The sequence below is a fragment of the Python bivittatus genome, unplaced genomic scaffold (assembly GCF_059951505.1).
Source record: "Python bivittatus isolate LINGU-HERP-01145 unplaced genomic scaffold, Pbiv_v1 ctg000980_np1212, whole genome shotgun sequence".
Taxonomy (NCBI): Eukaryota; Metazoa; Chordata; class Lepidosauria; order Squamata; family Pythonidae; genus Python; species Python bivittatus.
Genome location: NW_028277125.1, coordinates 49,235,817 through 49,812,532, shown reverse-complemented (window position 1 = coordinate 49,812,532; position 576,716 = coordinate 49,235,817). Strand labels below are relative to the sequence as shown.

At 37.1% G+C, this 576,716-nt stretch overlaps 1 protein-coding gene and 1 pseudogene across 3 annotated transcripts; both read left to right on the top strand.

Annotated features, from left to right (window-relative positions):
- Positions 1 to 139,857: 139,857 nt before the first annotated feature.
- LOC103048882 (VPS10 domain-containing receptor SorCS1) lies at positions 139,858 to 566,569 on the top strand. Of its 3 annotated transcripts, none has more exons than XM_088131614.1 (27): positions 139,858 to 141,010; positions 279,911 to 279,978; positions 332,302 to 332,401; positions 405,575 to 405,733; positions 422,494 to 422,567; positions 454,740 to 454,804; positions 460,872 to 460,990; positions 465,210 to 465,299; positions 473,350 to 473,529; positions 481,269 to 481,415; positions 486,637 to 486,739; positions 487,370 to 487,446; positions 500,940 to 501,031; positions 502,795 to 502,902; positions 503,537 to 503,654; positions 505,043 to 505,173; positions 515,514 to 515,627; positions 516,294 to 516,465; positions 523,905 to 524,091; positions 541,046 to 541,179; positions 543,951 to 544,074; positions 546,760 to 546,872; positions 549,454 to 549,585; positions 561,332 to 561,431; positions 563,060 to 563,165; positions 563,276 to 563,431; positions 566,452 to 566,521. In XM_088131614.1, the coding sequence occupies exons 1-27, from the start codon at positions 140,252 to 140,254 to the stop codon at positions 566,519 to 566,521; spliced, it is 3,798 nt and encodes a 1,265-aa protein (XP_087987740.1). In that variant the 5' UTR covers positions 139,858 to 140,251. The 3 variants fall into 3 exon arrangements, with proteins under 3 accessions (XP_087987740.1, XP_087987739.1, XP_087987738.1); XM_088131613.1 differs by having other exon boundaries at positions 139,860 to 141,010; positions 563,276 to 563,435; positions 566,457 to 566,569; XM_088131612.1 differs by lacking the exon at positions 566,452 to 566,521 and adding an exon at positions 564,992 to 565,124 and having other exon boundaries at positions 139,860 to 141,010; positions 563,276 to 563,435.
- On the top strand, positions 424,565 to 430,681 carry LOC148213584 (uncharacterized; annotated as a pseudogene).
- Positions 566,570 to 576,716: the final 10,147 nt, after the last annotated feature.

Sequence of the window (576,716 nt, the reverse complement as noted above, 5' to 3'; positions counted from 1 at the left end):
GCTTCTGATATCGCCCTTAGATTTACTTTATGAATTCTTATTAGCTGTTAGGCACAAGCCTACCAATTGTACTGATAGATTCTTAGACCAATATTTCAATAATTTATTCGATCCTAGGCTGTTTAAATGGCATCCTTACATTTGGAATCAACCATCTCTCACCACAATAAATTTGCCCATTTGAAATGTTCTATTCTTGGCAGCTGAGACTACTTTACCAGATTGCTTAGGTTGCTGCACTCTTCACCTGGAGTCTCAGAAACTCACTCTTTCACAATAATAATAATTTAAAAAATAGAAACAAAAATATATTGTATAAATATGCTAATAAAGCAAAACGTAAAACTATTGTTGCTCTGTATTTATTATTACTAAAACAAAGAAAAGCTAATCAAAACTAATAATGACTTCCAAAGTAACTGCAACTAAATGAAATCACTCTTGAAACTGTTCTATAAAAATAACATGTGTTCTAGGTATCATAGTACTACATTGATTGACTGATTAGGTGCCATCAATTCAGTGTCATCTCTTAGCAAACACATAGATTTTCTCCATGTTGATCTGTCCCTAATCTGGCCCTTGAGGTGCTCCAATGGTATGCCATCAGCACTGTATCTGAATCCATGCACCTTGCTGGTGGTTGTCCTCTTGTTCTCTTCCATTCTACCTTTTCCAGTATCAGAACCTTCTCTAGAGAGCTAGGTCTTCACATAATGCGTCCAAAGTATGATAATTTGAGCCTGGTCATGTGTGCCTCGAGTGGAAACTAGTACTACATTACAACAGAGTTATGTGAGAAGAGTAATTTCATAACAATTGCCCAAAAGTAAATGTATTCAGAAAGCAGCAAGGCAAGTTCTTCTTAATGTTATTGTAGCTGATCATTTTTTAATGTTCCAATAAGTTCTAACAAATTCTGTATGCCTCCATGGTCAAATGGAGCTACTACAAACATATGATACATTTCATGGTTTAAATTGATTATTTTAATTATGAGGAACTCATATGTGTTATCTTCACATTTCAAACACAGAATATCTAACACTGTCTACTATCTCTGTAATTTATTAACTATCTTTCATAAACGTAAGTTGTAAGCCACATAGTGCATAATTAACCTGTGGAATTAATTTCCATAAGATGAGGTGGTAGCACGAATTTGAATAGCTCTAAACGGGAATTTGCTGAATTAACAGATGACAGGTCTATTTAGAGATGGTAGGCTCAAGACTCAATATTACCTTTGGGTTGGTGTCAGTATGCCTCCAAATACCACTTGCAAGAAAATAACAGCAGGAGAAGTTATATCTCTATCTCCTATTTGCAAGCATTTCAGAGCTATCAGGTTGGCCTGCAAGAAACAATACATTGGACTAAGCTAGACCTTAGTTTAGCTTAGGGCCTCATTTTGACAGAGCTATTCTTATGCTTGTATGTTTTATTTCTGCAATGTTGCATATCATAGTTCATTAAAGAGAGAGAGAGAGAGAGAGACATGATTATGTAAACTTTGATTTTGACTATAACTCCTCAAAGCCAGACATTCAGGTCTATTTAAAGCCATATTTGCTTCAAGCCAAGCAGTCAAATCCAGGCTAGCTCAGTTCAAATTCCATTTCATTCAGATTCTGAGAGATTCTGTTTTCCAGTAAAACTAGCTTCATTCAAGCTTCATTCAGTCCAGGCTTTAATAGGTCCCGTTGTTGTCCCATATTTCTTGTGCACAGCATCAAAAAGTGAGCAGACTAACATATATAAACTTTATTATTGGAACACAAAATTCAAAAGTATGTATAACTCAGATTCATATTTGTACAGACCATCTAAAAGATTTTTAATATATTTTTATTTTCTAAGAATGTTCTAGGATATATGCAAGGCTCAAAAGCCTTCTTTGAAATAAGATTATGCTCGAAGCTTTCCTTTTGCTCTGCATATATTTTTAATTAAAATAATAAAATAAAATATAACCAAGTGGGCACACTAGCATCCATGGGAGGTACATTGGAGATGCAGGGATTTAACATTCATATTTTATAATGCCTAGCCAAATGCTGTCAGTGCTGACTAGGTGCTCTTCGCAAGGTTTCAGGTTAGAATTTTCCCAAGCCTCCTTAGAGATGTAAGCCCTTCTACTGTGCTACTGAGCCACAGTCATAAATTTTAAGCATGCTTTGTCTGCAATCACTGAATTATCTAGGCATATTTTATTTCTAAGTCTCCTTTAAAATGACTGCTTTGGCAAATCATGGCATTTCAAGGTAATCTAAACTGTGATAGGTTTCTTTTATTTTCCTAATGCTATATTAGTATTATATTATGCACCTTCTCTTGCAATAGGATCTATCTAGGCTATTATTATTATGGTTGGTCACACAGTCAGCCAGATATTATTACTTAAATTTATATGTCGCACAACTCACAGTGACTCTGGGTGAACAACGAATGATTTACAACATGAAAAACAAGACAAGAAAAAAACAAGAAACAAAAGAAGGGTAGAGATGGCAGAACAACAAACCAGGTGGATACAAAAGAAAGCAGTCTACCTTAAAAGGAGGCTTTAGTTATCCTCATCAAAGGCCTGGGTGAAACACTAGCAGGTTGGGGGCATTCAGATCTTAAGGGGAACCTCATTTAAAGGACAGGTGCTGCAACAGAGAAGATCCCAATATTTGGCATTGCTTAATTGAAGGAACCCGGAGCTTGCAATCCTACCAGATTGAATCAGCCAGGCAGATACTATGGGAGTTCAGCAGTCCCTCAAATAATTTGACCCTATGCCACGTAGGGCTTTATAGGTAACAACCAGCACCTTGAATTGCATCCAGAAGCAAACTGGCAACCAGTACAGCTTGCCAAGCAGAGGTGTTACATGAGCATACTGAGGCATGCCCATCACTGCTCACACTGCTGCATTCTGGACCAGTTGAAGCTTCTGGGTGGTCTTCAAGGGCAACCCCATGTAGAATACATTGCAGTAGTCAAGCCATAAGGTGCCAAAGTCATGAGTGACTGTCTGAAGGATCCCCTGATCTAGGAAAGGGTCAACTGGTACACTAGAGGAAGCTGGGCAAAGGCCTTCCTGGCCACAGCTGCCACGTGCTCATTAAGCAGAAGCTGTGAGTCCAGGAAGACCCCCATGTTTTGCACCACCAGTGGGGAAGTGCTGCCCATCCAATGTCAGAGATGAAATATCCCAAGATTGAGGAGGCCCAAACACCCACAGCCACTCAGTCTTGGTAGAATTGAGTCAGAGATGGTTTCTCCCCATCCAAACCCTCATAGTCTCCAGGCACAGGGATAGAACCCCAACAGCCTCCCTTGGCTGGCCTGGAGTAAAAAAGATATAATTGGGTATCATCATTGTACTGATGATACCGACCTCAAACTGGCCATTATTTGGCTATAAATTTGCAAACAGAAGATCTAGAAACAAGGATGTAAGGGATTCTTGGAGAGTTTAGTAACTCTGTTTAGTCAAAATTTTCAGATTTGTGCAGTCTCTGTTGACCTAGAACTGAAACTAACAGCTTTATTTCCTGAGTAACCCCTGTTTTGGGCCCCTAGGAACTGATGGATTCTAAAGTTGCAATTTGAATTCCCAAGTGAAAACTGACTCACGTTGTATTATAGTTACTTAAAGGTAGGTGTAAATATTCGTTGGGCACAGATCCTACGATGCTCAAAAGCGCTTATGAAAAAGCTAACACTTACCCACCCACCTCTGCATCAATGTGATATAGATCTACAACTATATTATTGTACCTATGCATTCTATACAATGCTAATATTTATTTGAAGATCTATCTTGGGCCCTACAATTATGAAGGCACCCAGGATTAGAAGACAATGAAAAAATAGCTTATATTGGAAAATATTAATGGAAAACTCTTAACTGGTAGCTTGAAGTCATAGGTATAGATGTGAATCATGTACATATGAAGCATCCGTGGAAGAAATTATGGAATTAAACATAATGACTAAGTCTTAAAATAAGTGGGAATAATTTTCAACATTCAATTCTGTGTTATACAGCTTCACAATGCTAAGCATGCTTTGATAGCTATAAATACATTGTTGGCTTATATTTTTGTCAGATTCACAGACAGAAAGCACTGGAACCACATCTGACAATTAGATCAGGCCCATCTGTTTGTGTTTGGATTCAGCCATGTATGTCTATTCTAAGAATGAGAGCAATAAGCAAGTTTAAAAAGTCCTCAGTAATTTTAACTTTTTCTCCTTTAGGGGGAAAAAAAATCACATCTAAGCTGACTTAAATGAAATTGTAGTTTTTTGTGGAATTTTATTTTTATTTATTTATTTTTTTACAAACCAATAATTGGCCAGCTGGTGAATTTCCCTAGAGCTATTCTAAAATACAAAATCCTTATCATAACTAAATGCTGCTTGTCCTATTATCTATTAAAAGAGTAGGATCATAACTTAAAGACCCAAAGTTGCCTGATAGAAACCTTATAAAACATACCCTGGAGCTCAAAAATCTTGTGTATATTGGAGCTGGCGTCGCGGCGGTACGGTGTGCGATCTGGAGCTCCCAAGATCGCAGCTGATATCTCCGATGCTGGACGGTCCCGAAGGACCTAAGCCGTCCCGTAGAGACGGCGACTAGATAGGGCACGTCCTGTTGATCCCAGGGATATCGCAAAATCTCTGGTTGATCCGGGAGAAGCCCTGAAACCAGCGACGGAGTGGCAGCCATTGAGACTGCAAAAGCCGGGACAGCTCCAAATGGAAGAAGAAAGTGTGCCAACCGGGTGAGATGGACCTTTGTTATTCAATTTTGCTTAGAGAACACCCTAAGTAATCCAAAGTGAATTTTTAAAAGTGAAGAAAAGTGGGACTAAGCGGCGAGATTAAGCCTTTGGGAAAATTCTTTTTAGTTATTTAACTTTCCCTTTTTATGGACTTGAATCTGGCACAGTGTGGTTTATTCCATTTTTAAACTCAACTGGACTGGCTTTTCTGTTTGATACTCAATAATTTCTGATTTCAAGCATTAGGACTAAGATTTTTTTTTAGTGTTTTAAGAAGCATATTTCTTTTTCTCTTCTTTTCCCTTTTTTTTTTCCTCTCCTTTCTCTCTGGCTGGGAAAGAGGAAAAGCGAAGTGAAAGCTAATGAAAGAAAGTAGCACTGCCACCTAGAGGCTTGGATATATATATATATATTGTTTTTTCTACTGTGACTTGTTTTACTCATACTCAAGGACTCTTAAAAAGATAGCGAAGTGCATCATAAACTGTTTATATAGGTGCCACCTGAATATTTATAAACAAGATAGCGGAGAGTGGATTCTGAAAATGTTTAAGGTGGAAAGCCTGATTTAGTCACAAGAGCCTTGGACATTTAGTGGCAGTAGCGTACTTCTTGTTAGAGCCTTGGTTTTTTTTTTTTTATTTTTATTTTTTTTTTTATTTTTAAAGGAAAAGAAATTTAGCTTTCTTTTCCCCTTCCTTTAATTTTTTTTAATTGTATACTATTGGATTAAGGCGGACAAGTGCCTGAAGGTTTTTCCTTTTCCATTCCCTTTTATTTCCAGGTTTATTTTTATCTCCTTTTTATTGTTTTTCATTTCCACTTTGTGGAATAGTATCTGTGGTTCTTGCCTTGTTCTCTCCCTTTTTTCTTTTTTCTGCAGCTTTAAGCATCAAGATGAGCAAGAAAATAACAGCCCCAATCCCATCAACGTCAGTAGCTTCCTCTTCACCTCCTGGGAGACAACGTTCAATTCAGACAATGATACAATATGAAAAAGAGAAGGAAGTGACATTACAGGCAATTATGCAAGAAATTCAGAAGATTGGAAAGAGGACGGAGAATATTGAGCATAGAATTGAAAAGACAGATGAAAGTATACAACAGATGATGACAAAATATGAGGAGAGATTTAAGAAAATTGAAGATGAAGACACACAAAGAGATAAGAAAATTGGAGATATTGATACTCGACTGAGTGAAGTCGAAAAAGCCAGGAGTGACTTGCTAGGATGGGAAATTGATAAATCAGAATACTATTTGAGATTTCAAAACATAGAGGAAGGAAAAGGTGAAAACCTTGCGGAAATAATGACAGAAATACTGGCAGAAGCATTGGAGATAACCACAGAGAAGATGTCGGATGGGATGGATGAAATCTTTCGTGTATATACGAGATATGCAATGAGAAATAAACTACCAAGAGAAGTACACATAAGATTTACTAAAAAAACTATTAAGGCACAGATACTCCAGGTGGCAAGAGAGAAAACACTAAAGTACAAAGATAAAGAAATTGTAGTCCTGAAGCAGGTGCCAAGAAAAGTAAGAGATATAAGAAGGCAATACTCATTCCTGACTAAAGAGCTACTTAGAAGAGGAGTAAACTACAGATGGCTGATTCCAGAAGGTCTTCAGTTCACTTGGCAGGAGCAAAGACAAAGAGTTGATACAGTCCAAAAAGCAGAGCTATTCTATTCAGAATTTTTAAAGGAAAAGAAGAAGACACACAAAGGAAGAGTCGTTAATTGAGTTTCAAGAAGAAGGTGCAGCAGCAACTGGAAAAGAAAAAGAAGAAAGTGGGGGAGATGGTGCTCCTAGAGAACAACGAGAAGTAAGATCTACTAGAGCAATTAAACCCTCGTATAAAGCCTAACATGGAGGAAAGAAAATTGATTACGATCAATATAAATGGACTTAATTTGGCTATTAAAAGAAGGAAAGTATTTCATAAATTAGAGAAGTTAAAGTTTGATATAATTTGTCTGCAAGAAGTACATATCAAAAAACAACACGAATATTTGTTGCAGCAAAAAAACTGGGTAAATTATTCACTTCCTTGCCACAATGTAAAAAGAGGTGTGGTCCTATATATTAGAGATACAATGCCAGCAGAACAAATCTATGCGGATGATGATGGAAGGATTTTGATGGTTGAAATAATAGATAATAATGTTAAAACTCTTTTAATTGCAATTTATGCGCCTAATGACAATCAAGAAAAATTTTATAGGAAATTACATATGAAAATAGCTGAATTGGATTATGTTAATATTTGTATGATGGGAGATTTTAATGGAATAATGAATGATCAATTAGACTATAAAACACAGAAATTGACAAAGAGAACTAGGAAGACATTGCCAAAATCCTTCCTTCGAATGACAGAAGAAATAGACTTGAAAGATGCTTGGAGAGAAAGAAACCCAGCAAACAAACAATATACTTTTTATTCAGACAGACATGCATCTTGGTCTAGAATTGACATGATATGGATGTCAGCGGATTTATTTGCTAACATTCGTGAAATTGAAATACAAACAAGTATTTGGGCCGACCACAATCCAATGGTAGTTATCTGGAAAGGACAACGGAAGAGATCTAGATGGACTTTAAATAACAGGATACTAAAAGAAAAAGATTTCAAACAAAAAATAGAGAAAGAACTTACCTTCTTTTTTTAATGTAAATAAAAAAGAGGATACATCATTACAGAATCTTTGGGATACAATGAAGGCTTATACAAGAGGTTTAATAATAGATTATACAAGGAAAAGAAACATAACGCAGAAAAAGACTTTTAAACTATTGGAGGATGACCATAAAAAATTGGAAGAAGAGTTACAGAAATCCCCGCAAAAAAAAGATATTAAAGCTAAAATGGATTTAATTAAACATAAAATGGGATTAATGGAAAAGGAGGAGCTGGCACAAAAAATTAGAAGTGCTAAACAGAATTATTTTGAAGATGCAAATAAACCAGGTAGATGGTTAGCTTATAAACTGAGAAAAGAGAGAGAATCAAAAGGATTAATCAATTGATAAATGAAGAAGGACAGATCTGCTTTGGTAATGAGGACAAGAAAAAATTATACAAGATTACTATGGAAAATTGTACTATCAAGAGAATGTACAAGAAGAAGAAGTAAGACAACATTTACAGAAAGCGAAATTACCTCAGATACCTAAAGACATTGAAATAATGTTAGAGGGGAATATAACTATGATGGAACTAACAGAAGCTCTAAAAAGCAGAATGTCGGGAAAGCCTCGGGTCCAGATGGGCTGCCAGTGGAATTTTACAAAACCTTCCAGGACATATTGAGCCTTCAACTATTGGAAGTTATGAATGAAGTTATGACAAAGAAGAGGATACCCCAAACATGGACTGAAGCATATATTACACTTATACCAAAGGAGGACACTGACCCACAACAGGTTAAAAATTATAGACCTATATCTCTACTAAATTCAGATTATAAAATTTTTGCTTCAATATTGGCAGAAAGACTAAAAGATACTTAAATAATTTTATCCATGCCGACCAAAACGGATTTTTGCCAAAGAGACAAATTAAAGACAACATGAGAGTAATTCTGGACACACTGGAATACTATGAGGCACACCCTGAAAAGCAAATGGCCCTGATATTTTTAGACGCACAAAAAGCCTTTGACAACGTGAATTGGCGATTTATGCTACTGCAACTGGAACAAATGGGCTTTGGTAGAAAATTTACCCAAGCCATTGAAACAATATATCATAAACAGACTGCAAAAATCATGATAAATGGAGATTTAACAGAACAGATAGACATAACAAAAGGGACGAGACAAGGTTGTCCACTATCGCCCTTGTTGTTTGTCTTAACACTAGAAGTGTTGAACAGGAATATAAGAGAAGAGAAAGAAATAAAAGGAATGAAGATTAAAAAGGAAGAGTACAAATTGCAAGCTTTTGCAGATGACCTAGTATTTATACTAGAGGACCCACTGGAAACAGCACCTAAATTAGTTGAAAAGATAGAAGAATATGGAAAAGTAGCAGGACTAAAAATAAATAAAGATAAAACAAAGATATTAACAAAGAATATGCTAGCAAGGCAAAAGAAAGAATTGGAAGAAGTCTTGGAAATACAGGTTACAAACAGGGTTAAATACCTAGGGATATACATTACACCAAGATGTAGTACATTGAAGGAGGATAATTATCTTAAACTTAAACGACAGATTGTAATAGATCTGACAAAATGGGAGAATTTACAATTATCAATGACTGGGAGAATATCCACTATTAAGATGAATATATTGCCTAGGATATTATATTTATTCCAGACAATTCCAATTCGTTTAGGGAAAGAGTTTTTTGATGATTTAAATAAAATTGTATTGAAATATATCTGGCAGGGCAAAAAAGCAAGAATAAAGCTTAAATTACTACAAGATGCAAGAGTAAGAGGTGGGTTTGCCTTGCCTAACTGGGAATTATACTATCAGGCGACAAATCTGATGTGGGTAAAGGACTGGATAACTTTAAGAAATAATAGACTATTGACTTTAGAGGGACATGACCTGTTGTTGGGCTGGCATGCTTTCTTATGGTATAAGGGAACGAAAACACAGGGCTACTTTAGAAGGCACTATATTCGAGAGGCATTGTTTTTAAACTGGGAGAAGATAAGAAGACAATATTATTTAAAAGTTCCACGATGGATATCCACTATTGAAGCTTTTTCTTATCCAATAACATATAAAAAGGAACAAACAGTTAGATATACTGAGATATTGAATGAAAAGGGTGAACTTAAAACTATGCAAGCGTTAGAAGAACAAGGTATAAAAATGAACTGGTTTTCATATTTGCAAATACAATCTAGATTTGATAAAGATTTTAAAACAGAAGGTATCTATGATGAGCTGACTGTTTTAGATAAAATTTTGATGGGCACTGATGAAAAGGTGATTAAAAAACTTTATGGACATTTACTAGAATTTAAGATGGAGGAAGAACAGGTTAAAGATACAATGATTGCATGGGGGAAAAATTTTGGATATGGAATTGATTTAGAGAAGTGGCAAAAACTATGGTCTCAAAACTATAAAATGACAATGTCAACTGCATATAAAGAAAACTTGTATAAGATGTTTTATAGGTGGCATTTACCTCCAGCAAGGATTGCGAGAATGTATAAGAACAAGTCTGATAAATGTTGGAAGTGTCATCAGAAGCCCGGTACATATTACCATATGTGGTGGACATGTCCAGAAGCTAAAAGATATTGGATTAAAATCCACACATGGTTGGAAAAATGACAAAACAACATATAGACTTTAACCCAGAGACATTTCTATTAGGAATTATACCTGAAACATATAGTAAAGAACTGAAATATTTGATTGTAAATGTTTTGACAGCGGCTAGAATTGTATTTGCTAAAAACTGGAAAAATGAAAAAGTACCTATGCAGGAGGAAGTTATTAAGAAAATTATGGAATGTGCAGAGATGAGTAAATTAACATTTGAAATTAGAGAGCAAGAAGATAAACAATTCTATATGATATGGGATCTGTTTTATCAATGGTTGGATGAAAAGATATAGTAATGTAATAGATCAGCAAATTATATAATAGAAACTTGACAAACTGATATAAATTACTATATATATATATATATATAATCAATGGATAAAAATGATATAAATCTTATTATGAAAGCTGATGTTATAGACTAGTAACAAATGAATAATAATTGATAATTGATAAATATATAAATATATGTTAGATAGATGACATGAGATTTTATATAAATGATGAGTGAAGACTATGAAAGGATGGCACAAATGATTGGTAACTGGCTGACACACGGTTTAAAATGGAAGATGGTTTTTTTTAATGTTTTTTATGTTATTGTTTGTATGTGTTTGTTGTAAAAAATAAAAAATATATATATAAAAAAAAAATCTTGTGTATATTTACGTGTCTGTACATAACAACTTAATTTTGCATCTTTGTAATTACTACTAGACCCCTATAAATATCTAGAGATGTTTGAATTTTGTCTGATAAACCTGATACTGTTATATTTCTGTTATTTGTTCTACCCAGAGAGACAAAGTATAGAATTACTGAAAGATTGTAACTATTCTACCTAACAGAATTGTGCTTGCTAGCAACAATTCCCAAGAACTCACCATTTCCTTATAATTTCCTTTCTGCTTTTCTGAAAAATCTCAACATTTTTTTTAATGGTTGGAAGATGAAAAACATTGTGATCTGCTAAAAGAGGATTGGAAGAAAACACTGATATTCACAATCCTGAATATCAGTGTTTGTGAAGCATAATCAGTGATCTCCACCTAACAAAGCCTTCAGATCTGAAGGATCTACTGAAGTCTAGTGAAGGCAACAAGCTGCAGTTACAGCTGTTCATCAGGTTTTGCTTTGCTCAACAGTGGCAAAATACTGCAGGGCAGCATGTTGGCTGGGGAATTCTGGGAGTTGAAGTCCACACATCTTAAAGTTACCAAGACTGAGAAATACTGCTGTAGGGCATTGCGATGCTATAATGTAGAGACTGTCCTTTGAAGTATCAAGTCAATCTTTGTATAAAGGGGGGAAAAAAGGACAATTAGAAGCATGCACAAATAACGCATAGTAAAAGTGTTTCCCAAGCAAGCCTTCTTTCTAGTATAGCACAATTTCCCAGTCATACTACTGGTAGTAAATAGGTTGTATGCTATCTCTTGATTATATTGAATCAATAGCTCTCTGGAAACTATAGCTCATGGACAGATGACCTATCACTTTGGAAAGCATATATGGAATTATAGTGGAGTGAGGATTCCACAAGTTTTAATCCCTCAAGAGACTAGTCTATCAACAGAAGGGCCAGCCACAAAACACTCATCTACCAAAAGCCAAAGCAGTGAAGTGACTCCACCTAGCATCTTGGACCTTTCTTCTATGAAACATAGTATAGTTCTAAACAACACACAGAACTATAGCTGCCCGCTTTTATTTTCTAAGAATACCTTTGTGGGACTCAGAGGCACTGTTGTAAATGAGGCCAGCACTTCACTTTGCAATTTGCTAGATTCCCATCTAATCTTTTTTAATTAAAAGAAAGTCAGGGAACTATTGGTGGATGTATTGGTTCTGTTGCTTATCTTTCTTATAACTAAATAAAGATGTGACCTCATTTATCAAACTTGGGTATTCTTTCCTATTCTTCTCTGCCCTCACCTTGCTCCATCCCAGCTACACAGACCTCACCCAAAAATAAAACAAATAATAATTTACATAGTTGCTTCATAAGTAAAGTGACCATATTTTCTTGGAAAAAATAAAGGACAAACTGAAAAAGGGGAAATCTGGAAGAGGTTTATAAGAATAAAAAAAAGTGTTTATGCTTATAACTTTGCTTTATGAAGGAAAATTCAAGAGCAAAACCAAGAAATTAAATTAAATTAAATTAAATTAAATTAAATTAAATTAAATTAAATTAAATTAAATTAAATTAATCTAAGGGACAGCTTTCTGAAATAAAGGACTGTCCTGTATGGTCATTGCATGCCTACGTTAAAAAAAGATTCCCTATAATTTTAGATTTATACTAATTATGTCATTATGGAAAGAGCATTACATCAGAGGTATGGCAAGAGTTGGAAAAATAATGTTTATAAGTTCTTTGCCTTTAACCATTTATGAACTTTAAAAATAAATATCTGGCTTTAATGTAAAAAGAAACAGTATTCAGTTCTCATCAATATGCTTTATTGTTTATATATAGTATTCTAGTACCCAGTCATTATGTATCCTCTATTTGGGCAAATTAATTTAAAAGAGAAACCCAGAATCCTTTATTGTGATATGACAGAAGTGAAACAAGCTAATGGCATTGAAGAAGACCGAGAAGTAGCACCTTAACCCCAGCTGGGATCTTGAGGACTAGCTAATACTTGATCCCCTTATTTGTGTAAGCCTGGCTCTTGACTGCATTTTGAGGTTTCTGACCTCCATGAAGATTTCAACAGGACTAAAAAGATAGACCTCCCAATTCAAACCTTTTCCACCCCTGCCATAAAGAAACCTGTGAGTCCCTCTATGTGTATTAGTGTTGGGTGACCATGAGTAAAAATGTCAACATATTAAATTCTCATTCTTGTTTTTTTTTTTAGAAACTGTTCTTTGAAAACATCCTTCTGAGCACTTTAAAACATACAGAGATCTGTTGCATACTTGTTCCTTTAATTTATTCATCACTGACACATGGACTGCCTCACAAGCTGTCTTTGATTTACCCTACTTTTACTAAGAAAGCATGAGAAGTTTAATCTCAGGAATTTAATTGATTTGTGCTTTCAGGCATACTTTGTCATATGGTAAGTGTGATGCCTAAAAGCAGGCAAAGCATGTGACTTTTTCCATGTCTCTGTTGAAAACTTTTTGAATATTCCCTACATTTTGATTCAGATCCATACATAAGTAAAAACCTGATTTAAAATTCAGCAGTTAGTGCTGGCTGACAAATGTATTCCCATCTTTAGCATCATTGAACTCTTACTGATACCACATGTTCATCTCAGGATCTATACTTCCAAGCATGTTCTATCATCTCACAAGAGTATATATTATCCGCTACTCTTTTGCAGGAGATTAAAAATTGCCAACCAGTTGTTTCTGAGACATGTACAAATAAATTATTTTTACAAATGTGCTCTTTTTTTTCCAGGGGTAGATTAAATGTCACCATCAAAGAGAGCAAAAACAAAAAGCATTTAAAATGTTATTCAGATACTAAAACCCAGAAAGAACAACTTGCTAGTGCTTTAGAAACGAGGATTAAAGAAATTTAAATAATTAGGAATGGATGACTTTTTACTGATGTTCACTAACTTAGTCACAAAGACTAACAAAGACTCTTTATTGATGTTCACTAACTTAGTCACAGTTATTGAACTCCAGAAAACTTCAAGTTGAGTTTCTATATCTATCCCAACCCACATACAAGGTGGGGGAGGGGGAGACTGAGTTCAAGACAAAGAGCACTGGGGTAGGAATCCAACAAAGACCACCATTATTGTTGGAGTTTATTGTGTGAGGTTTGGATAATCCTTTGTGTACTATGCCACCTATGTCTGATGAGCATCTGGTCTTAGTTCTCAAGTTCTCATTAAAAACAGCAGTATTTTTTCCCCATGTGCTGGACAGGTTAACTCTATTGAATTGTTTTCTGTAATAGCACCTTCCACACAATAATTAAAGATAAAATAAATCTTTTTAGCCTGATGAATGGTCCTTGAAACTGAAACCCAGTGATCTAGACAGCTCTGTGAAAATAGAATTGTGTATTTTCTGACAGCTTAATTATTATGTTCTGTCACATTACTACAGTTTTCTCATAAGAATCATTTAATAGTACTGCACAGATATTACTTTTGTCACTGAATATCACTTCTGGGAGAAAAGTTAATAATTTAGAACTTTTATATTAAAAACTGGCTAATTTAAATAGCAGTTATGATGTCATCACTAGATACATTTTTTGTTATGGGTGGCACTGAAAATTCTATCTAAACCTCACAGCGGATATCTTGTTTATAGTGAAGTCTTCCAGTGTTCTGTCAGAACCTTAGCATTTAAATGTGAAGGCTCAGACTGTTCATAAAGTCAAGACTCTGAAAAGTAGCATGCCCATATTATGCTTTCAAAAAGTCCATTTTTTTCCTCATGGGTAGTAGAAATGGGAAAGGACTGGTTTAAAGCTGGCTTGAACTTTAGGAAATAAATTTAAACTTTTCTTCCTAGTTTTTCACAAATGCAAAGTGCAATGTCTATTTTGATGGAAGCAGAATAATTGTTCTGTATCGTTCTGTGACTCATCTAGCATTGGACAGTATGGCCACAAGAAAAAAGAAAAGGCAAGAAACAACTGAAGTATAGAGAACCAACAAGCAGAGTTCTTCCATCACATTTCACACCAGGACTTGGCAGTGAAACACAGATCTCCAGACACTTAATACTTCATTCAACTGTTTGTTAGACTTGGCGGATGACTTGTGGGCAAGACTCATCTAGATTAGAATTGTTATTGCAGACAAGAATGAAGCCTTTAACGCATGAGTTGACTGTCCATTGCAGGGAAAAGAAATTAGAGATTTTATATATGTATGCTCCAGAAGTTCAGCTCTAGTCTTCTTACCCTTCCAAATTAATGAGTCATTGGTTGGTTACTTGATGGCCTTTGGAGATGACTGCTTAGACACAATATAATGGTTCCCACTAGCCTAGGAATCAATGGTTCCCACCTCACCAGTCCCAGCCTTTACATCCCTACTCTTTCATTTAAATGATCCTAATTGCTTCAAAGCCACAGCTGTCCAGATTTACATTAAAACATTTGCATTTGAAGGAATGTCTAATAATGGTATTCATTAAAAAAAAAAATCTATATGTCAGGCTGCTCAGTCAAAAGCAGGTTTAAAATAGAAGGACCATAACAGGGGAAAATATATCCTTTATGCTACTCATCAGTAATTAGCACCTGGATGCAGAATAATCAGGTATATATCTCCCTTATCACAATTTTTCCCACTAAAATAATGCATTTTATTTTATATTTGAATTATTGTACTAGTTACATTATATTACTTCCAAATATATACCTATGCTTGCTATATATACATATTTTATGCAGATTTATAACATTTTGGGTTTCTTTTCTGGTGATGCATTTTCATTTTTGCTGGTAAGTGGGTGACCAAACCTTAGTAGGCTGGTTTTATTTGGCATATATTACAGGTTCTGTTTACACTACAAGATATTTCTGAACCTAAAGACTAAGTCCAAAATGCAATAACTGAGAGTTAGGTCCTGTTGCATTTTTTACTTACAACAAATTTTGGGTAGCATAGGATTCACTTGTACTTTTTAAAATTCTCTTAACAGCTTTCCACTCTGTAATATGTTCCTTATGTATCTAGCCATGCATTTTTAAAGGTTGTGACTGATGTGCTATAGCATGAAAGAAAGCTTAGAATGTTTATTTTTAAACATTACTTTTGGGAGAAATTCAAATTAAAAACATCTTATAAATCTAAAGAAATGCAGTTCTTGAAGTGGAATTTAAATGTTGTCTTCTTTTCTGAAATAGAGGTTTTGTTTTAAAGAGAGAAGAGCTTGTTCTCAAGTAGTGTCTCTTTTAGCCATTTCTTGGATGGAGAACTGATATATTTGCTTTGATTAAAAAAAAAATCTTGAAGGTTGCAGAACTGAAAATACATTTGGCTATTTCAAGACCTTTGTTTGCCTTTTTTTTTTAACTAACTGGGGCAAACGGTTATTCCTACTAGGATTTCAATGTTCAGCAGCAATATTGTCTCATAATTCCTCCACCAAAATCCTATTTCAGAGAAATCAGTTCAAAATTAGGAAAGAAATAATGTTGCTTCTGTGAGTTATCAGATTGCTTCCTTATGAGAAATGGGGAAGCCCTTGGTAGACAGCAGGATGTCTTGGCAAATCACTGTATTTCAAGTCCCAAGTGTTTCCCTAGTTCTTTGAAAACTAAAGCAGTCATTTGACCCTCATTAATCTCCAGAAAAAGAGTTCAAGCCAAATGTACCACATTAAGAGTGGTATGCTGCATCTCTTTGAAACCTTTAACAAGTAAACACCCATCCATCTGGTTTTCTCCACTGAAGAATGGATGATAGATGTACCCAATAATACAAGGGATAAGAGAAAATAGGAATGAAACTCAGATCTGAAAGAGACTAATAGCTGGAGGAATAGCTGTGTCTATATGAAGACTTTTTTTGGTTGTTGGCTGCATTTGACAATTTCATTTTTCTCTCTATATATTTTTTCTTCACGCCAAGTTTGTGCAAAGAAATAACTGGATAACTAGTCACCTATAATGTAAAAAAAAAAAACAAACCCCTCCCAAACCCTAATTGTTTCTAATGCTGACCCAATTGCTGGAATGTAGAAAGCAGAATAGTAGGCCAGATTGGTTTCTTTATAGTTGGGTGAGCACCATAATTAGAAGTCATGAGAGTCAAGTTCATTTGGTACTTTCTATTTGGAATAAAAGTACAAGGGGAAAAAAAACACAAAGAAGTACCTAGTGTGGCTGAATTTCTCCTTTACTACTTCTTAGAGTACTGATTCTCAACCTTCCTAAGTCCCACCAATCACTCTGCCAAAATGTTTTTTTAAAAGAATTACTTACTGTGTTCCTTAATTTTTATGAAACAAAATCATGCATCAGTGTTAAAATGCTATTATTTTATACCCCTTTATACTTGATTTGAGTTTCATGAAGTCATCTGAGAGCTTTTTACACAATGCATAATTCCACTTAGAATTTGCTACATGAGATGTAGTCCTGGTTACAAGCTTGTCTGGCTTCAAAAAGGTGTTGGAAGTCATAGGGTTCAGTGGCTATCAGCCTTGATGGCAGGGTGACTGCCTCTGAGGGCTGTCTGCTGGAAGACTAGTGGACTTTCTTGTGCAGCTGGTTGGCCACTGTGAGAACAGACTGCTGGACTAGATGGGCCAGGGCTCTGATCCAGCAGGGCACCGCTTATGTTCTCATGTTCTTTCCTTTTTTTTTCCTCACAAGAAGTGTATTTAAAGGAACTGTTCACTATAAGTTAGAAAGGCATCTGAACTTAAAAATGACTGTTCCTAATTAATTTATGTTTCTGATGCCAAACATTCATAGGTACTTGAATCTGACAAATATCAATATTTTTGTTATTCATAAGACTCTACATTAATTTTTGCCTGAAGAGATGGACATCACAGAAAAGTTTAGGTACAGCTCATAGTAAGCTAGTCTAAATATCAGCTTTTCAGCATAGACGCTTCTTTCCATTATTATGAGGCCATATAGGATGATGGCAGCAGTTAACATGATCTTCCATTTTAAAGCCTTGAGTGTATTTTTATTGAGAGCATTAGGAGTCATCTGTCCAGAAGTAATCCTCTACACCTATTTACTTCATTAAGAGACATTACAGTATTGCACAACCCAGTGATGGTGGTTCAGTACACATTTACCTGGCTTAAATATACAAAATATGTTGGAATACAATCTAAACACAGGATTTAACTACTTAATGGATCTGACTGCTGTGATATGCAAGAAAATACAATACATTCTTTTATAGCAGGTGAGTCAGCAGGTTAATCTAATTGAGTATTATTGTCTCTATGTCAGAAAAGCTTTCTAAAAGCTTCAAAGAATGGTCTTTCATCTCTTATACTGACTGAACTTTTTTCATGGCAATGTCGTGGATTTAACCTGGATCCATGTGCTCTCCCAGAGAGCTATATTTTCCAGTACACAATCACAGAGTCCAGTGTTTGCTATTTCAGTTGGTATGGACTTAGTGGACTTCCCTGAGCAGAAATAAGCTGGCAAGTGAGCAGTCAAAAAGAAATGCCCCATATATTTACACTGGGGTACACCCTCAATGCTACATTAACTAGTTTTGTCTGTCAGCAATTAATGGGTTGTTTGACCAGCATGTTCCTTCTCATCTGGGCTGGAACCAGGTTGGACATCTTGCTACTTATTCTTAGTGACTTTATCACTAAGCCATATTATTTTGCTTAAATAACAAATAAGTTATCATGATAATTCAGCCCAGCACCCATGATTTAGCTCTTTATTTTGAGTAGGATAATAATGAAATTCCAAGACAAAGGGAGAAGAAGAGAGTAGTTGGAAAGCATTTGGCACACATACTGTATATTTCCTTATTAAGATTTTTTCTCTTATTTTGAATATGAAAAATGTATTCCAGGAAAGATTTAAGATAGTATTATTTGAATTTAATAATAATCCTTCTTTCAAAGCAGATAAAAAGAGTTTTTGGTTTTGCAATGAGGTCTTGAAACAAAGTCCAACTGCTTTTCACTCATGATCTAGAATTATTTATCTCAATTCCATGGAGTTACAGGAAGCAACTGAATGCTAATATAAAAGAGTTAAGTTGGGATCTCAGAGAAAAATGCTGCCGTTTTTTTTATATTTGTGTAGGCAAAATAATCTCTCACAGGGGGACATGACTACACAGATTACAGATCTGGTGAGTTAAATACCTAGTTAACAACTACTTTCTCTATCTATACTATCAAATTACTGTTTGGATATATTCACATATAGGAGAAAAACCCACAGAGCCTCAATTGTTCCTTTTCTCTGCTTTTTCAGGCATAGATATAATCTGGAATAGAAAGGAATAAAAATAGTAAACTAAAGTGGGGTGGGCTGTAGTCTGAACATGGCTTACTCAGCACCATATTTGCAGCCCCATATCACACCTATACTGCTGATTTTCAGAAGCTAAATGAACAAATGTCACCTGCCTTATCACTGTTGTTTCTTCAGAATTAAGGGTCAGTTTTCTATTTCCCAGTCTTACCTTAATTCTCCTAATTCTCAAAAAGGCCTCAAGTCTCAAACTGTAATTTTGGTGGTGGTGGGTGATTTGTGTATATTGTTGGCCTTTGGGATGCATTAAGCATGGAAATGAGAGTAGTAGGTCTCTGAAAAAGAAATAACTCCTACATCCACCTTTAAACAGCCCTCAGACCTTAAAATATGGCTGAATATTAGCTGACATTTGGCAGCTTGAAGCCAGAAGGGGATTGGAGGGTTTAATGGTGGGAATAAGAGAAGTTTGCCTCCAACAGGCCTCCAATTCTCACCCTTAAACCTCAGCAACATGTCTGCCCAGCTCCCCTTCTCAAACGTAAGACTAGTTCTTATAGTGATTTCATCATATTATTGTGAGAGCTTCCTGTGGCCCTCCAGAAGGCCAAGTGTCTGAATTCAGCCCCAACCTTTCAAACATTGCTTATCTCTAATCTAAAGGTTGGATACTTCTATTACAGATAATTCCATTTAGCAGAAAACATTTAGGTTTCCTTTTAATAGGTTCCTAGCAATTGAAGACTACCTTTCATTGCACCAGTGTTGCCAGCAATGGCAAGAACATACAGCAAGACAAATCCATGATGATAGCCCCTATCACAAGATTTGTAGTATTCCTTTTTGTCAGGCATGAATACATTTCAGATTCATATTTCTTATCATAGGAAATGTTTGGTTTTTATGTACATCTAGATCATTCTTTTCTTTTCTGCATTAATTTCCCATTCCTTTTTGAAAGCTTCTGAGGCAATCTAGTTGGCTATTTTTGTATGATTTATGATATTCATCTTCTGTGCATCCAAAAATGTGTAGCTCATTGCATTTGTCAGTACTTGGACAACATGAGAAATAATTTTGAGTCAGCACTTCTTATCCTTATGAAAAAGCCAATGGCAACATGACCTTAGAGATATGAAAAAGTTCTTCGACGCTCAGTTTGCTTATCTACACAAAATCTTCAGTGTCCTTGGAATTCTAGGGTGGCAGTACCATGTGCATAAATTGAGAGTCATGTCATCCTTGTTAATAAAGTAATGAATCAGGCCTTCAATTCCTATTCTACCATGTGTGGGCATGCCATTGTGATGTATACCCATGTCAGTAATAAGCTATTAAATGTTGAATAAGACAAGGTAAAAATTCTGGAGGAAACAACTGAAGTAGGCATCTAAGAAAGTGATTCTAAATGTAGGACTGTTATCTTGGAGCCATAAGGGTAATAGGATGTCATTCAGTGAATCACCATTTCTGATGCAGTTATTACATTGACTTACTTTTAGAAAATATTACTGAGTAGCAGAACTCACTGTTTGTGATATATGATGAAACATCTCTATACAAGTTACTGGAAAACATGAGTGAGAAGACACTATTGCACACATAATGATAATGGCCTCACTGGGAACAAAAATATTGATTTGATCTAGCTGGGACTTCTTTTGAGCCTTTTTATTTTTATTTAATTTTGCAATTCTTGCATATTCATTATTAAAATTCCTCAATTTGCCAATTAGTTATTCTTTCAAAATGAATAATAGAACTTAAGCCCTTGGTGACTAACCTTTTCCAAAGAACTGAAGGGAAGTGTGCCTGATCAATAAAGGAGCTGTTTTACTGTTATACCAGAAGGATAAGGTACTGCTATGATTCTTCAAAGAATTTCCTAGCTAAGTTTTTTTCATTTATTTAATTATTTAGAAATTTTATATATAGCCACCCATCTTAAATACATAACCCTGGGCAACTCACAAGAAACCAAAAGAAATACATCTTAAAAAAAACAAACAAACAGAAAACACAACCATAAGCCATTGACTGAGGGGTCATAATAAAATGTCAACACAAATAAATCTATATAAAAATGTAGAGAAAAGAAGAAGAAAAAGAAAAAGAAAAAGAAAAAGAAAAAGAAAAAGAAAAAGAAAAAGAAAAAGAAAAAGAAAAAGAAAAAGAAATATATAAAGAAGTGACTTCCAAACCTCATCACAAATATAAACAATTTTAGTAACTTTTCACTTCCTCTTAATTTACAACCATGGGATAATCTCTTCATCCCATGTCCCATCTCTTATCTATAAACAAATCCATAGAGCATTGCTATTTCTGTTCTGGTGTCAGCAAAAGGACATTAAGGGTTCCCAGAAATAACAACATATCTATTTTAGCCTTGGTCAGATAAACCAACTTCATATTCCTTCCTTTCACATCTAACAATCTTAATCTTTTAATCCATTCATGTAATGTTGTAGAACTTGATTTCATTTCTTCTTTGTCCCTTCTCACAAGATTCATCCAAACTTTAACAAGCCTCTTTTGTAAATCCAATAGAAAAGAATTATCCAGGTCACTCTCTTGGTTTATTATTTTTAATTCCCTTTTGATTTTTAAAGCATCAACCAATTTCTTTTGCATGTCCAATGAAGCATATTTTCCCATGTTGTTCTTGTAGCCTGTCATTTGTATATCCACTTTCAGTGTCAACTCTGTCTCTGTCTTGTCAAATAAAACTTGTTCCTCTTCTGCCATTTCTTCCAAAACATCTTTTGGACACAGTCTATCCATGGAAGCAAACATCGCTATTGACATTGTTGATATTAACTTCTGATTCCATTTTTCAAAGTATCCTTCAGTATTTCCAATGTTATAATATTTTGCATCATTCTGTAGCTGTTAATCAGGTTTATGTATTTTTTTCCTTTAATTAAAATCTTTAGTTCCCTCTAGTGTGCAATTTTAAAAATTGTTTATCTCTTTTATGTCTTAGAAAAAAATCAAAACAAGTTGATTTTCCCACAAGAAGGATTCTTTATAATTAAGTCCAAAATCTTATTTCAAATTTATCTGGATCCTTAATTCATTTATAACTTCTAAAATCAAAGAGTTAACTTTTTGGTGTTTATTTCAATTTTTGAAGTTCTTAAGCTTGTAGGTTTTTTCTTCTTTCATTAAGGATTAATGGCAGACTCACCCAGTGTTTTCAGACTTGTCAATCCAAAGGTTTCTAATAGCTGAAAAGTAGTTAATAAGCATTTTCTGAATGTGATTAGAAAAGGAGGTCTGAGAACTTCATGTCCTTGTAAAGGTGCTGAGTATGGTTTGAGCAAAATGGCTATTCCCTCATCTCCCAGCAGTCAAAACCCACTGGAGACCACTTTTTGCACTCTCCTCAGAAGGACCAACTGTCTGGAGCACTTGTGAGCAATCTCCCATCCTCTCTTTATCTGGAGAGGTTCAAAGAGCCGTCAACTCAATTGTTTGTTTATAGTATTGCAGCGGATCTGATTTAAAACTGGTTATGATCAACATGCAGTTCTATGAAATCTTCTACTAGAGATTTATATTTTTTCTAATATTTGATCAATCTGCAGTTCATATCCTTTTCAGGGTTATATGTCTCTTTCATGTGTTATATTGTATAAAGAAGATATATTTATAAGTAGCAAGATCTAAGGGGAAGCATCGTGTTTATTTTCTCAAACTAATTCTAGTTTTTCAAAATACATTTATTGGCCCTGAGCTCCTTTGTTATGACTTAGCCTCAAGTTCTTCTTCTTCTTCTTCTTCTCCTTCTTCTTCTTCTTCTTCTTCTTCTTCTTCTTCTTCTTCTTCTTCTTCTTCTTCTTCTTCTTCTTCTTCTTCTTCTTCTTCTTCTTCTTTCGCTGCAGGAACCTGGAACCATGATAATATTGAAAGTGTAATCTGATTGACTCTTTCTGAAGAATACAGTACTCACTATATCTAAGTAGCTTGGGGCAATCATGTTATTTTAAATCATAAACTAAAGCTGAAAGGCCGGAATACAATTGATTTCTTCAGTGGGTTTCTTCGTAAGCATAGAGGTCCAACCAGAAAATGAGGTGATTATTCCCCTTATTTTGAAATGAAGCTATTATACCAATTTTAATATCATTTCCATTTCCCCTCTCTTTATTTCTGAGTCTATCATTTCTGTCCACTACCTATGACTTCACCAGCATACAACCTGTTCCCAAGTCCTGCTGTGACCCCTGTTTCATATTCATTATTTGCCAAATATGAACTTACATGCTTCCATCATTCTGTCTCTTAGGACTTATTGGAAGTACAATTCAAATGCTAGAGGGCTGGTTAGCATTTTTCTCTGCTGAAAGATATTTGTTAAAGTTTTAATTGTAAGCCACCTTGAGTCTCTCCAAATTGGTGGCCTTTAAATCATCATCATCTGTGCGCGTGCCACACTGCTTTCTTAATTTCTACATTTGTATATGTACATATGGATGACCATGCACGGCAATGGCACCTATTGCTCTTGAGACAAATGTTGACTAGAGTGGCAAGTCAGTGATAAATGACTAGTGTATATTTGTCACATTTGCATAACAAAACCATTAGATGGTGCTTTGTCAAAATCTAGAAAAGAAGTAGAAAGGAAGCTGTGTAAATCTAAGACTTGCACCTTGAAGGGTATTTTGATCTCTTTTCTTACTGACAATCAGGATGTCTTTATTAGCAACCATCCCTATTATTTTCTCAGTGGCATCCTGTTCCCTAGTATGTGAACTGTGACTTTAGGGTTTACCCTAAGGTAGAAAGAGAAATCTGTTTAAATGGGAAGAGGATTTTGAACAACTATCTTTTGGGACTTTGAATAGGAAATTGATCACATCTGAACAATGAATCATTCTTTCATGATGGGTTTCTTTTTTGCTTTTCTTTTTTTGGGGGGGGGGGGAAGGTAGATCTATTTTCTGCTTCAATTGCTACAGATATTTTTGTCATATCTTCTTATTTATTTATAAAAAGAAAGAACATAGTATAAATTTTATGGAAGTGGAAACCACTTGATTACTGTTTAATGATAGTGACAGCTTATTAATTGTTTCTGTCCTATTGGATGAGTTTGTTCTGTGTTGCTGCAATTTATTAAATGCTGCAAACGAAGATAAATACTGCACCACAGACTACCCAGCACTGAAAAGAATGAATAGTAAGGTTGAACTATGGTTTCATTTTGGCTCAGACCACTCTTTTGATGCTTCTATGCCTTAGTACATAACATTCACATCACATCTGATCAAAAATACTATATATTCGTTCATCATATGTAATATTGATATTACACATACAATAAATTATGAAAGTAACTCTGCACAGAAAAAGGATTGTTAGGCATGATTGTGTGGACATGTAATATACAGTTTTATATACATAATAACAGTTTCTATTTTCAGCAATCTGTAATTAAAATCTACACAAATATAATTTCATTCTGAATCAGTATTCATTTCTACTGGCCTAACCTTGACAGTTGGTATGATAGAAAAGATTCCAGGCTGTTATTTCTAAAGCAAGGGTGGGCAACTTAAAGCTCAAGCTTCAGATCTGGTCTGCACCCTAACTGCATGGGGTCCTCAACCTGATTTCAGATGTCCTTGTATGCAATCAATTTTGTCAAGAGTGTTTGCCTCTTCTCCAGTAACTTACTGTATGATATGTCAGCAAGAGACAAAAAAGTAGGTCCAGAAAATAGAAAAGAACATGTGTCAAAAAACAGATTAGATAATCTGTCCATTATTTTTGCTCTAACCAATGCAGCAGTGTCTTTGGTGAAATCAAACTGGTCCATCTGACAAAAGCAGTGTTGTGCCATTATGATGCAAACCCCATCTGTTTTACATGTGGGTTGTGATGTCACTGCTCATCCAAAAGGGGCAAAGTTTGCAGTGTGATGACACAACAGTGCTTTTGTCATTTTGAAGCTGCAGATGCCCACTGCCTATTTTATCACTGTATAGTAGCTGTACCTGGAGAGATGTCTAGATCATGGACTGGTCATGTTTGGGGTATCACCTTCAGTTTCTGGGACCTGAGAATGTAAACATGACACAGCTTTTTGGTCTACTATGTGTAGACTTGATCCTTGTTTATCTTAGAACTAGCAAAGAGAAATTGATAGAGTGACCCTAGTTGTAAATATCTCATTATATTAAGAAGTGATTCCTCAACTGGAAATAGTAAGTAGTGCAACCCATCCTAAAGAAGATATGCCTGGTTGTGGCAACACTTGGGAATCATTATAATAGCTCTTTCTTGGACAATGTACCTGAGAGTTTGGTGGCTAATCTTCCTCATACATTCTTAGATAATACAGATTATTTGGATTCACTCCCATTATATTTTAGAGCTGATTTTAGTATCAGAACTGCTTTGGTTACCCAAACAGATAACCTGCTCTGGAGGAAAGATATGGAAGTGCAACTCTGTTAATCCATCTGGATCCCTTCGTGACATTTGATAGCACTGACTATACCTACCTATGGGATTGTCTTTAGGGAATTTCTGCTTGGCCTCTGGGGTGCTGTGTTGTTTAACATTATTTAATGTCATCATTGTTGGTTAACATCCATTGGGTGACTTAAGACATTGGGTGAGATCATTAATGAATTTGAGTATCATGAGATATATTTCTTTCTGTTGTGAAAATCATGTGAAAAGTTAACAGACATTGAATCAGTTTCTGGATGCTGTAATAGGCTGAATAAGGGCCAATAAATTGAATCCTAACAAAATGGAGGCATTATGGATTGGTGGATCATAGGTCTAGAACTGGATAGGTCTCTGGATATGGTTACATTCCTCTTGAAGAAATGGTGCACCTTTATGTACTCTGGATTTATCTCTGTTGCTTAAAGGAAGCATTCAGGCAGTAATGCCTGATCTGAGGACTACAATATTTCCTGGATAGGAATGGCCTGGCTACAGTAGCTCATGATTTATGCAAAGGGCTCCATATGGATTTGCCCTTGAACATGAAATTCCAGCTAGTGCAGAATGGGGCAATGAGGATGTCATCAGGAACAGCCTTCAGAGACCACATAACACCATCTTGAAAAAAATTGCATTAGTTGCCTATATCTTATCCATTGGACTTCAATGTTTAAGTACTGATGTTTAAGGCTTTTAGAACCCTGATACTTGATGACCTTCTGGAATGTACCTGCCTGAACTTTATGATATCCCATATGGGACTGGGGGATCTTCAACATCCTATAATTGGGAGAAGAGTATTAGGAACAAAGAAGAGAGCATTCTCTGTTGCGATACCTCAGTTTTTGAATATCATTACTTTAGAGGCCAGGTGGGTAGTAACCTTATCTGCCTTTTGGTTCCAGATGAAAACTTACCTTCTTATTCTCATATTCAGAAATTTGGTGTAAGGAATGTAGCTGATGAGGCAAGGATCTGCATTTTCCAGATGAGACAGAACCATTATGTAAACACTATGCAAGTGTCTCCTGATTACAAAGCCAGGAAGCAACTGGCTAAAATTCAGTTAATTCAAAGTTGCAGGAGTAAAGGTCTAGAATTTAAACTTTAGAACAGAGAAATCTATAGCTTTTGATTTCTATTTACCACAGAAAGTAGAATCTATATGTGTATCACATTTCTTTTCTACTACAAAGCACAGCTGTGTCATGTCTATGAGTATATGAAGATTTGAGATTTATTGTTGGGTTTGGTAAGAAGTCTGACTTTTCGTCTTTGGTCCCTTATCTTCTTTTTTGACACTGTTGCTTGTCTATTGATGTATATTTTAAATCAATTTATTATTTATTTTAATTTTGTGTGTGTGTGGATTGTGGATTGCCAGTGGATCCTTTAGATACTGGGCAAGCTAGAAATATGTTAAATAAATAAAGATCAATCATGCAATTTACCCTCACTAACAGGGGTGTCTGCAGGGGCAACAAAATGTCCAGATGACGGATATGACCATGTGATTGAAACTCTACTGTATTTTTATGTGCATTGCACACACTGCATACATCTCAAAAAGGGATATGGCTTTGACTGAATGGTTATATCCACCACCTTGACTTTTTTTTTTATCCCTTTTCCAGATGCCTGTATCCACCAGATTATTCCTCAGTGAACACTTCCTTTGATTGAAAAAATGTTATTCATTAGCTGAATCCCTTTTTCATGCTTTGAATATTGTCAGGCCTAGCCCAAGTAACTCCAAGAGACCGTACAAATTCAGTCCAGCTATGTTTATTAGCTACAACCTCTAGCAAGAATCTTCCCAGACTAAAACCCCAGTTCCCAAAGTCCTCCAGCCACAACAGTGTGAATTCCTCAGGGAGGTGCCAGTCTCATCCTTTTGTTCCTCCCACGCGGTTCCGGTGAGCTAAGAAAATGCTTATCTCCCTGAGCTTGGCCTTCATAATTCCATTCCATCACAAATATTATACCATGCTGTCAAAACTCAGCTTCAGATTTCCAAAAAATGGATCGCAGTTCCCCACTGAAGGTGTGTGTATGTGTGTGATTTGAACAACAATGTACGGTAGCCATATGATAGGCTTAGCCCACCTAAATACAGCCAACCAACCATCCAACCAACCAAACCACTAATCCTCCAATGCCCTAATTCCACCCACTTGAAAGATGTTACTACATCACTGACTTGTTATGGCCCTCAGCTGCCCATGTCATTTCTATGTTCAGCCCACTTTTAGAAATTTATGTTATAAGTGTTGCAATATATTAATGTGTCCTTTTATATATATGGCTATGGCCTTGTATTTGATTGTTTCTTAGGATCACTTCTTTCATGCTTATCTCAGTACTGGGAAAGAACCTGCATTTTTCAAAAAGATTGGGGATAGAACAGCTGATATATGTAGCAGCTTCCAAGCAATGAACCTGCAGCAAAACATACTGCCCTTTATAAATTAGAAATTATGCCCAGAGATGAATTTCTTTGATGCAAAAAAGGAATATAGGGGAACTCACAATGGGATTGTCACAATGTGCTAAGCATTTACTCTAAATCAGCTGCTCAGTGATTATATAGGCATATATTAACTCCACCAAACTATCACCATGGCTCTCTAGATGTCTAATATGTATTTAACTCAGCAGAGATATTATTCCTGCCATTGAACACGGTGACTCGGTTTAATGATGATGGACAATATTCAGACCAAGAAGCTTGCAAATATGTGGAGTCATATGCTCTTAAAGAGAGAGAGAGAGAGAGAGAGAGAGAGAGAGAGAGAGAAAGCTGGCAAGAGCCATTTTGCCATCAATCTGACAAAGTACTTGAGTTAGGAAAAATGTGTCTAAATATTAAAAAGTACCACATTATTCACTCTTCTTGCAACAAAACAATGAACTGATTTTAAAGACTGTAAATGGATTATGCAGTGTTCCTAGGAAGTGACTGAGAACAAGGAGGACTTTAACTGACAGAATGATAACCAGAAATCTGAGTAGGTAGTAATGGCAAAACACTATTCAGGAACTAATCTAAAATTTTCTACATTTTCAGGAAATGCAGAAATGCCCTCTGATAACCTTATCAGATTTATTTGGAAATGATGCAAATTCTTGACTTTTTTTTCTGAGTTAGTACACATGCCTCAACAACCCCTTGAAGCCTCCTTCCATAATCCCTCTTCACTTTCATTACTTTATAATCAGAAATAGCAGAAAGAGACATTGGGAGAAAAGAAGAAGGCTTACACTTGGGTAGCAGTATATACTGTAAGAAGAGTTCTGCTGGATCAGGCAATGGTCCATCTACTCCAGAATTCTTTTGATTCTGGAAGTAGCAAATAGCCCAATCCTTTATGAATTAGTCCAGTCCTGTATTAAAACCTTTATAACTGATGGCCATCTGTACATCTGACTGCAATACTTTCCACAGTTTATTTGCTATGTAAAGAAGTATTTCCCTTTATAAGTTCTGAATGTCTCTTTATTTAGTTTTAACAAAAGACTGACTTTTAACATTCCTAGAGATGGAGGGAAACTTATCTCTATCCACATTTTCCATGTTGTGCATGATTATATATACTTCCATCATATCTCCCTTTATTTTTTCTCTGAGCATCGAATCATTCTGGTTGCACTTTTTTCTACTTTCTCCAGCTCAATAGTATTCTTTTTCAGGTGAACTCAACTACATATAGTTTTCCAAGTCCAAGTACTGGTGTCAACTCATTAGTGAATAAGGTTTCTGGCAGTGAGATAGATGAAAGAAAGACAGGATTTTAAGAGGGAGTCATGAATCAGCCATACATTTGGGCAATGATACATTTTGCATATATTTTGTTTTAATTAATTGTCTAAAGTCTTTTAGTACTTCTATCCAAAAATAGCTTTGTCATGGTAATCCATGCCCTGGTAATTTCTCATTTAGATTACTGCAATGTATTATACAGGAGGTTTCTCTTGAAGATGGTTTGTAAATTTCATTTACTACAAAATAAATTGCAAGAGTACTGTCTGGAACTGACCGATATAAACATATTTATAAGAATTATATTTATAAATTATATACATAATTATATACTTAATATATACTTAAAGATCTTCATGGCTCCCTATATTTTCCAGGTCCAATTCCAGTGCGGTATTAAAATCCTTCATGGGACCACATCATCTGAAGAAATGCTTCATCCCATATGATTCTACGTACCCAGAGGTTATCTGCTCTGGATGGCCTCCCGTGCTGACGTGCAGTGAGTATCTACCCTAGCAAGGTATACCTGGTGTCATTTAATTGTCTTTCTTGTAAAAAAAAAAAAAATCTTTTTGACATTTTTGTAAAATATGTTTTTATTCTCTTAGGCCGTTTAATAATACTTTAATGCTTCTGTTATGTTTTAAACTTTTTTATGACTGCTGAATTCTGTGTTATTGTTCTATAGTTTATTTTATTGCTTATTTTATTTTGTACTTTTCACACAGTATATAATATATGCTCTTAATTGTTCTAACAGAATCGTTAGAATTTTACTGTAAGCTACCTTGCAATTTTGTGTACAAATGTTGAAAGAAAAAGAAAGAAAGAAAGAAAGAAAGAAAGAAAGAAAGAAAGAAAGAAAGAAAGAAAGAAAGAGGGAGGGAGGGAGGGAGGGAGGAAGGAAGGAAGGAAGGAAGGAAGGAAGGAAGGAAGGAAGGAAGGAAGGAAGGAAGGAAGGAAGGAAGGAAGGAAGGAAGGAAAAGCAAAGCAAAGCAAAGCAAAGCAAAGCAAGCAAAGCAAAGCATAGTCTCACCATAGATTTATATAAGAGCTTTACTATAGCGGCTCTTTAATTTTCATTTTCCCTTCCTAAAGATCCCAAGGACAGAATTTGCCTTTTCATGGCAGTAGGTTGGCATTGTTTTTTTTCCCCCAGTAAAGCTCATTTTCCTATATAGTTGATTATTTTCTATTTAATAATACTTTGTGGTGTTTTGTCAGAACAGATGTTAAGGCGAGTGGCATATCATTTCTTTTAACTTCTCTTGATCCCATTTTGAAATTATATTCAGTTTGGCTGTCTTCCAGTTTTCAGGAACAGATGCCAACCTTAAAAAGAAATTGCATAGTTCTATCAGAAGAGTAGCAATTTCACATTTTAGTTGTTTAAGAATCCTTGGTTGCATACCATCTGGATCCAGGGATTTATTTTTTTTAATTTGTCAATTAAGCTTATAACTTCATCTCTTGTTACCTTTATTTGTCTCAGTTTGTCATTCCCTTCCTGAAAAAGACAGCTTAGTCACAGAATTCAGTCCTAGGCAGAAGTGGGGAAAATAATAATAATAAAAAAACATCCAATTAACCCTATTGTCATCCAACAGCTAAATAGCCTCCTGGCTCAGTTTTCTGTTTCAAACATATTTAAAGGGTTTTGTTGTGTTAATGTTAAGTATGCTCCTCAGAGATTTTTTTAAAAAACATCTTTTATCAATTTCTTACATTTCTTTCACCAATGTTATATATTTGTTCTTGTTGGGAAAGATTTAACATTTTTCTGAAGGACGCAGTAGCTGCTGTGATGTCTTCTTGGACTTTGACAACCTTTCCTGGACTGAAATGTACATTCTAGCTGAGCAGTAGCTTTGCAGTTTTTGTGTTTTTAAATTATCTCCAAGCATGTCTTTCTTGATTCTTCTTTTTGACATTTTTATCAATGCTGTTATCTGGGGATGGGTAGAGGGATGGGAAATATTTTTAAGTCAAATTGAGTTGGTGCTATCCACTTATACCCAGTGACATGTAACAAAGCTTGGACAGAACCATAGGAAGTAATATTACTTAATAAAATGTGTGTCCTGTCATTAGAATGCTACTTTAAATATTCCCATAGTACCCAAAAGCTTCGCATCCAGTGCATCAATGGAGCAAAGAAACAGAGAAAGGAACAAAAGATCTTCTACATTTCTTTTTCCACTGTTACTGCTTCCACAGTTCTTTCACTTGGCAGGAAAGGGGAAAATTGCATTTTGTGGAGAAATAGTACTGGTTGGTAACAATAGACAGGGGAAAATTGGGAATCTAGGGTTTGAGCTGAACTAGAGAAAAACTTAAAGGTCTTAATAGCTTGACTTTCATATTACAAACTCCTGAATTTCACACTGAAAGCAGTATATCTAATCTTTAGGAGAGATTTTCCAGTATCATTATGATTCAGAGAGATCATGTTTATACACATTAGGTATGGTACAGTTCAATATCTTGGGAAAATTGTTTGACTGGATTGATTTTACAGGCTCAGCAAGACAGTTTTTATTCTTTCCCACCAAACAGTGTTGGAAAGAAAATATGTAAATGGGCTCAGGACTCCAACATGCCTGTACATATATCTGTCTATCAGCAGGATAACTTTGAAAGCTGAATAGAACAGGACTAAATTTGGTGTGATAGGAGAGGTTGGAAAAATAAATACTAAGTTTGAAAATAGGCCAAATCTGCAGAGTAAAATTTCAGAAAAAAAAATATCCTCCTATCCCATGGGAAAGGCAGCTCAGGAGTTAATTTAGAATGCTGCATTTTAACATTTTTATTTTTATTTTGAATAGACAAGTACAAACAAGTATAGCCTTAATAGAAAAAAATAGATGGTGATTATACAGAGAAAAAAAAAAGCCTAGATATATTATGGGGATGGATGTATGGATGTATGGATGTATGGATGTATGGATGTATGGATGTATGGATGTATGGATGTATGGATGTATGGAAGGAAGGAAGGAAGGAAGGAAGGAAGGAAGGAAGGAAGGAAGGACTAATTAAGAGGAAAAGGGGAGGGGGAGATCCATATAACAACAGTTGATAGTGATATAAAATTAATTCAATCCTTAAGCTTATCGTTGGACAGGAAGGCCTGGCGCAATATGGTTCATGGGGTCACGAAGAGTTGGACACGACTTAACGACTAAACAACAACAAATAAGCTTATCGTTAAATGTAGACTATATAGAAACATCTTCTCATTAATAGAACACAGAGACTTTTCAAAGATAGATAACAAATATATCCTGGATCCATTCATTAAAATCAGGAGGGTAATTTTCTTTCATTTATATAAACCAATCCTCTTTGCTGTGCCCCAGGCTCTGTAGAGCCAAAGCTGTTCATAAAATGACAAATTCCATATGCTAGTAATATAGCTCAACATCACATTAAGGTGTAGTGATGTATTTAATGACTTAAAACCAAAACAAAGGTAAAACTGGACCGAACCAGATCATACTGTTTGCATTAAAGAATCTTCACATTTCTTGCAACACCAATACACATGAGACAAATCCAATGTCCTTCTGTTGTAAAACATTCTTTGGGGGAGAGGTGTTTCATTAATTATTTATCACTATTATCAAGCACATAATAGTGATTGACACTGGAATCCCTCTTAAAATATACAATAATCTTGAAGGAATATTCATTTCGGTAACATTAATCTAGCCCCAAAACTTAATGGAAATTTTAACCATTGAGTTAGTTATTTATATGTTTATATATATTTCCAATTCAATATTTTTCAGGAAACTGTTATTTAGTTCCTAGGAAATGAATATATACCATATTTTTCCGACTATAAGACGATACTTTTTTCTAAAATCCTTACGCTAAAAATGGAAGGGCGTCTTATTCAAGGAAGTCAGCCAAGGAGAGAACCGCACGGTTGCAAAACTGCCCATACTTTGTCTCTGCAAAGAGGCTTCCTCCTATTGCTAGCCTCCAATCATGAGTGAAATAGCTTGAGTCTGCAAACAGACTTCCTCCAATCATGAGCCTGATATAACTGACGTCAGCTGATGCTGAACAAACCAATTGGAGGAAGTCTGTTTGCAGAGACAAGCTATCAGCAGTTTTACTTGTGATTGAATGTAATCAGTTATGCAAAACAGCATGGAAATAATGCTGCAGAGAGATGGTTTGGACCTCCTCCCACCGAGTGTATCAGGTAAATGTTAACCAATTACTAAATAAAAATGTGTTCTGCACTATCTTTAAAATATTGATTTCTTAATTTTGGGTTGGAAAAGTGGGGGTCATCTTGTACATAGGGGCCTCTTATTGACGGAAGAATATGGTACATGAAATTAAAAGTCAGTCTATAATTGGTCTGAATTCCAAATATAAAGTTTCATTGTTTTTGTTCTTTCAAATGATAACCCAATAACTTTCCAGCTTTCTCTCTTGATTCTTAATATTTCTGATAGATACATTTCAAACAGTATTCAAATAGTTCTGAATGTGATGGCCCCAGTGTAAACATTGTTGCAATAAATACTTAATAGGATTTGTCTGTGAGGTTCCTGTAAAAACGTAAATTTTTAACCATATTTTCCGTAAGATTAGAATCTCTGAGTATCTCTTTTGCTGAGATGGAAGAGATAAACCTGGATGATGTCTTCAGCCCCATTTTGGATGTTTAAAATGCCAAATACACACACACACACACACACACACACGCATACACACTTGTAAAAGTACTTTCCAATTTTAAGAAAAAGTTAAAGGATTACTTAAGTGCTTCTATCTAACTAAGGGTCTTGAATTAAGCTGAAATCTCCAGCACAAGTTATATATTGATGACTTGCAGAATATAATTTAGAGAAACAATTATGAAATAGTTCAAAAGTTATCTTAATAGGGCCATAAAAGTTAATCAGAGCAATGGCGACACTACCTATCTTTACTATTAACAAATAAATAAATAAATACAAATAAACACATAAATAAATAAATAAAGTGTCCTTCACTCTCACAGTGTTTGTATTCCACATCAATTTTAAGGCTGCTATTAAACATACTAGCTCCCCCACATGCTTTATTTGAGTATCCACTAATAATTCATATTATAATATACAGTCTAATCCACATCTTGGAATTCAAAAATAGGTGTTCATTAGATAATGTGTTTCTCTCAACCTAATGATATCTAGCTGTAATTTTTCTAGCTTGTTGCAAATTTGTCCTTTTAAAAAGACAAAATGTAATAAAACGAAATGTCTGCTTACGTTCCAACAGACTACCTGAAGTATAATTGTAGACAAAAGATATTTCAATATCAGTTTCCCAGCTTTAGAGTAATGGTACACTGTATTAAGCATACTAAATAGCAAATACATAAAGATTAAAGATTTAAATGGTAAATATGGTTCTAAGTTGAAAGAACTTAAACATAATTCAAAAACAATAGCAACAAACCGTAAAAGAAAGCATTCACCTCAATGGTGCTAATGTTTAAAAATAAAGAAAGAACAAATATTAAATTTTCAGTTTGGCTTAGGTTACACACCCCTCCACCCACCCCTCCCTGATCCTGGGAATAGAGACATAGGCAAGTAGCATCCAAATTCATATAATTGCAAGAAAGAGAGAAAAGGAGAGAGGATGAAAGAGATGCAAAACTTTTCCCCTCAGATAAGCACAGAACCTAAAAAATTTCCACAGCAACATTTTTTGTGAGTGTGCGCTCCAGATCAAAACCTTTCCTTAAAAGAAGCTCATATAAAGGAAGATAAGGATAAATCATATTTTTATGTCCATTCTATTTCAATTCAGTAGCTTCTCTCGAAATTTGTAAAAGGTGATCTCCAGTACTAGATTTTTTAAAAAAGTAATATTTATAAGGGCAGAACTTTATAAGGGATTATCTCTTGCTCTTAATCTGTAAATGCCAATTATCTCAAGTTTAAAGTCAGCTAGCAATGAGATGTTTTTCTGAATGCTTTCTTCCATGTAAATGCTTCCAAAGGAAGGTTACTTATTTTTTTAATTATTTCTGCTGAGCTGCCCATGTATTTAAAGTGGGTCAGATTAAGTTGTAGATTTATATGAGAATAATAAAATTAATCCTTTTCTTAATTCTTAAATCTTATTCATGGTTTCATGAGGAATTATCTTCAATGGCTCCAAAACTTTGTCAGATGTAAAGGTTTGAGCTTTCAAGATTTTAAGATCTCCATAGATCCCAGAAATGCCAGTTTTCAAACTTGTGAATTTACTATCTGTTTTAGAAATGGACTAGAGCTTTATGCTTAATTCAGAACTTGTCATTTGTTCTTGCTGGGATAGCAATGCATCAAGAGTTAATCTAGCTCTGTCTAATCCATCAGAGTTTGGGGAGACAACCATCACCCTTTTCTCTCTGTCTGAGATTTCTGTAAAGTGTATAAGCTCATTCTGCTTTTCTCCTTCTTTGTTATCTGATGTTAAGCTCCTGGCTTGAGATGACTGAAGAGAAGCCATTTTCTCTATTTATGAGGCATATAATTAAAATAATATTATATCCAAATTATTTAAGGCAAGCTGAATGAGTTTGGGCATACATCACTCACTATTCAGCTATTTTTATGAGAGATTCTATCCACAGAGTCAGAGTGGGGTCGACAAAGGCTACCACTATGAAAACTGGAAGTCAGCTAAGAATACAGTTGGCTGCTCCACTGTAAGTCCCTCTTCTTTTTCCTCCCTAGTAATTTGATTCAGAGTGAAGCATTACTCACAAAGGTGCATAGATACCATATAAAGTGGAAACAGAAACACACAGACAGACACAACGCATTGCATGAGTACACAGACTATAAAATGCAAATGCCTTCTATGGTCACTGCTGGAAAAGGAGTTGGAAAGCATTTTAGAAACCATGGTGTACACCCTTTCCCTTCATTTTTTAACCTCAGTTTATGCTCTTTAGAATGCCTACTTTTCTTTTTCTTCTTGATAATATCAAAACTTACTCAGGAGAAGATCAACATCCCAAATTGTCCTATATATAGGAGACTTCTGGAAAATGACTACTGGTTGCATTGTTTTGTAGACATTTTTTTTATTCAGGTATTTCGAAGAATTCCCATAATTCACCATTTTCAATCTTGTGCCCTTTTTATGTGATGGATTTCAGCTTGCATAATTGTTAAGGGAATAGTATATGAATTGTCTTGAATTAAAGGCACATTTATTTTCAAAGCTAGATGTTGATATTTATTTATTACAGATAAATAACCTGATATCCTCCATCGTTTTTGGATAATAATTCTCAGAATCCCCATTCTATTTTCACTGAGTCACTGGCTATGATTGTTGGAGCAGATGGAGGATGAAGTTCAAAACAACTACAAAGCACCACTTTATTTGCCCAGTTTATTCATTCTTGTCTTCCCACTTCCAACACACACACACACACACACATGTATGAGGCTCACAGAATGCTTTGTTATACCACATTGCTTATTATTGATTAACATTATTGTTCCAAAAAATGATCAAAATTATAAAGTTAACAAGAAAAGTCATCATTATATTCAGCAATAGTAATAATAGTAATTATAACAAAGCAGTAGTAATAGCAACAGCGGTAAAAAAAGAGAGAAAATCCTATAAAAAAACAGCAATTGTTCCTTTTAATATCCACTATAGCATTCCTGTTGTGCATCATCGCTACTAAGACATTATCCAATGGGATTTATATTTTAGAGCATCATGATACTTTCTAAAGAAAAGATCCTCTCTGCTCACATTACCTGGAGTATCACCAAGGCAACTCAACATGTTAGATCATTATTTAAATTTGTCCCCTCTGCATTTTCTTGCCCCAGAGCACCAACCCTTGCTGAGCTATATTAGATACACTCCTGTTCAGCAAAACTGAAAGGCTGATAAAATTCCTGAGGTAATAATTCTTCTATCCTGGTTATTTTCCAGATCATGTTGTTTGCAGCCTGACTTTCTATTCAATTTACTGTTTCTTGCTATGGCAAGGGATAACATGTGTCTATCACAATAGCCTTCTGCATTACTGATATTTGATTAATAAACTCTTTGGGTCTTGCTACATCCTGACATTTTTAATATCCTGTACATTGTACCAAAACATAATAGCTCCATTGGTTAACAACATCTCCATTGAAATGCTCAATGCTTCAGCAAATGGTTCAATTATCTCTTTCCTTGTGTAATGTATTAAAACTTAAGGGTGTACTTCTCATTTCAAGGAGTGAGAAGAAAGCACAGGCAATCCATTTCCAGATTTCTGCCAAAAGACTACATGGACATGTTCTTCTAATCACCAGGACCTGAGCTTAACATTTATACTAAAATAGCTATCACTTCTAACTCTATGATAATTTAGTTTTAAAATATTTTAATCTGTGTATAATGGGACATACAGTATATTTGTGTAATATCATATATGCGATTAGACATTTGTATTCCATATCAAAATGGTAAGTGCATTTGACACAGGGACAATTCAGCATTGCTTCATTTAAGCCAAATGGAAAGTACTCTGTGTTTTTTAAAATGCAGCAACAGTACGAAACCTTTAAATATTTTTTCTCGTTACATTCACTGTACAGTCTCTCTGAATACACTCCTGCTTAACATGAGACAATAGACCAAAGGCACATAGTTGCATTTTGTTTAGTTTTTGTCTTTCTCGTATTCAGGGAGCTCATATTGAAGTAATTGTTGGGCAGCAATATTGAAGGTCTGAGAGATTTACAAGTTACCTGGTTCTTAACCGGACTTGATATTTTGTGGTTATAGGTAAGGTAAGCACTTCACAGAATGGAGCATATGATCTCGGATGCCACTAATTCAACAGCTGAGGATGAACAATGTGCTTTCTAAATTGTTTCCCTAGGAATTGGATTCACAGTCTTTTCTCTTTTCAAACTGTGGATGAGATGTACCATTGCTTTTTCCCATAGAAGTAAAAATGTAATCAATTTCTTGTTTACTCTGTTTTGATTAAAATTAGGTAAGGGCAACTGGTTTGGATCAAGTTAGATCATTTCTTCATTGGATCATTTGTTCCATTTAGACAACTTTTTACATCAATTAAAAGAGAATAAAAGAAAATCTGGATATTAAATTTGGATACACCAAGAAGAAGATATGGAAGCATGTTGGAAATGCTTTGGAGTATATTAGTCTGTTAAAGGCATGTTTAGGCAAACAGTTTCACAGAGTTTACAAGAGTAAGACTGATTTATCCCTTTTTTCCTTGAAAGGGATACACATAGTATTGAGCTTTTGAATGTCTATTAAATTGCTGGATGTCTATTAAAAATTACTGGAAGAGAGATGTATGATATGGAAGTGAACTTCCCCAAACACTGTTGGACTTAGGGCAAATATAGGTATATTTTGTAAATGTATTATACTTGCAGTAGCAGAGAAAAAGGAGATGAAGCCTCATAATGTTCAAAGAATTTTTTTCCATTTTAAAAAATAACATCTCATGTTAGAAGCTCACTTAGATCATGTATCAAATTATCATATTGCTGTCATAGAAACAAAGGAAAAGGCTAGTTTCACTATCAGGTCCAATTCCCAGCTCAGTCCAGGAATCCAGATTAAAGCAACCATGCAGAAGGCTGTGTCGACTCCATACGAACACATTCAATGAAGCAAAGCTCATCCCCTGTCTGGGTAATTGGTCCCATTGTCATTGCCTCTGTTAAGAACTTTTTCCTAACTTAAATTGGACTCTGCCGTCCTGTAACATACAGTAAATCCATTATTTATATTCTGCACTCTGAGCCAATAGAATACAGGACCCAGGTCTCTGTTAAGTGTTTGAAGGCACCCTTTCAGGCATCTGAAGAGTACTAGCATATCTCTCCTCCGGATTATTTTGTCAACTGGGTAAGCATTCCCAGTTCCTTCCACTTCTCTTCGTAAGATTTAGTTTGGGATCTGCTGATCATCTCTGTCCCCCTTCTCTGAATCTGCATCTAGACCTGGTGATGCTGAGCCTCTCATATGTTGTTATAGGCATCTAGAGTTAATGTTCTGTAACATTTCTGCAGTGAGTAAAAAGGTACTACAGAAAAAGAAATTTTCATTTATAATAATTAAATTAGTATCCATTTTTATCATACTTATTAAATTACTTGGTGCTTATGAAGAATCAGAAACCTCACCGAAAAAACTGTAAACTAATTTAAACATCTGCTTAAAAACTGTGACCATGTATGAATATAATAAATATGAATGTAATTGATTTATAAAGATATAACACTGCTTTATTCATCCCTAAAAGTAATACATAATAGCTTCATCCAGTGGCCATCTTAAAAAGGTCAACTATGAATAGTAGCAATAATAGTGGTGGTAACAACAACAACAACAACAACAATAATAATAATGAAAAATGAAAAACATTAAGGCAGTAGACAATGCTATAAGCATTGAGAGATGAACAGGAGCTCTGAGGGATTATGGGAAATGATAGTTAACAGGGGCTTCCTTTTCAAAGCATGGAGGTGAGATGGGCAGGGACACTCCAGTCCTACCTTTTTCATCTTCATATTGAGGAAGAGGTTTGGATGTAAAAGGCAGCTGAGCACAGTTGCACTAATCCATCCAATGGGGACCTCTGTGCAGTTATGTGAATATTAGTCACACTGTCATCTCCAAGCTTTCTGTTCCACACAGTGTGTGTCCATGTCAGTAGTAGGAGGACAGAGAAGAGATGCAGCCCTGTCTCATTTGCCTGCTTTGAAAATAACCCAAGGAGGTTTAGACTTATCTTTATGCTTGTGAGTGGACCAATTGTTGTTCTCTGGCCTTTGTCCTGGAAGGTATTGTTTTAATTTGATGCATGAAAAGTGGGAAACAAACCATGACAATTTTCCTTGATTTCTTTAGTTAATGTTTCACCTCTTCTTTGTTGAACAGTAATCCCTTGCCAGCCTGAAATTGTTTTAAGGAGAACAAATGTGGTTCAAGTGAAGCTGGGAAAAGATTTTGCTTCAGGTTGCATTTGTAAACAGACAAATCTTAGCATCTCAGGATGGCATATGTCCCCCTTGAGAAATGACTCAATAACAATAATAAAGGTGCGGAGGGGGGATGGGGGGAGAAAGATTGTCAAGCAAGAAGAAAGGTTTTAATGCTTTGAAGTATCTATTCCATAGTCTACTTAATCTGTCACTCTTTCTAGCCTACCACTCTTGATTCTTCTAGTAACACTAAAAACTCAATCACACTATTTTTAAAAAGTAATGACAATCCTTCATCTCATTTCTATTACCTCCCAGGAAAAAAGAGTCAGTGAGAAGTATAAAAATAACAAGAAAACACTGTTAGAAATGAGATTCAAATTAAAGAGTGCTTTTTCTCCACTTCAAAGACTACCACTTGTGCTAAAAAATTATGACTTGACTTTTACTTTTCTATCACCAGAATTAGCGGTAATATCACAAGAAGGGCCTGTATAACACAAGGGTATCTAACATATTAATCTGTTTGGGAAAAAAAATCTTGACTTTGATCCAGGTGATTTCTGGCTAAAAGCCTATGATTAGCAGCATTCAACCTTTGTATTTCAATATTTCATCAAGAGGATATGTTCTAAGCCACTTTAAGATCAATACAGTTTGGACACCCTACATTTAGCATTTCAGTGTGAAGGGCATTCTAGAATGGTTGGATTCATTATTTCTTATAGATAGCTAATCCTGAAACAAAGTCATTAGCTTCAATGAGCATATTTATTTGATTCAAGCACTCATAATCTCACTTCCCACTGAAAAGACTCCCAGAGCACTTTATAAATAAGACTAATTTAAAAATAATTTTGTATATGCTCAACAATCTAAACTACACAATGCAAAAAACATAAGGAATGGGGAAAGGAAAGGGAAACCAAAACATTCAGCAGTCAGTTCTTAATCTTACAAAGTGTTTCAAATGACCACTTAGATGCCTATCCTATCCTATCCTATCCTATCCTTCTGCTGCTGCAAGTACAATGGACATATTTCCATTTTCTTGTTCTGCTCACATTTCACATTTTTCAAAACAAGATTTGATTCCATTTTGATGAAGCACTTTTTTTATAAGCTGTCTATGTACTGATTGTTTGATTGAATAGTGACATCAAGCAACTGTTGATTCTTAACAACCACATGGGTAGGTTCTGTCCAGAATTATTTGTCTTCACATTGGTGTTCAGGGATTCATCCAATGCTATTTTAATCTAATCCATCCACCTTGCTGCTCACTGTCCTCTTCCTCTTCTTCTTCAAGTTTTCCATTGTGGATTTCTCAAGTGAACTGAATCTCCACATAATGTTTCCAAGATTTGATAGCCAGAGCCTAGTCATTAATGTTTTGAGTGAGATTTCTGGCTATGATCCATGTGTTTATTTTTCTGGCCATCTCCATATTTACATTTGTTAAATGCAGGTAAGTTAGCATTGTTGCATGATGTTCAATATTAATATGAACCTGTTATTATCACTAACCATTTTTTTGTCTGTGGCAATGTGATGACTATTATTCACTTAAGGATTGCTTCTTGAAGAAGCATGAGATCCTTCCCTGAAATTCCCCGTTCTATATTTTATATATCTATATCTATATCTATAGATATAGATATATCTATATCTATAGATATATCTGCAGGATAGCATAGTGGTTAGAGTGCTATATTTGACACAGGAGACTGGGGTTCAAATCCCAACTGGTACCTATCTTACCAGTAGGGTTCCTTGGGCAAAGACCCCCTAACCTCACCTGCTTATACAAAAGAAAAAGAAAAAAAAAAGAATCATGCTGGCTCGGACGTTGCCCAGATTAACAAGGTCTATGCCAGATGCTGGGGAACCAGGACAATCTGATGATAAGTGTGCTACTGGAGCAAACCATATATGTATGAGACTGGAATTGATGGAATGCTTCTACAATAGTAGATTTAATCAGAGGGGATATATGAAATGTATGAGGGAACTATAAATGGACAGAAGACCTATATCACATTAACTGAGAAACAGCTAGTTATCCAATGCTTCAACATAGTGAAGAGGAAGCTGCTCAAGCAACGTTAAGTAGACCAACTACACATTACATCCTGGGCTCAAGAAGATCCAGAAGAACAACTGGATGTGTAGCCAACACCTGAAGCTGGAACGTCCCTGCCCCCCCCGCCCCCATTACAGAGCACAGCAGCTGATATGAGGCATAAGATCATGGATAAACTAGCTACAGTCTTCTTTCAAGATCAAGGAAACTCGGAGAGAAGTTAGTTAGCTGGTGGTACTACAGAAGGGTGTAGAGATTAAGGATAAGACTTGGCTACTGAAAAAATACAAGGGTCTGATTCCATCTGAAGTCCTAGAGACTGCTAAACAAAGGCTCATAGTGCTGGCTGCTAGAGTAAGGAGATACACTAGAGAAGCAGAGGCCAAGAAGATAAATGCCCTGTTCTCCAAAGAACCATCCAAGGTGTACTCCCAACTGCAGTGCAACAACACTGTAACAGCAGAACCACAAACAGCAGAAACAAACTGAACAGTACTGGAAGGACATATGGAAGAAAGAGAAGACACATAACACCAGTGCAAAGTGGCTGCAGGACCTGAGAGCTGACCACAGCAATCTCCCAGAACAGGAAGTAGTCACAATCACAGTAGCAAACATCCAACAGCAGGTCAAGAACATGAATTGCTGGACAGCTCCTGGCCCAGACATGATCCACACCTACTGGCTAAAGAAACTAACAGCACTGCATGAACACCTAACAGCAGAGATGAACCAGCTGCTAGCAGCAGATTCCCATCCAGATTGGCTAACACAAGGAAGGACAGTGCTGATCATGAAACACCCCACAAGGGAACAGCACTGTCCAACTAATGGCCAATAACCTGCTTCCCTGCAATATGGAAAGTCCTATCAGGCATCACAGCCACCAAGCTACAGGCCACTACATGAGCACAGCTCAGAAGGAAATTGGGAATAACACCAGAAGCTCAAAACACCAGTTGCTCATAGACAGAGTAATCACCTGAGACTCAAGGTCTAGACAGATAATGAGCACAGCCTGGATTGACTATAGGAAAGCTTATGACTCATTGTCACACACATGGATCTGTGAATGGCTGGTGCTATACAAAGTCAACAGGACACTAAGGACCTTCCTCAAGAACTCAGTGGGACTGTGGAAGACAACACTGGAAGTCAACTCAAGACAGCTCACACAAGTGGCCATCAAGTGCAGCATATACCAAGGTGATGCTCTATCTCCACTGTTGTTTTGCATAGGCTTGAACCCCTCAGCCAGATAATTATAAGGACTGGATACTGATACAAGTTCAAGAGTGAAACTACCATCGGCCATCTCCTCTACATGGATGACATCAAGCTGTATGCTAAGAGTGAAGGAAACATTGACTTGCCGATCCACCTGACATGGATCTACAGTGAGGTCACTGGGATGTCATTCGGACTGGAGAAGTGTGGCCAGATGGTAGTAAAGACAGGAAAGGTAGTTAAGACTGATGGAGTGGAACTACCAGTGAGCCACATAGCAGACATACAGACTAGCTACAGGTATCTTGGTATCCCACAGTCACATGGGAACCATGATGAGGAAGCAAAGAAGACAGCAACATCCAAGTACCACCAAAGGATAAGACAGGTCCTGAAGAGGCAGCTCAATGGGAAGATCCATGCCATCAACACGTATACCCTGCCAGTCATCAGATACCCCGCCAGTATAGTGAGCTGGCCAAAGTAGGACATGGAGGCTGCCAAAGTGAAGACCCAGAAGCTCCTCGCAATGTATGGAGGTTTCCACCCCAAGTCCAACACCCAGAGACTGTACCCCAGCTGGAAAAAGGGCAGGCAGGGTCTGGTGAGTGTCAAGGCCACTGCCCTGGGCAAAACCTGGAGTGTCCAGGAGTACATCAGTAAGATGGCACCCAGAGATGAGCTACTGAGAGAATGCCTGAGGCAGCAGCAGACATGGGAGGAAGTTCAAGCAGAGGAAGTGCCATGGCAAGATAAGACCTTGCATGGGATGTACCATCTACAGATAGCTGAGGTGGCTGACATTGGGAAATCCTACTGTGCCTGGAAAGGACTGGACTAAAAGACAGCATTGAGGCACTAATCATAACAGCACAAGAAGAGGCTCTAAGAACTGGATCCATAGAAGCAGGGGTCTACCACACTAGACAGGACCAAGGTGCAGACTGTGCAGAGAGGCCTCAGAGACAGTCCAACTCATAGTGGCAGGATATAAGATGCAGGCAGGAACAGCATACACTGAACAGCACAACCAAGTAGCTAGCGCTGTGTACAGGAACATCTGTAGACCCTGCCAAATCCAGATGTGAGATTCCACAGAAAGTCATGGAGAATAACAGGGCTAAGATCCTGTGGGACTTCCAGATCCAGATGGACAGGCAGGTACTGGTGAACCAACCAGACACTGTGGTGGTAGACAAGGACCAACAGCAATGATAGATGTGGTGGTGCCGACTGACAGCAACATCAGGAAGAAGGAGTATGAGAAGCTGGAGAAGTACCAGGGCCTGAAGGAGGAACTAGAGAGGAAGTGGAAAGTAAAGGCCAAAGTGGTCCCAGTGGTGGTGGAAGCACTCAGGGCTGTGACTCCTAAGCTGGGAAAGTGGCTCTAACAGATCCCAGGAACATCAGAGCTCTGTGTCCAGAAGAGTGCAGTGCTAGGAACAGCTAAGTTACTGCACAGAACCCTCAAACTCCCAGGCCTCTGGTAGAGGACCCAAGATTGAAGAAGACACATATCACCCTTAGGGGTAAGAAGAGACTATATAAATAAATACATAATATGGGAATCTAAAAAAGAAAAGATTGCTTCCTCCATGGCCAGATTGTTTGGGTCCACAGAAAGGGAACATCATTTGACTGCAAATTATAAGAGAACTGCAACATAGTATTTAAAGTTGCATATAAGCTTTTTGGGATAAGACAGTTTTCTATTACTCACTGTGTATAGTACATATTCTTAATGTTTGTAAATAATTTCATTTTGTAAACATTCTTCAAGGGTGTCTAGCAGCAGACAGCATGCAACTAAAAGATAGCAGCTGAGGAACAGAAAAAGCCAAATTGAGCTTGTCTGACAGCAGAATCGATGCAGTGGAGTCTCTCCCTCCAAGAAGAGTGTCCAAGAGAAGAATGTTCCTTCTCTGCATTAGTTGTGAATTTGTCTATAGTACCATCAGTATTAGAAAAAATAGTGACCCAGGAAATATCTTGCTCATACTGATTATGAAATGTGAAAGCCATGCTATACAATAAGTTGGTTGCAGAAAGCATAGTGTTCAATCAGACACATCACTAGTAGAAAGAGAACTTGCATGTTCAAGCATATTTAAATGCCAGTCTGACTGCCTAGGCATATTTAATAGAGCAGAATGGGAAGGGATGTTGCCTTATTTGGATCAACTAAAATTTTAGATAGTTCAAGTTCATTTCTTATTATGTTCAGATGTCAAAACAAACTGGGTTTTTTTAAGGAAAATGTTTAATCATGAACATGCATGCCAATTCATACTGTTTTACTGCTTCTGCTAGATGTTCATGTCAACAGGGATGTCTGTGGATGCAGTTAACTGGCATGAATCAGTTAAGAAGCCAGACTCAGAAGCCATCACAGTTTTGGTCTAAAAATATTGAAGTAGCAATGCTATGGACTTTTTCCTAGAATGAAATTCTCCTGAGCTCAGTGCAGCTTTTCTCTGATAGACGTGCATAATATGGCATTAGTACATAATGTTTGAAAGCTCTGACTGAGTGGAAGTGAGCAGGATACCTTCCAAATTCTATCTACCACAAAATCTACTAGTGCAAAGCTTGGATGGGCATAAGCAGTGAATGGCACTAATCTTGGTAGGAAAAAAAACAACAGATGGAGAATTATCTAGCAAGCCATCTATTAGGCTTGCACTGGAGTGTTGTCCTTGTTGTTTTGTTAGCACAGACTGCTGTTCCAGTTCACTGCCTTCCTCCAGTACAAAATTGCTGAGAACCTCTTTCCCTAAGGAATAGATTAGCAGCAACTTTTAATAAAGCCTTTGTATCAGTAATCCCTGCAAAAAGCTGAGTGTTAAAACATAGGCAGTCTAAATGAAGCTTCCCTACATTATGGGAGTTCTGAATCTTCATGTCCACCCATGGTTTTCTCTTTGCTATACCCAGCCACAAGTGAGCAAAGGCCTGGAAATCTTTCTCATCAAATGAGTTTCCCAATACAGCAGATTTGTATCCAAGGCTAGCCACAATGGTCTTTAATAGTTAGACAGATTATAGTGCATCCCCATATCAACAGCTTGAAGCTAGAGAAGATTTAAGTATTTATGTATATGTATATGTGTGTGTGTATCTTCATAACTCTTGCTGCCATCACACTTAGTCTGTTTTTACTGTCAAAATGGACAAAATCAGAGGGCTTGTCAACCACTCAGCTGATACAATACATGCTTCAAGAGTAATGTTTCCAACCTAAACATTACTCAGACAAAGTCATCAGTTGTATGTGTATCTGCTGTTATACCTATTTATTCAGAAATAGTTCTCTGTGCCTTGCACAGATCTTAAAATTGGAAATAAAACTTTCCATTATTTAGCATGAAATAGAATGGTTTATCTTGGAAAGAAAGACAATCCCCAGGGAGGGCCCTCTTCAGTGCTCATAGCCAGGAGAAGTACATTATGCAGGGCCATAGGAGTCACCCATTGGGGGGAGATGGGTGGCATACAAATTTAATAATAAATAATAAAATAAAATAAATAAGAGAGGGCTTTCTGTGTTGCAGAACTCCATCTTTGGATTGCCCAACCCAAGAAGAGTTTTATATCATATTATTGTTTATTTTATATGTTTTCTGGATTGTAACCCATCCCAAGAGTTTTAAGCTGGTGTTTGTAACTCAGTGATTAAGTATACTTTAGAACATAGAAGGTTCCAGATTTAGTCATAGCATTTACAGGTTGAAGACCAGCCTGAAACTTATAGATCAACTGCACACTGGGTAATGAATAAGCCAGACAGACCAATTTTCCATTTCATGGTGTGGCAGCTTCATATATTCGGTTGGGATCTCTGAGAAGTATTAGAAACTTCCTCATTTTCTTTTGGCTCCTAGCCCAGAATAGATGCTTGTGATGAAAGACAAAAAGATCTGCGAGTTCCTACAATTCTCTGAATTGGTTGTACTTACAATGCATTAATGTCTACCTCTCTCTTTCTCTCTCTCTCATAGGGTGCTTATGAATGCAGCGTTTCCCACATTTCGTTACATCTGAAATCCTGTTCATATGTATTAAGCTGAGTAAGCTATGGCCTTTGGCTGAGTATACTGCTGTGTTCTTCCCAGGCCTCTTCTTCAATTGTTGCTGAAAATTGGCAACCATATGGTGTACCATCAAATTTCAGTAGCAAATTTCTTAGAAATAGCTCTTCATATATCTCAGATTTTATATGCCCGCACCCACTTTTAAATCTGAGCATGCCACACAAAACCAAATCTATCCCCAGGACTACAACATATCAGGATATAGACCTGGGTCAAGAAAGGTTAGTCAATCCTGATAGATAACTTAAGTCTATGACATAGTAATGCCAAATCATTTTTATAAACGTCAGCTCAGTATACTTCATTTTAGTCTTACCAAGATGCCTTAGGAACTTAAATGTAGCCGAGAAAACTTCAAATTGCTATATGTGGTGTCATCTTTTCTAGAAGAACTCCTTGGTAACTTGGATACAGCTTTAAAAATTATTGTTTTGAGTTCTTTTTTTTCTGTGAAGAAGTAGAATTCTATAGTTTAATGAAGTGCTTCAAAACATTTTCCTCATACTTTAAAATATTTTAAGAGCATGTAAGAGTCGGACACGACTTAACGACTGAACAACAAATAGCACACTAGAAAGATCAAGACCTCCATTGGGATAGTAGCAGCACCTATGAAGAATTGTTGGAATCCACTTATGCCATGAGATAAATTCTCCAAGCAACAATTTGCCTGCTGTACAAAGGTACATTTGAAAGGCAAGTGCCATAAGATACTTGTACACACACACACACACACACTTAGGCTTTGCACCTAAGCTAGTTTTAGAGACTTACTTCAAATGAAAGCTTTTATGCCATCTGAAATGCATTGTGATATCCAGCAGGTAGAACTCATTGAGGAAAATTGCTTCCTGAATTGATATATGATTCATTCACTCACATCTCTGAGCTACTTAAGGGAAATTATCCATGGCATTGTATCATTAGTTTAAAAGCTGCTACAATTTTTTTTTTCCTCCAGTCAGGATAATCTTGAACCATACAAGCGTATTCGCTGGAAAAACATTGGAAAAAGTTTTTGCTTATCCTTAACGGTAGGACTGTTATTTCAAATAACATTTTCCTCTTCATTAGAATCTAGTTCCATGGCTGTGGCTGAGAGCAAGATGGAAAGAGAAATCATCAAAGTTATCATCAAAGGGTTCACTATCCAACTATCTTACATGAGGCTACTATTGCAATATTGAATTTCTTCTATTTAGAATGAGAAAATCAAAAACATACATACAGCTGTAGCTAATACTCCCATTCCCTGATAATTCAAATCAGTTAACAACAAAAAATTGTCTTGTAAATATTAAATAAAATATTATCTTGGTTTTCTTACACTTAACAATCTGAACCTTTCACTTTTCTTTTCTTTTTTTCCCTTTCATAATGAGCTTTTCTGAGTCTTTTTTACTTTTGGCTAAGAAAATGCTATCATCTGCATATCTCAAATTATTATATTCCAAACTCCAGTTTTAATTCCATCTGTCATCTCTTCCCACTCTCCCATGCATATGATATATTCACTGCATAGGCTAAACAGATAATGAAATATACACACTTCTCACTCCCTTCCCCATTCTGACCCACTCTGTTTCCCAAAATTCAGTTTTTATGGTAGCTTCTTGTTCATTGTAAAGATCAGTCAAAAGAATATTTAACTGTTCTTGTGCACCGATCAGCTTTAATATGCCCCACATACTAACATCAACTATGGCAGTGTTGTCCAAACTTGGCCCCTTTAAGATGAGTGGACTTCAACTCCCAGAATTCCCCAGCCAGCCATGCTGGCTGGGGAATTCTGGGAGTTGAAGTCCACTCATCTTAAAGGGGCCAAGTTTGGAAAACACTGATCTATGGAATCAAAGACTTTGCTTTAACCAATGGAGCAATCAAACATTTGTCACTCATTCTCTCTGTTTTTTGTGTCCTGGCTTCAACAAAGGGGGTAATTGTCCATGGAACTACAGTGAAGAGGGCAGCACAATGCAGGCACTTTGAGGTGAGGCTTTCAGAGGTGCTGGGAGGAGAACACCTACTGTGGAAGGGGCTTGGTAAAAAATGCATGAGGAGGCATGAGAAGAGTGCTGATATGGGTGATTGGAGTGGTGCATTGGCAGTGAGGCTTGCAAGGCATCATGAAAACCTGGCTGGAGAAATGGCAGCAGACAGGCAGGAAACATGACCGAAGTGACACTGGGAAGCAGAAGAAACAGACACAACAGCTTACTGGAGGCTGAGAGGAAGACATAACCCGAGTCAATCAGTCTGTACTCAGAAAACACATAATGTCTTGAAAAGTGTCAAGGGAAGGGTCAGAAATTTGGCCAGGAACATGCCAAGGTCAAACATAGCAGGATCAGGAGCAATAATATGTGAAGTACAAAGCCAGATGCAATGGAAGGCAGTTTCTCCATGGTTTAAATCCTCTCCCCACTGAGCATGAACCTGGGATAAAACTATATATTGATGGCATCTCACCAAGGGTGTCCTCTACCAGCACTTTCATGTAGATGTTAAAAACAATGAGAAAGAGGACCTAGCCTCATGGTAACTCATACATCAGCAGCCAGGGACTCAAATGCTCATCCCCCGTTACTACCAATTGGAAGTGTCTGCTCAGGTAGGTCTACAGCCACTATAAACATGTGCCCCACACCAGCCCTTACAGGTGGTCCAAAAGTATACCATGATCAGTGATATAAATCCCACTGAGAGAACATATCACAAATGCCCTCTAGCAACATCTTTTTTCTGCCACATGTTATTGCCTTTATCTCAACTTCAGCCCATGAATGAAACAGGCTTAAGTCATCCTTAGACATATCTAAGTAGTATTTCCCCTTTATTATGACATCATCTATGGGCTTGAGCTTGCCACCTTAATAGGAAATCAGATAACAGCAGTTACTTGAAACAGAGGCAATAGAGGCAGAATAAGATAAATAATGACAGCAGATTTCATGCCAATATAGTTTTCTACTGATTCAAGAATGGATGGATAGCTCTCAGTTCAGTAATGAGGAATGGCCACTAGTCTGTTCTCTTCTCTTTTACATGTAAACCAAAAAAGCTTTTAAATACCCATATCCAGAACAAGTTGCAGGTGTAATTTTCAATTCCAGAATGAAACCCTAAAGAAGGCAATGGAAGATCACTTCTGTATTGTTACTAACAAAATTATATGGATGTAGCTATAACATTATGGGCATATCCACACTTATCACTTAAGCTGCTCCTGTCTTGGCCTTGTGCCAACTTGACCGCAAGGTGCTTTAAAAAATGTCTGCACTGAGCCATTTTGGCAACAGCTTGCCATTTATTTAGTCTGTACTGCAGCTATCATATCCTCCCATTGGACAATTTCTCTGCTGTTGCGCCCTCTGACCTTTCTATACTGGGAAAACAATGACTAATTTAAGTTTTTTCCTACCCTTTTCTTTTCTGCCTTAAGTTCCTTCCCCAGTGGTACAATGAACACCTTCTCTCACCCACATCATCAACTACACTTAGTTCTCCTCTTCCCCCTTTTAATTTTACTGGCAAGAATGAACCTACCTACCAGCATTGCTGTCAGGGCCATTGGAGCTACTGAGCCCTTCTACAACATCAAGAACATTATCTTATAGGAAAGGCAACAAACTGAGAAGCTTTCAAATTTGGGTATTAATTTACCTTTGTTGCAGAGCAAACTAGGTATGCAGCTTGTACTTGGGACAATCCAGCACAAGTAAGAGTTTGATTCACTTAGCAGGAAAAATAGATTCTCTCCCTCCTGCATTTGTTATAAATGCAAGGCAAAGTTTTCCTTCATTACACATTGGACACATTTTATCAGAGAGTAGATAATACTGCATAGCTACAAGAAATCAGCAAACTTAAAAATAAGCTTTTTGTCCTGAAAGGATCATTAATACGTTCAGACTGGAAGACAGAAACAGGTAGTCCCCGGGTTAAGAATGCCGAGTTTACGGATGACCAAAGTTAAGAACGGTGCTATTGTAGCAAAACGTGAGTTAAATACACAATGATTTGAGTTAAATACACAATGATTTGAGTTATTTACACATTACTACTTATACAGTATTATACAATACTGCGAATACTACAAATTTGCATACAAATTCGATTTTAGGACAGACCTTGGGAACGGAACTCCTTCTTAAACTGGTGACTACCTGCATCTAAAGGATGAGCAAATACAGATAAAAGGCGCTTTTTATTTTTATTTTACTCATACACAATGGCATAGAACATACTCTATTAGGGGAGAGGGAAAAAAAGCAGAAATGTCTCTGCACATAATGAAAAGGCACATGCAAGAATATCTCTAACAGGTGGATTATAATTGATTATTACAGATAGATAGATAGATAGATAGATAGATAGATAGATAGATAGATAGATAGATAGATAGATAGAGATATCAAAGAAAAATCATGTCTACATTAAATCAAAATGTCTAACTATATGCAATGTATTTTCTTCCTCACCAGTCAGTTGAACAGCCAAACTGCTTGAGTAATTTCCTTTACATATTTTGTACCAATTTACAGGTATCACATGCTTGTTTTAATTCCTTCTTTAAATAATGCCAATTCCAATCTAAGTAAGTAAGTAACTCACAGGCTTATAACTTGAAAATGGCAGGCTCATTTGCCTCTTCTGTGTAGCACTGCTGGTCTATTTTCAGAATATTTTCCTTGTGAAACTGATTCTATTTTGGAATGAACAGGAATGTTTTATTTATTTGTTTTATGGCTAGTTTTAGACTCTACTTTCCTCCAGGTGTTCAAAGTGGCTGACATAGCATTTCTTCTTCCATTTTTTGGTCACCACAATAGCAACCACCACCACATGAGATAGTTTTATCTGAGAGATAGTGGCTTGCTGAGTATCCTTTCATGATCGGTGATGGTATTGATCAAGTATTTGCTGCTTTGTATGAAGTATATCATTTAATTTTGCAGCACCCTATTGCATTTCTGTTCTTCTTTCCCCATGTCTTTTAGCATTTTGTGTTGTATATAACATCACACAAATATCTTAAATTGCACAGCTATACATGTAGAACAAAATGACCTACCCCCTTCTTATGCCAATCCACAGATCAGTCATATATATCAGAACCATATTGGTTATAGAGTTAGACTTAGCTATATGGCCCACTCAGAATCCACATGCATGAGGTCTCAGGTCCAAATGTTAAGACACCTGCTGGAATTATGCAGAATGCTGGCCTGGAATTGGAACCACTCTTGAGAATATCTGAAATAATGAATATTCCATGTTATAATGGCCACCAACTGGTACATCTGGAACAAAAGATTGCTGCTCACATTCTGCAGATTAAATACATTTTGGAATGATTGTATACATATCAAAACCAGTTACTTTTACCTATAGTAAAAAAGACGTAAAGTCTGTGTTATTTTCTCTTCTGATGTGAGTTCCAGGCTCCATGTATTAATTTAGTTCCAGACATAAACTGGGCTTGGCTGAAATAACCTGGGCCTTTGAAGAAATGTGATATGATAGAAAAATCCTGCAAATAAATTCCCTGAGGTGCATAGCATAAGTTCACCTTTTGGAAAAACTGTGTTTGAAAAGCAACTACATAACTTGAAATAAAAAATGTCTGATGTTGGTACTAAAAAATGTTATCAAAAGAAAATCAATTCATATATCTGCTTTTTCTGTCATGCTTCTAGAGACTTTGTCGAAGTATGCTCACAATTCAGAGAAGCTAACATGGGTCCTTATAAAATCAAGGAGAACTGTAGATATATACAGTAGATATACATATCGAATAGGTCTTTGCTGAAGATTGGATTTTCCAAGGAAATTACCTGCAGATGTGTTGAAAAACAGACCATTGAGGGGCATGATTGATGAAGAATTAATTCCCTAAAATTGCAGTAGATAATTTCCACATAAAATATGTGAGGAAATCTTCATGGTGGAACAGCTTTGTGCAGAACAGAAATAGTTGAATTAATTATATTCATAGCTGTAAATACAATTTGAACATGTACAATAGCTAACAATAAAATTTGAAAAGATGTATCCAAAGGATTTTTTAAAATCATGTGTACCTTCTTATCATTTACAGGTATTCCTCAACTTATGACCACAACTGGGACCAGAATTTCCACTGCTAAGCAATGTGATCATTAAGTGAGTCATGCCCGATTTTCCCACATTTTTTTATGCAGTCATTAAGCAAATCACCATGATCGTTAAGCGAATCACATGGTTGTTAAGCAAATCCAGCTTCTCCCACTGACTGCTTGTTGGAAGTCCCCTGGCAAGGTCACAAATGGCAATCATATAATCCCAGGATGCTGCAATTATCATAAATACTTCTCAGTTGCCAAGCACCCAAATTCTTGATCACATGACTGTAGGGACACTGCAAGAATTGTAAGTGTGATGACTGGTCATAAGTCGGTTTTTTCAGTTCCATGGTAATGTTAAATGGTTGTTAAATGAATGGTCATAAATCAAGGACTACCTGCATTGCACTCCAGTAGATATATAGACAGGGATGACTCCAAAGAGTAAACAAATTAAATGCTTGGGTTAAGAAAGAAAGTCATCAAAAGCTCTCCGTTATGATTTATCTTAAACAAAGTTTTTGATTTGTTTGATTCTCAGTTAAACACAAAATGACATATATATATATATATATATATATATATATATATATATATATATACACACACACACACACATTTAATGCTCCTGTTTGGCAGCCACTGAAAATGAAAGGCTTGAATTCTGTGACAATGATGCATTAGAGCGATAGATACTTAGATCCTTCATTAAGATGAAGAGAGAGAGAGAGAGAGAGAAAGGGAGAGAGAGAGATGCCTGTTTAGAATGTTGGATATTAATCATGAAAATGCACATACCCATAAAACATTGTTTCTAATAAACTCAAATTTCCATGCTGCCCCTTCTTATTTGCTTGGTGGGAGAAATAATATCTTGTTGGTATGTGTTGGTTAAAATAGGAATTAAGTAGTTCTGCTCTGGATTTTTTTCCCCGCCTATTCAGCATACTGTTTCTTAGCTGATTTTCTCTTCCTATTGTTTTGAACATATCTAAAGAAAACCTTTGTGGTTTTTTTAGCATATTTGCCAATCTCAGCTTATTCTGAGCTTTTGCTTTTCTAACACCTTCTTAATATTACTGTTGTCTCTATTTTTTTCCTTATTGGAATTGTTTGCAATTGTGTTTTTAGTAACGTCCTTTTCTAGGAACTGCCACCACTCTTGAGCTCTTTTTCTCATTAGTTTTTCATGCAAGAAATCTACTAATCATTACTGAGCTTCTTAAAATCTGGGGTGTTTTTTTTTTTAATTTCAATTACATCCAGCTTTAGTTTTTTCCTTAAAAGCAGGAATCTCAGCATAGTATATTTGCTTTCCTCCAAAGCCCCTATTTTAAATTCCTTAACTAAATCTTTTCTGTTGATTGATATGAAGTCAAGGATAGCTGACCTTTTCCTGCCTTCCTCTGCCCTGCAAAGGAACAAGTTACTAGCAAGAATTTCTTGGCAGGACCATGCTTTGCAGAACATGGTTCCCAACAGGTGTTAGATAAAGACCCATATCCCTATTAATTCATGACTCTTTGAAACATCTGCAGGTTGCCTTGGAAGAGCATCATCCACGTCTGTTTACATATCATAATAGACAGCAAAATATTGATTTATTAGTTATTCTACTTAATTTAATCCAGATGCTCTTTAAAGTATTGCCAAATTCATTTGTTTGGATTTCTGAGCATACAGTGCAAGTCTTCCTCTCTTTCTATTGCTTCTGTTCCTTTTGCACAAATTCAGTTGCTACATTTCAGTCATCAGAATAATTAACCAGATCTGCCTTACTGTACTAAGAGTTCAAACTGAACTAATTTATTTATCATACTCTGTGCTGTTGTGCATAGGAAACAAAGGCCATAAACTCTGTGAACCAATGTTATTTCTGATTTTTCACTGAGTGGCTTAACAAGCCCCATTACAGCAATATCTTTATTTCCTTTTACAGTGCACAACTCTTTCTCTGAGGCCTTTCCTTCAGGATTTTTATCACCAATCTCCATAGGATTCAAGCAAAAATATTAGTACAATACTTATGAGAAGGAACCCATCCTGTGCCAGAAGTCTATTATTAATATAAGACCATTATCCTAGAAGCCAGCTCTCTTCTGTTAACATCATTTGCATAGTCAATAATTGACTTGCATCCCATCCAGATAGTTCTGTCTTTTGTTGTAAAGTGTCACCCCCCCCCGCTTAATTAACATTCAGAACCCGTTCCATCCACAAGGCCCATTACTGTGTTCCAGCAGTACAGAACATCTCCTGTGCTTATTGCTTCTGGTTGGCATTCTTGCTTTCTCCTTTGTTTGAGTGTCTTCCTTATGGGAAATTGCTTCCTTGGTCATTTCCTGTGTCCTTTGTTTGATCTAATAAAACATCACTGTTTTTCACCAGAGGAAGTATGACTAGTTATTGCCAGAATCCTTTCACTTTTTCTTCTAGGCCTTAACAAGCTTGAATTTGCTGTAAATCTATATTGGGTTGCTTTCAGGCAGAAAGATGCTTGAATATGGATGTTTGAATATACATTCAAATCTTGGCTCAGGATTGCAGTTGGCCACTAGATAGGTGCAAGGACTAGTTTTCTCTATCCTTTTATTAGCATGTAGCAGTATCTAGAATTTTGCAGCCCAGATCTGATCACCCTAAATATGCCACAACTATGCAAGTCACAACTGCAAAGGTCTGCCTCTATATCTTCATTTTTATTTCTTATGGGACCACCAACAGAAGATGTCTGTTTCTTCTTGTTCCCTTCTCAGGCTGGTATAAACTCTGGACTTAAAGACAAAATTGTTATATATTTCTTTAAATTCACCTGCCAAATTGCACTTTGAAATTCCATGAGTTATCCCTGTTTGCTGTCTCATAGTGATGCCATTCATTAACTGATCTTAATTCCTTATAATGAGCTTTTAGGAGATGTTTGTTTGGACAAGATGTAAGATAACAAAGTTACCAAATGTATAGCTTTTATCTTAAGAATAATTCAAAGAAAGAAAGAAAGCTACAATAAGAGTAAGTTATACCTGAGATTTAATGTGAACACCTTTAAAAAGGTGGTCTTTTGAATGCTATATATATTTTAAAATTCCTGCTATCATACAAGGGAACAGAAAATGTTCACATAAAAAGAAGACAGTGATGTTTGAGCTAAAGAAAAGGAAGCTTCAGATAAAATTGGATTTTGGTACATTGGCACTGAAAACTTTGCAAAAGTGAGTGTTCCAATAAATTAAGGCAAGGAAGTGTCATCATGAAAGATGCTGGTACCCTTGACCCTTATGAAGCATGTTGACACTAAGACAGGAAAATGAGCATGACTTTTTGGCAGTATCTGCTTACAAGCCTTTACTGTTAAACTGCTATTTTAAAAGGGGAAAGTTTTCTTATGAACTAGTTATGCCATAATAGTGGGCAATAAGTACACTCTTGTAAATAGCACATACATGCAAACTGTACCTGTTAACTTTGTAATATATGAACTAACCCTGAGAAAGATGAAACAGCCTGTCCCAAAGTCTTGTGGAGCTCCAGCATTTCAAATTGCAAAATAGAATAAATAAAATAATAAAATATCTGCTCAGTTGCCCAAGGATGGCAACATCAAGGGAATGGAATGTTGCAGCATTAGTACCTGTAATTACATTCAAGCACCCTAGAATCATCTCAAACTATATCCTCTCAAATCCCATTTCCCCCATGTAATACCTATGAGTGGCACTGAATCTTAAAACACTAAAAGGGTGGTTGAATAACATGTGTTAGCATCCTTCTGAACTACAAGGAAATGGATTGTTTCAACTTCAGTGAAAACTTGTTCCATAACCTAGACCTTGCTGAGGAAGAATCCGAATTAACCATTGAAATGTAATATATTCATAGAGGGACCATAACCATTCTTATCAATGTCCTAAGGGTGCAGACAGACTGGGGGAATAGGTGGTCTTCCAAATAATTGAGTACTCACTCAGCTGCTCTGCATTGTTCCCTGTGTGTAGAAGATGATCCCCTATAGCGCAGAGCTTCCAGATAGAGGCTTTTTACGTAATTGAAGTTTCAATTGCCAGATTACCTGAATCCCTGGATAGTGGTATTGTTATTACTGAGAAGGCATCATTCCCAGAGAATAGTGCAGCATCAACACAAGTTAAAGTGGCTGGTTAATAACTCATGTGGTTATTTTGAAGTGAAAATGTACAGATTCTGGAACTCCCTCTGGAAATCTCTCTTACAAATGCATCTGAATTTAGACACATTGATTGCCTTTTTAATATTATATTCCATGACCATATTATTTTGTGAGAACCTCATCAACACCACAGGAAGAAAAAATATATTCTTATCAGGCAAACAACCTGCAACTGGGCAGCCTGCAGCATTATTCTATGAACACAACAGAATCATCATGATAAATATTCTTATTTGACTCCTCCATGTACCCCAGGCTTTTTGCAGATCCAGAGAATATAAACAAATCTAACAGCAATTTTCTACCAAGAAAGCAAGACAGCAAGAAAGCAAGAAAGCAATGCTGATGACATTGATAGGAGCCTTGGCTCATCTCCATTTCCATTTGTTCCTTGTTGTAGAATGTAGACGGGAACAAGAAGGTGGGACTGTAGAGGAATGTGGATAAAAAAAATCTGAATGCTGCAGAAACTTAGTTTTTAACTGTCAAGCTGTTGAGAGATCTAAGGTTGTGACAACTCCAGTAAGCAAATCTGGAGAAAAATGTCAAAAATCAATATTGGTCAGATGCTAATAATATTTTGTTATCCAGGGCTATACATTTGTTGTTGTTGTTGTTAGTGTTTTGTCACTGGCAGGCAAAGGCTGTACAGGATGTGGTGACATATGTGAAAGGGGCTGAGTTGAGCTTTTTGAGCCGTTTTCTTTTGAGGCAGATTTGGGTTTTTCTTTCTTTTGGTGGGAATGGCTTGGTTTTTTTTTTTAGCGTTTTGAAAGTGAGGGAAACAACCCTTTTCCTTGTCCATAAATGGTCAGTGAAAGCTTAGAAAGATGTCATTTAGCATTAAAAAATGAATTCTGCCTAGAATCTCCATCCTGAACTATATATCTCAAGCGGTTTAATTTTTGAACGTTCTTCCTTCTTTCTATTCCTTGGTTTTTTTCTCAGCAAAGGATTCTCATTTGTACCATTTTGTTTGATCCTAACAAACATAGTATCCAACTATGAAATTTGGACTCCCTCCTGCCCCCATGTGTACACCTGAGGCTATTCCATAAACCCATAAAACCTATACCACCCAGCAAAAATCAGTAATACATTGCACCATAATTGTTCTGCATGTTGCCACTGAATGCTATAGGCAATCTTTGAGAGCTCTGGGATCCATATAAAAGTGGTTCATTGGCTATGGGCTACTAAGTCCTGACCTAGATGGACTAACTGTTTTATTCAGAATGTTTTCTGCATCTGTTGGCACACATGAAAGTGCTGCCTGGACCCAAAACTCAAACTTGTTAAAGCTAAACACAGCCTTGGTGCCTAGGTGTTCAGTCCTAATATACTTGGGGCAGAATGCCTCTGGAAGGTCACAGTTTTACTTTTAAGCAAATATGTATCTCTGAAGCTTGCATCATTACAGATTTATGGGAGTTCAGATCCTCAAGCTCTGCTCCTGTGCAAGTCTTATTGGTTCTTTTAAAATTAAACATGCATCAGAACATCACTTTGTGGACTTTTACCATGCCCTGCATTATCATAAATCATGGCGATTAGGGGAGAATGTATCAATAAATGAATCTCAAGGACAATTCATATTATCATAGTCACTGACCTTTGCTGCATATTAGCACATCTTTAACAGTGTAAGACTTGGCTTGCATTTTCCTATCTCTCCCTCTTTAATAATGAAATAGCACACAGATGAAGATAGCCAGTTACGTATTCTTGGTTCAGATAGGCTGCTCACATTGGAGAAGTTCTAGTAAATTTCATTTCCATGCTAAGTATTCTGTAATTAATGATAAACTGCTCTGAATGTTCCTGAAAAATGAGTCCTTGCAGCCTATTGTTACATTGTTGCTACAGCAATTCCACTGTAATTAAAGATACTGAGATATGTAAAAATACAAAAAGGAATATGAACGATGAGGCTATTTTTTTTTTAATTGCAGAGCATTGGCACTTCAATTTATTTATCCTAAAGGCCAACATTTGTGTTAATAAAATGTTGCTTAGAGGTGGATTACTTTATCAAATAAAATCACTGAACATCATCAATCTTTGTTTTAACTGAGGAGTTCCTAATTTTACACTGGATATGATGTTCTGTGAGCTTAAACATTAAAAATAAAAGTTGGCATAGATCAGACTAACTTTTCTTCTGGTTTTTTTGGGGGGGGGACGGGGTGCTCTGGTGCATAGCAGTGATGAGATGATATCAGAGGAGAGCAGAGGGCTAGAATGATCAGCTAATTTGTTTCTCACTCTAAGGAGTTGGAGATGAGTCTTTAACATAATTAGTGCATTAAACATATTGAAAGCTTAACACACCTGTATTACAACTTCTTCTTGGAAATTGGTGGCAAGTCATACTGCTATTAGCTGGTGCTTTGCTGCTAAATTTTGGTAGCAGGATCTTGGGAATCTGCAAAAAAGAAGAGTCTTCTAAGCCATATGTGGTCTGTGAGTTGGTCATCACTGATCTCAGGTCACTCCCTGCAGACTTAAGAAAACAGATGTATTGGCACAGAAGAATCCAAGAAATTTGATAAGTATATTTATTGTAGAAAAACTAATCAGCCATCATGAAAGAATTCCAGCAACTCTTATGTATTAAATGTGGTTCTTATTTATAGAGATAACTTTTTGCAACTTTTTCCCAATGGAGCTATACAGTGGGGTAGACTGCTCTTTCTTTTGGGGGAGGAGGCCTGGTTTTCATTTAATGAACAGATCTAATATAAGATTGTTTTTCTCTGACTTAACTATCACAGCTGATATGGATAATCTGGAGGAAGACCAAGTAAAGAAAGCAAATGAATAAAAAAGTCTGCAGGGTCAAGATTGTTTGGCAACATGCTTAATTCATTTGTTTAAAAAAATCAGCAGAATCCTAAAATGATCAAAAAGATATTCCTGGGAGAACAAAATTTATTTATTTGCAATTTGTTTAAAAGTTGTTTATGCTGCACTTTATTTATACATTTATTATATTATTATATGAAGAAAAAAGGAAAAGGAATAATGCAGATACAAATCCAGATTTTAAAGGATATAGTAAAAAAGACAGAAACAAGGGGAAAATATAATAAAACACAGAAGGATAACTAATGTGTGGAATAATCAGCAGATCTAAAGTATCCTATGGCTAATGTAGTCTAATACACCTTTAATGACTTAGAATGTTATAGACATTTTCATGCCCAGTTTCTGGTCAAGACATGTCTATATTAAGATGAAGAAATATTTAATTAGTGCAATTTAAATCAATAAGAGGACAAGAAAAAGCTATAATACTATAAACAAAACTTTGATAAAATACTGTAAATATAATCTAATTATATGTCAGATTAAAATATGAATTCTGGAACTTAAATTTGAGATATGACACAATTCCATGTATAAAATTGTAGTCCAGAAATTATTTCCAACTAAGACTGAATTATACATCAGATTCATTTTTAGATGTAAAGTTATTTTAGACATCAAAACATATTCCCAGAGTTTATTTAACCATTTTTCCAGAAAGGGGATCAGAGATCTTTTCCAATAAATAATATATAAAATCCTTACAGCTGTTACATAATGCCAGTTCAGTATATTTTGAAGAAATTGGTTTAGTGAAGTTCGATTACAATATTTCAGTTTTAATTGGGATTATCACTTTCAAAATTCGTTTCATTCTACAATGAATTAACTTCCATTACTGTTGAGTTTTGCAACATTGCCACCACATGTAGAAGAAGGATCTGATTTGTTCATTGCATTTCTAGCATTTGGAAGAAAAAAGGTTTTAACAATCATGACTGGAGTAATGCGCCAGCAATCTTATACCAGTTCTCTGTAAGAATAATGTTTGAGGTAAACTTAATCATCTTTGCTTATGTTGCACTTTAGTGAGAAATATGTAGGCATTAATTCAACCTGACCAATCAATTACTTAGGTGACCAAATCAGGTGTCTTCCATGTGGTCCTTACTATATCTGTTTTTAATTAAGCCAAGTCATGGCAAAAACAGTCTGGAATATAGATTCAGTTGGGTTTTGATCTGGGCATGTCTGAATATGACCTTTCTGTAAAATGGTCTACCAAGTAAGAAGGGGAATCTGAATATATAATATATATGTTAAAATTTTCCTATGCAATTTATTACATGCATGTTATTTTCTTTTACCATTTTCTCTCTTTCTCTTTTTCTTTTAAAGAAATTTTCAGTGTTTTAACCAATTTTGTAATCCTCCAATTATTGGGCAGATTAGAATATATTTATGTCTATCTAGAATTCTTCAATTTTCAAAGTCCTACTTCTCATGGATTGGGAAAACTCATTCAAACCACTGTGGTATAATATGGGTTTGGCAAGGGGCTATCCTTCATTTAAACCAACTTCTATAGCAGTGTTGTCCAAACTTGGCCACTTTAAGATGAGTGGACTTCAATTCACCCATGCTGGCTGGGGAATTCTGGGAGTTGAAGTCCACTCATCTTAAAGTGGCCAAGTTTGGACAACACTATTCTATAGCATTTGGTGCTCTGACCAACAACAGTACACATAAGCAGGCTAATGGAGAACAGTAGTAGGGTTGGGTTTTTTTTTTCTTTTTTCCTTTTTCTTGCACCTATATTTTGGTTTCAAATACCCAGACTTTCCAAATTTCTAACTACTGTTAGATAGCTCTTTGCTGGTTGCTTAGAACTTGGATTTCCAACTATTTTATTTTATGTTATAGTTTTCTTGGGCCTCTATGCCTTCAATGCACATCTGAGTCTCAGACAGATGTTCAGAGGTGATGCTTTTTCTATCACTGCACCTGTAGCCAGAGGGTGGAGGGTGGGTACTGGGGAGGGGGAACCTGTGGATTTCTTCCTCTCTTCAACGAAATAAAAGTGAGGGGAGTCCACACACTAATTCAGAACACTTTGTAGAAGAGAGAAGAACTTTTCTGCAGGTACTTGGCCTACATTCTTGTTTCTTGAATGATATTCCACTTTTGCAGCTGTAACTTCTCCTTTCTGTCATCTGTACAAAAGGGCAGACCCATATTTCTTAGGGTGTCTGGCAATACTATTAGTGTCCATAAAATGACCAAGAAGTTGATCTACTATTTAAGAGTTTCTCAATAAATCAATGGTCATTGGAGTGGCATTGCCATATTTATTGAGGAAGTGTCTATTTTCTGAGAAACATTGTGTTAGGTATTAAATGAATCTTTGAAGTTCCTCCTCAATTCACCTTGAAACAAAGGGACTAGTAAATATAAGTGAACATCTGAATATCTTTCCAAAGTTGCTGCAAAAATATGGCCAATAGGAGACACTAGTTTATTTTTCAGACCTCTGGAAATAATTATCTGTTATAAATTATTAGCTGATAGAATTCTGGGAGTTCCACTCCACTCCAACTAAAGGGGAGTAGTTTGAGGAAAACAAATGTAGCCTTATTATTGTCCCATTCTGTTTTAGGAATGACACCAGGCAGATTGTGCAGCTGTGTCATTGTTTAAAACTATGGCAAAATGTTGTTTTGGATTAAAAAAGAAAAAGAAAGAAAGAAAAGTTCCATGCTTATTTCCTAAAAGTAACCAATCTGGAAAATTCAGAGAATTCCCTTTCCTCCTTGAATATCTCTCCTCTGTTGTGGGGAATGAAAAGCCTCATGAAAAGAGAGGACTTGAGGATTTTAGTTCTATTCACCAAAGCTGATTAATCTCATGGTTGGTGCAGAAGAAGAAATATTGTACACCCACATTGGATAAGCAACAATACAAAACAATGTGCACTGTACAGAGTCACAAATCACCCTGTTCCAGGACCTGTCAAAAAAGCTAGGTTTTCAAATATATTTTCTGAAGGATAACAAGGTCCAGGCCATGCAGACTTCAGGAGAGATGTCATTCCACAGGTGGGAATGACCACAGAGAAGGCATGTCTCCAATGTCTTACAAGATGACAGAGTTTTGCTCATGGGACCTGGAGCATGTTGGCTCTTCCAGATCTTACTGGATGGGTAGAAACAATTGGAGAAAGGCACTCCAATAAAATCTTATCCTTAACATATGACCTTTCTTTATTCAGGATGAATAGAGCTCCCACTCAAGAGATTATATCTAAACTTATGTATAAACATGCATTTTTTTTCATTTTAACTCTCTTGTTAGGAATAAATACAACAGATGTTGTATTTATATATTTATATATTTTAAATTAAAATTAAAAATTAAATATATTTATGTATTTATATATATATATGTTGTAGGGGCCTGCAAGTGCATTCATTTTGCTCTCAGATTAATGAATGTAGGCAATAAGAGAAAGAGCCACTTTGAACTGGTGGTTAAGGCACCAGGCTAGAAGCCAGGAGACTGTGAGTTCTAGTTCCATCTTATGTATGAAAGCCAGCTGGGTGATTTTGGGCCAATCACTCTTTCTCATCCCAGACTCATCTCACAGGGTTGTTGTTGTGGGGGAAATAGGAAGAGGAAGAAGTAACAGGTAGGTTTGGCACCTTGAGTTATTTATAAAAATAAAGGCGGGATATAAACAAGCAAGCCACCTTGTGAGGGATTCAGCTGATAATGGAAACCCAGCATCATTCTGTAACCATCACTGCAAATAAGTATTTATGCTTTTTATTTTTAAATTGATTTAAGTATATAAAAAGATATCATTGTCAAGTAGTATGCTTGGTTCATCAAAAATCTATAAGATGATGTATGCAAACTTTTGCATAATTTAAATAGAAATGACAGGGAACAAGAAACATACACATATGGCAGAAGATGAATGAAATGAATGCTTTTACATTGATTTTTGAATTATTTTCTTTAAAAATTCAGTTGGAGTTTTTGGCAGTCTCAAGGAGTATAGTTGGTAGCACATCTTAAATGTATTCACATGCATTTAGTTTGTGCAGCATTGTATTTAGATTTGGTATATTCTGCCTACATTCTGGTTTTTTTTTTTTTTTAATGAAATAAAATAGTCTTCGGTGTCACCTTATCACCCGTAAGAAATGTATTGACAGAACAAGATCAGAAGCACAGACCCTTTTCCTGAGCAACACTTCTTTTAAGTGGTAGAGTTAGAAACTGTAGATTTCTTTTTATCCATTGAACAAGTGTGAGATCCCCTCCACTATTCAGGGAATGTTATACATGTCATTTGTTCACCCTACATTTTTGTTTGACTTCCAAAGCTTAGTTATGCTAGGACTGGTGTTTCAGTTTTTCTGACCCATCCAAAATTATGTCTGTTATTATGTTTCTTGTTAACAGATGTTTTTCTGCTCTTGTACATGTGCCTGGGGTGTGTCTGTGTGCTTGTAAAGGATGCATTATCAATGACATGAAAAATAAATAACAGAAAGCATCTTGAAAAGTGCATCTGCAGCCTCAGTGCAAAAGTGATACTGGACTAAATAAAAGCTGGCATAGGTTCTTTGGAGATTTCTAGACATTCCATCTTGAGGATTATAGCACAGAAGAAATCATCCTTCTTCCAAAAGAACAGATGTTAAGTGCCTTAGAGAAAATGTTTGCTGTTTCCTCTTGGTGAGTTTTACTTTTATTTTCACTACTTTAATAGCTGTATGGACAGAAATGAAAAGACAAACAGTGCTGCAAGGGCTGGTAGATAGTAGATATGGTGGACCTACAGTAAATTGCTTGTTCTCTGGCTTTGAAGAGATTATATCAATTTCTGCACTAAAATAAGTTAGATTTTCCAAGAATTCCTTCCAAATCTTGTAAAAATCTGATTATTAAAAAACTTTATTTGCTTGTTTGTTTGTCTATAAAACTACCCATTCCCAAAATATATGGGTAGTGTACACAATCATATTAAAAACAACACATCCCAGAATAAAACCCAAATAGTACTTAATATTTAAGGTATCACAAATCATTTTAACAAAATATGCAACTAGACGTTAGAGGCAAAACCCTGATTTTTTAAAAAGACTCCATTCAGAAGCAAATTCCACGTGAGCATTCCCACCATGGAGAAAGACCAGCCCTAGAGATCAGCCTGAAGGCAGCCTGAGTCTTGCAGGCAGTACCTTCCTTGAGGCATCTTGGGCCCAAACCATTCATAGCCTTAGAAATAACAAGGAACCCCTCAGATAATGGAACTTGCAGAGTTGGCTAAATTAACTTCTTTGGTTAGAGAAAAAACAATATCTACATTTATGACTGACTGGAAACCCCTTATAGACTTTTTGCATGAAATGGAAGACAATGCACTTATGATTTGTGGCTTTGATAATTAGAAAAAAGCTGGGCGATAGAAAAAAGTGAGCTTTGTTTGTAATCACAGAGTAAGAGTTCAGGTTGTAATTGTACTTCTATTTACTGCAAGAGAAATCGGAAGCTTCTTTTTTTTCCTTTTGTTCTTTCTTTCTGCACTTTTTCTTTCTTATTTCTTCTCTTTTTCTTTCTTTGCTCTTTTTACTCTTTATCAGTTGGTGTTAGTTTTTATGTTCTTTGTAAAAAATTTAATAAAGTTTATAAAAAGAAATAATAAGTAATGCCTTTTATTTTACTTGGAAATGAATTGGCAGCCTGTGTAGATATTTCAGCATTAGTGCAACATGCTACAGTATGTATGGGATACATCTTAGCCTAACCCACCTGCAGCAGTTTGTATCACCTGAAGCTTTTGAGTCACACAAAGGAATGCACCCTATACAGAGTGCATTACAAAAATCAAACTTGGAAATTATCAGTAGATGTATTACTATATTTAGGCAATTATTATACAGGAATGGGCACAGCTGTTATACCCATTGAAGATGATAAAATATACTTTTGGCCATGGATTCCATCTGAGAAATCAGGCTGCATACCCCCAGGCTGCATACTTGCTCTGTCTTTTTAGCACAGAGAAATTGATTTGAGCATCATCAGCATATTGATAATACTTTGGTCTAAATTTCCTGATGTCTCCCAGTGGTGATAGATAGATAGATAGATAGATAGATAGATAGATAGATAGATAGATAGATAGATAGATAGATAGATAGATAGATAGATAGATAGGCAGGCAGGCAGGCAGGCAGGCAGGCAGGCAGGCAGGCAGGCAGGCAGACACAGACACAGACACAGACACAGACACAGACACAGACACAGACACAGACACAGACACAGACACGCACATAAGCATTGGGGACAAAATGGAGCTTTTAGGGATTTTACATACTAGCACCCCAAGTGATGCCATCTGGAACCATCTTGACTGCAAATAGTGTCCCTAATTCCAACTCCATCAGGTAGTCCAAAGAATACAAGAGTCAATGGTCTCAAAAGACAATGCAGTTTCTATGACAATCAAGAATCACACTACCTCTCTCTTTCTCCAAATGGAGAGCATTCATCAGTCTACCAAGGCAATCTCTTCCCATAATCTGCCCTAAAACAGTTTGAAGTTAATTAGTTAACAATTTTTTTTCTTTAGTTGAGAGGCCAACCCTTTTACATTTATCTTCCCCAGCCATGAAAAATTAGAAATAGGCCTGTAACTATCCTAATTTGAGGTATCTGAAGAATGTTTCTTAAGCAATGGTCATATAAGTGGCTCTTATAAACAAGGAGGCAAACTACTCTTCTTCAGAGAAGCATTATTAAAATTTACCAGGCTAACATCAAGAACCTTCCACAAATGTTATAAGCCATGTTGGACTAGGGACAAGAAGATAAATAGTAGATCTCAGTACCCTGGGCCAGCTATCCACATTGCCAGCAGTCATCAGTTGACTAATTCAGTTTAACCATGTAAGAGGAAGACCTGGATACTCTATCCCTGACTTTAGCTTGAAGTTACTGTAGTTTGAAATGGAAAACTTCATTTCCTGTGCTGTGATGCCTTCAGCGAAAAGCTCCTGAAGGCATCACAGTGAGCTAAAGAAAATTCTAATTATGAATTCAGAAGTCAAGGAAGAAATGCTAATTTTCCTGAAAGTCTGAACAGCTCCCCAGGATGAGAATCTGCTGATGACATGTGCATGAAAGAGTACTATATCTTTTCTGTACACACATCTTCAGCATAAGCTCTGAGATGAACTCTGTATTATACCTGATCAAAACTGAGGTCAGTCTTGCATTCTATATATCTTCTTTGCCATTTTACTCCATGAAGTGGAGGTTAGCTTTGATGTGGCTCAGAAATCACACTTGGGGGCAATTACATCTACTATCTTGAAAGTTCCCTATTCCAGAATTCAACTAAAATATCAAGAGAACTGCCAGTAGAATGAACAGTAAAACTTTCTAAGGTTTCAGGGAAACTCACTGATTCCAGAAACTTCTTTAAACAGGCTAACTTGATCTTATTCCCTTAATAATGACTTAACTCCATCCATGACAATAAAATCACCACAAGGTATCTCACATATGGAGTTATATCACATATTCCAATTTAAGAAAAAGGGCTACTCAAGAGTATTACCAGCAACATGTGTTGACTATGTGAGTTCAACTGAGATAGACTCATGGCCACCATAAACTCCTGAGCTGCAATAGGCAGGACCAAAGTAGCTGGTGAAATCACTTAGTATCTATACTTTAGAGAACTCTACCACCATTCCAAGACCAGCTCAGCCAGGAACTCTGTAGGACAGTGAGGTGGTTGATACAGAAGCAAAATCCTTAATCTATCTTTAATTCCCAGTCCAAGTAATATGCACTTGATATAGGTCAGGTCTCTGACTGGAATTCTGGCAAAGGTGATGTCATTCCAATAGAACACAGCTGCACAATGCCCCTAATGGCAGCTGTAGGCAGGAGTTTTCCTGTCCTGCTCTGCTTGACAGAGATATCCAAACTCCATTGCCAAGGCAACACAGGGTAAATCATATTTTAAGTCCACAATAGCCAAATAACATTCTAATTCACTGAACTATAAGTAGGAGGAAGTACATTATAATTAGACTTGCAAGATTGATGCCAGCCCCATTACACAGACCAGATCAAGAAATCAACTCCACAGAAAGGCTAAAAATATTTTTATTGAGACTGGCTATAGTAAGAGAATCCTGCAAGTCTGATTATGTTGTACCTCCTCCTTCTACTTATAATTCAGGGAATCAGGAAGATGTTGGTTTGAAATGCTTATGAATGTTATCTGGATGTTCTGGATTTTAAAAAATGCTTTAGCCCCTTTTGCCTAGGCAACAGCACCTGCAAATGTATTGGCATTGTTGGGAAGAATTTCTGTGATTAAGGTGAATGTCTTACCTAGAATGTTATTTCTGTTTCTATCAATACCTGTTTTGTCAACTGACATACCCTTTAAACAGTGGCAAAAGGATATATCTAAATTTGTTTGACAAGGGAAAAAACTACAAGTTAAATGTGAAGTACTATAAGATGTGAAGGAAAGAGGAGGATTGTGATATACTTTGCTGCCTGCTGTTTAGTTTGGATGTAAGAGTGGGTGTTGTTAAGAAATAGGTTATTAGACTTAGAAGGGCATGATCTGAGATTTGAATGGCATGGATATCTGTGGTATGACAAAGGTAAGATGAATATAGATTTTAAAAATCATTATGTCATGTGGGCTATTCTTAGAGTATGGAATAAATATAAATTTAGGTTTTGCCCAAAAACACCTTTGTGGCTTTCAGCACAAGAAGCATTTTATAGACAAGAAATAATAAGTAAGTATAAATGGTTAACTTACTGTGATATACTAGAATTTTCTCAAGGGGATTGTAAAATAAAAATCTAGAGTAGATTTAACAATAGAAGGATATCCTTGCAAATGGTTTTCTTATGTACAATTGTTAGAAAGATTTAAAGTGGATAAAAGATTGTATGGTTTTGAACAATGTAAGACTGAATCTGAAACAGAATTACATACTAATGATGGACATGTTATTGCTAAAATGTATAAACCTTTACTGACATATGAGACAAAAAAAGTGAAAGAATCTATGACAAAATGGGCTAAAAACTTTGGTTATAATATACAAATGGAATAATGGGAAATATGTGGCTAAAAAGATTGAAATTTACATTATGTTTTAACTTAAAGAGGACTTTTATAAAAGGAAGTATTGTTGGAATTTGTCACCAGAGAAATTGTCTAGAATGTGTAAAGGTACTTCAATTCTTTGCTGGAAATGTGAACAACATGTTTGGTGGACTTGTAAAAAAGCACCCCCCCCAATGTACATAAATACATATATTAATTCAAAATATTTTAAAGACATATTGAGCTATCAGTGCCTATGTGTATTAGCCATCCAGAGCCTTTGGAAATGGGCATTAATAATAATAATAATAATAATAATAATAATAATAATAAACTCCATTGCAATATTTTGGCTGTATATTTGGACAGTGTTAAGCAGCGATTCCATTTCAGATAGTGTTTTTCCATACAGCTTTAGATCATCATGTAAAGGAGGTGGGATAACCTGGCAGATGTTTCTGATGTTTGATAGCCATGGCCTGACTTGTTCATTATTATTATTATTATTACTACTACTACTACTACTACTACTAGTTCTTTCATTTCAGCTTCTTTTTTATTCTTGTCTACCTCCTTTATCCAAGCTGCATTCTTGTTGTATTTCTTTGGGTTGTCCCATAGCTGCATCCAGAAATGCACTGTTTCTTTTTCGTCAGGTGTTGATTGGTTCATTGCAGTCTCTCCATTGATGGATTGGTAGAAACATTTCTGATTCGACTGAAATTGGAGATTCTGCCTGTAGGGTGCAATTCAACCTTCGTCTTCTTTTTTTAAACTGGTGTGGTAGCTGATGCAGTCAAACAGCATCTAGTTGAAAAGCTCTTTCCATCTGATCAGAAAGGAAACCGCCCAAACTGCAGATGGACAAAAGATCAGCTCTTAATTGACAAGATGATTTTGGAAAACTGTAAGAGAAGGAAGACCACCTTGAATGTAGCTTGGATTGATTACAAGAAGGCATTTGACTCCCTGCCACATGACTGGATAATCAAGTGCCTAGAAATAACAAGAGTCAGTAGAAACATCAGAAGCTTTGTGCAAAGATCAATCGCACAATGGAAGACACAGTTGCTGGTCAATGGTGATAGACTGGGAGAGGTTAACATCAACAGAGGAATCTTTCAAGGAGACTCACTATCACCACTGCTGTTGGTCATTGCACTGATTCCTCTGTCAACAATACTGAATAAATCAGGCCATGGCTATCAAACATCAAAAACATCTGCCAGGTTATCCCACCTCCTTTACATGATGATCTGAAGCTGTATGGAAAAACACTATCTGAAATGGAATCGCTGCTTAACACTCTCCAAATATACAGCCAAAATATTGCAATGGAGTTTGGACTGGACAAATATGTCACCCTGACCATCAACAAGGGAAAAATAGTGAAAACCGAAGGAATCAAGATGCCCTATGGAAATAACATCAAGAGTCTGGATGAAGAAGATCACTACAAATACCTGGGCATCCTTCAGGCTGACAACATTGTGCACGTTGAAGTCAAGAAGAAGGTTAGTAGAAAATACATCAGAAGAGTGAAGAAGATCTTAAAGTCCCAATTCAGTAGCGGAAATAAAATCAAGTCAATTAACACCTGGACAATTCCAGTCATTAGATGTACAGCTGGAATAGTGGACTAGACTCAAGTTGAAATAAAAGCCCTGGATAGGAAGACCAGAAAAATAATGAAAATAAATCATGCCCTTCATCCACACAGTGACGTTGACAGACTCTACTTACCAAGGAGCATAGGTGGGCATGGAATGTTATAAGTGCACCAGACAGGTGAGGAAGAAAAAAAGGGCATTGGGAAGAATATCTGAAGGACAGGGAAGAAGATGGACTGAAGCTAGTACACCATGAAGGCTTACTGAATACCAAAGAAATTAAACTGGCCTATAAGAAAGACCAAATCAAGAATAGAAAAGAGGCATGGCAAGGCAAAGTATTACGTGGCCAGTACACAAAACAACAAGCAGGCAAAGCAGATAACAACAACACCTGGCAATGTCTAAGAGCAAGAAAGCTGAAGAAAGAGACAGGACTAATTCTGGCCACACAAGACCAAGCCTTAAGAACAAATGCATATCAAGCCAGAATTGAGAAGACAGCAACAGACAGCAAATGCCGCCTCTGCAAAGAAGCTGAAGAAACAGTGGACCAACTATTTAGCTGCTCCAAGAAGATCGCACAGACTGACTACAAACAATAGCATGATAAAGTAGCAACAATGGTACATTGGAATATCTGCAAGAAATACCATTTGCCTGCAAGCAAGAACTGGCAGGACCACAAGACAGACAAAGTAATAGAAAATGAAGAAGCTAAAGTGCTCCGAGACTTTAGAATTCAAACAGACAAGCACCTGCCACACAACACCTCAGACTTAACAACTGTTGATAAGAAAGACAAAAAAGTCTGGATAGTGGATATTGCAATACCTGGAGACAGCAGAATAGAAGAGAAAAAAACTGGAGAAAATCACAAAATTTAAAGACCTGCAAATAGAAGTAGAACAACTATGGCAAAAGAAAGCAAAAGTAGTACCAATAGTTATAGGTGCCAATCCCAAAAATCTGGAGCACCACTTGAACACCATCGGCATTGACAAAATCACCATCAGTCAATTGCAAAAGGCAGCTTTACTTGGAACAGCTTATATCCTGCGATGATACCTTTAACGCCATCAAACACCAACACCTGCCTATCCCAGGTCCTTGGGAAGGACTTGATAGGTGAATAAAAATGCCAAATCCAGTCTAAACATTTGGCTGACTGTGTGACCAACCACCACCACCACCATCATCATCATCATCATCATCATCATCATCATCATCATCATCATCAAAATATATATATATCCTCCTTTTTCCTACCTCCAGTAGAATGGATGCCCCATCAACATTTCCCCCACTTTTTTTTACATATACTGTATATAAAATAAAACTTCATATATTCTATTTTTTTTTTCAAAATTTGAACCCCATCATTTTAAAAACAAAATAAGATTAGAACTATGGTAAAGTAAAGCCAAAAGTAATTAGCAAAAAAGTAAGGATACAGAAAGGGTCTGAAAGGCCGTACAGAGGAAAGGAATGGGTGACACAATCATTATGACATTTCTGGTTTGGAAATTTAATATTAGTTTTTATGGCACTGGCTTCACCACCTCTTGCTATAATAGATGAAAGATGTCAGCTACAAAGTTCTAGGACATTGCTTGGTTTTAGATAATGGTGTCAATTTTTAGTTATTAAAACAGGGAATATTTGAGACAATAATAATCCACTTTGCAGACAGTGATACCTACCTGTGTTAATATCATTCAGATGTTGCTTGGGACATGACCATACAGTAAGACTGTATAATATATCATTTTAGAAGAATATGAAAAAATAAAAGCAAAAATATGCCTTTATTGATAGTTCATAATTAGAAATTCCTACTCCTTTTCCCTGATCCTGAATTGGGCATGGAGAATTATCAGCCAGTATTGCATGCAGTGGAGGTGATATACTGCATATCACATGAAAATAAATGTGCAAATGTACATTGCAACCATATGCAAGATAGTCTGGTTATAGAACTAAAAACCTATGAACGTTCTTTGGGAACCCCTTTGCTTTAGCCTAAGCACTCAACTATTCACCCTTAAAGTTTACAAGGTTGAATCTTTTCTTCAGTACTTATGTATAGCATCACAGATTGTCTTGGTAACCTCAATTTTACCCTCCATCCACGTGATGCCAGCATGATCTTTGTTTCACCTCAGGTTGTGGTTGGCATGAATTTATGCTACCATTTTCCAAACTGCAAATACCAGCCAACCAAAAAATCACACAGGATGGTAAAGAAAATGAGGACATTTCCATTTTTCTTTTGCCAGAGTGAAGACTAAATCATGCTAAGGTTTGCTGCTATGGAAAGGCTCTAGTGGTATGCGATTCATTGCTTTTGGGCTGAGTAGGATTTTTTTCTCCTGTGGACAAAAGGGAGTTCACCTTCCTCCCTTCTCCCCCCCCCCCACTTCTTATTGTACAATTCTACATTATGGTATGGTGTTGCCAAGCAGTTAAATAAATTTGACAATAGTAAGAAATATGGAAAGGTACATTAAAACACATCCATGTTTAATTAATGTTTATTTATTATGAATGCTTCTATGCTGCTTCAATCATGCATCTTTAAGTAACTTACAACAAAACAAACAATATATTACAATTATACAAAAAATATATAAATGATCAAATCATCATTATCATCATCATCAAGTACTATCGATATAACTTCATTATAATATTGTCAGAAAAACTGTAACATCTTTAAATACCAAAACAATCAGATTGATCCCAACTCAGGGACATCTCCCATTTTTTTAGACACCTGTATAGTGAAAAGAGTTCTGCTTGACTTGATCATCAAGGCCCTGAAGACAAAAGGATGGGGAACGAATTTCTTTGGGTAACTGGATGGATTGTAGCACTGGAGAAGGATTCCCAGGGTTTTCTCTCTCAACACTAAAAAGGTGTGGAAAATTAGGATGGAAAGCAACTTGTACATTGCTTCTAGGTCAGGACTGGATGATGTTCAGTTCACATTAGGGAGGCTAGAAAAGTTACACAGTAGCACTTACCTCAGCTAGGTCCTATTCAATAGTTGACAATATTAATTACAGATTCTGCTGTATAATAACAATACATTTATTATCCTAGTTAACTCAATAAAAGTGTCCTGTCCTGTTCTTTATTCTTGTGCAACTATATCTAAGGCTGCATTTAGAACTATAGTTCTGTAGCTAACTGAAGAATGAATTGTATTTTTGCAGCCATAATATATTGCAGTTTGAGAACTCCATACAAAAGCAGTATCACCAAAGGAGAGATAAATATATTTTCCATAATAGAAAGTCACTATGTTAAAGACTAAATTAAAAAAGCAAACAGATTGCTTTTCATCCACCTGGTATTATTTTGTCAAAATGCCCACTATGCTGAGCATGTTCTGTGTGCAGTGGAAACAATTATATATTTATATTGGTTGATATAAATTCCCCATTGAATTTATGTAAATGTGTATTGTATAATGTAAGAGACTGTAGGCTTAAATCTATTGTACAGTTTGGAAAAGCAGTATATAGTTCCACAACTCTCAGAGAAAAAAATAGAGTATAGCCTTGATCTTGAGTAAGTGATACACATCTGTTGCTTGCCACTGCTTCTCATGAATCCATCAGTACTGAAAAAGAGAAGCCTAGCTCAAGCCACAATCACAGCCATTTGCGGTGGTGGGCATGGTGGTGGGGGGAATGTTATGATGAGAAAACTGCAACTTATGTACTTGTGTCATATGTTAAATGCAAGAATATAAATGATGAGATTTGCATCATGATGTCACAGTGCATGTGTCATCATTTTGACATAGTCTCCAGTTTCCTTTTTGCCTATCCCTTACCCACCTAAGCTCTTTCAACTATGGTCCTAGACTGTTATCTTGTCATACAGTGACATGAGATGCACACTTAAATGCCTGATAATTCTCCCCTTTTCAGTAAACATATTGCTTTTTCCATGCAACAGCCGTATGTGCAAAAGCTTGTTTATACTGATTCTGAATTGAAGGACAAAATGACATAAGCATTCAACAGATATTTGATTAGGTAGGTATTCAAGAAGGTAGGCAGAACCTTCTTGATGATAAGATTGAGGGACTGATTGTATTATTTGCTTTGCTTTATGTGATTAATGAAGAAATTCTTCTTCCAGTTAGTTTTTGAAATATAATCCATCTGCCTGATTTTTAAAATGACACTATTGTTTTCTACTGATTTGAGTAAATGTGAGTGTTCTGTAATGTTTCTGTACATTTTATCTTTGTTTGCTATACTTTGATACATTTTGGATTTTTTTCAACTGAAAGCTGTTTTGATTGACCATCTCAGTAGAGGAGCACCACATAAATAAGTAAGGTAAAGTGCAATTTGAAACCACAATTTTCTTTCATCACATAAATCTCAAAACTCAAAAGACAACAGAAATACAACAGAAATACAACTATATTTTAAGATCCATTTCTAGTCATGTTACACTTACAACAGCAATGTTAATACAAATAAGGCAAGCAAAAGAATAAAGGAAGGGGAATGGATAAATGTTACATTGCCAGTTATAACACATTGATTAGTAATTGTATTCAGTCAATTAAAAAAAGGTGCAATCAGAATGGCTGGAAACTACATTGCTGTTGTAAGTGTAACATGACTAGAAATGGATCTTAAAATATAGTTAAATATCAGTTTAAAGCTACTAAATTCAAAACTGTCCAAATCCGTAGAGATTACTGAAACTAACATCAAAAGATACACTTTGGGAAGTAATGGAATTAAGAGGGGGATATACTATTGATTATGCCTGTGGTGGCATAAAATCCATTACTGCACACATTCTGAGTGGTTCTTATTTCTCTTCTTTTGTATATAAGATGACAGTGTTTCTCTCTTCCCTCTGTTCTTGTCTCTCTTTCTCTCTCTCTCCAAATCTTTTTGACACCTTGTGTGAAACTTGCTACTTAGCCAAGAGATATTCAACTGAAAGCATGATGTGGAAATACAACTGTTTATTACCCCCTAACTCTTAATTCTGGCAAGACACTGCTTTAAACCAAGATAGAGATAAGAGTTAATACTATTTTTCTATTCTGATTTCTTAACACAGCACACAATTTTTGCAATGAATTTTGTTGGCTGTGTTCACTAAATGATATAGACTGTCTGCCTTCCTATACTCAAAAATATGGAATACAGAAGAATGAACTTTTCCTTGACTATTATCTCATACATGTTTGGCTTAGGTCTATTTATTGTAAGATGTAAATGGTAATCATTTCAAGATGGCAACTGTATTTTTAACTGTGTAATAATTGCATGTTGGTTTTAAATACTATTAGAATAGGATTTTAATAGTATTAAAATGGCTAAATTTTAAAATCAGAAAATTAACATTAAAAAAATGTGGAGGACTGATGAAACTTAGCATCCTACAGATTTTCAGTCTTTCCTTGAATATTCCCAATCTAAATGAATGAATAGTCTTTATTGTGGTCACTGACCCATAAAATGTACAGTTTTAGAACTAAAATTATAAATCCAAATAAATTTACAGAAAGAGTTTTTATAAACTAACGGTAAAAAAGCTATACGTTAATAATAAGGCAATAAGAAGATATTTATGTGGTGTTAAGATCTCAAAAAGCTGGTTGTCTAATTTGATATGTATTATACCTATAAAATCTCTTTATTAATGTAATACTTAAGGACTGCAATACTAGTTTAATATACTACTATTTTAATATACTATTTCAATTTAAAATTTGAAACATTAATATTTAGGGTTAAAACCTGTTGACTGATAGGGTACTTCATCATTTTTTAAAATTAAGATTGCAAGTTAGTGCCACTATGAGCTTCCATGAGTTTAGTAATAAAATATTGTAAAATATTTGTCTAACTAAATGCGATGCTCTTAAAAGTATCTCTGCATTTTGCATGCTATTAAACAGAATTTTGCTACTTGCCAGGTAATGTTTGGATCTTTATTTTACCTAAATACAATCTGAACATTTAGAATGTTTTGAATCAAAGGGTCTAGCAAAGTTCTGCAAATATTTGTGTAAAGATAACAGTGCAGAAGAACAAGGACAAGGGTTTCTAATGCCTCATTCCTACATGGAACTTTCCTTATGTGGGGTCCTTTTATAATTGTCCTCAAGGTTTGATGATGCAATAATATTAAAGCAATCAAGAGAGAAAACTCTGTGAAACTTTGGGAAAGTGAGTATTTCAGCGTACTCTGAAGCCTGCTTGTTCTGGAACAAGAATATTTTCTGTCTCCATCCAATCTGTGAATTTCCATATAAATGTTCCACATATACTTTGCTTACAACACATAACAAAATAATTAGGTGAAAATGTTCAGGGAGATCTCTCCTTTCTTAAAAATTGGTAGTATTATAGCAAGCCCAGTCTTTGGGAACTCTGGTCATTTGGTCTATATAGGTAAATAGTGAAAGCAGGATTGCCACCCACCATTCCCCTTTTTTTTTTGATAAATTTAGGAGGAATCAAATTTGCTCTCTTATAAGGCTTATCTTCTGGTTCTATTCTCTTTATATTCCTCTTGGGGCTTCCAAGCTCTCGTTGTTCCTACTCCAGTGGATTGTCAAGCCACATTACCCAAAAGATTTTTCCCAGAAGGTCTTCTATCACAGTGTTTTTCAACCTCAGCAACTTAAAGATGTGTGAACTTCAACTCCCAGAATTCCCCATCCACCATGCTTAAGATTCAGGACTTAACCAAAGTCCCAAAGAAAATATGGAGTGTGAATTTTATAGGATCATGGAGTTGGAAAAGAGCTTTGAGGTCATCTAGTCCAACGTCAGCTCAGTGCAGGTTCCACCAGAACATCTATGAGCTGAGCTTGAGCATCCAACCTCTGTTTGAAGACCTCTGGCGAAGGAGAATTCACCACTTTGTGTTGCAGCCTGTTCCATTGGGTGATGACTTGAATAGTCAAGAAGTTCTTCCTTATGTCTAGCCTGATTCTCCTACCTTGTACTTTTAATCCACTGGTGCTGGTCCTGCCCCTGGGGCTATAGAGAACAACTCCCTCTTCTGTGTGACATCCTTCAGATATTCCAGGATTGCTATCCCATCTTTCCTCAGTCATCTAAACATATGCTGGATTCTTTAACCATTCTTCATAGGGGGCTTGGTTTCAAGTTCTTTTACCACCTGAATGTGCTCCAATTTGTTACTGCCCTTTTTGAATAGAGGTGCCTACAAGTGGATCCAGTACTCCAACAGGAGTCTGACTAGACAGGAACAATTGTAGATTTTATGCTCCTTCTAATGTACCCCAAGATAGCATTTAACATTTTAGCAACTGTATGACATTGCTGGCTCATGTAAAACTTGTGGTGGATAATATTCAAGTAAGAAGTCTTGACATTCACTCACCTGTTAGCACAAGAATGCTGCTGAATGTTTGGGTGGAGAAACTGGCAGTTCAAAAGATAAGTGTAGAAGTGTCCTTCTTACAAGGTAATTTTTCCAAGGAACTGAACAATATTTTTTTAAAAAATAGTAGTAGTTTTTCCTTATCGTATTTGCAGTATCTTGTTGGTGTGGCTGTTATTATTGTAACAACTATATACAACTTTTATTGTAAACCACCCAGAGTCACTTCCTTGTGAGGTAGGTGGTGTCTAAATTCAAAATATAAATAAATAAATAAATAAATAAATAAATAAATAAATAAAACAAACTACACAAGCGGTTAAAATTCACCAACATTTGAGAATAAGAAAAAATTTGGTGGGTTCTCATACATTTGTTTAACAACAGAAGCTGTGGCAGTAAAAGTTGCCCGTCATAATCATCATATGAAGATGCATAATCAACATGAAAGGATTGCAGAAATATCTAAGCTCATTCACAGGACTGAAACTTATTTAAAGCTTGAACTGGGATATTCATATAACAAAATTGCATGGCTCTGTTTGAAAATGTTTAAACTAACAGAAGGCTACAAAATTAAAGTTTCTTTAATACCTTCACTGAATGCTCTCCAGTGAAATTACGCCCATTAGAAACACTTCCAATATTTTATTAGCTATCTAGCTATTTCTGTTTTTGTATCTTTGGTTGGAGCCTAGAAATCCTTTCAGAATGCAGTGGAAGCCAAATAAAATCTGAAGTGTGTTTGTAGAATCCCTCAAGATTTTCACTGTATAAACTGCGATTACTTTCCATATGGTGAATTTGAGTTTTCACCCTGTTGGCATTATTATTGTTGTTCACATCGTCAGCCAGATGTTTAGACTGCATTTGGCATTTTTACCCACCTATTGAGTCCTTCCCAAGGACCTGGGATAGGCAGATGTTGTTTGATGGTGTTAAAGGCATCAGTGCTGGATGTAAGCTGTTCAATGTAAAGCTGCCGTTTGGAGTTGACTGACGGTGATTTTGTCAATGCCGATAGTCTTCAGGAGGTACTCCAGATGTTTTGGGATTGCACCCAAGGCGCCTATTACTATTGGTACTATCATTGCTTTCTTTTGCCATAGTCGTTCTATTTCTATTTGCAGGTCTTTGTATTTTGTGATTTTTTTTCCAGTTCTTTCTCTTCTATTCTGCTGTCTCCAGGTATTGCAATATCCACTATCCAGACTTTTTTGTCTTTCTTATCAACAGTTGTTAAGACTGGGGTGTTGTGTGGCAGGTGCTTCTCTGTTTGAATTCTAAAGTCCCAGAGCACTTTAGCTTCTTCATTTTCTATTACTTTGTTGGTGGTCCACTGTCTCTGGATGATGATGATGATGATGATGATGATGATGATGATGATGATGATGATGATGATGATTTCCTACCTTCTTCATTTTTTATAACTTGGGGGTATACAAAATGTTCCCTTCTCCTATTTTTCCACAACAGTAACCCTGTGAGGTGGGGTGGGCTGAGAGTGACAAGCCACTAGACTTTTACTTTAGCTTCAGTTACTGATTGGATAAAGAATTTGAAAATTATAATTTGGGATCAACTTGAAAGACATTCTGTGACACTGATCAATGCTGATTTTCCTGTTTCTTTGAGAATTACTTCATTATACTGGATCCATTTAGTTTATTCACCTTAACCATCTGTTGCTTTTTGATCCTGATGCCATTGTTGACTCTGAAGTGAGAGTAGGACAGTTTTAATGATTAATGGGAATTAGGGAATCTTCTTTAATTAGGAAATGTGTTAGATAGTAGTACTTGGGGTAAGTGGTAAAGGGCAATGAACAATAAGAAAGAAGGGACTGGAATGAAGGAGATGGATTGAAGATGAACTGACCTGGCAAGTGGTGGAATTGTACAGAACATGTGTTTGCTGGAGAGGCAATGAGCAAAATCTTCAGAATTCTGACTCATTAGGAGGCCAAAACAGCAATAGGGCAAAAGTGAAGATCCTTTTTGTGAAACTGCTGCAGTTGAAGCTTCTAAACTGAATAGCTTGTAAATAGTGAGTCTGTGGACAGTGTTTCCTGGACTCTAGGTGCCATTTGGAGGATTGATAACATGACTGGAAGAGGAGTGGAGACCATGACATGTCATCAGAACTCAGTTTGTTGCCCACTAACAAGGAGGTTGAATGAAGATCTGGAATTGGCTTGATGCAATTATGAGAGTTGAAGTGCAACACATGTGGGAGTTACCAAGTTAGGGAAAACTGATCTAGGGAGCAAATCTAAATAAATTAATGAAATTTTCTCTACAAAGTGTAGGCATGAGGAAAAAATTGGTTTAATTCATGTTCCAATAAGAATCCACAAGTCTGAAATTTACAGATCAGTGTACAAACCAGGAAACAATTATTGTTTGGTGTTTGTGTGTTGTGATGCAATTCTCTTATTAAAAATTCAGTATATACTAGGGGAAAATATATTATACAAACTTCCACATAAAAATGTATTTTTATGTTAGGAAAGTACATTTGACAATTAATACAGGCTTTATATTTTTAAAAAGAAATTACAAAGTGATACCAAAATCTTATGGAACAAATTTCACATGAGAAAAATGGAAAGTGGAGAGAAATTGGCTGAGTTGTCCATTTTTAATGGTGCATCACCCCTATTTGCATATGCATACTGCAGAGGTGAAAAAGGTCAAAGAGGAATCTGCAATGTAATGGGACTTCTTCATCCCACTGCCTGAAGGAATCCTGAATAGGAGATGAACGTTTTTATTAGAGATATTCTTGTCAACCCCAAGGGATGCCTCCTTAAAAGATTCAGCAAAACCTGTGATTATGACCTGGATGCAAGCAATCCCTGAGATGATCTCTTTGCTAGAATTGCTGCTGCTGTAGTTTTTTTTTTTCTTCTCCTCTTTCTCTCTCTTTCAGGAGGGAAATAGATAACTTCCAAGTTAATAGTGTGTATTGTGTGTGTGTGTATGTGTGTAGGTTGTCATGTCAAAGGGACATTAACAAATACTACATTCAAGGAAGAACTCTTCTATGCTCATTGTTTTATTTTTCCTTATAAAGACAGTTATGAATTTTAGAGAGTAACTATAAATATAACCCAGAGAAAGTTAAAAGAACAACCGCAGTGACAAATAGAAAAGATGAGCAGTTGTAGCAATGCATATTCCAGAATGTTGAAGGAAGTTGCCTGTACAGCAATTAAATCTCAGTCTTATGATGAAGGCAGGACTGGAGACAGTGATTACTTTTTATTATCTCCTTGCCTATAGAATTAATTATCAAAATATAAAATCAGTATAAATAATTAGAAGCAAATATTGTTTCTAAACTATCTTGTAATTTAAATAAGCATGGCTTATGGAGTGCCTATACTGCTGGAGTATTGATGATGGAGACAACAACTTTATTCTAGAAATGAGCATCTCTGCTAATGTTTTCAATGAATAGAATGCCTACCATACAAAAATGTATCAAATGAACAGTTGAAACTCTCTTGGACTGAATCAAGAATTTGTCCACTAAATTCAGTTTTGTCTAATCTAATAATATATTATGAGTACAAGGGCTTCTCAGCTGTTATGTTTCAACTGACTTTTGGCAAGAGCTATTAGCAGCTGAATCAGATACCATATGCATTACCAATCTACATGATTGCTTACTAATACAAAATATGACTGAGACACAGGGAAATGTCCATCCCTCTGTATTTTTGTTTAAAGAACAATTGCCTACCCATGGCAGGCAGCCACATTAGAATGTCCATAAAAGGGGAGGGGAAAGAAGATAAGTTGGTTTAGAACTAAAGATAAGGCAACCTTACCTGTTCAAATTCATTTAATTTTTGTAAAAAAAGAGAAAATATACAGAATAAAGAACATCATGAACATACAAGGGTGGGACAATATTCAACCTAGCTTTAGAATGTTTATATCTTGTCTGTATTATTAATATTTTATTTAAGCTATTGCTGCTGCGATGCATTTAAATAAATTGTACTAGGTTCATGGAGTTTTCATAGCTTTTTTTTTTTTGTTTCCTTCAAGTCACCATTGACTCCTGACAACTGCCTGGACAGGTCCCTACAGTTTTCTTGGCAACATTTTTGGAAGTGTTTTGCCACTGCCTAGGCTGAGAGAGAGAGTGGTTGGCTTCATGCCTAAGGCAGGACTAGAACTCATGGTCTCACGGTTTCTATCCTAGTGCCTTCACCGCTATACCAAACTGGCTCTCTTTAAAATCTGTTAGTATTATCTAAAGTAATATAAATAGTCCGGCTGGGTGAAGTGTTTTAAGAAGCACTTTATCTACATCCACTATGCAACTCTGGAAATGGAATAAAATATTAAACATATGTTCTTATAAGAATTTACTTAACAAGGAAGGGAAAGAAGCAAAAATGTAAATGGGTGTGTTATTATTATACTCGGCAGGGTGAAGGCCTCTTCATTGCTGGACTATGGTAGGATAGATGTTTTTGGGGGAAAAAACAATTTAATTAAAAAAATAATAAGCTCTTGCTTTACTAGCACACCAGGCTTGTCATGACATTGAAAAACGCCCACTGATTTGCCGTTTGTGAGGTGGTATCGCTTTGCTGCCTCCGATTATTGGGTTTTATGCGATACTATGAGGATTGTCACAGTGGTTGACAGGATAGGATCTTCTGTGAAGAGCCTCATTGTTGGTTTCAGTGAAAGGTAAGCCAATGATATTAGCAAAGCTAGCCTTCTGAGCAGGACTTGGTTGTGTCAAAGTTGTGGCTTGCTTGCAGTACTCTATGTTTGTTGGCAGTTGCAACAGAAGCAGGCTGGAACAGTGGATGTAATGGTGAAGAGAAAGACATCTCACAGAAAAAGATCCTGATTAAACTGGTATTCCTAGTTTTGCCATCTCTTATTTTTAAAAGCAGTAAATGTTTGACCTGGACCCTAAGTATCAGCCTGCTCTAGTATTCATATTGCTGAGAGGGTTAACCATACTCCAATAATGCACAATTTAAAAGTAAGATTTGGCATAAAAGAGGCATACTGGACCAGTTAGCCTTCAGCTGATACTTAGAATGTCAAGAGTTGAGCTGAACTCTCAGCTGTGAGGGCAAGGCCAGCACAGAAGTCTGTTGTACCATTAGCAGAAGAAAGAACATCATCAAGGCATTTGGCTGTCCATGTTAAAGAATTTGAGAACAGAAATGAAGCTGTGAGCGAAGCCAACATAATATTAGCTCAGCCACTTCAAAACAGCTCTAATAGGCATAACATTTAATGAGGTGATAAAACTCGTTGGCCATTGCTCACGTCAATGTTAGAAAGCCCATCACACCATTCTACCCCCTCAGCTTTTTCCATATATAGAAATGAAGTTGCAACATTCTACATTATCTACAATATAACCACCCAGATGCAGCAGAAAATCCATTGAATCTGTGAATTGCTTCAAAAGGCTACAAAGTACTTTGAAGCCACCTGCTTTGATTTGCTACATCAAAGTGGGTCCAGGCTTTGATTTGTAAATCTGTTGATTTAATTGAAACTTCACCAGATCGAAGTGCCCTTTCCAAACTTGGTAGAGCTCTATTACATCTTATTGCTGGGGGTTTATGAGAAGGAGGGTACTATTGCCTTTATCTTCCACTTGTAAATGTTGTATAAGCTTTTCCATGTCTGGAAAAAACACAAAGACTTTTTTTAGGAGGGTATAATACACGTTCTTATGATGATCCATATTTTATTTATCTTCTAACCAAATCTGAAGTCCTGGAGAAAACCTATTTATCTATGTGGCTGCTAACAGTCAGCAATGACTTGATGGTACATAATCAATCAATAAAAAACTAGATCTGAAAAATCAAGACAGAAAAAGTAAATTGTGATTATTAAGAAAACTGTACCATGAAAAAGGTCTGCAGAATTGGAAAATGATGAACTTGCTTTTTGTTTGTATTCAGCATTCCTCCCCCTTATAAACTGATTTCAAAACTACTAATGTTATCCAAATACCACAACTAGAATTAAGTGTAGTTGAATAAACTCTTTCTTCTTATCTCCTTATTTCAAGGCTGCCATGAAATTGAGTCTCTGTGGCAACTTGTAGGCTCCAGACAGACTTAATACAGTAGTTGGGCGCTTCATAACTGGACAAAAACTTGTTAATGAAGGATACATAAACATGCTTCCTACAGCCTAACATTTCTTTAGGACTGATTATTTTTTTCCAAAGTTACGAAATCTCAAAATTTCTTTTAGCTTATATAATGGGTAGGGTGGGGTGGGAGGAATTGATAGAGGAACTTCTCATTCAGGTTGCTCAATGCCAGAAACAGATGGAGCTTCCAACTTTTATATAGGAATTCAGTTAAGCCAAACAGCAAATGATTGATTTCTGGGGATACTGAGCTCCTGGTCCAAGCCAAGATAGAGTTGCATACACAAATCTTTCCAGATCCAAAGAAATGGACAGATAGGCACCATTATTAGAACCTAGCTAAGGCTTATAGCAGTAGCATGTATCACGAGGCCCTACCTTTCATTTCCCATTGTCTGCAAAAGGAAAAACATGAAAGGCAAAACCCCATTTCCCTCTCCTGCACTGAAGGCTTCTATTTAGGTCCAGAGCTGACCCAAAATGTAATGGATCTCAGCCTCCTCTTAAAATGCGTACATCTCCTCCACTGTGGATAAAAATCTGACAACAGTTACTACTGCCAAGCTTTTGCTAATTTTTTTTAGCACCCTCCCATGCCTATTACAACCATATTTTCTCAAAGACAATCAGATTCCAACATTTGGGGATATAATTAAGTAACACATTTCCATCTTTAACATTTAGGGATTTTCCCATAAACCTATTTATATACATTGATATACTATTCCAACAGTTTACATTTTTTTTACATCTCCAATTATAAAGAAAATCAGATGTCTATCATTTCCAATAAATTCTTTGGGGAGTCTAGTAGACTTAAAATACAATTTTTTGATTAATCATTTTTAGTTTCAAATCCATCAGTCTCACTTTCACATTTTTAAGGACTTGTAAGCATTGATGTATCATTATCAGAGATTTCAATTCTTTAGTTCATGATTGATAAATCCCATTAGTATCCACTTTATTATTCTTTAACTTTTGGTAAGATATGTTATGGGTTTAACTTCCCTCACAGATTACATTAGATGAGAAATCACCTCAGCAAGACTGTTATTTGCTCAAAAGTGGAAAGGTTCAACGCTACCCACAATGGAGGAATGGCTGGTGACGATGATGGAACTTGCCGAGATGGCTAAATTAACTTCCTTGATTAGAAAAAAAAAAAGTATCTACATTTATGGCTGACCTTTATGTACTTTTTGCATGAAACAGGAAAAAATGCACTTATGATTTGTGGCTTTGATGATTAGAAAAAAATTGGATAATAGAAAAAAGTCAGCTTTTTATTTTGTAATCATAAAGTAAGCATTAATTTTGTAATTATACTTGTATTTGCTGCAAAAGAAATTGAAAGATTCTTTCTTTTCCTTTTTTATTCTCTCCTTTTACACTTTTTTTTAGTTCTTTTATTTCTTTGCTCTTTTTACTCTTTATTAGTTTGTGTTAGTTTTGTGTTCTTTGTAAAAACTTTATAAAATTTATTATATATAAAAAAGGATGAGAAACCACCTTGGGTACCTTTGAAGTGGCCAAGGTATCTGACCCATATTGGGCCATCAAAGCATGCTTAAGTTGAAAATACTGCCACTGTTATGAACTCAGAGACCACATTCAGTTTGAAACCAAGGTAAATCCTTAAAGTAATCATTACATAATCATTGATTTAAAATCACTATCTCAGCTTCTGTCCATACTTTCCAATAAAACACTTTGCCACCTAATTTTAACATAGAATCCTTCCAAAGAGTTAAATATTCATGAGTTTCAATATCAAAACCCAGTCTACTCCCCAATAAAGCCCAAATATTTCTCATAGCATGCACTCTGGAAATAAAACACCTGTTCTACTGCATGTTGATCCAAGAACTTGCCATGACCCATAATGGAATAAATAATAACTCTCCACCATGATCCATAGAGGATGATTTAGAATTTTCATTCTAAATACTTGTAGCTTCTAAAATATAAACCTAATAATATTTTTGCAAGTACAGTAAATTAAAACCACCACCATCAATTTTGCTAATGAAATCCTTTGTGGTCTATTTTCCCAAACAAATTTCCTAAACAATTTATTGAGCTGAAAAATGTATTTATTTGGAATTAACATTGGGATACCTGTCAAGACATAAATCAAATTAGAAAAACATATTATTTTCATATTTTAATGGAATTTTAATCTATCTATTAACTTCCAAATCAATCTTTCCTGAAAGTTTCAGCATATTTATTTCCAGATATTTAGAAATATTTTTAGGAATATAAAGTCCCAAATATTTAATATAATCAGTACAAATCATAAAACTCAACTGTTTACATACTTGTGTTGAATATCTACCTGACTCAAAAATTGATCAGTGTCATACTGATCTCCCTTATTATCCAATCTATGTAATGATGTTTATATAAAATAAAAACCTGATTATGAATAGCTTCTGAATCTAATAAGGTCTGCCCATTATCAGTAACTTGATTCTGTTGCTTCACACAATGTGCCAAAAACTTACTATCTTTTTCACTTGACTCCCAATACTTTAACTTGAGTCTATTCAATGAGAATTCAACCTTATGAACATAAAAATCACCCAACTGTAACTTAGCTAAAATAATTGCTTTATAAGCTTGTTCCATAGGATTTTTGCATAATTCAACAAGCACTCTTTAACTAAATTTTCCAACTGTTGATATATTATTATTTTCTTGCTTCTTCCTGGGGGTGTAGGCAATAACATAACATCTCATACATGCCTTATAAGTATCCCGTATAGTCTGTAAAGTGGATGACTCATGAATAACTTCAAAAATTGTAAAAATAATTATATAATACTACTTAAAAAGCCACCACAGAGAAGTATTAAAATCCCACCTATCATAGGATAGCTTGACACTTTTGAATTGAAGAGTTAATGTAACTGGAGCATAACTGGATATGACAACAGGATGAATGGAAGAATCTAAAACTTATTTCAGTTGAGAAGGAAATATAAATAAATAGTCTAATGTGAATCCCATTTTATGAGCATAAGAAGTGCATGTATACTTCCTAGCGTGTGGATTAAGTTTACACCAAACATCAATCAAATTAAACTCTTGTAAATAAGCCTGTAACATTTTCCAATTCTGATTATAAATGTACTTTATGGGGAAGAATATTCTGATCAAAATCAAAATGCATCACTTTGTTCATATCGACCCCACGTCTAAGTGATCAAATTGGATACTTTGAAGTCTTGCAAGGCATCTATAAAATAAATCAGGATATTTTTTTATGGGCCCATAAAAATTAACGAAGATCAAATGAACATCAAATATTCTCAGATTTATAATAATGAAATACCCACAGAAATCAATATATTCTTGTGTCACTATCTTATTAACATCTTTACTAAGATCATAACTCCAACAGCCTTAGTGCTATTGTCATGGATATATGAAACACCTGAACAACCAATTTCTGACCATTCTGTCATATGTAATTGAGATTCTTGTGGAAATAAAACTTCAGGTTTATATGTATCTATGTATAAAGATATCTATAGATCTTAACACGTTCAATATCTTTTACACTTTAGAGTACTTTGCATATCTTTCACATTCCAGCTCAATATCCTTAACCTCAACATGTAAAGAATTTAAAATTAAAATAAATGTACAGATTAACCATAGATAATAAGCTAGCTTCAGAGGGAATAAATGCTACCATTATAAATATAAATATACAGGTATCTAATATATGAGTATAACTCAATATTAAATAGGTAATCAAACCATTGACTAAAAAAGATAAGCCTAAAATTAAGAATGTAAAACAGCAGAGCATAAACTCTGGAAAACTAAGTTAAGCAGCCCTCAGCCTGGGTTCATGGGATCAAGCAATTAGTGTTTTTGCCTTCTCCACTCTTCTTGAAATTTTCTGAGTTTTGCCTGCATTGTTTTCATATCATTCCACAATAATTTCATGTTGCAATCCAAAGTGGTAATATTCTTGTCCAATGTACCAATATCTCAATGAATATTATTTATCTCAGGGCATCATTTCCCATGGTTGGTCTCCATAAGATTATTTATTTTATTTATTTATTATTTATTATTAAATTTATATGCTGCCCATCTCCTCCAGAGGGTGACTCTGGGTGGCTTACAATTAAAATCCAAGACAATAAAAACAATAAAAATATAAATATCCCCAATTAAAATCACAAGTAACAATTCTATATAAAAAGCCAGTATACAATTCAAGATGATTGGGGGAGCAGTATCAATCATCCCACTAGCCAGTTCCAGCAATGCGAGCCTTCATCAGGCCCCCAGGCCATCTGGCATAGCAATGTTTTGACATCTTTGTGGAAGGCCAGGAGACTGAGGGCAGCCCACACATCAGGTGGCAAGCTTTCCACAGGGTGGGGGCCGCAGCAGAAAAGGCCCTCTTCCTAGACCCTGCCAGCTGGAATTCCTTGACTGCTGGGGTCCACAACATGCTCCTTCTGCTGGACTGAGTGGGGTGGATATAATGGGGTGAGAGAGCTCCTCAGATAATTCAGATACTGTAACTATACACTGATTGCAATTTTTCCATCAACAGGAAAATAAGTTCTTCCTTAAAAAGAGCCCCAGCCCTGATTAAATTGTATCAGAAGGTGCAGAAAGCTTTTCAGGCTGAATAGCAATAATCTCAACCGTAGAAATAGTTTTATCTTGAATTTTACTGTCAAGACTAATTCTTCTAGAGATGGGGAACTGGGAACATCTTCCTCAACTGGAGAAAAAGAAACTTTTTTAGACTTCATTTTATGAGGTATAATTAAATGTACATTTCTTCTCTAAGGATTACAAAGTGCACTTTAAAAATGTAAAAAAAGTAGAAAGTGGCTTGTTAAAATATCGATCTAATTGAAGTAATTGGTAAAGAGAGGAGAGGAAGCAAACAGACAGCTACTTGAGCTTGTATGCCACTGGAAGTCCTATCAGCAAATAAAGTATATATTATAATAAAAAGTACCTCTTCTATACATACCCAAATCTTAACCTGTGTAAAGAGGTTACAGACATGAATCTTTATAAAGTCATTGCACATTTTAAAAAAAAATGTTGTAAAATGTGTCCTCTGTGATTATATTGGTACATTATATAATATGTTAAACTGGGACAGTGAATGCAGAGTGTATTGAATCACTGCTGTATGGAAGCCATGGTTTATCTATTTAATCTTGAAGAGCAATATTTGGAATTCATGAAGGAAATAATTCAGAAATATATTTACATCCCTGATATATACTGAAGTTTCCAATCCCTGTTTAATAACGACTAAATTTTGACCTAGAAAGATCTTTCAACTGAACAGCTCCACATGAGATATGTAATCTTGATTTCTTATTGCATACAGTTCAGGGATAAAGATGATATTATGAAACTATTGTGGCTTCCAGTAATTCCGGGACATTAATATCTGATTAATTAGACATGTTGATTAGGACACTGGTGGGCAGAAGGCAGGAGAAAATCTACTGAGAGATCTCTTTATGAGTTGCAGCAGGATAAGGATTTTTATTCGCAATTGTTTAAAAATAACAGTAGCAAACAGATTGTTTCCTGTTCCTCAATTATGTGATAAACATGAAGAAAACTTGAAGCTGGGTGGGAGTGAATAGAAAGGCAACCCAGAGTTTATTTTTTGTGCAAAGTCAATTTTATTAATTCTAAGTGTATATTTCAAAAAATAAATCTGTACTTGGAAGTCTCAGGATTCTAGCAACACAAAATAAGCCATATAAGAGCAGTGAAGTCTTCTCCTGCCTGTTGGTGCTGCTTGAAACTGCCCTCCTACAAGGGTGGTGCTGAGCTGAACATGGACCAACTGACTTCAGTTGGTCAGTAAATTTCTGTTGCAACTAATAGATCAACAGCCATATACAATGGTGAACAATGCTAGGGCATCCCCCAGAGGTAACATGGGCCGGCCTTACCTGACCACCACGACAAGTGAGCAAAGGCTACTGGTTCAAGGGCGGAACTGGCTATAGAAATAGCCAAACATCATGATTATATATTGCCACACTGAACATCAGCACCTTGACTGGACACAGCCAGGAACTTGCAGAAGTGTTAAAGTGATGCAAGGTGGATATCGCATGAATACAAGAGACACACTGGAAAGGCCAAAAGTCTTGTGACATTGGTGAAGGATATAAACTAATCTACCATGGTATGTCCAACAACAAAGGCATGGCTATCCTAGTAAGTGCTGACCTGTGCAGCCATGTTGCTGAGGTCCATCGACACCCTGACCACCTCATGTTAATTGTCATCAATGCTGCTGATTGATGCATATCTGATTACGCATTTTCTTGGCCTATGCCCCACAAAGTGGATGTGATGAAGAAGAGATTTTCATCATGGATACCATCACGTAAGACCTGCATCACAGTGCTCAGGGGCCTTGCTCTACGCCAACAATGTCCTGCTCGCAGCTACCACTAAGGAAGAATTGAAGTGCTGTGTTCAGACATGGAATGACTGTCTTAGCCAATTCAGTTTGTGCCTCAATATCAAGAAGACTGAGTTTCTAGAAACTAGCCCAAGCACCTCCATCATCCAGGTCAGTGGCAAAAATCTAGTGAAGACAAACTCCTTCCGTTATTTAGGATCCCATCTGCAAAGTGTCAGCGACATTAATGAGGAAGTGCACGCAATGGTGAATGAAACATGGCTGTGGTGAAAAGAGATCACTGAAGTGCTCTGCAATAGGCATATGCCAATTCACCTAAAATCAAAAGTGTATAGAATGATGGTTCACTGGACAACAACCAAAAGTGCTGAGCACCTTTACATGACATGGAGATGCACCTGCTCTGTTGGTCATTAGGTGTTTCCCTTCTTGACCACATCAGCATTGATTCAGTCCAGCAGCAGATGGGCATTACACCAATAACTGAGAAAATGTGGGAACTATGCCTACAATGACCACATTCAATGAGCAGCACCCCCACTGTCGCCTGCACCACTTATCATTTTAATACTGATGGCAAACACCATGCAGAAGACTAAAGCAAAGGTGGCAGGACACAATTAACACAGACATGAAAATCATCCAGTTGGACCTGGTTGCTGTGTTGATCTGAAAAATGAGAAAGGATGATGACCTGTGGGAAAATGCCAGGATGATGATGAAGAGAAAGTAAGCCATATAAGCCATATAAACCTAAAGTCTGGCTTGATCTTCTAGCATAGTTAAAGTTTTCTGTATAATAAACAGACAGTGCTCAGACTTGCATAAATTCTTATTATGGGATACCAGCAAGCTGGTACCATAGAAAACAGGAGTCTTACACTTACATTGTCATGAGGGATGCATCGGTTCATTAGTGCAAGGACTGAAGTTTCTTCATATATTGACACAAAAGTCTCTAGTGAGTCAAAAGTGAAGAAAATGGAAAGCATCACAGTACACTATTAAATGTAATATATAAAAGGGAAAAAAAAGAGCCTTCACAGCAAAACAGAGCTACTTGCAAAATAAAGCTGTAATATAGAGCCATTTCATTCAGGGCACTTAGTTGGCAGCATTTTTTGTTCACCAGAACAACAACACTTGGTTGTATTATGGAGCTGATATGTAATATTTTTTAAGAAGAAATAGGGTGAACTTAGAATAATATGGGATGATAAAATCTAGAAATCCCATCCCATTATTGAAATCCTGACCTCCTTTTTCTTTCCTCTCTTTCTGGCCTGACAGGGAGACTTTCATAGCAGGGTGACCAGACCCTGATCTTCTCCTCAGCTGCTTCCTCTTTCCCTCCCTTGGGCAACCCAGCCTCCCTGCCCATCTTTCCTGGCCAAGTCTCACCTTCACACTGCCCTTGCCTGGAGGGCCCAATGCTGCCTCAGAAGCAGTTCCCTGTATGAAGCACAACAGCAGCCAGGAACTTGTAGAGAGCAGGGCTGCTTGGCACAGGAAGCTTCTGGGCACCAACTGCAAGGCCTGACCAGCCATACACCATTATTGCTGGAAGACTCACCTGGATGGGCTGAGGTAAATCATGAGGCTGCTACTGACAGGTTGCTCATCTTTCTGTAGCATTTCTTATGGCCTAGACCAGCAGTTCTCAAAGTGTGGTTTGGGGAACCCTGGGGGTCCCCAATACCCTTTCAGGGGCTCCACAAAGTCAAATAAATATTTAAATAATCCTCAGTTTGAATTTCTAATACAGTACATATTGATAGATATAACCCACATAAACCAAAGCTCTTTGGGGTCCTCAATTATTTTTAAGAATGTAAAGGGGTCCTGAGACCAAAATATTTGAGAACTGCTGCCCTTGATTATGTGTCTGTGTGGTGCTCAGCACCTTGCCTTACTGAACAGCACCTTCAGTGCCACAAAATATAGTTGCAGATGCAGAAAATGATTTGGAGGGTCATATGCAGCCATGATTTTGAGATTCCTGATATAGAGGATAAAGAGGATGCTACAAGGACTGTAAAAGTAGTCCCTTGAAGAATGAACTGGAACTCTGACTCCAGAGGTAGTTACATAAAACAACATCAAGCATCTGACCTGGATATTAGATCTTTCGTTACTTCTCAAAACTTTTCATACAGTGATAAAAGTAAGCATGCATCTATTTAGGACAATAATATTCAAATATTCTATAAAATTACTCATGAGAATAATCAAGAAATGCCAAGTCAGATGTGCTTCAAAGATGAGAGAAATTCAAGTCCAGACTTTGAAAGATTCTAATTCAATATCTGTTATGTTTAATTCCTTTTTATTGTTCCTTGTCAGCACTATGCAGTGGCTGTACAGAGCTATGGAATCACACTTCATTGCCCTGTTTTGCTTCTTGCCTTTCTTGAGGAGAAATATACAGCACAACTGTGGATGCTTAATTGGATCATATGAAATCTTTGTACCATGGCTTTCCAAACAAGTCAAAAACAATTTATAAACATGCAAGATACCATGGATTGGGTTAGTGCAAATTAATTCATAAATAACCATACTTTTAAAATCTGTGGCAATTAGTACAGAAGGATGCCTTTGCTGACTCCCAAACCACAATTTTATGCCTTTCCTGAGCATTATAAATTTCAGCAGAGCTTCTTGACATATCTCATTCCACTACCAAGCAAATCCCAAGATCATTTGTCTCTTGACTATGCAAGAGGAAAAAGATTACATAAATAGGCTTCTTACATTCATTGCAAACAGCTTGCCTCAGGCAAAAGGTTTAAATCAAGTGTGTCTCTAGGTATGCTTGCAAGAAACATTTAGCCATATTGTGGTTTGGTTTCATTCAAATCTAGACCAGCATAATATTTTTGACTCATTTGTTTAACTGAGTGCTCTTAATCTAGTTTTAAGGCTCATGTGGAGAACAGATCATGGTTTAGGTCATATTTATGCAGAAATATTGAAAATTCAAAAGTGTTCACAAACGTTTAAGCATCACTGTACATAAGAGACACCACAGATTTCCTAGGAAAATTGAACTCTATAGGTAGCCTCCCTAACAATACCATTTTAGCCACCATGGATGTTGAGACATTGTACACTAACATTCCCCACAGACAGTGACTTCAAGCCATCAAGAACATCATCACTGATGTCAAAACAGCGTGCCTTGCCATCAGATTGTGTGACTTTGTATTCATTCTAACTACTTCACTTTTAGCAATAACATGTCATGGGCATCTTCCTGGCTCCTCAATATTCATTCATTCATTCATTCATTCATTCATTCATTCATTCATTCATTCATTCATTCAATTTATATAGCTGCCCATCTCAGACCAGTGACTCTGGGTGGCTAACACCAATAATATATGCCAACATCTTCATGGCTGGCCTAGGACAATGCTTTCTTAACACTTTCCCCTGACACCCTTCTTTTACCTGAGGTTCATTGATGACATTTTCATGATCTGGACCCATGGAACTGCATCTCTTATCAAATTTCATCAAGACTTCAACAACTTCCACCCCATCGTCAACCTCAGCCAAGACGTATCTCTAGAGAAGTCAATATCCTTGATGACACTGTAAAACTACACAGTGGATGAAGAAACACCACATTACACATGAAACCTAGAGATTGCCAGGCATAGGCACATGCTTTCAGCTTCCACCCAGAACACACCACCAAATTTACTATTCATAGCCAGGCTTTACAACCACATTTGTTCTGACCTACTTGACAGAGATGCTCAACTGATGGAATTAAACCAGACACCAACAAGATTAATAGATAAATCAATAGAACCAAATAAATTCCCAGGGATGACCTATTAAAAGACAGACCACAAAAGTAGAACAGAATATCACCAGTTACCCTACTAGGCTCAGGTTTTTCCCATCCTGTACCATGTAGTTCTGATCCAGATGGAACCACTATGTGCTTTTTGGTTTTGTTTTGTTAAAAAATACCCAGGAAGGGCAGCCATGCCAAGATGACTAGAGTGTTGGAGGAAAAGGAAGCATAATTGCACATAATGGTGTTCCTAACTTATGGGATTACTTGACATGACAGCAAACGTTTCTGCCTTGTATATGCCTAAATATAACACACATATTTCTGGATGGTCCTTTTCTAATATTAGAGGTGGCCTCTAAGGATTAGCCAATCCAACATGCTATGACTCTGTATTCACAGAGACAAGCAGATGTGTTTTGTCTTACCTTCATTATTTGTCATCCTGGCAGAAGTTACTAGGAGCTGTACTTCAGCTATATGTGAAAGCACCCAAGCTTCCTGTCACTGATGTAGGCAGTTACTAGGTAGCCTGAAACACTATAAAAGAATAATGGGTTTAAAATTAGTGGTGTCATTCACCCCTACTGTGTCATCTGTATCCTAACAATACTGCCCAATAAACAACAGAGAAAGACAGCAGTGCTATCAGAATGGACCTGCTTCCAGCACTGCCTTATTCCCATCCAAGCTGCTAGGAACATATCTGGCTTTATATAATTATTCCCAGGAAAGCAGGCAAGTGTCTGCTGATTTTAATGCTTTCCCGGAGAAGTTGTTTTCAGGCTGGCTAGTTGCTGAAGATTCCATTATGTGGAAAGGCCCATGCATTCTCTTCAAAGAAAACACATTAGGGTTGAAATTTTCAGCATACAATCAATTTATACCACTTCTGTAGTTCACTATGGACTGGATCATTTTGAAAAGTGCCTGCCAATATCTAGGGTTTATCTGAAACTATCCCATATGCTCAGAGAAAAACTATAAGACAAATCCTATATAGTCTTATCCCAAAATTTTGGAATTCAGTCAAATTCTTAATGGCAATCGTTCAAGTTCCTAATTGTATCTCCAACATCATTTTGCAAACTGAGGCTGTATAAGAGGTAAGGCTCTAGAACACAGTTTTAAACTATTGATTAAAATTAAAGTTAGCCTTTGGGTTTGATCCCCATTGTGTTGACAGACCCTTAGCAATCCCCTTGGAATCATCTTCTGTATACTAGGCTTCAGTTGTATTACTTTCTGCAGGGACATTCCTTACATTAGGTTTAGACAGTGCCAGAGCTACTATTAAACAAAGAATAAGGGATGTGGAACACCAGTTGGATTTGTCTGTAGTTCCAAATTATTTAATATGTACAAAATTACATATGTACCTCTCTTGACCCATTGAGCCTGATGCTCCCCATGGTTTATGGAGGAGTTGAGGATTCTGAAAAGGATTAAGAGACATCTAGAGTGCCACTGGAGGAAAACAAGGACCGAATCCGACTGAACAGACTAGAGCTGCTATTAAGGCCTACCTTGTGGTGGTAAGAGTGGCGAAACATCAACATTTCTCTGCTCTTATTGCATCCACAGAATGCTGCCCAGCAGCCCTGTTTAAGATCACTTGATCTCTTTTGGGAAAGGTAGGCCCAGTGATCCACCTACAGGGCCACACAGAGGAGTTTTCTGGGCAGCTAATGGATAAAATTGCTCGGATACGTTCCCAGTTGATGCCAAACGTGTGGCATGGCCTGTGGAAATGCCTCGGGTACGTACTTACTCTGTTATCTGGGAAGAGTTTGATCCTGTTGGACCTGAGGAAGTGGACAGAGTCCTCCAGGCTGCAAATGCCACCACCTGTCAATTAGATCCATGCCCCTCCTGGCTGGTTAAGGCAGCTCAGGAGGTGACATGTGGGTGGGTCCAGGAGATGGTGAATTCATCCTTGAGAGAAGGAGTGTTTCCAGCAGCCTTTAAAGAGGCACTGGTACACCCCCTCATCAAGAAACCATCACTGGATCCTACCGTACTGGACAATTTTTGTCCAGTCTCCCGGTTGGGAAGGTAGTGGCGTTGCAGCTTCAGAGGATCCTAGATGAAACCGATTATCTGGTCCCTTTCCAGTTGGGTTTCAGTCCTGGATTTGAGACTGAAACAGCATTGGTCGTACTCTTGGATGATCTCTGGCAGGAGCGGGATGGGGGTAGTGCATCCATCCTTGCTCTTCTTGACATGTCAGTGGCTTTCGATACCATTGACCATGGTATCCTTTTGGGTCGGCTTGGGGAGTTGGGGGTGGGTGGCACAGTTTTGTGCTGGTTTACCTCCTTCCTCCAAGGCCGGTCCCAATTGGTGGTGATAGGGAGCGAGAGGTCCAGCTCATGATCCCCCTTTGTGGGGTGCCACAGGGTTCGGTACTTTTCCCACTCCTTTTTAACATCTACATGAAACCACTGGGCGAGATCATCTACCACCATGGGATGAGGTATTATCAATATGCAGATGATACTGTTATACATCTTCATCCCAGGTGATTTGAATGATGCTGTGGCTACCCTTTTGTGGTGCCTGGAGGCTGTGGGGGTCTGGATGGGGAACAACAGGCTTCAACTGAACCCTGGTGAGACGGAGTGGCTGTGGGTTTGGGGCTCCTCTGTATCCGGAAGTTTACCATCTTTGGTTCTGGATGGGGTCGCGCTACCCCAGACAAACCCAGTGTGTAACCTGGGGGTCCTCCTGGACTCACGACTCCTGCTCAAAGAGCAGGTGGCAGTCGTGGCCAGGAGGGCCTTTGCTCAACTATGTGTTGCATACCAGTTACGCCCTTTTCTGGATTGGGAGTCCCTCCAGTCAGTCACTCATGCCCTAGTCATCTCCCGTACAGACTATTGCAATGCTCTCTACATGAGGCTACCCTTGAAAAGTATCCGGAAGCTTCAGCTGGTTTAAAACGCAGCTGTACAGGCAATTTTAGGTGCCCCCAAAATGGCACATTACACCTTTGCTGCGTGAGCCGCATTGGGTCCCATTTTGCTTCTGGTTCCAATTCAAGGTGTTGGTTATTACCTTTAAAGCCCTACATGGCATGGGACCAGGTTACCTGCGGGACCGTCTCACCGCCATTATATCCACCTGTCCCACCTGGTCAGGCAGGGAGGGTATGCTGCAGACTCCGTAGATGAAAGAATGTAGATTGGTGGGGTCCAGAAAGAGAGCCTTCTCTGCCATGGCCCCCACCCTATGGAATACTATGGGAGAGCCCCAGATGTGAGGCAGGCCCCAACTCTCTTATCCTTCCAGAAAGTAGTCAAGACCTGGCTCTGCCAACTGGTATGGGGTGAAAAAAGGGGCAACCAACCTTGGGGATGGCTAGCACCTTGAAGATGCTCCCATGTGTTAACATCTTACTGATCATCAACATCTTGGGAGATATTATTTGTGTATGTGTTTGGTTTTTATTCTGTTTTTATTGTATTTTATATTGTTTTTGTTGTATTTTAATTAATATTTATTCCTGTTTTATTGTGAACCACCCAGAGTCACTTTTTTGTGAGATGGGTGGTATATAAATTTGAAATAAAAATATTAATTAATTAATTAACCCCTGAATACAGCTGATTATTTTTCCAATATAACAACTTCCAATTACTGAAGAATCTTAACATTGGCAAGATGTAATATAATCTTTACTTTTCTTCTATATATTCTCTTCTATTGGAATTTTTAGTTATTGAAGTACTGTTTGGAAAATATAGGAAAATTCTGTGTTGTAAGAGATTGCCCCTTGCAGCCCTGGGGAGGTTGAATCACCAGAATTGGCTGGCTGGGGAATTCTGGGAGTTGAAGTCCACTCATCTTAAAGTGGCCAAGTTTGGACAACACTGTCTTAACTAAAAACAAAATCCAAAAGCCTCGTCATTCATACTTTATCAGCAAAAGTCCAGTAAGGGAAACCAAGTATACTCAATTTTCTATTTTAACTTTAATCAAATAAGCTAACCCTGTATTCCTTTCCTGAATTTTTAACAATCTTAATTTTTAACCCTTTCAAAAATAGTCCCAGAATGTGTTTTCTGTTTATCTTCTCTTTAACCCAAAAATCTTTCAAAACTTTAACAGACCTCTTTTGTACATCCAGTAAGTAAAATTTGTCCTTTTTTAAAACCACTTCTCATAAAATCCTTCAAGACTTTAACAGACCTCTTTTGTAAATCCAGTAAGAAAAAGTTACCCAAATTGCTTTTCTGGTTTAGTAATTGAACGTCTCCTTTACACAGCGAAACATCCATCGATTTCATTTGAATATCCAGTGCATCTTTCTCCATATCCTTCTCACTGCTTGGAACAATTAAATCCATGTTCAGATTGATTTTAAACTCATCCATTGTAGCTTGTACTTCTTCTGTGACTTCATTAACACATGATCTGTCTATCATATCAAGTAATTTTAAAGTCCAATATTTAAAAATGCCCATTAAAGTTGTTTGCACCATTCTTTTCTTTGTTAACAAAATTAATTTATTATCCTCTAGCTCCCACTAGTGTCAAACCTTCAAGGTCCCATTATCATATTTCCTCTTAAAGAACCCAAACAATCTCCATGTCCCATGGGAAGAATTCTAATTAATTCAAAACTGTAATTCCAAGTTCATTTGGACCCTTAATCCATTGTTAACTTTCCAAAATCCATTCTAAGCATCCTTTTTCTATTTAAACCAAAAAATAGTATTTTTCCAAAACTTTTAAAATCACATTTAAAATATCTTTCTCCAAGGAGAAGGCAATTCACCTGAGGTATGCAGTAAAGCCATGCCAATCTGAAGGCTCTTAATATTTCCAGTACAATAAAACTAAAACATCCACACAGTGATTAAGAAATGAGGCTCAGTCAAGCTTTATGTCTTTAAAAGGTTGAATAACAAGTATGAGCTTGATGGTACCTCAACTTCCAGCCACTCAACTCATAAGTGGATCGCAAAACAACAGTTCCTGTGGTCTACTTATGAGGAGCAGCTGTTTGGAGTCATGTGGAGTATCTTCTTCTTCCCCAGAGAGATTTCATCAGTCTGGATCCAACATCCAGCTGTGATTTTCCTCATACAGGTGGTCCCACTGCCAGCAGGACATCAGCTCACCATGGCACTCACCAGAATTCTCAGGGGCCCAGTATTTTTGAGTCTTTTGGCACAGTTTGAATAACCATATTATCTGGGAAGTATGAGATTTGCTTCACAACAAATGGAGAGGGCAAGTTTAGAAAGGCTATCATTGGTCTAATGGAAAGGTCACTTTCCACACTAAATTCCACAACTTTCTATCAAATTTTAAAAAGCTGGAGAGCAAATCTGAAATACTGATACTATATTTACCTGATAGGAAGAAGAGGCTTCTCCCCACTCAAATATTAACTGACCACAGTGAAAATGATGAACGGTCATGGAGTACAAATGCTTGTATGTGTTCTTGTTGCAAAGCATACCTTTGAGGATCAGCTCCTGCTTTCAGAGGGGATGTTTGGTGACAACTTCTTGTGACACTTCTTTTTCCTTCCCAGTTTTTTAACACTTTCCTTAGCCTCATAATTATTTATTTACTAATTAAGTAATAAATCTCCATCTGGTCTCCGCTCCCACTGCTTTCTCTTAATTTCTCTTCCAGGTGCAGCCACCCACACCCTTTTCCCCATCTCCATTTTTCTCTTAACTTTTTTTTGCTGCTTCTGCTGGAAGTGGAGTTGGGAATGAGAGCATTCTTGTGTATTTCAGGTATAGAGTGATTTGTGGGTGAAAGAGAGAATCATGGAAATCTGCAGGGGGACAAGAAGGTAAACGACATCATTCATGTCATGATGTCACCCCACAAATGAGTCAAATTATGTAATTCATGTCATTTGCACAATGACATCATGACATGCATTGTATTATCATGGCTTCTACCAGGCACCTATAGAGAGAATGGTTGGTATATTCAGATAGGGAACAAATTAATTTTGTAGCTGGACTAGCTTGTTTTATAGGCAATTAAATTTAATTAGCAGTTATTAATCCAGCTAATATAATTTCTTTTATTATCCTGGCCATGCCCTTTTTTCTGAAGTGAGGCTTCAGGAAGATATATATATGTGCTGTGTAGGGCAAATCTTCAGGATTCATTTCAGTGGAACTGGCAGCTCTACATTAACAAGATGAAGAAACTGGGCATTATACAAGATGTGTGTGTGTGTGTATGTATTCTATCTACTCTACATATATTCCATCTACTCTTCCTTTTGGAAATTGTCTTAATATGTGGTTACCTTCCTTTGGGGTACATGTGATAGTAACTGGTTAGTTTAAATTATTTTAATAATTGTGTCTAACATATTTTATGCAATTACAGATTGATAATTAATGTACTGTTCTTTAACTTTGATAGGAAATGTCCTGCTACCAGAAGGGCTAAAATGATTCAAGCCTATAACTAACAACCATACCAAATATATATTTTAGTGGTCTATTTTAGTGATTCTGCTATAATTTTCTTGAGATTTTTTTATCCCTATGTTACTTTCTCTCTTTAAAAATGAAATACCTTGATGGCTTAGCTTTTTAATTAATGGAACAGTAGGCAGGGAAGTCTTCTGCAACAGTAGTGTATATTATCCCATACCTTATATACTCAATGCCAGCAATTCCATCAAATGATACTGCTAAAAATTAGAACATGAACATTCACTTGGATTCAATCCTCTAAAACCTTATAGTGAAAACATCTATTCAAATAATGACAACTGAGATGTCAATATCTCAATATGCGATGGACACATATGGAATCTAGATGGCCATGGAAGCATATAGGTAATTCAATTGGTAAAGTCAGAATTGCCTATATTTGTGAAATAAAGCATTTGGCCATGCTTATTAAAGAAATGAACCCACTCTACATAACTGACACATAATCCTGAACAATCCTTCCTTCCAAAAATCTTATTCTCAGCAAATTCTTCCTTTCACATTTTAGGATGATTGCAGGAGAACCTTGAAAAGTGAAGTGACCACACAATAATAGCGCTTGGAATAGTTTTCTCATTGATGCAAATTCAAATTACTTTCATACTTTCATTATTTTTATCCATGTTTTATATAATATGGGTCAAGCAGGACAGACACTTACCTATTTATTTCACTCTACTTTATAGTAGAAAATGTTCCAAAAACTGTTGCCATAAATTCATGTGCTCCTGCATTGATGTCAAAGGGGAACTAGCTGTACAGTCATTGTTCCCTCAAGAGCAACTACAGGCTAAAAAACTATGAAGCAGGACTATTATCGATCATGTTTTCAAGTGGAAGTGAACTATCAAACACTTTTAAACTCAAAGCAGAAGGGCTGGTTGCAAGACAGGGCTACTATGACTTAATAGAGTTCTTTGATGGAGAAAGAAATGACAGATCAGTCCATCAACTTCTTGATCTAAGAAGACTTTAGCCACATATTTTGTTCCTCATCAGCATACAGTATTTAACTTTCACATACAGTAGCTAATGTATTCTTTCTTGCCTTTGGCCTGAATACTGAAGAGGCAGTACTCAAAAGCCAGTACAAAGGCCTTCATGGCTGCTCTGCCAAGTGCTAGTCTGCGGTGTACTTCTTGACTGCTTGTTCCTTTACTGTTGATGGTTGATCCTAAAAGGCAGAAGCCATCCACCGCTTTGGTATCTTCATTGCCAATTCTAAGGCTGGTTGTTCTACCCGTTGTCATTAGTTTGGTCTAATTTAATTTCAGTCCCATTTTTTTTTTCACTGTGCTCTTTGACTTTTAGTACTACCACTTGGAGATCCTTTGCATTTTCGAAAGCTGCTGAACTGACTCTTTTAAATAACTTATTCTGTTTAATAAACCACTGTCCTGATTTAACAATAATAAGGGTTTTATTAATATAATAGCATTCTACTAATTTTCTCCTTAAAGCATTATATCTCACATCTATTTCTTTATAAAATATGGTAAGAATATACTAAGCAAATATACAATAAAAATATAAAATAAAATAAAAATATAAAAAAATATAAATATAAAAAAATATAAAATAAAATAAAAATATAAAAATGTATCTTACGTCTTTGTATATTTGCTTAGTATATTCGAAATCGATAAAAGATATAATGCTTTATATATAAATATGATGAATAAATAAATAGATATCTTTGTTGTTATTGGGTACAGTTCAACAGAAATAGATGGAAGGCTATATTCATTTATATTTTTTACCTTTTAATAAGAATCAGCTACCATATTTATACGTATTATAGATAACAGTCCAACTAACAGCTCCATCCCACATACGTTTCCTTGGATGTAATGGAGCTTAGTCACTGCTCATTGATTAACACTGCAGCCAAGTTCTGAAATGTATTAAGTTCAAAATTCTGTTTCTTTCTCACTGGTGTCAGAGGACAAGGAAGGTAACTGTAAATCTTTATAATTTTTAAGTGTAGCTGGAAATGATTATCAATACCTTCTCAAATCTTTTCTGCCCCATTTCATCAATTTTCCCTATAGGAATCCCTTTCTCAGTCTTTGATTATTCCATTCAGAACTATCTTCATTTTGCTTGCATTTTTTCTTTCTCTCCCTAAATCTAAACAGGTGTACCATTCTCCAGATGCTGGCCAACCAACGCCAACTGGAGTGGAACTATTACATCTCATCTCAGTGAATCAATATGCAGCATAAGAAATGAGTACATCAATCTTAGAAATATGTGTTGAGCTGGCACTGGAAACCTATCCATTCATCATAGTAAACTAGATCCTGAAGCAATTCTTGCTGATCTCATTAAGGGAAGATTCCATGTTTCTCAGCAGCTTTTTTTTCAGGCAACGGGTTCACTTATGCAAGAAGAACAATAGACAAAGAAGCAATTTTTTTTTCATACATTATACTGTATTGTGTGAACAGAATAATGGCTCATTATATTGGAAAATGAACTCAAAGCAATAGCAGCTCAACCAAAAAGCTCACTGGAACCTCTTTCCTGTGTGAGATTGTACTTGCTGCTTGACAAGCATTTGCAGTGAATACAATGTAATACTTATGTATTATAGCAAGGACAGAGTGGGGATGGGGGAGGGGTGGAGGTAGCACCGGCACTGTTTAGTGACACATGGAGATACTCAAAGGGAATTGAATGAGTTCTGGGAATACCACTGGTATGTCATATGCTCCTTTGGGCTATCTAACCTAGCAGTGATTGAGACCAGGCATTCCTTCTCTCAACTTTCACAAAGATTAAAAATGGAAAACCCAGTAAATGATTTAATTTTGCCAGGAGATTGGTGGATATGCTGAACTGTAATAGGTAATCCATATTAAATTTGTTTTGTATTACTGATATTTTTTCAAATGTGTAATGTGACAAAGATTTTTTTTAAATACTACAGTACTAAGAATCCTATAAAAATAAGTCATTGATCTAATCTAGCACTCCTTATATTCATAGTTTAAGATTGTAAAAATAATACCTCCCATAGCCAAGTAATCTGGATAATTTAAATGATTTGTAATATTTCTGAAAGTCTCTGACAAACATTTCAGATTCTTCACTTAAAAGCAGAAGCTTCTAGTTATGATATCCATCAATAGTATGTACATTCCATGATCTATTTTTGCATTTAATTTTAATGTTACTCCTTACTCATGCTCATGATCTTTTGCAGACAATTTTCTTTATGGTCAGACCTTGTTTCTACAAGTATAATTCATTAATCTTGGTGGCCTTATTCAAACTGATAATTAATTTCTTACAAGGTCATGCTCTGACTATTTAATAGAACTTTACACACGGATGCAGTAACATCCGTTTATTTGCTTTTCAAAAGGTTATAAAGATGAGAAGCTATAGTTTAATTGATATTCCAGATTAGAATATACCATTCAGATTTTGCATTTTTATAAATTGTTGTAAATCACATTGAGTGTTTACCCAAACAGAAAGGCAGGATATGCATTTAATAATAATATTAAACAAAAATAGTGAATGGTGTAGCCTGCACAAAAACCTTTGTGGGGCTTTAACTTGCTTTTGTAAGTGAGGCTGAATTTAAAATAAGGGTACACTTTATTATTCAAAAGAGAGAGTATATACATTTGATTTTCTTCAATTATTAAGCTATAGATGCACAAAATGGTTATTTGGACTCAATTGTTTTGCAGTGTGTATGTGTGTTTGAAAATAGCTGGATTTTTTCACACTTTGGGCAATAATATAATATCACAACTTCTGCCTGCTTCTCCCTCTTGTGCCTTCAGTTCAATTCAGCAAAGTTTGCAAAACTGCCAGCAAAACCTGAAAAACAAACAAGTTAAAAAACACTTTAAAATACTGCTATTCACCAGCAGCCAAGCAGAACGCTGAAATGCAATAGCTTTTACTATTTTGTCAGATTTAAGATCTATTACCAAGGGTAAAAGAGACACAAACTAACTGGGATAATATATTTTTAAATACACGTTTCTTCAATTGTGCTTGCGTCAGTTTTCTAGCCTGCTAAGCTGAGGGCAAAGTGATAAATTTGGAGAGAGAGAATGGCTGAACTGATACAAAAGGCTTTTGGGAGAATCAGATCCAGTAGATAGATCAAGTGTTTGTTTTTTCCTCCTATAAATGATAAGATGTAAGCATAGGTGTTGATTTTTAGCACTAGTTACCTTTGGACAAATGGGTCAGATTGCCAATTAAGAACACAATGTATACTAATTTAGCAGGTGGAAGGTAGCAAAGTATTATGTAGTGAGTACTGAAGATTCCTGCTTCAGTACTGCAGTAGTTCATTCTTCTATATATTCCTTTCCTTGGGGAAAACCTGAGACTGTGCTTCTCTTTTATAGTGCACAGGTTAGAAAGGAAGGAAATAGAATTAAAGCCTTTTTCCACCATCACATTAATTTCCCTCAATTTGCATGAAATATAGCAACAGTGATGGCATGGATAGAAAACTATGTGGGCGTAGTCTGCATATGTGTAGAGATGACTTGGAGAAGGTATGTGGAGACTGTTAGAAAAATATGAGCTCAGTTTGGGAAAATTTAGTGGTTAAAGTGCTGGCCTAGAAACCAGGAGACCGTGAGTTCTAGTCCCACCTTAGGCATGAAAGCCACTAGGTGAGTCTGAGCCAGTCACTCTCTCAGCCCAGCCCACCTCACAGGGTTATTGTTGTGGGAAAATAGAAGGTGGGTGCATTATGTAAGTACACTGCCTTGCGTTATATATAAAAAGGCAGGACGTTGCCCCGCTTTGACATCCTTTGCTGTAAGAGAGTGGGAAAGGGAAAAACTGTCAGACATTCAAGAATGATGTCAATCCTTCAAGGTAGGCCAGGGCAGGAAATCTCTTGAGAAATACAAAATCTTTACTTATTGACATAAGCTATAATAAGAGAATTGTGAAAGCCTGACAGCATTTCCCCTTCCATCTCTCAATCTTACACCAAAGTGAGTCACCTTTAAATTTCTTCCTTAAGCTTTCTTGTTCCCCTGGACTGTACTTGTGTTTTGCTGATGGTCTCCACATATCTTCACCAAAGTCATTGTTATGTTCCTCACAATATGCATAGTGTCTCTTCATACATGATCGTGAATGCATGTTAATTTGAGAAGAGGCATTGTGGTGCCGTTTGCTTTCTGAGTACACATACGTTGAAGTGCCATCCCTTATTCTGAAAGAGAGAAATGCTTTGCCTCTCCAACTGTCCAATCAGTTGAGTTTTTCACAGTGTTTCATTCCTTGCTGCTTGGTTAGTGTGTGTATGATAATTTTATGTGTGTTTATACCTTTTCAAGGTTACACTTAAATTGCATTATTGCAGAGAGGGCCAAGTACAGTCCTGGGACCCTAAAGGGGAAAACAATTTATAGATACCTCTTCACTGGAGGGGAATACAGGAAAGGGGGTCACCTTGCAGCTACCTTGAAAAGGAAGTGGCACAGAATCAATGTGCACAGATGTATATAGTGTCTTGATAGCAAAGCTGGACATAGGACTTGGCCAGACTATTTACCTCAATGTCCCCTGTCCCCTGACCACATCAGGTTTCAGTAGGTCCTACACCTGAAGAGGCTGGGCTTCAGGAATATACCTTTAAGTTTTAAATATATGAGAAAAGGACAGAAGCAACCCTCTGGTTGTCTACAGACATAGAGCCAGCCCAGGCTCATCCTTTTTAGTTACATTTAATAAGAGCCACAACACACCGCTGTATCATTTTTATATGACAATATCTAGAGCAATGCAAAACCTTTTAAAAAGGTGTTCTGGAAATGCTATGGTGCAAACAAAACACCTCTCTTTGAAGTATTATATCAGCCACCTATTTTGCAAGACCTTCACAAGCTGCTCCTGGTTGTCTCCACATGTGTGTGCATACACGGCCTTTGATTTCTCTGCGATCTGTCAAAAGGAAAGGTGCCAGATTGTTGCATTTGTCATTATTCTAGGTGACAGCATAACAATACAGCTAGTCTTCTTTAATTTCTATTTGCAAAGAGAACTAATGCCAGAGAAGCATTATACTCAGCAATGTTCCCTGTTCAGGGGAATGAGGAGAGTGTATCAATATATGTCTGCTAGATGATCACCAGTTTTTAATGATGATCAGTTGACAAATAAAACTTTAAAAAACATTACTGACAATTTTCCCCTCAGTATCCAGTTTATGTGCAGGATGCTTGAATCTGGAGACACAAAGAAAAAGATAGGGGAAGTTATGCATGGATGTGTGTGTGTATGTGTGTATGTGTGTATGTATGTGTGTGTGTGTGTGTGTATGTATGTATGTATGTGTATATATATATATATATATATATATATATATATATATATATATATACCCCATCCTATATAGACAGGATGTATATGTATATATATGCATGCATGCATGATTAAAATTAGAGTTAGTAGGGTTCCCATTGCTGATTTTGGAAATTCATAAGCAGTTGTGATAAAATATCATTTTTACAGTGCTCAGCATATATATTTTACATAAAGAAATGTTGCAAAGACACCCTTTGGTCTCATTACTGCCTCATCTTCATCACTGTTGTTTTATATTCAGTGTCATGCTTGGCACTTTTTAATTTTGTGGAACAAAAATACAGGTTTGCTATAGTATGGAAACAAGAGCCAGTTTGGTGTAGTGGTTAAGGCACTGGCCTAGAAATGTGGCGAGGATCAGTTCCAGTCCCATCTTAGGCACAAACAAACTGGGTGACCTTGGGCCAGTCGCTCTCTCTGAGCCCCAGGAAGGAGGCAATGGCAAACCACTTCTGAAATCTTGCCAAGAAAACTGCAGGGACTTGTCCAGGCAGTCGCCAGACATCAACAATGACTTGAAGGCACACGCACATGCACACACACACACACACACACAAATTTTAAAAAAACAGTGTGGAAATGCTGATGCCCTTACTGCAACAATTCTCAAACTTCAAGTTTCATTTCTGTAGCCCTGCTGTAGTTACAACACAATGGATGAAGGATTGCTCAAGAATGCCTTCTTCCCATCCTTTCCAAGCAGGCTTACCAGTCTGATGCCAAATGCAAAGTAACACAATGAAGTCTAAGTGTTCTTTTTGGTTTTAAATACCCCTCCTTTGCTTTTCAAAAGAGAACTGTTTAGAGGGGTTGAGGTTTCTGTGCAAGGCTCTGACCATCTGTCCTGATTCTTACTTAGTAAATGAAATTATGACAGACAGGAACTGAGAAGGGGCAAGCATCAATTACAGACATCTACAGCAAGCCACAATGAAGGAAAAACTGATATCACAATGCAAACCTAACCCATATGAATCTGTGCCTTACTGTCTGATGCAAGTACCTAAATCACTTTTTTTTTTTGCATGATGATAAATGCAAGTTTTGTGACTTATTCTTCTTATCCACCCACCCCCACCAGCAGGGATACGTAGGACAATGATTATCATTTTGATACAGCTGTGCTGGGAGAGAACACGCTTTAAACAACTTAGCACCTACCAGTGTTTTGCGAACTATAGCATTTTTGGAGCAGTTCAAGAAAAGCTGATTGAAAACAAGGAAACAGCCTTTTATTTTCCCCTCCCTTCAAAGGAGTTTGGTGTATGAGAGCGGTTGTCATCAAAATGAAAACCAGATTTCATGAATTATGCAAAAGTAAGCAAATTCATCCTTCCTCCATAGCTGATTTTTTGTGTGCTTACTTCCAATGAAATCATTTATTTTATATAAGCTATATGGTTCTATCACTGTTTTATTTGATGCAGAGATTAAAATTTAATTATTAAAAGTGTAAAATTAATTTCTTTCTTGCCCAACTCTAATGGAATTACTGGGTTTCTTTGTGAAGGTGGTGACACAAATTAATGTTATCATTTTAGAAGATCACAGTTACAGTGTCTTTCACTTTCACTTCCACTTTCTTAGAAACTTCATTGGTTAAAGTTGTATTCCAGATTTGATATATAATGTGGAAGATACATTGCTAAGAGGCCTCTCTATCATGTCCTAGGAAGTTAGATATGTGCAATACAATACATTTACATCATATTTCTGAACTGTCATTGGATTGCTAACTGATTGCTGTTGTTATGATTCTCTTTGTTTGCATTTCTTATACAAGCACATGAGGAAGTTCGTTACAAGTAGTTCCTGGATTAAGAACGCCCAGTTTACAGACAACCCATAGTTAAGAATGGAGCCTATTGTAGCAAAATTCAAGTCAAATACACAATGATTCAAGTTAAATATACAATGGTTTGAATTAATTGCACAACACTAGTTATACAATATTATACAATAATATTGTTCTGGCTTACATACACATTTGACTTGAGGACAGACCTTGGGAACAGAACTTTTTCTTAAACTGGGCACTACCTGTTTTTAAAGCACACAGGTTAATGAGTTCGATAACATCATATGTAAGATAAATCTTCTATGAAATTCTGAGTATGGGTTTTTTAAATGGTCATTAACCCATCCACATAGGCATTCTGATAGATGAGTAATCTATGAGAATATTTTAGGTAGTAATACTCTTTGTGTCATTCCATGATGGTGGAAATATTGTTTTCCTTTATTTTTGGCATGCTAATGGTAATCAATTGGATACAACGTAAGATACATTTAAGAATTCAGTTGGTGACATTTAAGTTTCATTTCTGTCACCCTCTGAACATTCAAGAATATATGAAGAGCTCTTGTTTTCATGATTTAAATATGATAAAGAAGCTAAAACGTGATTTCCACCTTCAAAAAACAAATTGCTGAAATATTTTTTATCCACTCCTCTGCCACTTTTATTTGCCATAGTCAATATTCAAAGGTGCAGCAGTTGGTATGATGTTAGGTTGTGAGAAAAATATTGCTTGTATGAATTTTATGAAGTTGATATCAATCTTTCATTTCATAAACTTTGGCTCTGGTATTGTCCTAAAAGTGAGCTCTGAATCATTTAATGTGACATAGTCAAGAATACAAATAAGATAAAGAAGGAAAGAGGACTCAAATGCCAAACTCTGAATAACACTTTTACTGTATCCACTGGCACTAAGGGGAGTATAAGCATTCAGTTACATAAGATTAGAGTGGCTTGAGAAATCCAGGGTGAATTATTAACAGAAAATATTACATTAGCTGTTATTGCCAAATATGCAACATGAACTAATACTCCTGGACATATTGGCAGTAGAATCTACCGTGTAAAAAAATAGAGACAGACTTTCCTCTTGTTATTTTATGGAGTGGTCTCCAGTTAGTGTCCACTTTACTGATGGAAGGTATCTGACAGTAAATGAGGAGAGGAGAGTTTTGGATAATTCATCCTACCTTTGCAGTTTTCCATCTCCCACCCATTCTACATTTTTTATTAGGCTGTCTACCTACTTTTTAAAAGAAAATCTCCTAAGAGCCAAGTCTCAGAATGGCAAGCATGGATTCTTCAAAAATTGGTGAAGCCTGCTTACCTCCAAAGTGGAAACAACCTTCAGAGTATAGTTTAGGAAGGAAGGAAGGAAGGAAGGAAGGAAGGAAGGAAGGAAGGAAGGAAGGAAGGAAGGAAGGAAGGAAGGAAGGAAGGAAGGGAGCCAAAACGTTTCTATCCTATTAAATCAAAAGATACTGCGCAGTAGTCCTGCCTATGCTTCAAAAATGATATGAAAATATTTTGTGTGAATCTGTGCATAGCACCCTTCTGCTATCTATTTAATGTGTGGGGCCTTTTTGTATTATTATCTGCATCTGAAAAAAATATAGAAAGTGCATTTATTAAATTTAAGATCTCTCTTAAAGCAGTTCTTCGAACTGTTTTCTAAGACCACACAGCTCTCCTGGGCAGTTTCCTTCTTTCTTTCATAGAAATGGATTTTATATGATTTTTTTTTTTTTTTTTTTTAGTGGAACAAATGTTGGGAAAACACCAGGAGGTTATTCCATCAGTCCTCTCCCTCATAACTTGCTTTTTGTGAGTAAGGCTGGACAATTACACAGTGAAAGCTTTATGCACACACAGTAACAATAAAACTCAACTTTGGTGGCAGAATAAAAGGTAAAATAAGATTATCGTTTAGTGCTGTAGATTTTTTTGGTAGTATTTTTAGTATTTACACTCCAATCCTGGCTCACTTATCTTAATTTCTGGGTAACTTTTTCCCCTTTTTCTCTTTGTATCATGTATTTTTTATTATCTATGTATAATATTCTGGTCAGTGACTGTAATAAACAATAATGTTCATATTTGGTTCCATGTAACAATCATTGGGGCTTTCTGGAATTTTGAAAATCAATGCAGAATATGGTGCTTGCATATAGAATAACTATGTCTTAGGGATGTGAACAATTTGTATATGATTTGGAAGAAGTGTTTCATGTCTGATGTCATCCCAGCAGCCTGAAAAAGTAAGCTGCTTTTAAAATGCATTAATTAAAGTTATGGCAGCCTTTTTTAAAGGCCAAAGACTGAGAGAAGCCAAGGCACTTGATGAATAGGTGAATAGGTGAGATGTGCTAGGCTTGCTCTCTTGCCAGTCTAAGCTCTTCTTCCAAATAATTTGCAAGTATGGCTGTCAAAATGGAAGGGGAGAAATGAAAAGAGACAAGATTTTAAATATAGCCATAATATTCTTTCTGTCTGAAAAACCTTTTTGGAGCAGCCTTCTCCAAGCTCATGTCCTCCAGATATATTAGTGCGTAATGCCCAAAATTCCTAGGCAGTATTACCTAGTCCAGCTTCAATCTCTGATCTCTTCAAACTTATCTTCGTATGGATCAAAACATGACAATTATAATAAAAAATCACCATCCCTATCCCCCACTAGCTCTATTCAAATGGAGATGATGGTATTTTAAATTCAAGGAAACATTGTCACCAAATGAAATTGATTGAGGAAAGTCTAGAAGGAATGTAATTACCCAAGTTGGAATTTGCTCAGGGCAAGAGGGCAACTCTCCCTCCCACCCTTTACTTGAGCTGAATATCTCATTTGGAAAGGTGGCACCTGCATAAGTGGTTGCTTGATGAAGTAATCAAAGTGCTGAGGAGTTAATTGGACAATCTGCCAGCAAAGTCTGTGCATGCTAACTTTTAATAGGATCCACTGTGAAAGGGGTGATGTACTGAAATCAGGCAAATGGCAGCAAAGTAGTTAAAGAGGTGTTAAATCCTGGAACAGTTTTCACTGCATTTTTTTTTTTTTAACAGAATTGAACTGCATATACAAAGAGAATATTTTGGTCAATAAGAATTAGCTATCCCACCCTTTAGTTAATGACATCTTTCAGCAGGGCCTGGCCAAATAGTCGATCAGATTTGGGGTGGAGATTCAGAAGAAAAATCTTCTGGCTATGAATAATTTTTCCCTAGTTGACATTTATATCCTTAAGGACCTAACTGGAGTTTATATAATCCACCAGTTTCAGCCTGACCTGCTGAAAATGCCTATAGCACTATAAGTGTGCGTCTATCCATGTGTACATATCTATGTATCTACATAGGTGCATATACAGGTGGAGAGAGGGGCAGAGAGAGATTTGTAGACCATTTTGGGCAAAGAATAGTTTCATTCTGGAGAACTATAGAGCAAATGAATGCAGGCATGGTAATTAATTACACATATTTCCTGTCATCTCCAAGAAGCAAAGGGAAAGACATTTCTTATAGAAAACTTACCAACTTATATGAGTTTCTTCTCCTGCCCACCAATTTGTCCCCACAGTAGAATCTGGTTGCAGTGGATTGACATATGAAAATCTATAGCCCCAACACTGAGTTTATCCTTTCAGTACTTCAGACATGTAATAGAGCCAAAGGACATAGACACTTGCTGCCCCCCGACATTAAAAAAAGGTTGACAAAACATATATACCCTGGAGATACTGTTGACAGAAACTCCTGGATGCATTCATTACAGTAAAACAACAATATAAGCAACGACACCCCCACCCCACACGCCCCCATATGAATCATTCCTTCTAATTTTCCAACTCTGGTTGTGTTTCTTTAGCATTATGAAATTAAGGATGAAAGCAAGCTGAAAACCGATGCACTGTAATAGCAGGATTCACTGCACCTAATTCATATCTGACAGGCATATGTGTATGTATCCAAGGCAACAATGAAGCACACACATTTTATTACACGTACAGAAGCAAGAAAAACAATAACAAAGCCAGGAACGGGAGGATAGAATTAAAAGCAACCACTGGAAGGAAATTCCAGGAGACTTATAGACATCATTCTGGGTTTAAAATGTTTTAAGGTCTCGGAAACTTCCTAATTAATGAAGTCTTCATGGCATGAAGAATTGCTTTGGAGCAGCAGTTTTAGGCTTCTCCAAAGCTACTGAACAGCCCTTAATTTTAACCACAAGTATTTCCAGAGGTATTAGGGGAAAATGTCTGTCGAAGATGAGCAGGAGGATTCATACTGGAACATACTTGTCTTTTCTGAAAATATTCTACACTTGCTTCAGGTTACTTCTCCCTTCCCCTCCTGATTGCCCAACTGCTGTTACAAGCAGTCTTGGCTGCTACAAAACCTGAACTTCTTTTATGCACATTCAGCCCATTATTTCATGCCTTGCTCTACAGAATGTGATAAACAGCTGTCCCTGGGAGAAGAAAGCAGAATCTGAGTTATTGGTATAAGGCTCTGGCAGACAAACATCTGAAGTATACAGACAAATATTTAGAGCCACAGGTAAGCCCCAAAGTTAAGCACTTGCGATTTGCATTGTTTTCATCTGAAGCTGAGCCTTCTGTTAGGACAATTTTCCTTGCAGGAATAGAAGCTGCCTCAGTTCCTGGAGTGATTATGGTGGATGCAATCTGCTGCGGTCAATATGGGTCAATGTATATGAAGAAGATTGCAGAGAAATGGAAAAGGGCAGAGAAAAAAGCAAAAATGGCCAGCAAGAAATTACCTTGTAAAATAGCTGAAGAAATGACAACCTAAAAGAAATGAATTACTGTTACAAGAGAGAGAAATATACAGTCAGAAGAATGGATACATTTTTCTTTATTACCACTGATAGATTCAAGTTAAATGGAAGTAGTGAAAAAGGTAGGCATTGTATCCGCTTGCTTAGAGAAGATGCAGTGCTCCTTGCATATAAGATGTTTGAGATGCAAAATCAATATCAGTAAGATACCCAAGGCAATGCTGGGCTGGATCCTGCTCATCTTCTTCCAACAATGATAATTATTGGCTTCTGTGGTTCCACTGTATCCATCATTTTTTATAATTTTTCTATTCAAGAAAAGTGTGCTGAAGGAAAGGTGGGGGAGGTGTCATTCTATTAGAATCCAAGAGGTGGCTCTCACCAAACCCATTTTTGAAGAAAACATCTGGAAGCTAGAAATAAAGATTTAAAAAAGACTATTTAAAACTTTTTTTTCCCTGAGCACCAAGACACATAGCTAAGAGTGAATCATTTTAAAAGTAATGAAATATTTACTGTGTTGAGCCTTCAGCAGCACAACACCACAGTAAGTTTATTCTGGAGCTCAGAAAATTATAGACAGATGAGGAGTCAAATAAATGCTTTCAGCACATCATGATAATCCAAACAAGCTTTATTTGTGCTTTTTTATCTAGAAAAATGTTTTTCTTCTCATATTCATAATTATAAAAGCAACTATATAACATCATAAATAAATCAACACCCTCACCCCCCCACCCCAATTGTTTCTACTGAGTCAAATACGTTCTTATAAATGTAGGCACTGTAATATCTCAGCATGATTCAGTATTTTCTCTCATAATCCTCAGGCTCTTGATAGCCCTTGAAAGAAAATTTGTGGTTAATAGCTGTATAAATATTTACTATGAATGTACGTATTGAAATAAATGCAAAGCTTATAATTGAAATATCTAATAGTTTGGGGTATTTCTCTAGAAATATTCTTGATATCATAATTTGTATAAAGGCTATTAAGTTACTATTATCAGTTTACATGTCCCATTATTTTACCTAATCTCCAAATATGAATGCAAATTAGTTTATTAATTTAAAGATGGATTATTAACAAGAAAAGAGGAGAGAAAACAGAATGTTCTGTAAGAAGAGATTATGGAATAAAGACCGAGAAAAATAGCTGTGTGCAAGAAAATAATTTTCAATATTTAATATGAAGAAATAGTTATAAATTGTATGGATTAAGGAAGTTAGCTGAGATATTGTTGAAAATGTAGCCCTAATAGCCATTGGTTGAACCATTTATGTAACAAATACATATTCACAGAAAAAGAGAGTGAGATAACAGAGAGAAAACGTTAGTAGACAAAACTGGAAACCAGATCAGGTTTTAGGTTTTGTCTGGAATATTGCTTTGTGATTCCAATATATCCTCCTGAAATATACTTCAGATGTTTTGACTGCAGCAGTTAGATTTCCATTATGTGTGATAAATGTTACATTTAATATTCAAAAAATAATTGGGGAATACACCTTAGCCTGGCCATTTCATCCTGGCATTTGCTAATTTAGTTAATTCCATAAATTCTATCATTTAGGTATGAGATTTGCCGTTTCATAATATAAATAACTGTTGTTAATTAGTAAGAGGTGATTAGATTCTCACTAAGTCATGAATAAAATTGGATTCAACCAAAAAATATTCGATTCATATGCTATTCTATAATTGTCCCTATGTGTGCTTTGCATATAATGCAGTAATATGAGATACACATATCTATCTCTACCTCTATCTCTATCTCTATCTCTACCATCTATAACTATTGTGTATTTGCATCTTCTTCCACTTGTTTTGTGTGCTTTATATTATTTTAGTAGGGACTGGTTTAAATATCTCTTTGATCTGTGGTGCTGAGATCCTTAATTCTTTCTTGATATCCCACTATGTTTGCTTCTGAAAGTTTCATACCTTGGGATCTTCTGAGTTCAGAAAGCACCAGCTGCAGAGGCTGGCAGAGGAGTAGGCAAAGATAGATTCCATCATCCCTAGCTAAAGGCCGGTCTTTCACCATGGAAGAATAGCTAAATAATCCTACGTCCCCTGAGACAGTATATGAAGAGTCACTGGATTGCAACCTACAGGACAATAAAAATGCAAAACTGATCGACCAACTTAAAGTGGCCAGGAAATTTTTTTTACACCACTGGTTATACAAAGTGTAAGTGCCATTAACTCATGAGATCTGGATTAGAAATATAGACTGAAGGACATACAAATAAGTTATGAAGAACTTCTTTGTTCATGCACTTGTTTTAAAGTTTAACAGCTAAAATTCAGAACAAATATTTCTCCTTTTTTTTGTGTGTGTGCTTCTTATTCATCTGAACATGATTGACTTAGTACATTTTTCAAGATTGTTATATATTACGTTGTGCCCCAAAGTCCTTTTTTCACTCCAGCAAATGGAAGTTAGACAGGCTGTCCTTGAATATATTTAACCAAGATCTAAACAAATGATATGATTCAGCCCTAAGTCAAGTACACTGATTCCAACTAGAGAGTTAAACATGTGCTGACTCAGTTATAGAGTTAAACATCTTCCTCATGAGGAGTGTTTAACTGGTTGTCCCATCCTTAAGCTTGCTAAATATTCAGAAATAGCAGTGTAAAACAGTTCTGGGATATCAGCCCTAAGAAATTCATAAACAAAAAATATCCCTCATTTTGAAACAGCAGTACATGAATTTATGAGAAGTTTTTGAATGTTTTGATTCAGAAAGTATTTCCTTCCTCTGGTATTGCAAATGAAATTGATTGAAATATCAGGAACAAGATTTGTGCTAAAGAGCTATACATAAAGCCAGTATAATACAAATGCTAGTGAGACTTGCTGGTGATAATCTATTATGGGGCTAATCTTCTTCAGAAGGATATTTTTCTGAGGATAAAATGAGGACAACACATGCTGCTTTGAGTTTTCATAGGAAATGAAGTATATCAAATCACCATAATCTTTGCTGCCATCTATTAGTCATCCAGATACCTGCAGCCTAAATCTATACTCTCATATTGTAATTGTTTTCAGCTGCCAAGGATGTTCCTGAGCATAAGAAACCAGTGGAATTATATCTGATGGGGCATGTGCATTATGCAAATTGGAAATAGGTATTTGGGACATGCCATTACAGGAACTGACTTGCATGCAGCCCTGATAGTTCAAAGCCATGGCTTCAGTGTAATAAGAAAATAAAAACATAGCCAGGTGCCCAAGGTAGTTGGACTGCATTTAAATATATTAAAAATTGCCTCTTCCTGAAAAAACAAGAAGACTTTGCTCTATAATCCATATTTGATTCTAAGTGATAAATTTTAAAAACCTACAACTTTTAAACTTGGCTTCCTCAGTAGTGATTTCATCATTGGCCCATTCAAAACAGCAAGAGTTATACCATTTTTTAAGATAGATAGATAGATAGATAGATAGATAGATAGATAGATAGATAGATAGATAGATAGATGATAGATAGATATGTATATGCTACTTATATATATGCTACTTATATGCTTATATGCTTATACTTATATGCTACTTACTTATTTCTGTAAATGTGTACTGTTATAAATTTTAATTGTATATCTATTTATTGTTTTAATATGTTGTGAGCCGCCCAGAGTCCCCCATTGGGGGGAGATGGGCAGGGACAAGTTTAATAAACAAACAAACAAACAAACATCTACCATGCTTTTAAAAGTATATATCCCTACATTACCAAACTCTAATGTCCATAATGTAAACCTAATCTTGACAGATTATCTCAGCCTTGAAGAACAGAACCTGTACTTATATACATCTATACATTTACACATATTGATACACTTAAACTGTTCAAGTAATTGCACAAATGTAAAAAGTATATGTTGGCTGAGTCAGGTTAGTAAATACTGCCTGAAATGCAGTTGTGCAGCTAGCTAACTTCCTTGAAAAACTAAGACCTGGTTGGCGCATGCAGCAGAATGGAAGTGAAAGAGTATTGAAGATGGTTAAATGGTCTATAGGTAACATGAGGGTTGTGCTCTATTTATTTTACTTCTGACAGAGGTCACTTTCTATCAGAGTGATCAGTGCCATGTCCCAGGCCATGGATCTGCGGCAGTGAGAAAAGATAAAGTGATTCAATTATTGGTGTGGCAAACAAGCATGAAGAACATGAAGTGCATGAGGTTTAGACCAGAGTTTACCAAACTTACTGGTCAATGGACACAATCATATGATACATGATATCACACAATGTATAAGGTGCCAAAATATAAGATTTTTTTAAAAAAATATATTTTTAATTATAAGTAGTCAAATTCTTACATGAAAGGCTTTTTTTTCTTTTCATTTTTTAAAATTTGATTTTGCAGAGTGATGGATACTATATAGTGAGGCCATACATATTATGGTAGCTGCAAAGCTGTGCTGCTGATCCCGGCTTTACAGAGTGGCTTCAGTAATTACATAGCAGAAAACACCCTGACTTGACCCCTGAAGAAACCCTGTCATGCTGGGTAGACAAGGTCAGATTAGATGCTAATAGTTGGAGCATCATCATATGACATCATGACACAACTAGCAGTATGTGTCACATAGCAAAAAAGTAGATTTGATCATATTTTTATGCAAAAAATTAGACTATATTTATTTGCATACTCCCTACCACCCAGACTCTAGGTGGTTTACAATTGATATCAAATCAACAAATCAAAACCCTAAGCCCAACAGAAACATCTAACAAAAACATAAAAATAGCAACAATAAGTTATCAGCACAAACTAATTTTGAAGTAATGAGTAACTGAATCCCATCAGAAAAAAATGGCAGGAATCCAATATTTGATATCTGGATTACAAAAAGATACTGATGTGTATTTCCGACTTAGAATACATATGAATTAGCAATGTCTAAATATGTTTATATATAAATGAGAAATATTGAAAAAAAATGACAATTGGTTATGAACTCATGCAGAATATATATGGTATATGATTATGTGGACACAGAATGGACAATTTTTTGATGGAGGGCAACATGAGGGCAATGGCCATTGGCTATTAGCCCCTGATAGTGACTTTCATTAGATGTTGCTTTTAATTAAAATTCAGCCTGTTAAAGAAAAACACTTAACAGTAGTTTCTAACTGTAAATATATAAATAACAAGTTTGAAACATACCACAGAGTTGTATTTTTTTCCATAAAAGCAACTAAAATAGTTTAAAGTGTAAAAATCTGAAACTGTCAAAACTCAGGAAACAAGCTTTTAAGAAATACATTCACTTCAAAGCATACGTTTTGAATATAAATGGGAACAATGCTCACATTTAAATAGCTCAGCTAAATTTGGCCTTCATAGTTACTTAGCCTTAATAGAGGTGCCCATTGCAAGTTCTTTCCCATATCTTAGAAGACAGAAATGGAGGCACTTCAGAGGCTGTTAGACAGCAAATTCTATTAGCTGTCAATAGTCATGGAGTTGACACACTAGTTCTGCTAGTAATTTAGCTAATTAAAACAGAGAAAAATGAGGTATAACTTATTTTTGGACCCCAGTTTTGAAGGCATTACAGAATCTGAAGCAAAACTGAGTTAATAACCAGTACGTATAGTTTCCAGGGCTTTTAATTTGCAAGTGAAGCAATACACTATGGAAATATTTTTTTAAAAAATTGTTTTTAAAGGACTAGGTGCTGTGAGTAGGAAGAAATCTGTTTTCATTGGGCCAGTGTTTCCACTAATAATTAGGACAGTGAATTTGTCTGGTTTTTAGTGATATAATCACACTGAATCATTATCTCCATTAACATAAGTTTGAGCTTGACATTTTGACATATGTTCAAAATCTAAGTATTAGAGATTGCCCTTTTCCTGGAACATGTTTCAGTAGTAGAAGGCATGGTTTATATGCAAAAGGTCCCAGATTTATTCCTGGCATCACCAGGTAGGCTGGTGTGATGGAATGGTTTGATGAAGGCTGCACTCGGGGAGATAAGCATTCCCTTAGCCCCCAGCAGGAGTGTGGGAAGGTTAAGAAGATGAGACTGGCACCACCCTAAGGAATTCATGGTGTTTTGGCTCGCTGGCTTGGGAAGTTTAGATTCGGTCTGGAGAGATTCTGTCTTGGAGGTGGAAGCTAATAAATGCAACAGAATTGTATCTGTACTGTCTCATGGAGTTCTTTGGGCTGAACCTGACAGCTGGAAGAAGTCTGTCCCAAAGCCATGGAGAACCAGCGCCAGCCAAAGCAACAATGTGGAACTAGATGAAGCAACAGGCAGAGAGCTTCCTATACTTCCATGCTTGTAATTATCTGCCATTTTTGTGTAGATATATCAATAACCAGAAAGTTGTTGAAATAAGTAATACATTGTTTGGAGAGGTTCCAAATTAGATACAAAATGTATGAATAAAGGAAAGAGATATTGAAAATGTTGACCTGACTGGTTAATGTCTTGTCATTTAGGTAACACAGCAACAGAAATCTCAGTTACCCACTGACAGAAAATTCCCTGCCTGGTACAGTTTATCCTTACTCAGGCAATTTCTCTCTTTCTTTCTCTTTCACATGCATACACAAACACAAACACACACACACACAGAGAGAGAGAGAGAGAGAGAGAGAGAGAGAGAGGAAGAGAGAATTTTCCCCATTTTATAACAAATCGACATCTGATGTTACTCACAGAGTACCATTTTTTTGGAAGAATAGCAAATCATGTTTTTTAAAAAACTGTCAAAAGTGCAGGCTGCTTAGCTGTTTCTTTTCTTTAGATTGCTCTCTAATGCTGAACGTTATTTGCAAAATAACAGAATTTCAGACATTTTTAAAAAAATCAATAAGCATTTTCCTACCCCTCCCTTGAACTACCCATTTTTTCCCCCTTCTTCTGGCCTCTTATGGTAGAATTCGTTAGCAAGATATTTTGAATTTGTGGAGTTCGACAGCACTTCCTTTTTAAAAATAAACAATACAAGCAAGTAAGCTTTACCTGAAATTGTTGCCTTTTCTTTTCTTTTATGCTGGGTCTAGCAACAACAAGAGCATCTAAAGACATTGCCCTCTAGAGCATTAAGATAAATAACATATATTTCTGCTGGTGCAGAAATGTGGAACGAGATTCACATGGGATGACCTAGGCATGTTTTCCCAGATATATCAATGCAACATTTGCCACATTGCTTCTATGAACAGATGTCACTGCAGATTGAGATCCAATGAACACAAATAAAAGAGAAGAGGTAGAAAGGTAAAACTTAGGATGTTAGGAACAGAAAGAAATTATATTTTATCAAGGACTAACATAAAAACAAATTCCATCAGCACTACCTTAGGCAATCCCTGCTTCTAAGTAAATCTTAATTCACCATTACCAACCAATCAAGGTAATTATTCTATTTATTCCACCCTAGTCTTCCTCCTGTAAAGAGGGAAGCATATACTAATATTTTTAGAAATATTATTTCTACCATAAGTAGGGGAAAAAATGCTAACGATGCTTACTGTGTGTGCTTTGAGGGTGGGTGTATGTCATGCACTGTTTCTTTCTGGAATCTGGTGAGAAACAAATTAGATAAGAACCCATGATGGTTTATTAGCTGAAAGCGTTGTGTGCACAGATGTTAGGGGAAAGTAGAGAATCCCTTATGTATTAAGGATTCTGCAGAGTAATAGTGTGGGTTTGAACTTCTGCTAAGGGGATTATACAGAGTTTTACAGAACATTTGAATGAGCTAACTGGCAGATCTGAATATGAAGCACAACTCTCACAGTGATGAAAAGAGTTACATGTGAGATATAACCTACTATACATTTTGGTAACCATCAAAAACAGTATCTGAGAAGGAGTGTGCCATCTAGAAACTAATGCTTCCTACTTCTATCATTACAATAGGAAGTAAGCAGAGAATTTACATGTTGTTCACAATATTTATAGGCTATCCAGGAAATAGAAAAGTTGTTATGGTGCCACGATAGAACCTCTGAAGAATTTGTTAAAATTAGATGACCTACCAGGGAGAGTATTATTTGCTACCTTTTGTACCGTCATAACATGTATCGTTATCGTTGCATTCTGATTCAAGTCAGTAGCCCTTGAGGGCTCCATGGACTATCCTTCTTCTTTTCCACTACTTACTTCTTGGGGGCAGGATTACCTTTTTTTTGTAAACCCAAGCAAAGATCTAGCCTTAGAACTTACATATACAGCCCTGAATATATTAATACTGGAGCTCATTCCTAGAGTGCCAGAAACAGTAGTAGTCAGCATTTATAACATTTTGAATAGTAATATTTGGGAAGCATGAGGATTGTACATGAGTCTGTCCATGAAGATTATTTAAACGTACACAATAGTGCATAATGTGGGTGCTAGAATTTTAATTGGTATCTTCATATAGGAACATATTTCACTATTTTCCCTAGCAATTCTTTTGGTAGGGAAATGTTTGAGATAACCCTGACTGGAATCCTCCAGTTCATTCATTGGGGGCCATATTTAACAGTATATGCATATATGAAAAGAAACAAGCCCATTAAGAATATCTACAAACAAATGCAAATCCAAAAACCAAGCAACGCTTAGAAAGTAAGTTACATGTTACAGTAGAAAGTATCTACCTCTGAGATTTTTGCCCTCATGATGCGATGAAAGAGAGAAGAAGGAAACATTCTATTCTTCCTGGAGAATGGAGGCCGAAGGGGAAAGCCCGACTGCTCTTATCCACTCCCACAGTGATGTACTGAAGACATAAAGAAAGTGGAAAATGGCTGCCTCCACAGCAGTTCTTCTACCATGCCTAACAAATGATGGTATCAAAGCAGGAATAGGAGCCTGCTTCTTCCTCCACTCCAAGGTTCAGATCCCTTGTGGCCTCCCACAAGATGATCTGGGTCTAACCTCTGTGCTTTCTGGAGAGCCCTTATGACAGCAGCAGTTGTTGGTGTTCCTACCACAGCTAAGAAAGGAGAAGACTTTAGCTGCTGGGTAAATGTCTTCAGCTTCATGTCCTTCTGGCTCCTCCTCTCTGGGACACAGAAGAAACCTTGTTTCATTTTCCAGTAAAAACACCACTTTCCTCTTGGATCATTGTCATCTTTCCCTTAGTGAACCTTTTTATCACAGCAAATCTCACAGGCTAAATCTCTATTCCTAATGCTCCTACCAGGTAATAGAGTAAAAGATGCAAAGAGCTGGTGTTTCTGTAGCTACATCTCCAAGAAACTCAATGTCCTAGCGCTTACTTTTAATATAAGAAACACCTTGGAAACATGTCTTCCTTCACCATCTTGCCCTTTTTTCTTCCCTAAAATGTTACCATGTAAGAACTAGCTAAAACATCTCTTTTACAATGGGAACCCATCTCTGGAATGTTTTTCCCCACTAAAGGTTGCTTGGTACCAGTGTTGCTATTAGTACAGATTAAAATTTATTTGTTTGCTCAGGCTCCTTGTTTTATGCTTTTGATTTCTTTTCATTCTAGTTCTATAAGTTTATTGCATTAGATTGTGATACATTTCATAATTAAGCTTCTTACATGTTGTTTTGATATTTTAGGATGATGGTGCATTAAAAATATGGGTAGTTTAAATAAATAATAAAGAGAAATTAATGAAGAATTGATGACTTTGAACTGTGGTGCTGGAGAAGACTTTTAAGAGTCCCTTGGACTGCTAGGAGGTCAAACCAGTCAATCTTAAAGGAAATAAACCCTGACTGCTCATTGTAAAGATTGATAATGAAGCTCAAGGTCAGATACTTTGGTCACCTAATGCGAAGAGAGGACTCTTTGGAAAAGACCCTGATGGCGGGAAAGTCTGAAGGCAAAAGGAGAAGGGGACGGCAGAGTATGAGATGGTTAGATAGCATCACTGAACCAATGAGCATGAAACTGAGCAAACATAGAGAGGCAGTGAAGGACAGGAAGGCCTGGTGCGATATGGTTCATGGGGTCACGAAGAGTCGGACATGACTTAACCACTGAACAACCACAACAAAATGAGACCCCTGGTCTGACTGTGTAGTTTTTTCCTGGGATTAGGGCTCTGCAACAATGAGAATACAAACTATCTCTTGAGCAGTAACTACTGGCAATATTATTCTGAAGTTTTCTCTATAGATAAAGGGAAATTCAAAAGAAGCCAAAAGAGTGTCAGTAATTCTAGGCATAAAGGTTCCTTATGTAGCTAAAATGATGTTCCTCATCCATGAAATAAGTGTTGTCTGAATAATCCCTTAAAGTGTGAAAGGGAAATGAAGGAGAATAAACTTGGCTTCAAAATGCAGAAGAGTTTTTAAATCCTCAGCTGAATTACCCTGGGATAAATTGATACAGAAAGGAGCACATGAAAGAATACTAAGTGACTGCATCTTGCCAAAATTTGTTGACTTAACAACAGTGTATCTTTTGGTTGGGGGAGGGACCAATTTGTGTGAATTTCAGTTGTCTACAAAAACAAAAAGAAAGTGAATGGGAAATGGGAGGAATTTTGAAATAATTTTCCATTTCTAGGTGGGACGCATTACATGTTGCTGGTATAAATTTGTTTCTTTATTAGCATATTTATTTGTTTATTTTGGGAATTTTTTTGTTTTAATGCTATGAACTGCTTGGGGTAGAAAGATAAAATGAGGTCTGAAAAATCCTAGAAACTGAACTGAGTTTGTATATGACTAAAACATGTTAGATTGTGGCTGAGTATGTTGTGTGTATCCAATCTCTTATAAACGCATGCCTCAGGCCAATAAATAAATAGAATCATCTGTCACAATGTTACCCTGAACGATTACATTTTACCTTAGTATATTGAGTGAACTTAGGTCATATGGTGCAGAAACCCCTATATTCTATATTCTTCTGGCTTCTGCTGGGTGCTTTTGTGATCTATCCTTTGAGTCTGAGGTAAGTGAAATAAAATACATTTGGCTTCTCCATTCTGTGAACAGAATGATTCCTTTTTTTGCTCAGTTATTAGAGATCCAATGGTAGAGAAGCAGTGGCAGACCTGCTTCAAAAAAATGGTGTAAGTGCAGCTTTTCTCCACTTGCGAGACTTGTGCCATTAGTGAAAAAGAACATCATCAAATTCTGTGTGCTCCAAGCACTCTCTCAAGGGCACAAGACTGCATCCCATCCCATCCCATCCCATCCCATCCCATCCCATCCCATCCCATCCCATCCCATCCCATCCCATCCCAACCTAACCTAAACTTCAAAAACATGTTGCATTTCAGGCTTATCACAAACAGGATAAGAGAATTTTAGTTATAGATTGTACTACTTCAGACTATACTAATAACTTACATGACCTGAAGCTTTTATAAATGTTGCCCAGGTTCATCTGGTGTCCCAATTGCAGCTCAAGCTGGGAGCAGAAGTTTCGGTGATGATAACTCATGCCTTTATCACCACAGGTCTAGCCTACTCCAGTGGAGGATAGCAGGACTACCTTTGATATTACACTGAGTTACAAATTAGGATATACAAAGTCATGTTTGCACTCTTAACTACAACCAAACAAACAACATTATCTTAATTTTAATTTGCATATTTTAGACTGCTTGCATAACTGCAGTCTTTCTTGGGGGAATGTCTTTCAGAAAAGTTCAGGACAACTCATCCCCATTTTTAGAAGTAGTAGGAAAAACTTACCTTTTAGAAACATTTCAATTATCTAGATTAACAGTACAGGAAGCATTTGCATGTTTTTAAATATTTAGATGTTGGGAGTACTGTAATATTATATCACTGAATGTTTTATATTACTGTACTTTGCATCTTTAATTTTCATTATTCTCTCAGCAACTAGCGCACACCGTTCTGAGATGGCTTAAATTTGGGGAATAGTATACTAATTGATTAAATAAAATAATTGACAGTATGGGTTATCTCTGTTCTGTACTGACATTGACATTTCAATATTGTTACCTTTACATTTTTTTTTTAGTATTGCATTCACTTATTACAAGAGAAAATGGCAACAAAATGCTTTAGTGTAGATAACTTCTGTTCAGAGTGCCAGCAATCTCTGCCCACTTTCAGAACACTCCCTTCCATTACTTCCACCTTCCTTTCCTTTCCTTTCCTTTCCTTTCCTTTCCTTTCCTTTCCTTTCCTTTCCTTTCCTTTCCTTTCCTTTCCTTTCCTTTCCTTTCCTTTCCTAAAATAAAATAAAATAAAATAAAATAAAATAAAATAAAATAAAATAGTAGTTAGCATGTCTTGGCCATTAGGTTTGTTCAATCTTTTAGAAATATTTTTGTACATGTCTGGTTTTATCCAAGCTTTTTTGGCTATGGATAGTGCCATTTAGCTAAATATGGAGTTATACTTAGAAAACAGGTCTGCTTTTATTATACAGGCCATTTTACTGAATAAGAGCGGTTTACTTCTTGAGATGAAAACAGGATGGTGGTAAAACATAAGAAATGCATAAATAGACAAAAGCATATATCTTTTTATACATACACAACTTCAATAATTGTGAGAAACTGAAGCCAGTATTTGCAGACTATTATGTCGTTACTCCTTTCCTTTTCATCATTATCTGATTGCCTCCATTAAATTCTTCTGAAGTCAAGTGAAGTGCTAAAGGTGACAGTGATAGACAAGAATTTTTATTGTCTTGTCAATACAAATAAACCCAGAGCTGATAAAATGTCAGGCTACTCCTTCAGCAATGGCTGAATTTCAGTGATCTCTGAAAGAGAAGGTGGGGGAAAGAGACAGAGAGGGTTGTCTCTTGGGATTGGCTGAAGATTTATGCTGTCCTAGTTGTCTGTCACCAAAAGGGGTTTGCCTAAATGGTTTTTATAGCCTGTCAGCATCTGAATTGCAGAGCAGCTTTGTGGAATAGTATCGGTACAAACAAGAAAAGGCAGCCCTGTTTTAATACAGCGACAGATACAGAAAGTTGTTGCTCCAAAAAAGTGGAAATAATGAAAATACACTTTAAAATAGCCTCATTGGAAAACCACAGCAACTGACAAAAATATATGGGACTTCTTAGGAGAATATTAGGTGAGCAGTATTGTTCAGAGTCAGCACAAGAGGTTGGAAAATTATGGCACTTGATGTACTGCTGCACATCTAACTTTGAATTTTGCGTATCAGAATAGATTTCTCCTGCCAGTCCATCCAGCTGATGCATGAACCACGATGGCCACTATAGCTCAATGTATAGAATTAAACTGGGGCTTTGCAAAACACAACAATAAATTCCATTTCAGTTCCTGGTTCCAGGAACTGGAAAGGAGTTCCAAAACACCTTCCTTTGTATCATTACAGCAGCCACTTCTTTCTCCCAGCTCATGCAGTTGCTCCGTAAACTGCTCATAGCCATCTCTGCATGCCAGTCAAGAAACATGGCTGTGCACACACACATGAAGTGCAAGCCTGGAAAGAGATGAGAAGAGGCATCTTATACCCATCCAACTTACTTGCAAATTCCTTTTTTCAAGAAATTCAACAGTTTTAACCACTTAGAAACTGGTTGGTTTCATACTTTGCCTGTGTATCATTTAATATAATTTGCACTAACAAATATTATACCTAGCAACTTCCACTGTTCTGGTACCAAGCCCCTGCAGGGAGGTGTTCCTGGTTCCAGTTTACTTTTAGCTCTGGAGGAAATTGATTATTTGGACTCATTTCTGCCAGGTTTCACGCCAGGGTTCAGCATGGAGATGGCATTGGTCATTGTTACTAATAATCTCTAATGGAATTGGGATACGATAGTACAATGCTTGATCTTTCTGCAGCTCTCAATACTATAGATCATGGTATATTTCTTTGTGTGTCCCTTTAATCCAAGGCTACCATCTTCAGAGGGCACGAACCATGCCTCCTCAGTTGCTGCCACCTTCCTATGGAATAACCTTTCTTCCTGGCCTTCAGGAAATTAATGAAAACCTGGCTTTTCCATCAAGCCATGGACTCCAGTTCACTATTACTATCAATCCTGAGAGGAACTGGTTGTATTCTGAGTATGTCTACCAACTTTATTATCATAAAACTGGGTGACACACTGTACATGTGCAATTTGTTTTTAAATTTGATTCATATTGCTTTTAACTCCAGCTACATACTGGGGAGTTGCATGCCACTCAGATTTGGCTGATTGGAATGGCCTATAGAAGGAAGAGACTTGAAGACATTCAGATCTGGACTGGCATCTTATCATCTGTACTCTATATTTTAGTGACTCTATAGTCACTAAAGTGTTTATAGTGCAAACTTGTAACTTTCTATTCTGGAGTAAACCCTCTGAGGTGAAAAGGCTTACTTCTACGTAAGTGTATAAAATTTCAGGCCTATACTCTTTATGCATACAGGAACTGCCCTGTTTTGGCATTTGTGCCATTATGTGCTCCCAGAATACTGTGTAGCTTACATAGATCCCCACAAGCTGAGCTAAGTAACTTTCTAAAGAAAATATGCTGGACCAGATCCCAGAAGGCCCCAGTCCATTAAGCCAAACTCTTCTTGGAATCACTGAAAGGCCACTGAAAGGAGGCAATGATGGCAAGGGAAAAATGCTTCTCTTCCGTCACTATCACAGTATAGGCTCAGTAATGAGCTATTTCTAATGTTCAAGATAAGCTTTCCTCCAAGATTCAAGGTAAGTGTTCTTCCACCTGTTCTGATTATGCTGATTGTCCTCAGCTGGTGCATATACAAAGGAACTGCGCAAGCTCTGTGAAGTGGGAGAGGATGCTCAGGAGTGATTGTATGACAGCCTGAGACTTCAGCAGGACCACCTGCCATACTAGCTGGGAAGTCTTCCCAGAGTCCATTGGAATTTACTAACCTCTGGAGCGTGAGCCATTCTAAGGAGTCTCCTGAAGAATAGAGTAATTGCTGCAAGTGTAAAGATCAGTAGGAAACAGCCTGATTATTGCAAAAGAATAAATGTACAATTTTTCAGCTTCACCTGAACTAATGCCCTCCTGCTGTGTAGGAAAAAAACCAAACAATGCCCCACAAATGCAGGTGAGAAAAAGGGTAATGGCAGAGCACTGGTTGGGTCCTGCTTTTCACAGCCACCACTGACCTGGTTAGCTGAGATGGTAGGATGGAGCTCAGCAAAGGCAGCTTTAGTGAAAACAGACTTGGAACAGCATGAAAATATTGCAGAGGCTATGCCTATGTCAAAACAGCTGCATTCATATTGCAGTACTCAGCTGCTATTCATTATTACCATTCGTTCAATCATTCCATAACAAGCTAACAAAATCACTTTAAATTACTTCATAATAAACTAACTGCAGAGGCTATATAGCTGAGTTCATACATTGTACAAAGCCAAAAATCTGGTTTATTTGTTTTCAGCTACATGTGTTGAGGGAATTGAGCCTGCAGATAAGTATGGTTTCTGGGTTAGGACAGCGTGACATCCAGCCTCAGTCAGCTGATAGTGCTGCTGAAAAAAGGTGAATGTATCTCCATCATCTACATTTCTGAAATGCTACAAACACTGAACAGTAAAGAATCACCATGACTGAATGTTTAAAAAAGGATGGGGTTTTGGGGGGGTCCCCTTGTCCTTGAAATGAATTTTGTTTTCTTGTGTATCCAAGATATTAACTCTTTCCAAAACAAACCTAGGCAAATATGTTTATTTTATTTGTGTAGGGAAATGACTCACACATTTTGATTTATAGGAACTGAATTTAATGGATTTCAGTATTCATTCCTGAGGATGTTTGATGTATAGTATCAATGATTACTCAGAACATTTCCTCTAATAGCTGTTTAAAATTTCAGAAAATTAGGCAAACTGGCAGAGTAACTTTATAATGAAATAAGTTCTAAAATTTGAAAAACCAAGGCTAAGCATTATGAAATATACACTGTCCATATTTCCACAGAAATCAACAAATAAAAACACAATTTCATTAGGGTGTTTAATTATTTTCTTTCAAGCATTCCTATATATGATTATTATTATGAAGCAATCACCTGACATTTATTGTTGTATATTCTACTACCCTCTTAGCATTTTTTGCTCTAGTAGTTGAAATGTCAAAAGCTGTTTTAAAAAGGGATTTTATTCCTGGGATCAAGATGGCAACACCATCAATATGGACTAAATGAAGCAAAAAACTGATGACAATGAGATTTAAAAACTTACACAATTTGTCCTGCACACCTAAAGAAACTTTGATTTTTATAATGGTAGCTATGCAGTATTTTAGTACTTTTGAAAGCTGTATGTTATATGAACTGGAAAATTTCCCTGAATTTAATAAAATATATGAAGATTCCCTTTTCCACATCTAATTCGTCTTTGTCCCTTAGATAGACCTTTTGATCCTGGCCTAAAAATGACTACAAGAGACTAAAATATTACAGCCAAAATATGTTAATTTTCCTAAAAGTAAACCCCACCGTATATTGTGGCTGGGTTGATACACTGCGCCATGACATGATTTGCTTAAGTATGATTTACTCAATAAATCACAATTAGCATGGTTTACACATTAAACCAAGTGGTAAGCCATAGTTTAAAATGAGAACGACTAGTTTCATATTAGGCCAAAATTAAATGAATTGTATCATGACATGTGTGAACGTGTGTAAGATTTACTTTTGAGTAAACATGCATAGAATTATGTTGTAAGTGTTCTTATCACAAGTATGACTGCTCAGTCTCCAAAATGGGAAACTGATTCCATCTGTCTGGCTCTTACAATCTTGGAAACAAATGGGATTTTTCACATGACAAAACAGCATAAGGATATGGACAGATTTTATGTTGCTTATTCATGGAGAATTTGATTATATTGACCAACGCTTTATGCCGTGTAAAATAATAATAATAAAAGTAATTTATTAAATTTGTATGCTACCCGACTCTCAATGACTCTGGGCAACTTACAACGAAGTTATTATAATAAAATCAATAAAAGATATAGACAAAAGATGCCAAGCACAGTGAAGTGAACGGTCTCACTCTCTGTCATCAAAGGCCTGAGTGAAAAGCCAGGTCTATAGCTTTTCTGAACAACAGCAGAGTGGGGGCCACCTACATCTCGGGAAAAATCTTGTTCCAGAGAGCAGGCACTGCTATAGAGAAGGCATACTTCTGGGGTCCCAATAGATGACAATGTTTAACTGAAGGAACCCAGGGTGCACCAAGCCTGCAGGATTGAATCAGCCAGGCAGATGTTATGGGAGACAGGCAGTCCCTCAAGTAACCAGGCCCTTTTCCTTTTAAAGCAGGAGCTGCAAGTCCAGGAAGATCCCCCAGACTGCATACCAACCTTGAAGGGAGTACTTCCCCATCCAAGGTCAAAGATGGAATATCATAGACTTGGGTGGCCTAAAAACGCACAGCCATTCGGTCTTGGTAGGATCGAGTCAGAGATGATTCCTCCCCATCCAAGCTATCAATGACTTGGGACAGGTCTATGGTTGCCATGGAACCCATGGACTTCTGCACTGCCTAGATTCAATAGCATATGTATGTGTGACATTGTCTGTTTTTAAGAATATCCTGGTCAGGTCAAGATGTGGAGGGATTCAGAATGGAAACACTGGAGATTACCTCTATTTGGGGACTGCCTCATTTTATATGTGTGTGTGTGTGTGTGTGTACAGTATGTATGTATGTATGCATGTATGTTTGTCAAATTTATATGGCCACCCATCTCACACAAAGTGACTCTGGGCAGTGTACAATAAAACCTACTATCAAGACAAAAACAATTAAAAACAATCAAATCAGTAAACACAGATAAAAACAAAACCACAAGCAGGAGAGTATCACATATAATATAGCCACTAATGAGAAACTTGTAGCTGGGAGAAACCTTCACTGAACTCAGTAGATGCTTATGGTTACTTTGCAAGGCTGTGATTCTATAAACAGAAAAAAAAGTGTAATCAAATTCCACAGGGTTTATTTGTGAGTAGTAAGTAGGACTGAGTGGATGCTCTGCCTTTGGACATGAAGAATCTATAGGAAGAGCCCACAGAGAATAGTTTTTGTTGTTTTTTTTTTAGATTTGAGATCTATTGGGCAATGAAAGAGTCAGAGAATTGACTTGAGAAAAAACTTTCTCCAACCTAGAATGATGAAAGAGCTTTCCAATGGGAATATTGAGCTCATGGAAGACTTTTTCTTCTACGGGGTCAGTATTCCCATGAATAAAGCAAAAAAGAAAAAAAAGTGGGGGGAGGAGAAATAACTGCACTGTTAAGGTGTCCAGTTTCTCTGACAGCCAGAGCAAAACTAGCTTTGCAGGGGCAGAATCCTCCAGCCAGGTGGGAAGACGTGGTCCTGCAGCAGTTGAATTGCAGTTTCATGAGAAACTTAATGAGACTGCTCCTCCATGCACAGTAGAATATTAGTTTAGGAGGACTGTCAGCTCTTCAAGGTAGTCAAAACCACAAGTACTAACAGTACCTTTATTGTAAGGTTACAGTAACAGAATCTTGCAAGTCTGAAAGTACATCTCTCCCCCCTCACCTTTACGGTCCAAGAAAATAGGGAGGGTCCCTTCTGAGACCTTTGCCACATGCCCATTGCTTCTATGGCCTAAGCTGCCTCTTATATGACCGTTGCCTAGTCTGCAGTTCCTCTTCCTCTGTCTCTCAAGGACATTCTGACAGACTATTACAAGCGCTTTCCTAAGAAAAACACTACTTTGAAGCCAGAATACATTGGAATGGTTTCAGTCTGCTTCAGCAGCACAATGGTCTTGACTGTGAAGCTGTATCGCCAGTGAATAGTATGGGGAATGGGGGGAGTCTCCAAGCCAGGGCAAGGAGGCCAGGACATATGGCAACATATCCCGCAGCCCACATGGCTTTTTAAGCTTAGTCTGAGGCTTATCCAAGACTATTGTGTCATCCAATTACAATCTGGCTATTTCCAGAATTTGAAAGGCTGGTTTATTTATTGTACTAAGCCACAATGTAGGTTACATGTTTGTGGCTTATTGTGTTCTATGAAGCCAGCCATTGCTGTTTGAAAACCATTGTTTAGAGTTTAGTTAGTGTGAACTTAGCCAGCTGAGGCTTATTCAAGAAATTATAATTTATCTTGGTGTGTGACTCAGATTTGTATCCACAGACTGCTTGTCATGTGAGCATAATTAAAATGTCACAAATTTGCTGGGAAACTGTTAAAAGCAAGACAGAAAAACCAAAAGTTTTTCAAATGGAACCAGAAGAGATGTGGAACTTTATGAAGGTTTTGATATTATTGATATGATTCACAAAATGAAAAGATCCTGTCTTGGTGTTCTACAAAGTCTATAAATTGGCCTTTCCCTGTATAACTATGATGGAGGAATAAAAATTAGCATACTGGGAAACAGGACTTTAGGCAAGAATCTTTTCGCTTTACTGTTACCTCTGCTGAGCTATTTCAGCTAACCAGAGTTACATGGTGCACATTTCCCAGTTAACCACTCAAGTAGGACAAAAATTCACAGGATACCTGTAGTTACATTTGAAGACTACCTGTGACATTTGTATTTTATTGTGTGTGGTGGGTGTACATGTAGACACTCCTAGATCAACAACTGTATTTATTTCTCCTCTGCCATGATGTTGCTTTTTGAGTATAGAAAATAGGGGTGGTTAGAACAGAGGTAATTTGGCTGCATGAAAAGTCAAGACGGACATAGCAGTCTCAATCAGTCAATCTACCCTGCCTTTAGTAGTTTGCTCGAGTTGCTGTTGCCAAGTGACCAGGGTTCCATTTGCCTTGGAGAGGTGTTTGCTCTAATTGCCATCAAAACAAAGCGTCTCTTGAAGATCTCTGCACAGCCCTATTTTAAAAACACAAAAAGACATCCATCAGGCGTGACAATGATGCATACATCTATTTTGCTGAATATACGTATATCAAGAAAATTTAGCCACTTGAGATGGACCTTCAGACAACCATTATTTTGATTTCTGTGATTGCTAACAGACATGCAAAGAAGTATCACTTCAACTATGCAAAAAAAATGGTTTTGAATTGTGACTTATCTTTTCCCTTTTTATTTTGCAGCAGAAATTTACTGCATATAAAACAAACCAATAATTAATATGTTATATGTTACAAGGAAACACATTTTTCTGTTCCTTCCATTTCATCCACATTAAAACACAATGCATTTTCTGTCTTTTAATTTTTGTCTCTGGAATACCAAACTTGCTAGAAATACATTTTCTAACACTTCACCCATATAGAATTTAATATTGAAATATGAAAGATAATGATTGGATTTGTTACTGCTGAAACTGTTACAATGCTCCCCACAACTCCATTTTGCTCAGTATTGTTTCAATAAAATTTTAATTATGATTTTATACTTTGCATTATGCTTTTAGAACCCTAGATTGCAGGATGTTCAATTTAGTGAACAAAAACATTATTCTGTGTAGAATAGACATGATATCATTAGATAGCTGGCTAGAGTAAAATGCCTTCCATATAGACCACCTTCACAGTAATAGGAGAAAAATTCACAGCTTCCTGCAAGTTGGTATCCAGAACTTGGTGTTTTATCTCTGAAATAAGTTTCATTCCTTCTGGAAATAGAAATCATATACACTGATTTAATTATGGGGTGTAGGGGCTAACAAAATTGACTGCAAAATTCAAACTCTGAATTCCAAGTGTTTCAAATGGAATTCCAAACAGGAACAAACTTTCTGGGGTAGAAGAGATGCCTGTACAATTGATTATATGCTAGTGTCCCCAACTCCTATTAAACAAAATTGAATTTAAAATTTATTTTTAGTCTGATTGTGACAATTTTTCCATTTTAGCAAAATTCACTGATAATGCCTGGATCTACTGGCTTGAAAATAATTGCCCAGATGAAACTATTTTGGACAGGAATGCACAGATAAGAGGTCTAAGGAGATTCAGAGAGACTTTGCTCATTTTTTAGCCTTCTTATTGCCCCTCAGTTTAGATAATCTATTTGAGATGCAAGACACATGGGGGAAGTACCTTCTAACAACTGGTCAATACTATCTAGGATTTAATCCTGCATTACTGGCTAACTTTTTATATCAAAGTTTAAACCTATGACATTGTTTGATTATGACTGTGTCAAAGCTAAAACTGAAGCTAACAGGATCTTTAAAAATAATGATGGGAGGGTACTGTATTTACTTGGAGGGAATACAGTATTAAGTCCATGTTGAAAAAGAAAAAATAAGGCACAAAATGGCTAAGTGGAAAAAGCTAGCATAAGGTGTCTTGTGACCTATCTTCCCCTGAGACTGCACATGCATATATAGTAGCCAAGGAGGCTAATCTTGTCCGATATATAGACAGAGCATTTTCAGGCTCTATTTACTGAGCATTTCTTTCAACTGAACGTATTTGTCTTAGCTATTGATTGTTTCCTAAGTCTACCTCTAATATATTCAAACTCATAGCATAGTTGAAGAACAGCCAAGCTACATGGGAGATTTGATCCCTGCAGAACTAGTAAAAGTCTGATTGGTGGGCTTCTGTATGGCCTACTTTATTTATCTATAATGATCCCTCTCTCCAAATATCAAAGAACTGCTGTAGATCAATAACTATTCCAAAATTTCAGAAAGGAGATAAGACTGATCTAGGCAATTTCAGGCCAATTAACCTTCTGAGCATTATTAGTATGCTATACACAAGGCATCTTTATGGAAAATTTCTTGACTGGTTGACCAAGAAAGCTTTTGGAAGCAGAACCACCAGTTTCAGAAATGAACACTCAACGTGCAGTCAGCACCAGAAATAATTCATCATTTCCCCCAAGAACTATAGATCTTTGAGGAAGACTTGGAGGTCTTTTAAAGAATTTTCAGGTGCAGTTCTTAAGATTCTTGAAGAAATAACATGGTAACTAAGTTAGTATAAACAAAATTAGTATCAATATATAATCATTTCTTACAAAAACCAACATAATGTTTTAAAGATTTTATTGTTGTTTTATCATAGGATCATCAGTTTTTAGGCAAAGCTGCTACACTCTCATAGAATACAACAGTTGAAGCTTTCCCCAAGCTGGAGGAAAAAAAAGGAAGAAAGAGAGGAAAAAAAGAAAGAATGAAAGGGAAAAAAAAGAAAGGAAAAAAAAAGAAAGAAAAAAAAGAAAGAAAAAAAAGAAAAAATCCATGCATTTCTGTCAGTTAAAGCACAACTGAACCAATAAAAAAGGCTAATAATACTTCTTATTTGATTGGTATCAAGTACAATAACTACATGTACTCTCCAGAATGTAAAGTTCATACTTACAATGGATTTTTTATTTTCTATATTGTGTTAATAACATTCATTCATGGAAGAAACAACTTGAAAGAAAATGTTACAAATTAGCATTTATATTGTGGACTAAGAGAGTATACACATATCTGAACCAGGTTTATCTAGCATCATCAAGTTCAGATAGTGTTTTCTAAGCTGATGTCCCAGGTTGGGAATTCTTAGAATCCTTCTAAATCCTCTGGAGGGCAATAGAATGAGAAAAACATTCTACCCAAGACCCAAGTGGAAGAACCTGACTTTGAAGAGTCTAAACACTTTAGATTAGAAATGCTTAAGGAATAAATATACTAGAAACAGAAAATTAACAATTCTGGGACAAAAGCTCTGCCCTTTCAGGGTATCATGTCATGCAATTATTAGCATAGGGAAGCATTCATAACTGGAGTCTCCCCCAGCCTAAACAGATGTAACTCATTCTTTCATTTTTCTATGCTGTCATTTCTTCTTTGCTTGTGCAAAGAGTCCTTCAAGTCTAGCTTGGCTCCTGACCAAATATGACTTTGTTGTTTTCTTGGCATCAATAAGGATGTGATTTGCTATTGCTTTCTTTTGGATAGTTTTTGAACTTACTAAACTAGCCGACACTTCTGGATTTCCTGATGGCCTCTGATTCAAGAGCTAAGCTGGCCCAGTCCTGCTTAGCTTTTCTTGAGATCAACCAAGGTTGGCTCTATGCTGCCACCTGCTAGGAAACAATGCATAGATGCTGCTAAATAGGTGCAGGCAGCTGCTTATGTACATGAGCCAGCAATGTACATAATGTTTTTACTGTGTGCTGCTTTGAGAGTGTTTGCTATACAGCAACTGAAATCCTTTAGAAATAAACCATCTAAAGCAACTCTACATCCATGTGAAAACAACAAGAATTTATAAAGCTCTCAATAATTCGTGCACAGCTAAGATTTCTGTGTAAGCATTATCTTGCATTTTGCATTCCTAAATCTGAATATAGGTGGAAAGGAAGCCAACCCCCCCCCCCCCGCACTGCCAAGGCTTTTAAATGCTCAATACACTGTAGAATCTTTGACAAGTAGGAATGGAAAAGCAAAGGAGAAAATTATAAAGTGGTCAAGGAGGAGGCAACCCCTTACTCCTCACTATAAATAATTGGCCATTCAAAGCTAGAGGGCATACACCTTAGAAAATAGGAATTTCTTTGAATTCTTTTCACTGCCTTTATATTCTCAAAACCGTATTTCCATTCTTGACAGTTTTATCCAAGCAGATCTTGGCAATGTTTGAGTGATTTATTTATCTCAATTCCTGGTGACAGCCACCACTTAAGTCCAAGAGTAATGCAGCAGGCAGTAGCAATTGCTTCCCAAGTATAAATGGACAAAGGTGCTTTTTGAAGGCCATGCCTCTCATTTGGCAGTCACTTCTCTTAGTGAACAAGAGAAGGCAGTCTACAGCTGAGAGGAAGACATAGAGCTGGACTGCAGTCTTGTCCACTTTGGTTACACAACTATGCTTATTCAAATATACATAATTTTATGGGGCACCCTTGCTACAGTGCTCCATATATATGCCTACAGTGCAACTATGCAACCTGATCCCTTACTCTGATCCAAATCCTCTGAAATTTTTAGATCCTCTCCAAGTATGCATTTTCAACAGCCATGTTTTACACTATGCTTTGTGTTTACTGTACTACCATGATTAACACACTGCCATGGCTAACACATTGCATTCTCCTATTTTGATTTATTCACTTATTTTCATGGGCCTTAAAAAATGAACTGGTGGTTTTTATTTTCCTCTTTAAAAAAGTTTAAACTATGACACATTACCTAACGTGGTGGAAGCCATGTTATGTTGCCAACTCCAGCAATCTTTTGTGGCTCAAAGCTTCTTTCTGCCTAATTCTGTATCCATGTTGTTGGACTGCTACATTCACCTTTCATCCTGAATTAACTGCAAATAACAATTATGCATGATACATAAGTAGGGGTAACTCTCAATTATGTTATTTTCTGGGGCATCACTGGACAACTTAACATAGAAATGGTATGCACAGATTTTCAGTTGAATGCTTTTGCAAACTTATACTCAGTGCAAACAATATCATATATGAATAGGAATCACCCCCTGAAGTAAGGTAAGGTCAGATTCAGCCACATGCTTTCTAGCAACATACACTTTAATCACTGACTGACCAGTACATAATGCAAGAATGCTGGTCCCAGTAGCAGTGGAAAGAAAAATGAAACAAATACAATGATTGAGAAGCAGATGTTGCTACATTTCCGGATATTCGATTCCAAATTCTGAGTTCCAGTGATTGAGAACCAATCCAGTGTTGAATTAAAAACGAATTTCTATTAAGAAGCAAGCAGGGGAGTGCAAACAGCAGACAAAAGGAAGAGCTAAATTGATTTTTGTACATTCCAGCTGTAGTCTGCTTGGTTTTTAAAGCGGGAGAGAGGGGGCGCGCACAAACACACGCACGCGCGCACACACACTCTCCCACGTTGCTTACTTGTTCTTTTTAATTCTAAATTGACCTGGGCTAAGTGGACATATAATTGAGAAAGACGGCGAAGTACAGAAGAGTTATCAAGCGTTTTAATTTCACCCCTGTGTCCCCAGTACTTAGCTCCGGAAAAGTGAACGGGGCCATCCGCGTCCTAACTATACCGACGAGAAAATCCCAGGGAGTGGAAGCGATTGGAGAGAGGGCGCCGGGAAGGAAAGGCGGGGGAACCAGCGGATAGGCGATTTTGCGACTGCTACCCAAGCAAGCACGAGCATTCACCAGCCAGGGTGCGCTGGCGCGAGGCGCGCCCTCTCCCTTCCTCGTTCTCTTTAATTCAGCTCCTCCCCCCGTGGTTGTGGCTTTCCCTTCCATCAAAAGCCCGATCAGCAACGCCAGTCTTTTGGTGGGGGGCGGGAATCCGAAAGAGAAAGAAAGAAAGAAAGAAAGAAAGAAAGAAAGAAAGAAAGAAAGAAAGAAAGAAAGAAAGAAAGAAAGAAAGAAAGAAAGAAAGAAAATAACGCCGCTTTTCCCTTTTTTCTCTGCTTCAAATACGGCAGTGTCGGAAACTTCTGTGGAGTTATTGGCATCTTCCTCTAGATTAAAAAATAATAAAAATTAAAATTAAAAAAAAAGCAGCTGCAGCCATCCCTTTCCAACTTGCGTCCTATTTTGTTCATTTCCCCTTTCCTCATTCGCACGCAAACCAGGGTTGTTTGTTTTGCTTTCCCCAACCGTATCCTGGGCAATGGGAAAAGTTACTGGCTGGTACCAAGGGTGGCATTTCGCTTTGCTCGCCGCCCGGACCTGGCTTTTGATCCTTACTTTTGGCTTTATCGGAGCAGACATCACTTGCCGATCGTGCCGCTGGCAGGTGCAACTCCAGCCGCAGCAACCAGCGCAAGGATTATCAATGAACTTCAGGACGGCACGAGGAAGCGATGAGGCCGGAGAGGTACCTGTGGATAAAAGAGGTGAGAAGCCCGCGGACCGCGGGCAGGAGGCGGCGGCTGCCGGGGGTCCAGTCTTGGCTGCTCCTGCTGGGGAGAAACGTGTCGGGATGGGATCAAAGGGTAGGATGGGACCGAGCAAAGTGACCGGCGAGCTCCCAGAATTTTCCCCGATCCGCCCCAGACTATCTCCTCCGGATGTTAACAGGCCCGCTCGCAAAAAGTTAGCCTCGGTTCCCGCTCGCTTTCCGGCGGGGAGCGGAGGGCGCCGGGGGGCCAACTCGGAGGCCGGCCGTGTGGCCAGATCGGCGCTCCTGGGCCGGCGGAGAAATAACCAGAACGATCGGAGGAGGCGGCCGAGTCGGAAGCCCAGAGGAGCTCCGGCTGAGAGAGACGCGCAGCTGGAGAGCAGGGCACGGGCAGCGCCAGAGCAGCTGCTGGCAAAAGCCACGCGCTTCCGACAGGAAGAACTCAAATTGACGAGCACGACCTTTGCTCTCACTGGAGATTCGGCGCATAACCAAGCCATGGTGCACTGGTCGGGCCACAACAGCAGTGTGAGTAGCCATAACAATCAAGCAACAGACCACAGTGCACAGGGCAGGGAGATGGCGCTCTCCCAGGAAGCATCAGATCCTTCCCTGCCATTTGCTTTCCAGCAAGATGTAACTAGATTTCCCTTCCCTCTGTGCTGAAATGATGATGATGATGATGATGAATGCAACTATTAGTCCTAGTAGCAGTAGTAGTATTTGTCTCCCTTTGGCAGAGTTTCTTTTTCTTCCTTTTTTACAATCTTGCATTTGTTGCATCTGAAGTGGTTCCCCGAGGCTTCCTTTTCGAAGCAGAAAGTTTCCTGCTTGGTACTGCCTTGAATTGCATTTACCAACAGATACCAATTTAAAAAGAAAACTTGATCTTTGTGTAGTAGGCTAAGGCTTTCTGAGATTACTAAGATAAAAATATGGGTGATCTTGTGTGGGATAAGCAAACAGAAGTAAAAGCATCTCATATTTCAGTCGGGAGATATTTTCTTGGCATTACAGGGGAACAAATGTCAACATTTAAGGATGAGTAATGGAAATGTAATAAAGAATCCTGTTAGAAATTGAAGCTCTCTGTCAGCTGAGTGATCTGTACTGATTGCTAGCTACTCTTCTGTTATATTCTGACTATCCATTCCTGTTCAGAAGAATTTTATCTTTTATTTCTGTCCATGAATAGGCCAATCTTTTCTTTTCCTCTTACACTTTCAAAGTTCAGGATATTCACTGCTTTTAGAAAATGTATACAACTGTCTTCCTTGTGCTGGGACGCTAGATCAGAAAGTATTTGTTATCTGTATGCTGTCACCAGTTCATTATTTCCCTAGCTTTAATTTAATAGAGGATGTCACCAACAATCAAGGATCAGTGTTGATCAGAGGCATACAGCTGTTATAATCTCCTTCAAGACTGCCCCTAATTCCTTTCCCATTCCCTCCTTAAAAGAGCACAGGTTTGCAACTCAAGGCTCAGTCAGCACGTATCTTTAGCTGTCTCTATTCATTTGGGTAGAAAACCAGAGTTTCAGGATGAAGATTTTGGTCTCACCTGTTGTTCTTGGGTTTATCCCTGTAGTTCAGATGAGATGTTTTCTCTCCTCTGTATATCTGGTAATCCAACTCTTACACTGTAAGTATCTTTACAAAAAGTAATTCTAGCTTTCCAAGATGTCTTGTGCTGCTGCAATGAAGACTAATCCAAACAAATAGAGCTACTTGTTTTACAATAGTGTTTTGCAAATTGAATCTTTTTTGGGAGACTTAGGATAATGCAGGCTGGGGCTCTCTCTATAATAGAGCTTCCTGGGAGTTAACCTTCTAAGAGAAATTAAAGGGAGTCAAAGAAATAGAAAAGACAGCAAACCAAAAATGAGATAAAGTTGACTCTTATTTATGGGATAAATTATTTATTCACAGCCTTCTCTGTTCCTGTCATCTCTATTATTGTCAGCTTTTGCTTATTTTTTTAAAAATAGAGATGTTAGATATCTGGCCATTATAAAATCCTTTTTGTATGTATGAATATTAATTTTACGTAACCATTTAGTATTCATGTGGATGTCCCCATGACTTCTAGATGAGTTAGACTTCATCGACTAAACTGTAATCTCATAAGCTTTTCAAGAACTTTTTAATCAAACCATACAAGCAAAAATCCTGCTTCCCTTGTAGGTTTATAGGACCTTTCCCCTTTCTCCTCATTTTGGCTGTCAAATGTCTGATACAAATCCATTAAAATCAATCCACCTTGAACTGCAGACTTCTAAAGCTGATAGAACAAGTTTGTCATTGCTTAAACAAGAAATGTCCTCATGCCTTCAACTTAAAAGTAGGACTAAAAACTTGAAGAACAGATTATATATATACTTTACATTAAAACAATGTATAATTCTGATTATTACTATAGTTATAATTTGTTAAATTTCTTATTTCCCTTCATTGCTCATTTCCAAGTGAGTGGGGGGGGGAGTTCTTCAGTTAATTGGCTATGTCCTTTAATATTTGTAGGTATTTCTATATAGATGATATCAATCTTTCCTTTCTAACTGTGTCCTGTATTTGTTCACCAGATATTCAGCACACTGCAATGTGTGGACAGTGTAGAATTGAGAGCATCAACTATCCATTTAATGGTTTCTCAGTGAATAAAATGAAAGTGGTGCTGACTCATTCTGTTTGGCTGAAGCAAAGCCTTTTATATCTACTATGATTTTTAATGACTTTGTCTCTAAAATGAAAGTTAGTGAGATGTCGCCCCAAGTTTCTTATGTTAAGATTTTAAAATAAAATTCATTGTTGGCTACTTTTATCTAGACAATTAGGACAATGTGAAAGGATTAATTTATACATCAAAACCAAAGCTGAGCTTTGTACCAGTTGTTGAACCATAAATTGTAGAAACAAAAGAAATGTAGAGAGCCAGTTTGGTCTAGTGGTTAAGGCACCAGGCTAGAAACCAGAAGACTGTGAGTCCTAGTTCTGCCTTAGGCATGAAAGTCGACTAGGTGACTTTGGAGTGATCATTCTCTCTCAGCCCAATCCACCTCACAGGGTTGTTATGGGGAAAATAGGAGAAGGAAGGAGTATTAGATATGTTCACCGCCTTGAGTTATTTATAAAAATAATAAAGATGGATAAAAAAAAATCTAAAAAAAAATGCTTGGTTTGATGAGCATCAGAAGTCACAGCAGAAGCGATGCAGTCTGGAATTTGCTTCCCTTCTTAGCATGTGCTTTTTCTTTATATCTCACCAGGTCAGTCCACATTCAGATCCCATTTACTAGTTGTCCATCCTGACAATAGCTGTTGCTTACTTCAACATTTATCCTTTTGTTAATGCAAATGAAATGCAATTATTTGTATTCTCATTATCCAGACATTTTAGGGTATTTTTGATGCATTTGAATAAAGTGTACATAGAAGATATTTTATTATCTTAAAACTAGGGTTTGGTTTTGAGATGTGATTTGTAAACCATCCATATGAAGAACCAGGCTGGATTGGATTAAATTTCTATCTTGCCCAGTATTGGGTTCCCATAGTGGCCAACCAGTGCTTATGAGAAATCAACAAGTAAGACCTGAATACAGTGGCTCATGTTTCCCACTAATTGATATTCAGAGGAATAGTGCTTCTATTACAGGACATTATATAGCTATCATGACTAGTAACCATTGATTGTTTTGTCCATCATGAATTTTTCTAAGATATTCAGTTACAGTATATGGACATCACTCTATCTTTTGGTGGTGCAGTTGAGAGGCTAATGGTGTACTTTAATGTATTTTTATTATCACCGATTAAACATAGCTATCTATAAGACACATTGGATTAAAGAGGATATATTCTAATGAAATAATGAGACTCCCGAACAGTTAGCTTTGGAAATTTTCCCTGGAGAGAGAAACATAAGGATTTGGATTTGCTGCTTCCCAAATAGTAGAACTGACTCTAAGGTTTACATAACTATTTGACTGACCAAAAGGGACCCAGAGGAAGTAGAGCATTTAAGAAACCAAGTGTAACTTTCAAAGTTGGTGGATCAAATCTAACTAATCTGTATTTTTTGGGGGGAGGGGGAGTGACGTTAGGGAAACCTAATGAATGTGTTTATGTGTAAGTTCAGGAAGGATTGTAAAAGCTTCTGTGATAATGTCTATGAAGGGTTCTTTTTTGGCAACTCTGAAGAATGTTGCATAAATGGTAAATATTATTAACAGGCACTAGCTACTGCTACTGTCCCCAGAAAGTCTGCATTTGGAGAAACCTGTATTTAAATCCTATTTCAGCTATGAGGCTTTGAAAATATCATATCTCTCAATGTAGCCAAGCTCACATGGAGGAAAGTGTGTGTGTGAAATCCTTGGAAGAAAAGTGAAACCACAAGTGTAACAAAGCTGTATTGATCAGGTCTTAGATTAAAATGTTTAAAACAAGGACCTGAGCTTTTAACTGCTATATAATAGTTTAGAATAAAAATCAAAGATATGCAAGACTAGATCTTCAATTTCTACCTGCCATGTAGCCATTAAAGACTCAAAACTGTCAGAAAAGATGGCAGTAATTACTGAAAGTTACTAGGAAGAATATGTGCATTGTGGTTGACTTTGCTTTTGTACTGGATATTTCTTTGCAATTAAATGTCAACACCCAATAGAACATTAATTTATGCATGCCTTCTTTGAGGGGATAGTGGCTCATAACTATTTAAGAGTCTAAAAAAAAGATAGTAGCTACTGTTCAGTTTTTTTTTCATCAGTAGAAGAGCTATACTTTTGAAACTGTTTCTTTATACTTTTCAGATTCAAGCTTGGTTTTCAAGCTTGTCTGGAATTTCATGTGTCTGACATTTATAATTAAGTTGTCCAAATCACTTTGATTAACAAACAAAAGTAGAATGAGACAGTTGTGTATCATCATGAGGCCCAAACAATATATTCCAAAAATGATTAAGGTATTTCTGTAGGCCTGACCAGACTTCCATATGTCCTCCTTAGAAGAATAGCACAATCAACACATTCATTGGCTCCCTTGCCACTTCTTCATTTCTGTTGTCCGGTTCTGTTGACAACCATGCATTTCAAGAGAAGTCTCCGGTCCTTTCTCTCAATGTAAAGAAAGTCTTTAGCTACAAAGACTTTCAAGTTGATGCCAGCATTTTGAGATAGACCAGGTTAGGAAATACAGTGCTTATATTCCCTCCCCCTTCCTCAGGAGAAACATGGGTGAAATTTTCATGGGTAGGATGCTGGCTTCTGGCACTTACTTTAGTTACGGAGTGGTCAAAAGGTTTGAGTAAATATTCTGTTTTTCATTTTGCAATAATCTCTCCAACAGTTATGCAGACTTCCCATGTTTCGATTAAATCCCAGGAGAAGATGTCATGATAGAAATCCTGCCTGGATGCTTTTTCGATTTGGGAGGCCTGGGTGATCAGGGAAGCTGCACAGTGATGGAGGGATGTGTTAACATCAACATCCTTCTCTACCCTTCCGTAATAATATGAACTCAAAAAGCCAGCCAAAGGAAATTCTAAAAATATTCTAAAGTATCCTGAGAATAAGCAATTAAAACAGAAACCTGTTTTGCAAAAGAGCATTTGGAACAGCCTTTCTCAACCTTTTGATCCTGGAGGAACCCTTGAAATATTTTTCAGGCCTCAGGGAACCCCTGCACATTCAGGCTCAAATATAGGCCAGAAGTTACAAAATTACTATACTTGTTTCATGTGTAGGCCTGTATATATGCATTAACAGTGTTCTTCAACTAAAAATAAAGAATGAAACTTACCTCTTTAATGTGAAACCTGTACTTATTTTTTGCTGCACAAATACTCAATTCTGGGCCAAACTTGAGTTTTGGCGATCAGTTGTAGGACATTTGTGGCCTTTGTGGTTGCATTTTTTGGGGGCTATTTTGGGCTACATTTAAGGGTGTGTACAGTTTTTGAGTGATATAGCAAACTGTCATGAATGATAACTGCAAAATGCATCACAGAGACGCAGATGATGCTGGCACGCTGAGTTGGGTCAGCCAGCCTCTTCCTCTCTCCCTGCACCACCAGCACTTTGTTCTCAAATCCAGCTTCTCCTTCTTGCCCCTCCCCCTTTCCACCTCCTCTCCCAAGGACCCCTTTGCAAAACTAGAGGGGGGTTGATTCTTTGCAACCTCCAACATCCCTCCCCTTAATATTTAGATTCCTCAACCTCTCCTGAAATCTTGGCACTCTGATGCCACAGCCTTCACCACCACTACCACCACCACCACTTTTTCCTTTCCCCCCCCTCCTCCCCCCCCTACATGTATGGGTGGCTGTTCCTGCCTCTGGTGCCTGGACCAGCCCAACCCTGGATCTGCAGAAAGGCAGGTGCTTGCCAGTAATGAGAGCCCCAGCACAGAGGCTCCAGCAGTCTCAGTCTCTCTCTCTCTCTCTTCCTCTCACACACACCACTTGTTGTTTCTCCCATCTCTCCCCAGCTCATTCCTCACTCACTCCTCAGCTTGGCTCACTCCTTGGCTTGTACACATATGTGTGGAATCCCTGCCCCTGCCTGGGAGCCACGTGTGCTCTGGTGGACCAACCCAGTATTGGAGGTTGGAGGGTTTTTCTTTGGTCTCTGCTTTTTTTAAATAAATCACAATTTCCCAGGAAACCCCTAGGGGTCTCTCATGGAACCCTAGGGTTCCATGGAACCCCGGTTGAGAAACCCTGATTTGGAAACTGGACAATGAAATTTTAGCACTGTATTTCTCTTCTGCAATGGATGATAAGAACATCAAAGGTACACTTTTCTTCATTTCAGCTTGACTCCTGATGACTATATGGACCATGCAAATCATTCCATGGGAGGATATGACATGACCAGATAACCTTTTGAAAACTTTGAAGCAGGTGCACTGAACCTGTGAGCAATTACTCTGCAACTTTGAGGTGTGGGACATTTGTGTGCCAGCAAAACACCTCACTGAACAATTTGTACAGGCCAGACGAAGAGTACAATAAAATGATGGAAGGTACCTTGAATCTTAGGGATAATTCTCTGGTTCCCCCTAACTGTGGCATGAACATGTCCCACTAGTCATTTTTTATGACATGCCCTCATGATGTACATTCATCTCATCCCCTGCTCACAGTTGCCTTTAGTAGTTCCAGTTTAAAAGTTCTGTTTTCTAGCTTTCCCTGACACAAATTTTGTTGTAGATACATGTTCTACCAAAGATAGAGCAATGTGATTGCTGACACAATCAGGGATGGGATCTGGGATAGCTACTTTATGTCACTGTGAATTCCTTTTGTTCCATGGGACTTGCCCTTCAATTTAGCTTGGGCTTCAAGAGAGACTGGGCACCTGGTTTCCTAGAGGCATCTGCCTACACAGTGCCTGATACTTTCTGAAGTACATGGCAGGTCTTATGTAGACTTCTTATAAACTTCTTATAAACAGAGCTGGATTCTTCTGGCTGTGTGAGGTGGTTCTGTCACCATCAGATATGTTACAGGTTTTCAGTGCTACAAGATAGGGTTTCTCATGACCATAATTTTACTGTTTTATTATTCTGGTGGGAAGGGATGATACAATTTTGCCTGTTCTTCTGCAGCTTCATAGCCATCCATAGGCTACTTCCAGGTCCTGTTAGTCACAGGGATAGAACAGGACTCCCTGCTAGCGGTGCCATTACCTTGCAGCATTAATTGAAGATGGAACATATCTGTTACCAATCCTTCTCTCCCACTTTACCATACAACCCTCCTTTGTGCCTGCAACCAGTCAATGGGTGTAGAACTCCTTCAGAAGATAACCAACTGACAAACCACAGGCACTAAACACCTCCATGCTTGTAACCTGTGTTTCTTCCCCTCAAGAAGGTCCATCATATTTAAAAGCCAAATACAATACCCAAAAAATATATAGAACATTTGCAATTTGACACGTGACTAAATTTAATGTTCCAGTCACCTGCCTATACTCACCTAACCTCTTTCTACCTGATTTCGAGAGTGATTGATGGTGGTTCTCCTGCTGATAGGTGACACTTCATGGGAAGAAACAAAGCCAGGGAAAGCCACCAATCACTTTCCTTAACTTGTTGCACCTTAAAACCGTAAGGACAGCATCAATCACCTGTCTTGTTAGTGTAGCAACATAGGGCTGAGCAATCATGACAGCAGTTTTATGCCACTTTGCTTTTTTGCCAGCCCTAGGACTAGCCATCTGGCTTGTCCTTAGCACATGATAAACCATGATCAAAGTATAGAATGTTAAACTATTGGACAGTAAGAGTTCTGTTGTCCCTTCACCCACGTCAGTACAGACAGTCAGACAGTTGTAATTGACATGGTTTTATGGGAACTCTCCAAATTCTGGTTCACTTCATTGTAGATAAAACTGGCAACTTTTTCTGGGTTTGAATTTCAAGGGCCAAGGAATACTCAAGCTCCTTTCTTTTTGTGATGGTTTTTCAGTTTCTATTTTTAAGACATCTGTGTGGGGCATGATTTGGCAATAATTAGGATGAATAAAGGTTAACTGTCAATTTCAGTATCACTGGGCTCTTTTTTATATACTTCATGTATTGTGTTTATTATTGGAATTCATCAGGTAGAACCTGAAAATAGAAAGGAAGGGGAAGATGGAGCATTGCTCCATCCCATAATTATAAATTTCAAATCTAATCCCATAATTAAATTTTATTATTTGTTAATTAAATTTACATTGATTGCTGCAGTGTGTTTGAGAGTGGTTTTTTAAAAAGTGAGAAGCTATAATCATGTTCCAGAACTTACATGTTGTGTAATTATCATTGTTTATAGAACAGTATAAATTTGATTATGTGTGGAGTTACTTGTCAGGCTCAAAACTAGCATGATATTAATTTTTTTAAACCAGAATTTTTCCCCTCCTACTAAGAATAGAATTACTTGAGAAAGAAGGAGATATTATATTACATGCTTGAGATAAAGCATTATTATTAAAATTAAGCTTGTGTTTTTAAGGCTGTAAGAACAGATTACTCAGCTGCTCAGCTAAACAAATAGTGTCTCAGAATAGTTGCTGAACACTGCAGTGATAAAGTGAAAGGCAGGTCTTCATACATAGCAATAGAAGAAGTCAGTAACAACTATGTTACTGGACCCATAGCAACCACAGAATTGGACAATTTCAGCCATGGGCATTCCTCGGCAAACAGCCTCAAATATCATTCCCTGCCCACAGCCTGTGTAACTTTCTAAAAGGAACCAGCTTATTGAACATAAATTAGTGAAAACATATGTGTTTTTTCCCCTCAAGAAGGTCCATCATATTTAAATGCTGAATACAATATCAAAAATATATATAGAACGTTTGCTAATATGACTTTGTGACATAAATCAAGACACTCTCCAGAAAAAAGTTATAACTCTAGAGAAACCTATAGTTAAATCTCGAGCTAACCATGCAAAGAAATCAGTTTCAGGAGAGAAACTTTTATTGTACGTTAGCTTCCTAGAAAGAAGTGTGATGACATTCCATGCTGTTGTTATTGTAAAGTGGTTGCTAAAAAAGTCACAAGGATAATGCAACTTTATTCCTTGCTTTAAATATAGCGTTTGTAGAATTGGTATGTTTTGTTACCTTGCAATATATGCTTACAAACCTGTAACATTTTAAAGTACATAGAGTAGAAATAGTAGTTTAGTGTAAGATGTCTATCAGGATGGTTCTCAGAATCTGAATTTTCCCATATTTGTTGTTTTAACCTGTAATAATCATGAGAGGCAATTCTAGTTTGGAGTAGATTCTACTTTATACTGTGGTAACAGTGGTAGTTGAAGCCAACAAACTTTAAACTGACTACATTGAAAAAAAAATCTTGTATTTGAGGTGGAAAGACATGAGATGAGAGGAGAAGCAGTAGCCTAATGTAAAGAGGCATGGATTTCGCTAGTTCACTGTTGTTTTAAAATATATATATATTTGGGTGTGTGTGTGTGTGTACACAACATTCTAAAATATAAACATTTAAAAATGTATGATAAGCATGTTAAGTAAAAAGAGCACCACTGGGCCCAGGATAATGCCCTCCAAAGTCCCACTTGCCCCTTTTTTAGATAGGAGGCATTGTGCTTGTCTGTTCTGTATGCTTTACAAATTGCTCATATATCCTGCTGATAGGAAGCCAAACCTTATAGTGAGAAATCTTTCAGTAGAGATAAACCAACACAAATTGCAACTAGCCCTTGAAATAGAAAATTGTTTTCCTGACAGAGAAGCTTTTCATGTTTCAGAACTAAATCAAATGGCAGCTATAATTCTTTTGTCTTTGTCATAATCCATCTCCAGATATATCTCCATTATTCTATCCAACTTCTAAACATGTAATTTTCTTTACTTACATGCCCTGAGAATATATGCCCTCCCCAAGAATAAGTCTGTAGTGATGAAAAGCAATTAAGGAAAGATGATGGATAAACTTTGAGAGAATTGGCTTGAGGTGGTATTGGATGAATAAATTGAATATATGACTCCTTCTATAAATGGGGGGCTATTTAGCAAAAGAACTTAGCTGAGAACTCAACATCAATTGAGATGGTACCAAATATGAAATTATGTAATATTCATATTAGTCATGTTAATATTATATCATCATCATCATCATCATCATCATCATCATCATCATCATCATATTAATCAGCTTCAACGAATATCCTTGCCATTCTGTTATGGGCCAAGAGAAATTATGGAAAATGTTTAAAGGCAGCCTCATATAAAATTTATTGCAGTAAACCCAAAAGGAGGGTTTCAGAATGTAGATAATTGTTACAAGGTTGTATCACAGGTGACATATCAGCCTACTGTTTGTTCTGCTTCCAGTGACAGTGCCTGATCTAGAAGCATGCCCAGATTGCAAACCTGATTATTTATGGGCAATATAGCCTCATCCAAAAAAGGTTAAACTTCATTCAGATGGGCAGATGAACTTGCTGAGATTGCATGGAAATAAATATGTAATCTTTCCATTTGAAATTAGTGACATAGATTGGAGTTAAAGGAGCCGAACTTTGTGTTTATTCATTGCTTGTAAAACAAGAGCTTAGATCAGCCTCCTGAATTTGGTGTTCTCAAAATGTGTTACAGTCCAACTGTAACTGAGGAAAGGTAGATTATAACTGTTTAAACTGTGTTCAGTGCTCAGAAGCATGAGGCTTCTGAATACAAGATACATGGAACAAACAAAAGAAGAAGCTGTTAAATTTCATGCCTTGTGTGTCATCTTCCTGTGATATTTGGGAGTGATATTACAAACAGATTTGTGATACCAAATGGCTCTTGATCTTTTGACACCAGGTAAACTTTAAATTATTCAGTTCATCCTTACCCTTTAAATCAGATGTAACTTTTGCAGGAAGATGTATTTCCATTCAGGTCCAGAATGAAGTAATGTTTTTAATTTTAATTTGTAATGCAACAAAAGTCCTATCCACTTCTTCCTGTTTACATTTTTCCTGTCACATGATGATAGTGAGCAGAGATATGGGTGTTAAGTATTACATTCTCATGTGCTTAGCCCTGTGTGTAGCAGGATGCCTATTATACAAATCAGCCTACAAGAATGGGAATTCAAGAGAATTGGCAGAGCCACTGAAGAACAAGTAAAAAGGATTTTCTACCCAATTATACAATGGGTTTAGGACTAAAGCTCAATGGTAGTTTTCAGCTCTTAAACAAAAAATGATTTACTGTTTTCTCAGCTGCTATTTCTGTATTGTATTTGCCACAAAGAGGAAACACACTGCTCCAAAATAGAATGAAATTGGATGTCTGTGTAACAAGAATTGCCAGTCCTAATGTGTATGCATAGACATACTTTTAGAAATAAAGGCTAGACCAGGTAACCTGTATCAGTCTGCTGCCTAGGTACTCAGTGATGAATGTTCACCTTCAAAGTCCCTATTTATAATCTTAATATTGAAACCTGACTTGAACTGGACAGCCCATTAAATAAAAGATTGTCCTCTGGAAAGTAAGACAAACAGCTACTGCCCCTGAGCCTGCAAAACTGTTGATAGGTTCCCTAAAGTCTTCATTAGGTAAGTATTTATATCAACTTTAGATGCCTCAAATATCCTGATGATCTGGTGAAACAATGTTAAGAGTTAAGCTGCATAGTGTACCTAGTATCACTTGCACTTGCTATGAAACTCAACATTAATTTAACATTTTTTAAAAGCTTCAAAATTGTGTACATAAATGCAAATAATTTCTAAAATAACCAGGGAATAAAAATGGTTACCTGTTCAAGTTCTTAAACAGGATTGGGCTGTACTTTGCAGAAGAGGCTCAGAGTGCCTTTCTGCACTAGCATCTAACCATAGCACAAATATGCCCTGGCCACATCTTTTTTTGATCATGTTCCCATGACATTACCTTCATTTCATCTCCATCCCATTAATGAAGCAGCCTTAAGTAATCTTTATTTGTACCAGTGTTATTTTTTTCTCTTATTCCAGCACTATCAGGACAGCCTCAAGATGTGTAAAACCTGTTAGGCTTTGTTATCCATTACCTTGGAGGAATGGATGATTCAGTGACTGGTAACAGTGGCAGTAGAGGCAAGACAAGGATTGGGAATGAGGACAGCAAATATCCTGCTAACATAAAGTTCTGCTGGCTGAAGGATGGGTAGCACTTCAAATTAGCAGCGGGGAAAGGCTCAAGGTCTGTGAGCTTATTTCAGGATTGAGAAACCTTATAGAATGCAAGAAGGAGATTCAGCTAGTAGATTTGGGTTCTGAGTACCTGTCTAGAAATTTGGACAATATATATGGAGGTTGGGGAAATGGCATAGTATATAAAAACATAATGCTTTGCCATCATGGTCTATAACATCATCACAGCAAAAAGACATACTAATATGTTGGTTGGCATGACTTCAATTCTGGGTATGATTGTAATGCACATGGAACTTTTTGGTGTTTGAAGAATAGTTTCCCTAACTATTCATTACAAAGATTTTGCTAACTGCTACAAGAATTATGTACGCAAATGCCTAGCAGCCAGCATATGTCAGATTGCTTTTTAATATCCCTTAGAACTTGAATCTTGTATAGTTAGTTTCATAAATACAAATTCCTGCTAAAACACAGGTGAAGAGCAAGAAAAAGAAGTGATTGGTTTTCTTTGTTTGTTTTAAAGTACACTTTATTTTCAGTGTATTGTAAACATGCAGGAAATACATTTGGACTTCATTCATTGGAAGCCATGTCTGACAAACAAAGTCTTAGAAGTGAAGTCATTAGTGTAGAAATTGTAAGTGTGGCCCTTTTTTTTAATATAGCCCTTCCAAAAAACAGCAGTATAACCATATACACCATCTTTGGCCCTTATGGCCACATCTATCATTTTCATTTTGTGTTTGGTCACACTGACCCTAATTGCCATGAGTAATGTGATAGAAGGCATGAGCGAGGAGGATCCTGGAATGGAGCTTCAAGGTTACAGGGAGAGGGAGAGACATTCCAAGCATCTCCTTAGCCCCCAGCCACAGAGCATGTGAAAGTGAAGAGAAGGAGACTGGCCCCTCCCTAAAGGATTCAGGGTTATAGTTGCTGTCATTGGGGGTTAGAGGTTGTCTGACGAGATTCGGTCTAATAGGTATAAGCTAATAAAGTAACTGAGCTGTTCCTGGATTGTCTCGCTATGGTCCTTGGGCTGAACCTGACAAGGGCTTTGACACTAGCAGTATCAGTCACATCATGCTGTCAAGATTCTAAGTGTGCCCAAAATTGGGGATCAGTGCTATAGATTTGTCTGTAGATTTTATTTATATGAGAATTTCTCATGGCAAAATGAACACCATGTTAAATATTGCTAGCAGACAGAAAATTCTAACAGGTATTTCAATTTTCATTTGCTTAACATAACAAGTCTCCTCTCAGTGAAACCCAGATTTGCAGTCATGAAAGGCCTGTAGGAGATTGGCGTAAGAATAGTTGAACTTCTTGTAGATTGAATGCATTCACATGCCAAGATGTAATTATTAAACATGTTCTTGAGTCTACCAGAATGAATGAATACAAACTCCAGTTCTTATTATATGTTGGTAGTTGAAATGATGGGAGGAAAGGGTTTTTTTAGTCCCTGCTAAATTCTTGAGTTTGCTTCTATTGGGGCAGCAGAAATGATTGGATTTTGTTTTCTGCCTCAGTACATAGTTAGCAATAAACTAATATTTAATAGAAGCACTTAAATCAAATGAATCAACTTAAATAGAAAAAAGTAAAAAATAGAAACACTTAAATCAAAATGAATATATGAGTGCTAATAAGCTTTTTATTAGCTTTATCAGTGAGATTGACTTGCTTGAGTTTTAATTAATCATGTTATAGAAAATTGAAAAGGGAATTTTCAAAAAGCTTCACTGTTGGAATTTGACTGAAAAACTGATTCTCTCTCTCTCTCTCTCTCTCTCTCTGTGTGTGTGTGTGTGTGTGTAATAAATGTCCCTTACCTGTTTCCATAACACTTGCTTCCCAAACCACTTATTTCAATTTAACCTATTCTCTTCTCACAGAAACTTCTCTAAATTTTCATCATGACTTAGATTCTCTTGACACATTCTATAAATTATCAACAGAAATGAATGATTTGGAAAGTACCGAATATTACTGCATATAATTCAGGAGTACCTGTAAATTCTCAGTAAAGCACGTAATAGAGAGGTGTGTGGAGAATAGTGAAATGGGTAATATTTTACTGAATCATGATTTTACTGATGCCTCACCAAAAGAAAAAAAAAAGGGTTTAGAGACTTTAGCCTTCACTGTGGGATCCCACACATGGGGAAAATATGAAATAGATGCTGTGGAATATTATTGAATCCTTATGACAATCTCTTGAATTATAATTTCAGTTCCTGAATTCCAATCCTGATATATATTTTCTGAGTAGGTTATATATATATTTATATTGTATACATAGTAGGGAAATCACTTGTGTGAAAATGATAATTTACAACAATCATGCTATTGTTGCAGAGGGTTTGACCTCAGGAGTTTGCCTTTAGTGGAGATTTATCTTGGGCTTGCAAAAGCAAAAAAAGATTTATACATATCATTGTAAAAAAGTATTCAAAATAGCCTGGCTTTTTATTTCCAAACTGAAGATGTCCATTCTGATGATATGGAAATTAATAAATGTTTTAAAAAAATCTTTTTTGTTTTACTAAAAGTATAACAATATATGCTTTCAGATTTCCTCTATAGAATTGCTTCCATTTTATATGGTCTTTTTAGTGTTAATTATGCTTTATCTTATTTTGATTGTAGTTGTTTCCTTTATATTTCTTTAAAGTCCTTTTCTTGTATAGTGTGCCATCAGCAACAAGTTCTGAAATTAATAAATTGGAGGGGGTGTTCCTATAAATAAATTGGTGGGGTGGCTATAATAAATCAAATCAATTAATCTGTCAGTCAGTCAATCAATCAGTCAATAAATAGTGCACCATTTCTTCACAGCCCAATTTTTAATCAGCACCGTGGCTAGGTTCTGAAGAAATCACACAAATGCATGTCTTTGTGTAAATGGAAAACTGGATTTAACTTCTTTTTTGGGGAAAAAATGAGTAGAAGAAACAATTTGCTCTCTTTGAAAAGGTTCTAGTACTATACTTTGATAAACTTAATTAGAAAAAAGGCTAGATTGTAGAGGAGAGAGAAGTCATACCAGCTGGTAGACAGCATGAAATGTGTTTCTTCATGTTTATCCATGATTTATTTAGTTAGAATAAGCAGTTTTATGCTTTTAATCATATTCCCAGGGCAGTTTATAAAATAATAATAGAACAATTACAGCATAAAGAGGCTAAAAACAAGTGATTTTGCTACCTGAAGTGAAAGAAAGCACCCGATCTGCCACTAAACAGGCAGAGGCTGACAATACTAACAGTTGAGTATTATACTAACCTCTGTGATTTAATGGACTAATGGGCAAGAAGAAGTGATTGTTAAATTAGAATGTCTGTTAAATTTGAATATGATTTTATGCATATTTTACATATGTTATGGATGTATAAAATTATGAACAGAAATTTGCATATGCACAGAAGCATACATGCGTCAGATGTAGGGATAAATTCTGAAATCTATTAGCAAGATCTATTAATCTAGAGTTTACTGTATTTTGTTACTACAGAAGACAGAGAATCTTCATCACATCTGAGGGACTCAGGACAGTTTAGAGTTGCAGTGCAAGGCATTCATAGATAGATCAGGAGATTGCTGTTGTTCCCCATAGCATCTGTCATCAGAGATAGTTGCCTTATCCATCCAGATATTACATCCCTAAACATAAATACAAAAGCAAAAATAATATAGGAGCTGCATAAAACAGCAAAACTGAAACTAAATCTATAATGTTTGGAAAAATAGAAAGCCTTTTAGTGCCCTCAGATGAATAAATAACTGCCAGGCAAGCCTGCGAGTGGGATGGCATTATGGACCTGAGACACCACCTTTGAGAAGATTCCTACTTTGTTGTTCTTAATCTTTCTTATCTGAGATGGGAGGGTTCCTACTGAAGTCTTTCTGTTGAAGATATACACGTGGAGCACAAACATATGGAGTAGGGTTACCACATGTCCTCCTTTTTGTCCTCATGTCTTCTGTCTGGCAGGCATAGCCTTAAAATTAAATACAGGTAGTCCCCAGTTTAAGAATGAGTTCCATTCCCAAGGTCTGTCCTTAAGTCAAATTTGTATGTAAGCTGGAACAGTATTATTGTGTAATAGTGTATAAGTAGTATTGTGTCATAAACTCAAACCATTGGGTATTTAACTCGAATCATTGCGTATTTAACTTGAATTTTGCTACAATAGGCACCCTTCTTAACTATGGGTTATCTGTAAACCAGGCAGTCTTAACCTGGGGAGGACCTGTATTGTCTGGCATTTTGAGCATCTAACAAGCTTCCTGAGCAGCTTTTCTCCATTGTGCAGTGCTTCTCTAATAAGTGCTAACTGCAAGTTAATATGCTCTGTTCTGTGACCTTAATTAGTTGAGTAGTACCGTCCCACCAGCTTGTGCTGCTGCCTGAAATTGATAAGATTAATGTGTCCCCTTCCCCCCCCCCCAAGCTTTTCCCTCCTTTCCAATTGTCCATGTCTTCCTTTGCTTGTTCAGATATCTGGTAACCCTAATATGGACAAAAGTGAAAGGAACCTGAAAGGCTGCTTAAGCCAGGCTGAGGGAATTTATAGATAACATGTGGCCCCAAGGCACTTCCTGACCATCTTCCTGAGATACAGTACTGCTTTTTTTTTTTTTGGTCCTTTTAAGGTTTAAAATATACCTGTTAAGATTTATTGCCTAAATTTAACTTTAAATTCCCCCACAGCCCCAGAATTTAAAAAAATTGGTTGAGAAGTTTTAACCCCATGCTCTGTTGACATCACTGTGCATAAGATATACTCCTTTTACCCTTCAAGGCTAAAAAGTAAAAAAAAAAAAAAAAAGTCTCTGTTCCCTGACTTAAGACACTGATTTTAGACATCCAAAAGAGTACTTTGAATTGGACAACTGCTGGAAGTAAAATTGATATTTGGAAATGAAGATACATATTTTGCAAAATAGCTTCTCCAGCTAGTAGCAGGGAAAAGATCAAATAGGAATTGCTGCTGATATTTTAGGGTAATTCTATCCTTTTGATTTTAACCTGCTTATAGTCTCAGACAAGCGAAGTATGATTGTGGCTACACTTCTGCTGGTGCAGAAAGGTAAATATTACTTAAGCTAGGACGTTTCAGTGACTACTTAGTGACACAGTGTTAGCTTGTGGTTTCCATAAAGAGCACAGCTGAAATAGTCATGCTAGTCTTGACCCAGTGGAAAGAATAGCTACTATTACTTGCCATATTTCAAGTTACTTATCTGGTGAATTTAGGCATACTTTCTCTAGGAAAAGTAAATTTGCAACTTAAGATAACCCATGTGAATATGCTTGTCTCATGGTTGGCAAATCAGAAGATCAGAACAACATGATCTTGCCTGTTTTCAGAGAAAATACAGGTAGTCCTCACTAAGTAATCACAATAGGGACTGGAAAATTGGTTGTTAAGTGGGGTGGTTGTTAAGTGAGACACCACATGACCGAACCTGCTTTTGTGGCCATTTTTATGATGTTCATTAAGTGAATCACATAGTAGTTAAGCAAATCACATGGTCGTTAAGCAAATCACATGATTGTTAAGTGAATCCAGCTTCCCCAATGGATGTTTTCTGCCTGAATTTGGTTAATGACCATGTGATTCACTTAATGACTGTGATGATTCACTTAATGACCATTGTCAATAAGGTCGCAAATCCTGATCACCTGACCGCAGGGTGTGGTGCTATAGTTTGTCACAGTCATAGGTGGAGTACAGGTTGTAAAGCACTTTTTCCAAGGCTATACTAACTTCAAACCATCATTAAATGAATGGTTGCTAAGTGATGACTACCTGTAAAGGAAAGCTGTATGTATTTTACTGTTGGAATTTGGATGCTGGACACTCCTATCCTAAATACATGGAACCAAAACCCATTTTACAGACTCTTTTTAAAAAAAAAATATGCAAACTACTAGTCACTTTGTAATTGTTTTCTGAAATAAATTAGCAAAATAGTGTGTCATATTATGTAAATACATAAAATAACTTGCATATACATAAAAAGATGCATATATACTACCAAGATAAAAGTACATTCTTTAATTCTTTATTATTTAATTATTAACTATTTATTGGAACGAAAATAATTGCATTTATAAGAAATTCCACAGGCATGCTACTACCAACAGAAATAATTTCCGAGTAGGAATAAAATAATATAGTATATATAAAATTAAATTAAAGACCCCTTTTGGAACAAAGAAAAAAAATCCCATTTACTTAGGGATATTTTCCGTGATGGTATGGTGCTAGAGAAAAGTCTATTCTATATTTGTATCAATTTTGTCTATTTTATTGGAGGTTAAGGTCAGGATGGACTGTACGGCAGGGCCACCAAGCAGATCTTAACTTAATGGCAAAGTGATGTAATCTGATCAAGTAAATCTGCCAGACAGCAATCTATGTTGTATTGGCTGCACTTTCTGAAGAAGGCAGACTATATAGATAGTATACTATTTTTTCTTTACCTTTTCTTATACTATTTGTGATACTTAGAATGTGAATATACTTACCTCCTGATCTATGGTTATTGTATTTAATGGTCAAACTAAAACAAACATACACTTTTACAAAATATTTGTGCTACTGTAGCCAGTAAAAATCTTAGCCTTCAAAGGATTTGTTATACTGCTATGTAAATTAGTATCATAATATACAATTTTCATATTAAAATGTTTTTGGTTTATCTTGTTCCAGTTTATCTGTGGCAATAATGAAAATTCCTCTATTATTTTCTTCACAGCCAAGACTGCAATTTCTTCCATAAATTTGGCAGTTCAGGCCAGCTTGTTTCCCCAGTGGAATATTATTTGATCCTTTTCTTGCCCCTTTTCTTGTAAAATATAACTTTTCTGTTTGTTGTCTTTTCCCCTTCTCTTTTAGTGCAGACCACTGCCAAGGAATGTTGACATAGTTGTTGGAATGCCACTTTGTGATGGACATGTTGCAACAGAAACAATGATTTAAGCAACTTGAATTGCCTTAGGAAAGCTAAGATCATTACTATAACCTGTCAGGCAGCAACAGCTTGAGATAACATGATGTGCTCTTAGTTGCTTGAGTCACAAAAGGGGGAAAAAGTTATAAATCAGATAAATGACGGTGAAAAACTTTGTTTTAAAATATCCCAATGGATGTGGAAAATACCTTTTCTGATTTTTAGATGGCAGCTTTAGACGACTGGTAATCATTTCAGGCAAACAGACCCGACCAAGCTCATATTTATACTAGCTGCTTCTCTGGTTCTACAGATTTTACAGGTTCTACAGGTGGCAAGAAGGAGAGGAAATAAGGGTGGTCTTAATCCCTCTTGAACATTAGGTGGGATAGTGTGGTTCTATGGATAATTTTCAATGGGGATAGAGGAGACTGATCACATGTATGAATTCTTAGGATGAAGAAAGTGGCAAAGGTGAGGTGATTGAAAAGCCAGCTGTGATGGATCCAATAATAAAAAGACAGTGAGCTAAGACTGTTGAGGAAAGAGGGATAGAGGAAACTCTGAAAAAGCAATGTGATGTTGAAACATTCACAGTGAAAAATGGAACTGTGATTTTAGATTGCCTGCCCTCTGAATTAAATTTCCAGTTTCCAGGCTGTTTGAATGCAAAAATATTACACTTGGTAGTCCTGAGCATTCAGAATCTACATACTATTTCCCCCTACCTGTCAGACCCAGCCCATGAACAATGGTGAAAAGTCCAGTTGAGTCAAGTTCCTTTATTAGCTTATACCATATAGACAGAATCTTGCCAGACTCAATCTATACTACTGCAACTAGTGGATGTACCCTGTGAGATTCTAGGGAGTGGCTATCCTGAACCTCTTATGCTTCCCACTCTCCCCCTGTGGACTGTGTTGTCTTTTGTCTCTTTCCCTTCCTGGAATGCACCCCCTCCTTCTTGATAGCCTTGCTCTCTGTTGCTATCCATCACATCACCCTCCTCTGCATAGATAAATTCCATCACATCACCACTCTGTATCTTACTGACTTTGTTGAACGTACCAATTCCTGAACATCAAGAATCCAGAGAATTCAAGAAGACCAACAAAGTTGGCAAGACTTGGTGTGGTAAAGGAAGTAGGAAGATAATGGGTTGATAATATGTAATGGAAAACCAGGAAGATAAGTTCTGCCATGAATTCCAGCTATTATGGTGACCAGTTGTGGCTTTGTGTTTCTGATTTACTGGAATATAGTTGGAATATTCGTTCTACCAAATTACCGTATAAATATTATAATATAGATATAGTCTATAGTGAAAGTTGGTAATGTGGTTCCTGCAGTTGTCAGTGAGCATTTAAGATCTCAAATACTTTATATACTGTACATCTCATGATATAACTAAAACTTTTTAAAAAGTTTCTGTTCTCATGTTATTTTATAAAAAATGTTTTTAATTTTAATTTCTACTTTGATCATCCACAAGAAATTGCAAAAATCTATGCAATGGTAACTGCCACCTGAAAAAGATTGTTGAACCCTAGCCTAGAGCTATTGTGTATTCAGTGGTTCCTGCACATGTGCATGGGAACTACTTAAGTCTGTGCAGCATCTACAGACTATATATATCCTTGCACATGGCAAATCTGACTATATTAAAACATCTGCAGTAGTTTTAGGCTAATGTGCTACTAGATTGAAGGCTATGAAAAAGTGTTGCTCTTTTTCTTAATCAGTTTTTTGGAGCAATAAACAATATGTTTATAAATAAAAGCTGATATGGTCTGAGCTTTCACATATCAGTAAAAGGCAGTGAATGACTAGAGCAACATATTTGAAAAATACAGCAGCCCCCAATTCTTAACTGTTTTTTGTAGGAGTCCCACCTCATCTTTTTTTCCAGGTAGACTTCCAGAAGCATTTGCTTTTTTATAAAGTCTTGCATGGACACCTCCTTGCTAACTGTAGAACATGTTACATTAGTAAGTTGTAGAAATGGTTTCAGTTGTATTCATATAAAAATAAAGGTTGCATTTCTTCTAAAATGGGGGGAAAAAAATTGTCAGCCAGTATGATGTAGTGGTTAAGTTTTTAAATTAGAAGCAGGGAGGTGAAAATTCTACTCCACTGTCAGTCAAACTAATAATTGAACTACATACTGACATTACACCAAAGTAACTATGGGCCCACAAGGGTCCTTGTTAGACCCTATTTTAATGGAGAGAGGAGTCAAACAGGACTGTTTACTTGCTCCTTTCTTATTTAGCTTCTATATTAATGATATAGAAATCACAAAGTTTTTTCTCCCTTCACTTAATGTATGGAGAATGTCAGTGTTAATATATGCCGATGACATGGCTCTTTTTTTTGGTGCTAAGATTGGCCTTAGAAGATTATTGGCCAGACTAGCTGATTATTGTAAAAGGGAAAGACTGAAGATAAATTATAATAAAACAAAGGTAGTGGTCTTTGGCAGAAGTAATACTAAACACAGATGGACAATTAATACTCAACAAATAGAGCTATGACTCTCTTTCAAATACTAGGCATCACATTTCATAAGTCGCTTACATGGAAAACACATTTAACTACTACTCTCTTAGCAACTGCCCAATGTACAGGGGAACGTGATACCCCATATGCTGTATGGGGCTGAGATCTGAGGGTGGAATGAGAAGGTCATTGCCCAATTGGAAGTAGTCCAAAACAACTTCATAAGAAAGATCTTGAGCCTCCTTGCTTATTTAAGGATGGAGGTAGGGCTACCTTCTATCATAGTTAGAATACATATTGTATTGTTGGAGTAATATAAGAACCTAGAAAGCCTTCAAGAATCCCACCTTGTCAAGCTCTTGTTTCCTCTATTACACAGTTGGGAATCAACGGACCAACTATTGTTGCCCATCCTACAACGTATTCACTACCACCTTTGAGAGAACTTAGCTCTTGGAACAGAGAAAATATCAGAGATTGGCTCTTTGAAAGGGTTACCAATAAAGATGCCACCATAGTACAATCATCCAAATATTCATCTTGGTACCATCTCTATAAAAAGTTTCTCTCAGTACCTGGTTAATATTACCAGTGCCTCACTGAGAAGGGATTTGACATCCCTTCACCTGCAGACCATGCCCTCCGCATATCTCAAAGAGAGATTTTGTAAGTTCCCTGTCAAGGAACATCTCTGTTTTTGTGGTGTTGGTCAAGTGGAGGGCATTATTCATTATGCCCTTCATCGCCCCATTTACAATGAGATTAGGGCCAAATTATTCATGGTAGGTGAACTCAATGGCTTAGGTCTTGAACAACTGAATTATCTTCTTGCACATGTGTTTCCAACTGTTAGCAACCAGGTTACTACTTTTGCTCTGCTGTCCTTTAAATTTAGAAAGAAATACTTTGTAGTTTTTTTTTTTTTTAATCTGCGCTCAGTCATTACTGACTCTGCAGTGACTGCTTGGACAAGTCCTTGCAGTTTTCAAGGCAAGTGTTTCGGAAGTGGTTTGCCAGAGCCTCCTTCCTAGAGCAGAGCCCAGCTGGCGCACGCAGGAGGTGGGGTTTCCGTTGCTTCGCGCCCTTTCTGGGCGAGCGCAGTTTCGCGTTTTACCCGCAACTGCTCCCGACTCCTTTTTTCCAAGGCGCCGCCAGCATTTTTCCTCCCACCAGAGTGAGAGTACCCATTTATCTACACACGTGAGTTTTCGACCTGTTGGGTTGACAGGAACTGGGGAGGAAACAGGAGCTCACCCTGTTTAACGCGAAGGCTGGACTCGAACCGCTGAAGCGTCAGCCATTTCTGGCCGGCAACTTTCAGCGTCATTAAGCCGCTGCGCCACCGCGTCCCCCATGTAGTTGTAGCTCTGGCTTTATCTTGTTTTAACTTTCTTACATCTAATACTCCTTTTATTATTTCATTTTACAATCATCAATCTAATACTCTTTTTATTATTTCATTTTATTTTGTTATTTTATTGTATTGTATAGTACATTATATGTTATGACCTGTAGTTACAACAATAAACTTTCTTACTCCACCCTCAGTCACAGAAGCTCACTAGGTGACTCTCTTTGAGTTAAGACCTAGGGGTTTTGTTGTGGGAAAAATAGGAGGAGGAGTACTGTGTTCTGTCTTGAGCTTCTGTATGAAAAGTAGGGTATAAGTCTAATAAATAAATTTCACAGAGAGAAGCCACAATTCTCTCATTATGTTCTAATTGATACTAGACAAGCCTAACTTCTCAGCAGATTTTCAGTTATGTGCCAAGTCATTGTTATGTTAGCTAGGCATTCTGGGAAAGCAAATCCTAAAATTATAGGAAGATTAGACTGGCTGAACCAAGATGTGAAAATGGACACACGGGGCATCTCCTTTTCTTCTTTTTAAAAATTAATAATGGATTAACATTATTTTGTAGCAGAATACTGAGGCTATGAAGCGTTTCATATGGATTGTTATTTGTCACAAATAGGAACTGGCTGCATGAAATGTTTACTCTAGTACTTCCCCCATCACAAAATGGATTCAAGTCCCTGCTATGTCACGGTACTCAAGATGTCATTCAATATTAGCAAAAATAGGCAGACAGCATATGGGGAAAAAAATAAATGCCTATTTAGCTGAAAACAGCACAAAAAGTGTGAGGACCCATATCTATCTTAAAATATATACGAGGTCACTGCAAAATCTAAGTATTCAGTATTTCAGCTGGAGCAAGTACAGTAAATGATGCAAATGATAATTACTTTCTTTTTTATTGCATAGTAAATAGCTGCGTACAGTTCCCCTTAAATAGCTGGAGTGCTGCTCTGGAGCACATAAATCTTAATAAACATTTCTTTGGCCCAAATAATTCTTGTATCATGCAGGACAGGCATCTTTCTGTAGCTGTTATTTGCCCTCCTGCACATTGGGGTTAGCTGCCAGAGACTAAAGAAAACCAGCATGCAGAAAATTAAGAGCTACCAATTGGCGCCTCTAAATTCTTCTGTGAAAACTTTGGTTCTCCTAATTGTTTTGTTTCATGCTCATCTGGGTGGAGAGGACATTGTGCTAAGTGCATTTCAGTGGGTAGCCATCATCACAGAGTCAGTCTCTGTGTCATATGTCCATTTGTTTCTTTTTCCTAGTATAGACTATTGGAATTACCGTATTTTTCCGACTATAAGATGATACTTTTTTCTAAAATCCTTACACTAAAAATTGAAGGGCGTCTTATTCAAGGAAGTCAGCTGAGGAGAGAACTGCGCGGTTGCAAAACTGCCCATACTTTGTCTCTGCAGACAGGCTTCCTCCTATTGCTAGCCTCCAATCATGAGTGAAATAGCTTGTCTCCCAAACGGACTTCCTCCAATCACAAGCCTTATATAACTGATGTCAGCTGATGCTGAACAAACCAATTAGAGAAAGTCTGTTTGCAGAGACAAGCTATTAGCAGTTTCACTCGTGACTGAATGTAATCAGTTATGCAAAAGAGCCTGGAAATAGAGCTGCAGAGACGGTTTGGACCTCCTCCCACAGAGTGTATCAGGTAAATGTTAACTAATTACTAAATAAAAATGTGTTCTGCACTATCTTTAAAATATTGATTTCTTAATTTTGGGTTGGAAAAGTGGGGGTCATCTTGTACATGGGGGAGTCTTATTGATGGAAAAATACGGTAAGCCTTAACATTCCATGTAGTTAAGCTATATTATATGAGTAACTCTTTCATACTAAGCTAGCCACCAATCACAGAATTTGTCATTCAGTGTAGTCCGTCCATTGGTTGTCCCTCTGTTGGTTGCAGGGTAACTGACATCTGTAATTGAAGCATCCCATAGCCCTCATTGATCATGATTATCTCTTTGGAATCTTAAAACATATTGCACTGCGATATAGGATACAAACAGAATAAAATCAACCCCAGTGTTTCTAACTGTAGTAAGCCAGAACATGAGTATGAAGAAAAGGAATATCTTCATACAAACATTAGTTGCATTAAACCGGGTATGCAATGATGGTTGATGGGAACTTCTATATTTGAGTAACTGTCCCAATATTCTTGTCAAATTTATTCTCCTCAGGCCCTCACATAATAAACTCAAATCTTACTGAAATTTCCAACTGTAGTTATGGATTGAAATATTCAGGAAAATCTTAAACACCCGAAAGGGTTATGAAAAACCTGACTATATTGCCAGAGCTTAGAAGGAAACAGTTATAAAAACATTATAAAATTCCTTGAATGTTCCATTGTTTTAATTATTGTGTTTTCATGTTTATATGGCTTTACTGTACGTATCTGTAATGACTTTTATCAAACAGGCAATGTAAAAACACTAGCAATAAATAACATAATTGAAGCGGACCAGTTTTTAGCTTTTTGTGAAATGTGTCAAATTGCTTCAATTATGTGTATTATTAATAATGTTTTTAAAAAGAGAAAAATGTGACAAATCTTATTTTTCTGTAAGCAGCAACTAGTATTAAGCAGTAAGCAGTAAACAGGTATTATTGAAACTGGAAAAAAAGGTCAAATTAAAAAAAATGAGGAAAACTGTTTTCTTTCGTTCATATAGAAACAACTTACACAATAATTAATTTTAAAAAGTAGTAATTTTTATTCTGGTATGTACACAATAGTTAGAGGAAGATGAGTAATGAAACAATCACTGATTACTGATTGATTATGTCCATCAAGTCAATATTGACCCCTAGTGACTATATAGATAGATTTTCTCCAGGAAGATATGTCCTCAGCTTGGTTCTTCAGGTTCTTCCAATGGTGCACCCATCACTATTACAGTTGAGTCCATCCACCTTGCTGCTGGTCATCCTCTTCTTTTTCCTTCCTTCTTTCCCAACAGTATAGACTTCTCAGGAGAGCTACATAGGCCAACGTGTCCAAAGTATGATAATTTGAGTTTAGTCATTTGTGCCTTGACTCTGGTTGTCTTTTTCAATGATCCATTTGTTTGTTTTCTTGGCAGTCCATGGTATTCTCAGGAGTTTTCTCCAATACCAACATTCAAAAGTGTTAATACTCTTTCTATCCTGCTTCTTCTTCACTTCCATGGAGTGTCACAGGGAAAACCATTGCCTGCACGATTATGATCACTTTATCTGAGTATTGTTTCCAAGACCTTCATGGCTGCTCTACCAAGTGCTAGTCTGCAACATAATTCTTGACTGCTGGCTCCTTTACTGTTGATCCTAAAAGGCAAAAGCTACCCACCACTTCAATATCTTCACTGTCAAATCTAAAATGAAACAATAATATACATTCATTATGCCAAAGTAAGGGCAAAATATGAAGCTTCCTTATACTGCAGAATGGTTGCCATATGGTATAAACTATTGATTATCAATGAAGCATAAAATGCTGGTTATGACCTTTATAATCCTAAATGTTTTGGGATGAAAGAATCTAAAAGGCTACCTGCTCTTATATAAATCCACCAATTTGGAAGGATGGCCAGAGAGATTTCTTTCCTAGTTTCCTCCTCCTCTCTGCAAAATCTGTTTGCTATCCTCATGGATGGGAGTCTTTTTCATAACTGTTTCCATTTTGTGGAAAGTTTTACTCACCAAGTTTTATCAAGTACTTGCTCCTTTAATTTTCAGGTATAAACTCAAGGTTTCTAGTTTTATTTTTAAAAATTGATTCTAATCAATTTAACTGATGATTTATGTATTAATATCTTTTATCTTTTAATCTAGGTTTTAAATGGGTCTTTCCATTTCCATTCCAATACTTTAATCATTTCACACCTGTTTTCCCAAAATAACACAGTTTAGTAATACTGGAGCAAAATATGCATAACTGAAATTTTGCCATTCATCTTTCCCCTCCTTTGGTACTGTCTTTTGAAAGTTTGACCTTTAAATACAAGTATAATTTATTTATTACAAAAATTTAAAATTGAGACTCAGATAGACTTCTTAGCATCTCATGATGTTAGCAGATATGTATTTACAATCAGCCCATTATTGTCAAATGTCAAATATATTCCAATAATAACAATAATATAATTATATGCTACCAATCTAATATTTTTGCTTCTTAATTTCATGTCCCCTTTGAAAGCTGTTCACTGCTACATGCTATTAAATGTCAGCTATAAAATATAAACAACATATCAAATATTGAAAATAAAATATTGATGCAAGATAAAAGATTGAAATCAGATAAAATGGCATTGGATATCAACTATCCTCCATTGGCAGAAAGCTCTTTGACCCATGGCTGCTTCTTTCCATCAAATGAATGAAAGGCAAAATTTTCCCTTCATACTTGTATTTTGCCTGAAGTTCTAACAGCACAAGGCAGAGACTACATAAGTAGCTAGTTTGCCCATAATTTGGGCCTAGAGTAAATATAAAGCAACCAGTACTAGTGCAGTTGTTATAACTTGAGAATGGTATGACACTTCCTCAAAATGTCACTTACAAAGCATGATTTCCATTAGTACCATTATTCACCAAGAAAGGGCTGAAAAAGAGAATGGATAGTTTCTAGGATAGATTTCTAGGATAGGCACCAGCACTTCCGAAGAGAAACTGAACTTGCATTCAGCAGCCATCCATTATCTTAAATGGTATCCTGAATGCAAGATTGTCACTGTTTTTTTCCTTGTGTTTGAAGAACTTGTGATGCTAGGCAGCCAATACAGAGCTCAGATCTGTCAAAGGTTTAGGCCAGCAGGATCAAGGAATGGATGAGCCCTTTTGAATCCTGGAACCAATGTCAGTTATCCAGTCATACTGTCACCTGATACTTACTCTGCTTGTGTGAAATCCTCTGCAAACAAGCAGACAGAGCCTGAAGGCTCCTGAAACGATATAGAAAAATATAGGAAAATGACACTGATATTTGGACTGAAAGCAGGAATCAGATCACTAGAAGTGGTCTTACCATAATATATTACCATTCATTTGTCATTATTTCTAAACATCAAGCTACTGTAGAGCACCTCCAGGCATCTTTTATGTTGGTCTAGTAGATAAGGCAAGAGCAAAGAAATAGACAGGTTTTTTTGCAACAACCCTGTGAAAGTAACATCTGATTCTCAAGTCTTGCCTCTAGGCTATAGATTAAGTCCTTAATGGGTATTTTAAGCAAAAGGAATTGTTATCTGCCACAAAATGTTGAATGTCTGAATGTTGTTTAGAGCCATAGTATACTATATAGACTCAGAATTTTATAATTGATTGCTGACAGACGAAACTAAACGGCACTTTAAATAGCTTTTCAAGCTTCATTTTTAGCAAGAAGGACTATGCTTCTGAATGTCTGTTTAAAGAATAGCTGGTGACTAAAAGCCTTCAATTTTGATTGTTCTAAACAAAAAATGGTTGAATATGTAGCTTCATTATTACATTATTTCTCACATGCCAAACATGGATTTGGTCCCCATGACAACAGTTGCGTGACACAATGAAAAAAGTGTCAAAATTTGCTACTAATGTCTCTAACATAAAAAGGTGAGGTGGTGACACACACTTCTGATTATATACCATGTGGGTGGATAAGGTAACAAATGTAACAGGCCATAAAGGGAGCCATGGCTGTAGATTAGCTCCTCATATTACAGTCTATTTGCTGCTTCACTGGCTTAGTCATGAAATTAAAAGGCAGCCCCACTTATCTCTCTGGTAAAAGTGGAAGTACTAAATGTACTAGCCAATATGCATTTTTGAACCATCTGTATTAATTGTAGTTCCAGCTTTAGATTTGTGGCTTTAATCTGTAAACAAGGACATCATAAGGGATACAGGTAATTACACCTATACACATTAGCTTGGAGAAGCCTTGCCAAAAGAGATGGATTTTGTTTATCCTCTTGAATTTAGCAGGGACTAGCTTTTTGCTGAAGAGCCACTGGAGAGCTATTGTCTGGGACTGGAGAAGATAAGTGAGAGTTTTTGGGGGGGTTTTCCCCCCCCCTTCAGATAAGAGTGCAACAACAGAATATAGCAGCCACAGGAAATTGCAAATATGAAAATACCTGTCCTCAGATGAAAGGAGATTGAAAAAATGTTGAATTAATTCTTTTATTTTGGGAGACCAAATAGGAAGCCTTTGGAAAAGCAGTCCCAATTGTTCTCACCTGATTTGTGCTCATAAGTGATTTAATGCTCAAATGGTACAACAGCATTTTTGTAAAACAGTAAGAAAGTCAGCCTAAGCAGGTTTACTTTAATCCTGTCAATTTTTTTAATGTTTATTACTAGGTAATTGTACATAAAATAGCATACTTAAGATGCAAATCTGAACATACTTCCTAGGAAATAAGCCCCTTGAGCATAGTATGAGTTTTATCTGAATAAACATGCATAAAATTCCACTATTTATTTGTTTAAAATTCAAAAGCCAGATATTACAAAACCAGCTCAGATAGCTGATTGTTAAGCAAGGAGCTTTTGTAGTTGGAGTAAAGGCTGAGCATCTGAGGGAGGTGGGAGTAAATGAATAGAGAATATGTGTTATACCTAATGACTTTTTGGTGAAAGGTTACATAATTCTGTGTTCTACATCTCCTTTTACAATTACCCCACTCCCCCCACCCCCAAGTAGGACTACACTTCCTGCATTTGATGAAGTGGTTTGTGATCCACAAAAGCCCATGTGATTATAAATGAGTAGCTATTAAGGACCCTTCTTATTTTTATTTCAAGAGACACAACAGTTATCTCCTGGAAAATGTTACTACAGGTGCATTTCCAGATTCACAAAAACCACCCAAATAACTCTGTTCAGTAGAGCAAATAGTTTATGTGAGCTAATTGCCTGATATCTAATGGGCTCTTCATTTCAGTATTTGCTTCAGAGAACATTGTTGTTTTAAAACATACACAAACACACACATGAAGCCTGTTTCTATAGTGGCACACAGATTGCTCTTATATGAAAATTCCTGATACACCCCTTTTTAAAAATATTTTTCTTCTCCTTCCACTCTGAAAAAAAGCTGTCATTTGCATCATTTCTCTCTGCTTAGTTCAGTTTAGGGCTTTCACTAATAGATTTTAAGGCCCAAAGGGGACCATTACAGACTTCTCTTCTGACCTTTATTGTGTATATTACATAAAGAAATGCTGATGCTTAGTGGACCATCCCTTTTAGTAGTGTTTCATGCATGAGGGATAGATTTAGCAAATTATGCTTATTAGTTTAATCAGGACCTTCTCTCTGAAAAGAAGGCATGGGAGGAGAAATGACATCTCCATTTCTGTAGGAAGGATGACAGCATCATGCACACAGAGAAAATACACATATTTTTCTGTCATATTTACCAGCAGAATGGAAGAAAACTACTCTGATGTGGAATAGAGCTCTAAGCAAGGAGGAAGACTCCATTAGCTTAGAATTGTAGACAGCTCTTGATATGGAATAGATTGAACAATAGAGGCTGAAATACAGAGTTCTCTTGCTGCTACTGGCCATTTTAGGAGAGTGGGAAGCAGCAGAGAGAACTTTGTAGGAAAGTTCACCCAGACCAGGCTTTATATTATTATGGGTATAAATTATAGCTAAAAGTAGTTATGAGTACATGCAAGAAAACCATTCCCTGTTATACTGCTGAAATTAACCATCAGGCAACTAAGATGCAATGTAAAATGCTCCCAGCCTCCAAACACAGTCTAAATGATGAATTTTGCATTTTTAGTGCTCCGATGGAACCAAAACATGGATATAGACTCTCCTTGACCTTAAGAGAATCACAGTCCAACTCCTGGATCAGCTACATGGGTTTCTTTGAAAGTCTTCAGCTTATTTCCTCTGTTACTATTTTCTGTGAGGAAAAGCAAGGGAGCCTTTCCTGATAAAAGTAGTGCCTGGTAATAATGTAGGAAGGCCATGTGCTCTTGCTAATCAGGCGGGAAATATTGTTGAAGATGGAAAGAACTGGTCTTGTCATGTCTCTTGCCCCCCTCCTCCCCCCCCCCCCCAATTTTACAGCTCAGGTAAGATGTATTGCTCTGAAACCTAAAAAGGAGAAGCATATCCCCTTTTTTTGAATACAGAAGAAGGATGATCTGAAGGCTTTCTGACAGAAAATAAAATATTTTCTGTCTAAGATAAGCACAGCAAAGGCTATCAATGGTTAGTAGTCATGCTGGATATATATTACTTCCAGAAGACAAGCTTTTAATATCACTTGCTGTGGGAAGATAGAATTATATTTATATCCTACTTATGGACTTTCTATAGGCAAATATTTGGCTACTGCTGGATTGCATTTGAACTGATGTAATATTGCTCTTTCTATTTTCAGGATTCTTCTAAATGCTTCTGAGACTGTGAAACTATGTTATATTTTATACATTTAAAAATCTGAAATAACTTGTAGGTTTCCAGTTGGAGGTCTTCTATCATAACCAGTAGAGAAGAGTTTTGAGTAGAAGTTTTTTTTTTTAAATTGGGCTCCTCCCAAAATTCCAAAAATAAGGTAGGGAAATTGCCCAATCAAATCATCATTGATTTCCAAAATTGGTATTTCTTGTTGAAGGGAAAATTAAATAACACAGAGTAATTCACTGGAACTGTAGGATCCCATGATTAGTCTTGAAAAACAGTATCCTATTATTGCACCATGATGGACAAAGAATCTTACAAAGAATGATATGGCTTTCAAAATTTCTGTAACAGTATCTTCTACAACAATTAAATTGGATGGACTGTTAAACTCTCCCAAGACTAACCCATATATAGCACAATACCGTATAGGGTAAATTCTCCAGTTACATTTGTTTTGGGAATGAGGTCTTGACTACCTACCTCCCACAGCAGATAGAAACCATTGCCTACTTGACTGAATCACTGAATAATGGAGTCGATTGACTGTGCATCTTCTTTTGTTACATTCTTGTCTGGAACATTTTCTGTCTCTCCTCTCCAATTATTTTTTCTCAGGCAAAACACTGAGTTTTGAAGAATGAACCATTCTAAGCCTTAAGCCTTAAGGTCTGTCTGAGGCTACCATCCTTACTTCACCATTGCTATTTTGAATTTCATGTAGGAATCACAACAGCAGCTTAAAAGCTGTGCAATAGTTATATATGAGGCAACTCTGTTGTTCCTTTGAAAAGCATATTTGTTCAGATAGTGTTTCCAATGTGTCTGGAATGGCTGCATGCTCCTTTATTATCTAGAAACAAAACTGAAGCAAATGGCAGAGGGGATTAAAGTAGTCTCCTGGGAATGGATGATTGGACATTTGATTGTACAGTCACTGGATGGCAACTTGAATTAGGACTAGAAGGCAATTGGCTGTGTTAATGCAAATAAGCATATGAGTCCTAAAGTGCTAAAAATTAATTGGGTACTTTTAGGATAAGAAGCAGATTCCCCTGCAGCGAGGCAGTTTATTAGCAACAGGAATATGTGGGTGAATGTCCACATTTAATACCGTTTGATTTGTCTGCACCTACTAGCTACTAGCAAACATTACACCTCCTTTCACTTTGGCAGTGAAATCAAACCAGGTCATTTTTACTTTTTTAATAGTTTCCTTTGTTGTTGCTTTTTTAAAAGTAGATCCCTAAAGCCTATGAAATCCATCCCACAGCTGTCATATGATAATATTGCAGCAGACCAAGTCATAGTCCAGATATTTGCTCTTTGTGCAGTTTCAGTTATACTCGAATACTTGTTACATAGACATCTAGACATCAAACAGACATCTAGATGTCAAACTACAGTGTCGCTCTTGAGTGAGATGGGTGCTGATTAAATTTGAAATATAAATATCAATCAATCAATAACATATAAATAGGCTTATAGCTATCTTTGCATACACAGCTGCAAGTCCATTTTACATCAAATATGCTACATAATGCATTTTTAATTCTCTCTGTGTTGCCTTAAGTCCTCCAAATAAGCACCTTATAAATTGAATTAATTGATTATTACTATCATATTAATTTTTGTTTTCTCTTTCTCTTTTTTCTTTCCTATTGATCTATTGGTTTCTTTATGTGCTTCACAAACTAAGTTGCATTGGTCCTTTTATTAGGAGACTTGTGACAAATCATTCTTGACAGAAATTGCTATTCTGTTAACCATTTCAAATGTAATTCTGCAAACATAGCATTTAACCTCTCTCTGTCTCTCTCTCTCCAGGCCAGATGTACTGTAGATCACTGAAGGAACGTGTTAAAAATGCTGTCATCATTCATTCATTCATTCATTCATTCATTCATTCATTCATTCATTCATTCATTCAGTTTGGATGCTGCCTGACTCCAACTGACTGTGGGCAGCTCAACAACAGTAAAATAAACATAACAAAATACAAAAAATTAACCAACACAAATACAAAGATAACTACAAATATAGTCACAAAATGGTAATCCAACAACAAAACAAACATAAAACATTACAAGCAGGGGAGTTCCATCCACCCCACTCCAAGCACTGGGTAAATAGCCAGGTCTTTAAGGCATTTCAGAACATCATCAGGGTGGGAATTGTATACATCTCCATTCCAAGATTCCAAGTGGTTTTCAAGGGCAGCCCCATGCAGACCATGCTGCAATAATCAAGCAGCAATATATACAGTCAAGAGCAACTTAAATGCCAAATAACCATTGCCAATCTTCAAGTAGTGTAATAATGCCCTGCAGTAACTTAACAATTTTCTCTCCAGGGAACACTTGCAGAGAACCACAGAGGTGAGCTTAGAGAAAGAACACAACAGTTACTGTCATGTTCCTTCTCCAAGTTCATTTCCATGGGCCCCTACAATAATCCAGGTGTCCCATAAATAAAATGAGTGGTGTCCAAGCTCACACAGAAAAAAATTACAGATTCTAAGAACCAAAAAAGGATCACTTCATTAATTAAGTTGCATCTATGCAACATTTTTTGATTCTTAATATAGGACCGAATGGCAGCTTGTCAAAACTGTCTTCTAATCATGGCTTCATGCGACATGTTGATTATGAGTTATGATAGGTCAGCTATATAGCTATTACATAAGAAACAGAGCACAACTCTGAGAGAATTGTTCAGGGTGACTTGAGCAGGTTTTTCATTTGTATGAAAAAATAGCTGCTTTTGTACTTCATGCAATTGTCCTACCACAGAACTTTACTGAAGCAAGTCAGGCTGATCTTATGACAGGTAGAAAAAGAAAATTGAAGGCCGTTCAAGGCTGGTGGAGATAAATTTCACTATGCACAAAAGTATAATAAACATAATTTCTAATTAAACAGTGCCTACACAGATTCTATTTTAAACATGCCATTGGTTGTTTATTTTCGAAAATACATATTTTGAAAAGCTCCCATTTAACAATAGAGATTAATTAAATTTGGTGGGGATTAATCAAGCAGATAAAGCAGAAGAAAATTGCTGTCAATGAAAAGATGGAGAGATTAAATAGCCATTCAATTTGAAATGTATATGTCAGATTTCTGGGAAGAGCCATAGGAATGATGGGTGACCTCTGTTTCAGGCCATTAATTCCATCCCATCTGCACACTTCCCTCAACTTTCTGGTCAGGAAGAAATTATATTTGGCTCTTTCTCATTCCTCAGTTACAGTGGCAGTGGGTGCACTTTTGGAAGACCTAAAGGCCAGGATGAGGACAGATAATCTTGGAGAAGATTTATTTGTGGTTGCTAAGAGTAAACACTGATTTGATTTCACAAAATCAATCAATCAATTGTTCTCATTCATTTTTCAAATAATTTACAGAAAAAATTAACAAATTATGTTAAAGGAAGAATAGTTAAGTGCATATATGAGGGAAGAATTGCTGAATGGATGAAAAAATCAGAAACACCTAATTAAAAAAATAAAGAGCACAATACATAAACCTACAAACAATAAGGAAACAATGAAACCATCCATGAGAGGTGGCTGTCTACCTTTTTTTAAAAATCTCCAGAGTTGGAGAACCCACAACCTGCATAGGTAGACTTTTCTACTGCTATACCGATATTACCATAAAGAGGTTTTTCTTTATATTTAAACAAAATCTAGGTAGCTGCAACTTATACCTGTTATTTCTGGGTCTAGTTTTGTGGCTATGAAAAATAGTTCTTGACCATCTTCCTTGTATCTTATGTACCTGAACATGGCTATCATGTCTTTCCTAAGTGTTATTTTCTTCAGTCAGATCAGTCAAAATAAATCAAAGGCCATTGTTTAAATCCTCCTTATAAAACAAATGAAGATAGATTGCATGAGAATAATACATACTGATGTATTATTTTTACCTGTGATATAAAACATATGGGTTTCCCAACCTGAGTTAGGGTGCCTTTCTATTGACTTAAGATTGGTCTGAGACCTACAGTATTCTAGTTACCCTGAAGAGGTTACAGCCATCTCAAAGGTGGAAAAAAGATGTTATCTCCTTAGAAGGAAACTAGTTGGATATAGAAACTTCAAAGGCCCCTTTCTTTGAAGCTGGCAATTTTGTAGGAAGTATGTGGGCCCAACTAGTTCACTACTGGCATGAAGGATGAAGATCCTACCAGCATTATAAATCTTTGGCATGTCTGCTTGTATGGATATGTGCATGTACATAGAAGAGAATATTGTTGGGTGAAAATGTATATGGGAGAAGTCATCTGGAGTTTTGCCGTTATCAATATGCTGATGACACCCAGCTCTATTGCGCTTTGCTATTTATTTATTTATTTAGATTTAAAAAGCCATCCAACTTCAGAATGACTCTGGATGGCTTACATAGTTAAAAAAGAAGAAAATAATTAAAAATAAAAGACTCAAGGAAGCTGTTGATTCCCTGATCAGTATCGAAATTTGGCAATGGTGTGCCAGGTGAAATGAAATTCAGAAAAGAAAGAGTTGTTGTAAGTCTATAGGGAATTGACCTCTGATACTTAACATCAGCTTCTTTTGGACTGGGCTTCACTGGAGACTTTCAACTGAGATATTCACATTGCAGTGGTAAGGAGTGTGCTTGCCCAATTGTAACGTGCTAGTTGTGACCTTTTCTAAGCAAATTAGCATTATTTTAGTTAAATCCTTACTTCTTTTGTGCTCTGTGGCTAACCTGGTAGACTGCATAGAACCTTCAGTTAGTGCAAGTGTGGCAAGCATTCTGCTAATCAGTGCATGATACTTGGACATATTATTCCCATATTTGAAATTCTGTACTGGTAGCCAGTTGTTTTGTTGGCACAATTAGTTAAATAGTTATTTTTTATTTATTTTAAAATCTTAAGTGCTTTATGTCCTGATTGCCTGCCTCGATATGAACAACAAAGCCCTAAGATGAGCTTTTAACCTAGGCGAATATACTGTGAACAACATAATAAAAAATGCTAATGAAATTCATAGTGCTGTGATGTATTCTACCTCTCTGTCTGCCATTGTAACCATGTGTATTGTAAATCTGGCTATAGAAAAGATGAAGAAAATGCTTTGACTGTATGTAGAACGTGAGACAAGGAAGAAAACATGTTTGAGTAATGTAGTATTTAAGAATAAGGCTATAAAATTTTATGAACAGATTCATCAATGCATTTGGGTTACAAAATTTAACACCATCTCCCCACCCATTTTTTTTTTCCTCCTGGTTCAGGGTCTTGCTTGATGTGAAAATGCTTTATGTGAGGTTTTTGGGGGATGTAATTCTAGCATAAAGCAAAGGAAGACTGTACTCAGGAACACTCTCTTTAGCTATGACTTTTCTCTTTGATGTGGATAATACTGTTTTTTAAAATTATTTTATTAGTCTTTAATTGTTTATGTTTTATTTTTTATAGTTGGTTGTCTTGAATGTCCTCTGGGCAGAAAGGCAGGGTATAAGGAATCATAATAATGTGTTGTATGATTGAACTGTTGGTTGAGGACTTAACTGCTGACATCTGTCTGCAAATGACTTGACAGGATTCCGGAGAAACCATACAACTACCCTAATTGTTCCACGGGCTCGTCAGTCAAATGCATATAATAATATCAAACTGTCTTACGTTGAGATTTAATTGAGAAATGATTGTTCTCGGTTGGTCTTATAAAAGTCCTCTCATAAAAGGCCTTCCTTCAGCATTTTCCTGTTAGCCTCCAAGCAACATATATAAACAAAATTGCGGTGTGGCTTTTTTCATTAATAATGAAGAAAATCAATGCAGCAGTTTTCCCCTGTAGGTAAAAGGTAAATAGGAAGCAGAAAGAAAGAAAGAAAAAATACCCATCTCTCTTTTGCTGGAACAGCATCCTTTCCCACAGCACATTATTTTTCCCAGTGAGTATATTGAAGCAACTGCACATAAGCTGTAGTTCTTGAGCCGTAGGCAGAACATGGTATTTAAAAGCAAATGGATCAGACTCTGTAGTTTAGGATACAAAGCTGACTTTTTCCCTACTCCTATTGCCTCTAAAACTGTGGAACAACACATTCAGGCTGCCCCCTCTCCAACACGCATTTGGTATTTATGAAATTACTTCCAAGTGATTTTTATTATTTTTTTCTCCTAATCATGCTATATTATTCTGTGCCATGGCCCCAGTTGCTCAATTGTGTCAAATGGTTATGATTAAAAATGAAGAACCACCTTTGATCACCCTCTTCTTAGCAAGCTTGAGGTTGAAATAAAACCTAGAGAGACAAGGCAGGAAAGAGTTTCGTGAGAAGAGAATTCATTTGGTGAAGTTTCTTGCAGCATTTCTTTGTTTCCTCAAAGCAAGAAGATTGATAATATACATGAGTACAGCTAAACTGCAGCTATTTGTGTATTTCCTCATGTCAACATGTTTACCATTATAAAGACATCAGAGGTTACCTTACTGTTTGATGCATCAAATTGATGCCTGTGTGTGTGTGTGTGTTTGAAAAAAAACTTGTTTCTTGGACCCAGATTCTTTTAAAGGGAAATCCTAGATGACTCTATGGTTCTTTTCAGGACTCCTGGTCAGTTATTTCTAGCAAGGGTATGCCTTTCCAGTGCCTGTTATTGTGGCTGCTCAAGCACACCGTGAAATGTTTGTGAAATGACCTATGTTAGTGAAATGACCTCTTAGTGGTCATACTCTGTAAAACACAAAAGAACTTTCACCATTTTCAGGTCAATTGCTTTTATAAGTAGGTATCTGTAGGCATAAGTGTGTAGCTAAATATTACTGTGTGGAAGAGCTAAAAGTGTATACACTGCTGTTTTCTGGGTTAGAAGCAGGAGTGATGGGCAAAAATTGAAACAATGATTGAATCATTTATTGAAGAAAAAGAAGTAGAAAGCATGCTTTCTATAAGTTATTTTTACAGGTTTATTCATTCATTTTGTTACTGCCAAATTCTTAGACCAATCCCTGACAGGCTAGATGCAGTGTTACACTGCAGAGATTTCTCAAGATATACTGTCTCCTTCCTATTTCCTAAATGTCACTTCCATTGAACCCATAGGGCAGCTTTAGTTGCTTGTCAGAGAGTTTACACTGAAATGTTAAAATGTTTTTATCTTAATTTTTGTTAAATCTCTTGATCTTCTTCTCAGTCTCCTTGCCTAAAATATGTTTTTGCAAATTAGTCCAATAGCAAGACTTAGATGTGTTATCTAGGTAAAAAGCACTTTCTTTCTGATGCCTTCAGGAACACCAGTTTTGTTGAGCTGTGTAGATATCTCCATTATAGTCAGTGATGTCACTTGCTACAACTTGATTCCCAGTAATAGTAATTCTGGGCAGCTAACAGCATTTAAAATCAATATGTAAACAATATCAATACATGTAATAGCAACCAAGGTAAAACTAGTTTATCACAAGTCAACAACTAACAATGTGAACCCTTCTGCCCAGCAACTTATGTGGGTCTTCAAGTCTTTGGGAAAAGCTGACAGGGTTGGGATCACTCTAACCTTGGGGGGAATGGTGCTCCAAAGGGCAGGTGTTGCAACAGAAAAGGCATGCTTTCTGGGTCTGGAAAGATCCCACTCCTTAACCAACAGCACTCTCAGCATATATCTCCAGCCAGGCCAAATGGGATGGGTAGAGACAATCACGGAGAGACTGCAGACACCATGCTTCAAACCCCACCTCCCTCCAGCTAGCTTGACCTATTTTTGAACTCAATATATTTTTTCCCCCAGCTTTTCTCACCACAGCAAATCTGAGTCATGTTCTGTTCAGTTTTCAGAGAGTTATTCTAGTGATGGACAGACAAATGGACAGTGTCTTGAGCACCTTTACATAATTTCTTTATAATGTTCTGTTGGATTGGAAAGAGTGATTCATCTCCAAGTTACTTTTGATGCTATGATAAACAAGTATTATCTTCACAGTATTCTTGCTTAAACCTTCTGTTCCATCTTGACTGTTTCTCTCATTTTCTGGGATCCTTTTGTATAATCATGTCATGAACAATTGTTGTTTTTGTTGCTTTTCATCAGAATGGAATGAAAGATACAGACAAGCTAGTCCTCCCTTTATGTGGGGGAAGAAGTGTGCTGGATTTTACAGAAATCAGTGAAAGTCTTTTCACTGTAGTAACTGCTTTCTAAGACCGTTTCTATAATATTTTCAGAGTACCCAGTAATTCTCTGCCACTTGGAAGTCTGCCACTTCCTGATATATAAACGCAAATCATGACTGTCAGTAGGGCCAAAATGGGATAGGAGAATAATACTTACCACCCCAGCCCCCCCCCCAAAAGGAAGACAAACATAGACACTTATATTGTATATCATCCTACATGTAAAAAAGAGTTAATTAATGAATGATGTGTGAAGAGATAATTTAGTGAGGGAGGAAGACTTTAAACAAAATAACATTTTGAAATATAATATTGTATATTGTAAACTGATGGAAAAATTGAAAAGTTGGGCAAACAAGTTTAACAAAAAGAGGGTAAAAACTAAATTATTCATGTAACTGCTGAAAAAGAGAATTGGTAGTACAGTGAGATGTAACTGCAGCAGTTGTTAAGAAATATCTATTTTTTCCTTCTTCCACTCCCAGTCTTGCCATCCATCCAAAAATATGTGACTGGAACAACTGATTGCAAGAGCTATTCTGATTATAGGATGAACCTGTTAATTTGTGAATCCAATACTTTGCCTTCCCTCCCAAACATTACGTGAGTAAGTGTTACAAGTATTATTAAAAAACAATAATTGTTTTTGGCTCACGGTGTTGCTCTTTCCAACACATTGCACTCCTGATTTACAGAGCTCTGTGGATCATTTCGAATCGGAAACAATGCAGGTAACAGACACTTGTTGTAGCCTGAATCATTTAAAAAGCACTCTGAATTGTCCCATTCCACTCTGGGTTCAGGCTTCATGCTGTCAGACCATAGCCCTAAGATAAGTTCAGCATGGCATATTGATTATGGGGTACAAATCTGTCTAATGTATGGTTCCAGAATTCACATAGCACTATATTTTTGTAGATTGCCCTCCTAATATACCAGTTTCTTGATGCAGTTGTGACTGGCATCAGTCTTATCATGATTAACTAAAAGATAATTATATATATATATATATATATATATATATATATATATATATAATCTGAATGAGTCTTCAAACGGGTATAGTGACCACACACACACACACACACACACACACACACACATTTGTTATGGCCACCCACTCCAGCAGACTCTGGGTGGCTTACAAAATCTAACAAAACAGTAAAACAGTAAAAAACATAAAACAACACAGCCTGGATTAAAATTGCCATAACCTCAACAATAAACCATGATAGCGGTCCACCAACACATTAACCCCAGGCCTAGGACCATAGCCATGTTTTAAGGGCTTTCTGGAACCCAAGAAGAACAGAGACCACCCATATCTTGGAGGGGGGGGGATGCTCTTCCAGAGGTCAGGGCCATGAGAGAGAAGGCACACTCCTTGGTCCCACAAAATGACAATGTTTAATAAAGGAGAGACCAGGCAGGCCAAAACAATCGGGCAGAGGTGATCCCTCAGATAAGCAGGCCCTATGCCATGAAGACATCTAAGAACATCAATGTGTGCTTTGTTTAATTGTTAGGTATTAGCATTCAAACCAAAGTGGATAATTCTATCATTGAATGCATTGTCTAATGTCTGTAATACTGAGATTTATACTAAATATGTTTGCATTTTATTTTAGTAATTGCTAATTTGCAGTTAGTGTAAGGCTCATATATATTGTAGCTTTTGCTGAAACCAATATATTTCTAAGTTGAAAGTTGGCAAGTGAGGTCTTATTGTTTGATTCAGTGTCACAGTGTGATGGGGCTCTTCTTGATCTGTAGTATTTCACTCAGGTTTATTTTACTCAGCAATGGTGACAATTGACATAGAAAAAATGGCAGTGGAGACTTTTATACTTTTTTTTACTATTTTTAATGAAGCTATTTACAACAAGTATGTATAACAAAGTTCTGGTGTTTACTTGGTGTCAGGTTTCCAAATAAGTTTCCCTCCCAGAGACTATATCTCCCTCTGACTCTCCTGCTAGTTGCTTTGTTTTCCTTCCCCTTTCACTCCAACTCCCTCTCCAGTTTCTGGGCTTAACAAGAGAGAGAGTGAAAAGAAATGAATGGGCTGGAATTTTACTGTAGTAGGCTCAACATGGCTTGACCTTCTCCTTGATCTGCTCAGCCGAACACCTACTGCTGCTCTGTTGGTGGAAAAACCTCTCTCAGGGCCTTCTGCCCAGTCCTTCCCCAGAGACCAGGGCTTTGCTACCAACAGCCAATCCCCTCTTTCCCCTCCTGGGTCTTGGGTGAAGCCACAGCCTGAAGCCAGCTAGGTCCCTCCTTTCCATCTTGAGTCTTGAGTGGAGCTCTTGTCCCTCTAGATCTTCACTTCCTTTTCTTCCAGGGAAGCCAACCCTGGACCTTTCTTGTCCAGGAATTGCTCCACACACTTAACTTTTCTCTCCAACTTTTCTCTCCAGCCACTCAGTTCACTCTGTTCTATACAGACCTTTTCCTCTTTTCCTTCTGTCTCCAATTTTTAGTCACATCGGCAGCATGTCCCTCCACAACTAAGGAGATGGGTGTCCCCCCAGGGCTACAGTGCCCAACAGCTATTTTCAGGCTGCATTAATGGGACTGCTGTCTTGACATCTCCTCACACCAGCCCTGGCTAGCAGCCAGGTCAGCTCATCAGGCCTCATGACAACACAGCTGTCCTTCAAGACCAGAATTGAGCTTCTTCTCCCCTTTTCTCACTCCATTTGCTGACTCAGGCCAGCAGAACAGCAGCCATGCCAGGCCACTAAAACCCCATGTGCCACATCCAGTATGCATGAAACAGTATACTTAAATATATGAAAAGAGTTTAATTAATGCTTTCACCTCATGCTCTTTAAAAGGGCTATGCAACATTTTTGTTTCAATCTCCAAAAAGTTTTTAGAGTGCATAGGAATGTTGCACCTGTCTGTGGCAACCTGAAGCAGCTGTATATTTTCCTTGGATTGCAGCTCTGAAGCAGCTGCAAATCTCGGAAAACTGCACAGAGACTTTGAGGTATTGTAGGCAGGTGCTTGTTTGCACTTAGTGTGCTCTGAACCGTCTTCTGAAGGTCAAATCCAAAGTGGTCGTGCCCCTACTCCTTAAATATGCAATCTGATCACAGTTTAGCAGATTCCTGATTCCTGATTCTGTGGAAGAGGGCAACAAGGGTTCCTAAGCAAATATCTCATTTGCAGGAAAGAATGGGGACAAGAGGAAGGGAATCCAAACTTCTATTTTCAACAGCTGATACATGGGATTGAAGTTTTTCTAAAACAGTGTCTTAGTTGCTCTACTGCAGTGTTGTCCAAACTTGGCCACTTTAAGATGAGTGGATTTCAACTCCCAGAATTCCCCAGCCAGCATGGCTGGCTGGGGAATTCTGGGAGTTGAAGTCCACTCATCTTAAAGTGGCCAAGTTTGGACAACACTGCTCTACTGGATAAGAAATGCTTATAATTCAGGTATGAATCAAACTTTTATTCAGCTAAGGATACAGCTGTGGAATCTTACCTCTGAACATGCAGCACTACTATCTGTAGCAATGAACACTATGTTTTAAAGAAGTACCAAAAAACAGTGTAAAATCAGAAGAAAAGCATGCCCTTGAGACCAAGGTTGCTAGTGACTAATAAGCTCCCTACCTTTATTTTTTTTTTCCCAAGGATTATTTTAATTAAAACTACTTAAATGGGAGGATGGAGTGCAGTAAAGCAAAGTCTTAGCCTATAGTACCATTTTCTTTTCAAGGCCATCTCCAAATCTCACATAATCTCCATAGAAATTCTTGGAAAATTAAATGAAATTTAATTTTATGAAGGGTAAGTGCCAACTAGTGCTTTGTTTGGAAATGTTCCTACTACCCAGAAAAAAGAAGGTAACGTTATCTTGAATCCTGCCCTCTGCATTTGTAAAATGTTTTACTATTTGCACAAAGCAAAACAAGCAAAAGAAAACAAAAGAAAAAAATTAATTGTTCTCAGGGTAAGTTTGTTATACACAGGCGTATCCAAGAGGGATGGTCTAGCTATCTCTTTAAAAACTTTATTTTACTGAAGAAATATTTGGCAAGCACTCTGCTCTTTCCAATAACTGCACTTCTAGTTCTCAGAGAAATCCTTGTACAGTGGTCAGCATGTGTGCTGGACATTTTTTTTTAATAAAACAAAAATAGGAGTGAGTGTGAAAGAAAGAAAGAGAGCAACATTGTGGGATTTAAGAAGCAAAATTAAAAAAAAAATCTGTTCTGCCCCACTTAAGATTTTATTAAAAATATCAAAATTTCCTTTTCCACAGCAATTTTCGACCTTCCCTATTTCTTTTCATCTCCTTTTTAATTTCATATGGTCAAAGCATTCAAAGGTTTGGTCTGGTTGGAACATAGCTAAGTTTAAAATGTTTCCAATTTTATGAAATCCTTATTATGAAAATCAAACAAACTTTCAAACTAGATCATAATTAAAGAGGACTGAAGAGTCTGGCAAAGCACTAAAGAAAAAACGGAGTTTTTGAGAGCAGTTGGGAGAGCTAGTAGGAGGATTAGGGAGCACCCTTTCCAAGTCCTGTGACAACTATCATGGCAGCCATTTTGTGAGAGAACCTTCAAATGTGTTCATCAGCCCCAAAAGGTTGCCTGTTTTATTTTGTACAAGAGGACACTAAATTCAGTACATTTAAACTCCTCTAAGTGTCAGTGCAGCATGATAATGGTGTACTTTTTAATAAAATAATGGTATGCGTATGAGTTAAACTCATGAAGATGCTTCCCAATACATGGAATTGCAGGAAAATAGCATAGAATTTAGGGTTGGAAGGGACATTGGAGGTCTTTTCCTCCAACCCCTGCCTGGTGTAGGAATCTTCATACAAGCTTTGTTTGAAATCTTCCAGTGATGGAACAAAACAGGGTGGTAGCTATCCAGATCTCATGGGATCCCAGGGGGGACTTCATTCCAGAGGACATTATTTCTTCTTTTTTATTGTGAGCCGCCCAGAGTCACCCGTGGGGGAGATGGGCGGCATACAAGCCGAATAAACAAACAAATAAATAAATAAATTATTGGAGGACTGCTATCTTGTTTTCGCTTAGCCTTTTCTTCTTTAGGCTAAACATACCCAGTTCTTTAACCGCTTTTCATAGGATTTAGCCTCCAAGCCCCTCACCATTTTTATTCTTCTTCTCTGTATTCTTTTTAGTTACTTGGCATCATTTTTATAATTTGGTGGCCGCAACCGGATACATGATTCCAAGGGTGGCCTGACTTGTGTAGCATAGAACAGAATGATTACTTCCCATGTTCTCAACATTATATCTCTGTTGATGCAGCCCAAGATTGCACTGGCTCTTTTGGTAGCTGCACACTGTGGCTCAAGCATAATCTGTCATCCACCAGGATACTCAGATTCTTCTCATAAGTACTATTGTTGGGCCAGGTACTGCCTACCTTATACTTATGCCTATGTGTAAAACCTTACATTTCTCATCAGTGAGCAGCATTTTTTTTTGGTAGAACCTAATGTTCAAGTCTGTCAAGGTTGTTTTGAACCATGAGCCTGTCTTCAGAGGCATAAGCAAGTTGTATCATCTGTGTATTTTTATTCTCTTGTCCAAGTCATTTATACAAATATTGAAGTGCATTGGGTCTAGGACAGAATCCTGAGGTACTATAACATACCTTTCTCGAAGTAGGCATAGATGCATTGAAGACTTCACATTCAGTTGTTCTACCAACTGCAAATCAGTCTGGTAGTGGGATCACCCATCCCGCATTATTCCATTTTATTATAAAGGAGGCTATGGTCAACTTTATTAAATGTGTTACTGAAGTCTAGGTACACTATGCCATCATTTTCTTGATCTACTAATCTAATCACTTTGTCAAAAACAGCAATAAAATTAGCATGGCATGACTAATTTTAACAAACCCACACTGGCTTCTAGTAATCATCTTGTTCCTTTCTAAGTGCTTGCAGACCGATTGCTTGATGATCTTTTCTAGGATTTTCCCATGTTGATGTCAAGATGATTGGTCTGGAGTTTCTTGGGGCTACTTACACACACACACACACACACACACACACACACCCCTACCTCTTTAAAGAATGGAATGATGTTAGCTCTTCTGCAATCTTCTAGCACTTCTCCTGTACTCCAGCAGTTCTCAAAGATTACAGTCAATGCCTCTGATATCACACCTGCCAGTTAGATGGTTATTAACGTTTCATATACAGTGGTACCTCGGGATACGAACGCCACTACTAACGAACTTTTCGGGTTACGACCAACTCCGGCCACAAAAATTTACCTTGATGTGCGAACTCCGCCTCGGGGTACGGCCCTTTTTCCGCCCTGACACGTGGTCCGCGGCCATTTTCCCGCCGTGCCGCGCAGCGCCCCGATGTTTTCCCGCCGCGCTGCGCCCGGCCGTTTTCCCACTGCGCCATGCTGTGCCACGCCCAGTCGTTTTCCTGCTGCACCATGCCATGCCACGCCCGGTCGTTTTCCTGCTGCGCCATGCCGCACCCAGCCGTTTTCCCGCCGCGCTGCGCCCGGGCGTTTTCCCGCTGCGCCGCGCTGTGCCGCGTCTGGCCGTTTTCCCACTGCGCCATGCTGCACCGCGCCCGGCTGTTTTCCCTCCGTGCTGTGCCGCGCCCAGCCGTTTTTTCGCTGCGCCGCACCCGGCCGTTTTCCCGCTGCGCCACGCCCAGCCGTTTTCCCACTGAGCCGTGCTGCGCCGCGCCCAGCCATTTTCCCGCCGTGCCATGCTGCGCCTGGCCATTTTCCCGCCGCGCCTGGTCGTTTTCCCGCTGCGCTGTGCTGCACCGCGCCCGGTTGTTTTCCTGCTGCGCCTTGCCACACCTGGGCGTTTTCCCGCCCCTGACGCATGGTCCGCGGACGCCAGAATGGATTAACGGTAATTACATTGAACCTTATGGGAAAATTTGCTTCGGGATGCGACCAAATTCGGAGGGCAGAACGGATTAACTGGATTTACATTGAACCCTATGGGGAAATTTGCATCGGGTTACGACCAACTCGGGATACACCCAGAGTCACGGAATGGATCAAGTTCGTATCCCGAGGTACCACTGTATATCTATAGCATTAGCATTATAAAGAATCTGGAACTTAGTAATTTCCATATTGTATTTCCTCTTATCATTACTACTGTATATTTATTGTAGCAACTGTGTGTTACCATAAATCTATTATATGTAATTAAAAATTTCTTTCTTTTGCACCTGTGAAATGAGGGTAGAATGAATGAATGAATGAATGAATGAATGAATGAATGAATGAATGAATGATAAACTCAGTGGTTTCCTTGCAGAAGTTTTGTGTGGCATTTAAAAATCTAAAACATATATTTTAAGCAGAATTCTTAACTTAATCACTTAATATGTTGTCTAATAGAATCATAACAAATGTATCACAACAGTTCACTGATTTTTTTTTAAAGTGAACCAATTTTATTTGAAGACATTTGTATGTGCAATGTGTAGATTCAGCAGTTAGTCTTTTGCAAAAGGGTTCTTATAAGCTATTTCAGTATATCTGTAGAAATTTAACTGGTTCTATTTGTAGATCAGATTAGATAGAAAATACAGATGTTAAATTATGAAATGTAGACCAATAGGAACTTCTGCAGTGTGTTAAATTTTGGTATCTCAGAACTGAAGCGATATAATGTGATTCTTCTCTCTATGAGAAATTTCTTTTGTACTCAGTTTTCCACAAGAAGATGAAACATGCTCAAATATTCCTTAAAATGTCAAGGAATATAGTTGAAAGTTATAGATGAAAGGGCAACAGGGGTGGGGGTCCTAACCTGTACCATCAACCAAATAAACAAATGACACACTTACACTAGAATTAACTAGGACCACATATCTATTTCATTTTTAACAAAACAGTCGTGAACACTGTATCTAGATACTATCATAATACAAATTTTACTTTGTTACCCCAGGCATCTCCAGCAAAACATCCTTATGGAAGAATGACAAGAGCACAGTGACATCACAAGACAAATTAAACCCTTATGTTCTTATGTCTTGTTATTAGACACAAGTATGTAGATCACAGATTTTGTGTCATGATATCATGATGCATGTTTGGTCCTTTCTGCTTCTCCCCATGGATGCTTTATGCCTATATCTACCCTTTCCTTAAGTTAGAGAAAGACTTATATTGTTGGATGCAGTACATTTTCCAATCTGGACACATCTCAAGGTGTTATGAAAGGCTACTCCAAGCCACTGCCCTCATGAGTCTTATAATTATAAGGCCAACACAGACTGACCTGAAGGGCTTGTTTCCTTGTTCCCTTTAGTTATCAAGTGGTAACCTAGGAATTCATTATTTTCTAATGGTGCTTCCTCATAAGTATTCTTCAAGGCTGTTACAGGTAATCCTGACTTAATTACGGTAATTGGGACCAGAATTTCCGTCACTAAGCAATGTGATCATAAAGTGCGATGTCAAGTGACTGCGCCATTTAGTGACAGAAATTTCCACACTTCAAGTTGCCATCATTAAGCAAATCACTATGGGTCATTATGCAAGGATGTCACATGGTCACCAATTGTTACCTCCTGCTGGCTTCCCCACTGACATTGTTTTTCGGAAGCCGGCGAAGAAAGTCACAAATGGCAATCACGCGGCCGTGGGATGCTGTGACCAATGTAAGTATGAGGACCAGTCATAACTACCACTCATTCAGCACCATCGTAGGTTTGAACAGTTGCTGAACAAGTGGTTGTTAAATGAGGACCACCTGTATTTACATTTATTGTACTTTTTCAGAACCAATTTGATACTATTGTGACCTGCTTACCCCACAGTGCAAAAAGTCTGCCTATGGGTTTAGATAACTATTAATTGTTCTGTTCCTGCTATCATCTTGACATAGTGTAGCTTAGAGGATGTTGCTTCTCCATCAGTGATCCAATGTCACTATTGCTTCTACTTGAACTCAGAACACTTCAAGTGGTAGAAATTAGATTGTGAAGATACTAAGAAGGGTTGAAAGAGGCAAGATGATTTCACTTACATGTTTTGCTGCTCCTAAAATGTTCTGAAGTCAAACCATTTGAACTAGTAACTGCTGTTTAATCTCTTCCTTCAAACACTGGATTTACTTTACAAATTGATTGCATTGGTTAAGTGCTAAAGAAGGCAAAATGGTTTCTTTAGCTTTAATCAAATTAGAATAATTAGTTTGTGGTGTGCAATTGCACTTTAGAAACATTAGGGCTTTGTTGCAATGTCCATTCAAAACTTCATTTGTTTGTTTGTTTAGTGTAATTATTTTAGTTTTAAAGGAAATAAAAGATGTACAAGAGATTTGATGGTAGAGATTTGGTAGATGTTTGATTGCAAGGCCAGTTACTGGTGCTCCTTCCAAAGAACATTAGAAGAGAGGCCTCATAGAACAACCATGTTTAATTCTGAGTATTTTATTCTTTTACAATAACATTAAAAATAACCTTAGAAATTATAAGCCAGAAAAAAATATGCAAACTGCCAGCTATATTTAAGCTTCAACTGAGATAACTATTTCTGTTCTCCAAAGAATAATTATTTCCTCTAATTGGCTTCCTATTGTACAGGAATCCTCCTGTAGGTTTGGTAATATCAACAGATATTCATTAAGTAAGGCTGAATCCCTCAACTTCAGGCAGTACAGGGTAATGTTGAATAGATGTTCGTTTATTTATACTATGGCAGTTGGTTCTGAACCTGCTTATGACCTGATTTTGGACTTCCATGAAGCTCTTGACTTGAACTGTTTTGCCAGAGCTCTGGCAAGCTGCAGAAGGTGGTGCTGCAGAGCCATGCCAGAACTCTTCAGAAGGAATACAGACATCTCTCTTTGTGTTTGTAGTTGCCCGCCTTGTTGGTCCTCAGGCCAGGAGGTGCTAATTGAGATTGGCTCTTTCATTCTGTTAAGGGGTTATTTTCAGCTTTAGGATTTATTGAAAGTACTGAAATAAATCTCTCTGTTGAAGAAAGAGCCATAGGAAGGGCTTTCCTCTTAACAGATTCTAAACCAACTGATTTTTCAGCTGGTAAGAAGGGAGTTGTATCCCCCTTTTTTTGTAATAGTTTTGGAAAAGACCCTGATGCTGGGAAAGATTGAAGGCAAAAGGAGAAGAGGATGGCAGAGGATGAGATGGTTAGATAGCATCACTGAAGCAATGAGCATGAAACTGAGCAAACTCAGGGAGGCAGTGAAGGACAGGAAGCCTGGCGCGATATGGTTCATGGGGTCACGAAGAGTCGGACACGACTTAATGACTGAACAACAACAACATCAACTTTGATTTGGCTCAAAGTATTATATTTTAGCAAGCCAGACTGGACACTTAAACTGTTCTGATTTTACATTTGCATGACAAATAAAAACAAAACAAAACAGAAATATGTTGGTATAATATAGCTTTCTGTTACTATTTTCTTACTGATGTACCGCAACATAATTGCTATTGTTAGTGTAGTACTACCCATATGCTGGCATTTTATATTGTATAAGAAGCCCAAGTTGTGGAATGTTCATAATCCAGGTTTAATAATCCACAAAAGGAACTAGCATTGAAAAAAGAATTCTGAAGTTGTTCAGTAGAACAAAGACTATTTGCTATATGCCATGTTCACACAAAGCATAGAACTATTTTGATCACCACAAGGCAGTATGTGACTGGTTTCATCTTTACTGGAAATCATCACACTTCGATAGCCAGATCTTATTCTATGGGGATCAAACCCTCTGCTGGGAATTGAACTCATGAACCTTTGCACTTTAGGTACTATATGTATGGTAGGTTAGCCCTAGGAACTATCCAGGTGCTGATGGTCAGGGGCATTGCAGGAAGGATATATAGAATCTATCAGGGTGGTATATAGAATCCACCTTCCCTTAAACATACACACATACACATACACATACATATACACAGTTATACAGATATATAGATATACAGATATTGAATTGCCATGCCCCCTTGTACAAGGTTTTTCATTACTTCCATCCCCCTTTTTCATTTCCTTCTTCATCAAAATGAAAGGGAATTGTCAACAGTGTAGAGGAAAAATATTTATGCAAATAATGTTCAAAATGGTATCTATGCTCTGCTGTTGCTCTGTACAGGGAAATTATCTCTCTGTACAATATATGTCAAGTGTGAAACAGAGATCAGAGACTATTTAAAGAAACAATATTATTCATAGCTAAGGTTTATAATTTTAGCTGCTTCTGCATAAAATATCTTCATGTAGATTAGGTTTGCCTTCTCTTGTCATCATATACCTTATATTTCAAATAGCTGGAAATTGATGCTCCAAAAAGTAGCAAAAAATTAGAAACTGAGGTAGTTAATTTTATGGTGTATTCTAAGCCAGCATTTTCACTTATATAGTTCACGTATTGGACTAGGACCAGACAGACCTGGGTTCAAATTTACTCTCAGCCATGGAAAGTCATAGGTTAACTTTGGCCCAGTTACTATCTTGCGGCTGAACCCAAATCACCAAGCAGTTTTGGGGATAAAATGAAGGAAAATGCTCCTGTAAACCACCTTGAGCTCCAGGGGAAAAGTATAACAGAGGGGAGAACAGTTATGTTCCATGTCTGCTCTTAAAAAGAAATGTTCAAGTTTAGTTTTAAATAGAGATCAGTTTACATGGATATCATTCAAATCTGAATAGAATAATGGCTTCCTTAGATAATGGATCTGGGAAAGTTGAAAGGTGACGAAGTTCAGTACGAGTGCAATTCTGGACCCCTTTAAATTATCTTTTTCAGTTAGTAGCCAGACTTGGAAACTGGATTCACACACAGCAGTAAGCGAACCCAATGACTTTACACAAGCCAGTAAGATCAAAGTTATTTCTTCATAAGGGAAGTAAGGGTTAAGGAAGTGTGACTCTTTATCATGAATATAAATATAGAAATGTAGGCTAGTCAGGTATTTTAGTTTCCTAATAACTAGAAAAATTATGCTTTTGGCAGACCATTTTTCAGTACACTACTGCAAGATGATCCAAGAAATAACAACAACAACAACAACAACAACAACACTGGCATTGACAAAATCACCATCAGTCAACTGCAAAAGGCAGCTTTACTTGGAACAGCTTACATCCTGCAATGATACCTTTAACACCATCAAACAACAACATCTGCCTATTCCAGGTCCCTGGGAAGGACTCAATAGGTGGCTAAAAATGCCAAATCCAGTCTAAACGTCTGGCTGACTGTGCGACCAACCCTAGTCTCTAGAATATGAAAATTTATCATTATTTTGATTATATCAGCTATAAAACAATACAAAGTCAACATTTATGTCATGTTTAACTATAATAAATGTTCTGCTACATAATGAAATTTGATCATAATGCATGTAAGTTATTGGTATCCAAAAAGAAGAAACTAGCAATTTTAGTTTCTCATGTTCATCTTAATTTAAAAAAACAAATAATGCATTCCCAAGCAAAGTATGGAGAATGGCTTGATAATGCTGAGTGATAGAACAATTTTTAACTGAAGCCTTGTTTGAAATTTTTTTCAGCTTTTGTGGAGGGTCTTCCCTGAGACTTCATTCCTTAGCTCCAGAATTGTATTTCAGAATGGTTAGTAATATCTGTCAAAGATTTAGTGTTACTTAATTCCAAAATCATTATCACCCCAGGAAAAAAAAGGTGAATTTTCTTTGTTTAGTATAAATGTACTGGCAAATATTTAGGCAAGATAAAAATAAAACATAAAAGAGTAAATTTAACTTCCTATATGTTAGCTGGACCAGTTCCAAGTTCTATTACAACTTCACCTGTAATTATGTTAAATATTTGGTTTTCAGATACAGCGGTACCTCTAGTTACGAACACCCCTACTTACGAATTTTTCGAGATACGACCAGCTCCGGCCCCAAAAATTTACCTCGACTTGCGAACCGGATCCGTGGCCATTTTCCGCCCGTTCCACGTGGTCCGTGGCCATTTTTTATGCCCGTGCCACGTGGTCCGCAGCCATTTTCTGCCCGTTCCACGTGGTCCGCGGCCATTTTTCCGCCCTGCCGCATGGTCCGCGGCCATTTTCCACCCCTGACAAGTGGTCTGCGGCCATTTTTCTGCCCTGCCACGTGGTCTGCGGCTGTTTTTCCGCCCCTGACGCGTGGTCTGCGGCTGTTTTTCCACCCCTGACGCGTGGTCCGCGGACGCCAAAACGGATTAACGGTAATTACATTGAACTTTATGGGAAAATTTGCCTTGTGTTGCGACCAATTCGAGTTGCAACCAGAGTCACGGAACGGATTAAATTCGTAACTCAAGGTTCCACTGTACTGTATATTAAGTATTGAATTACTATTCAATATCTTGCAGTCGTTAGAATGTCCAATTAGTTTTTAATATAGGACAATTTTGAAAATGTTGGAGAGGCAATTTATTTAACCTTTACCAAAATCCAGCCCCTTTAGGCCCTCTTCCTTCTTACCGTATTGTGTTTTCTCTCTTTTTCCTCAAAAGTTACATTAAACCCCACTTTAGATTTTTCATTCCCCTTTCGTTGTACTAAACAGGCATCTTCTTGTTTATAATTCAATTTGTATTAGTTACTCTTTCTATTTATTTATTTATTTATACAAAAATAGTGTATACTGCCCAGTCTATTGACTCTATTTAAAATAAAGATTGTCCTCATCTAATGTCAATTTGTTCAGAGACTATTCAAAGTTATGACAGCAATAAATGAGGGGTACTTACAGCCAATCCTCATAGTTGCAGCTGTTGCAGTGTCCCCATAGTCATGTGATTGTGATTTGGATGCTTGTCAGCTGACTTGCAATTACAAAGTCACAGTGTCCTGTGGTCATTTGATTGCCATTTGCAACCTTCACTGCTGGTTTCCAACAAGCAATGTCAGTGGGGAACCTGGCAGGTGGTCGCAAATGGTGATCATGTGATTGCAAAGCATTGCAACTGTGTGGGATTTGCCTAATGACAGCAACTGCTGGAACTGCCATCATAGTTGGCATAGTCACATGACGTTGCATCTTACGACTGCATCGCTTAGTGACATAGTTCCCAGTCCCAATTACCATCGGTAAGCAAGGACTACCTGTACCAACAACATAAATAAAAACACACAGACAACAATAAAACACACAAAGAGAGACACTAAAAAGGACAATTATCTATAACTTTGCAGAAATAATTTGGCTGCACATATCTACCATCAGACCAAATGCTTGGTGAAAAAATACAGACTTAAGAGCCTTGTGAAAGCTAACAGGGGGCAGGTTGCTCCATAATGTGGAGGTGACCACCAAGAAGGAGCACCCCCAAGTATCCCTTCTTCACATCTCACAGGGCAAGGATTGTCAGCATCCCATCTTGGAATGAACACTCAGAATAGACAAACTGGATGAGAGAGAAAGGCCAACACCTGGCACACCGCACCAGCTAGGCAAAGGACCTGCTGGTCATGTCCTCCATTTTTTGCTTAAGCAGAAGTTATGAGTTCAAGAGAACCCCCAAGTCATGGACTTGCTTCTTTGGGGGAATGTAATCCCATTCAGAACTAACCTCACAGACAGAATCAGGCCAGATCATAATCTAAGAACGTAATCTCCACCTTCTTGGGATTACTTAAGCTTGTTCTGCCCCATCTATCCCTTCATAACCCCTAGATAAGCACCTCCTCAGGGCTACTGCCCAGCCAACTGAGCATCACTGGCATATTGATGATACATCACTTCAGACTCCAAGCATATGAATTTCCTGTAGATGTTGAATATGGGAGAGAGAACTGAGTCCTAAGGTATCCCTTATTGAAGCAACTATATTTTTTCCCTGTGGAACTGCATCCACAAGAAGGATGGAGCTAATGTAATTTGGTGCCTCCAACTCTCAGTCTTCTCAAGTAGTCCACAAGGATACTATTGATGATGGTATTACATTTTACTGAGAGATCCAATAAGACCAGGACAGGCACACTCCAACCAGGTGCTGATATAGGCCATCTACCAGAGTGAGTAATGCTGTCACTGTCTCAAGCTCAGGCCTAAATCTTGAGTGGAAATGGTTCAAATAATCTGCTTCCTGTAGGATCCTCTGTAGCTGAAGCTGTACCACTTTCTCCAAAATCTTCCTGCAAAGACACCTGGTTATGTAAGCAACATCAGTAAAATGTGCTCAGTTGTATTGCAATAAGAGGAAAACACTGCTTTGAAATCAGAATAGTTCAGGATGACTTACGGGTGATTCAGGTATAGGACAGAAACCAGATGAAAGCAATGTCATGAAGACATGGCATAACAGAGGCTGGGGAGACATGTTTCTGCCATGGTTAGGTGAGGAAAGGCTCTTAGTCATAGAGGTAAACAAAAGGGTAAATAGGCCTCTTTCTCAAGGTTGATTATTTTCTTAAATTTTTGGTAGGTGGATATAGCTGCAGTAGCATGGAAGTTTTTTATGAAGAGAAGAGGAAATTGCCTTTTCTGTGCAAGATAATAGAAGAAAGCATAATAATCTTTGAAGTATTGATGATGGAATTCCTGATAAATGAATACACCAGATACTTAGTACAAATGAATGCTGCATATGAAAACGATGGAAATGTGCATGCTAATTGGAAGACATAAGATGTAAAGTCCCACTAAGATAGTTGTAGAAGTCATAAGGCATTTTTCCCAGGAAGCGTTGCTAATTCCAATTCTATTAAATACATTCTGATTTGCAAATTTTATAGAAAGATTTGCAGTTGTCGGAATCCTCCTCTGTTGGGAGTAGGACTCCTCATCCAACTCACAGTTTGATTCCACTTCCAGTACTGATTGTTATTAAATCCACATTCTGTTATGTGATATTAACAAATCAGATACATACTGCAGATAAACACTCTATTTTATAGCATGAGATTTTTGTTGATAAATGGAAGGCCTGATGCCATTGACAAATAGGCAGGGGTCTTATCTAGCTAGTTCTGTCCTGTTTGCAGGAACTGTTGGTTACATTGACAACCTGATGTGAGGCCAGGTGTCCCCTAAAGAGAAAAGGGCCCCTACAACACATGGAATGAACACTGGCACCAGGTTATCTCAGGTGGCTGCCATGCTGAATACTTCAAGTCCCCTACCAGCGGCCTCCATGGAATGGACTGGCTCCAGAGCCAGTGGGAAAGAATTCCAGTGTTGATATGGGATACAACTTCACCAGCTACTGCTAAGAGCATTTACAGCCCAAAGCAGCAAAAGGGCTCACAGAAGCCTCACCTAGCAGTTGAGTGCACTGAACTGGCACTGTATCAGGCCCCATCCTGGGAGTTCAGGCGGCCAGTTAGCTCTCCCATGCCTCCTTCCCAGTTGTGCATTATCATGGAACTGGTTGTTGGCTAATTTAGGTAAACGCCCAGGGAGCAACAGATTCTGGGTCCTATTTAGCCTCTTTGTAATTGGTAAAACTTTTATTGTCATTTTGAATGGAGCAGCTTCCTCCTTTGCTACAAAGTTATGGCCACTTCAATGTATATCTTGAAAATTAAGGTGATGAAGAGTTTATTGAAAGGGAGCCTTTATGTGAAATAAGCCAGCCCTCTAGATAGTCTTTCTTCTTTGACAAAGACCACATCTTCCCCATTCACCTCAATTGCCTTCATTTTTTTCTAGTCTGAGATGGAGATTCATGGGCTCCTGTTGAGGTTATGGTTAGGGGTGAGATTGTCTGCCCTTTGTCATTTCTTCTGCTATTTTCCTCCCTTTTGTTACCATCAAATATTCTGTCTTCCTGGACAGATTTCACCCATGAAAGATCAGACAGTTGAACCCTATAGCCATCTTATGACTACAATAACAGCAAAAACCTTGCAACTCTACCCACAATAATTTAACTATTTTTTTCCTCTCCTTTGAAAGAGATTTAAAGAAATATTTTTCATCAAATTAAATGGGAATGGTTGAAATAATACAGGAAAAATTAGCTCAGGCTCAGTATTTTTTTAAAAAAAATCTTTTATATCTGTGTAAATTCCCTTTTTGTTCACTATTTGATATCTCTTTTTTGCATAGAAAACGGCACCCAGATATTTTAAATATTTTAAATAAGCAAATAAAACCAAACAAAAACAACATTTTTCTTATTACCCTGTAAATGTGATACAGGTAAACCTATACCAACAGAGGAATTATTATGGCAGCCTTTGATGCATGAATCTATTAAACACAGAATAATAGATCTAGGTGTATGATTAGCCACAATATGTGTAACGATTAGTCACTTACCACTAGACTGCTAAGATTCCAGTCATTCCAGATATACAGTAAGTAGTATCCATATTGACATTTTAAGGAAAACTCATAATTCAAACATGCCAACAGAAGACGAACAGAGTGTAGGACACAGAATGGTAGTCTTAAACTGAGAGAAGGCAGAGTCTGACTTAATGCTAAGGGGAAAAAGTTTAAAATTAATTGCAGTACAAGTTGAACTAATTAGAAAGGGAGGCAATAGGGACCCCTCTGTGTTGTGTTCAAGCTGATCCTGGCTAGTCATCTGGGGGATCTTTGATTTGGCATGTTGCATTGAGCAGAAGGGTTGAAGTTGAAGACTCAAGAGCCCATTTCCAATTCTGTTAATATGGAAGGAAGAACAGTGATTCTAGGTTTATGACATATAAGCATTCAGTATTCACGGAAATGCTGAATAAACTTAATTCTACTTGTAGGAAGGACAGCTGGAAAAGAAGAAAATGCTCGTTGGTTTCAATAATGCCTATTTGTCTTTTTCCAATGTAATATGGCAAAATGAATAACATTTTAATTTCTTGTCTTTGTTGTTCTCCCAGCAACGAAAAAAGTACTGCTACTTCATTTTCATCAGGGAGAGGCAATGCTAAGTGTTGGATTTCATTATTGAAATTATAAATCTTACTGACAGAATGAGGGGAGAAACAGTGCTTTAAAATGGAAGGTCCATTTTCAAATTTGGGGAGTGGACTAATTAAAAAGCAAGCCAGTAACTTAGATTAAAAAAAAATGAAAAACATGTTGATCACTTATTGAAACATTAATAATAAAGAGGAACTTCAAATCTTTATTAGGTTATGGTTTAAACCAGAGGTCAGTTTCCTGCATCATTTACTTTCTGGGGGCTAGGTTTGTAGATACACAAACAGTTTAAAGTTGTGACACTGGTGTATGCTTGTGAAAATATATGTTATGTACCTGGGTATGATCTGGGTAAAGTTAAAAAAAAAAAAAAAAGGCAGCTGTCTTTCATTTTGGGAAGCAATCAAATCACTCCTTTGGCCCCAGTTTTGAAGTACTGAGTTGCTACATCCCCTTGAAGGCTCAGCATGGATGCTTCTAGAATCTTTCTATGTCTTCTTAAAATGCATGTGGGTGTACAGAGGACACTTCTGCTGGGGCTGTTGTCAAACAGTTCACCCAGCCCTATTGGTCAACTCATTTGTTCAGCCTCCTCCATGCTGCTGGCCACAGTTCTCAGCAAAGGTCTTTTCAATTTCTTACTCCCCAAATCTGTTCTGAAGCAGGAATTACAGAGATTGGATGTACTCTACTCAAGGGTGAAGATTTTGTTCAGTTTATTATTTAAATAAGAACATAACCAACATTTGCAAATTACTTCAAAAGCAGGATAGAAAGAACTTAAGAGTTTCTTCTTTTTAAAAAATGAAATGGGGGGGGGGGAGGGAGATACCATTATTCCAGCAGGTGGCTTTAAATGCTTTACTCCTCAGTGACTGGGTTTTAATTCCTGTTTGTTCCACTAGGTATGTTGTGCTAAATAGGCTCCTCCGTTTTTAAGTTACATAGCAAGCAGGATCAATATGGCCCTTTTTGTTTGCTTGCTTATTAAAATCTAGAAAAAGTCAGATTTGTCTATTGTGTCATACACACATCACTGAGCAAATATAGCACTCTCTCCCGATACAAATTCCAAGTCCAGAAAGAGGAATTGTCCTCAGAAATGTAATAGAGAGAAATATACCTAAGGGAAGGACACAGGGCCCATTATAATATAGCAATGCTGTCTAGATCACCAAAGGAAATAATTAGATTAATTTAGGGACAGTGGCTATGGCAAGTGATTAATCTTTTAAGGGTTCATTTCTAACTAAAAACATTTGATTTGAAACAGTGGTCTTTACAGAACAAGTTTCAAGTGTGGTATTCAGTCAAGGTGACTAGAAACATACACTCCACCTGGCTGACTTTGTCTGGGTTTCGAAACTAAGCAAGGCTGGGCTTGGTTAGTACAGATAGTCCTCATTTAGCAACTGCCTTGTTTAACGGCTATTTGGAGTTACAATGGAGGTGAAAAAGTAAGTGTACAACCAATCATCGTACTTTGCAGGTTTGTAAAGCAAAGGAAAGCTGAAGCAAGTTTGTAAGCACAGTTGTGGTTTCACTTAGTGGTGGCTTCACTTAATGACTGAGTTGCCTGTCCCAATTGTGGTCACTAAACGAGGACTACCTATACTTGGATGGAAGTCAGCCAGGGAATGCCAGGGCTATAAGATTAAATTGGGAAGTAGATAATGACAAACCAATTCCATGATGTTGCCAAGAAAGCCAAGTCACAAGAGTCTAGCTCAAGTCACTTTATATTTTACAAATGGACTAGACTTGAGTTTCCAAGTATCATGTCTATGTATTGTTCTTATTGCCCAAAAATCATATGGATTTTTAACTCAAATAGCCACTATTGCTCAGGATGCACTGAGTCAGATTCTTGATTGCAAAGGAGAGGTCATGGGAACAAATATGACTTAAGCAGTAAGCTCATGAGCCATTTGAGACTTGGCCAAATGGGTATCAATGTCCACAGTAAGAACTGTTAATTCATATGCCCTCTCACATTGCTTTATTTTAAAATCCTGTATGTCAAATGCAAAGAGATATTTATTGTGACATCTGATTTGATCTCTCACAATTGCAGTTGCACACACCAACACCCCGCAATAAAATTGTACCATATAAAAAGCTTACAAAACCATGGCTTATAGTGTTAAATCTAGTAGAGTTATATGTTTTAATCTCCAGATGGGTTCCAGAGAGGTTACACAAATTTGATCATAAGACAGGAGGAACAAAGTTAATGGGAAATCTGTACTCTCTGATGTTGGAAATAAGGTGTCCCTGATGTATAATTCAGTAAAGCAAAACAATTTATACTCTAGTATATATATCAGCAGACTATAGCTGGCAGAGACAAAGGATAGCTAGTATACATACACAGTGTTTTTTTAGGTCAGCAAAAGTGACGAATGTGCAGGCTCGGCATTCAAAACAACTTTTATTTCCCTCTAGCAAGTGTGACCTACTGCATAAAACATTATTGAACAAAAAGGATACACTGGAAATTAGGCTTTGTAATCCCCTAATGTTGCTTGCAATTGTCCTTGCAAAGGTTTGAACCTGAGCTTCTTAAGATAAGAATGTCCTGGAACTACTGCTGTGAAGAAAAGTCTTCCTGCATTTTGTGAACCAATTCTCCTTGTTTCCATTCAATTTTAGTAAAATTTGCATGGATGGAATGTAGCCTTCTTGCCTTTATTTAGTTCCATGGCGGCCAAGAAATCTATATGAATGTCCTGTCTTGTACAGTCATCTGTTTTGTGATCTCCCTGGCTTTCCATGCTTCAATTAAATCCTGGGGGAACTCTGAACATTTTTTCCTCCCAGGAAGATGTAAGCAGCCTGTAAGACTTCAGAATAATAATAATAAAAAAATACAGTAGAAATAACATTAGCTTTAGCATCGTTGCTGTCAAGTAAGCTAAAAAATGCTACCAAGAGAAATGTGAAAGAAATGCTCAAACATCTTGGAAATCAGGTTAAAAAAAAGTAGAAGCCTTTCTTCCCTAGAGAGAGAAAACTTTTGAGAAACCAAAGAGCAAATTTCAATACAGCAGGACTCAGAATTGAATGAAGCAGTTTATGAGGGGTGGTAAGTGGTACAGCATGATTTGAATGGTTCCCTAGCATCAGTTTCTCAATGCGCGCAGAGCACACTGGCTACGCTTAAGTCAGAGACTTGGTTCACATTTTGCACTAAGCAGTAACTTTCTACCTGAGTATGGTTAAGAATGTATGAACATTGCCATAAAATATCATGATTAGAGTTTTTGTAAAAATCTAGCCAGTTATGGCTTATCAAACAAACCATAGTTAAGCAAACTGTAACTCAGTATTATGTATGAAATACTCATCAAGTCCATTATAGAGTAAACATTTTTTTTCTGCAGATGGGAGAATCTCTTGATGGAGACTTCCCTGAAGCATAAAGGTAATTGTACGTGTTACCAATGGCACTATATAACTTTCTCCTGAGATGTGTTTGCATTTGTGTGCGCCTGCTGCTTTTTCTTTGGGGAAGGAAAAGATATAAGACCAGTATCTTTGTCCTGTGGAGGGAAAAACAATTAGGTGGGACCATTTTGAAAGCGAGGCTTAAGTTCACATTTCCTAACCCAAGAACACTTTGTTCTTGCAGCCTTTTCCAAGTCTTTTCAGAGAAAAAAACCCAAAAAAACATAGAAATAAGGAATATTATTGTTTTTAGACTTATCTATCCAATACTCCTTCAGGCCCAGAAACAGATTTAGGAAAGAGTGCTGGTGTGAGCTGTCTTTTAGAAACAATGAGTTTAAACTCTAAAATTTGGTGATAACACTAGCCCTGTCTGGGGACTTGCTTAACCAAGTCAAGAACTCCAGCTGGGCAGAGTACAAGGCTGTGTGTGCAGCTCTTTCCCCACCTTTAACCAACTCCTTTGTTGGAAGAAGGAAAGGAGGGAAGTAATAGCTAAGGATCAAGATGTTTGGAGGAGTGAAAAATTCACACAAGAAGCTCCTCCGAACATCTTGATCCTTAGCTATCTATATCTGAGCAATGAGCCACACAACACAAAAAGAAAAGGGATGGATCTCTTCCCTCTTTTCCTTCTTCCTGATAACTCAGGTGCAATGCAGTAGCAGCAGATAGAGCACAAGATCCTGAGGCCATGGGAGATGTAGTTTTTCTAAGGGATTCTGCAGTATAAACTCTCTCTCTCTCTCTTCATTCACTAACTTTGTCAGTTCTTTTATTATCATTTTTCAGAGAATGGAAGAGAGGGCATTTTAGAAAGCTGCCTTTTTTTCTTTTTTTTTTTGAGGGCATGCAGGGCATGGGAGAACTGGGGATTCTTTGATGGCTTCAAGTTTGAGCTGCAGTTGAAGGAATTTGCAGTTTGTGAAATGGATTTTTTATGGGGAAAGGTGAAATATCAGTGTAACAAATAAATAAATATTGTGCTTACTAGAATCAAAGATTCAATGTTTTCCTTTTCAGTGTTTAAAATGGAAAGGCAGTCTTAGTTTTACTGGGAAAGGAGGTAAACCAGGAGGGGTGGTGATAGGTTTTTTGTTTTGTTTTTTTGGTGGGGGGAGGTTCTAATATGCCTTGAGGAAGAAGAATAGTCTGAAGTTCAGGGTTATCTTTCTTTCAGGGAGTATGAGTGATATATTTTTGAGTGACAAGAATATCTGTCTAAATCAAGGTTTAGATAAGTACAACTAATATTTATGGCACAGATGCAGAGATTAGAGTAGGCGTGCCAACATTTGAACGAGGCATATTTGATCTACAGGAAGTAGAAACTTTTGGAATTTATGCAGTCCTGACTAGGAGAGAAGAAAATAATAAGCCCAAATAAATACTTAGAAAAAACACAGTGGTATACAACCTGCAAGTAGAGCTAGCCATGCAATTGTAATAAAAACTATCCCATATTTATACTCAAATGAAACAGCTGAAAAAGGAAATAAGAGTTCCACAAGCAGGGCTGTGAACTCACATTTTGCATTACTCACTCGAATTATCCAACCATCTTTTTGCTTAGTATGTAGGATGAATTCAGTTTAGGGTGTTAGTTTCTAGTTCAGTGTGTGTGCATATTTAGAACATTGTAAATAGTAGTTAAGTTAACCATGAGTGAGTATATCATGTGAATGCACTCCAAGGTTAAATGGTCATGCTGTCATATAGCCATAGGAATCACAGAAGTAAGTGTTGCATGACTCTAAGCTTGGTGTTCTGAAATGACCTCAATTTAAATGGCAACACTGTCAAATTCTCTTTCTTTATTCATGAGGTTTATATACCACCTTTCCTGCAGGAGCTCAAGGCTGTGCACACTGCGCTCCTCCCTCCATTTTTCCCCCCATAGTAACCACCCTTTGGGCTAGGTCAGGCTGAGAGAGAAGGAGCTTCCATGGCTGAAAGTAGGCTAGAACTTGAGTCTCCCCAGTCCTAGTTCAACACTACATCATACTGGTTCTCTTCTTGGTAAGAACTGAACAGCACCTCCTCCCACCCCCGCCCCCGTGTCTCAGTTCAGGGCTGAATACTGAAATGATGAACACTTACTGAAGATTATCAAGGTGACAGCCTACCTTGAAAAAAGTGTATCCGTACATGGGTATTATGTATTTTCTAACAGTCAACCTCACAAGGTATGAACATGCTGAATAGAAAATTCATGTAAAAGTTTATATTAAGCTCTGTCGATAGGGAGGGAAAATGTAGTATAGTTATTTTGGGAGATGATGGGAATGTCTTAATCACAGGGGAAGATTCAGCAGGTCCCTGCAAAATAAAAAAGGAGTTACAAAACTTCTTTCCTCCACTCATTTTTCTGTGTCAGATCAACTATTTCACATTATAGTGGTCTCTAGGAATTTGGGGTAAGAATTAAGGCCCTGTTCTGCAGTACACTGACTGTGTTCACACATTGTACTAAGGTATTTTTAGCCATGATTTACTGAATAAATTGCAATTTACTAGTTCTATACAAGCTAAAAACAAGCAAACCATAAACTGGATTTGAATTATCATGTGTGAGTCCAACCATGGTGTTTCATTCAGTGAACCATGGCTAAAGAAGCAATGGCTTAGTGCAGCCTTCTCTTGTATGACAGGCACATCATGGGAAACAGCCTTCACTCTAAGGAATTAGAAAACTGTACACTTTGAATGATGGGAATGGGGACAAAGGCACACTAGGAGGTGAAAGGATTTCTCGGTATATGACCTAGCGGGCCACAAGGAAAGCAAAAAGCAGTACATGAATATTCTGGATTCCATTTAAGCACTCCAGCTTTGCAGTTACCAAGTTAGTATGTTGCAGGAGCCCAGCTGTCTTTTTCTTCTTCATTTGTTCTGCAAAGAATAATTAACAAAGCTTGTTTAAAAGGGAGAAAAATAATGTACAAACTAGCTTCACTCTTGGTGTTTAGTCATTTGCTATCTGTGGTTAAAGAGCCTTTCTTTACCCCTGTCAGGAAAGCCAATAATGCAACAATGGGCAGAGGAAACAATCACACTAACTCACATCAATGAAAAGAAAAGCATTGTGATTGAACAGAACCCTGGAATTGAGAAGAAAGGCACCCAGCAATGAGCGAGTCCAGACAATGTATCACATGCTGCATGTGGCAAGTTTCATAATGTTCCCTCAGAAGTCTATTGCCATTTGTTTGTGTTGTTCTGATATTGCTATTGCCAGCTGCATGTCACAGAGGAGCGAACCAGGTGAAGCTTTTGCATGATATAAAGATCAGTCATTGGCCATAATATACTTGCTTTTAGAATGTTGTATTCTGGATCCTTAATGTAAATGGAGCATAGTAGGACTGGAGGATAAACACAGAAAAATTATTTGTGAAGTAAGCTACAGCTACCAGATCTGGACAACCACTGGATGGAAGCAAAGAGATCCAGAAAAGTGGCCTGGCTGTCATCTTGTCATCATCTGGATTTTGGCAGATCCCTGGATATCTTTTCATGAAGATTTAAACCTCTGGGGGTCAGTAGCCTAGATCCGTATAACATTCCTGTAGTGAAATAACATGCAAATCATGGTTTGCTTCACTGTAATTTAATGGACACATCAAATAGCAAACATTATCATAAATCAGACAGACCACATTATGGATTAAATGTTGTGTGAATTCAGCTAATGTGGTTTAGGTTATGTGTGAAGCCAATTAGTATCACTTTCTTTCTTACTTAGAAATAGCTGCATCAGACCATCTTAACTAATATTGCATTAGCAATTAAGGTTTTCTACTTCACAGCAGGCCAGAAACATATGCTAGAAAATCACCCTTTATTATTTATTCGTGACAGTTCAAATAATGACCAGTAGAGATAGCAGCTTAATGCACTGATGGATTGCCTACCACTGAATATAATTTGACTGAGTTCACACCTTGCATTACACCAGAAAGGATTTCATTTATTTTTGGCTTAGTATATTATATGAACTCATCCATTGTGCTTTGGCAACTTTGGATTTATGGTCAGCACATGTGTGAACTTAGTCAATTGTGGCTGATTCAGCAAACCATAGCTGAATACTAGTTGTGAAATCAGCCTTGGTGTTGCAACAGAAGTTATAAAATATTCCTGCTTTTCCTTTCACTTTCTGCTTTGCAGTAGGATGGAATGTCTACTTCTAGGTGGTGGTCCATGAACCTCCATCATTCCTCCCCAAACCATTAGAGATGTGGCCTACAACTGAACTCACTTCAGCCATAGCAAGGATGACTACAGCCAGTCTCTGCTCACTCCAGTCAACCAAACGGCTTCTATCTAGCCAAAAATGAGCAGAAATTTACTTCTATCCAACAATTTCCCTATCCTTGTCTCACTAAGCAGTATTAGTGGTGGTAAGGACAAGACAAAACAAAACAAAAAAATTGTAAAAAAAAAAAAAACACAGAACAAAGGAAAATCCCAGAGCTTGAAGCAAGGGTTGTATGCTACACATAAGCACAGCCTCTAAAGGGAGGAGGGAGAACCAGGCATTAGGCATTGACAAAAGGTCCTGCTAATGGGAAAGTTGCCCATCCCCAGAGAGATCGATTAAACTAAAGAGCAAAATGGAAGGTTTTGAATTTGTAATGTTGAGGAGTCAAACTAGAAGAAATTGGCTTGGTTGCTTATGAAAAAATAAAACTCTGATCAATCATGCAGAAATTGGAAGGTTTCCCTCTCTCAGATAAGTTTAAAAAGAGAAAAGGAAATAAAAGAAAGTAACAATTGACATCTGCATGAGCTGCATCAATCATGGTGGGTAAGGTGGAATGAATAATAGATGGGAAAACTGCTTTTTCTCAACATTCAGAAAGTGTGTATAGGGTTTTGTCCTCTGAAATTGGACTTCTTTCTCCTAGCATATAATCTGTTTATGAGACTCAGTGCCACAAGAAGCTCTAGGGCAATTAACCAGTTACTAACCAAACCTGGCACACATATTCCTATTGCCCATATTTATTACTAAGGGCTTGATTTTATATTTATGACTGATACAGAAGGGGGTAGGATATTCAGCTGCTTTCAAAAGTTTTAATTCAGCTGCAGAGAAGATTTTTCATAGTTTAGAATTCTCAGTTTTACAGTGGCTGTACATATTCAGCAGCATGAAGTAATTTTCTGGATTGGGAGGTAAACCTGTTATTTTCTTCAGAGCAATTGTAAGTGGGACAGTTACAGCCCTGTTACAATAGTTACATGAAAATTAGCATCTTTAGGTAATTGGTTCCACAGAGCATGCTACGGAATAGTTTGCTTAACCATGGTTTATTGAATAAGCCATAGCTGGCTGAAATAGCATATTAAAGTAAGCATAGCTCCTGATTTACAAACTGCAATAGCTGGATTTATTCAGCACACTAAGCTAAATCAAGCAAAGCACAATGTGTAAACCAGCTGATTCATCAGCAGAACGTGTGTGGCATGAACTAGCATTGATGATGTTACCTAGCTGGTAATGAAACATCTGCAAGCAAACAACCAAGCTCAGAGAGCACCAGGGACTTCACATGAACTATGATCTTACAACTCCAAAGAGGACATTCTCCCTTGATCATTCTTTGTTTGCATGTGTGCAGTATGGGCTGTCTTGATTGCCTCACATTTAAAAGAGTTCAACAGTGTTAGCTGTAAGTTTTTCTGACACTATGAATACACTAACTGCTATTCATGATAAAACTTTGGAGACAGTTCCTATAATAGTATATTATCCAAGGTCATATTTAATGCGCTACTGTCAGGCCCCCTTTCCCATATCTTTTCATTGGCGAGTGAATAGTTCTGTTTAGTTGTGAGGTCTCAATTAGCTTTAATTGCAATATACTTTAATTAAATATAGGAGAAAGGCAGAAAAATACTTTAAATGTTCAGTATCTTTCATGAGAAGCAGCCACAGCAGATTGGGGTTGATATGCAGCAAGACTGATGGTGCAAAGAAAATAAATTCATCTTGTCATTAATATTTGAACACTGTCATTTTCCTGTCCCCACTGCCATTATATTTATAGCATTTCTTAAACTACTGGAGAATGACTCAATCTAATGGGATCTGTGGGGAGGACAGAGAAACAAACCTGACTACAACAGCTTTTTGATTCATCTTTATTGATAATTATGACAACCAAGGCATCATTAATGTTTCACAGACACCTGAGTTTCCAGTAATGCACATTCATCTTATATCTCAAACCAAGAAATGGTTGAGCTATTGCTGCAAATGCTTGAAGTGAGGGCTTATATATATTGAGTATCTGCTGCCACTTTGCCATTCTCTAGCCCTAAATATGAAGAATTTACCTTCAGGTCTGGGAAGAGGAAATGAGATGCAACAGAGGCACTTTGTGAACCTCAGTGATGTGCCTCTTCCTGCTAATGATGACATCAAAACAACCATACCAAAACCCACTTTCCTGACTACCAGCCATTCATTTCCCATCTCTTCATAAAGCATGTCTCAATACTGTTCAGAGTTGTCTCTTTTTTTTAGTTCTGTGGTGATCATGAACTCATGAACTCATATAATCATGAAATAGCTATAATTCTGTGAATGTAGAACATATGGAAGATGTCAATCAATTAGGGCTCACTTGGTTGCCTCCATGCTGGCTAATAACTGGGTATCGATCCCCCACATTTTCATAGATTTCATAATTCATAATTCATAGAATTAACAAAAAAGTTCATTCCATTTCCACAGAAATAAAATAAAAATATCTTGCAACATATACACACCTATGTTTATAACTACATGGTATAAGGAGTGGCAAGAGCCTTATAGTATAGATAGATACAAAATATGACTGATACAAAATATGAACAGCAAACTTGCATTTTAAAAGCTTCTACAGCCCAAGTTGTGTGGTCAGCATGGTGACAAGCCATTCTGAAAGCCTTGCTGTTTTGAGTGGCAAGTGAAGGGAAATGAGCTGTAAATAAGGTGTATATAAACATCAGGGTATAGGAAATGAATGGCAATAACTCTGTTATTCCTGGAAATGAACTGGTGAAGCAGAACATAGAAAGTATGGTGGGATTTCTCTCTAAAGGAAGACAGTCTACACCACTGGAATTTCTCCATGTGTTAAACAAAGCAGTACAGTGTATATTCTAATTAAGAAAAAAAAAATGACTGGAGAGGTAGGAATGTACACCATATTAATGATGGGATGGCTTTTGCATGACAGTTGATAGGTGCTATGCCCATGGTCTAGCAAGGATGTATAAAAAAACCACTAGTTTCTGAAAAAGATTTGTAGCATCAAGCAAGAAAATCCAACTGGCCCTGGTCTGTAGTTGGGAAGCAAAGAGCATTGCATCTACCCCAAACTAATGTAATGGCATCCCTCAAGTATAGTCTGGCTGCTTCCTTTTTGTTCTCCAAGCACCTGATTTTATTGTAATTTTTTTCCTGGAGTAACGTATCTTAACCATAAGCTTCAGCATCTGCAGGTTCAGAATGACAAAAGCAGCAACATGTGATTGTGCTGCAAAATCTCACCCTTTTAGATGTGTGTGTGACATTGCAATCCAGGAGGGAAAGGGGTGGGCCTCATTTCATGATACTGCTTGCATCACTCAGCCACCCCTTCCCCCTGCAGGCTCTGCTGGCCATAAGCACCAGGTCATCCCAAACTCCAAATCATCCCAAATTTCTGATTATTATGAAATAAGTAGAGGCTCAGCCCACAATGTGTTGCTTTCATTCAGCTGATTTATATGCTTGAACTCAATAAGTTGCAATAGGAATGTTACTTTCACAGAGAACTATCTGCTTTCCCAGCACTTCATTCAGTGGCTTTATGAATTTTTCATGTCTTGGTACTGACATTTCAGTAACTCACATTAGTTATTAAGAATTTAGTTATAATATCATTCAGGTTCTTAATTGGTTTTTGTCCTTTCCTCTCCCATTTTCTAGTCTGTTCAGAGCCATTTTTAAGAACGTAACCTTGGACATGTCACTGAGAGGCTAACAGCAGACTTTGATACCAAAAGGTTGTCCAGCCATGCCTAAAGAGAAGAATCACAGTGCAAATTGGCTGTAGTGTTGGTGGATGTGCTGACCCTGTTCATCTTCAGTGTAACGAAGAATACCATATACTTTCTGTGTGGTCATGAATAAAAGCAGGCTGTAAATATGCATACACTTCATTGCAAATAAAAAAAAGGTCAAATTGAATCCATGTAATTTTCATTGATGGTTAGATGGTGGCAGAGGTCCTGAGCTGAACTTAAATTTCAGAATTCTGCTTTCAGATGGCTTGGTTTTCAAGCCTATATTTTATTTAAAGCTTAATTTAGTTTTTTTCCCCCCTGTATGAGCTTTTGGGAGAAATAAGTTCATATGCACCATAGCCTGTTTTAATTATTCAAACTTTGTATTTTGTATTTTCATACTTTCTATCTCATACTCATTCTGTTGTTTTCTTTTAAAGTCTGTTCTGATCAGCTATGGCAGTGTTCAAAGACATGATTTCCCTCCCTACAGAGCCATGATGATAAATCTTCTTGGCATCTATGTAACAATTTCATCTTCAAAGTGTTGCATGCTGTAAATAATTCATTCCCTTGTTACCATGTATGAGGCAGGTAGGAAGCAATGTTATCTCCATTTCATGGCTACAGAAGAAACTGGTAAATGACAGGGGTGCTAGAGATTTTCAGATAAAGTGAGTTCCATTTATGTTTCTTTAGGCCTCAATAAAATCAATCTAACACAGTTCCTTATTATTTCTAGCGATAGAACTGGTAACGCTTTCTGATTTGGGGAAACTGTATTTGGATGTTTAAATAAGAATCATATATAAGCATTTATCTAAGTGGTAGCCATCAGCTAACATAACTCATCACTTACATGCAGCTGTGCATACTTCATCTCTATGACATCATTCCATTCATACCTAGGCAGAGATAAATCCAAATGGGTTCAGTGGGTCTTATTTATAGGATATAGAATGGCAGACTAAGGCCACCAACAAACTCCAAATCTTAACCCATCAATATGAATCAGCATTCAAATGCCAGTTGTGTGAGATAGATTGTTTGAATTTCACTATACTTAGGACATTTCACTTTAGCCCATTTAACATATCTCTCTATCAAAATTAATTTGTGAGTTGCAGGGTGGGTTGCAGGTTTTGGTTGTGCCAAAACCAGGTGGGTATAAACACCATATACTGGGAAACCTTTGACTCTCTCTTCACTGTTGTTTACCGAAAAGGAATACAGGAAGCAAACTATGCAAAGCTTCTAAGGGTCCTTTGCTTTGCTGAAGGAAATATTTGCTGAAGATCCATATACCCTTGCTTCTAAAAGTATAGCAAAATAACTGCAGCCAGTGGTTCAGGTTGAAGGGCTTGTGAGGTACTGAAAGTGTTGATTGAGACTGCTAGGTGATGTAAAGCACCTGATTGAGGCAGAACCCATCATCTCAATGACACAAATCACTTCCACTTCACAATGAGACAAATTGCAGCACTTCTGCATCTTGCTGGGTGAATTGTGGCTGTTTCGCACATTCCTGCTAGAAGCAATTTTGTATCCGGTCAATTAATTAGCCATCTAGTATAGTTTTGTCCACTGTGATTAGCCACGGCTGTGCAGGATCACAGGCAAAGATATTTTCTCTCATTTTGTTACCTAATATTTTTAAGTGGGCACGGTTAGAAATGAGCACTGGACATTTGATACACAAATAAGGATGTGCAGATCGGAGGAAATCCAATTTATGTCAGTACCTTACTACATTCATTCACATATTGTTCCCCTAGGTCTAATTTCTCTGTCTGTCTGTCTGTCTGCCTGCCTGCCTGCCTGCCTGCCTGCCTGCCTGCCTGCCTGCCTGCCTGCCTGCCTGCCTACCTACCTACCTACCTACCTACCTACCTACCTACCTACCTACCTACCTACCTATCTATCTATCTATCTATCTATCTATCTATCTATCTATCTATCTATCTATCTATCTATCTTCCCAGTTGCTATCATTTGAATTTAGTTTTCTACATATTTTCTTTATGCAACTACTTCTAATATATGGCCTTTTTCTATGCACTTTTCCTATAAACCACTTAAAAATGCTTAATCCAATCAAACTTTTTATGCACTTCCCTGAGTATATGCAGGTTTTTCAATAAATTCACTCACTTCCTCTCAGCCCAACCCACCTCATAGGGTTGTTGCTGTGGGGAAAAGAGGAGGAAGGAGTATGATAGAGTATATGCTTACCACCTTGTTATTTTTAAAAAATAATAAAAGCGGGGTAAAATACAAATCAATAAATAATAAAATAAATAACTATATTTTTTTCCAAACATATACAGATTTTTAGATAACTTTTATGACTTTCTAACCCACAATGACAATTGACAGCTGACTTCATTCATTTCTGCTATCTTTTTGGAGGGACATTTCCACAGGCATCTATGTGCATCAGATATGAATTTGGGTGAATTTATGGTGGTGGGTTGAAAAACAGCATCACACTAAAATCTGTCTTTTTTTTTTTTTTTTAACAGGCAAGAATGTAACTTTTGTGTTAAATAGCTGCTTTAGAAGTATGGTTTATACTAACTGTCCAATGGTGGTGGAAATATGCACAATTTGATGTCCTTCATTAAAAGCCTTTAAAATATTTATGCTATATGCAATCATTTTATTTTATTTTATTTTAGCTAATGGATTAGAAACTGTACTTTTAAGTCTGAAAGTTCTAGATCTTATCTGCATTTCTACGTGGACTAGATACAACAAAACTTCCTAATTTTCAACTAGTTTCTGAAAAGCTTCGGACTCTCATTTGAAAATAAAAGCCAAATTTGGTGTCTGGGCAGATACAATATCATTAAACAAGAGACAAAAGGCCACAAATAGCTGTCATTAATATAGGATTATCATAGAAGCCTGAGAACTATTGTGGAGAAAATGAAGCATTGTGTTGGAAAATTGTAACTATCTTTTCCCATGTCATCACTAAAAAAAGAAAGCCCAGATTTGTTGCTCATCACAGCTTCATAATTTGCAAATGGATTTGTTTCTATAAAGTCACTGTTTGAATCCCTCCTTGGGAACTCAAGTTTCACTGCTATAACAAAGAATGGCTAGACAGAAAGGAAATATAAATTCTGCTCCATCATGTGGAAGATAACTCTGATTATCATGCAAAAAGTATGTAATGAAAACAAAATTTGAACAAGTGACAATGAGGAGTGCACAAATCTAGAGACACGTGGCAATATATTACATTGGAAGAATAAAGGCTAATTCTTTTTGTACTGGGAAAAGAATTTATGTGCTGCTAAATTCATTGTGTTTATGAGTTAGACAGATGTTGCTCTTTACTGTCTCACTCAAAAGCTGTGTACAGTCTATTTTTCCAGCAGCCCAAATTCCTGCAAAAACCATACAATCTATTTCACTGCTATTTCCTCACTGGCCATTTGTTGATCCAGAGGTAGATCCTTTTGACTGTTTTAAATTTAATTTACAGCTTTTAAACCCACCTAAATAAAAAGACTCTGGATGGGTTGCACCACATTAACAATTTTAGAAACAACAATAAATCAATCCCTCCCCCCCCCCAAAAAAGGATGCCAACAGCATTTAGCTAGGGTTGAAGACTTGGTGACTTTCTTCAATTATGTTATAAATGCCATGAGGGAGGAGACTTTATGAACCTCTTAGGGTAGGGAATTAGACAGGACAAATCAGAGATGTCCATCCCTGCCTTGAAAGAATTTTTAAAAATCCTAAATCGCCCCATTCTACGTTAGATTCAGGGTTCATGCTGAGTTGGGGCAACTTGATCAATCTAGCTCAAAGTTCTTATTCAAAGGATGATCAAATTAGTAGAGGATTTGGGTCATGCATATAGATCTATGCCTATTCCATCATCAGCTTTAGTCAGCTATTTTTGTAAAGGGAGTTGTGCATTAGTCTATAGAACTGGCAAATCTTTTAGAAATAGTTGGAACTGTATTAATTCATGCTCAAAATGTGCATTAAAAAGGGTCAGCAATGCAGGATACCATGTCAGTTAGATTCAGTTAAGTAATTTCCTATAGCTTCTAATAAAATTACTCAGAAACTTTCATCATCATCTTATTTCTGAACAGTTCAGTCCTGAAAGCTTTGAGGAAATCAAAATGACTTTCTACCATAAAGTTAATATTTTCCTTATAGTTACTTTTGAGTGTTTCCAAATGTTATCACACAGTGGGATTTTTTTGGGGGGGGAGGGGGGGAGAGTCCGGTTAATGACCTCTTCCACCTGAAACATTTTGCATTGTCCCATAATTACTTCTGACTTTAATATTCTCAGAACAAAGTTCATTCAAAACAAAATACCTTCTATTTGTAAAACACTCTTTATAGCCATGGTTGGAGTGGTCCCATTGGCAATTTTTGGATGACAAAGTTAAGAAATCATGTTTGCTCCATATTTCCATGTAGTGCAATTTTTCAGACCTGTTCATATTGTGGAGGATGCTGAGAAGGAAAATCCATGTAAGATTATCTTTACAGAATTTGTAAAGCTCTATTTTAAGTTACTATTCTGGAAGAAATACTGAATGGGAAAAACATATTTAATTAAAAATGTTGATAATATTATCCAAATTGGCATTTGTAGGAGCACTTCTAGAGAGGAGGTATAAAATTAAACACAAGTAACATGCAATAGACTGGAGAATGCTGTCACTAAATTCATGAGGTCATGTTCTTTGGTGAAACAGTAGAAAATGTTTAGCAAGTTAAAACAGAAATAAACCATATTTATCTTCCATAAAGTTATACAGTGAAATATTAATGTCACTGTGACTTTTATTTCTAAATATATATTTTAATTAATTATGTTGCCATTTTTTTCTTTTAATCATTTATTATGTAGTGTAAAAGGTTGAGACCCATTTAATTCAGGTATTCTTTCTGAGAAAATATATATGGGATTGAAAGGAATAGATGAAACACTTGTTTGATCTTTTCTAATAATAATTTTATTGAGCATTACAATTAAAAAGATAAGAATACAAACTAAAAAAACTAAAAAAGTAGAAAGTGCTTAAAAAAGAAAAATAGAAAAGAAAAAAAATAAGACTATAGTAAAGAAAAAGAAAAGAAATATATAAAGAAATGACTTGTCCCTTCATAACAACAAGTATAAACAATTTTAGTAACTTATCACCTTTTCTTAAAATACAACAATTCCCATATCTCCCCTCTTATCTATAAACAAATATTTAAGGCCTTGTCATTCAGTCCTGGTCCGCAAAAGTCCATTAAGGGTTACCAGACATAACAACATACCTTTTTTTTAAAAAAAAATTATCAAATAAACCAACTTTATATTCCATCCTTTTACAGTGGTACCTCGGGATACGAACTTAATCCATTTCGTGACTCTGGGCGTATCCCAAGTTGGTCGTAACCCGAAGGAAATTTCCCCATAGGGTTCAATGTAATCCGGTTAATCCGTTCTGCCCTCTGAATCTGGTCGCACCCCGAAGCAAATTTTCCCATAAGGTTCAATGTAATAACCATTAATCCATTCTGGCGTCCGCGGACCACGCGTCAGGGGTGCGAAAACAGCCGGGCGTGCCATGGCGTGGCGCGAAAACAGCCGGGCGCAGCACGGCGCAGCACGAAAACGGCCGGGCGCAACGCGAAAACGGCCAGGCGTGGTGCGGTGCAGTGCGGTGCGAAAACAGCTGGGTGCGGCGCGGCGCGGTGCGAAAACGGCCGGGCGCGGTGTGGCGCGGCGGAAAAATGGCCGCGAACCACGTGTCAGGGGCGGAAAAATGGCCGCGGACCACATGTCAGGGTGGAAAAATGACCGTACCCCGAGGCGGAGTTCGCACATCGAGATAATTTTTTGCGGCCGGAGCTGGTCGTAACCCGAAAAGTTCGTTAGTAGAGGCGTTCGTATCCCGAGGTACCACTGTACTTTTAACTATCTTGATCTTTAATTCCTTCACATATTGTCCTAGAATTTGATTTCTTGTCATTTTTTCTTTGTCTCTTCTCACAAAATCTTTCACAGCTTTAACAAGACTCTTTTGTAAATGCAATATAGGAAGATTATCCAGGTCATATAAGGTTCAATCCTTATATTAATTTGTCCAACTAATATCTCTTAAATATATATTATGGAGCTAGAATTAACCTGTCTGCTGAAATCTTGCCTTTTGAAATTCTAGCGGTATTTATAAAAGTACATACACATTTTAAAAATTGTAGTTTAGATAAATATAGTTAAAATATATTTTGCTTGCAAAAGTAAGCATGCTGGGAAAAGTTGAAGGGGGATAGAGAAATGTGCACAATAAAAGGTAGTTTGTATATATGTGTGTGCGTGCACCAAATGTGGATTCTGAAGAAAATGAAGAACCAAGCTGAACTGAAATGGAGTGATTTGCCTTTCCCTTGGATCAGGCTGCACATTTCTTTTCAGACATTTTTGTCCCCCTTTTCTCCACATTTACAAAATATAGATTTTTAAATCAGTTAAGACAGGAAGAGGAAAGATCTAGTGTCAGTGCTTGGTTTTCAAATGAGATGGGAGGTAGGATAATTAAAGCCCAAAGAGAGGTTGCTGCGGGAGTCCTTCACATAAGGGCAAAAGAGTAAATGACAAAATGAGGAATGTTTGATAAGCCCTCTTCTGGATGACACTTTTGGCAGCTGGAACTGCTTTTCAGCTTAGCAAGGTTTCTCAATCAATATTTCTACACTCCATTGATCTAGTGGAATGTACTATAAAACGGCAGCAAGATTACATCCAAGCCTCAATTTTCTCTGCCTTTAACTCATGGGACTGCTGATGAGTTGAATGTGAGCTTGCACCATTAAAATCAACACCACAAAATGCAGCTTTAACATTTCAAAACCAGAAAGTAGATAACTGGGTAGGGGAAGAGGTTGTTAAAGAGCATATGTTTAATTCTATTCATATCTCTGTGGGATAAGACACAAGTGTAAAAGCTCTAAGCAGAATATTTCTTCTGTACTCTTAGGCTGGGTTGATAGATAAGATTAGAGCTATAAAATAATATACCCTCTGTAGGAGGGAACTACAATGGGGCAAAAAAGTATTTAGTCAGCCACCAATTGTGCAAGTTCTCCCACTTAAAAAGATGAGAGAGGCCTGTAATTTTCATCATAGGTGAACTATGAGAAACAAAATGGGGAAAAAAAATCCAGAAAATCACATTGTCTGATTTTTAAAGAATTTATTTGCAAATCATGGTGGAAAATAAGTATTTGGTCACCTACAAACAAGCAAGATGTCTGGCTCTCACAGACCTGTAACTACTTCTTTAAGAGGCTCCTCTGTCCTCCACTCGTTACCTGTAGTAATGGCACCTGTTTGACCTTGTTATCAGTATAAAAGACACCTGTCCACAACCTCAAACAGTCACACTCCAAACTCCACTATGGCCAAGACCAAAGAGCTGTTGAAGGACACCAGAAACAAAATTGTAGACCTGCACCAGGCTGGGAAGACTGAATCTGCAATAGGCAAGCCAGCTTGGTGTGAAGAAATCAACTGTGGGAGCAATAATTAGAAAATGGAAGACATATAAGACCACTGATAATCTCCCTTGATCTGGGGCTCCATGCAAGATCTCACCCTGTGGGGTCAAAATGATCACAAGAACGGTGAGCAAAAATCCCAGAACCACATGGGGGGACCTAGTGAATGACCTGCAGAGAGCTGGGACCAAAGTAACAAAGGCTACCATCAGTAACACACTATGCTGCCAGGGACTCAAATCCTGCAGTGCCAGATGTGTCCCCCTGCTTAAGCCAGTACATGTCTGGGCCCGTCTGAAGTTTGCTAGAGAGCATTTGGATGATCCAGCAGAGGATTGGGAGAATGTCATATGGTCAGATGAAACCAAAGTAGAACGTTTTGGTCTAAACTCAACTTGTCGTGTTTGGAGGAGAGAGAATGCTGAGTTGCATCCAAAGAACACCATACCTACTGTGAAGCATGGGGGTGGAAACATCATGCTTTGGGGGTGTTTTTCTGCAAAGGGACCAGGACTGATCCGTGTAAAGGAAAAAATGAATGGGGCCATGTATCGTGAGATTTTGAGTGAACACCTCCTTCCATCAGCAAGGGCATTGAAGATGAAACGTGGCTGGGTCTTTCAGCATGACAATGATCCCAAACACACTGCCCGGGCAACGAAAGAGTGGCTTCGTAAGAAGCATTTCAAGGTCCTGGAGTGGCCTAGCCAGTCTCCAGATCTCAACCCCATGGAAAACCTTTGGAGGGAGTTGAAAGTCCGTGTTGCCCAGCGACAGCCCCAAAACATCACTGCTCTAGAGGAGATCTGCACGGAGGAATGGGCCAAAATACCAGCAACAGTGTGTGAAAACCTTGTGAAGACTTACAGAAAACGTTTGACCTCTGTCATTGCCAACAAAGGATATATAACAAAGTATTGAGATGAACTTTTGATATTGACCAAATACTTATTTTCCACCATGATTTGCAAATAAATTCTTTAAAAATCAGACAATGTGATTTTCTGGATTTTTTTCCCCATTTTGTCTCTCATAGTTGAGGTATACCTATGATGAAAATTACAGGCCTCTCTCGTCTTTTTAAGGGGGAGAACTTGCACAATTGGTGGCTGACTAAATACTTTTTTGCCCCACTGTATATTAATATCATTTTCAGTAGCATTGGTTTACGCTGGGTGAGCTTCGGTCGTAATAACTTTATGACAGGTGCAGTACTTCAATACTTTATTTTTTCTTTCACCGGGCAGTTGAATGATAAAAAGTGATACCTAAAGATTCCTTCATATTTGAGTTCTTTTTTTTTTTTAATCTTCCTGGCAATCAGACAGAAAAGGTGCCAAAAGATAAACATCTTAAGTTAAAAAAGGAGGTTAAGAGTCTAAGAAGCATATTCTTTAAAAAAAAAAATAGCCAGTTTGTATGAAGATTCAGTGGCCAACTTCAGATTTAAATCAACAAACTAGAATCTGGAAACCTAAGATACCCATCAAAGCAAGACTATTGAAGAACAGTCTTGAAAGTAGAAAGATTATATGATCTTTTCTTTGGTTGGAAATAGAATTTACATAGTTTAATGCACAATTATGAAATAGAACTTTGGAACCAAAATCAATGTGGCTATAACTTTTGAACATACTATTCATTGATTTTTTTTTTTTTTTTGGTTAGAAGAGAATTTGTGGCCATTTCATTTGATACTAAATGAATATTCTCCAACTTGTTATCTTGTCATTTCACTGTATAAGATGTAATTAATGTTAATAATGTTCACTGATTATTAGATGAGTGATTTTATGAGTGCTGAGTTATTTTCACTGATCAGTGAGGGTAGTAATCTTATTTCTTGAGTCATGCTCTCTCCAAATGAAGGAGATGGACCATAGTAATAGTAACAGCTATTTTTAAAAAAATGCTTCTAGCTACGTAGCTCATGTTAATTATGGGCTATGTGAAGAGGTACTTTATTTTATCTACATACTACTAAAACTCTTGTGTCTGTAACCTTCAGCTGGCTGAAATGGTGTGTCATAGGGCAACAATTTTTGAACCGAGGTACCTCAGATGGGCTAACTTGCAGAATGCATCCAAAATCCAGGACTCATTACTCCCATGGGATTGAAATTTGGGGAATTTGTGGCTGCTTCAGCATTGCTGTGCTGCTGCACCACTGTGGTCAGCCCAGATCATCATAGGCATATCCCCAACCTCTTTCCTGCCTCCCTATGTCCCCTGCACCCAATTGGCTGGCAGCAAGGCCTGACCAGTCAGTGGCAATTGGCTACTTTGGAAATGAGACAGAAATTTGAAATCTCTTAATGGCAGTGGGCATTGAAGGAAGGATGAAGGAGCAACTTGAATGCCTGCTGGTGAGGCAGGGCTGGCTGGGGGTCACCGGTGTTCCACAGGTGAGCTCTCTTCCTTCCTCGAGGGAGGAGGCCCTTGGGGGCAAGCCAGAATGCAGATGGGGGTGCAGTTTTCCTGATGGTCCACAGCTCTCTTTGTTCCATCTCCCTCCAGCAAAGTGGCAGGGAGTTCCACTGGTGAGTTGAGGAGGAGGCTTCATTGGGGCTCTCCTGAGGGTCGTGAGGGGAGGGCAAATGGTACAAGCCTATATTATATGTGGAAATGAAGGAGGGAAGGGAAGGGAAGGGAAGGGATCGGATCCCCGACCTCTTTCCCACCTCCCTTTGGCCCCTGTGCTCAATCAGCTGGCAGCAAGGCCAAATGGGTGATTGGCGATTGGCTGTTTTGGAATTGAGGCTGAAATTTGAAATCTCAACACCTGTGGGAATTGAGAGAAGGATGAGGAACAACTTGGATGCCTGCTGGTGAGGTAGGGCTGGCTGGGGTGGGTGCCAGTGGTCATATGGTAAGCTCCTTTCCTCTCTCAAGGAAGGAAACCCTTGGGGACATGCCAGAATGGGGAGTGGGGGTGCAGTATTCCTTACAGTCCATGGCACTCTTTGTTCCACCTCCCCCCAGCAAAGTGGCAGGCAGTTCCATGGATTAGTCAAGGAGGAGGAGGAGTAGGCTTCATGGGAGCTCTCCTGAGGCTTGTGAGGGGAGGGCAAATGATGCAAGCCTATATTATATGTGGGGAGGGAGGGAGGGAGATTTATGATGTTCCCTGCCAGCTTAGCACAAGCAAAGTCAATGGGGAAGCCGGCAGCAAGTCGCAAGTTGCAAGTCACTCCCACTCCCACTGCTTTTTTGCCCTTGATCATTCTGTTTCTTTGTTTAGGTAAGGAAATATCTCTGAAACAAGGATCCAATGGGTCACAGGTTGTCTAGTTAATTCTAAGTGTCCTTTGGAACAATGGTGAACAGGATTTGATCTTTTATTTGATATCCTTTCATATACTGTTAAATAGAAAATGGGCTAAAACCCTTCTCCTTGAGATGAAAATGACAGTATTAGTAATTCAAATATCTAGATATGAATTTTGGAATGATGATATCAAATAAAGGGACAACAGCTCCAGATTTTGTCTTGTTGCTTTGATTTACAGCCAAGTAGTTCTGCACTTTGGCAACTAATTTAAATGTTTACTAAGATTAAAAGTGTGTATTCTGAATCAGATATTTATCAAATCCATTCTGCCTTCCTTCATAGTGACCTTTTTCCTCCAGTTATTATAAGCAGTATACACATTAACTGGTATTTTTTAAAACATGTATTTCAAAATGCTCAATAAATTTGCCTTTTATTTTGCAAACTGTTATCGTCATAAAATAGCAATGGTGAAGGATTCACTGCTATTTATATAAGCCTGTTAATGAATAATTTAACAGGCTGCAATAAATGAGTTAAATGCGAATGAGCGTTGCCAATCTATTGAACAAATGCAGGTTTTTATGCAGGGAGCTGTCGTAAAGTACTCTTGTGCCTTTTTCTCTAAACCCTTGAACTGTTACCTATGAATCCTCAACAGGGAAGGCAAGAAGAGGGAAAGCTGGCTAAAAATCAACAGTTGCCTTTTACAACAGACAGTGCTAAAAAGAAAGGAAGGTGATCATCTCTGGAACTTTCTCTTCAGTTTTCAGTAGATTCAAAGGCAACTAAGGGTTGGGTCAGTGGTCCACAACTGGAGATCCATTTAATAGTGCTTAGGTATGGCATGACCTACCATGGTGCTATTCCATACACTGCTGTTAGTCTGAGCATCTATGTTCTCACCATCTGCTGAGTTCAATTTGAAGTATGGGTATTAATCCATATGGATTGTTGCTCTGGCTTAGAAGTCTGAAGAACAAATAACCAACCATCTGCTACTTTCCACACAAATTTTTTTTGGGTGGGGGGGGAAGCGTTCAGTAAAATTAGCACATGAAATTTTTTGCCTATTAAATGTTCTGTACTGACTAGAGAACAATGTTTCAATAGAACATTAGCTGAGCTGTACTTCACTGATCGGTAGTCCCCAGCTTAATCAGGAGTTAGCTAGTATTTATGAGGGTTTTTTTTTTAGCAAGGATTGGGGGAGTGAACTCTGCATTCATAACACATAGTGTACAGTTCTGTGTACAAGCATATACTTAACATATTACCCCTGAGAACTGTAATTTAGTTTAATAGTGATTTGGTTATGCAGTGTTTTACTAATATGGACGCAGGAATCTCCACTGAGAAATGGAGAGGTGGCTGAACTGTGTCATTGACTAGAGTTTTGGGCTACATAACCCCTAGCTTAATTAGATATAGCAGGGCTGCAAATCTCGAAATAAGATAGCATGGCCATTGACTTCAGCCATGTAGCTCCCACCCTGATCCAGTTTGTTGTACCCAACTATAATGATAGCAGCAGCAATATCAGCAGTGATGCTAATAATGCTGACAAATTGTGTGGCGAAGAGCAGTTTACCTTCCTTGAACACTGTGCATGGACAGCATGTTGTATGTTGCTTCTGGGCCTGAGGATAATGCATAGTTAACATCAGAGAATTCCAAATCTAAAAGAAAATCAGGTAATAAGAATTTTGAGAATCCCTCTGTTTATTAACTGCAATTAGCACTTTCTTAAATAAGAATTATATTTTCAGGCAGGCACTCCATGTACAGGAATCAGAGTGGCTGGAATATCTTGTTCATTTGGGTTGGCAGGTTGCTGGATACTAATGACATTCAGGAACAATTTATGTGGATTTAATAACATTTCAATGTGTTATAGATTAGAAATTGCCAGAGGTCATCTGCCTTTCAGTATGGCATGAACTGAGTGTAATAGGCTGAAAAATAGAAATATACACAGAGAATAAGATATAAGAATTTTATATTGTTCTAGAATAAAGGAATTGATTGAAAGTTTGGAAACCTAAAAGCATTCCTTTTGCTATAGAAAAATCCTTGATCTGATTGAAAGGAAATTGTTGGAGACCATTAACATTTTACTTTGTGTTTAAATAATAGAAGACTTGTCAGTTTACAGCACAAAACAGGCACCCAGCCAGGAAGAAACATATGTTCAGTGTGAGAAGAAAATCTGAGAAAAATGAGGAAGTAAAAGAAAGTATGATTAAAGAAAATGAAGACAGAGACTGCCATGATCAAAGATGCTTGGTAAAGTTTAAACTACTAGAGGTGTCAATTTTTATTTTCTTTCTATAGGGAACAAATGGGCAAATCTTCTTTCATTCATCCATGTCCATTAAAGTGTTTTAAAAGGTTGCAAATCTATTCAGGGGTATGTTTTAGGCATGTCATTTCTCTCTGGGTGTACACAAGTGTTTGCTTTCTCTGTATCACCCCATCTTCCCACCATTCTTTGTTCAAACCTGGGTACTGTTCTTGGCTAATAGAACACTCTCCATAATGCATGACCTGAGTAGTATACTCAGTGTTTGCCTAAGTATCTGATGCAGTTAAAAAGTTAAGCAGAAGAAGGAAATTTACCCCTTTTTTCCTCATCAAAGAAACTAATTCCTGTAGTGTGGAATAAGCGACAGATAGAGTGCAGAATGCATGATACTGGCTCATTTGCAGTGTTTTATGAAAATAAATCAGGGATAAGAGAAAGGGGGGGGGGGACCTAAGTGGTACTTCAAAACTGTACATTGCTGTTTTAGTCCTATTGAAGATTATTAAATCAGAGTCTAAAATTACTTTTCAGCTCCATGGCTGAGATTATACTTGGACCTTGCAAAAGCTCATACAATCTGCACTTTATAACTAGTTTAAAACTCTTTAATCTGGAAGAGATTTAGGAACACTGAGCCAATAACCTGTGCTGAGAAAAAAAGAATAACATAATCCAAATGGATAAGAAAGTAGTGGGCTGGAAAAGAGCAGGTAGCAGAATTGAAATGTTAGTGGTAGAAATGGGTTTGGAGTCTTTGGCTGTGATTATGGGTCCTTGGTTCCATTCCACAGTACATGCCAACATGTGGCTACACAACCTTTCAGTGGAATTAATTCTCTGGCCAGCATTGAGCAAAATTTATGACAGTCCTTTCTAAACCAATTTGAATGATTTTGGAGAATATCGCAGCTTCCATATCTCGAAGTAACTTGACAAAGAAGATGAAAAGAAAGATATTCAATTTATATATGCCATGGGAAGGAAGGAAGGAAGGAAGGAAGGAAGGAAGGAAGGAAGGAAGAAAGGAAGGAAGGAAGGAAGGAAGGAAGGGAGAGAGAGAGAGAGAGAGAGAGAGAGAAAGAGAGAAAGAGAGAGAAAGAGAGAGAGAGAGAGAGAGAGAGAGAGAGAAAGAAAGAAAGAAAGAAAGAAAGAAAGAAAGAAAGAAAGAAGAAAATGATTGCCATAAAAATATGAAGACTGTCTCTGAAATCCTGTATTATCTTACTGCATAGTTAACAACACTTACTGACATGCTCTCCCTCCTGACTCCTTTTCACTTGGAGCATCTGGAAGGGATAATACACAGAGCTCAGTTCCATTCTCCCCAACCAGCAGCATTCTGATTAATTAATCATTCAAGGCATCTGAATAATACATTAAAGATATATTTCAATACTTGGTGAAAAAGGAGGAAAGGAAAGAAAAAAAAGTTCTCATAACAGAAAAGATGTAAGCTGTAAATAGCCAATGAGATGTAAAGATGAAGAAAATCTCTGCCCTTTGTTTGCATGGGAATAAGAAGCTCTTTTCAGCTCATGATCAAAGCCAACTGTTAAGTACTTAAGGGTATGATTTTGAGGTGAAGTGAAAAGGGAACAGTACAAGATATATATGAATTCTTAAGTTAATGAACAATATTACATAAAGAAAAATGAATAGGCATATAAGAAACACAGAAAAGAGGCTAGAGTTGTCAAACAGGGTTAAGAAGTATGCTCAAAACTCCAATTTACATATCTGCTCAGGCAAATACAAAATGTACATTTTAAAAACTTTCCAATCTGTATTTATTAGCATTATCTGAATTATTTCTCCTCTCAGTATAAGAAACATCTATAGCTGTGGTATGGTGGTAAACCTCTGAGAGATATTTCATGGTTCCTATATTTAAAAAAGAAAGCCAGTAGAAGGTTTTCATTCTGAATGTTTAGGTCCAGAAGCCAGTGATGGTTGCTTTGTTCCGAAAATGAAAAATGATCAAGATTTGCAATGTATCCATTAATCAGGTTTCTAAAAATAGTAGTCATGTTCAAACCAAGCTTGACTCCTGGTGACTACATATCCATATAGCTTTCTTGGTAATTTTATGAAAGTGGTTGGCCATCACTTTCTTTGGATTTTTTTTTTTTTTACTTTCCAATCTAGACTATAGCCGAGATAATACTTGGAAGTCTCCCACCCAAGTACTAACCAAATCCAATCTTATTTAGCTTTTGAGTTCAGAGAGATGCTGCCATCTGCTAAGAGCTGACTTTTAAACTCAGTGAGAAGTATCACTAACTGAATGGACTAATTAATCTGAGATACATGTTATGATATACAAGAAAACATATATTCATGTTAGAGAAGTGCTATGGATTTGAATGTTTACCCAAAATTAGTAACTATTTTCACTATTCAAATGATGGCATTGGGAAGTGCTGAGTGACTATCACATATTACCTAATATAAACTCTTGCCTGCTAGCCTCTATAGCAGGTCACCAAAAGTCTCCTATCATTTTCAGAATTATGTCAATCAATAAGGACAACAATAATGAGAAAAAGTGAAAAATACGAAAGGAAAATTATAAATACATTTGGGTATAAGTTTCTAATCTTGTTGGATACTACATTGGATGTTGGATGTATGAATAATTGGGTGTGTTAATGCACAAATAATTTTGTTTGTGCTGTGGGTAGAACTGTTTCCCCATTCACTAGTATGTATTCACTAATTATATTCACTAATAATGAATATAATTGTACCTCAGTGCTTGGTAAAACCTTCTCTGTCCCCTGGGTCTGGTGTGCCTTATGACTCTATTACATTAAGAACCTGTCAAAAGTTAGGTGTCCACATATTTTGAAAGTCATGTACATTGTGCATAAGGAAGACATACGAGAATTGAAGAACTTTGGGCATGTACAAAGAAGACATTAATCATAATCTCTGCTTGGATTTCTTTTTTCCATTTATTTAGTGTGAGCCCACTGAACTAAACAGATCAGCTAAGAGTTTGGGAGAACACTGAGTGTTAGTGAGGCTGTGTCTCTTGATAACACAATCCCCAATGCACTGCATGGTACATATTGCTGACATTATGTTTGCTGAATAATAAAGAGGCTTTAGATTTGGAAACTAATCAGCTAGTACATAGGCATATGGAGCTGGTATCTCACCATCTCTCAATCTAGTGGTAGAAATCAAGAAGTGGGTTTTTCTGGGTTGCCCAAAAATGAAAAGGCAATATTAAAATATAAATGATCAAACTTGTTAATTAACTTAGATCTCAAATATATTTGAGTATTAAATAAAGTTTTGAATTTTCTTCAAGATACCAAAATACAACTTGCATATATTTTTACCAAAATAAGCATGCATGATTTTGACTTTTTCCTGATTCTCACAGAACTGTATTCTTTTAATCAGGTTAACATCTGGCTCTCTTCTTACTTTGGAAGTCATTTATTTATTGGCCTGCAAGGTCTCAACTTATGCTCATTCCACCCTGCTGCCAGGTTCATCTCTCTTTCTAGATACTGCTGATGATATTATCAGCTTCCAATACACATGTCTTGCAATACCTCATGTTTACACAGTAGGCCAGTGAGAAAAGGTCAGGCTTATTTCTCTGACCTTTTACAGTTTTGTAAACATTGGCAGCTGGAGATCTATGCTACCCACATGTCAGTTACCATGAAAGGTTGTTTCAGACATGCAAGGAAGGTGGCTGAGCAGATACCTGATGCTCTTCACAGGGTAACATAGAAATCTGTTTTCTTTCCTATTAAGAGAGTAGTTGCTTATTATCCTTCTCCATCGTTTTCAAAAGTTGAAACTCTCTTCACTTACCATTTTATCTTTAAATTTGACAAATATGGATTATGAAGTACTGTCTGGGTGGTTTGTTTGCTTGGCAACCCAATATCATATGGCTAGATTATAGAAAGTAGAATTATAAGTGGACAAGGTGAGAAACACTGGGAGTGTGCAGAAGAAGGGGTGGATGAGTTTAGCCACAGGTTTGATTTTTAGGGGTGTTAAAGGTGGCGGGTGGTGGTGGAATCTGATGCTGAGGTGGGTGCTTGTATCTTGTTCAGGAAGAAGAGGTGATTCTAGGATCTATGTTTTTCTGGAAGAAATTGGAAGCAGAATTTAGGGTGCATGCATATGTGCAAGTTTCAAGCTTCAAGAATTGGATATTTTAACTCTTACCTGTAGAATGATGAGGTGGCATTCTTTGCTTGTTACAACCATAGTCAGACAGGGGATGAGATAGAACACACCAGTTTCACTCCCATTATCTCTGTTGCATGGGAGGTCTGATGGAAACTTCTATTTATATGCAACTGAATATGAGTAGATGCCTCCAACCAGTCATCTCCCCCCCCCCCCATAATTTATCAGGTCTCCTAACTGTACAAATGGTCACTGTTGACATATAGGTGAATACAAAAAGAAGCTCTCTGAAACTCTTTTTCTACCTGAGATGTTGAGGACTTAGAAAGCAATGTAGTACATGCAGCAGACTTGACACGTGCTACTGTCCTACTTCTGCATGCTATTTTTACAGTATACGGACATAACACTTGCACTCAAACTTAAGGTAGTAACTGAATACAGATTCTTCATTACAGAAATAGTAATTTACATTTGAATGAATATAAATTGAGGGTTGACTGGATTCTGTTCTTACAAAAAATTCAGTTGAGTTTGTTTTCACTCAACATATTTATATTCTAGATCTTTACATAGTTTCTTTCCTATTTGTACTATAAGGATCACAAAGCAAATATGTCCCCCGTCCCATTTGATTCTGATAATAGGTTTATCAGTTAGATTGGACTGAGTGTTCTTATGTTCTAAAAAAAAGTTGCAAGTTTTGGAAAGTCCTTATTGGAAAGAACCAAACCAGCTCCTCAGCGGTCTACACTATGAAAATTCAACAGATATAGTGATTACCAGCAGGGAAAGAACCGCTTGAGATTTCTGTTAAAAGAGAAAGTAAGAACTCTGAACCTAATTCAGTGCCATAAATATTGGCATAATGTACAAGGATTCAAATCCACTCCACAGATAATTACTAATGATGCTTTCTCCCACATTCATTTTTTTTAAAATGTGTCTTTTTCCCATTTATTAACACACTTGTAAATATTGGTAGGTTCTTAGTTTTTTTTTAAATATCACCTATTGCAGTGATTTATGTGACTGAGTAAGAATTTGAACATTTCCTGATTATCTGCTACATTTCCAATGACAGCTTTAGTAGTTATAGTATCATCATGATCCAATATAACTGTAATATAACTAACAGCCCCCTCACCCAAAAAACAAACAAAGTGAAAGAGAATTAGCTACTTTAGCTACTTACTGTTTTCTGTGATTCTATGATTCTATGCACTTGGGTTAATCAAAATTAAGAACAATAATTATAACACTGAGCTCCCTTACGTGTCCAATTTATTTAAAATCCTATTAGAAATGGCATCTTGATCCTATCTGGAAGACCTCATGTTTTCCTAAAGACTTCTAGGTCTTTCTGTACCAGAGAAAGCCCAAGCCATCCTCAGCATCAGCATCCTCAGCATCATTAGCATCCTCAGCATCAGCATCATTATTCTAACCCAGGGTTCTCCAAAGTGGTCAATATTGACCCCGCCCCCAAGAGGTGATGGGGCTATCTGTTGTTGTTGTTATTATTTATAATACTATTAGTGAAAGTATTTATTAATATATTTTCACACAATAAATGCTTGGGGGGTCAATGAACAGTCTGAAATTTCATGAAGGGATTGATGAGCTGAAGAGATTGGGGACCCTTGTTCTAACCCAAAAGGTGATCAGAAAGAGTTCTTTAATCATTAAAGTATCCTTCAAGTTGAGCTGATACCTGGTGAGTTTATGGATGTGTCTATATCAGGGTTCCTCAACCTTGGCAACTTTAAGATGGGTGGGCTTCAACTTCCTTGCTGGCTGGGGAGTTCTGGGAGTTGAAGCCCACCCATCTTAAAGTTGCCAAGGTTGAGGAATCCTGGTCTATATAATTTTCTTGGCAGCAGTATGGGACTGGTTTGCCTTTGCCTTCTTCTGAGATGTTCTTTCAGCTTTTATTGTATCATTCTGGTATGTCCAGTCAGGTTTCTTTGGAAATTGTATAAAACTGAATGTGATTCTTTACCAAGTACCATTCTCACTGAGTTCTCTTTACCAAGATTTATTGAAATGAAAGGAACTGGGGTTACAAGAATTCCAGCAACTTAACTATTTCTCATTGAGAACCAATAATCCCCATATACATTAGAGTGGAAACTTTTTCATTTTCTTTCTAACAGATTTCCTGTGATATGGTGAGCAAGTGGGCTGTTTCACTGTTTAGCTGTTTAAACATTAGACTCATGAATCTTCATATTGGGAACAAACTATTTTATTTTCTGGGTCTTCCTATTCAAGTGCTAACTGAAAATGGCCCTGTTTAACTTTGTGAAATCAGCCATAGTTAGCTTGTTGCTGAAGACAGTCTTATTTGTTTTTGATTAATGAAACTGGTTTTGTTTTTTGTTTTTGGTCATTCCTGCCACCTTTCTAACTAAATACAAAAAAAAAAAAAAAAAAGTGGAATACAATTCTTTATTTTTTTGCTAGTCAAATTACTTATTTTCAACATTTAAAGAAGTAATGTGTACTACAGCTTCTTAGATATTCCTGTGTTCTACTTTATCAACAGCAATTTATCATAGGTTAGCAAGCATAGCCTTTGTTTATCTTCTAACTATCCTACTTTATATCTTATTCTATTCCTCTTATTTTATTCCTTAATAAATTCTGTATTTTTGGTAAATATATTTTTCCATAATTAAAAGAATGAGTTTCTGACCAGCCCAAGAGAGGCTTCTCTTTCCACCTGTTTACCTACTCAGATTTGTCTTCATTTACATCTATCTGCAGATAACACAAAAGTCAGAGGAAAGCATTCTGCTTGTTTATCGCAGCCAGTCACTACTTGACTGAGGCCTCAGATTATCACTAAGTTCCCAAGGCAAATGATTGCTTTAAGCTCCAGAATCTGTCCTTGCCTAGAGAAAAATGGAAATGGAAAGGTTACAGCAGCCTACCAGTTCAATTGAAATACACACAAATGGCTTCCCTTACCAAATTAGGGAAGTGGGATACCTTTATTATAATAGTCTTCACTTGATCATCTGCAACTCATTTATATCTCAAATTGGGCTGATTTTTTCTTTAATTATGGAAGTTGTCCATATATGTATGCACATAATAATGAGTTGATAGCTCATTGATGCAGAACATTCCATGATGTCAATAATGAAAAATATACCTAAATATAAATTATAGATGCTGATATAACTGAGCATTGTTCACTATAAGCACATTCATCAGTGGTCTTGTATGAATGGATGATTCCCACAAGTAAAAGTCAATTAACACGTCACCCTGTTCTTATGGTGACACAAATGTGAATTTCAAATATTAATGGAACCAAAATTGACAATATTATCTTTGAAATACTTCAGATGTTTTTATGGTGGAATTGTGACCCAGGAAACTGTGTAATCAAAAATATGGTGCTATATCAGCACATTTGTAGGCAAAACACTTCTGGAGAAATTAGTCACTTCTCTGCTCCATAAGTTATAGCTGACACCTTCCATTCAACCTGGGGCTGGATTTTTCAAGCTGGTAATTGAGTCCTACATTATACACCAGTTGGAATGTGCTTTGTGATTCTCATAGTGACAGATACTACACCACAAAATCATGGAGATGCTATTACTCATTAATACTGACTAGCTAGGTCACCCTTATGCATTATGCAGGAAATATACCTCTGTTGCGTTTTAGCCCAAGGGAAGCATTAATGGTCAGATTCCAAATCTTAAACCAAAAACCTAACAGGTAGTTAACTAGACATGTTGACATCTCTGTTAACTGTAGTGGCTCTCTTGGGTATTTCTGTTGTAATCCTTCCAAGTCCTTTTGTCTCTTGCTAATATCTCATTTAGTTGCTGAGATTACGGGGGAACTGACGTTATATACTATGATTGTTTCCATTAATCACATAAGCTGTGTTCTTTTTAAAGTATTTATTGTCTAGAAAAAGGGGTTAAGTTGTTTTCCAAAGTTGAAAGAAAAGATAAAATGGTCTAAAGCTGTTTTTAAAATAATAGAAAACAATGAAAAATTGCAATTAGGAAGCTGCAAAGTGGAATTTATCATTGTGATTGACAAAGAAAGAAGGAGAATGTGTCTCATTATCTTTTATCATTCCTGACATTGTAGTGGTTATTTTGAAAAGGAGTTGGCAGCTTGGCTTCTTTCTAGACACAAAACTTATTTGAAGGTCAAATAAGGGTACAAACATTAAAAGTTGGCCTTTCATTACAAATTCTAGCCACAAAAATCAGTTGCATGCACACATGGATACATAAATAAATAAATGTTGCACATTTTAATATATTAATATGCTAATATTACTTGATTTTACTTATACTACTATTATTGAGATTTTTACTTTTATGATGCCATGGGGCTTTTCGATTAATTTTATTTCTGCTGTTTCCTGATTTTATTTATATGCCATACATTTTTAGCTGCTGTTTTTAATTTAAAGTGGTTTAAAGGTATGATTTTAAAGTGTTAGCCACCCTGAGAAAATATTTCTTTTAAAAAACTGCATACACATTTTTAAAATAAGTATAAAACATGATGCTGTAGCTTGGGAACTAGCACAGAATAATTTTAAGTTAAGGCCCTTCTCATACTAAGTCGTGCCTTAGTTACCTCCCTGCTGAATTACTGTAATTCACCATTCATGTGGCTGCTCTTGAAAAAATGTTCAGAAGCTGCAGCTGGTCCAGAATTCAGTGGCCCAGACAGTTTTGGGTAGCAGTTTCAGTGGCACCAGCCTATATGCCAGCTCTGCTCCACAAGCTGGATTGGCTCCCAGTGGGCTTCCAGGTGCCATCAAAGTGGCTGGTTTCACCTATAAAACCCTAATAGCATGGAGTCAGGATATGAGTATTTCAGCTCACTCACTGGGCATGCTCCAGGCCCATTCCATTAGGAAATGACATCTTATGAAATATAGGAATCCTGCCTTCTTTGTTGCAGCACCAGCCCTATAGAACAGCATCCCTCCCAGAGGTCCAGATTGACCACACCCTTCTGGCCTTTTGTAATGCATTAAAGAATAGGATGTTCCTGCAGGCACTTGGGCTGGAAGGTTAAACCAGCCATGTTGGTGATTTTGTTTGCTCTGTATGGATGAAAATGGGTTTGTTTCTAGGCCAGGGTGGCTGCTACCTCCTCTTCCTCCTCTTTCCTGCTTCTTTCTGGTATTATATTTTAGTTTTGTTTTTAAACTTTTCACAGACTCAGTGCTGTGAGATGGGCAGCTATATAAATTATCTAAATAAATAAACATCCAATCTGTTTGATTGTTAGATGCTCTGTGTTATATTGTTAGATACCCTGTATGATTACTAGGCCTATGTGAGACAGTTAAGCTTTTACGCATGGAACCTCTGCACCACACAAGGACATGTTGTGTAAAGAAGCAGCACATTGCTTCAATTCCTTTTCTGCCAGAGCTGCCAGATTGACTCGGGACAATGAGAAGGAAAGCAGCATAGCCACTTTATTGTTCAGATGGTGAGTGGGGTAGAGGTATGTGTACGTGTGTTGCCTTATGAAGCAGCTTTGCACAGATGTTTCCCACAAACCTTTTTGTTGAAGCAAAGCACCCCTTCAGAGCTTTGCACAGTTATCATGGCTCCTGTTTAATTTTTTCTGCCTTTTTCCACATAGAATACAACATGCTTTTTAAATAACCCCCACAACCCAGTCAGACCATTGACTAAGAGAGAGGTGCACCAGATCTGGCAGTTTTCAAAGTAGTAGCAATGCATTTGTGAACCAAAGTAATCAGAAAAAAGCATTCCTTTTTTTAGGCTATTACTACTCCAGTATTGGAAGGTCAATGTGGAAAAACCAGTTTTAAGAGTGTCTTAGAAAGAAAGTGTGAAACGCTATTTCTTATTTCTCTTCTTATACTTAAAATCTGTCCTATAAATTCTGTTACTGAATAGAGAGTCCCACTATCATAATGTATAAAATGCTAGCATTTCCTCTTGCTGCAGAGTTGTACTTCAGTGGTGTAGAGAGAAAACATAAACTACATCTTGGCAGGATACGGACTGATCTGGATATTATGCTTTCTTTATAGTGGTGAGGGGAGAAGGTTCTTTTGGTTATCTTGCTGTTTATCTGAAACCTTCCTGAAAAAAATCTCCAAGCTAGGATTTTTATCATAATATTTCTCCATAAGTTTTAACTGGAGTTTGGGAAGTATGCAATGTACTAAAAGAAAGCAAACATGATAGGGTTAGAAAACTCTGTCTCATGACCTTCTTTGTCTCATACAGTCTGACAAATTGCAGAGGATAATCTCTGCTATAGTTGTTTAGCCTCACCCATGTTCACAACTGATATGATATCTGAAGATTAATCTATAGCTCTGAACTACTTATAATGAAACCCATGCAATTTTGAAAAAAAAAAAATCCAAAAAGAATAAGTGTCTGAAAAAGAAACTCAGAAATACTTCACTTAAAACAAAATGATTGGCTAAAGGATGATAGGGAAAATTGTATTAGCTCAGAGCTCTGGTCAACTTGCCACAATTTCTAATAACTGAAAATTAATGCTGGCCAAAGTCTCTCTTCTAATTTTCAAGAGGTTTTTCTCTCCTTCTATGGGAACAGCTGTTTTCTATCTCATTCACAGGGTACTTTAGAATTTTATTACAGTTTCTTTTAGTAGCAGAATCTTTCAGTTGTGTTTTCTATCTTTCCATCACTTGGTAGGCTCCCTTAGTGTTCACATTTCTTAATCAAAATAGTTCCATGAAAGACTTCTACCAAGATATCATCCCTTAGGATTTAACTGAAGTATGAGAAGCCAGGAAGGCTACAACTACTGGAGAAATGATAGAACAAGGAACAAGATGCCCTCACTTTTCTTCTGGAATTAATGTGCTAGAATTACAACTAACATGCTAGAATCTCATGCTGGTCTATGCAAATTTTACCAAAATGTTCTCCTCCTCTGGCAAAAAACGAACAACCAAGAAATATTTTCCACCAAATTGAATTAGAATTATTTTTTTTAAATGCAGAATGCATTTGATACATCATTTTTACAGTTAAAAAACAATCACAGCAACCACCTGTTATAGCAACAGTACTGAAAACTCTGTGTTTCAGTACTGTTTCTCCACAGTGTGAAACCCTAACATGAACATGCAGATTTCTGGCCACTTTGCCATGTATTGTATAGAGTAGTGCATAATTAAAAAAAAAAAAAAACTCACCAAATTTAGAGGCAGAGAAATAGGCTGAACGATTTATTGGAATTCCTGGAAGGAAATGGAAATTCTTCCCCAGTTTCTCACGGACATAACTCCATGCTATACAGAACTGTTTTATTGTTGAAATAGTCCAGCAAGAGGAGTTCTGACAAGATTGCAGGGAAGCTGCCAATTGCCAGAAAAATACTTGCAAAATGAAAAGCACAACATTAAAAAAAAAAAAAAACCTCTTCACCATTTTTTAGTACAACAATATCTCACTCCACCTGTAATAAATCTCTTCATCTTTAAAATAATTTCTAAATCATTATCCCCATCTAATTTAAGGAGAAAGGTAGAAAAAAATCCAGGAGAATTTGTCGGCTTAGCACTAGTTTTGTGGCAAAAATAACTAAAAGTCTTCTGTGTCTTAGCCCCAAATCACATTTCTCACCCTACCTAGAAGTTGCTTTGAAATTCAATTTGAAAGGTTTCTGACAGTAGAAAAAAATTGAAGTCTGTTATTGTCATGAAAGGAAGTTAATGATTTCTCAGAAACTATCAGCAAGTTCCTTCAATTCCCTAGCTGAAGTTGAATGCCACTGATTTCAGATAGATCATTAAATTTATGCTTAAATCTGTCCAGCAGAAATTGATGGCAATTTAAAATGATGGAAGTTGGACAATATTATGCCTTCTGTTAAAAAATGTGTGTAAAGTTTAGTGGCATTCTTTGTCCTTCTTTTTCCCCTTCCTATCAATATTTTGATAGCCATGCAGAATTCCAGAGAGGAATGTTTCTCCCTACCTCCAATGGATTTAAAGCCAAATATCAAATGTCTTCCCTTTCTCTTTTTAAATTTATGACTACATTGATAAGAAATGCATAATGGAATCTACTTTTTAAAAAGTACTGTTGAGCCCATGAAATGAAACATTCTCTTTGCCTGGATCAATTGGTTTGAACATTCCCTAAACTCAAATATAAATCTTAAATCACAGTGAACTTTCCCTAGAGCACTTCAGAACTTCAATAAAACCATAAATATCTTACAAGCTTTATTTTGCCAAATAAAGGGGGTCCAAACAGCAGGTGATTCCTTCAATCATTCAGTATAAGTCTAGGCTCAGCTATATAAAAACTATTTAATATGGAGGTAATGAAACATATTTTTGGGGGGAAGTTGAGGAACATGAAAAAAACCTCTTCTGATAATAATGAAAAATATCACATATTTCTGTGTTCTCCAGTGAAGTCTAATAAGTCATTTTCCATGATGTTTAATAAATATATAAATATAAATATTTATCCTGCTTCAGACACATTATGCAAATGCCAAGCTCTCTAGAGAAGACTCTAATGCTGGGAGAAGGAAAGTGAAGAAGTGGATGACCAGCAGTAAGGTGGATGGACTCAGTCACAGTGGTGATGGGTGCACAGTTGGAAGACCTGAAAGACCAGGTTAGGGACAGATCGTCATGGAGGAAATCTATCTACAATATGTGGTTGCTAAGAGTCAATAGTGACTCGACGGCACATAATTGATCGGCAAATCTGATGTTGTTGTCTTCCCAAGGTTTTGGGATCCTTGCCTTCATTTAATATTCGACTAAGCCTGCTTCAGCACAGACCTAGGGAAAATTTAAAAAGGACAAATGAGTGATCTATTTTTTCATAAGCCACAAAAGAAACAAACACAGATAAATAAAAGATCTGAAAGATACTTGAATATGGGGTGCAGAAAGGGGTTGCCATTATTTTTTCATTAATTGAAAACTACTGCTAAATACAATGGGTAGTTTTCTGAATTTTGTATTCACTGATTTTTATGGTTTGTGCAATTTATTTAGTCCTGCTATTTAGGATTTGAGCAGGTAAGCTTTGCATCAATATACTTTTCATCAGTATACTTCTTTTGCATGTCTTTTAATGTACACATTTTGTACCTAATGTTCTACAGAGAAATTCATTTTTGCCATATTTTTAAAACTATATATGGATTGTTATGTTTTTATACCCTGATAAACATGTTATTATGTGCATATTTTGAATTTGCAGTCAGGGCTATAAATGACATTAAACATTGTAAAAAAGAAAGCTTTTCTTGTGGCTCAGAGATATTCCATCATCTGAATAATGAGAGTTCATTTTCTATACCACTTGGATATGTCTGGATTTGTGATTTATCTTGGGTTATTCAGTGAAAGAGGAAGTCCTTCACATATCCCCCAGTTCTAAGACTCTTATAAACCAATAGAATTACCATCAATTCTGTTTGTTGTGTCTTGTAGAAATGGCAGAAATTTTATTAGTTCTCTATTCTGTATATGTGGTGTCCTTCACTACACAAGAGACAATTCCTGAGTATTTGATCATGTCATCAGTCATAAAAGTTAGTCACAGTGCAGTCTTTGATGTTCGTTATTTTGTGAACATTTTGATATGAGTTATGGATGGCAGTAGATACAAAGTTAAATGAACATTGGTGCTTTCCTGAAACATAAAGATTTAAAGATATTTCAGCTTGACTCATTTCTACATTTCAGAAGTACCAAGTACCCTTTAGAAACTTCATAGTGATGAAGCAGAACCTATTTGATATTTGAACTCTGCAGTGCTTGCTGAGTGAGAGGAAGGTGGATTAATTATTTTATAATTGTGTATCATGTTTCTCTCAGACAAGTCAAGTGATTTATGCCCTGCCTTTGCTTTGCTCACTTGCCTCCATAAATCATTATCTTAAGAGGCACATATCCCGCTGACTCAATCACTCCTTGTCGATGAATAGTTGCCATTCTGAGAAATCATAATAAATTAACTCAAAGTAGACTGCGGTATGACATGGTCCCGAGTAAAAATAGAAAAATATTAAGCATTGGTCCATAGAGCCAAGATACTTTGTTTCCCTCCAACTCTTTAGTAATCAAGTGAGAGGCCGTACCCTGGGCTGTGCAAAGCTACAAAAGAGTACACAATTCAGTGGCACTTCAGTCAACACCCCATCAAAGCACATTCATGAATTAAAATGGGGACCCACTTCACATTGTATCAGGTGGCTTCAAAGTACTTCATCTTTCACAGATTCAGTACTACAACACTGAGGATAAATGGCAAATAATACATAATAAATAATAAAACACTAGAGCATGAACTACATACACACTACATAGCTGGGAGATGTTGAAAACAATATAAAGGCTACATTTTTTGTAAGCAATAGCATTGTACTTGCAGATTCCAGCTGCTGTTATATTCGTTTATTTAGCCAAGGTGAGCAGTACTGTTAGCTTATTCTACCTCACAAGGTAGTTGTTGGAGAAGAAAAATGGAAGAAGGAGTGCTACATATGCTGCATATCAGGATAGTCCAATGAAACAGATGAATGGGTGACTGAGTTTTGTGGATAGATTTAAACATAGATTCCTTTTTCTTTGATGTAGATGAAAATATGCTGTGTGCCAGTTCCTTAGGAGAAGTCTAGTTAGATTCATCACCTGATTTGATCTAACGTTTCATAATCTCTTAAGCAGTTCCATAACGCAGTATCCCATAAGAATTGCAAGCAGTACTGTGACTTTGTCAGACAAAGGGAAATACTCATCTAAAGTACAAGGTTTACATAGGACTTTATTTGGCTTTCCTATATATAATTTAGCACAATTCTAGTATATGACAACTCAATCTGATTAAGGTAAAAAAAAGAATTACAGGGTTTGATGCTTGTGACACTTACTAATCATGTAGTAAATATTTAGCTAGCCAACCTACAGTCTAGTCCACACAAAGCAAACATATGGAAAATGTGGAATGTTAATCAGTAAATCAATTTTGTAATTCTCTAAGAGATTCCAAGGTGATCTAAATGATACAGTACTTTGTGTTCCATATACTAACTACACTTCATTTTAAAAAGGAATGCCAAGTGTTAACTTGAGGTAAGATGAAAAGATTGTGATTTAAAATTCTCATGTCCTTGATGCACGTTTAATAGATCAGGTATGAGACTATTTTCCACTTACTGATGCTGTCCTTGAGAGGGAACGCCATGCAGATGCTTGAAGAATGAACATCGCACTTTATGAATCAGGCACCTGAAGTCCTATCGTACCATGTGGCCTTTAGAGATGGTAGTCATACAGAACTAATATTATGTATCTAGAGATAATATCATGCTGCCATGCTGAATTACTTGAATTGCTTTATTTTGGCCACTGTGAATGTCTGGCTGATTAATTCTCATTCAATATAAATAGAAATGATGGCAAGGATATTGTGGATAAAATTGGAAAGACATTAGCTGGGACCCAAAGAGCAATTACATACAGTTGTGTCCTTCTCTAAGCCAGGAATGATATCATATTTGTAATGCACCATGCCAGATTTATTTATCAGGGCACTGGGATGGGGGGAAATCCCCTTGATTTAAATTTATGTCTTTCCCCTTGACCTGAAAGTTGGATTATGCTTTAGTTGACTTTGCCAGTTTTGATAGAAACTGTTTCTATGATGGCTTACAACCCACATCTATTTTGTGGCAGATCTACCTGATGAAATGGAATGAACTAAGATTATTTTGCAAATAAATGACTAGAAATGTGATTCTTTAAAAACCTTATGTGGATTTTGGGAAGCAACATGAGGAAATGAGTTCTGATTTCTGAATTCAGTAATACATCTGGCTGTAAATAGAGACGTTGTCAAAATTACATATTCATACATTAAATCCAGGAGGTTTATAATTTCTGAATGGGGAATTAGCTTGGACTGTGATTCCTTTAGGGCAGTTCACACTTCAGTTAATACAACAAATAATCTCTTCTTCCCATATCTCATCTCTTACCTATAAACAAATCCTTAAAAACCTCATCATTTCAGTCTTGATGTCAGCAAAAGTCCATTAAGGCTTACCAGAGATAACAACATATCTATTTTAACCTTGATCAAATAAGCCAATTTTATATTCCTTCCTTTTATTTTTTAACAATCTTTATCTTTAGTCTCTTCAAATAATGTCCTAAAACTTGATTCCTTTTAATTTTGTCCTTTCTCACAAAATTCTTCAAAGCTTAACAAGCCTCTTTTGTAAATCCAATATAGGAAGATTATCCGGGTCTCTTGGTCTCCTTTAATTATTAAGACATCAGCCAGTTTCTTTTGTATGTCCAGTATACCATCTTTTCCCATATCATTCTTGTCACCTGTCATTTTAAAATCTACTTTCAGATCAATCTCAGCCTTGTCAGGTAAAACTTGTTCCTCTTCCATAACAACTTTTAAACACAGTCTATCTATAGAGGCACACATTCTTAAAATTAACTTCTGGGTCCATTGTTCAAAATATTCTTTAATATGTCGAAAGTTAAAATATTTTGCTCCATTCTGTATTAGTAAATCAAATTTAAGTGTTCTTCTCCTTTAATTGTAATATTTAATTCCTTCTGGTTCCCTCTAGTGTCCAACCTTCAAAGTCCTATCCTATCATGTTTTTTTTTTTTTTAAAGAATTCAAAACAAAAGCATTTTCCCATGGGAAGTATTCTTATAACTAATTCCAAAATCTTATTTCAAATATATCTGGACCCTTAGTCCATTTGTAACTTTATAAAATCAAAGTTTTAATCACCCTTTTGCTGTTTATTCCAGATTTTTTTTTCAAGTCCTTCCTTAAACTTGTATTTAAAACTTCTTTCTCTAAGGATTGAAGGAAACTCACCTGGTGCTATAAAACTTGTGGATCCAAAGATTCCTAATAGCTAGAAAGCAGTTAACAAGCAATTTCCAACAGTGATCAGGAAAGGAAGTATGTGAACCCAGTGTCCTTAAAGGCACTGACCATGGGTTGAACAAGATGTCTATTCCCTTGTCTCCCAGAGCTCTAAACCCACTGGAGACCACTGTCTTGCAGTCTCCTCATGAGGAGCAACTTTATGGATCAGTTGTGGACTATCTCAAGTTCTCTCCTTGTCTGGAAAGGAATTACAAAGAGATTGCTGGTTCTTCATTCTGCCATGGTCATCAGCTCCGCTTTTAGCAGAGCCATCTTCAGTTTTCCATTTCTTCCCAGGAAGCTAACCCTCCAGTGACTGTTGAAAGTTATGGTGGTGCTGAAAAAATGGATGTACAACCAGTCCTCAAATTTCTGGCCATTGCAGCACCCCCACGGTCATATGATTGCAATCCAGGTACTCAGATGCCCAGCTTGTGATTATGATGTCACAGGGAGCCACGAGCACAAGATTACCGCTTATGATCTTCTCTGCTGGCTTCCCACAAGCAAAATGAATGAGGAAGCATGAAAGGTTGCAAGTAGTTTTTTGTGTCCTGGCTTTCTAAGCACCCTTGAAGAGCCAGACATAGGTTGAGGGCACATGCAGTGTTAAGGGAAAGACTTGTTAGTGTGAGTTCCAACAGCAAGGGAGCAGGAGTTGGTGGAATAAAAGGCAAAAAACAAGAAAGCAGCAATTAGTCACAGATAAACACTTAACTGGGCAAAGGTAAATTCCAGGTCAACCAGTCCAAAGTCAAGCTGAAGATTTACAATGTCAAACTGAGGGAGAGACAAGGTCTCAGTCAATTAACAAGTCCAAGTTGTAAATAACTGGATTCCAAGCAAGAGTCACAATACACAAAGCCAGATGCCAAAGCTGCTTCTAGCAACTGAAGGCTGTTTCTGTGAGGCTTAAATCCCCTCCCTGCCAAGCATGCACAGCTGTTGCCAATCTTTCCTTAAGTTCTGCTGGTCAGTTCAGTGTCTTGATGCTTGATCGCAAGTCATACACTTCAGCAGGGTGCTGGGATCCTGGAAGGAATTGCCTTGGAGTCCAAGTGAGTGTCTGAAGCTGAGTTGCAGCTGAGTCTGACTCTGAAGGCTTGACATTGCTCCAGTAACTTGCTTCTGCTTTTTCTCCTGCCTGCAGTACTCCCTTACCCATGTGCAGCTTCTGTCAGCCCTCTGCCAACCTCCTACAACTCATGCACAGTCTGTTCTAGCCCTCCCAGCCATTCCCCCACCTCCCATGCCTTACATGCTGCCTGTGCCAGCCTCCCAGGCCCTCCCCTAGCCTCCCCCATCTTGTGCATGACCTGTGCTGGCTCTCCAAGGCCTCTCCCACCCACCATGGCCCCTTGCAGCACCTCCATGCTCCTACCTGAGACTCCCACCTCTTCCTGCTTAATGACCCACTGTCTTGGTGTTATGATGGCAACTGGGACTGCCCAGGGTTGCTGTTGCTAAGTGATGTGGTCACATGATATTGTGCTTTACAACTGCATCGCTTAGCAATGGCAATCCTGATCCCAATTGCCATTGTAACCCGAGGACTACCTGTACCTCTCTGAAAGTTGGGTTGAGTCTACATTTTTTGGAAGTAGCTTCAAAGGAGTGTTTCCCTTTCACTTTGAACAGATCTGTTTTCTGTATGATTAAGCATTCCAACTTTTGCCTTTATATATTTCAAATTTTAGTGCAAATGTCATTCCATCTTTTTATCCCCAGAGCTAATCAAGGTGAGAAATAAGATACAGGTGTTGGTTGTTTCCAAAGTCAATGGTAATACCCTTCTTTTCATTGCCTAGAATGAGGCAATGGGGTTTTTTTTAAACCCAATTTTATGTCTTGCCAAAGGAACCAACTGATTTAGTACTTTGGATCTGTAACTATATAAGACTATTGATGGCAATCTACCCATGAAAACTTGTAATTATCTTATTAAGTATCTATCCTTAAAAGGACATGTCATGTTGTTCTACATCATGATGCACAGGTTTGGAAACAAAGCCATATTACAGGTGCTGTTTTTAAGATACAGTTGGTCTCATGTACAAAAATGCAACCATGCTTAGGTTCCTAGCCACCTCTTTGCTGCTTGGGCTACTACTGTTGTTTAGGTTAAATCTTTATTTTCTTATATAGTAACATAGTCGAATGCAGCATTACCTACTGTTAGTTTTTAATTTGCTTTTTTATTCTCATTGGGCATGCTAAAAGAAATATCCTCACCTTTTTTCACAGACAATGTCAAATTTGAAATTTATTCAGTAGCTCTGTTTAATTGGAAAGCATCAGATCCTGAAATTAGCTTTATGTTTTAATTTATTAAGAAAGAAAGATTGCTGTTTATTAACCACTACCAGATTCCTGGAATTCTAGTAGAAAATAGGCAATAAGGACATTATCTTATGATGCCCTGGAAAATTCAGATTGTTCACTGTTACAGAGGGAAGCTTATGAGATCTATCCTAGTTATATTTTGTTTTCCTTGAAATGTCTTCAGTGATTCCATTTTCATGGTTAAAATCAAAATCTGTCCATGAGTGAAATTTGTTAATAATAAGGTCCTTGCTCATAATTGTAGAGGTGAGAGTAGAGCATATAGAAAAGCATTAGAACTTGCATTAGTGAAGAGAGGAGAATTTGCAGCGTACTTAAATTTACTGCTTTTGTTATGCTTATATAATGCTGTAAGTAATGTAAGCATAATTTTCAACTGTGCTTCATTTCTTTTCTCTTTGCCTAAAAAGTAAAGACTCTTAAAAATAACCTCTCTCTCTCTCTCTCTCTTTGCAAGATTAGAAAGAGCTGAAAATTGCTATAGCCCAATCCGACAAAGGTAATACATTTTCAGGAAGGAAATCCACATGAAAATGTGGATGGAAATACATTTGTAGAACAAGTGTTCTCTCAAATGCACTTCTAAACCTTTTTTCAACTTGAGAATACAATGCAGCATTTCTAAAAGGGCACATTTCTACAGTTAGTTATGTTTAAATAGTGCATACTTTGGAAAATGAAGTTGAGATGTAAAGATCATATTCTTCAAGCATTGTGGCCCCAAATACCACGTCTAATTCCTATTATCTTTCTGCCTCATTCAACCTATCAAGTAGTGAGGTGACGGAAACCCCGATGCTGCTCTGTATATATTGGATAAAGAATAAGTAAAGCATAATCAATAAAAGGCTTTAGGACCATGTTGTTTCTTCACAGATGTATAAGGTGATGCACCTAGAATCTAGACCTTTCTAACTCTTAAGTTATGTATACTTGTCAGGAACTGTTTGAAGATAACACTACAACCCATTTAACTGACAACTCTACCCACTTAGGAGGATGATTCAAGTCTAGGCTTACACAAAACTGCTGACTGTGAACCTTAGCCAGTGGAATAGGAGATTAAAGATGAATATTATAGTGTTATATTGCAGGAGCATCTGACCAGTCCATACAACCTATCTTTACTTATTGTCTATAGTTCATTTAAATCAAGTATTTTTAGGCTTTTTAAATCTCTGCTCCTCTATTTGTTGAAGATCGCCTTGAATTTGCATTCAAATGATTTGAAAATACCTGTCCCAACATCTTAAAGGGGTAGATGTGAAATAAAGCCAACCCACAGATTTTTACCTGCTTTTCAGTGTTTGTGTTGTGCACTACCAACCCTTTATGCATTTTACTTGCTTTCCTTTTGGCCTAAAGGGGAAAGTATGACAAAGCAAATGTAAAGTCTCTTGTTTCTTTTTTGCTTGCTGCTATTATGAAAATCTCATGTGCAAAAAGTTTTTGCCTGCAGCAGATTGGTGAGATATCCGTGTAATAGCAGCATAGGTTCATAAATTTGTAGGATCAGTAACCCTAACCTTAACCCTAACCCACTTGGCAAGAAAAAAGGCATGAGACCCCCCAAATAAGCAGACATAAGTGATTGGTGCCTGAAACTCATTGGCAGACAAGAAAGAACAAGAGCCAGATATAAACATAATAGGGTATGATGCTGAGAACAATATGGAAAGCCTGTTAAGGTCTTGGGTATTATCAGTTGCATATCTCCTGTATAAAGTACCTAAAGCTAATTTTCATCTATATAATTATAGTTGCCCTTTACCAATAGTAGTTGTGTACACGAGTTTCATTATTATCTTACCTGTCTTCCAACAAATGAAAAACATTTGTCTACATAATGACTATCCGTGCACAGCCATTCTCTCTCTCTCTCTCTCTCTCTCTCTCTCTCTCTCTCATCCTAATTATCCTGATTTGGGATTACTTTTAATGAAAAATAGACTATATATTGATAAAAAATGGATGCATATTATGTAAGTGTTGTGCAGTTATATTTTTGTTTGTTTCATTAACACCATCAAAGGCCAAATTAGATCAGGCTCATGGCTTATAAGATAGGTTTAGATTTTATTATTTTATGAGTTTTTAGTTTTTTTAAAGCTGTTTGTTAAATTACTATTTATTTGGGGCGAGGGGCTGACAGATGCACTGATTTAATATTTCTCTTAGTAGCTGTGCTAATAATGCTGTCAGAGTTACTAATATTTTTAAAAAGCCAAATGGATGTTTTTCAACTTTAAGTATCAGCCATAGGAGAGGTTGGTCAGGAGAGATCATGGCTAAGAAGAAAGGAAGAAACATTTTCTCTCCAAGCATGTGTGACCCTTCCTTTCTTCATCTGAGCAAAAGAAAAACAGAGAATTGGAGGTGTACTGCATATTTAAATATGCACTTACATGGCTTGGCTTTGGGTCTCCCCAATTATGAAAGACAGTTTTCAACCAGGAGAGCAGTCTCACTTTCTCTAGATTCCTGATTATGAAAGAGGAAGAGCTTTTTCTGTGCCATTTATTGAATTCCCTCCTGGGCAAGGCTTGACTGGTACCACATGAGCTTCATTTGGGTGACAGGTGAAGACCTATTTTCCCAGGCTGTTTAATTGTTTAACTGGCTTTTAATTGTATTTTAATTTATACTGTTTTAGATTTGAATGACTGCCTTGCTGCTGCCAAGTTTGTGTGGCTTTTTCATCTTGCATTTTACTTGATTTTATTGTATATGTTTTTATTTGAATTGCATTTTTAGTGTCTTATTGTAAACCTCTTGGTGACCTTTAGCTACCGAATAGCTTAATTTTTTAAACAAACAAACAAACAGGCACGTACAGTAGTGTGGTAATTTGAAACTGGAGGATCTGGTTCTAAATTGCTGAAACTTAGATACTATAGCTTCTGCATCAAAGTGGTAGCTTGTAACTGTTGGCTTGTTTTGACTTGCTCTTCTGTGGCAGATGCATTAGGGTTGGAAATCTCAGAAGACCAGTAAAGTCCAGCTGATTCTCTAAAGTTTTCCTTCCTTATCTGAGGAATTGGCTTCTCAGCAATAAAGTGATTTGCCAGCTTTATTAGTCCACCAATAGTTCAACCTCTATCTTGATCAGTTGTTCTTTGCTGTAGCCATGTCTTAGCGGACAATCTCTCTCTCTTTTTTTTCAAATAATTTTATTAAGAATTATAAATGGAAAGAATAAAAGCCAGTACAAAATGCAAAAAATACAAACCGAAAATTACCAAAAAAAAAAAAAAAGGCGGGGGGGAAGAAGGGAGGACTGTGGAAAGGAAAAAAAAAGGAAGGAGAGAGAGAAAAAAGAAGTAACTTCCCTCTTCATCCCAGCAAGTAAGGACAAATTTAATAGCCTATCACCACCTCTAAATATAACATAATTGTCTTAGTGGACAATCTCAACAGAGCATCGAGGAAAAGGATTGTGAGCATCCTGGCAGGCCCATGATAAGTCTCAGTCATATTTGCAGGACTGACATTTTTATTCAAAATGGTTGTGTGTCACTTCTAATAAATTGTAGCACCTTTCCGAATGACAAAACTCTTCTATGAGTTGAAACGGTAGGAAAGATATATGATTCATTTTTTATGTATTGCTTCTCGATTTCATTCTGGTGATGTTTCATGTTTTATTTCTTTAACATTGTATTGATAACTCAGATTGTTACAGCCCTGGAATAGCATTTTGGACTTTAGATGTTTAAAAATGAATGGATGAATAAATAAAGTAAATAAATAAGAAACCAGACTTCTAACAGAGTCCAGGCTCGTATCACCCAGTTATACGAACAGCTTCTTAGAAGGTAACGCACAACATTATTGTGAAGTATATAAAAGTATTATAATCCTGCAGATGGGTATATGAGATGGGTGTATCTGGCTGACATCTATCTTCATGGTAGGGTTTAAAGTAGGTATGAAAATGCCTCATGTTTGGAATATTCCCATGCACTTTTGTAAGTCAGAACCAAAGGGTTCTGATGTCAAATATATGTGGGCATACAGGGTCCTATAGAGTGTAGTGTGCCCATACAAATTAATTCTGTCACTATCCCTCAACTATGGGTGAACTGCAGCTCCAGCCAGCATGATCAATGGTAAAGAATTCTAGGAGTTTGAACTTAACATCTAGAGGACCCCAAATTCCCCATCTTGATATAAAGGAAATTATTCATTTATTGGCCGTTGTTCCAGCTTTCATTAGCACATTTTGGTTATCATTTTAGAATCAATCATTTCCGGAATTAAACTTAAAAAAAAAAAGATTGACTTTATTTTCTGACCCCCTCAGAAAGCCCTGGTGTTATTTCTGTTAAAAGAAGCAGATTGTTGATATAAGCACTGTGTATCTACTATGTGTTTGTCCTGAGGGTATGCATATTTAAGTCCCCTATTGACTTTTATCTTTCACCTTCATTATGATACAGTTGAGGACATTGTGGACTTTCAGTTCATGCAGTCAAAGCATATTGTTTCTTCTTGTTTTTCTATATGTAGGTAAATCCCAATTCCCCTATCTGCAATCTACTGGCTGCCCTCTTTTACACAACTCTTTTTACAATGCAAGTTGCAAAGTAAAGAATGTGCTGCAATGGTTGAAACCCAAAGAAGGTTAAACTGTTTTCACTTTGCAACAGTTGCATCAGGACTAGATGTATTTTTAAAACCAATTCAATAAAATACTGTTCTTTTTAAAGCTAGCAAATCCTAAGGTTTGATGCAAAAAAAAAAAACTTTCTTTCCTGGCATCACAGCACTAAGCAATTTAATAATCTCTAAAATTCTGCTAAATTTAAAGGAAAGTTTTCTGGTTTGCAACTTAAGTTATAGTCTTTGGCACAAAGTAGTCTTCCCATCTGTTTCCCCAACAATCAAAAAAGTGATAATGCCAGTCAAGTTATTTCAATGTTATTTTAAAATGAGCTTGTAGTGCAAGTAGCATGAATTAGCCACCTTTAAAAAAGTCAACTATGGTTAGCACTTTGAGGTCTTGGAAATTCCAGAGTTTTTTGCTAGACTGTGAAGCTCAAAAGACAGGAAAGGCAAACTACTTGTATAATGCTGTCAAGCAAACTTCATGGATGTAATCAGCAGAGGTTGATGTTGATTTGACCATTGGACACCATCAGCACTGAACCAGAGAATTGGAAGAAAGCTTATAGGCTATTATTCTAATGTCTTGCTTTATGCAGGAATACCAGAGCCAAAATGTCCCCAGTGAAGGGATGTGCCTGCAGTTCAGTCTCTGATTGAAAAATATCAGCAGCAGAAAGCTACTTAGCCCTATATGTTGTTGGTTTCTTTGATAAACTGTTTTTCCATCACACTTCTGTCCTACTATTCAATCAAAACCTGTTGTCTAGTGATTTAATAGATATTACATCTATTCTTCCCTCTGGAGCAGTATAGAGTAAATATTTTTTCTTTCTGGCAACTTGTCCAGTATATGAAGATTGTTGTCATATAATTTCTCCAAGTAATTACATACTCACTTATCCTATAATCCTTTCAGCCATTATCTAAATTTGTGATACAATTCTTGGCTCAAGAATGACTTGCAAAAATGCATAGATTAGGGAAAGTTGTAATGTATTGATTGGAAGGGTTGTTTATCGAAATGCATGCTATTTTCATGCCAAGTGATGTGGAAATTGGACAGAAGAGACCAATGACAGAATACATATGAAACCAATAGAGATAAATGTAAATTGCTTTGTCCGTCCTTTAGTAGATACTCCACAACTAAAAACACAACTGTAGATGGTTTATTTTGATCCAGTAGCTTCCTGTACTTCAAATATATGCTTAAAAGATGGAATGACTATCCAGGTTGGCAATCTTATGTTATCTGTTAGTCAGGCTCTTTCTGGGGAGCACTTGATATTTGATTTTGGTATTCTTGATCTCAGATATCATTAGATGATTTTTGTGAGACATATATATCTCAAGATTGCCACCGCATTTTCACTGCAATGACAAAAAGCTAGACTAATTATTTGTCCTTTGGTCTCTGCCAGTGCATAATCCTTGTATACTAAAATTGAAACATTTATCATAAACCACTAAAATCTGCAGACAGGAAGATGTGAAACAATTTTGTACACATTTTGGAATACCCTTCCATTTCTTCTGCAAACCAATCTGCAGAGATCTTAGAAATGAGTTCATAAGCATTTCTAATAGTTCAACAGGAAGCCAGACAGTGCAAAACTGAAGTAACTTATCTGACTTCTCAAGGATTCCCGAGAATAAATTGTATTCCACTCACGGTGTGGACTTTAAATTTATTCTGCTATTATTTCAAAAATAAGCCTGGAGAGAAGGCTTTATAGGCTTCAATAAAATATTCTTAAGACACTTCCTTCATTTTTCACCCACACTTAATTACAATCTGTAAATATGCATACAGCTCTATTACTCATGTTAATCCTGATAAGGTAGGGTAGAAGAGAATGGAAATGAACTGGAATATGGATAAGCATGGAGCTTTCATTAGTTTACCTAAAAGTAATCACAGATCCATGACTGGTAATATACATCTTCCAAATACACAACACTAATTACTTCTGGCAAAATAGTGCTTCATCATGCCTATCTCTGCATTGTATTCCTGTAATCATCAAGTACACTTCTGTCCATGATTTTTGCTTTTTGGAGAATGAGAGAGGTTGAGGGGGTAAGATATCCTTGATAAAATAGAAAGCGTGTTTCACAGAGTTTGGCAAGATGGTGGATTTGTTATTCCATATTTTTAATATTGATTTACTTCTCCAATCAATATTAAAGAACTATCTGGCAGAAATATGCTTTGCAGTTAGGAAAAATGCTTATGTCATGAAATAATAATGAGAGAAAGCAATATGCAAAACTATATCAAATAACAAAATAATGACATTTGAATGCTGATAGTTTGTGTTTTTTTTAAAAAAAATGGTCTACTCTCAAAAGCATAAAGAGATGATTAACTGCCTTTATTTCTGTGTACACTGGAAAAAAGGCGTGTTTATCCAGATTAATAATTCAAACTGCTTTCTCACCTCCCACATCTTTTTTTTTTTTTATGTTTTATTTCATCCTAAACCATATGCCTGGAACAGATTAACTGTGTGATTCATTGTACTTCTTCTAAACCTGTATATATAATTTTCTCATTTTCACTTCCATCAATGCCCAAGAATCCTGAAACTGGAAACAAAGTTCAACAGTAAGGGAGTTGCTATATACTCCCATTTTCCATTGCATACCCTGTTTTTATTGCAGGCACACTCTGCCTGCCCTGGAAGAAAAATGATGCTGAAATATCTTGGATTGGAACAGCAGTTGCCTTCTGACTGGTGTCTGAAGAGAGAAGAGGGTGGCATTCAAGCATATAAATAGAAGAGCTGCTGGCCATGGCACTGCAGAAGTGATTCGGTAGTTGTCATGGCTATTTCCCCCACCCCATAAAGAGTATGTTTAACAAACCACTTTCAAAGTGGCAGACTTTTCTTTTTATTACCCTTAAGGCTATCAGAGTGGAACTGCACAAATGCAGATGAACACTAGATGGCAGGGCTTATTTTTCAGTGACCCTTTGAGTGTTCATCCCATCTTTTTGCAGCCCAGATTCCCTAATATAGCTACTGGGGTGGTTACACACACACACTACAATGATGGTATTATTAGAATGTGAATGTTCTGTCCAACCAGGAATCTGAAAATAGTTATGCTATCTGAGTGGCTTCTTTGTTTTTAAAAAGGTTAAGTAGCTCTGATGCTGCAGATTTGCTGAATTATTCTTGTGGCTGCTGCAAGTAGAAGCAAACGGGAACAATGCCCTGCCTTTCCTCCTAATGGTGGATGTTGCAACTCCACTCTCAAGTACTGGTGCCAGAACTTAGGAATGGAAATTGGCCATACAGTGGGCTGTATCAAAACTGGGCCACTCTAGCTCACTAGCACCAAGTTAGGGCAGCTGTAGCTCAAGGCAGGCAAAAGTGTGGTTTTAAAGGAATACAGTGAGGTTAGCAATGCTGCCTTGCCGCCCCATATTCCCATCATCCTTGGTCCAGAATGTTGTTCTTCTCTTGCATTCCCTGCCTGCAGGCTAGGATTTGGCCCTCTATAGGATCCAACATTTCAGTACTGATGATGATGATGATGATGATGATGATGATGATGATGATGATGATGATGATCACAGCAAGTGGCAGCACCTGTCTGATCTCAAGGAAACTAAACAGGTCATACATCAATAGTATTTGGACATGATCAGTTGAGACAAGCAGGCAGCATGTTTTTCTTTGACTTCTTCCTTATGTGCAAATAGGTAGGTGGAAGTAGATGAATATGTGTAGTAGGTAGCTGGAGAAAAAAGCCTTGGTTTAGCTGATCAGAGGTTTGTGTGGAAGATATATATACTGAAGTACTACAATAGAAGAAAGAAAGATAAAACAGGATAGTTAGGAGCTAAACAAAGGATATTCATCTTGCTTACCTTTGCTGAATTCCTCTAAATAAATCATCTGGAAAATTGTAGCACACAGAAATTGGGATGTTGAAAAATGGTGACCAGACTGGCAAAGAAATAAAGAACTGTATTCCCTTTTTTGGTAGTTGGTTAGGAAAGTGACAACAAGCCAATTTCATCAATCACATGAATGCCATTTAAGCAGAAAACTGTCTTTCTTATCACTTAGCCAAACTTAGCTGATCTCAAGTTAGGCAAGGTTAGTATTTGTATGAGATTAGGAAATCCTAGAGCTATAGACCAGAATGGGAAATTGAAAAAATATCCTAGAAGGAGGCAATGGCAAACAATTTACATATTGTGACCAAGAAAACGACATGGACATGCCATTGAAGTAATAAGAATTGATAATTCCTTCCTTCCTGCATAGGATTATGTCTCTGAAAAAGGGTTTGCTGGGGGTACACATTAGAGCAACCTGAATACAAGCCCTCACTTGACCATAAAACTCATTGGGTAACTTTTAGCTGGTCAACAGAGGAGATCCCTATGTAAGTTGCCTGAAGATCTGAAGGTAGGGTTTAGATACAATAATAAATGTATTTATTAATTACGATTTACATATAATTTATCCCTTCCTTAATCAGGATGGAGTTCAGGTGCTTTACAGATATTAAAATACATAAAAGCAACATGAACCATCATCAATAAATTAAAATAAATTACAAATTCCATTAATATATTGGCTGATATAGACATAAATGGATCCAGAATTAATCCCAGAAGGCCATAAATGCATCCTTGTTTCATGGGGTAGGCTGTTCCATAGGGAGCCCCCACTCAGAGAATGCCTGTTGCTATGTCTTTTCCTGCTGCACCTCCTGGTAAGTGTGAACTCTCAGCAGGTTTCCTTAGCTGACTGGATTGTGCTAGCTGAAACTACCTAGGAATTGTGATCTCTCAGGTCCTGGGCCATGTAAAGCTTAATAGGGAATCGCTAGCATGATGAACTGCACTCTGACACATAGTAATAACTAATGCAGCTCCTGCAGCAGTGGCATCCTGTGGCATTATTGTGGCTGCTTAGTAAATATGCAGGACACCGCGTTCTGGATGAGCGGAAGTTTTCAGTTGGTCTTCAAGGGCAGGTCCATGTAGAATGAATTACAGTAATTTGAGAGATGACAAGGACAAAAGTGGTCATTCTTAACAGCCTCCAGTTCAAGGTAAGACTACAACTGGTACATCAGCTGAAGGTGGAAAAAGCCCTCTTCACCGCAGCTTCCATGTGCTTGTTGGGCAGGAACTGAGAGTCCAGGAGGATCCCCAATTCTGAGCCTGCTCTTTCTGGGGAAACACAACTTGTTTGAGAAACAAAGTTGGTACAATCCTGGAATCAGCAGGCTTCTGAATTAAACATTCCACCTTGCTTGAGCGGGGTCTGTTTTTCCCAATCTAGACTCCAAAACCTCCTGGCACTGTCAGAACTTCCACTGCATTTTCCATTGGACCCCAGGTGGAGATATAGAACTAAGTATCATCAGCATATTGATCATAACCTTTCCCAGCAGCTTCATGTAGATGATAAATAAGTTAGGGAAATAACCTGACCTGGAGCACCCCAAAACATAACATTTGTTGGCTTGACATCCCCATTCACATACCAGCTGGACATACCCAGTCAGAGTACAGCATATGCTACTGCAGTTTTTACTTTTTCCTAGCTTCCTCTTATGATTCCTAGCAATTCCTCATTTTCTGTTCACTGCAGTCTGTTCTTCCTTTTCTCTTTATCCTTATTTTTCCATTTTGTCCCACACTGGCAACATGAATCTGATCTAGTCCCACGTTCTCAGATCTCCTCATCCACCAAACAAGCAATTGACCCCCCCCAAAGGGGGGCAGGCTTCTAAGCAACTGTCTTAATGGCAGTTTCAGAGGCTCTCTTGGCTCACCCAGGGCACAGCATCCATATACCCTAAGTCTCCTATCTCTCAGTTCATCCATCTCCAACTCTCTGGACATAGAATTGCCTCTGCAGTCTGTGACACTGATCTCACTCTTCTGAGGGACACAACCTCTTCATTCCAGTATTCATTAGACTCTTAGTCATAGCTATGTCTATGTAAATGTGTTTAATTTCAGTGATTCTCCACATTTTAAAATATGACTCACTTTTTACATTGACTCACCCACTTTGGAAGTATGAACCCTGGGTTTCCTCCCCAAAACATTTGCATCGCTCAGTCACTTGGAAGTTGTGTGCACTCGAAGGAGGGAGGAAGAACTGCCTTTCAAATTCTATGCTTGAGTCCTTCCTTTGACAGCATAAGATGAGGATGTCAGAAAGGGGAAAAAATAAAATCCGCACATGGCTCACATTCTTCTAAAAATGATAAGAAAACAATCCCTATGTGAAGGAACTTACTTCTGAGTGAGCAACTCCTCTTACTTGTTATCACTGGCATCTCAGAGTGCTAATGTACAGAAAAATTCTCAAAGATGCAAAGCCAGTGGACAAAGGAAAAGGCAAATTTACTGTTGAGTTGCTGAAAGAAATTCTACGTGTACAGTACAGTTTAGACAACCTTCTGCATTTTTATGATTGCATCTTGAAAAGCAGTAAACCGCTACTGAAAAATATGTGATCTACAGAAATATCAGGGGAAGAGAACTGAAGGAGTAATAAAAGGAAAGGACTCACTACATGTTAAGAGACATATTAACATTTGAATAACTGTTACAAGATTTGAAATACAGCACCAGGACTAGTTAGTTTTCTCTCATTCACTGGAGAGAGAGAGAGATGTTAATTTGGGTTTAGGAACAAATAAAAATAAATTAGTTCTCCCTCAGTATTAGGTTTTATTAACCCAGCTCCTCTACTCAAATACAAATTATGCTCAAACAAACATAATTTCACTACCTCCTTCCCCTCAAATCCTCCTGTTTTCAAAATGGTCAAGAAGAATCCTTGGTAGGTAGAACTGGCATGTACTTCTTAAGGAAAGATGGTATTGATTTACAGTCAGTTAATGAGCCATTTGCATCGTCAGTGGAACACCCATGTGTTCTTAGGCATGCATAGTTTATTTTTACTGCTTGGCATTAAGGAAGGAACAACAGTAAGTTAGGGAAAAACAGAGCTGGTATATATGTTTCAGTCACTGAGATGTATTTTTGGGATTAGGAGAAGACAGCACCTACAGTGGCAAACATTGTTTCAGCCCCAGTTAGCTCTGGTGATCAATTGAACGATAACTGATTTAATGAACCACTGTGCATATTTGCATATGGATAACCTAACAGTTAAGACAAACACATGCTATTATCCCAGTTTTTAATGTCTTCTGTTGGTCCATCCATCCTTCCTGCTTGAAAGGCAGAATGCATGCTGGAGACAGGGATAAGAGTATATCAGTGAAAGTTGTATCATGCAAGGTGTATTACATGAAACAAACCGGAATATCTCCATTATTGATAGTTGAATTTTTTACTGTATACAATAATTACTAGAATTTGGTAGATCTGTTCATTATGCATAGTTGAACATATTTGTTACCTTAGCTCCATTATTTCTGTGAAGTGGGTGGAAGTCTTTCATAACCTCCATTGTATCGTCAGCCATGGAGATTCTCTAGTAGCAATGAAGTGACTGTGTCTTATGCAGGGTTCTCTTGTGATTACTTCTGTGGAAACTTCCAATCAGGATGGACAGTGAGCCACCCAAGCTCTTGCTCACTGCCTTCATTAATTTGTTAAATGTCCCAGATGTCTGTCCTGTATGTGTGCTCTGAGCAGTCAGTGAAACGTGAGGTGGCCAGGGCAACTGCTCTCTTCAGACTTGTAATACCTAGAGGGTAGAGCTACCTGGATGAAGCTTGGTAGCATGGCTGACACCGGAGAATGGTCCTCAGAAAATATTATCTGAGCAGAGGAATATGGAAAGACTTGGGTCTTCCTACCTTCTCAAGCACCAGATCTTCCTCCATCATCCAGTAGTGGCTTTTCTTGGGCCAATCCTGGATGAATGTAAGCTGTGGCATTTGCAGCTATGAAATCCCAAAAACCATATTATAAACTGGAATGGGCAATTTTTTGTTAGCCAGAAGCCACAAGTAACATTTGGAAATGAATAAAAGATCACAAAGTTGACCATCACTTTTGTGAGTGGAACTGAATTTGAGGGAAAATTGGGGACTTTTTTTGCTTTTTGTTTTAAACTGTAATATGTACCTATATTTGGGTTTGTATGTCTGTTTCCATTTGTCACTTATTTTTAATAATCTTAGAGGAGGTTCTCAGGGCCACAAGTGGTCCATTGAGAGCTTCCTGAACTTCTAGGGCTATAGGTTGCCTACTTCTGTTGTTCACTGATGGAAAAATGTAAATAAAAACAGCCTCTAACAATAGAAAAGAAATAATCTTATTTAAAGTCTCATCAGTCTAGATATTCCCTGCCAAACATGACTTTTTTCAAATGTCCCTTTGATGTCATTTTTCATGGAATTAACACTAAATAAATATTTTCTTAATTCTTAAAGCCACTGGCCTTACTTCTTGACTTGAAACATGTATTTTCCTACCAGAATTGTTTAAATGACCTGTAAAATTTTGTGATCACTCTTCTAAAAACTTTGTAGAGGGCTGAGAGTGTTTTCAGTGCACCTATTTATTAGTTTAACAATGTGTAAATCAACTTAATATCCAGTTTTCACTTAAACAGCATAATCCTTCTAGAAAGTTATCAACCTGATAACATGCTGCATTGAATTTTATTTTGGGCATATTACAAGAAAGAGCATACAGACAATTCTCTTGTTTGCATCAGTCTACACAAGAAATATTAAAATTTCATTCTGAACTGAACTGCAAGTTGGATGGAGTAGAGAAAATGCACACTTATTGCCTCAAGCAGACTTATAAGACAAGTTCAATCTGCATTTTAGTGCTTCTTTTCTAAATTCTGATTTGATATACGTATAAGTACAGTATAGCAATATAACTTAACATATAACAAATTTATTTCCCTTTTTTTTTTTTTGGCCTTATGTTATAACTCTGAATATTTCAGTTTAATTTTTTTCAGAAAAGGTCATGATCTCATAACCAGATGGTTTTTCCATATTCTTCACCAGATTTCATCAGGGAAAACTTAATGTGGTACAATTGGGTCTTGCAAAGTGTACTCTTAAAATATTTTAAGTTTCACAATGTGATGTTAGACATACATATTTGTAAATCTCACTTATATCAGTTGAAAAAGTATAAACATACTGCTTAAGATCAATCCCTGGTGAATTCAGTGGGATTTACTTCTGAATGGAATCATGTTGAAAGAAAACTACTGAAGTAGCAGGCCTGATGATATAACTTCCATGCCTTGTTCACCAAACAATCCATTTTGCAGTGTGTTTGTGTGTTGTTTTCAATCATTTCCACATTTGGACCACTTCAAAACATGCAGATAAAATGTACAGTAGCATATAGTTCAGTGTTAACAGTTACTATTGGATTTGATCTTTTCATTAACTATATGGATTTACTTCCTACTTCAAACATCCTAAATGAAAGTTCAGAGCTACATAATATTAAGTTAACTTGACGCAATAACTGTTGAATGTTATTCATGAAATAACTCACTGCATAATAATTCATGAAATAATTCATTATGTATAATTGATTAATGTACCTTTTTATATCTAACTTTGATCTACCAGACTTAAGCAGATTAGAAGGATTTATGGACAGATACCAAAACAACATGAGGTTTCCTAGTACAATATAATCATTGTCTTGCTGGATCAAACCCTACATAGATCATAATTTGGTGACCAACCAAAGACCTTTGGAAAGATTTTTGAGGAGCTTGAAGGCAGCAACCTTCCCAACTCCTTGGTCTATACTATCTAGTATCCAAATTCCCAGTGACTTAATTGACTTTTCAAATATCAGTCTGTCTGCTGTCTGTCTGTCTGTCTGTCTGTATTTATTTATTTGATTTATACAGCAGCCCACCTCACAGCAGTGACTCTGGATGGTGTATAGCACAACAGTACAAACTCATGATGCCTTGACTAAACAATAGCCCCCAAAACAGAATCATATCACCAATACCAACAGAGTTTGACTAACTGCCGGGCCCAAAAGCCTGAAGGAATAGCCAGGTCTTCAGAGCCTTATGAAAAGCTAACAGGGTCAGAGCCATCCAGATCTCTGAGGGGATGCTGTTCCACTGAGCAGGTGCAGCAAGAGAAAGCATGACTCTGGGGTCCAACAAGATAAGATTGTTTGATGGAGGGGACCCAGAGCTTGCCCTACCTACTAGACCTGGTGGAGTGGCAAAAATAATGGGTGACAGGGGATCCCACAAATAGCCTGGTCCTATGCCATGTAAATCTCTTCTTAAATAGAAGCAGAGAGAGAGTAGAGTTCTCCCACAAAGCAGAGGCCTCTGACTTGACCTCTCCCTGCTTACCAATACTGACTGGAATTGGCCTCCCACTTCTAATACCCTGAGACAGCTGAGAAGGTTACCATAATTGATGGCATTGAAGACTGCTGAGAGATCAAAGAGGATGCACTACCCCCATTTTGAGTCTGCCAAAGGTCATAGACAACCAGTGCTTTCTCAGTACTATAACAAGGCCTGAATCCTGATTGAAGGGGGTCCAGATAATCCACTTCTTCCAGGGTCTTGTAGAACTGTAAGCCAACCACCTTCTCAACAACCTTCCCTAAAAAGGAAAGGAAATGAAAATTGTCCAGATCTTTTGGGTCCAGTGATACTATCTTAAGGAGGAGGCAGACAACTGCCTCTTTCAAATATGTCATGATAGTAAATTCCATAAATTGTGTTTACTAATTAGCCTTGTGTGGGTATATTCACAAAATAATTTGGTGTTTCTTGATTACACTATTGTTTTTATTTGGAACCTTGGGTTCTGGCATTACAAATATTTCAGAGAGAGAAAAAGTGCAGGGCCCAAAGAAAGATTTTGTTCAGTTATATCATTTGAGAACTATTTATTTTCTCCTGCACAATACAATACAACACAACATAAACATACAGAAGTGACTCAGAACTCCCTTTGCTGTAGTAACAGATGGTGAACAAGCATCAGTGAAGTGATGGAAAATAGGTATGTGTTTCTCTGGAGGTGCACACGTCAAAAAGTTAGCCATAAATCAAAGGGAATGGAATATAAAGCTCCCTTCCATATCTGCTTTTTGACAAATAGCTGACCATAAGTGTAAGTCAAATTAGTCTAGTACATGGCTCAATGAACTGGTGACAAGGCAGCAGGTTTCCGTGAGAAATAATTCAAAAGGCTTTTCTTTCATTATATGTGAACATAGATGTGGCACCATTAACCCTTGCAAAGGAACAAGGAAGATTGTTGGAAACCAGAGGATGGAGGGTTGTAGTTCTGAATTTTCTGAAAAGAAAAAAAAAATAGTTTAAATTTGAGTTGTATTGTAGCTATGTGTTCCTGCTAAAACCACTGTAAATGTTCTTCTATTTTTGTAATTGTATATAATTTAATTTTTAGTATAGGGGATGGACTCTGATAAATATGGCTGAATATTTGCCTGACTTATTGGACAGGGTATTTTGCAACCTGTAGCTGTAAATGGGCATTTTTTTGAGGACAATCTTCTTAATGTTCAAATAAAGGTCACCAGTCAGACCAACTTTCTTTTCTTCTTTAATTCAGAAGAAACTTTCATAATATAGGCAAAAGCAAATGTAGATTAGTTGCCCTTCAGGTACAAAGATCTGGTTGGCACTATCATCAGACTAATATGACCTGAAATACTGTGCATGGCTTTATAATATGCTTTGACTTGCCCCTCTGTTTGAATTAGACAATTTATGGTTGAAAAGGAGTTGGGGAAAATAGATAATAGCAAAGAGGGACTCGTGTTACTATTTAAAATATAAAATTGCATGGGCTATATTTCACACTGGTCTCTCTATGTTATATGCTCATTATTTATGCTTGCCAGATAAAATTAACCAAGTTCCCCCTCAGAAACAAGAATGTTTTATATGGGCCATGATAGTAAGAGAAAGGTGACAAACCTTCAGAATAAGAGACATATGGTAACAATATCCTATCCTTATAGAAATGGATAGTCATATTTGACACAGAATCATAGGGTAGAAGGTATCATTTGGCAGCCTAACCCCCTTGTCAGTAGAGGAATTAATTAAAGCATTCCCCCAAAATGGCTGTTTAGCCTCTTCTTGAACACATCAACCTCCAGATTTCAGTGCTGAGTCTTAGGCAAGCAAGTTATATATTCCAAAAATTCCCAGAAATTTGACATTTTAATTGTTTAGTAGAAGTTTCCCAAAATTTATGTTCAAAAGTCAAAGAGAGGAAGGACACTGAATTGGCTGCATGATAATTTTGTGTAAAAAAAAAGAAAAAAGGTAGAGAACCTCAAATTGCATTTAAATAGGCAATTTATTAAGTCAATACACTTTTCATTCAGCACTTAAATGTAGAATTCTCTCTCTCTCTTGATTTTGACTTTTCTCAATTTCTGTTGTAGTACTCTTTTCTAAACCCCTAAATTGACAATTAGTTATCCAGTATGTTTAATCCTTTATTTCTTCTGTATCTGTAGAAAGGATATTGTTCTTGTTTTAAATTGTGTCAGATAATACACCAGCAGGGCTGGCTTTAGGCAAAGGCCAAGTAGGCACTGTACTAGGGCACCAAAGCTTAGGTGGCATCAATACCACCCTTCCTTCTGAATCATTCTAAAAATGATTGGCAGGAGGTGGCGCCATCAGTCAATGTGGCTTAGGTGTGCTGTATCCTTGAGCTGATACCATATACCAGTTATATTGAAATGTTGCTTTGATAATGTAAACATGGGTATTTTGCTTCTTAGCCCTTCATGACATGGGACTGGGCTATTTGAGGGACCACCTTTCCTCAATTTCATCTGCCTATCCCACCAGATCCAGCAGAAAGGGCATGTTTCCAGCAGAAAGGGTCCCTCATCTAGAGAGCTACATTTGGTAGGCCCTAGGCAGTGGGCCTTTTCTGCTGTGGTGCCCACATTGTGGAATATTCTCCCCCTGAAGTGAGGTTGGCCTCATCACTTCTGAGCTTCCAAAGGTCCCTCAAGACCTGGTTATGTCAACAGGCCTGAGGACTTCAGAGGACAGGTGAACTAGTGAGGTGACTCGGTTATTATTAATATCTCCTCATCTATTATTATTTTTTTTTGTACTAGCTCTGTTTTTATAGTTTTTAATGTTTTTTTAATAATGATAATGGTTTTAGGTATTTATTAATTATTTTAGCTCTGTTGTATGCCACCCAGAGTCACCGGCTTTGTGAGATAGGCAGCTATATAAATTATACAAATAAATATAAAATTGTTTAATATATTTTGTGTTTAAGAATAATTTCATAACTACATTATTACTTTCAGCATCTTGAATGCTACACTTAATATTTTGCTTGAAAACTGACAGTTTTTGCAAACATTAAAATAGCTCATTTGGAGATAGGAATAATTGCTTCTATTTCACTGTTTCTCCTCAGTCTCTATAATGGTTGCTCAGTCCAAAACATTTCTGTAGCCTACAGAGCAGTTATGTATTACATCCACATCTGGTCACCAAAAGGTGTCTGAGGAAACCCTGACTCTGTAGTTAATTACAACTGTCAGGAGTATCCTCAACAACATTTTCCTAGCCTTACAGTTAACCTTAGATCTATTCTTATACGCCCTCTGGCAATGCTAATTTATTTTCATGTCTTCTTCTTTGAATAACAAGCAGTTTGAGAACCAAACATTTACCACATGTTTTTTGTCAGTTGTAGCACTAGCTCCAAGGGTGGGAGTCAAGCAGCAAATGATTGCTCCAAATTTAGGAGTAGCAACTGTTCTTTGAACAATCTCTTCTTTCCTATTCACTCAGTCTTCTCCTGGATGCTGATCCCAAAATGAGTTTCCATTCTGGAGCACCTGGCACAGGAATGTTACATTATAGTAAAGCAGGAGTATTCCAGCCTTATTGTTCAGCCTGCCCAAGCTTCCTTTGTGCACGCTACAGCCACTGAATTACATACATTTAATTATTACATTTGTTCCCATATTTTTAAATGATTATTTTTTTAGTCAAGATCAAATGATCATAATGTGTTTTCTGTAAGCTGCACATATCTGTTGTAAAACCACCAGTGTGCCCCACCCTTTTAGCTACTTCCAGGCAGCCAGAAGAACCTGGCAGGTTAGGGCCAATAACCATTTCCTCTAGGAAAAGGAAGGAGAGGACAATTTCTTTCTCCTTGCTGATGAGGAAAGGAAGAATCATGGCTTAATTCCCTTATCCTTTGCTAGCAGAGGTCCTGAAAATCACTGGTAGTTTGTGTTTGTGTTTAGGTACCTACAGTATGTGTGTACCTGAATGTGTGCATGAGGGATGTAGTCTGTAAGTCCCATGGAGGCTGTGTGTATCTATGTCTCTGTATATGTGTACCTGATGGGAAAGGTGTTTGCCTGTGTATGTTTATTTTCATGTATTTAATATATTATTATTATATCCAAAATATATTAGATTATTATATCCAAAAGCCTGACAGAATATCTGGCAGGTAGCACTTAAAAAAATTATTTATTATTTAATCACATTTGTATAGCTGCCCACTTCACATAGTGACTCTGGTTGGCATACATAATAACCATCATCGATATATACACATTAAAACAACCATTTTAAATTTAAAAAATAAAAACAAGATTAAACTTGAGCCTGCAAAAGGCTGTGTTCCCTGATCTACAGGGTAATTAAAAGGTCCAGATGGAATTTTGAAGCCCAAAAGACCTCTGATTGTTGGCTCAATCAGAAATTCATTAGGCAAAAACAAGCAAACAAATGAACAAACACAAATCTGTGTAAATCTGTCGAACTATTTTAATATACATAGAGAGGCTTGTGCTCTATTTAGCCTTCTGAAAATTTGCTTTGATTTCTGCCTTTATATATTCTACATACCAACATGACTAGTTATATAGTATATAAAAACAGAATTAGCTATGGGATTAGTTAAAATGTGCTGTTGTTATTATTTTGATTCAGTCTTACTTCCTCATAATGACATCCATAATACTTTCTCCACTATTTTTTTTTCTCAGAACAAATAATCCTATGAGCACAGTGACTATATTTTCTTTGAGAAAATAAAGGACAAACCTGAAAAAGAGGCAAATCTGAAAGAGGTTCATAAAGATAAAATAAGTAATTGTTTATGTTTATAATTTTGCATTACAAAGGAAAATTGAAGAGCAAAACCAAGAAAATAAATAATTACATTAAATAAATCTAAAGGACAGCTTTCTGAAATAAAGGACTGTCCTTTATAATAGAGGATATGTGGTCACTGTGCCTATGTTGGATAAAAAGAGAGTGACTGGCCTAGAGTCTCCTTGGGAGTTCCATGGCTGAGGGTGGAGTCTAGTCCTAGTCTAACACAGTAATCGCTTTGGTACCCCACGTGCCAAATGACATTAGAAATTAATATGGTTCTGACTTACAACTGGTGTTAAAATCAGGGTTCAGCCCAAGACCAAGAAATAATTAAAGGGAATAAATCTGAGTAAATTTGAGGGAATGCAGTATATTTTTGTCTCACCTGAATCAGATTGATTCTTTCAGAATTTCATGACTTGCAGGTCAGCGAGTAGGTACTGCATACTCAACTTATCAATTAAATGCCATACAATTCCACCACAAAGCTTTCTGCAAGTCTTGCAGTATGCTCTTGCATAACATGATTTGCTGGGTTCCAGAATGCTATCATTATAGAAGTCATCAACCTGAACTGCTTTCCCTGTATGACATCAAATGGAAATTCAGCCACATTGTGAATGTGCTGATTCCTGCACAATTCCTAGAGTGTTTCTCATCCAAATATTTATTTAGTGGCACAGACGTTCAAATCATCAGTCTGTACAGTAACTTTCCTTTATGCCTGCTTTACAACTGTAGCCATGAGAAAAAAATTGGATATTAAATTATTCATAATATCTAGCCTGTGGTTGAGGTGTGGGAAAAGAGAAGGAAAAGACACCTGTACGTTAAAAAAGAAAGAACGTTGGGATGCAATAACACATTTTAACCAGATACTAATTAGATTTGCCAAATCTTTGGGATTGCAATCCTATTTTTAAATCCAGCGATCAATGTTTTTCCCACCTCATTACTCATATGATGTTGTCCTATCCACTCAGTTATATGCAAATAGCTTCCATTAACTTTACCAGGACTTCTACATGATTAAGTAAAATTGGATTACATGCAAAGAGATAAATCTTTAACTAGTGCATTGATGTAGATCTTTTGTCTCATCTTTTAAGAGTTGGGGTATATACACACACGCACACACACACACACACATACACTCCAACAACATGACCAAAAGGCTATGTTGTATATAATGGCCTAGTGCGAATAGACCTTTAGCAGGAATTCATATCTGTGCTCTGAAACATGAACATTTATTGGCTACATTCCCAAAGGGCTTGTTAAGGGATTAGTTACATTTTACCACATAGCATGTCTTTATCATAAACAAATGAAGCTCTGGAATTCAAGTTCAAGAAATAAACTCAAATGAAATGCAATTTAACCACTCTTTGGGGATAAAGACTTAAATGGGGAAGAATGAACAATTGATAGCCTATTAAGACTTGTAATTTTCCACCTTGAATTATTGACAACCTGTGACATTACTCCCCTACAAATTACAGTCTATAAACAGCTTGGAAAATATGACCTTTGCAATACAATTGGTCTCCAGATGATTCTAAGCTTATTTTCAAGCAGCTGTCATGGACTTATTTTCATGGTGGTTGAATAGGTGTGAGAATGCAAGTTAGCAGAAACATTATATTCTCAGACTAAAGAAACCTGAAAAACTGATGGGTTATGGGTAATCTGACTTTTTAAACAACCCCAACAACAGCAAAAAAGATTTAGAATGAGAGAAGCGAAAGGTATTTTTTCCCCCACTAATTGATTAGCAGTCATGGAACAAACAGAACTAATTAGCTAGAGTTTGTTGACTTAGCACTTTTAGAAGAAGTCAGGGAAAAAGTGCATTCATAAACTGATTGTGTGTGGATTTCCTTTTTCAAGGAAGACTAGGCAAACTGGAAGCTTTTGTTTCTGTGAACATGGTGTACATTTCAGCCTTCCTCTTTGATTTATATGTTTTATATGAGATAGTTTAAGGATGATGGGTTAAATTTTACCCACAGGCAATTGTGGAGAGATCAGCTACACCGTGAATGCTCTGTTTAGCCACTGCATTTGTTTGTTGGATTTATATCCCACCTGTAGGAATTCAAGGCAGTGTATGTAGCACTTCTTCCTCCATTTTTCCCTTACAATAATCCTATGAGGTACCTTAGGCTAGGAGAGAGTGACTAGTTAAAGCCACTAGTCCAACATCTTAATGACAACACGCAAGTTATAGTTGCACTTTGCAAGAATAGTGGGAATTTTCGGGCTCCTGACAGGTATTTCTATATCACATATTATTGCTATATATGCCCCTTCCCAAATATAAGTTTGATGTCCCCAGTCTTTTATTTGCCTCAATTTAGAGAACAACAAAACAAAACCAAAATCAAGAAACGTCTATCTGTCTGGAGGACAAGATATTTATTTTCTGGAAGACTAAAGCTTTGTTATAATAATAGCCTCATAACGTGTAAAGCAGTAATTATTATTATGATTTGCAAAATTCAGAAATGTGTTCCTAAAAATGTTAGTTGATAAGTTTTCTTTGTCATCCTGGTGCCAGTCAGTTACTGAAGTTCAATCCACTACCTTTATCTCTGCTGCAATTTGCCTTGTGACCATACTGCTCAATTCAATAATTCTGTCAAGTGGTATCTTTTTCCTCTTGACAAGGAGCCAAGCAGTGATTTATTGCTTGAATGAACATTCCTTTCAAGAAAGCCATTTGTTTAAACATCAGCAAAGCACAAAATTAATTATTCATTGCATGCTAATTTTCCCAAGTTTATGTGCTTTAGAATAAGACTGCCAGGTATAATATATATAAAAATATTAATCGTAGCTTGTGATTATGAAAACTTACATTTTGTATTTAATTACTTCTCTTGCCTGCCAAAATGATTTAGTTTCCAAGGAAGGGCTTTTGCTCTAACCTTTCCTTCTCCTATTACAATATTTTCTCATGTTGCTTTGGAAAGTAGCTTAAAAAACGATCACTTCATATTGCTCCAAATCTATCTATATGGCAGGGGTTTATAGGAGCTATTGAAATTGTTGGGAAGTTATTGGGAGCCACAATGATAAATAAAAACTGCTGGAAAAAGTCTAGTAAATAAGTGTTAGTGTGGGCGAGTATGTGGCAGGCATTTATATACAAAGGAGATTTGTCATGTAATCTCAGGATTTTAGAATACTTCCTCATTTAGATTTTTAAACAGGTTGTTTGAGGTGTGCTGTTTTTCCAAGTTATAGGATTTTAGGAGAATGAAAACACTGTCAATGTGAATAATAAATCATTATTGTTGGACTATTTTATATGGGGCATTGCAGTATATAAATGCATTCTCCACAAGAAAAACATAATAATACTATTTTTCTTCCATGAAAACTGTATTTCCTAAAAACTTCATGTTTGATTTGGTCTTAAATTTTATTACTGTGTGATATTTCTGTTCATCCCATAAAAAAAATTCTGCAGAATCTACAGACACACACACACACACACACACACATGAATATGACCCAGAAGCTCCTCACAATATACAGAGGTTTCCACTCCAAGTCCAACACCCATAGCTTGTACACCAGCTGCAAAGAGGGCAGGCAGGGTCTGATGAGTGTCAAAGCCACTGTCCTGGACAAAACCCGGAGCGTCCAGGAGTACATCAGTAAGATGGCTCCCAAAGATGAGCTGTTGAGTGAATGCCTGAGTCAGCAGCAGACATGGGAGGAAGTTCAAGTGGAAGTAGTACCATGGCAAGACAAGCCCCTGCATGGGATTTACCATCGACAGATAGCTGAGGTGGCTGACATTGTGAAATCCTATCAGTGGCTGGAAAGGGCCGGACTAAAAGACAGCACTGAGGCACTGATCATAGCAGCACAAGAACAGGCACTGAGCACCAGATCCATCGAAGCAGGGGTCTACCACACTAGACAGGACCCAAGGTGCAGATTGTGCAAAGAGGCCTCAGAGACAGTTCAACACATAGTAGCAAGGTGTAAGATGCAGGCAGGAACAGCATACACTGAACAACACAACAAAGTTGCTGGTATTGTGTATAGGAACATCTGCACAGTGTATGGGCTAGACCGCCTCAAGTCCAAATGGGAGATTCCACAGAAAATTGTGGAGCATAACAGGGCTAAGATCCTATGGGACTTCCAGATCCAGACAGGCAGGTACTGGCCAATCAACCAGACATCGTGGTAGTAGACAAAGACCAGAAGACAGCGGTAGTGATAGATGTAGCAGTGCCAGGTGACAGCAACATCAGGAAGAAGGAGCATGAGAAGCTGGAGAAGTACCAGGGCCTGAAGGAGGAACTAGAGATGATGTGAAAAGTAAAGGCCAATGTGGTCCCAATGGTGGTAGGAGCACTCGGGGCCATGACTCCTAAGCTGGGAGAGTGGCTCCAACAGATCCCAGGAACAACATCAGAGCTCTCTGTCCAGAAGAGTGCAGTGCTAGGAACAGCCAAGATACTGCGCAGAACTCCCAGGCCTCTGGTAGAAGATTGAGGAAGACACATACCACCCATAGCGGTGAGAAGGAATTTTTTTTATATATAAATTTATTAAAATTAATATGAAATTAGGATACATTAAAAGAATAAAGAATACATGTTGATTTTAAGGCAACTTAAAACACTATTGTAAAAAGGAATATCTCTGCTTAAAAAAGGCCTGTACATTTTCTCCACTTTTTCACAAATGTTGTGCTAAGTCATGGTTTGTAATCTATGATTTATTGAATAAGCTATAACTGGGTTCACAGTATACTCTAAATCATGCTTTATAGGCCACAATGCTGGCTTTGCACAGCATGCTAAATTAAAAATGAACAAAATGCAATTTGGCTTATTGCAATATATGAACTCATAAAGTAAATGCCATTTTATGTATGAAAAAGAAATGGTAATCTGTTCTGATGAGCACTGTGTTTTTCAGAAATTAATTATTTGTTTACTTATTGGAAGAATTATTCATATATATATATATAGGTAACTTTTGTTTGAATGTTACTTTACCTGGTTACGGCTGATCACTATATTTATTTTCTTGTCTCAGAGGCTAGTAGTTTACTCTCATAGTGTGATAAATCAAGCACTATGCATTTTAATGTGGCAGTCATCTAGTCAATACAATGTGATTGTTTCTTTAATTATTCATTAATAATAGTCCATCTTGATGACAAATGTCCAATCCAGAACATAGAAAATTCTCACTCTAAAGTGTGATATCTTCAGTCCTGTCTTGAGGGTCTATGGGTAATTTTATTTAATTTTCTAGTATTTACAGTAAAGAGGAGATAACAGAAACTCATGAGAAAGACAGGCAGAAGTGAACTCTGCCATAACCCAGCCTATGCTGCGTTGATCAGAATCTGGAAAGTGGGTGAACAATGTGATCTTCTATAATGGTGGCTGTTATAAGGTCCCTTGCTTGGAGATATGTGAAATCCATCTGAATCCCAAAGCTGAAAACTGAAAGAACTAATCAATCACTTGTTACTTGTTACTATTTGATTAAGCTGCTCCTGAAAAAAAATCTCTCCTACCTATCACTTACACATGTACCTCTACAAAATGTAGCAATAAAAGATGTTTGCAAGATATTTCGCTTCTTATTGTACTAGGAAAAAAGATTAGTGACACTGAAAATAGCAAAATATTGTTTTGAACAATACAGAAACAAGTTTTAATTTCTTTTGCATTAGGATAGTGCTATCAGATTAAAAAAAGAAGACATATTTGAATGTAATGAACATTCATATGCCTGGATATTCATTATAGAACAGTAATTTGCATGTTGAGAGTCAGTTAGGTGCAGTGGTTTAAGGCACTAGGCTAGAAACTGGGAGATCTGTGAGTTCTAGTCCCGCTTCAGGCATGAAGCCAGCTGGGTGAACTTGGGCCAGTCACTCTCTCTCAGGGTGAGAAAGGAAACAATGGCAAGCCACTTCCAAAAACCTTGTGAAGAAAACTGCAGGGACATGTTCAGGCACACACAAAGACATAAAGTGCATGCTATTCTGGGTAAGTTTTAGTCACTGGCCCCTACAATATCAGGGTTTGGTTGGGTTTTACTATTTCTTGCTTTCTGTCAATAATGCATAATATGCTATTCTTCATTCTTTTAATAAGAATGATATGCTAAAGCACCATATAAATTACCTCCAATAAACTATTTTTGTATATAATTTTTATTAAGAATTTTGATTATAATAGTAAGAACTAATACAAACTAAACTTAAAAGAGAAAAGAGAATAGAAAAAAGAAAAGAGAGTAGAAAGAATAAAACGTGCAAGAAAAAAGAAAGAAAAAAGAACAAGAAAGAATATAATAAAGAAAAAGAAAAGAAACATATAAAGAAGTGACTTCCAACATTCATTATAAGTATAGACACATTTAGTAACTCTTCACCCCCTATAAGGTTACAAACAGACCTCTTTATCCCATACCTGTCCCTTATCTATAAGCAAATCTGTAAAACATCAACTTTTCAATCCTGGTGTCAGCAAAGAGTCCATAAAAAGTTTCCAGAACTTTGCAATAATGTCTTATTTTAACCTTGATCAAATAAACCAACTTTAAATTCCTTCCTTTTATGAATAGTCTTTAATCTTTAGTTCATTCATATATTGTTGTAGGATTTGATTTCTCTTCAATTCTTTATCCCATTGCAGAGACTTTTTCAAGGTTTTAACAAGCCTCTTTTGTAGATCCAGTAAGAAAACATTTTCCAGGTCATTCTCTTCATTGTGTCATTTGTATGCCCCCTTTAATTTTTAAAACTTTAGCCAGTTTCTTTTGTATATCTAATAAAATGTCATTCTCTTGGCCTGTCATTTGTAGCTCCACTTTCAGTACTTTCTCTGTCTTATCACACAAAATTTGCTCCACATCTGTCATTCACTCATTAACAAGTTTTGGACATAGTCTATCACAGTCAGACATCATTACTGACATTGTTGACATTGTAACTACTAATTTCTGGCTCCATTCTTCAAAAATCTCCTTTAATATTTCCAGTGTCCCAGTAATAACCTACACCAAATGCAACCTGCATTTTTTTTCTTCTACTTGGAATCTTTAGTGCCCTCTAGTGTCCAGTTTCTAAATCATAAAGTCACTTATCTTAGTATGATATATAATAACCTAAATAAAAAATAAACCTGGTTCCCACAATAAGCTATTTATTTTTTATAGTTAATTCCAAAATCTTACAGTAAAAGTCAATATTTCAAATTTAACTGAACCCTTAATCCATTTATAACTTTCTTAGATAAAAATCTTATTTAGCTTTTTGCTATTTAATTAAAATTCTTTAAGTTCTTAAGCTTATAATTCATTTTTGTTTTGTTTAAAGTTGAAGCTAAACTCACCCACTGACCTTCAAACTTGTCATTCTGAAGGTCTCTAATAGTGATAAGATGGTTAATAGGCAATTTCCAAAAGTGATTAGAAAGTGAGGTTTGCGAACTTAACGTCTTTTAAAAGGCTCTGCCTTGGTGGCAAGCAAGACGGCTAATCCCTTCATGTCCTAGCACTCAAACTTGTGGAAGACCACTGTCCTGTATTCTCCTCATAAGGAGCAGCTGTCTGGAGCACAATCTTATGTCCTCTCCTTGTCCACAGACATTCTGAAGAACCAGTCTACTCACCAGTTCCTTGGTCTTTGCCACGGTCATCGTCTCCACTTTTGTGGAGATGTCTTCAGTTCGCCATGCCTCCCCCAGAAATCCAATAAATTATTCTTTTAAATTAAAAAAAAAAAACTTCAGTCCTTTTCTATTCCTCCTGCAGCATCAGAATCTTTTCACTTTAGCAGCACAACTGAACCCAGAGCACCAGATGCTAGGATTTCACATCTGCCGTAACGTAGGTCCTATGGTGGTAGCAGTTCTCAAGGATGCTTCACCCCCATGAGCTTAACCAGTTATGTTGGACAAGTTTCATTAAAACACAGGAACATTTGAATGAGATCCTTGGCAGGTGTATGCCTAATCCTTGCCTGTTTTGGGAAACTGGAACTTAATCCTTCATGGGAGAGAGGCTTATACTTCTACCCAACAATCTTAAGTCTTCTATCCAATAAATGGTGGTTAAATAACCACCATTTAAAGAAAGACAAGCTTTCTTATCACATCTATTTAATCAATATTCAATTCTGTCAAATGTTAAGGTATTAGTGGATGATCACATATGGAAGCATTTTGCGCACATTTGGCAACACGTGTACTGCTTATTAATATCTTTCCAGGCATAATTGACTGAGCTGGTGAATACACTTCAGTGCCTGAATGGCTTAGGTCCATCCTGACTGCAGCAGTGGGAGATTAGCTCTTTATACTAGTTAGGACTAAGGTTATTTATTTCTTTTAAATGTCTTTGTAATACTCATAGTTAATGAAAAGAATTAAGCAATTAACATGTTAATTGAAAGCAGAAAAAGATAAGGATAAAAAGGTACAAAATCATGAAGTCAGCATAAAACTATCAGCAGGATTGAAATTGATACCATATTTATGCATGGCACCAAATGTATAGTAAAGACAGACTACCTGATATCACTTCTGTTATTGCTTTTTATATTTCAATGGCCTGCTCACCCTCAGTGGCTACACCCACTGGTGAAGGTGGAAGTTTTCCCACGTGATGTCTCTCATGAGCCTTGGCTGCTGCTGACTGAATAGTACAGACTCCTAGAAACTGGGGTATTTTTCTTGTTTGGGGAGCACCTGGGACACCTTTTCCAAATCCAGGACTGTCCCAGAGAATCATTTTGTCCCATTTGTGTATGTATATATACTTGTGTGAAAAATCCAGTATAACTTTATTTATTGAATTTGTTTATTTTATTAATCAAATTTATATGCTGCCTGTCTTACTGTATAAGTTGTCAGGTTCGGTCAGCACGGGGCTTCAGGGAAGCTCGCAGCCAGACCACGCGGAATCCACCGGCGGTAGCTAGCGGGGAAAAGAGGAACTGAAAGCGCCGCTAATTAACGGGCCACCTGCGCCCAGCCAAACAGGAAAACCGCAGCGGAAGCTTTTAACTATAAACTGATAACGGCGCGAGCCAACAATGAACGGGGCCGCAGGCAGCGAAACAAGATCGCAACGCAGCACAGAACCCTCGGGCTTGCACGTAACGGGGAGGGACCAACCCAGCCGGAGGGGAACTGGCAATCAAGGACAATGGACCCTGACCAAACCTGCCATCATGGACAATCAAGGGGGATTATTGGGGGGCCGATAATCCGCAGCAGCAACGTGATCGCGGGGTGGGAAAAAAGCGCGGGAAGGGGGGAATATAACAAGTGATGCAATTGTACCAAGCCAGTCCTGGCTTTGCTTGTGACTACTACGTTACGCATGAGTAAACCTTCTTTGTGAACCACACGTGTCACGAGAGTTTCTCTGTCGAACAGGGCAAACCTTACATAAGTGACTCTAGACAGCTTACAAGTAAAAAAAAAAAAACCCATTAAAATGATAAAAGCCTTTACAAAAATATACAAAATTAAAAGACAGAGACAGCATCCTCAAATCATCAACCACCCCAGTGCTGCAAGCCCCCATTGGATCCCCATGTGAGTTAGCAGAGTGAGGTCTTAATGCTTAAATTCATAAACCATATTTAATATGGTTCAAAATAACTTGTTGATATTCCATCATTATAAAGCTACATGTTAAGGATGGGTTACTGTGTGAGACATTATCAGACAGCCTGCTTTCTCCAGTGATCTTTTCTTCTTCCTTTTGTTATTTTCTTCATCCTATCACTAGTTTGTGTTGATTAGGAAAATAATAAAAGTTGGAAGTGGGATGGGTGGGGGTTGGAAACAAAGGCAAAAAGGGCCATGCATTTATTTTCATTTCATTACAACATTTCTTTCCAGCCCATATTCTGACATTTAGAATAATGCAGTATGCATGTCTTTGTTCATCAGCATCTTCTGGTTTTTCTAGCAACAGTTGAAAAGGGGGAAAAATAAATATAAACTACCTTTTATCATTTAAACAACACAGCATGAAAACAAAAAGAAATATTAAATGAAATGGGTTTACCTAGATTTTAGACCAACACACAAAATAAGAGCTTTGCCACATGAATATTCAATTTGCAGCTACTTTGTAAATTTCTCTTCAAATCAAAAATAGCTAATTTGTGTTGGATAAATAAGTCAAAGAAAACAGAGGTTCTAGGGCTGTAATAGTAAAAAAGAGATATTATGAAATAAAGAGAATACACTAAAATGAGAGGTGAAAAATTACATGACAGTTGTTGAAATGAGGTTATAATTACAAAAGAAAAGAAAAAAAAAGACCAAGATTAATGGTTTCAATTTAAGCAATGTTCAGATTTCAGTCTTCAGAAGTATTTATATTGCTCTCATACTATAAGTAGGAAAATAGTTGCTACAGCTCAGAAATGAGTACAATCAAACACGAAAATCAGAAGGAAGCTGTATTTAAGAAAGGATTGCTTTTAGTTAGGATTGTTTACTGTTGTTTATTGTTTATTGATTAGTCAAATGACCTGACCATATCAAATAAAACAGGATAAAATAAGACAGCTTGTTGAAATATATACAAGTATTCAATAAAATAATCAGATAAGATCATCCCCTTGGCAGTTGACCCCACTGATCTAGGTAGGAAGTTCTGAGTTGGATGGCTTTAGCTATAAATTAAGTAAGAAGTAAGATAGCCTGTTGATGGGGTCCCAATGGGCTGTCCTGCCAATTATTGATTTTAAATTTTGTGCTGTGGCTGAAGCATATAGTTGGTGGTCAAAGATGATATGAGTGATGTCCTCTATTTGTGGCACGCCACACATACATATTGTCTCTGGGTAAGGTACTTGATAAAATTGGCTGTGTTTTACCATAGAATCCAGGAGTTCAAAACCTGCATTGTTGGGACTGTTCTTTGGCCCTGTGTCAGACCCATTGTTAGATATTTTTGTAGTTGAAAGGTACATTTTTGTTCTGGGCTAGCTAGCCATTTTAAGGATTTGATATTAGCAAGTGTCTATGTCAGCCTGAGCACTAATATACAGGACCCTCTGTTTGAACAAGTCCTTGGCTTGGTGGCCAACAGATTAAATATGGAAGTGAAAATTCATGGAGTGAGATGGCCTTGGTAAACTGATTTAGCCATGGAAAATGCCAGACTCTTCAACAAGACACTTTTTTGGTAGTCTATCCTGGTCCACTGAAAGTATCTTCCACCAATAGTTGAAAGCTTGAATTGTTGAGCTGTGGATGAAATGGATGCCTGCTTCAGCTCTAATTGCAGAGGCTGGAATGTTTTTGTCTGCTCCCAGTATGGATCTAGAAAATGGGTCTGGGTTTGTTCAAGTAATGATGACTGTGATAGACCCCACAGTTCTGTGCCATAGATTTTTATAGGTGTTATTTAGCCATATAGATCTTTAATGGAGGGATTAGGGTACCTGGGTAGTTATAATTAAGTAGTTTCAGAAGTGTTTTAAGCTGAGGCTCTCATTGTTTATTGAGAACACCTCTATGTTGTTCATTCTCTTAACAGGTCTGAGTATCTTACAATGTATAATCAAAGCAATTACAAGAACACTATTTAAAACAAGAAATAAAAAACATTCAACCTAAAAGACTAAGAAGCTTTGCCCAGCTTCGTGTAGTGTGCCAGTTATGCCATTCCTGGACTGTGAGGCTCTACTCATAGCCAGTCATGCCCTGGTCACCTCCAGAATGGATTACTGTAATGTGCCCTTATGGGGCTGCCCATGAAGAGCACCCAGAAGCTTCAGCTGGTGCAGAATGAGGCTGCATGGACAGTTATGTGTGACCCTAAGAGGGCACATGTTACAACTCTGTTCCACAAGCTGCATTGGTTGCCAGTTTGCTTCTGGGTGCAATTCAAGGTGCTGTTTTTGACCTTTAAAGACCTTCATGGCATGGGACCAGGTTATTTGAGGGAGCACGTCTTCCTGATTACATCTACCCATCCCAGGTCAGGCAGGAGGGGTATGCTGCAGGTCCTGTCTTCAAAGGAGCTCCATCTGGTAGGACCAGACAGTGTGCCTTTTCTTCTGTGGCCCCCATCCTCTGGAACATGATTCCCCTTGAAGTGAGGTTAGCCCCATCTCTGTTAGCCTTCCTTGAAACATGTTTTTTTCATCAGCCTTGGGGATCCCAGGGAGATCCTGCAAGATGGCTGTATGAGATTAAGTGAGGTTTGTTTCCCTACTTTCTTAGGTTTTATCTGTTTACTTTATATGCTTATTTTTTTTTCATTGTTTTCAGATTGTTATGGAGTTTTTAACACTTGTTGTGTTGTATGCCATCCAGAGTCACATGTTTATGAGATGAGTAGCTATATAAATAGGCTAAATAAATAAATAAATAAATAAATAAATAAATAGAATTTTACATGAAGTAGGGAATAAATAAAGGAAGGAAGAAGGACTTGCTTCAAGTCCAATGGCTTTTTTTTTTTATCATTTGTTGTGGACATCAATTAAGCACTGATGTCAAATGCATCTGTGATGGTACCTGCAACAGGTTCTCTGCTAACGACTGAGAAATTGTAAAGGACTAGGTGGTCCTATTTGTAGTTTGGACTGAAGTGAAATGTTATACACCATTGTAAGCATAATTGAATGGGGCTTAGAAGGCAATTAGGAACCAGTGAAGTTGTTTTCAACATTAAGTTTAATTGGGAATTAGAGGTACCATATACCACTTCTGCTGTCACATTCTGGCTAGCTGCAGTTTGCAAGCCCTCTTCAAAGGCTGCCCCATAAAGAAAATACTGAAGTAATCCAATCTTGAGGTTAACATGAGTCACCAAAGCCAGATCTCTGTCTGAAGTTCATTGAAAGGCCTTCCCTGCTGTGTGGCTGGCTAGAATCAGTGTTGGGTCCAGGAGAACCCCGTGGATGAGTACAGCATGCTGCACAATGGGAATATCCCCTGGATGCTAAAGTATAACATCTGAAATCAGCATCAATTCTGCATTGTCTGCATTAGATTTCAGAGGCCCTGGAAATGTCAAATCTTGATCTTAACAGGAAAATAGAATAAAGCAGAGAATTATTTCCCTATTGGTAACAGTAGGTACCAAAGCAGTAAATGAGTCTTCCCAGTGGCAACATGTAAGTGTTAAATAACAAGAACAGATAGAGCTTTGTGTGCCCCCCTCCCCCTGCCTGATTATTCCCAGGCAGGGAAGCATGTCCTACTTTTTGGTACTTTTTGATAGTGCTTGGAGAAATAGAAAGGGAACCATCACAGAGTCTCCCAAGCACTCAAACAAGATACTTACACAGTTAAGAGATCCAGGAGGATCAATATGATCACACTCGCTTTGCTTATAGCCTAGTAAACAAAGATTACTAGTAAAGATCATGCATTACAGTAACCAAGGCCACCTGTCTGTCATATCTGGGTTGAAATCCAGACTGAAAAAGTGCAAAATAATCTGTCTTATCTAATTGCTCCTGGTGGCATCCATACTAGTGCCTTTTTCATATGCTTGGCTAAATATCAGCTGATAATTGTTAAAACTAGTTGCTAAATAGATAATTGCTAAAACAAGATAATTTCTTAAGTAAAGGTCTCACCACTTTTTTTAAGGCAGAAAGAATCTTTGCAAGCAAGAAGCAACTATTAATTATCTCAGTGATCATTGTCAGGATGGATTTTTTAGCCAAGCTGTAGTGGGTTGGGGGACATATGACTCAAACATATCCAAGAACCTTATCTACAACCCCAGAGAGAAAATATAAAACTGTCTCAAACATATGTTAATAGATAGTAAATTGAACACCTTAGGTACAATCATGCTCTGAATGATATCAAGTATGAATATAAACATATTGTCAATATTGAAGCACCCATACTGTTCACAATGAAAGTCAGATGGATACTAAGTGCTAGACAAAAACCACTTTTAGACAGTCATTTATTCCACTGTTCCATATGTGCAACATAGGATAAAAGATGTTTATGAGCCACTGTATCAAGATTTTGTTATATTTTTGTGTTCCACATCTCAGTCAGTTTGCTGATAGACCAGCCAACCAAATTTGAGAAAACATCCTGGAATAATTGATCAATCTTAGAGGGAAGATCAATTTAATCTGGCTTTATCCCTGCAAAGCAGAATACTGCAGCAGCCTAGTCATCACTAGATAGTTGTCTGTACGTGACAAGGATCTCGCATATGGGCATCTATATATGGCCATTCCCCTCCAAACAAAAATCAGATTGCAGGTATGATGTGCTTCATGGAAGTCATAGAGACAATAATATCCTGAGCTGCACTTTTTAGAGGGGTGTGACAGTTCAGTTACTCAAAACAGAAAACAGGCTACCCATATCACTGTGAAGACCAGTTGAATCAATATGGTCTGGGACTCTGCTAGGCAGCAGAATTCATGCCACCACCTGATCATTCAGAATGAAGCAAATGCCCTTAAAGCTGGTCTCAGATGGGAAAAGAATGTGGTATTCTTATGGACTATTGCAGTATCTCTCCTTGATCTTCAGATCTGTACCAGTATTATACAGCATACCTAACTTGCAGAAGCTGACTCTAAATAGTGGTTTCCTGCCACTTCTGGCCATGTCTCCATACTCCAGACTGATAAACTCCTTGATTAATTATAAGATCATGAATTTTATCTTTTTTTTTTTAATCAAGACCAAGCTGATATTCAAGAGTAGTGTCAAGGCCTTTACATGGTGTTCCAGACTATTTTGTTAGGTAGAAGATGCTGGGATATGAACCATTATAATTGAATGAGCCTTACTTCCTTTAACAGAACAACTGTCACTCCTCCTCCCTCTCTCCCATGCCACAATGCCACTGGATGAGTCTAAAGAGTACTTATCCAGAACTTCCTCTCAAGTCAGAAAGAGTAGCACAAACTAGAAAGGGAAACAAACAGCAAACAAATAATTCAGCCAAATGCAACAGCACCAATGAACAAAATTGACATAGTAAAGAAGGAAGCCCTTTGTCTCAACTCTCATCAATTAATTATAGTTGAGAAAACCCTAGCCCAGTAGAATGGCTATTCTACTGCACTGCTAGAAGCAAACAACTAACATTACTCATATACTGTATATAAACAGGTAGTTTGCACCCAACATTCTGGCAAGACTCTCATTCAAGTTCTCCATCCCAGTTTTTTTCACCTGGAGGATAGGAGAAAAATGCTATCTTGCCAGTTTTGGCAAGCTCTCATTTCCACAGAACCCCAACATTCAGACTTCCATACAAAAACCCAAGAAAAAGGAAAGTCCTCCATGTTGTTTATTGTTTCCTGAAGAGGCAATTCAAAGGCACAAGCCCCTGTGGCATCATCTTCTGTGGGTTGGTCCATGATCTGCTTCTGGTCTGGGATGATAGGTCTGGTGATGCTGATTTGTAGTGGGAAAATCTTATCTTCCAGGCCTAAATAGCTGCTGCTAGTTGTGATATATCTATTTTCCTCTGCTATTCAGGTTGAAATCATATTCCCTTTTCTGTATGTCTTCTAAAATACTTTGCAATCATGTCTTGGCTTTTTTAAAATTCTGAATTGATGTTTGACCTGCTTGCAGAAATGGTGCTTTGGTGTTGGTTTTAATTAAGCTAAATCAATGTAGTAGTAGTAGTAGTAGTAGTAGTAGTAGTAGTAGTTTTCATTTTGATTACTTCTTATATCATGAATTCAGTTTGTGGGTGATTTGTAATTCAGTGTCAGGGTTGGATAGGGTAAATAAATAATAACAAGTGGTAGGCTTGTGTGGAGTTATTGGCACAATGGCAGTGAAACAATGCAGTGCCAAGCATGTGATTGAACATCGCAGAGTTAAACTGCTGATAAAAACAGAAGATTCTTAAATATTCTGTTCTCCATTTTCTAAGCTCTGAACTACTAAAAGTTGATATGCTTTCATTTTAATTTCATTCTTTAAAGACAACCTGCACTTGTATAACGTGTCAGCCTGCCTACCACCCTGTCAGATGGCATTCCCCCAGTGGTTGTATATGTCTGACAGAGACATGTGCCAATTAAGGGTTGGAAAGTGCTAAATTTCTATCACTTCCCTCCTAGGAAAACTTATCAGTGGCAGCAGGATGGCTGTTTGTTGAAGATACCAAATTATGTTCCCGTTCTGCTCCCTGAATAGACCTATAAATCCCCTACTATGAAAATGGTGAAAGGAGGGGCATTTGAACATAAAGCATTTCTGGTAGTTGCTCTCTTGATACAAGATGGCAATAAACTAAATAATGAAGCTCGGCTAGTGGTGTGCCAGGTCACATATCCATCTGTTGCAGGAGTTAAGGAGATGGTCAGCAACTGAACTTATTAACCTGCAAGGCAGTGCAGCAAAGGCTTCAACAATTACATTAATTAATGTGTGACCATAACTACAGGTACTTCCCAACTCTAGGTGCTTTGGAATGAAATAGCAAAAATAACCAGAGTACCCAATAAACTCTGCTGAATTAATGACTTTACATGGAGCAGGAACCCTGTGACCTGCACATTATTGGCTGGTGGGGTTTAGATTTTTTTGGTATTCAAAGCTTTGTATAGGTGATAGACTAAATAATCCATTTAGGAGACTCCTGGATCCTAAAGATTTCCTGATAGTTCTTTGGGATTTTCTTGGCTTCTTGATGGTTGATTCAGTCACAGCCCTAGTTGGAATGGGTAAATATCTTAGGAAAGTTATGCATTTTGTTGTCCTCCTGACCAAGTGAGTAGTCAGCCATTAGTTGGGAGCGTTCTAGTTATAAAACTCCTGCATTTTGAATTAGATTATAAGGGTTAACAACCTTTTCAGGTGCTGGGCGCTAGCATATGATTTTCTCATTCCAGGCACTCCACCCATGTTTTTTAAAGCAACAACACTGAAATTTCACATTACTGTAAAATCTAAAGAGATTTGATAGTCTTATCCTTCCCTAGTTCTTGTGGGAGTATGCTGAAATCTTCTGAGTCTGTCAGTGTGATATGCTAAAAATCAATGAGATTTCCTTTTCCCTTCCCTTCCCTTCCCTTCCCTTCCCATAAATTGTGTCTAGGAATGCTATGGTGCTGTGTAGCCAGTCTGTGGACTACAATGTCTCCATGTCTATGATTGTATACCATTAATTCATTTATAATTTGCTCAATACTATTGCATTATAAAATACTTGATTCTAGGAAGGTTTAATTGCCAGAATTAAAGATATTGCCCATTAATGTTTAAACAAGACTCATCTATACAGAGTTCTTACAGCTATCGGATCTGGGCTAGAAAAATTCAGACAACAATTAGGTAGAGCAAAGAAATATAGAAAATTCTCTTTGTTACCATCTAGTGCTGATCTGTATTTTTTTCAACCTAGATCCAATAAGGCTGTAATGCTGTTTTAACAATCTCTGTGCTGGTTTGCAGTAATCCCCTTTCAATTTCTTATGGGTAACCCAAATCCCCCCTCCTTTTTTTTTTTTACATATGGAACTATCACTTGCAAAGGAAATGCTGATTACTATGGGTACTTGTTCAGACAGTACCCATGCCAGTTAAGCAAATGCTTAAGCAATTTATTTAATTATGTTAAGCACCCATTAACAGCAGCTTAAACTTTCCCCTGGGCTGTATCAGTGATATGAGATTCTAATTGTTAGAGACTAACCATGATTTTCTTCTTGTGTCTGTAGGTGATTTTAATTCTGACAAAGTTGTATGACTACAACCTGGGGAGTATCACAGAGAGCTCGCTGTGGAGGTATGTAGATAAGTTGAGCTAATAATGACTATTTTCCTTTAAAACAGACACTTTCATTAGACTTAACTGATTTTCTTTTTACATGCTAAAATATTTGTACATACTCTGTGTGGTCATTTTGGGTTGTTTTAATTCTTGCAGTGATGTCAAGAGATGCAGTAATGTCAAGCCAGAGTCATTCTTTTTATCTGACTTCTTTTCCCAAACATCTGTTAAAACCTAAGCTGCAACTTAACTTTGTTGAAGTCTTGTTCAATTAAAAAAAAATGCACAAGTTTGCAGTGTCAGAATATTTGAAAGGCTTATACTAATTCTGGCCCTGGTGTTCTGACTTGTAATAATTGCTTCCTCACCAGACTAGTGGTGAGAGCATTTCACCTGTTTTTTAAGCCTATGTTTAGTGTTCTTTCAAGAAAGCTCTAATCCCATGTTTAAAAACAGTGCTAGCATTCTCTGAGTGCTAAACCTTCTGTGTTTCAGAGGCATGAGTACAGTCTGACAAACTCAGTACTTCAGAAAGTACCCGTCAGGCATTCTGTGGGAAAATACCTCTCCAGAACTCAATGACCAGTCTCTCTTGCAGCCCAAGCCAAATATAGCCATTGAAATTACAGGTAGACCTCATTTAATGACCATAATTGGGACATGCAACTCTGTTGCTAAGTTACACAGTCTTTAAGTGAGACATCACATGACTGCAACTTGCAATTTTACTGCTGGCTTCTCCATTGTCTCTGCTTGTCAGAAGTCAACTGTGAAGCATGCAAATGATGATTACGTGACTGCGGGATGCTGTGATGGTCATAAACGCCTGCTGGTTGCCAAGTGCCCAGATCTCAATCACATGATCACAAGGACACTCTGATGGTCATAAGTACTAGGACAAGTCATAAAGTTACTTTTTCAGTGCTGTCATAACTTCCAACAGCCGCTAAACAGGGCAGTCATTAAGTGAAGACTACTTGTAATGTCCAGCAACCAAGAGGAGAGACAATCCCCACAGCAGCTAACAGGAACTGGATAGACTCCAGCCCTGAACTTCTGACCAACCACATTGTTGCTGAAGCATGCTAGACTGTGTCCCTGGCAAAAATTGTGTTACAAGAAGAGGTAAAACATTATTTCAGAAGGTGAATAGCTAAAGACAACTTTCTTCTGCCTTAGCTATGGGGGAATATATTATCATGAGAATATGTCATTTAAAAATAGTTAGCAGGGCATGGTTGTGCTATGGTTAAGGGAACATGAGAATAAGCCCCTGGTTTATGTGTATGTGAATTTCAGAAGTGACATTTCCTCCTTTTATGGGAGTGAGCCAAGCATCAGAACCAAGCTACTTCCTAATTCTATAGGGTTTCTGTGGCCAGAAGAAAAGTTGGAGGATTAGCCCCTTTTGGGGATGGGTGGATGCTCTGCTAGTCCCATGCTGTCATAGCAATAATTAGCTTCCATCAGGAATCATCAGGATTTGGATCCATTATATCCAGAGTCAAAAGCCATTTGGTGGTCTTTAAATATCCTGGTAATACTTCATACAATACTCTTCCACTCCTGTAGCTTTCTACAGATAGTACAAGGTCACTAATGAAGAGCAGCCCCTACCTCAGATTGGCAGAAATCTGAGAATCTGAGAAAGGTAGAGACTAATGGTGAATGCCTTGAACTAGGTAGACAGTGAGAATGTATGTTAGCCTTATCCCATTCAGTCCCTGACCTCCATATAGTCAGGTGGGAGGTCTCAAGAGGAGATATATTTGCATGTGCTTGAATAGAAGAATGGCTCTCCATGCTATTCATATCTCTGCTTTATCTCTGAAACTGTTATGAGTATAGTTTCTCTTTAGATCCTTTGTATAGTATCTTGATCTAAGTATAAGTATCTTTGTATAGGATCTTGACCAGCCTTGAATGCTACTCAGATTTTGATCCTGGGGGGTAAGCATTTCTGAAGACATTTCGGGTCTTCTAAAACTAAGATTAAATAATCTTAAAATAGTCAGGAAGTTCCAGAGAGGAGTGTTTTAAAAGGAGGCTCAGGAACTGCTAGTAGCCTATAGACAATGTTGTCTACTCTTGACCAAAATCATAGAAAATTATTATCTTCACCTGATAAAGTTAATAATGCAAGTGCTAGGATGTTTCCATAGGTAGATAATTTTATTGAAGGGTGCAAAGGCATTGTTCAAGATATTATCTCCCTTCACTTGGTCTGGTAGGCAGAGTGGAAAAGTTAAAAAAGAGACATTAAATCTTTGTCCTGACAGATGGTCTCTGTCCTAATTCCATTAAGGATTGCTAGTAGATGTATTGCTGTGCTCTTTTTGCAAAATGTTAAGACAGATGTTTGACAAGATGCCACTGGCTGCTGCTCCCCTTAGCCATGTTACTTTATTTAGGTCTTGGTATTTGTCCATTATCAATATCAAAGACTGTTATGAATAAAATGAAATGAATAATGGTTTAATGCTTTGATGGTTTGAACCCCTTCAAGTCTACTGTCAATCAAAAGAAGTACTTATCCTACAAATGAATGATTTGGTCTTGTCTGTTGAAAAAATGTGTTCTATTTCTGAAGGCTGAAGAGAGCAAGGGGTAGCTCTCTCACCTTCTCACATGTACTTTTTTTTTTCTTTGAACCTTTTTGGCAACGTAAGTTAAAAATAAAGCAATATCTAAACTCTTGTCCGAATGTAATGGGAAATTTGCAAATAGACTATTTTAATTCATAAATGTTGTCTCATATATTTCTTATATTTTACCGTGACTCTGCTATCATTCATAATATTTTGAAAGTTCCCAGGTTGGATGAAGAAAGCTTTAATATAAATTATTGGAATGGGGTTATTTTCAGAAATATTATCTTGTATGACATTGAAAGGTACGTAATACAGTGGGTGGCCAGATGGAAGGGGCAATTTAGGGCATCAAGTCCAATATCCCGCTTAGTGCAAAAATCCAAACTGAACCATCCAGAAGGCTGCCTAGGCTGCTTGTGAACACATTCAATGACAAAGACAACCTCCCTGAGTAATTGTCACACTCCTTTTAGTGTTAGGATATCTTTTTCTAACTGTCTGTCAAAATCTGCCTTCCTGTAACCTAAATCCATTACTCTGTGTCCTACAATATGAAATGAAGGGAGAACAGATCCTGACCATTTATTGGACATATATTTATATTTTTGTCCCTTTGAGTCAGTTTTGACTCCTGGCAACTACCTGGACTAGTCCCTGCAGTTTTCCTGGCAAGGTTTTTCAGAAGTGCTTTGCCATTGCCTGCTTCCAAGGGCTGAGAGAGAGTGACTGGCCCAAGGTCACCCAGATGGCTGCATGGCTAAGGTAAGACTAGAGCTCACGGTCTCCAGCCTTTCTTTCTAGCCTGATGCCTTAATCACTATACCAAACTGGGTCTTTATTGGACATACAGTGGAACCTCGAGTTACGAATTTAAACGGTTCCGTGACTCTGGTTGCAACTCGAATTGGTCGCACCACAAGGCAAATTTTCCCATAAGGTTCGATGTAATTACCGTTAATCTGTTCCGGCATCTGCGGACCACGCGTCAGGGGCGGAAAAATGGCTGCGGACCACGCAGCAGGGTGGAAAAACAGCCGCGGACCACGTGGAATGGGCGGAAAAATGGCCGTGGACCACGTGTCAGGGGCGGAAAATGGCCGCGGACCACGTGGCAGGGCGGACAAATGGCCGCAGACCACGTGAACGGGCGGAAATGGCCACGGTCCACGTGGCACGGGCGGAAAATGGCCGCGGACCACGTGGAATGGGAGGAAAATGGCCGCAGACCACGTGGCACCAGCGGAAAAATGGCTGCAGACCACGTGGAACGGGCGGAAAATGGCCGCAGATCCGGTTCATAAGTCGAGGCGAGTTCGCAAGTCGAGGTAAATTTTTGGGGCCGGAGCTGGTCGTATCTCGAAAAATTCGTAAGGAGGGGGGTTCGTAACTAAAGGTACCACTGTACTTTTATTTGTATATAAATAGTGCTATCGTGTCCCTTCTCAATCAATTTTTTTCCTTTTGTGATCTTCTTTCCATTTTCTGATCTCTGTATTTTTTATTCATTTTAATCATTTGTAGCTGTGCTTTTAATGTCTCCTTTTAAACAAAGAAACCTCCTCTTATCTTGCCCTCCTTTCCCCATTAGCTTCTCCTGACATGGGATCCAACTTATGATTACTCTGAATTTATTAAAATGTGTTATTTTTAAAATCCAAAATATATGTTTGATTATGCTGAGTTTTAGTTTCTCTTGAAAACAAGAGCTCCAAAATTATATGCCGTTCTGGCTACTTCCACTTCTCCAGCAAAGTCTTCCCTATTGATTAGTATCAAGTCAAGGATAAATACCTGATTCTCTTGTGCATTTGTCCATGTTCTGAAGGAGACAACTGTCAGTGAGACCATTCAGGAAATTCCTGGAAGGTCCATGCTTGGCAAAGTTAGTTTTTCAACAGATGTCAGAGTGATTTAAATTTCCCAGCACTATGATTTCATGCCTTTTTGAAGATTTGCAATTCACTTTGGAGGCATCATTCACAATTTCTTTTTGGTTTGGAGGGTAGGCAGTACCCTTGACAGTAGGCACCAACAACAGTATTGCTTTTATTTGTTCTTCTCTTTATGTTAATTCAGATGCTCTCTATCACATTGCCAAGTTCATTCATTTGCATTTCTGAACAGTTCCTCTTTCTCTTGCTTCTGTTCATTTTGTATTACTCAATTTCTATAATCCAGTAATGGGAGTAATCTCATCAAGTCTATGTTACATATATTAAATCATATTGGTTGTCCTATAATACCCATCTTGTTTATCAACACAAATATAGTTTCCAAATCATGGAAAGTAGGAGTTTCACTATATTCTGCTCTGGTTATATCTCATCTCAAGGACTTTCTTCAATTCTCAGCTCCCCACAAAGTAGAAAAGATTCAGGGTTGGGTAGAAAGGTTGATCAGGTAATAGGAAATCCTTAGTATGAGCAATTGACAGTGGGACAAATTATCCAAATAAGCTCCCCCTTCAGTGCATACATTTAAGCAAAGGTTAGACAAGCATTTGTCCCTTTCAAGGATTCTTTGATTCCTGCAAAGACCAGCATTAGATTCTAAGACCTAAATGGCTTCTACCACTCTGTGTTTATATGTTTATGTTTTTGTAGGAGTGTTACCTGACTGAAGATGGAAGTAGGGCAAATTGTCCTTGGATATGGGATTGGATTAAAAAAAAAATCAGATTTCCTTTTCTCAAGGGACCACCAGGTTATAATGTATTGTCTAATGTTATGCTGTGTATCACTTCTACTTACTTTAAAGTCAACAGATATATTCTTCTATAAAATCAACATTTTTCCAGATTCTTCTCCTGCGTCAGTAGCATTTAATTTAAAGAGACCACAGCCAGTGATTAACTAATTTATTAGACAAAGTCCATAAAACTAGCATTGAAATCAGTTGAATACTTTGAAATTCTCCTTCAGATTGCTATAAATGGAGTTGAATGCTGGATATTCAAATCTGAATATTCAGCTGTTGCCTTCATCATTCACAATGAATTGAAATAGAAATTTAGATGGTGATATCTGTTTATCAACCATGAGTTTAAAGACCAGACAATATGCATGGGAATTGAACAATTGTCTCTGTAGATGCTCTGATAATATTTAGTATATGGCTTAAAGGCAGAAATACCTGTTTCGTATAACTCAGAAAGAAGTTTTCTCAATTTGATTGTATTATTTGTTTTGCAGCAAATCACTCTTTTGAAAAATAACTTTTTGAGACCCCTAGGCTCACTTACTTTATAGTAACTTTTTGTATTATCTGTTAAGCGATAAAAACATTTTAAAAAATGAATCATAAAATACTTTGAGTATTCTAAGCTGCAGCTTTACACTTTAGCTTAAGTGTTCCTCTTGCTGTCTGCCCAACATATTCTATTAGTGAAATGAATGAAGGAATATTAAGAAAGCTATAAAAGCATAATCTGGATATATCTGTTTCTACATAATTCAAATCATTGCCATCTCCCTGGCTAAACTTTTATTTCACAACTTTGAGATGATCAAAGCCACAGCAACTGGGATAATACAAGAAATATTCCAGTCCCAGGTGCGACAGTCTCAGAGAAGAATTCAGTCTCATATAGACTTGGCAAATAATACATTATAACCTCAGGCTGTTATTCTTCCTGGAAAAGATAAAATGGCACTCAGTTCTCATTGCCTTGCATAATGATGTCACAGTGCATGCCAGATTAGCTTTGGGGGAAGGTTAAGGTGTAAGCCATAACACAGAACATTGTCTCTGCACCTTCCCCAGTTTAACCTGTTGCACCCTGGAGATAGATAACCTTCACATTTTGGATAGGCACACTGGAGAGGATGGCTGTACCTGAAGAAGGGGGTTCTGAAACACCTTGAGTCAAAACAAGTAGCACCTTTAAAGGACCAACACTTTGTCTTGTACCAGGAAACCTATTGATAACCAAGTAACATTGGTTGTAATACTGCCTGCAATATAGATGTAACATGGAAAAGGTGATCTAACCTGCCAGCATGGGAACAGCTGCATTTTGCACCAGTTGCACTTTCCAAGTAACCTTCAAATATAGTCCATATAAAGCACATTGCAATACTTTATTGAGGTGGCTATAAGGCTATGAGTTACTGCCATCAGATCTTCACATCCAAATATACCTGCAACTGGCACACCATTTCAGAAAGTAGTAACCTTGGCTCAAGGTGGCAGCATATAACTGAAGATCATCAGCATATTAATAGTATCTTACTCTGGACAGATGAATAACCTCAGTCAGTAGGCTCAGTAGATATTAAAGAAGGGGAGGAAACTGAATCTTGTGAGATCCACATAGGAATGCCCTCTGAGCCAACCTCTTCTCACCCATCCCACCATTTGGAATTGCCCAGTCAGGAAGAAGCACAGCAAAACAATGCCTCCAATCCCCAACCTTTGCAGACAGTCCAAGGGTTACTAAGTTTAATGGTACTGAATACAATGGGGTCGCGAATGACCAGAGGTGCACTCTGTCTATTTAGGTCCTGACATAACTAATCTACCAGAGTAACCATTGCAGGTTATTCTGCAGCTGAAACCATACCATCTTATCAACAACCTCCCCTAAGAAATGAAGGTTAGAGACAGGACATTAGTACTCTAGGATAACTAGGTTCATGGATGGGCTCTTCAAAAGGTGGGATACCAGCATCTTTTAAAAAGTATCAGTACATGTACACCCAAAGAAGTGTTAACTATCTCCCAGACTGTAGAGAATAAGGGAGATGACCTTGACAGACATGTGCAAGAACTGTTACCTAGACAAAGAGAAACATGAAACATTCTTTAGGTTCTGGGGAACAAGATAATACTCAGAAGCAGCTCAGGCAAGTGCCTCCCTGATTCACTGGGTATAAGAAAGGAGAGAGGTAAAGCACAGTCAGACTTGCAAGGCTACTCAATAAAATATAGTACAAGACTTGTGGAGTTGATTTTCTGGTGTGATATACCTAGTGAAGCTGACCTAGATGCAGCTGTTAACACCTCCCTGGCCTGTTCAGAAGAGCCGGTTGGGGTGTGGATCTAAACTGCAGGTAGTGTAGCTCATGCTGGACCGCACCCACCTTAGTAGAGTGGTGGAGAGAATCACAGAAGGCGGTACAACATGCTGTTCCTGTCATTACTTCAGACCCTAACCATTGAGTCAAGACTCTGGCAAATTTGAGCAACTTTGTCAGCTAAATGTTGTGTAAAAGCGTCACAATGGCCAGCAATAACTGATACTGCTTATATTTGCAGGAAAGGTGCAAACGATCTTAAACAAGGCTATGAAACAATAATTTGCTGATGCAACAAGGGCAAAATATGAGTGCTTTGCTGCCCTTACTACTATGGTATGGCGTAGCAGCTGTTTTTCATGCTCGGTATGTTTTACTTTTTGCCTTTCTCCACTGGTGCTCCAGATATTGCCATTTCATCTCCCAGAGCTGTTTAGTAAATCAAAGAACACTTCAGGATCCTCAAACAGAAAGAAGTGGCTTGAAGCAATCTCATGAAGTGTTCTGGTCAGTTCAGCATTTGACCAGGTGCCCAATGGAATTACCTGACAGGTTGTTGGGAAAATCTTCAGGCACCTTCTGCAATCCACTGGATTCTTCAGACACCTGGCCACTCTAATAATTTATGCCACTCTATAAATGCCCAGGTGACAATAATTTCATGTAATATGATCATAGCAATGGATAATGTTCTCCAGCTTCAGATCACATAACAATTGCTCTGAAGTGAAAGTGAGGTCTAATATATATTTCTCTGTGTGGATCAGACTCATGATTACCTGGGACAAGTCCATGGTTGCCATGAAGGCCATGAAATCCAAGCCTTGCTGGACTCTGCCCTCAAGGCAAGAAGATTGAATTCTCCCAGTACCAATACCTGAGGAAACTCCAGCATACTCTCCTGCCCAGTGGATACCCTCCCTAAATTATTGGACCTGGTTGAATGGTTGTGTTGGAAGTCTCCTGAACTCTGGATTGAAGCTGTGGAGCTGGAAGAAAAGTCTGGGACTAAATTGCCCATCTCTTTTCCTCTGGAACAGCCCATCCCATACTTCCCATCATATTTCCCCTTCCCATCATTAGTGAAATTGCTTGTCCTTATCTCTTCCTCTCACATTCCCTGAAGCAGTGGAACATTTGGCTGCAGTTATAATCAACTGAACTCTCGGCAGGGTCATAGCTGTCTCAGGCTTTATTATAGTGGCTCCCTTATTTTCTTTTATACTGGGACATTTCCTGTATATGAATTCACATGTTTCAAAATCATTCCTTGACATCCAAGCAAAATGGGCAGTCTTTCTCATAGACTCCTTCATTGCAATCCTACTGAACTTTTCATTATAACAAGTCTTCCTAATTCAGAAGATCTAGTCCATACAAGGGCTTTGTAAACCGAGAATGCTAATGTCCAAATATGGCTACTTGTTTTACATATTTGTCAATTAGACTTGATCCAAATATTCCCTTTTTTCTTTATTGATCACATTCTCAACCAAATAATTTGAGAAATTATTCTTCTATTCTCATTCTTCCTGGATTGTTTGACTTTCTTCACTCCTGTGACTTCTTATGCTTTCTTTTCTAATTTGCAATTTTTTTAATATAATCAACATCACCTTGTGATCTTATTTGTGTGTGTGTGCGTGTGTGTGTGTAGATGATAGACAGACAGACAGACAAATCGATCGTTTGTCATGTAGGTCATATGAGCTTTCTCTTGTATAATTATTGCAAGTAATGTGGCTGAAATAAAAGTAGATCTGGAATTCATTCTAGGTAATTCCCGGTTATTAAGCAGTGTCTTGGGGGAAGGGGATAGGAAAGATGCAAAGAGTCTGCAGTTGTTCCAGTGGCTGAACTGAAGAGTTATGACACGACAGTGGGATAAAATGTCCATGCTGAGAGACATCCTTTTCTCTTATAACAGTACTTCACATTATAGTCTAAATACAAGAACCTAATCAACATGATAGTTGTTCACAGGCATCTCCCATCGGGCTCAGTGGTTCTTATGTACATCTAAAGCTCTTTCATTTTTATGCATTTCTGACAGTGATAAGTTTAAGAGAAGGGTCTCTCCTGAGGGCCTTAAAGAAGGCAGCATTTCAAGTAAGTCCATATATATATACTGTATATGCTTTCTATGAGATCATTTTTGATTGCAGCAACAGGCCAGTTACTAGCAATGTTATTTTAACAAAAAAGTCACTGTCTGAAACTTGCCTCATCAAGAGACTGCCACAGTATTCTGATACAGCTGAATAGTATCACTGTATTCTGATTCTACTTCCCACTCCTTGACAGTAAAATTAGGGTCAAGTGTTTAAGCAAGGTTGGAATCAAAGTCAGTACCAGAATTCTGATGGCTGTATTTTAGTAAAGAACTTGGTACCAACCACTGGAGCTTCTTGCTGTTTATGGTTTGGTTTTACTTACAGTCATCACCACCTTGCCCATTCCTTTTCCAAATTCAATGACTATGAAACTCAATGACTAAATTCACATTGTTCTAAATTGGGACTCTGGGCCAGGCACATATGGCATCTGAGCCCTTCAATTTGCAAGTTCTCATTAGCCATCTGACTACTATTGCTAACATTTGGCAGTATGATTTCCTACCAATTTAAAGCATGAAAAACACAAACAAATAACCTTAATATGGTTCTTTTATTTTTAATTTTTAAAATAACCGTGTCAAAATCCAGAAAAACAAACTAAAATCTTGTTCACACTACTCTGTATCATTGTCCTGCTCACTCTGGCCTAACCCTTAGCCCCCTTCCCCCCGCAAATGCTGTCACCAGATATAAAAGGTTATCTCACTCCTTTAAAGCTCTAAGCTTAGCTTTGATCATGGTTCACTGAAGTCATTGTGTCCATACAGAATGTTCGCTTCAACCATGTTTTACAAACTACAGTAGCTAGGTTCGCTAAATCAAAATCAAAGTAATGATACTGTGGTTTTTCATGTGTGTGACCCCCTATAAATAATTAAAGCATTTTGCATGAAATGATGAATTTGCACGTAATCTAAAAACCTTTCTCCATAAGCAGTCCCTGTGATGATACAGATCTCTTTAATAATCTCAGAATCTAGACCAGGATTTCCCAACCTGGATTTATGCACTTTGGTTTTATTGAGTATGATTTTGAATTTCCTCTGCATGAAACAAGCTTAATCATCCTTTGCTTTCCTATGAAATGTGTACCTGTGTGTGTGAGAAAAAGAGAAAAAAACTGACACATCTGTTAGTTTATAGCAGCACTCCGTTCTGACTTGGACTGATCTGGAACTTAAATTTACTTTTTCAGTTGTCAATATGCATATATTCTATCATAAATTTAGATGCATATTTTTGAGATTTGGTCCTAACAAGCAGCAGTCATGAAACTAAACTGTGTAGGTTTCATTCAATCAAGACAGTTTGAGCCTGTCTTCATATCTGAGAACCCTAACAAAGTGAAATAAAAGCAGAATTGTGTAGATTATTGTTTACAGATTGCACAGTAATTCAGATTAAAGGATTTTTTTTTAAGGTTCTTGTAACGTGAAATGTCACCCCATAAATAATGAACATGGAATTGAGGTGCTGTGTGCATTTTTTTTAAAGAACAGAATTTTGAATCCATTTATTTAGTACTTGTTTATTTGTGTGGCTTATGCTGAATGGGCAATTAATTTAAGGGTATAAGCAACATTGGATACAGTTAAGGTTTTTAAAAAGGAAATTGAAACAACTACAACTGCAATTAAGTGTAGATGAGGTTGGCTAGCATAAAAATAATCTAAGCAACAAAAACAGGTTTACACTGAATTATTAGCACTGAAGTAGCCCTACTATGGTATTATCCCATCATCTCCTATATTGAAATACTTCCATTTTAGTATGAATGCAGTCAGAACTGTTAAATTAGTACTAAAATCCTCCCAGTCATTTGTTTTTCTCTTTTTTGGCTTTAGTGTCATGATCTAACGTATCCTTCTTCATTATATGATTAGGTACCTAGGTTTTGCTGTTTCCTGTGCAGAACCTCTTTCCTGTTGACACTGTATTTTGCAGAGTGTTTGCATATTTACTATTAAGGTATTCTTGTATTTCTGTAAGAGTTGCATGGGAAAGATGCATGTAAATTGGTCCCTGTGTGTCTGTACAACTGTTTTATTTGTAACTTCCTTTTTGCTATAATGAAACAACAGCACAGTTCTTATTAAAGTTTAATACTTTTAACATCTGCAGTGTCAGTGTTTTTCAAAGATAAGTTGACAAGACAGGGTAAATGACAAGGCTTGCAAATAATTAGTATTCAGCTATTCATGTCTGAAGCAGTGTCACTTATTCTCTGTTTTAACAATGATTTTTCTTGTTAAGGTATAACTGCTGAGACAAAGAAATCTTTTTCCAGTCATTTTCCAATTAGCTACATACAGTATACACACTTGCACCCACACCCACCCACACATACCCATTTCTTTTAAATTAAATTAAATTTGTGTGTGCATTTCTTTTAAATTAAATTAAAAATAAATTTGGATTTATTTTTACATTTTGCTATTTTTTAAATAAACCAGGCATATGGACATTTTATCCATAGCTTGCTATTGTCTCCTTTTCTAATAGATTTGATCTACAGTAATAAAATAAAACTGAGTTTTACCTATGTGTAGAGACCATGTAGCTGATCCTCAGTTTTACTGCTGTATTATGGTACACAGATATGTCCGAAACTGACTTATATGTAAAATTATGATTGTATGAGATTTCAAATATTTTCATATCTTATAGTGAATACTTCTAAGTCAAAATTGTTCTTTTTCCTATGGTGATACAATTCAACACACATTAGTGAATTCAACAAGAAATATTAGTGAAAATGAATTTTCGCCAATCATTTCATCTGTATGTGTGTGTGTGTGTGTTTGTGTGTGTGTGTACATACACGCACACACACACATCTGATTCCCACTCAGTTTGATGGAAAATTTGTTTTCAGTGGAGAAGAAATTATTGGGAAAATTCTCAGGAATAAGTCAAAGATTCTTACACTTGGTTTCTAGTTTGGCCAAAGGTGTCTGAGCATATCATCTTTTGTTGTACAATGCCATCCTAAAGAGTTTCACTTTCTGTGCTTGGTTGAAGTTGCAAGAAAAGATGTCTTAAGGAAAATTCTTTCCATTTCAGTTAAGGGCATATGGGTAGTTAAGTGTGGCTTCAAGAATAACGGAGAAGATTTGGGGCTGTTCTGCATAGATATGCTAATATCTTATTGTTTAACCCTTGAGTTGTCCGAAAAGCATGTCAGCATAAATTGTTCTGCCTTCCCAAGAGGGAAGACTGATGCCAGTAAAGGATTCGGAATAATTGGGGTAGAACTTTCCCCTTCCTGTCATTATAAGTATGTGTCAGAGGTAGAAGACAACATCACTGGAAAAATTCAGTAATATTTGTGCAGCTAATCATTGTTTCACCTCACCTCATCAACATGACTTTATGGTCATGTTATGATCATCTTTCCATAAATTCAGTGCTGAATATTTTGGAATGTGATTATTGCACATCTCTTGGATGTGAAGATGTTGTGATGTACTGCTAGACCTTATTCAGATTAGTCGTTCTGTTACCGTAACAATAATGTCTGCACTTCGTTAGAAGTGAAGTGACATGTTCATATCATATCTTGTCACGCTCTCCCCGATTTCAGAGCAATGAACAGGTGCATTTGAACTATACCTCCTGGCATTTTTGGCATTTGTGCCTCAGTGTGCAGCGATACTTGCTAACTAGATTGCACACACAGTTAAAAGCTTTGGCTACAATATTATATAAGCTGAGAGAAAGCTAACTGCTGTTTAGTAGTCATGCTGAAAACTGTCATGCTTCAGGGCACAAAATAGGACATTTTAGTCCAATTTATCACTTTGCATATAGAAATACTCCAATTCACAACTGAGAAAGCTGTTGTATTTCATTTCCCTTTTTAAAACTCATGTTGTCTATGATGCCTAAAGAAAAAAAATGTATAATTAATGCTTGGCAGGTGGCACAACATCATTATATGTGCTGATTAGCTATGAATTGTGTGCATCTTGCCTCTTTAAATTAACCAGACTGATTTTCTTTTTCTTTTTCTTTGCCTCCATTTGCTTCAACTCTTAAGACTTTTCAGTTATTTTAACAATGAACCAGGGTGGACAACAGGAACTGCGTGTATCCATATCTTGTGCTGCAAAGCAGATTTAAGAGAAAGACTTTAAACAATAGCCACCCCTGCATTGCACATCGTTTCTTAAAACTCCTGTCTAATAATACTGTTTATGTGCATCTTAGAAACCAGAAACTCTTGCTGAAGCAGTCTATTGACTGATGAAGAGGGTAATAGGAAGAATTATTCTGCCTTTCAAAGTGAGAACCTAGGCCATGCTAGAAACACTGTAAGATAAGGGAGGAGTAAACTAGCTAGAACAGGAAGCAGTGATATGATTCTGCTCCTATCAAGAGCATAAAACAAATGTACCAGAAAAAGTCAGTTCATATTTGTATCAGGTACTTGTTATATTTCAGTCCTAAGCACATTTCCTCAGGTATTTTCCTCAATGACTTAAATGGAACATTCTTCCAAGAATCATGTATGGAATTGATTTGTAATCTCCTCCCACCATTTCCTTTTCCTTTCTCTCTCCCCCGATCTCCCTTCATCTCCAAATGAACCATGGTAAGGATAAATTTTTCCAGTCATATGGAATTGGTCTAGTTCTTTGCTCTGTATAAATTTATCTACAATGTTGTTTTTCATTAAGGACAATGATATAGTCTCCTATATGGCTATTTTTAATGCTGAAATGCATGCAATTATTAGGTAAGAACAACAATTATTGTTAAAAGTTAGGAATTCATGACAAAAGACTTCCATCTTGCTAAAAGATTTGAGAAATGATAAAATAAACAAAACAGTATTTTCATGAGAATATAAATCATTCAGTCTATTGGAAAATAAACAATAGAAATTTGAGTTTTTGCAATTTTAGAAAGGAAACACTAGAGGGGCAGAGAAAGAAGGAAGAAAAAAAAGATAGAGTGAAAAGTCTGTTTTTCATGGAACCTGTAAAATGACAGACAATGCTATGACATTTGAGACATTTCAGGAGATTTTTGAAGAATGGGGTCAAGAACTAGTAGCTGCAATGTCAGCAACAATGTTTGCTTATATGGATGTATTACTTGCAAAAGATTTTAAAGAAGAAATAAAAGATGTGAAAGAGAATATTTTGGAAGATTGACAGGATGAAGAGGATAAACAAACATTACCTGATGCAGAAATACTTGAAAATAAAGAAATTCTGGCTTACAGTATAAAACAGAAATGACAGTCAAAATGGAAATGCAGATGATAAGCCAAGAGAGTGACCTGGATAATGACTTTTTACTAGATTTAAAAATGAGGTTTGTTAAAAACTTGAAGAAATCTTTGAGATAGGAGAAAGAAAAATTGAAGGAAGATCAAATCCTATGATAGCATCTGAATGAATTAAGGACTAAGATTGTTAGAAGCAAAAGCAAGGGATCCAATTTCAGTTTGTTTGATCAGGGTTAAAATAAGATATATGTTTATAAAATTCTGGGAAACCTTTATACATTTTTTGCCAACATCTGGATAGAAACGTTAACCAATTATGGGTTTGTGAATGGGTAAGGAATGGGTTATAGGAAGAAGTGATCCATGTATGTTACCTTTTGGAGGGTGGAGAAATATTAAGTTAGCTTGTACTTGCTGTGATGAAGATTGGAAATGACTTCCTTAAATATTGCTTTTTTTCTTTTTCCTTTTTTCCTTTCCTTTCCCCCCTTTTTCTTTGCACTTTTGACTTCCTTTTTTCTATTCTTTTCTCTCTTTCTGATTTCAGTTTGTATTATCTTTTATTATTGCTAAAATCCTTAATAAAAATTATATACAGTACATAAAAAGGAATTCATGACAAATAAGAACAGAATTTGATAGGATTAAAATTTTAGGATTAGTTCTAAGGCAAGATTCAATTCAGGTTGATTTAAGATTCAAATCTATTTAAGATTTGACATATGCTGTAATGCAGAAGCATAAAAATCTCTGCATTCACTATATGTACAGTCTGAGGGTCTTTCTGGACTCACAGCTCTTGCTCAATGAGCACATGGCAGCTGTGGCCAGGAAGACCTTCATCTGGTACACCAGTTGCTCTCTTTCCTATATTGGGAGGCCCTTTAGACAGTCACTCACACCCTGATCACCTTGCTACTTGGTTTCTGCAATGCTCTGTACATGGGCCTGCCCTTGAGGACCACCTGGAAGCTTCAACTAGTACAGAAGGCAGCAGCATGGGTAGTGATGGGCATACCTTCACAAACTGCACTGGTTGGCAGTTTGTTCTGAGGTGAGATTCAAGGTGCTGGTCATTACCTATAAAGCCCTACATGGTAGAGGGCCTGTTTATTTGAGAGACAACCTACTTCCCACAGTATCTGCCTGGCTGATCCAACAAGGTTGGCCCCCTGCATATTCCTTTGATTAAACAATATCATTGATTGGAAGTGCACCTTCTTTGTAGCAGTGCCTGTACTCTGGAAAAAGGTTCCCTCTGAGATCCTTGTCGGGCCCTTGAAGACCTGGCAAAGGTGACTGAAGACTTTTGGATGGTGTGGGTCTGCTTTTGTTGCTGACTGGGTTTTGCCATCTTTTATTCTTTTGTTCTTGTTCACTGTTGTACTTTTTAAAAATTGTTTTTATGTTTTACTTGTGAACCACGGAGAGATACTGGGAGTCAGGCAATGTACACATTTATTTAATTAAATATATTGTCATGTATACACACACACACATTTACACACACAATGTATTCAGAATTACACAAACATTCAAAGTTTTGCTGAGACTGTGCAAAACGGGTCTTACTTCAATTTTTTAAAAAAGAATATTCTACAAACTGTTTAAAAAGTCAGTTCTCAAGGCTTGAAGATTCTGACCATTTGTTTCATAATGTGGTAGGCTTGATTATATAGCTCACTGACATAGTTATTCTCTTCTGAAATATTATATGTGTTGCTTCCGTATTAAAAACAACCAACCTCTCAGGAGTGATTTTAAATAGACTGTGATATAAATAATCTAATATATGCAATAGTACAATGGAAATATTCCTCCTATTCACACAATGAATAAATTTCATGTCTCCCCCCCCCCCGCCTTCTCTTGCGCCAAGTGAATCTGCCTAAATAAATTCTGGCAGAACAGAGTGAGACATAAGCAGCATGAATAAAAGCAGAATAAAATCCCCCAATGCTCTGACGAGGAAGGTTTGCAGGTGATAAAACTCATCTGCTGGTACTTAGGTCAATATTAGAAAGCACATCAGCTTCTCACCATCTTATTTTTTCATGTATATAGAAAAAAAGCTGCTTCAGTGAGCAACAGTATTTGAGACTCTCCAAAGCTAGAAAGTCCATTAAATTTCTGAATCATCTTCCAATATTTATGAATCAAATGAAAGCCGCCTTATTTTATTCAACATCTTGAATCAATTGAGGGCCCAGATCTTATTTATGGCAGAAGAACATTGGGAGATGTCATCCATCTGCTTGGTGAAGTATCATCAGTTGGAACCCTAGACTAAGCTAGAAATGCTGTAGAAACCCTGACCTGGTGACCAGAGCCTGTAAATAATGGCAAGGGCGCAGACTGAAGAATTCCAGTGAGTACTTTACTCTCAAATAAGAGAGCAAATTAGGCAAATTAAGATGGCAAGGTTCTGGGATCTTTCTTTCTTTCTTTCTTTCTTTCTTTCTTTCTTTCTTTCTTTCTTTCTTTCTTTCTTTCTTTCTTTTTTCTTTGTGTGTGTGTGTGTGTGTGTGTGCTTTTTTAATGTAAAGTGTCTTGTGAAGGCAGGGCAGTCTGCACTTGTTCATTATTTTAGAAATGGAGCCTAGACTTCTTATCAGTGGAAGAAATAGCTCTCAGAGAAACAAGCTCAAATTAAATTCTAGCAAGCTGAACTTCTTGGCTTAGTGTCAGCCTTGGTGATAGGTTTATATGGGGTCTTCTCCTCCTGACCTGGCAACAATGATTCTCACCGTCATCATCACTCACTTAGATTGCAGAAATGTGATCTACATGGGACTCCCTTTGAAAATGATCCAGAAACTGCAGCTAGTTCAAAAGACAATGACCAGGATGTTTGTAGGTGAGAGCTGCTATTATAATATAACATTGATTCTTTGGTTGCTGCACTGGCTACCAATAGGTTTTCAAGTCACATTCAATATCTTGTGTGATATATTGCTTGGATGAATGGCCTATAAAGCTTTTGGTTCCAGGAGACCTTTTTCTTTAAGTAGAAGCTACCCAGATCATGCCTATACAAGGATACTTATGGTACATGAGTGAAAACTACTTTGGGGTAGTGAGTAAGGCATCAGGCTAAAAACTGAGAGATTGTGAGTTCTAGTCCTGCCTTAGGCATGGAGTTAGCTGGCTGACCTTCGGCCGTTCCCTCTCTCTCAGCCCTAGGATAGTTGCAATGGCAAACTACTTCCAAAAAACCGTGCCAAGAAAACTGCAGGGACTTGTCCAGGCAGTTACCAGGAATCGACACTGACTTGAAGGCACCAAAAAAAAAAAGTATGTTTTTTAAATTTGGCCATAGAGATATGAATTCTGTTGCCCTCTAATTTAGTTTGTTTTATGTTTCAATTCTTTATTATTTTTCCAGTGTCTTGGAAACTGAGTGGCATATAAATATATACAAATAAATCAATGGATACACCAACCAAATTATCTGGTTTAGTTGATCTTTTCCATGTGTGAAAATAATTTGTCAGAAACCTCTTCTAAAATCTGTATTTACTTTTCACATCTTTCCACTGAATGAAAAGGGACATTGTATCCTCTGATCTGTAGCCATATGCCAATTAATGGCTTGCTGAAGACAAAATTAGCAACAGAATTCATAGTATCTTGACTAAAAGCACTCCTTCATTTGTTTGCCTTCCCCCACCCATTTTCCCCTAAGTTGACAATGATAGATAGCCACAAGTTACAGCTAATGGATGTCAAAGATGAAGAAAAACTATGATTCTCCATACTGCATCTTACAGAACTGCCTTCTCCTGTTAGAGGACAAACTAAACATTATACTGGTCCTTTATTTAATCTTACACACACAAAAAATTCTCTTGCTATCACTATAACCTTGCAGTAAAATGACAGTCCTGATGATTTGTCTCTCTTTGGTTTGCTCTAGCACAAGAGGAGAAATCCACTATACAAGTACAGGGTGAAATAGTGATAATGACAGTAATGAAAATACGATAAATTGTATTAAGCTCTCATTGTTAATGGAGTAGTTAGAGGCATGTACAGTAGCTCCGCCAGCTATCTATAGACTGAGGACATAAAATGTTTTCTTAGCAGGAGGTCTTTCAATCGCCAGAACTTATCAGTACAAAACAACCAGATCATCCAACATCCTCCTGAAGACTATCATATAAACCTTTACAGGAGTTCAAATTTAGCAATGGAATATGAGAAGTTTGTTGCAAAAGTTATGCTAGCTAATTGCTCTGCTTATAAGCAATAACACTTCAAGTTAATTTGGTCCTTCAAAAGAAAGCCAGTATCATTAAGTGAAGCTGAGTTTAATAGTTGTTACATATTCTGCTACTCAGAAGAACACCAATATCCCTAAGATGCATGAAACATATTGTAACGAGCTGCCACCTGTTGATCCCAAATCCAGTAACTTTCCTTGCAACCAATATTGATTCAAAAGAAAGTTCATTTATTGAGAATAAGTGTACAGATCCAAAGCATTGCTAAGATTGATCAAAAGCGTGCCAAAAGCTGTTTTTCTTACTTCCCCCCCCCCCTTCATCGCCCTTAGTTCTTGGTCCTCTGATTCTCTTGCTGGTATGACCTTGAGCATGCCAGAGCTTGTGATAAGGAGCCATCTGCTTTAAACGGTTCCTCATTCCTACTTCCCCCCCTTTTTCAATGGCAGAACCGCAGCATGTAAAAAACCATTTTTTAAAAAAAAACTAGCCATCTAATAATCTATTATAAAATCTTGCAAGGATTCTGACACATATATATTGTCAGAGAGGCTGCTAGAAAATCCAAGTGCAGAAGGAAATACTTATTTTCAACTTTACATTTTACAGAGGGATTTGAGTAATGACATTCAGATCTACCATTGCTATTAACATTAGCAGGTGCCATACATGGATATGAACTGCAACTTCCAAAGCTTGACCAAGTTCAAGTTCAATGAATCAGGGTCAGACTTAGAAATAGTTTTCAATTCCAAGATAAATCTTGGCAAATGCAAATCTATATATTAATAGGATTTCAGTTGCTGTGTAATTTTTCTAACCACTTGGAACATATAGCCAACTCTCATGCATGTTGATGTAGAAGCTAGAATTATAAGTTACAGTATGACTTGCAAGTAAAATTAACTGCTGCACAGAAATCTATTCAAGCTTTAGTGTTGACTGGGTAAAATATAATTTTCTCTTGGTTGATTTCAAAATGGCTTCATTTAAAATGAGATTGTCTCCATTTAGATAGATCTCAAACATATTTGTTGCCCACAATGCAGCTATACAATGTAGTTACATTTTTCATTTGTATTGCTGAAGCTCATGTAACATTCTGAATGCCAGAATTTCTGGGCTTTGTAGTTTTTCCAGTCTGTTGAAGCCTTACTAAAGACCCAGAAATGCCAAGAAATGTTATTTCCTAGGGAATCAGTGCATATAATGCTTCTGCTACTTAAGAAAGATAAATCTAAGCAAGAATTGGAATGGGACAGCTGCAGTGGTGGGAAGGGCTTATACTGGGTCTGATATTTCACATGCTGAGCCCAGATTTTTCTTTTAAAAAAAGGTCTTAGTTCATAATTAGAGTAACATTGCAAGCTTCACCCTCAGAGAAATGTATTTCGAGTGGACACTAGCCAAATGCAAAGTCTAGCTATATCTGTCATTCTAGTGAATATAGAATTGGGAAATTATGTATTCTGAAATCCCCAGTCCTGAATATTACTACCTTTATCTAATATCTACCTGTTCTATATGTTTTGAGCCATACATATGTGGCACACAACTTTCCCAATAGTTTATTACCTCCATAGTTCCAAAATTCTTGATTCAATGTTCAAGTAGAATACTAAATTTTCCTTTAGAACATATCCAAAATTAGTTGGGATGGCTAGAAGTTAGGATTCTTTCCAATGAAGCATACAGCTGTGGCCTCTCCTGATATGGTCAACTTTCTTCCAAGTTAGGGAAAACTGTCAGAAAAGAACAGTTTTTCTATCCATCTAAAGCAGTGTTTCTGAATCTTGGCAACTTTAAGATGTGTGGACTTCAACTCCCAGAATTCCCCAGCCAGCATGAAACACTGATCTAAAGGAAGGAGCCAATTTCTTTTTCCATAGTTGGAACAGTTCTTATTATAAATCAGGTCCGTGGTGAGTGAATTGTAGTTATTGTACTTAGATTTTCAATTTGGATTCTGTCTCTCTATCCAAAAGAGCATTTTGCATTCAAAAGTAATTGGATTCAGGGAAAAAAAAAATTAAGTTACCAAGATTATCAAAAGCAGAAGCCCTCTGATTATTTTATTCTCTTATATCAATTATGTGATTTGTTAGAAGAAGAAAAAAAAAAACCAGAATGATATTCTCCATGCCACTCCTACACATTAAAGGGGAATCAGAGATACGATTCTTGTTTTCATAGCAGTTGTGTGTTTTTGATAACTACTTGTTCAGGATTATTTATGAATCTGTGATCTTTTTATTATAAACCCAGGGGAAACAGATTTCGGTAGCTTTTCCCTCCCTGCATTGCAATCTATTAAACTGTGTCGGACATTTAAACATCTTTTCTGTGTATATTTGCAGGAAATTATGATTTAATTCTATTCAAGTGCATATTTTAGGTTTGCATTATTTCTAATAATAATCCTGTAGATGAAATTGTTACATCAGATGGTACCTGAGATCTTGCATTGGTATGTTATGAAATATTACAAAATGGTTGCCTAGTGTAGCAGGATCCTAAAACAGTAGATAGTAAACACAATATCTTCTAAATTGCCTTTTTATGGAATCTTTCTTTTTCCTCTGTCAAGTTATACTGTGTTTTTTAATATGTAGGAGTTAACGATGGCACTGCTTTTTCATTGCATGATTTAGCTTCAAATTAATTTAAATAGTACAAGATATAATAAGTGCATGCACACACACACATGCACATTTACATATACATACTGTATTATTTCTGGATGAATAAACAGGTATTGAATTATTATCTTCCAATTCTGCCTTTTCCCTGCTCGTGAAGGAGGTCTGCGGCAAAAAACAAACTGGTATTACTGCCTGCTACTACTACAAGGTGACAACACAGTTCTACTCTTCATTTGTACAACAATGATTTTATATCTTTAATCACCTCTTCCAATGGTTTGCTTTGCTTTCTCACAGTAAATATTTTAATTCTATGCAAGAAGATACATTGGGCAGAGGGACTTAGTATGCCACATTTCATTGCTAAGCTTAGAAAAGAACAGCAGAAGGGATATATTTTGTGTGAAACCTTAATGTATTTTCCCCAATTTAATCCTTAGTCCTCATGCGTAGACTATAAATTTTGGGAGTTGTATATTAATTGGGGATGTAAGTTAGGCATTAGAACTGTTTTAATAGCCTTTGATTTACTTGCTTAAGCGCTTATTAGGATGATTCATGAAAATGTTTTAAAGCCATCTCCAAGCTTGGAAGACACTTACTATAGTCATTAGCCTTCCAATGTGTTTTCCCTCTAATAATTTGGGTACATGAGAAGGAGAGGACCTGTCTGAATCACAATCCTTTAAATTAATCATATGATCTCTTGAATAACTTGTAAAAAGCAGTAGAATTGAGATAACGGGTACTTCATCAATAAGGTTCCAGTGACTTTATAAATCTTTAAATCTTTCTCATGAGACAAAAATTCATTTTGAGGAAAAAGAATTTGCTTTAGAAATTCTTTCAGAACAGAGAACATTTTGGAGAAATTCTCATTGGTTCATGATATTCTTGCTGTTTAGTAGCCGGTTGTCAAGGGAAAGTGAACATCTTATCTTTTATTATGTAATTTTCATCATCTGCAACCTTCCTGGCTTGTTTAGTTTCTTTGAAATATCAAAGGAAAGCATAATGATTGGCTTTTACCATTGGCTTTTACTGTAGCAGTGTTACCATTTTTTTTAAAGGAGAGAACTGCCCCTGAAAAATTGTTGGAGGATTTATCTGTCCCCTGAAGAAATTCAAATACATTATCTACCCAATTTTTTCATCCATAAATCTGATGTCAAATTTCAATAGGCTATTTGCACCCAACATAGTATATGTTGTACTAAGAACTAGGCTTGTGCAAAATATACTTTGACCTTGCTTTGCAAAGCGTACAACCTTAGTGCTTCACTTAGACCTGCCTCCACATCCTCGGCTGGCAATTATAGCAGTTGGATGAGATTTTTGCACAAGTGCAATACATGAGAAAAACTTTCCAGTCATGTCCTGGAGAGGATGGAAGAGAACTCCCTCTGTGTGTAATACACGTGGAGACTTCTCTTCAGGATCTTGCAAGTGCTGGTTGAGACTGTGATATAATAGGTAATTATTAACAAAGCTAATTGTGTTACTTTCTTGCCTCAGTGAGGCAAACGCTGGCTGTCTTGTGTACTGTAGCCACCTCAAAGTCTAGCTTTCACATATTGTATGTTACAGTTGGGTAAACATAGCAATGTACCATTGTGATCAGTAGAATCTCTCTCCATTTTAATATGTTGTCTAGATTTGTCATAGCCTTTTACCCAAGTTGCAAACATCTATTTATCCCAAGGCAATTATCACCATCCTTATAAATTATTGAGCCTGGGCAGATTGACTGTTATTACTGCAACTACATTCTTCCTATATACATTGCATTGGCATTGCTTGTTGACATAATCTTAATGGGGGAGGGGGGTTCCCATACGGACCAGTTTTGCAATCCCTTATTTCAACAAGGGATTCCTTAAGTCTTTCTCATTTCCATCCACTGCAGTGGTATCATCAACATACCTGAGGTTGTTGAAGTTTCTCCCAGTAGTTTTAATTCCACCTTTTATTGCTTATATGTATTTAGTACTGCCCATTTTGAGTGTTTAGTACTGCCTGTTTTTGGTAATGTATTATAAATTGGTAATGTATTATAAATTGATCTTTTCCAGGCCCTTGAATCACGTTTCAAAAGTGATTCAAAAGTGAATCACGTTTCACTTTTAAATGCATCATCTGGTAAGATTTTGAACAGTTAAGCTGTTATTTCATCAGTCCCCACAACTTTGTTTTCCACAATATTTTCTAAGGGCCATTTAAGTTTAGTTTATAGAATATCTGGCTCTTTCAATGATTAAACTTACGTATGTGTGAAAACTTTATGTATGTATGAAAAATATTTGAAAAAAAAAATACAGTTCTATATATTTGTATCATCTCTTCTTAACAACTTCTTTCTTCATTAGAACACTGGTTTCTTATGCCCATCTGTGTATTAAAAATTCCCTTGGTTTTCTTAAACAAAGTTCTTGCCCTTCCCATCCAACTGTTATCCTCAATTAATTTGCATTGTTTATTTAGATATATCTTGCTTCTTGATTTTCTCTGTAGCTCAGCTTTTATTTGGGCAATTTTTCTTGTCTGTTGCCTTTAGATTTCCACCTTTTTTTTTTCAGATGCTTTCAGTGTACCACCAGACACCAGTTTTGCCTTCTTTTGCTTTGTTGCATTTTGAGGTGGGGGTTTTACTTAATTTTTAATGAAGTCACAAATTTCAACTCAGAGTTCTTCAGGCACTCTATTTTTTCAGTCTCATCCATTAAATCTATTATTTTCCTTCACAATACAATCTTTCTCCAGTGGATCCTATTTAGGGTGATCCCTCTTCTATCATCTGCCTTCATGGGCAATCCTTCTAGAAGCATATAACACTGATCTGCTAACTCACAGATCCTTGGGATTACAAGTTGCTGCATCAGAAGATAGTGATTTCTGAAACTGGGAGTTATGTACTTTGAATAATATTCTCTTCCCTTCTTACTGACTCTAGCAGAGATAATAAAGAAGGAAAGCAAATTCTGCAAAGCCAGTTTTATCAGGATTTGTCTTTTCTTAAAGCATTTTCTACAGTAAATAAACACACACATGTGCACGTGCATGCACACGCACACTACAGTAACCAGTTATGAAGGCTGAAAGGTAGCAGGTGTGTAAGAACTGTCCAATATCCAACTGTATACTGGACAATGAGCTTTTGCATCTTAGAGAAGATGATTTATATCTTCTTTGAGGGCAAGGCAGCTGAACTAGAAAAGCAGGGGAGTTTGTGGATAAGACTCAGGGACATATGGATAGCATCCCATTCTTATAATGACAGATCTGCCAGTTATGGAGAATGAGCATCCTGGGAAATAAATTATTTGGAAACCTCTTTTTATTTCTATGGTGTATGCTGCTCCATGTGCTTTTGAAGAAATGCATCCACAGAAATTGCTATGTAAACAACATGAGAAAAAGAAGTAATAATGTTATAAATATTATGCAGCAAGGGCCCTATTACAAAGTATTATTTGTCAGCTTTTTAATGTGTAAAACTTCATCCACACACTCTTTTTAAAATTACATTTGTTAAGAACTAAAACACCACTTTAATTCTCACATATGCTTTCACAAAGTCCTGCTGAGTTAATATTTTGGAAAAAAACAGAATGAATGCTGTCTTGAAGGTTTCCCTCCCCCCCCCCATCTTTCACAAATGGCTTTACAGAAAATTAGTGAAGCGTGTGTGTATGTATGCTCTAATTATATACAGACTATGAAACACCTTCTGAAATGCCAATACACAATTGGCAACTACTACTTGGGATGCATTTCCTCACCAGATGTATTACTCAGGGTCTGTTGATTCAAATAGCTGCCTCTTTTGGGAAAATAAAATAAACTCTGTTTAGCAGCAAATAAATCTTTATGCTTCTATGAATTTTATAGCAGCATCTTTTGAAATCATTAGAATTCCCTTTTCTTTATTTCTTTATTTGAAAGACTGCTTTTCCCTGCAGAATGCTGGTGTTATTATTAAAAAGGTCCTTCCTTTCATAGCTGATGTCATTTTATATAGAGAGATCTATCATGCTAGAAGGTATAAATGTGTTTGCTAGGACTTGGACTTAAGGTAATATATGCATAGCTCTGGGAATAACCAGTGAAACTATTTGGCCTAATAAAGTAACATATATAAGAACTGTGTTTTTTCCTTTTTGCACCAAAAAAAAAAAAAAAAATGAAGAAAGCATCAATCTGAATATGGGACATCCATAACCGCTCCTGATTTTTACATATTTATCTGGTAGTTCTAAAGCTGAGCTGCACTCATGTTTATTAAGTCCTGTTTTTGTACACAAAATCTAGACCATGTATGAAGGCTAAAAATAGAAAATAACTATCAAGACCATGCATGCTGGTCCTACAACTGTTCTCTCTGGGCAGTGCTAGAATTTCACTGCCCAACCTTGTTGTATTGAATAGGAAGATCTGAATGGAAGTTCTATATGTGTTTTTGCGTGCAGATGAGTAGAACACTTGTCTTAGTTATAGGGATCCCTTTATCAGGATTGATGAGGGAAGTAAGAGCAATTTCCATCTTTTCCTGCTCTGGGGGAAAATGATGTCAAAACAGACATCATTAAAGAAGGAGCAAAATTTCAGGAATGAATACAGTCTAAATACAGGCCTCCAAATCACCCAGAAGTTTCCCAATCTTATATATGGCATGGCTGGAGTTAGGAGTCAGATTTGGGATTGTTACAAGTGAACAATGTATAGCTGAAACAGAAGAATTATACATAAAAAATATATATTTGGTATATGCATATTTATATGTTGGTTGCTTTTAGAAATTAATTATATTTCTACTGAAATTACAGGAACTATCCATTATAATTCAGTCTCTATCAAAGACATGAACTTTTATGCATGCTGAAGGGTAACTTCAAAATTCTGCTTTTCTTCTAATGGTTCTTTGATTTTAGACTTAAAAGATATGGACAGCCTTTCCTTTGACAACCCTTCAAATAGAAGGCTTTCTCTGTAAATAAGATGCATGGCTTGTATAGTCTGCATAGGTTATTCTCCTCAAGATGCAATTTCAAATTAAAGTTCTCCTTAAATACAATGTGTAAAACTTTAGATCTCTGTTTGCATCCACAGGGATGACCTGGACTGTAACAGTGATGCACACTGTTTATTTTGTTGTTATTTGTAGAGTATGGCCTTGACAATTTGAGTAGATAGGGAAAAGGATGAATTGATCCTACCTTAAGGCTGAGAACTGAATTCCTTCTGGCTTTCACAATATATGAACAAGATGTAGCTCTGCCATAATAGAAAGTTTGGAAAGATTAGGGTTGGATTTGCTTTTGAAGAGTTGGTACTCTGTTCAATAGTTCAGTAATCCAGCTTGGAGATCTTTCACAAACAGACTTTCTAATGGCTTAGGTTTGGGCGAAGACCATAATACCATAATTAATAGATGTGTGTGTGTCTGTGTATACACCCAGACACCCCCCCCCCCAAACAAATATTCTGGTAATTGTATTTGCAGTGTAGAAAAAACTATCCAACATTAAATAAGGAAAATACATAGAAGCAGCCACCTGACTAGTTTTAACTGAGCTCCTAGGAATTTTTTGTAAGTATGATAACAGAACTGGACAATTCTTCAGAGTTGTTTAGATTCAGAAATAAAATTTACTACATGAAAACTCTTGTCCCTTTGCACATTTCTAAGAATTTAAAAATACTGTGGTAATTCCTAGCAAAGATTGAGCTAACTAGTATTCTGGCTGGGGGGAGGGGACAACAAAATATTGCTAGGAAAATCATAAATAGGGCATGATAAAGATATCTATTCACTGTTCTTCAGCCTTTGACAGTAAGATACATAGTGTCTCTGAATAAGATTGTTCCAGTTTAAGCTATTTTGATTAACACCCAACATAGATGTAGCCTCTAATAATTTATGTAATACTTTAAATCTGGATCTAGGTTAATAACCATTAAAGGATTCCATGGCAATCAATTTTATAATGGTTCATTCTGTTTGTCTTGAACTATTCCAGTCATTTTGATTGGCTAAATCGCTTCTGATGCTTGGAAAGAGAGTGATTTGTTTCTTGTATGCTCTCATGCCGAGCAAAACTCTACCTCTCTAAATCATCTAATTTTCTAACCAAGCAGTTCAATCCCGTTTGTAAAACAATTGTAAGAAAATTGGACTTCATGCACACAATCTGTACTGTAGGTCTTTGTGTTCTATAAGACATCTAATATATACCAGAGTAGCAGATATTATGTGTACCCTGTAAGGTGGTTGCTGTGGTAAAATTGCAAGAGGAATACTGTATGGGCTCCTGGAAGGAAGATGGGATATAAATCTAACAAATAAATGAAAACAATTGCATTGTTTGGGAGAGAATTGATACAGGGATATTAATAGAGGCAATCCATTAGAGGCTCCACCCTATTTACTAGTAACATATCTGCCCATGCCATCAATTTGGATGACCATGAAACTGAATCACATTCTATAAGGAATATTATCACTCCATTTGCTTCCGAACTTTTTGACTGGAGCCATCTTTAAAGCTGCACCACTGAATTTCTTTATCATCATTTCTACCAGGCAGCTTGGATTTAAAAAAAAAAAAAAAAAAAAAGCAGATGCCTGGAGGCTTGGCTTCAGAGTGACCTCTATATGATTTAATTCTATGCAGAGAAGAGCAGTAGGCCATTGTTTGCTCATTAATTAGCATTAAGGTCATAAGGAGAGTTAGCAGTTGGTTTTCTCCCTTGAGGTTGAGTGAATTAATTCAGCTGAGGAAAGATATTTCAGTCCCAATTTAGCCAGAGTGCTAAGCTCAGGAGGGCAATATGAAAAACATAATGTATCAAAGAATGGACAGCAGTGAGAGGTCAAAATGAGAGTAGATTTTATGGTGCAAACCTGAAATTGTAAAGATTTGTATGAGCACACATATATTGTTTCAGTGTTCAAGGTCAGATATTCTCCTGGGAGCAGGGTGTTAAGTGATAAGTGAGAGATATAAGATGGGAGTAATAGCTATATGCAAATAAATGAACAAACAGCAAACAAGATGAGGGAAATAAGCATACATCTTTACATTGCTATATGAAAAAGGAAAAGTCATGTTGTATATTTTTAGAAACATATCCAAGTTTTATAATAAGTTGGTCTTTTGGATGTGAAGTTTAAAAACCAATAAAAGAGGATGAATCAAATAATAGTGTATGAAAATGCACAGCATTCATATGGCAAATTATATACTAGCTTATGGAATAACTGGAGATAAAGAACAATTTGGATCTCGGGGTAAATACAGAGAAAACCAGTATAGAAGTGCAACTGAAAGAAGAAAAGTTTGCATCCTTCCTTCAACACATGCATCTTAGCAAAAGAAAAGCATCAATACATAATAGACTAATTGGTCCACAGAATTAGTTTTATTATTTAAAGATAAATCACCTAAACGAGAGAGAGAGAGAGAGAGAGAAAGTGAGAAACAAGAAGTCTACTAAAAACATTATTGAATAAATATTTAGTTTCTAACTTCCCCTTCAACTGATGTACTCCAACTGATATACTTAAATTTTTAATATATTTTTAGCTTCAGTTCTTTAATTCTTTTTCCCCTTTAAAACCATATTCTAAAAGTTTAAATTTGCCTTGCTGCATAATATATTATATAGATGGGAGCCATTCTTGAAAGTACATGTAGTTAATTTTTGCCATTACTGCATATTCTCCCAATTTGAGTTCCCAATCCGATATTGTCAGTAATGTATCTCTTTTGAGAAGAGAAAATAATAATATAAGAGGACAGTGGTCATGGTAACTATCCATAGTTACTGCAATTATGGTAAATTAATTAAAGTAAGTGGAGGACAAAAAATTAGACTGGGTCCTTGACTTTAATTATGGAGGGTAAAAAAAGGTTTTTCAGAATTTAGGAGCTTGAAATAGAGAGTATTCAGGGATGTTTTCCCTCTTTCTGTCCTGATGACAGCTGAGTTGTTTTGTGCCCAGGACTTTTCATTTCCAATGTTTATTTTATTTTCTCTTATTTCAGCATCACTTAGCTTTTTTTTTTTTTAATAGAAAAGTCTGAATGAAAATTCCTCAGTTTTTCAGTGCATTTCTCTTCCTATAACTTTGTGTAGGCACATTTGCCTAATATTGGAGTTTTTCAATAAGAACTGAACACAAAACTGAATTTTGCTTTGTGTATAAACTTGGGAAGTATATGCTCACATTACATCACATGACATAGTGAGAAGAGTAATTTCTCCCTCATTCTTAGGCCCTGGCCCTCCACCTAGCTTTCTCAAAAGTAAAACATTTGAGTTTAGAAAAAGTACAAAGAAATCATCAAGGGCCCAAGGCTGTCAGGCTTTCATGCATTGATTACAGCGAACATGGTATAATTCCAGCATTGTATCATGGTAAATTTCAGATTTAATTTATATTTAAAATCAGTAACTCTCCCACATAATTATTTAACTTATAACTATAAGAAATAGCAAAAGTTTTTTGGAAGTTTTAGAAGGATTTATGAATGCAAAACAAATTAATTTAGTTAATACCAATTAGTGTTCCCTGTGGTGAATGGTTTTCTCTGTTTCAATATAGTCAGTTTGAATAAAAATATGTTTCTGACTCCTTGTACTCTGTGGCTTTTTATTGACACACATTTTTATGGCATCTGTTAAAAAAGATTCTAATCCATGAAAACTGTTACAATAATAAAATGATGTTAATGTAAAAAAAGAGATAAAAAAGAAAGAGTGTCTGGAGTGAATGTGGAGGAAGTAATACAGCTCCTTCGTAATAAAGCTGAATGTGTTATTTGGCAAAAGCAACTAGCAAGTAGCATTACAACTAGGAGTTGTAATGTTTTTCTGTGTTCCCAATACAAAACAAACTTCTGTAGTATGAATGAACGTTCCACTTCTCTTCTCAAGAATGTTTATCTTTCAAATCAGCAAAATAGAGCCAAGGCTAGATTAAGTTAGAAATTATTTAAAATCTCCAGGATTTAGACAAATTGATATAGAAAAGGAGAAAGAGCCATCAGATTTCTAAATGTTATCAAACTTAATGAGCACATATTATCTATTTGAAAAGACTGGGACTAGGCAAAAACTTTCATACCCGTTAAAATGTTGCATTTTATCTTTCGAGAATATAACAAATGATTTATATTCTTAATATGATTTAAACTAGTGATGGATCTCACAGCTCAATTTATAATTGGGTTAGCATCTACAAGCTTTCTTTGAGAGCAGTTGGGGAGGGAAAAATACTCATCTAGTTTCTGAGAGTCATAAACTTGGAAGAGATATTGGATATTGTCTAGTCTGACAAATTGCTGAATACAGAATGCAGATATGCCATCTGCTTACTTCTATAAAAGAAGAACCCACCAGCATTTGAAGCAGTCTGTTTCACTGCTGAGCAGTTCTGAGCATTAGATTTCTTCTTACATCAAAGTGAAATTTCCACTCATTTGTCCTAGTACTGCCTCTGGAGAACTGAGAACAAACTTTCTTCCTTATCGGTGTAACAGTCTTTCAGATGTTTGAAAACTGATCTTTTCTTCATCTTTTTCTCTAGGCTAAATATATTCAGCACTTTCAGCCATTTCTCACATGATTTAGTTTCTATCCCTTTTATCATTTTGGTTACTCCTTCCTGGATGTATGCTAAGACAACACACAAACACACACACACACAATTTCAGTGGCTCCTGAAAAACCTCATGATACTAGATTTGATCCAATTCTTTATGGACTCCATTATCCATATTTTGGAATACTTTTGCTTTAGTTTATTAGTTTTATAAATGTTTCGCAGATTTAGGAACCATCAATAAGAAAAATGAAAAACAGGTTACACTTTATTTAAAAACAAGAAAAAATAATCAGACTTACCAGCAGTGTTCAATATATAGCAAAGTATAACAAATTAACAGTAGTTCCATATGGATATTATATTTGGGAAGGAACATGAAGCTGTGAGGCATCGCAAAGACAAATACTCATGAGGAGGAACTGGACAGCCCTAATATCATGCTTCCAAATTCTAACTGAAATAGCTAGGCTTAGAAAAATATTGTGGCTAATAGTACAGGCAGTTCCCAGGTTAAGAATGTCTGACTTATGGACAGTTCGTACTTGGGCTGCTTATTAGTAAAATGGCGGATAGTGTTCTTCCTCGAGCTGATGAACTGCTGAAGCTGTGCAATGTCTTCATGAACCTCTGAAGCCACGTGTTTTTAATATATAGCCTGTTTTCAGTGGTTTTCAGCAGTTCATGAAAACATTGCATGGCTTCAACAGTTCATCAGCTCGAGAAAGAAGAATGCCGTCCACCATTTTTAGTAATGGGCAGCCCACTTGTAAGTATGAATTTTGCCTTACATTCAAGTAAAAGGCAGGCTTAGGAACGGAACTCGTTCTTAACCTGGGGACAGCCTGTATTTAAAATACTGAATGTGAAGAACTGACAGGGCTATACTTTTATCTATCTTGGCAGAAAGTAGCCCACCAAAGCATCTGCAACAAAGATGGTGGACTGAAATGCATCCATCAACATAATTCAGAGTTGATGAGACAACATCAACACCTTGACATACAATTTTTAGGCCTTGCATAGGATCCTTCTTTTGAACTTTTGCTCTCTTCTGCATTAAATATACTCAGAAAATGTCTCCAATGCTATGAATTTCACAAAAATTGCTATATCCTTTCAATACTTTTAGATGTCAACTCTCTAAAAAGAACATAAAGGACACTGTTTATTGTACTCTCCATTAATGTCAAAATGAAGGTATAAATAAAGTTATATGCACAGAAGCAATTTTGAAAGTCCCAAGGATTTAATGCATTTAATTTTTTTTTTTAGTGTTACTAGTTAGAATTTATGACAATGGGAGTAAAATATATTGCAATATTAATTAAGTCTGAGTTCTCTGTAGATAATACATGACCACCACTATAAATAATTATATTTATTACTTGTATTTCTTCCTTGTTTTGGAAGAAGAAAAATCTCTTCCTTGACTTGATCTACACATTCCATTGTCTTTTCAACATCAATTATCATTGCTTATTTTATCTGTTTCTATTTAATTGGCAATAGATATAGAAGACTGTAATTATAATTATGCATAGCATGTCTATGTACAATTAAAGAATCTTTTCATTCAAATGACCCCTTTATTTTACACAATGATTCCTTTCTACATAACATATATCCCAATTCCTTATGCAGCATTGTAAGATTAGGTCTACTACTTTTTTCCTGACCTGTTATCTATAATAAGAAAACAAAAGGAATAGAAGAGTTCCATGTAATGCATACATTATATTTTTTTTGAGACAGGAATTCCAATCAAACAATGGATTGCAATAAACCTGAAGTGAACAAACGATGCCATTTCTACCCTGTTGCAGATATTACCTGCTCTTATTTCTTTGGTGATTTAGGAAACAAGACAGCAGTAATAATGATTGAAAACTCTTTCCCAAACAGTGTGATGGCACTTCCTGCTTCCAGGAGGGATGATCTATGCTCTCTTTGTTGGAAAGTCCATATTGCCCACAAACCAACTTTCTATCACATCATGCTGTGCTGGCTTGTAAAAGAGTCCAAATGTGGCATATCAGCAGAGATATGGAGGTATAGCCCCATGAAAAGCATGAAAACACAGGTGGGCTGGATGAAAACAGAGCACTCATTGACTTACAGGCCTATTCCCATGGTCTCTGGATTCCTGCAAGGATAACATCTCCTAGGTTTTGACTTAGAAGGGGTTGCAGATAGAAAGCCTTGTCATCCAGAAGTGTACATGGTCTAGGAATATTAATAGTTCTCATTGCTGAGAATAAAAAGAATGAACTCCATATTTAGGCTTAGATATCAAATGAATAGGAGAGAACTGCTGTCATTTTATGAATGAGACAATATGTGTCATGCATTGTCAAATGGAAGAAGATGAAATAACAGGAAATATTAATGGTAGAATTTTCGGGATGATGCCCTGCTTTATTTTTCTTTAGTTTAGATGTTACAAGAGATATTTTCTTTAGAGAATAATTAATAAGCCATTTGGTGCTTCAATTTCCACAATCTCTCATCCCTCAGTTTTAGGAATGGGCAAGGTCCCATTTTTGTCACATAAGCTTGTTGTTAAATAGCTTTTCCAAGGAGAATCTTGTACTTTTGCAACTACCGCTTCTTCTATTCGAGATGAATAATGATTTGGCCATCGAGCAGCCATAGTTTTGCTCTCAGATGTGCTGATGGTGCTCTGCAAGGAAGAGCTAGTCTTTCCAAGTCTTTGGCAAAACCCTCTTTTGACTGACAGCCCTGTTTTATCTGATACAAGGAATGTGTTTTCACCCAAGACAAGTGGGTAAAATCTAATTTGTTTTCAATGGGACCCTACTTTGAAATGTTAAACTGACCTTTTCAAAAGAAATTTACTTGATAGTTCCAAGTGAAGCCCCAGCTTTAAGCTAAGCCTGTCACCAGGACATGATTAAATTCCCTTAAATGTACAGCAGTTGCACATATTATTAATGGAAATTGAAATCGGTGTAAATGGTAACCATAAATTTCAAAAGGTGGGTGGGAGAGAAGAACCATTTGAAGGTTAAGGTGCCTTATAAACCCAAGGATTCATTGTAATGAAGGAAAAACATTGTTCTGGATCCATGAAACTGCAGCATCTTTCTATATATTTACCTTTATTTTTTCTTTACTCTACCAACCCAAGTTCCCTCTTTTGTAAAACTTCTGTCAATCTTTTTTAACTGCACAAACTAAAAATGCTCTATTTTAATCAAGGTGGTTGATGAAATAGGATGAATAATTAGCAAGGAACAATGTTCTCTTCAATTTCTGAATTACATTATGTCTATTAAAGCAGGGTTCCTCAACCTTGGCGACTTGAAGATGTGTGGACTTCAACTCCCAGAATTTTGGAAGTTGAAGTCCACACATCTTCAAGTTGCCAAGGATGAGGAACCCTGTATTAAAGCATATCCCCCCCCCCCTCAGACTTTGTGTTGATCTTCACTCCTACTAATTTCCTGGACATATCTTGTAGTTATCTCAAGAACGGTATTGAAGTGGCTTGTTTCTGCCTTCTTCTGGGTTGCTTTTTCAGCTTCTCAGTCCAGCCAACAGCTGGCCTCTCATCAAGGTATCTACAACTCCCCCCCACCCCTGATGCAAAACATGTAAGAATAGGGAAAGCATTACTCAAAGATAGATCTAAGTGATAGCCTAATTTCAGGAGCATGCCTACTCCTTCGTTGGTTTGTTGTTGTTGAAAAAGTCTTATACGTAATTCTGTAGTCACATGCCTTAACATCTGATATAGCATGCATATATTTTATACCTAGATGAAGATTAATAGCAAGCCAAGATATTTGATTGAACTCTCTAGAGAAAGAACAAGAAGAAAGCATTGCATTTTCCTCTTTTATTAAAGTACACACATTTCTGATTCACCCTGTGTCATACAGTACCAGTGCTTCAGCACTGAAAACTGTATTGTAAATTATAGACTAATGGTAAATGGATCTTGTGATATACCATATATTTCTGTCACAGAATCTATGCCCATTTTTACTTGTACTCTATTATATTCTGACAGCCTAAGAATAAGACACCATTTGATCTGTTGCAAGCATTGAACTACAAATATCATTTTAGAAACATGAAATAGCTCATTTCAAAAACATCAGGCTATAACTTTATGACACATAAACACCAGTGTATCAATTCATTAATATACTGCTTGAACACTTCACCTTGGCCATAGCATACTGTTGTATTCTTGATAGATAATACACACTGTTGGCCATTTTTCTATAGCATTTTTTTATTCAGGCTTCATAAACTATATTAATCTTCTGCTGTGTGCTTTAATTTTGTTTCCTGTAAAAATACATTTTCCACTGCTGAAATTGACCTCAAGTTAGGTGTCAAGGGAACAAATTACCACTCCATATCCCAGGAGAAGCTATAAATAGACTTCCGTATAACCCAGATAATCCTCAATAAATAGTAATATAGTACTAATGACACAAGGGTCTCACATGCTCCTCTGGGTGATGTTTTAGAAACATAAAAAACTCAGAATAGTATTTTTAGTGCAGTACATTTGCACTACATAAGGAATATTTAGCATAAATGTTCAACAAATAAACTTAATCTGATTGAGTGATCTGGTTTGTGAATATAATTCTCCTCTTGTTATATCGTATACCCTACAGACTTTTTTCAGGTAAGAACAGGAAACTTTAAGAGTTTAAAGAGTGTAAGTTTTTCCAGAAAATGAATTTTCAATTTTCCATCATATCCCCCAAAATGTACATTTTTGGATACATTTTATTGCAAAATGTGGCACAGTTTTTTTTTTTTATTGAGGTACATATTATGTTGATAACTTTATTGCAAAATTTGAGGAAGTCTAAAATATTTCTTTGAGAAAGTCAAAAATATTTAAAATAATAAAATATTTTATTTCTAAAATAATTTGTTCCTGTATAAAAATTACTGGTAATGCAAATCAATTCAACTTGCTTACAAATTCAGACTGAGCAACATGATTCAGGACCCATGTCTAAACTATGTACACTATAGAAATAATCCTGTTTCACAACTCATAAAAGTACTTTTCCATAAGAGCTAGGTAAACTTGTTGGAATTAGAGCTAAAATGGATTTTCAAAATTTGTAGCCATTTTCATGTCTACAGGCATTATGCTGATCAGTTTTAGCTACTGCTATTAAGATATTTGGTGACAGCTGTAAGTATTATTAGGAATTAAGAATGAAAAAAAAAATAACTTGTGGAATTAATTACCAAGAGACTAGGTAGAATGTGTCCAAATACAGCTGTTGTGATAGAATGAGAATTGTTTGTTTATTGATAATGGTTTATCAGTATCAGGGAGGTCTATATTTTGACAGATATTTAACAAAAAACATAGAGTAAAAATAGAATCAGACTTTTGTATATTGTGACAATGCACTTTCAGAATCATTTGAGTAAAACATAAGGAGCAGCTGATTTCATAGCCATAAGATACAAAGTTCTGCAAGATAATATGTGTTCTTGTCTGAACTGATTCCATGTAATGGAATCCAGTATCTTCCCAAATAATGTAACTGTACAGTATACCAAATAAAGAGAAAATGCATAAACTCAAACTTTCCCAATTCTTCAATAATAATCGGTTCAATTAAAATTACCATCCTATGATATAAATTTTTAAGGGAAGATATAGACAAAATTTCATTAGACTTTCATATGATCTATCATATGAAAGGGTGGAATTCAGAGCCATTAGATATGGTGTTGGCAACCAATTTATTTGGTTTCAAAAGAGAATTGGAGAAATTAATGGAGAATTGGGCTGTCAGTTGCTCCTGTTCTTGTTGGCTGTTTGTTACCTCTAGATTGACAACAGCAAGTTTTCAGGCCCAGCTATTAGAAAACAACAATAAAGGCATGTTCAGATTTCTGAGGTGTCTGAATTAATTTGGTTGGCCACTATGTGACACAAAATGCTGGATTAAATGGGTCAGTGCCTGATCTTGTAGAGGTCCTATGTAATTTTTATTTTTTTGACCCCTCAAAGTTCAAAGAACTTTGGTTTCAAATTTCTCATTCATCCTTCTGCTAAGAATTTTGTAGCTCAAAGTTGTGATTGCATGAGTGATATGAAAAATCAAATGGTTGCTAACCCTTCTGATAGATGGAGATGGATGAAGAACCACCTGCCATTTGCTCAGAATGCAAAACTCATTAGCCACCTACCATGCGAATATGTTATTATGGCCATTTACATCAGTTTGGGGAATCTGATATTTTGCTGATTATTCTATCATGTAGGGTTGAGATGTAGCTATTAATGTGATACATAACAAGAGCTGGTGGCAGGAGCAAAACAAGAAAATGAACTCTTTAATATACAAGTGCTTAAGAAATGATTTGAACTGATGGAATTACTTTACACATTCCAAAAGTAAGCCATATGGTAATGATAAATGATACTGAGCTGTATTTTGCTTGAAATGTAGCCTTTATGGGTTAAACAAGTAAAGCAGCAATAGTTGTGAAAGTTGCATTATCTTTGTCATTTTTTTATCATGAAACAATAAAAATTAATATTACTGGCTGAAAGTTATTTTGGTCCTAAGGATTCCTATTAGCTGTGTTTTGGAATAATGTTTCATCAGATGTGGCTAAGCTTGTCTGGGCTGAACGCAAGCAGCGATCAGGTCTGGGTAGTACATGGATGGGGGACCTTCAGGGCTGGCTAGACTGAACAATTGAAAAACATCCTGGAATAAAGAAGTGACAAACCACTTTTGTATTGCTGCCAAGAAAACTAAATGGATGTGACTCTGAAGTTACCATAAGCTTGACTCTAAGGATACTTCACTTACTTATTCCTCTCCCTTTTGGTCCTATTGCACTCCCAAATCTATATACTACTAAAACACTCAGGTCTGTAACCTTCAACCGGGTGAAATGGTGCATCATAGAACAACAATTTTTGAACCAAGGTACCTCAAATGGGCTAACTTATGGAATGTATCCAAAATCCAGGACCTATTAGGCCCGTGGGATTGAAATTTGGGAAATTTGTGGCTGCTTCAGCACTGCTGTGCTGCCACACCACTGTGGTCAGCCCAGGTCATGTGATCATCATGGGCATATCCCTGACCTCTTTCCTGCCTCCTTCTGTCCCCTGCATCCAATTGGCTGGCAGCAAGGCCTGACCGGCGAGCAGCAATTGAATGCTTTGGAAATGAGGCAGAAATTTGAAATCTCTTAATGGTGGTTGGCATTGAGGAAATGAGGAGGAGCAACTTGGATGTCTGCTGGTGAGGTAGGGCTGACTGGGGGGCACCAGTGGTTGACCGGTGAGCCCTCTTCCTTCCTCAAAGGAGGAGGCACTCAGGGACATGTGGGAATGGGGAGTGGGGGTGCAGTTTTTCTCAAGGTCCATGGCTCCCTTTGTTCCAACTCCCTCCAGCAAAGTGACAGGCAGTTCTGTGGGTCAGCAGAGGAGGAGGAGGAGGAAGCTTCACCGGGACTCTCCTGAGGTGAGGTGAGGTGAGGGCAAACAATGCAAACCTACATTATATGTGGAAAGGGAGGGAGGGAGGAAGGGAGGAAGGGAGAAAGTGAGTGAGTTTTCTGACACTCCCTGCCAGCTTCCCACAAGCAAAGTCAATGGGGAAGCAGGCAGCAAGTCATAAGTCGTTCATGCTCCCACTGTTTTTTTGCCCTTGGTCATTCTGTTTCTCTGTTTAGGTAAGGAAATATCTCTGAAATGATGACCCAGTGGGTCACAGGTTGTCTAGGGTTTAGATATATCTGTGATGTGAGAGGAAGGTCAGGGATAAGTATGTCTCAGTAAATAGTTTGATGTCTCTTAATCCCTCCTAGATTTCAGCCAGTGAACAGAGAAAGCTGATACCATTGCATGGGAAAAAATTCTTTAAATATCCTTATTAAGTACTAGCTAAAATACAGGATGAAAAGATGTAATATCATATCAGAATCTAAAAGTGTTGATTTCCTTAAAGAACTAAAAGCCTCTCTTGCATTGGCAAATGTCAGTGCTCATGAGACCACCATCAGAAGAACACTGAGCAACAATGGTGGGCATGGCAGGGTTGCAAGAAGAAAGCCATTACTCTCCAAAAAGAACACTGCTGTCCATCTATGGTGTAATGGAAGGCATGTGAGAGTATACTGGAATGGAAGATCTAGGCTATTAGGAGGGAAAGAGTGCATTCCAGGAGAGGGTACAGGGCAAGTGCCTTCTCAGCACACGGCAGGACCATGAGAAGAAGAAGCAGCTGAGGCTAGTCCCTCCCTAGAGTCTCATGGGGTGTGTCCACTAGTTGCTTTAGCATAGATTTAGTCTGGTGAGATTCTGTCTTTAGGGTTTAAGCCTCATTGTTGTTCTTGGGCTGGGTCTGACAATAGTTTGCAAAGACTGTATAATAATTGGAACAATATTCAGTGGATGGATGAGACCAAAACAAAACTTTTTGCAGGCTAAATTTAACATAGTGTTCCTACTTCCCTCTCTGGCCATTCCTCACTTTTTCCATTTTTTTTTTTTTTTTACTGGTACTAGTCTTAGGTCTTTTGCCATAGCTGTGAAAATTGTGACTCATCAGTGCAAGGGAATATGCAGTAGAAACTATTCATTTTTTATTCTAAACAACAGACTATAGGAAGAAATCCAGAGTTAATTTGAATCTAAGTATGAAAACAGAACCTAGAATCAAGAGATATCTTGCCATAGAGAATAAATAAACCTCTTGCTTTAGAACTGATATTATGAAGATACAGTAGTTTCAGCTGATTGTTCTACGTACCACAAGGGGTCCTTGTTCATGACTCTCACCTTGATAACCTACAGTATGAAGGTTTGCTTTATGCATGGATTCAACATATCTTTGCTGAGCACATTTTACATGTTGCACTGCATTAATAACTGATCACCAGATTCATTTCAGTTTTGGAAGCCAAAACTGCAGATATAATGTTTAAGGTTGTTTTTCTTTACAATGCTAATTGTCAATGTGAAGGCATCGAAAAGTTATACCCTTACACCATGCCTTCTGATTATTTTTTTTTCCTGAAATTGTTGAGGCAACCTGTCTTTGAATTAAATCTTCCATATGTTTAAGCAGGTGGAACATAGTATCTGAATGAAAGTAACTGACAATATCCAAGATACTGTATAAATATGGAAATAACTATTTAATTTTGAAGAAACACTTGCACTGAGTGAAAATTCTGCTGGCAGAAAGATTGCAAGAAAAAAACAGATATGTATTTTAACCAGAGCTATCATACTGGGTTTTTTATTTGAAATATTCTCCTAGTTGACTAGTAAAACTACTTACTTCATCCAGTTCATCTGCATCTATTTTCATATGGCATTCAACTGGTCATTGGTATATTTCTTTGTAATAAGATGGCAATGTTGAACTTATGATTATTTGCTAGGCTCATGTAGAAGACAAATTGCTATTTTATATTAATATGTCAATTTGATCAGTTTCAAATTATGAAGAATGGAAAATATAAAGAACAATACCACATCATAGTGCCTTACAGATTAATGTGTCAGAAGAAAAAATGCATTCCAGAAAGCATTTTGTATTCAACTAAATGCTCTCAGGGAAAATATCCTTCATACATTTTTAAGGGGACAAGGAAAGATATAAAATAAATTGTTATCTGTAATCCACACCACTATAATGAATTCAAAGAGATAGCACCAGCTAACTAAATATCATCAGGTAAGATAAACAAGGTTTTGGCTCCAACACTGAACTTTAAGCTAGCAATTAGGGTCATTGGTATTCAAGATCCCTAAACTATGGCTCACAGGAACCGCAATTCATAAGCGTAGTTTTATCCACAAGCTAGCATCCTTCTCCTGAAGAAGTGGAGGACTGCTAGACTTCATATCAAATGAGGCAAGAGTATCAGGAGGCAATTAGTGCCAGTGGAACTCAGGTAACAGGTTCTCCCTATAGAAGCTAACTGGCCACCACTGGAGCAACCCATGCCAGAGATCACTGTCAAGGAGACCAAGTCAGCTATGTATGGACCTGATATGACCTCATGGGAGGTACAGTCTCTTCCAGGTGCCCATATATAGGACATATATAGGAGAGCTTACCTATGCTATTCAAACCCACTGATAATTATCATTTGCTCTTTATCTATATGAGGACAAATTATATGGCCAGAAGAGTCTTTAAACAAACCTCTGGAGACTATAAGATCTTGGGCAGCAAGAAGGAGGAACTGGAGGTTTTTCCATCAGTTTTCCAACTGAGGATCATGATATAAGGAAGAAAAACAGGATTCTGGAATTCAACACCTGTTTGCCCAAATGGTATCACAAAGAAACGCTTGGATTTTTGGATAATTGCCTAAGCAATTCATGAAGGATTCCTGGAAAAAGATATCTCTTTGAAAAACTAGGAAGGGAGTGTTTGCAGAAAGCAGAACATAAACAGAGAAAAAAGCAGGAGGACTTAATAGCAAGTCAGACTTTCACAGGACTTTACAATATAGATGCCAGTAAGTTGTGCCATTCAACACTTCAGATGGTTCTACACAAATATACAGAATATGTGAAATAAGTAAGGAGAACTACAAATCCTAATTTAAGAAGACAAATATGATGTGATAAGCTAGATATGATGTGATATGAAACTAGATAGGATGGTACTCATGATTGGCACACAGCACCAACGGTCTACAATATATTCAAAAGGAAAATATCTACTGCAATATTTATTTATTTAAATTTAGAGCCCACCCAGCTCTTGACAACTCTGACTTACAATTTAAAAAGTAAGAAAAAACCATAAAACAGAAAAAAAGAACAATGCACAAGCAGGAAAAAATACAGTATATACAAAAAACAACTGACAGGGTCCCCATATCAATCCTACCCCAGGCCTGGGAGAACAACCATGTCTTCAAAGAATTTTGGAATTTCATCAGGGTGGGATAGTATGGATCTCTGGCAGGATGGAATTCCAGAGGTTGGGCTTCCTGGATCCCAACAAATTACACTAATCCAAGAGAACTGGACTGTACCCTTTCTGCCCTCTCTTACTGAACAGGTAAAAACTATTGGAAATAGGCAGCTCCTCAAATAACCAGACCCTATGTCATGAAGGACTTTATAGGTAATAACCAGCACCTTGAATTAGGAAGCAAGCTGGTAATCAATGCAGCATGTGCAGCAATGATAACATATATGCATACTGCAGCATGCCCATCGTTCCCTGCAACATCAAATTTGAGCAGGCAGAAAAAATAGAGGAGATATTACTGCATCAGATGACCAGTGATCAAAATGACACACAATCATCATAATAAGGGAATTTAATTATCCTGATATCTGCTAGGAATCTAATTCTGCAAAGAATAAGAGGTCCAACAAGGATACAAGGATTTGCTATCCTAGACCTAATGCTTACCAACAGGGAGGAGATAGTTGAAGAAGGTGACTGATACTAACCATAATTAACCAGCATTGATTAGCTAGTGGGGCCCCATAGATCTGGCTTCAAGCCAATGTTATTCAGAATCTTACTTACCCAAGGTCTGGCAGGGAGAAATCTGAATAGAGTACCCTGGATATATGCAGAACTCTCTAAATTGTTGAAGAGAAAAAGGGACATGGACAGGAGTAGAAGGAACATAACCAAAGAAGATAGTCTGCAAAAACTATAAGAACTGTGTCAGAAAGGCCAAAGCTCAAATTAAGGTGAGGCTTGTGTGATATATCAGAAACAACCAGTGAGAGTAAGGGAGAATTAGTTCATTCTTTGATTATGTCAAAAATAAAAGGAAAACCAAAGAGGGTTGTAGATTCAATGCAAATTGAAAATAGTGAATCTGTAATGGTTGATGGTGAAGTCAGATGTTCTTAACATCTGTTTTGCATCTGTCTTCTCTTAAAAGGGAAGTGGAACCCTAGCAAAACAGTGTTATACCACTGGGAGAAAGAGGGAATTGCAATTTAGGATAAAGAGATAAGGAGAATTTAGCTAATTTAATGAATTCAAGATAGATTTCATCCGAGGGTCCTGAAGGGGCTAGCAGAGGTAATCCAGAACCATTCTTAGTAATCTTTGAAAAGTCCTGCAGGACTAATGAGGTCCCAGAAAATTGGAAGACAGCAAATGTCATCCCCATTTTTAAAAAAAGAGAAGGAAGTCCAAGAAAACAATAGACTTGTCATGATATCTACATTGGGCAAGGTCTTTAAACAGATGATCAAGCAGCATGTCTCTAAGCACTTGGAATGACATTCTACAATTAACAGGAACTAACAAATGTTTGTCATGAACAATTCATGCTAGTCTAATCTTATCTTCTTCTTTGATAGAGTCACTAGCTGAGCAGATAAAGGAATTACTGTAGACATAGTACACCTAAAGCTCAGCAAAGCCTTTGACAGAGTGCCTCGTGATATTTTCCTTCAAAAATGGTAAAATATGGGCTAGATTAGATAGTAATGTGCTACTATTAGATAGACTCAGAACTGTAGAATGACCACACTCAAAGAGTGTTCATTAATGACTCTGCTCCACTTGGAGAGAAGTGTTGAGTAGAGTGGCATAGGACTCTTTCCTGGGTTGTGCGCTGTTCAGCAAGGAAGCTGAGGGGACATTTATCAAATCTGCAGATAACACAAAGTTGGCAAGGATGGCTAATCCTTTTAAAGGTTTTAAAAGAGCTACATAGACTTGAACAGTGGGCTGAAATGAATAGGACATGATTTAATAGGGTAAAACAAAGCGGTACGAGCATGGAGAAGTAGCTGGATCCCGGACTTTACAAGTGTTCCACTAGTATCCAGTCTGTTTCAGAATAAAATGGCTCTTATCTGAGATCATTTTTGGGTTCTGAAAGATTTATTTCTGACCATGGGTCTTTTTTATTTTGGTTCTACCTGGCTTTCCTTGAAGATCCATCATGGGCTCCTACCTGTCATGACTTGACAAATGCAACCTTGTATCTATTTTTTTAAATTAAACTTTTAACAGATTTTTAGAAAGTTTTACAAAGCACAAAATAAGAAAAAAACAGCTATAGGGTGAAAAACATTATAGGAAGATTTTTTATTGATGTTTTCTACCCTTCCCTTTCATTTGTTTCCCAATCACTAACCTAAATATTTGTACTTAACACTGAACATTGAGGGTAATTGTTAATATCTGTTTAAGTAATTTCATCTGTTACTTTGATTGGTTTCATAACTCTCTTCCTAGAAACCATATTCCAAATAGGTGTCATGATTTATTCATTTTCATGATTAAAATACTTATTTAGGCAAATATTCTGCATTTCAAAATTTTCCATTTGACCCATATTCCTGGGTCAGAGGTAGGAATTATGTAAGTGCAACAGATCTTAGATCCTTGAAAATGGAGATAATTGCATTCTACATTTCAAGTTCAAAATCTCACATAAACCCACATATACTTTTTCAAGCAGGAAAGGGGGAAAAAAAAAGACAGATTGCAGTGTGCCATGAGAACTTAAAATTTAAAAGGTCACATTGAAAATATAAGGTTATAATCTACTTTTACACATGTAATTCAAATACATTTGCTTTGAAGGGGAAAGGAGGAAAAATATTGTTATTTGAGGTAAACCTTGAAAACTGAGATCTCTGAATGAAGATTGAAGTGTAAGTCCAGAACTAAACTTTAACTCAAGTCTCAGAGCATCTGTACCCATCCCCAAGGCACCTAGAAGCAAATTATAGTAACTAACTAATACTTTATATGACCACCATGAGGCAAGTCATTCACTGGAGTTCATTAAATAGTTGCACTGTATTTTTCCTTTCCTGTTTCTGCAAAAACTATAGTATGTTCTTGCATTTGTTTTTTTCCCCCTCCTAATTCATAAAATAATAACTTTATTTAATCACCTGTTCTTCTGTCCAAAACTTAGTGCCTGCTAGTGATTCCTTAATACTGAGTGAACTATGTTATTTTCTGATTCTTAGCTTTAATTCCCCAGATTAACAAAGAGTTGGTATAACTTTCAAGCAACATGGAAGGAAGGAATAAGAAATCCTTGGCCAAAAAGCTAGCAGAGAAAAAGACCATGGAACACAGAAAGAGTTGCAAATCATGAATTTATAAAAGCGATGTAAGGCGATGAAGCTAGTGAGGTGCGACCCGGTAAGTCTCAGGTTGAACAAAACCGTACGTGAATATGGAACAGAGATCACTGACTCTCAAGGCTGAGGAAAGTTTGACTGTTCATTAATTTGAAAGGGAAGGAGGAAAAAGCACAGAATTTAACTTTGGGGATAACATGCGCGGGCACACACATACACACATGCACGCTAGCTGGCTGGCTAGATTCCTTTGTTCTGTCATAGGTGTTATTTTCAACATCTATGTGACTTCCTTATTATTTGCCATAAAGCAATTATGTAGCACCTTCCCAGAGTTACTGGATAGCCATATAAAAGAAATAAACCTGATGTTAGCTAATTACTGAATGTGGGGTTAGGTTTTTACAAAGTAGAGACTTATAGCCATGCCTCTGTGAAGTGTGACTGGCAGTAATATATAGTGAAAAGTAACCACCAAGAACTAGGTCTTGAACTCTGAATATGCAGTAGATCAGTAATTTCTGGGAAAAAAAAGTATTATGAGATCAGAGGTTTGAGTTATAATCATCACATCTGTAGATGAAAAGGTACAATTACTTAACAGTTGGCCCATTCCACATGGTATCATTTCAACTCCCCAAAGCCGTTGGAAGCAGATTTGCTGGTCTTCATGCTTCCTGACCTTCCAATACTGAAAACATGCTGAGAACATAATAAACTGATCAGTACTATACTTTCAGCTGACTGATGGGCACCTGTAAAAAAGAGATTCATCATTGCCGAATCTGAAGGAACCAAAATTTGCCTTACCTTTAGTCCACTTAACAAGGGAATTAAATAAATTGCTCCTCCCCCACATCTTCAGTGCATGTTCTGTCCATTTGTCGGCTCATTGTCAAAACAAATCTGTTTGGAAGGCTATCAAGTCATCCTGTTAAAAATCATACTGAAAGCTGTGAAAGTGGCATGATCTCATCTCATCGTTTTAGCAACCTGACACTTTCCCCAGCATTTTTAACCATGATTGTAGACTCCACTGTAGCTGAAATTAATGGTTATGATAAATCCTAAACCAAATGCCAACTTTTAGGCTATAAGAACTCCGACTCATTGTAAAGTGGTTACATACCACCATAATATCCACTCCCCTGCCCATCAGTTCCTCAGTTCATATGAAATAAAAAGGTTTGAAAAATGCAGTGGAGTTTACACAGCTGCTTATCCCCTGCCAAAGAGAAGGTGGAAGTAGACATAACTCTTGCCAAGCTCTCCTCTTATAAATCAAGTCAGCCTTCCCCTTAAAGGACCAGGGTGGCTAAAGCTCAGGAGCTTGAAGGAATTATGAGCAGGATTTTTTTCTCCCAGGGATAAGATATCATCCCAAAGGTTTTCAGAGCTTCACTGGGCAAAACAAAACTTTGCCTTTTTCCCCACAATTTGGGTTACATCATAGGTTTGCTGGGAGGGAGGAAGCTCAGCTGTTGAATTCAAGTAATATTGTAAGATTAGAGATGTCCAAAGCTGCTTTTGAATGATGTAGAATTTTTATGTAGAGTGCCAACATACCAGCTGGCAAAGGAAAGAATAAGCAGTTGAATAGGTATGAGATTTCATTAGTCACTAAAGAAGTTGGAAAGGAAAAATATCCATTATTTTTTAACAGATGCAACCATTGAATCTTAAAGCTTGGTATCTTAATGCTGTGGAGATGTTTTGAAGACATTTTGCACTGGTAAACTTTACAGATTCTTTATCTAGCTACAGATATTCTTCCAATGATTATTTACAGGGTTTTTGTGCAGTGTAAAAACACACCTCAAAATGTACAAGAGCTCAGGAATAGAAAGCATTCATATGTCCGGCATTTGAGGTTAAAAAATAAATAAACAAATAATTTGCATGACATTAAGTTATATCCTAAAAATATGCATTCTAGCTGACCAGCTATGCATAGTTCTTAAGAAAATAGATATGACAATTTCTTATGGTTCACGTGTTCAGTAGATGTAGATTGTCTATTATCCTTACTGAAATGTTACAAGGAGCCAATACAGGCCTGAGCACATGTGGACTAATGGAATTTGTGACTTTAAGTAAAGTGTGCAAGTACCTTGTTATAATACCATAATATAAATTTCATTTGCCTGACAGGAGAAAAAAGGAAGAGAGAGAAGAAAAAAAAAATCAATGAATAATAATGAAGTTATTTAAATGCCTCATTTTTAAAAAACAAATATAACAATACCTAAGCTAGGTATGCATCACCATGTTTGAGCTAAATTCATCAGTCAAGAACTGTCTGGGTACATAGGAAATGGAGTGCAACTTTTTTCAGGCAAACCAAATGATGAAGATCAAATGACTGAAGTGATGAAGACCAAATGTCCCCCCCTGGCTTGGTTACACCTACAAAAGAGCACTGAATCATGGGCATGTTAAATATCTACCTCTTCCTCTTCCTCATCCTCCTTTGTCCTTGTCTAATCTACTGCTTGTTAGCTTCTTCCTTAACCCTGTCCCTGCTGAGCAGTCCTCCTGAACTGCTCAGCAGCACCGATGAAGATGTTAATAGGGACCAAAACAATCTGGGAGGAGGAGAAGCTCTATTATCTAGTTGGGGTTCTAAGTAGCACCATCCTGTAATAAAATATGGAAACTTAATGGTGACTTCTCTTTAAACTTTTTATAAGAGATACTTGCTTCATTGTTGGAGATGCTGGAGGGTATTCTTGCTAGAGCTGTTTTCAGTTACACATTGTTCCATCACTCTCACATCTCCCTGGTTGCCCATTGTTCCCATTCTGATGAAAGCCCAGTGGGAGCAGTCCCTGTTTAATATCTTTCAGTGGGATATAATAAAAGTGGAAGAAGCCAGGAAAGCTGTCAATTGCTAGAGAGAAGATTGTAGAAACAAAGACACAATATTGACACATACTTCTTAGCTACCACATAACTAAAGAAGTGTAAGACACCCCATACTTCACTAAAATTCTCTTCACTTCATAGAGAAATGTCAAAACCAAATTCTTTTTCATCCAACTGAATGAGAATTGGTAGGAAAAGATACAGATTTTTTTCTGCGTTGCACTAGACCACTGAGAAATAAGTAAATAAATCATTTTTAAATCTGTGCTTTTGTTATATAGTAAATTAGGATATATACAGTATGTTTACCCAGAGCTTAAAAACAGCATCAAAAGGAAAGAAAGGTGAAAGGAAAGAAAGTAGGAGGACAATTAACACTCTGTACATACACTTACCTGGGAATAAGGTCCCCTGGGATGCAGAGGGATTTACTTCCAAGAAACATTCGTACAAATATACAATTAGGAGTTTATAATGTATCAGAAAAATACTTTTTATATATTTAGATTAATAATAGTTTCATGAATAAGACCAGGAAAAGCATTGAGGGGATTTATATAAGGAAGTTTTAATGCTAATTTGAAATTTGAATTTTAAAAAAGATTGAGGTTAATATTTGGAAAAATGTTCCCCAATATTTGATGACCATACTACCAACATCTAATAAAAAGAAACCCTTATTCCTATGTCTTCTTTGCATTCTACAATAACATATTGCTGTAAATGTGGAAAACTGTAAGACTTTTACATGACTTGGAATAAGAAGTTTAAATGTGCAATTTCTGCAAATAAATTGTAGTTACTTAGATAATGTGAATTCTGTTTTACACCTCTAATGGTTATATTATTATGATGTTAAAATGAAGAATGTCTGGTGGCTTTTGGAAACACTAATAAAGAGAGGAAGAAATAAAGCTGCAGAGGGTCTGGGGACAGTTGTGTGAGTATTAGCTAGGAAAATCAGCTAATAAAAGCATAATGGGTGCAGAAATATGCTTTTGACATACTGTACATAGGATGACATTATTTCAGCTATCAAAGAACTGTTGATCCTGTGACTGCTCACATGAATTTGAATTTTGAATTTCACATTCAAAACATCTCATTATAAGTCATCTCAATGATCTCTATACTATTACAAAAACATGGTGCTCGGTTTTAAGTATACCATAATGATGCTTTAAATAAAGAAAAGAATAGGATGTAATTGCATAAATGATTGTGGGGAAAAATCTGGAATATCTGAATAGAAGATCATGACTAACAATGTAAAACTATTATAATGGGAGTTCTCTCTAAGTTTTGGTTTGCATTAAACTTCACAGAAATCAAAGCTTACAAGACAATATTGATAAAATTAGGGGATGAGAAGTGCCTATGATTAAAATAGGTATTTTGCAGGTTATGAGGGAAAAACAGCATACTATTAGAAGTGGGTCTAGGCTTCCTTTATTTTATGTTCTTCTTCTTACTATGAAGAGACATATTTAATATAAATAAAATTATGGTTCCTAGAAAATATGAATAATGACTACTTGCTGGAATGTGAATCAGGTGCTAAACTGTTTTATGTCTTGCTGTGAAAGAAGAATGAATTAGAATAAACATTTTAAAAATTAATTAAATATTAAAATAGTTATTGAGAATTTGGGTAGAATAATAGTACAAATTAAGTTTAAGGCATCTAACTTCTATCTTAGTTGACTTGATATAACCTGCCTTGTAATTTGACTAACAGGTTTAAGTTATGATGGTAAATAACATATACCAAGATTTAGATCCTTGTTTTATGTTAAAATGTGTTAAATGTCTTTTCAATATATTATCAGTTATATTTGTACTAAACTGAAAGATGCCCAGCTTAACATTTTGTATCATTAAAAGAAGAATGATGAAGAGGAGGAGGTATATTTCAAACAAATGAATGTTGAGAATGAGTTTTGGTTTTTGAGAATGAGTTTTTTGCGACTGACCCAAGAGAAACATATTCTACTAAAATTTCAGGTATAATCAAGTAGATAACAGGAGTTAGACTGGCTCTAAATGCATTCATAATGGTATTTAATTATATAGCAGATGTTCTAAATATAAATCAATTATATTTGATTGTCAACATTTTGATTTCTACAAACATTATTTTGGCAAGATATTGGAAAACTGCCACAATTTTGAACATTAAGAAATGGCTATTTAAGCTATGAGAATTGACTGCAATGAATAAATTGATGGATATGAACATAGAAGAATGGAACAAACAATTTGATCTAAATCATTTTCAAATAGAGTTCCTTACATTAGATATTGGATTGGGCAATTTACAACATACATTTGTTTTCTGAAAACAGTAGATTGGCCAGAAGTGATTGGAAAGTGGGGTTGTGAGATGTTGTGGTGCAAAGCTCCATTTGTTTCTGTTGCCATTATTTTTATATTTATAGATGCTAATGTTTTATCATTTGGATCAAATAAAACAGTGTCTATTTTCTGTGAATTTCACTGATAACTAATGTACAAGATTATCATTGGTTTTTTTTCCTTACTTTTAGAAGGGAAAGAGATCAAGTGGAAAACTAATGGCCAGTTCTGTGCAACTCTGTGCTTGTTATTCTTTAGATAAAAGCCCTATATGGACATTCCAGGGAGCGTGTGATGGCTCAAAGTGGGTAGAATAATGGGTTTGTACATAGTTCTTCCCTCAATATTTTCAACACTGGTGCTGTAATAGTAAAATACATTACAATGTATAATGTATCAAGCTCAAGGAAGTAGGATTTCAGTGAATGCACATAGGCAGTATATGGGGCAGGGCACTGTCCATTTCTCTGTCCTCTACTTTCTCCAGTATATGTGAAGAAATATATGATTGAATAGTATGTGCTATTTTCTAGTTTGTGTGAATGAATTACTTAGTTATTATCTGTTCATGTCACATAAGAGTTGCTCTTGTATACAGTTATCAGTTCAAATTATTTCTTCTTTCTGTTAAGTGTTGTGGAACAGAACATAAGGCATATAAAATGGTCAAGATGATTTGAAGAATCTGAAGTGAATATCTTCATTGTATGGGCACTTGCTACAAGACTATGTTGAGAGCTTGTGCCCTTTCACACAACTATGTTTATCTTCATGATTTGATAGATATGTTGGCTCTGTTTAATTATTGTCCTTCATCACTGTCAAAATTCCTTGATGTTTCCATTGTTCTTGTGACTTGTATGAGTGAACCAAAGGTCATTATCAACTCAGATTATCATCCAAGAAATATCAAGTAATGGAATCCATATATAATTCTGTATATCAAAATCTGGTGTAATGTATCTATTGTATTGTGGTTAGTGTAAAAATTAATTGGTTATAATCTAATAGGAGACTGCATTTTAAGAAGGGTTTCTCATCTAGAAACTATGATTTTAAGCTTATTTGAAATATACCCAGGAACAATGCAAGTGATGTAAAGCAAGGAATTCACTACTTTGGTTAGTCATGTCTTACCATAGCCTTTTGGAGCATTATTAAATAGATCATGAAACAGCTTAAGTAGTAGTACTTGCAAAACTGTGATGATAACTTAAAGGGCAGCAGTATTTTCCAGTATGAGAGAACATACTAATGGACAAACAACTAATTCAGCTTCTTGTTATCCTGACATTTGCATTTATGACAAACATTACCTCTTAAAACTCGATTAACATTTCTTATTGTAGCATTTATTTTCAGTGGCACTGAAGATGCAATTTTATTTTTTCCTAGCCTAATTTAAATGCAAATGTTAACTTCTCACATGAAGGCATGTATACATATTTAAGTGTCATTATATACAACGTGAATCATTAAAAAAAAAAAAAAACCTCCAGAGAGCTATTTTGTTTTAAGCTGGAAAACAGCCAAGCAGTTTGCATCTTATTCTTGCTCTAGTGTTTACGCTTACTTACTAGTGTTCTTTGGAATTACAGGTCAACCGATTATGGGACAACATATGAAAAGATGAACGACAAAGTGGGTCTGAAGACCATTTTGAGCTACCTTTATGTCTGCCCAACAAATAAGCGCAAGGTAAATTAAAGCATGTGGTTGCTTTTAATCATGTCATATTTGACTTGACTGGTTAGTCATTATTTATAAAACTGCATTTGTCTACATCCTACAGAAATTTAAAAAAAAAGCAGTTTAGGATTTAGATTATACTGGACCTTTTTTAAGTTAATTGCATGTGGATGAATGGTGAACTTTCATCTAAAAAGTTTCTTGATGAATGGTGATCTTTCATCTAGAAAGTGATTGTAATATAAAAAGTTTTCCTAATTTTCAGATGTGCCTGGACTACAGCTCATAGGAATCTTAGCTTACATGGCCCAAAACTGAGAATCTTTCCATTGTATTTCCCACTTTGGGAAAGTCTGACATCTAAACATCAATACAGCCACATGGTATCTTAATGATGCTGAGAGCAGTATTACTTCCCATGCCTGCAATCCTTCTGCTCATATTAATTACCAAAAGACCTCCCAACAGGAGTTTGCTGAATGAATCCTTATGATATTAAAATAATAAAAATATGATAATACATCAAGAAATGAAATACATCAAAATAACATTATAAGCAAATAAGAAAAGCTAAATAAAAACCATTGTATCAATTCAATGCAGGCAATTAAAGGATTGGAATAATTACTAAATCCCACAAGACAGTCCTTAGTAGAGTCTCTCAGAGATTTTCAATCTCTACATGTCTGAGAACTTCATTTCAGCATAAACCTTCTGATATGTTCAGCTGGGACTTCTGAACAGTAAAAAAATAACCCCCCCCCCAAAAAAATAAAAGAGGAAATAGTAACAGTAAAATCTCCATGCGCTTTATAACTACCTGCTGTTGGAGTTACAATAATTTCATGAATGAAATAAATTTTAGACAGAAAGTTTGATATGAAGCTTTGTCCATCATATAAGTAAAACAAGGGAAGTGGGTAGTTGGTAAGTCATTTTTATTCCTGTCAAATAAGGATGAACTCATTATTTGGGGTGGGAGAGGGAAAAGCTCATTAAGATGTTAAAATGACATCTACAGAGACCAGATTGTATTTAAAGTTGTTTGCCTTTAAGTGCTTCCAATAGTGAAATGAAAAGGATTTGACAAAATCCTGCAGAGAAAATGTATCCCAAAGCCTAGATGGTTTTAATCACACAAGCACCCTACTGAGCAGTAATTTGTAAGGGGTTTGTAATGCGGATGTACTCATAAAAGTCAGGTGGTTATATTTTTCTCATTTTCTTTACATATGAACAGCTTACCTTAGAAGAAAAATTTGAGTTACCAAAAATATTTTTTTAAAGAAAACTGACAGTACTTTGGGGGAATAAATGGTTTCTGTGGTACATGTGCAGCCACACTGGTGCATGAATTTTATGTGAGTTCAAATGAGAAATAAAGCCCAGCGCTGCAAGCCCACTCAATAAATTCCAACACACACACACACACACACACACACACACACACACCACACACACTTACTATTAATCTTGGATGTGCCAAAAACATTGCATAAATTATGAGATGAATGGTGGAAATGAAGAGGGACCATAAAAGGCCTGGAATAAAGAAAAAAATAGCTTGGTGCCTGTGTTTCTCTGGTCTTTTCATCAGTGTGGTTGTTCTTATTACTGTCAAATCCTGACTATTGTCAATATAGTACACGAATCTCCAAAATGGTGGGATACAAGCTACAGATTGTTAGCTTGCAAGACAACTTCTATATGAGAAATTTGGGCTTTTATAGAATAGCATGAATATGCTTCGGGTAAAGTTGGCTTTGGTTGCATTGTGGCACACTGATCAGTTGTGTCTAAATTGACTAATATTACTACCTTATTATTAGGAGGGAATGCTGCATGTGGCACTAGTATGACTAAGGTTGGTAATCTAAACAATACATTTTATATTTTACTAAAAAAAGTTATGAGAGACTTTGATTTATGACAGCCAAGATGGGTAATGTAGGTCAATAACTATGAACACATCTGGTATTGAACATGGCATACAGATGATTGTGACTTGGAATGCAAGAGGGGCAAACCATAAAGAGCATGAATTAATGAATGAATAAAATAAAATAAAAATAGTTATATTGTATGTCTGTGAAAACAAGAGAAAGGAAAAGGATGTAGTACAACTGAATAAAAATGGTATGATCTTATAGAGTTAAGTTGGTTAATACATATGGGGAAACAAATGTATAAATATAATTTGGGATGAAGGGCTAAAATGTATGTCAGAAAGTATGACTTGGTCTATGTTATTTTATGTATATATGTATATAAGAAAGTAGGAATCCATATATGAAAGTAGGAAAGTAGGAGTAGGCTGGTGATAATGAAAGAATATTTTGTTACATGACGTGGGGAATGGATGGTGGGGAAATGAGATAAGACAATATAGAAAAAGCAGTTGGGTCATTTGAAACCCATGAATATGACTTCTGGGTAAGAAAGTGATGGATTAACACATCTTCGCACAGTGGAGACATTGCTGAGGTTAGAATGGCAACTTGGCAGCAAGCTTGGGCCAGCAGAGCTTCCCCAAGCAAGGAGAAGTCCTGAGACCACCTACTTGTGCCTAGGAAATCCGAAGGATCATGAGGAAATCCACAGGATTTGGAAGTACTGCGCAGGCAACTTGACGTTAGAGTGCCAGGAGCCATGGAAGAAATCATCAAGCTCACAGCCTCAAGTGGAGCCTGCTTAAAGGACCATTGGATTCATCTAATCCATTTTCTATTGCACATTGGAACAGAGATTTGGTTTAAAGTTACAGAGATCCTCCAAGCAGCAGAGTACCTTAAGCCACCCAGTGAGTGCACCTTCGAAACCTAAGGAAATAATTATATGGATTAATTATATAGAAATAATTATATGGATTTAAAAAGGAAGGAACAAGCAGTCAAAAAATATGATGCAGACTAGCACTTGGTAGAGCAACCATGAAGGCCTTGGAAAAGACATTCAAATGCTGTGATGCGTCTATACTTACAAAGATCAGAATCATACAAGCCATGGTATTCCCTGTGACACTCTATTGAAGTGAAAGTTGGACTTTAAAGAAACAGGATAGGAAGAGTATTGATGCCTTTGAACTTTAGTGTTGGAGAAGACTCCTGATAATACCATGGACAGCCAAGAAAACGAACCCATGGATCATTAAACAAATCAATCCAGAGTCCTCACTCAAGGCACAAATGACCAGGCTGAAATTATCTGATTTAGGATACATTATCCAATACCCAGGTCTCTGGAAAAGGCTCTAATGGTGAGAAAGGTGGAGGGAAAGAGAAGGCAGTGACCAGCAGCAAGGTGGATGGGACTCAGTTACAGTGGTGATAAGGGCACCATTGGGAGACTTGAAAGAACAGGTTAAGGTTAGATTGTCATGGGGAAAATGTACCCTTGTGGTTGCTAAGAGTAAAAAATGACGTGATGGCAACATAATCTATCACCTATCCATTCATCCATCCATCCATTCATCCACCCACCCATCCATCCATCCATCCATCCATCCATCCAAACACACAAACACATACATACACGTGGTATCATTCTGTTTACATCATGTTAATGGCTTATGCTATTATATAAAAAGCTGTTTGCCATGAGTTTGACATGAAAGCAAGCAATATTTGCAGGGACAATGAAAAATAATGGTGTGATTACTGTCCTGTCATCAGTAGCAAGAGGCTGCAGCAGTGATGGTAGTAGTGTTGGTGGAAGCAGACAAGTGGAGAAAAACAGTCCCTGGTTCTAGTTGTAATGGTGCCTTAGTGTAATGCTGGGAGTATGTCTAGCCTGTCTGGCCTGGGCATGGAGCTATTTCTTCTCAGCATAGGGTACATTTTGTATGCAGATGATCAATGATTTCAAGCAGAAGTAAGACAGAGTGTATAATGCAGTGAAGAATATGGATCTGCAAATCAATGCATCCAAGAACAAGATTGTGTGCTTGACAGGAGTGAAGGACTGCATTTATTTGTTTTGTTTGTTTTCTATTCCAGCCACATCAAGACTCTGTCAGTAAGATCTAAGTAAATCTTATAAAGCAATCATCATAAGTATCATAAAAAATAAGACAAAAATACAGAAAAGGCAAAAGTACATACAGTATGAGGGTTAGAGACAATCTATGTTGTAGATCTTAATTTTCAAGTGTTTTCTTTAAAAGGGTTTTATTACATAGATAGTATGTGGTCAGTATGTTGTAAGAAATGAATGCTTGCCAAATGAAGTGAAAATGGCTATATATAAGAATGTACTGCTAACCATGAGAGTTGATAAGTTTGAAGAATGAAAGATTATTTATGAATTGGTGTATGGATATAGTGGAAGAAGGTTTGTAAGGATAAAGAGCTGTGGAGAGGCATATTGGGTGTTCTTGGTGCAAACTAAATTATGTATTTATTCATATTTAAACAATTTATATAGCTGCCCATCTTATAACAGTGTCTATGGGTGATGAACCATGGGTAAAAAAACAAAAACAGAAGCACAATAAAAAATAAATATCCCAAAGTGATAAATACAAGTAAGTTCTAAAATAATTTCAGATAGAGAGGAAGATGACCAATTTTTTTGGATCATGGAATTTTAGATGCATCGCTAAGAAAATTTTCTTGTGTGTACTATGAGTGTACGTCTGAAAGTACAGAAAGAAAAGTAAAGTACAGTACAGAAAGTATTATACCCCCTCCCCAAAAAACCCAGAAAAAAAGTGCTGAAAAAAGTACAAAAAGAAAAGAAAATACAGAAAGAAAGTCAAGAAAGAAGATAGGCACTGTCAAAAACTGATAGAAAGTTCTGAGCGGCACCACAGAGTAACACCCACAGTTACTACTGTACAACAATGGACTTCCAGTGCCCCCACTGTGCTGGATGCTGCACTTCCAGACTGGGACTGCAGAACCACCTCTGTGTCCACAGATGACCTCCACAACAGCATATCTTCTTTGAACCCAAAGGACTACCATACATACCTCTGAAAGCCTAGGCATGCTTATGGAAGTGCAACAGCTGATTTTAAAAGACAACCTAGTTCACTGATTTGCATGTTTTAGTTCTCTGCCTCTGTCTTTCTGTTTCTCTCACACTCACACTCTTGCCCATTTTACATAAAGAAAACTAGAAGCACGTGGTTGAGAACTGCCTTTATCCTTAAGAGTAGAGAGGGACAGGAAGAGAAGGGAAGGGAAAGAGGGAGGCGAGAGAGAAAGAAACTTATCTTTAGCTAATTTTTATTGGTAATAAAACCACTGCAGCGTTCGTGTTTAGTTTTACAATACTTAATAGTACAAAAGGAACAGTCTATTTTGCAGTTGATGTCAATATTTTTGTACTATATTTCTTTATATTAGATTATATCAGATTATATTTGTTAGCCACTTTGAGTGATCCTTTTTTGGAGGAGAAAAGTGTGATATAAATGTTTGTACAAATGCAATAAATAAATCATATTCTGAGATTAATTGCCTCTAAATATACAGGTTCTCAAGACTAATAGATTCAATACATCTCTGTTTCATTAATTAATATAATTATTTTTAGAGCTTCCTGCCACATGATGTGGCAATGGAATACATAAATTAATTCTCTGGTGTGAAGTATTTCCTCTGCTGAGATTAGAATTTTATGTCATTTTTGTCTCATTTGCTAAAAAATATTGTACATAGCACAAATATGAATGATGTAAAGAGCAATTAAAGAATGTTGTAAAAAAGCAATTTAAGTAATGACTTTGAATTTTGGTTTGTAGCAGCAGCAGCAGCAGAAAAAGAATGATAATTGTTAAATTGTGTAGAAAAAGAAGCTTGCTTGCTTTTTAAAGTAGATACTGGCTGCTGCTGAAAATTGGATTCCTTTCTCTTTCTCTTTCCCTCTCTCTCTCTCTCTCTCTCTTCACCATCCCTGCCCTATTCTTGAAATGCTTTTTGTTTGTAAGTATCACAGTGTGCATTGTAGAACGTTTGGTGTGGAACATTGTGCCCCCAATCATATAAATCAAAGCGGGTAGCACACATCTGGAAGTTCTTAAAGTGAAAAAAGAATTCTGGTACCTGCTACCTAAGGTCTTTGGGAGGGGAAAGATTTCCACTTTGGATCTGAATTAGTCATACATTTTTAGATCTTGGACTCAGTGGACTAGGACCAAGGAGATGTCCCTTATTTAAATATGGGTCTATGGGGCAGAAGTAATTTGTCACCCTCTAGCTTGACAAACCCAGTTCAAAGGCATCATTGTTAATCCTAAAATCACAGAATTGAAAAGGGCCATTTAGATCCTCAAGGCCAATCCTGTGTTCCAAGCAGAAACTCAAATTAAACTATCCCCAACAGATGGCTGTCCACCTTCATCTGAACATATTCTGCGAAGGATTCAATCACCTTACTTGGTAGCTAGTTCTGCTGTCAATTTGCTCTCCCCATTAGGAGGTTTTTCCTAACATTCACTGGAATGTGCCTCCCTCTACCTTAAGACCATTCTTCTGTCTCCTGCATTCTGGGACAGCAGAAAATGAGTTTTGATCTCTTTCTGTGTGACAGCCTTTCAGGTATGTAAAAAGTGCTATCATATCCCTGTTCCCTTAGTTGTTTTTTTCTCAAGGCTAAACATTTTCAATTAACCCAATTTCACTTTGTAAGTTTCAGGTTTCCTGACCATTCTTGCCCTTTGCCCCTAGTCCAGTTTCTCAGAATTATTCCTAAAGTTTGGTAACCACTATAGGACACAATACTTGAGGTGATGTCTAACCAATACTTCCCATGACTGGAAACCATGTTTCTGCTGATGCAGCCTGAAATTGCTTTTTAGCCACTGTGTTACATTGCTGAATCATATTCAGCTTGTGGTCAATTACAATACCAGGGTTTTGTTTTTGTTTTTGTTTTTTTTTGTTTTTTTAACCACATGTGCTATTAGCAAGTCAGGTTTCCCTCATCTTATGTCTATTTGAGTCCTTATTTGTAATTCTTACCTCTTGACTTCAATCCCTAACCTTCATAGGATTCAGTTTAAACCCATCCTCATTAAATTGGATATGCATTAACCAAGCACATTCTTCCCAGTCAAACTTGTTCCATTGATTCTTCATCTAGATAATGCAGGTCATAGTTCCATAAATTCTCTTCAGCAACACCATTTCCATAGCTAGTAATTCACTTGCAGTATTCTTTCCCATTACACTCCTCTCCTGTAGACTAGAAATATGAGAGAGAATGCCACCTGAGTCCCCATGTTCTTCTGAGAGCTTCAAAATCTGAGGAGATGTGCTCTTGGTGGTATAATTTATGCCATGTGGATTGACCAGGAAAGGACATCTTTTAGTGATCTTGATGACCCTTGACTTTTATTTCATTCTACTCACTATCCATAACTCCCAGGAGATATCAGGGCTATTCTCTGTACTATGGAGCAATTGCCTATATTCTGCACTATGGAGTCATCAGCTCTCCCCTTTGTCTTTTTCCAGGTATCAGTTGTATTCACCTTGCTCTTGAGGCTCCATCATTTTGTCTCCTATTCAGTCTAGTCCCTTCTTCCGTCTTAGAACCTGTATTTATTTAAAACTGTTTCTGAATTCCAGTGAAATATAACAGCTTTTGAATCTTGTTCTTACTTTTCTATTATATTCTGCTCCTTGTGGAGAATTGCTTACCTATTACCTATTTCTTTCTTTATTAAATTTATATACTGTCCACTTCCTCAAGAGGGTGACTCTGGGCAGCTCACAATTAAAACAGTTAAAATATAAATATCCACGTTAATTTAGTTAAAAACTCAAACTATATAAAAAGACCATATACTGTACATAAAAAGACTAAAAACATTCAAGGTGACCGGGGGTTGGGGAGCGGTTAGAATTAATTACCTCATGAGCCAATTCCAATGGTGCAAGCCCCTATCCAGCCCCCAGGCCATCTGGCATAGCCAAGATTTCACACTCTTCCTGAAGCCCATGAGACTGGGGGCATACTTGTTACAACATTGTGGTGGGGGCCACCACTTGCCATCTTGACCCATGTCCCTCCTGGCTTGGGAAAGCAGCTCGGGAGGTGACATGTAGTTGGATCCAAGCGATGGTTACTACATCCTTGCAGGAGGGAGTGTTTCCGGCTGCCTTCAAGGAGGCGTTGGTGCACCCCCTCCTCAAGAAACCCTCCCTGAATCCTACCATACTGGACAACTTTCGTCCAGTCTCCCACCTCCCCTTTTTGGGGAAGGTGGTTGAGAAAGTGGTGGCTTCACAGCTCCAAAGGATTCTGGAGGAAACGGATTATCTGGACCCTTTCCAGTCAGGTTTCAGGCCTGGTTATGGAATGGAAATGGCATTGGTCGCACTTATGGATGATCTTTGGCAGGAGCGGGATGGTGGAAGTGCAACCATCCTTGCTCTCCTTGATCTCTCAGTGGCTTTTGATACTGTCGACCATGGTATCCTATTGGGACAGCTCAGGGACTTGGGGGTGGGCGGCACAGTCTTGTGCTGGTTTACCTGCTTTCTTCAGGGCTGATCCCAATTGGTGTTGATAGGGAGCGAGAGGTCCCATCCTCGGCCCCTCCTTGGTTCTCTCCTCGCTCCTTTTCAGCATCTACATGAAACCGCTGGGTGAGATCATCCACCACCATGGGATGAGGTATCATCAGTACGCTGATGATACACAACTATACATCTCCATCCCAGGTGAAGTAAGTGATGCCGTGACGGCCCTTTCTCGGAGCCTGGAGGCTGTAAGGGTCTGGATGGGGAACAACCGGCTTCGGCTGAACCCTGGTAAGACGGAGTGGCTGTGGGTTAATGGCTCCTCTGTATCTGGGACTTTGTCATCTTTGGTGCTCGATGGGGTGGCACTACCCCAGACAGACCCAGTGCATAATCTGGGGGTCCTCCTAGACTCACAGCTCCTGCTTGAAGAGCAGGTGGCAGCCGTGGCAAGGAGGGCCTTTGCACAGCTTCGGGTTGTGCATCAGTTACACCCTTTCCTAGATCGGGATGCCCTTCAAACAGTCATTCATGCCCTTGTTATCTCCCAGATAGACTACTGCAATGCGCTCTACATGGGGCTACCCTTGAAGAGTATCTGGAAGCTACAGCTGGTTCAGAATGCGGCCACGTGGGCTATTGTTGGAGCCCCAAGAAGGACCCATGTAACACCGTTGCTCCACGAGCTGCATTGGGTACCAGTTTGCTTCCGGGTCCAATTCAAGGTGTTGGTTATTACCTTTAAAGCCCTATGTGGCATGGGGCCAGGTTACCTAAGGGACCACCTCTCCCCTATGTCTTAACCCATCCCACCCGATCGCACAGAGAGGGCATGCTTCGGACCCCCTCAGTAAAAGAACTCCGATTAGCGGGGTCCAGAAGGCGGGCCTTCTCTGCAGTAGCCCCCGCTCTTTGGAACATTCTGCCCCCGGAGGTGCGATTGGCCCCCTCATTCCTGGCCTTCCGTCGGGCTTTGAAGACCTGGTTCTGCCACTTGGCCTGGGGTGGGGAGGGAATACTTCAAGCAGGGGGATCAGGGGGATGGCTAGCCCCATAGTGGCTGGCTGTCCGCAGCCTGATTTTCTGTCTTCTTGGATTTTCCTTTTTTAGTATTGTTTTAATGCTGGATGCTTTTTTACTATTGTTTTAATGCTGGATGTATTTGTGTTTTAGATATATTTATAGTTTTTAACGTTTTTTGTAAGTTGCCCAGAATCCCCTATTGTGGGGGAGATGGGCAGGGGAGAAATCCAACAAACAAATAAATAAATAAATAAACATCTCCTTTGTTAGGTAAAAGATCTTAATTTTTTTTTCTGAACTGAGGCACTCTTTCAAGCCATTTTTTTCCCCCTTATACTCCTTTTATGATTTCTTAAAATGATCTTTGCTCTCCCCAATTATTTCCAAATGTAAGGGTCATACAAATTTTATGTTCATTATTTTTTAAGGGATGTTAATCTTTATTTACATTTCAAGTTGCAAAATACCTTTACTAAGCTGTACAGTTGTGCAGAGTTTTGGCTTAAATGTGCTACTCTACTGTTTTATCACTTTGTTTTGTTTTGTTTTGTTTTGGAATGGGTTTTCTGTAGCAATCTAATTTCTTTTTCTTGTTTGTAATGCTAGTCAAAGATCATAAAAACGAAAAATATGGTAATACTTTTTCCTTTTAGCTTTGCAGTGAGTTTCCATTTATTTTGTATACTGTACATGCTTTTAATTTTATTTTTGGGGCAAAAATATCCCACAGGATTTGTAAGTTATGACTACAGAAACACCTCCATACATTTTATCTTCTATTCTTACACTGGTTACTGACTGCCTTATATTCTGCCCAGAGTCTCTGTAGCCGTCTCTATTTACTGATCAAGTGGTAATCTTTCAATTATTCAGAATGGACAATCTTTGCAAGCTGCAGCTATTCAGGAAATTCCACAAATAGTTATAAGTAAAAGCATGCACAATACCTATAAGTCCTCACTAAACAGAAATTTGCCTTTACACTTCAAGCACACTTCAGTGGCTATACTCCCATAAATTGCATAGCTTTCCTGGCCACACTGCTTTCTTCCTTGTCCCTTCCTTCCATTGAACTAGAAGATGTTTGCAGCTTTCATCATCGTAGAATTTTTAATAAAGTTGTGGTGTGAGGTATGTCAGCTCTCATTTTACAATACAATCACCATTTGAAAATGTGTTCAGGGAGAGAGAGAGAAAGAGAGGGAGGGAGGAAGAGAGAGGGAGGGATGTTAACTACATTTTAAGCCACAAATACAATAAAGTGGTAAAGTACCTCCACTTAATTACTCTTCTATATACTATAATGGCATATTCTTGGGTGCATTTTGAAAATATTTTTCAAACTCACAGATTATTATCTGATCTTTGAACATAGTATATGGAAGGACACTATGTTCAAAGACTAGAAGGACTCAAGACAATGCAATAGAACCAAGAAAATTTCAGAAACAGAGAACATGACGATAAGGAAGTTGGGAAAATGTTAAAACAACTTGGCCACATAATTGTAGCATATGAGCAGATAAAATGGAACAGTGCCTCGTTTGCATCTTTCCCTTGGGGTAAATAGAGGTAAATTAATTATTCCTTCTTGAGCCTGTATCTTGTATCTGAACAAAACACAATAACTTGTAAGTATATCATACAATGTGATGTCTTACCACAAACCAAAGTAATATGTGAATAAAGTCTGGGATGCCTAATCCAAAGCTTTCAATATGGAACATTAATACAACTCTGTTCTAACTGGATTTTATTTCATTATTTTTTTATGGCTGGCCATATTATATAAAACAACCCTAGGCAGCTAACAACCAAGTATACAACTAACAAAACATTTAACAAATTTGAAACTCTTATAAAGTATCAGGTACTGTAACATTCTATTTCAAGAACACAAATGCTGGTCTCATCTCCCACCTTGGCCCAATGCCTGAGGACAGAACCATGTCTTAATATCTGGGTAGATGTCGTTGGGGAGAGGCAGCCCCTCAAATATCTGAAGTTTTTCTAGATATTCATATTTTAACCATCAACCATTTAGTTAATATCAGATTTTATGTTATGTCTGAAGTATACCAGGTTATAGAAGGTTGGTTTACATTAATATGTTGTGGGTGTTTTAATGTAGCACCACTTTAGTAAGTATAAATGAGCTGGGGGAAAAACTCCAGCCTGTTCAATTACTGCAAGTTCTATAATGTTCTGATTGTACCATTAAAGTATTTATTTTCCCTGCACTCTCTAATATATGGCATCTAATTGCACACATAGGTAGTTGCAAAACGATTTATCATGAATGTGAATTTTTTGTTTAATCTTGTCCTATTTCATTTTTCCTTCTTATTTTATTTTTTAAAAATGAGGGGTTTTTTTCCTATTTTTAACATGATTATTCAAGAAATGATTCTGTTGTTCCCAGAAGATTTTGTAAGACATAAGAAAGAAAATATTATTTACTATTTAAGCCACTATCAGTCACTACTGGGATTTATTTGAGTAAATTACATCTTCTTTTTGGATCAATATATAATAATAAAAATAATGTAATAATACCAAGGATATAAAATGTAAAGATATCACAGTCACAAAAACATGCTTACAGGCAAATCCATCTCACTGAAATATGGTGCCACATATTCTTGCAATTGATGATAATGGTGAAAAAGAGGGCAGGAGGGAGGGAAATATCCATATGTCAGGTTTACAAAAGAATTTCGCCTGCATATTTATTTGTCAACAAGTTTCCCAAACAGATTCTCCCAAATGTCTAATAAATCTGTTATTTATTCTAGTCTTGTTACAAGACTCAGTGGCAATGAGGGGATTAGCAAAATATAGTAGCATCTGGAAAGATTTTTTAGATTGAAAGATAATATTATGTGTTTGTGTGTTCTTATCTTAAAACAACTAAGCCTACAATTACTAGTGAGTAAATATAATGGGGCTTTCAAAGTACATAGGCAGAGGATTGTCCAGTAAGATGCCTAAAATATTTTCTTAGATTTTCTGGGAAAATTTTTTTTTCCCTTTATACTATATAAAGAAATATGCTCCTGACTGTTTTCCTTCTAAGATTGTTTGGGACAAATAAAATCCTAAAGCAATGAAGAATCAAAATTAAAGTTGGCTGAAAAAAAATTATTCAGTCAACAAGCTACAGGCTAATTTGTATGCTCATGAATTGCACCCTGTGTTGCTTCTAAGGAACTAGTACATTTGTACTTCTCAATGCCATTGTATCTTTACATTTTCAGTTAATTAATAAAACTCAAGTTGATAGTATCTGTCAGCACTCACATTCTATTAATAGCATAGTGTCTTCTCATCAGATATTGATTATTTCCTGTAGGCCTAGGGTTTTTTTTTCCTCTTGTCCTGCCTGCATTAATTGTTGCTTTTATCTTTCAAACCTTTCATTTTTAATTGCTGGGCTGTACAATGCTTCTCTCTAAAAATAAATGGATTGCAGATGCCTTCAGTCTTTTCCTTTTTACACTCAGAAGCCATGATTAATATTTTATGTTTAGTATTATATAATATAGAATTATACACTCTTCAAATTTCCAAGACAAGATATTAGCGGCTATTCTTGTGTTGTAAGAAGTAATGGTTGTTTTGTTTAAAAAGTGGAAAAAAGAAAAGCAAGCTATATACATTCACAAAAATTTGAGATATCTGCTATGTGCATGGTCATACTGAATCCGTAGGTTAATGGCTAGACCTCTGTTTTGAGCATAGATTACATAAATTGAACTTTTATTAAATACTTACTTAAACAATGTATACTTTTCACAAAAGTGACTCTGAGCAGTATACAAGATTAAAACAGCAATTTAACAAACCAAACCATAACATCCGAGGTTACAGACAATCTCAAGAAGACAATATTAACAAGCAAGCTCACCTATCCATCTGGCCCAAATGCTTGGGAAAAGAGCTAGATCTTTAATGCCTTACAAAAAGCTAAAAGGGTTAGGCCACCCAGATCTCCAGAGGGATGCTGTTCCACAGGCAGCACTGCCACAGGGAAGGGTTCCAACAAGGTGGCATTGTTTAATGGAAGGGACCAAGAGCCCTCCCTGCTGGATCTGGTGGGGCAAGGAGAGACTATGGGAGAGATGCAGTTCTGCAGAGAGCTTCTTCCTTGCTTAAGGAAATATTGCTGGATATCATCAGCATGGGTCAAAAGTTTATAGAACTCAAGGAGATGGAAGTTGGTTTAATAGAAGGAAAAAGGAAGTATATAATGGAACATATGGAGATGGTAGTAGAAACAAAGAAACAATCAAACCAAAAAGCTGTGTTGAATACTGAAAGTAAGAAAAGGTAATGTTTGGTGGTCAAGGAAACATTTACAAGTGACCTGACTATGATATAAAGATGTATATCCATGGTATAGAGATGTTTTCACTCTGAGATTTCAACATAAGCTAAGCAACTTATTAAAATAGATTTAATAAGAAACTAAGTAAATTCATTGAGTGAAATATCCTTTGTCTGTTATTTGATCTCAAGTTCCCATTTCACATGAAAGCAAAGAAAAGTCTGAGGAGCAAAACTTAACCTTAATGTGTACAGCATAGTTTAAAGAAAAAAAAATTGTATGTTAGCAGTTGTCACTTTGCAAATCATTTGACCAAGTGCTTTGCTTATGAGTGAAATACCTTGTCTGATGGTTTGCACAATCTTGTGGTCATATTGTTGCTTTCCAGATCTTTCCTGTTGAGCCTGAACAGTACACATTCAGTCACGATGTATACTGCATATAGTATAGTGGATCGATATTCAGCTTTCAAACATATATTCTCAAAATCAAAAATATACTTGCAAGCTATTACTATGTTTTGGTATATAGTTATTTTTGTACAGTCACATTCAGGTCTGCATATCTCTTTCATTAATGCCAAAAACTTTCCCAGAATCTTGTCAGTTTGTAGCTAGAAAAAGGTTGTCTAGCACCAAGAGGGAGATTTCAGCAAAAAGGGATTTCCAGCAGGCATAGGAACCTGGAAGATTACATAAGGCCAAATACATACATACATAAATAAATAATCTGGGAAGGTGATGGGGAAAAAAAAGTGAAGTGAAGAGAGTACAGTGGGAACTATAGATATATAGTAGTCCATACCATTAATAGTTCATTAGAAAAGAAATGGTGATAACTGTTATTGTGTGTGCTTGTGTGACTTTAAAATATTGTAACTTTTTCTTTACACTGAAGTAAGATTCTGGGGCACCATTCTAAAAACAAATAAAGTCACAAAATTATTAGAGTGCAGAATGTACAAAATAATGTTTACACTTTTTTTTCTTCTAAAGCCAAAAAGTTTGCTTTTTTCATTACAACTAAAAGGGAGATGATCTACTTTCTATAGCTAACGAGAGAAAAAATATCTCCTTAAAATAAGTGAATAGTGAATAGTGTACATTCAGCAACAGCTCTACATCATTCAAGATTTCATCATTCGAGATTTGTACATTAAATCTAAATAAAATCCATGAAAAAAGAGTTGTGCAGTGTATTTGGGTTGTAGTGCCTGGTGTTGTTCATCAAGCTTGTCTTTCATTTATCAGGAACGTTGATGTTTTTAATTTCTGCATTTGCTACATGATAGAGGTTGTTTTTTTTTTTTCCTTTCCTAATTTGATTATAGGTGTCTCTCCCACTTTAGGCCCATTTCAAATGAAAGTTCCCTGCTTATGGCAAATAGCTTTTTTTTTTTTTTGGTATTTGCATTAAAGCCTTATTTTTAATGCTACTGGTACGTGGTATCCAACTTTTGACCCATTTAATCTAATTGTTTACTTGTAATGTGTCTGGAAAAGATGTGGGTAAAGTGGCTGTTCTCTGGTATCTGCAGGTGGGGGTGTCAGAATCTTCAAGATGGTGGGTGCTATGTCCTGAGAACACAAAAGGATCAAGTTTCACACCCATCATCTTCAAGATTTTGACCTCCTTCTGCAGACATTCCTATGGCTGTGCATGAAGATATGAGCAGCTTCTAAACAACTGCTTGAGCCTGTAAAAAAAGATGCAGTGCTTTCCAGATGAGAAAAGAGGTGTTTTGTATGTGTTCCCATTGTTCTGAACTGTTGCTTTGGAAAGATAGATGCAGCCTTTGTCTGGAATATTTTATCCTTCCAGCTACAGAATGTTTTGTTACATGGGAGATTATTCTGAAGAGGTACAGTCCATTCTTCAGCCTCAGGATTACCTCTCATTCTGTCAAAGGTAAGGCCTCCCATAAATAAATAAATGAATGAATGAATGAATGAATGAATGAATGAATGAATGAATAAATAAATAAATAAATAAATAAATAAATAAATAAATGGGATGCAATAGATTATTAAGTCTTCATGATGAAAAAGCATCATAAAGGGAATGGAACAGCTGTTCTCCTCTGAGAAAAAGTCAGGATGATTTTCTTGCTTTGACATGAATACTGCCTGAATTAAGGAACGGGGGTGGGGGCGAGGGGAGGGAACAAAGATTCTTTGAAAAATAAAAATAGTTTCTTTGCTGGATATTTAAAATACAGAAAGAACTAGGAATGACATAGTATTCATGTGATCTTGAAAAAAAGAGGCACATGTGATCAAAAGTTTCATTTTTAACATCTTTACCTTACAAGGTAAACATACAAAACATGAACATACAGAATTTACTTTTTTCAGTTTCCACATATTGTTCCTAGTGGAGGTGGGGTTTAAGACAATCAAATGGTATGTTGCCCTGTTACTGAGTTCCATTTCCTCTTATAAAGACTTTTTCTCTGCTCTGATTTCAAGAACCTTCCAGATATTCACAAATTCCTATCAGATGATCCACTAAGTTACTACCAAAGATGACCACTGTTCTTGGCAAACTGACCTTTACTCTTTGGCTCCAATTAAAATCAGTTTCATATTTTCCATAGCATGAACTATAATTGGAACTGTGACTCTTTGCTAACACTAACTATTCTTCCTGCTTTTTATTTTTTATATACTGTACATTACCAAGGATGCAGTGTAAATTGTTTTGGAATCTGATGTGTTTTTAATGCAGGTTTCTTAATTACACACTTTTTTTTGTGAAGCATAAATAAGTTGGAGGAAAAGGAAAAAAGAGAGAGAGCAGGCATGGTAATATGGTTTACTTGATTTCATCATTTCTACTTTATGTCTCTATTATTTTTCAACCTGTGTTGATAGAGAATAGACTCTGTTATGGCTGGTTTTGCAATACCTGCTTTTCTTTTTGTAATAGTTCAAGTGTTAAAATATCTGAGAGCTATGGGATTTATTTTCCATTTTTATAAACTTGCATGTCTCACATTTATAACTCTTACATTGGGTCCCTATTGAGGGAAGAATGCTTGAACCAATGCTCCATTCAGCCGCGCTTGCAGGTTTAATCACTTAACGACAAAAATATAAAGGCCATGCCCTTTAAAGGAGATGCCTCAAAATACAGAAAGCATCTTGCTTTATCTACTCCCTTGTTTTGATTTTGATCACATTTATGACTTTTGCTTTATTTGACTTCTCTGATCTTCATTTGTCAGACATCCCATCTGAGTAGGCTTTGATATTTGAACAGGCATACATTTGAACTATTGCAATCCAAATGCCAGTTGCGAAGTGTAAAATATTGATACTTCCATTTGGAAGATAAAATTTGTATTCCAGTGTTGAAAGGGTTTCAGTTTAAAAAAGAATTAACTTTTTAAAAACAGGGGTACCAAACATAATTTTGTAAGTATGTAGGAGTTAATTTAACTATATTTTATATAGTTAAATGATGGCACAGAAAATAAGAATTAAGGTCTCTGGTCATGTTGAAAAATAGGAATTATTATGATTTACTTTAACACCCCATATTAACTTGTATATTTGTTATTATCCAAACACACACACACACACACACACACACACACACACATGCACACGCTTCAATATCAGTCTTTAGGTGTTATTATTTCTGCCTCTTTTATACTTGCACTGTGATATTGTATGCATATACGAAAGAGGTAGATCCTGTTATGCAACAGTGCAACACTGCATTTTTCATTTTGATGAAATGATCAAGATCCATGGGACACCCATGGGGATGGAGCTTCTACTTGTTTGGTACCCAGTTTTGTTGTTATCCTGATCTATTGTACTTTGAAGCTATTCAGTCCAAAATTATCAGAATCCTATTGAATGTCTTTTGTTCTTCTTTGAATGCCCTTCTACCTTTAGACCTTGAATGTCTTTTTGAAGCAGCCCAAATGAGAATCTGTCCTCTGAAATATTGGCTGGGACAGATTCTCTAGGGCCAGCTCATTTTTCCTGATGGATAGATTTGCATGGCGTAAACTATACACAGAGATTCATTTTTCTGTGGGTTTTCTGCCTCATTCTTAATATCTTTTAGAATTTATAAAGCCATGCAACCATTTAAACAGAGAGTTCTTGATTTGGATATAGAACATTATAGATCTAAAAAATTTTTGTCTCAAAGACCTCTCTTATTTTTACATTTCTTCTGCTACATAGAAAGCTTTAGTTCTGATGTCTGTATTGGTTGAAGATGTGAAGTTTTTTTTTTTTTCCTGATGTTTTAAAATATTATCATCAATTTCTTTTACTCTTTCCTTGTAAAATCATTCATTGTGGTATAATTCATTTTTAAATAATATTTTCTGGCTGATTGATATAGGCTGACTAACCCAAAGTCATCTGAGGGTAGATTTGAATTTGAGTCTTCCCTGTCTAATCCAACATGGTAACTACTATCCTGCATGGCTCACTTAAATGATTCTGGAGATTGGGATCTAATTTTAGAATGTCCTTCTATGAACAAAAATTCATAGAATTTTTCATTTACCTTGTATTTTTCTTTTCTTTTCAGTTTCATTTAAGTATGTTCTGTTCGCAGGCACTGATTTTTCAAAAATGTTTTTCTTTGTCTGCAGTATAAAGTGTTTTTGTTTCTGCTGATGCCATGATGGTAGGGAGTAGGGCTATGCTATCCATTCTGACATGTGCTTCATATAACAAGCATCACCATTTCATAGTCACTTTGAAGGCCTCTTGATGGCTTGATATACCTGTTTCTCCATGTTGTCTGAGGACACATAGGGATGCAGAACAGACACTTAAGGAAGATAATAGCACAATAATCTACCATTTTATATTAGCATTGGATAAGGAAGTACAGAGAGGTTTTTGTTTTTAGTATTTTGTACAGTTCAATTTTACACAAATTTCCTCTGCAATTAGTCCTACTAAATTCATCTGAGGCTAAGTCCCAAATAATTGCACATAGATTTTCATCCTAAGTGGCAGGAAATTAAAAAAAAAAAAACCTCAAATATTGAGGAAATATTATTACTTACCAAGATAGGAAGCAAAAAAGTTAATGTACTACAGTTTTAAACTTCACAATCTAATTCCATTCTGAGTGTTTTACTTTTCAATATTTAAAAAGCAACCAGGGTCCAAGGAATATTTACTGATGAAGGTTGGAAGGGTTCATCTGGTAGGAAATGATACATTGCAATGTAGAAATGCATTTCTGACACCTAAACTTTACCTTGTTACTTTATTTTCGTATCTCCTTTCCCCAGTACATGTTGTATTTCTCAGTTTCTAAACAGATAGATTAAAACAACAACAACAAAAAACAGTAGCAATTGGGGCTGAAACAGTGTTTGGTGCTTTAGGATAATTAAAAATCAAATTCATATATTTCAGCCGCATTACTGTTCCCAAATACATATTAAGAAACTTAGAGATGCTAAACCATAAGTGCATGGTAGTAGAGCAAGCAGTTTCTGATATCTGTTTAGCTCTCTATTTATGTATCTGTCTCAGAGTATATAATGTATAGAGAGAACTATGACCAATCACCTACCTACTCACCCCTATGATTCCATCACACGAAAGTACAACAGATGCAGCCAGGAAACATTCATTATTGGATATGTGTTGGATACATGCCATTCCACCCTCTGGATGATTCCAGAGAAAGAGTATCTCTTCTTTGTTGAAAAGTGGACTCTTGTAAGACAGGTTTTCTACTGTAGTATCTAGCAAAATCAGAATAGTTGTCAAGTAATTCTTTTCTCTGATGCCCAACGTATCACTCTGAAGTCAAGTGTAGCCCTGTACCACATCTTACTTTACTGTGGACTTATACAAAAAACATGACCACAGACTTCCAGTATAAGCATGTCCTATGATATTTATCTAAATATGGTGGGAACCTAATTTTCAGCCAATGTGGCACTTCTAAATATATTTTGAATTATTATTTAAATTCTATGCTTATTTATTGGAATAATAAAATAACTAAAAACACTAAAACTAAAAATTGAGTCTCATTCAATTTCTCATCCCAACAAAAGGAAAAAAAAAATATTGCTGCTGAATACGTTTCCCAAATTCTGTTACATATTCATTATTGAAGGAGATGTGGAACAGAAGATGTGTAGAGAAAGACTTCTCTATTAATATTTGAAATTTCCCAGGAAGAAAAGTGTTCCTCTAATTTGTGCATTGATACTTAATTTAGAATTTGCAGGATGGATACCAAAGAACAAGAACACCAAGGGAGACACCAGAACAGCAACATACTTTTAAGAAAGTTCATTAAGAAATTGTCCCCAAATATACTCACAGAGCCAGGGGTCCTCCCCCAATCTGCTGCAGTGAGCCTGAGGGTCAAGGACAATCTCTGGAATTCAATTCACAAAGGGGTTGCTTTCATTGAGCAAGTTTTATAGCCTTCAATCGCTCTCTACCCCCATAGTTATTTAGCTGAGGTATCAGCATGGTAAAGTTACAAATTAATGAAGATTAAATGTCTTTCAGGTATTGGGCACCTGCTAAGACAAAAGAAAGAAATAATTATCATAATTGAGGTTAGAGCTGGAAGTTTCAGCTCCCCAGAGTAAATGGCAAGAGCTAGCTTCTCTAAGCAGCCTTTCTTCCAGGTGTTAATTAAAAATGCAGGTCAAGGACAGGACAAAATAAAAATATCTTTGTCAACTATATTTATATAGATGTGAAAGGCATCCTCCAAATTAAGTACAGCCTTTTAAACATCAGAATGCAACAGTTTGTGGACTTCCAGGGGAGGTATAGCAAACTGAAGACATCTCCGCAAAAGCGGAGCTGATAACATGGCAAAGACTGAGGAACTGGTGAATAGACTGTTTCCTCAGAACCTCTCCAAATAAGGAGAGGATGGGAGATTGCCCATATGTGCTCTGGACAGCTGCTTCTTGTTAGGAGACTACAGGACAGTGGTTTTCACAGGTTTGACCTCCAGGAGATGAAGGGATCAGCCATCTTGCTTGGAACTGTGGCAGACCCTTTTAAAGAACCCTATGTTCACAAGCCTCACTTTCTAATCACCTTCAGAAACTGCCTATTAACCATCCTGAAACTATTCGAAACCTTTGGAACGACAAGTTTGAAAAGCATTGGGTGAGTTGATCTTCAACTCTGAACAAAAGAAAAAATAATGATAATTTTCTCAGCTGCCATATATATTTAGTTTTGTACTGTATTTAATTGTTTTAGAATTGTTTGCTGCCCAGAGTCACTTGGCTGAGATGGGCGGCTATAGAAATTAAATAAATAAAAATAAAAAATAACAATTACAAGCTTAAGAACTTAAATAATTTGAAATAAACAGCAAAAAGCTAAATAAGATTTTGATCTAATAAGCTTATAAACAGATTAAGGGTCCAGATAAATTTGGAATATTGACTTTTACTATAAGATTTTGGAATTAACTATACAAAAATAAATAGAGGGGACTAAAGATTTCAAACAGAAGGAAAAAAAAATTACAAGCCTGCTCTGGATGTCGGTTAATACTGGGACTTACAAAATGACATAAAACATTATAACATTGGAAACATTAAAGGAGATGTTTAAAGAATGGAGACAGAAATTAGTAACTACAGTATCAACACTGTCAGTACTGATGTCAGCTTCTATGGTTGGAGTATGTGCAAAAGATGATAATGAAGGAATGACAGATGTGGAACAAATTTTATCTAACAAAGAAAGTACTGAAAGTGGAAATACAAATGACAAGCCAAGAGAATGATTTGGAAAAGGACACTTTACTGGATATACAAAAGAAACTGGCTGAAGTTTTAAAAATTAAAAGGGAATACAAATGATAAACCAAGAGAATGACCTGGAAAATGTTTTTTTATTGGATCTACAAAAGAGGCTTGTTGAAACCTTGAAGAAATCCATGTGATGGAATATAGAAGAATTGAAGAGAAATCAACTCCTATGACAGTATTTGATTGAATTAAAGATTAAGACTGTTAGAAGTAAAAGGAAGGAATGTAAAGTTGGTTTATTTGATCAAGGTTAAAATAAGACATTTTTCTGCAAAATTCTGGCAACCCTGGTGGACTTTTTGCTGACACCAGAATTGAAAAGTTGATGTTTTATGGATTTGCTTATAGATGAGGGATGGATAAGGGATGAAGAGATATCTGTAACCTTGTAGAGGGTCAAGAGTTGCTAAATTTGTTTATAATAGTTGTGATGAAGCTTAGAAGTCTCTCCTTTATATATTTCTCTTCTTTTTGTTTATTATATTCTTTCTTTTCTTTTTCTTTCATAAACCTTTTATTCTTTTTTTCTCTTCTCTTCTCTTTGTCTAAGTTTAATTTGTATTAGTTTTTACTATTGTAATCAAAATTCTTAATAAAATTATATTTTAAAAAAAGAATGCAACAGTTTGCAAGATTTAAAAAAAAAAGTATAATTGTGCTTGTAGATATTAGAAACTCAAAGCAATACTAATTAAAGTTCCTTTCATGTAGCAGAGACTTCATGCCACTCTATTTCTACAATAGAGTAGAAATACTGAGGTCATCCTTACAATCAAAGTTAGTAGAAATGTCATGCATTTCCCAATTCACTAAAGCCTTAAAGAATATTCTTTCAGTGATTTGGAATAATAGGAACAGAGCTCAGAATTTAATTAATTTTAATGGAACACACTAGATCAGCGGGTGTGCTTTTCTGAAGAATGGAGCTTTGTCCTTTGAGAACTTACATAACATTCCTGTGGCAAACCCACCATAGAACACACAGGACTGACCATATATTAGAATTTTCTGCTCCTATTTACTGACATCTAGTTATCTGTACATCTTATTTACTTCCAGAATGCCTGAATAGGACTACTGTATGCAGCTCCTACACATGATTACATTTTCCATGATTCTAAGGAGTTATGAAGGAGAAAATAAAAGCAGCTATAGGTTAGTTGAACATTCTGAAATACCATTTTTTTTTTGGTCTGTTTTAACAGCTCTTTCAGTTGACAACTTGAGAGCTTGATTCCAGTGTTGTCCTTAACTATCTGACAAAAGACTTACATGCTTGTCCTCAAGAAATGATACACTGAAGTTTTGATAGACATGTTTTTCTTATGATCTTTATGTAAGATCTTCCTGACTTACCAGTTCAGCATGGGGTGAGTGGTGAAAACCCATAGGCTGCTTAAAATCAGAAAGGGGAAAGTAGCCCATAATGAAGGATAATTTATGCAGGCAGAACTTAGAAGATGAAAGTTGTGTCCCCTCCCTCCCCATAATTAACAGAGGAGTTTTTATGTATTGCAAAATCTTATACATTTAGTGTCTTATTACACCAGTCTGGATATTCAGTAGACTTTTACTAATTAGCCAATATTTATGATTCATTGCATGCTAGCTAATGGTGAAAGAAAAAAACACTATTCTGGAATATACGTTGGCACTGCTTGATTTCATGTACTTTAAAGGAATAGACACAAGAACAGCTGTTAAGCTTGCTTTCAGTTCTGGTAAGTTTGAAGGCAAGTTGTTATTTAAAGTTAATACTACATCATATTAACTCAGTAGGCTGACCTTAATTTACCAAAGGGTTAACTACCCACTGGGATGAATGCATATATTCTTTGTAATAACTGTGACTTTTCCTTTCTTTGATTCATTAAAGTAATTACTGAACCATTATGAAAAAGTGCTCATGAGTTTCATTTTCTTTCTACCTGAAAAGATGTTGTCTTCCTTACATTTCCTAAACTACTGAAGCAATCAAGATTATCCAGTGTGTGTTTCTTTAAATACATCTACAACCCAAGGTCCAGTACCCAACAACAAAATAAGTACAGAATTTATCAGTAATGAAAACAGCATATATCAACTGGAGCTTTTTCCCTTCGGAATATTTGTAAATAGTTTCTAAGATTTTCCCTATAATCAGTAATTGTACATAACTGAAAGTAAAGCAAAGTATCCTTCTATGTTCTTTTAAAAATAATTTCAGTTATATTTGTGCGTTAGAGCCAAAAGATGAGTGTTTAGAAAGATCCCTAATCTATGATATTATCCATTATGATTGCTGCATTTGCATCCATGTTTTGTGAAGCTGGATAATGGCTACCCATTATCTGGCCTAAATTTTCCTAATTTGCTGAGCGTAGATCAATACCATGCCTTTTATTTAATCTGTTATATAAGTGCCATATTCTGCTTCTTCTATACCACTATATTATTGCAGTATTTCATTCCTTGTGCACCAGAAAATGTATTCCAAAGCTTCAGATTTACTACAGACAAGAGGTGTTTATTTTTTCACTTGCTACTATATTTGTGACCTTCAAAGGCATGTTCTATGTAAGTTTCCAGATTACATCTAAATGGGCATTGAAGTGTATGAAGGGATCCAATATGGCATTAGACATCAAATGATACAGAATGCAGATATTGTTTAAGAGTGCAGTGAGGAGAAACATCTATTCAACCTTTGGTATGACAAATGTTATTTGTCAGGTCCCATTCAAGCTGCTATTACTAACCTGGAAAGCTTTTCACATCTTGGAACCCCTGTAATTCAAAGATTACATCTCCTATCATTGTAGAAACAGATGGGAGATCAAAATTGCAACCACATATAAGTATAGCATTTAGCTTCTGAAATGCAAACTGTGATATAATCATGATACCTTCATCACCATTTTGTAAATTATGGCTCTTCCATGAATTTTCACCACTATGTAGATGAAGGACCAGCTGTATTAAGAATATTTTTTGCCGGAATTGCTCTGAGGCTTTGTAATGATATTACAGATAGGCATATTTCCCTTTCCTTTTTTTCTGTAATTGCTGTAAAACATATATGCATTAGATGGTTGTGGCTGCTGCTCCTGCTCTATTATCTGTTTTAATGAATGTTTTAAGCCACACCTAGCTGTTCTAAACTGGAACGCATACACATGCTCACATACAGAGAAATATTATTTTCTTCCATTTCCTAGTGACAACTAATCTTCTGCTGTTGGGTAGATGTCAAATATACTGGAAGCTAAATTCCACCTTCTGTTCTCAAGGCTTACAGTAGATCTCTTGAGCTGTTAATGATTAAAATGATTATAATGAATATACAAAAAGACTTAGCTCAATAGTACTTACATTTGTAAGTACTGTTAGTTATATTGTAACTACATTTGTAGCCTTTGCTATCACACAACAGTATCTCAGTGAATCATGAGTTTTAATCAACTGACCTGTTATTTCAGTTAAATCTGTACAGATTTGCATGCAGATCATTTTGAAAAATAGACATTTTGTTTTGTTTTGTTTTGTTTTTAAGAGCCACATAGGTCTCACAGAAGTAGATGCTCCTTTAGATAAAGCATCTTCCTCTCCCGAGAGAGAGGGAGAGAGAGAGAGAGAGAGAGAGAGAGAGAGAGAGAGAGAGAGAGAGAAGTCTTTTCTAAGAAAATGTCTAATATTTGTATGCTTACATTCAAAAGAATAAATGATATTACAAAGAATTGAACTTAGGAACTCCATTACAGTACTTATAAGAAGAGGCTGGTCAAACAAGACCTTATCCATTGAGATATTAAAGGTGCTGCTGCTTCCACCACCTCCTCTCCTTCTCCTTCTCCTTCTCCTTCTCCTTCTCCTTCTCCTTCTCCTTCTCCTTCTCCTTCTCCTTCTCCTTCTCCTTCTCCTTCTCCTTCTCCTTCTCCTTCTCCTTCTCCTTCTCCTTCTCCTTCTCCTTCTCCTTCTCCCAGTTCCAGTTAAATTCAGTGATAAATCCTTTGCTATTCATTTGGCCACTGGATAAAACACTTCTGCCTCAGCAAAATCATGAAATCTGTGACCTGTATGTCACATAAATGTTACTGGAAATCACTGGGAATGGGACCTGCACCAGAAATTAGGGAGCCAAACTATAGAAAATGCACGAAAGGAACTTTTAATATTTTAATGCTGGTTGCTGTGCCTGCATTTAGGTGCAGTTTGATATTTAAACTATCTTTTTCAAAAAACAGGTATGTTGACTAAAACAGGTCCCCAGAAAGGAAAGTACTTTTCTGGCATGGAAAGTTGGGAGGGTACAGCATCAGGGAAATTGTGCAAAGGATGGATGTGGTAGCTATCAGTCCAGGTTGCATCAGGCAAGGTGCTTCTGAAGTGTCCTGAACTGGGTAGAATTTTGTTAAGGCAATGTAGAGTCTAGCCAACTTGAGGAAGGATTAGAAGCAATGGAGGACAGATGTGCTTTTAATATCTCTGAGGATTCCAAGAATTCTCTTTCTGAAAACCAAACTAAAGGATTGGTCATCCAGAAACTGACATAAAAAAGGTTGGCTGCCACATTTTAAATACCTAAATGGGGAGAAGTATACTCAGAATAGAATATAGAATTATCCATGAAAAATCAGAGCACAAATTAAGCCTTGGTCAGAGCACTTTTTTCTCTGGTTTCAACTGTGGGCAATGCATGGGCAAACTGGGATTTCCATGTGGTTTGATCGCAATTCCCATAATCCCTTTCTGTAGATGGTGAGGACTGATGGGAATTCAGCAATATCTAGAGGGGTGGCTGAAAAGGTAAATGTAAAGTTTAGAGGGAAGAGGGAAAAAATGGTTTAACTTCCTTAGTAAGGTGATTTATGATCTATGAAAAAAAATGAAGCTCCATTTAGCATAACTGTGCTCCTTCTGCCAATTCTAATTCTACTTACCCCTTTTTAAGTTCTGTATTATTTGGATTAATCATCCCACAGTGTATTTTAAATCATTTTGATATCAAAATCTATAAGGTACTGGGGTAGTTAGTCCTACATATTCCCCTGAAGTTCCTTAAATATTAAGTCCATAACATTAAGTCCTGTGCTCAAAAGGACCTGCACTTTTAAAAATGGTTATGTGAAGAATTTAGAGACAGCAGCCAGAAGTAGGACCCATTAGTGGGTCACTGATAGGTCCAGAAAACTTTTTTTTAAAACTATAAAACACTTGTTTTTATATTTTTAATTTATTTACTAATTTAATATAGCTGCCACTCCAGTTTTATTGAGATTATTTTTTAAGAATTTAAAAAATGGTAAATACCATGAAATAGAGTCTATTATCCAGTATATATCAATTCTAGCCATCGTAACATGAGATATAGATTCTTATAAGAATTATATTCATGGGAATCACATTGCAGCATATATAATTTGATGCATTATTGCCTTGGGTGAATTATAATATGACCAAACCCATATTTTATATTTTAAAAGCATTTGGCTGGGACAAATATGCTTTACTGTTGTTGTTTTTATTACAGTCTTATATCAGATTTGTCATGAGAATGATGGAAAAAGTTCTTTGTTCATTATTGGTGATTTCCACTTCTTTCCACCCAGAAGTGGCATCCTTCTATAGACTCTCTGCTTTGAAATGTTAAGCAATCAGAAGATCATTTGTGGATTAACTGCAAAACTTTCCAAAAAGATAAATGAATCTAATTTATTTGATTAATCCATTCCAAAATATCATAAAAATACTCCTTCATATAATCCACTGATTTTGCCATTGGTAAAGTATCTCTATGGGCCCTAATCCAGGGATTTGAAAGGACAAGAAAGAACATCACACCTGTCTGATATGCTATTTTATATGCTATAAGGAGGGGAAAAGATTGCCTTGAATAAATGCAGTGCCTGCCTATTTCTCCATCATGAAACTTACGTTGTCTAACTTGATCGTCTGTAAGGTGTATTGGTTACCAGTTTGTTTCCAGGTCCAATTCAAGGTGCTGGTGTTGACCTTTAAAGCCTGTCATGGCATGGGGCCAGGCAATCTGAGGGACCACCTCTCCCTGATTTTATCTGCCCGTCCTACCAGATCCAGCGGAGAGGGCATGTTACGGGTTCCATCGCCTAGGGAAATACATTTGGCTGGCCCCAGGCGGTGAGCCTTTTCTGCTGTGGTGCCTGTGCTGTGGAATCTTCTCCCCCCTGAGGTGAGGTTGGCCTCATCATTGTTGAGCTTCTAGAGATCCCTTAACTCTTAGTTATGCCAGCAGGCCTGGGGACTCCAGGGGACTGGGGAATTAGTGAAATGGCTCCCTTATCTTTAACTTCCTTTTATTCTCTGTTCTATTTTGTCTTATATATTTTTAATGTATTTTACTGTTTTTAGCTTTGTTATACGCCACCCAGAATTTCCTGTGGTGAGTTGGGCGGCTATATAAATTGATAATAATGATGATGATGATGATGATGATGATGATGATGATGTGCAAAATGCATAAAGTAACAGTACCACAAGTATTTAATTCATGGGTTTTATTGCTCTCAATTTTTTTCCTTTTCTCCCCTCCCACCCCATGCTTTTCCATGATACTTGTTAGTTATGGGAGCTGGGTGAGTTTCCCAGAGGAAATAGGTGCATTCACAACTTGCTCTCATTATCTTAATTAAGAATTTATTTATCAGTTTGAATGTTCAAATCAGGCCAAATTTAAGGGGGAAAGAAGACAAGCATGCAAACAAATAAACAAAAGACAGATGTTCTAGATTTAGTGGAATGCAAATTGCATTCTTAAAATTCTAATGCTAACTTTTGAACTTGAGCCATTTAAACTTATATTCCATACAATCTGGCATTAAGCAACACAATTACTCAATATTTAGCAACCATTAGTTCTTTGGCAATCCTTGTGCTGCCTGCATAAATTCCTTAAGAATGTGCTTGTCATATTGGTTTTCCCCTTTAGTTTCCATTCCCAGGAAGCTCAGAAATCTTGAGTACATCACATGGGCAGAAATATTAGAAAGCCAATCAGGTTTCATGGGATATAACACTCAGTTCGATAGCACAAATAGAGATCATATATTCCTGCTACATAAGTGCTACTTTTTTTCTTTTTTCTTTGTTATGCTGTGTTTGCTGAGTTGTGTGGCTATAGTGGGAAACTAGAGTCTGCACAGAACTGGCTACGTTTTTTCATCATTTGATATAGTATTAGGCATGTAATTCATTCACATGTGCCAAAATTTGATTACTCAATTGCAATCACCATTCCCCACACCCAATTTGCATTGGAACATAAGCAGAACCCCGCTGAATCAGAACCCTGGCCCATTTACTTCAGCAGTCTGTTCTCACAATGACCAACAACGACGTCCACTAGACGATTTTTCAGAGGCAGTCACACTGCCATCAAAACTAATAGCCATTGATCCCCATGACTTCCATGAATAAAGTCTCCATGAATTGGAGGCACATTGCAGGAATTCAATCTCTTGCCACTATTATGTCTCTAATTCAAATCATGTCTTCTCATGACAGGGCTGGCAACTTTTATTTTGAAATGCAGTAATTTAGTAGGCTGGCTCTAGACTGGGACTGACAAGGATTAAATTCTGCCACCACCCTTAATTATTCCAATCCAGATTTGTAGTCTCCAACAATTCCTATATACTGTAGTTAATAAAAACCCATGTATGCTTAACATTCTGATTAGCTGGATTCTAAGAATTGCTAAAAAATATTTATGATGCAAAATCAAAGTATGAAGCATCTTTTTCTGTTTATAAGAGCTTTCCAGTCCCTATTGGGTAGGGAGGACCCCTTGGAACATCTATTGGGCCACTGTGAAGATTATTCAGGCTATCTGATGGAAAAAGTCACTCAGATTCACTCAAACCTGGACTCTGACCGGGCAGAGTGAGCCTGGGGCACAGCTTGGGGGTTTGATTGGGATGCTTTTGAGCAAGTGACAATGGACCAGGTACTCTGTGCTGTCATGTTGGCCACCTACTTAGTGGATCATGGCCACTCCTGGATCGTCAAAGTGGCCAGGGAGATGACACGTGATTGAGTCGAGCCCATGGTGCAGCCACTCTGAAGGATGGGGTGGTATCTCCTGCCTTGGAAGAGGTGGTGGTGCACCTCTTTCTCAAAAGGCCATTCTTGGATCCAGTGGTTTTTGACTACTACCAAAAAGCTTCCAGCTTCCCCTTTTGGAGGAAAGTTGTTGAGAAGGTGGTCGGTGTGCAACTGATGAGAACCCTGGAGGAAATGGTTTATCTAGAGCCATTTCAGTAGGGTTTCAGGCTGAGATTAGGTACTGAGGCAGCCTTGGTTGCACCTGTCAATGACCTGTGGTGAAGCTGGGATAGTGATGGTGCATCCATCTTCATGCTTCTTGATATCTCAGTGGCTTTTGATACCAGCGATCACAATAACCTTCTATGCTAGCTTCATGGATTTGGCATTGGGGCACTGTTTTATGGTGGTACTCTTCTTTTCTCTGGGACAGTTCCATTCAATGTTGGTTAAGGGAAACAGATCACTTCCTAGACCCCTCCTGTGTAGGGTGCTGCAGGGTTCTACTGTTTCTTCCTCCTTTTCAACATCTACATGAAATTGCTAGGTTAGGTCATGTACTGGTTTGAGATTCAGTATCATCAGTATGCTGATAATACCCAATGATACCTTTTGACTGAAATGAAGCTGTCAAAGTTCTATCCCAGTGCCTGGAGGCTGTGCAGGTTTGGATGGGAAGGAACCATCTGCAACTCAATCCTACCAAGACCAAGTGGCTGTGGGTGTTTGGGCCATCCAGATCTGGGGCTGTTCCATATTTGACCTTGGGTGGGGTAGCACTTCCCCCTTCAAGGTTGGTATGCAATTTGTGTTTTTTCCTGGACTCACAGCTCCTGCTTGAAAAGCAGGGTCAGCTGTGGCTAGGAAAGCCTTTGCACAACTCCATCTGGTGTGCCAGTTGCACCTTTTCCTAGATCAGGGGACTCTTCAGACAATCACTTATGCCCTTGTCACCTCACAGCTTGACTGCTGCAACATTCTCTACATAAGGCTGGCCTTTAAGATCATCCGGAAACTCCAGTTGGTCCAGAATGTGGTGGTGTGAACAGTAATGGGTATGCCTCCACTTCATGAGCTGTACTAATTGCCAGCTTGCTTCCAGGAGTGATTCAGAGTGCTGGTTGTTACCTATAAAGCCCTAAATGACATACGGCCTTGTTACATAGAAACTGCCTGTCTCCCATAACATCTGCCTGGCTGATTTGATCTTTCAGGGTCAGCGTGCTCTGGGTTCTTTCAATTAAACAATGTCATCTCTCAGGATCCCAAAAACGTGTCTTGTCTGTATCAGCACTGCCATCTGGAATGAGGTTCCCCCAAAGATCAGGATGCCTCCCACTCTGCTGTTGTTTAGAAAAGCTGTGAAGACCTAGGTCTTCACCCAGTGAATCCCCTTGCTTCACATCAGCTCTGAGACATGCTGCACATCAGCTGAGACATGATTTGATTTGTATTTGTGATAACTCAAGGGCAATCTGATTCAGTTTGAAAAAGGATTATAGATTACAGTGGTGAAATTTCAAAATATCTGAAACTGCTCTGAGTTTGTTTGTTTTGCTTTGTTTGACAGAATGGAATTAAAGCAACATGTACAGTATTCTTAGAGGACATTAATCCTGCCACATTTCATCCAGGTAGCTTCAAGTGTTTCACTGAAATAACATTTTGAAATATTTCCCCATATCTCTTTCAGAGCAGAGATCAGAGATGAGGAAAGGACAACCTTCAAATTGTATATTGTCTTGCAAAGCATCTATAGAGAAGTTGGATGAAGCAATACAGTGCCCTAGTTCATCTTAAAAATCCAAATTTTCAAAATTGTGATTAAAAATAACCTTTTAGATTTTCCCTTATCCTTCTGGATACATAGGTTTCTGCTGCCTCTGATCACTGGGTTTCAGATTATGAGGCAGGAAGAAGGTGCCAAGTTGAATAGGGCATATTGGCAAAGCTTAACTTCTTTGGGGTAGGACTTGGAAAAATGAACTTGCTCTTATGGGTTTTCTGTCTCTGATCACTAACTTTTTTGAGGTGCCAGGAGTGCTGCCATAGCTGCTTGGCAAGCTTGGCCCCTCCTGAGAAGGCCCCCTCAGCCCTATTATGACTCAGATGTATCACAGTTGGGTTGTTGGTAATACGTAGTGTAGTTATCTAGTAGAAGAAGCAGAAGCAAGGTGGTGAGGTAAGATACAATGCCACACAGATATGGCACAGATAAAGAGGCTGTCACAAAACAAGTAGCATTCGTGGCCTTCCTCCCATTCTTAAAAACACTAAATGTTTGGAGCATCACTTGGCAATATTAGCTTGGCTCATTGTAAAATAGAGATTTCAGCCTGCCTCATTCATGCAGAATGTAAAAAATAATATCTGACCCATAAGCATGTACTGAACTGGTCAACTAGCCTTGAGCCCATATTCCGAATGCTGAGAGCTGAGCTGAAGTCCCATTTGCCTTGGCAGGACCAGCATAGAAATGTAACATTCAATTAGCACCAGTGAGAGCAAAGTAACATTTGGCTGGCTACAATAAATAAACAGAGAGGTCAGAAAGTGAATGAAATCTGAAGCAACATTAACCTTGCTATGGTCCCTTCTGCAATGTTGCTTGACATTGCACATTTGGAGAGACAACAAAGACTCTGTCTACCAATAAATAAAACAATTAGCAATTAGCAAACACTCATCAATTGCCTGGGTTGGAAATAACCTGCCCATTCAGAACCCTAACCCCAATCCACATAGGAAAACCCCTATTTTTAGGCTGGTCTGCTTGTCCATTCAATGTTTGTGGATTTGAGATTTGAACATATCCCAGTCCAATCCTGGCTGAACCCTAAGGATCATGTGGGCAGGTAGGTCAGACAGTCTGTATGGTTCTTTGAGAAGATGCATCTTCCAAAATTTCCAAACCCAAGAGTTTAAAGACAATAAATGCATTTGTCTACTCTCTGACCACTTCCTTTCTTTAATTGCTCCACTAGGCACGTTTTTTACTTGTGTGGCAAACACAGCTCCTCATGAGGATAACTTTGAAGAACATTGACTTGCAAGTTTCAAAGATATGTAAATTTACACTCCAAAGCTTGTAGCTTGCTGGCAATATTCTGTATTCATAATTTAAGGTATTAACTTTCTGAAAGGGTTTATCCCCTAAGTAAAACTATTGCAGAAATGCAGATAGGTACCAGACTTCTAATAGTCTGGAAGTATGGGATAGAGAGAAGTAGGCTACCAGGTGGAACAAGCTTGGCAGATTGGCATTTGAGGACCAGATGGCACTGTGAGCCAGCCAGGGGGATGTTGGCGGAAAGAGGCCAGCACAAAGAGAAATAGTGCCAAGTCTATCAGAGCTGAAATAATATGCCCAGGTGGAACAGGCTTGGGTGGGCCTGGCAACACACTTGGGAGGTTGGCATCTGAGGAACAGAAAGTGACACAAACACTCATTCGTTGAACAGTTGCAGTCCACAGCCAGAGTCATTGAGGCCCTGTGCGAGATGCAGGCAGGCAGGGGAAGCTGGCAGAGGGAAACAGTCAGAGGAAGAAGCCATGGTTCTCTGTTCTTAAAAGAAGTGAAGCAACTTTAGCCAAAACATGGTTGGATGAAGAGTGGCTTTTTTAAAAGTAAAACATTTAACAAGACTTTATCCTAACTTTAGCTGATTGGGGAGTACAACTGTGCAACACTTCAGACTCATTCCCAAAAAGGGCTGTGGAATATGCAACAGCACAAATACTATATCCTTTTGGAATTGGGACCCAAAGCAATCAGGGGCTTTTATACTTGCTTTATACATGCTTATATATACTTTATACTTTACAGTAATTACAGATAATCAAGTAGGGAACATCTTTTGCTTGCTGGAAGCGATTCCATGCAGTGTTAGCTAACAAGGTGGATCCTTCCTCCTTCTCCATAGCTTTGACAACACTTTTGCAACTTTGACACACTGTTGCAGTTGAGGGAGAAGAGAACTCACAGGTTGATGATGATACACCCTTCTTCTGCTGAGAGCCCTCCCCCTATCTCCACAATATCCTCTTCCCCAAAAGAAAGCTCATTTGCCTTCCTTTGCCAAAGTACTAGTTGTGCCTGTTATTACTGGCAAAGGGAGAGCTGCCGTGCTGCTACCTTGTATCTTGAACCACCCAAACACCAGCTTAAGAGGAGGAACCACCACAGTTCATTTTAAATTTATTCAATGAATGCATTTAACTAGTGCAATGAAAATAATATGAGATGGAATGAGGGGAAAGAAAATAGACATACCATATCTGGACTTCAGAATTCCATACAACCTCTAGATGAGAGCAGACTCTTTACTATCATCTAGAGGTTGTATGGATTTCTGCAGCCCAGGTATGGTAAGAGAAACTTGTGAATAAACTTTAAAGGGGTGATTAGAGTGAAGCTTTATTGAACTGAATCATTTACAGTATTTGAAGCTTCGGGCAACTCTATTTCGTAGTGTGTGGATTGCTTATGAAAGATGACTCCCCAAAACGTGAAAATGCAGAGCAGAGCATTGTGCAGGGGTAACACTGAGGAAATGAAAGAATTTGATGCTGCTTTGCAGAGGATTAAATTGTATCATTACGGAAGTAAATGTTCCTGGGCCTGCATTCGTCAGTGAAGGATGGAGCTGCTAAACTTCGTAATTGTCAACACCAACACTGGTTGAATAGGTATAAACATAGTCCTCCATTGACAATTAAAAATCAGTGGAGGAGGAAGCAGAATCCAGACTACTGTATGTTCAGCAGATTTTCTCCATAGATACAATTACATTATCTCCTTATTTTAATACTCTGCATGGAGTTTTTAAAGAATGCTATTCTGATTACTTCCATAAAAAATTAGAGGCAAGAGATGTTGGAAGCTTCCTTATGCAGAAACAAATAACCAATCGCTCTAACTTAGCATTGCCCATAAATATCTCTCTGGGATTTTTAATAGGAAATGTTGGGGATTGAACCTGCAGCCTTTGTTCTATCACTGAACTATATCCTTGGCCCAAACCTTAAAGCTTCAGGTGCCATGGACTAGGAAAGTAGCAATGAATCATTGCTTTGAGGAGCACGGCATTAAATCATTTCACTCCTAAAGACAGGGAATGTAGCACAGAATTGAAAAGAATTGTGGAAGCTTTTTCCACATCATTTTGTGAAGTTGTTCAAGAAACCAGTAGCCATCTAAGGAAAAAAGCCATTCAGAAAGCAGTAGGCATGCAAGCAAAGTATAGCAACTGAATAATCTCCCTCAGCTTTTATGCATGATACCAAAGACCCTCCCCCCAAAATTGCAGGATTATTACTTATTTGTTTTAACACTGATTAAGACATTTTATCATCTAAATGGTGAATCCCAAGGAAATATTTTGTCTTGGCGATATTCTTTGCACTTGCAAAGAGGTATCTAAAACTCAACCTTGTTGGATTATAGACATCATAATGGGACAAAGAAAATGAAATAGCACCTAATTTATCAATGGACCAATTAAGTTAAGGGTTTGCAAGCTGAAACCAGTGCCACCCATTGTGTCATTTATAGTTCCATGCCTGTGATTTACTATTCACAAACTATCAGGAGAGATAATTGTTTCATATGGGTTTCTCCCACCCACTTGGACACCTATTGTTCCCACATAGCAATCAAGGACCATTTTCTCCCATTAGTGGAAAAAGTCCTTTTCTTTTTTCTTTTTATAGAACAGAGTTAAAATGATTGAGTTCCTGTGCCATTGACAGATTCTGCTCATTCCTCAATGGCTAATTGCTTATTTCTTCAGAAAGGTGCCAAAAAAAGAAAGATGAAATGGCCAAGCCCTAGATCATCTCTATTTAATCATTCAATTGTCAACTCTAAAAGCTTCCAAGTCACAAGCAAAATAAAATGTGGCTTGGCAAAGGAAAGCTGGCATGATTAGTGCATAATATAGTATGCCACCTAAGAAACATTCAATGGAGAAAAAAAGGCAAATTCAGTGAAAGGACAGTCGTTTGAAATGTATTTATTTATACATACCTATGTACATACATGCATATAATCATTTGTATACTGGCCATTCACAAGCCTGGGCAGCTTTAATTTGAAGAACATAACAACAGTAATCAACAAAACATTTATTAAAAATCACTTCTGCAACCTTTGTGGAAGAGCATTGTTTTAACAACTTTAGCGGTGAGGAGGACATCCTGACCTTAGATGGCAAGATGTTTGAGAGTGAGGGAGATGCTACTAATATGGTACCCATAGGATTTCTTCTTGGCTAGAATAAATTGGGTGTTCATCCACTTGGAGTAGATAGACCCAAAGGTAACAAGGATGCAGGTCTGAAAGGACTTATAAACAATACCAGCAGCTTGAATTGGCTCCAGAAGCCTATGGGCAAACAGCTTCTGAGTCATCTTTAAGAGCAGCCCTAAGTAGAGCAGATTGCAATGATATAACCAGGAAATGAGAGAGCAGGAGTCACTGCCTTCAGAACTTCCTGATCTTCGGCTTGTTCAGGAGCCACCTTCCTAAAACTGTAAAATGATAGTTCAAGGTTCTTTTTGTATCTGCAGATGTTTTCCCTGGAGTGTCACAGCAGGGGACAGCACCCAGTGGTATTTGACTGATCTTGATAATAGCTAAATAGGGTCAGATCTGATTAGTATTTGGATGGGAGACCACCTGACAATCCAAAGTTGGGGGGAAAAAATCTCAGAAGCAGGCAATGGCAGACCACTTCTGTATTAATTGCCAAGAAAACTACATTGCTATGTCATGTACTCACCAGGTTAAGCTTCACATAAAAGAGATTTCACCTTCACATTTGTTTTCTTAACTAAATTCCAGGGTAAGACCTTTTGATATCTTTTTATTGCATAAATAGCTGTATTAGGATTTCAACAACTCCTCACCGTTAAGCTGAGAATAAGTTAGATGATGGTTGGGAAACCTGTAACCTTCAGATATTGATGGATTAAGCTTTTCAACCCAATTAGCCAGCATGGCTACTGATGAAAGATGCTGGACATTTTCTTCAGAAACTTTTGGAGGGCAACAGATTCTCCCTCTCTGACCAGAATAATTTGTTGGACCAACTGTGATTTGGGAATTCATCTTAATGTATGAGTTGATCTAACTGAGAATTCTTTCTCTTTTCATTCATTCTATAGAAGTATGACAAAGGATATGGTTTGTGTTCCATGAAGGCACCATACAAAAGCATGCAATGCTAGGAAAGAATTAGTATTTTTCCCTTCTGCACTGCCATTTTTAAAATACATCCTTACAGAAAGGAGCTGTAGTTTTTGTAGCAAAGCGGGTAAATAAACAGGTCCCATGGCACTTAGAAGACAAACAAATTTATTGTGACATATGTTTTGCTCAACCACTTCATCAGATGCTTTGTCACATCTGTCTTGTTTGCCCAATGGAGTGGAGAGACTAAGGTGTATTTAAATAGGACTGTTTCGGTATGCAAATCAGTAGTATGCTGCTATTTATAGGAAAGAGTTTATGAAGGAGAAAAATCCTAAAAGCCAGAATTGGCAACAGCTGCAGATATGAATTTACTCTGAGTTTCCAAGCTTGAATTTTGATTTATGTTGAAAACATCTCCATACGTGTAGGAAAATATGTATACTAAGTCTCCAAGATTTGCAACAGCCACAGATAGTAAGCATATCAATTGTATCTTTTACCCAGAAGGAACAAAAACATATTGGTGGAGTGGAAAAGCTGGGCAGATGAATATACTTCTAATTCATGAATATGGAAAATCCAGTTAGAAGACCTACAGAGAATGAGTGCTTTTTTCAGTCATTCAAATGTATCACAGTTTGTAGTTCTGTGATCAGTCAACTAAACAATGTACTTTATTGAGCTCTAAAAACCTCATTTAAATAGAACTTTGCATATGTGAGTGAGACTGCATTAAGATAATATGCTGTTTTGACTGAGCCCAGATTTAGGAACAGAAGGAAAGTATTTCATCCATAACAGCCTTAGTATCTCTTTTTGAAAATAGGTGCCCTGGCAATGTCACAATATTTAGTTTTATTGTTAAAATATATTTTCCTTTACTGAATGCATTTTTAATTTACGTATCTTTGATAAATTATAAAATAGTGGTATCCTACCCTGATTGAAGGCTTCACAGACCATACTGGAAACGAAGGAGACAGCTACTATAAATTCATAGAATTAGGTAATATTATTGTGCCTAATGTGTTCTTTTTTCTTCATTTATTATGTAACTTTTAATTAGTATCAGCACTGGACCAAACAGGATGGTGTAGCCTCTTTCTTTAAATAAAGTACATCTTTCTTACAATATACTTGCAAGCGAACAGTAATATGGAATCAACAAGTATTAACCCCATGGAGGTAGAAAAGTGGGAAGCAGTAAGGATAACAGACAATATTATTAGACTGAGAAATTTCAGGGTTTTGTTTTGTTTTTTTTTGGTCTTGGTGGGCTTTCAGGGAGTTTAAAAGAAGAAAAATAAAATTACTTAACAGAGAAAGAAATAGAAAGGGAGTGAAACAGAAGATCTTAGATTTGACTTCCCACTCACTGAGAGAAATGCACCCAAAAGTAAGTCTAAAATCTGAGCAAATGCCACTGTTTTGCAGCCTACAGAACATATGTTGCCTATCGCTGACTTGATGAAGAATCATATGGCACCGAATGCATTTTAAATTGTGGTCTGCAGTACAGTGCCCAAAGGCCAAATGTAGTCCTTGGATGTATACCGTTAATCACAATGATGGGCAGCAGGTCTTTAAGATTACAGAATAAGTTATTTTCTATCTCTATTATTTGAGAACTTCTTAGCTGCAAATGCAGAGATTATCCTTATTTAGGTAAAGACCACACTCATTTCAAAAATTATCTCAAAAACTCCTAAATACTAAGACAATTCAGAATTAAATCAAAAGATATTTACTAGTTAAAATGATTATACTGGCATATAGAACAGCAATACTGAATTCTTGTTGTCATGATATTCACACTGAAGGAAAACAAAGCTTTCACTTGGATGATATGCCATTGATTTGCTGTCAGTTGATAAATAGTGCTAATGGCATAGGGCTTATCTATTAACAAAGAATTGATCATCACGGTGAATCCAAAGTTCTTGGAGAAAATATAAATCTCTATCCCTGATATTGAGAGATGAGTTATAGGAGCAAACAAAATATCCTCAGCAAAGTCTATAATTATCTGATTTTCATGGTCAAAACTAGATATAACAGTTTCTCTGAGTTACTTTATTAGGTGTATTTTATGATATGGATATGAATCTCCATGTCAGAAAAAAAGGTCTATTTCCCATAAAGCATGAAGTCCAGTGTACCCCTATCTGTCTGACTGTCTGTTTGTCTAGCTTCACAAGCTAGCTTATGAAGTTTGTGCAGCTATGCTAGAAGCAGCTAAACTCTAAATTATGAAAAAGAGAACCGAAATGTTTTCCCAGGATTTTCAGAGCACATGTTGCATCTCCAGGAACCCCTCGTCCCTCTGCTTCCTCCAGTTCCACCGCCACCCTGAACAGTGCCTCCCACACAGCTGCCATCTTTGCCCAGGGAGCCGCCACTCCTCCCCATCCTGTCCCACTGTGCTCTCCACGGTCTGTGAGCTATCACTTCTCATGCCAAGCAGTGGAAGATGGGGCTTTTCCACCCATACCAGCACCCTGCCTCCTCTACTGGCTCCATCCTACTGCCTCCTCCCTGGCTGGGCCTGATGAGCTCCCTTCAGCAGATGAGGCTCTGCCACCCTGCTGCACTCACCATGTGTGCCCAGTGCCGCACCCCCACCCAGCACCTGGATCCCTGGCCAGCAGCAGGAGTAAGAAGATGGCAAAGGTTAGCTGGGGGTGGTGGCAGGAAGCATCAGGGGTAGGCAGCAGAGTGCAGGGTCACCAAAAAGGCAGAGGTGGGGGGAAATAGGTGGGTGGAGGGAGTTGAAGCAAAGGCAGTTCATACAGGGCAGAAGAAGCATGAGGCCCTCACCTAATGATAGTGTGATCCTTGCCTAATGACCGCAACCAGGACTAAGTGGAATTTCCATCACTAAATGGGGTGGTGACATGATGTTTTGCTTAATGACTCCTTCACTTAGTGATGGAAATTCTGATCCCAATTAGGATGGTAACCTGAGGACTACCTGTATGTGGCAGCCATTACAGAAACATCACCTTAGGCCAGAAAAACAAGGTGAGGAAGAAACCAAGATTGTCCTGGCTTGACTCTTTGGTATAAGAGGGAGGGAAAGATAAACTCTGTCAGGCTTTTAAGATTCTATTTTTATTCCATATAACACCCAAATGGCCTATCTTAAAGGGCTGACACCTGGGAAAGAAGTAAGCATAAAAAAGAAACTCAAAATGACCCCATGTTGATTCTGGGGTCATCTGCATGGTATAAGAAAGGACAGAGGGAAACTGTGACAGGCTGTCAAGATTCTTTCTTTCAAAACAAGCCCTTGAATTGTACTTGGAAGCCTATAGATAACCAAAGTAGCTCACAAAGCTTCATTCTGGACCAGCTGCAGCTTCGAAGTGGTTTTTAAGGGCAGCCCTATATCTACTGCATTGTAATAATCCAAACACAAAGTGACCAAAGCATGAGTGACTGTGCTATGGGCCTCCACTTCCAGTACTGATGCAATTGGCACACTAGATGAATATGTGTGAAGACCTTTCTGACCCATAGTTGCCACCTGCTCCTTAAGCAGGAACTTCAGTCCAAGAAGACCCCCAAATTGCACACCAGTCCCAAAGGGGAAAGTGCAGCACAAAACATGTGGCAAGTTCTATTCCTGAATAAATATCTGTAAAGTATATTAAATTTGATATAAACCAGTTTCATATAGGAAATTATGTAACTCCTTTAAGGAAATTACTGCTTTCAATATATATGATACATTTATAGGCTGCCACTTGGAGAAGTGTCTTCTCTACAGCGGTACTTGTTTTATGAAATGACATGCCCTCTGCAGTATGCCAAGCTCTGATATATTTATTGGCATATTTTAAAAATTCAACTTTTAGGTTGGCCTTTCCCATACATTCACTTCTAACATTTTTCTTTTAATAGTTTTTAAAAGGAAACTCTCCTGCCCCATCCACCCCCCAAGTCTTGCTATGCTGCCTCAGTGTGGGTTTGTTCCTGGGAGGGATGAGCGGACATCATTGGGAGTGTAGGCCAAGAATATTTAACCCCAGTAGGGTTACCCAAGGCATGAAAGCCATCCCAGCTGTCCAGCTAAAGCATGCAAGTACCTATATTGGGCAACAATGATATAGGAAGATGCTGGAGACAGATGATCACTTCAGAGACCACAGCAAAAGCATCATTTTATACTGCATGGGACAAAGCAGTGGTAAACTACTCCCACAACTTAATAAGAAAACCACATGGATAGAAAATATAAAATCATTGATGATATAGTGCCAGTGGTGGACCCCTCAGGTTGGATGCTATTGAGGAACTTTTGGGATAATTATCATCTTATAATGTGGCTAAATTAAAATCTTTGGAACCTCTGCTGATGCTGCCATGCAGGAACAGACATTTGAAGCTGCAAATGTACAGTGGGAACATAGAATGTAAGAAGCATGCACATGGGAAAGCTCAAAATAGTGGAAGATGAAAGGAGTTGACTATACACTGACATCGTAGGCATCAGCAAATCAATGCAGAAGAAGGGAAGATTGATGAGTTTTATGTTCAGTTTGAAATTGATGGAACATGCAAGGAAGATGTGCTACTTGTAGTTGAATGCCAAAACTGAAAACGTTTAGGAGGAAAATGTAGTTGGACTATACGGCCTAGGAAACCAAAGTTAAGCAGGAGAACAATATCAATTTCTGCCAGTCAATGCTTAATTGCTCCACCCCTTTTCTACATTCTGCATGATATTGCACGTACACCAGAAAGGTGTGGAACTTACAGCACAGCACTCTGATGCTGTTTGGGTCATTCTGATAAAAGTAGCAACATTTTACTAATGTACGCAGTCATCTAGCTCTTTCAAATTGTTCAAATTCTTCTTGCTGGAATCCTACTTATTACAATATCATAGAGGAGGAATAGGATGAATAGGTTCTTGTTTGCTTTTGCTAAAAGTTCTTGAAGTGACCTCTAAAAAGGTAAATGATTTTGTGTACCAAAGTTTCCCAGTGGAGAAACATCATTTATATTTTTATATTTTACCAATAGTCTGCTCAGTTTGCAAACATATATGAGTACAGGTAGTCCTCAACTGATAACCACAATAGAGTTTGGAAAATTCATCGTAAAGTGATGCGGTTGTTAAACAAGGCATCATGTGACCGCACCTGATTTTACAACAATTTTTGCAGCTGTCATTAAGTGAATCTTGCAGTTCTACATTGATTTTGCTTGTTGGAAGCCAGCTGGGAAAGTTGCAAATGGTGATCCCATGACCCTGGGATTCTGCAACTGTTGTAAATACATGCTGGTTGCCAAGTGCCAGAATTTTGATCACGTGACTGCGGGGATGCTGCAAGGATTGTAAGGACGAGGACCAGTCATAAGTCACTTTTTTCAGCACCATCGTAACTTCGAACAGTCACTAAAGAAATGGTTGTAAGCCGAAGACTACTTGTAATATCAGTTTGGTTTTTTAGAGACCAATAATCACATCTATCTAGATTTAGAATGCAACTTACACTATATGACAGTGAGAAATGCATTGATAAGAAGATAATTTTCTGTAATTCAGAGACAGTTCTGAAGTTCAGAGTTCATAATTTTATTAGTGTAGCAAATGGATTCACATAGTATATTTGCTAATGCTTGTGATCGTGTAAGAATCCCATTATCTGAAAAAGGAGAAAGAGAAGAGGAAGAAGCCTTTAAACAGCCTTGAGTTTATGGAAAAGATGCCTGTCCTCCCTTTGTTTGAACAAAGAAACATGAGATTAGTTTAAAAACTCCAAATCACATCATTGACTTTCTGGTTGTACAATAACAAATTTCTTTCTCAGATTCAGCTGTCAGGGTCCAACACAGATGTTTTGTCCTGGGCTGGAACAAGAAAGGAACATGACACTTATAGGATGATGGGCTTTTCAAGTTAGTTCTAGTTTGTTTCCTGCATTCTTATCCCATCTTTCTTCCAAGGGACCATGATGGGCAAGGTTCTCTGTCTTCTCATGTTATCCTCACAAGAATCCTTTGAAATAGTGTGGGAGCTGCTGTAAGTCCAAGTAATGGACAGCTCACCAGTTTTGTGGTTGTTTATATTTACCAGAAACTGCCCAGAAACTACACAGAATATGGAGGCTGAGTCATGGCAACTGGACTTCTTTTCTTTTGGTGTGATACATTGCCCTGCTTGTCCAAGCAGCTACTTCAGACAAGCAGCGAAACCTATCAAACCAAAAGTAAAGAAGTCCCGTTGCCATGACTCAACCTCCAGATAATTCCATCTGGATGACTGAGAATCTTCATCAACGAACTACGCAGAACTGTACTGACTCCACAACTCAGTTGGAGCATAATACTTTATAGACCCACTGGATCTATCGTTATTTCCCATCTGTTGAAAGAAGGACACTGCGAGCAAAAAATCACTTTATGCAGTAGATTTTTTGCAAAGCGTCAGGGAGCCATTCGTCATACAGCCGCTAATTTTGAAACATCAGATGTATGCAGCTCTGATCTGGAAGGGTTTCTCATTTGACTGAAGAGAATTATTTTAAAATCCTTGTGCTACTTGTCTTCCATTAGGACTATTACATTTTTCCAATTTAAAGAACATTATTACAATATATTTTCGTCTAAATTACGATAAGCATTGGTTTATTTACATTTGCTGAAATTTAAGGCTCACATTTGAGATATTTTTAATTGGGGAGGGTGGGAAAAAAAGAAAATACTGAGCGTGTTGCATTTTTTTTCTCAATATACCTTGCTCTTTTCATGCTCAGGGTATTTGCTGTGCATCACCTTCTTTGAGCAAAATGCTTTGTCAGCATGACAGCCCAAAGGTCTTTGGCAAAGAAAACATTGAATAATAATAACAATAATGACAACAACAACAATGATACTCAAGGCCATAACCTGAAATCCAATTTAGAGTACAGAATTATCCCTCAACCTGAGACAATTTAGGAACGTTTCTGTTTTGTCGCTGTCAAGGGGATTGCTTATCCGGATGATAGTGTCCTATTCATCCCTGTAATGTTTTGTAATATTTTGGAACTGGGCTTTTGGGTAAAAAAGATTATTTTGCAATCTGTACAGTTGGAATGCACCACCCCAAACTCACAACAGCATGTGAAACCATGTAATCAAAGGCTCTCATACACGCCTATGGAATGACTGAGAATACTAATGCTGACCCCCAGCTATTTGTTGCCTAATTAATGCTAAACATATTTCTAAACAATTGGTCCCTTACAGCTTATCACAACTTGAGTTGCCTACCATGTCCTGTGGTTCCACAAGTTAATTCATTTTGGGATTTAATGTGAGAAAAGCATTTTTGTGAGTCACTAGTATGAAAGGAATAAGAGAATAATCAAGAATGACCTTTGGTTCCCTCCATACAGAGCCTTCGCACTGATCTGGCATCAGGGCTGCACTGTTCTGTTCCCATGACATCATCTGCCTTGGCAGCAAACCAATTTTCTTTGGCTCTGGTAGAGCTGAAAAGGCAAATCTGTTTTCTTATTTGTTATCCGTTTTCTTGGGAGAGACTGTTTCCCCACTTGTGGAAACTCTCTTTCACCCCATATCCCACTGTCTGAACTCGCAGCGTTCTAGTAATTTCACAGGGAGTCTTATCAGCAAATCCAGGGTTAGTTAAATTTTCTAGTCTGTTTCTAATCAGTTTTGGACTCTCTGCAAGAAGCTGCTCAGCTGGAATTTTTCCTTGGTCATATAAACAGCATGCACATAATTTTTGTATCACCCCAGCTCCCAGTCCCTAGGCTCAGATGACCCATTACTGTACTTTCTTTCTTTCTTCATCCATAAATTTGTAGCAGTATACTGCAACTTACAAACATGGTTGTAACTGTACAAAAGCACTTTACTATTAAAAAAAAAGGAGTCATAACAATATAATAAGTTTCAATGTGGATTTATGGTCAGAAAAATGACATCTTGATGACCAGGTAACGTTCCCTTTATATCAACAACAGAGAACTTTTTGCCAAGAACCCAGACAAATACACAAAATGTGTTCCAAAAACGTAGTTGAAGACAATCACAATTCTGCCTCCTTCCCCACGCTACCCCCCCCCCACTTTATGATGTGAAGGTGAGGGATTTTTTCTTAGTCCAAGTTCTGCCATACTCAGAGGGCAGAGCATTGTCTGAATAATTTTTGTTCTGTCCATGATGTTCCCTATCCTTCTCAGTATTGCAAGGTCAGGAGTGAAGATAATAGCATATCAAACATCAAAATGTTTTGGAGGAACTGGGCAATAAAAACAGCTCCAATATTAGAGTTGAAAGGTGGGATTCTTTGCTCGTTTTTTCTCTGTCTTATGAGATGAAAGCATTCTAGAGGAGAGATGCTGTGGTTTAGATCTCTAGGTATATGCTACTTAAGTCCATATTCATGAGTAGCTGGCTTGACCTATCACACTAATAATTCATGTGGTTCAGTAAAGTCACGATTGTGGCTTATAAATCATAGTTTATGGCTTGATATGTTGTGCAAATCCAGCCAAATAAATCATGGTTAGCACAATGTCCAAAGCCAGCAAATAAATCCATGGGTTAATGAATCATAGCTTGGAAAGTGTAAAAGAACATGGAAAAAGTGAATAAACTGTAAGTTTTACTAAGTTAGAGAAAGTGGTTTCCACATAACATTTTTAGAGAATATTCTGAAACTTAACCTGTTGATTCTTAGCACAAATAAAACCCTATATTAGGAATTAGGTTGCTGTGCTTGTAGCTTTTGGTAGGTTTGCTTTTATTTTACTTTTTCTATACCCCAAAGTTGTATATACCTATAAATATCTTGTTCCTGAGAAAAAAAGATTTAGTTGGGAAACAGGAAAAAAAAAACATAGATAATGTTGGAATCAATAAGGAATAAAAAGATTTGATCTAATTCAGGAGATCAAAGCAAAGGTTGCTATCAGTTGGATAGAGTGTACTTGGAAAGAAGAAAAAACAATAAATTGTATGAATTAGGTAAATCAGGGACATGGTTGAAAATCAGTAATTGGCTGGAGGAGACCCTAACAGAATTCTCAATGTTGATTTAGAAATCATATGCTAAAGCTGTAACTGTGAAACCATTTCTAATATCTTGGTGTTTAGGATGCCTTTATGCATTTTGTTTCTTCACTACAGGGAAGAATTGATATAGGGATGTCTTTGTGTGTCTGGAACAATGTGTTCCTTTTTGCAGAATACTTGGAGACAGAAACTATGCACAATTTAATTAATTATTATTTTTTAACTCAAAATTTAAATAATATATTTTAAATCCAAGTTTAAATGAGCAAAATCATTTTTTCACAAGCTTATTTCCACAGAATTATTCATTGTTAAGTAAGTTCTTAATCATGTCAGAATACCCCACCCATATCTGAATCTCAAAACCTATGGCTGACGTTTTCCCTTCTACTTGATGATTTAGTAGATTCAACATTTGATTAGGATATTTGTTGACAACAAAATTAAATGTGTCTTCTTTGGATTTAGTATTGTAATGTGTTACCAAGTAGATAGTTGTCTAAATGTCTAAAACTCAAGACAGATATTTATTGGTTATTGCCTATGAACTCATATAACTATGATAGTTGCTGGAACAGGCTTATAGAATTAATACACAATTTAAGAATTATGAAGGGGAATGCACTGAAATACCTCAGACTGAATTTCATGTTGAATTTTTCATGAAAAATAGGGAGTTTTCCTAAGTGCCATGCTATGTTTGATGTTACACATATACCATACATCTAGTGGGTAACTCTGGTGGATCAACCTGTAGTTTACTTAATCGGAAGCTGTTGAATAAACCTTAGGAAGTTAGGTTCACATGACACATTAAGCAATAAACCATAATTTACAAACCATCCTAATTAAGTTCATTCATGATACAGCCGAGTACAGTGTGTGAACCAGTCACTGGGTCCTATGGGGCCATCTTTTCCATCATGTTATACCATTTGGCTATAATATTACGGAACCATATGGGTGAAACAGTTACATGAATTTCAACTGGGTAATATTTTATTTAGGGAAAAGGGATTGATGATGTGGAAAAGCTAGATATCATCGGGCCTACCTGAATTATTGTGGTATTCATTTTCTCACACAAATGCAGATATTAATGCACTTACACACACAGTACATGCATAGAACATTTGTGGATAACACAGGGAGTGGCTCTAATATAGGTCTTACAGCATATAGCACTACTTCTTAATGTTTGAGCCAGTTGAATTTTCTCCCAAGAAACACTTATTTTATCCTCTTGACAACAACTCTGAGAAATAGTGGCTGGTTCAGAGCTTCATGGTCAAGTGGGGATTTGAACAAGATGTTCCTAGTTCACATAAACATTTCAGCCATTATACCAATATCACATTGGCTTTTGGTTGTATATAAAGTAGCAGGCCACCATAATTTGTTATGGTGCATAACTAACTTTGTGCATAACACATTTTTATTCTTCCTCTTCTATGGGGAAAGAAAGTTAGCAGGAAGAAAAATACTATCTCTTGGTGGTTTGTGGTACAGTTTCTCAAGGCTTCAGGTTGCAAATAATAAAATAATTGGGTGTCATGTGCTGCCTACAAATCTTAAGCTGCAGATCCATATGTTACCTGGACTTTCTAAATCTACAATGCTGAAATAAGTTCCTGTTTTACTATGATGAATTTCTATAACATTCTATATTCCATTTAAGTGCTGCTTCAGTTGCTTGTGTTTTTAGTGGGAGAGTGGTAGGGAAAGAGGACCAACGAAACCTCTTATACACTTATTCAGTACCAATAATGCCTGCTTTCTGAGCCCTGAATGGATTTTGGAATTTTAGTCTAAAATAAGGTAGTGGTTGTTGTTTTAATGATAAAATGATTATTCCATTCTTTTTCATTCTCTACAGCCTTCTATCAGTTTTATTCAGCACAGTTGTAGTTTATTATTTCTTACCAAACCTTTCTCCTAAAGGGTATTTTATTTTGGTACAGTATGTCTAGTAGTGGCTGTGTTAGTATTCAATCCAGCAGGAATTACAGGCTGGCTAAAGAGGCAAAACATGCTCATGTTATATTATTAAGGATTGGAGTAATTTATTTCATCAGCTGGAATCAAAGAGATCAATTCTATATGAAATTCTATATAGCCAGGAAACTTCAATTCTTTCACAGAATTTTGGAAATTGCTGCAATCCAGTAATCTATTTAAACATGCATAACTATTTATATTTGGCCAGTGAAAAATTTTATCCACGTAGGAGGATTTGTCAATTGTTTATAAAAATCAGCATCACCAGAACAAGAAGACATTGTGTTAATGCAGTATAAAAGTTTTCAGATGGTGGCTCATACTTGAACCATATGTTATCATGACTTCATTAACTACACATACATGGTATATTTTATGGTTGTAGAACATTTATTAGTGCACAAATAAGATATTGTTACAGTTGTTATTTGTGCAATCTTTTGCATATATTTGTCCATAATGTACAATATTCTTCAGAGTATAAGGGCTGGCTCTGTGGGTGTGGTGGACAACGCTATCTAAAGCGAGGTCTACAGCATATCTTACTAGCAATCCTCCAAGGAAGTTGTCTGCTGCAAACTGTGGAACCCCTTTCTCCCAGGTTCTACCCAATAAGACCCCGAAGACAAGAATTGGCTGTTCCCCCTTTTATTGAAGCACTTCAAGAAAAAGGACTCCGTCTTACTAAAGGGAGAGGAGCCCCAAGCAAACTTTTACGTCTATTTTTATACTTGTTGGGAAAAAAAAGGGAACAAACATAATTGGTTACATTGAGATAAGGAAATAGGTATAATTGGTTCCAGTGTTGCGCAGATGCACCTGATTCCATGTTACATATGAACATCCCATAATAAGCTTAGCATGTTCTATATTCTCTAAAATTCCCAGCTTTGGGGTGTGTGTTTTGCTATGCTAATTAAGCAAAGGTTACCTCTTGGTCAAGCCTCTAGGTTTGCCAATTAAGTGAAGGTTGTCTCTCAGGCAAGCCTCCAATTTCCTGCATCCCTAACACTCCACTTATCTCAAACATTCCTCTTTTGTGCCAAGCCACCTGCAGTTTTTACATGATTCACACTTACAAATCTCATCTTCTGACCACAAGGTCTTGTTGCTGCTCTCATATTGTTGATTGATGGGGTCTTTTCTGTCACTGCACTTTTAAAGTAGAACTTCTTCCCTAAAGAACATTTCACACTGAAATGCATCTATGTCTAGGATGGATTTTGTAATTGCAACCTGGAACAATGATGCCGGCAGATTACAGCCACCACTTAATTAATTTATAATAGGAGATCTACAATAACAATCTAATGGTTCTCTAAAATTAGGGCCTTTTTTCTGGCCTTGAGTATGAAGACAACATTAAGTCATGCCTGTTCCCACAATTACATCTGTTCTAAAGATTTATTTTTCAGTACCTGAATCCCACAACTCTGGTTGTTTGTTCAGAGGTATGTTGTGTGCTAATAACAGTACAGGTAGTCCTCAGTAACATCCACAATTGGGACTGGCAACTCTGTTGCTAAGCAACACAGTCATTAAGCGAGACATCTCATGACCACCACAGATATATGACCTCACTTCTGCCATGGTCATTAAGCGAATCAGCCACGGTCATTAAGTGAGACATCACATGATCACAACTTGCAATTTTACTGCAGGCTTCTCCATTGACTCTGCTTGTCAGAAGTTGGTTGTGAAATGCACAAATGGCAGTCACACAACTACAGGATGCTGTGATGGTCATAAATGCCTGCCAGTTGTGAAGAGCCCAAATCTTGATCACCTGACCCTGGGGACAGTGCTGGGGTCATAAGTGCAGGACCAGGCATAAATTTACTTTTTCAGTGCTGTCATAACTTCAAATGTTTGCTAAACAGGGCAGTCATTAAGTGAGGACTTCCTATATAGAAGTCTGAAGCATAAAACTTTTGTTTTTCAATTTGATGGAGAAAATACTTTCAAAATGTCTTTCAAAGAAGAAAGAAATTCAATGGAATTCTCGTATGTGAATTGTGGAATTCTTGTACTTACTTAGTTACCGGGTGGTCAATAAGTGTGTTATTATTTCTGACTTTCATTGCACAATTTTTTAATAGTCTATAGCTTCTCTGGCTTCCCTACTTCAGTTAAATCACTAGGGAAAATGTCATGAGTCAATTCTTTCCAGTGGACAATTTAAGATTGGAAGCACAGACAGCCAGGGTGACTCCAAAGTAATAGAAAATTGGGTACAGAAAACAACACCAGCAGCCCATTCCATCACCTCCAACAATAAAATAAGTTCAAAACCAGTAACTGTCAAGAAAAAAAGATCAAGCACATTGAAAAGAAGCTTGAGAAACAGAAGCCTCTTTTGCAAGGATGGAATACAGCTATCATGTCTATCAATCATCTAGAGTTTACCTTCTTTGAAGAGTAACTCAGGAAACTCCAGATTTCAGATGCATAGGCTAATCTCTTGGGTCACTGACATCCTTTCAGGAAGAAAGAATTTCTGTGTTTACTTCTCTCTCCAGTTTGTTCCTTTTGATGCTTCTTTAATTCTCCAAACATCTACTGTAGCTGCACAGTCTTGGAGAAGATTGCCTTTACATTTTGGTTTCTTACTTCTGTATGATTTGGTTCCATCTGTATTCTTCTGCTTTTCCTCGCCTTCCTGTCCATTGATTTTATGAGTTCTTGTCTGTAGCAGCACTATAGCTTTCATTTCCCCCTCTTTTTTGCCGACTTTATCTCAGCTAGTACCTTCTCTTTAGTTGTAACCAAATAAACACCAATCCAGTCTAAACATAATGCAGTTTGTTATGAAAACAATATCATCAGTTCTAGCTTACTGTAATATTCCTTATCCATTTTTTTATGCCATTCAGTGTGTAGTGGTTAAATTTCCCATATTTTAAAGTATTATTCTTTAAAATGCTATTGATATATTCCGTGTGTATATGTCTGTCTGTCTGTGGGCCTATCTATCTATCATGTCAGGCTGCGGTGTTCATGAAGTTGGATACAGAGCTTTTATCAGGCTGCTGTTATTGTAGTTTCAAGCTTTGAGAAAGCGCTTTCTTAAAAAGATTTTTAAGCTTTAAATAAAGGCTTTAAAAATAAAACTTTTTAAATGGCCAGGTACTGATTTAAATGCTTTATCTTATAGGACTCATGCAAATGTTAATCATTCCATAGAGTTTAACATCTCTGATGAATTACCGTCTTTAGTTCTGACTTTCCTGTCAGAACAGATTTGCAAATGGCAGATGAGTCATGACCCATAAACCCAATGCAAAATCCAAATTGAAATATTGCAGCATTAATCCCATTTGGTTCAAAAGGAGTTCAAAATCATCTTCTACTTGCAGTTCAGTGAAATGTAGTTTTTAGTAAACATGTGTAAGATATAAAGCTAAAGTTTTTAATTGGCAATTTCAAACGCATTTTCTCAGTGATAAACAAGTTTAGTAGACTTTACTTCTGAACCAGTGTGATTAAGTCCAGAACACAGAAACGAATATAAGTTCATTCTGTATTCTGTATTCACATTCTGTAATTCCCAAAATCAAAAAAGGGTTTCAATAGTTATAAAACATTGTAAAGTCCAATATTTAATGAGTCAGCAACTCAAACACAACAACCATGCATATTAAAAAGAATGTCCTATCTGCACATATCTCCATTAATATGAAGCATATATTAACCTGAAAACTACAAATCTTAATAAGAGTAGAATAAAATGACAAGGCACCACACTACTGCATATAATCAAATATTGGAAACCTTTAGACATCAGAATCTCACAGAGGTGAAGAGAAAGAGGGAGTTGCAGGACCAGATTCCTAAATGCCTAGAGGTTTAAGACCGCAGCTCTGGAATGGGGAGGAGGAAGAAGAACTTACTTGGAAGAATGTGAGAAGTGAATAGGAATGTAGGGAGAGATAAGGACAAATACCAGTAGATACTGGGGATTTGTGAGTGGAGATTCTAAATGCAAGAACTAGAAGTTGAAATTGGGCTCTGATTCAAATAGGAACCAGAGAAGATCCTGCACTAAGATCCTGCATCATGTAACAAAACAAGATGTCAAATTCCACATAGCTGACAAACCAAGGAAGGAAAAAAAAAATGGATTTCAGAAAGGTATATTTAATGCTAGACTGGGGTAAAAACAGCTGATAATTAGTCAAGACCCCAAGCTGTGGGCAGAAAAAAGTGAGAGAGTCTGGGACCACTGTATTCAAATAGAGGGGAAATGCTACAGAAAATGGGAAAGTTGATCAAGTCAAAACACAGCAACCTCTGTCTTACCCATGTTCAATTTGTGATGATGAAAGGACACCTAAGATGAAGGACTAATGAGACATCTCATCATGGTTGACCACACTTTGACCATAAATGACTGATAGGCTGGAGTACCACCTATTTAGCAGTAATATTGAAAACTCTGATCATGAATCAGGCTACCCCAAGGAAGAGTATAAAGAAAATAATTCAGAATTCAATTCTTAAAAAAAGAAAAGAATTCAGGACTTGTTCCTGAGAGATATCCTCTTAAGAATATTTTTTTTTCAAAAGAACAGGAAGATAAAAAATACTTGAACTGATAGAGTGCTTGACCAGTGATGCCTAGGTACCTTAACCTAGAGAGAAATATGAGGTGGTCAGATGTACTAAATGATGCCATCAGGTCCAGAAGGACCAGCACTGATGTAAAGCATTGGGACTTGACTATAAAAATACCATTCAGATATTAAGGAACTGCCATTTCAGTTGAATGAGCTACTCCAAATCCTAACTGATAGAAATGAAAAGGCAATTGGAAGCAAATAAGGTATCAACTGTGAGAAAGCAACTCTTGTCAAGAACTTGCTATTTAAAAAGGAAAAAGACACATAGGGATCCAAGGAATTTTTTTTCAACAAAGCTCAAAGAAGGGCATGTTGAAAAGAGTCTGGGCGGTACTTCCCTTGGCCTTCTTTCAGCCTTCCCTCATCTCCTTTGCAGTGTGGTGGAGGTAATAGTTTGAATAAACTTTGATTTACTCTTTGTCACTTAATTGTTACAATATTTTATAACTTCCCAAAGTTTAGAATTTTCTAAATATTTGAGAAATTTTAGCATTTTGAATTTGTACTTTCATGGTTCTGTATTAGAGTTAAATGCTGTGCTTTTCACAAAAGACTCTACATTTGATTAGTTTATTATACATCTGCTTTTAAGAAATAGGAACATCATTTCATTATTAAGAACATGAAAAATTAAAAATACAGTTCTGTTCCCAATTTGCATTCAGGGCAATATTTCATTATTGTCACAGCTGACTGAATATCAGGAAGGGAAAATAAAAGCTCCTCATCAAATAAATTATTCAATTAAAATCCATCCATGTTTGCTGAATAGAGTTTTCTTCTGAATAACAGGCAACTAACTCTCATTACTGGAATTAACAATGCAGCTGATGAAGCTGGAAAATAATGTTAGCAAAAGGAAAGAGATTGTATCTCTCTTTGACAAAAATTACTCTCTGGCTAGACACATGGTCTATGTAGGACATAAATTAGTTCCAGCTGGAATTGGAAACAATGTTTGTTTAGCCCTTCAACAATTCATCATTTGGGGGGGGGAAAAACCCATCATTTTGAACAATAGCTGCAATGTTTTGAAATTGTAATTTTAAATTTGTTTCCAGATTCAACAAAATTTGTGGTTGGAGATAGAAGTTTAGAAGTATCTTAATAAAGACTTTTTCTTTTAACTGTTAAAGCCAAAAAGTTATTAGGTATTGACTCTTTCTAGGATTACAATGTCTGGTTTTTTTCTTTTTTTTTAAGTTCCTGCACCTGAGCTTTTTATATCATGCTAAACTGTAGATGGTTTTAACTGTGTCTTGTTAAGCCTTAGTACGTTGGATCTCAGATAAAGCTAAGCCAGATGTGGTATACAAGCTGCAATGGCTGTGTTCACACATCATGCTAATGTAAATCAAACCATGTTATAGATCAACATGGTATCTGCTTCATTACCAACTTTGAGACCAAAAATGGAAACTATGTATTAATGCCATGGATTCACAAGGTTGGTAATCAGATCACTTTCCATTCAGCTAAATGATTATCATATTTTCATTCCATGCCTCTCAAACTACTGGGAACTAATAATTGAGAAAAACACAGTTTTTCCCAAAACTTATATGATGTGAAATGTGTTGTTGAGGAATGTGTCTATATATGTGCTGTCTGGATTAGGTTTATCCCTTCCTTAAATTGGGATTCCATTATTTCCAACATTATTTGCAATCAGCACTTTGAACTGTATGAGCTATAATATTAGCATTAGTTACAGTTAGTAGTGGCAAGAAACCCAAAGTAAGACAAAACAGTGTAGATGGGAAAGCCACCATAAATAAATAATGCATTCTGCAAGGCATCTTGCCATCTCTAAGACTATCAAGCCTCTGGATATTTTTGAAGTAGAGAGCAAAACACTCTAATTTAGGCTTGGTTGATATATTATCCAATAAACCAAATAAAGCCCATCGGAATTGTATTGTGTCTTTTCCCTCATTCCTAGCAGGTAGGAGAAAATATGCCTTTTAAATTCTGCATTTAGCTTGGTGTATTATACCCTGTGAGGCTTGGTCTTGGTGCTTCAGTTTGATAAGTGGAAGCCTAGTTCAGGATTGAACCTCTGTTTGCTTTTGATTCATATGTTTATGGAAAAGGACAGCGAATTACCAACTTCAGAGAGTTTGAATATGTGATGCAAATGTCCTACTATTTTGGGGGATGGTGGGCTTGGGCATCTGAAGATTCAATATTTCATGCTCAAACATCTGTGTTGCATGAGGTTTTCTTTCTATCACAATCATCCATTATATTTGTCAGTGATCCTATTGGGCCTCCGATGTCACAAAAATTTTGAATATGTATCATTCAAATTTTCATGAGACCATCAAATATCAACAATCTTACCCTGAAATCTTTGGCAAGCTAATTACAAAGAAAAGAATCATGCATGATCTCATGAATTCTCATGAATGTTTTCATATCAAATGTAGAGGATTTGGTAACCACCTTTTTTTGGATAGTACTATTTTGGGGAGGCAGATGAAACAATTGGTGCCTGTTTTTTAAAAAAACTTGTCATAATTTGGTAGGGATCCTTCTTTCACCTAAGCAACACAGAAGCAGCCTGGGATGCCTGCTGTTTCCCCATAAAAGCAAGTCATAGGGCTTCTGGGGACAGAGCATTGAAGGAGAGGCAATAGAAGCAGCTAGAATATGTAACAGAAAGTGCTGGCCATCAGGCACCAGAAGACATGATGCAATCTGGAGTTTGGGGGACTGCTTAGAAGCAGAAGAAACTTTGGGAGAATCTAACAGTCAGTCATGTCAATAAAATTATTTACTTATAGCGTGTGTATCTTAAAAAATTGAAAGGAACTTTCTACCTAACTTGTTTTATTTTTAAAAAGGTTACACAGTTGACGTTTGGCTTATTCAAAATATTTCATTTCCAAAACTTGCTTCAGATATGAAATTAAGCTCTTTTCTTAAAAGTCATTTGCTTCCAAAAACTTCAGAAATGGTCAAGTCATGGGTGTTATTTATCCATAATAGTATTTCAGCTGTCATTCATCCTTTAGATGCATTTCTGCTTTCACATGCCAAACTCTCTTTCAATCTCAATTACTAATGTCTGGTTTTATAAGAACTATTTAGGCCTTGAGAGCCAGTTTGGTCTAGTGGTTAAAGCTCCAGGCTAGAAACCAGGAGACTGCAAGTTCTAGCCCCGCCATAGGCATGAAAGCTGCCTGGGTGACTTTGGGCCAGTCCCTCTTTCTCAGCCCACAAAGTCAGGCTCAAGCAACAAGCCGGTTGGTCAATTCTTGTTGCAACCGATGGATCAACACTGGAACTGCACCTGCGGGAAAATGCTAGGAAGAAAAAAAATTAGGCCTTAAGAGACAGAATGTGCTGGAGGGATCGTGGTGGTGGTGGTGGTAACTTGTTTGTATGCCAAACAGCGTGCAGTGCAGTACAAGAGCAACAATCACATCCCAGTTTCTAATCCTGACATGTGATAAGTATATTTATAAAAGTATGTGATAGGTGGTTTTGCTTTACTTTGATCATTTAGTACATGAGAAATCCTCAAGAAATAGCAGGAGAGATTCCTCTATGTTAGGCCTCTTGGGATTTTACCAGTGAATAACAAAACTCATCAATGATTTTTCAGCCATTTAAACAATTTTAAACAATAGCAGAACTATTTTATTATTTAATTCCATTCTCCATGCAACCTCATTTTAGACTAAAGAAGTACACTTTTGAACATGAGAGTGGAAGCTTCAATTTGGAGTGTGGTTGTTTATTTTACTTCCTTTCCATTTTCATCAGGTTTTTTTTTTTTTTAGTCAAGCATCCACAAGAAATCTTTCTTGTTTCATGTAACTCATGTGCTTCCTGCATAAATTATTCTCTCCAAATCCCATTTTCTCAGCTGTCCATTTTCCCTGGCCCATCACCTTTCTAACCCCGTTTCTTTACAAGCATTCAAGCACCATTTCCTTTATAATTACTTGTGAGTTTTGTCACTCTGCTGACATAGCTATACCCTTCTTTTTATCATAAAACATCATTTTTCTCTAACTGTCAAGAAGTGGCAACTAAAGGCAGTACACATTAATTACTGGCTCTGATTGGTCTCCTTTTGATACTTGCTTGTGGGAGATGTTATAGAAAATCAAATTACATTGTGTTGTTTTGTTGTTATATGAAAAACTACTGCTGTCTGTCTACAAAGTTAATGAAATTCTTAATGTTTGTGGGGGTAAAATTCAATCTTGAATCTATCATGATTCGTTTTTATGTGATCCCACAAAACAGTAAAACAGCTGTTTCTAAATAAAGATTATTCCCCTCCCCCCCTTTTTTTTTGCATAGAATTTTTTGTTTCTTTGGGTTTAGTGAGACAGATTTCTCTTGATCAGCTTTTAAAGGGGGGCATGGTGTCATTTGCAGATTAAGAAAAGCACCAAACTGAAATCAGTAATAGTCCTATTGATTATATTTTCCCCGTTATTTAGATAGTTCTGCCATTTCTCTTCTATCCTTTCTCCAAGGAACTCAGAATGTTGCAAGAGGTTCTTTTTCTATCTGAACAGTCACCATTTTATTTTCAGCATAATCTGGAAAAGAAGCTCGATTGACAGATAATCACCAGCTACATAATATGACTTCTCTGATGCTTTTCTGTGTCCCAAATCAGGAAACAGTAGCTAGAAATATCTTAATTTCCAATGGTCTATATTTGATAAAGTGTGGTCCAAACTAAATGTATGTAGGTGGCTGGTGAGCCTATTCTAGAAACATTTTCTGTCTTGGATAGGTTGTCCAAAATTTGGAATTACTGCATAATGAACTATAATTATTAGGTCATGTAACAGAATGACCTGGTCACATGAACAGGAAGAGTAAAAACCTTCTATCTCTGAGATTATATCTAGTCAAATGTCCTTAATCAGATTAAGTATTCAGCATAATAATAATCACACTTCTTTGGCATGGATTTAGGAGCTTCTCCTAAGTTCCTGCTAATGTAACAGAAGCTCTGAATTATTAAATATATTGGTAGTCATTCTATTAGCTATATTTAATTCAAAATAATATATATTTAAATTACATTAAACTAGGATTAAATTAAAATAAATCCATGGTCCAGCCCACATTTGCTAATATGACATCTGACAGATTATTCAAAAGTCAAATGCAGCTTTTAGAGAAAAAAGGAGCTGTCTCTTTCATCTTATTGAGTATTTTCACATTTAAAAGATGAATATTTGCAAATTTTAACCAGTTAGATTTAAAAGTTGCACTGCTACAATAAATCACTCATCTGTATACCAAACCTCAAAGTTACTGTTTTTGTAGGTTTGACAATCTGAAAATGCTATTTCTAAATATTTTTCCCTAGTTGCCTTGAGATATCTGATTCTTTTCCCATTCAGACATAGGGGCAAGCAGCTTTGTTTACATCAGAAATTTTGGACTAACTCAATCAATTTGTTGTCACTGGCCATGTAGGTAGGGTGAAAGGGACTGAAGTCCAAAATTTATGGAAGACACCAAGTTGCATATCCTTGCTACAAAACCCACACTATTCCATGGAAGATAAAACAATGGACTTGTTACAGATGATAGTCATAGAAACAGTAGAATAAACTGGATTGGGGAAGAAATAATGTTCTGAAAATAGACAAAAGATATACTACTTACTAATTTCACATTTGGGGCAGAAGCCATACCTAATTAGATCTCTTGCCAATAATGCTATTTATTGGTCTGTATTAACTCAGATTAAAAACTGTAGATAAATCAAGATTCAGCTACTATCTTCAGCAAAGATAATAATTCTTTTCTCAGACTGGTGTCTCAAAGCGATCAGCATCCATTTACTCATAGCAGTTGCAGGCCATCTTTACAGTCAAGGCTTCAAACAAATTGTTTAAGAGTTTTTCTTCTCTTGTGCTGTGTGGAAAATCAATAGTTTTAAAAATATACTGCAACCAAAGCAGGTCTACCTGTTTATCACCTGTGCCTTAAAATGTAAAGCAAAACAAATACCTGCTTTTCAGATAAGGTACACATAAGATAATCTGACAAAAATTTAAAGTTCCCAAGGTTTTTGCACCAAAGTTTTATTATTCGGTAGATGGAGTTTGGTATCTTTTTTACAACCTTTTGGGTAGTCCCCACGTACTACAGGTTTTCTGTTATGTCCATTGTGGATTTTTTTTTTTTTTCCTAAATCCTTAAATGGAACAAACATTGTGGCTGAATAACCAAAAGAGTCAAAGCAATAAGAGAATGGTAATTAACCAATCAACCCATATTATCTACTTTGTAATAATATATGAATTCACTATTATAATAGAAATTCTTCTTGTGTCAAATTACTTCTTTCTTTCTGTCAGTCTGTCTGTCTGGGAATGCATATAGCTGCAAAATGGATTGGTCCATTTATTTTTCTCTTCTCTTCTTTTTTTTATTTTTACCATAGGGTATAACAGTAATGGAATGGGGCAGTATTACAAAAGTAGCATTCAGGATTATATAAATAACATACTAATTTAGGATGTTAAATATGTAAGCAAATTCACAGTTTGTTGAATTTTGTGATATTTGCAACTGTAAAATAAAACTCTCAAAATACTTGCCTTAGGGGATGAGTACATTAAAAATCCTTTTGAAGATTGTTTTACAAGGGGACTAAAAAGGGAAAACATTAGAACATGTGTCTGTAACGTGCATGCATATTTATGCAACCTTTCTGTCAAATTTCTAAACAGTAGCATTGAACAAATGTGCAATTTAGGAGTTTAAAAATGTGGGAAACCACATTGATATTGCCTGACCCTGCAGCTTAATTATGCTCAAAAGTATAGTTGTAATGTTTTGCCCACATTTTTAGGCCACCTGGTTCTGGTGAAAAACATCTGGCTTGTAGCATCAACAAAACATGGATTCCAGGTTATAAACTTACAAGATTTTCTTCTCATTAAACTAAGCCATATTGCCATATTGGATTGGTCCATTGTGTATAGAACAGTAGGGCAAAAGGTGGAGCCCAGATGAGAGAACAGACTAACTTCACAATCCCTAATTCAATATCACGGCAACTAATGGCCAGTCTTGAAGCATAGATTGTGACTTCCAATCATTAAACATTTACACAGATTAAAATAATCTAGCACATTTAAGATCTATATAGCAAATGTTTGATTGACTCCATCTGGTTGTTTGACTCATGGGATGAGGTTAAATATGTTGTATTTATTTTCTAGCTTGATTTGTTTTCTCTTCTGTTTTCCGTTGTTGTAAATCTTCTAGTCTGAGCCCTGAATGTATATGCTACCATGCCCAGAAATCTCAGTACATGCTGGTGAAAATGTCAATTATTATATGACTCATCATTGGATAATAACTAACCATATTATGGACTAACCATATTTCCTCTAGCTGTAACCTGTCATGCTTTTCTTTAAGAATCATATTGTCTAATGTGAATTGATATTCTATTTATGTTGTTCTAACAGTTCAGGATGGATGGATGGATGGATGATAGAGGCTTTTGATTCTGCTACTTACTTAGCAGCTGGTGACTTTGTATCTTTCTGTTCCTCCTCTTTAATACTTTTAGTCTGTTTGTTCTTTGCTCATTTTGTAATCTGGAAAGTACTTTGAATGACTACTGCATGGAAAGCAGAATACAAATGTTGCATAAATAGTGTTGGTATTCTACAAAACAGACCCATAGCTTATCCTTCATATAAATCACATGCAGATTTGCCTGAAAATGTTTAAGAAGTTCCATTTCTATAAGCTTCCCCAAATGTTCAAAAGCAGATTGATATGAGTGGTTAGTAGGGGAGAGATGATAGCTTGTTCTAATTTGACTTCTTTCTATGAAGGTTTAGCATAAACTCTAATGCAGGTTTTCCTAGAATCCAAGACAGATCTGAAATACCAAAAGATTATGCATTCTTAAGATGCTACCAGTTATCAGACAAGATTGTGATGCCACAACACACTGAAATCCATTGAAAGATCTAATGTTCTGATTGCACTCAAGCTCATCTGTTCTTAGCTGAACCCTATTTGATAAAGAAGCTGTTGCAAAAAAAGCAAAAACAAAAATCTGGTGGGTTTTTTAAAGACATCAGTTTTGTAAAGTGTCTTCAGAGCTGGGACATGCATGTCATTTTGAAAGCATATTGCTTGCATTAACTGACTTTTGTTGAAGAATCTACAGTCAGCAAAATTCTCTTGTTAATGTATGCTATAATTTATGACAGCAATAAGCTATAAACATTTATGATCAGAGAAAGAGGAACATATTTATAATTTTTTCCATGGTGCCTAGCAAGATCTGGCTAAAATATTTTTATTTTACTCTGCGATATTCCTGCTTAAATTGGTAGTAGTTAATGTTAGTGAAACCAAGTTGATATCTCAGAGCCTTAACTGAACTAATATCAGGTAAATTCCCCACACAATTATCTCCTTGTGAACCTTTAAAGATTGGTGCATAGTTGTGTGGAGAATTTTCTGGTGATTCAAAGGCAATATGAATTAATGCAACTTAGCTTGCCTTGACTTCTGGTATATGATCTCCTAGTCACAGAGGACTGACTGATACTGAATTAGACCTCTGGTCTAGCTAACGTGGTGTTCACTATAACATGGCTTGGCAAACTGGGACCTTTGGTCACAGGTCATCTAAGTGGTTATGCAGAGCATTAGATTGCTTACCCCATGAACTCTATATTGGCAGGACGAGGTGCAAAGGACTGAATTTGGGGATTCTTCATGGAAGTACTCATTATGCTAACCCAGTGTTTCTCAAACTTGGCAACTTTAAGATGTGTTGACTTCAACTCCCAGAATTCTCCAGCTAGCCTTGCTGGCTGGGGAATTCTAGGAGTTGAAGTCCACACATCTTAAAGTTGCTAAGGTTGAGAAACACTGAGCTAACTTATTACTTAATTAGTTTCTTTTGGCTCAGAATATTGAATTAACTCAGCTGTTGGTGTTGGTAGTTTATGACTTAGCATAATATGTAAACCCACCAAACTGTAGTTTATTCAATAAGCAGTAGTTATTTTCATGAGTTATTTTACTGTTTGAATCCAGTTATGGCTCCTTCTTGTAAATTAGATCTATCACTAGTTACTCTTACCTAGCATCAGGGAGCCCATAACTTTGACTATTCAATTTCCCTCACAATCACAACTGGTGTTAATTAATTAATTAATTAATCCCAGCATGTATACCTTTGCCTTTCTGATCAACTAAGTTGCATTAATTCATATTGCCTTTGGGTCTAGGAAGCTCTGCTTTGCTATCCTGAGAGATCTACAATAAGAAATCTATCCTTTAGGGTATTTCCTAATGCCTTTTAATACCTTTAATTTCATAAGGAACAAAAGTCTTTTATTTAGTTAGTTATAATTAGGAGTTGGACCTCAGATGATAAAGTTTTAGACAAAATGACTAATATTCATAATGGAACAAAATGGCCCTGTTTATATGTCATGGATAACTCGTCCAAAGGGGATTTACAATCAGTAAAACCTAGTTGGGGGAATAGAGAAGATTAATTTTAATCCCAAGGAAGTACAGGCCTTTTTAGTGCTAAACTATTTTTTCCTAGCCAGCCATGACTTGTTAGGGGTTTATCAGTGTACATTTCTTTTAGTTTTTAAGAAATGGTTTAATAGTTCTCTGATGCTGTGTTTTATTGCTTGAATATTACTCTGGTTCTTCAACAGAAGTAATAATATTTTAACAAGTAATAATCACTTAATATTAACATTATTAATTACATTAATTATATAAAATATTTCTAAACTGTCTTTAACAGCAATAGCCTTCCCTAAACTTGAGAATCCATTATCATGTTTTTTGAAAACTTGCAATTATGATGAAAAGCTACGTCTCATCACAGCATTGATTTGGAATTTCCCACAGATTCAAGCTGCCATTTGCTTTAGAAATCTGAGACTAAGTTATATGTGTGAAAAAGTTTCCATTATTCAACAGCTCTATGATAATATAGGTGGCTTCTTCCTATGTTGCAGTACATGAATGTTTCACCTCTGTCACCAAAAGCTTTAAAGGCACATACAGTATTCCTCCCATTATAATTCAAGGCTATTCTTCAGTTCATAAGGTTTTCCCATCTACCTACAAAAGCTCTTTACTACATTCACTCTTTCTTGTGCTATTTATTTACTTTGTGCTATTTATTAATTTCATATTTATTGTGTTCTGTTTTGCTCTGTTTTAAAATAAAATAAATTGTTTTTTAATTTTGTAACCCAGCCAGTAATTTGGAGCCATTTATGAAAATAGCAATTAATTGGAAGCCATCTCTTTCATGCTCATATACGAACCATATTTGCCTGAATCTTTTCTCTGAATCTGTCCCTTACCCACTGCCTTTCTAGTTATCACTATATTTAATTAGGTGCAGTTGTTTTTGTCACCCAGTATAGTTACAAGTGTATGAGAAATAACAGTCTGCCAAAACAAGGGTGTGCTTCTGCTTCAATATTGTCAGCCCTTTTTAAAAAAATAATTCTTTAACATAGGAAGATAGGGCTGTGGCATAGCCCTATGTTTCTAAACATCTTGCACCTTCAACCTTTATTACTATTAAGGTACTGTGAAAACCATGTACTATTTTTGTTAAACTGGTCATTCTCAAACCATGTATTCAGCAAACAGGACTCATTTAACAGAATACAATGATATTGAAAACAGTAATTAAAACCATTACTTTCACAGAATATTTGCTATGGACAACCACTCGCGCCCACACCCACACAAAGGTAGAATCAACATATTCTCTGTTGCTTGAACTCTCCTAAAGAAAGGAGTTCATTTAAATGTCATTCTACATAGACACTAATTTTCTTGCTTGGACAGTCAAGAGATTAAAATTCTAAATTTCCTTATTTAATAAAGGTCTATGTTCTTTATGTTTAACAGAGAGAAACCCATCATAATCTACTAGTACTGATTTGACCATAAATCCAGAGGAAACATAGGTCTACTTGCCCTTTATTTATCAAGCATAGAAAGAAATAGTAACCAGATATGGGCTTACTCAATTTTTCTTTCAGACTGTTTCATTGCTCTTCATTATTATCTTTCATGACTTTAAAGTAGGAGCAAGCAGGAAAACAATCTTAGAACTAGATTATAGTTTTGGCTTCACAATGGAAAATCATCGATTCCAGTAGCATACCTAAAACCCTTCGAAGTTCAATTTTGTTTTATTTGGCTTTAAAAATGTTGGATCCAATGCATATGAGAAATCTCATGCTTTTTAAATTTACTGATATAGTTAGCATTTTAAGAAAGTTATCTGGATGTAATTACAAAACAGCTTGTTGGAAATGTGAGTAATCACCCAATGGAGGTTGTGGGGATGCAGTTGGTCCCAAATTAGAGGTCTTCCACCCCTAATTTCTCAAAGATATTCTTTGAGAATAAATTATTCTTCAAATAAATTTAAAAGGAAAACAAACATAAAAGAGGTGAAGACAGTACAGGAAGAATATGTGGGGACTCAATTCCTTATAAAGGAAAAGGGGTAAAGATGTGAATTTATTTGCATGGGAAGAGGACAGATTGCACTGCTGAAAAATAGATATAAAACACACCCATTGCTCCCCCAGCCCCAATTATTTATCCTAGAGACAGTAACAAGTTTTTTTTTCTTTATTCTACCAAATGGAGAAAAAAAAAATGATATACTTGAATGGGGGAGGAAAGCTGTCTTGCTAGAATATGGTGAGAATAGATTGAAGCAGGAAAAAAAATCTTGCTAAAACTTCAACCTTGTCTTATAGATAGAGTGCTTCCACTATGTTGGAATCGCAGAAGTAGACTTTTAGAGCAGACTGAATATTCTGACTGTAAGATTCCATTCAGAACTCAATCCAGAGATTTGAAAACAACCTAATTTTACTTGGTCTGATTTGCTTCCTTCTTCTATTGAGAGACAAATCTGAGGTGTTGTTTAGAGATCCAGACTTGGATACCCCAGACTTGAATAGAAGATTCACAGATCAAAAATGAAATGGTGATATTTGCAAGCTCTGGACATGTTTTCTACAGAAGGGTGCCTGAATTTCTTTAGAGAAATAAGTTCAGAGACTATGGTATTAGCTTTCATACATACATACACACACACAAATGCAAACATTTGCTTTTTGAGAGATTTTGGTGACATTTACAGAAATAGATGTGCCAAGACGAGATGCAATTTCTCTGCTACTTACTCTGTCAAAGCTCTAAAAATAACCTTTTTCAAAGAACTAACAGAGTCCATAAAGCTGGACTTAAGCAAACCATTACACAAGACTTGATCAATCATTCTCTGTGATTAGACCTATCTGTTATTCCCTTATTTTTCTCCCCCTGCCAAACAAAGGAGCATTTTTTTTCTTTTTACAGAAATGTTACCTTTTGCAGCTTCTGAAACACTAAGTTACTCACCGATAGAAGGAAATGTTTGGATTTAGTTCTGGTAATTTTAAGGGAATCCTCCTTACTTTGCCCTGAGACCCACATAAGTGCTTCAAAATGTCTATTCCACTACAAATTTGGCATCCAGCCAAGTCCAATGCAAATTACCACTAGGTAAATGCACATAACAATGTATGCTTACAAACTGTCCATTCAAATGGGTGTCTGTTTGCCTTTGTCATCTGTTCTGACAGTTGTGTATGAAATGAGTGCGTTAGTTTCTTTTTTGGTTTAATTTCTGGATATACAACATTCAATGCATAATTAAAATACAAATTACACGTAGGAATAATAAAAATACAATTACAATCAAGGCAGAGTTAAAATTACCAATTAAATCAAAAACAATCCTAGTGATAATTAATAAGAGAGGAAAGATGATTTTTATGATCTTCTGAAATACGGGTAGAGGCCAAAACCGCTCCTTGGGGATAGGGAACTTTGGACTTTCCAGATGTTTCTAAACTACAACTCCCTCCCAACAGCTGCAGTTACATGGCCAGTGGTCAGGGATGCTAGCAGATGTTGCTGAATTATAACTTGTTGCCCCAGTGTCATTTATTTTGGCCTTGCATAAATGTAGTACTACTGGAGTTGTAGTCAAAAATAAAGCAAAACTGTTTGAACTATGATTAAAGACAACATACCCTAAACATTCAGAAAGAATGCATGGAACTATGAGATTCTGCAGGCAAGCACTCTTTCTTTTTGTCCTCATGCTATGCTGTCATTTTCTTCTAGTCACTAGCCATGTGAAGAACTCCTCAGCACCCTCTGTATAAGAATAGCCTACTTTGCAGCAGGTGGTCTGGGTACACTGCTTACTTCACTGCAAAATGAATGTAAAATGGCCAGGCTTGGCTTAGGTATGCATGGTCAGTGCCAAGGTTATTAACAAGACATTTGCCTAGGGTGATGCAGAGTTCATTATCTGTAGAACATTGTGAGGATGGGTGAACTGATGGCAAAACAGCTGCTGAGTAGGATTTAACCCAGGGGGAATAGGGATTTACGCAGACAGGGAGATCCATAGCTGCAGGAATTTCTACTCCATTTATTTTTATTAAGCCTCATAAACACTGAATTGTATATCCACCTCCACTGGGAGACTAGTTCATAGACTTATATGGCTCATTATATGATGTTCTTTCACAATATTCATCTTAAATGCCCTTGTTCTTAATAAGATCCATTCCTCCTCCGAATTATAGACTTATAATCTATCCCATGGCTTGTCTTCTTACTACAGCCATGCTTTAAATCTACTTAGGGATCATTAGACAATGGGCAATTAAATATTACTTTAAGAGGGCCTCAAATCTCAGGGGATACCACAAAGTGGGTGGGAACTAGAACTTATCTTTCTCAGTTGTTTCAGAGGAGAATTGGGGTTATTCTCTTTCTAAATTGGTTTTCACTTACCTGTTTTGGTAACTGTATCAGTTGTATCAGTGTTGAAATTACACTGTCTTGTGTTTCCTGCTTCCAAATGACAGGAAACAGTACAACTGATTTTTGAGGGCTGCAATTGGAGGGGCCTCAGAAGCCTCCCCTTCCAGAATGCCATCCCACCAAGCACGAGATGGACTCTTCAAGCCATCCATGAAGCCAATGCACACCTAACTGCTGCACTGGGCAGGATGATCTGGGATTCAGAAGAAGGCAGCTATAAAGTAATGACTTAACTGCTGCAAGGAAGAGTGATATTTCTGTTTATGAGGGTGTGGATATGTGTATGTGTTTATGAATAAATGTACTACTTGCAGATGTGCATTAGTGTCGTTTGTACACTACAGGTCGGCAAATCATTCCCCATGCAGTATGTATACAACCAACTTTCATCCAAGTTGCCCTTGTTTGTTGATCCAACAGCTTCTATTCTGGTGGGCAAAGTCCTAGAAGCATAGGAATGTTGGGGGGGGGGCAGCATTTACATCTTGTTTTCTGCCTTGCTTCCAGTTTAGTAAGCCATGGTGTGGCATATTATTAGTCAACAAATAATTCATGATCTTTTGTTGCATGGCAACATCCTTATTTATCATTTCTCCCCAGACCGGGCTGAGAAAACAAGTTAGAAATGGGGCTGTGGCAGGCAGATTCTTTTTTTAAAAAAGTACCAGAACTTATAGGAACAACATGCAGGATTCCCCCCCCCCCCCGACCTTGAAATGTAGGAGAAATCAAAGCTGCTATGTGTATCTTCAGAGTTCCTCATAGCTTGCTTATGCTGCCTTCTGATTGTCAGTGCTCTATTAAACAGAACCCCATAATTTCATAGGGTGATAGATCTCACAAACAAAAGGGAATAGCACTCTTGAATTAAGTCAGCTGATTTTATGTCATTTTTTACAAGAGTCCCATCAACCAATGGCATGAGACAAGCCATAAATGACTGTTGTCATTGTGTCAAAAATAAATAATCATCTCTTATATTTAAGTTTCTTAGTAGGTATTACTAAACTCAGTGACTGTTACTTTTAGGTTAACATGTATAGGATTATCATGATAGGTTATAATGAACCTGTTGGACCTGAAGAAGTGAACGGGGTCCTTAGGACTGTGAGCATGGCCACCTGCTCCTTAGATCCATGCCCTTCTGGCTTGTGAAAGCGGCCTGGGTGGTATCGTGTGGGTGGGTTCTAGTGGTGATGAATTCCTTGAGTGAGGAGGCTGTTCCTTCACCTCTTAAGGTTGTTTTGGTTTGCCCCCTCCTCAAGAAGCCATCGCTGGACCGCACAATACTGGACAATTTTTGTTCAGTATCCAACCTCCCCATTTTGGAGAAGATGATTGAGAAGGTGGTTATGCAGCAATTTCAGAGGACCTTGGATGAAGTGGATTATCTGGTTCCTTTTCAGTCAGGGTTCAAACCTGGGTATGGTACAGAAATGGTATTGGTCAGCTTTTGGATAATCTCCAGCATGGGCAGGATGGTGGTTGTGCATCCATCCTTGTCTTACTTGACCTCTTGGTGACCTTCTGGCCACCAACCATGGTATCCCTCTGGATCAACTCAGAGGATTTGGGATGGGTGGCATGGTGCTGTGTTGGTTCTCCTCCTTTCTACGGGGTCGGTTCCAGTTGGTGGCAATTGGGAAGGAGAGATCCCACCCTTGGCCCCTACCTCTACTATGGGGGGTACTGTAGTGATCGGTGCTCTCTCCTCTCCTGTTTAACATCTACTTGAGACCACTTGGTGAGCTCATCTGTCACCATGATACTCAATTGCACATCTCCGCCCATAACAAATTAAGTGATGCTGTGCATTTCCTATCCTGATGTCTGGAGGCTGAGGGTCTAGATGGGGAACAAAAAGCTTCAACTGAACCCTGGCAAGACTGAGTGGTTTTGGATTTAGGGACACTCTGGTTCTAGGACTTTACCTTCTTTGGTTCTGGATGGGGTTGCACTGTCCCAAACAGACCCTGTGCATGATCTGGGGGTCCTCCTGGACTTGCAAGTCCTGCTCGATGAGCAGGTGGCAGTTGTGACTAGGAAGGTCGTTGCACAACTTCATATTGTGTGCCAGTTGCACCTGTTCCTGGATCGGGGGGACCTTTTCATGGTCACTCATGTCCTGGTCACCTCCCGGTTAGACTACTGCAGTGCACTCTACATAGGGCTGCCCTTGAAGAGATCCGGAAATTTCAGCTGGCGCAAAATCCAGCGGTGCAAGCAACCTCTGCTTTGCAAGCTGCATTGGTTACCAGTTTGTTTCTGGGTCCAATTCAAGGTGATAGTGTTGACCTTTAAAGCCCTTCATGGCATGGGACCGGGTTACTTGAGGGACTGCCTCTCCCAGATTCATCTGCACATCTTACTAGATCCAGCAGGGAGGGCATGTTACAGGTTCTGACACCTAGAGAGCTACATTTGGCAGGGTCTAGGTGCTGGGCCTTTTCTGCTGTGGCGCCCGTGCTGTGGAATCTTCTTCCCCATGAGGTGAAGTTGGCCTCGTCACTCTTGAGCTTCTGGAGGACCCTCAAGACTTGGTTGTGCCAGCAGACCTGGGGACCCCAGGGGAATTGTGTTCTAGTGAGGTGGCTCTATTATTTTTAACATCCCTTTAGTTTGGTTTTTTAAATATTTTTTATACTTTTTAATGTATTTACTGACTTTTTAAAACTCTGTTGTATGCTGTGCAGAGTTGCTTGGTGGCCAATAAATTGTGTAAATAAACAAAAAAACAAATAAAATAATAGGCAGAAGTCTATAAAGAAGACATCCCCCCCCAAAAAACATATTTTGGTTCAGTGGCCACGTATCTGCACAACAAAACTAGTTAATTATTATTTTACTTATGTTGCTATAAACTGTCTTTGGGAAATGTTAGTGCCAATTGCTTTGGCAATGTGCATACCAAAATTGCTGCATTGGCCACTGATGCAGCCAATATGGCTCTCTACAAGTTATAGGCAAATATTTGATAAGTTGCAGTATTATAATAAAATAGTTTCCATGCCTTTGTTTCTGTTTGTTTTTATGGTCTTCTTCATGCATATGGAATTTCAGTTTATGACTGAAAGGCAGTTTATAACTGAAAGGCAGTAACACGAGTAGCCAAGAACACTCATGTTTTAGCTCCATAGAATTTATCATAGGACTATTAAAATGCCTTGATTGTGTGTCAGTGCACTGCACGTATGTCCTATTCGGATGTGAGAAATGGTATCCTGCCTTGCAGTGTAATCTCTATATTGGAGATTCTAGCTTGCACAGAATAGCATATGGATGCCCACAGAAAAACTAGGCTTTAGATGTGCTTGTAGCAAAGTAGCCAAAATGTGTCAAAACTGACTGAGCTGAAGATAGTGTCCTTCTTGTTAGTAGGGAATGTGGCATGTCACACAGCTGAAACTAAGGCTGGTAATTATGCATTATGTGAAAACAAAGATTTGATGGGCAGCATATGTCAATATCCTCTCTCTCTCTCTCTCTCTCTCTCTTTTTAATGCCTTCAAGTCAGTGTTGACTCCTGGTGGCTCCCTGGACAAGTCCCTGCAATTTTCTTGGCAAGATTTCAGAAGTGGTTTGCCATGGCCTCCTTCCTAGGGCTCAGAGAGAGAGAGAGTGACTGGCCCAAGGTCACCCAGTTGGGTGTGCCTAAGGCTGGACTAGAACTCAGAGTTTCCTGGTTTCTAGCCTGATGCCTTAACCACTTCACCAAACTGGCTCCATGTCAATATCCATAAGCTATCAATATCTGATTATTTGCATAGTATATGGAAGATTGTGATTTGGAATATAAAAGAAGTGAACAGTAAGGAGAGTGAATTCATCAATGAAATGAATGAAATTAAAATAGGTATGTTGTATGTCTGTAAAACTAAGAGAGAGCAAGGATGTGGTAGATCTGAATGAAAATTATCTAATTCCATGGAATGGATTGATGAATGCATACATGCAGGGGGATCAAGGTGCAGTTTTAATTATAAATGAAAGGGTGAAAATATACTCTATATTGGAAATAATGGATTGGTGTTATTTAAGTTGTAGGTGTGTGTGAAAGCAGGAATCCATAGGTTGGTGGTATTGTGTGTTATGATCCAGTGAATCATGAAAATAGAAGAACCAGAAATGAGTTCTTTTTTCTTTTTGAGGGGAGGGGATGTGCAAATTCTGAATAAATGTGATCTAGGGAATAACAATAACAAGCTGAAAAAAAAAAATCCCCATCCCTTTCTGTGTCATGATACAATTATGTATGTTCCTAGAGTTGTTTGACAGAGGGAGTCACAGCCCGTCGCTGGAGAATCGTCCACCTCTGATCTACTCAGAACATGACCAAATCTGGATCAAATCAAAAATATTTTATTTGTTTGTTTGTTTGTTTTGCATTTTATTCTCTATATTCTCATTGTCCACAGTTATCTCTCTCCCTTTAGAACAGTGCTTATAATCTGCCTATTCCATGTATCTGTGAAGTAGCCAGGAATCAATGAAAACTTATGCCGTAATAATGTTAGTCATAAAAATGCCATGAGTTTCTGTTCTACTGTATAACTGTAATGTTATGAACAACGTGCCTCAACCCAGCTCAGAAAGACTTCTAAACTCTCTTACACAAATTTAAGTATATTCAGAATAATTGTACTAAAATCTATGTTCAACATGTTGCACTATCTTGTTTAGTATGAATAATCGTACTAAAATATATGTTGCATTTCATTGGACCTAATATGAGTACATCTGGATTCAAATCACAACTGCTGCAGAGAGTTTTAGTTCCAAATACTTGCTACTTGGAATATTTTGCATTACTCTCTGCTACACCATCTCTATTCAACAGAGCATCAAATCTAGAAAATTCATTCCATTTAATAAATATGTCTGCAATGCCTACACATCCACTCATGTGCATGTCCAGTGCACAGAGGGTAAAATAAATTAATATGCTAATTGCAATATTGAATGAAATAAAGGGGGAGCTAATACACATTCATTTTAATGCTGTTTTGAATAATGAAACTAACCATCTGTCAATTCATGGGGTTGGGGGGGGAGAATCCTGGCACTGTTGATATGCCATTCAGCATGATGTTATGCCGATATATATCTACTTAGCATAATGTCAGTGGCTATGTGCCTTTTATGAAGCTGACTGTGGATTGTTCAGTTTTTTTAGGGCCAAATAGTCCCTAATTTTTTTTAAAGCAAACCCTCAATATATTCAGTTTGTCATAGGCAGGCATACCCATGTGCCTATGATCAAAAGCTAAAGAACTGGTATCTGAGTGCAGAACAGCAGAGCCCATGTGTAGCTGTGGCTTTGTTTTGGTGCCATAGCAGTTTTTACCATGAAAAATATAATCTGTTGTTCATTTTGAAAAACAGTTGCTTCCTTGCCAGTGAGAAATTCTTATTACAGGAGCATTTCTGCCTATTCTTTGGATCGTGTTCCATGTCTTTCACTGTTAATTGTGCATTGCTGCTATAGTAAAGAATCCAACCATAGCAGTCATTAATCTGGATTCTGGGGTCTGGCATAAAGTGATGGGTGGTGTTGAAATAACAGAGAAAAAGTGATACAAGCATAGAGGAAAGACCAAGGAGCTGGCATCCACTGGATATAAAATCAGAATCCAAAGACTATTATGTTTAACTCTGATTACCTAGCCTGCTTTAGCATGAAAGCTCAAGAAGCGAGATTTGAGGGATAGTAATAATGAATGGCTGGAGAATGATGAGAAAATGTAATGTCTGATTGCTAGAGTCAAGGTAGAAGCTTTTATGTGGATCCCTTTATTTCAAGAGTTCTGGGTACAGTACTTATTACTTGGAATGTCTTTGACTGATTCTGATTTATCTCTTTAAGGAAGAAGTTCAAATCTTTATTAAAGTTCACATAGGTAGGGTAATTTCATCTTTATCTACTCTGGGTGAGAAAGAAATAGTTCCTGTGGAAAGAAAGTGAGCATGGACACTAATATATGGGGAGTGGTAGAATGTGACACAGGCATATCTTTAAATCACAGCAAGAATAATCAGAGATAATATATGTAGGGCTTGCCTTGGACTCACACTGGAAACTTTCATGTGCTGATTCAAACTTTTCAGAATCAGCTAGAAAAGGCTTTATACTTTTTGGCACTTGAAGATACCTTCAGGCTCTTATCCTTTCTGTGAATTTTGGAGAATGTGCTATGATTAGAATGACATTCTCTACTCTCTTCCTTCTTTTGTCTTGTGTTTAATGTGATAATGATCAAGGGAAATGTCAGAGGAAGAGCGAGATTCTCTAGCTTTTTTGCCTCCTTTGCCTTTCTTGTCCTTATCTGCTGCCTCTGTTTATTACTACTCTATTAATGACTGCAGGACTTCTGTTTTATTTTGTCAGGGAAATGCATGCTTCCACAGCTGAGCTTTCAACAGAAAAAATGGGGGACTTCGGCAGAAATCATGACATGCTTTTTTTAAAAATAGCATCAAATATAGTGAAAAAGGAAAGGCATCTGTGCTTTTGCACAGAATGTGTTACAGAACTATTTGGAGTAGTTAAATAGGGTATTAAGTTGCTCTAGCCCTTTCCTTTTTTAAGACCATCTTTGCTTTGTCTACACTTGGCTATATACAGCTATTTGTGTAAATCATCTTTCACAACAGTGATTTTCTCGACATTTCAGAACATTTGTTTTCTCTTACCTTTCTCTTGTTCCAAATTCCAGTTTCTCTCTGCTTTATCTGTACAGATTATGTTGCTTACGGATCCTGAGATTGAGAGCAGTCTGCTGATCAGTTCTGATGAAGGAGCCACCTATCAAAAATATCGGTTGAACTTCTACATCCACAGTATGCTTTTTCACCCCAAGCGGGAGGACTGGATTTTGGCCTACAGTCAAGATCAGAAGGTTAGTATTGCTTTTATTTTCTGTCAGGGCCAAGTTTATTATTAGGCAGAACAAAGTGTCAGTTAACAGCCAGAAGATCAGGAACAGCAGTAGATTCAGAGCAAATACCCAACTATTAACCCCTCCAACTATTCTCTAAAATAACCAAATGCTCAACTTTTTATGTAGTTAAGAGTACATTAGATCTTTAAGTGCAATTCTGGGGACTGAAGTCTAAAAAGTAGAAGGTGGGCAGGAACAAAATTAAACCTGATTTAATTTATTTAACTTCTACATCTAATTAAAATTAAACAGTTTCCATTCTTGTATTTAATTATTTTCCTCTTGTGTCATATTACAACTGGAAATCAGGACAACTCATCATTCCAGAGAGTCTTACCTGGTCAATTCCTCATTAATTTAAGAATTCCTAGAATAAAACATGGAAGTTGGTTTATGCTGTAGAGATTTGTGCCAAATGTAAGGTTTACCCCGTTCGTCTCAGAGACACATGTGTTCTCTCGTGACACGTGTGTTCAGCAAAGAAGTTTACTCAAGCGTAACATAAGTTAGTACAGACAAAGCCAGGGTTGGCTTGGCATAGCTTACATGGTATTTTATAGCTTCCCTGTTCCCGCGCTTTACCCGTTGCTTAGTTACATATTACTGATTCAGATTCAGTCCAGTGCAGATTCAGTCCAGTGCTTTTGTCTTTCTGATTGCAGTCTGTGGGTTGTGCTGTTGTTGCCTTTGTTGGGTTTGCCTGTTTGCACGCAAAGCCAGGAGTCCTTGATCGTTCATTGATTGCTTCTCTTCGGAGTCTCTGTGTTTTCCTTTGTTTCCAGCACCGGAGGGAAGCCGCGCTGATACAAAGTATCCGCTTACAGTTTTGAGTTACCTGTCAGCAATCAGTTCGCAGTTTTACTTCCCCTTTTTCTCTGCTAGCGCCTGGGTGGTGAAATTGACTAGGTGAAGCTGAGCAGCGCGTTCGCCCTGCCGTTTCATGCCCGCTGAATCTGACAGCAAATACCTCTTTGCAGGAGAGGTGCTGCACAACCTTCTAGGATGTAAGCAGATTAAATGCCTGTCTCTTAGTACAGAAGTAGGCAACCTGGGACACTAGAACTGCATGCAACGCCCCCTGCATGCCAACACCACTCCCTAGCCCCTTTTTGGGTGTGTGTGCATGTCTTCCTAACCATAATTTGAGAGCATGGTTTCCTACAATTTTGGGAGGGGAAACACACCCAATTATAGTTTCAAGCTCTTAAAAAAAAAAAAGACTATGATCATTTATAAAACAAAGAAACTCCAAAATTTTTCCCAGAAAAACAAGACAAGAGCAAGAAAATCCAGGTTTCAGCCACTTTGCATCATCACCCTACTTCTGGTTCCAGAAAATGTTAAATGCAGCCCCTAGGTAGCAATAGGTTGCCTATCCCTGCCCTGAGTGGCTCTGCAGGTGAGATAGCTGTAGCATGTTGTCTAGGTGGGTGGATGACAGAATGTCACATAGGCTGGCAATTAGGCCAGCAAACAGGCCAGTAGGATTAAAATGATAAGAAAGCAGTAGTGGGAATTGGTGAGCGGCACTGATGTCTGCCTTATCCCAGGTGATGATCATCCCATCCTATTGCTGTTCTTAGATGCTGTTTCCTTCAGCCACAGGTTGGTTAGGAAACAGTTTTGCAGATGTGCAAAACTCACATCTGACAAAATGGGAAATATTACACATACAGTACTTCTGTAGGTAATGTGAGCTTTTAGTTCCCTAGGCTGATGCTTTCAGATCATTTGACAAAACCATGCAAGCTGATATATCATTATATTTGATCCAACATATTTGAAGAATACAGAACTGGGAAAGATCATCAGTGTCATCCAAAGCATTTGAATATTCAGATATACAAATCCTGTGGTTACCTAAATTCAGTTTAGTCTAGAAGATTTAAATCAAGTCAATTTCTATTAGAATTTGCAAAGCCACATTCCTAAAGTATCCTTAAAAACAATTTTAGCTTTCTGTTATATTGCAGGGCAAAATATCCTGAGCATGAACAAATTGGCTTTACTTTAAGGAGAATACGTATATGTCATTTAGCAGTCACTTTTCAAATTGGCTCTCTCCAAGTATCAAATTTATTTCTACCTCTTTCTCCCCAAACAAGGTTTCTGAACAATTTTGCTAGGCTAAAAATGAAAGAAATACTCAGTTTCTTATCACAGGTTTTCAGCAAATGGTTCATAGATTTTACAAATATGGCAGAGTTCAAGGGTGAGAAGAAAGATTAAATGAAGGGGGGAAGGAAAAACAAGGTTTCAAAAGGAAAAATAAAAATGTCAGAACTGGACATTTTAATTTAGGGTTTGTTTGTTTTTGTTTTTTTACTAATAACAAAAGAAACATATATTTCAGTATATGACAGTTACCAAAAATCAATCTTGTGAAATGAGGTCTTCCCTGAGATCCATATGGCTCCCACCTGATGGCATTCCAGAAGACCTTGAAAACTTGGCTGTTCTCTCCAGCTTTGGGGTAGGGTGGCTGGGACTTCCCTATTTGTGATGTTTTATATCTTTTGATGTGTTGACTGGATTGCCATCTTGTAATTATCTTATGATTACCTGGTAATTATTTTGTAGTTATTTTGCAATTTGTTCTGGTTTAATTTATTCTATGTCATTGTTTTTATGTTATTCTTTATTCTGTGAGTAGTCCAGAGTCGGTTGGAGTTGGGCAGCATCACAGTTGAAAAAATGGAAATGGAAATTCATCATTAATCCTCACTGACAGACACCATTGGGAATTTATCCATTAGTTTTCATAAAGCCATGTCCCATAGATATCCCATGGAGGTATATTTCAATTATTCTATCAGATAGACTTCCATGTGGCAGTCTGCCCAAGTTCAGTGGCTAATAACCATTGAAATGGCCCCTTGCTACTTCAATTTGTGTTTGCATGAAAAAAAAAAAAAACAGTTCCTCCGCTTGATAACCTTGAACAATTTGCCATATTATGAGAGTGAAAATGGGTCTAGAAAGATACAAAATATGTCCATGTGGCAGTCGTAAGTGCATATGTTCTTAATCTATAAAAATGATTAGGCAAATTCCTGAAGGACATTAATGGATCTCAGCTGATAATGAACTGCCATGTTCAGAGTTAACATCTAACTATAGTGGAGAAATAAACAAGAAATGGCTATCAGCATGCCAAAGTACCATCTGAAGACACTCAATTTGGTTATTCTTTTTCACCTAACTATAAGGAATAAATTGGTATCCTTGAATCTTGCCTAGATTTCATAATAGGCTAGACAAAAGTGAAGATGTATAGATTACTATATATCCAGATTAAAAATGAGCAAAATCTGCACCATTTTCTGACCGTTTGAAGGCAATCTGGCATGCTTTTGTAAGGATTTTTTTTTAATCTAAAGAAATACCAATCACGATGGACAAGAAATTGCATATTTGATTTTTTAAACACGTAAGATATGTTTTTCAAACACAAAAGATACCTTTCAGTTTTTGTAATTGTTAAAGAAGCTAGCACACTTGGCAGTACTTATCTCTTTGTGAAGAGCACCATACTTCATAGCACCATACTTTTAAGTATGATCATTTGACCGTACAATATCACATAGTCAAATGGGCATTCCAGAAAGTGCTGAAGTAGAAGACCAGCCTGCAATAACCTGATTATTTTATGCATGTTTTTAACAGCCATCTTCTACATTTTAGAAAGGAAGGAAGGAAAAAAAGTAAGGTCTTTCTGCAGGCTTTAATTTTTTGATTGTGAAGAAAGTTCAACACACCCTGGATTTTATCCCACTAATATATGTCCTGCTATTGACCTACTATAATAGTACATTCTGTTATGTATATAACAGAATGCAAAGATGCTATTCATCAGCAGAAAGTCAGATTTAGATATTAGAAACTGAAAACTGGAAGATGTTGTGCTCCATTTGAAAGATCCGACTTTCAGGTTGGCTGTGTTCCTTGATCCTCGGCTGTACCTCGAAGTATTTTAGCAAGTATTTGCACAAATACCATTTTTTTCATTGTTCCTGAGTAATCAAATGTCTGATTTACATTTTGGTTCCATCGTATTATTGCAATATACTCTATGTGGGGCTACTTAAAAGAAAGTCCCAAAGTTTTTTAGCTGGGTTACTGAATGGTGCACAGTCTTATGACCATATTATGGCTAGATTGAGGATCCACACCAGTTTAGGCTACCACATCTGGGCTACAAAACTCTCGATGATACCTAGGGGACAGCAAAGAGATTTCAAAACACTTTACTGTCATTTGGTTGCCCAGATTTTTGCAGCCCAGCTCTGATAGCCCTATACCAGCAACCAGTGATTTCAGAGCTCAATTCCTCTGAAAGACTTCCTGTTGTATTATGAATATTTGCAAAATATCAGGCCTCAGAACCAGATACCCAGGAGAGGGCTTACTTATATATTACTACAAAGTATGAAGAATTTCCCTCTGGATCATAATAGGTATTCACTTTTTCTGCTTTTAAAAAGAATACCAATACCAGGCTTTGTAATTTAGTTTTTATGGAGTGTGTATGTGTGCATATGTGTAGATATATGTATCTGATAATTTTAATGGTGTTGGTGTAATTTTAATGTTATATTTTCACATGTTTATTTTATATTTTATACCCTATTTTACAATTGTGCACTACCTTGATAGCTCTGGAAAAGCAGAATAAAACCATATTAAAAATAGAGAAAATATCTTAATTCCATTTTATTTAACTATATACTAGGTTTGCTTGACTAACCCTAGTTAATGTCACTGGACACATTCCCTGTGGCCCTTGGAAGCCTTAAATAAGTCTGGAAAAACAGAGGCTGCTGCTGAACACAGTTGCCCACCCTGGTATATTGTCTGATTTAGAATTTCTTATTTTCTTCAAATGCCTTGATGTATAAATTAAAGATTTAGGAGAAATTATCAGAAATTAATAAAAGATATCATCCAATATCTTTTCCATTTGTGAATGTGAAGTATATGTTATTTAATAGAATACTTTGTGTGAGAAGAGAATCATTTGAGAGAACATTGATTAGAGGTACCTTTGCCTAAACATATTAATGATGGTATGATGGTTATTTGTTTTATTTATTTATTTTTTGTCTTGTTTTGTTTGAAAAACTAAAGTGGCATCACATGAAAGAAAAACAAATGGTTGGTATGTTAATCTCCCTACATTTTAAACAACTTTTTTTTGTTGTTGTTTAGATGGATATTGGAAGACTTTATCACTATCAGTGGTCCTCATCAAGAATAAATAAATAAGTACCCAGGCAGCCAGTGAACCATATTAATGGCTTTTGTACAGCATACTGATTGCTTGGTATCTTTGAAATGCTTGAATTTTCCCACCTTTCAGTTTGATTTTCTGCATTAATTAATCTTTAACCTACTGAGGCATTGGAAGAACTGGCCTAACTGAACAGAAAAGAGGAGGCAGTAAATGAACTGGAATAAGTTCTCAGAAAGTTTTGTATGCTCTGCTCTCCTATGCACTCCTTGCATTATCCAAAAAGTCTCTCTCTTTTTTTAATTTCCTGCCCAAATTGCTCCCTAGTTTGAAACTCCAAGAGCAAGATGGATTATTGTACGCACTGAAATGTTACACTGTATTATAGAATTATAAAGTTTCAATGGTCTCATAGATCAAATTTCACTGCTATTGGATTCCATCATAATGGAATATGTAATGTTTTTGCCATTGCTACAAGACCTAGCTGCTGCACGAGCAGTGGTGTGCTAGAGAGGGCTTATACAGGTTCGCAAGAGCTGATTGTTAAATTTTCTGGAATTTTGTGAGCTGGTTGAGAGCCGAGCGGAGCCGTGATGTCTAGCATGCCAATCAGCTGTTTGGCAGCTTGTGGCGCGTCAACAGCAAAGCCAGCAGTGCTGGCTGTTATACGTTTAATAGCACATTACTGTGCATGAGCCAAGAAACTGGAAGCTAGTGTTCAGTTGGAACTAGTACTGTGAAGAGGCAATGTATGGTCTACATTTAACTCATTGCTTGAAAATTGAATACTATATTACACTATATCATTATTACTTTAAAATTCTACAAGATGTGTTTCTACTTTTCTTTTTCTCCTTTTTCCTCTTTTTTCTTCTTCCTTTTCTTTTCACTTCCCCCCTTTTTTAGGTTTACTCCTTTGTTTCTTTTGTTTCAGCTATGCATTTATAGTTATATAGTTTGGGGCATGTATTTGTCATTATGTCATTTATAGATATTTTAAATGAAATGAAAGTTAGTAGTTTTCTATGCAGTTGCTCGCATTTATACTGTATTATTTGTTTCAGTTTTTAAAATTTTAAATATTCATCAGATTAATAAAAGCCCTTGCCTAGAAGTTACAAAAAGGCTAGCATGAGAGAGATAAAATTATAGTTTGGTACCGTATATTCATTTTTTTTCAAGTTGTAAGATATTACAGTATCATCACACAGTTTGAGAAAGTTCTTTCAATGCCCTTTTGAAATACAGTGGTACCTCGGGTCATGAACACTTCTGTTCACGACCAATTCGGGTCACGAACAGCACCATTCGCAAAATTTTGCTTCTGTTCGCGAACTCCGCATCAGGTGACAAACAGGATCCACGGCCATTTTCCCTGCTGTGACACGTGGTCGTGGCTTCCTGTAGGGAGGGGGACTCTCCCTCCAAACAATAACCGCCTCCCACCCGCCTTCCTGTCCTCCACGCCTCTCTCTCTTCATAGTGTACTGTACTGTACTTTGTGTCATATTTTTGTGGTTTTAAAAAAAAATACATATGGTTCAGAATGGATTAACCATATTTACATTGAACCTTATGGGAAAATTTGATTCAGGTCGCGACCAAAATCAGTTGGCGACCAAATTCGTAGGGGTCAGAACGGATTAACCGTATTTACATTGAACCGTATGGGAAAATTTGATTCGGGTCGCGACCAGAGTCGTGGAACGAATTAAGTTCGTGACCCGAGGAACCACTGTATTGGTCTTCCTTCAAGCTGTGGAAGGAGATGGTGATATTAAGGCTTTCAATAGGTAGTCACTGGGATTCCATAATGGCTGCATTATTCCACCTGATGGAAGTAAGGGACTGCCACCAAACAGTTTGCTTGTTAGAGGTCAATGTGTGAAGACTGAGAAAATTATCCTGAGGTTTGACCAGCTGAATGCTCCCAAGACATCTTGAATAAGTGCATTAAATGTGCAAAATAGAGCAACATTCTCTTACACGAACTTTGTCTGTCTGTCTATCTCTATTATATCCATCTAAATCTTAAGTAATACCACTGTGGATATTTTTGATTTGTTAAATTTCTTTTAATTAACCCTAATGTTTTGATATTTTTCCAAGTGCGTCCGAGTGGTTTCCTACGTAATATAAAATGAGGCAGTGGTTTCAGGAGCCACTTTAAAACCAGGGATGGAGGCCACATGTCATAAGCAGTATACCAGTGAAATATCCCATAGGTTAAAGTCAATTTATAGTGCTACATTTCTATACAAAATATTTTCAACAGGCTAGCTCTGCACTTCCACATGGCACTTTTCACCTTTTCTTTTTCAAGTTGTGCCTCCTCCTCTTCACTGTCTTAAAACTGGGGACACCAATGAATATTTCTCCTACATGGATTCTTTAGAAATAGGTGCAGGATCTCATAAAAATCTCATTCATTTCAGTATCTCAGCTCAAAGTAATATAATAGTGGAAATGTCATCAACCTTTGATTGATGACTTTCATAGCTGAGACCATTTCATACCCATACTCTGTACATCTCTAGAATAGCAAACATGAAATTATAGTAGTATGTGGCACTCAGGCACAAATGCAGTTTAGAGTAACTAAGAATGCAGATCATCTGACTATGTGTGTACAGATAAGTAGTTGTCATACATTTCCTCATAAAGTGGAAAAAAGGAGAAGGGAAAAAAAATAGGTAATTCCCTGGAGATCAAGTTCCTTAGCTGTTAATTCAGTCTCTGCTCTATGTAACATTTATTTTCTATATTTGAAGGAAATGAAAAGAAACTTGCCTTTTTGTTTGAAATTTCTCATCCGTAGTGAAATAATTTTAGTTTCCAGGATGTATATTCTGCAATTTAATCAAACAATGAGGAATTACCAACTTGATCCCAGGAAAATGAAAGCAATTGTCAGGGGGTTATATGATTTTGTCTCTTGTTAAAAAAAGAAAAGAAAGGAATCTTTTTTTTTTTAACAAAAATCAGCATTTTGTTTATCAGTCTAAACAACTGAAAGAAAAATGGCCAGTGTACCATTTTGGGAGGATAAAAACATGGCTAGCTTATTTCCAGTCTACCAATTTTCTGTCAGTCCAAAATAATATGATTCCCCAGCAAATATTTGACAAAAACTCCCAGTTGAAAAGGTATTTCATTTATCTGATGGCTTAGTTAAGGACAAATTTGTGAAGCTTGAGTGCTTAAATTTAACCTGACACACCACATTCTATTTCATAGCCATTTCATTATTGGGTGCTTTTGTTTTTTATTAAATACAGTTTGAGTACCATTTGAATAAGGGGAATATCCCACAATCTTATGTAGAAAAATATCCATGATTGTGTTCTGGCTGCCTAATGTGCAGTCTCTCTCTCTCTCTCTTTCTCAAAATTGGAAGCATGAAGCTTAAAACTGGGAAACAAATAAAGGAGAGGGCGGTAGCCTATCTGTTATGGACTTCTCACAGAATCTGGTTGGACATGTTGGGATTCTAGGATAATGCAAATATTCTAAGGGATGATTCAGTGTGAAGGAGATTTGATTCAATTATCACTTCAAATTAAAAATTTTAATCACATTTTCAGAATGATTCAAGACATCAGATGAAATTCAGTGCCTCTGATTCATTTTGGGTAGTTTTGAAGACAATTTGGTAATTCAGTAGACTTTCTGGCCTTGCAGTGTCAAACATTGGTGCAATTTTCCTTCCAGTGCTATAATGGGCTTTTTCTCACGTTGATATGAGTAGGCAGGCAATGAGTATTTTTCACCTCTATAAACCCACCCTAGCAGAGTACTTGGAGTAGGCCACTCTGTTGTTTGCCTCTCATTGTTTGATCTTTATTTTAGACTCTGTCATCTTTGGGTCCAGGTTACCTGCAGTTATTTAACCTTTTCAGCCTTTTGTTATTTTAATTCCTTTTTATTCTCCGCACTGTCCTCCCCAAATTTAAAATAAAACAATTCCTATAGAAGAAAATATATGTAGCTCAGGATTGAACTGTAGAGTCCTTGGTGTTCTCTGAGCTTGATTGTTTGCTTGCAGACATTTCATTACCTGACTAGGTAACATCATCAGTGCCCACTGATGCTGCACTGTTGCTGCACTAATGATATTACCTGGTTGGGTAATGAATTGTCTGCAAGCAAACAACCAAGCTCAGAGAGCACCATGGACTCCACAAAATAATTCCTGTTTTCTGTATTTTACTGTGCATATGTCTGAATATGAAGCAGTTTCTTCTGCTGTGCATATTATCTGAATATGAAGCAGTATGTGTTTGGTATTTGACTGAAAATAAGTTTTGATTTGATGATTTGATGAAGCAGTATTTTACTATTAGAGTGTTAATAGTGGAATCCTTGGGGTTCTCTGAGCTTGGTTCTTTTCCTGCAAACGTTCCATTACCCGGCTAGGTAACATCTTCAGTGCTGGAATGGGATGGGGTTTGTTCTCTGTTTATATATATGTTTATATGCATTTTTGGATTTTGCTTGGTCTAAAATGCAGACAGTTTCCCAGTTAAAATTATGGTTATATCTGTCCATGTGTTGTGAGATTAAGGAGTTTTCATCATGTCTTCTGACTCCTAGTTAGACTAGTCTGACTACTCACTACCCTTCTTAGATATCTTCATCAGCAGAGGAAACAACAGCAAACTAGAAACCCAAGTTTATCAGAAGACAACCCACACTAATCAAGTACTCCATTACCAAAGCAACAACCCTACCTCCCACAAGAGGAGCTGTGTAAGAACATTATTCAAGCGAGCACAAACACACTGCAGCAACCCAGAACAGCAGAAAAAGGAAAGAGACCACCTCTACAACATCTTCCAACAAAATGGATATCCACACAACTTTATCAAAAATTGCCTGACCATTCAACCTACTACAACACAAACAACACAAACTATGAAAGGATTACACTTCCATACATCAGAAACATCGCAGAAACCACCAACAGACCACTACAACCACATGGCATCTCCATGGCACACAAACCAACGAAAGCCCTCCAAAATATCTTAAGTAAACCAAAAGACCCCATAGCACAAGAAGAAAAAACAGGAGTCATTTACAACATACAGTGCAAGGACTGCAACAAACACTATGTAGGACAGACAGGCAGAAGACTGGCAGAGCGCATCCACGAACACCAACTAGCACTCAGAATACATGATGAAAACTCCTTAATCTCACAACATATGGACAGATATAAACATAATTTTAACTGGGAAACTGTCAGCATTTTAGACCAAGCAAAATCCAAAAATGCAAGGGAATTCTTGGAAGCGTGGTATTCAGACAAGGCAGCAATTAACAGAGACAAAGAGATAAACAGCATCTACACACTATTCAGAAGAGACAAAAGATCAGAACAGCTCCTCACCAGCAATTATCACCAAGATAAGCAGAGGTTACCACAGGGCACACAAGCAAGCAGCAAACAATACCCTAATCAAGGAACTACTAGAGGGACAAAACAAAACCCCCACCCCCACAACACTGGCAGGGCATGCAAGAATATATAAACAGAAAGCAAACCCCATCCCATTCCAGCACTGAAGATGTTACCTAGCCGGGTAATGAAACGTTTGCAGGAAAAGAACCAAGCTCAGAGAACCCCAAGGACTCCACAGTTCAACCCTGAGCTACACACATTCGCCTCCAGAGTGTTAATTGTTTCTTCTTTTTTTTTTTTTATAAATGTTTTTTTATTTTTACAACAAACACAAAACATACATGAACAAACAAAAACATAAAAAGGCATAAAAAAAGCATCTTCCATTTTATACCGTGTGTCAATCAGTTACCAACTCGTTGGTGCCCCTTTCATAATCTTAAATTCTCATATCATCTATTCAAAATATACTTGTATACTTATCAATAAACAATTATTAATCATTCATAGCTAATCTATAGAATCATTTATTACAAAAAATTTTAACTTTCAATAGGATTAGTAATACATTTTCATCTATCGATTATATGTGTATATATATAATAGTTAATATCAAATTTCTATTATAAAATTTCCTAATCCATTACATTACTATATTTTCTCATCTAATCATTAATAAAAACAAATCCCGTGTCATATAAAATTACTTATCTTCTTACTCTAATATCAAATCTCAATTTAACTCATCTCTGCACATTCCATAATTTTCAATAGCTTCCTCCTGCATAAGTACTTTTTAATTTTTCAAATTCTTAAAAGTTACAGTTCTAACCAGTATCAGTTACAGTATCAGTTACGGTTCTAACCAGGTTACAGTTCTAACCAGATTCTTCACTACATGTTTCAACAAAAATGTCTCTAGTTTAAAATCTATATGTTACTATATTCAACCATGTATAAATTTTAGTCTAATCTCTTAAGACATTTACAATCAAATACAATTTTTAACTATACATCTCAGATTTATACTTTATTCCAGTGCTTGCATAATTTTGAGTTCACCCTTTTCATTCAATATCCCAAAATATCTAGCTGTTTATTCCTTTTTCTATGTTATTGGATAAGAGAAAGCAATAATAAATGTCCTTTCAAACATTCTGCTTTTTAAAGCTTCTGTCAGTTCCATCATTGTTGTATTCCCCTCGTTTTTCTTTAAACATCTGAAGTAGTTTCTTTCAATATTGTTTTACTTCTTCTTTTTGTGCATTCTCTTAATACGATTTTCCATTATAATCTTGTATAATCTTTTTCTCACCCTCAGTGCCAAGAACAAGTCTGTCCCTCTTCATTTATCAGTTGATTAACCCTTTTAATTCTCAGTTTATAGGCCTCACAATAATTCTGTTTAATGCTTCTGATTTCTTGTACTATTTCTTCCTTTTCCATTGATCCCGTTTTATGTTTAATTAAGTCCATTTTAGCTTTAATATCTTTTTTCTTTTTTTTTCTTTTTTGCGGGAATTTCTGCAGCTCTTCTTCCAGTTTTTTATAGTCATCCTCGATAGTTTAAAGATCTTTTTCTGCATTGTGTTTCTCGTATAGTCTATTATCTTGATAAACCTTCATTGAGTCAAAGGATTCTTTATCTTTGTTCTTGCCAAAAATAATATAAAAAAATAAGCAAAAGGAGAAAAATAAAATAAAAAATAAAAAAAAAAGGAGAGGAGGGGAGAGACTAAGTCTCTTTTAAAAAAATCCAACTGGGAGGGGGGAATGGAGAGCAAAGCAAAGCTTCTAGCAGAAAAAAGAGCTACTGCCACTAATCAAGGCTCTTGTGACTAGCTCAAACTTTCCATCTTGATATTTTCAAAATCGCTTTCAACTCCACTTTCTTGTTTATAGTTACGGATGGCACCTGTATAAACATGCACATCCCACTATCTTTTTAGAAAGCACAGAGTCCTTGAGCATGCGTCACAATGAAAGGAAAAAAGCACTAAGTCGCGCCTCTAGATGGCAGTGCAACTTTCTTTCATTTACTTTCTCTTAACTCCACTTTCCCCATTTCAAAATCAAAAAGTATAAATTTCTTATAACAATAAAGAAATCTTAGTCAAAAAAAAAGGCTTAAAATAAAGAGTTATTGAGTATTAAAAAGAAAAAGCCAATCCAGTTAAAAATATATTTTTTTAAAAGAAAAACATCTTGTCAATTCCACTAAAAAGGGAAAGTTGAAAAGAAATTTTTTTTCCCCCTTCTTTTTTTATAAAGTTCAATCTCGCCGCTTAATCCACTTTTCTTCACTTTTAAAAATCTCTTTAAGTTACTTAAGGTGTTCTCCAAGAATAGTTGAATAATAAAAGTCCATCTCACCCAGTTGACACCCCTCTCTTCCTTCTTCCTTTGGAGCTGTCCCGGCTTTCGCAGCCATTTTGGGCTGGCTCTCCTCCGCCGGCTTCAAGAGCTTCTCCTGGGATCAATCTGGGACTTGCGGCGTCCCTGAGATCCGCGGGACGCGCCCTTTACGATCGCCATCTCTTCGGGACGGCTTAGGTCCATCGGGACCGTCCAGGGGAGGAGATATCAGCTGCGATCCTGGGAGCCCAGGATCGCCCGCCGTATCGCCGCGACGCCAGCTCCGCCCTCCCAGAGTGTTAATTGTTTCTTTATATTGTATAGGTGTTTGTTTTTTGTTTGTTTGTTTTGTGCCTTCGGGTCAGTTTTGACTCCTGGTGACTGTCTGGACTAGTCCCGGCAGTTTTCTTGGCAAGGTTTTTCGGAAATGGTTTGCCATTGCCTGCTTCCTAGGGCTCATTGAGAGAAAGAGAGAGACTGGCCCAAGGTCACCCAGCTGGCTTCGTCCCTAAGGTGGTAGTAGAAGTCCTGGTCTCCTAGTTTCTAGCTGATGCCTTAAACCCTATACCAAACTGGCTCTCACTCTCTTATAGCTCTGAAATATTCTTACATCTCCTTGTAAGGATATTTCATATTTGAGATCTTCCCATAGATTTTCAATTATAGTGAAGTCTGGGGACTCTGAAGGCCATACCAAAACCTTTATAGTCTTCATGTCCTATAAATAATTCATAGCTGAGTTGGAGGTATGTTTTGGATTGCTTTAAAAATCCACAGTTTTTGCATAGTTTTATGTCCCGAGAAAATCTCCTTTTGAAGCGTGGTACTGTATGTCCTTTTAAAAACAAATACATAAATAAAACATATGAAGTTTCCACACTGGTTTAGCATAACTTTTCTACAGGCTGTTGGCTGGACAAATTAGGGGCTGCTGACTATCTCTGTTTCTAAGGAAGTTCAGCAACAATATTGCAAAAATCTAGCAAGATGCCACCATTGAAATATCTAGCTGAAACTCTGTGTCCTGTAAAGGATCTATTATCCTTGTGATTTTTATTCCCTTCTGCTCAGGGCATGAAACAGCTATAGACAGCTGATGCCTACTCATTATAGTCTATGACTGAATATTTTATCAAATCAAATCTTGAATTAGGTAAAATTAAATATTGTTGTCTTTTCATCTTGAATCTCAATTTTTAATTAAATTACAATTTTTCAATCAAAATATTTATTATGGCCACTGACCAGCATAAGGTAATGTAAAATTGTAAGATAAACTATCTATCTTGTATGCTATGGAAAAAAATACCTAGATTTGAGTTACTGTCACAAAGCCATGGACTTACTATAATTCTAAACTCTATATAAAAATTATAAAATGGAATACAACTGTATTCATATTAAGACTTTGTGTAGTATTGTATAGTATTACTGTTAATATATAAAATTTCTATATATTGGATTAAAAGTAATAAAATAAATACTGAACCATACTACAGTAATATTTATGATAAAATGTAAAAATGATAAGGCTAAATAACAGGCAGTAGTAAATGATGATACAAATATATGTATATCCCTTTGATCTAATTATCAAATCATATCTCACACTAAATAAAATATAAAAAAGCAATACAATAAATCAATCTTTTGAATCTTGAATTCAGTTCAAATATTGGATGATTTGCACACTTCTATGAGAAATAGTATGCTGCTCCAGATAGGCCGTTAATTTGATCCAACAGGTTTTTTAAGTTTTAATGTAACCTACCCAAACATTGGGTTGTTGATTTGTATGATTACAGGTCATTGTTACACTTATTTTATATTACTGAAGTCAAAAGAGCCTGCCTACAGCAATTTTTTTTTTTTTTTACTTTGTCTAGATAGTTGCCCAGCACAGCAAGTTTGCCAGACCTTGCTTTCATTCTATCAAGTTTAAGTTCATTGTGTTTGTACAGGGTCATTTTTTAGTGGTGATCAATAAGTCCCTTCTCCCTTTCTCCCTGCTTAATTGCAGCAGACTGGCCTGCTTTCCCCCAGCAAATGAAAAATCAAAACAATTGAAATCCCATTACAGGAGCTCACTGTCAACTTGACCCAACTATAAAGATAAAACACACACTGTTATATATGGTCTTCCAACCCTTCTGATAAAGCTGCTGAAAAATTTAAAGCATTTCTTTCCAGCCAAGTATTCTAACATTTGTATCTGACACAGATTAAGATTCAAATTTCCAGGTTTAAGAAAGTTTGTAGTATTGAAACTGACTACTGTACAGTTTGCCATTATGACAATATTGTGAATTATTTCTATTCCTCTTGCCCACAGTCTCTTTTGTATTCATCTTCTGAACATAAGGAGATGTTGAGATTTCTTCTGCTTTAGGTTATATACTTAGCACGGTTGACAACACATTGGTAACTGGGTCACTCCCCACAGTAGAATCCACTTTTTAAACAAAAGAGTCTTCCTTTGTCAATTCAGCAGAGACATTCCCAGATGAACAGTGGCTAATGAAATTCACTATTCTGGGATTTACTCAGTGAGAGTTATCCCCATCTTTCTTTGCTTTTTTCCAGCTGGTTATTTTTTTCCCCTCTCCTCTCAGTTTTGGAAGTAAAGCACTGTGCTGACATCACCAGCTGTCACAGCTGAGAAATCAGCAGGATGTGACATCAGCCACAGTAGCTACTGTATATGATTTTGTTATCATGATTAAAGGAATCTAGATAATACTATAGGAACAGCTATATGATACAGGCACACTTGCTGAAGTAAAAATTGGAGAATGAAATTGCTGGGTAAGGTCTAAACTAAGCTGAAATTATTCTGCATTCTCCCCAATTGTTCTCAGTCAATTTGATGGAAAATAAATATTTTTTCCCCTAAAAAAAAAATAAATCTAAAATTAGTATGGGTGGGAGATACAGTTCTACAAGTGTTGTTTTTTATTATATGTTTCATTCCCAGCAATCCTCAGCTTTCAGTTAAATTCCAAACAAAAATGCCGTCAGGGAACAGCTACTATCAAATCACAAAACATGGATATTGAGGAAGCAGGAGAAACAGAATGATGAAAGGACACATGGCCACCCCTCCCACCCACCCACACTCCCGTAACAACACCACTAGTGATCTCCCGTCACTTCAAATTCCAAAGACTTTCTAAAAGACACTGAGGCTGAGGTAGAAAAACAAAAGCCTCTTTTTTCAAAGATATACAGTTTTGGTGAAAGTAGGGAACACTTTTGATTCCAGTGTAAGATGGAAGAAACTGCAGATAGAAAGTTTCACCCCCAGTAATATCCATATCAGATTTAACAAATACATTTGTTTGAACATTTGACCCATTCTAAAACAAACCTATAACCACAATCAATGTATTTTGTCACCTCATGTTAGAATAAATCTTTTCTGGTTTGGACAGAATTGTTGTTGCAGAAGAGTTTGCATATTAGAGAGCTAAAGTGATAAGAGATAGAATCATAATAATGGTAAGAATTAAAAAGAAACATTTTATGGAACACATTCCTGGATTATCAAGAGTACTTCTTTAGATAATCCTTTTGTAAACCTTCTTGGCAAGTTTGAAAAAGGAGACTGAGTTTCAAAAACAATCTAGGGAGTATACCTTCACATTACAAAGCTTTAAGAGAATTAAAATGGAATGAATGTTTGTAAAAAGATTAAAACACTATATTTCTTTTAATATTTCTTCTTAGTTGTACAGTTCAGTTGAATTTGGAAGAAGATGGCTACTTCTGCAAGAATCCATAACCCCAAATAGATTCTACTGGTAAGTAAAAAAATAAAATTTCACTTTTCACAGTTTTTTCTAAGAATGAACAGTATAATTAATTTATTGACTGTGAGTCCTAGGACACCAGATGTCTTGTAATGTCTTTTTAGGCTGTTTTATATGTATCAATATGTCTATTTAAAAAAAAAATACAGTCATATAACTGCATATATTTTCTAACCTTAGATCAGACTTATTAAACTTAGCAACATGTACCTTTGAGTAAAAAGGGGTGAGTGGGGTGAGGAATAGCCAATGGTATAATTCTTTCCACGCACTTTATCCTCCCAATAGATTAGACTGAGATAGTGACTATCTTAATTAGTCAGAAAACTACATAACACAATAGGTATTTGAATCCCTTCATTCCTGATGTAAAATATTTCCACTGCACTACAGTGGCTGTCATGATTGGTAACCATAGGTGACTAATATGCACTGTGTTTCAGAATTATTCAGCCTGACAAAAACATTTTTTTAAAGCCAGCTTGTAATTATTGTATTACAATACATTGGAAATATAGCGCTATTTTAGCAAAGGCATACCTTCCATTTTGCCCACACTGAAACTAGTATCTCTTCTAGGTTGGGAACAAGTATAATATATGCTGAGATCATCTAAAAGTATTTTTTTTTGTCTAAAAATATTGTGTAAGTGAATCAGATATATTGCTTAAAAATTCAATCTCATATCCAAAATTTACAGCCCTCCTATAAATTGTAGGAAGTATTAGAATCTCATATAATGAAGCTCATAGTTTGTTTTGAAAAGCCCTTTGTTCAGGCCAAAGGGCAGGAGTCCCCAAAGTAGAATTTAAAAGGACAGGAGTTTACTTCCAAGTTGAAAAAAATGGGACTAGCTTGTACTCTTTAAGAACAATAAAGAGTTTTTTTTTTTTTAAAGAGATCTTGGGTACTTTTTGGAAATACTCTACATGCCAGAAAATCAAAGCTACAGTTCCTGTATACCTAGCCATATAGTTTAATGTGTTATTTAGCCCATTATATTATCACATAAGTTTAGGAATACATGAATGTCTCAGGACTTCACAAAGGCATTTATCAATACTACTGCTAAGGAAGCCATTGTTCTATTCCTGCTGGGATTTTTTTCTGGAAAGGGTATAGTATTTTAAATGGTGACTTTGTCATTATTTTCAGCTATTTTCCTATTTTCCTCCCAAAGGTATCTGTAGGACAGAGAAGCATTGGAGTAGTTTCTTGATATCTCTTGAAAACATAAAATATCTGATTTAGATAACAGTTTGACTGCCCTATTCAGTTCTTATCTCCTTTGTTTCGTTAGAAATAGGAGCAAAGAAAATACAGAATAGCAAGAAGGGAGTGAATATAAAACTGCAAAAAGAGAAAGAATGTAAAATTTCCCTCTGTTCAGTTCTAGAATAGGATTCTGTTTTCCAAAAATATATAGGGAAAAACAAACCCTGTGATGAAATATACAGTTCAGGAAAAAGGTATAATCACGTATAGTTTCAGATAGGTAGACAAAACCACCACCTTTACTGAGTTTCCAAGAGAATTGTATAATTTTATAGAATGTGCTGTTTGTTGTATTTCTATTGTTTATTCCTTCTATGTACCCATTTTTATGGGCTTTTGATGTTTGTTTATCACTGTTCACCATCTTTAATTAGAGAAATAACTTCACTTAAACAAACAAACAAAAAGTGAAAAAGAACATATATATTGGAGTATCTACATGTGATTCCAGTCTGGGTTATTTGTACAAGTTTTCAGATTGTCATAAATTAATGTACAAAATCTGATTGATAGTCCATCTTTTGTCCTTACAATCTGTAGAGTGCCTTGGGACTCTTCTATTCAGAAGGAACTGCAGGAACTACTAGCATCCTTGATGGGAGCCAGAGGGCAGGCTGTTTCAGGGGAAGATGCCCCTGATGTGTATTACCGGTGGCATGTTCTGCCCTCTGGGCTCAAGCCCGGACCCTGGTCAGCGGGCCTTCAGAGGCCCAAGCTTTCGGCTGCTGCTGATGAATGCCAGGTCGGTCAATAATAAGGACCCCCTTATTCACAACCTTATGGGGGAGGAGCAGGCCGACCTGGCATGCATTACCAAAACCTGGCTGACACCAGAAGGGGGTGTTGCCCTTTCGGAATTGTGTTCAGCCGGGTTTAGGGTTTGGCACCGGCTGAGACCCCAGGGCAGGGGAGGGAGTGTGGCAGTGGTCATCCGGGAATCTCTGCTGGCCTTCAGGGGCTGTGCTCCACAAGTTGCTGGATGTGAGACCCTGTTCCTGAGGATGGGCACATTGGATCAATCGGGAGTGTTGCTTCTGTATCAGCCTCCCTGCCACATAGCAACTTCCCCACCTGAGCTGCTAGAAGCCATCTCAGGGTTGGCAGTGAAGTTCCCCAGGCTTATGGTCTTGGGGGACTTTAATCTGCTGTCTCTGGGGCTGGCCTTGGAGGCAGCTCAGGAGTTCATGGCTACCATGGACTTATCCCAGGTCATCCACGGCCTGACTTGGGACAGTGGTCACACTCCAGACATGGTTTTCTTGTCAGAGCAGTGGCAGCATGATCTGGTGGGGGATTTGATATTAACCCCTCTGTCATGGTCAAACCACTCACTGGTGGTCTTGAGATTCTCCTATGCTGCCCCCCTCCACAGGGAAGCAGGATCTATTCGAACGGTCTGCCCCCAGTGACTGATGGACCTGCAAGGGTTTCAAAGGGAGCTGGGGGTTGTTCCTGAGGCCTTCCTGCATGGTCCAGTGGAGGCCCTGGTTGCAGCCTGGAATAAGGAGGTGGCTGGGGCCTTGGACAGGATCATGCCTGTGCGGCCTCCCTTGGCCCATCGCCCCCAGCACTCCCCATGGTTTACGGAGTTGTTAAGGGAGCTGAAAAGGGCCAAGAGACATCTTGAGTGCTGCTGGTGGAAAACTAAAGATGAGTCTGACTGAACATGGGTTAGAGTTGCTATTAAAGCCTACCTTATGGCAGTAAGGGCAGCGAAACATCATTATTTCTCTGCTCTTATTGCATTGTCAGAATGTCACCCAGCAGCCCTGTTCAGGGTCACTTGGTCCCTCCTGGGTAGGGAGGGCTTGGAGGACTATCTACAGGGCCATGCAGAGGAATTTGCTGAACATCTGATGGATAAAATCGCTCAGATCCATTCTCAGTTGGAGGCCAAGTGTGAGGCAGGTCCAGTGGAGATGCCCAGGGAGCGGTCTTACCCAGTTATCTGGGAATGGTTTGAACCTGTTGGCCCTGAGGAAGTGGACAGGGTCCTTGGGACTGTTAGTGTGGCTACCTGTATTTTAGATGCCTGTCCCTCCTGGTTGGTCAAAGCCACCAAGGAGGTGACTTTAGGGTGCGTACTGGTGGTGGTCAATTCATTCTTGCCAGAGGGGATGTTTCTGAAGCCTTTTAAGAAGGCTTTGGTCTGCCCCCTCCTCAAGAAACCATCGCTAGATCCCACCCTTCTGGGCAATTTTCATCCAGTTTCCCACCTTCCCTTTTTAGGAAATGTGGTGGAAAATGTGGTCGCACAGCAGCTTCAGAGGATTCTGGAGGAAACAGATTATCTGGACCCCTATCAGTTAGGTTTCAGATCCAGTTATGGGACAGAAACAGCATTGGTCGCACTTTTAGATGATCTCTGGAGAGAGTGGAATGTGGGTAGTGCATCCATCCTTGCTGTTCTTGAGCTCTTGTCGGCTTTCGATACCATCAACCATGGTATCCTTTTGGGTCGGCTGCAGGAGTTGGGGCTGGGTGGCACAGTTCTGTGCTGGTTCATCTCCTTTCTCCAAGGCCAAACCCAATCGGTGTTGATAGGGAGTGAGAGGTCCAACCCATGGCCCCTGGTTTGTGGGGTGCCTCAGGGTTCGGTGCTCTCACCGATCCTGTTTAACATCTATGTGAAACCATTGGGTGAGATCATCTGGCACCATGGGACGAGGTATCATCAGTATGCTGTATATATATACACCATCCTGGGTGACCTAAGCGATGCTGTGGCTACACTTTTGCGGTGCCTGTAGGCTATAGGGGCCTGGATGGGGGACAACAGGCTTCAACTGAACCCTGGTAAGATGGAGTGGGCTGTGGGTATGGGGAGCCTCAAGATCTGGGAGTTTATCATCTTTGGTTCTTGACAGGGTCGCACTACCGCAGACAGATGCAGTACATAATCTGGGAGTCCTCCTGGACTCACAACTCCTGTTCAAAGAGCAGGAGGCAGGTGGCAGTCATGGCTAGGACAGCCTTTGTGCAACTTCGTGTTGTGTGTCACTTACACCCCTTCCTTGATCGGGAGGCCCTCCACACAGTCACTCATGCCCTGGTCACCTCCAGTTGGATTACTGCAATGTGCTCTACATGGGGCTACCCTTGAAGTGTATCCAGAAGGTACAGCTGGCACAGAATGCAGTGGCATGGACAGTTTTGAATGCCCCTGGGGGGCCCATATGTTACGTGAGCTGCTTTGGTTGCCTGTTTGCTTCTGGGTCCAATTCAAGGTGTTGGTTATCACCTTTAAAGCCCTTCATGGCACAGAACCAGGTTATCTGAGGAGCCATCTCGCCCCTGTTATATCAGACCACCCCACTCAGTCTGGCAGAAGAGCATGTTGTAGACTCTACCAGTCAAGGAATTTTAACTGCTGGGATCTAGGAAGAGGGCCTTTTCTGCCGTGGCCCCTGCTCTGTGGAACAACCTACCACCCGAGGTGCGGTGTGGTGAGGTCTCATAGCCTTCAGGAAGACTGTGAAATCTTGACTATGCCAGATGGCCTGGGGGCCGCATGGGGGCTCACACCAGTGGCTTGTGGGGTAATTGATTTTACTCCCCTGTCATCTTGAATGTTTTTTAGTTTTTATATATAGGGCTTGTTTTTGTAGTTTGACTTTTTAATTAATTAATGGGGGTATTTATTTTTTAAGTGTTTGTTGCTTTTACTTTCATTGTGAGCTGCCCAGAGTCACCCCACTGGGGGAGATGGGTGGCATACAAATTTAATAAAGAAATAAAAATAAAGAAATAATCCTTGGTTAGGATACATGGGTGTGTAGAATAAACTGTGCTGCTGATTATAATTCCAATTAGTGTTCCTCTATGAGAACATTTCTGCTGAATTTTTCATAATACTAGATGGAGTCATCAGGTGGAAAAGGAAGATGTCAGAAGCAGGTATATTTAAAGTTTAGGCAAGATATAGCCTATTTGAACACTATGTTCTTGATTATTTATTTATTATAGATCCCACTTCACAGCAAGTAGTTTACTAGATGGCCATAGGCCATATTCACAGACTATTAGTTCTATTATTTCATTAAATTTATTAAACCTGCCCACTCCAGCAGATTCTAGGTGGCTTACAAAATCTAATAGTAAGTTAAAACAGTTAAAACAATATAAGCTGCTCTTAGGAAGGCTAAAAAGCCACTCATTCATAATGATCCATTTAGACATTTTATCAGACATTCTAGTGTGTGAGTTTTTCTGTATATATTCAATTTATTTTTCACCTATCTGTCCATGGTTTGGTGGTTAGGTTTTGTTGTTGTTTTTTCCCCCCTATGGATCATTTATTAACAATTGTACTGGAATACCTGTAGTATGTCAGTTATACTGTGTGACAGCCCCAAACGTTTTTCAACTTGATTATGTTCCATCAAGTTGGTGTTAACTCTTAGAGACCATAAAGATATATTTTCTGTCCCTAACCTGGTCTTTCAGGTCTTCCAGTGGTGCACCCATTGCCACAGTAACTGAGTACATTTACCTTGCTGCTGGACATCCTCTTCATCTCTTTCCTTCCACATTTCTCAGCATCAGAGCCTTCTCTAGAGAGCTAGGTCTTCTATCTGTCTGAAGTATGATAATTTGATCCTGGTCATTTGTGCCTCTAGTGAGAACCCTGGGTTGATTTGTGCAATGATCCATCAGTTTGTTTCCTTGGCTGTCCATGGTATTTTCAGGAGTCTTCTCCAACATCAAAGTTCAAAAGTGTCAATACTCTTCCTAGCCTGTTTCCCAGCTTGAAGGATCCAGATATTTTAAGACAAGGTACTTGCAGGGTATGTGTATCTTGAGTCTTCCAATCAGCATCTACTGTTCTTTTGTGATCCTATACCTTACTTCTTTTTGTTCTAGTTCTCTTCTTCTTTCTGCAAGTATCTTACCACATAATATGAAAACTTAAGAAGGACAATTTTATTTTATTTTCACCTGTATCTCTTCTTTTAATAGCTACAGTAGTGATAAAAACTCAACTATAACATTCCAAAATTCACTAAAGAAGAAGCCAAAAATGGAAATATCACTCTGATGAAAAACGTAATTAGTCTCCTAGGAAAGAATTTTGTTCTGGGATGAGACAGAGAAGAACTGAATGTAAGGATTTATATTGCTTATAAAATCCAAGGCCTCACTTTAATTTTTTAAAATATCTGAAAACTCAAAAGCATTTTATCTTCTTTGATTTTTAGGAAGGGTGCTTGTTCTAGTTGATTTTCTGATTTTCAGATTTGGTTCTGTCTCTGTGTGTGTGTGTGTGTGTGTGTGTGTATACATATACATACACACACACACACACTAGGAAAAACATCATCTTAATTTTCTACATACTTCACTCTTTACTACTTTCCCTTCTTTTCACCAATACATCACCAAGCCAAGAAATACTTTAATAGATTTAAAATGAAAGTATGAAAATTTTGAATGTTGTCTTAAAATCATTTTGAATTATGATTAAAATTAATGTAGCAATAAAACAGGGAATGCAGAAACCACTGAATGCATTTAGAGCCTTGATCTGGAGCTCTGGGAATGGCCCAAATCAGTATGGATCATTTCAGATCCAACTCAGAGTGGATATGTAGCAAGGTTTGAAAGGGTAAAGAATAAATTTGCAGGTATTTTCTACCAAAGACAAGCTACCTTGCTGAACTCAAAAAATGTCATGCAATCAGGACAAGTCACTAGGCAACAAAAGGAAAAGAAACATAATGGGGTAAAACCTAGATCTCTCTTCATCCCCCTGATCTTTTTACCTGTGATCTTTCTACTCCTTTACCTGACAGCATTCGCACAGCAAAGATCACCTTGATTTGCAAACAGCATACTTGTTTGTTACTGAAATCGGTAGTCCCCTTCACACCTCTCCCCACTATGCTCTACTGTATTTTGTAAACTATGCTTAATTTTGCTTTTTGCTATGGATGCTGTGTTACCTCCCTTGCAGTAGATTAAAGTTTTGAGGAACGTATTGGAACCAAAGTTTTCTGCAAGCTAAACATTGAAACAGATGAAGTTTAGACGTATCTGTCCTGTCAAGGTAAACCTGTAGTCCAAATTATCCCACTTTACCTTAAAATGCTGACACACACAACTTTGATACCTCTGAATTACTAATCAGGCTCAAGCAGAGCTCTTCTCCTCATGACTATGTGCCATTTGAAACTCAGATCATCTTTTAAATGGATATTTTCAGCCTGAGACAATTCTTCATAAACAGATTATCCAGAGATGCTTGTGCAGAGATTCAGTCATTGGAATAAAGGGAAAGTCACCATAAGGCCAGATAGCATAAGCAAGAAAAGAACTCATTTGTTTTGGGATTTAGGGAAGGGTGACAGTTTGTGGTCCAGATGGTGCTATGCTATAAAAATGACAAACCCTGAATGTCATTTTTCTTGCCAGGGAATTGAGTAGATGAACACTCAGTAAATGGGGAGAGACAGGGAGATGGATGGGAAAGCAAATAGCAAAAAGGTCAGGGTGAGGAACAGATAAGTTGAAGGTAACATGCAAAAGCAAATGTGAGGTCAGCAGTGTAATGGATTAGATTAGGTCTTCCGAGGTTCAGTACAGAAGCCAGTCTAAAGAACCTATTGTATTACTCAAAGTATCCATTCCATAAGCTAAACTTCTCTGAAATTTATCTTCAAGTTAGAGCTATTGATGAAGAAGTATTCTTACCCTTCAGTGAAAGATTTCTGATCCCAATTCCTAATGTCATCGCATCTATTCTTCCTGGTCCTCATGAAGTTCAAGTAATAAATATGATGCGCATAGATCATTCTGCTACTTTGATCAACCAATACAACAAATTGTTATAAGTGGAGGAGGCACTGCTATTTTCGTATGAGTCAGTCCAAATGACTTGCAAATACTCATTTATCTGGCTCCAAGAATAGCCTTTAGGAATGGCAAGAGAGTTTCTGAAAATAGCTTTCAAAGCTTTCTTTAGATTGCAAGTGTCATAGATAACTAAGATAGTTACAGGTAGATACACTTGTTAAATAAACAAATAAATCTGCAGTCTGATAGTAACATGAGAATATCAGAAGTTTAAAAGCTATCTTTAACAACTTGACCTCACTTGTTGGACTGAACTTAGTATGTACTTATCTGGAAGGATGAAACTAAGATGGTGGGGTTACGTTTGCAAAAATTACTTGTCAGTAATTCAAGCCTTTTCATTACAATGAGCATTTGCTGGAGGCTGATGTAAAACTTGCCAATCAAAGTGACACCATGTCAGCACATCTGGGAAAATTGAGTTTCAAAAATTTCAAAATGAGTTGAAAGAAAAAGCCACAGTAGACTACAGGGAAGAGTTCAGGGGAAATAAATAAAAATACACACATTTCGTAGCTTATTCATAGAACAAATGAGTGCTGGCTGGCAGTTTATCTGGAGCTCCATGAAAGAATGGAGTTCATGAAACATGTTTATAGTCAAATGGGTTTTGAATTAGGAAGAAAGTCTGGGTCAAGGTTAGATCCCCACGGTAAGGACTGGTGTTCCACTGCTGGTATCTTTGAAAAGGCCAGTTCTCTGAGTAGGCTAAAATATGGTAGGCCACTGTCATACAGAGCAGGATGAATTGTGCTTCTACGTGCCAGTGGGCCTGTAGAACAAAATATTTGAATACTCTGTAATTAAAAGATGTTGCTGCCAGCACAAATGAAGAGAACTTTATACCAAAATAAATCAAGGCATCAGTCCAGGCCCCTGGCAACTTCTGTAAGCAAGCCAGAAATGTTTGTGTTACATCTTTGCCTCCTGAGGTGACTGGAGGACCATATGCTCCATTTGGCACATTGCTCTCCATTGGGATGCCAAACTTCTTGCAAAAATCTATTCCATTCCTTTTGTCTTAGGGATTTACTTCCTCATTCAAGCATGTTCTACAATTAGATACAATTTTGAAGCTTACTACATTTGACTTCTGTATTACTTATACACCAAGTTCATATAGAGAAAAAACATGACTAAAACCCACATTCAGGAAACAATCAGCCTCCCCGGGGGTTTTCCCCCACCTTCCAAGTTTACACATAATATAATAACTTGGGCAATGGTAGCCCAAGTGGCCTCCCATTTAAGATAGAGAAGAGGTCGCATTGCTCCTTCTAGTGCTTCTGCATCCCCCTTCCCTGGTCGGCACTGCACTGCACATCACCCTTGCAGGTCATAATACATTGGTTTGTGGAAACCTTCAGAACAACACAATGCGTGTAGACTAGGTGGCCATGGCGTCAAGAGATTCTAGAGAAATTTTAGATACAGCCATTGATGAAAGATTGGGTAACCTGTAATATCCTGTATTATCAACTTGCAAAGCAGTTTTCTCAATCTGATGCCTTCCAGTTCCACTGAATCACAAATCCCAGCATTCCCACTGGGAATAATCAACATCTAAATGGATTAAATTGAAGAAAGCAGCTTTAAAACTGGATCCATTCAGTCTTGAAATTGTGGTATTCTATAAAGAAATGTCACATTTTTAACAAGGAGAGTTACAACATGCTGAGCTTTCGATATAGTTTTAGTAAGTTATTTGTTGGCCTACTGAAGTTGAAAGAAGATGAATCCCCAAAGGCAATATTTCCACCAATCAAATTACATCAATTAAACAGGGCTAGTTTGTGATTCTATTGTCACAGGGCTAAACTTGTAAGAATAATTATGCTTTGAAGGTGATTTCAATGAAGGAAATGCAGAAAACAAGCCTTTTTCTTTCTTTCACTGATCTTCTGTGGCAAAACAGGCTTCAGAAGAAATGGTGTATGAGAAGATGATTATCTCCTTTGAAAATGTATCTCTTTGTTCAGGCTTTCCCTTATATTTAGCTGATGGTATCTGTGTGTTATATTAGTTGTTTTTTTTAATAGCATTATTATGTTTTATATATTCAGCCCATTAGAGATTGGGTTAATGAGAAGCAGTTTAGGAATGTTTTTAGGTAGGTAGGTAGGTAGGTAGGTAGGTAGGTAGATAGATAGATAGATAGATAGATAGATAGATAGATAGATAGATAGATAGATAGATAGATAGATAATTTAGGTCAGACTCCTAGAACTTAGAGCCCTTTCAATGCCACGTTGGTGGTAAATTGGCTGAGGAGATGGCTAGTGGTACATTAAGACTGGACAAATCTTTCAATAATCATTTTTCTCAATTCCCTTTTTTCTCCATTCTTAAATTTAGTCTGACCATACTTCAGAGTCTGTTTGCATTTTTTAAAAAGTCTGCTGCATGGTGAATAGTATCCATTCTATAGAACTTTATCTCATAGCTAGCATTACCAGATAAATAACTGAACAGGCAAAGAAGGACATGAACAATTGAAAGGGAAAACAAATGGGGTGGGGGGGAGGACACACTAATTGTTTAACTTTCTTGGCATCTGCAACAAAAATTACAGCAAAAAACCGCAAAAACAATGTACTTAGGCCTGTAAGTATATGAAATTACTTTTTCCACCATCCAAAAGACTGGCTTTTCAATCTCAATATTTTTTCCAACAAATCTTTATTTTTTCCCCTTTTTATTATGTTGTTATAAATCTTAATACATTGTATTATTTTGATACAGTGATGTTTTTACAATATTAATTGAAATTTATTGATATTCTATTATTTAGATAACTTAGAATGTTAGAAAAAGGAGAAAAAAGTACTCTATCAATATTATGCACAAATTAGGATGTCAGTCTTACAAGCATAAAATTATTTGACTTTTTCATACAGCATTGCGTATAACATTAAAAAAAGAACTGCTGCAAATTGCATCAAAGTGCTGTGTGATAAAGGTTTCAATCTTAAGCTGATTACTTAGTGCTGAAGGCTCCATTGTATTGTTCCTTAATATATAGGTTAACAAAAGGGAAAAAATAGATAAACAAACCAAATTTAACAAGAATTAAAATACCCAAAAGTAGAGAAAAAGAAGAAAAAAAAAGGAAGAGGAAAAAGGAAGAAAAAAAAAGAACTTGCATTTCTAACTTCCCCCTTTTTATACATCTGCTAACTTACAATTTTTGCAGACATTTAGGCCTCCTTAGAAGCCAAACTGTAAGTGATTATATTTGCCATGCTGTGTGATGTGTTGTATGTATGGGAACTATTTTTGCTTAACAAATCTTTATTATCAAGAACATATGCTAGTGATAATATAGAATCGAAGACAACACACTTTTCAAATTTCATGTATAGTCATGTGGTCTACAGAGTACAGTGATCATAAATTTGAAGGGGCTGGGTTGAAGCTGATTGCTGGAATCAGGAAATAAATTACGTAAATCTAGGCTGTCAAGTCTGTCAAAGATGAGGGAAAGAAAGAAGCAGATAATTTACAAGGTCACAATACATGGAAGTTGGGGAAGGGGCAAAAAAATCCCCACAAAAACAAGACACTCAAAACGTCAGACAATATTTGATTTGAAGACTGTGCCTGCCAGATGGAGGACATTAGGCCATAAAGGAGGCCATGTCCTCCTTTTGTCACATGTCTGGTACTACTCATACTTGACACTGATTCCACAGGAAAGATCTGTGTGTTGCCACATCCTATGCTCATCATAAACTGAGGTTATATTTTAAAGATATTTGTATTAATACAACTATCAAACCAATGAACAAGGTAGGCTGTGGATAGGTTCACAGTTAAAGTAGTATAGATTAAGGAGGAAAGGATATGAGAATATTAAAAGTAGACATAAAGGAGTTGAAATGTGAAATCCATTGATTTACTGAATTGGAGTAAGTCTCAACCTATTCTATTTGTAGTACTGGAATAATAATTCCATCCCACAGTGCAGATTTCTATGAATTGTTGATATTTAATTTAATTTATTTTATGAACCTTATATGCTACTCCAATCAATACTGACTCTGAGCAGCTCACATACCTAAAATACATAAATGGTATTAAAACAATAGAAGACAAACAGACAATCAGCATAATAATACATTCACCTCATGTACCAAGATAATGCCAGTCAAAAAAAACAAACATCCCAATTGCTGGGGGAACAATTCACATCATATCTACTCCCAAAGTCTGCTGAAACAGCCAGGTTTTAATAGCTTTTCTAAATCCAAGCAAATTTGGGGCCAACTAAATTCCAGGGGGGATACTGTTTCATAGAAGGGGACAGATATGTAAAGTGGAATGGGGTGGGGCAAATTTATTATGAGGTTTGTAAGGAGACTTGAATGTTTCTATTAAAAAGTATTGGGTTGCTCTTATTATTTTTAATCAAAATGGATGCCCATAGCAAAATTTAGCATGTATGCCAAAAACTGCTGAAGAGTTAATTAGCTTGAACAAATGTGAGAAGTAATTTCAAATACTGTTTAAGCATTGATCTCTAGAACTGCTGAATGTATAGAAATAAGTGAAGCATTTCCTGTGCATTGCAAAACAAAACTTTTTTTTAGCAGTTGTAAAATAAAATGCCTAATGTAAGATGCTAAGGCTAAGATTTACAAAATTGGGTTCAGTCTGAATGCCTTTGTTTCTATTTGTCCAGCCTGAAGTTCTAGACAGGGACATAAATTACCCAACAGCATGAGATGGTGGTCAGAGCACAAGATGGTGCATTGGCACACCCATATTAAACAGGGGAAGTCAAATCTTCATCATGTCAACCTCAGCTCCAAGACCTAACCATATTGTTTTCTTGGCAGTGGAAAACTGCTTTTCCACTGCCCTAAACATTGAGTGAATAATTACATGTCTGAAAAATATGTTGATAATGGTGAAATATTGGGTGTGAATGATCTGTATCTCTTGTTTGATTATATGTCTTTGGAAAAATGAAAAGTTTGACTCTCTAGCACTTCTTCATTGCTGATTAGAAAGTTACAGACTTTTTCACACTCATAAATATAACAAAGGGAAGACTATGTGTCAATGTCTTTATTGAATTTCCTGGGCATAGCAAATAATATGTGTTTTTGAGAAACACAACCATCACAGAAATGGAAGAGGAGGGAAGGGAGAAGTAACAAGAAATCTGCTAGGAAATAAACAACTCTTTTTTGATTGGGATAGGGGTTAGCATCTTCCTTCCATTATTGTTAGAATAGCAAGGACAATTCTTCTTTATATAGATAAAATATTGATTGATGTGCCTGTTTCCCAACCAAGCTAAGCTATGCTGGAGAGAACAACTTAAAGAGGATGGCTACATTTGGAATTATTTACAGTATGTTAAACATTATTGCTTTACAATGGAACATATAGGCCAGGCTTTAAGGTTAAATTAAAGCACTGGTTGTAAAAATTGAGTACAATTTTTAGCGAAGGCTGCTCAGAATAGTTCCATGTGGTTAAACCGTAACAAAGAATGTTGGCATATTTATAGGCTTGGATTAACCAACCCTTGAAATAAACCTCTTCTGAACTTCAATTTCAATCAATGCCTTCAGCGTATATGGTTGGGAGGTACAGAGGGATATGAGTTTGGAATATCTCTGTATTTAAGGTCACCACAGGTTGAAGATCTGATCAATATTCTGCTGAATTGTACATTTTATACAGTTTTAGAAGATTTCTAGAATCCAATTTATTTATTCAATGCTATGTGGGTTTGCCTGGGATTTAATCTGCTTTCTGTTGGCAGATACACATCACAGGATAACCCAGCATGTGGCAAGATATGCAGTGCTATCAGGGAAGATCAGAGCTAGAGCTGTGATAGCTACAGCAATTAATTGTAAAGCGGATAAATTGTTTTAAATAATATACTTATTGTTGTTTGTACTTATGTATGAAAGCCTTGTTGGTTTGTTTATCTGAACATTTTATGAATATTAAATGTGTAAGCCTCAAAGAAAAGAGTAATGCTTGAAGTAATGCCTCCTGCATTGGACTTCTGCTGAAACCACTGGGTTGTAATGAAGTATTTAAATAAAAAATAAAAGAAATGATATAACCAAGATAGGGATAAAAGAACAAATAGGATTGTGATGTCCATGAATAATGATATTTCCACATGAGGATTCTGTATCAGTTTGACAACATCTCCAGATCTCCCATATCAGGACTTGTAACTTTGATTGTTAATTTTATTAGCATGTGCTTTAAAATTAATGAGAGGATTTTAAATGAGGGCAGTAAAATTTTTGAAAGATCTCATGAAAGTTTTGGTTTGGACACAAAGTGTCCTCCCACCTGCCCCCAGGAATAATTACATTAATATAATGCCCATTATTAAAAGAAATAAGCAATAGTGCTGAGCTAGGTAATTAATAGCCTTCATGGCTATAAACCTACACAGTCACTAAGATCATCCAGGACACTGTAGGAGAAGAGCCATGTTAATCTATGGTGGCAAAAATCAGGAGTCTTTAAGCACCTTTTCTGACTAACAAGTGTTATTAAAAGGGTTTCATGGGCTGCACAAAAGCTTATGTCTTTGTATTAAAAAACCATATGCCTTTTAATAACATTTGTTAGTTGGAAAAGGTGCTGCTAGACTCCTGATTAAAATCATCCATGGAGATCCTATTGCAGATGCCATGGCTTATTGATGGCCAGCTTCGGCTCACTTATGAATGAGTCTTCTTGGTGGTACCATTTGGAATGGGTTGACCCCTAATATTATTACATCATTTAGGCAACAACTGAAGATTAACTTTTCACCCTTTGTGAATAGTAAAAACAGACCAATATCAAGGAAGAATTTTTCTGTCACATCCATTTTAATGTATAGGTTATACATTATCAGTTTTTAAACATTATAAAATTATTTTTACATTGATACTCCTCTGCAATAATTCAGTTTTTAACATTTTCCTAAAACCCAGCAGGGAGGGAACTGGTCAGATCTCCATCAGTAGCTGTTCCAAGGAACTGTTGTTGCTACAGAAAAGCAGCACCTTCTAGTTTCAGCCCCATGAACCTCTCAGAAATGTGAGACCAGAAGTATTTTTCTCTAGATGTTCTAATAAATCAGGCCAATATTGGCCACAGCTTCCACCCGTTGTTCTGATAAAAACAATGGGTTTTATCAACATACTGATGATACTTTACCCAAACTGATGGATGACGACAGCCAGCAGCTTTTGTGTAGATGTAAAATGGCAGGGGAAAGAAGACTGACCCATGTAGCACCCACATATCAGGGGGCATTGGGCCAATCTCTCCTCCCTCACTAACACAGACTGAAACTGCCCACTGAAAACAGATAGCAAAATGATTGCACTTTGCACTGTAAAATGGTGCCTCCAGTCCCTAATCCTTGTAAGCAGTCTAGCAATATACCACGATTAATGGTATCAAAGGCTGCTGACAGGTCTAACAGGACAAGGAGGGGTAGAGTCCCTCCATCCAGGTCCTGAAACAGGTCATTTAAGGTGGTTGACAACTTACACATGATGCTGCCAAAATAAGTTTTAAAAATCACAATGATATATAAACAACCATTGTGATTTTTAAATCTTATCCCGATGCATAAAACCAGCCATCAATAGACAATAGTTAAAATAAAACATTTTTTTTTTATTTTGATGTTTTAATTGTTTAGTTTATGAGAGAGGGGATGGTAAATCAACTGAAGTTATTTCACATATTCTAGATCTCAGAATTTAATCACAGTATTCATGCCAGAAATTCTTCCAAATGTGGCCAAGGATAAATGATGCCCTGTGTAGTTTTTCTGTATGTTGAGCAACAAAAGTATATGGTATGATATACAAGGAAATATGTACCTTAGAGGAGAAAAGGATTTCCTGTTAAATTTTTGACCTTGAGATGGTGCATTTGAAGGAAACTATTCCAGTGTAAGGAAATAAGGAGTTGTGAGATGTTAGTATAAGTTGAGTGAAGTGGAAATGCAAGTAATAGATTATGAGATAACATGGTTTGTATGTTGAATTGCATTCACTGACTGAAGTTTACCAGCTGAATACTGGTTTCTTTGTTTTATTCTACATGGAAATGTTTTATTCTGTAGTACCATATGTCACTTCTATACTTGTGTGATTTCCAGTAAAACACATAAGAACAGTTTGTGTATGCTTTGATCGATACTTCCTTTCTGAAATAAATTAAAGAAATGGAAATGAAGCTATTTTTGAAGCCAGTCTTCATTATCCCCCATACAAGACAATTAATAACTATATTATTATTGCTGGACTTCAGCATAAATTCATTTGGAACTTGAAATCCTTGAAGTGATATAGAACGTTTGAAGATATACAATGTTTTCAGGGAATCTTGCATATTTCAGAACATAAGAATTTTCTGCAAAGGCTGCCAGAAACTTTGGTTTACTATTTCCAGGAGAATATCCCTGCTTTCAGATTTTTCTCACTGAGGTCTCTGTTCTCCTACAATTTGCTTTAAAATTCATACAAACAATACGGAAAGTATACAATAGCTGTCACTAGACTGCAACTCAGAGTTGTTTTGGTGTTACTTATGGTAATAACACACAGTGTGAAAAAAGGTTGAAGCATAAATTATAGCTATATTGGAAGTATAAATCATGTATAAAGGGTTTTAGAGGTAGATCATGACATTTTAGTGAACAGAATCTCAGACATTTTGCAAACTGTGATCTTGTTCAAATGAACAAAATGTTGCCATTACCAATTTTGCAAATAGAACATTTTGCATGGCAGGGAATATGCTGAAATACCGCATATTTCACAGTATTAAAATTAATGATAATTTATCTATCCTATAAAGTTGGAAGAACTTTGGGTACAAAACTGAATTTTGGATTTCTGTGAGTTCATATGTTTCATTTCCATAAATATCCAACCTCTACCAATCACTTTATCAAATATATGTAACTTGGATCTTGTATTATTATTATAGTTGGTGTTGTTATTGATAGAATAGAATGTGGTATGGAAATGGGGCTGATGAAATATTCAGGAAAAAGTATTTCATAACAGTATTTATAAACAAACTATATTAATTGCAGACTTTAACCCTGTGCACTTCATGGAATGTGCTAAAGATATTTGCTTTACCGGCTGATCCTCCCACCCACCCTGCCCACTCCAGTTTTTGTTGTTCAGGACCTATCCACTGATATCCTGGTTCAACAAGTTGATAAAACCTCTCAGAATTAATGGTTTTTACTACAACTTAAAGCAAAGTACCTCCCAACATTGATGTTGGTCTATGGAGAACTTATTCATCATAGAAAGATATGGTATGATGCGATGCGATGCGATGCGATGCTGTTATGCTTCACTGCTTTACTTCCTATTCTGTTAAATCTCCCCTGCTGTTTTACCTTTCCAGGTTCATGGGGAAATAAGACTTGACTTGGTCCTTACTGTACTTCACTGTCACCTAATTCTCTCATCCCCATGTTTACATCTTATCCTCTGTACTACTACTACTACTATTTTATTGATTAGCTATTAAGTCATATCAGAATACAAAAACCAAAACACAGAACAATAATAAGACCATGTGTTACAAAATAGAGTAAAAGAACAAAAAGGAAGTGCAAATTGTATTCTGTGTCACCCCTACAATTTACCCCAGTCAGATCCACATAAGCAGTTCTCAATTGTACTGTTTTGTTCAAATAAAGAGCCATGTTATATGTAATATTTGGGTTCTGACCACACATGAAAAATGTTGTTTTAATGTAAGGATCCCAATAGGCCATTCATCTAATGTGCAGTCCAAGAAATTGACCTCTCTCTTTCTTATACAGTTGACATTCAAATAATATATGTGCTATATCCTCTGTCTCTGGAGCTCCACAAATACAAGTAAGTTTGTCATAAGGAACTTGTTTAAACCTTCCATATTTAACCATTGTGTCCAGCTGCTCACGTCCCTCTCAAGTAAATACCCCTCTAAGATACTTGTGTTTAAATATTTTGCAATTTGGAAGGTGCGTTTATAGTGGCTCATCCATTTCGGTGTGCTGGCCTTACTGAGGTAGCTATATGTCTCTGGGCTTCTATAACCAAAGTTCTCTGTGCAGCAGTCTTTTTAGCTTGTTTTCCAAAGACAGTTGGACAAGAAACAGGGAGACCACAGCTCCTGATATAGCTTATGAGTTGCACAATCCAAGAGATCTGTAGCTGAGATTTAGTTTTCTATCAGACACAATTTTGGGAGTCTGACCGTTTCCATGGCATTGATTTGCACCAATGATTGTATGCCCTGAACAAAGTGTGTAAATCTCCAATTCAGCTCTAACTGCAGCAGCTGAGGTCCTTTTATCCACACCCAAAATACTCTCAGATGCTCTGTTGTGTTTGTGTTTGCTCTAGTGATAGTATGTGTTTTAAGACCCAAACTTCAGCTCCATATCAGAGCATAGGGGCCTTATCGTCTGTACATGAGCTCATCAGTTGCATCCTGCCATTTCCCTAAACCTTTAATTGTTTTTTAGTGGTTGAAGACTAAACTGAGCTTTCATCCATACATCATTTCTTTCCCATTGTGGAATCCAGGGAAGGAGAGGATTTACTCACTATGGGAATGCAAGGATGCCCACTCTCCCACCTCATATTAATTAACCAAAGGAGCACATGGAGAAATGTGTTGTAATTGTGAACCTATCATTTTGGGAAACTTTTCCATCCTTGGATATTACTTGGGTTAAACCCAATGGCCTGAGAGCCAAAAATAAACTGAAATAAAATCAAAATAACTGTTATCCACTAAGATCTCAAAATCAGATGAAATTTCCTGAGCTTGCAGTATTTGGGGCTGTTCCTTATGGTTCAGCAAAAATGTCTTCTCCTGTCTGTGAGCCAGCTAAAAATGATCTCATGACCTGTTGGGTGTCTCTAGGACACTGTTTCTCAACCTTGGCGACTTTAAGATGCGTGGACTTCAACTCCCAGAATTCCCCAGCCAGCATGGCTGGCTAGGGAATTCTGGGAGTTGAAGTCCACGCATCTTAAAGTCGCCAAGGTTGAGAAACATTGCCCTAGCAGATTGCAGCAGTATAGAAATTTAATTAATTGTCCCCATTGCCTTTGTATCCTTATTTCCCATCTGGGGAAGGCTTTCACCATGTCTTCTCAGTGGCAAGAAAACCACTGCTGTGATTGGCGTTTTGTTAAATAAATGGTTAGACCATGGAGTTAACCGTTTGTCAGTACACTTCCTTCCTCCTTTTGCCTGTCACCTTTCTCAGCCTCAGCTGGGAACTGTCTGGGCAAGATGTCAGGTTCTTTACCTACCAGGTCTCTGAGCCAATTCCTAGCTTGGAGGCCTGGACAAGCTTGAATAGCTAACAGCGTGAACAACAGTTTACAGTTGTAGGTTTCAAACTGGCTTTTACCCCAGTGTCAGCTTTTGTCTAGGCTGCTTTTGAGTACTGTCTTTGTCTATGCTGCTTCACTGTACACCCTCATCCTCTTGCATTTCAGCTGTTGTTCAGCAATCGGATACAGCTGACTGTATCCTCAGTAAAACTGCCACAGCTTGTTGGCTGCTTAAGGGGCAAAGTCCTACTTTAACAGCTAAGGATGTCGTAAGGCTGTTCAGAGTGTGGACCAGGAATGAGATGAAGGCAACTTCTTGGAGATGTAGTGGATAAAGGAGATTGCCAGGTCATGGCTGTACCATGGATAGAGAGAAATAGGGAAAGGCCTTTTACATATTATTTATTTGTTTGCTTATTTATAGGGCTACCATGCCTGAGATGCAAAAATCTAAGGAAATATTAGATGGAAGGAAAGAGCTACAGAGAGTTTTAACTGCATGTCTCCAGAGTTTTGCAGTTCAGAGTAACCTTATTTATTTATTTGTTTACTTATTTATATAGCTGCAGGAGCAGAGCTTTACTGGAAGTCCAAGGACACACTAGCCTTTTTATTTGCTATGCTGTCAATCCCTACAATATGGTATAATCCCTTTCTCTTTCAGGTGACAACACTGAGTTCTAGGTGAGGCCTATTCAATGAGTTGTTCACTTAAAACCGGGCTGATTACTAATCTAGTAGCTGCATTTAGGTTTATTAGTTTTGGTTAGGTTTTCTGTGGCTTGGTATGTTGCGTGAACCCAGGCTATTTGGTTAGTTCAGTGTATCAGGAACACCCATAAAATGAGTTACTTCATAATTAGATGAAGTGTGTGATGCAACACAGCCAGTTAAAATATATCGGGGGGCTGGGTCCTTAGAATTGGGATGGGACTCATTTTGCCTTATGTATATACGAGAAACAAAGGCATCGGAGCAGCAGTGAAAAATGGTAGCACGGCTCACCTGGTGCAACCATAAAGCCAAGTTATGTGACATAGATACTTGTTTTCATGCTTATCAGCTGAACAGTTGTTTTGGGAAGCCTCAGGCCTGAGGACCACTCACAGTGATGAGTCCCACTGCTTCCCTTCCCTGGCTGACAGACTTTGGTTAGATGTCGATTCCCTGTGATATGTAAACTATGACAGATGTCCAGTCACCCTGGCAGATGAACTTGTAGAACAAGAAAATGTCATCTTCTCACCTGATTTTTGATAATGAGATCCACCAAAAGTGAAGACTACAAAAAGAGTTTGGCTCCCTCTGGTGGCTTTTGCTAGATGGCACAGGGATTAAGGAATTTAACTCTGCTAAACCATGAGTTGGAATAGACTCATTCGTTGAAACAGGAAAGATACCATTTAAATGGGTAGGATTTTTGTGATTCATGTGTGCTGTAGCAACAATTCAGCTTTAAAACGTTTCTACTTCTGTGGGGTGTTTTAAGCATCTTTTATAGCTTTGTCATCTTTTAGTTTTGCTTTACACAGAAAATGTTCCTTCATGTATCTGCAGTTTGCTGTTGAATATTGGCAGAGAAGTTCTAGAAGATTCTTAGAGCCTCAACAAGGGCATGAGGCCCACAAACCACACAGCAACCTATTCTATCTTAACAAGACAGTTAACTGTTTGCTGGAGCTGTGTTACAGGGCATTTTGTGTCTTAAAGCAAATTCAGGGACAAGCTTCTGCAAGAGCATTTTATTGTTTAGTGCTATCCAGAAATATAGGAAGCCCTATCAGCCTTTACTACTATAGACCAGGTCAGTCACTGAGAAACAGTGGATGGCTCTTCTCTGTAATAATGCCTGTGCTCTGGAATGCTCTTCCCCATGAAGTTTGGAAAGCATGTATAAGCTATATGTTCTGTGCCTATGGAAAACTCATTTCTTCATCCAGACTTTCCTGCTATGAATGTTAGAAGTCCCCCCCCTTTTTTTTTTTAATGAAGATTTGTTGAATGTTGCTTTATATGCAACACTACCTGGAGTCTGTGGGGGTCTGGATTGGGAAAATCAGGGTTCAGCCAAGCCCTGACAAAACTGAGTGGCTGTGGGTTTTGGGGCCTTCTGAATCTGGGACTTTACCCTCTTTGGTTCTAGATGGAGTGGCATTACCCCAGACAGACCCTGTGTTCAGACTGGGGGTCCTTCTAGACTCACGACTCCTGCTCGAGGAGCAGGTGGCAGTTGTGGCTAGGAGGCACAGCACAGTTTTGTGTTGTGTGCCAGTTGCACCCTTTCCAGACCATGACTCACAGTCACTCATGCTCTGATCACCTCTAGGCTGGATTACTATAATGCACTGTACATGGGGCTGCTCTTGAAGAGCATCTGGAAGCTTCAACTGTTGCGGAGTGCAGCTGTGTGCAGTTATGTGCGCCCCTAGGACTGCACACATTACACCTCTGTTTTGCAAGCTGCACTGGCTACCAGTTTGTTTCTGGGTGCAATTCATGGTGCTGTTTTTGATTTTTAAAGCCCTGCATGGCATGGGACCAGGTTATTTGAGGGACTGCCTCTTCCCGATTACATCCATCCATCCCATCAGGTCGAGCAGGAGGGGTATGCTGTGATCCCATCTACCAAGAAGTTCCATCTGACAGGACCCAGATGCTGTGCTTTTTCTGCTGTAGCCCCTGCCCTCTGGAACATTATTCCCCCTGAGGTGAGGCTGTCCCCATTCCTGTCTACCTTCTGGAAGGCTCTTAAGACTTGGTTTTTGCATCAGCCTTGGGGATCCCATGGTGACCCTGCAATGTGTTGGTAAATTGTTGTGTTCTCCCACATTCTTGGGTATTTTATCCTTTATTTATGTTGTGCATTTTATGATTTTAATTGTGAATATGTTGTGCACTGCCCAGAGTCATGCTTCGTGAGATGGGTGGCTACATAAATCTATTAAAAAATAAATAATAAATACATAAATATTGTTTTATTATATACACCCACTCCTCATTTTAGTGACTACCTTGGTTAGCAACCATTTTCAAATACGACGGTAATAACAAAAATCATTTTCTGACTAGTGCCTACATTTGTGACCAAATTTTGTGCACCTGACAGCGATGCATGCCGTAGCGTTATGAGAGGATTTCGTCTGAATGAGACAGCAGCAACCAGTGATCTTTACAGTGTCTCTCTCTCTCTCTCTCTCTCTCTCTGTCAGTCACACGTTCACTTAGCAACTATTTCACTTAGTGATTTGGTTGTGGGAATGGAGTTTGTTCATTAAATGAGGAGTGGGTGTATTTTTTATCGCTTGCATAGAATGTGTCTGGATGTGTGTGCGTGTTGGTATTGAAGAGCTGACGTAGCAGAACCGGCTACACTGTGAAACATTAGGCCTATGTCTGCCATGCTAGTGCTCCTTGAGAAAAGGGATGTGCTGAAGAGGGACAGTCCAGCTTGGCTAGAGAAAAGGAACAGTGCAGATAGGCTTTTTCTAAAGATAATTTCCAATCATTCAGCTTCTTTAAATAGAACTTCAGGCTATGCTATGTTAAGGAGGAACATAATTACTTACCTACACTTGCATACAAAAGCTTAGACACCTCTCATCAAATTACAGGTCTCAATGAGTCTCTACGTGAACAGAAGCTAACACAGGCTACATTGTACAAATGCAACATTTTCCTGCAAATGTGAATGCACACTTACCACCTATGTGCCCCTTGAAGTTGTTACTTCTGCCGGAAGAGGAGTTACAAAGTACTGACTGGAAAGATACCCCCATTTCGGCATCTGCTGTTTTCACTGTTTTCTTATCTTGAAGCTGTAAACAACTGCACATAAATGGTAAGCAAGCACTCAAATGTGCAGAAAGGTGACATTTTAAACTTTGTAGCATGTAGAGGTTGTGTTAGCTTTGGTTCATTTAAGTGAAACTTACAGTTTGACCAGGAGTGAACTTGTGCATAGAACTGTATCTCTGATGGTATCTCCTTAAAATTAATAATGGATACAAAGTTTTACTTAGTCACAGCTGACAAAAGCATGTTCTGCATTTACCTTAAAGGACCTTTGTGAATTCATAATCTGGTAGTTTGCTGTCTTGTTGGATTTAAATACAAACCACGTTCTCTTCAGTCATGGTGTTTTATTACTTCAGTGCTATCTTTTTTATCTGCATCAAGAAATTGTGGGACTTTAGAGCATTTATTAAATAATACCATCAACTGTTCCGGAAAGAGACAAAATGCCACCAAAAAGATAAATGAGTGACATTTCCAAGTTTCTGAAAAGGAAAATATCTGAAGAGATGAATTTGCTTTACATTTTATAATTCCAGCTTTACTTCAGAAATACAACTTGCATGTAAACTGATTATTAATCAGTGCTCCACCATCTTTTGATGGTCTTTTAATATATAATAATTCTAAAATGTCAAGGTAAATCCTTTGCTAATGTCACATCATTCTTTTGAATGGTTATTTTTTTGTTCAGTTTGATCCAAATCAAATCCTGGTTTGAGTAACAGTGAAGTTTCAATAGACCATACTCCATTGTGTATGACAATGAGGTAACAGAATCATTCAGTGGCAGCACTATCTTTGTGTGTGTGGTGTGTGTGTGTGTGTGTTTATTACTATGTGGTAATGTAAGGATAAGAAAACCAGCCACTTGATTACATATATAAATGTTTTTCTACATTGTAAACCTCTCTGCATGCAGTCAAGAAAGAATACCAACCATTGTGTCCTGTCCCAGGCCAAACATGTACAAGCACTGAGAGAGATAGTTGCAAGCTTTACTGATAAATTTTGTGAAGCAAATAAACAAGCACCAAAGGGAATGTGAGTGCAAATGCACACACATGCACAATAGAGGAACAAACCCCCAAAAGTTCAGCAAGCTTGCCTTAAAAAAGTTCCAATCCAAAACAGCAGGCACAAGAATGGTCAAGTGAAGCCAAACATTGTAGAATGTTCATCAGCCATTCCAGGTCTAGAGTTGAAGTCACAAGGCTTCAAATTGGGAGTCAAGGCACATGGAATCTGGGTAAATGAATGTTGCTAACAAAGAGGCTTGAGGTCACTGCTCTTCTTAAATAGAAGCAGCCCTGGTGTTCCTCACTTGGAAGAGTAAAGCTCCTTTCTTGAGAGGAGCCTTGCAGAGTGTAAGGTTTACCCCGTTCGTCTCAGAGAAACTCTTGTGACACGTGTGTTCAGCAAAGTTTACTCAAGCGTAACGTAAGTAAGTACAGAGAAAGCCAGGGTTGGCTTGGCACATCTTACAATGTATTTTATAGCTTCCCCATTCCCGTGCTTTTCCCCATTGCTTAGTTACAGATTACCTGCAGTAATCCCCCCTTGCCCAAATGGCAGATTCAGCCTGGTGCTTTGTCTTTCTGATTGCCATCTATGGGTTGTGCTGTTGTTGTCTTTGTTGGTTTCCCCGATTGCTCACCAAGCTGGGAGTTCTCAATTGCTCGTTGATTGCTTCGCTTCAGAGTCTCTGCATGTTCCTTTGTCTCCAGCGCTCCTGGGAAGCCGGCGCGGATACAAGGTATCCGCTTGCGGTTTGAGTTAAGCGCCTCCACCTGCCAGTAATCAGTTCGCGGTTTCACTTCCCCTTTTCCTCTGCTCGCACCTGGGCGGTGAAATTGACTAGGCGAAGTTGAGTGTTGCTTTCGCCGTGCCATGCCATGTTGGCTGAATCTGACACAGAGCACCTTTGGTCTGCTCTCTTCTCAACACAGTGAGCCCTTGCACTGGGAGTGGGTGGCAGCTCGGGCTCCTAATCTTCAGAGACCACTGGCAGCTATGCCTTCTGGTTACCGGACAGCCCCACCTCCTCTGCCTGCAGCTCGCCAGGCAGCAGTTTATCCAGCAACTCGGAACTGGCTGCTCGTTGTCGGTCTCTTCATCTGGTCGGAGATTCCCATGACACACTGTCTCTATGGTGAATGGCCAAAAGGACCTGGAGTCACAATACATGGACTTTCAAAGTGTTGGGAATATTAAGAGCTAGAGGAAAGGCAAATAGGGCACCAGCTTAGTCAACCACTCCAGTTTTTCTGCTTCATTCTGCTTCATTCTGCTTCATTAACATAGCTTTTTATCCACTGTAGTTGAGAGGTCCCAAAGAGACTTCCTTTCTGAACTAGTTTTAACTTGTAGTCTGGTAAAGCACTTAGGTGTGGGATGAAAACCAAGGCATCAAACTAATCGCTTTTGTGATTACATTTCTATATGAAAATAGTAACAACAGCAACCACATTTCAAAACAGTTAAATGTTAGGGTATTTGGTAGCCATGGTAGAGATACCAATAATGTCATAATGTCACTGAAGAGGGTAGAGCTAAAATTTGGAGGGTCCGTCCCCCCCCCCCCCCCCCCGTTTTGGAAGATTGGAATTTAAGGGCAAAAAGGGTACTGGCACTCCAAAACAGGAAATATAATTTTACTCTTAATACAAACCTACACACACCCTAGAAAAATTCAGTTAGTTTCAAGGCTACAAATGGAATACAAGCCACAGGTTTCGAATCCCGGATTTAGTCTTTGAAAAAGAACAGAGAAAATCTCATCTATTTAAAACTAGCCTAGACTATATTTTGACTATGGCAATGCCCTTTATGTGGGACTGCCCTTGAAGACCACTTGGACGCTTCAGCTGGTGCCTCTGAATGACATGGGCAGTGATGAGCATCCCTTGGTATCCCCATGTGACACATCTGCTTCATGAGGTGCACAGGCCCCCAGTATGCTTCCAGATGCAACTCATGGTGCTGGTTATCACCTATAAAGTCCTACATGGCATGGGGCCAGGTTATTGGTGGAACTGCCTATCTCCTGTCATTTCTGCCAGCCAGTACCAGCTGACTGGATAGGTGCAGTCTGGATCCCTTTGATTAAAAGATGTCAACTATTGGGACCCACATTCTCTGCCACAGTGCCTGCCCTCTGGAAAGAGATCCACCCAAGATGCATGAGGTTTCCACTCTGATGAAGTTACAGAAGACCTTCAAGAGCTGGGTGTTCTCCCAAGCCTTGAGTTAGGGTAGATGGTGCCATCTCAGTGTTTATGTTTTGTACACATTTGATTTGAGTGGTCAGAAATCATTTTGTTTATTTTGTATTGTATTGTGTTTCTGTTCTGATTTCTGTTTGATTTTGTGAGCTGCTTACAGTCATTTTGGAGTCAGGCAGCATTTAAATCCAATAAACAAACAAACAAACAAACAAACAAATGGTAGACTGTTTTTTTCCAGAGAAATATTCAGTCTTGTAGAACATGTTAAAGACTGCATTCATCTGAGTGGGTGTGGTTAAGATTAAAAACAAAATTGAGTAAACTAGAAGATGGAACAAAGTTAGTCTGTGATTATTAAATTAAGTATTAATATTCTGTCTATTTAATAAGTTGCTTTTGGATGAATGTTCTTAATGCCACTGGCCAAAATTCAGGCCTTCTTGAAAAGGTTGCTATTCAGTAATCACTTTCTCATCTTTTGATTTCTAATTCCCCCCCCCCCTCCTGAATTTCTTAACCACAGATGCTTTCAATTCTTATCTCCAAATATATTCTGTCACCCAACATCTTAGCCAATCAGAAATACATCAGAGGTTTCTTAAGATTGAGGTTCCCTAATAAATAAACATACTTTTCTACCTCTCCCACCACTTAAGGTTCATTTTCCCAGCCTGACCTTGTCAGCCTTCCATAATTGTACTGCTGAACAACTTCATTGTTTCACAGAATTATGCATCTCAAATGCAACAGTTTTAATGAAAACTCTGAAATATTCAGTGTAACATTGATGACAGGGCAGCAAGGAATGCTTAAAAATCTTTTAGAATGAAATCTGATAAGAATGTGAAAGTTCTTCAGGTAAATAAGGCATGGAATTTCAAGAAAATGCTGGGGTGCATAGGCAAAACATAAACATTGGTTGGACTGGAAGAATACAGGGAAACAGAAGAGGTAGAAAACAGGAAAAAGATAAGCAGAAAAGCCTACAGCTTCTATATTTTGGTTATGATGTACCCCAGTTTCTTGAAAGACACCAAGTCAATAATTTTGGATAGCTAATATCCAGGACATAGGCTTGTTTCTGAAAAGGAAGTGGCAGAAAAAATAATTATCTTGGACTTCTCATTAGTGAAATCTAATTAGTGAAATTTAAGTTCTGACAGGGCATTATGGCCTGTGGAAGAAAATAGTATTTGGGCCCTTGGAGGTAGAATGTGGCTAAATTTCCCAAAATAATGAAGATTTTTTTTATCAATGAAAGAATATGAATTTGAACTGCACATGTATATATTCAGTCTTTTTAAGAATGGCTGCTTTTTTGAAGTGCTTCTGACATGGAGAGAAGAAAAGATGAGATAGGCATTCAGTATATCATTGAGTCATATCTAATGGAGTCTTATCTATGTTCAAAATAAGAGTGTATGTGTGTATGCTCCTCAAGTGAAACATCAACAAAATTACAGCAAGAGCAAAAGTATTCTGGATAAGACAGTGACAATTCTTAGGAGACCACAGACATCCATAAATCACTATCTTATCCAGAATATCTTAGGAGACCACAGATATCAATGAGTTCTGAATATGCATCCTTGAATTATTTTGTTATCCAACTCATTATATTACTTTAGGAAATTTTAGCCATACAGTTACTTCCTTTTTTGAATTTAGTAAAATTTCATTTTCATTTTCTTGCACTTAAGGACACTTTAATAATTCTGGACAGTTAAGATAAAGCCCAATAGTGTATAGTAATGCAGCAATTCCTTCCATGCAGTCATCTTTATCTGACTTTTTTTTCCTTCAGCAATTGTCCCTGTGGAAGTTCTCAGTTGCTGTTTGGAGTTTCCTATATTTATAAAAAAGCCTGAGGATTCACTGTGAAAAACTAGTGAAAGAAAACCAACCTTGTTAAACCCTGGATGCCCCATTTATTTATGGTTTAATTATTTTTTATGGTTTAGAAATTACCTTTTTATTTAGAAAAGTGCCCAAGGCAGTGAACAGCCTAAGCAAGATTGCAACTTCTTGATGAAATAATTGAAATGAAATAGTGAATAACAAGGAAGCTGTTGGTAAAAAGACTATAGAACTATGTTAAAGAAAACAAAGAAAATAGTATGGTTTATGTTTGCCATCTTAAATTGCATCAAGCAGAGACATGAAAGGGCTGCTTCATGACATAATTGTCATCCCTAAAAGACTATATCCTAAGCATTTTGTAATGATATTTATTTTATTTTCTGGGGCTTATATGTTACTCCAATCTATCAGGACTCTGAGAAATTTATGTTCCCTTCTTACAGTAAAAAGATTAAAATAGTAAAACAATTTGACAACATAATACAATTAACAAGAAAAAAGAAAAGAAAAGAGAAAAGAAAAGAAATGAAATGAAAAGAAAAGAAAAGAAAAAAGAAAAGAAAAGAAAAAGAGTATGGTCATCAAGCAACAGAAATCATTCCCTTGTAACCCAAGCTGGATACTCCTAACATACAGATCACCTCCCCGAGCTTCTTTAAAAACCCAGGTGTTTATGGCTTTCCTCAAATTCATATCTCGGGAGGCAAAGTACTCCAAACAGGGGCTGCAACTGAAAAGCCTCCACCCTCTGGCCCTGTAGATGATATTGTTAAGAGAAGGGACTTGAAGTGACCCTGCCCTATTTGATCTTATTGGATAGGCAGAAGCCATTGTGAGTAGGCAATAATATGAGATTTGTTTAGGAGAATCTACCTTTTGAGAAAAAAAGTATCCTCTGTTTAGCAAGATGCAAACTTTGGATCGGTCACAAAAGCATGAATTAATCAAGCTGTTTGATTAGTCATATAATGTATGTTTCTCATATTAAAAAGTGGATTAGAAATCTCTCAAATCACTTTCCAAATACTATCAGCTATTTGTTTAAGAAAAATGGTTATCCTCATTAATGTCTCCAGTATATACTGTAGCTTCATTTGTATATTCCAACATGTATTTTAATAAGTTTATTAAAAAAAATGACACTAACAGTATCACAGTAAATTGAAGGAACACCTCTAAATCATTACAAAGCCTTTACTGCTTCATGAATCAGCTGCACTGGGAAATTAAACAGAAAGCTTCTTACCAGTCACAAGAAATATTTTGTGGTGTAATTGAGGGATTCAGAATACACAAAGGACAAGAAAGATGCAGAGATGGGAAATACATGTGACCATAAGGCTTGGCCCTACTAGACTGTGGCTTTTAAGTGGGACTTGCTTCTCGGTTGTAACAAGTGTTTTGGGGGGCTAGAACTCTTGAAGCAGCAATTTGTTATTATACAAAGTTGATACATGTATTCTCTGAATGTGTGTGTGTGTATGTGCGTGCATGCACCTTCAAGTCAGCATTGACTCTTGGCAACTGCCTGGACAAGTTCCTGCAGTTTTCTTGGCAAGATTTCAGAAGCGGTTTGCCATTGCCTCCTTCCTAGGGCTGAGAGAGAGAGATTGGCCCAAGGTCACCCAGCTGGCTTCATGTTTAAGGCAGGACTAGAACTCACAGTCTCCTGGTTTCTAGCCTGATACCTTAACTACTACACCAAACTGGCTCTTTGAATACAATCAGTTTAATTTCCTAATAGGGCTCACTTCCATAGAGCTGGTTTACTATACTTCCCATTCCAGAGCTGACAGGAAATCATATAGCCCTAAATCTTGCTGCCTTCACAGCTCACCTTTATCTGCTCTCAAGTGGGTCTGAGCTGCATTCAACTCAATGTACTTTCAATATATTTCGATATATAACATTCTAAGGGTTGTGGTTGATGGTTCCTTTGGCTAGAATTCTGGATATGCCAAACATCATCCACCATATGAAGTGTCCACTCCAATTGGAATGTGCAATGCTGTAGTTGCTCTATGCACAGCATTTTTTTCCAAACTATCAACAAATGGAACTTTTTATATATATATATATATATATATATATATATATATATATATGTGTGTGTGTGTGTGTGTGTGTGTGTGTGTGTATATATATATATATATATATTTGTTTTGAACTATGGGCCAATTGGTTGACCTATTGACCATTAGGTGGCAGCAAAGTAGTTTTTTTGGTGAGAGAGGGTTTGTATCTCTTGATTGCAATCTAGTAAGCCTTCTAGATTTGTGTAGCTACTAGGTATGCATTATTGAGAAGCTGAAGTTTGAGAAATAATTTAGTTGTTGGGGATCAGTGTGGGAGCTGTAAACTACCCTAAGAACATTATGTGAAGACGGGAAGCAGGAGCCACCAGGAAGGGAATTCCCTGCCAGGAAAACTTAACAAATGCAAGAAATTAGTTCTTTCAATTACTGTTCCCCACTGCCAGCTTCTGTTATGAACTCAAGGTATTTATTGTAGTCATACATTTTTAACTGAAGTAACACAAATCATACTGCACATCAGAGCATTCTTATAAAAGCAGGCACAAGATCTTTCTTTTACAAAAAAAAAAAAAAAAAAAATCTGGAAAGACAATCTCAAGTGCAGGAAGATCCAAGAATAGTCAGTTTCCAGACTGAGATTCCAAGTAATCCAACACAGCATATAGGCAGAATCATAGGCAGGGAATTAGAATATTGATTGCTGAGTGATGCTTATTTCTTTGGGGTAGACAGCTTGACTTTCTTTGATCTTCCCTTTGTAATGGATAGATGACTTCCCCCAATGGCCTCATATGGATGTTAAATAGCACTAGTCCTGTTTTTAAGCATAGGTCTAGCACTCTTTTAAAAGAATAGTAAATTCATGTTTATAAAGAGCCCACATAATACCTGACAAATACTTTGGAAATGCCAGTCAGGCATATGCAGGCAGTTGCCTCTGCAGAAGCCAAGTGTTGGATCTGTCCTACACTCCAAAATAGTCCCAGAGGGAAGATCCCAGTGATTGTAGGAGAGTGGGCATGTCTACAATGGCCAAGAGGATCTGGGCAGATATCAGTTCCTTTGAATCCTCACTTGTATCATCATGTGGCATCAGAGAACATGTCCACAGCAAGACTTATCTTTGTAGAAGTGGGGAAACACTTTTTTTTTTTTTAATGGAACAGTTAAAGACAAATTTAAATTGCTTCCACAATGGGCTGGGAATGAGACATAGTCATGCCCTTGAAGAATAGTTAGCAAGGCCTATTCTGCCCACAGTTAATGATCTGTAAGAATGAGCCCTAAACAACTGTGAAATTCAGTTGAAATTTATATATGTAACTTATTAGCTTACTCATATATTAGGCTAAGTGTACTGTACTTTGGCCTAGCTAGATGGTAGCACCTTGCTGACTTTCACAGATCTAAAAAGCTAAGTACAGTGGATCCTGTTGAATACTCACTTTGATGATTATTAGGAAATTCAACAGTTGTAGGTTAGACTGGAAGGTTAAAAGACTTTCCCAGGGGAAGGCAATAGCAAGCCATTCAAATGTTTTGCCAAGAAAATGACATGGATGTATCCACAAAGTCCTCAGGATAATATTCCTCATTATATGTTCAAGATAATTCCTTTTAACTAAATGTTTATTTTATTTATTAAATAATAATTAATAAATTATTTATTTATTAAATAGTATTCCTCCTTAGATGTTCCAAATAACTCCTTTTAACTAAATGTTTTGTTTATTCATACTAATATTGCAGTGTTAGTTTTTCTTCTCCCAGGTCCAGAATGGGTACCAGCAAAGATCCAGATATAGTCCACATGGAGGCAAAGACACTGGATGGCCGTAAGTGCTACCTTTTCATCATTTTATCACAAGTGTAATTATGTAGGCTTTCAATGTTCATCTGAATATAATACAGCATTAGGGAGATCCAACGGATGCTCTATGATTATTCTCAATCTGGTTATCCAGTAAACATTTTCAAATAAATAGAAATTCAAAATAACATTCTGAAATTGTGATGGAATGGACTTATGAAGGCCATGCTCAGGGAGATAAGCATAAACTTAGCCCCCAACAGGAGCGTGGGAAGTTCAAGAAGATGAGGCTGGCACCTCCCTAAGGAATTCACGGTGTTGTGGCTGGCTGGCTGGCTTGGGAACTTGCATTCAGTCTGGTGAGATTGATGTCAGGTTCAGCCCAAAGAACTCCAAGAGACAATGCAAATACAATTCTGTTGCGTTTATTAGCTTCCACCTCAAGACAGAATCTCACCAGACTGAATGCAAGTTCCCAAGCCAGCCAGCCACAACACTGTGAATTCCTTAGGGAGGTGGCGGCCTCATTTTCTTGAACTTCCCATGCTCCTGATGGGGGCTAAGAACACACTTATCTCCCTGAGCATGGCCTTCATAAGTCCATTCCATCACAGAAATGCAAGCCAATATTAAGAGAAGTGGAAAAGATTTGCAGTTTGTATAAGAAGTGTAAAAAAAAGCAGAAAACAAAATATACATCATTCATAACAATATTTCTTCCTGTGGGCTGCTTCATTTGATCTGCTAAAAGGTAAAATCTTCAAGGTTTGAATCTTGCTTTATTTGTGACAAACCAGCTCTTAAACTTTGAGTAAGTGGAATGAAATGATGTAATTTTGTAGTTGTTTTCATCTCCAAATTATTCTTTCTGAGATTTAGGGAAAGTTATAAATTGATAACTTGTTTGCTTTCATTCAAAAACCTTCAGCTTTGACCATCTCACCTATAGCCTATGATTGCCCTAAAACCCCATGATTGTATTTATATGCTCACTTGTATGGGAATAAGCAATAGGATTTCCTTTTGATTCCCTATGTATAAAATCAAACTTTTACTCAGTTATTGGATATTCTGATATTCTGCTCTCTTTAGTCCAAGGATAGCTTGTGTTAAAAGCACGTGCCTCTCAAAAATATTGTGCCATTGAATTGAATTTCCAGATCAGAGCTTCATAGGTAGTAATGAGCATAACTGAAATTTTGTTTTAGCCTTTCCCAAACTGGTGCCTATCAGATATATTTGGACTAAAACACTGGGATTCTACAGCTGGAATAACCAACTGATGGGAATTCTGAGAACTCTAGTCCTAACACATCAGGAGCTCAAAATATTCAAGAAGGCTACTTTAGCAGGAAATGTTATTTTGTTTTGTTCAAGTACAGCTGGATAAAGATTTTGAAAAGTTGAATTTCAAATGTCATTGTTAATTATACTTTTTTTTTGTCTCTAACACACACACATGCACACACACATACTTTAAGACTAAATGGAAGAATAGAGAATATATTTTGCCATTCATTTCCCAAGTATCCAGTTGGTTTGGAAACAATTTAGATAAACGTTGCACATGGCATATATTTATAGTATTCAGGTTATATTTAAATAATATTCAGTACTAATATTTGTAATATTTAATTGTAACGCAATATTAACATTTTGCAAAGTCTAAAAGAATTGTTGGAAAAGAAAAATTACCATGGGAAATGAAATAACCAAGTTCAGTTTTTGTATTTAACCATTTTTAACTAGAGGTGTTTAGAAGTTTGCTCCTTTCATCACTTGCCTGCTTGACCACCCCCGATTCCTCCAGCGCCTACTCTATTTTGACCAAAATAAATAAATGAAACTAGGGTGAGAAAGTGGTGTCAGTTTCCATAATTCTCAGTGGATGCTGCTCATACAAAGCTTATTCAGGAAGCTTTGATCTGCCAGATGGGATGCCCCTTATGTATCACTATGAATTTTCAGTGAGCTTAAAACAGTACTGAAAAAAGAGTGTGATATAATAAAAGGATGATAAAGGTTTGCTTCTTTCAATTTACACGTATAAGAATTAGTTTCAAAGACATACATTTTTCATGGACAAGTCTGAAATGAAGGCACAAGATTGAACAGTGGTGGCAGAACTATTAAAAAGACTAATCCACAACATCTTAAATGATTAAAGCCTAAATCCTGAAATATATCTGTTCTTTGTATCCAGATGAAGACTGCTTGTTACCACTCCCACTGTTTGCCATAAATAAGCCACACTTATATGGTTCAGATCACTGGATCAGTGTTATAAAAGTATGAGGAAGATGCTCTGTCAGCATAACCAGGCTTTAAGTCAGTAAAGCTTTTGAAAAGGTCAGTGGGTTCATGAGGCCCAAGGTAGCGTCTGAACTTCAGGTTTCTTAAGAATGAGAGAATGTACTGAATCAGGGTTCATCAACCTCAGCAACTTTAAGATGGGTGGACTTCAACTCCCAGAATTCCCCAGCCAGCCAGCATGGCTGGCTAGGGAATTCTGGGAGTTGAAGTCCACCCATCTTAAACTTGCTGAGGTTGACGAACCCTCTACTGAGTAAACATCCTTTCACTCTGTAATATCTGAGATTATTTGTCAATGTCCATTACACATCTCCATCTGAGAGCCAACACTAAACTTGCCCACTGTGACCTTTTCTTAATTCAGTTTTTGTTTTGGCCAGTGTGATGTGCAAGTAAATGAAACAAACCAACCTTCTTTTCCTAAGGAAATTTTCTATTTGGTGTCACAGATAACCTGCTCATACTATTCTCTTCTATGGAGGTTGAGGACAGTGCAGGTAACAGATGTAGCCATGTTTTCAAAGTTGAGTACCAGCGATTCAGGCAGTAAGCCAGGCGATCAGCTTCATCCATATACTCCAGCTCTTCTAAGGGATAGAAGCAAAACTGCACAGTGTTACATTAAATGACCATTAAAAGAGCAGTTCCAGCAGATTAATATATCCAGATCAGGATGGATCATGGTGGGTGAAACCTTTTGTCATGTTTCAATAAATCCTCTACATAATTTACTGTGCATCCTAGAAATGTGGAATGATATGGTATGTATCATATTAAGATAAAGAAAGGATAGCATTTGTTCTACTAACTGTCTGGTGAATATGATAAAGTCAGAGTAATATCGGCATGCACACCAGAGGATTCCCCATAGTGAAAGGATACAGGGTCTTTCTTAATATCAAAAGGCAAGGATACAGTTGGAGGTTAGCTGTATTGGCCACCCAATTGCTGTAATTAAAACTTTTGTGAAATTTGCATGAATGTATTCTCCATGCATCCTCCAATAGAGGATGGCTATTCATACTTTCTGCCCTATTCCAGTACCAGTCTGGTATTATTGTTTGATAAAAAGCCTTATTGAAATGAATATCTTTCCAAGTTCTGTTATGATTTTCCACATTCCAGCTGTGGATACATAAACCAAACGTTTTCTCAGTTTAGCCATCCCATCTACACTAACCTTATCAGTGAGGCAATCCCTATGTACTTTTGTAGTCAGGATGCACTATGTTTTCAGTGTTGCCGTAACAATCAAAGCAGCAGCTGTTGCTGGAGATGTGCACGCTGGCAGTGAAGAGCTTAACATCCCAATTACTGGTGGGAGGGAGAACATCTGTGCTAGAGAAGGAGATAAATTAATTCCAGATCTCAGCAATGAAATGTATTAATTGGCGTGAATTAAGTGTAAGTGATTAGGTGCTTCCTGTGGTACTGGATAAATAAAGAGCCCACATGTTATTTTTCTTGAATAATTGTTGCTGAATAGCTTCCCAATGAACTCAACTTGAGGAAAAAAGGTTATTGTAATAAGATTTTGAAAACATTCCCAATATTTATATCATTGTTCCAAACTTTTTCTGTTGTTCTGCTCATATCAAACCCTTTCAGTATTCTGAAGTCTTAAAAAAGCAATTATCAGCTTGCTTTTACACATACACAAAACACACACACATACACAAAAATGTAATTGAGATTATAGTGCTGTTGTTGTAGTTCTTTGCTTGTGTTTGATTTTCTAATATGATATATATGGACAGTCAACTTCCCCTCTTCCTCCTTTTCCTGGTGGGCCAAAACTTTTCTACAATCAGCCTTGCCTTAGTTTTTCCTCCAGAGATAAACTAACAGGAAAATGTCATCTCATAGGCATGTGTCCGTGATGTGCTCATCACTTGATATATTTTAGGAATAAGAAACCTAAAACCTATTTTATCAGAACTTCACTAGGAAGTATATGAACACAGATACATGGGCACACTCAGCTGAGTATAACTGCAGAGGGCATAGAATATGTTCAGCATATTCATTACCAATATGATGCAATGTACAAAAAAAAAATTAAAATTAGTAACATTTAACAACAGTCTTCAATTACTGTCATAATGTAGAAATGAATAGTGGGAAACAACAAAAGGAATGGAGTCTTTTGTTCACCAAATTGTATTACACCATGGTCAGTGTCTCAAATCATGGGAAATCACTGGCAGGATTGAGTTCCTAAGAAGGTATTGGTATTAACATCTATGCCCAAAAGAACCTAAATTTGTAATTCAGAATGCTACTTTGTCCTTGGGAGAGTGCATATTTTGAATGAATGCAGCAGAGGAACCTGTTCTTCACATAATCAGTGGTTCATTGTTCACTTGAAAAATATGTTTTCAAACCTAATTTCCATGAACTTTCTCCTTAGATATCTTTTTGTTTCTTTCAGAAACCCAGCCATTGCCATCAACACACAGCTTTCAGAAATGTTCTGCAATAGACCATTTATGTGTTGTTGTTGTTGTTCAGTCATTAAGTCGTGTCCGACTCTTCGTGACCCCATGAACCATATTGCGCCAGGCCTTCCTGTCCTTCACTGCCTCCCTGAGTTTGCTCAGTTTCATGCTCATTGCTTCAGTGATGCTATCTAACCATCTCATCCTCTGCCATCCTCTTCTCCTTTTGCCTTCAATCTTTCCCAGCATCAGGGTCTTCTCCAAAGACTCCTCTCTTTGCATTAGGTGACCAAAGTATCTGAACTTGAGCTTCATTATCCGTCCTTCCAATGAACAATCAGGGTTGATTTCCTTTAAGATTGACTGGTTTGACCTCCTAGCAGTCCAGGGGACTCTCAAGAGTCTTCTTCAGCACCACAGTTCAAAGGCATATTTATGTGTTACTATAGACCAAAAGACAAACATCATTCATATTTCTCACTATTAATATTAGATATCACTTAGTAGTGTCTTTCTGAAGTCCTAGGAGCTATATCTCTTTATGACAGAAAGATACTGAAAAGTTCATGAAGTTCAATTTCTAATAAGTTGGGCAGTTTCATTTTGTAACTCCCAGTCTGTATTTCTGAATTATTTCTTGCTTCTATGAGGCAGCATGAAGATTCACATAGACTCAAGGTACCAATATTCACTGGAAAAACTTAAATCCCCTTCAAAGTGGGTTTAAGTCTTCATGCTGCCTTGTAGGCCCATTTAGATCTTATATTAGTCTATTGACCCTGGTCAAATCTCTAGAGATGGCTCAAGAAAAAAAGAAATAATACAAAACACACACTATAAATTGCTGAAGTAGGACTTTCCTGTTCTTTTTTTTAATATATTTTTTTATTAAGAGTTTTGAATAAAAAGTAAAAACTAACAAGAACTGATACAAAATAAAAAAAAAGAAAGGAAAAAATTTTGAGGAAAATAAGATAGGTTCAGCCTATAAAATATTGTTTTAGATCAGAGAAAGCAGACAAACCTATAGAATTCCTACATGCATTTTTGCTATCCATACATTTGATTTTTTAAAAAATCAGTTTTATTTATTTTATTCTCTTGCACACTTAAATAAACTCGACTGTTGCTGTCTTTTGATCTGAAATCCTCTAAAAGTAACAAGTAAATAAGGAATAAGTTTGTCCCTTCATTCCATTTTTGCTTTTCTACTGGCTTTCATAACATAATTAAAATTCTCAATTTTTGCAGACATTGATGCCAATGTGAAATATTCAGGTAAAAATTATGAATGTTCAGAGCTGAAGTCATATTTGTGTGTGTTTCTGTGTGTGATTTCAGATGCACAGTATATCACCTGCAGGATGCAGAACTGCACTGAAGCTGTAAGAAGCAAGCCTTTTCCTGGATACATTGATTCTGACTCCCTCATTGTCCAAGATGATTATGTATTTGTTCAGGTCTGAACAGATTTTTTTCCCCCCTTGATTGATTATACATCATTTGTCCCTTTATTTCTGAATATTAATCTCCCGTTCCTAACAGATGCAACAAAATAGCTTGAGTACAAGTAGTGTGTTTCAGGGCATCACCAAAGTGTTGCTCCCATTGGGATACTAATTGTTCCCTTCTGCCTTTGCTTCAAGTACTTTGTTAACACAAGGGTCATGAAGGGTTAGGTCTGACATGTGTTCAAGGGGTATGGAAATAATCCCTCTCGTCAGTCAGCCCTCCTCATTGTCTTTTCAAAGAATGTTCTCACATCTCAACGAGATTTTAAGTTTGCATGCCAGAGTTCTGATATCACATCTCAACAGACCAATCAACCTTTTTTCTATTATTCTTATTATTATTAGTTTGAGGTAAAGGGAGATAGAGTAAGGGAGATAAGGAAAGGGAATGCTTGAGAGAAGAGTAATCAGTCCTGATTGTCATTCATGGGCTTCGATTATTACGAAAAAAGAAGAAATGAGATATATTCAGCTGAGCTATGTTCCAGGTGGAAGCCAGAGAATATATCTGAATAGTTTTAGGTTTCATTATCTTCCTGCTGCTATCCATGTCATAACAAGAAGGAGGAAGTAAAGTGATGGCAAAGTGGAGATGAGCTATAAATTTTCTGTCTTTCAACTATTTCTTGAGGCTGAGGTTCCTGGCTTGCATCAGTGTATACCTTTCCAGGCTGGATTGTCTATAACCTGGAGTTTTTAAGTAGGATCAAGTTTGGCAATCCTGAATGTGTTATCAAATGGTATCAGCCATACCACTCTAGCCTCTAGCCTCTCTGAGTACATCATTTCTTCCCATATAGAATGTATGTCAACTCTTCTGAGGGTTAGAACAATGTATTGCCTTGCTTCTTTTCTTTATAGAACAAGTGTAAGAAATTCTCCTACCTCAGAAAATATGGGGAAAAGTTTTTATTTGTGGTCTCATCTGTTCTTTCACACATCCATGATTAGATAGAGACCAGGCCTTAGTATACATGTAATAGGTTTTGCATATGTGCAGTTTTGACCTCTAATTTTTTTGCTTATTTTATCTATGTGTAAAAGAGAGACCTGTTTTTGGACATGCATAGAGTATATTTTTAAAGGCTAAGATTAAGTCATCTGCTCCTGTATTTGTTCCCCCTTCTTGCTCTTTGTAGCAGAAGGCTCCATGTGGCTTCTTTGTTCTTCTCCTTTAGAGCAACCTGATCAGATAGTGATAGAGGAAATCACCTCCCTCATGCTATGTAGCTTCTTTGCTTGCAAAGCTCTTACAACCTTAGTAGAGGGGCCTCTTGATTGTGCAATTGGGTACTAGTGTTTCCCTCCAACTGCTTGTGCCTCACTCCAATTGCTGTGAATAGCCTGTTGACAGCACTGGCACCCAACAGCATGACTGAGAAATGCACCCAATGAGACTATGAACAAACTGCCTGGAACATGAAGAGGCTGGCATGAGCCGTGTGAGGCAAACAAAGTGATTCTCTCCATCACCAGCTGAAGAAATCATTCTGAAGAAAAAAGTCAGTTGCCATGAGGAAACCATGTGGAGCATCACAGCTGGACAAACCCAGCAAAATCCATAGCAACCAAGCAAGGAAAAGGAGGCATGAATACAAGTACAGATTATTGGTTTGGGAGGAAGAAGGAAGAAGTAGATCACTATAGGCTCTGAAACCTAACCCCTGGTCAATTGTATGTGATGACAATTCGTTCAACGAGATGGGCAGTGACAAATTTGATATATATTAAAAAAAAAAAATCTGTAAGTGAAGAGAAGCTGAAACAACTTCTACATGGTACAAAGTTAAATTCTGCCGATTTGAATGCATATTTACTATTTACCTGCAGTTTTAAAATAAGAAAACAGTGACTATAACAGGTGCAGAAGTTTGGTCATCGTTCCAATTGATAGGGTTACTTTTTAAATGATTTTTATTATAAAGTTGTTAATAAGTTCCAGAAAGGCAATGGACTGATTAGGCCTACAGTTAACCAAGAGAAGACAATTCCACGGATGATCAAATTCTAATTGTTGTTCTATTTACTTTCAGTACCATGAGCTTCCCTAAGTAGCTATTTGAGCATTTGAAAAGTAATGTTATTCATTCTTACAAAAACATGGGAAGACTATATGTATGTATGTATATGTATGTATACATACATACTTACATACATACATATACATACTTCTAGCTAGCAATGATGTTGTTTGTTGTTAAGTCATTGAAGTGACATGTATCTATAGAAGTCAAGGCAAGATCTGGAAAACTCAGACAAATCTTTACTAGAATTGTATCCAAATTGGTCAGAACTGTAAACCAAAATTTAGAAGAATGGTCAGAAGGAGAACTTTTTTCCTCATTACACAATCATCATCTAAAGTATGTAAACAAAATCATGCTAATAAGCCTGAAATGTTTTGGAAGAAAGTGCTTTGGACTGATAAAACAAAAATTGACCTGTTTGGCTACAATCACACAAGGTAAATTTGGAGAAAAAAGGGTGAAATAATATCTTTCTTTCTTGGAACCATTAAGTATAGGGTGGGCTGTATTATCATTTGGAGTTGTGTGATGGCTGGTAGCATAGGAAATAATGTGTGTGAAAGAAACAATGAATTCAACTGCATGTTTTCATATCCTAGAAAGCTAATGTCCCACAGTCAGTGAAAAAATTGAAAAGGTTGGGCATTTCAATAAGACAGCAATCCAAAGCATACCTCCAAATCAGTTATGAAGTATTTATAGAAAATGAATACAAAGGTTTTGGTATGGCCTTCAGAGTCCACAGACTTCAGTATAATTGAAAATCGTTGGGAAGATCTCAAACATGCAATATTTGCAAAGAGATGTAAGAATATTTCTGAGCTATGAGAGTGAGAGAGCCAGTTTGGTGTAGTGGTTAAGGCAATAGGCTAGGAATCAGGGGACCATGAGTTTTAATCCCGTCTTCAGCACAAAGCCAGCTGGGTGACCTTGGGTCGATCCCTCTCTCTCAGCCCTAGGAGGAAGGCAATGGCAAACTACTTCCAAAATCTTGCAAGGGCATGTCCATGCAGTTGCCAGGAGTCAACATTGACTCAAAGGCTAAATACATACATGCATGCATGCATGCATACATACATACATTCCAAAAACAAGAATAGAAAGACTCTTCGCTGGCTATGTTGGAAGCTGATGGAAGACAATCCATACTTCTGCACTTTCATTGTTTCCTTATTTTAAGTCTATAAGGAATTTAACCAGGGGTGCCTAAACTTTTCCAAGCATACTGTGATACTTCTGCATATGTATCATGCTACTCCAGCAATTTGGAGAAAATATTTTGCTAGAGCAGAACTGTGCGTTAATTGAGATTGCTCTTAATTGCATTCTTATCATTTTTAAAAAAGAAAGATGATATGCTTTCTTTAAGAAAGCTAATATGGATGAGACAAACTTGGAGAATTGTATTTCATATTTAATAAGCTAGTCATCTTTCCTGTTATTTGTTAATGAATTGTAACAGACATTTGTTTTTGTTTTGTCACTCAGCGTAACTAGGAGGAGATTAATTTTAGTTTTACCCTCCAGGATTTTGGAGAGGGCAGGCTTGCCTGAAGATTATTTCACTTCTGTGAGCTGACAGAAGAAGTGGCTGGCTGTAGCGTGTGTAAATATTACTGTTATGCAAATGGAATACTCTAGAAAAGACAGCAGGCTTTGGTGTAACTTACAGGACTTGCCAAAATTTTAGGGCCCTTAGCTGGGAGGAAAAATTGTTTGTTCCAACACTGACTGGAGCAGAAACGTTTCTCTTGTTATCCTCCAACTGGAAATATAACATGCAACTATTATTGCCTTGAGTATTGCCATTTTTGCCTGTGCAACTGAGGATGCTGAAAGCGGCTTCTGGAATCCCACATTGGTGGGTTTGCCCATGCTCTTTTGTCTTCCTTTACAAACAGTCTGCATAGATTATGCATCTTAATGCTGCCTGTTTCCACAGCTGATAATCTGCACGAGGACTGGTTCATCTCCTGCTATATCTTCATTGCCATTTTGGAACCATTGTGACACAACTGCATTTCCCTTTATAACACACCTGTTATTTTCTTCCTGCCTTAAAAATAAAAAGGGGGGGGGGGAACCAGTGATAATAATACCTTGATTAGAATAATAAGAAAAAACAATGTTATATGTTGCAGCTGACATCTGGAGGTCGGCCACATTACTACGTGTCTTACCGCAGAAATGCTTTTGCGCAGATGAAACTTCCGAAATATGCTTTGCCAAAGGTAAGTTATCATGGTTGCAATATTCCCATATAATGTTAGATGATAGACAGACCACAGGAATTGCTGCTGGTGGCCAGTTTCCTTGGAATTGTTTTAATTAGTGCATATATCCCTTTATTTTTCAAGAGCATGTTGAAGCAGTGAACAAAATACTGCTCTCTAAGATCAATATTGCAGCTATTCAGGGGATCAGTTCAAAATGCAGATTGATTTGTTCAGTGGGTGGACATTACTAATTAGTATTTCATTTTCATCAATAATGACATTTTGAGGTTTTCTATTCAAAAGTTTGGCTTTCTGATGTACTGCTGGTTTCCATATTTTATTGTATTAAAGGAATTTGATGAGAATTTTTTGCTTTAGAAAGTATGCTTTTGTATGTCTCTAATTAAAAAAAAAGAGAGAGAAATAGCAGTGGAGCCTGAAAGAACATGTATTGCATAGCCTTTTAAAGAATCTTAGTAAAATATGTCAATCAAGGAGAAGTGCATTTGATTTAAAAATTAACCAACCTGTGTTACTTTTTCAAAAAAAAGAAAACAAAAGAAAACAAAACTTCAGGACTTTTCTTTTTTAAAAATGTGAAGGACAGGAAAAATGATTGTTAAGGACTTTTGTTCCCCATATAAACTGTTTTGATGCATTATAACATGATCTGGGAACATAGTTTATGAAATTGCTTGTCAGATCCAAGGTCTGAAGTTTTTTGATGTGCTATGACTTAGGTCCACATTACAGGAAATTAAATGACACCAAGATGTCCAGTTATAATGAGATCAGTGTTCTCGACTACAACCATTTAGGAATATGGGTTTTTAAACTTTCAGCCTGCACATGGGCAACTAGATTCTTTTTTTTTTCCCCCTCCTTAACTTGATTTTAAAAGTTATGGCTATAAATATTTAAGAATGCTTGAACTTCCCAAACTGAGAGTTTTCAGAAATTAATCACCTTTAAAGAATTCTGGCATAGACTGAATTCTTAGGTATTTCAAATGACATGGGAGGATTTATTCTGTTGAATCTCATCATCATGAGACAAGTGTTTATTTGTTAAGAGATATTTAAAAAGTCATCAGATCCTTTTCTAGCCAAATATTGTAATGAATGTAGTAAAGGCCATTTGGAAATGCCAAAGTGCAGCTTATGCTGACTATTTTGGATAAGGCTGTTTACAGTGAGAAAGTCAAGCTTTCCAAAATGCTTAGTATCCATCTATCTACCTTTTCAGATTTCTGTGAAAAATTCAGGAAGTGATTGAATTATTGAGTTGAATTCTGTAATACCTGATTACAATGTGAGAATACCTGTTTGACAGCTTTGGGCTTCTTGAAGTTGCCTTCCAGTTAGAAACATGTGAATCACTTTAAATCTAGTCCTATTTCTGTGCATATTAGTAAAACCATAATCCCATTCCATAGTGAGAATTTTACTGGATTTTTAAAAAGATGTTTCAACAACAGCAACCATACATCAGTTTGTCATTTGCAACCATCTCTAATTTAGAGAGTTTTATTTCATGTTGTCTTTATGGCCATGGTTTTTAGTATCTTCTCAACATAAATTTCTCTGGAGAAATGTATTATTTTTATATAGCTATTATCATATATATCCAGTGTGATATAGTTAATGTGTTGCAATAGGATCAGGAAGATTCCAGATCAGATCCATTCTCAGCAGATGATTTGTGGCCAGTCACTCACATTCAGCCCAACCTATCTCACAGAGCTGATATTGGAATAAAATGAAGGAAGATCCTATATAAGCCGATTTTTGCTCTTGGAGAAAAGGCAAGGTATTAAATACATACTATATGCACATACTATTTAAAAACACAAACACTCCAATATATACTTTTCTATAAGTAATTTTTATAAATATATACATCTTTACTAAACATATTTTTGTGCAAATTTTAAACTCATAAAAGATGAATTCTAGGCATCTCCATTCCATAATGTGTAATTGCACGGCAGAATTCATTTTCAACCTTTCAAAAGTCCACTCCCATAGACGTTTACGACATACATCGTTTACATCTCTATTTGTAAGTAGGGCCTTTCACTACCCTTCCAAGAGAGACAATGGTCTGCAGAGGCTATAGTATCTGTTGTAACAGAACCTCACCAGCTTCGGTCCTATCTAAGTGGTACTTTCTAGAATAATATAATGTAAGGTGCTAGAGGTCATGAAATGTCAAATCTAGCACTAGGTCCCAATGTTTTGATTTGATATAGGCCCACTGAGGCAGCTGTCAGGTAAATAAACTTCCCATCTGATCTCTGTTGTGCTGTACTCTTAGCACTACCATACTAAATGGCCTGAATATCAACAGGAGACTTGGCTGAATGTATTTAACTGTTTTTCTAGACTTGGTTTTTAGGTCTGAGTAGCTTCACTTTCCTTGCATTCCTGCCTACAATGTGACCACAAGTTTCTCTTCCAATCACATAATCCTTTAGACTCAGGGTCAGTAATATGCCCACATATGGTACTGTCATTTTGTTCTGTGCCCTCATATATATGTGAATATGCCACAAAGCAAAGTACCACCCTTATATTTAATTACAAATATACCTCTGGGCTTTCTGACTAGACCCCATAAATTTTCTTAAAAATTTAAAAGAATAAAAAATAATGGCTAATTGCAACTCACAGCTTAGTTTAAATATTTGTCTACCTGGATTGGGAGAGGAGCCAAGACAGTGGTCAGACAGTAGCTTTTACAAGGAGCTCTCCCAAGTTTTTATTTATTTTGTGGCTACCTGTTCACAAAAAGCTCATAGGTAAGCAGGTTACCATCCTGCATTTGGAGGTGGGTAGATGAGGGACAAGTAACCCTCACCTTTCCTTTCAACTGACCATAGTTATATTCTAAGATAATGAGTTTACTGATAAAAGAAAATATACACTAGACACATTATTGCTTGCAAATCCTTCATAAACCCTTTCCTAAATATAAAGATAAGTAATTTTGAGGTTTTTAATTTGGTACTTGTTACTTTACCTAATTGGGTTATGTTAATTGGCTGGGAGGGCTCTAGAAGTGTTTATCTCCTTGAAAAGGCTGTTGCTTGGAGTATCTGCAATTTAGATTTGCACAGAATAGAGAAAGTAAAAGGGACCAATGAAGAGCCAGACATTCCCTATGTGACACAGACATGGTGAAATAGTTTTATGCCTCTTTATGCTGTCCCATAATAACTTAGAATATCTTTCTTCCCTCTTTGTGGTTGAGCATTTATTAGCTAATATAATGCATTATAGAAGTAATTTGAATTAAATATTTCCTAAGCAACTTTTTTTCTGAAGTAGGATACTGCTTTCCTTAACAAGCCCCAAGAGTTTCTCTTTGTCACCTTATTCAAGAAGCAGATGCTGTAAATCCACCTGCAGGATAATGTTTAAGGCAACAAGGTGCTTCATTACAATCTCACGCATCTTCAAAGGACAAGCAGCTAAATCTGTATGCACAGAGACACAGTGAGAAAAGCGTGTTTGGGATGCTATTATCAAAGCAGGTGGCTGCCTTTATTAAAAATGAACAAAGCACAACACGGTCAAAAGGAAATGAAACAAGCAAGGCCCTTTATGGGTAGAGAGTCTTTAATCTTTTTCAGCTCAATTACTTTGTCCAAATAAAATCAATGCTGTAAAGGGTTCTTAGAGCCATAGCGGCTTATGGGATTTTAGTGTAGAATTTTAGTACTGAGACAAAGTAACTTGATCACTGGATTCTTCGTCTTGATGTTTCTACTGGTTTAAGTAAAAGGAAGCAGTAAAATATGATGTCTTTCATATAGTCATAGTGGAATAACTAATCTAGGCATTGGGCAGCAGCATTTGAAAAGGCAGACTTGCAAACCTCATTGAGATTATCATGCATAATAGCTCCTGTCACTGGATGTTGTCTATTATTATTCATTTAGTGCATGCACATTTGGATTAAGAATGATAAGTGTATAAAGAGGCCTATTTGGTCCCAGGTATATTGGCATTTAGATATGCCTATCACTCCCAAAACATAAGAATCATGAAGAAACTCAGCATCTGGATACATCTAGTGTCAGCTCTTGCTGCTGTAAAAATAATAGAAGTTGTACAGAGATAATTCAGTAGAAAGGTTCAAAGAAAGAGCTAAAAGGAAATAAATCCAGCAGACCTGTAGACCATCTCAGGGGTTCAACACTCATTTGTGTGTAATTTTTGGCAGCATTTGCCAAAGTAGTTGTATTTATACTAATACACCAGCTAACACTAACCAAAAAGTACTTGATTTTCTATTGAAGAAGTTTGATAGATGCAAAGTTTTATTCCAACACAAGCAAGTTTTAAATTTCTGAGATATGCAACTTTCTATATTTGAACTCTTATTCACTGTGTCTAGTTTGTAAATAACTTGAAAACTAAACTGCACCTAGAAATCAAATATTGGTGTTTACCACAATACTTGGGACTATGTCAGATTCATCTTATCAGCTAACCTGGGTTAGAAGCTTACCTTCTATCATTAAAGATCTCTTGTTAATTAAGTGAACTCATGGAACAAATTTATTCATTCCAATATCTCCAGCCATCTTTTTTCTCAGGTCTGTTAGGGTCTGTTGATATATTTAATCCAGCAAGAATAACAATCCATGGCTTTGCTTATACAATCAGCTTTGTTTTATTTTTCCGTGGCTTATTGGTTAGTCCATGATTCAGTGCAAAGCAAACTGTTCATTTAGTAGTCAGATTAATCATGTTAAGTTAACCTAGCTCTTTTCCCAGGAAACATAACTAATGGTCTGCAAGTAAAAATAAATAATGACTGGCTGGTAGCTTGTATATCACGATTTTTGTTGATAATATCAATAAAATATTATGTTTTAATTGACTTTTTTTTTAATGTTACAGGCTTTTTAGGCAATAACCTTCCAAATTAGTTTTATGTAGTAATTTAGTGGAGTAAGGGATAAGGAGGTAGGTAGGTAAATATAAAGCAATCTATTGTGACTCAGTTTTATCTTCTATAATCATGGAAAGAATCAGTGGTCTTCATTCATTTTTAATTAAGTTATCAGGACAACAGAAACTAGTATCTTATGGAATAAAAGTGGAAAAAAAATAGGGTTTTTTTCTCTAAAAAAAAATCTTAAAAATAACAGACAATTTCAACAGCTAAATTAATCAATTATATCCTAGATTTCATTCATTAAATTTTCTGAAAATAAGGTAAGTTCCCCATATCAGCTGAGCAAAAGGAGGTTGCAACTTCTTGGTGATTCAGAAAGTACTGGCCTTAGTTCTTCTCATATGCCCAATTCAAATCATGCATGTAATATTGTGCTTTGTTTCTCTCTGGGAAAGTACAAAGGTCAGTTAAATGTGCTGCATGTTAATGTGAACTGTCCTTCAGTGCTGTGGCTGAGATATTTTCAGGGCTGAAGATGCAGCATTTCTCTAGGCAGACTTATTGCAAAGCCATCATGGCTGATGTCAGGATGGGGGATGGGGGATATGCCAGTTAGAAATGAACTTGCTTCTTCTTCTTTTCTTTCCAAAAGATAAAAGGGGGGGAATGATAGTGCTGGTGTTTTGCCTCATATCCCCTCTCCCAGACTTCTCTTGTACTTAACTCCTCCGTGTCAGTGGGAAACACGTTTCATGGCATGATTTGCCCAGCAGAAACAACAGGCAAATTGCTGAATCTGACAGAAAGAATAAGGGCTGTATTATGTGGTACACTTGAGTAGCAATTGGTGTCCGTGACAAGTCCGCTGACAATTCTTCAGCCTAGTAAAATATAGACCAAATAAAGAATGGTGGAAATAAAGAATGGTGGACATTGGCAGATAACCAATGTCAATTCACAGCCACCAAGAATACAAAGTACTGCTTCTCAAGACTGCTGGAATACACCCAGAGTGAGAGAAAGAACTTGGTTAGCTGCAGACCAGAACCACCAAACTCTGCAACTGTGAGACTGTTTTCTCCTTGCTTTTTCACTATCTTCAAACTGCAAGAAAATATATGATGACCTTAACAGAGAGTCAGAGCCAATTATGAACACTATTTGATCCAAATCTGATTCTAAGAGCTCAACCTCACCTTCTGCTAGCCACAACACAAAGATGCTCCATTAACTGTATTTAAAGGACAGATCCTCATGATGTTGTCTTAGCCTTTTCCCCAGCCCACCACAGAGGCAGTTTAAATATATCTTCAGTTGTTTTGCCATTAGGTTAGTGCTGTTTTTCATCTTTTTTTGTTGTACTAACAGTTTGTGATGCTTCCCTGATATAGTCAATGATGTGGTCAGGGGTTGGTAACTGGACAGCTTTCATTAACCATTTTAGGCTGCTGTGGACATACCCCCACCTCCAGTACTTGGTCCCTGGTTTCCAGGGCCATTCGGCATTTAGCAATAGGAGACTCTGATTGTTTCAAACAGGGCTGTCTCTTTGTACTTCTAGGTTCTGATCACCCAAGTCTGCTCCATGGGATTATGAGAGTTCAAAAGGAAAGAGACATCTCTCCCCACTTTTCTTACCAACTATGCCAGATATCCCCAGGCTGGCAAGCTTAGAAAGGTGGCAAGAGAGAAGGGAGGCAGCTGTTTATCCAGCAGGTCTCTGATCCCATGGACTGAACCATGGGATCAGAACCTTGCAGGTCAAGAGCAATCTCCCTTTCACCAGCACCTGTCAGTAAGCCCCGAAAAAGAGCTGATTTGGCTCTTTTGGGAAGGAAACACCATGAAGCAAGTGAGCTTCCATTCTGCTGGATGCCCATCTGGTTACAAATTACATTCAGCCCTGGTTAGCTTCTGAGAACAAACTCAGCCAGGTGCTGAATGTATATTGCCTGTGCTCATTAAGGCTTAGCAGACTTTCATCCACTCCTTCTATTTCAGGCAAAGCATCCTCAATCTCCCAGCAGGGTGAATACAGGACTGCCATTCTAGGGGGTCTGTGACTCTTTGATTGCATTCAAAGTCTTGGGGAGTTTGATCTGGGTCTGATGGTTTATCAGGCTCATCTTCTGATAAGGCCCATTCTCTATCTCTTTGCAACAGTCTAATGATCGTGTAAATTTTTGCAACTCAGATTTGGTAGCCATAACCTCAAATATTCAATCACTGTGAATACTGCATTGTACTGAGAGATACACAGTACTGCCTGTCAAGGACATGGATGTTAGAGTAAAAATAATATATGAAGTCATATTTCTTCTACCTGCATTATTAAATAATATGGAGAAAAATTAATGAAAGATGTTCTTGATTTTAGGAAATGTAAATTAATTGCTTCATTCATTAAGTCTAACACAGGCTATTTTCATTTTCATCGCTCTATGAAAGGGCATGAATTCTGCTTCTGTGTGTATGTGTGTGTGTTTGCACATGTGTGTAGTTTTAAATTGCACAACAAATAGCGTAATTAGCAATTAACCAGGAAAAAAAAAGTTTAAAAGCTACTAGATTGAAAAGCAGATATGTATTGATTAGAAATGGAGAACATAGACTTATATTTTGGAAAGTAACAAGATAATACCACACTGTGAGGTTCTTAAGAACTTCTAAAAAAAGATTTTTTATGTGTTGCAGTAGTGTAGGAAATTAAATGAAATGCACTACAAGTAAATTCAATAGCTGTGATGTAAAGCAGCATTGAATTTGTGAAGACTGTAATTTACTCTCAACCTTAAACACAAGAGCTTAGAAAACTTGGAAATTTTTGAAAATCCCCATCCATAATGCAGCAAGAGTCTTAACTGTAAAATTTGATGTTTCTTGTAACAAATATACATCCTTTTCATTACTGCTGTACAATACAATAACCAATATAAATGCTCACTTAATGTGATTTCATTTCATTATTTCTCTGCATACATTGGCAGAACACAGAATCTGTAAAATATGGATTGCATGCAAGTAAATTGGTTTGGATTTCTGATGAGATTCTATAATGATTCAAAGTTTGGCTTCTAGAGGATTAAACTGCCTTGCCCTTGGAACAGTGACAAGTGAAATGCCCAACAATAATGTATTTCTGTGCTTTCTCCCTCAGGACATGCATGTTATCAGCACTGATGAGAATCAAGTGTTTGCTGCAGTTCAGGAATGGAACCAGAATGATACATACAACCTTTACATCTCTGATACCCAGGGGGTTTACTTTACCCTGGCTTTAGAAAATGTCAAAAGCAGCCGAGACTTAGAAGGCAATGTGATGATAGACCTCTATGAGGTATGTGACAACAGTGCATATTTTCATCTCATGAAAATCATTAGCTAAGGTTGGCGTGTCCTTGATCTGTAACTGGAAGTTTAATTGGATATGGAATGTAATCTCTATGTGATGAAAGAATTTACAAAAATAATATTTCCCCAGAGTTACATTCATTTCTGCAATCAGTATTATCCATCACTATTGGATATTAGTGCACAATTACAGTACTGATGTTGATTTGTACATCTGTAGATAACTTTGTCCCAGCAGCAGTCACCTCTACCTCCACCTCTAAGACAAGACAAAAGCACATCCTGTCAGTAGGATATAACTGCCAGGTATAGGCAGCTTTTAAATATGTAGATTTGTATGAAGTAATTTCTCCACAATCATGAAATTTCTTCACCTTAAAACAGAGATGGACAAAGCTTTCAGTAGATGTCATGGTGAGCCATCGGTCAGAAATGTATGTGCATATGCACAGTCGCATAGAGAAAAGCATACAAAGATACTGCCTATCAGGTTGCATAACTTTGGGTTTTTGGCCCCCCAGGGTCTGGTGATTTGTCATCTTTGGCTCTGAATGGGGTTGCCCTCCCCTGGACTGAGCTGATGCACAATTTGCGGGTCCTCCTAGACTCACGGCTCCTGCTTGATGAGCAGGTGGCAGCTGTGGCTAGGGGGGCCTTTGCACAGATCTGTCTTGTGTGCCAATTGTGCCCTTTCCTGAACTGGGAGGCCTTGATCATGGTCACTCACACCTTAGTCACCTCCCAGTTGGATTACTGCAATGCCCTTTACATGGGGCTGCCATTGAAAACCATTCAGAAGTTACAATTGCTCCAGAATGCAGTGGCCCACACAGTATTGGGTGCCCATAGGTTTGCCCATGTTTATTGTACAAGCTTTATTGTACAAGCTGCACAGGCTTCCAGTTTTGTGTGGGGTACTGGCATGGGTCCAACTGAGTAGGGGACCAGGTTTTAAGGTTCAGACACAGTGGAAATCTCCCAAAAATTGTTTGAAGAAAAGCCATACCTGAGTTCACCCAAATATTTAGCAGCTTATCATTGTATCTTCCCCACCCCCTTCCCCCAACTCAGTATTTGAAAGAGTTGGGTCAGACTAGGCATCCACATCTTTCTTCCATACTTTTGTGAGCAATGAAGAAGGTTTGGTGGACTGATTGTCTTGATCTTTGAGCATCTATAAACAATAAACACTCTCAGAAAACCTGAAGAAAATCTAAAAGGTCAATGTTTAAAAACAGACAAGAGTGTGGGTGAATAAGCAGGGCATTTCTTGACCAAGGTGAGGAAAATTTCTTTCAAAACAATATATTAATCCCCTGAGTTCTTTGGCAAGTTGATGAAAAGCTGTTGTCTCCTATTACCATCAGATTAAGGAGTGGTTCCGCTGCATTATGTAAAGATGTCCTATAGCTCAGAGGGAGAGGGAGGGAGAAAAAGGAGGAAAGATCGAAAGAAAGCCTCTGTTTTATTAGGCTGACATTCATAGCAGTCTGGATTGAAATTGATGTGATCAGACTAGTCATGTCGCATCTGTTGATTGCCTAGATAGAAGGAATATTGGCTGACACTGAACCTGGCAGAAAGCATTTCCTTCACTCTGATTGCTCTGGCTGGGAGCAAGCTGCAAGCCACCCAGAGCAAGGCTCCCAATAGGATTACTATGAATGATGAGCGCTTAGGGGTAAATGAAGAGAAAGGACAGGTGAGAGGAGGAAAAAAATCAATTGATGAAGTAGGAAGAGATAGGAAATAGGTGTATGGGTAAGAAAGATAAAAGCCCGTGTAGGTTGGAAAAAGTAGTGACCAAAAAAGTAGCTTGTGTATTATTCATAGTGCATTTTTCAAAACAAATCTTGTTCCTCTGAGTTCATGAATGGGTTAACTGCAGAAGCAGAATCAAATTGTGCCCTTTACTCAGGTTTTATTTTTGTGTGTTCAGAACTGGACTGTAATTCCTGGCATATTGGCTTTGAAAAAAAAACAGCCCCAAAGGTTTTCTGCATTATATTCTTCATATTCTTTATCTTTGACTATCTGTTCTGATTTATAACTAGCCATGCTTTATAATTCATTCTATCACCTTCACAAAGAGGCGTTTTTGGGTAAGGGTGTTGTTTTTTCAGCATTCATGCACTTGAAAGAGTAGGGTTACCAAGCTGCTGTTTTGTTTTTTTTTTTAATTTAGCTTTTTGGAGGCACACCAAACAAATGTAGGAGGATGTTTGTTACAGATGGGGCTAAGGATGTCGCCATTGCTCACTACATCTTTGTTTTCCATGCACTCTGCTCTTGCCCTCACTGATGTTCTTACTTTCATCCAGAAGATCTAAAGGAAAAGTATACTTGCATTTGCAAAGATGCATGAAATGGGGCCATTGTACATGACTCTGCCTTCTACATACTCATTTTAGGCATCACTCATGTGTGAAGAGGTCTTTTCGATTTAAAGCATTTTGATTAATTCCACCCCATTTGCTGTTAACAAGGACTGCTTATTTTTTTAAAAAATTAAGTGTTTTTATATATAACATTGAAGTGATTTTATTTTTGCAATAAAAATATATTAGCTATATTTAAGACACTCGTGGAACTATTCTTCAGTCGTAATGTTTATCATAATTATTGCTCAGTCATTTAGTCACTTCCAACTCTTTGTGATCTGATGGACAATAGTACTCCAGAATTCTCTCTCAGTAAATGAGTTCTTCTCATGCTCATGATATCAGTGATGGTATCTAGCCTTCAGGTGTCCTGCTGACCTCTTTTTTATTGCCTTCAGTTTTTCCAAGTTTCAGGACCTTCTCCAAAGGGTTGCTTTTGCATTATGTATACAAAATACTTCAGTATCAGTGCTTTCAGTGAGTGGTCTTTTTTTTTTTTTAATCTGTTATTGAATGACATGTTCTTCTTATTAATCAAGGTGCTCTCAACAATTTTATCCAGCACCACAGTTCAAAGGCATTGATTTTCTTCATTCAGCCTTTCTAATAGTTCAAATTTTACAGCCATATGTTATGACTGGAAAGACCATTCCTTTGATTATCTGTATCTTTCTTGGCACTGTGATGCCTTTGCACTTCATTATTTTGCTTAGATTTGTCATAGTTTTTTGCCTAAGTTTCCTTAGTTCATGGTCACAGTCACTATCTCTGCCGATTTTGGAACCAAGGAAGAGAATGTTTGTTACTGCTTCCACTGTTTCTTCACCTGTTTGCATTAGGTAGGCAGTAGCAATTCATATAATCTTAGGTTTTTTGTTTGTTTGTTTTCAATATTGAGCATGGCTTTTACACTCTTGTCTTTCACCTTCAGCAAGAGATTCCTTAAGTCTTCCCCACTTAAGGTTATCATCAGAATATCTGAGGTTGTTATATTTTTTCCAGAAATTTTAATTCCAAATTCTATTTCTTTTAGTTCAGTGTTTTTCATGATATGTTCTGCACATAAATTAAACAGAATATGACAGTATACAACCCTTATCACATGCTTTTTTCATCTCTGAGCCAGTTAGTTCTCCCATTCTTCATTCTAACTGTTGCTTCTTGATCAACATACAGTTTCTTCAGTTTGCAATTGAGGTAGTCCAGCACACCAAAGTTTTTAAAGGTTGTTCACAATTTATGGTGCATTATGCAGTCGGAAACCTTAATATTAGCCTTAAGGAAAAACAGGTGTCATTTCAGAACTCAGTTGACTTTTCCATTATCCGTCAGGTGGTTTAAATGGGACCCTGGATGCCTCTGCTTCTGAAACCAGGTTGTACCTCTGATAGTTCTTATTCTATGTGCTGTTGAAGTCTGGATTGCAACATCTTGAGCATTATTTTACTAGGATGAGAACTACGTGCAATTATTTGGTGGTTGGAGTATTCTTTAGCACTGCCGTTTTGTTTTAGATTAGAATATAGATTGATCTTTTCCAGCCCTGTAGCCACTGCTGTGTTTTCCATACTTGTCTACAAACTGCAAGCAGTATTTTAAGAGCATCAGCTTGCAAGATTTTAAACAGCTTGCTTGTATTTCATCTACTTCTTCAGCGTTGTTATTGACAATAATTTCTGAGGTCCGTTTAACTTCATTTGCTAAAAATTATGATTCTAGATTGATGATCATACCTTCGTATGCATCAGTGATTTGGAGGTGTTTTTGTATAGTTTTCCCACATATTTGTGACCTTATTTATACCTTCTTTCTCCTTTGCCTTCTTAGTCTTTTAGCAGGTCCATCTTTGTGAAAAATATTCCCTTGATTTCTATAATTTTTAAAATATTCTCCCATTTTTTTTTGCAATTCTTGTCCTCAATTTTCTTGCATTGTTTATTTAGATATTATTGTATTCTTCCTTTATTTACATACACAGAATTAAATTTGCTTGTTTATTATGTATACACAGATACAAAAACAAGGCATTTTTACAGGTGTAGAATACAGTAAATTTGTGTATTACATTTCAGCAAATGTGAAATTATTTCTTCTTTATATGAATTATCTGAAATAACCATCCAAGTTTAAATTTCTAGATTTCATTACTTTTAGCATGCAAAAGTATATGTATGCTTTGATTACTTATCTGCAACCCTAAAAAATCATAACTTGGTGCTTGATAGACAGTGCTGCTCAGTGGCAGGAGAAGCAAAAAAAAAAAAAAAAAAGGCAAAAAAGTGTATCCAGAGAACTCAAAATTCTTTCAGTATAGCTTATTCATTTTCAACTGAATTTCTCATTTACCATTGTGATTTTCACATTTGTACACATACAAATGGTGAATGAATTAATTCAACAATTTCAGAAATGCCCAGAACCTTTATTAGAAAAAAAGATTGGAAGGAGAACAGGTGGCTTTCAGTTCCATTGAATGTGTCATCTTTCTGGGCTGACTCTAGGGGTTGGAATAGGATTACTGTCTTGTGGTGGTTCTCCTCCTCCTTCCAGGTTCAGTTCCAGTTGGAGATGGCAGGGGAGAGAGATTGAGTCAGAGGCTGTACTCAGGAATTCATAGAAAACAACTAGCTCTCATCCCCAGCTTCCTCTGCAATCCCAGTCTTGGTCTATTAACTCATTCCAGATACAAATTAGAACAGTTCTGGTATCCCATCAAAATTTTAGATCAAGCAGAAACCTTTGTGCTCTTCTGCCTTTCCACTCTCTTTCACCTGCATTAGAAGAGGATGTCCTCGTTTTCTGCTTCTTTTCATCCTCTTTATGAGGTAGACTTTAATAATCTCAGTTGAAACTCTGGTATATTTTCTAGAACTACAATACTTAGTTGTTGAATGCTAATTAAACAACAATGGCCATGAAGAAAGTCTCTGAGTGTTGTTTGGCCATGCCAAGGAAGCACTATAGGATGTAGCAACCAGAAGCACCCTGCTGAAAGACAGAGGTGCTCTCACTCTCCCACTTACTCCCCTGCAGAAGCAGCAATTTACCCAATGGCAGAATATCATGCTGCTGTAAATATTGAGCAAAAAAGCAAAAGATTTATATGATCTGAAGGGAAACTAGAGATATTGGACTATTGATTTTTAGCACATAGAGAAAGCCAAGCTTGGAAAGTTGTTTTTTCATTTATTTCCCTATATCCTCTCCACTTTTATTCTGAGTGAAATGAATTGTTCCTAAAATTTGTGAACCATTTCCCTTAACCTGTACCCTTTGGGCATCTTTGGAATTATGGGAATTTCAATCCAACATATCAGGAAAATGTCAGAGTGTGAAAGATTTTCATTTCAGTGTCATTTCTGAAGAATCTGAGCTTGCTTCTCTTTCTATTGCATTAATTAGAATTATAGGACCTTACGATACCTGATGACAGTTGGACAATTTTTGATGAAACAAGTTATAGTAGGGGGCAAGTATATCCCTGGCTATATATATTCCATTATTTTAAAGAAGAATTTGGGAATTTTATGGAGGAAGGGTTAGCAGAATCTATTAAGCACAGTAATAAATAATGCTATGCAGAAAGGTTCTACTGAATTTCTTTCCTTTCAGGTCTCATTCAATTTGATGAAAATTATTTTACAATAAAACAAACAATAAGTGCCATTAAAACATAAAAATAATTCCATAAAAACTGAGTTAAAATTAGATTCAAATCAAAATGAGAAAAAAGTCAAAAATAAACCTCCAGCACCTTTAGAATTATGAACTGAACAAGCAAGCAGTTTAAATGGTGAAACAATATAGTCTTCACCGCCTTCTGAAAAATAACAAATTGGGGGCAGTCTGGACCAAGGGGGAAAGGCAATTTTATAGGGATGGGGCAACCACAGCAAAGGCCTTTTTCCTTTGCCCTTTGGGATGTGTGTTGGGGAGGGGGAGACTGAAACATTCCCTCCATAGAGGAATGTACAGGACAGGCAAATTCAGTCAGAAGGACATGATCCCAAAAGTAACCAGGAACAAAGCTATGTAAAACTGTTTAGGTTTAATTAGCACCTTGAATTGTACTTGGAACTAATGTAGCACCTCCAGAACTGGTAATATATGGCTGAAAGCAGCTCTCACCTACAAGTAAGTAGACTTCATCAACTACAATTTCCAGGTCATCTTCAAAGGAAGCACAAGTAAAAGGTATTGCAGTAATCCAACCTCAGTGTGATCAGGCATGAGTATCTGTTTCCAGGGCCTCCTGGTCCATAAACAGTCACAACTGGTTTCCTAGTTGAAACTGGCGAAAAGCGTATCTGACCATAGACTCCAACTGTTGATCAAGCAATACCCATGACAGCGGAAGAGCCCTCAAGTCAGGAACCTGCTTCTTCAGAGAGAGTGTGACCCCCCTCTAAAGCCAAAATAGCAGCAGATATGAAGCCAGTGTTTCCATTTCACTAGGATTTGCTTTTAGTAGTTAGTGGCTTGAGTCCTCCTCTTACAGCAATCCCAACTGCCCATCCATTCAGAATGGAGTGAAGCCATTGCAAAGTAGTGCCACCTCTGTTTGGAACCCTCCAGGTAGCCTAGAACAATACCATGGCTGATAGTATCAAACACTGCTGAGAGGTCTAGTAGGATCAGGAGAGCTGATGTCCGTCCATATTGGTCCTGGCAAAGGTGGTTTATCAGAGACAATCTGGTTTCTGACCCATTCCCAGGCCTGAACCCCAACTAAAAAGGAACAAGATTCATCTGGTCTATTCTGTAACTGTTGTAATTCTACCTTCTAAACTTTTATCGAAGATTGGAATTGGGGTGGAAATTGTATAATCTGGTCAGATCAAGAAATGGTTTCTCTGGGAAGGGCCCAGTATTGTCTCCTTCAAAGGAGCTGATGCTATCCCTTCTCCCAAAGAACTCCTAAATCTACACACATACACCCCTGTCTGCCCAAAAGCAGGTGAGCATGATTCAGATGAAGGTGCAGAATTCATATTCAAAAACACACACATACACATACACACACACTTCTTTGGAGTTCACAAGCTCAGATAAAATTTAGATGACCGTGACTGCCTTTGCCCTGGTTACTTCATCAAAATCTACATTTTTAAAAAAATGTTCAATCCTGCAACATCATCTTCTAACCTATCTGAATCCACAGTGGTTTCCATCTTATTTTTCCCAACCTCTGGTAAGAAAGAAGTCCTTTGGTGCAGTTTTCACCTTTGAGTCTGCTACATATGCATGCTGTATGCTGTATCTAAAGCTAGATTTGACAGGTACAAACGCATACACAATTTGTGTCAAATTTATCTTGTTTTTCAGCCATGTCAATTTCTCCTAGGTAGCAGGTATAAAGGGAATGTTCTTGGCTAACAAGAAGATTGACAACCAAGTAAAAACTTTCATCACCTACAACAAAGGCAGAGACTGGCATTTGCTGCAGGCCCCGGACACAGATCTGAGAGGAAACCCAGTTCATTGCCTCCTAGTAAGTGATGGGTTACAGGCATGAGGGAGAGGAAAACCCTTTTCTGATTATACAGTGACACAGCTTCTTTCACCAGGATTTTTCACAAAGGGTTTTAAAAAATTCTGAGATTGAAATGAAGTTATTTTTGTTTCCACAGGAAAGAAATGTGTATTCATGAACATTTTTTGTCCAGCTGTGTGTTTTGGACAATATAGACCAGCCATTATGCAGTAAGGTTGCATATGGCAATAAGGAATGAACCATTTGTCTAAGCAAATAGTCTTGTTATATTAAAATGTTGTGGTTAACCCTGGAATTGTGTGCAAATATTATTACCAGGATAAATCATTCCCTTGATAAAATACTGTTATTTGTTGGGACCCAAGAAGTGTGCCTTGTCTGTCACAATGCCTGCCCTCTGGAACAGCATCCCTCCAGAAATCCATATGGCTCCCACCACAATGACATTCAGAAAGTAACTGAAAACTTGCCTATATGCCCAGGCCCCGGGGCAGAGTGGTGCTTGAGCTTTTGTAGGGTGTTTTATTGTTATACGGAGTTTGTCTTCTGGATTGGGATTTGTTTCTTTTTTAAATAGTTCTAACTTTGTTTCTTTTAATGGAAGCCACCCAGAGTCATCTGGCCATTCAGTTGTAATAAATAAATAAATAAAATTCCCAAGAGTTAGTTTAGGACAAGAGACCAGCCCACAATTCCACTGAAGCACAATTTGGTTTATTGTGGTACCTGAGGCAATAAGATGAACCCCCAAAAAGTGGAGGTGCAACCACTTTATGGACTTATAGACTTATGTTAAATTACAATATATATTTAATCAGTATAGCAGTTCCTTGATTGGGTTTTAGCATATATGTATTAATGTCTATGTAAGACAGTTAGATTGGTAAAGTAATAGTGGTAAATAGAATTGCATTCTTGAGTTACACAAGGGATCTAAGAACATTTCCGTTAGGATGTTGCTTTCTTCTGAGTGTCCTTGTGCCCAATGCTTTATTATCTTTTTAGTGCTTGAATTAACATTCCTTTGAGTCTAAATGTTTTATAACTGAGCTGGTAGTTTATTTTTGACTTGAAATGTATATCTGAGGAGAGATAATTTGCTTGCCTAACATAACACTATTTTTCTACTTCATATATCACTGCAAAAATTTTGGCTGCCACTCACACTCTTTGAATTCCTTTCAACATCATGGGTAGCATCTCTTTTATAAAAGAAACAAACAATGGAAAGTCCATCTTTTATTTTCCTCCACAAACTACTCACTCAGATACAGTCTAATCACTCTCTTCTTTCCTCTCTCAAAGACATAGATAAACATATTGCTTTGTAGTCAGTTTTCTAGCTTTTTCCTGTCAAATGAATAGCAAATGGGCCTGATCACAGCATTTCTTTTAGGTAATGAGTTCAGGCAATTTTTCCATTGGAAAGGACTGACAGATGTACCTTGATCCTTTCCATTAAAGCAGGTCACAACAATATGTGTCCTGAACAAATGTTCTAACATTACATTTGCATATTAGTGAGCAGATGAAGATGAATTTGGTAGAGATATATCAACCTTGGAAAAAGCCACTCTCCAACTTCCTCTTTTCCTGGCTTTCTCCCAAATTCCAAGACAGTTGCCTCTTCTCCTAGAGGGATTTGCCTGAGATCTTGTGGGCCATAAAAGGGGTAACCCCTGAACTCTTTGTCTTCTTTTTATTGTTACAATCCACCTCTTTTAAAGCCATATGATGTGTATGTGCAGAAGAGAGAGAAAGAGAATTCTATGGTTTACATTTCTCTTGTGGTCAATTTATAAAAACAAAAATGGATAATATAATGGAAAAATCGTCTTTCTCGTATATACTGTAAATGTTGGAGAACATGGAGAATTATGGAACTCCCAGGAGTTCACCTTGGAGTGGGTAGCTAGTGCCTTGTTTTACTTGCTTTGAGTGCCTGCAGCCAACATCCACACAATGAAATGTTACAAATCATATTTAGTATTTGTAAGTACTTGATACGAGGAATATATATATGTGTGTATTATATATGTATATATACAATTCATATAATAATATAAGCATATTCAGTGTTGCCTGCTTTTGGCAGGAATAATGAAATAAGATTCCTGAAAAAAATAGCTATGTTGAAGGAATTATCTCTGTGAATATTAAATTATACGTATGTAATTTAAGTCCAATTCTAGTATTGGATAGAATACCTTTGATCTAATTAAGGGCCTTCTCTGTTGCTGTGCCTGCCCTGTGGAAGCACATTCCCCTGGAAATCTGGATGATCCTGACACTGTTGGCTTTTTACAAAGCATTCAAGAGCTGAATGTTCCCGCAGGCATTTGGGCCAGGAGGTTAAGCAAGCCCCATCGTCTTCATGATTCGAAAGGGAATGGGTTTTGTTTTGCTTTTTTCCAGCTCAGGCCTGTGTAACAGTGTGATTTATATATTTGTTTTTATGAACTATGCTATTTTTTTTTTTTTTTGCTTTTAAGTACAGCTCCCAGAGTCACCTTTGTCACAAATTGTATAGTTGATTAAACAAACAAACAAATAAATAAAACGGAGCAAGCAAGAATCATAAAAAGAAACAAAACCAAACCTTAATTATTGGGGATGCCTTCGGAATTTCTTCGCCAGCCATTCCCCTCTCTTGAGATTATCACAATGCTTTTTGGTGGCATGGGCTGTCTATTTTGATTTGTTGCCATCACTTAATAAACCTAAAACAGCCTCTGAGAAAGTGAAATGATGGTGTAATAGATAAGCTGTTTGAAAAGAACTGGAAAGTTAAGAGCCAAGTCCCAACTCAGCCATAAAGCACATTGGCCTTCAATCTACATTCATATATGCATATTCATTATGATATTTACTCTTGGGGAAGCAATATTATGAAAGTTGCAGAAAGGTAATGAGAAATAGTAGATCAAACTAATAAAATCCACAACAGAAGAAAATGCAAGGAATTAGCCAAAACTAATTTACAGCAATAACATTGACTATATCACTCCCCATTGTTCTACCTTTGCAAACTAACCTTGTTTCCACTGAGTTTATGCATTATCTTTTGTTATAATCTTTCTTTTTGGGGATTTCATTTACTCCATGCAACTATAACTTTCTCACTTTTCCCCTTCCTCTTAACCCATTCCCTTTCATATATTTCTTTTGCTATTCAGTCCTCATTAATTCTCCATATGACTAAACCATTCAATGTGCTTCTTTGATATTGGTTATTTACTTTTTTATTCAACTGACATTCATCCAGCACATTCACCTGTGTCTTCTTGTTTTATCACACACTTTTTATTTACCCCATTCCCAATGCATTTGATTTTCTTTCATGTTTCTTCTGACATACCTAACAGTCACTTCCATATTACAAAGTGAGCAGAAACATGCTGTTATACACATCCCTCTTTACTTCTTTCAACTTACATGTATTCCTTGCAACAGACCAGATATTATCCAATACCTTTGCATTATCAGTTGCACATCTTAAAATTTCTCAGTCAATTTCACTGACTTTAACAAACATGCTACCAAAATACATGACATTAATCTAGTTCCTCTAATTTCCCACCATTTAGATATAACTGCAGTTGTTCACTCCATTTTAGCTGAAACACAACTAACTCTTGGCTTTTGATTTATTAATTTTCAGTTCCATATTCTTCACTCCATTATATAGTCTAACACTCACTGAAAATAATCAGCTTCTCAGCCAATAACATGGTATCATCTGCATACAAAAGTAGATGTACATTCATTTCCCTGACCAAAATACAGTATGTCTAATGACACCAAAACACTCCTTATACATTTATTCATACATATATTTGACAATCAAAAGGATTTGCCTTATTCCTAACTCAAAAGCTGATGCATTTACTATGCACTCCATTCTAATGTGGGCTTTACTTTTATCTTATGCTACTCCAGTTGCATTCAGGAACTAACTTTCAACTCCATAGTCATAGAAAACATTTTCTAATTCAAGCCTATTCACTTTATCTAAACCAGCAAATGCACAATAAACTTTATCTCACATAGCTGAACATTTCTTAATGACCTCCTGAAGAGGAAAGATCTGGTCTGCACACCCTCTGCTTGAGATAAAGCTACGCTGTACTTCCCAAAAGTTTGCTCTATGTCACCTCACATATCTATAGGTATAAGGGAGAAAAATACAGCAGTATTCCAATCATCAGGTGCAGATGCAGTCTTCATCACACATTAAACAAGCCACACAACCACACTACAATGAAATCACACCCATAATGTAATGTTTCTGTACTTACAGTGTCTCCACTTGCAGCCTTACTATTTTTCAACATTTTCACAGCATTTGTGATTTCCTTTGCATCATTTTTTTTCTTGAGCATTAACATTTAGAACATTCATTTGAATTCCGGTCTTTGACATATCACTGTCATTCACATACAGATATCTAAAAACTTCTACCAGCATTCTGTCACTTCAGTTTCATCCTAAATCATTTGTTCACTTTCATGTTCAATTCGATTCTCTCTGCTGGAGGCTCCTTATTTAGCCCTCTTTGCCTACTTTGGAAATATATATATATATATCTTTAAATCCCATCAAAAACTTGACATTTTCTTTCAACCGCAGTCTAAAGTATCATATATGGTTATTGTGAAGATGGGGAGGAGAGTCATTCTGATAAGCTAAACAGCCTCTTTCTGCCAAACAACTGATTAGCACAAATGCCTCTTTTCAAGTTCCTTCACATACACACAGAAGATAAATCCTTAAAGCAGTAATATGGTAAAGAGTTGTGATTTATTGATTTTAACTGAGCCTAAGTTGGAGAAATGAGATCTGTTTTAACAAGGATGCTACTTTTGGTCAGCTTGTATCACTTTATAATACATTGCAATAGTTGCAGCCAGATAGATCAGATTATCTGATATAGATTAAAGAAGACCCAAGACATGTGTGAAGGGGAAGGGAAAGTGGTCCCTGTTGTGTGACCTAACCTCTGGTGGTCAGCTCTATTTGAATATTCTTTCCCAGTGATCTTATTGTCACCTGAGAATGGATGCAATTATATAAAAACACTTGCATTACCATAAAAATACCTCTATTGATAACTTCTTCCAGATATTTACTATGCAAGATGTATGTATGTATGTGTGTGTGTGTGTGTATTCTCTCTAGTACTGATTGGCATCTCCTTGTTTGTTTGTTTTCTTCCAAGCCATATTGCTCCCTCCATCTCCACCTGAAGGTTTCAGAGAATCCATACACTTCTGGCAACATTGCCAGTCGGGATACAGCTCCAGGCATCATTGTGGCCTCTGGTAAGAAACATTCCAGTGAATTCTACAATGTCTTATTGCTATTTAAATGGAGCATAAAAGTTCAAATTTTCAACTTGTGGTTCAAAGCTGATATGAAGTAATAGTTGCAACCAAGAAGATCTATTGCAAATCTCTCTCTCTCTCCCCCTCCCTCCCTCCCTCCCTCCCTCTCTCTCCCTCTCTCTCTTATGAACTCTCAAATTTGTCCTGAATCAAATCATTGTCTCTCATATTCTGTCAGCAATATAAGGACGATAACAAAGTTGACTTACATAATAAAAGAGGTGGGAAATCTTTGATCTGTGACACCCATTCTTGCTGGCTATGCTGGCTGAGAAATAGAATTCTGTCATAATCTAGAGGACAACACTTGCCTTACCCTTATTTTGTAAACTTGGTGCAAGAATTGCAACATGATTAACTAGGTAATATATGTGAAATGTTGCTATATGATGTGGTACACAAGCATCTTTATTAATGAACCAACTGGCTAAATTGTTTCATTTACTGTACAATAAAATACATCCTTAAATCATCACTAGTCAACACCATGTATGTTACTAAAAGCACAAATAATTCAGTTTTATTTTATGTTTAAAGTTTTATAGGTTGGTGGTACTTTCCTTACAGGTAACATTGGATCAGAGTTGTCAGAGAATGATATCAGCATGTTTGTTTCATCTGATGCTGGAAACACCTGGAGACAAGTGAGTAGCAATGAAAACATAAGTGGTCAACTGGGGGAGGGAAGCACTCTGAAATGCCTCCAAGGAGCAGTTTTTTTGGAACATTTTGCTTGATTGGGCAAAGCAACTGTTAATTTCCATTAAGAGGCTAGTTTTCTATTATGCTCCACATTCCACTCTACATAAAACTGAGGATAATGTAGACTAGGAGCAGGTTATTTTTTCCCCCCAACTATCCTCTCGGCAGTGAACTTTGAACATGCATTGATTTCAGCCCAAAAAGTAGTAAGTAGCAAATATGTCTATGCTGACTATATTTATTTGGAATTCTGTGTGCCTGATAATTGCCTTCCCTTGTTTTCATGTATTCCCCTTTTCCTGATACACTCCTTTTTATATAATTAATGCTTTGCTTAAATTATTGGCTTAAAAAGGGAGCTTATCAATAAAACATTGCCATTGTATAAGACTAAAGTTTCATACCTACCCCTTGAATTATAATTGGCATAAAATTTGTTAAGTTCTTTTTTGTTACTGGCTTTGGGCTTCCAAAACATCTTCCTTCGTATGCTTTAAGGCCTAGGCTGAAGGAAAACCCTGAGATTCAGTCTGACTAGTGGCAGCCTATCTTAATTACCTTTTACCTTCCAAGGGGAACCCTTAGAAGAGGGGTCTCACAGTAAGATTTTAAATTATCACTCTTTCCATAATGCAAGAAGGCCAAACTAAAATCTCAGTCTAGGGCATCTGCTCCTCTTTTCATACAATTATGAATGTTACCATTATAGACTCTATATGTTATTGGAAGACTAACACATTTTCATCCTGCATAATATTCTTTGGTAGGTACTGTGGCATCTGAATAACTATCTTAATTCATTGTCTTTCTTTTCTCTTTTGTTTAATCCTGGCTCCTATTCTCATTATTTTATGACAAGAGAAAAATGCCATTCATCATTTACATGCTATTATGCTGTGCATTCTCACTTATAATTAAAGTTATACTAACTTAATTCCCTGGTTACCAGGGAAATTCAAAAAATGATGCTGTAATGAAGAGCAAGCATGATTCACTCAAGTATGTGCTTTCTCCTTCCCACATTCACCCAGACACCCAAGACACAAAATATCAATGAACAAGGAAGGAGAGATTATCTTGTTGCTAAAATATGTCTGGTGACAGCAAAACTTGGGTCGGGGGATGACTAAAGCCCTTTCCTATTGGCTAGAGAAAACAAGCATGTAATTGTGTTGGAATTATAGCTTCAAAAAGGGGGACAGGTGAAAACTACAGCCTTGTTCAGGCAAGTCCCAAAGGAGATTCCTGCAACCAGGCAACAGCCTTGGTCTTGAAGCTGAGATGAGAAAAAAAGTATAGAAAGCAGATCTGAAGGATATCTGTAGGTGATCCTAGGTAGAGAGTCTCTGAAGAACATAGATATGAAGGTGGCTTTCTATAAATGTATGTGGAATGAGAAAGGAGACTGAAATGGGAATGAAGGAAAACTTGTTTTGCTCTCTATTTCTGGGACAGAAATCGCTGGGAGGATAGATGAATGAGAGAAGGAGAGAGGGAGGCAGGCCAGTGGAAAACATCTCTGTGGGTAGGGGAAAGGAAGGCTGCTGGAAAGACAATAGAGATATTTCTCTAAAGTCTAGGTAAAGACATCTAATTAGAATTTCCATCAGCATGTTTTATTTCAATGGGCATTTGCTCATTGGATATTGTTAAAAGGAGTTAAACATGGTAATGTCTCTGGACTTTTATAACTGTAATGATTGTCTCTAAATTTAAAGTTCTCCCCACATGCTCAGCAAACTGTGTGTGCTTTGTTTTATGCTGCTTGGAATGTCATCAAAGTGCTTCCAAATAAAAAAAAGCCAGAAATCCATCACATGGTCTGCTCAACAACCTTACTTCTCCTTTGTACCATTCTATGGGAGATTGAGGTTTAATACACTGCTTGTGTGTTTATCAGGTGTAATTGTAATTGTGTCCTTTGACTATTTAAAGCCAAAACAAGGTTTGCTTTATTAAAGTTTTTAATAGGTTCAATTTCTACACTATAGATTGATGCTTTTGTTTCGTCTCTTCAAAGGAAGGCAGAGCTATTTGTCTTTGGTGACATATCTCATAGCTACGAGGGCCACAGCATTCATGTTCCATTCCTGTTTTGTTTTTTTTTTAATAAAATTTTTTATTCTTTACAACAAACACAAAACATACATAAACAAACAAAAACATACAAAAGCATAAAAAAAATCTTCCATTTTATACCGTCTGTCAACCAGTTACCAGCTCGTTGGTGCCCCTTTCATAATCTTAGATTCTCATATCATCTATTCAAAATATACTTGTATACTTATCAATTAACAATTATTAATCATTCATAACTAGTCTATAGAATCATTTATTACAAGAAATTTTAACTTTCAATAGGATTAGTAGTACATTTTTATCCATCGATTATATGTGTATATATATAATAATTAATATCAAATTTCTATTATAAAATTTCCTAATCCATTACATTACTATATTTTCTCATCCAATCATTAATAAAACAAATCCCGTGTCATATAAAATTACTTATCTTCTTACTCTAATTTCAAATCTCAATTTAACTCATCTCTGCACATTCCATAATTTTCAATAACTTCCTCCTGCATAAGTACTTTTTCATTCTTCCAATTCTTAAAAGTTACAGTTCTAACCACTATCAAAACATACTTAATTCTTCACTACATGTTTCAACAAAAATGTCTCTAATTTAAAATCTATATGTTACTATATCCAACCATGTATGAATTTTAGTCTAATCTCTTAAAACATTTACAATCAAATACAATTTTTTACTATATATCTCAGTTTTATACCTTATTCCAACGCTTGCATAGTTTTAAGTTCACCCTTTTCATTCAATATCCCAAAACATCTAGCTGTTTATTCCTTTTTCTATATTATTGGATAAGAGAGAGCAATAAATGTCCTTTCAAGCATTCTGCTTTTTGAAGCTTCTGTCAGTTCCATCATTGTTGTATTCCCCTCGTTTTTTCTTTAAGCATCTGGAGTAGTTTCTTTCAATATTATTTTACTTCTTCTTTTTATGCATTCTCTTAGTACAATTTTCCATTATAATCTTGTATAATCTTTTTCTCACCCTCAGTACCAAGAACAAGTCTGTCCCTCTTCATTTATCAGTTGATTAACCCTTTTAATTCTCAGTTTATAAGCCTCAAAATAATTCTGTTTAATGTTTCTGATTTCTTGTGCTATTTCTTCCTTTTCCATTGATCCCGTTTTATGTTTAATTAAGTCCATTTTAGCTTTAATATCTTTTTTTTTGCGGGAATTTCTGCAGCTCTTCTTCCAGTGTTTTATAGTCATCCTCGATAGTTTAAAAATCTTTTTCTGCATTGTGTTTCTCGTATAGTCTATTATCTTGTATAAACCTTCATTAAGTCAAAGAATAGAGAGCAAAGCTGAGCTTCTAGCAGAAAGAAGAGCTACTGCCACTAATCAAGGCTCTTGTGACTAACTCAAACTTTCCATCTTGAATTATTTTCAAAGTCGCTTTCAACTCCGCTTTCTTGTTTATAGTTATTTGGATGGCACCTGTATAAACATGCACATCCCACTATCTTTTTAGAAAGCCCAGGGTCCCTGAGCATATGTCACAATGCAAAAAAAGGCACTATATCGAGCTTCTAGATGGCAGTGCAACTTTCTTTCATTTACTTTCTCTTAACTCCACTTTCCCCATTTCGAAATCAAAAAATATAAGTTTCTTATAACAATAGAAAAATCTTAGTCAAAAAAGAAGCTTAAGATAAAAAATTATTAAATATTGAGAAGAAAAAGCCAGTCCAATTAAAAATATATATTTTTTTAAAAGAAAAACATCTTGCCAATTCCACTAAAAAGGGAAAGTTAGAAAGAAAAGATTTTCCCCCCCTTTTTTTTATAGGGCTCAATCTCGCCACTTAATCCACTTTTCTTCAGTTTTAAAAATCTCTTTAAGTTACTTAAGGTGTTCTCTAAGAATAGTTGAATAGTAAAGGTCCATCTCACCCGGTTGACACCCCTCTCTTTCTTCTTCCTTTGGAGCTGTCCCGGCTTTCGCAGTCATTAAATGGCTGCCTCTCCTCCGCCGGTTTCAAGAGCTTCTCCTGGGATCAATCTGGGACTTGCGGTGTCCCTGAGATCCGCAGGACGCGCCCTTTGCGATCGCCATCTCTACGGGATGGCTTAGGTCCATCGGGACCGTCCGGGGGGGGAGATATTGGCTGCGATCCTGGGAGCCCAGGATCGCCCGCCGTATCGCCGCGACGCCAGCTCCGCCCTCCATGTTCCATTCCTGTTTTTATTCATCAAGAAATAGCAAATATAAAGAACAAACCAAAAGAATTACATCATTGTCTGGTGTTCTTTAAAAATTCAAGTTCCAGCTAGGAACCCAGGAATTATTCAAGTAATATTGTACAATATCACATGTGCCCAGCAAGCTGGTTTTCTTTGTAAATCCAGTGGACACAAATGAAATATTTAGTTCTTCTAAAAACATGCTTACCTGTTTGTTTTTCTACTTAATACACCAATAAGTACAGGGATCATTTTGCAAGATCTTTTCCATAATCTATCTATTTTCATAATTACATCTCTATATTTTGTAATTTTCCCCAATTCTTTTTCCTCAATTCTGTTGTCCTGGGTATTGACACATTTACAAAATTACTCCTTTCAATTATTGTTATGCCTAGTATGGCATATTCTAGATGGTGATTGGTTTGTTTGTGGGAATCATATAAAATTTTAACACCATCATTTTCAACAACTTTTTCAGTTATATGATTATACTATATTTGGGACACTAGGATGTTATAATTTTTGTACAGATGCCAGTGTCCACTCTGTCATGAAGTTGTTTACAGTCAGTCTGAGTGATTTTTCTTCCTGATGGTGCCAGCTCATAACCATTGTCAAACCCTGGTCTTGTCCACTTTATTTTCAGTTTATTTTATGCATGGGCCATGTAATGGTTACTTCTCCAGTTTCCTAAATGGATTTCTAACACTTCACTTTTATAGTCATTTTTGCTTCTGTTACTCTCAGGATGTTTGCTTTGCAGACTGCAATGACCATTTAATCCACATTTTTCTTCTTCAACTGTTTGTTTTACCTGAGTAAACCATGGCCTCCAATTTTTCATGCTGAATATATCAACATCACTTTGTGGCCGCAGTACATGATATACCGTCATCAGATTTCACGTTCTCTGATCTAAATTATCCAGTTCAAGTGGTGTCCAGTTGACTATACCAGCAATATATCTGATTACTGGTATCACCCATGATTTTATGGCTTTGATTGTATTTCCACCATTTAACTTTGAATTTAGATTTTTTCACACTCATTTTAAATATTCTAAACCAGTTTTCTTTTTAATTTCAGTAGTGCTGAATCTTTTCATCTTTGTGCATATAATAGTCTCGCCACAGTAACCATATACTGAAATAATCTTCCACGACTCTTTTCTAACTGTGTAACCATCAAAAAGGAAAAGTTCTGAATTCAGTTGAATATTAATCTTTAAAATCCTCTGTATCAATGTGTGTACTTGAATCCAACATTTTTTGGCTTTTTTGCATGTACACCAAACATAATAGAATGTCCCTTCACGTTGTTCACATTTCCAACATACATTTGGAATGCCTTTATACATTTTAGATAATTTCTCTGGTGTCATGTACCAATGATACATCATTTTATTAAAAAAATTCTTTAAGATCATAACATAATATAAATTTCAACCCTTTTGACTACATATTTTCCCATTCATCCATCTGTATATTATAACCAAAATTCTTAGCCCACTTTATCATACATTTTTTAACCTGTTCTTCTTCCATTTCTAATTTCAACAAAAGTTTATACAGTTTAGCAATTACATGCTCATTTGTACACAATTGCACTTCAAATTCTGTCTTACATTGCTCCACACTATAAGTTTTTTATCCATTTTAAATCTTCCTGATATCTGTAAATGGGAAAACCATTGACAACTGTTAGTTGCTCTCTTGATTTAATTTTATATTCTCCTTTAATAATTTCTGGTAGGTTAACCATTTGTCTTTGCTTGTTATTTCTCTTTTGTAAAATGCTTCTTGTACTGAGATTCATAGAGGTGTTTTTGGGCACGGCCTGGGTTTATATCTACTCCATATTCTCAGTATGGCACATCTAATAAAGTGCTTTTTAAAATTCACATTGACTTTTAACTTTATTGTACCATAAATATCCATGCATCCAAACCTCATGTTGTGTTTTTCTAACTCTAAAAGTCTTTTGTTTCTCAGCAACACCCATTTTTTCATCGAAACCAAATAACAAGCTGCAAAATACAATTTCAAATCTGGTAAACCCAATCCTTTTCTTTCCTTTGCATCTTCTAACACTTTGGATTTAACTTTTTTTTTCCCCCTTGCCATACAAATTTAGATGTATATTTTTGCCATCAGTTTTCAAAACAGGTATTGTCTGAAACAAGAACATCATTCTAGGCAAAACATTCATTTTTATCACAGAAATTCTCCCAACAATGACAATTTTAATTTCCCCCATCTCAATATGTCCTTCTTAATTTTGTTCCATGTCTTGACATAATTATTTTGAAATAATGTACAATTCATATTTGTCATAGTAATACTCAAGCATTTTAATTTTTTATCTTAAAACCAGTTTTCTCCATCAGTTCTATTTGATCTTCTATTTTCATATTTTTTTGTTAATATCTTTGTCTTCTGAGTATTAATCTTAAAACCTGCTAACATACCAAATTCCTTTAATTTTCCCATTAATGTTTCTACTCCCTCTAATGGATCCTCCAAAACTACCACCAGGTCATCAGCAAATGTCCTTAACTTATATGTTTTTATTTTTTAATTTTTGTTCCCACAGTTCTGTCATTTTATGTCTCTGTTCAGTACCTCAAGAATTCAAATGAACAAGAGTGGAGACAGCAGGCATACTTGTCTTGTCCTTTATAGTTGTTATTATCATTTAATACTTTTTAGGATTTATGAGCTTATGGTTAAGTGCAGTATATGACCTATTGTGAGTAGTTTACTGGCAAGTAAGTGTTCATGCTGTGAGTTTCCCTGTCTTCCTCATATGCTAGTACTAAAGGAGAGGAGGCAGGTCAGGCTTTCTCTTCCCCCAGGAAAATAGGTGGTGGCAGCCTAAGTATTATATATCCCTTCCACAAGGGGAGGAACCAAGTGCCTTAAGGGTGGAGCCATCCCAGGAGAGTTCTGGGAGAGGAGAGCAGGGTTAAGATCCCTCTCTCCTGTCACCCTCTGGGCAGCCAACCTTTGCTGGTCTTTTCCAGGATCACATGACGACTTAACAAAGTTACTTAAAATAAAAGCATTTTCTAAATTGTCATGCACTTTTTAATTAACATCAGTGATGCAATTCAATCTAAGTTTTGAAAATTTTAAATACTTAGGTTCTTTATGAACTGAGTGGGACTTTTGAAGATTGTAATACTGAGGCAGAATGTTGGATAGGCCCACCACATACAAAGAATGAGGCGACAATACAAATCAGTTTTGAAAAGCTATGGTATTCTGTTGACTTCAGTCATCCATAAGTAGCAAAATAAAACTAGACATTAAACAAATCTAATTGGCAGGAATGCCTTTTCATCTTTAGTGAACCTTTTACTGATATGAACAAGAAATTAAAAACAACAAAAAATAAAGACAACAATAAAGCCAATATATATTATTTTGGTTCAAGTCATAAAAGTTTACATGTGTTTCAGATAGATTATCTTTCAGAATGAACTATATTTACAGTATATCTACTGATATTGGAAACTACATCCAATCTCTTACACAAAACTAAGAATGACAATTACTAAATAAAATGTTTTTGTTTTTCCCTTGCTTTCCTGCCTCTCAAATGAATTGTATGTCCATTAACTAAGTATAAGCATTTAATGAGCTTTGGCAATCAGATAATAATATGGACAACAAAATGCTTGGTTCTTGCATATCACTAAATAAGTTTTAGTAAGTACTTGGCATTTAATTAATATGCAATAACCAACCTCATAAACTGAAATCAAGTACATACTTAAGAGAATTAACAAAGCAAAGAGTAAGTGCTATATTAATAGTTATTGAATCTTTTATACATAAAGCATTGGGAGTCACTACTTATAGGTTTCTAAATATAAATTTAAATGTGTTTATGGTTACCAATTAAAGAAGATATAGTATGGTATAGTATCTGAAAAAAAGTGGTTCCACAAAATTGCGCTGACATCAATGGGTCTAGGCTTACTTTAGGAAGTTTTTCCATGTTACTACAGTGGTACCTCGGGATACGAACGCCTCTACTAACGAACATTTCGGGTTACGACCAGCTTCGGCAGGAAAAATTTACCTCGGGTTACGAACTCGCCTCTACTTACGAACCGGATCCGCGGCCATTTTCCCTGCTGCCACGCGGTTGCGGCTTCCTGTGGGCGAAGTCGCGGTAACAAGGAGACGTTCGGTGAGGCTTGTGGTGTGTTTTGCAGTGTTTTGCGAAGGTTTTTGGTGTGCATGTTAGCATGGCTTCAAAGAAAATGCAGAGCAGGCTTGGTGGGAGTAAGGCTCTGAAGAGAAAATTTCCTCGGGTTGCGATCTAATTCGGGCACAGCGCGGAATGGATTAACCGGATTTACATTGAACCCTATGGGGAAATTCACTTCGGGTTGCGACCAAATTCGGAGGGCAGAACGGATTAACTGGATTTACATTGAACCCTATGGGGAAATTTGCTTCGGGTTACGACCAACTCGGGATACGTCCAGAGTCACGGAACGGATTAAGTTTGTATCCCGAGGTACCACTGTATATAGAAGACACTATCCAACATTACTAACAAACTTCTTTTGTTGGTAGGATATAAAGCATGTCCTCAAACTGACTGTCCTACACAGTACAGGAGAGACAATGTTCTGATGTTTTTAGGGCTTTCAAGTTAAAACCAACCAGAATTTTAAATTTAGATTGGTCTGGAAAAAAGTATTCATAATGATATGTTTTTCACTAACTGAAGTTTGCAAACGCACTTCATGCCACATAGATTGTAGTAATCTCATCTAAAAGACCCCTTCATGGATCACTGCCTTGTTGTGGCGAAGGGGCTTGCATAACTCAGTGAAGCCATGAGCTATACCGTGCAGGGCCACCCAAGACGGACAGGTCATGACAGAGAGTTCGGACAAAATGTGGTCCACTGGAAAAGGAAATGGCAACCCACTCCAGTATCCTTGCCAAGAAAACCCCATGGACAATGTTAAAAGGCTAAAATATATGATGCTGGCAGATGAGCCCCTCAAGTCGGAAGGTGTCCAATATGCTACTGGGGAAGAGCAGAGGGCAATTCCAAGTAGCTCCAGAAAGAGTGAAGCGGCTGGGCCAAAGCCGAAAGGGCGTTCAGCTGTGGATGTATCTGGAAGCGAAAAGAAGGTCCGATGCTGTAAAGAACAATATTGTATAGGTACCTGGAATGTAAGATCTATGAACCAAGGCAAGCTGGATGTGGTCAAACATGAGATGACAAGATTGAATGCCTACATCTTGGGAATCAGCGAATTGAAATGGACGGGAATGGGTGAATTTAATTCAGGTGACCATTATATCTACTACTGTGGCCAAGAAACCCTTAGAAGAAATGGAGTTGCACTCATAGTCAATAGGAGAGTGGGAAAGGCAGTAATAGGGTACAACCTCAAAAATGACAAAATGATCTCAGTGTGTATCCAAGGCAAACCATTCAACATCACAGTAATCCAAGTCTATGCCCCAACCACTGATGCTGAAGAAGCTGAAGTTGATCGGTTCTATGAAGACCTACAACACCTTCTAGAACTAGCACCAAAAAAAGATATCCTTTTCATCATAGGGGATTGGAATGCTAAAGTAGGAAGTCAAGGAGTAATCGGAATAACAGGCAAGTTTGGCCTTGGAGCACAAAATGAAGCAGGGCAAAGGCTAATAGAGTTCTGTCAAGAGAACAAGCTAGTCATAGCAAACACTCTTTTCCAACAACACAAGAGACGACTCTACACATGGACATCACCAGATGGTCAATACCGAAACCCGATTGATTACATACTTTGCAGCCAAAGATGGAGAAGCTCTATACAGACAGCAAAAACAAGACCAGGAGCTGCCTGTGGCTCAGATCATGAGCTTCTTACTGCAAAATTTAGGCTTAAATTGAAGAATGTAGGGAAAACCACTAGACCACTCAGGTATGACTTAGATCATATTCCTTGTGAGTACACAGTGAAGGTGATGAATAGATTTAGAGGATTAGATTTGGTAGACAGAGCCCCTGAAGAACTATGGACAGAGGTCTGTAACATTGTATAGGAGGCAGCAATTAAAACCATCCCAAAGAAAAAGAAATGCAAGAAAGCAAAATGGCTGTCAGATGAGGCTTTACAAATAGCTGTGGAAAGAAGGAATGTGAAAAGCAAGGGTGAAAGGGAAAGATATAAGCAATTGAATGCAGATTTCCACAGAATAGCAAGGAGAGATAAGAAGGCCTTCTTAAATGAACAATGCAAAGAAATCGAGGAAAACAATAGAATGGGGAAGACTAGAGATCTCTTCAGGAAAATTGGAGATATCAAAGGAATGTTTAGTGCAAAGATGGGCATGATAAAGGACAAAAAAGGCAGGGACCTAACAGAAGCAGAAGAGATTAAGAAGAGGTGGCAAGAATACACATAAGAACTATACAAGAAAGATCTTAATGTCCCTGATGTCCATGCTGGTGTGGTCACTGACCTTGAGCCAGACATCCTAGAGAGTGAAGTCAAGTGGGCCTTAGGAAGCATTGCTAACAACAAAGCTAGTGGAGATGACAGTATTCCAGCTGAGTTATTTAAAATACTAAAAGACAATGGTGTTAAAGTGCTGCACTCAATATGCCAGCAAGTTTGGAAAATGCAACAGTGGCCACGGGATTGGAAAAGGTCAGTTTACTTTCCAATTCCAAAGAAGGGCAATGCCAAAGAATGCTCAAACTATTGCACAATTGCACTCATTTCACATGCTAGCAAGGTTATGCTCAAAATCCTACATGCTAGGCTTCAGCAGTACGTGAACTGAGAACTACCGGATGTACAAGCTGGGTTTCAAAGAGGCAGAGGCACTAGAGATCAAATTGCCAACATTCGCTGGATCATGGAGAAAGCACGAGAGTTCGAGAAAAACATCTACTTCTGCTTCATTGACTATGCAAAAGCCTTCGATTGTGTGGATCACAACAAATTGTGGCAAATTCTTAAAGAGATGGGGGTACCAGACCATCTTACCTGTCTCCTGAGAAATCTGTATGCGGGCCAAGAAGCAACAGTTAGAACCGGTCACGGAACAACCGATTGGTTCAAAATAGGGAAAGGAGTACGACAAGGCTGAATACTGTCACCCTGTTTATTTAACCTATATGCAGAGTATATCATGAGAAATGCCAGGCTGGAAGAATCACAAGCCGGAATTAAGATTGCAGGGGGAATCATCAATAACCTCAGATATGCAGACGATACCACCCTAATGGCAGAAAGTGAAGAAGAACTGAAGAGCCTCTTGACGAGGGTGAAAGAGGTGAGTGCGAAAGCTGGCTTGAAACTCAACATTAAAAAAACTAAGATCATGGGATCTGGACCCATCAATTCCTGGCAAATAGAAGGGGTGGAAATGGAAGCAGTAACAGACTTCATTTATTTGGGCTCCAAGATCACCGCAGACGGAGACTGCAGCCATGAAATTAAAAGATGCTTGCTCCTTGGGAGGAAAGCTATGGCAAACCTAGATAGCATATTAAAAAGCAGAGACGTCACCTTGCCGACAAAGATCCGCATAGTCAAAGCTATGGTTTTTCCAGTAGTAATGTATGGCTGTGAGAGCTGGACCATAAAGAAGGCTGAGCGCCGAAGAATTGATGCCTTTGAACTGTGGTGCTGGAGAAGACTTTTGAGAGTCCCCTGGACTGCTAGGAGGTCAAACCAGTCAATCTTAAAGGAAATGAACCCTGATTGCTCATTGGAAGGACTGATAATGAAGCTCAAGCTCAGATACTTTGGTCACCTAATGCGAAGAGAGGACTGTTTGGAAAAGACTCTGATGCTGGGAAAGATTGAAGGCAAAAGGAGAAGAGGACGGCAGAGGATGAGATGGTTAGATAGCATCACTGAAGCAATGAGCATGAAACTGAGCAAACTCAGGGAGGCAGTGAAGGACAGGAAGGCCTGGCGCAATATGGTTCATCGGGTCATGAAGAGTCGGACACGACTTAACGACTGAACAACAACATCTAAAAGTAAACAAGGCATGTTTCATTGCTATCAGGTTGCTGCAAAATTAATCAGAAATATTTATGTTCTGTGCTTCTGAATGTAGTCATTCTACTTAACAGTAGATCAATACTATTTTTCTTTCTAGGAGTGTGATGTGGAACCTTCACCTTCTTGGGTGAGGCTTTCCAGGTGAACATTTGAGGCTCCAGTTCAGGCTTCTCCCATTCTTTCAGTCTCCACTTCTCAGAGAAAGTTATTTGTTTCCCAAGAGGAATGGACTGTCTTCACATTCTACTTTTGCCCCTGCCTAAAACTGCATGATTTATTTATTTGATTTATAAGCCATCTTTCTAGTCAAAGGAATACTTTTTAGATCTCCAGTTACCTAAGTGTACAAGTGATGGAATTTAGAACATTTTTTCCCACATAGCTAGAATTTTCATTTAAGAAAGTAGTATATTTGCTGTAATACATCAAAAATGTATGCATTCCCTTTTTACTGTTTGTGCTTGGCTTAGAAACCCACAGATGAGGCACTACTGAATAATTAGCAAAATAAGAATTCATAATGGATTAGTGTCATTGCTTTATAACTGTAGCACTTTCTTTTGAATAAATTTTTACTGTTAATTCTATTCAGGCATCATATTACCAGATATTCTCACCATATGTACAGGTATATTAATGAAGACTTTCCTTCTGCAGATGACCAAGCTCACTCACTCCTTCCTTCCTTCCTTCCTTCCTTCCTTCCTTCCTTCCTTCCTTCCTTCCTTCCTTCCTTCCTTCCTTCCTTCCTCCCTCCCTCCCTCCCTCCCTCCCTCCCTCCTTCCTTCCTTCCTTCCTTCCTTCCTTCCTTCCTTCCTTCCTTCCTTCCTTCCTTCCTTCCTTCCTTCCTTCCTTCCTTCCTGTCCCTTTTTTATTTCTTTTGCTTTCTATAAACCTTTTCTAATCAATGAACTGAAATCTTGATTATTCTCATACCTAAGAAAATGATTCATTTTTTGGGACATAAATAGAAGATGGGTAGCAAGATTTTCTTCCCAATGTATTTTTTAAGGGTTTATATATTTATTTATTACAAAAGAAACCTGTCAGCCCTTGATTTTACACACACAACTTTGTGTATCTTTTTATGTATCTCACTAGATCTTTGAAGATGAACACAGCGTTCTTTATCTGGACCAAGGTGGGGTTTTGGTTGCTATGAAACATACATCTCTGCCTATCAGACATCTCTGGTAATTACTGTGACTTTTCTAATCCCATTCATCATAGAGTTCTTCAGTATGCATTATATGCAACTAGTAGTTGGGTTGTAACCAAATATTTTATTAAGGGCCAAGATATGCCAGTTAAGAAGTGAGCACATTGTCTCTCTTCACCCCAATAAAACTGTATCTGCATTTGGTACATAAGACTTTCAACAAACAAAACACTTGCAGGACAATCTTATAATTTACATTAGTATTAAGGAGTTGCATTGTTTTGTTCTAGCTCAAGTTTAGAAAGATATATAACCATTTTGAACATTGAAGGTTACTCTCTATTGAAATGGAAGAATAAGAGGATAAAGTACAATAAGAGACTCAAGAAGGAACATGGTATAAGCATGCACTTTGGGGGAAAACAAACAAATATAGCTAGTAGCCAAGGACAAATAAAACAGGAAAGTGCAGATTCTATGTAGAACAGCAGATTCTGGTATCAATAAAACAGACCTGGTTTTGTTCTTCATGTTTGAAAATGATTGAAGGAGGTGTTTTCTAACATGGGAGAGCCTGAGAAAAGGACTTCTTTAAAGCGGCTTCTCTAAAGAGATGCTGTGTTTGCTCTCCCATATTTTCAAGAGCATCTCCTTGAAATCATTAGTGAAATATGTAGAGTTATTTTTGTAGTATTTATGATTTTCTAGATTCCCATGTAACCAATGTGAGAGGATTTCAGGTGAGTAGTATCCACAGTTACTAGAAGTAATGAAAGTTACAGTCCTAAATCAATAACTCTATTGTCAGCATACATTTCTGCACCTGAACTTTTAATGACCTCATTCATTGTAGCAGCTATGATTTATGATGATATATATGGAGTGGGTTTCTTATATCATTTTAAATCTATTGTACTGTACTGTAATAGGTGTTTTCATATTAAAGACATTGAAGGCAAATGATGCTTTCCCTATCCTTTTTTTACATCTGTTAAAATACTTCTAGTGCACTTTACAATTCCACATTTTACAACTGTACCATAATTTCCTTGTCCTCCAATGATAAACCCTATTGCTGAACTACAATTCTCAGAAGCCCACATATACTCAGGGATTCTGGGAGCTGTGATTCAGCAGCCACATCCTTGCATTACCCACTTCTCATCATTTCTAAGATTATGTTACTTTTGTGGTGATTGGGCTCTCTTGCCTTCTTTTGCTGTCCTATTTTTAAACTGTTCATAATGATAGTTTCATTCTAAGCATTTCCAAATTAGGGAAATTATGCTTAATATGCCTGCAATATAGAATAATAATTTTAGATGATTTCTTGTTCAACGTTTTGCATTTATCTTCAGTGAGTTCTCTCTTCCATTAAACAGCAATACTCTGCTTTTATCATTAACTATGTTAATTTTTTTTCTTGGAAAATGCAGTTTCTACATGTCATTTAATATGTGAACTCAACACTAAAGAACACATAGGAATATATAGTTCCTTAGAGAAACCCTGTGTCTGCTTCTTTAAAGCAGCTCTTCCTTCCTTCCTTCCTTCCTTCCTTCCTTCCTTCCTTCCTTCCTTCCTTCCTTCCTTCCTTCCTTCCTTCCTTCCTTCCTTCCTTCCACTATAATGCTTTTTGAAACATTGTAGTTTTCTGGAATCTGTTATGAAAAGCTATGGAATATATAACTCACATATAGTATTAATTATTCTCACATACATAGAGTGAATTTTCCTTTTTCCTTATATTTCTTTCTTCTTCTACTTTTTTTTTCTTTTTTCTTTGGTTACCACCAGGTTAAGTTTTGATGAAGGAAGATCTTGGAGCAAGTACAGTTTCACTTCCATCCCACTTTTTGTTGATGGGGTTTTGGGGGAGCCCGGAGAAGAGACTTTAATAATGACGTGAGTAGACATTATTAAATAGATAATATCTCACATGAGATAATACTAATGGGATCTGTTTTATTATTATCAAAATATAGAAAATCTAATACTCAGATATGATATAATTTGTAATCTAGCAATATAAAAAGAATATGCAGTGTTACACTGATTACTTCAATTTGATTCTAGTGCAATCTTTTCTTTAGTGGCTTTGTGCAGATCCTAAGAATGGTGCTTCTCAACTTCATGCAGTCAGTTCCAAAGGAATAATCACCATTTCTGTCACTGCTACTGGGAGTCCTGGGAGTCAGTAATTTATAAATATTGTAAATAAATGAAACAATAATACTTGTATTTCCTTCCTTCCTATAAATCCTACTCTATATATACTAGCCACCCATGTTCATAATTAAACCTGTAACCTACAATACCATTTGAAAACTGTAATTATACTTTGAATGTATAAAGTAAGCAGAAATTATGATATATTTTTTTAATGATTTAGGCTACAATCCTTTATACACTAAATAAGTCCCTTTTTATACTAACGGACATAATGTGTAAGATCTGTATAGAATTATATTTATTTCATTTTACCAATCTGTTAAAATAATTGTCTCCTTCTATTGTAATAATTCAATGTTTTATTCAGAGTGTTTGGACACTTCAGCCATCGTTCTGAGTGGCAGTTGGTGAAAGTAGATTACAAGTCCATTTTTGATCGACGGTGTGCCGAGGATGATTACCGACCTTGGCAGCTTCATAGCCAGGTAAAACGTCTGACCTGGAGTTCAGCTGAAACATTATAATAATTAATTAAAAAGTTGAGATCAAGCTAACTTATTGCTTCAAAATCAATGAATTAACTTCCTGTAATATGTTGGTATGTATACATTCCAACTGCAATTAGTAAACATTTATGGTGAAAGGTAGAACTTGAAACAAATTGGGGGGAAAATAGCACCACACTCCATTGTTTGTGAACTGAGTGGTAAATCCCTCCCCACCTCTGCTAAAAGACAAGAAGGCACAGAAACTAGAAACAGGGGATGGTCCCAAGGCCAGATAAAATGGTAATTCTGCCTTACAGCATCAGTTCAGTTTTTGGGTGGCAAACACTGTATTCTTCTCTTTAAAATGTGTAGCCTTGGAATAGTTCACTGTATAGAGTAAAAAAAGAAAATGCATAAATGTCTCCAGTGTCATGGTTTCTCTGTGTCACTTGTCATTCTTGCAAACCAAAATACCCATTCAGTTCTGAAAGAACCCAGCCACACTGTGATATTAGCTAGTGGCACTAAGTAAGAATTGGTTCTTTTTTTTTTTAATTTGGCTGTTGCCAATATCTTAATCCTTCTTGTTCAGGGAGCTACAGGGTTGTTTTTTCAAGTTCAGTTGATGGGGACAGGGCAAGTTCAGAGGCACTGAAAGGAGGCTGCTAGTGAATATCCAGATACATTTTCTGTGTGATGGGGGCTTACCTACCTAAAACTGCTACAGCCAATCAATGCAAAAGGATATGAAAGGGACGCTCTTCTCAGACTTGGAGAGCCTCATCAGATCTAGGTGTCATAAACTCACAAGAGTGTAGGATTTCTAGGCCTTATCAACTCATTTCTTTACAACCAGGTGAGGACAAGTAGTTTGGATAGCAAACTGAGCCAGAGCTTGGAGTTAGAAAGGACTCATTCATGGTCAGTTGACATTAGAAAGCTCCCAGCCATGTCTTGAAAGATTGAGGCTCCTTTTTTTAAAAAAAGAGAAATTATTTGGATTCTTAGTTTTTGCTTAGCAGAGTTTTGGTCAGATTACTAAAACCTGTGTTTCTTTCTGTATGCTTGATATAAGTGTGCTATGTCTCATTTCCCCCCCCCCCCCCCGGTATGGGAATGGGAAAAGGATACATCCAGGTTCATCTAGTTACTTTTTGCTGTTAGTCATTCGTTTCTTTACCATGAAGGTGTTGGTGTTCTACCGCCATAGTCTTTGTGCCACTGAATATGTGGCAAATTGGTTCTCAGAGTAGAAAAATATGGATGTCCCTACTGTTTCTTCTTGTGTAAGTGTACCACCAACTGCTTACATTTATAATTTGCAGAAATATATCTGATAACTATGGTATTCAGAGAAAGTTATTTTTCCCCATTTCTTTACTCAGGGAGAAGCATGCATCATGGGAGCCAAAAGGACTTACAAGAAGCGCAAGTCCGAAAAGAAATGCATGCAAGGCAAGTATGCTGGAGCCATGTCCTCTGAGCCATGTGTTTGCACAGAAGCAGACTTTGACTGGTAAGTTGCGCTTGCAAATGCACTTAATAATGGAGAGTGAGCAGTATCACAGCTTATATGGATTTAGTTATAGGTGTGCGCATAGCATGACTTCCACCCAGGGGACAGAAACTCCCAGAGATTTTCTACAGAATGGATAGAAGGGAAATTTTCTTTCTAAATTAATGTGGTAGCACGGGAGCACACGCTCCTAGATCAGTAAAGTTACACTATATACTCTATATACTTCATAAATGGTTGTATCAGGCTACAGGATTTCATGACATAAATACATTTTGTACAGTCATACAATACTACAAGAATCCAGAGTGTGATTGTATACATACTGTTACCAATTCACTTGTGCATAAGTGAAGAATAATACAAAAGTAATCTTGATGCAATGATATATATTAATATTCTCCAAGCCTTGAAAAAGGGCAGCACGAAGGGAACATCAAGCCCCAGCCCTTCCACAGCTGACCAAAAAAGTGTTGCAGGTAATTGCAACTTAATTCATCTAAATGCAGTTATAGGCTTTGCACCCTACAGACTTGGGTCTCCATTTAGACAAGTACTGTAGTCACATTTAACATTGTTAGTTTCACTGCAGCCTTTCTTATAAACTATACTCATCCTCCACACTTCCTACATTCACTTGCTAAATCCTGTGTAGACAATTGTTCTGCAGTGTTTTATAGTATCAGTAGCAAGCTATGGCAAAAGAAAAAACATACTGTAAGAACTGAACATTCTGGCAAGCTACACATAAACTAATTCTGGCTGTTTATTTATTTGTTTGTTGTTTATGTATTTAATCAATGTAATGGTTGCCCAACTCACAAATTGCAAATCTGGGCAACTAACATAGGATTAAAGCCAGAAGCAAATTTAACAAGGTAAAAAAGAATGGAAAAGTAAATATAATGTAACCAATGCCAACCACAGTCATTCAATTTCCAACCATTATAGAGAGACTATGGGGAAAGGCCACATCTTTGGGGCCCTACAGAGGGCCACTAGGCCAGGGTTCCTCAACCTTGGCAACTTTAAGACAGGTGGATTTCAACTCCCAGAATTCCCCAGCCAGCAAGGGAGGTGAAGTCCACCCATCTTAAAGTTGCCAAGGTTGAGGAACCCTGCACTAGGCCATCTGAATCTCTGGCATTATGCTGTTCCTGAGAGAGGCACAGCAACTAAAGTTCTGCCCATTAAAAATCAGAATTCAAGAAGAGTGGAATGTAAAATCTCTTAGCCCATCTCAACAATATTTACAATCATGTTCTTAAAATTAAGCAAACTGCTTCCATAAGATGTTTCTCACACGCTTCTTTTTCTTAATTCTGCCCAAACTGGAAATAACCCAAAACAAAGTTTTTATGATTTTTTTGAGTCATGACTATGTTGGAAAAGCAAATTATTTAAAATTCTATTAATTTTTCTTTTTTAAAAATCTCTACTTTTTTAAAAATCAAGAATCATGCTTGATTATCAAAGCAAAACTAAACCTTCCATTGCAACTACAAGTCTGAATTATTTTCAGCTTTGTTACTAATTTTTGGGGAAAGTATGTATGTTTCCTGTGGCAGCAGAATAAGTAATCCCTGAATTGTGTATGAAACAATGTGTGTGTTAGGGGGATAAGAAAGAAAGGGAGTCAGTGCTATTTGATTTGTATGCATTGCCCACTTTTTACGGCTAGGGGGCAGTAGTGCTTCAGGAATGATTATCACAATGGAAATGGTGCACTTAGCCCCAAAAATAATATTTCCTAGCAACTGCCTAGAAACCAGCCTGTATTTATTTAAGTAATAAATGGATTACACAGTGACATATGTGTTATTAAAGCATTTCTTTGCCAGATTTTCCTGGGTTTTATTCCAGCATGAACAGGATCATTCCAGCAGCAGATCAAGTTTTTTTGTTTTTTAAAGAAGAAAAAGATAAATCTAGATTACCATGCTAATACATCATCATCATCATTATTATCATCATCATCATCGTTGTTGTGATCATGCAATATGAAGTCTATTTTCTCTAGCGTATTCACTTTTAATGCAATTTTCCATGGCATCCATTTTTAATGCAATTTTTTTAAAATCAGATAACCGCATTACAGGGTTTGGAGAAGTGCTGAACAAATGGATAATTGTGATCCAGAGCACACAGCAATTTTGTGCATGCAAATTGGGTTGGTTCATATTAAACACAAATTGAACACACTTCTCCCCATCTCTACCTATAGTGCATCATTGTTCTTCAACAAGAAATGAAGTTTTCTTTCTTATTTCTTCCTCAAGTAAAACAATAGGATGAATGGTGATCCTAAAGAATTTCATTAAGACCAAAGACCCAGTAACCCAAGAAGAAAAAAAAAAAAAACAGGAGCCATCTACAGCAAACAGTGTAAGGACTGTAACAGCCACTTTGTAGGACAGACAGGCAGAAGACTAGCAGAGCACATCCATGAACACCAACCAGCAGGCAGAAGACCCAATGAAAACTCCTTAATCTCACAACACATGGACAGACTCAACCACAATTTCAAATGAGAAATTGTGAGCATCCTAGAACAAGCCAAATCCAAAAACGCTAGGGAATTCCTGAAAACAGACAAATCAGCCATCAACAGAAACATAGAAATAAATCATATTTACACACCATTCAAAAGAGACAATAAAAATGCTAAGAAGGAAACAAAATGACCAGAACACATCGTCTCCAGCAGCCAACATCCAGATAAGCAGGGATTAACACCAGATAAACAATCAAGCAGAATACAATACCCTAATCAAGGAACTACCAAGGAGAAAACCACACCCCCACCATCACTGGGTGAGCAAGTTACTGTATATAAACAGAAAGCAAACCCCACACTCGCTAGCACTGATGATGTTATCTAGTCGGGTAATGAAACATCTGCAAGCAAGCAACCAACCAAGCTCAGAGAGGACCAAGGACTCTACAGTTCAGCCCTGAGCTAAATATATTATCTTCTATTAGAATTTCATTAAGGCCTAATCTTATGTTCTAATATAGATTGTCTATTTTACCTCCCCATTCTTTTAAAACTAATTTTAGAATACATATCTGAGTGAGATATTAAGTTAAGGCATGGATGAAAAATTGGAAAAGTTGGAAAACCACACACATACCCCTAAACAAAGTCTAGCTTATGTTACACAAGCTCATAGCTTCGGCTTATGGTCACTCACTCACACAGTCACAGCCTGTTGAGGCATGCAGATCCCCCTTGTTTTCTACCTGGGTTTTCCAGATAGGTGGGTCCAGAGCAGACAAAACACACAGCCCTGGTTAACAACCAGGAAATAATTAGGGACACACACAAATCACTTTCAACCAAACACTGAGGCACATAAGGCTCTCTGGAATACACAGAGAACCAGTGAATTTAAGTAACAGCAAAACTTTACCGGTTACCATGTACATTTGCTCTTTCTCACAGGAACATCCACACTTACCCACGTCCTTCTCAACTAGGTTGCCAGGCACTAGCTAGAGGGCTGGAAGGTGCCAAGTCTGGATCCAAAAACAACTCAAGGAGTGGGCGCACTTCAGGACCCCTTGTATCCCCAAAAGTTCTTGCTTTGTTGGTTCACAAGACTGGCAGCTACTCTTGCCTTGTTAATTTACAAGTCTGATAGCTATGATGGGATTGGATTTTTTTTCCCCCCATGTGCTCAGGCCCAGCTTCCTTTGTCTACTTCAGGTGACATTTTTCCTTTATTTCCTTAACAACTTGTTTCCTTCATACCCACCTCCCTGAAGGGGTCTTTTAGACAAGATTCCTGGCTTTTTGTTCCCTCTGCTTACATGCCTGGTTCACCTTTAGGTTATGGAAGCTTCAGCCTAGTTTCACACATTGGCATCAAGTTAAACAGGAGATGCCACAAGTAAGGATCACTCATTACCCACTCAGAGAATTACAGGTTTTTTCATATATGCTTGCCAATAGGTTTGCTGTCCAATTGGCATGGAGCTACAATATTTCAAGAAAACAGATTTAACACATTGAAAGATTGAAGAAATTAATATATAGGCAAATAATACCAACAGCAAGATTTGAACCATTTTCCTTCTCTAGGATACCAATCCAGGTAACCAAGATGTGAGCCACAACCAGATGCATCCCTTGGATTTTTGGAGATGTGAGAGGCTAGAATTTTGAGCTTGGCTAGTTTTGCTTCAGTGTAGTTCTCACTGTTGGTTAGGTTAAAACAAAGACCTTGAAAGGATTCACAGCTGTGTCCTGCCCTTAATAGTAGATAGTCAATAGCCACATGGTTTTGGATGACTGCAGTCCTGATATAGATAATTTCTTCAGTTAGAGCTGCAATGAGGAAGGTTGACACTTTTAGCTAGGATGCAGGCCACCTTTCTTAGGTCCATGTAAGTTCTTTTGTTTACTGCAAGGACCACCACCAAGGAAAATGTTAGTCATGGTTTCTGTTTTGGATAAGAGTGCCACATCGCTCTCACAATCAGATGATAGTTCCTGTTTAAGGTGTGTTGATGGGTTTACTTGCATGAGAGGCAAGGCATACAGAAAGGTCAAGCACCCAATAGCATAAGACGCCCATCCCAACTGTAGGCTGGGAGATGAGTATAAGCTTCATGCTCACATAACCTTTAAGTAAAAATAAAGGGGCGGAGGCATAGGAAATGTAGATCTTTTCACAGGTAAAAACAGAAGAGTTGGAAGGCAGTGGGTGTTTATGATTCCTAAGGTTAGTGAAATATATACATTGGGTTGCATTGGTTACACCTAAAAGATACAGGTCATTCTCCTCTGGTTTGTCCATGGTTTTGGTTCTGGAGAAGATCCAAAGTGAAAGAACATTCCCTCCCATGAGTCATTGGTAAAATCCGTTAAAGCAGTAACATCTCTTAATGCCTCTAGGCTTGAGAGAATTCCAAAAAAACAAAAACAAAAACAGGTGAATGTGACCCCACCCACCATCAAAAGTTGCCCTATGCAAAAAGCTGAGTTGTTCATAGCTGCTTGTGCCAATACTACAAAAAGTTGTTGTTATAACTGTGCTGCCGGGCTTCTAGGCATTGTCCCAGGAGGAGTATTTTGATGTAGTAATGTAATATATTAGTGTGTCTGTTCTCACAAGACTTGGGGAAGACCAAAAAGTTTCCGAAGGATTGTGAGAATGGGGCACGTGACTGGGAGAAGGAATGGTACAAGTGGCTTGGAGAATGGTGTGAGCAGCTTTGGGAAGAAGGCCTGGTGTGGCCAGCAGCTGCCTTCCATACAGTAGGGTCAGGCCAGGTGTACCTCATCAGCAGGGGGAGGAAAACAGGGAAAATCAGCTGGACCTGTGAGTGCAGGGTGGTGGGGGCAACTGGGACTTTGCGCAATGGTGCTGGGGTGGCTGGCCACAATGTGGCACTTGAGGCAGCATTTCTCAGTGGCAGCGGCAGTGCTGGGGCTGAATTAGAGGCCTGGAGGCAGTGGAAGTTGGCTGAGACTGCTGAAGGTCCTAGGCCTCTAGTTCAGCTCCAGCCCCAGCACTGCTGCTGACGAGTGCCACTGTGCAGGGCAGCCAAAAGGGAATAGATCCCTGGGGTGGGGGTGGGGGGGAATAGGTGCATGGGGGGAGTTGCAGTGTGGGCAGACTGCCAAGCGCCTGAATTTTAATCACATGATGGTGGGGTGCTGTAGTGGCCGTAACTTCGGGCATGGATTGTAAGTCCATTTTTTCAGCACCGTTGTAATTTTGAAAGGTTGCTGAACAAATGGTCATGAGATGATCAAGACAGCTTTGAAGAAACTCCATTCAGAATCGAGAAAGTTGTTTGCAATATCTTTATGAATCTGAAACACTAAATATTCCTATCTTGGAATGAATCTCCATTGAACAAAGTGGATATACTTTTCAGGATGTAATGATACAGTGATAAAATGCTAAGCTGTATGCGAAATATTGATGTAGATGGGGATGTTTTCACTGGGAACAGAGTGTGCAAAGAAGATGTGAAGATTGTCTCCTATCCCTGTGAAATTTCAGATATGGTTTCAGTGTAGATTTAAAACCACATGCCTAGGAAAATCTGACAGCGAGGCTTGGGAAAGGCTTCAGTCTTTTCACAGCCACCGAGTCTCTGCTCCTGACTGTCTTCCCTGAATAGCAGGGCCTATAGTAAATACACACACACTCTCTCTCTCTCTCTCACACACACACATACACACACACAGAGAAGCATATAATGTATAAGTTGGTTTCAACCTGTTACAAAATGAAAATCAAAATATGCCTTGCAAATACCAGATGCTTGGATGTAATGTGGCCGCTCTGGATGCGCTCCACTCCCCTGTACAGATTTTAATAGTCATTTTCATCCTCTGCTGCTCTAGTTGATGGTAGGCACCATGTTGCGCCTAGAGGTAGGCAGCAATTTGTCGCTATCATCAGTGCTCTGTATGCAACAGAAAGGAAACAACAAATTCATTAGATCACAGGTCTGCAAGGTGAAGGAAAGATGCTAATGCCTTTATAATGAGATGCAAAGGAGCTGCTGGTGACATTTCTCAGCAGCATGTTTGTGTGTTCGTGTGTGCTCTTACACTGCCATTGAGGTACAGAGAGTGACATAATTTATTTCCTCGGACATACAGCTGGTTTCATGGTGGAAACAAGTCCATGTACTTTAAAGTCAGATCTATACGTAAAACTACATCTATATAGAGTGGAGCAGGTGAGCACTGAACATTGGTAAAAAGGTAGCATAGGTGATAAATATGGATTTTTCCCCTTGTACCTATCTGTATCTTTCATCTCTATGGCCCAATTCTCCAGACACATTTCTTCCACCCAGATTGCTTCAAAATGCAAGCAAAAAATGAAATCAAAAAAATGAAAGTGAGGAAACAGATGGAGTGCAGAAAAGCCCAGTGTAGAAAAAAAAATCCAGCAGATAATGCCATGCAGCCTTTCCACTCTTAAAATTAAACTGTTCTATATGATTGGAATTGATCTGTATTTAAAGACACAGATTTGTTCTTCTTACATATAGCTTGAGAGCAAAGATTGAGTTATGAATTGAGATAACTCACTTCAGCCTAGTTCTTTTGCAAATAAAACCACAAGGAAACATGAAGGGAGACACAGTGCACTGTCTCTCAAACTCTTTTTTTCTTTCCTGATAGAAAGGGATATATGGGGGGTGGGGGGGAGGTGAGACGAGATAGCAGAATTGACTTATCCTAAAGGAATGATTGAAAAGCTTACTGAAGTGGTTTGAATAAGCTTCCTGGATTACGGATATGAACGTTTTGAATATTTTAAGCACTCAATACAAAGGCAGTACTAATACTAGTAGTAAAAGTAGTAAAAAGTCTATCCTTCTTTTTAGTAATGTTTAAAATTAAGGTTTTATGGATTTATATATTTTATGTTCTAATGTTTGTTGTGAATTTGCCAGAGTTCCCCCATTGGGGGGAGATGGGCGGTTGAAACATTTAAATAATAATAATAATAATAATAATAATAATAATAATAATAATAATAATAATAGAATAACAGAGTAAAAGAGCCTCATTCCACAATGTAGCAAATAAAAATATTTATGTATGGACAGAAACACTACTAATGTCAGAAGGATAATTACAGGTAATGAGGAAGATCCCTGACTGCTAGCTTGGGTCAGAATATAATATATATAACATCATGCACAGTTTTAAACCTTGATATCTATAGTATGCTCTGGTGTAGACAGCTCTGTTAATCCATCATGCCTTTTCCAATTCTTTCCCTAAGTCTGGGAACTAGCCCTGCTCCTGCCTACCTATCAACAGTACTGGTTACCAGCAAGGAGTACTCATTAGGCTGCTCTTTGTTTCTCTCATAATGATGCCACAACTATGATCCAAGTACTGTAGATATTGGGAAATGTAATTTCCTCAGGGCAACTGAATTCTTCCTCCACTCCCGTACAACACCAAAATTTCTCCATAGGGATAAAAGAGATTATAGGCAGAATGGGAGAGGGAGGAGAAGTCCTTTTGTGCCTATGACTTTCATATGTGCAAGTTTGGATTTAGTTCCTGGAAAGCAGATATGCAAGGCCACACAAGACAAATAAAGTAACTACATTTTTGCATTTTTGATACTGCTCTGCCTACACTGAAGACACCAAGAGGACTTGAAAAAAAACCTTTGGGACTTCCATGGTACTGTGATTACTGTTGTAAAACTCTAGGTCAACTAAGAGAAATGGTTGTTAGAAAATGGAAGAATCCATTATTTCCATTATTTTGATTTGGAATGATGTTCCAAACCAAAGCAGAACTCATAGAGGCATAGTACCTGCATCATACTGAAGCACCCATTTAAACAGGCCCAACAAAACACAGTTCGTATCATTAATCTGCCACTGATCCGGTAATGAAACAGACTGCAACCAACCCACTTAAAATTGGACCCAACAGTCATTCACAAAGATCTTACAGAATAAACATGTTATCAGTGTTTTTTTGCTATCAGTGGAAGAGAACAGAGGTAGCCTGAACTCCCTTAACAGATTATCCATACATGTTAACATATATACTCAGACAATGGTCCTAGAATTGCTGATATAAAACTGGGAAGGCAGTTGCTCTAGCTGAAGGATTCAGCCTGTGTTCACCCTTTTTAATAGATTCAAGCCCAACAAAACAAATAATGCAGTCCCTAGAAAGGCTTAAACATTGCTACTATTCTTCTGAAAATATAAATACTGTTTGTCTAAAGTATATAAGTATAAACTATAAATTCAGATAAACCACCTAAAAACCTTCACCTATAAAACAAAGCACAGGTAGCATATAAGCATAAATCACTTGTGTTAGATGAAATCATGCTTTGTATTTTCTTTGCTGTGTATTTTGTAGATTTTTTTTTACTAAATACCTGAACCTTTGATATGGATGCAGTGTTATCACTTTTTAATTATATTAATACATGAGTTTGGCACTACAAGCATTATAGTTTGTTGACAATCAGATTACAGAGAAAGCATCATTCATATATAAATATTTGCTCTCTTCTAGAATATTAAAATGAGTTTTATCACTGGTTGAATGATCAAATATTCTTTTTATGGTTCCTTTAGTAAGAATACTTTAAAAATAGTTTGCATCAAGTTGAATAAGTAATAAACATTTGCAAATCAGCTAACCATCTTTCTACTGTCAGTATACTACAGAAAAAGCTCAGGAATATTACACATTTTTAAGAAGCAAAACAAAAACCTGGATTTTTTTATCTATTGCTGTAAAGGAAATGCTTCCCTCTCTTATAACCACAGATAATTATTTTACAGAGATAATTTATCAGCTCATTGTAGCATACATATCCCCCCCCCCCAGCATCTTACAGGTTTTTTAGGGCTAAAATCATAGGAAGTTTTAGGGCATTTTTAATATATGTTTTTTAATTATTTATAGATTGTATCCATGTCTGGAGAGACCTGTGTTTTTTCTTCTTTTTTATTATTGTGAGCCGCCCAGAGTCACCCGTTGGGGGAGATGGGTGGCATACAAGTCTGAAAATAAATAAATAAAAACAAACAAACAAATAAATAAATAAATAAATATATATATATCTTGTTCACATATGACATACTGTAGATGCAGTTTCTGATATCTATAGTAAAAGAATACCTTACAACAGAACAGGAAAAATTCTGAATACATTATTGATATATAATAAACTATCATAACCTAAATTGGTGAGACTTGGTTTTAGAATATAGTATGTTTGGCTAAGAGTTATACAGACTGTTACAATTGCATGTCAAGAAAGGAAATTTAATGAGAGCAGTGCAAAAGACTTGTCCAATGGAACTGACATATTCATTTGCAATGGTTTGGAATGAAGAAAGAGACCTTGGTGCAAATCCCATATAGTCACCAGACACTCTTGGGCTAGGCATTCTCTCTTAGTACAGTCTATCTCACTGGGTTGTTGTGGGGATAAAATGAGGGAAGATCACCTTCCTCTCCTTACTTACTTATTTACTTACTTAATTATTTACAGTCTCAGACCAATAAAACACAGATATAAAATTGAAAATTCAGAACAACCCCCCCCCCTCCAAAATAAAACAAAAAATCTCTGAAACAAGTAATAATGAGAAGAGGATATCACCTGGCTTCTGTAAGCCAAAGCTATTGCAAGAAACTTGGCTGTATGTGCATACTGTATGTAATAAGTGCATGTATTTGAGAGAGAGATCAATAAGGTTTTATTTATATGCAGATTTACTGTCAATTTATCTCTGGAAATTATGTGTTTCCACTGCAATTGGCCATTTGCACATCATCAAAATGATATTTCTTTCTCCCGAACCAGTGACTATGGATTTGAGCGCCACAGCAATGGCCATTGTTTGCCTGCTTTTTGGTATAACCCATCATCTTTGTCAAAAGACTGCAGTCTTGGTCAGAGTTATCTCAATAGCACTGGGTAAGTAGTCAAAATTGTAAAATTCCATTTCTCAGGATTATCAACTGTCATGGTGAACCCACTACCATATTAATCATCGGTCTGTGGTTTTCTTTATCTCTTGAGTTTATTTAAAAACAAAAAGCTGAGTTAGGATTATAAGAAAACTATAAAAAATATAATTATGATTTATTGATGACAATAATATCACAAAACTTTTCAAGTTGTCCAAAATGGTAGATTTAGTCTGTCCCTCAACAAATAGGGAAGAGCCATTCAGATTTACCAGTGCTGTCTATGACTCTATACATTTCTTATCACAACATTTGGCAGGTAAAAGTTTATTCTGAGTTATAAAACTGAAATCTTGATCCTTCATTACCTTTGTGAGATCATTTTGCACAGCATAGTAGTGGCAATTATTACTAGCTACTATGTTGTGATAAAACAGCACCATACACATTTGCCAGTGCTGGTATCCCTGTCAACTAGTGTGTTAGTTCTTCTATTCAATATCAGAGCATAACATGTGCCTAAATTTCTGTACCAAGTCAATTTATACTGCTTCATGATTCAGTGGTTTTAAATATCTGACATGTGACAGAGATGGTCTAGAAAAGGAGCTATCATTAGAAACAAACAGCTTGTAGCTATTGTCTTCAGGGTTCTTTGCTCTTCTTTTCACAGGTACAGAAAGGTCGTGTCTAATAACTGCACAGACGGTGTGCGTGAGCAGTACACAGCCAAGCCGCAGCAGTGTCCTGGCAAAGCCCCGCGAGGACTTCGAGTTGTCACATCAGATGGCACACTGACATCAGAACAAGGGCATAATGTTACCTTCATGGTGCAGCTGGAAGAGGTATGGTCTGTTTAACATGTTCTCCACTGGGGTTTCTGAGTCAGAATCATTTAGAAGAAAATGAATGGGACTGAACAGAATTAATTAACCAGTGTGATTTAACTGATTAGTGTCTTGACAAATTTGAGCTGTACATCTGGTCTATCATCCTATTATAAACAAGGCTTGATTCTTTCCTTCATGGCCTGTCTTGTTTGCTGTTTGTATCTCTGCCCTCACTGACACTTTGCTGTAAGAATACCTGGGCTAATGTTGCAAAACAAATGGCAAAACTAACATGTACAGCATTTGAAAAACACAGGTTTCTAGAACATCTCATTTTGCAGTTAGTATGTGGTATTTGTCCACCATCCAAAAAATCTGTCTAGATTAAAGTGGTGTTGGTAGGAATCTTTGTGACTTTGACTATTTCAGATAACCCTGTTTAATGCTACTGTAGGAAGATTAAAGGGGGAAAAGGAAAGAAAAAAAAGCTTTCTTAAATGGAAGAAAGATCCCTTTCAAGAAGATAGCCAAGGGTTCTTATCTTGTGTCTATTAATTCTTATGCTATTTGATGGCATAAGGTCTATGGAACACTATGAATGTATGGAAGTAAAAAAATGGACTATCTGGAGCTATCTGGGTGTGTAAAGGAGGAAGAGACCCATTTATGCAACTGGAAGCCTTGTTTGTATAATAGATTTGCCATCTCAGAAAAGGTGGATTAGAAATAATATTATGGACGAGCAGCAAAATAACTTTTAATACTGCTAGTTTTCAAGTAACAGTTTTTGAATGACCTGAGTTTCACTGAAGGGACATACAGTTTATAGCTGGAACTATTTTACATAGTAAAGATGGAGTTAAATGCATTTAGATTGTAATTCTGAATCTACTTATCTGGAAATAAACCCCATTCAACCTAATGGGACTTAATTTTAATTAGACACATATACTTTTAATCACTGCCAAAAATTAAAAGCACCCATAACCTAAATTTAATAAAAAACTCTTCCACAACAAGAACAAGAATTATTGCCATCAACACTGCATCTTCAGCATAGGTAAAAATTTTAATATCCACACAGAGAACATAAAGCAAATAATGGAGAATTCCACTCTGGAAGACAATCAAGGAGAAGCAACAACTGCCTGATACAAAGGCCAATTAAAACTTTATTTTAAACATCTGCAAGGATAAAGAGATGACAAGTCACTGCACAACTAAAGACTTCCAAGTGGAATGTGATGCTTGGGACTCAATTTTATAAAATTTGAGTTGCATCTCATTGTTCTAATACTTTGATTTACTTATAAATCCCAGCACTTTACCGAAAATGAAAATCATGCTTGCAGCCTCTTCAGTGAGATTGAAATTGACTGTTTGAGGATATCATCCTCATTAGAATGATTAAAATTAGCAATATCATCTCTTAAGCAGCAAAATGCAGAGGATGTAATCAAGGTATGTAATGATGTTTGGTAAGCCTGTCAGGCTATTATATCTGAATCATATATGAAGAATCAGGGAAACTGGAAGAAGAATGCAGCTAAGTATCCATGATCATCAGGCAAACATGGAAAAAGGAGTCTTCACTAGGACTATGCTGACAAATTTGTCAAACAAAAGGAATAAAAATGGCAAACCAGCAGAAACTCATCTTACTTTCATGCCTGGAATAATAACTTTCCCATGAGTGGAAAGTATTGTCCTGATCTTTCAAATTGATGAGCCATATCTTGGTACAGATTTTGAGAGAAAACTGCTAAGCTTCAATGTTCTAGTGTTAAATTGAATCTTTAATGGATATTCCATTATAGCATAATTCTGGCAGTGTGTAAGGTGGAGGGAATGAGATTGAACAAGAGTTGCACAAAACATTGGGATAGTTTTTGAAAAGATGCACTAATGCAGGTTTGAGAGTATTCAGTAAGATGCTATACTGGGTATATGCGCTACACACTTGTATACACATTACAGATTTCAAGGATTGTGGGATATATTTTGAGATAATGCAACTCTACTGGATTTGGGAGAGTGTTAAGTAGGATCCTTAATTTCATATGTTGGTGTATTCCTTGGAGATACTACATAATGCAAGTTTTGTAGCACAAATAATACAGATCTTGAAAACCCTGGAATATATTCATAATTACATACTGCCTTTTAATATTTTATAACATAGTAACATACTTTGTCCAAGACCTGTAACTGCTTCTTTTAAAATGCTATGGGCATTTTCCTGAACCTCTGCAAAGTGAAATGATCAGTTCTAGATGCTTCTGTTTATTAATCAGAAACCACATCTTGACTCTCCTAAAATGATTGGAATCGCACAAGATTTCTTTGCAGCTCCCTAAATAGCCATAAAAATGATGATGTTTCAGAGAACAAGAAAGAAACGAATAGTGTTCAACACTAGAAAAAGGACTTCCTAAAATCACTTTGCAAGATTTAAAGCCACCCAGATAACATCTGAGGAAGATCCAAAATCAGACTAAACCAACTTTCTGTCCAGCACAATGAAAGCAAAACAACCATTAAAACATAAACAGTTGGGAGTCTGGTATAGATACCTTGTCATTGCCTTATATGGGAGCAGTCCACTAATCCATTTATTTACAGAGTGACTGATAGGATCATTCCCAGCCCTACCCAGAGAAAGCATCTGGAGAATATGCTGAACATTTGAATGCAGAATATTTCAGAGAATATTTCAGAGAATATTTGGGGACTATTGGTTGTTGTAGAAAATAATCTCAAGAAGATAAAGAAATGATAATGTTACATAAGGTAATTGATATGTGCTTGAGGTTTAGCTTTTTTGTTTAAATATCAAAACCTGTGATAAAAATAAATTCACTTTACCACCTTCTTTTTTAACCATTCAGTGATGTCAGAAGACCTTCCAGTCAAACATTTCATCTATCACTGCGATGAATGGATGGGGAAAAATGAAAAACATGGATAATTTGTAATTTCTTGAACTGTATGATAAAAATCCTCATTATAGGTTTCAGTTATAAAAGTCCATCTATTTTTACCAGATTTTTATTATTTTGTTTTATGACAGTAATTTTCTCAGTACCTCATGCTGTCATTCATATAAATAAGATTAAAATCTACAAGACTTTTAGAATTTGGACACTTACACACAAAGATTCTGCATTAGATTGAAAGCCTCTGTAGATGTCCATGTTCTTATAGCATAATTTAGGCTGGGCACTGAGGTGATTTATGTCCAGTTTAGTTGTAGCGGAAACTAAATTACTTTTTTTTTTTTTACTGTGAGGCACTAAGAGCTCTGTGGGACATGGTGAAGGCTGGTTTTCCAATTCACAGAAACTTTTGTGTCACCCACCCTCCCACTGACTGAACTCAAAACTGTTCATGGAATTTAAAGTTAACAACCAGTCTTAATCCTTCCATTCAGGTGCTAGTCAGGTCCATTGTAGTGATTTGGTTCCTAATAGGTTCAGACACTAAAGGACCTAAAGGATAACCTTTGTCTGATCAATCAATCCAGTCCAATCACACCTGACCTCTCAATCCAGATAAACAGGCAGGGATATCTGAAGCCTGCAAAAATCAAATTCTAATCAGTGAGTGGCAAGATTTCTTCTCAAATAGATTTCTGTGTATTGTCCTTAGTTCTCCTTGGATTTTTTTTCTTCTCAGAGATGGCTGAAAAGCTAGGTACAAAAAGCTCCCACCCACAAAAATCTGGTTTAGAGATTAGGAAATTATACAGCAATCTAGGGAGTAGTGGAAACTAGGATGCACATTAGAATACTGATTTCATTTTATGGACTATAAATTGAAGTATAGTGAATTTGTTCTTTGTGTCTGCATTTGTCTCTTTGTGTTGTAGAAACAAGGAGTGAATTCAGCCTCTTCAGAAGTATTCATTCTCTTTTCCTTTCTCCTTTTGTTTTCTTTCAACTCACTTCCTGTTCTTTAACGTTATATACATAACATATACTTAGATTTTTTAATGAATCAGTGATTTTTATTCTGGAAAGTATTCCAGTCTGAGCATATACACCAGTGTTTTTCACCCTTGGTAACTTTAAGATATGTGGACTTCAACTCCCAAAATTCCCCAGCCAACATGCTGACTGGGGAATTTGGGAATTGAAGTCCATGTACCTTAAAGTCGCCAAGGTTGAGAAACATTGATATACACTGTCAGTCAGCTATGGAAGTAATGAATGAGGGAGACTGCCACTTGCATCCTCCTGAGTAAATCTGGGCACAGAAAGATTTCCTTGGGATAAAATGGCTGCTAGTAGCATTATCAAATAGGGCCTTACCACAGTTGTGGGAAGATTGAGGATTTAGACTGGGGGAGTCAGAGAGCCCAATCTACCACCTTTTATGTGTGGAATATGTACCTCTCCCCCCCCCCCCCCGCCATTACATTCCTCTTCTTAATTTTCTCTCTTGGTATAAGCAGCTTACATGGAATATGTCCTACACCCCTGAGTGCAGCTTCTGAAGAAATCACCTGACTGCTGAATTTTCACATCAGCCTACCAACACTGTTTCCAATAGGAATGAATATGCAGGAGGAATGATAATCAGTGCAGGGGTATTTTTGTATTTCATGAGTTGTCATAACTCAGAAGCTGCGATCCTGAATGGATGTCATTTTTGTGCTTTCTTCTGTGTACTACTCATGGCTGTGCAGAAGTACTGGTGAACTCAGCTGTGCCCTGCCTGTTCTCAATGTTCTGAGGTCAGCAGGAATGAAGACCATGGCACAGCTGGCCTCAAAGCGCTTTTCATTAGGGAGTGGAGACAGTGCCTGTGGAAGTGTGTCCTTTGTTTCATGTGTTGTGGAAATGGTTGTATCTTGACCAAAATAATACAGACCAAAGAGAATCAGTCTGCAGATATATTTACTTGATCAAGGGTCAGAACCAACCACTTACAACATGGAGGATTGAAAGACAAAGATGCAGTAAATTGTGCCTCTGTGGTAAAGTCATTAGTTGTTCCACTCTTAGCTATTTCATTAAATACAAAATCCATTCCAACTCTCTATTTAAGCATTCTCACTAGCTTGGTTATGCAAGCAGTATGCATACATATTCAGTCATATATACATTCTTGGGAACCAGATCAAGCCAATTGCCAGAAATTAGTTTAAAAGTTCAGAGTAAGTTGAGAAATTCACTTGAATCTGCACTGTTCACTTAATGCAGTGAGATTTAGCTTAGTGATCAAAGGAATCGCTTAATCTAAGGAGAAAGCTATCTCTCTATCTCTCTAATGTAATATAAATATATGTACCTCAACATGTGTGTACTGCATAAGTAATAACCTTCATTCTATAGAAAGTATGTTCCTCAGAGCACAGGAAAATATGTGTGGGAACAATATAGCTTAAGAACTTGCTGCTTAGAACAGAAGACTCTTTTTCTCTGCCCCTCCTCTGTTTTCACTGAGTTATTTCATTTTTGGCAGAAAAATCTCTCTCTCACTGGTTGCACACTATCGCTTTTGCTTACTTGTCCTTGTGCCTCAGATATTTAAATGTCAGCTTTTTGATGTGCCCTTTTCAGAAATGTGCTAGAGCCTGAATTGTACTTAATGAGCAGAAAGCGTTTTCAGTTCAAACAATTTAAGCAATTATCATGAAAAAGGAACTTTCAGAACCAATTGAATTCTTCCCATGAAAGAAACTTTGTGAGTAGCAGATGTGGGTCTACTCTAATTAGACAGGAAGATGCCATTCTTCCCAGCAGGAAATCTTGGTAAGAATCAGAAGGCCACCTTGTGCTGAGCTTATAAATGACTTTTCCCCCTTCAGGTAGCAATATAAACTCAGCATAAATTTGGTCTAACAGATTTTACTAAAATAAAAAAGAGACATATATTTGGAGATATTTTGCATTATCTTTAATGAAGTCTCCACAATCTATTTCAATGTCTTCCAAGTGTCTATCAACCTTGTTTATTAATTCATCACATTTTAAAGAATTTATTTTCATACACTGAAAGATAAAAATCCATGTATCATATCTTTTCATTCTTTTTTTCAAATTAAGTTTGCATATACTTAAACCAACAAAAGCAAGTTTGTACATTTTGTGATAGTATTCCAATAGCCAAAATCATTTGAACATTTAGTTTTAATCTCTGCACCAGACTTAAATGTGCCAGTTTTGACCACCTTCATCTGAGAAAGAACCTGTTTTGGGGCATGTGGAAACTCCTTATTTCTCTGTTGGTAACGCCAGAGAAAATGTTTTCTCTAGAGAGAGATGTTTCAGTATTTGTTTCTGCATAACTTAAGTTGGCAAAAAATAGCAATCAGTTCTTTGCACCTTTAACTGAGACTAAAATTGAGATTTGCTTCCAGTTAAACACAGACAGAACTATGCTGCTTGTAATGAAGGAGGGATAGAATGATCATTTTCAAATATTTATAAGGACATTACAGTAGAAAAATGTATCTGCCTCTCTCATCCACAACATGTGTGTGCATGCACACAGGCACACTGCCATATGTGAAGTTCCTCAATAAAATTTTCACTTTTTAATTTATTTATATTTATTTATTTAAATGCATTGGCTGTCCAACTCCAGTGGACTCTGGGTGGCACACAAAACTAAAAAGACGTAAAAACCTCTCTGTCTCTCTCTGTTATATATATATAAATATGACAAAGGAAAGTCATCTTTGGCCAGATTTTAATGTTTCCTTTTTGAGCACCTTAATTAGCTCACTATCCAGGTTGTACTGATTATTGTTGTTTCAATTATGTTTTAGCTGACCAGAATGAAGACTGTCTTATAATCTTGCTAAGTTTTGTTTAATAGCCAACAACATTCGATAGGAACTCATTAAGAGCAGTTTGACTTGATTAAACTTCCTTCAAATTTAGTAATAACAGTACTGGTTAACCCTCTTGTTTATATATTTCTAGCCATATTTATGATGGGCTTTTCACTGAAGCCTTTTTTTTTAAGAATCTCACTGTTCAAAGTGGTTTACAAGAGCTAGGAAAGTTTCATTCATGCTGGCTGTGTTCAATTTATCTTTTATTCCATTTTGTTTTACTTATTTTATCTTTTTATCTTATTTTATTCCCATGTTTTATGTTAAATAAGGCTGATCAGTGACCAAAATAAACTACTTTGACTTTAAAATTTAAGAAGATAGAAAGTCCCCATATTGAAATAAGAAGACTGCTTTCTCTCCACTGACAAGTGTTCTGTGTCTTTAAATATTTTACTTCTTCCTTTAATTTTAAGGATTTTACTGGGCCCTGGAAACAAAGCAGACGGTACCTTGTGAACTTAGATTTCTACTTCCAAACTAGAGACAGTTGCAGCTGAAGCAGCCTATCCACCCAGTAAAATTAATGGACAACAATATCAAATATTGAAATTGTCCCCAATTTTGTATCATTTTTATTAATCTCATTTTTTTAAATTCTCCTATTTAGGGTGATATTCAAAGATCAATAATCCGTGTGGATTTTGGAGATGGTAGTGCTGTGTCATATGCCAATCTCAGCTCAACAGAAGATGGAATCAGGCACATCTATCAGAATGTTGGCATCTTTCGTGTAACCGCACAGATCGAAAACAGCCTGGGGACTGACAGTGCAGTCCTGTACTTGCATGTAAATTGTATGTTATTACTGTTGGTATAAGAAATACTTTAAAGATGTTTTCATTTTTGTTCAGATTAATTTGTTGCACTTTTGCTAAAAATTGCTGATGGTACAGGTGTTAGCTTTTATCATAAACAAAGTTATTTTGGAGAAAAACAAAGAATGAGAGAAGTGGATGGAAAGGAAAAAAGAACCAGAAAATAAATGGGAATAGCTATAGGCTATGATTTAGGATGCTCTGATTTAGTGATTCATGTAATATCAGAAATATGATTTTTCATATATTTGTGTTCTGCCTCAGGCCCAGTGACATGAATTAGAGCCGGTGGGAGAAGAATAGGAGGTCATTTGGCCAGGGCCTCAAGTTCAAAGAGGCCTCACATTTAAACATGGGCTTAGTTTTATTTTGTTTTAGTTTTTTACCATACTTTTCTCTTTTTCCCCCTTTCTTTAACTTCACATACTGTTATTTTTATTTCTATTAAAGTTGCAGGTTTGGAGACCTGGAAGAGGTCTAGGCCTGTCTGGTTATTTGAAACAGTCTGCCAACAACCTGCAATACTAGGGTATTTGTCCAAGCCCAAACATTCTGGCCAGATCTTTTACCATGATATCTGTTGAATCCACCACCCTTGGCAGTACTTACCTCCCTAGGATTATTGCTGCCTGTGTTCTGCTCCTGCGAATGGGTATAAAATTTGTAGGTCCCAAATATATGTGGGTGAATATCTTGTTTTAGTTTTGAGATATGAACTTTTTGTTTCCAATATTGCTTGAGAGAAAATAAAATTTATGGGTATTGAAATGTTTATACAATATGCCAATTATTATATATAATTTACAAAATAGTAATAATAGAATAAAGAATAGAATAATAGAATAAAGAATAGAATAAATCAAGATGTCAGGACAATTGTTTTAAGCTTAAACATAAAAGATCAAATAGTAAGTTCTTCAGAGTTAGTATCTGGTGATTGATTGATTGATTGATTATGTGCCATTAAGTTGTTTTCAACTCCTAGCAACCACATAGATCCATTACGATCTATCCCTAATCTGGTCTTTCAGGTCTTCCAAAGGTGCATTCATCTCCACTGTAACTGAGTCCATCCACCTTGCTGCTGGTCATCCTCTTCGCTTTCCTTTGACTTTTCCCAGCATTAGAGCCTTTTCCAGAGAACTGGGTCTTTGCATAATGTGTCCGAAGTAGGATAATTTCAGCCTGATCATTTGTGCCTTGTGTGAGAACTCTGGGTTCAACAACTTTGTTCAATGATCAATTGGTTTGGGGTTTTTTGGCTGTCCACAGTATTCTCAGGCATCCTCTTGAACACCAAAGTTCAAAGGGGTCAATACTTGCCCTACCCTGCTTCTTCAAAGTCCAACTTGAACTTTGGAAAAATATGGTAGAAATGTCTCACGAACACCTTGGTGTAATTTCAGAAAAGTTAGAAATATGATTTCAAAATTAAACATTTTTTTTTCTTTCATGATTCATATTGTTATGTGTGGTGGAGAAAACTAGAAATGTGTTAGAGAGAAAATTCATATTACAAGGTATTATTTCTCCCACTGATGCTGCCAATGTTTTAATCAAGGACTTTCCTTTGTTTTTCCATAACTACCTGTTAATTCACTTCTTTACTTTCCTCCTATTTCTTGATACACTTTTTCTCTCTGCTCTTCCTTTTTACACACATAAAGACTGTATAATGTACACTCCTTCCTTCTTTCCTTCCTTCCTTCCTTCCTTCCTTCCTTCCTTCCTTCCTTCCTTCCTTCCTTCCTTCCTTCCTTCCTTCCTTCCAATTTTTAGGGGTCTTCTGTGCCCCTAAAACCTTCCTAGTCTTACCTTCCCACACACATAATAGCTGAGTAGAATGAGGTATAGCCACTTGATGTGAGATAGAGGTAGAGAACAGCAAAAGGAGTGCTTTTGTGGGGTCCACTGGATATACATATACAATATGTATACAGTAATACACAATATACAGTGGAAACATTGTATATGGAGAAAAATGGGAATAATGCTGCACTAGATTATGAATGCATTAAAAACCTACAAAATTAAACATGAATGCAATGAAGCTATTTAGGTTTATATCACTGAAAATCTCTTAGATACAGTATGTGAGAAAAGGCAGGGAATGCATTTGACATTTTTATATAAAGAATTCCTTCCCACTGTCAATTAATTGGGAATAAACTAAGAAGCCAGGAAATTCTGAACCCAGTAAAATAAACCCATGGTTCTAGAATATCCTAGACGTACCTTATTTTCTCTTGTTCCATGTCTTGATACTGAAAAATCTGGGCTTGGGTATAGTTTCAGATGAGCAAGAGGCAGACACTTGATACTGAATTTCTCTTCTCCATCACTGGAATGTTCTTTCTAACCTCAGAAGGAAATCTGTGCAGTCCTACAGTCCCTGTGATATCCTCATCAAGTCCATGCAGTTGAAGTGAGATTGTATTTATCTATAGAATTTATCCAGTTTTTTTAGTATTGCATTGCCAAAACAATGTACAGCTAAACGGTTATACAGTATAAAACAATTATATTAAAATCAATATTTAAACAGCAATTCCAATCAATATTTAAATAGCAACAATGAAAACATTTTTAAGTCATTTTTGCTTGTTGTTCATTCCCATTATATATATATTTATATATATATATATATATATATATATATATATATATACACACACACACACACACACACTCATACATACATACATACACTAGTTGAACAACCCCAAAATTAATTGCAAATGGAGAGAGGGTAATATCCCAAATAACCATGATGAGCCTCTGGTAACACAGAGCCAAGATCTGCTGCTGTTTGCTAAGGAATGCTTTTGCCATCGTGTCCCACTTTATATGCAAGTTAACAAGGCTACTTGATGGAATACCTTTTTGTTTATGCAGGCCATGACCGGAAGCAGAAATGTCATTGTCTGTGTCATTCCCATCTTGTAACAGGATTGCAGCCATGTAATTGTTCTGTGTGTTTCAACACCATATAATTTATTACATTCGTTGTTAGATCTTACACTGCACAGGATGTGATGTTTTCTTCAGTGTTTCAAGGATTAAATTCATAAACCATGTTTGTAGCTGTAGAACTCATTAGGCTGAGTATAGACATGCAGCTGTAGCTGCTAGAATTATTGAGTTTTTCTTCTGGGATGGGAAAGTAAAGCAATTTATTCTGTATTTTACACAGAGAAATTAATACTATATTTGCAAGATAGTGTGGTATATCATGATGCAGTGAATCGAAACTAAAACTAAAACTAAAATTGCTACAGTCTAATAAGATGTTGGTGATCTTACCTCCAATATCTCATGGAATTTCACATAAGGACACTGAAATCTCATGTGAGAATACCAGATCCTTGTGAGATTTCAATATTCTTGCCTTGTATTTTGGGAGATCTCATCTAAGAACACTGAAATGTTAAAAGATTTGTCAGACTCATGTGATTTGGGCCATTTTAATTATTTATATATGTTGTTTATTATTATTATTCAGCCTGAATTAATTTACCATAAGGTGAGGGCTTCTTCATTGAAGGTCATAGACTGTAATCTAAAAGGCTGGTCCAGTATAGTAGACAGATTTGTTTTGATTTCCCATTCTCTGCCTGAGAGACAGCCACTGGCCCAAAGTCACCCTACCACATCCATGCCTAGTGAAGGACTAGAACCTGGGTCTCTCCACTAGACTAGAACCTTTTCTATTGAACATTTTAGGAAAATAAATAAATCAATCAGTTTCATTTTTATCACTACTGGTGAATATTCTCCAAGTTTGGTTTCCCAATCTGGTACCATTGGCAAAGCGTCTCTTTTCCATTGTTATGCCAGATTGTCTTTGTGGCTGTTAACATGCATCTTAATCATTTATGGTGTTTCTTGTTTATATGTCCTGGAACAATTCCTAATAAAAATATTTGAGGTTTCAGTTCAAATTTTATTTTTAGATTTTTTTGTATAATGCTATATATTTCTTTCCAATATTTTGGGTTTTTTTAAACATAATCACTGCATATGATACAAAGTTGCTTTTTCATAGTGACATTTCCAACTTTTTTTGTTGTTGTTATATGCTTTATTTTTGTAATTATTGATGGAGCTATGTACCATCTGTAAAACATTTTATACCAATTTTCTCATAGGTTATACTAATGATTTTGTTTTGCTGATTTTTCTCCCCTATAATTGCTCCCATGGCTGTATCCTTATTGTTTTTGTTGTTTTTTGTTTTTTTAAAAGATTTTGTATCTGCTTCCTCATACAACTTTTACTTGTTCTTTCTCCATGTCGTATTTTAATAACAGATTAAATGCATAATCTAACACCTTAATGACTACACCCCACTTGCTCCCTCGTATGGGTCTGTGTGTTTCTAAGGACAGAAAGAAAATTCCAGTGATAGAGAATACAGATCCATCACACTACTAATCTTTGCTTTGAAGTTATTAGAACAGTAAAACATACATTTTAGAAAGCAGTTAATGAAAGGTTAATGATGGATGAAATAGAATAACCATTTCAAAAGAATTATATATAGCAGCAGCGAGATAGCATTGTGGTTAGAGCACAACCCTTTGACATGGGAGACTGGGGTTCAAATCCTGGCTGGCATCTACCTTACCAGTAGGGGTCTTTGGGCAAAGATCCCTAACGCTTCACCTGGTACCTTGAATATGAGAGTGACATGAACTAAGAGAATCATGCCAGCTCAGACATCACCCAGATTAACAAGGTCTGTGCCAGATGTTGGGAAACCAGGACAATCTGACGATATAGGTTACTGGAACAAACCATACATGGACTAGAAAAGAGAACCTGAAATTGATGGAATGCTACCACAACAGTTGACCTAATGAGAGGGAATATATGAAATGAATGAGGGAACTATGGATGGAGAGAAGACCTACATCCACACTAAATGAGAAACAGCTAGTTACCCAATGCTTCAACAGAGTGAAGAGGAAGCTGCTCTCATAACTTGAGGTAGACCAACTACATATTACATCCTGGACCTGAGAGCTGACCAAAGCAATCTCCCAGAACAGGAACCAGTCACCATCACAATAGCAGACATCCAACAACAGATCAAGAACATGAAGAGCTGGACAGCACCTGGCCCAGACATGATCCACACCTACTGGCTAAAGAAACTAACAGCAGTGCATGAATGCCTAGCAGTACAGATGAACCAGCTGCTAGCAGCAGGCTCCCACTGGCCTGTGCTAGCAGACTGGCTAACACAGTGCAGATCATGAAAAAACCCAGAAGGCACCATCCAACTACTAGCCAAAACCTGCCTCCCCACAACATGGAAAGTCCTGTCAGGCATCATAGCTGCCAAGCTGTAACACCATATGGAGCAATACATGAGCATACCTCAGAAGGGCATTGGGAACAACACCAGAGGCTCAAAACACTAGTTGCTCATAGATAGAGCAGTCACCTGAGACACAAAGTCTAGGCAGACCAATCTGAGCACAGCCTGGATTGACTACAGGAAAGCCTACGACTCAGTGCCACACACATGGATCTGTGAATGCCTGGCACTATACAAAGTTAACAGGACACTAAGGACATTCCTCAAGAACTCAGTGGGACTGTGAAAGACAACACTGGAAGTCAACTCAAGACAGGTGGCACAAGAGCCAGTTTGGTCTAGTGGTTAGGGCACCATGCTAGAAACCAGGAGACTGTGAGTTCTAGTCCCTCCTTAGGCATGAAAAGCCAGATAGTTGACTATCAGCCTAACTCACCTCACAGGTTGTTGTTGTGGGGAAAATAGGAGGAAGAAAGAATATTGGTATGTTCACTGTCTTGAGTTATTTATAAAAATAATAAAGGCAGGATAAAAAATCTAAACAAAAAAACCTGTGGCACATACCAAGGTGATGCACTGTCCCCGCTGCTATTCTGCATAGGCTTGAACCCCCTCAGTCGGATAATCACAAAGACTGGATACAGATACAAGTTCAAGAGTGAAACTACCATTAGCCACCTGCTCTACATGAATGACATCAAGCTGTATGGTAAAAGTGAACAAGATTGAGGCATCCTACAGTCACATGGGAACCATGATGAGGAAGCAAGGAAGACAGCAACATTCAAGTACCACCAAAGGATAAGACAGGTCCTGAACAGCCAGCTCAATGGAAGAACAAGATTCATGCCATCAACATATACGTCCTGCCAGTCATCAGATACCCTAGCAGTATAGTGAGCTGGCCAAAGGAGGACATGGAGGTTGACAGTGTGAAGACCCAGAGGCTCCTGACAATGGTTTCTACCCCAAGTCCAATACCCAGAGACTGTACACCAGCCAGAAAGAGGGCAGGCAGTCTGGTGAGTGTCAAAGCCACTGTCCTGGATGAAACCCAGAGCATCCAAGAGTACATCAGTAAGTTGCCACCCAAAGATGAGCTGCTGAGAGAATGCATGAGGCAGCAGCAGACATGGGAAACGCCTGTCAGAACCTAAAGTAGAGGAAATGCCTGTCAGAACCTCCAGCAATCAATCTATCAACTCATTAGTTGCTTGCTTCATTTCTGCCATTTTTCATTAGGAGGTGGGGGGAACAAGGAAAGTGAAACCATCAAACTGGCTGAGGAAAAGGGGGGTGAGAAGTGAAGGTAAAAGTACACTGAGAATCCATGGGCTTTTTAGTTTCAGCAATGCTTTGAAGCTGCATATACATCTCAATAAATGCATTTCTTTTTGAACTTGGTTCGAGTTTCAAGAGATGTTTCTTCATTGGGATTTGAACATTGTAGATCTGACAATGCCATGGCAAGACAAGCCCCTGCATGAGATGTACCATTGACAGATAGCTGAGGTGGCTGACATTGGGAAATCCTACCAGTGCATAGAAAGGGCTGGACTAAAAGACAGCACTGAGGCACTGATCATAGCAGTGCAGGAAGAGGCACTAAGCACCAGATCCATAGAAGCAGATCCAGACTAGACAGGATCCAAGGTGCAGAATGTGTAAAGAGGCCTCAGAGACATTCCAACACATAGTGGAAGGGTGTAAGGTGTGGGCAGGAGCAGCATACACTCAATGGCACAACCAAGTAGCTGGCATTGTGTACAAGAACATCTGCATAGTGTATGGGCTAGGCCCTCCCAAGTCCAGATGGGGATTCCACAGAAGGCCATGGAGAATAATAGGGGTAAGATACTGTGGGACTTCCAGATCCAGATGGAGAGGCAGGTACTGGCCAGTCAACCAGACATTGTAGTAGTAAACAAAGACCAGAAGACAACAGTGGTAATAGATGTAGTGGTGCCAAGTGACAGCAACATCAGGAAGAAGAAGCATGAAAAGCTGGAGAAGTACCAGGGCCTGAAGGAGGACTAGAGAGGATGTGGAAAGTAAAGGCCAAAGTGGTCCCAGTGGTGGTAGGAACCCTCAGGCTGTGACTCCTAAGCTGGGAGAGTGGCTCCAACAGATCCCAGGAACAACATCAGAGTTCTCTGTCCAGAAGAATCCAGTGCTAGGAACAGCTAAGATATTACACAGAACCCTCAAACTCCCAGGCCTCTGGTAATGGACCTGAGATTGAGGAAGATACATACCACCCAAACGGGTGAGGGGGGATTTTTTTTTAAAAAACAATTAAAATAGTTATACAAATATGGAAATTTATAATGAATGAGCATAATAGGGCTACTTCAACTAATCAAACCAATGGCTTCTGTACTGAGAGCTGAATTATTTTCATATCACCTAGTATTTAATGTTTTAATGAAAATATAAATAACTACAGCCCTCACGCTTTTCAACAGAATATCTAGATTCTTAAATTATTTGAACCAATTATCTTTTCCCAGTCTCAAATAATGTTATTCCCCCACCCCCACCCCACACAAAAAAATAGATTCTGTTGTTTTAAACGTGTGCATTGGTGTCCCAAACTGGATCTTTGACTCACAAATAAGCAGTAACAAATAGCTCCATTACCTCCAGGATATCCCCACCCCCTTGGCTTAATTACCACCAATTTAGAACAGAAGGTTTAGGGTCTCCAGCATATATGTTTCGAAGAACTAATTAATCCTTGTGGATGCATATCTTTTTAATTCAAAGAACACAGTGGATTGTCCACCTCTTGTTGGATATTTATGCATTGCTAGCTATGTCATGTAAATAGTAGTACAACACCATCTGCTGTTCCCAAACTGCATTTTTAAATCTGCCTTTTGATCTTAATTGCAGTAGTTAATCAGAATTACCTGCTTCGGTGATTTTTTTCCTCAATCAATATTGAAAACAGCAGATCCTTAAATGAAGAATATACGCTTTATTCTTCAGATGAGGTTTTTAAATCAGCAGCACAAGAGCATACAATATTCAGTATGTACCTGCCTGCTTTCGTATTAAAGGGCAACATTTCTTTAGCATTTCCTGTGAATTTAAAGAAAAATGTTGCATAATAACCAGTATAAAATAACTAATTTGATTATTTGAACAAACTTTATATACACATCTGATCTTATTCAAAACAAATAATAAATTGCAAGTTGGATATATAAAGTCCTTTAATTAAATCAGATATGTATGTTATCTATAAAATGTATGGAAAAGGAAAACTTCTACACTCTGAATATATAACATCTGATTTGCTTTTGAATATCCACAATTATGATTTTTTTTTTTTACATGCTAAAGTTTTGGTAAATAGCTTTATCATGAATATAGGAATAAATTGTTACTGATTTTATCAGGGTAATAAAAACAAGGAGAACTGGATGTTTTTTTAAATCCAAATTTACTTTTTAAAATAGATTTTATTAAAAGATTATATATATAAATATATAATTATATATATAAAAGATTATATATATAAATATATATATATATTTAATATTAATATATATATATTTTAATATATATATATATTAAAAATATAATCTTTAAAAAGATCATGTATATATATGAAATATATTCAAAGAAAAAATATAGTAAAGTAAATGTGGAAAAAAAAGAAAGGAACAAAAAAGAGGCAAAGAAAAAAGGAGATAGAAAAAAATAAAAAGAAAAGAAAACATGAATGTGTGTTTGTGTGTGTGTTCACTTTTTTTAGAGTGGCTGGATAGCTTAATGGTTAGAGCACTGCCTTTGACGCAGGAGACCTGGATTCAAAACCCAGCTGGTACCTACCTTACCTGTAGGGGTCCTTGGGCAGAGACCCCCTAACGCTTCACCTGCACTTCACCTTCATATTTACTTACCTCAAATATGAGAATGACACAAACTAAGAGAGTCATGCCGGCTTGGACGTCGCCCAGATTAACAAGGTCTGCGTCAGATGTTGGGGAACCAGGGCAATCTGACAATAAGTGGGCTACTGGACTACTGGAACAAACCATACATGGACAAGACAAGAGAACTTGGAATTGATGGAATGCTACTACAACAGTAGACCTAATGAGAGGGGATGAAATGTATGAGGAAACTACGGATAGACAGAAGACCTACAACCACACTCACGGAGAAACAACTAGTTACCCAGCACTTCAACCTAGTGAAGAGGAAGCTGCTCTCACAACTTGAGATAGACCAACTCCACATTACAACTTGGACTCAAGCAGACCTGGAAGAACAACTGGATGTACAGCCAACACCTGAAGCTGGAACATCACTGCCACCCCCTCCATTACAGAGCACAGAGGCATAAGTTCATGGATAAACTAGCTACAGTCAACCCTCAAGACTGATTATCAAGGCTCAGTGGAGAAGTACCATCAGGTAGTATGCTAGAAGATACCAATAGAGCCCTCCAGACAATCCCTACTACCACCATAACTCAAACCAATGAACTGGTATATGCTACACCTGCTGTAATCCTGGAGATACTTGGGTACACAATCAAGAAGAACAGCAGTACATACCCTCCTTGGAAAATGAGGTTGGAGGCTAAGATCAAGGCAACTCAAAGAGAAGTCAGTTGGCTGGTGGAACTACAGAAGGGTGTGGAGATTAGAGCAGTCACCTGAGACACAAAGTCTAGGCAGACCAATCTGAGCACAGCCTGGATTGACTACAGGAAAGCCTATGACTCAATCCCACACACATGGATCTGTGAATGTTTGGCGCTATACAAAGTCGACAGGACACTAAGGACCTTCCTCAAGAACTCAAAGGAACTGTGGAACACAACACTGGAAATCAACTCAAGACAGCTCACACAAGTGGCCATCAAATGTGGCATATACCAAGGTGATGCACTGTCCCCGCTGCTGTTCTGCATAGGCTTAAACCCCCTCAGCCAGATAATCACAAGGACTGGATATGGGTGCAAGTTCAAGAGTGGAATCACTATCAGCCACCCCCTCTACATGGATGACATCAAGCTGTATGCTAAGAGTGAGCTAGACATTGGCTTACTGATCCACCTGACATGGATCTACAGTGAGGACATTGGGATGTCATTTGGACTGGAAAAGTGTGGCCGAATGATAGTGAAGAGAGGGAAGGTAGTTAAGACTGATGGGGTGGAACTACCAGCAGACATAGAAACCAGCTACAAATACCTTGGTATACCACAGTCACATGGGCACCATGATGAGGATGCAAGGAAGACAGCAACATCCAAGTACCACTGAAGGATAAGACAGGTTCTGAAGATCCAGCTCAATAGGAAGAACAAGATCCACACCATCAATACATACATCCTACCAGCCATCAGATACCCTGCCAGTATAGTGAGCTGGTCAAAGGAAGACATGGAGGCTGCTGATGTAAAGACCCAAAAGCTCCTCACAATGTATGGAGGTTTCCACTCCAAGTCCAACAACCAGAGATTGTACACCAGCCACAAAGAGGGCGGGCAGGGTCTGATGAGTGTCAAAGCCACTGTCCTGGACAAAACCCAGAGCATCCAGGAGTACATCACTAAGATGGCACCCAAAGATGAGCTGCTGAGAGAATGCCTGAGGCAGCAGCAGACATGGGAGGAAGTTCAAGTGGAGGAAATACCATGGCAAGAAAAGCCCCTGCATGGGAGTGGTGCCATCCTTCAGTGGTACTTGGATGTTGCTGTCTTCCTTGCATCCTCATTGTGGTTCCCATGTGACTGTGGTATACCAAGGTATTTGTAGCTGGTCTCTATGTCTGCTATGTGGCCCACTGGTAGTACCATCGACAGATAGCTGAGGTGGCTGACATTGGGAAATCCTATCATTGGAAAGAGCTGGATTAAAAGACAGCACTGAGGCACTGATCATAGCAGCACAAGAATAGGCACTAAGCACCAGATCCACAGAAGCAGGGGTCTCCCACACTAGACAGGACCCAAAGTGCAGACTGTGCAAATAGGCCTCAGAGACAGTCTAACATATAGTGGCAGGGTGTAAGATGCAGGCAGGAACAGCATACACTGAACGGTTATACATACAATTCCAATCAAACCTCTTTTTTTCTTTTTTAATCTTTAGTCCCACGATTCTCTCAACTTATGTCTCTATTCAGTACCTCAAGAACTAAAATGAATAAGAGTTGAGTCAGCCGGCATCCTTGTTCTTGTCCCTTTTTGAATCTCACAAGTTTTTGTTAATTCTCCATTAACAATTATTTGTGCTTTCTGTGAAGTATAAATCAATCTTACTCATTTAATAAAATTATCTCCAAGGTTCATATCTTCCAGAACACTAAATAAGAAAACCCAGTTCAAATTTTCAAAGGCATTGTCTGCATCTAAGAAGATCAACGCACCTTGTTTTTCATTGTGTTGTTCCAAATACTCCAGAATATCCAACACATTTCTAATATTATCTCATAATTGTCTTTTAGGTAAAAAGCCACATTGATCTTCATGAATAAAGTAAAATTATTTGCAACCTTTCTGCCAAAATCATTGTAAACAATGTGTAGTCATTATTCAATAAAGATATTGGTTGATAATTTCTTGTTAAAGTCAGGTCCTGGGCCTCTATATTGGCCTCTTTCCAGCTGTCAGGAATCTTTCCATTCTGTAAAATAATATTCATCATTTGTTGTAAAGGTTGTAAAAGTTCATCCTCAAAACATTTATACTAAGAGGCTGGCAGGCCATCTGGACCAGGTGCCTTTCCTGTTTTAGTCTTTTTAATTGCTTCACAAACTTCCCTTATTGTTATAGGTCATTCAAAATTTGTCTCTGATTCTCTGTAATCTTCAGTAAACACTGTTTATGTAAATATTCATCCACTTTTTCCAAGGAAATTTCTTGACCTTTATGTAAAGTAGAATAATACTGATGAAACACTTTTTGCATATTTTCATTATCTGTTATTACAGTATTTTCTTCTTATAACTTTAGTATCACTTTCTTTTCTTTTTCTTTTCACAACTTATATGCCAACCATTTTCCTGGTTTATTTTCTTTCTTTTGCATAATTCATCTTTATTTCCATCTCTCTCACTGTTTATATAGATAATTGTCTTTGTAGAAGCTTAATTTGGTGGGTAATAGTTGTCCTCTCTGGGGACCTTTAAAACTCTTCTTCCTTTTATCTTATCCAAAATCACTTGTATTTTCTCTTGCTTTTCCTTTTTAAATTCACTGTTATGTTGTATAAAATATCCCATTATAAAAGCCTTGCTTGCATTCCAAACTGTTCTTACTTCTCTACCTTTATTAAAATTATTCTCAAAATATTATTTTAATTTATTTTTGCAATCCTCCACTAATGTTTCCTTTTGCAACAACATCTCATTCGACCTCTATCTGAAAGAGCCATTTTTCCTTTTAAAAGTTAAAGTCACTGGGTTATAGTCTGAGAAAGTGTTTGGTAATATCTCCACTTTATGAACAATAGTAGCCAGGTCATAGCAATCCAAATCATATCTATCCTTGAAAAAGATCTTTGGCTTTCAGAAAAATAAGTATATTCTTTTAAGTCACCATTTTTATATCTCCATACATCATCAAGCTCCAAATTGTCCATTAAATCAAAGACAACCTTTGGTAGTTTGCCTGTGTATTTTTAATATTTTTCTCAGAAGTTCTATCTTTTTGTGGGGAAACTACTCCATTTCAGTCTCCCAGGAAACACCAGTTTTCATACAGGAAGTCCAATAGTTTATCCTTAAGTCCTTTGTAAATGCTGTTTTATTTTCATTTGGGGCATAAATTCCCAATATCAAAGTCTTAGCTCTCTGCAGATGTAGTTCACTGCAACATATCTGCCATAGTTATCAGTCAATATAAGTTTTGAATATAGTTGAGAATTTATATACAAAACAACTTTCTTTCTTTCTTTCTTTCTTTCTTTCTTTCTCTCTCTCTCTCTCTCTCTCTCTCTCTCTCTCTCTCTTTCTCTTTCTCTTTCTCTTTTTTTCATTCTTGCTGAAATAAATTCTTCACCCAAATTTTTGTGGCTCAGATATTTTATATTCTTTTTCCTAATATGCATTTCATGCAAGCAAATCACATCTTGTTTTAACTTTTTCAAATAATGATTTTCTTTTTCTCTTTTGTGGAGCATTTGCTCCATTTTTATTCCATAGTTATGTGAAGATTTTAGAAAAATCAATACCTGTAGTGCCCAATGTGGTAACATCTTCAACATCCTGTTGTATCTGTTGTGGCATTTGTTTAGTCACTTCCATTTGCATTTTCTCCAATTCTTCTTTGAATTTTCTCAAGAAATCTCTTGCTTTCTGCATATAGTTCAGTCTGAATTTTAAACTTATCCCTTCCAACTTATCCCATCTAAATGAAACATTTTTCTGTTTGAGATTGTCAGAAATCTAGAGTACTCTTATCTCTTGAGCAGTATTCTAACTGGAATTTCCTTAAATACAATTACATCTGTATTATCAATCCTCAATACAGTATTAAATTGCTGCTGCAAAACTTGATCTCTAGTCTTCTTCCTGACAAAGTGTACAAGGATATTCCTTGGAACTTTTCTTAATTTTGCAAATTGTGTATTGATCCTATAAACTTTATCAGTCTCTGCTTCTCTGTCATCTTCATCCAGATCCAAAAAGTTAGAGACTTAACAGTCTTTTCTCTGATGGTCTTCTGGAATGCCATGGTCTTCTGGAATTGCTCTAAATCTTCAAGAAAATTATTTTTCTTTCAGTTCTGGTAATGCCAAGTTATCCAATCTTTCTCTGTCTCCATCTCTGTTTATAACTTCTGTCATACATTTCAAAATTTCCATTTTGTCATTAATTTGTTTTACATCTCCAGCCAATTGTCCTACAAATTCTTCAATCTTCTTAACCTCTTTCATATCCTTTTTTATCCCTACAAATCCTTCTTCCATTTCCTTATTGAAAGCATACAAACTATTGGCAACTGTTCAGTCATCATCTTGTCAAATTCCTCAAGCATTTTCTACAATAAATCTGGTGTGGGGCCCTTAATTGTAAGTTGTTCCAGTGAGCCTCTCCTTCCTTCTCCTATTTTTGCTGCTTTTCTTGTGGTTGCCATTGTAAATAATGTCAATTACTAAGGTGAAGGTAAAAGGCAAATCCCTCTCTCTCTCTCTCTCTCTCCCTCCCTCCCCCCACCCCTCTTTTCCTGCTTTGCTTTTCTCTGTCTTTAACACTTTAGTTCTAATTAGCTCTCCATAGTTACAGTCACACAGTCTGTAAAATAGCTTTTGCTGAAAAATAGGTTGTGGTTTTTGTTATTGTACAGCTACCAACAGTGGAATGGATTTATGGGGATTTTTTTGTTTGTTTGTTAACTTGACTAATATTGCTGCATTTAAACATCTTTTTCATTAAAAAAATGTAAATAAAGAGGAAGAGGCAATACAGACAAGTATGCATTTATTTTTCTGATGCTTTCTGTCAGAGACAAGATCTGTAGAAAGTTTAATAGAGGCTTTGGAGAACCCCTTTGCTGAAAATAGATAATTGACTTAGAAGAATCTTTCTAATAGGTTGTTAAGGCATTACATATTATGTACAAAATTGCTTGGATTCTTAAGATATGCACACTCCTAGCTTCATACAGGCAGTTATAATGAAATGTTTGCTGAAGTTCTAACTTACTAAGAATATTTTTTTATAAAGTTCTGTGTACAAACTATAATATTGCCGCACAATCCTTTTTCCAGAGTTGTCATGCTGCCACCACCCACTAGGTGATGAATTTTAATTAAATTATTGAGATGCAAAAGATTTTAAAGTAAAATTAATACTGGCACTTCTTTGAATATTAGCATTTCTATAAAGCAAAATAATAAAATATCAAAATAAAGATTGTCACTGTTGTGCAGTGATATTTCACATAATTTGCCTTCAGACTTTGTCTTTAGAATACTATGTACAGTCTATCTTTGTTTTCATAAGTTCTCAGACCAGAGAAATACAGATGTTGCATGTGTCATGCCCTCATACATGAGGTTTTACATGACTTCCCATCCACCTTGGGAGAAGGGGCAGGAAACTTTTCTAGTTTTACAAAATGCAGATCCTGTGTGGGTCCCCCCCCCTTCATACTGACCATCAGGAAGCAGAATGTAACCAATTTCATTTTATTTGGGACTCATTACACCTATATAGCTGCAGATCATTCTATGGGATTTCAGTCCTTTACTGGAAATTGACTTCAAACTTTGATTTGAAGTTATACACTGGATTATTTGAATGTAAGGCAATATGACCCATTTGGAATAAAAATAAGGTTATAAAACCATATTTAGCTGCACTATTTCTATCAATGATACAAGTAACCCAGCAATATTACTCTGAAGTAATAATTGGTAACAAGGGTTTGCAGGAACTGTTTATAAGCCTCTGAAACAAAGAGTAAGTTCTATTCTTGCACTATGGATTGTCAGTGATAACATCTTTTGCACAGAAAAAGAATATAGTTTTAGTCATTGGTATCTGAGAGAGAGAGAGAGAAGCCATTCTTTGCTCATTCTAATTCCTCATACAATGAGGACATTATTCATTTCAAATAGAAAACTAACGTCCTTCCTTCCTTCCTTCCTTCCTTCCTTCCTTCCTTCCTTCCTTCCTTCCTTCCTTCCTTCCTTCCTTCCTTCCTTCCTTCCGTCTGAAATTATAGCTATTCTTCTAGGATTCATAATTTACTTTCATACTCAATGAATTGTTGTTTCTTTGATTATGGAACTACCCTTTCTTATAAAATGATCTGGACAGTGTCTATCTTCTGCTAGTGACTTTTCATTTCCTTCTTTCCTTCTTTCCTTCTTTCCTTCTTTCCTTCTTTCCTTCTTTCCTTCTTTCCTTCCTTCCTTCCTTCCTTCCTTCCTTCCTTCCTTCCTTCCTTCCTTCCTTCCTTCCTTCCTTCCTTCCTTCCTTCCTTCCTTCCTTCCTTCCTTCGCAATTCCACTAAGAAACAAAAAATAAAATATGAACTCTTTATCTGCAAGCTCTTCAATCACAAAGTTAGAAAATCTTGTTAAGTATGTGAGTTGCAATATATGGTTATAGTGAAAGAGCTAAAATGGGGTTAATGTGGCTTGAAAAGTTAAAACTCATATACCTTATTTTAACATTTACCTTAAAATTGTTTCCTATATGACAATATTTCCACATGAAGATAATTTCTGTGGATAAGCCCCATATAATATAAAACCTCTTCAGATATACTTCATTTTGAGTGTACATGCCAGGAAGTAGTTATAGACGATTTCTTTTTCCATGTACATTAACTTGTGCAGCAGCATTGTACGATTAAATCTTCATGTAGGGTGCTTCAGTGTGGTCCAATATGGAAACCACACATATCACAAAGCTCTTCAGCAAAAAAGTCATTTATAGCTGAATCTATGGATGAATACTCATCCACTTGCTCCTAATAATCATGTGCAGGGTTGCAACAATGCTGAAATTAGATTGTGGTTGAAGTAGCCTGCAGTCCTACTGAAACTGCAGAGAAGGGAACATGTAGTTTAATATATTAATGCATAAAATGACTGTATGAACAGATCTTTTTCATTTCTTCCTCATTTCTAGGTCCTTTAGAGCATGTCCATTTGTCACTTCCATTTGTAACAACAAAGAACAAAGAAGTTAATGCCACAGCAATTTTATGGCCCAGTCAAGTTGGAACCCTAACATATATTTGGTGGTTTGGAAACAACACTGAGGTCTGTATTTCATGCAGAAAAATTAGTGGTTAATTAACACTTTGACCACATTATCAAAGGAGGTGGGGGGTGGGAGGTTGAATTATCTCAAGAAACAGATTACAGGACCCTGATGATCACAGATAGCAATGTCTACTATTCCAGGGTTTGAAGCTGTACTATTTTCTATTTATTTACACACACACACACACACACACACACTCAGGGATGTTTTCATCACATGTAAAAAAGGGAAGGCTTTGATTGAATGGTTGTGGCCAACATCTTGACTTTTTTTTTTTTTTTTTTACAAACTCCCACACCCTGGATATTCTGTTTATACTGTTGGACTAGTAGAATGTTTGCAGATTTCCAAGATCAACTTCTTCTGTTTGACCACTGTTTACCAACTTTGGCAGTTTCCAGGTGTGTACACTTCAAATCCCAGAATTCCATGGCCAACATGGCCATTGATGAGAATTCCTGGAATTGAATCCACACACCTGGAAGCTACCAAGGTTGGGAAACACTGAATCAAACTGATAGAAGATTCTTATTTGCATTGTTAATCAGGAGTAACTAAATGATACATAGCCTATGGACAGTATTTAATTTGCTAAAGTAACCCAGCATTAATTCTTCTTGCTAACTAATTTGTGTTATGAGCTGCTGTACTGCTATGTTTAAAAGACATTAGACAGTGGAGAAAGTGGACCTAACCATTATAAAAGTTATATTAAGGATGTTCCATTGAGATCACTTGAAGTTAAACATTTATTGTTCACTAAATGGTACAGACAGCACCTTTAAGGATATCTTAATATAAGTATAAGCAACAATGATGGGACTTGCACTTCATGAATGCAGCAGGCTTGTGTTGTATAATTAAGCCAGACAGTATGGTTGCCTGGTTGGTCCCATTTTCATTCCTCACAGCTTGTTTTAAATTATTCTGAGATAAATTATTTATTAAGCCAATGCAAGGTAACCTAACAGTGTGCAAACCTTTGCATTCTTAAGAATTTTTCAGCGAGATCAGGAAAGCCTAAAAGGGCACAAATATGGGGCATAAATAATGGTTTGGCATAATGGCCAGGGCAAAAATTGGAATTCAGAATATTCCCAATTACCAGATACACCCAAAATGTAAGGGAGGATTTATGTTTTATCTCATTTTCAAAGAGAGACAAACTTTGGAACAGAAAGTGAGGGAGGAAAAGGAACTGTCTTGCCTACCTGAACTCAGCTGCTCTTTAGATATTGCTCTTTAGTAAGAATATCAATGTTTAAATACCTTACATGTTTTAAATTATTACTCAATTGGCACTTTTATACACTGTCCACCAACTTCAGTGATGGATACTCTAAATCAATCCAAATAAATAAAAGGAAAGGTAGGATTGCCCTTTTGAGAATATGGAGTTTACCGGAAAAAGAAGCAGGGTTTTTAAAATATCCTTAATGTATGATTTTACATTATTTCAAGCAATAGCTGAACTATAAGAGGTGATTAATTTCTTCCACAATACTCACATGGAATTATGCGATATTTTTTTTCCATAATGGTTCCATAATGATATTCTATCATTATCCTAGAAAACAATATGATAGCCCCAAAGGCAGTTTATTCACACACTAGATGACACTGAGATCATAGATATTATACATGTTGTTATTGATTTATTTACAGAATATGGCACAATAAAATTATTAGTACCAAGAGTGCTCTGTGAAAGAATCCTTATTGTTCTGTGGTTCTTTGGTTCTTTATTTTCTTTCCACTTTTCTATTTCTCTTTTTGGCAACCTGTCCTTTTCTTGTCTAACCTTTATGATCTTTTCTTTTTCTCTGTTACTGAAACCTGCAGAGAGATATTTTTCATGCTTGTGCAAAGGATGTTACTATGTGACAATTAAATATTTGTCACCACTAATGCAGGGAAACCTCAATGCTTTATCACCACTGATCTACTTGTTTTTAGCCCAAACTGAAAGGTTAGAAGGGTCTTCCTTTAATGAGTCAATCATTTGAGGGGTCTTATTAACAACTTCTCAGAAAAAAATAGCACTGAATGAAAGGGTCTAAAGTTCTGCACCTTCCATATTAACAGTTTTCTTATTTTGAATCGGCTAGCTGCACAAAAAGAATACTTATATGTTTACAGAAAGATATTGAGTTTAACTTACTACTGTGTAGAAGCTGTATCAGGTTTTGTTCACTTCAAAATTCATTGAAACATACAAGTTGAATGGGAATGTGTAAATTTTACATATAATTGTACAAAAACTGGAATAATTAGGGGAAAATATCAATCTTATCAAATCTACCCATCTGTATCTGTTGTACACTTATAAGGTTTGTTCATCACATTAAGCCTCAATTTGATTTATTTGGATCATCTCTCAGTTTATTGTGTGATCAGTATGGTTTGTAAGCCTAATGTTGTGGCTTAGTTTTTATGTAAACTAAGACAAGCATGATTTATTCAACAAAACATTTTTAAAATCCCTGCCGTTTCATATTTTATAAGAATTTAGCCATTGTTTTCTGGATTATGTAGGTACTTTTCTGAAGCTTTTCTGAATGATAGGTTTCATATTTTATAGAACCTTTCCAGATTTATGATTTTTCAAAGAATTGAAAAATGTAAGACAAATAAATCAGTGGCAATATCTTCTTAGCTATTCTTTAGGCTGACATACTGGGCAACTTTAATCCCAGTCTGTTTTTAGTAACACATTTATCTTGGTTTTTTATTACTACAACATTAATGATCTTTTATGTCTTTGCAGCCACTGATTACTCTGGAAGGGAGTATCACATTCACCTTCTCTGCAGAAGGTATGAACACAATCACAGTACAAGTTTCTGCAGGAAACACAATTCTGCAAGACACCAAGATGATTGCAGTGTATGGTGAGCCTTGTTTTTGTTTGCTCTTCCTGATTCATTCCTTGGGTTTCCATGGCTGTTCCCCTTTGCTGTGTTCACCACTTGGAAAAAAAAAGGAGACTAAAAAGAACGCAATAAGGCCTAAACATGTGATATGCCAATCAGATCAATCAAGAGCAAGGGCCAATTCAAAGCTAAACTTATATGTATTGTAAGTTAAGGGTCTATTTACCCATCACAAAATCTATTCTTTGGACTCAAACGACTTCATAACAAATTTACACCCAGGGAAATTCTTACTTTTCAAAAACTCAGCACATGGGGCATATTCTATAGCAGAGGTGGACAAATGATTTTGTATTAGAGTCACACTTTGAATTTTAAAAATTTTGCCTCAGTGGGCATTTGAGCAGATCCAAGAACAGTAGAGAAATATACATATTTTATCACTTTTATCACCACCATATATTCTTAAACTTGGGCATGTTCAGTCACAACTATTCTATCATCCACTTCAAGGGAATGTTTTGCTGGAATATTAGCTTATTGGCACCTCCCTGAATCTCTTGTCAATTTGCAGAAGGCAAAAGCAGAGTCAAGATTACATAGTCAGCAAGAGGGTGGGCCTCAACATGTTCATCCATTTTTTCCATACATAATGCGTTGTGTATGTGTGTGTGTATGTATGTATGTGTGTGTGTGTGTGTGTATATATATATATATATATATATATATATATGCATGCATACATACATACACACACACACACACATACATACACACACACACATATATATATATATATACAAAATTATTTAGCATTTGCATTTTCCCACTTGATGTTGCCAACCTTATTCAGTGATGAAAAATACCTGAGCTAAAGTTTTCTTTCACAACACTGCTATCTTGCATAGAATAGTTTCCTACATACAGGTATTTCAAATGCTGAAGTTAGTGTAACACTTCTCTTAAATCCTCACTCAGTTCCTTCCCTTTTTATAGTAGTAATTTAAAGTAATTGCCATGCAGCCGGTCTTATTTTGAGGGATGTTTTCAAGTGTTTAATTTGCATCCTTTCAAAATCCAAACAACTTAATTGCTATACAAACTGTCTGTATTTGGAGGAATACTGAAGAAAACACACACACACCAAACCACAATATGTGTTTGAAGACATGCAAATGAAGACTTGTCTGGGTTCTTTTTTAAGCCTCTCTAGTAACTTGGTTCATAGAACAGTAACACTTAATGAGCTGATTACCAATAAAGCTTCAGATTTATCTTCATTTCGAATTTGTTCTGGGTCGGTGCAAAGTTGAAATTGGTTTAATCAGTAGGATCTAAACTGAAAACACTTTGAAATCAGTGCAGGTGGCATTGGATATTCCTCATGTTTGCAGACTTTTAAATGCCATAATTCTTTAAAACGGGCAAATAATACAATTACAGCATTACAGTCTGCTAAATGAAGTGCAAAGACAAACATTCAGGAGCTGTTTCATACAGCTATTTTCTCCTCTTCCTCTCTCTTCCTCACTATGGCTATGCAGACCACTGCAACACTTTCAAAAGATACCTTTAATATCTTTCAATATATAATCCTTTAAAATATATTAGTTCTTTCAAATGGCCTATTTTCCATGAGAAGTTTATAGTTAAACTGCCAAGTAACTAATACTGAAATAAGTATAAGAACTTTATTGCACCCTAGGGATCATGCAAATAGGCCTTTAGTTGATGCTATATGCAGTGCCAGATTTAGGCATAAACTAAACAAGCTAGAGTTGAGGGCCTCATAGTCTGCAGGGCCTCACAATATTTCAGAACATCTTGCAAACAACAAGTATTAATATAATACTTATATTAATAAAAGTGATCCTGATTACTTATTTTGTCAGCATTTTGTATACGTATTAATATATCTTAAAATTATTTTAAAAATTACATTTAGATATACTATATTATAATCTATGAGAGAGATCCAGCCAGCCAAATGATAAATATGTAATCAGTAAATGCATTCATTTGAAAATAATTTGTATTTTTCACTTTAAATACCTTGCTATTAAATAATTAAAAGGCAAATATATGTTTTTAATTTTTTTGTGGTGACCCAAGGTCCTGTTTTGATATGCACTTTTGTGAGACCTTCTGGTATAACTTTTTAACAAGGGGCCTCTAAGCTTTATATAGTTTAGGGCCTCATCAACTCTAAATCCAGCACTGATAGTAGGATATATATTTTAGCTTTATTAGTTAGAATTGAAAATATCAATCTGTTCCTCTTTGCCTAAATGTATGCTATTTTAACATGAGCATCATTAAAAAAAAAAAGCAAAACAGGGGACCCCCCCCTTTTTTTCTTTGCCCTAGTGCTGTAGAACAAAAGAAAAAAGAAAAAAAGATATTCTAAGGTTGGTTTGTTTTTTTTCCAACTTGACTGCCACAGTAGTGTCCCATTATGTCTAGCAATGTCCTGATTTGACATTTGGCTCATCCAATTCTAAGCAGTTATTTGTCAGCACATTTTATGGGATCAGGATGTTAAGTAAGATCTGTTGTCTGATATGGACATCAATCCAATTGATTAGAAATCCAAGCTCGCTTTAAAAATGCAGTAGCTATGTCTCAAGAGTTTTCATGCATAAGAGCCTGTGATTCTCTCTCTCTTTCTCTTCATCTCACTCTATTTCTCTCTTTTCCTCCTAGAGCATTTTCAGTCTTTACGGCTTTCGTTTTCTCCAAATCTGGATGAATACAATCCAGATATTCCTGAATGGAGACGGGACATTGGTCGAGTTATCAAGACAGTTCTAGTTGAGGTAAAAGAAATTGCCATATTTTATTCATATGCTTTGGTTATCTTCCACTAATCTCTTTGAAAAGAGCTCTTACAAGAATCTGAATCCAGTTTAAGACACAAGAACTATTCGCAGGAATACTCCTCCTGTTTATCAGATTAATATAAAAAATTCTCATTCATTTAATTTCAGAAAAAAAGTTTTTTGTTCTCCTTTTCTTTTATCTCACCATTTTTTTTTCAATGAAACTAGTCACAGATGCCTTGGTCTCATATCATTGTAAATGTGTTCTTTTGTAGCATGCTAAAAATGGGATTGTGTTTGTTTTGTTTACTAGCTGGCAAAGACCCTTTTAAATATATAGTTTGGTGTCTATCTTGTATTCCCATCTGTGTATGCTACTTAAGTCTAGCATTTTGTTCATATGGATCACTGCAGTCTCTGCTGTGCCTGTGTTATGATCATGTATTTCATTAATAACACAGTCACCTTGGTTCAACAATGGAAAATCTGAAATGCACATTCCTTCATCATACTTTCTCAAAGTTATGGTGCAGAAGAACACAGATCAAGGGACGCTGGGACCATGGTGCTAAATACGTTTGTGGAATTAATGTATAGTTCTATAATACTAGTTATCTATCGGGATTGATGAGAACAATTCAAGAATGTGATGGAATATAGATCTGAGTATTTCCAGTCTAAATAGTTTTCCAAGACCTGTACCAATTTTTTTGTCGACTAGAAACAAATTTTCTTGCCAGAATGCAAGTAATATTTCTGAACAAAATTTGAATATCACAGTTAAGGCAGAAAAAAATAGCTAAACATGGGCTATCATAGGCTCACCACAACTTTAAGCCTGAGCAGATCATGCTCTCATCATAAATGAAGCACAAAATTCACACAGTAAATCTATAATATTCGCACATAGAATATACATTAAAAATATGTTTCATTGTAGGGATAATATCCTCTTCTTAAAATGGACTCATCAATAGATGGGACCCACTTCAGTCTTTTCAACTCTAGGCAAATGAGCTCCAAGAGTTTGCAAACTGGGATATACATTGGGTGAACTTGGGTGGGGGTGGGAGGAAGTGACATTATTCATGGTATGAGTAATGCAAATTACATAATGTCATCATACCTTATACCGGATGCCTATATTTCCAGCTCTTTTATGGCTCCTCCCCACCCCCCCAGAAGTACATTCAAGAGATACAAGCCTTACTCGTAGCATATTTCATTCGTTCGTTCGTTCGTTCGTTCGTTCATTCGTTCATTCAATTTATATAGCTACGTACTTGATGTGTGATTCAGGGTGCTGTATGGAGTTAAAAACAACAAATAGTAACCACAAAAGAATAAAATATAATTAACCATATTTAACAAAGGCAGTTTAAACAACTAGAAACAAGCAAGATGGTCTCAAAAAACTTCAAATGCTTGGGGGAAAACTTGGTTTTTAGAGCCTTTCAGTAGACAAGCAGGGTCAGGACATCCAGATCTTGGTGGGAATGCTATTATGTGGGCAGGTATGTGACAGAGGTCTCCTGTATTTCATCAGATGACATTGTTTAAGTGATAGAACTTGGAGCATGCCAAGCCTATCAGATCTTATTGAATGGCAAAAATAATTGGAAACAGGCAGTCCCACATAACCAGTCCCTGGTCTTGTCTGTATGCATCCCAAATGCATATGCCTTCCTATATAGAATGTACTTTGGATATTCTGCTTCTAACTTACGTTATTGTAACTGTGTCTTGCCATTGTCTGTACTGTTTCTGTGAATTCAAGAAAAGCACCTGACTGGGTTAGTCTGATATATCACGTGTGGTAGAGCTCCTATTAGTTCCTTTGTCAACTTCTATGTCTACTGAAGATAGACCCTGAGCTGTGTGAGATCTAAATAGGATTGTTACATGGCTTTCCACCTGTTTATCAGGTTTCTAAAATTCCTTTCCTCCTAATTTATCCTGAGATTTTGAAGTTCAGCATTAATTGGTCCTTGTGTTAGGTTGTTTTTGGCCTAACAGTCTATTTGTTTTGATTTCCATTTTGATTTTGTAAATACCACAGTACATGATACATTCTTTATTTGTGTCGTTCATGTTCATTAATTATTTTTCTTTGCAGGTATTTTTTTTAACTGTATTTTTTAAGTCTCTGAAAAACCAGCAATCACATTAAGCCTATTTAGCACTGTCAAAAATTCTCTGCTGAGAGATACTTATGGGGGAAAGTAAAATGCTTATCTTAGAGTGCATATGGAGAATGGATTTTCTGAATGGAAGATGTGGATTTGAATGCAATTGTATTTGATGATCAGGTTGAGAGCAAAAGAAGCGAAAAAAAATCAGTTCTAGATTTAAAGGTGGTATGTGTTTTTCTTTATTAAGTATTTTTTTGAATATTGATGTTGGAATAAACAGAATGGTGGGATATAAATTAAATAAATAAAATGGTTTTGATTAATAAAGTCAGTAAATTTAGAAAAAAATAAATTAGAAGACAATCAGTTTTAGTTTATTTTAACTACAGAGACAAAGCTTTGGATGTTACTCTAACGTACTGTTACTTTTACTTTCCACACATTAGGCAACAAGTATTTCCAGTGAACATATTTTGGTAGCGATCCTGCCAGGTTTACCTACATCTGCTGAACTCTTTATTTTGCCCTATAAGGATACCACAGGAGAAAGTAAAGAAACAGCTGAAGATCTGCAACAGGTATTTGGTTCTTTTTATGTTGCATATTAATAATGTTGAACTATTAAGAAATTTACATTGAGCATTTCTAGAAAGTGATGATCACACACATCTCACATTAATATAGTTATTAATTCATAGCAATCTTTATTAGTACTTGCATTATTCATGACTATAGCCTTCCAATTTTCTCTAAATTGTGCCTGCAGTCACTGAATGAGTAGTTACACATTAACAAACGTAAAGGAGAAAAAGAAAAAATTGGCAACCAAGTTATTGCTATAGAAACCAAAGCATTTAGTTTAACAGTAAGTATAAATTTATTGGATTTATGTGGCTACCCAGCTCAAATAAAGCAACTCTGGCAGCTAACACAATAAAAACATTAATACAATAAAAAGCAATAAATAAAACATACCAGGAAACAAAGAAAAATGGCACCAGGAATAATCCAGTCAGCAACAAATTCATTCTGCTCATGGGCTTAACCAACTCCTGACCCATGTCTGAGATAAATATAGACACAGGTCTCCATTATTTCTGCCTTCCAGCCCATGAGCAAACTGTATGCAAAATATCTGTACAAGAATGGACTGAAAGGGAACAGCTAATCACTGAAAGACAGGCAGGATATTCAGAAGGGGTATCACCTATAGATAATTCAGCAGATAATTCAATTATAGTTCCTTCAACATTCAATTAAGAAATTATCTGGATTCCATGATTCACTGATAATTTTTAATATAGTTTTGCTAGAAAAGGTATGTTTATTTCTACTCTGGTAAGTCTGTAAGTCTGCAAAACCCTAATATTAAATTTATCATTTAATGTAAATAATATTTTCATTTGACTAATGAGTCAATTTATTACACACATGCTTAATCGGTTAGCCAGTTTTTCTTCCACTGACTTTGAACTCTAATAATGATAAACTAATAATTAATGTTGAAAATCTTTCTAAGGAAGATTACATTCTGTTGGTTGCTAGCTTTAATATTGTTTGCAGTATTTGGGTAATTGTCCTGCAATCATACATACATGCTAGGGCCTGACATCAGGAACTGGTAGTTCTTTTATGGGCTGATATTCTTTTATAGAGCAGATACTTGATTTAGGATGTCCTGAGGAAGTCCTGCTATGATTCAACTGATTCAAATGGTTTTTTATAAAATTTTGGGCCTTCATACCTTCACACACACACAAATCTTACATTCAAGCCAAATCCAGAGGAGTTCAGTCTGTTCCTTAAATCAGTCTAGTTCTTTATGCCTGGGGTTGGATTTTCTGCTCAATATTCAGAACAGTACATATTAAAAGTATTAGAACACCTCTAGTGATTTTACTCCTTCTGTATCCCATATGAGATTCTTACGGGACATTAACCATGAGAATAACTTTTTACCCTGAAAGGCATAGCTTTTAATCTTTTTTAAAAATAATAATAATAAAGAAAGGGTTATTTGTAGTGCTGAAAACAGCTAAGTCACTGGATATGAAATGGTGATAGTCCAATTTTTTGAACCAAAATAAGATTATCTGTATTTAGGCATTCTTAATTAATTTAGCTGCAAGTTTAAGTGTGCCAGCACTGGCACAAGCTCAAAGCTTTAACGTTTCTATGTCTATGATGGGCTTATGAAACTTGTACCTCATGAACCTGAACAAAGCCCAGGCATTTTTAGTTTTCCTACAAAAACATGTTCAGCATTGTTTTGTTGTTGATATGTATCTTACACTGAACAAGCTTGTTCTTGTTACCTGTACAAGGCTGATAGACAATATTTGGCTTGATTATGTGCCATCAAGTCAGTGTTGACTCCTAGTGACCACATAGACAGATTTTCTCCATGATGATCTGTACCTAACCTGGTCCTTCAGGTTTTCCCACGGTGCACTCATCATCACTGTATCTCACTGTAGCCTTGCTGCTGGTCATTCTCTTCTTCTCTTTCCTTCCATCTTTTCCAGATTCTCCAGAGAGCTAGGTGTATAATATCTCCAAAGTATCATAATTTGAGTCTGTCATTTGTGCCATGGGTGAGAAGTCTGGGTTGATTTGTTCAATGATCCATTTGTTTATTTTCTTGGCAGTCTGTGGTATTCTCAGGATTCTTCTCCAACACCAATGTTCAAAAGTGTCAGTATTCTTTCTGTCCTGCTTCTTCAAAGTCCAGTCCCTCATACCTTCACACACAAGCGAAATCCAGAGGAGTTCACACTGTTCCTTAAATCAGTCTAGTTCTTTATGCCTGGGGTTGAAGTTCCTACTCAGAACAATTCATATTAAAAGTATTAGAACAATTGTAGTGATTTTACTCCTTCTTTATCCCATATGAGATCCGTATGGGACATTAAACATGAGAATAACTTTTCACCTGAAAAGACGTGGTTTTTAACACATTTGGTTCCTACTGAATTTAAGAATTTGTGTTAATAATTTAATAAGCTTCCTATTGAAGCAGCTTCCAATTAATATAAAACCACAGTCCTGGACTTACAGGTGCTAACCTTAATTTGTTAACCATGGTTTGTTGTATGAGCCACAACATTGGCTCATCCATCTTGCTGAATTTTCTAAACCATGACTTACAATCAAATGTGTGTATTTACTCAATATATTAAATTAAAAAGAAGCCCCTATATGCCATAGTGGAAGGTATGAATCCAGACACTATGTTACTAAGCTTCAGAGATAATTGTTTTGATAAATCCAATAATTGTATAGATATAATCAGATTCTAAATTTCTTAATTGTGCAAAGGGACTTGAATGAGAGAGAAATCTGTTTTATGCTCTGTAGATATGTGATACCCTATAGCAAGAGTTAATTGTTACGAATTTGTAATTCTCACAGTTGAACTCCCAGAGTTCAGCATCACCACACCTCTAATTAAAGCGTGCCAGATTTATATGTGGACATAGTTGCAGGGGTTCTGTATGCCAAGTATTGAAGGTTAGAAGGCATACCAACTTTTAAAAAATGAGACCAAAATTGTGCTACAGTGGCTCCACTGATGAATGTGTACATAAAGAAGTGGGGAGGGGAGCATTTTAACACATTTAGTGTGTTATTATTCTGAATGACACACTAAATAAAACAGCCTGAAGTCATGCAAATAATGTCATTTCAAGAACAGGTTTTAGGAGACAAATAAATTTACTGCTCAATGCCACCATTTCATAGGGGGTGAGGACATATACTCTTAATCAGTGCCTCAGTGTGTCAAAGGAGGCTTGGAAACTTTAGTAAAAATGTAATTAGAGACTAATAACTAAGTGTGGCTGCATAAGGGGTGAGGTGATCAGATTATTTCAATCCATGCCAATGTCCCAGGCATTCATTTGTTTCTTATATGCTGTTCCATTACCATCCCAGTCAGTAGATTTTTAAAAATGCATAAAAATAACATTTTAATATTTTTCTCAATATATGCATTTTTAAAGTAGCTTACCCTAAGTTATGAGATCTTCATGCATGTTTATTTATCTAAGCATTTTATTCTCATTTTGCCATTTTTTAAAGTCAAGATCTATAAAGCAATGACAAATCCAAGAACCAAGTGACATGAGAACCAAGAGGATGAATTTATCTTACCAAGAAGAATTTGAAGAACAGAGGGATTACAATAAATTCTTATGATGGCAAAGTTACAAATAACTGTAGCAGAAAGTATGAAAGTCAACCCTTCTGAGGGAAAGTGGCTTTCAGTAAGACACTGGAGGGCAGCATTGCACCTCTCCCTGTTTCTCTGTGCCTGTGAACTCAGACTCCTGTACACCCACATATGACCTAGTTCATTCATTTTATATCCTAATTATACTGGATCGTATTATCATGACATTGACATTCATATTGAAACCAAAGGCTGAGTACATCAAATCCACTGTTGACATTTTATTTCAGAATCTCTTAAACAACTCACAGAACATGAAGTACAGTTTTAAAAATGGAGTTGTTTTTCACTAAACATATTTATTCATTTTTGAAATTTCTACATGTCCTTGAACATTTACTTCTGCTTATGTGAATGTTTATTCAGATGTAAGATACATTGCTTAAATGTGTCTGAGTCCCAAGCTCCATTGCATAAGATTGCAGTGTAAACAAAAGTCTTTCTCTAATAAAACATTCTTTTTACTATGTATCATATTCTTGATGTGTCCTTCTATCATTGTTATGACTGTATCTGTTGTGAACATCAAGCAGTATTTTTCAATTAATAGGTTCACAATGAATATGGTGATGGGCAATATCATGCACATGGACAGATCCAGAATTTTAGATATATTTCTTTATTTTTGAAGAGGAGAGTTACTTTTTAAAAATTGATTAAATCTATAAGGGGCTTGTGCTACAGTTTTTATATGCATCTTACTCAAATTGCAGGGAAACTGCTGCCATATTTTTTAGGAAATGATAGTTGGGTGGGGCGCTCAATGGATATGGTTCACCACATGCAGCTTGGGGTCTCAGGTTGCCTGTCCCTGTTTTAAACCTCCTCTGTTTCCTATTTTTGAAGTGCAGTTCTGTAAAGTACCTTTAAAACTCTACCTCTTTGTTTTGAATTCCTGTAGTCTTCAGTTCCAAGTTCATGATATAGCATATTATGAGATAGTTACATTGCATCCAGGTTCATGTATCAGTTGAAATAAACAAGTTGCTGAAGGATATAAGACCTGTTGATGAAAGATGAAATACATATAATGTAAAATAAATTTGTACAAGTATCATGATAGCAGTTCTGAATGGAAGTTGTTTGTTTTTCTACTAAAATTCAGCATGGTTTATACTTCAACATTCGTTTTTTAGGGGCATTGTCACAATGCACCGGCTTTAAAATTAGACCTTGACTGAAATTTTTTTGTGGGAGTGCCAGTGAAACAAATGGGATTGGGTGCTGCATCCGTACTTCATTTCATTTAAGTGAGGCTTAATATATCTGTGAGGCTATATTTGGGTGGGAGCAATATTACCTGGGTCAAAGCAACCATTTTCAACAAAAGCAAGGAATGAGTCAATGAAGGTAATAATTTCCTTTTTCAGTGGGTTTCTTATCAATAATAGATTAATTATTATAATATTTATAGTGGCAGCCCTAGTCAATATTTGTCTAATGGAAAGGCCAAATGGCATTCCAACCCCCACTAGGACCAGTCTTAAATATCTTGCTCCACCAAACTTCAATATGTTAATATTATTGTTTCCTCCTTCCCTCCCTTCTCTCATTAAAATATATTTATAGAATACATCTTTTTTTTTCAAAGCTATTTTCTATATACAAAACTAAGTTTTCAAAACCTGTTCTCCGCTGTTTCTTTAAATCTTACATACTACTTGACTCTTAGTGAATTACATGATGTATGTGTGTATGTATAAAGCATTTTAGGCTTCAGTATTCTTCAGTGCAAGTTACTGTAACAGCTTATATTCTTTAAGTAGGTAATTTCTACTTGTTCTTTACAATATAAATTTGAGACCATTGATCATAATTGCTATAAGGAAAACTACGTTTTTGTTATTCTCTTCAAAGTTGTTGATGTTATGGCTGCCATCCAAACCACCATTTGCTTTTTTATTTTGTACTGGGACTGTAAAAGCCCACCTTTTCTAAAAGTTCAGACCCTTTTGTACATGGCATTGATTTTATAGAATGTTATGTATTATACTTGTGAATTCCCTGTTATGTCTATAATTATTTGGTTACCTCATCTGTCACATGTTAACAGGAGAGTATTTATGACTCTGAAACTGATGACAGACTAAAACTAGCATAATTATATTCCGGTTTTAAGGAGAAATTGAGAATTCCCACCATAGAACAAAAGCATCATACATGGACAATTGTGCTCTATAGGCCAAGAATGCTTTAAATGGCATGAAAATCAACATGATTTCTATATGTGTATCTGTACCACAGTGGCTTCTAAAAGGTTGCCACAATAAATACATTTGCAAACCTGCAGTTACAGCCCAATTTTAGTCATTCTATCTCTTTTGGCATCAATGAAGACCTGTCATTTTTAGGAATTACCATTTACAGCCCGATTTAATGCTTCTTTGTTAGTTATCTAAGTTTGTTTTTATTTTTTCAATCATTAGCTATTTTACCTTGGTTTTGCTGTTTTATGCTGGTTATTTTATGAGTTGCCGCCTGCCATAAAATCCTTTGGTAGTGGGCTCACAATAACTGTTTTAAATAATTTTTTTTTTTTGCAAACAATAGTATCAAAAACTAAAAAACAAAAAAACCACCTGATAGGCTGAACTGCAAATGTTATGATAATGTTTCAGTTCCTCTGGATTTGTTAAAAATTCTCATTGATATTTCAAACTTGTAATATATCTCCAAAAATACAAATACATTTTATTTGTGCATAGCCAAGCCATTCTGTGATTCACTCAGTTATCCAGCATCAAAATGACACTGTGACAACAATAACCACAGCAAACAATGATGAGGACAAAATAACAACAAACATGGTGACATCATCATACAAATTATGCCTCTTTATGCTTGTGTCTTGACATCTAATATACTGTATGTATATACAATGTGGCATTAACCTAATAGTGTTATCATTTACATTTTGTCATTTGTTGTTCCCAGCCCCCTGATTCTCATCATGGTATGTGACTAGAACTTAATTTGTCTTCAGCTGTTGTGTTTATGTATCTTAAGAAAGTTTAAAGATATCACTCTCATAGATATTAACAATTTTTTTAATAGGGAGAGTTTAATTTGTTTATGTATTACATTATAACAAGGAGCAGAAGGCAGTGTGTATTGTTCTTTACCCATTTTATCTTAAAACTGTGAGGGAGTTACACAGAAAGGTGATAAATGACTTCATGTTACCAAATGTGCTTCATAATTCAGTGGGGATTTGAATGTGGACCTTCCTAGCCCTGTTTTTAACTCCTACAGCTTTTTCCTTATTTCATTCCTACTTCTTTCAGGACTCAGTTATAAAAAAATCTTTAGGCATCACTGAAGCAAGTAGAAGGTTCTTGTTTGAGTGAACAAACTGGATGTCTCCACAACTGATATAATCCTGATCTGTCTGATGCATTTGCCTTTTTAAAAGCCTGTGCTTTCAATACAAACCTGCATTTAACATCTCTAATTTGGCCTAAATTCCTATTTCACTTTTATTTCAAAAATCTGCAGTGCACCTACTTTAAAACAGCCTATGTTATATCTTCTGGTATTTCTCCATCTGCCATGAAAATGTTTAAATAATCTAGATAAACAGAATCTGTTAAAAGACTTGTTTTAAACAAGTATAGTTTGAATGAAAAAAAAATAGGGAGGTGGGAGCAGAAAAGGCATTTTCAAATATGATAGATACAATGTGGGTCATATGGAATGTCCATCTGGATCCATCTTCACTCATATACTGTATAAAGCATGTGCAAGAAATACACTCTTTTCAAACTACTTCAATTTTAGGCAATTAAAAAGATTTCTAATTAACAGTGAGCCCTGAATGGTATTTGCCAAGCAATCAGTTGTTTGTTGTTTAGTTGTTAAGTCGTGTCCGACTCTTCGTGACCCCATGAACCATATTGCGCCAGGCCTTCCTGTCCTTCACTGCCTCCCTGAGTTTGCTCAGTTTCATGCTCATTGCTTCAGTGATGCTATCTAACCATCTCATCCTCTGCCGTCCTCTTCTCCTTTTGCTTTCAATCTTTCCCAGCATCAGGGTCTTCTCCAAAGAGATCTCTCTTCACATTAGGTGACCAAAGTATCTGAGCTTGAGCTTCATTATCGATCCTTCCAATGAGCAATCAGGGTTGATTTCCTTTAAGATTGACTGGTTTGACCTCCTAGCATTCCAGGGGACTCTCAAGAGTCTTCTCCAGCACCACAGTTCAAAGGCATCAATTCTTCGGTGCTCAGCCTTTTTTATGGTCCAGCTCTCACAGCCATACATTACTACTGGAAAAACCATAGCTTTGACTATGCGGATCTTTGTCGGCAAGGTGACGTCTCTGCTTTTTAATATGCTATCTAGGATTGCCATAGCTTTCCTCCCAAGGAGCAAGCGTCTTTTAATTTCATGGCTGCAGTCTCCGTCTGCGGTGATCTTGGAGCCCAAATAAATGAAGTCTGTTACTGCTTCCATTTCTACCCCTTCTATTTGCCAGGAATTGATGGGTCCAGATGCCATGATCTTAGTTTTTTTAATGTTGAGTTTCAAGCCAGCTTTTGCACTCTCCTCTTTCACCCTCATCAAGAGGCTCTTTAGTTCTTCTTCACTTTCTGCCATTAGGGTGGTATCGTCCGGATATCTGAGGTTGTTGATGATTCTCCCTGCAATCTTAATTCCGGCTTGTGATTCTTCCAGCCTGGCATTTCTCATGATGTACTCTGCATATAGGTTAAATAAGCAGGGTGACAGTATACAGCCTTGTTGTACACCTTTCCCTATTTTGAACCCATCGGTTGTTCCACAACCGGTTCTAACTGTTGCTTCTTGGCCCGCATACAGATTTCTCAGGAGACAGGTAAGGTGGTCTGGTACTCCCATCTCTTTAAGAATTTGCCACAGTTTGTTGTGATCCACACAATCGAAGGCTTTTGCATAGTCAATGAAGCAGAAGTAGATATTTTTCTGGAACTCTTGTGCTTTCTCCATGATCCAGCGAATGTTGGCGATTTGATCTCTATTTCCTCTGCCTCTTCGAAACCCAGCTTGTACATCCGGTAGTTCTCGGTTCATGTATTGCTGAAGCCTAGCTTGTAGGATTTTGAGCATAACCTTGCTAGCATGTGAAATGAGTGCAATTGTGCGATAGTTTGAGCATTCTTTGGCATTGCCCTTCTTTGGAATTGGAACATAAACTGGCCTTTTCCAATCCCGTGGCCACTGTTGCGTTTTCCAAACTTGCTGGCATATTGAGTGCAGCACTTTAACACCATCGTCTTTTAGTATTTTAAATAACTCAGCTGGAATACTGTCATCTCCACTAGCTTTGTTGTTAGCAATGCTTCCTAAGGCCCACTTGACTTCACTCTCTAGGATGTCTGGCTCAGGGTCAGTGATCACACCAGCGTGGACATCAGGAACATTAAGATCTTTCTTGTATAGTTCTTCTGTGTACTCTTGCCACCTCTTCTTAATCTCTTCTGCTTCTGTTAGGTCCCTGCCTTTTTTGTCCTTTATCATGCCCATCTTTGCACTAAACGTTCCTTTCATATCTCCAATTTTCTTGTAGAGATCTCTAGTCTTCCCCATTCTATTGTTTTCCTCAATTTCTTTGCATTGTTCATTTAAGAAGGCCTTCTTATCTCTCCTTGCTATTCTCTGGAAATCTGCATTCAGTTGCTTATATCTTTCCCTTTCACCCTTGCTTTTCGCATTCCTTCTTTCCACAGCTATTTGTAAAGCCTCATCAGACAGCCATTTTGCTTTCTTGCATTTCTTTTTCTTTGGGATGGTTTTAGTTGCTGCCTCCTGTACAATGTTACGGACCTCCGTCCATAGTTCTTCAGGCACTCTGTCTACCAAATCTAATCCTCTAAATCTATTCATCACCTTCACTGTGTACTCACAAGGAATATGATCTAAGTCATACCTGAGTGGTCTAGTGGTTTTCCCTACATTCTTCAATTTAAGCCTAAATTTTGCAGTAAGAAGCTCATGATCTGAGCCACAGTCAGCTCCTGGTCTTGTTTTTGCTGTCTGTATAGAGCTTCTCCATCTTTGGCTGCAAAGTATATAATCAATCTGGTTTCGGTATTGACCATCTGGTGATGTCCATGTGTAGAGTCGTCTCTTGTGTTGTTGGAAAAGAGTGTTTGCTATGACTAGCTTGTTCTCTTGACAGAACTCTATTAGCCTCTGCCCTGCTTCATTTTGTACTCCAAGGCCAAACTTGCCTGTTATTCCGATTACTCCTTGACTTCCTACTTTAGCATTCCAATCCCCTATGATGAAAAGGGCATCTTTTTTGGGTGCTAGTTCTAGAAGGTGTTGTAGGTCTTCATAGAAGCGGTCAACTTCAGCTTCTTCAGCATCGGTGGTTGGGGCATAGACTTGGATGACTGTGATATTGAATGGTTTGCCTTGGATACGCACTGAGATCATTCTGTCGTTTTTGAGGTTGTACCCCATTACTGCCTTTCCCACTCTCTTATTGACTATGAGTGCAACTCCATTTCTTCTAAGGGTTTCTTGCCCACAGTAGTAGATATAATGGTCACCCGAATTAAATTCACCCATTCCCGTCCATTTCAGTTCGCTGATTCCCAAGATGTCGATGTTCAATCTTGTCATCTCATGTTTGACCACATCCAGCTTGCCTTGGTTCATAGATCTTACATTCCAGGTACCTATACAATATTGTTCTTTACAGCATCGGACCTTCTTTTCGCTTCCAGATACATCCACAGCTGAACGTCCTTTCGGCTTTGGCCCAGCCGCTTCACTCTTTCTGGAGCTACTTGGAATTGCCCTCCGCTCTTCCCCAGTAGCATATTGGACACCTTCCAACCTGAGGGGCTCATCTTCCGGCGTCATATCTTTTAGCCTTTTAACATTGTCCATGGGGTTTTCTTGGCAAGGATACTGGAGTGGGTTGCCATTTCCTTCTCCAGTGGACCACATTTTGTCCGAACTCTCTGTCATGACCTGTCCGTCTTGGGTGGCCCTGCACGGTATAGCTCATGGCTTCACTGAGTTACGCAAGCCCCTTCGCCACGACAAGGCAGTGATCCATGAAGGGGAAGCAATCAGTAGCCAGTATTAAATTCAGGAGCCAGATGTACTTTAAAAAATTAATAGATAATAGAAAACAACATTCTCACATATGAAGAATAGAAGACAGAGCATCTGTTCACATCAGAGCTGCATTTTAGAGTTAAACTAAATCAACAAAATAAAAAAAATATTGAAAATGGACTTACAATGGATGGAAATGTATTTGTATGATAATTCATCATTAACATTTGTAGATGAATAAGAATTGTTTAAAATAATCGTATGTGATTGCATCATATGGTAAGCCTTATGTAAAAATAATAGGTCTTGTACATAAGATGATTTCTCTGAAATCAGTATCCAGTTAAAAAAAAAGAAAGTCGACTTGCTGTTATATTGACCATTGAATGTGAAGTTTTTCAACAGGGGGTATTTCTGTTAAAAGACACCCTTTTGGTTGTTAAGCCTGCATCGAGTAGAGAGGAAAAACCCACCTTTGCAGATTTGTTCATTCTTTTGATATATGTATTCTTCAAATATAATTTCTTGGTATTTATTTTGGAAAATCTCTTTGTGAAGGAAGAATAAAACACCTTTGTGGAGAAGAAAAGTATGCAATTTTTATTGAGAATTTTGTGCAGCATATCAAGGGTGGCATTTCAAAAGTATGTGACACAAAGACTCAAAGAGGTCCTGATTGTAAGATAGTGCTATGGCAACCAAGCTGTTTATTCTGCCGTAGTCTATTTGTGGGTATAAGAGGAGTGCTTTTTGGGCCATATATGGCTCATAGACTGCAATTTCTAGTTCTTTAGTATAGAACTTCAGTTTATATTGTTGCTTCCTTCAATGTAATAACATCACCCACCAACTCAAAGATTAAATTATGGGGATAAAAAAACCATTCATAAACATTTGCTTGTTTGTTAAAAAATAATAATTTTACACGTGCACCAAGACTTCTTCATTCTTTATTCAGTGATCAGCACTCTTTAGGTTAGAGCATTGTTTTTGTCCTTTGGGTTGTACCCCAATGAATTTATAATTTTTTTTCTTATTCCAGATTTCAGAAATATTGGTCCAGAAATTAAACCAAAATGCCATCCAGTTTGACTTAAAGCCTGGGGTTAAAATCCTTGTCCATGCTGCTCATTTAACAGCAGGTTGGTATTGATTCTTTAACAACGTATCTAGCATTGCTGACACAATTAATTGACAATGATTTGATGATAGAATTGCAGATCCTATATTCAGAATATACAGAATATTTTCTACTTTTATTGACATGTATTTAAAATAGTTCTTTGTGATCAAATGCTAGACTGATATTGTAGTACAAGATACAGTGGTACCTCTACTTATGAACTTAATCCATTCTGTGACTCTGATCGCAAGTCGAGTTGGTCGCAAGTCAAAGTAAATTTTCCCATAAGGTTCAATGTAATTACCATTAACCCATTCCGGCATCCACGGACCATGCGTCAGGGGCAGAAAAATGGCCGCGGACCACTTAGAACGGGTGGAAAATGGCCACGGACCATGTGGAACGGGCGGAAAAATGGCCGTGGACCACGTGGAATAGGCGGAAAATGGCCGTGGACCACGTGGAACGGGCGGAAAATGGTCGCGGACCACGTGGAACTGGCGGAAAATGGCCGCGGATCCGGTTCTTAAGTCGAGGCGAGTTCGTAAGTAGAGGTAAATTTTTGGGGCCGGAGCTGATCGTATCTTGAAAATTTCGTAAGTAGGGGCGTTCGTAAGTAGAGGTACCACTGTATTTACTTAAGTTCTATTGCGTTTATTGAGATTTAATCCCAGTTAATGACCAGAGTATTGCAGTCTTAGAAAAGTGAAAATTCAAAAAAAGAAAAAAATGCTGGGAATAGAGGTAGTTCGCAAAGTTTAGTGGTGAGGGATACCTTTACAGCAGAGGAAGGGCTGTCTGCTATATCAGTTTTTTAAATTGACTTTTAATGGTTTTGAGAACTGCCAGCAGTTCTTTTCATTTCTTCATTTTTTATTTAAATCCAGAAACAAAGTCTTGAAAATGTAGCTGAAATTATACATGCATATGGCATTGGCTATATATGTACAGTGCTTCTGTATGTAAGGATAGAAAAGGACATTCATACATCAAGTTTTAATTCTAACAAGTTGAAAGTTTTTTCAATCATGTATATGATTTAATTCAGAAGTGCCAGAACAAATGTACTTACAGTGACAACTAGGTAAAAACAGAGACACTTTTTGTTCCAAAGACTGAATTAAAACATCCCATGAGTGCCTATCAACATTGCAGCAGTATATTCATTTTATTTATTACCTTTGGTTAATTTAATACATATGTTGTAATATCCAGAAACAGGTTGACCTGAATTATCACAGCTGAAGCAGGTGAAAAAGTACTTTTGTCACTTGATATTAGCATTCCTTGGGCTTAATCTGCATCAGGTAACAATCTGAGAACTGAAGCCACATGAATCACTATGTTTCTGTCACAGCCAGTTTGAATAAAGCATTATTGACTTCCACTTTGAAAAGTTTGTCAGTTTATGTATCAGATCTTAGGGTTATAGAAGCATGGTCCTTTGTCTAATGGGCAAAGGACAGGCAATTGTACAGACTGTTCAATAAAAGTACAACCTTGGGTGGAAAAGTTCAAGGACATCAGTGACAATTTGTTAAAAAAATAAAGGAGCTGTCATTCTACACTTTCATTCTGTACCTAAGACTGAATGTATCATTAAAATACTTGGCATCTAATTTTTTATACTTCTCTAACTTTTTATAGCCCCACTCATAGATGTCACGCCTAGCCACAGTGGTTCAGCCATGCTAATGCTGCTGTCTGTAGTATTTGTGGGACTGGCAGTATTTGTAATCTACAAATTCAAAAGGTATGAGTCTTTCCTTATTTCTCCTTCCATCCTTCTGTCAGGTGTGAAAGCATAATTCAAAGAGAGCCTTAGCAGACACATAGCAATGATGGTTTCTGTTAATGTTTTAGGAAGATTCCGGGCATTAATGTTTATGCACAGATGCAGAATGAGAAAGATCAAGAGATGGTCAGTCCAGGCAGTCAAAGTGAAAGCATCCCTAATGTCCCTCAGAGGGAGCTGATGACCCCACAGCAACTAGTAGATGAGAAGTTGGATACCAGCCCATAGGTAAATAAACTACGGCAGCCAACAGCTGGTCAAAGTTTGCATTCTGATTGGCTAAATCTATTCTGACTTTTCCAACCTCCTCTGCTAAAACACTCAATATTCCCACTGCTCCATTAACACATCTAAATTGCTCTAAACTAACACAAAGATCTTTCTTCTGCCTCTTCTAATTAATGAGTAAGAAAATATGAGGTGAAGTTTTACTTTCACTATAAGAAATCTCTCAATAGTTGCTTAGGAGTGTGAAAATTTGTTCTTATGCCATTATAAATACTTTATATTTAAGGAATTGTTTCCTAGTTTTTTGGTTCCTATCTCCTGCCATAAAATCGTCTGTGTATCCATGAGCTTGAACTATTCACTAGACAAAGTACAAAATTCTCCTTTATTGGTCCACAACAGATTACTAGCTGCCATTATTACAATACTAGCTGTATTTATTTTGCTATTTTATTATTTTATTTATATCACACCGCTTAGGCAATATCTCATAAGAGTTAAACTGAACACAAATGGAAACCATTACAATTAATTCAGCAGCAATGGGTAATAAATAAGTTTCAATAAAAAGCTGTGCTTTCCAAGAACAGTCACTGCAGTATCCTATGTTTCTCACACCTGGCAATTTTAAGATGTGTGGACTTCAACTCCCAGAATTCCCCAGCCAGCACAAGTGATTCCTGAAGATGGATATCTCCTGATAATTTTGTTGAGTTGTGGGATCATGCAAAGAAAGGATACCCTGGAGTAACCTAGGCCTTAGTAATTTAGGGTGTTAGTGATAATCACTACTTTATATTTCCCTCAGAAATGTATGTGCAGCCGTGGTAGCTGTTGAAAAACAGGCATAATACACCTTTTTCAAGTAGGTCTAAGAGACCAATTGTTATTACAATTTAAATTAGAATTTCTGAATTTCATATAAAGGCAGCCCTATATCAACAAATTTTGAATAAACCCTGAGGAAAGCTTTGCTGGAGGTGAGCTTGCCAATGCAATATTTTCAGATGCTTTGCTGCACATATCGGCATGGCACGGGCCTTTGAATGGGCCCTGTCCAGTTCTCCCATTTGCATTCCAGTTGTCTAACTTGTCATAATCTGGTTAGTGCACAAAGCTTCACAACATTTTTGGCTTTAGAATGACGGAGGTCAAGTTTCAACATTTGAGGAAAGGCTAGGGCAAAGAAGTGTGTGAGGCCAATAGGAAAAAAAGTATATTTGATATCATTTTAAACTTAAAGATAGATTAAATTAATAGGTACAGCTAATATGTGCATGCTTTATGAATTTAATATTTTCCCCAAATTTGACAAAAATGAAAAATAACATTCATATATTACCAATCAGCAGTATTTTGTTGGGGCACAAGTTATGCACCCCTTCCGTAAGTAAATGATTATGATCAAATGCATGCAACTATATTTATTACTGAAGCTGTTTTTATTCTTAATCAGCTTTACTTCTCTTCCTTCCCTTTTCCTTGCGCATTTGGATTAGTATTCAAGGATTGTACTTTTAATGAATCCAACTGATTCTAGCTGGGGTTATTTGTAGGGTTGCCAGATTTCCAAAGACCAATTCTTGTTCACAAGAGGCTATTGGGAGGAAAATCTCCTGGACATCCTGGACACCAACCAGCGAGCGTGACCAGACAGCCAAGGACTGCCCAGGGTCCAGGACCAGACAGTGCATAGACTCTTGCCCTGCTGATAAGCACACTGGCGGTCAGATGTCTGAGGAATGCTCGTCAGGCGCAGGTGCGCTGGGTTGCTGACCCACCGATTAGTACACTGGTGGTCAGCTGAAGGGGTGGGGACTGGGGCAGCTGCCTGCAGAACACAAAGGCCAAAGCAACCATGCTGAAGTACAACAAGGCAATCTGGAGCCCTTCCAGAGCTGCCAGTCATGAAGTTTGATTATGAATATTGTCCTGGGCAGTGGACAAAGCAGGTGGTTTCTATACTGTCCAAGCTCATCATGGATATCTGGCAACCCTATTTGGATTTAGCCTTGGCTGTATCCAAGCCAGTAATTACCACAACTCAACTTAAAAGTGTTTTGAAATGTTTGGGCTCAGCCTTGGACAATATGAGAGAGAGAAAACAGTTTTTTTTAAGTCCTGCTGTGATCATATTTTAATATAAGACATTTGTTTTTGTATCTATCTTATTGTTTCAAGAGCCTTTTATGGCCAGTTTAGGTGATAAGGTTAAATAAATGAACAGGCTTTCAAGTTTTTGAAGGGCAGATGGGTTTCTTCCATTCTGTAGTGTTCTTCTATGGTTTGGAAAAATATTTCCAGAAGAATACGCACTGGAGTGGAAATTTGGAAACACTCTTAATGTATGACAGCTGCCAAAGCCTATAATGCATGTTACAGAACTATATGGGTATGAGTGAAAATATCCCCACATGTGATTAAAAATAGAAAGAATAGCAGTACAGATTCAGAGAACAGAAACATTTCCTCTAAAATCCATGATCCATCAACAAAGAAAATATAATTCATGGTCAATTCTGCAGGGAGGTTTTGGACAGCCCAAAGATGATGGCTTTAGGAACTTTTGAGCAGACTTAGTTCCTCAACAATTCTCTATAAATTAACCACTAAATGTAAAATCTGATTCATGGCATATTTCTTGCTCACTGTTTGAGACATCCACTCTTTGAGTAAAGACAAGACCTCAGCAGATTGTCAGAACCCTAGCACCTTATATTTAATTTCAAATGTTATCAAACGTATGCACTTTACCTCAACGAGTCCAGTTCTTTCCTTCTGTCACAGGCTGGGCCCTAATTTGACAGGGTTAAGAAGTGCTCATTAGTACAAGAGCAAGATGTTATGTTCAGCCTTCTAAATGACAAGCAGGCATTCAAGAGGGGCATAGTATCTCAGTGAAGAATGATTAAACTCAAAGTATCCAATGACAGGATACCGAGAAGCTTTCTGTTCCCTCAGTTACACTTTGTTATTTTGCTAATTTTTATTTCTTAATGTTTTTATTTCTCTTTACTACAGGAAGTATTTCCACAGTAGCTGAGACTCAAAGCACAAAAGAAATTCCTACCTGTATTAATGTTTGAAACAAGGACACCGATCTATCTATATCCCTTTCATGTATTCATATATATATATATATATATATATATATATATATATATATATATATAGTAAAAAGAGAGAGAGAGAGAGAAACCATTCACTGCTTTTGGACTTTTTGATTCTTCTGATGACAAAAAAAGGTTTTTAGCTTTAAGCCTGTGCATGTGGATGTCATTTGGGTAACCTACTTGGAATGTACAGGTGCTCTATTTTAATGGGGTAAAGGGAAATCACTACTTCCTCTTAATCCTCTTCTCATTTCTTTTTCTAATCAAGATTTAATTTTAGATGATTCATAATGATATAGGCCAAGAATGTGCATGGGGTATTTTGGGAGGGAAATTAGGTGAGCTGAAAGTTGCTGATTTTCAGTGTAACTGTTACATTTTTAGCACTGAGGGATTATAGATGATTTTGGCACTCCAGCCTACATTCCTGAAATACAGACAAAAATGTAGTCGAGTTTTAAAAACTTAACAATTTTATGATTTTTTTCCCCCTTGTGTCTTCATCTGGTATTTTATGTACTCCCTGAAATAATCTGTCTGAAGTTGTTTAATTTTTTTTAAAGGCAGCATAAGACACACAAGTAAAGTTAGATTTTCACTGCCAAAATCTAAAGACTTCATACATAGTTGTTTGATACTTTCATTCATGCAATTCTAGTGCAAGAAAGAAACAACTATCCTCATAGATATAAATTTAGCCAGAGGGTATGAATATCAGTTTTAGCTACTTCAAGCTTGTCTTTGCTATCTTGCCATTTGATATTGTTAGGTGCCTCTTTTACCCTCCAATTGTAATAAAAACATCCAGTTCAAATAGAGTCAGACTGTTTTGCTTAGCATTTGCATTAATATCTTCAAGCATTTTTGCCAAAATCGCAGTTATTCAATTTGGAGATAATTATTCATTTAGTACGATGGAACTGGTTGGGGAAAACATTATTTCCCATAGTTTCCACATTGTTGAATCTTGCCAAATGTCTTGGTGGGTTTTTGAAATGGTAAAAAAAACAAAAAAGAAAAACAAAGTAAATGAGAGTTATTTGGTAAATTGAGGGAAGTCATAGATAAACTGGGTTAATCTATAAGCCAACAATCACCAACTTGCAAGAGGACTTGTTCCAGAAGAATAAATTGCAAGTCCTGGTATGCCAGGATTGCACACAGAAATTATGTTTGTGTAATTTCATTGTAAACATCCCAAAATATAATAGTAGATAATAGTGTAATAGATAATATGCCTACCCAAGATGTAGACATAACAGAAACCTCTGAACCAAGTTGTACTATTTACAGGAAATGTTTTCCCCATACTGGACTAATTAATTTTACATCCTTTAGCTGAAATACATCAACATATTTTTTGCCATATAATTCACTTTTTAGCTAAATGCTAAATATATTTCCCGATATGTTATACAGTTCAAAAATCATCTAACATTTTTATTTCATTGTTTTTATTGCATTGTAGAATAAAACATGTCCAGCTACAAGTTCTACAGATGAGACTCAAATACATTATTTTTCTAGACTGAGACAGCAAAAATGTTCTACTGAGCAGATTTTAGATCCCCCAATTTGTAACCAATTGAAAATAATCCTCACTGGGGGACTCAATGTACATGTTAGCTGTAAATTGAAACTTGACTAATATATTAAAGATATAATTCACATATTGAGAATGACTTTAAGCACTGGAAGACCTGGCCTAATGTTTTTATTCTCCTGTTTGTTCCCCATTGCTGGATTTTTATAACTTTTTGCTTCATAAAAAGTTCCACTCCTAGTAAAGTTATTATCCTCTTACAGATATTGGATTCAGTATGAAAAATATAATTCCCATGACACCCAGCTCCTTGAATGCACATGCGCTAATGGGACATGAACATTCTCTTGGAATAGCAACCTCCGCAGTATGAGTTGGACGCTCTTATCTGTCTCATAGTCCATCTGTTTCTAGCACATAGAATAAAATAACATTAAATAAAGTAAGGAGTATCAGGGAGTAATTAATCATTGCAAAGTTAAGATCTTCAAGCTCTGTTATTCAGTGCTAATACATAGATTCCATTAAGTGTTTGAATGAGGTATATTGCAGAGATATAAAATAATAGTAAAATATCTACCTCACATACCCAGGTAAATAAGCCAGTCCAATGAAACTGCTTCCCAAAGCACTGGAATTTCTAAATATGTACTAATTCTTGGAAGTCATATTATTACTATTATGAGATTTTTAAAAAACATTTCCAATGGTGTGATAGGGTTCAGACTGATCCTAATTTGGGACTTCATAATTATTAATTTCTAAATCAATTTAAATTATGAATTTGACTTATGTGTTAGGATTCCAACTATGTAAGAAATTCAACGTTCAGATATTTGAATTCTTATGCTTAAAACTTTAAAAAGTGCATTTTGAAACTATGAAGTTCAAAATGAATGCTAAAATGTGAGTGTCTTAATAAGTATGTAATTGCTATTTATAATAAAATTAATGCATTAGAAATTCCATGTATGCAAGGAAAAATGATCCGCTGAGGTACTGTTGTTTCAGATTTTTATAATATGACATAAGCTAAATTTAGACATCATTTAACTCAGATTACTTCAGACTTATGCCTGTTTTAAAGGTCAAACCTTTAATTCTAACAAACGTCTGGGGGGTGGGGGGTGGGGAAATACAGCACTAAGATCATCAGACCAGTAAGCTGCTGGGATCAGCATTGTTGCATGGATATTTATTGCTAATCTTGTAATCATTACATAATGAGGATTTGTTGCCTGGGCAGCGGGCTTTAGTACGGCTCATCTTCCATCATTGGATGATATTTATAAATATCCTGTTTTACTGGAATTGAAACTGGCAAGATAAGGTTTCCTAATATAAGATGCTGATGTGATTGTTTTGGCACAACTCTGTTATTACAAAGACTGCACATGTATTTATTTTCTGACTGTCAGTGGGATTGAGTCAGATAGAATCCAAGTATCCTGGCTTAAGCTGCTTGTGTACGTCAGGCTGAATACATAATATACCAATGCACAGAATTCTTTTGGGAAGATGGTGAAAATAAAAAGCAAGTATCCTTTCACATGTGGCAGTTGGTCATATGAATGGTTTGAAAAGCAGCTAACATCACAACTCAAGATTTCTGACAGTGAATTTGGACAACCATATTGGGTCTTTTTCATGTTACTTCAGTGATCTAGAATTTTTGCTTCCATGAGTCATGATATTGCTTTGCTGCCTTATAGGCACCTCCCACCCAAACAACATTCAGCTGAGCATGTTGTTTCCAGGCTGCAAAGTACAACTGGCTAAGGAAAGCTTCGGTGTTATACTAACACAATTTTCAGTTCTAAATAAAAACATCAGGGCAAATGTTTGAACTCCCATTATTTAAATAATAGTTGAATGCTTAAACGTCTACCCTAGAAATCAAGAAATCGTTTAATTTCAATCTTCAGTCTCATTCTTTTCTACAGTCCATCCTAATACTAAGGCCCAAATTGTTACATGTGAAAGTATGAAATCCAGAAATATAGATCAATTATAATATTTGGCTTCCTGTAATGCTAAGACATCTGGAATGTGGTGCATCAGAGCAGAATCCGTATTTTTTCACATAATGAGGATGGAATATTGTCCATAATCTCAAGACATAAAAAATAGGTAACTCTAAAATAATTCATATGGATAATTTCTGGAATTCTTCAACACCTTTCCTATCAGATAGGAATCATGTGTATCCATTGGCGTAGCTGTCAGGGGATGGGAAAGTAGTCAAGGATCACTGTATAATAACTCTCACAATTCTAACGGTGATGGAAGTCCAATATTAGTGAAGTTATTTTTATAGGAAATAAATTTGATTTCTTTTCTTATAGCATTGGAACTATTGCTAATTTTGAAATGACTTTTTGATGTAATTTTCCCCTCTTGGTTGGATACAATGTAGTGTAATGTATAATTGCTATTGTTTATTGATTTTACAGTCATATTTATTAAACAGATCCTGTCTCTAAAGGAAGGTATTGGATTGTCAGTTATTAATTTCTCTCATTAGAGTGTGAGCACACAGAATTTTTTAAAAATATAATCTGAACCTGCATATAATACTGAACAAAATTATAATTGTGTCCTTGATCATCGGGCATGAATCATTTGAAGAGTTACTATAAAAACAATATCCATACCAAGCCATGTGACATATCAAACACATCTGATTATCAAGGGCAACTTTCTCTACATTGTTAGCTTGTTGTGTCATCCAGTTGGATTCAGCTTTAGTGATCACACTGGCAAGTGCTTGTCAACTCAGTCTGTCATCTGTAGCTCTCCAAGAACAGTCCTGCAATCTCTATGACCCACCTTTCTCTTCTACATTCCTTGCCAAACATAGTTCTCCCCCAATCCATCTTCCATTTGCATCACATGCCCCAAAATGTGAAGTTCTGCCTGATGACTATTGTCTCAAAGGAAAAGTCTTTCTTTGGTATAAATTGATTTATTAAATATAAGACTGAATTACTGGTTATTCTCACAGATTACAATACTCTTATTAACTATCCCAAGAACCATAATTTGAAATTGTTCACTTTCCAGAGTCACTTGGACTGAGATGGGCAGCTATAGAAATTGAATAAATAAATAAAATAAATAAATCTCTCTATTACTTAACTTGCCCTTTCTCAGTGTTCAGCTTTACAGCTATTCATTACCAATAAAAGACCATTGCTCTTACCATTTGGGGGGTGGGAAAACATAGAGGACATACAGTATCTCCTCTCAGGATAGTTGTCCCCAATGGAAACCACAGAAGGCAACAGTACACTGTACAACAGTGGCATAGATTTACTGAATCAAAGCTTAGATAAAATTGTCCCTTTAATACATTTCTCAGTTCCAGCACAAGTAATCAGATCTACACATCACCGATCAACACAATTTTCTCAGCTCATGTAAGCAGAGCGATTACCTAAATTAGTAATCAGATAGGTACCAAAAATTATCTTGCAGCTTCTTAATTCCAGAAATATTTCCAATATGGAATAGATAGTGAGAAAAGATAATGAGAAAAGTAGCAAGAAAAGTGCAACAAATACGTACAGATTATAAATGCTCTTAACACTCTATACATACTTCCTTACAAACTTCACACATTTCTCACAGCTTACACAATACTCTTTGCTTTATAACCAGAAGTGTTGGACTCTGACCAACTGGATTTCATCAATCTTGTCATGGAATATTGTTACAATTTAGAAGACAAAGTGGGGGTGATCTAGCTGCTCTTGGGCAGTTCTTGATCATGAAAATTCATGTCATGACTCTTGGTATTTGTATGCATTTGTCATACTTTAATATTATCTGTACATTTTCTTGTGATTTCACCAATCTCCTTTAAAAAAAAATCTCTCTTTTTTTTCATTCTTTGTTGACCTTCTTTATTTGAAATAACTTTTCTTATATTGCTTTCCTTGATGTTGGATGTATACAGTCATTCATATATGCATTCAATCACATGTCTTTCTTGCTTCATTTTCCATCTTTCTTTGAATATTGTTTTGAAAACCTCTTCAATCTTTTCCTCTCTGAAAGTTTGAAAATGTGTTTTCTGCTTTCGTTTTCACAGTGGTTCTTATTTCTTCCCAATATTCTTCTAGTTTTCTTATGCATAGATTAAATGTACTGAATTTATTCCTTACACCAATTTTTTTTAACGTTACACTGTGTCTTCTAAGTCAAAACTTGCTGGAATACTTACTATACTTAATTTTCGAAATTGAATCTGCATTTATGACATCAATAATTCATGGTTTCTGTTAAAATCTTCACATGGAAGTGTCCAGGCTGAGTGGATTACACTTCTCCAACTTCTAGTTCCTACTCTGCAATTCAGTATTTAACTACTGATTTCTATGTGCAGACGTTGTGTTTAAGTTGTTTGAAACAGGTATTGACAAAAGTCAATGACCGCCTTGGCAAAATCTGTTAGCCAATGGAAAAATGTAGTTGCTTTTTTTTTAATTTGCAAAAGGGACATTCTTTCCCTACTTCCCATTTTATTTTAATTAGATATATACTATATCCATAGTGCTAAAAGGTACTATCATGCTTACAGAATATCCACCATATGTCATTTTGTACTTTATAATGCTTTATAGCAGGGTTCCTCAACCTTGACAACTTTAAGATGGGTGGACTCCAACTTCCAGAATTCCCAAGCCAGCAAGGTCCACCCATCTTAAAGTTGCCAAGGTTGAGGAACCCTGCTTTATAATGCATTACGCAACAAGCTTTATTGGTTTAATGTTCCTAAGGAACATTGCTTCTAAATCTTCCCAGAGTATTAGTTGAGGTGCAGAAAGCTGGCTTTTTTTTTTCTTAATTGTCAAAGGTTTTTTAATGTGAATTTTTGACAACAGCATTAGTTTTGAGTCATAAATCATAAACAGCAAGACAGTTATCTCTGAATGACCATCTTCCTTTGTGCACAGAATTATTTCTGTCACTGCTGGTATCTCTCCAAGCATTCACGGCTTACAATGAAACCACTTGAGGTAATGGTACAAGGTTTATTTTTTTGGTAAGCTATTTCCTCACACAAACTCCTGTGGTTAATGAGGTACTGTCACTGCATTTCATCATGATAGAAAATAATAATAATATGAAATAATGACTGAAGTGTAAAATATGACAAGATTAAAAAGTGGAAAAAACATTGCTTGAACATCTACAAAAAAATTGACAAGTGTTTTCTTCTAGAGCAGATCAAAATATTTTCATGTAGCAGCCAAGAGAGGGTTGTTTTTTTTTTCACTCTCATAACTGACATTTTTACCTTCCCCCTTGCTGGTAAATGGAGCTATTGCTCACATACACAAAAGTGAAAGAACTGGGGAGAAATACACATCCCTATTGTTAAATATAAATCTATAATGTTAAATCTAAAAATTATTAAGCACATAGTGACTAATATTAGAGATTTCTGTACAGAATATAGAAGCATTTGTATAACAAGGCTTACCATAAAAAAGGAATAGCATGAATGGTATTCATGTATGCATTATTGAAGAAATGGATACCATATTCATATTCAACTTTTGACTATATCAGTTCCATGAACCACATTTTTACAGAGAGCTATCTTACATTCTGCATACTGGGATACTGCTTCTTTCTACTGACATTTCAAGAGAAACTATGCATCAAAGAAGTTCTAAGTCTTCAGTTTCAGTCTTTCTCTGTATTACTTTTTCAATACTGTTAGTTTGGCCTTTGCCTTCACATCAATTTCTGAGTCAGGAAAAAAATTTCCCAAAATTTGTATACATTTTTTTTCTCGCGAAGTACGCTTACCCATCTCAAGTACATGACTCTGGGGGGCTAACAATACTTGAAAAAGATAAAAACAATATAACAAAATTATTAATAACATATAGAGCAGCCAAGAAAACCAACCAAGAACAATTACCATAACTGTGATATGGGCTTGACCACAAGGCCCCAGGCTTGACAACAGAACCAGGTCTTCAAAGTCTTACAAAAAGCTTGGAGTGAGTCTGATCTCTGGGGGAATATGTTCCAGAGGGCAGACACCATGACAGAAAAGACTAGATCGGTCCGTCTCTATCAACACTGAACTGGCCCCATAGAAATGAAGAGAACCAGCATCACATCCACAAAGCCCATCCAGAAGAATACCATGGTCAATGTTATCAAAAGCAGCTGAGAGGTCAAGACGATAAGGACAGACACACCACTCCCATCCTGCTCTTACAAGAGGTCATCCAAGAGTGTGATCAGTACTGTCTCCTTACCCAGGCCTGAATCCTGAGTGAAAGAGATCCAGATAATGTGCTTCTTCCAGAGTTCTCAGAAGCTGCTGCACACCACCTTCTCTACAACATTCCCCCAAAAGTGAAGGTCTGACACTGGATAAAAATTGTCCAAAAGTCGGTTCCAGCAATAGTCTTTTGGTAATATATATGCTTTTGTCTGTACTTACTCTTAATGTACATGATTTTTGTCCTTAAGATATATATTTTGTCCAGATTTCAGTATATAATTTTCACATAATGATTTAGGAGTGTAAGTTCACACCAAATATGTTTCTTTGCCATCTAGTTGCAGCTCCTTGCTATTTTCTTGAATTTTGACCATTGCATATGCCAAATGTGCTTTAAGAAGAAAAGAGTGAAAAACGTGTCACATTGATAGATACATGGGTGTTGTATAATCATATGTAGCACTACATATGTCTAAAGAATGAGATATAAATGTATAAGGACCAGACCAAATGGTTAATAACTGAAAAGGTTCTTTAGGACCAAATCATTAAAAAAATAATTAAAATATTAAATTGATTCAACTTGAGGTAGGTACCATGTCTCATTTCATACCAGTGCACCTTGATCTAGGTTGCCACCCTTGTACCTGGTAGCTGCTTTCCTGAAAAGGTGGGGGGGGGGGTCCAGAAGGAAGAAAGCAGTGTGCTGCTTCTGCCTCACTAATGGAAAAGAGGGGAGGTAAGTAAATGAGGAAAAGGAGCTAGTGCTGCTGAATCCAGATTTGTTTTGTTCCAATTCATTTTCTTTTGAGGTGGGGTGGGGTGGGAAATTCAAAATCAGGTAATCTTCCTTTCAAGTGAATCTGATATATTGGTAATTTATACATTTATAAAAATAAATGTATCCCAAAGCAGATTTTCTTGCATATATACACATATTCTCTCTCTCTCTGTATCTTGTGTATGTGTGTCTTGTGTGTGTACACACACAGCATATTATTATTATATGTCTTGTGTGTGTACACACACAGCATATTATTATTATTATTATTATTATTATTATTATTATTATTATTATATGCTGTGTGTGTACACACACAAGACACACACACACAAGATATACAGAGAGAGAGAGATTATGTTATTTTAGAGTATTATTGTTATTATTTTAAATGTATTATAGTTACCCATTCCCATAGTCTCTGGATGGCTTACAAATACAAATACAAAATGCTAAAAACCAGTAAAATCATACAACCCCATAGACAGCTTAAACTGAAACAATCAAACAGAAATCAAAACAAACCAGAGGCCCCACAAATGGATCAACCCCAGGCCAGAGGCCAAAGCCAGGTTTTAGCCTTTTTGGAACCTTAGAAGAGACAGCACTGTCCTTATCTCTTGTTCATGACCTAGAAGGCACACATCCTCAGTCCCACAAGATGACAACTTTTAATAGAAGGGTCCTCCTACTTGAAGGCTTCTGCTACCTGGAGCACGCCCACTCTGTTGGAATGTACCAGGTGGGCAGAAACAATTGGAATAGGCAATTCCTCAGGTATCCAGGCCCTATGCCATAAAAGGCTTTATAGGTAATGAATAGCACCTTGAATTGCACCCAGAAGCTGTCAACCAATGCAAATTGTGTAGCAGTGGTGACACGTGGTCATACTGGGAGGCATCCATTACTGCTCACATTGCTGTATTTGAACCAACTATAGCTTACAGATGACAAGGGTATAAGGTAATTATCTGAAGGGCCTTCTGGTTGAGGAAGGGGTACAACTGGCATACAAGATGAACCTGTACAAAGGCCCTCTTGGCCACAGCTGCTACCTGCTCTTTGAGCAGTAGATGCAAGCCCAGAAGGGCCTTTGTACAGGTTCATCTTGTGTGCCAGTTGTACCCCTTCCTCAACCAAATTGTGCACCAGTCTAGAATGGGTAAGTGCTATCCCATCCAAAACCAATGATGGAAATGGCCCTGACCCTGGGGGGCGAAACAGCCACAGCCTCTCAGTCTTGGCAGGAATGAGACTGTTCTGCCTCATCCAGACCTGAACAGCCTCCAGACACTGGGTCAGTACATCGACAGTTTCACCTGCACAGCTGAAGGTTAAGATATGAAACTGGGTATTCTCAGCATACTAATGATACAGAACCCAGTTTTATGGATGACCCCACCCAATGCTTTCATGTATATATTAAACAGGAGAGGGGAGAGTGTCAAGCGCTGAGGCACCCCACAACTGAAGGGCCACAGGTATGACCTCTCCCCCCCATCAACGCTAACTGGCCACTGAGGAAGGAGGTGAAACACAGCAACACATTACCTCCCACTCTCAAACCCCACAGCTGGTCCAGAAGGATATTGTG

Bases quoted from the DNA above. Each gene is read 5' to 3' on its own strand.
- LOC103048882 (XM_088131614.1), top strand. From the start codon at position 140,252: ATGGGAAAAGTTACTGGCTGGTACCAAGGGTGGCATTTCGCTTTGCTC. The intron at 454,805-460,871 runs GTAAGTGCTACC...GTGTGATTTCAG, and splicing joins GGCAAAGACACTGGATGGCC to ATGCACAGTATATCACCTGC. The intron at 473,530-481,268 runs GTATGTGACAAC...AATTTCTCCTAG, and splicing joins TGATGATAGACCTCTATGAG to GTAGCAGGTATAAAGGGAAT.